General features: G+C 42.4%; 1 protein-coding gene and 1 pseudogene across 2 annotated transcripts; one reads left to right on the top strand and one right to left on the bottom strand.

Moving 5' to 3' along the window:
• Positions 1-162027: 162027 nt before the first annotated feature.
• Positions 162028-492174, bottom strand: FLT3LG (fms related receptor tyrosine kinase 3 ligand). 2 transcript variants are annotated; one of them, XM_089689005.1, is made up of 11 exons: positions 491973-492174; positions 341291-341576; positions 334733-334802; positions 239834-239944; positions 229282-229335; positions 226348-226491; positions 211536-211659; positions 190335-190457; positions 185758-185906; positions 166467-166529; positions 162028-162309 (listed from the first exon to the last, which is right to left on the bottom strand). In XM_089689005.1, exons 3-10 carry the CDS (start codon positions 334745-334747, stop codon positions 166500-166502), a joined length of 750 nt encoding a protein of 249 aa, XP_089545131.1. In that variant the 5' UTR covers positions 334748-334802; positions 341291-341576; positions 491973-492174; the 3' UTR covers positions 162028-162309; positions 166467-166499. The 2 variants fall into 2 exon arrangements, with proteins under 2 accessions (XP_089545131.1, XP_089545132.1); XM_089689006.1 differs by lacking the exon at positions 341291-341576.
• LOC149452777 (uncharacterized) lies at positions 252466-259701 on the top strand (annotated as a pseudogene).
• Positions 492175-576716: the final 84542 nt, after the last annotated feature.

Here is a 576716-nt window from a genome sequence, read left to right as displayed (position 1 = left end):
GGGTCCTCTGAAGACTTGCCAAGAACTTGCATCTACCAGACTTCTCCCTTATAGACCCTGGGGGTGTAAAGGTACTCATACTGTCCTTGTCCTGCAAATGTGAATAGAACTGCTTTCAGGCCTTCCCCTGATCTGTTTCTTTTCTAGGCTAAGAAGGCTGTCCTTTCCCAGTGGACTGCAGTGCAGTGGAGCTCCCTCTTTCTGCTTTCCTCCTTCCTCCGACCTCCAGCCTGCAGGCAGAACCCCCCCCCCCTTCTCCATGGCCCATTCCAGGCTACACAGCAGCACCTCAGCTATCCATCTGCTGGCCAGGCTCTGTAATATTTATGGGCCAGGCTGCCACACTGCCAGACCTCCTGCCTGGGATTGGTCAGACTCTCAAATATGCAGATCAGCTCCTCCTTGCCTCCACCTACTGGCTTCTAGAAGCATGGAGAAGCTTCTAGAGCACGGGGAGGCACCAGAGAACTGGCCTGTATAACCCTCCATCCTGACCTGAAGCAATCCTCTGACTCACACCCAGGCTTCTAGTAAGTCTCTAACTACACTTAACTATACACACTAGAGGGTGCTACATAGGCTTAAAATGCCAGGAAAATGTGAGTTAATGTAGAAGGGCAAACTGTTATAAAGGGTTTACTAATGGATTTGGCAGCGAATCCTACATAAATACACCCCTAATAATGCCATATACGTAATGACTCATACACTCATTATATAAAACATACCATTTGAATTAGTCACTTTGGCATACTTTGCTGGTGTTTATAACTCACAAATTACCACTTCTTTTGACAGGCAAAACATTAAGCACAAATATATTTCAGTTCTGCTTTAAAATAATTTATTGTGTTAAAAAATTTAATTTGGAACTTAGAAGCATCAGCCTATTTGCCCCTGTTCCCAAGAAATAATTAACACAGTTGTAACTCCCATAAATGCTATATTATGATATAATATTCACAGTTGTATTATTAGCCTTCATGGCAAATATCCATGTGATGATTCTGAGTACGTAAAACAATTACAAAATACATGTTTTGTCTCTATGAACAAAAACATTCCAGACTGAAAAACTTTTCTGAATGTATTCTTTACACTTTACAACCACAATGTTTCATTGCCCTTTAAATTTCCCAATAAAATGATACCTGCAGGGGTTGCTGCATACTCTATTGTGCCATTCTGAAAATCTCAGCATCCAAAAAAAAATGTTTATGTAGCTGGAATGTTTGTAGACACTTGCCTGACAAAATATAGTATTATAACCAGGGCTTTTTTTCTTGGAGGATAGGTGCAGGAACTCTCACTTTCCGAGTCACCCCTTGTCTCCCTCCCGCACTGTCTATTGGTTCCACCCATTACCTACCTCCCAGTACCATCCTTTTAGAGAATACAGAACCAAGTATCAATCTGTATGGAATTTGTTAATGATAACAAGAAAAGCAGTAAACTAGATCCCCATCAAAGACCCCCTCTCCCCTGCAAAAATAGATTCCCTCCAGCAACAAAAGATCCCCAAGCAGCCATCATTAATGAACCCTGCAGTACACCCCACCACCCCTTGCCATGGCATACATTTAGTGCTGGAGGTGCTGGAGGTGCTGAAGGTGCTGGAACTGCTTTCCTCCATGTTACGGCTGAGAAAAAGCCCTGCTTATAACCAATTTAAAATTGCACATGGCTTTATTCAACACAAAAAATACTGATGTCCTGATGATAAACTTTATTTTCCCATTGGTGAATCTAAATTAATGGGCTTTGAACATTCATGAGTGAACATTCATATGACTGGGAAATTCCTGAAATTATGACAGACAAGTGCTTGAAATGCATTGGATTTCTCCATGAATTATTTTTTTTGGAAGTAAGAGAATTGTAACATGTGGAGAATGTGAGGTATATTGTATTTCAAAAAAAAAAAAACCTTTTTGGAAGTTGGAATGCAATAATGTAAAATTAGACATGACATTTTTGAAAATTATTGTAAAATTAGCCATTCACATATTTTAAATTGAATAAAGCTATTTGTGATTATAAATTGGTTATAATACTGAATTTGTCTAGCAAGTGCCTACAAAAGCTACATGTAAAAAAAATGTTTAATGTCGAAATTCCCCATTGAGTCTGCTTCACCTTTCAGCAGTTTCCAGAGCTCTGATTCCCTATGAACTCACCAACAAAAAGGCAATAATATATTTACAACAAGTCAGATGTTATATTAGTTGCACATTATCCATAAATTCTCCATATTTCACAGCCAGAGTTCTTGAAAAGTGCATAACTGCCCTTTATCTAATACATCTCCCAAACATGTATTTCTATCTTTAAATCATTTTCCCGAAAGAGAAAGGGGATTTAAGTGACTTTGAACTTGGCATGGTTGTTGGTGCCAGATGGGCTGGTCTGAAAATTTCAAAAACTGCTAATCTACTGAGATTTTCACGCACAGGCATCGTTAGGGGTTTACAGAGAATGGTCCGAAATAGATATCTAGTGAGTGGCAGTTGTATGGACAAAAATGCCTTGTTGGTGTCAGAGCTCAGAGGAGAATGGACAGACTGGTTCAAGATGAAAGAAATGCAACAGTAACTCAAATAACCACTCATTACAAGCAAGGTATGCAGAATACCATCTCTGAACACACAACATGTAGAACCTTGAAGCAGTTGGGCTACAGCATCAGAAGACCTCCCCGGGTACCACTCCTTTCAGCTAAGACCAGGAAACAGAGGCTACAATTCACACAGGCTAACCAAAATCAGACAATAGAAGACTGGAAAAATGTTGCCTGGTCTGATGAGTCTCGATTTCATCTGCAACATTCAGGTGGTAGGGACAGAATTTGGTGTACAAAACATGAAAGCGTGTATTCATCCTCTCTTGTATCAACAGTTCAGACTGGTAGTGGTGGTGTAATGGTGTGGGGGATATTTTCTTGGCATACTTTGGGTCCCTTAGTACCAACTGAACATCATTTAAATGCCACAGCCTACCTGAGTATTGTTGCTGATCATGTCCATCCCTTTATGACTACAGTGTACTCATCTTCTGCTACTTCCAGCAGGATAATATCACAAAGCTCAAATCATCTCAAACTGGTTTCTTGAACATGAAAATCAGTTCACTGTACTCCAATGGCTTTCTCAGTCACCAGAACTCAATTCAATAGAGCACCTTTGGGATGTGGTTAAATGGGAGATTTGCATCATGGATGTGAAGCCGACAAATCTGCAGCAACTGCATGCTGCTATCATGTCAACATGGATCAAAATCTCTGAGGAATGTTCCCAACACCTTGTTGAATCTATGCTATGAAGAATTAAGGCAGTTCTGAAGGCAAAAGTGGGTCTAACCTAGTACTAGCAAGGTGTACCTAATAAAGTGGCCATTGAATGTAGCGCCTAATAATTGGAATTCGGAGTTTATTATAATCAGTGTTAAATTTGTATTGACACATAATTACATTATTAGATGATGCCTTTTTTGTCCAGTACTGTGGGGTATCGATGAGAGCAAGATTTTCCCCATCAATGGTGAATCTGTATATTGGTTGATGGGAGGAACAATTTCTGTTCACCTCCAACAATTATTTTGCTAGTCACATCGTTTGGTATGGTTGCTATATCAATGACCTTCTGGTGTGGGATGGGAACATTTCTGGTTTGCATAACTTTTTGGAGTATATTAATGACAACCAGTTAAATCTATACTTTTCCATCGAGCACAATAATGTGAGTACTCATTTTTTGGGCATTACTTTGCAGGGGGATCTATACTACTCTTTTTGCAGCCAGTTGTCACCCATCCCACATCATCAATGCTATCCCTTACAGGAAGTTTGTTCGTGCTAGACAGAACTGCTCTACAGATATTGATTTTGACATAGAGTGGCAGGTTATTTCTAAACGTTTTCAGGAGTGAGACTATGACAGCACTGTGATATAATGGAGTTGGATGAGAACCAGAATGAAGAACAGGGAGGAGTTATTGACTGATGTCCCTAAAAATAGAGGGTATACTAAAAACTTTAAATATATAAATAAGCGAGCGCCTCATGAAAAAACACAGCAGCTGTACACCAAAGGCACCATATAAGACCTCCCAATAGACAGTATAAAAAAGGTGCAGCGCTAATATACAAATGAATAAAAAATGATTTTACATAAAAGTTCAAGGTGACATAGTGCATATAGATAATAAACACTAATGATGTGTCTGGTAGGCGTGAGGAAAGGATAATATCCAAACAGGAGTTCAATGTGAGGATGTGACTAAACTTTCAAACGTTCTGATACTTTCCAGGCAACACCGACTGTGTGCACGGTGAAAAATGGGGGTACAAATTGCGCACTCACCAAATGCGCAACCTTTGTGCGCTTTTCTCTCATATATAAGATCTCCAATCCCTCCTCCAGGGTCTGGTCAGATCTGGTCAGGTCCCCTTCTTAGTCCAAAACCTTGTAACCAGCCTCCTCCTTTGATTATCACCACTCTCCAAGATACCTGGCTCCCTCAGGAGCTCAGAAGAAAGCAAAGGAGGCCAATAGTGCAGTATGTCTCAAAGGTACATTTATTCCCACATATAGCAGATACAGGTATGGAAGAAGCAAAAAAGAATACTGACCCTGTGTGTAGTAACCGCCGGGCCCCTCGTGGTGCCGGCGGTGCATGCGTCAATCAGCTGAAGCCTGGGTCAGGCTTCAGCTGATTGACGCATGCACCGCCGGCACCACGAGGGGCCCGGCGGTTACTACACACAGGGTCAGTATTCTTTTTTGCTTCTTCCATACCTGTATCTGCTATATGTGGGAATAAATGTACCTTTGAGACATACTGCACTATTGGCCTCCTTTGCTTTCTTCTGAGCTCCTGAGGGAGCCAGGTATCTTGGAGAGTGGTGATAATCAAAGGAGGAGGCTGATTACAAGGTTTTGGACTAAGAAGGGGACCTGACCAGATCTGACCAGACCCTGGAGGAGGGATTGGAGATCTTATATATGAGAGAAAAGCGCACAAAGGTTGCGCATTTGGTGAGTGCGCAATTTGTACCCCCATTTTTCACCGTGCACACAGTCGGTGTTGCCTGGAAAGTATCAGAACGTTTGAAAGTTTAGTCACATCCTCACATTGAACTCCTGTTTGGATATTATCCTTTCCTCACGCCTACCAGACACATCATTAGTGTTTATTATCTATATGCACTATGTCACCTTGAACTTTTATGTAAAATCATTTTTTATTCATTTGTATATTAGCGCTGCACCTTTTTTATACATACTAAAAACTTTGTCAACTCCTATCACTTTTGTCACTACTTCTAAGGTGTACCATTAGGTTATTAAAATAATAAAAAGGAATTTTCCAATATTGTATACAGATGGATATTTACATGGTACATTACAAGTAGGTTGCAGTTTCGATAGTCACCGAGCACCAATGTTAGTTAGTCTTTTATCACCAAGTCTTTTTTCCTCATCTAGAAAATGCTGGCTATTAATGGCCAATCATATACAATAAAGGGACAAAAGCCAATTGATTCAATATGCAAGCAACAGTCAGTTGTAATACAAAGACATCACAATTTACAGGCAACAAACAATCAATTGTGACAATACATGGAAAAAAATACAGCCCATTGTTACAATATATAGACAACAAATGGAAAGTCAGTACAAAATAGGAGCAGCAAATGTGCAATCATTCTAATACACACACAGCAAGCAGGCATGTTTGACAATATGTGGGCAATTAACCAAAGTAAAAGCTGCTGACCACCAATGAAATGGGCTGTAGACTCGCAGATACTGCTCGCCCTGCCACTTATCAGAGCCAACAGAAACATTCTCTCACTGTGCACTTCTTTTACAGCTCTGACAGATCGCATGATCTAATGCAGGGACCAAAAAAGAAATGAGTAGTCTGAGACTTTTTTGTAGATCCGGACTTACTGAGCAGTTGCGGTATATGCGAGTCCCAGTCTGACAAAGGTGTGTCTGCCTTGCACATACTCCAATCCATATTGGAAGAGCAACCCCCAGCTGCCTATGCCCAGGATGGACCACCCTCAAAGAAGTGTGTGTACAAATAATAATAATTAAAAAAATTAAAGATAAAAAGCAAGATCAGGGTTTGTTCTTGTTCAGGGTCATGGTCAAGGTTAGGGTCAAAGGTCATGCTCAGAATCAAAAGACGGGTTCAAAGATCTGTGTCAATGTATTTTTAAAATTTGTATCAGTATTAGAGTCAGTGTGTTTTAGGTAGGATACAAAAGTGAAATGTGCACTATTGCTTTGGACCCTGCTACCGGTACAGACGATAAATAACCTACACATATGTTGTATTGCAGCAATCATCAGGAACAGGATAATTTATTTTGGGTTGTTTTTTGACAGTAGGTAATGGTAATAGCAAGAAATATGCAGCTAAAGTCTTTTTTTTACTATTTAGTGCCAGTTTTCCTTTGATAATAAAAAAAGTCAGGAGATATTTATTGCCATTTACCACCAAATGAAAGTCCAATTTGTTCTGAAAAAAACAAGGTATAATTCACCTGGATACACTAAAGCATTAAGATTTGTTTCTATTCCTTTGTTATTCCTTTTGGTTAAAAAAAACATCAACAACATGCAATAATAAAATTAAATATCACTCAGAATAAACATATAAGCTATTAACCATTTGCCGCCCACCCTATGGCCGAATGGCGGCTGGCAAATGTCATCAGCATTCCGGGTGGATGCCATATGGCGTCCTCCTGCACATGCGCAGATTGCGCTCCTGCAGAGCCACGCAGCGGCGCGATCTGTCACAGGCCGTGTACCTCGGACACGGCCGATGACAGATCTGAGTATCGGCCCCCGTTGCCAGTCACCAATCACAGCAGTTCACATGACAGTTGTATACAATGGATGGCTTCATTTATGCCATCCATTGTATACTAGTGTCTAGCTGTGAATGGTCACAGCTAATCACATGCACATGTCATGTGATTAGCTGTGGCCAAATCACAGCTAAGCACAAAAAAAAAAAAAACCCTGAATGAATCGATGTCATTCAGGTAAATGCTTGCTTATAGCAACGTAATTCTTTGCTATAAGCAAATTGTGTAAAAAAAAAAAAATACTGATCACTTCCCCAAAGTAGTACAATGTTACTATGGTAACACTGTACTACTTTGGTCATAGTGAAATATAAAAAAAAAATCTTAAAAAAAAAGAAAAAGATTTTAATAAAAAATAATAATAAAAAAATATATATATATATATATTTTTTTCATACTGTCACCAGTCAGTGTCCCTGATCACCACCATGCCAGTTATATGATGATGCTGTAGTGCACTGGTGACAATATGTAAAAAAAAAAATAGTGAAACTAATTTTTTTAATTTTTCCAAAAAATTATGACAAAAAAAATACAACTTCAAAAAACTCGCCATGCCTCTTATGACGTACGTCAGACTGTCTACTTTGCAAAAAGGGGTCATTTGGGGGATATCTGTACTGTTCTGACATTCTCGGACCTCAACAAATTAGATTTGCTGTCAGTACTTCAGGACTGATCAATATTCAGATCTATACCATAGTTTGTGAACTCTATAACCTTCCTACAAACTAAAAAATACATCCTAATTTGGGTTATTTTCACCAAAGACATGTAGCAGAATACATCTTGGCCTAAATTTATAAGAACAATTATTTATTTGCAAACTTTTATAACAGGAACAAAGAAAAACGTGTGTTTTTTCCAAATTTTCGGTCTTTTTTTGTTAATTTAGCAAAAAATAAAAACCCCAGCGGTGATTAAATACCACCAAAAGAAAGCCCTAGTTGTGTGAAGAAAATGATACAATTTTAGTTTGGGTGCAATGTTGTATGACCGCGCAATTGTCATTCAAAGTGTGAGAGCGCTGAAACCTGGCCTGGGCAGGAAGGTGTAAAATTGCCCGGTATTGAATTGGTTAAACATTCATTAAGAGCTCCATACATAAATTCTTTACATACCGTATATCCACTGAAGTGACTACGCAGAAATTAATCAAAAAATCCCCATGCAAGTTGTACTTGTTTGTCTGCAGCTCTCTCTTCTCTACGGCCATTCAAAGTTCACATATCATAGGCTATTTCTGAGCTTCCAGGAGGCAGGGGGTGAGTAGCTGATGTCAAACACTGCACAGCACACAGCACAGAGCTGAGTGTAATCTGAGTGGAGGGAATGAACACATCCCTCTCCACACAGTCTCATAAGGAAACATAAGGGAATATGAAAAACTGAGGCTGTCAGTCACCTGTTGTGTGCTTGGGGGTGGGGGGCAAGGTCATTCCCTAGAATGTCCTAGTGTGAAGGAAAACTGTCAGGGGTAATTCATGTAGACAGCATAGAAAGGAGAGAGCAGACAAGATTCACACTAGTGAACTGTGTTTAAGGAAAGTAGACACTATAGAAGGAAACGATTTGTAAATTTTCATTTCAGAGGTTTACAACCACAAAAACATTAAATAGCCACCATTAATCATTTACATCCTCCTTAACTCCAATGCATTTTGCTGATGGGCATCAAGCAATTAGGATCATGGCTAGTTAGTATTGAATTGTATAGGCTATTCAGGGCATTGTGTCAAAACTCGGCATTCATACTGGAGTCAACAGCCTCTAGCATGCCATCTGCTAGCTTTCAGTGGCAAATAGGAAATAATACTACTGAATATTTCTTATTTACCTAACTAAACATATTTTAGTCCCGAACATCATAAAAATCAAATAAATACCAAAACACCTTTGTGTATGCTGCTGCTCCAGGTGGGTTCGCCACACAACCCCTTTCAATCCCTGTGTATTCAGCTACAACCATCGCTCATCCTGCCACGTGGAACAAATGCAATTGGATCCAAAGGGTTGCACACTTGAAAACTGCATCCACTTTGGTAATCTTTAAAAAGTCATATACAGCAACAGTAGACACCGTGGGAGCAAGGAAACAGTCAACGCGTTTCACGCTGCTAGAGCTTATTCATTACAGAACACAGGAGAGACTGCTCTTTAAAAAGTTGAATCCTTGGCACATTTATTAGCAGCAGCTGTGACTGATCCCACTTGATTCCACCTCTCTTTTACATAATTTGTGCACAAGCTACATATATACAAATAAAACTTTAGCCCCCCCCAAAAAAAAAAGATAAAGTGGTTCTAAGGACTTAATGTTTATATATCTTGCGAGCCAAAACAGATAACCACCCTAGCGCACAAAACTGGACGAAATATGTCCTTAATATAATTGGATCGCAAACACCCAACACATAACTACCACTGTGTATAACTTATATCACCATAATGTGTTGCGCTCCTTGATAATTACTTATGATCACTTATGCATGCCCAATACAAATGATCATATATAAACAAGTGAAAAATACCTAAACATACATTAAATCCTTTGACCAAAATTCATGTATAATAATCACTTAATTTAAAAAACGAAATAATTCATAATATTACTACATATCCGTGATTATAAAATTGCTAAATCAATAATACATCATTTTTAGTGAAAAAAAAAATATAAATCTCAAAAAAATTATTTGAAATAAATATTCATATATACTTAATTAATATTGTGTAGAAACAGTGTCCCATAAAACATAAAAATAGTGACTTAGTGATTTAATTAATCTCAGGGGTGTCCAAACTATGGCCCTCCAGCTGTTGAAGTACTACAAGTCCCATCATGCCTCTGCCTCTGGGTGTCTTGCCTGTGGATGTCAGAGTCTTGAAAGGCCTCATGGGGCTTACAGTTCCTCAACACCTGGAGGGCCATAGTTTGGACACCCCTGAATTAATCTTCAATCCGTGATTGCATATAAATCCGTGACTGTTTGTGAATCCTCCCATTAGTGCAGATGTAAGCTCACCTCCTTATCTGCCTATAATTAGGCTATATGCGCTTTTGGTTCACCTCCTATGGAACCTGCTTGATTAAGACTCTTTCCTTTTTAGATAGTGGATATCCTTTATCACTGATTTTCCCCTCTGGGATTGATCCCTCCTCACGAGGACACAAGCCCTCTATACTCTCCTCTCCATACGTCTCTCCACATATAGGGAAAAAATTCCGAACATAGTGTTTTATCCTTTTAAAATATAGCTTTATTATCTCCAAGTAATACACTCACATGTGCTGTGATCAATATAAGGCATTTCAAATGTAAACCGAATCCTCCGCTGACCGTTGAAGCATGCACCCGCCGTCTGGCAAACAATCTGACTCCCTCCGAGTGACGTTGCAGTCCCACCCCTACGCGTTACGCCACTGATCAAAACCCCCTAATGAAGCCACGTGACCACGTGATTAATTAAAGCACTAAGTCACTATTTTTATGTTTTATGGGACACTGTTTCTACACAATATTAATTAAGTATATATGAATATTTATTTAAAATAATTTTTTTGAGATTTATATTTTTTTTTTCACTAAAAATGATGTATTATTGATTTAGCAATTTTATAATCACGGATATGTAGTAATATTATGAATTATTTAGCTTTTTAAGTAAATTAAGTGATTATTATACATGAATTTTGGTCAAAGGATTTAATGTATGTTTAGGTATTTTTTCACTTGTTTATATATGGTCATTTGTCTAAGGACTTAATGGTTTTCTTTACCTTAATGCATTCTCAAGTGCCCCCATAGCAAGTGGCTTGCAATTGGGGGCACTCAGTAGGGGGGAGGAGCAAATGTTTCCCATACAGAAAAAGTGTGATGTGCTGTTCTTTATGATATTGTACCTTACAATTGTATTATACGGTTATTGTTGCACTGTGGATTTGCCAATATGATCAAATCCACTGCCATCTTCTACATATTTATTCCAAGAGTCATCTCCCACTTAGATTGGTTGCCTCATCCTCTAGACCAGTGGTGGGCAACCTTTTTTTTCAACTGAGCCAAATCTCGGCAAAACCACGATTGAAATTTATTTTGAGAGCCACATTTTTAAAACTGAAAATACATCCCCCATATAGTAATTCATCCCCCATAGTAATTCATCCCCCATAGTAATTCATCCCCCATATAGTAATTCATCCCCCATAGTAATTCATCCCCTATATAGTAATTCATCCCCCATAGTAATTCATCCCCCATATAGTAATTCATCCCCCATAGTAATTCATCCCCCATATAGTAATTCATCCCCCATAGTAATTCATCCCCCATATAGTAATTCATCCCCCATAGTAATTCATCCCCCATATAGTAATTCATCCCCCATAGTAATTCATCCCCCATAATAATTCATCCCCCATATAGTAATTCATCCCCCATAGTAATTCATCCCCCATATAGTAATTCATCCCCCATAGTAATTCATCCCCCATATAGTAATTCATCCCCCATAGTAATTCATCCCCCATATAGTAATTCATCCCCCATAGTAATTCATCCCCCATATAGTAATTCATCCCTCATAGTAATTAATCCCCCATATAGTAATTCATCCCCCATAGTAATTAATCCCCCATATAGTAATTCATCCCCCATATAGTTAAATATCCCCCATAGTAATTCATCCCCTATATAGTAATTCATCCCCCCTATAGTAATTCATCCCCCCATAGTAATTAATTCCCCATATTGTGTCAATTCACTTACCTTTGCTCCGCGCGTTCCTCTCGCCGTGTTCCTGCGCCGTTCCGGTCTTCAGGGCGGACTGTGAGAGGAGAGGAGTTCGTCACGCTGCCCCGCCTACATCCTGACAGCCAATGTTTGCCACTCTCCACAGGCCGGATTAAAAGGTCCGCCGGGCCGTAGTTTGCCCATTGCTGGGCTAGCTGCAGAGTCCTGACTTTTAGGGCGGCCGCCCGAGAGGAGGGAGGGGAGCGGGCGCCCGGCACACAGAAGAGCCGCATTAAAGTGTGGAAAGAGCCGCATGTGGCTCACGAGCCGCGGCTTGCCGACCACTGCTCTAGACCATTGTTTCTCAACCTTTTTTCAGTCAAGGCACCCTTTAAAATTATGGACAGTCCCGAGCCACCCTTTAAAATTATGGACAGTCTTGAGGCACCCCTTTTTAAAATGGGGTGCCTCAAGACTGTCCATCATTTTAAAAGGGCACCCCATTCTAAAATGTGAAAAACTATTCTAATAGTTTTAAATAACGCAGCAACATCCACACATGGACACACAACGCTAGAGGTGATTTATTCTTCCAAAGGAAATACACTTTCGCACACTGGTACTGAGTAATGTTCCAGCGTTTCTCTTCTCCCTCAGTTTTTATCCATCACTGAGCTAATGTGACCCCAGAACTGATGGAGAGGGGCAGGGGAGGGTCACATTAGGATGCTGTGCAGGCAACTGACATCCTCCTTATCAACTGATGATGTCATTGGTTGCCAGGATACCAGCAGCTAGAAGGTTGTAATGGTGCACAATGAAAACCTGTGGCTTTGTGCAACTAAAAGATATACAGCTAAAAGGCAGGCTTGTTCCACCCACTGGCTTGTATACATGTTTTGGGCAATTTTTTAGACATTTTGCCAAGGCACCCATGAATACATTTCAAGGTACCCCAGGGTGCCTGGGCACCCTGGTTGAGAAAGTAAAAAATGGGAATGTCCTCCTGCGCTCAATATGAATCAATCCCTATCCTAACAGCTGCTATCACTCTGCCTTAACCAATAAGTTATAAAATACCACACACTAAAATAGTGAAGCGCTAAAATAAATCCCTATATATACATGATAAGTACCATCAAAACTGTAATAATTAAAAAATACCATCAAAATGAAAATATTTATCCGTGAGATATCTTAAATGAATAAATATATCATGAATAAACGTGACATAAATAACTCATAATAATATAAACCCGTGATTGAAAATAAATAGCAAAATTAATATTCCCTTAATTATTCTTCAAATTAATCAGTGATATGAAATCAAAATCCGTGATTATGATATTCAATAATGCAAAAATAAATATATATATCCGTGATAAATTGTGACACACCTATAAGATTGGAATTAATAAAACTGTGATTCTTAATCAAAATAAGTGATTATTAATTAATGTGACGAACCATATATCAAAATATTCAATAGAAAATAAATTATATATTAAATCCACTGTTTTCTTGTGATAAATAAATACATACAAAAACACTGTGTCTAAAATCAGCAAAAAAAGTCCATGCAATGTTGTGAAAACACACAGTGATCTTCACTTCTAATGCTCAAAAAGGAATCCTCCAATGGCAGAAATGCCTGCTCACCTCCCCACCTTGACCCACACAGGGCCACAAGGCTATAGCTCTCCTCAAAGGCAATCCTTTAATCCAGGCAGCTCAGCAAGGGATTACAGGACTTCCACTCCACCTCCTCTTAAGCGTCATATAGGACACAAACAGAACTTCCCATAGTGTAATACTGTTTAATAAGACACTCGATACAACATATTGTTCCCATTCACATGTATTTCTTTTTACAAAGCGCTTTCCACCTCTTTCCTTGGGTGTATTCACATACAGGGAGGGAAACCAATATGGCCGCTGCGTCCAGACATGCGCCCCCCAGTGACCGGAAGTGACGTATCTCTGAACTGGGAATGGCGTTCCGACGCGTTGCGTCACGTGCGTCGTGACTTCATCAGGGTTCATCATGTTTGTGTCCTATATGACATTTAAGAGGAGGTGGAGTGGAAGTCCTGTGATCCCTTGCTGAGCTGCCTGGATTAAAGGATTGCCTTTGAGGAGAGCTATAGCCTTGTGGCCCTGTGTGGGTCAAGGTGGGGAGGTGAGCAGGCATTTCTGCCATTAGAGGATTCCTTTTTGAGCACTAGAAGTGAAGATCACTGTGTGTTTTCACAACATTGCATGGACTTTTTTTGCTGATTTTAGACACAGTGTTTTTGTATGTATTTATTTATCACAAGAAAACAGTGGATTTAATATATAATTTATTTTCTATTGAATATTTTGATATATGGTTCGTCACATTAATTAATAATCACTTATTTTGATTAAGAATCACAGTTTTATTAATTCCAATCTTATAGGTGTGTCACAATTTATCACGGATATATATATTTATTTTTGCATTATTGAATATCATAATCACGGATTTTGATTTCATATCACTGATTAATTTGAAGAATAATTAAGGGAATATTAATTTTGCTATTTATTTTCAATCACGGGTTTATATTATTATGAGTTATTTATTTCGCGTTTATTCATGATATATTTATTCATTTAAGATATCTCACGGATAAATATTTTCATTTTGATGGTATTTTTTAATTATTACAGTTTTGATGGTACTTATCATGTATATATAGGGATTTATTTTAGCGCTTCACTATTTTAGTGTCTGGTTGAGAAAGGCTGCTCTAGACTAAGGCTACTTTCACACTGATCCGCCACAAAAACACAGCAAAAATGCATAGGTGTTTTTACCGTGCTTTTGCTGCACTTTCTGAGCATTTTTAAAGGACACGTGACTTAAAAACTGCAGCAAAAACGCTTCTCAGAGACATTTTTGAGGTGCTTTTAAGGCGTTTTCCATTGATTTCCATGAGAAGAGACATTTTTGGGGCTTTTTTTAACTCCCCAAACATGCACCAAAGATGCTGCCAGCAGGAGTTTTTACACCGCACCGCAAGCGCAACACCTCAGTGTGAAAGCACACATATATATACATTCACATATACAGGGAAGCTATGAGCTTTTCAGGTGATTTTATTTACACAAAAACGCCTCAAAAACTCCTCAGTGAAAGTAGAATAACTGCTATACCCCTTTGAGATTGCTGTCTAACTGAGATCTTGATAATGCTCAAACCTGCTCTCCTTGTACTGACTGTCATGCCTATTGTGTGTGGTTGCTAATGTAGCGCTACCCCTGCAGGGGCCACTAATAATGCTTGTCCCCAGTGGTTGCCCTGACCTTGCAAGCCAACCGACACCACGCGCTGGGTTCAGACTTATTTCAGCAGTATAGAATAATAATGCAAGAGGCACAATTCTTTAGTAACATCTCTATATTAAACTTGTTCAAAGAGTAGGTCACAAAAATAATGGGTTTAGGATATGTAGCACCCTCTAGCGCTCTAGTTAGCGATGTTGTTTGGCCCCAATGACCTATGGCGTAACGTGTAGGGGTGGGGCTACGGCTTCACTCAGCACCAGAGAGCATATGGCGCGTATACACACTGTGCGGGGCACACACAGGCAAAGGATTTTTAATACCAAAGCGCTTTTTAATTTTATTCAATGTGAGTGCATATATTGAGCATTTAAATAAAGGCAAGTCTTATAAGGATAAAGCACTAAGTTCACATTTCTTTTTTGCTTCATGACACTGAGGAACATCTAAGAGGAGTGAGCAGGGAATCCTGAGCAGCTGAAGGAAGGAGAGATCCCTGCCGGGATAACGAGTGTATACGGAGAGAAGCATTGTGGAGTACATAGGAGGTATCCAACATCCATTCCATGCTGCAGCAAATTCTAGCAGGTTCCATGTATGTGAACAAAAAGTGTATTAAGCCTATCTGTTAGGCTTGTACGGAGGTGAGCGCACATCTTTAATGATTTAATGATTCACGAAAAGTCACAATTGGTGTGTTTGGATCACGTCATCACAAATCCCTTTTTTTGGACTATCATTTGAGTAATGGGACTGTTTTTTTATTTTATTTGATTCACATCACATTTAACTTGATATTCATTTATTTATGTATGGTATATTGTTTGTTTTTCATGGATATATAATTTGAAGTCACTAATTTATAAGTTTGTTAGAGATTGGGAGTGCAACATTTTTTAGTTCTAGTTTTTTACACAGTTTGAGTATGTGATCAATGTTAGCGATCCAGAGGAGTATTTTAGTGGCTCGCAAGTTACACACACATATTTTTTTAGCACCCTCTAGTGTGCTACTATAATAGTGTAACGTATTATAGATAAAATTATTGTGTATGACTAACTGTGAGTCTGTGATTGAGGTCGGGATATTGCAGGTCAGCTGGATGAATTAACAGGTTGTGACTCTGTCGCCTCTTCCTGACTGGACCATGGAAACTTCCAGGGGTCAGTAAACAGGAAGGGGTATTGACCTAATCTGCATGTTTATGGGAGAGTCAGGCTGACAGGGGAGTGCTGAGCAGACTGTCAATACCTGGGAGGGGTCCCCTAGGTCTGGGGGGTGGGTTCTCTAGGCTGGGAGGATACATTCTTCAGTGAGGAGTGAATGGGATTGAGAGCTGGAGCAGAAGGGAGTAAAGAGTACAAAGTGAGTACAGAGTATTCTCTGGGATCTACAAGGGTAAAGACTGTCACACATAGCAAGCTTTCTAAGAACACTGCTGAGCTCAATCTTTATCCTTGTCCCGGGAGATCTTCCGAGCAGCCAGGAGGGCTGGTAGTGTTCACAGTCTGTGGCATCCTATAATCCCTATTTCCCTACACAAGTTATTTCCCCTAATAAAATGACAAAACCAAGCCCATGGACTGGTCACTGTCTCTTGGATGCAAATCTTTGTGAGAAATACCTGTTGCCTGGATGTGCGGAGAGAGTTTATGGGTACCCACAACACAGCAGCCCTCACGAGGGTAGCGCTACAATTGGGGACTCATCTGGTAGGCCGGCATCGCTGTCTTGCATGTCGTTAGCTATTATAGCTATTATGGCAGGTTGCCGCATGCAAATCCTGCTGCCCAGCAGCTGGCAGGAAAAAGGGACTGTGCTATTGTCTTGCATGCCATTGCCTGTAGTAACCAAAATGGGCCATTGCTTATATGTGGATTACAAATACCCCCAACTGCTCAACAGCGACAGGGGTCAAGTGCTGCTTTCTGACTGTGTGCATCATTGCCCATAGCAACCAAAACAGGTCAGCGCTAGGTCAGTGTGGATTACAAATGCCCATCGCCTATCATGCCGAGTATCATGTTAAGACAAGTTCTGTAAAAATCAGTGGACTGTTCTTGTGTTCCTGCCAGGAAACCATGCTTTTTGAGCCTGCAACCCAGTCACACCTGATCGGCTGAGAAAAGTTCTGCAAAACAGTGCTGCTGGCGCCAGCAAGTCTGAGTGAGGGGCGTGGCTGTGCCCTAAAGTCTGCTCAGTACACCCAGTGTGGTGAGAGGGTCAGAGAGAGGAGCAACATGGCGGTTTTCCTTCAACTTTGCAACCAAGTAACCAGCTTTGCTACTGTACTGGGATCGGTACTGGACCATTGAATGGTGCGATTGGAACACTGGGGAGATTCTCCCTTGGCATAGTTGATGGAGCAGAGAGACTATGCTTGCTGTGTCCTGAATGCCGGACACCCACGGCAGCTATCGGAGCCTGGCTGAGGTGTGGGCATTGTGATGAGCCGCTGCTGAGACTAGTGCCCAGAAACCTGCCAGTGATGAAGACCTGGAGAAGCAGGGAGCAAAGAGGAGAGAATGAGTACAGCAGCACTCTCTGGGATCTATAAGGGGAAAGACTGACACACGTAGCATGGTTTCTAAGGCCGGCACTGGACTCAATCCTTTATCTTTATACCGGGAGATTTCCTGAGCAGTCTGGAGGACTGGTAGTGTTTGCAGGCTGTGGATCTGGGAGAAGTTCTACAGGGGGAGAGATATCTCTGCATGTAGTTACGAGAAGCTAAGCTGATTTTTTTAGGGGCTGCTAGTTAATCACCCATAAAGGGCCATTGCTACTGATCTGCAAACTCCTGACCCCTGCACTATGTACAGTACACACAGGTCACAGATATTCAGTGTTCAAGTAGAATACCAGATCCCACTACCATTCATTGGGTAGAAGGTGACATTGACTCGAGATTCAGGCTGACCATAGTGATGAATGCCTATAGACAAGGCCCGAAGCTGATAATGATTTCAAGTTTGAACCCCATTCGGCTGTGGTCCCAATTGTGGGCTGGAGACACAGAAGGCTTGGGCCTGCCAAGGCATCTGTGAAGGAGTCCATGAGCCTGCAACTTTGGAGTCGGAGCCAAGCCTACCCAGCTGCTGATTCCCCTTATCAGCTGAATTCAACTAAGGGCTCATTCACAAGTGCAGCAGGCACTGCTGCTCCTCTGAAAAGCAATTCCAGTGTATTTCACAGGTGGTGAGGAGGCGACATGTTGCCTCCTCACCACCTGATTTAAACCCATGATTGCTGTGCAATGCAGGCTATGCGACACGGTAGTACAGCAATTAAAAGTTTAACTCAGGTGTGAAGAGGCAACCTTGGGATAACACTGTGATGTTTGACTTCTCCCATGTTGTTAAAGTAAATCTCCACCTCTTTAAGATTGCCTACCGCTGCTGTGTACTATATACACATCCTGTAAGACCTCTATAAACACTGAATACATGGTGCTGAGGAGGAGCAGATTGATGGAGTGTGTGTTGTTTAAGGTTGCCATTCTCATGCCTGTATAGAAAAAATGTGGCTGCCCAAAAACTACAGTTAGGGCAACCACAAGCAACTGGAAAATAACAGCAGCAGCATTGAGAAGCAGAGCACAAAGCAAGAGATTCAAGGCATGTGCCCCAATGTCGCGACACTCTGTAGGGGTTTGGACCCCCCGTTTCCTTTCTCATCGACACCCTTGATTCTAAAGGAAGTACACTGTTATTTGGAGTGGTGACCAGTTGGAGGAAAGCCTCTTCATCAGGACTAGGAGGGCAGGGAATGTTGACAAAAGTAAATAGCAGGGGCAGAGGGACCTGAGCATGGCTCCGTGAGCAGCGTGAGCTCCGGGTGCCTGCCGTGACCAAGTGAAGCCCGCTCCCTAACTGCCTCGACTGCCTGTACTCACTTGAGGAGCCCCAACAGGCTAGGAGCAGGAGGTGACTTCTTTAGACTGGGGGTCGGACGGTCCCAGTAGCAGCCAGCAGGAGTGGAGGACTCCTGGAGCCAGGTTCCTGGAGCAACTGGAAGGTCTGTGGGTGGCGGCCGTAAGGAGCCCTGAGACCTCAGGGGTCCTGGAGCAGGAGAAGGACATGTGGTAACCCTGGTGATAGAGTACCTCCCTGTCAGTAGGGTAGTCTTAAAGGTCCAGGAGAGCAGGGAGCTCTATGGACAAAGAGTATACTGAGCTCTGAAAAGACACCCCCCTGGGATGAGACACCAAATATACGAGTTCTAGAGACCCCTCAGACCACCAGCAATGCACAAAGCCCCCCACAGGTGCACTCGGAAGTTTGATGTGGAGGTCTTGTCGGGAGTTAAGAAGCAAACGGAGACCGATCGGTCGGTGCGTAGGGTGATGGTGAGTTGCCATGGTCAATGGCAGGACTTTCAGTTTGTTGTTATATCTGATGATTACAGTGGGGATCGAAAGTTTGGGCACCCCAGCTAAAAATTTGTATTAATGTGCATAAAGAATCCAAGGAAAGATGGAAAAATCTCCAAAAGGCATCAAATTACAGATTAGACATTCTTATAATATTTCAACAAAAGTTAGATTTTATTTCCATCATTTACAATTTCAAAATAACAGAAAACAAAAAAATGGCGTCTGCAAAAGTTTGGGCACCCTGCAGAGTTAATATCTTGTACTGTCCCCTTTGGCAAGTATCACAGCTTGTAAACAAAAAAAAATTTTATTGAATCCATTTTTCCTTCTACTCGTGAGATGTTCCCTGTGCCACTGGCTGCAACACAACCCCAAAGAATGATTGATCCAACCCCATGCTTAACAGTTGGACAGAGGTTCTTTTCATTAAATTCTGTGCCCCTTCTTCTCCAAACGTACCTTTGCTCATTCCGGCCAAAAAGTTCAATTTTAACCTCATCGGTCCACAGAATTTCCAAAATGCATTAGGCTTGTCTATATGTTCATTTGCAAAGTTCAAATGATGATTTTTGTGGTGAGGACGTAGAAGAGGTTTTCTTCTGATGACTCTTCCATGAAGACCATATTTGTACAAGTATCTCTTTATAGTGGAATAGTGTACCACAACTCCATTGTCTGCCAGATCTTTCTGGAGGGATCGTGCAGTCAAACGTGGGTTTTGAATTGTTTTTCTCACAATCCTGCGAGCTGTTCTGTCTGATATTTTTCTTGGTCTTCCAGATCTTGCTTTAACTTCCACTGTTCCTGATGACTGCCATTTCTTAATTACATTCCGAACAGAGGATATTGACATGTGAAAACGCTTTGCTATCTTCTTATAGCCCTCTCCAGCTTTGTGAGCGTCAACTATTTTCAGTTTCAGTTTTCTAGACAACTGCTTAGAAGAACCATGGTGCTGATTGTTGGGGCAAGGTCAGATGAGTCTGGGCATTTAAAACCTTTGAGATTGACATCACCTGGTCTTCCCAGACGATGATTGAGAACAATCCATGACACTGGCAGGTCTCAGCTTGGCAAAGGGGGCAGTGCATGCTATAAATTCTGCAGGGTGCCCAAACTTTTGCAGACGCCATTTTTTTGTTTTCTGTTATTTTGAAAGTGTAAATGATGGAAATAAAATCTAACTTTTGTTGAAATATTATAAGAATGTCTAATCTGTAATTTGATGCCTTTTGGAGATTTTTCCATCTTTCCTTGGCTTCTTTATGCACATTAATACAAATTTTTAGCTGGGGTGCCCAAACTTTCGATCCCCACTGTATGTGACAAATTAAATTTAAATGTTTTTGAGTGTGTGGGGGTGACAAAGGACTATTGTCAGAGTGACAGAGGATTATTTCGAGGGTGCTCTCATAGAGGGACGGTGGAACTGTTTAACTCATTCTGGCACCCAGATTAACAGAATAGGGGTGGCAAAAATCATTAGAAGTGAAATAAAAAGGGGCTTTGCCCGGGAAGGGGGTGGGACTCTATTGCACTACAACAGAGAAGCCAGTGGGGTGACGCCCAGGTGATTACTTAGCTGACAGTTACAGGAAGCCCGAGACAATAAGCAGAGTAAAAGGAGAGCTGAATTAGGAATGAAGGGCAAATCAACTAAAGGAAGGGCTTAAAAACTCCCCAACTGAACGTGAAGGCTACTAAAAACTACATGCCCCTTCAGGAGAAAAGCCCAGAGAATAAAAGTCAGGAAAAACAACAAGGAGTTAGAAATTTCGACGGAGACCATTCCAGACTGTCAGCGGGGTCCCGGGATGGGAATCTGACTAATGCATTGATAAGTGTGGAAAGTGCTATGGAACAGAGTGTAACAGAAACAAGGAGCCATGTCACAAATACCTACAAAAATTGACAAGGCGGAAATGTTCGCAAAAATGGAAATGTGCCTGAAAAATGAGTTGAGGGTACTACACAATGACCTGGGCCGGATAGTAAAGTGAGTGGAAGAGGTAGAAGAGAGAATGGAAGCACATACTCAATTAATTAATAAATTGGAAATGCAGGTGGAGGAGATGCGTAGAGAACAGAGAAAGCTCTCATATAGTTAGAGGACTAGGAGAATCGCGACAGACGAAAGAACCTAAGGATCCAGGGCCTACCAGAAGAAGAACAGGTAGAGGATTTAGAGGAGAAAATAAATAGCGTAACCCAATAATGGGTAGACCAGTGTCACCTGCAAATTGAGAGAGCACACAAGATCAGACAGCCACTAGGAATACCGGGGGATAGCCCCAGAGATGTAATAGTTCGATTTCATCATTACGTAGATAGAGAAAGATTTTGGAAAATAAAAATAAAATACGAGGAAACAAATCTGCATATCTTTGCTGACATTTCCCCAGAGATACTGGCAAGAAGAAGATCTTTGAAACCGTTACGGGAGCATATGAAAAAGAAAAAAGTTTGATATAACTGGGGCTTTCCAGCATGCCTGATTGGCTGGAAAGATGGAAAATCAGCAAGACTGAGGTTCCCTGAAGACTTCAGTGATTTCTGCAATAAGTTAGACTTACAAAAAATAGAACTTGGAGGGTGGTCAGATGGACTTAGTGTGAGTGGTGGGCAGGGGGCAGGAAAGTGGCAGCGAGTAACCAGGGAGAAGTAGGGAGGCATGGTGTAGCGGGGGGTTGGTCGAGGGGCGAAGTTGGAGAGTGAGGAGGTTTGGGGATAGGTGGGGAGGAGAGTCCCTAGGTATAGTTTGGAGTCTCCCCATTTTTCCTCTTTTTTTGCTTTTTCTCTCCGAAGCCTACAGGGCCTCTCCTGGTTGTGTCATGATTTCCCTGCCTTCGGTCCCTCCCTGCCTAGGTATGATGATGGTGGGGAGGGATGGAAGGGTAAAGAAAATTTTTGTTTGGGCGGACTGCTGCCCGGAGGTCGGACATGCTGTCAAATTCCAATCTAACTAATGTCACGAACTAGGGATTGGAGTGGACGTGTGTGCTCTGAGTCTCAACTCAAATTAGGAATCACTAGTGGAAATTACCCATGACAGATTCCAGGGCAGTATGTAGGCCACGAGTGTACAAGGGGTAGGGGGAATGGGGGGGGAGAAGGGCGGGGGATGGCAGGATTGTTGGGGGGTGGGAGAGAGGGGAAGTGGCTGGGGGAGGTTGAGGGGGGAGGTCCATATCTTAACTTGTCTATAATTGTGTCCCTGTGTTGAGCAAGTAGATAAGAGAGAAAGAACATCAGAAATAAGCTCAATCAAGTACATGACTTCGAATGTGAAAGGATTAAACTCCCCGACAAACATAACTTATAATACAAACATTAAGTTATATTCAAAGTATTATCCAACATAGTATTATGCTTATTCCCCAGTTAAAAGGGCTAAAGGCGAAGCAATTGGGTTCTCAAAAAATGTCAGCTTAACCTTATCTAATAACATTCTTGGAGGGTAAGTTGAGAAAATTTTCTGAATATAAAAGGGTAATCTGGTTGTGGCAGGAGATTTTAATTTGTGTTTGGATCCGCATTTGGATACGTCATCTAGTACGCTGAGAGAGGGTGGTAGGAAATTAAACCTACTGAAGAAGATAGTCAATTGACTGACTCTTGGAGAGTAAAACATCCAAGAGAAAGAGACTACACCCTCTTCTCTTAAGTACATGGAACGCACTCAAGACTGAATTATATATTGATCGAGCATAGACAATTGGAATTGCTGGTTAGCTCCAATATAGCGGTCATGTCTAACTCAGATCATGCTCCTGTCACAACGAGACTTCGGGTTTAAGTGGAGCAGGACAAAATAACTATTTGGAGACTAAATGAGATGCTTATACAAGATCCTGAAATAGAGAAAAAGATAATGCAGGAAATTGAGCAATTTTTTTAGTTTAAAGAGACTAGGGAGGTTTCTTTAGCCACAGTGTGGGAGGCGCATAAGGCCTATATTAGGGGAATACTGACAGAGGTAGGGGCAAAAAAAATATAAAGAATGGGGAGAAAAAATAAAGAGGGTGACGGAGTAGCTAAGTTAGAACAGTTACATTAAAAAAAAGAGAGGCGTGGATATATAGCAGAAGATAATCCTTAAAAGAGAAGAATTAAAAAATCTTATGAAGCTGCAGCTGATAAAGATATTTAATAAGGTATCAAAATAAGTATATCAGTGGGGGAATAGACCTGGAAAACATCTAATGAGGAGGTTAAAGGAAAAGAAATCCAAAAACTTTATCGACAAAATTCAAACCGGTAAAGGAGACTTGGTGTACCCCACCACTGATATCGCTAATAGGTTTCAAGAATATTATAGTAAGCTCTATGATGTGAGCCCTAGAAATAAAAAAGGACTAGGACGGCAGATGATAGAGTAAAGCACAGGCCACTGAGGGAATGGAATCATGCAAAAAAAAAAAATCTAATGAAATACTGTTGTCATTACTCTATGTAAACTATTGAAGGTATGAACATCTTCTGTAAAAAAAACCACTGCATTTAATCATGTACCTCCTATAGTTAGGATCAAGAGGAGATTTCTTCTAAACCAGCTGCAATACTTTGTCCAACATGGTTTGGGAAACTCTTCTAGGCTCAGATGATGTCCATCAGAAATTGGAACTTCAATGTGATTAGTCATCCTAAATATGTTGGCGAGCCAGTGGCCAAAGCCAGGGTAAATCCTGAAAAAGAAGGACAATTATTTTAGATTAGTGTAAATTTAGTGTTACATGAAAAAAAATCAAATTATTTTATTATAGCATTTGTCCCTAAGCCCAGACTGTGGATTTTTACTGTCTATTCACACTGATGCATTGAAGTAACGTGATTTACAGCAACATACTTCAGTGCATGCATCGTTACATACATAATTTTCAATAGCTCCCTAACCCAGGGAATGCAGATACGCTGATATTTGTGTTATATATGCTTTGCAAAAAATTATGCATGTCCAGTTTTATAGACATTTTGGAGCACTGGCAGTCCATACATTATAATGGCCTTCCTGAACAAAATACACATACAAATGAGTGTTAATAAACATAGGAATATAATTTACAAAATCTCTACAGTTGTTGGGGATGCAACAGCATGTACTATATACAGTATTGTGTGTTAATATCACTTGCCCAGTAGATGGCACTGTACACTAAGGTTACCAGTTGTGCATATCTGTAAAACTTGTTGGTTCTCTCTCTTCTCTCGCTCTCTTCATAACCAAGATGTCTGCTGTTACAGTTTGCTGAAATGTTTTGTATGTTTGCAACTTAAGCCACACAAGTAAACCAAGTTCTGCCTCATCACAAGCTACTAGTGTCTTCTCTAACACATAACCAACAACAGTTACTAATACAGTATAAATTATGAGCACACAAAGTAAAAAATCAGCACTTACAGGACTTGCACATAATCTAAGTGTGCCTCAATTCAGCTCTGAAATATGCATCAAAATTCCCAAAGAATCACACATTAGGCACATCTATGCAATGAAAAAAAAACCCCGCTGGGAACAGAAAATTGATCTAAAGCTACCCTGCTACTTTCTAAATCTCTTGCTGGCCTTCCCTATTTTTCTGCTACATCTATACTCAGAGCAATCTCTTGTGAATCATTGTGCAGTATATTTAACAAAAACATTTGAAGACGGACAGTTTGAGGCCTAAATTTGTTGAAGATGAAAATTACAGAAATTCTGCATGTGGGGAAATTCATAACTTGTGCTCATTTTTATGCTGATCATCATGTCACTTCCAGGCTCCTAGAGTCATAGAGATAGCCGGGTACCATCTGTTCCCCAGCCAGCTCTATGGCAATCTGGTGCCACAATCACATGGGAGAGCATGGAGAAGCAGCGGTAGGCAGCGGGAGAGGAGACGTCCCCTTTCTCTGCCTGTAAAAGCAATCCAATGGCTAATGAGCCACCAGGATGGCTTTTACATTATACATTTTACATTGTAGCTACGAGCATCATCTGGATATCTCCACTCAAATTTCACGACATCATATGACATCATGTGAGCAGGAAGTGGATTTACAGGTCTATATTTTGCAGAAAGCAGAGGGATTCTATTTGTTGGTGCTAGAAAATGACTAAAGCTGAAACATTAAGCCAGTGGATTTATTAGTGGCAAAAGGGCAATATTTATCCCACAGGGGAGCAATATCACCAAAAATAGAAGAAAGAAAACCTAAAAAAGGAAACTAATGTAGCCATCACATCTAAAAAGTGAAAAGCTATACTATAATAAATATTTGCACACCATTCTGCACAGAAAAAATGTATGCATATGTAACACACTGCATTGTTACTTATTGCAGACTGACAGATGGCCACAAGATGGCACTGCTGTGCAGTGCAGCTGGCACAGGAAATGGTACAGTAATGCTAAGAATTCTGGGACTTATATTCTGCAAGCAGGATTTCTTTCAGTTTAGTTGACATAGAACTACAGTTCCCAAACGAGGGATCAAGAGGGTAGGAGCAGATAAAAAGGAAAGTCCAGGAGCCCAAAAGAGGACAGAGGGGGACTGTGAGAGAGTGTGGACATGTGTGAGAAAGTACTGTGGGACTCAGAGAACCCAGGCCATATTGGGTCACACCGGAGAGCCGGAAAGAGAGACTACAAATAGCTGGTATTGTTGAAAAGCAGGAGAGTCGACCCTGCAGACTAGCAGCACAGTTAAGCCTTTGATCGCCCCACATGTTAACACCTTCCTGCCCAGTGCCATTAGTACAGTGTCAGTGCTTTTTATTAGCACCGATCACTGTATTGGTGTCACTGGGGATCTCAGTGACACCAAAATCAGTTCCCCCCAGTGTCAGAATGCCCATCTCAGTCCTGCAATCACACTATAAGTCACTAATTGCCACAATTACTAGTAAAAAAAAAAAATTACTATCTATACCTCCATTTGTAAATGCTATAACTTTCACAAAAACCAATTAATTTACATATATTGGGATTTATTTTTAGAAAATACACATAGCAGAATACATTTTGGCCTAGATTTATGACAAAATGTGATTTTTAAAATTTTTTACTGGACATGTTTAATAGCAAAAAGTCAAAAATATTGTTTTTTTCTCAAAATTGTCAGTTTTTCTTTTGTTTTTAGTGCAAAAAATAAAAAATGCAGAGGCGATCAAATACCACCAAACTAAAGCTCTATTTGTGGGGAAAAAAAGGACATAAATTTACTTTGGGTGCAGCATTGCAGTTAAAATAATGCAGTGCTGTATCGCAAAAAATGGCAGGCTAGGAAGGTGGGTAAATCCTTTGGAGGGCAAGTGGTTAATTTTCTTTATGTGCCACAAAGGTGCTCCACCATGTGTAAATATATTCCGCACTCACCAGACAAATGCAGCAGACAAAGCAGCCTGCAAGCATTCAAACCACTAGATCCAGACCTTGGAGAGACAATATTGTACTTTAAATCCACTAATGGTACTCATCCACAAGAGATGTTTAATTCAAAAACCAAAAGGAAGTAAATAGTAATATATTTTACTGAGGGCACCCACATAAACAGCTCACTTGGCACAATTTAGCACCACTGCTCATTGCACAGAGCCGGCGAGCATTCCACATACCCAAAAGTGATGTAGGGACTCAATCTGGAAGTGACTTCTGCAGCTCAAGCCTCAATGCATTTCACGCTGGCACGTCATTAGTGTGTTTTTTACTGAAATTTTGCATTTCTAGACCTTTGTGGTAATATCATGGGACATAAAAAATTGGAACTACCAATATTGTAATCTCTAGCGTGTCTGCTTTCAGAAAATGTATAATGTTTGGGGGTTTTGTGCTTACTTCATGCCTAAAATAATTTTTTAAACATATGTGCAAAAAACTGCAAAAACGGCTCTGGCAGTGAAAGGGCTAAAAGGGCAACTGCCTTGTTCATGAACATATGGTTTGGCACCCTCTTATATAAATAGTATTATAGTTTTTGTGTGATTACTTTGTGTTTCATAGTCAGAGGGCTCTCCTGGCCAAGGTTATACAGTGGTGTCAGCAGGGGCTATGCTCCAAATCAGGCTCAGAAGAACAAGAGACCCAAAATACTCAGAGGCTGCTTAGGGGGTAGTGCTACACATTTGTATGTGCCTTTCCATGCATTTACTGTATATGTATTAATGTGTGAATGAGGCACAGAAAACTATATCTGTATCTGAGCACCACAAACCGAAAACACTATTTCATTCATTTTTAATATTCAAAGCAAATTCTTCCATCTATCCAGGTACTTCATTTTGTTCAGAAATCACTTTGTCTGACACATTTCTAGCCAAGGCCATCATGAATAAGGGCAGATGATCTATGTAGCATTTACTTCCTGGAATCCATCTGCCATTAGCTCAGGCATGCAGGCAGAAGGGTGCACTTAGCTGAGAAAGCCCCTCCTCCAGATGAAAGAAAAAAAATGCTCATGAAGACTCCTGGGATGTATGAAATCATAAAGAAAAAAACAAGAAAAAAGAAAATAGGCTACATACCTAAAAGGCTAACCTCAAAAATGTATTTATTCATAAAACAAAGTAAATTAAGCATTGCATCAGGAACCTGGCAATCACTCCCAATAGTAAGAACACCCCACCCCTGATATAGGGAAAGCCTCCAACACTAGACAGTCACCGATGATACTAAAGAGTGTTCCCTGTATATAAAGAGCACTCACACCACCCCAAAAGGGGACCACCACCTCCCCCAACACTACATCCACCCCTCAACAATCCCCCAACCAACCAACCCAAAACAAAACAAAAACCCCCGGGAACACCTCCCAAGGTCCCCCAGTACTCCTCCCACAATGGCCATGGGTCTGAAGAAGTCCCGGAAGGAGGCGGGGAATAAACGCATCAGCGTGGTCTCACACCCCCTCCCTCCATTCCCCGCATTCTACCTCCACACCACATAGTGTCTTCACAGGATCCTACCAACATAGATATGGCATCCTGTCCATGATGTACAGCCAGCAGTTACTATTGGACTATTAGCGGAGCCTCCACAGGACATGGCCACAACTTTGGGACTATCATTCGTGGTTTGATGTACAGGACCTTGGGGGTCACACCATATAGTGAGTACTGGCGACCTGATGCAGCTATCTAGGTCATAGTCCTAGGCAGGCTTGCACAGGCTGGACTGGTTACACTCATCAAGGTTGCTGTGGCAGATACTCGGATTACATCTTTGATTTAATTCCGCTGGCTCTATCACCACACATGTCCTCATGTGTACGTGCTGATTGCATTTATTTCTGGAGGCTTATTTCTGTTGAGTGCTGCAGCCCATTCATGCCTGGTCATAAGCCTGTTTCTGCTACCGCAGGCTGGCTGTGGAACATCTGACACAGTGCACATTTATTTTTTTTATACTGTCTATGCATTGAGGTTTATTTTTACTGCAGTTCATTATTATCCACAGGAATATCATATGGCCTTGCATTTGGTGTTTTGGTGGATGGGATATTTGATTTAGCGGGGTCTGGGGGGTAGGGGGTCATTAGTGGGCTAGTGTCAGGGATCTCCTCGATCCCCGCTGCGATGGTCCCGGCGCAGGCGCAGTGCACCGCCCTGTGCAGGGACACGGGCACTAGGTCCGGGCCAGCCGCGGCGTTCGAGTTCGCGCATGCGCAGTAGAAGCCGCGGCAGCCCGCTGGGCACCAATGGCAGCGCAGGGCGGGATATTTAAATGGCCCTGAGCTGTCATTCAGTGCCTTCTGGTCTTCCCTGCATCCTGTATCCTGTGAACCTGCACCCTGTAAGTTTTGACCCGGATTGTACCTGACCTTGCTGCTTTCTCCTATTCTGACCCTTGCTTTGCCTGACCTCTCTCCTGAATGCCCCTTATTGGATTTGACCTGCTGTTGCTGACCTGGCGTGTGACCCGACCATTCTATGCCCGCTGCCTTGTACCTTGCCGTCCTCTCTGTTACCGACCCGGCCCGTTTGACCTTGCTCATCCATCCATCCATCCCTTGCAGTGGGGTCTTCTGACCTCCTCACATCAGACTCTTCCCCGTGGGAGCCCTTGGCGCATACCACTACCACTGACGGACGCACCCAGTAGCCACGACCTGGTCTCGGGGGGCTCCAAGTCCATCCCCACCATCAGGGGCCCTGGTGAACAAGCACCCTGGGACTTAGATTCCGTGCGCTGGGGACGCCTATTCAGTGGAGTGCTAGTGGTACCGCCAGGCAGTCCCTTACAGTACCAGAAGGCCATGACTGAGTCTAGAGGAGGGCCCTCGCCGCTTGAGGAGATCTGCAGGCACCTGTCTAATTTGACACAGGCCGTATCGGCCCTGCAGGATAGATGTCAGCAGATTGAAACCCAATTCCAGACCTGCACTATATCCGTTCCTGCCCCACAGGCCGCGGTCCCCGCACCCCCAGCCGTAGCAGCCCCTGTGCCGGTTTCTGGGGCGTCCGCACCACTCCCGGCGGCCGAACCCCGAGTACCCTTACCGGAACGTTTTCACGGGGACCGCACATGCTTCAGGTCATTCCGTGAGTCCTGTCTTCTCTATTTTGAGTTACAACCCCGGACCTTCGTGACTGAATCCGTGAAGGTGGGGTTCGTCATCTCCCTCCTGCAGGGTGAACCCCAAGACTGGGCCCACCGATTACGGGGAAAAAATGACCCTCACCTTAGTTCGGTTGACAATTTTTTTGACGCAATGGCCATCCTATATGATGACCCACAGCGGGCAGCTTCTGCTGAAGCTACTTTGTACACGCTCCGGCAAGGCTGCCAAGCGGCGGAGGAGTACGCGTCTGAGTTTAGGCGCTGGATGGGACACACACGCTGGAACGAGTTCGCACTCCTGCATCAGTTCCGTATAGGCCTATCAGAAGGCCAGAAAGATGAGCTCGCCCGGGTGGAGGTGCCTGAGACTTTAGAGGACTTAATAGCACTGACCATTAAAATTGACCGTAGACTGCGGGAACGCAGGTTTGAGAGGTCCGGCCAGGGTCATGGAAATCCCTGGGGGTCATTTCAAGGTCCCAGTCAAGCACCTAGGCCAAACATCCAGAACCGGCCACCTGGAGATATCCCTGAACCCATGCAACTCGACCTGGCATGGCCTAAACTATCTCCAGAGGAACATCAGCGCAGACGATCCCAGAACCTGTGCCTCTACTGTGGTGAAGCTGGTCATATGGTACGATCCTGCCCGCAGAAACTGAGTAAGTGCACCTCTTCTTCCTTATCCATTGGCAATGTTGGTCCATCCCAATACTTAGTGGTGCCCCTTTCCTTTCAGCTTCCAGAAAGGACCGTGGAAGTATCGGCCATAGTTGATTCGGGGGCATGCAGTTGCTTCTTGGACATTAATTTTGCTCACCAGCAGGGTATTCCTCTCCAATTTAAACAGAAGGGGTTCAATATTTATTTGACCGACGGTTCCCGAATAAAATCGGGGGTAGTGAACCAGGAAACCCCCTCCATCGCCACTGTCATTGCCGGCCAGCACCAGGAACTCCTCCGCCTGGATGCTATAGCTTCACCCCTCTTCCCAGTCATTCTGGGGCTCCCATGGTTACGGGCCCATAACCCCCAGATTGACTGGGAGACCGGAGTAATCTCGTTCCCTTCCCCATACTGTCGGGTATACTGCCGCACTTCGGGCCCGGGGGTCCCCCAAATCCTCCTGTGCTCTGAGGGGGAAGCTGAATTAAAACAAGTAATCCCTGCAGCCTACCATGAGTTTCTAGATGTGTTCAGCAAACGGGGAGCCGATACTCTACCCCCCCACCGCCCTTATGACTGTCCCGTTGACCTGTTACCCGGTTCAGAAATTCCTTTTGGGCGAATCTTCCCCCTTTCAGAGCTCGAATTGGGGGCCCTAAAGGAATATATCGAGGACAGCCTCCAGAAGGGGTTCATCCGCCCCTCCACTTTACCGGCGGGGGCGGGAATTTTCTTTGTCGAAAAGAAAGACAAAACCTTAAGGCCGTGTATCGATTACAGGGAATTGAACAGGGTCACGATAAAGAACCGTTACCCACTGCCGTTAGTACCGGAGTTGTTCCAAAGTTTAAAAACAGCAGTGGTTTTTACAAAGCTGGATTTGAGGGGGGCGTACAACTTGATTCGCATAAGGGAGGGGGACGAGTGGAAGACAGCCTTCCGCACCCGCTTCGGCCATTTTGAATATTTGGTCATGCCGTTCGGGTTGTGTAATGCTCCGGCCACGTTTCAACACTTTGTGAATGATATTTTTAGGGACTTTCTGGATGTCTTTGTTATCGTTTATTTAGACGACATTCTGATTTTCTCCCCTTCTTTGGGGGAACACAGAATACATGTAGCAAGGGTATTGGGGCGATTGCGGCAGCATGGGTTGTACGCCAAGGCAGAGAAATGTTGTTTTGAACAATCCAGCATCGCCTTCTTGGGCCTGATTATCTCCACCGCGGGGGTCGCGATGGATCCCCAGAAAGTCGCTGCAATATTGGATTGGCCTGAACCCACGGACAGGAAAGGCGTCCAACGATTTATCGGTTTTGCAAATTTTTACCGGAAGTTCATCAAGAACTTCTCGGGTCTGGTCTCCCCCATTACTCAGCTAACCAAGCTGGGAACCCGGTTCAGATGGACACCAGAGGCGCAGGAAGCTTTTGAAGCCTTGAAGAAGCTGTTCACCTCGGCACCTATTTTGGGTCACCCAGACGCCGCCCTGCCCTATATCTTGGAAGTGGATGCCTCGGAGAATGCGGTAGGTTCCATCCTCTCCCAGCGGAAAGGCACCAAGGAACTGCTCCATCCTGTAGCATTCTTCTCACGGAAGCTTACCCCAGCAGAGAAGAATTATGATATCGTGATCGAGAGCTACTGGCGATCAAAACGGCGTTAGAGGAATGGAGGTACCTGCTGGAAGGTGCGGTGCACCCCATCTTAATATTTACTGACCACAAAAACTTGGAATATCTGAGAACCGCCAAGCGTCTACGCCTGCGACAGGCAAGATGGGCACTATTCTTTTCAAGATTCAACTTCCACATTACGTACCGGCCTGGATCGAAGAACACTAAGCCAGATGCGTTATCACATATGTACGAGGACGCCAAGGAGATCCCAGTACCCGACACCATCCTGTCCTCGGGTAACTTCTTGGCCCTTCAGTCGGACCTTCGTTCCAAGCTAATGGAGGCATCCACAACCATCTCTACCCCAGGCGGAGGGCCGCTCCAGAACAAGGGGGGACTCCTATGGAGGGAAGATCGAATTGTGGTGCCGGGGGAAGCCTGAACCCTGGTCTTGGGGCATTGCCATGACCACCCAATGGCGGGGCACTTTGGCCCAGAAAAGACCCTGGAACTTCTCCGACGCTCCTTCTGGTGGCCGGACATGGCTAAAGATTGTAAGGGCTATGTAAGGTCCTGTATCACCTGCCAGAAGAACAAGCCAGCAAGAAACAAAGTTTGGGGTCTGCTGCGACCCTTACCGATTCCTGAACGGCCTTGGCAAAAGATCTCGTTAGACTTTATAGTCGAGCTTCCGCCATCACTAGACCACACGGCAATCCTGGTGGTCGTGGACCGCTTGTCCAAGATGGCCCACTTCATCCCGTTGAAGAAAACCCCCTCGGCGGCCGAGACTGCGCGAGTCTTCATTCGTGAGGTAGTAAGGCTGCATGGGGTCCCCGAAGACATTGTCTCGGACCGGGGGGTCCAGTTCACGTCAAGATTTTGGAGAGCACTGTGCAAAGCCCTGGACATCAAATTGTCTCTCTCCTCTGCGTTCCACCCTCAAACTAACGGTCAAACCGAAAGGACCAATCAGACCCTAGAGCAATACTTAAGATGCTACACTTCGTTTACTCAAGATGACTGGATGCCACTTCTACCCCTAGCGGAATTTGCGTACAACGCCCGCCACTCAGCGACGGGACAGTCCCCGTTCTTTGCCAACTATGGTTTTCACCCAGTCTTCCTCCCGGATTTGGTCTCGGAATGCCCAGTACCAGCAACGCAAGATGTGGTAACGTTTTTCTCCGCGAACAATAAGAAGCTTCAAGAGGCCATCAGTCGGGCCCAGGAAGACTACAGGAAGGCATTCAACAGGAAACGGAGGGGAGATCTGGTGTTGCGGCCTGGGGAGAAGGTTTGGCTAGCGACGTCCAATTTAAAGATGCTTTGCCCGTCAAAGAAATTGGGACCCAAATTTATAGGCCCCTTCTGCATTAAACGGATGGTTAACGAAGTGGCCTACGAACTCGTCCTTCCTGACACGCTCAAGATCCACCCAGTCTTCCATGTGTCCCTGCTGAAGCCAGTAGTCCCAGATGCCTTCCCTGACTGGGAATCTAGACCCCCGGAAGCCATTACGGTCGAGAAGAAGAATTTGAGGTAGAAACAATCCTGAAGTGTCGAAGGAGGGGAGGCCAGACCCAATTCCTTATCAAATGGAAGGGCTATGGCCCTGAGGACAATTCTTGGGAGCCAGCCCATAATGTCCATGCACCCAGACTTGTCCGGAGGTTTTTTGCGATCACCCGTGGTGGAGAGATCGGGTGGGCATCCGGAGGTTGCCCGTAGGGGGGGGGGGGCAATGTCAGGGATCTCCTCGATCCCCGCCGCGATGGTCATTCAGTGCCTTCTGGTCTTCCCTGCATCCTGTATCCTGTGAACCTGTACCCTGTAAGTTTTGACCCGGATTGTACCTGACCTTGCTGCTTTCTCCTATTCTGACCCTTGCTTTGCCTGACCTCTCTCCTGAATGCCCCTTATTGGATTTGACCTGCTGTTGCTGACCTGGCGTGTGACCCGACCATTCTATGCCCGCTGCCTTGTACCTTGTCGTCCTCTCTGTTACCGACCCGGCCCGTTTGACCTTGCTCATCCATCCATCCCTTGCAGTGGGGTCTTCTGACCTCCTCACATCAGACTCTTCCCCGTGGGAGCCCTTGGCGCATACCACTACCACTGACGGACGCACCCAGTAGCCACGACCTGGTCTCGGGGGGCTCCAAGTCCATCCCCACCATCAGGGGCCCTGGTGAACAAGCACCCTGGGACTTAGATTCCTTGCGCTGGGGACGCCTATTCAGTGGAGTGCTAGTGGTACCGCCAGGCGGTCCCTTACAGCTAGTTTAACACCTCAGCTCCCTTCTTCCCCTTTTTTAGGGGGAGAGGTGTGGTTGGGCGGCTGGGTCTGGGAGGGTCATTGTGGGAGGAGTACTGGGGGACCTTAGGAGGTGTTCCTGGGGATTTTTGTTTTGGGTTGGTTGGTTGGTTGAGGGGATTGTTGATTGTGTTTGTGTTGTGTTGTTGGGGGAGGCAGTGTGGATCCCCTTTTGGGGAGGTGTGGGTGCTCTGTATATACAGGGAACACTCTCTGGTATCATCGGTGAGTGTCTAGTGCGGGAGGGTTTCCCTATACCAGGGGTGGGGGGGGGGGGGTTCCTTACTATTCGGAGTGATTGCCAGGTTCCTGATGCAATGTCTAATTTACTTTGTATGTTTTATGAATAAATATGTTTTTGAGGTTAGCCTTTTAGGTGTGTAGCCTATTTTCTTTTTTCTTGTTTTTTCCTTTATATGTGTAAGAGGTGTAGAAAATAGGCAGCCCCATAAAATTAAAATCCAAAGCCTAATACCTAATATAACAGTAATCTATCTTTGTCAATAGAAGATATTAGAGATTGCATTTTTATTGTATCATCACAAGAGGGCAGAACTACATCCTGTTTTTAATAGAAGGACACAGAAGGTGGAACTAAAAGTCCAACACTTTGTTTCTGGCAGGACAATGATTACAGTGAACTTCCAGTCACATGTAATTAAGTGTTTTTGTGTTTCTTACAGCCATTCCTAATAAAGCACTTCTGGTTTCACCCAACCCATCTTTCGCACAGTGGAATTATTTACCATATGTGCAACATATGCCTTAGGTAGCACCCTTCCAGACTCCTCTGGAGGCACCTCATTTTTTCTTTGACTTCCAGTGGACTCCCCCTTTTTTATAATGTATGACATCATGTTGGCCTAGACCAGAAACCAGGAGGCAGCTGAAGAAATGTAAAAAAAAGTTTAAAACATTTAAAACAAGTAAATATGAGGTGTGGCTTCAGCATGAGCGTGTGAGGATGTGTGAATCTTGAACTCCGGGCAACCCACTTCTACAACAGCATCTACAGCGACCCGTTGGGGGCATTTTCCCTCCCATCAATGCCTACTAAGCAACAACAGTCCCCCCAACCTCATTGGACCCCTCGGCATCACTCCAGTTCAATAGATGCCTACTTCTTGGACGGCTTTTGGGGACTCGCTGAGTCTTCCAAGATGGCCCCGGTACGCCACCTGACACGTGATTTCTCCGATACCTTCTCTGAGGCTAGTGCCAGCATTGATCCTTCCCCCTGCCTCTTTATGCTCCTCGGACTGCCATGACAAGGGCTCTGATGTGGGTGATGTGTTGGGGGATCGTGACCTCGGCACTCACATTTGGTCTCTCCCCACAAAAGAAGACTTGGAGTGGTTCACCACACCGGTTGAGAAGGCCTTGCAACAGGATATTGAGATTCTACAGGCTGAGATTATGCACCTTGGGGGTAGAGTTGAGAGATTAGAAATCCTGATGGAGGAAATACTTTCTGCTCTACAGGCCCTGAAGGAGAAATGCTCCACACAAAATAAACAGATTGACTCCTTAGTTGACCAGCTGGGCCACTACGAAAATAAGAGCTGCAGTGCCAATATTCGCATCAGAGGCCTGCTGGAGGCTAAATCACCTAGGGACAAGGCCTTTTCAAGCAAATCCTAGGTAATGACGCTCCATCGCATAGTGAGGTCAATCGTGCCCACAGGGCGCTCAGATAACCATCAGATGACTCCAACAAGCCCATGGACATAATCTGCAAATTACATAAATATTCTGTAAAGGAATGTATTATGTTCCACATGCAAGGGATTCCCTATGTGGACTTTGATGGAGCTAAACTGTCACTGTACCTGGACATTTCTGCACTCTCGTGCCAAGGAGGGCATTGAAACCACTGCTTGAATCGCTCTGACAGGCTAAACTTCCTTATCTCTGGGGATTTCCCTTCAGCTTCCCCAGTCACAAGGATGGTAAACATATCACTCTGCATGATAAAGATGACCTGCCTCACTTTTTGGCTAAACTCAATTTGCCTCCAGTGGATAGCCCAGACTGGCACTCCTCAGCAGACATTCCTATCCCTGCTCATCTGCATCCATGGCAACCAGCTTGTTGGAGGGGATGGAACCGACTCAGATCTGGATCTTCCTGCCAGGTTACCAGCACTCTCCATCCTCTAGGGCTGCTTGAACAGTATTTTTCTAGCAATCTTATACACAGGAAGAACTACCTACGTTACCAGTTTTATTGCCTCCCTCCTCTGGATTACCACTTGGTTGGGAGAAAAACAAGATGACAAAGGAAGGTCATATTACATTGATCACAACACAAGAATAACTATATGGGAGAGGCCTGCAGTACAGACACCAGTGGAAATGGCACAGGCACCCTCAGAATAGAGTATCTCCACCAGTTGTCAGGTTCAGATATCAGCAAATGAATCTTCAAACTGTCAGTGGACCAGGATCAGTGCTTCTTCCCCAAAGACTGGGAAATGCGGCATGCACCAAATGGAAGGCCTTTCTTCATTAATCATGTCACTAAATCTACCACATGAGACATCCAAGGTTGAGAATTCCAGTTCAGCTAAGGCCCAAGCCACCCATTGATCTCTTAAACCTGGGACCACTACCACCTGGCTGGGAAGAGCAAACACATACAAATGGTAGAGTCTTTTATATTTACCACAACACAAAGAAAACACAGTGGGAAGATCCAGTATTACAGACTGCAGCAATAGCTGGGACAGCTGGGCCTTATTCAGGGGATTACAAAAGAAAATATGAGAATTTCTGGAAAATGTTGAGGAAGCAGCTTGATATTCCTAATAGGTTTGAAATGAAGTTGTGTCATACAGCCACATTTGAAGACTCCTAAAGGAGGATAAGAGCAGTGAAAAGGCTTGAATTCCTTAAAGCTCGACTCTGGATTGAATTTAACAATGAGACAGGCTTGGATTATGGAGGAGTTGCTAGACAATGGTTCTTCCTAATTTCCAAAGAAATGTTCAATCCTTATTATGGCTTTGAATATTCAGCAACTGTTTCATTGCAGATAAATCCAAATTCTGACCTGTGCAATGAACACCATCTTTCCTATTTTAATTTCTCATCTGACTGGTACCGTCCTTCCACTGACTGATGGCCATTGGATGGCAAAATTGGTCCCACTGACTGTCCCATTATTTGCCTCTCCATTGCTATTAGTTAGGTCTTAGTGCCTTGAGTTCCAACTTCCCCCTGTCTTTCTTTCCTTTTCCCCCCTTTTTTTTCTACTTGCCTACCCCCCTCCCCATCTTACGCCCTTCCTCTTCCCTCTCTTCACCTCCCTCCTACTCCTTACCCTCCCCCCTTTCCTCCCATCTTCCCTTTTCCTCTCCCTCCCCCGCCTTTTATCACCCCTTCAACCCCCCTCCCCCACCACAGAGGGTATGCTGCACGGCTTGTGCTTTGCGCCTTTCCACTTCCCCCCAATAGGCAGACTCTTCGGAGTTGATGATCCCGACTGCGTTTCCTGGCCCCTGGCAGCTCCCATTCTCTTGGCCTATGGCCCAGAGGCGGCTCTCCGAGGTCTTGCACTGGTTGTACATATTGGCCCACTGGGCACCACTGTTTTTCCATGTCTTGTTTGTTATCTGGGTTTACTGATCTAATGCTGTGCTGTTTTTTTTATTTTCTCAGCGCTTTGAAGGATATGGTTCAATCTACTGCAGGTCTCTCTCTCACACCATACTGGATTGCCTCCGATATTTGTATCCTCTTCTGCCATGGTTTCACTAACGGTGGTATTGTACAACATTCATGGCCAGAGATTCCTTGTAAGCATGGTAAGTTGTGGCTCGAGTCAAAGAGACTGGGGACACACATTCTCCTGTTACAGGAAACTCACTCCCTCATCACTATAGTCAGTGGTTCCTCAGCAACACCCTACAAGCTAAATCGGGGGGTTGCTATAGCAATCCATAAGAACTGTTCTTTTGTCCCAATGGATCATTGTGTGGATCCCAATGATAGGTTTGTGTTTCTTAAAGGCATCATCTATGATTTCAAGTTTACTTTTACAACTTGTGTACGCCACAAATGCCCAACAACTGACCTTTTTGGATTCAGCGCTAGACTCCCTTTCCTCCTTCCGGGAAGGCTAACTGATTGTGGAGGGGGATTTCAGTGTGTGCCCTGATCCTCACTTAGATACCTCTTCAGGCTGTTCCTCTCACTCTTTTGCCTTTCTAAGACACTTCCAGAAAACCTTGCATGTTCATCATCTGATAGATTGCTGGTGAGTTCTCTACCCGACCACCAAAGATTTCAGCTACTACTCGGCTACTCACAATGTGTACACCTGCATTGATTTGCTGTTAATGACCCAAATCTTTTAAGAATTTCTCTCCGGGGCATCTGTTGGCTCCCTCACACTATCTGACCATGCCCCCATCTCTCTGTCCCTGACCCCCCTGTCCCCAGAGGCTAAACAGTGGACCTGGCACCTGAATGACACAGGTCTCTTGCCTGCCAGCAGGTACATGCTGCTATGTATTTCTCTGCACAGCAGAGCAGTTGGATAGTTGGCGCTATAGACAGCTCCATCATTTTGTTCATAACCAATCTCCAAAATTCACCCTCCTTCTACAATTTTAGAAACTTTGCATGGGGATTGCCCCAGTCTTTCACTCTCTTACGGTGTTATACAAATTTCACCAGTTGGAGGATCTGGCTGGGAAACCTTTGTTCACATGGGAATGGGAGAGAGACCTGCAGCATCACTTTTCAGACACTCAACTTGACCACCTCTACTGCATAACCCATAGCAGCTCGGTTGATACAAAAATGCAGTAAAATAGCTTCACACTGATCACCCGCTGGTATCGACTCACTTGTAAACTAGCTAAGATTTACCTTATGTCCGGCCTATGTTGGTGAGATTGTGGCCATCATGATACTTTCCTCCACATTTGGTGGTAGTGCCCCAAGCTACCTCCCTTTAGGCAAGACATTAGAGCTCAAATTAAAATGATCCTTGACTTTGATCTTACTAATTCTCCTCTGCAGTTCATGCTTCATGCACCCTCCATTCCTCTCAGTCACTATGGGAGAAGTGTTCCACATCTTTTGAATGCAGCACGTTGCTTGATGAAAAAACAAAAACAAAAAACAAAGAAATTGGTTAACTAGGAGGACTGGCCTATGTGGCATGTTCCCATGTGGCCACTGCCAAATCTGTCCATTTGTACATAAGTCTAACCAGTTTTTTAACAATGATAAATCTAAGGCATTCCAGATACGAAGTTTCATTAACTGCTCTAGCAGCAGAATAATATATATGATAGAATGTCCATGCAAGAAGATGTACATAGCAAAAACGAAAAGGAACCTCAGGACGAGGATTGGCGAACACCTAAGAGATATCAGAAATGAAAATAAGAATGTAAGAAAGGTAGAAAAAGAGAACCCACTGGCACAACACTTTAAAGAAGTACACGGGGGTAAAACAGAAGGTCTGAAAGTGAAAGGGATTTTCTTGCTGAATATTTCAGCTCGTCGGGGGGACTTTGATAAAGTCCTCCTACAAAAAGAAAAATTTTGGATCTATACCTTGGGTGCACTTGTCCCATACGGACTAAACACTGAACTCAACTTTGGAGTTTTCTTAAATTGAAATATTTTGAACCTTTAACATATCTTGAAGTATAATCTGTACTGGGGTACTGCATATGGGTGTGAAATATAGATATATCCGGACAAAGTATGAATCTAACTATGTGATTCTTCCTTCTCCCATTATACACTAAATTCTTATAATAACTAGACTAGTATTAAAATTAGGAAACTGGGCTTAGTCTTGATGTCTCCCTCTTTGAATTATAATAATAATTCTTCTCCATTATCCTCTTTAAAGATGATCTGATTTATAGTAATATGGTCCCTCCTTTTTATTGCCAGCAGTCAATTTAAATTCAATACATGTGTTTTAATTCACTTTGGATTTTTTTAATGTAGTGATACTCTTTCAACACAAGATGGCGAGGTGGAGACTCCTTGGTATGCAATTAGTGCACCATATAAGGCAAAGGACTGAAGTCCCCTCCCAGTTCTGACGAAGTCTGCGGTGATTGGCGGACGAAACGCGTCAACGTAATGACGTCACTACGCTCGGCGTCTTCATAGGGTGCGGCGCCCACGAGGTGGGAAGGAACGGCGGTGTCACAGCTCCTTGCTAGGAAGGCACGAGGCCCTCTGAATACTTCCATAAGGCTACTATTACAGCGGTCCGCAAACGGCAATCCCATAGGAGAATATACCTTCCACCGGTGGCAAGTTATTTTAGCTTACAGCTGTTTAGATTCATAGAGCTTATATGGAGTTAAGAGGGCAAGTCATACGGGCCTAATCTACCCTGTATACTCGGGGAATTTTTTGGAAATCCTCTTTAGAGGATAATATATATATATATACATATATGCTATTTAGGCATTGTATGCTGTGACAAAGCCATATCCTATTTAAACCGCTTCAATTCTCTCAGATTGAGTAATTTTTGGAAACCCTTCATTGGGTATATAGATTTAGATACTCACGGCCTGCTACATACATAACATATTTGTTTGGAATTTACGTACTGTGACTACCTGGCTTCCCACCCCCATATGCACCTTTGAACAGGCATCAAGGACCTGATCTTACTTCAAGTTGACGGGAGTCCTCTTGATCTTCACTGATGGTAATATACCCATATTTTGTTTTTGTTTTCAGGGTTTACTTGATGCCTGTGATCTATATTATAATTTCTCTATATACATCCCCAGAATCATTTGGTACTGTGGACTCTGTTTCACTTGGGGTGGTTACCCAGGAAGTCCCTACATTTGAGAAGCGGGTATGACAGTCTCACCATTGAGAAGGTAACTAAAGTGTCCACTAATTACTGTAGAGGGAGGCTCGGTGAGGCCTGGATGCGATTCGGCTCCTATATTTTCATATATATACTGTGTATTTTTGTGTTCCAGCTTCCATATACCAGGAGGCAATTCTACACATCCTGACTTATATTGGGAACATATCTGCTGAATATATGGTTCACTCTAATACAAGCTGGAAATTCATGGAAACCTAGGATAAAGACCTCACCACTACCCTATATTGCCTTATATGGTACTCTACTTGCTAAAATGACCCTGAAATGAAGACGCCAAGTGCTTTTAAAATGTTTTTATCTGTTTGATATGTCCACCGTGCTTATGTTTACCTCCTTATGAACTATGTGATCAAATAAAATATTGTTTGTAATCTTTGAATCCATATTACTCCGCGTGGATCACTTAGTAACCTCCTTTTTTCAGGTAGGGGTGCTCTTGTCACACTACCATATTGTTTAGTATGCATTCTTTGGGTTCATGGATCCACACTTACATACTAAGTGAGTCGGAGATATGACTATGACACTAGTTACTTGTGTCATTTTAGGTGGCCTGTTTCTGCTTTATTTTTGTGACATATTCTCTTAAAGGTTCGTATAACCTGTTCTGCCACCTTGGAGGTTTTGATCTTGCTTAAACATATGCACGGTGTACATTGACTGCTGGACAAATAATATTCTTTGACCAAATCCATTAGATAGGTTGTATTCCCTTCCCTCTTTAGGGAAGGGAGAATATTAGGGGGGGAAATGGCTTATCAGATCAATGAGGAGATGGATGCTGAGATTAGATCTGCATTCACAAAGAACTTAGACCCCCTGGTAGAGGGAAACGAGGGAGACATCAAGACTAAGTTCAAATTACATAAGAAGCTAACTACCAAATATCTGAATAGAAAGTGGGATATTATATCCCTTGAATCATATATAGAGAGAGGGATTGTTCCCAGGGGATTAAGGGAAAGAGTTATTCCAGCTGAACATCTTCACACCCCCAGATTCCTGGAAAGGTGGAAAGAGGCCTGTATAAAGCATGGCATAGAGATCATGCGACTAATTGTGGAAGAAGAGAAGGTTCAATTGAATGAACTCTCTAATGAAATTGATGAGAGTGCAAAATCACTTGATCCCCTGAAGAACGATCCTGAGTTTGATAAACATAATGACTTCCTTAGAAAAGAGATAGAAAAAATACAAAAAAATCTGAAATTTACAAAACAACAAAAATTCAGAAGAGATCTAGAGGACTGGGAGAAAGGTGAGATATTTGATCTAACAAATAGTAGAGGAAGGAGTCGATCAAAACATAAAAAACATTTTTCTAGGAATAATAGACAATATTCGTCAATGAGTGAGGATGATGATGAAATTAATAAGAGATCTGTCAGTTTTTTAGAAGAAAAAACGGCTGGCGAGAATCAGGGGATATTAAAACAGACAAACAAATGGGACAAAGGAAGAAAGAGGTATCACAGTTGCCCTAAAACCACCCAATCAAAATCGAACCAGAAGCCACAAGAGGTAAAGATTAACCTAGAGGAGGGAACCAATGATCTTAAGGTAATTAATCTCTCCAAATTTGCGTTGAAAAAAAGACATTATGACTTATTACGGAAAGGCTTGACCTTTTCCCCTACGGATAAAATGGACCTTTTTGAGGTCTATAACGATCTAAATCTATTCTTGAGAAAGATCCTTTTAAGAATTCCATATCTATCTAGAGAGGAACTAAATCCCTGTGACCTTAACTCAGAGAGGGAACAACAGGCACTAAGTGACCTTATTAGTCTTCTTGAGGAGACTCCCATGAGTGGTGAGACTGGGGAGGTAGATATTTCAAACAAGTGGAAGAGACACACTAGACTAAAAACTCCATCTAGAAGAATGCCTAATATCAGGGAAAATAAATGGTTAAGTACTTTTCTAGATTTAGTACATGATGACCTTGGAAAAATAGACTGGACAATGAGGAATACTGATAATTTAACCAAAGGTGAAAGAACAGCTCTTAGGGAACTCAAGAATGCTAAAAATATAGTGATTAAAAAAAGTGACAAAGGGGGAAATGTAGTATTACTAGAGAGTGTGGAATATGAAAAGGAGGTACTTAGACAGTTGAAGAGCCCGGATACATATCGTAAACTACATAACAATCCTTTCCCCAAACTCGTTGTTGCCCTAAATAAAAAAGTAGAACTGGCACGTGAAGCAAACCTACTAACCAAACAGGAGTGTGATATGCTGACAGTTGACGTCTATAACATCCCCACATTTTATGTGATCCCAAAAATACATAAAAATCCTACTCAACCACCGGGACGCCCTATAGTATCTGCTATTGGTGGTCCGTTAGAATTAATAGGTAGATTTGTAGATGATCTAATTAAGGATATGGTCTTGGAACTTAGATCTTACGTAAGGGATACGGGAGACGTACTGAAAAAGATCTTAAATGTAAAAGTACCTAAGGGTGCACTTCTGGTGGGTATTGATGTGGAATCATTATATACCTCTATTCCACATTTCTGGGGATGGAGAGCTGTGGCCTACTTTTTGGAGACATATTTCCCTGAAATGGAGGCTCAAAATGAACTTATATTGGACTTGTTGGAATTTATGTTGACCCATAACTGTTTTCAGTTCCTGGGCTCCTTCTACCAGCAAACATGTGGTACCTCCATGGGAGCACCCTGGGCCCCGGCATTTGCATGTTTACATCTAGGCCTATGGGAAGAGGAGTTGGTATATCCCTCCACTCCCTATAAGCAACATGCAATAAAATGGTTGCGATACATTGATGATGTCCTGATGGTTTGGGATGGAGGTATAGATGAGTTAAAAAAATTTATGGAATCCTTAAATGAGAATGATAGGAATATCAAACTTACTTATACAGTAGATAGAGAGGTAATAACATTTCTGGATCTATCAATTTCAATTGACGGAAATAAACTAGTCACTAAAACGTTTAGAAAGGAAACAGCGGCCAATACACTCTTACATGCTAATAGCTATCACCCAAGGAGTTTAAAACAGGGAATACCCATTGGCCAGTTCCAGAGAATAAAAAGGAACTGTACAGAAGAAGCTGAATATAGAAATGAATCTATTCAGCTCTACAAGAGGTTTAGAGAAAGAGGTTACTCACAGAGAACCCTAAGACGAGCAAAAAGAAGAGCTCTTGGTAGAACAAGAGAGGAGCTTATAAATAAACCAAAATCAAAGTTAGGGGCGAATTCGGTAAATCAACCGATAAGATTCATAACTAAATTTGGACAACAATGGGGTGAAATCAAGAAGGCCCTGGACTCTCACTGGTACTTATTAACTCAAAATCCGCAGATAGCAAGAGTGGTAGGGGAGGGCCCCCAAATGGTAGCAAAAAGAGCTCGGAATCTAAATGACATACTAGTACAATCAGAGTTTCAGAGGGCACCACAAAGAAATTGGTTAACTAGGAGGACTGGCCTATGTGGCATGTTCCCATGTGGCCACTGCCAAATCTGTCCATTTGTACATAAGTCTAACCAGTTTTTTAACAATGATAAATCTAAGGCATTCCAGATACGAAGTTTCATTAACTGCTCTAGCAGCAGAATAATATATATGATAGAATGTCCATGCAAGAAGATGTACATAGCAAAAACGAAAAGGAACCTCAGGACAAGGATTGGCGAACACCTAAGAGATATCAGAAATGAAAATAAGAATGTAAGAAAGGTAGAAAAAGAGAACCCACTGGCACAACACTTTAAAGAAGTACACGGGGTAAAACAGAAGGTCTGAAAGTGAAAGGGATTTTCTTGCTGAATATTTCAGCTCGTCGGGGGGACTTTGATAAAGTCCTCCTACAAAAAGAAAAATTTTGGATCTATACCTTGGGTGCACTTGTCCCATACGGACTAAACACTGAACTCAACTTTGGAGTTTTCTTAAATTGAAATATTTTGAACCTTTAACATATCTTGAAGTATAATCTGTACTGGGGTACTGCATATGGGTGTGAAATATAGATATATCCGGACAAAGTATGAATCTAACTATGTGATTCTTCCTTCTCCCATTATACACTAAATTCTTATAATAACTAGACTAGCATTAAAATTAGGAAACTGGGCTTAGTCTTGATGTCTCCCTCTTTGAATTATAATAATAATTCTTCTCCATTATCCTCTTTAAAGATGATCTGATTTATAGTAATATGGTCCCTCCTTTTTATTGCCAGCAGTCAATTTAAATTCAATACATGTGTTTTAATTCACTTTGGATTTTTTTAATGTAGTGATACTCTTTCAACACAAGATGGCGAGGTGGAGACTCCTTGGTATGCAATTAGTGCACCATATAAGGCAAAGGACTGAAGTCCCCTCCCAGTTCTGACGAAGTCTGCGGTGATTGGCGGACGAAACGCGTCAACGTAATGACGTCACTACGCTCGGCGTCTTCATAGGGTGCGGCGCCCACGAGGTGGGAAGGAACGGCGGTGTCACAGCTCCTTGCTAGGAAGGCACGAGGCCCTCTGAATACTTCCATAAGGCTACTATTACAGCGGTCCGCAAACGGCAATCCCATAGGGGAATATACCTTCCACCGGTGGCAAGTTATTTTAGCTTACAGCTGTTTAGATTCATAGAGCTTATATGGAGTTAAGAGGGCAAGTCATACGGGCCTAATCTACCCTGTATACTCAGGGAATTTTTTGGAAATCCTCTTTAGAGGATAATATATATATATATATACATATATGCTATTTAGGCATTGTATGCTGTGACAAAGCCATATCCTATTTAAACCGCTTCAATTCTCTCAGATTGAGTAATTTTTGGAAACCCTTCATTGGGTATATAGATTTAGATACTCACGGCCTGCTACATACATAACATATTTGTTTGGAATTTACGTACTGTGACTACCTGGCTTCCCACCCCCATATGCACCTTTGAACAGGCATCAAGGACCTGATCTTACTTCAAGTTGACGGGAGTCCTCTTGATCTTCACTGATGGTAATATACCCATATTTTGTTTTTGTTTTCAGGGTTTACTTGATGCCTGTGATCTATATTATAATTTCTCTATATACATCCCCAGAATCATTTGGTACTGTGGACTCTGTTTCACTTGGGGTGGTTACCCAGGAAGTCCCTACATTTGAGAAGCGGGTATGACAGTCTCACCATTGAGAAGGTAACTAAAGTGTCCACTAATTACTGTAGAGGGAGGCTCGGTGAGGCCTGGATGCGATTCGGCTCCTATATTTTCATATATATACTGTGTATTTTTGTGTTCCAGCTTCCATATACCAGGAGGCAATTCTACACATCCTGACTTATATTGGGAACATATCTGCTGAATATATGGTTCACTCTAATACAAGCTGGAAATTCATGGAAACCTAGGATAAAGACCTCACCACTACCCTATATTGCCTTATATGGTACTCTACTTGCTAAAATGACCCTGAAATGAAGACGCCAAGTGCTTTTAAAATGTTTTTATCTGTTTGATATGTCCACCGTGCTTATGTTTACCTCCTTATGATCTATGTGATCAAATAAAATATTGTTTGTAATCTTTGAATCCATATTACTCCGCGTGGATCACTTAGTAACCTCCTTTTTTCAGGTAGGGGTGCTCTTGTCACACTACCATATTGTTTAGTATGCATTCTTTGGGTTCATGGATCCACACTTACATACTAAGTGAGTCGGAGATATGACTATGACACTAGTTACTTGTGTCATTTTAGGTGGCCTGTTTCTGCTTTATTTTTGTGACGTTGCTTGATGTGGCCATGTGGCCATGCGGCATATCCTTACTGGGGATTATTGCATGCAGAGTTCAGTTCCTATATAAGAAAGGCTTATATATTTGTGATTTTGTTCATAAACATTTGTATTTCATTCAATATAGGCAGGAGACACCACTTTCTCTAGTCCAGTTAAAGGAGTAATATCACTAAAAAAAAATTGTATTTTGATAACTGTATGCCAATTAAAAAAAAGCCTTTACTGTGATCCATCAAGTGGCACGTGAACACTACCTTTTGCTGCTCAACACCGGTCAGCTTGGGATGCTAATAAACCACAAGTTTTCAATGCCCCCCCAGCTGCAAATCTAAACAAGCCCTAAAGGACACTTTGCTTCAAATGAAAGTCATGCCCCTTGTGCTGATCTTTAAAAATGTCCCCCCCTTGTGTTGACCTGTTAATATTTTGAACAGGGATAGGCTCAGGTCTGTTCAGACACGAGTCCAAACCCACCTAAGCTATCCGCCAAAGCTGACAGCCAATCATAGGCGGCACAGGCATTCCCTGCCCCTGGCATAGGTGTGGCTACAGGGCAGAAAATGCCACCACCACCTACTACTAGCTGTCAGCTTTCACAGCTTCTCGGAGGGATAGCTCTGCTGGGTTCTGACTCATGTCTGAATATGCCTGAGATCAACCCTAATCCTGAAAACTTTCTTTACAAGAGTTGCCCACAAGCAGTTATCAGAATACTCTCCATCTTTCTAATGCATAGTGAGAGAACAGCAGCTTTATGATCTCTCTTTGAGTAAGCATGTTCACAGTATTTGCCCAACAGCACTGTGTAATACAGCACAGACTGGCTGCTATGCTTCATGGAACCTCATATAAAGTCAGTTTTGAGGCACTTACACTACCTGTTTTTATAAACTTATTTTTAACAACTATGTATCAGAATTAATTGGTATTATATATATTCCATTAGTCAATATCTGTTAAAAGTGAGAGCAATTTCACAGCCTGCATCTCTATATAATTGATTTTGCCAATAGCTGCTCAGACTATATCAAGAGCAAGACGGAGACAGCTGGCAAGTAAAGGAGGACACAGGGAGGGGTGAGGTTTGCAGATAACCTGGAGCTCTTCCAGGAATAATGTATGTATAAAATAAATTTCAGTGCAGGGAAAACAGTCCTGGTTTGTGTTTGATCCAGTAAGACTATTCAAGGGATTACAAATAAGCAATAATCTGTTTGTTTAAGTATCAATTTATGGCCTGGACATGGCATCTGGCTACAGCTGGCTAAACTTTAATCCATAAAAAACTAAAGTTTTTCATTTGTTCTAGACATTAAATAATCTTTACAAGAAAAATGAATCCCCAGCATAGCCACAATACTTTACAAGCATTCAAAAAATTATTTCATAAGACAGACATAAGAACTATATGCTAAGTCCAGTAACTCATAGGGGACAGTCATCATTCATTTTCCATTGTCTGTACTGCTGTGAATGACTAAAATCCAAATGTTTTCTATAGCTGACCACACATCACCACTCAAGATGTCAAGATGACGTGGGTTTAAAATAACCTGTATTGTCGGTGTATGAAAAAGAAAAGTTGGTAAGTCAGTATGGGAATGACATAACAACAATGCTTCCTATTAGCAATTGATCACATAATAAGTGAAAGGTGGAGCATCTGCTCTGTCTTCATAATATAGTTACATAGTTAGTCTGGCTGAAAAAAAAACAAAAATCCATCCAGTTCAACCATTAAAAAAAAAAAAAAGTTATAATCCTATACCCACAGTTGATCCAAAGGAAGGCAAAAAAACCCAGCAAAGCATGATCCAATTTGCTCCTGCAGGGACAAAAATGCCTTCCTGATCCCCGAGAGGAAAGCGTATATTCCCTGGATCAAGTTCACCTATAAATGTTAATATCCAGTTATATTCTGTGTATCTAGGAAAGAATCCTTTTTTAAAGAAATCCACTGAGCTGGACAGAACCAACTCTTGAGGGAGTCTATTCCACATTTTCACAGCTCTCACTGTGAAGAAACCTTTCCATGTTTGGAGATTACATTTCTTTTCCTTCAGATGTAAAGAGTGCCCCCTAGTCCTCTGTGATGACCTCAGGGTGAATAGCTCTACACCGAGTTCACTATATGAACCACTGATGTATTTATACATGTTGATCATATCCCCCCTTAATCTCCTCTTCTCAAGAGAGAATAAATTCAGTTCCTCTAATCTTTCCTCATAGCTGAGCTCCTCCATGCCTCTTATCAGTTTGGTTGCCCTTCTCCGTACTTTCTCCAGTTCCCCGATGTTCTCTTTGTGAATTAGTGACCAGAACTGAACTGCATAGTCCAAATGAGGTATTACTAATGATTTGTACAGGGATAGTACATGTACAGATTGTTTTCCAGTGAATACCTGTGGGTGTACTCTTTTTTTACTGTATGGTGAGCTAGCAAGGGGTCTAACGGATTGCTAGAAAGATACCATGCAAGATAAAAAAAAAACAGTAATTGGTCATTGGTGAAATTCCATCTGCCAACTTCAGTGATATCACACAGCTAAGGGGGAGGGGGGGGGGTGGTAAGTGACAAATGCATACATTTTAAATTGATGACATTTTAATGAAAGTTAAAAACAACCTACAGTTAAAGCTGAACTCTAGCCAGTGAAAAAGACGCACATTAACGCAGCCACTGTATTTAGCAATACATAATTATTTGTATTTCTTTAACCACTTGCCAACCGCAGGTAGCCAAATGATGGATTCACTTTGCCTGGCCAGTTCTGGGAGGGTGTCATATCACGTGAGGTGGTAAAGGCCAATCACAGCGACCTTTTACCACGTGATCAGCCGTCTCCAATGACACAGCAGAACACTGAGTAAATACATTTGCCAGTTATCGGCTGCACTTTCCTCCAGCTGTCACAGAGTTATGAAAGTACTGCCGATAACCGGCAATTGTCAGAGGAGGGATCGGCACTGATCATCAGGGCACTGATGATCAGTGCCCTGATGATCGGTGCCCAGCAATGCCACCCACCAGTGCCACCCACCTGTGCCCAGCAGTGCCACCCATCAGTGCCCAGCAGTGTCACCCATCTGTGCTGCCCAGCAGTGCCGCCAGTCAGTGCCCAGCAGTGCCACCAGTCAGTGCCCAGCAGTCATTACCACCCATCAGTGCTGCCTATCAGTGCAACCCAGCAGTGGCCATCATTGTTGCATATCAGTGCCAGCTCATCAGTGCCACCTATCAGTGCCACCTCATCAGTGCCACCTATCAGTGCCCATCAGTGCCATCTATCAGTGCCCATCAGTGCCGCCCAGTATTGTTGCATATCAGTGCCAGCTCATCAGTGCCACCTATCAGTGCCATCCTCATCAGTGCCGCCTATCAGTGCCATCTATCAGTGCAAATCAGTGCCACCCAATAGTGGCCAGTATTGTTGCATAACAGTGCCAGCTCATCAGTGCTGCCTATCAGTGCAGCCTCATCAGTGCACATCAGTGGAGAAAAATTACCTGTTTGCAAAATTGTATAATAGAAACAAAGAAATTTTTTTTTTCAAAATTATTGCTCTTTTTTTGTTTATAGCACAAAAAATAAAACACCCAGCGGTAAATACATACCACCAAAAGAAAGCTGTATTTTTATATGAAAAAAATGCTAAAAATTGAATAGGGGTACAGTGTAGCATGACAGCGCAATTGTCACTCAAAGTGCGACAGTGCTGAAAGCTGAAAATTGGTCTGGGCAGGAAGGAGGCATAAGTGCCTGGTAGGCAAATGGTTAAAGTGTTACTAAATCCACAACAGTAAGGTCAGTCTGTATATGCACTAAAGCATGCTTGTTATATTCACTGTGGAACCTAAGGGGTTAATTGTACAAAAAGGCTGTTTTATCCTGACTTCTTGGACCCTCCCCTTTTTCCAGTGTTCCCCTTTTATCTATTAATATGACATATTGTCTGGGGTTAATCTGCACATGCTCAGGTTGGTGTGTATTGCTAGAAAGTTGTTGTTTTTTTTGGAAGGGGGGGGTGCATGTGATCAGCACAGGGTCAATCAGCACTGTCCAGACAGAGGTCAGGGTTTTTCATCCTCCTAGACTAGAATGAAAACTCCTCTTTCAAGCAGTTTATATTTACTAAAATAATTGCATTCCACGTTCTGTGTACTGTGGGAGACCAGATATAGTGAATGCAGGGTCCTGGGTTTAGAAACACTTTAAATATAAGTAGTGTAAGTACCTAAATGTGACCTTGAATCAGCCTCTTGTCATCTAATGTACAGCAGAGCTCAACTGGGAGAAGGAGGAACAGCACATGAAGCTAGTCAGTTATGCTACAGTGCTTATGTGCCAACCAGCAGGATGCTAATTGTAGGACATGGAAGAGTAACAAAGAGGTAAGCATATCACTCAGCTGTTTGTCCATTAACGGTCTATTTACAGTGTTACTTAAAGGTTATCTCCAGGTACAACAGAACACATGCTCATGCATCTCCAATCATCCACTAGCACTACTGATTTGTGCCATTTACTTTCTTTTCCTTTCTCTTTTCAAGTCCTGTGACATTATGGGCCGTAATCTTCCTTTCTATTCATAAGCTAGTGGGAAAAGCTGAATGTTCTATGTATTCCAGCCAGACTAGATATCCTATGAACAGGGGCGGACTGACAACTCATGGGGCCCCCGGGACAATAGGGGATCATGGGGCCCCTGTGTCCTCATCCAAACTCAAACCACACTCAAAAAAAGCCTATGAAAGGTACCAGGGGCATCTCATGGGGCCCCCTACTGACCCCAGGCCCTCGGGCAGTGCCCAAGTGCTCGAATGGTCAGTCCGCCCCTGCCTATGAACCCTCTTCTGCCTGGATGACATTGGAGCAGGGGCGGACTGACCATTTGGGCACTTGGGCACTGCCCGATGGGCCCAGGGTCAGTAGGGGGCCCCATGAGATGCCCTCGGTACCTTTCATAGGCTTTTTTTGGGTCTGCATAGAAATATGTGCAGCGCTAATCAATGAATTATGGTGCAAAATGTTCCAAATGACTAAAAGAGTTAATAACAGTTACTAAATAAATCTATATATAAATAGTACTAGGATCATGTAATCAAAAGTCCCGTATTGTATCCAAACTTATTAACAGTCTATGTAGTGTTCCCCTTTAAATCAGCAGTGATGTTCCAAGTAATATAGAGAGATTGTGCACTCACCAGATGCACAATGTAAATGTGCATTAAGAAAAATCCACAGAAGCCTCCTTTAAGGGTCTGGGATGGGGGAAGATATCCTCCCTCTAGGTGGTAGGTCTGGTCAGGGACACACAGAGATAATCCTCCCTCTAAGTAGGTGGTAGTAACAGAAACACACAGGGTAGTATGGAGATCCAGCTAGCCAGAGGTCCCTTTAAGGGATGCGTGGGGTCAGGTGCCTGGATACAGGATCTGCCTTCTCTGGAATCTTTAGGTTGCTGGATCAGACAGGTGCTATAAATAAATAACTCCACCAGGGGGAGTATAGAGAGTACTCATAGTGTAGTAATTAGTATCACATTTATTGAAGAATAACCATGGTTAAAATCACTCAGATTATAATGGTAATGCAGAGTATAGCAGCACTGTGCAGCACAAACGATAATGCAGAGTATAACAGCGTTGTGCATCGGACTGACTGTCCAGAATTAAAGATGGCCGCCGGGCCTCCATGTGGATCCGGCAGCTTAAAGTCACGGCGTCCTGGCCCCTCCTGACGTGTTTCGTGTGCACGCACTTCTTCAGAGGAAGAGGCTAAAATTTGAATAAGTTTGGATACAATACGGGACTTTTGATTACATGATCCTAGTACTATTTATATATATATTTATTTAGTAACTGCTATTAACTCTTTTAGTCATTTGGAACATTTTGCACCATAATTCATTGATTAGCGCTGCACATATTTCTATGCGTTTTCCACAAGGCTTTATTTGGTTTCCTTGAGTGTCCAGCTGCTTACCCACAAGAGCACTCACTTTTATTGCTATCTTTTTTTGGGTCTGGTTTGAGTGTGGGCGGGGACACAGGGGCCCCATGATCCCCTATTACCCGGGGGGCCCCATGAGTTGTCAGTCCGCCCCTGCATTGGACTGGTCAAAGAAGTGACAGGCAGCTGAGCTGGTAGCGATAGCGAAGTAAAGAATTCTCTGGAATTGCTGGAGAATTGTTGTAGCATGTGAGCTGAGCCATGTGATCTGCACCTCTCTTACTTGCATGCACTATGGCAGTGTTGTCACATGAATTAGAAAGGAAGATTGGAGGGATCTCAAGGAATGTGTTTTGGCATAGCTGAATAGAGTTCTTTCCATCGCAGATTTGCACGGCGATTATTCGCCTGTTGTTTATAGCATGAAAACATATTGCACAGAGGTGTATATCCAAGAACTCCCCAACTCACTCCCCGTGGGTTAACGCAGTAAGCAAAGTCGTACAATAAGAACATATGGTATACGGACATAGAGACAAGCCAGCATATTTATAAAAATATGGGACAAAAGGTTGAATACTGCAGAGGTGGTTCCTCTACAATTAGTTGGAGAGGTTACTATGTATGGGATAATAAAACACAGTATATTAGTAATATTTGAATAAAGCGCAAAATATAAATTTAGGTCAAAAGTATTAACAAGGTTATAGGGGAAATGGGTATTGGTCTCATACTGAGATATCAATAGTATAATTAGAAGATTGAGGGAATATTTATACTTAGTGAGTTATTATATATGAATTTGTTTTTAGTTTTAAGTATATACTGTATATTTTGTTTATAATGCACTAGGTGTGTATGGTAATTATTATTAGCTGGAGACAATCAAAACCATAACTATAATTGTTGGAGGTTGTAAAGTGTCTTATGTGTAATTGTGCTGTAACAAAAAATGAAAAATAATGTCTAATAAAGAGTATTAAAAAAAATAGAAAAAAGGACCGTGTGAATGGGAGGACTCCTGAGAGCACAGTGCATCATCTTGTTTTGTTCACTGGAAAAAGGTGTTATGATGTCAGCCCTATGGTGTGAAAAGCTACAAAGGGTTGTAAGGTTGTAAACTAGACAACTGGGCTGCAGATTTACAGTCTGTATAATGCTGAGAGTCAGCCAGCCAGAAGTGTATTCAGGCTGAGAATAGTTCAGAATGCTGATGTGATGAAAATAATAAGAGGAGACAGCATGCCATATACTGTTGAAACTAAGATGAAAAAACTGAGTTCTGCTTTAACTTTAGTAGAGAAAAATGATGTCTCCTGCTCGGTGGGGCAGAGTGTGTTGTGTGGCAGAGCCGTGTAAATCGTGAGACTGGAAAGACAGAAATACAAATCCTTTGGCAAATGAAACAGTACAGTTTGTAGTCTACCTGTGTATTGAGCTGTTCACCTGGAGTTCCGCTTTAATACAAAATCCTGATGGATGGAAATTCTGCCTGTACATGGATAGTATGTTTTTCCTTGTACATTGTGAGTTTAACTGAAAAATCACTTTGATCGCATGCTTAGCTCTTTGTTAAACACTGATTAACCATGTGCTCTCCAGAGGATTTACCCCCCTTCCTGACCAGGCCATTTTTTGCGTTACGGCGCTGCGTTATTTTGACTGGCAATTGCTCGGTAAAGTAACGCTGCACCCAAATGAAATTTCCATCATTTTTTTTATTATTATTATACAGGATTTATATAGCGCCAACGGTTTGCTCAGCGCTTTACATTATAGTGGGAGACAATACAGTAACAATACAGTTCAATACAAGAGGGAATTGAGGGCCCTGCTCCTTGGAGCTTACAATCTAGGAGGGAGGGGTGAATGGTACAATAGGTAATAACTGTGGGGGATGGAGTGGTTGGAAGAGTAAAGGATTCCAGTATTAGCAGAGGGCAGGATAGGCTTCCCTGAAGAGATAGGTTTTCAGTGATCCCCTAAAAGTAAGCAGAATTGGCTTTTTTTCCCATGAATTGAGCTTTCTTTTGGTGGTATTTGATCACCTCTGTGTTTTTTATTTTTTGCACTATAAAAAAAGACCGACAATTTTGAGAAAAAAAACAATATTTTTGACTTTTTGCTATGAAACATCTTCAGTAAAAAAATTTTAAAACTCTAATTTTGTCACAAATTTAGGCCAAAATGTATTCTGTCACATGTCTTTGCTAAAAAAAAATCCCAATATGTGTAAATTAATTGGTTTACGTGACCGTTACAAATGATAATATATATGCTGGGATTTTTTTTTTCTTCATTTTTACTAGTAATGGCAGCAATCAGTGACTTATAGCGGGACTGTGGCAGGCATTCTGACCCTGGGGGGGGAGCTGATTTGGTGTCACTGACATCCCCAGTGACACCAATACAGTGATCAGTGCTAATAAAAAGCACTGACACTGTACTGACACTGGGCAGGAAGGGGTTAACATCTGGGGCGATTCACAGGGTTAACTGTGTGCTGTGTGTGTTTTACTGTGGGGCTGTGCTTCACTGTAATCACATTGCTTTGCATGGCTTTGCTATGCAGAGCCATGCAAAGCAATGTACACTAGTTGATAGCTGAGAGAACTGTATTGATTACAAACAGTTCTCTCCCATCGGAGATACTTGGCTGTCACGTACCTGATCGGAGACTGAAATGACGAGGTCGGCCTCACTTGCTCACTAGCTCTAACCCCGCTGAGGTTGGAACAGAGGGAGTCTAGGGACCAGGGGGACAAGAGCGCCAGTGTTGTTTGGTTGCGGCTCTTGCAGATGATGACTTTGGTAGGCAGAGTATCCTCTGATTTGGTTACCGGAATAGCAGGCAGAGCAGGTTCTGGGCAATACCCGATGTGCAGCAATGTAGGTAGCTAGGACACAGGACAGGAGCAGGGTCATAGAGTAGCCAGGGTCATCAACCGTCAAGCAGCAAGGTACAAAATCAGCAGGAGAAGCCAGAGTCAAGAACAGAGCCGGAGTCAGGAACCAGGAGCAGGAGAGTAGTCAGAGTCGGGTCAGGAGAAAGCCAGGTCAGCAACAAGGAAACGTTCAGAAGAAAGCAGGACACGGGGGGAGCTGAAGACCAGTCAGCACTGAATCAGCACCGAGGTGCTCTTTAACCGTTTCAATACCGTGCAATTTTACACCTTCCTGCCCAGGCCATTTTTCACGTTTCAGCGCTCTCACACTTTGAATGACAATTGCGCGGTCATACAATATTGTACCCAAACTAAAATTTTATCATTTTCTTCACACAACCAGAGCTTTCTTTTGGTGGTATTTAATCACCACTGGGGTTTTTATTTTTTGCTAAATTAACAAAAAAAGACCAAAAATGTTGAAAAAAACCACGTTTTTCTTTGTTTCTGTTATAAAAGTTTACAAATAAATACTTGTTCTTCATAAATTTAGGCCGAGATGTATTCTGCTACATGTCTTTGGTGAAAAAAACCCAAATTAGGATGTATTATTTAGTCTGTAGGAAAGTTATAGCGTTTACAAACTATGGTATAGATCTGAAAATTGATCAATCCTGAAGTACTGACGGCCAATCTAATTTCTTAAGGTCCAAGAATGTCAGAACAGTACAGATATCCCCCAAATGACCCCTTTTGCAGAGTAGACAGTCCGACGTACTTCATAAGAGGAATGGCGAGTTTTTTGAAGTTGTATTTTTTTTGTCATAATTTTTCGGAAAATTAAAAAAATTATTTTCACTATTTTTTTTTTTACATACTGTCACCAGTGCAGTACAGCGTCATCATATAACTGGCATGCTGGTGAACAGGGACACTGACTAGTGACAGTATGAAAAAAAAATATATATATTTTTTTATTTTTAATTTTTTATTACATTTTTTTTAATTTTTTTTAAAGATTTTTTTTCATAATTTACTATGACCAAAGTAGTACAATGTTACCATAGTAACATTGTACTACTTTGGGGAAGTGATCAGTATTTTTTTTTTTTGTTACACAATTTGCTTATAGCAAAGAATTACTTTGCTATAAGCAAGCATTTACCTGAATGAAATCGATTCATTCAGGTTTTTTTTTTTTTGTGCTTAGCTGTGATTTGCTCACAGCTAATCACATGACATGTGCATGTGATTAACTGTGACCATTCACAGCTAGGCACTAGTATACAATGGATGGCATGAATGAAGCCATCCATTGTATACAACTGTCATGTGACCTGCTGTGATTGGTCACAGCAGGGTCACATGGTACCAGCAACGGGGGGCGGTACTCAGATCGGTCATCGGCCGTGTCTGAGGTACACGGCGGGTGACAGATCGCGCCGCTGCGAGGCTCTGCATTACCGCAAACTGGCGTGCACCCGGAATGCCGATGCGCTTTTGAAGCCGCCAAACGGTCCTAGCCTGGGTCCTAGTGCCTGCCCGGTGCCGTCATTGGTGACAGGAGTGCCTGGGTCCTAGTGCCCACCTGCATGCCTTGTCTGGATTCTGCGCATGCGCAGATTCATGCGCTGCGGTGATCTTCTCTTAGCCAAAAATCTCTTACATTGGCAATCACCAGGCGCCGGAGAGTAATCCCCCAGTCGGGACCCGGTGATTGACAGCTGCAGTCGCGAAGGGTGGCACAGGTAGGGCATGTGTGGCTCACGTGAGCCCTCTAAATGGAAATGCAAAACCACGTTTATATACATGTGATTTTGTGCACCCGTGCCACCCTGTAGCAGTATATATGCTATAGGGTGGCGGGAATGTGGTTAAGGTGAAATAAAATTCCAGCAAGGCTAAAATGATAAATGATTCCTGTCCGCGTTCTTCATATGAAAGGAGGTCATTAGGGTCAAGAAGTTCAGTAGACCAGGGCTTAAAATTTTGAGTCTAGACCTACTAGCCAGGCATAAACCTTACTCTCCACCAGTTGCCCCAACCAACCTTGCCCAGGTCCACCGCCAACCCCACCCCCGTCCCGTCCCCCAACCCTGCCCCCAACCACGCCCCCTTAAAGCTTATGAAATTACATTTTTCTTTAGAATAAAAAGAGTTCAAAATATAAAAAACTGCAATTATAACATAGTTTTATTATGTCAATTTAAACATTACAGCAATAGCAATAGGGTGCAATCAAAATATCAAGTTTTAAACCTGTAGTAAAGATTTTGTATTTTTTTGTTTATCTCCTGCATCTATAAAAAGAGACTTTAGTAACTAAAGTCTCTTTTAAGGTGGTGCTGCAGAAGCCGGAAACCAGAAGTTTTAAACCGGAACTCGGCTTCACAATGAGGCTTGGAGTGCAGTCGCTCCATGCTTCATTTGTGCTCGCCGCTTGCAGCCGTTCACTACAGAGGAATTTCTCCTCACATTTGGTGAGCGGGCAAGCAGCTTTTTCAAGCCCTGCAGTAGACATTCTATTATTTAAAGATAAAAATTGAGTTTATAGTGTTCTACGGAGACAGAAAATCTAACTTTAGACCATATAAAGGTAGATTCCATAGAATATTAGATTGGAATGATACACGCAGTATAAGACATCCCCACACAGCCAAGAACAAGAGAAAGATGGGGAAATAACTTTATATATAAAGGGTCATAAGAAAAATTGTTTAGTTTGACCAAATATGATTGCTTAACTGTAAGAATGAGTAAGAATTTTAGAGTGCAGAATATTCAACTTCTGGAAGCACTACAAAGAAAAGATTTTACTGATCAGATGGAAATGGCAGTAGACCCAAATATTTGTGGCAGGCAGCAAGCCACAGCTTCTGAAAATGATGTAAATTGCTGTGCAAGGCTAGATTCTTTCTGTCATGACCATGTTGTGTGGAAGATGAATATTTTTCTAATATTTAGATATCATATCTCACATCTAGTAGCAGTCAGTAAGCTGTTGTGTAAGTTGTAACGTGAGGTTTTAGACTTCCGATTTAAAGCCGAAGCAAGCAAATTTATTGAAAACAGATGCACTAGACTGGGTTCTCCAAACATTCTAAACAAAGGGCCAGTCTACTGTCCTACAGACTTTAGGGGGGTCGGATTGTAATGAATGGGGATAGAGGATGTCCTGTATTCATTGGGAGTAAACAATGCCTCAAGCTTGGTGGTTAGTAGGAGTAAATAAATTGCATAGTGCCTGTGGATAGTAGGAGAAGAAATAGTGCCACATAATTGCTATTAGTGGGAGGAATAGTGCCCCATTCTTCGTATTAATGGATAGAAATAGTCCCCCATCATTTGTATCAGTGGATACTGCCCCATCATTGGTGTCAGTTGGAGGAATAGTGCCCCATTGTTGGTGTTAGTGGGATAAATGGTGCTCCATCATTGGTATCATTGGGAGGAATTTTACCCCGTTGTTGGTGTCAGTGGGAGGAATAGTGACACGTATTAGCAGGAGGAATAATTCCCCAAGGGCCAGATAAAGGTTTGAAGACCATTGCACTAGATCTTCTATTATTAGCATTGAAGGTTGTCAAAGACCATCTTACTGATTAAGAAGAAAAAAGCATCCAAGAAGTTCTGGGACTTTGATATGAGTTCATACACAACAGTGAAAGTACAACAACATCTGGAGGTTTGCCCTTCTGTAGGTTCTCAACAAGTTACCAGAAAAAAAAAACATGGACCAATGTGAGGAGCAGCAGACCAAATGATAAAAGAGTACAAATTAATTCAGCACATTTTGGCAGGGCTGTAAATATTTTTTTCCCGGGGGGGGGGGGGGGGGGGTTCAGCTCTATCAGACTCTAAGTTATCATTTACACTTGTGTGGGGGGTCATTCAACACTGTACCCTTTTTTTCTTTTTTTCACACAAATAGTGTTTTCTTTTGTTGGTATTTAATCACCACTGCGTTTTTTATTTTTTGCTAAATAAACAAAAAAACCTGAACCTTTTGAAACTTTTGCAAATAAATAACATTTCTTCATAAATTTAGGTCAAAATGCATGCTGCTACAGTTCTTTGGTGAAAATAACCCAAATTAGTGTATATTATTTTGTCTGTAGGAAAGATAGAGTCCAAAAAATATGGTATATACAGCCAATCTCATTTCTTAAGACCCTAAAACACCAGGACAGTACAAATACCCCCAAAATGACCCATTTTTGGAAAATAGATAGTCCAAGGTCTTTAGTAAGAGGCATGATGAGTTTTTTTAACTTATAATTTTTTGTTACAATTTTTTGGAAAATGAAGGAATTAAAATAAAAAATCCAATTTTTTTTTTTTTACATATTGTCACCAGTCCAGTACAGCGTTATCATATAACTAGTGTGACGGTGATCAGGGACACTAACCAGTGACGGTATGTTAAAAAAATAAATAATTTTTTTTTTCCGATGTTTTCAATTTTTTTGATTATATTTTTTTCCTATTTTTTTTTTTCAACACACTGTGACCAGAGCAATACAATGTTACCAAAGTAACACTGTACTACTCTGGGCGAGTGATCATTTTTAATTTTTATGATTGCTTAAACCAATTTTTACTGAATGAAACCGATTCTTTCAGTGTCTTTTGTTGTGATTAGCTGTGATTGACCAAAGCTTATCACATGGTACATATCGGCTGTGACTGGCCTTGTCTGAACCATGTAACCTCTGTGACCAGTCACAGCTAACAACACAATTGTATACAATGGATGGCAGAAAGCCATCCATTGTATACAATTGTCATGTGATCTGCTGTGATTGGTCACAATGATCACATGACACTGACAGCGGGCCGATGTAGTGATCAGTCATCAGCTTTGTCCAGTGGACACAGCTGGTGACAGATCACGCCGTTGCGTGGCCCCCCTGAGCGGCGCCTTCTGACAGGACATCATATGATGTCCACTCAGAAGGAGGAGTGTCGCACCCGGCCATCAATCTGCTATAGGCTGGGTGGGAAGGTTCTAAAGAGTGCAGTGCTAGTGAAAATTAGCCCTAAGTCTTTATATACAGTAGCTGACATCCAGCTTTTTAAACATAAACCAGCTATATCCTTCCTGAACCAATTTTTACTTGGATTCATACTGATTTTTTCCATTAATACTACAATAAAAGAATATAACTTATTTAAAAAAATAGTTATAAATGGTACTTGCTGCATATTTTCATGGTGTAACAATATGCATCAGGTTCCTAGCTAATTCTTTTTTTAAATTAAAGAAATTCAGCCACTTCACAAAGACCTGCTCAGGTTGCTCAGTAAGGTTGGCTATTGTCCAGTCTTAGGTCTCATTCGTATGTCCTAAATGGCCATGGAACGGCAAGTATACCATGAATATGTACATCTGGGATCCCAGCTCTTCCAATCTTTGTCAGCTGCTCAGTCTGTACACCTGAGTGGCAGGCTGAAGAGAGTCAAGGCTGTCTGCTGCTGTTAACATGTATCTGCCTATCCAGTGGTCCAACCCTTGATGCAGAGAGATTGTATCCCTATGTACATGCAGATAACCACTGGATGTGCAGATACATGTGTATACATGTCCACAGCAGCGGATAGCCTTGGCTCTTTTCAGCCTGTCACCTAGGTGTAGCAGCTGCCAATAATTGGTACCTGGGATCCCAGATACAGGTACAGTATTTGCAGTATACTTGCCACACCATGGTCATTTAGGATGTATGAATGAGACCATGGATATTAGCTAACATTACTGTGCATTACTGTGTGTTTTTTTAACCTTAAAAAACTGTGTTCTAAGAAATTTTATGAAAAGTTTTAGGAGATTTAAAAAAAATCAGTCAGTGCACTGCCTACAAGATAGTGCTCTTTGTCCCTGGTCAGTAAGCTTGGCTCTTAGTCAGTCTTAAAACGGAGCTCCACCCAAAAGGGGAAGTTCTGCTTTAAGCCTTTGTCCCCCGCTCCCCATTAAGGATTGGCATCTTAAGGGAGCGGGGGGGGGGAGCAGGTACCCAAATTTGACAGGTACCCGTTCCCACTTCTGCTGCAATTGCTTAAGGCAATCAGAAGCGGAAGTTGTCCGCCCCCCTCCCTCCCCGTAGTCTTCTGGGACACGTGACAGGTTCCAGAAGACTACCAGGCCATTCGCAAAGTGCAGCGCTTCTTGTGCATGTGCAGTGGGCACCCGACTTTGAAACCACAAGCTGTCACAGCTGGGTGCCCACACTGACGATTCCAGCGCCAGGGAGAGAAGACGGCCAGTGACACTAGCCATGGTAAGGACCGAGGGACAGGTAAGTGTCTGTATTTTAAAAGTCACCAGCTACAGTTTTTGTAGCTTCTGACTTTTTATTTTTTTCTTTTTCAACTGGAACTACACTTTAATGTGCAAACTGAGCAAAAGCAAATGGCACCATATTACAGTATGGCAGGCAGTGCACTCAATGATTTTTTAAACCTAAAAAATAGTGTGTCATGGGGAATTGTAAGAAGTGAACTGCGCACCACAATATGGTGCAATGTGCATACCTCCCAACTTTTTGAGATGGAAACGAGGGACACTTATTAGCAAACGTATGTAGGCATAGGACACATATCTATCCCATGCCCCCTTAAAGGAGAATTATACAAAAAAAATGATTAGTTAAACCTACAATTGCTTTTTTTACCACTACTATTCCTTTATACTGGCTTTTGAAATTTTAAAATGCAGCAATTTAAAAATTGGATGAAAGGTTGGAAACACTTTTTGAAAGATAAAAAATTTGATATGCATTTTATATACATCTATATAGATCAGGCCAAAATGAATAAATGAGGAGGAAAGAGAAACAGAGCAACTTTGTTCCAAATCAGGGACAGTCCTTCGAAATCAGGCAGTTGGGAGCTATGGTAATATGGTTTAGAACATATGAATGAGACCTAAGACTGGATAATAGCCAACCTTACTATACAACCAGGGCATTGCAAAGGGCTCGAAATTGAGGTAAGCAATGAAATAATAGCTTTTTTTTTCATTTATCATTAATATGAGTGCATTTATTATATTTTTGCAAAATGTGGAATTTGCTTTTAACCATTTCCATACCGGGCACTTTTACCCAGGCCATTCTTCAGGTTTCAGCGCTCTCACACTTTGAATGACAATTGCGCGGTCATACAACATTGTACCCAAACTAAAATTTTATCATTTTCTTCACACAACTAGAAATTTCTTTTGGTGGTATTTAATCACCGCTGGGGTTTTTATTTTTTGCTAATTTAACAAAAAAAGACCAAAAATTTTGAAAAAAAACACGTTTTTCTTTGTTTCTGTTATAAAAGTTTGCAAATAATTGTTCTTCATAAATGTAGGCCAAGATGTATTCTACTACATGTCTTTGGTGAAAATAACGCAAATTAGGATGTATTTTTTAGTTTGTAGGAAAGTTATAGAGTTCACAAACTATGGTATAGATCTGAATATTGATCAATCCTGAAGTACTGACAGCCAATCTAATTTCTTGAGGTCCAAGAATGTCAGAACAGTACAGATATCCCCCAAATTACCCCTTTTTGCAAAGTAGACAGTCCGACGTACTTCATAGGAGGCATGGCGAGTTTTTTGAAGTTGTATTTTTTTTGTCATCATTTTTCAGAAAATGAAAAAATTAAAAAAATTATTTTCACTATTTTTTTTACATATTGTCACCAGTGCAGTACAGCGTCATCATATAACTGACATGGCGGTGATCAGGGACACTGACTAGTGACAGTATGAAAAATATATATATATATATATATATATTTGTTTTTAATTTTTTTATTTTCTTTATTATTTTTAATTTTTTATTACATTTTTTTCTTTTTTTTAAGATTTTTTTTTCATATTTCACTATGTCCAAAGTAGTACAATGTTACCATAGTAGCATTGTACTACTTTGGGGAAGTGATCAGTATTTTTTTTTTTTTTTTTTACACAATTTGCTTATAGCAAAGAATTACTTTTCTATAAGCAAGCATTTACCTGAATGACATCGATTCGTTCAGGGTTTTTTTTTTGTGCTTAGCTGTGATTTGGCCACAGCTAATCACATGACATGTGCATGTGATCGCTGTGACCATTCACAGCTAGACACTAGTATATAATGGATGGCATGAATGAAGCCATCCATTGTATACAACTGTTATGTGACCTGCTGTGATTGGTCACAGCATGTCACATGGTACCGGCAACGGGGTCGGTATTCAGATCTGTCATCGGCCGTGTCCGAGGTACACGGCCGGTGACAGATTGCACCGCTGCGCGGCTCTGCAAGTGCGAAAACTGTGCATGCCCGGGAGGACACCATATGGCGTCCACCCGGAAATCTACAGCATTTTGCTGGCCGCCAAACGGCTATTTGCCGGGTGTCTATTGGTTAAATACAGCTCAGTATACAGGTTACAGAGATCAGTATGCTACATGCAGTCTACCATACAGAGCAAGGAGGTCAGACTTACCTAAAGTGGAACTGCAGTTTAACAGCACTTATTATAATGTGTAAGTATGCTTGCACATTATAGCATGCTTACCTGCCTGTATGCCTTTCTCCAATGATGGCAGGCCTGAGTTGTGCCTTGTTATCTCTTTGATCTGCTTTTTCCTCCAACACCTCCATCTTTTCTGTTACTTTTTCTGGGTTCTACATCATTCCTCTTTGGCTATTGGACAGCACATGCACCTCAGACAGTGTACACTAATTGAAAATTTGCTATGGGAGAGGGGGGAACATAGCATTGTTCAAAAAATAAACAACAGTTCCACTGTCAGGGCCTGTTCACACTATTTTTGTTTGGTTGCACTGGGTAGCCTGGCCCAGTGCAGTCCCAATAGAAAGACAATTTGCTTTGTTAGCTATGTAATCAGTTCATACCATTGCATTGCAGTGGTGTGGGCTTCAAAGACACACTGCATGCGGTACTTTTTTCAACATGGTGAGTTGTGACACAAACTAATACATACCAACACCCAAGTGTTAAACAGAACTGAATAAAATGTCACTTGTATAATTTTAATAAAGTTCTTACAAAAAAAGTAAACAATGTGATGTGTGGTGAACATCATGCTGTCTACTTCCGGTGCACACCAGCTGCCATGGCTGTTGGTGTCAATGAGCCGTAACACACAACACAGAGTTCAGGCAAACAACTTCCCCATTCCACAGTTCCCCCATCGTCCCCCACTGCAAGCAAAGGAAAAACAGAATGCTTGGCCTCACAAAACAGCAATGTGGTGAATAAAATCCTTTATTGGAATCCTTTACATGCAATATGATAAGAACATGACAGCTCCAAGACAGGACAGAGGAGCAGTAGACTTTTCACACGAACACATGCTTAGCCATGACTGTCTGTAAGTAGTCAGTAATGACTAAGCACTTGTTTATGTGAAACACGTCTACTGCTTCTCTGTCCTGTCTTGGAGCTGTCATGTTCTTATTTTGCAAGTGGCACTCGTTCCAGTAGAAGCACCAGACATTCGGGCCCTAAGCGGTCAAGGACACCTGAGAGACTCTGGGTAGAAGAGGCACCCAAGGCGCAGCTCCTTGGCCTTGGCTGCCTCTTCTACCCGCAGTCTCTCAGGTGTCCTCGACCACTTTGGGCCCAAATGTCTGGCACTTCTACTGGAACTGGTGCCACTTGCACGTATTGGCGATAAGGGTCATACATTCACACCATAGTCATGGGCTCCTGATGGGCAGGAGTGAAAACCTCTGTTCTGAAAAAGCATTCCAAATGTTCTTCCTGTTTGCTTTGTGGCAAGTGTAGGTGACAGTCGGATATTACAGAGAGTGTTTGAAGAGCTATTGGTTCACCTGGAGTATTTTTTCTTGGAGAAGAGCTTCATTGTCTACAAAAGCGCATTTGCTGTTCTGTTTATTTAAACAGCAATTGGATCTGGTGAGTGTGCATTTAAACTAAGGTGGAGATTAGAGATGAGCGAATTATTCAAAAATTCGATTCGGCTGATTCGGCGAATTCGTGGAAAAAAATCGATTCGAGTCGAATATATTCGCTGCGAATTTAACTTATAAAAGAGTGTTTCTAGGCTTCAGAGAGCCTTTATATTAGCGCAGAACACTGTACCTTTAATTTAAATGCCCTTGGAGTCTGCTGGGGAAGAGAAATAATACTGTCAGTCAGTATGACATGCAGATGAGTGCCGTCGATCTTAGAATCACCGCACACTTCACTCATTTGGGCAGTCACGGGGCCAAAACCAGAGTGTGGAGCCACAGTGTGGCGGTGGAGGCAGCAGCAATGGGAGGCCATACAGCACCCTATGACAAAATGGAACCCACCAGCAGTGTGAGGAGACCTGAAAGTGGCACATGGCAGAGTGTGGCGATGGAGACAGAAGCAATGGGAGGCCGTACAGGGACCCATGAGACACTGTGGACCTGGCAGCAGCATGAGGAGGCGGTACAGGGGCCCATGACAGATTACGGGCCTGGCAGCAGCAATGGGAGGCCCGTAATCTGCCAGCACCCTATGACAAAATGGAACCCACCAGCAGTGTGAGGAGACCTGAAAGTGGCACATGGCAGAGTGTGGCGATGGAGACAGCAGCAATGGGAGGCCGTACAGGGACCCATGAGACACTCTGGACCTGGCAGCAGCATGAGGAGGCGGTACAGGGGCCCATGGCAGATTACGGGCCTGGCAGCAGCAATGGGAGGCCCGTAATCTGCCAGCACCCTATGACAAAATGGAACCCACCAGCAGTGTGAGGAGACCTGAAAGTGGCACATGGCAGAGTGTGGCGATGGAGACAGCAGCAATGGGAGGCCGTACAGGGACCCATGAGACACTGTGGACCTGGCAGCAGCATGAGGAGGTGGTACAGGGGCCCATGGCAGATTACAGGCCTGGCAGCAGCAATGGGAGGCCCGTAATCTGCCAGCACCCTATGACAAAATGGAACCCACCAGCAGTGTGCGGAGACCTGAAAGTGGCACATGGCAGAGTGTGGCGATGGAGACAGCAGCAATGGGAGGCCGTACAGGGACCCATGAGACACTGTGGACCTGGCAGCAGCATGAGGAGGCGGTACAGGGGCCCATGGCAGATTACGGGCCTGGCAGCAGCAATGGGAGGCACGTAATCTGCCAGCAACCTATGACAAAATGGAACCCACCAGCAGTGTGAGGAGACCTGAAAGTGGCACATGGCAGAGTGTGGCGATAGAGACAGCAGCAATGGGAGGCCGTACAGGGACCCATGACACACTGTGGACCTGGCAGCAGCATGAGGAGGCGGTACAGGGGCCCATGGCAGATTACGGGCCTGGCAGCAGCAATGGGAGGCACGTAATCTGCCAGCACCCTATGACAAAATGGAACCCACCAGCAGTGTGAGGAGACCTGAAAGTGGCACATGGCAGAGTGTGGCGATGGAGACAGCAGCAATGGGAGGCCGTACAGGGACCCATGAGACACTCTGGACCTGGCAGCAGCATGAGGAGGCGGTACAGGGGCCCATGGCAGATTACGGGCCTGGCAGCAGCAATGGGAGGCCCGTAATCTGCCAGCACCCTATGACAAAATGGAACCCACCAGCAGTGTGAGGAGACCTGAAAGTGGCACATGTTTGGGGCATGATTCATGGCGGATTTAGTCAGTTGTGTCAGGAACTGGTGGTTTGAAATCCAGACTAATCCACGCCTGATTCATTTTCACAAACGTGAGTCTCTCCACACTTTGGGTGGACAGTCGTGTCCTCCGCGGAGTTACAATACCTCCTGCCGCAGTAAACACGCGCTCCGATGCCACGCTACTGGCCGGGCATGACAGCCTTTCAAGGGCAAATTCAGCTAGTTGGGGCCAAAGGTCAAGTTTCGTTGCCCAGTAGTCAAGGGGATTGTCTACCTCGGTTGGCAGGGTGCTGTCCAAGTAGGCCCAAGCCTGTTGTTTGAGGTCCTGCTCCAGGTCCACCTGATGCTGCTGCGGCTGGTTAGTAGTTTCCTCACTGCGCTGGTGAAGAAAGCTACTCATCATCGACTGCAGACTGAGGCAGCCGCTGCTGGTGGAGCTGCCACTGCTCCTACCACCCCACCCCTCCCCTGCTGCCATGGCAGCGGAACGCGAGCGCACAGGGCCCACAGTGTCTGAGGATGGACGTTGGCGCAGAAAGGCAGAGACCAACTGACTACATAGGTGGTTTTTATAGTACGTAATTTTGGCCTCCCTCTCAGCAGGTGTGAAAAAGGCCACCATTTTGGAACGGTAGCGAGGGTCCAACAAGGTGGACAGCCAAAAGTCATCCCTCTGTCTGATGGTTATTATTCGGCTGTCGCTACGCAAGCAACCGAGCATGCTATGGGCCATTTGTGCCAAGGAATGCGAGGGACTCCCTGCCTCCATCTCCACAGCATACTGCCACGGTGCGTCTGGGTCCTCTGTCTCCTCCTCCTCCTCTACCAGATGCTCCTGCTCCTCCACTCCTGTCCGCTGAGTGGAAAAACCACCTATTTCACTCAATAATTCCTGAGCACCAATGTCCTCCTCTACCTCCTCTTCTTCTTCCTGTCCTGCCCCCACAGGGGTCATGTGGCGTTGAGATCTGTGCGCCACGTCTACCGCACCCTGACCAGCCATTGTTAACAGCATTTGTTCCAGGACGTGCAACAGAGGAATGACATCGTTCATCCCATAGTCCTGCCGACTCACGAATAGCGTGGCCTCCTCAAAGGGCCTGAGCAAGCGGCAGGTGTCACGCATGAGCTGCCAATGGCTGACATCGAAGTTACACAGGGGAGTACCTTTATCCGCTTGTAACATCAGGAAATCGGTGATGGCCTTTCGCTGCTCGTAAAGGCGGTTTAACATGTGTAGGGTTGAATTCCACCTTGTTGCAACGTCGCAGATCAGGCGATGCTGTGGAATTCCGTTCTGACGCTGCAGCTCAAGGAGGGTGTGCTTTGCGCTGTAGGAATGGCTGAAATGCATGCAAAGTTTATGTGACATTTTAAGGATGTCTTGCAGTGGGATGGTGGATTTTAGGAACCGCTTGACAACCAGATTGAACACGTGAGCCATGCATGGCGCATGGCACAACCTTCCTTGACGCAGAGCAGACACCATGTTCTTTCCGTTGTCGGTCAACATGGTTCCGATTTTCAGTTTGCGCGGAGACAGCCATCTGTCGATTTCTCTGTTCATTACACTCAGAAGTTCCTCCCCTGTGTGACTACGTTCGCCAAGGCATACCCGGTGCAGCACAGCGTGACACCGTTGCGCCCTGCACATGTGATATGCCGGTCGGGTAATGGGACTTGGCACGGGGGTGGCGGCTGAGGACACGGCGGAAGAAGAAGTGGTAGAGGCGGACATCTTTGCTGGACCAAGGACGTGCAAACGTGGAGGCAAAAGCGGCGTTACCTGTCCAAGTTGCTGGTGCGGCTGTGCCGGCACCACGTTCACCCAGTGGGCCGTAAATGACATGTACTGTCCCTGACCGTAGTTACAGCTCCACACGTCGGCGCTGCCGTGCACTTTGGCAGAGACCGACATGCTCAAAGACTGGCCCACCATCTCTTCTACATGTGAATGCAGGGCTGGCACTGCCTTTTTGGTGAAGAAATGCCGGCTTGGCACTCTCCACCGCGGCGCGGCACAAGCCACCATTTCTCGGAAAGGTGCTGAGTCCACCACTTGGAAAGGGAGGGACTGCAGCACCAGCAACTTGGACAGGAGGACGTTCAGCTTCTGCACCGTCGGGTGCGTGCTCGCAAACTGTTGTCTCTTGGAAACGGATTCCAAGAAAGACTGCTGACGGAATCCGTGAAGAGGAGTAGCAGGAGAAGGAGCATCTGAACGAGCGGAAGATGCCAACGAGCGACAACTCCCCTCAGCAGAGGTGTTGGAGCCTTGACTGGCTGATAGAGGGCGATTGACGTCGGGTGATGGAGCAAGTAATGGAGCGGGTGATGGAGCGGGGGCTGGGGCAGGCAGAACCGCCGTATCATTATCACGGTTTTCCCAGGCCACCAAATGGTGACGCTGCATATGCTGATGCAACGCTGTAGTCCCAACATGGGCCCCCTGGCCACGCTTGACTTTCTGGCCACATAGTCGACATACGGCTACGTTTACTTCCTCGGGCGGCTTGACGAAAAATTGCCACACCGCCGAGTAGGAAACTTTGCCCCCGCTACTCCTCACTGGCTGACTGCTACTTCCTCCGTGCACACCGGCACCACTACTGGCCGTGGTGGTAGGCTGCAGTGGAGCTGGTGCTCTACTCCGTGGCCGTTTGCCTCCACTGACACTGCTGCGACCCTGCTGCCTCCTGGGCAACCCACCGACTGTTTTGCTCGCTGGCAAGCTGGCACCCTCTTCTCCTGATGATGCGGAAGAAATAGCCTGATGACGACGAGGCTGCCAAGTGCGATCAGCCTCCTCATCATCAATTAGGGTCTCCGCCTCACTACTAGCCCCCTCGGCTGCGTGTGGGTCAGGAGACAGACCTGTCTCTAGACCGGCTACCGAGCCACTCTCCTCGCCAGTACTTCTTCGCCTGGCTGCTGAAGAGGCGGATGTCTCCCCCCGTTCCTGACCGCCCTCTGTTAGCTCTTCCTCACTGTACAGTGGGGCTGAGCCCACAGCATGCGATACTTCGCTTGGTGAGGGAACACCAAAGGACAGGGGCAGGTAGAGGACACGTGATTTCAGTGGGCTTGCTCCCGGGCCATGCCAACTAACGGTTGTGTCTGACGTACACACCGACCGTTGGCTGTAGGTGTCAGAGGTGACCTGGGAAGAGGAAGACGACCGAGCCAACCAATCGATGACGGCAGGGTTGTCGGTGGAGACACGACCACTGGATGACACCGGGAGCACTGGCCTCTGGCTGCGACTAGTGCTGCCTCGACCCCTTCCTCTGCTGCCACGTCTGCTTGCTCCTAAAACATTGCCTCCTCTGCCACTCCTCTGCGTGTTGTCTGACATACTCATTAATTCAACGATTCTGTGTCCCTGAGTAACAATTCTGTGTCCCTGAGTAACAAATCTGTGTCCCTGAGTAACAATTCTGTGTCTGTCCCTGAGTAACAATTCTGTGTCCCTCAGTAACGATTCTGTGTCCCTCAGTAACAATTCTGTGTCCCTGAGTAACAATTCTGTGTCCCTGAGTAACAATTCTGTGTCTGTCCCTGAGTAACAATTCTGTGTCCCTCAGTAACGATTCTGTGTCCCTCAGTAACAATTCTGTGTCCCTGAGTAACAATTCTGTGTCCCTGAGTAACAATTCTGTGTCCCTGAGTAACAATTCTGTGTCTGTCCCTGAGTAACAATTCTGTGTCCCTGAGTAACAATTCTGTGTCCCTGAGAAACAATTCTGTGTCTGTCCCTGAGTAACAATTCTGTGTCCCTCAGTAACGATTCTGTGTCCCTCAGTAACAATTCTGTGTCCCTGAGTAAGAATTCTGTGTCCCTGAGTAACAATTCTGTGTCTGTCCCTGAGTAACAATTCTGTGTCCTTCAGTAACGATTCTGTGTCCCTCAGTAACAATTCTGTGTCCCTGAGTAACAATTCTGTGTCCCTGAGTAACAATTCTGTGTCCCTGAGTAACAATTCTGTGTCTGTCCCTGAGTAACAATTCTGTGTCCCTCAGTAATGATTCTGTGTCCCTCAGTAACAATTCTGTGTTCCTGAGTAACAATTCTGTGTCCCTGAGTAACAATTCTGTGTCCCTGAGTAACAATTCTGTGTCTGTCCCTGAGTAACAATTCTGTGTCCCTCAGTAACGATTCTGTGTCCCTCAGTAACAATTCTGTGTCCCTGAGTAACAATTCTGTGTCTGTCCCTGAGTAACAATTCTGTGTCTGTCCCTGAGTAACAATTCTGTGTCCCTCAGTAACGATTCTGTGTCCCTCAGTAACAATTCTGTGTCCCTGAGTAACAATTCTGTGTCCCTGAGTAACAATTCTGTGTCTGTCCCTGAGTAACAATTCTGTGTCCCTGAGTAACAATTCTGTGTCCCTGAGTAACAATTCTGTGTCTGTCCCTGAGTAACAATTCTGTGTCCCTGAGTAACAATTCTGTGTCCCTGAGTAACAATTCTGTGTCTGTCCCTGAGTAACGATTCTGTGTCCCTCAGTAACGATTCTGTGTCCCTCAGTAACAATTCTGTGTCCCTGAGTAACAATTCTGTGTCCCTGAGTAACAATTCTGTGTCCCTGAGTAACAATTCTGTGTCTGTCCCTGAGTAACAATTCTGTGTCCCTCAGTAACGATTCTGTGTCCATCAGTAACAATTCTGTGTCCCTGAGTAACAAATCTGTGTCCCTGAGTAACAATTCTGTGTCTGTCCCTGAGTAACAATTCTGTGTCCCTCAGTAACGATTCTGTGTCCCTCAGTAACAATTCTGTGTCCCTGAGTAACAATTCTGTGTCCCTGAGTAACAATTCTGTGTCTGTCCCTGAGTAACGATTCTGTGTCCCTGAGTAACAATTCTGTGTCCCTGAGTAACGATTCTGTGTCCTTGAGTAACGATTCTGTGTCCCTCAGTAACGATTCTGTGTCCCTGAGTAACAATTCTGTGTCCCTGAGTAACAATTCTGTGTCTGTCCCTGAGTAACAATTCTGTGTCCCTCAGTAACGATTCTGTGTCCCTGAGTAACAATTCTGTGTCCCTGAGTAACAATTCTGTGTCCCTGAGTAACAATTCTGTGTCTGTCCCTGAGTAACGATTCTGTGTCCCTGAGTAACAATTCTGTGTTCCTGAGTAACAATTCTGTGTCCCTCAGTAATGATTCTGTGTCCCTGAGTAACAATTCTGTGTCCCTGAGTAACAATTCTGTGTCCCTGAATAGCAATTCTGTGTCCCTGAGTAACGATTCTGTGTCCCTGAGTAACAATTCTGTGTCCCTGAGTAACGATTCTGTGTCCCTGAGTAACAATTCTGTGTCCCTGAGTAACAATTCTTTGTCTGTCCCTGAGTAATGATTCTGTGTCCCTGAGTAACAATTCTGTGTCCCTGAGTAACAATTCTGTGTCCCTGAGTAACGATTCTGTGTCCCTCAGTAACAATTCTGTGTCCCTGAGTAACACTTCTGTGTCCCTGAGTAAAACTTCTGTGTCCCTGAGTAACACTTCTGTGTCCCTGAGTAAAACTTCTGTGTCCCTGAGTAACACTTCTGTGTCCCTGAGTAAAACTTCTGTGTCCCTGAGTAAAACTTCTGTGTCCCTGAGTAACACTTCTGTGTCCCTGAGTAACACTTCTGTGTCCCTGAGTAAAACTTCTGTGTCCCTGAATAAAACTTCTGTGTCCCTGAGTATTACTTCTGTGTCCCTGAGTAAAACTTCTGTGTCCCTGAGTAACACTTCTGTGTCCCTGAGTAAAACTTCTGTGTCCCTTAGTAACACTTCTGTGTCCCTGAGTAAAACTTCTGTGTCCCTGAGTAACGATTCTGTGGCCCTAAAGTCTCTGTGGCCCTAACTCTGTTCCTGCATACACACAGGTCTGTCTCTCTAGAATGACCGGAGGCTAATGGAGAATTCTAAGATGGCCGCGATTTATAGCTCCACCATTACACAGTACTGGCTGGCTGCTGATTGGCTAATGCGATCACATGTCATGAATGAATGCATTATGGGTCAGCGCGCCTTGTCTGCGCGCCTTCCCAGAGATCCCCGCTCCGTCGCCACACATGTTGCCCGCCATTTTAGGAAAAATTTGATTCGTGCATCCGAAGTTTGCTAAATTTCGGATTCGGCGTGAATCAAATTTTTCCTAATCTTTGAAACGAATTCCACTTCGCCATGTTCAATTCGCTCATCTCTAGTGGAGATCAAACATCACTAATGCCAACATATGAAGATAAATCACAGAGAAGATTGTCCTTGAATTATTGTGGTATTGGGAACTGCTCACTCCTTTTGATTCACTTAATTGTCACGGGTGTTATGGTTTATTTTCATTTATATTTTTATTTATATATATTTTTAAGCACTGCAAACTATTATAATTGTATCATTTTGGTGTTTTTGTGTATACACTTTTTGCTAGCAGCTAATTATTATCACTGAGCGCTGACTTTGTTATTTTATTGTTTGCAGACACCTGCTTAAACAAGCATCTCAGATACCTGGGTAAAGACATTGTTTCTAGGGCTACAGGCTAGAGTGTTTCTACACAGTCTATCAGACCTTAATGCTGCTCTTTCAGACTTTTTGAACCAAGAAGTTACTACTATTGCTTCAGTCCCCAAAAGGTGTCAGGGTTGGTACTCCAACATTTCACTGCTCCAGAACCAAAGGGTGCATCTGACCATTATGAACCTGAAGCTTTTAAATGTCTGCATTCCAGTCCAAATGTTTTGCGTTGGATCAACAACATCTGTAATAGCCTTCCTCAAAGAGACTTTACAGCCTATGCAGACATCAAGGATGCTTACTTGCATGTTCCCTTTTTTCCATCATATCAGTGCTATCTATCTTTTGATGTGGATACTCCACACTACCAGTTTGTGGTCCTACTGTTTGATATGTCTTTCACAACCCCCGTAGGAGCCACTGTTCTTCACCTCGACCTTCTCATTAAGCTCAGCCCTCTGACACACTAGGTTGAGTGTACAAACATACAAATTTACAGAAAATCACTGAAAATATTACTTATTACCCAATAATAATGCTATGTCAAAGAAAATATGCACCAGGCAGTAAGGGCAAACGTAATATATTGTTACCTAATTTGGTTGGTAACTAGGGAAGCATAACACAGATTAACAATAGTAATAACACATTTTAGCATACAAAGTGATTAACAGTATGGACTAGGCATACAATGACATTTGTTGTCCAGATCACCATAAACAGTAGCAAGGCCACCTCAAGTGTACCAGTGGCCAGTAGTAAAGTTGAATCCACTTAGTGCTGGAAGTACATCACCAGATAGCATCTATGGTGGCAATGCTAGTCCCAGACTGATTGGGTATGCACTGTCCAAAATATGTCAAAGGATGATTGTAGTGGAGGGGGTAAGGGAACAAAGGAGGTTTGCAGAATAGCTATTATAGGAGGGGAAGTCTTTTGAGATGCTCCCTCGCTGGCCATCGACAGGGCCTCCCAGGAGCTTCAGTGCACTTCACAACATTCACAGTTAACCTTCATACAGTATAGGGTTGATTTACTAAAACTGGAAAATGCAAAATCTGGTGCAGCTGTGCATAGTAGCCAATCAGCTTCTAAATTCAGCTTGTCCAATTAAACTTTGACAAAAAAAACCTGGAAGCTGATTGGTTTCTATGCAGAGCTGCACCAGATTTTGCACTCCTCAGTTTTAGTAAATCGACCCCTTGGTGTCCTGCTCTGAGTGGTTCAGTCCCTGTACCCACACCTAGCAGTATCAGCAATGGGTGAATAGCCCTCTCATCAGCCCCAGGAAGCTGTGGTGACCTTTCGCTGTAGAAGGTGGGGACCTGCTCTGTCTCTCCCCAAAAGCCTCCAGTGATCAGCGGTGGGAATCAGAGGGTGAGTGGATGCTCCAGTCTCCCTGTGGCAGCTGTGCAGGTGCTGTGATGTGGGAAGAGCTATGCTGCTTCTAGGTGTTCTCACTCCCAGTCTCAGCCTTGGATCTTTCTCTCTCTCTAATCCCCTCGATGCCAAGCGGAAGAAATTTTCCAGACAATTTAATAAAAATCCTCTCTCCACTTCTCCTACTTCACAATGTCTACTGGGATCTGTAGTGTACTCTTTATAGTCTAGCCATTATATGGCTGCTGTCTCAGATTACAGCTCAAAAGATTCTCAGGTGAGTATTAGGGGGCTGCTGCTCACTGAAGTTTTTTTATCTTCATACTGGGTCTTGGTGACCGGGGCAAAACATGTCGGGGGGGGGGAACATGGCTGCAGCGGCGCTGGGTGAGGCCACATTCAGCTACATACTAATGCACTGGGTTTGTGAGCGGCACCTATTCTTCTCTTTGATAATGGTTCTGTTGGTACTTTGAATAACACCTTTTGACGCTACTATATCAGAGATGTTCCCTCAAATTTCACTCATAAGGTTGTGTTGATTGTTGCCATCACCTCTGTAAGGCATGTGTCTGAATTGGAAGCCCTATTCTGTAAAGATAATAATAAAAAACTTTTCTTAAAAGTCCAAAGTCTCAAAACACACCCCACTTTTATAAACAAATATTCAATAAACAAATGTTCAATAAAGTCTCTTTTATTCTTCTTTTCCACGAAAAAATCCTTTTTCTCAACACCCGTACATTCTGATGCCCATATACCTCAAAAAGAAAAAACTTAACATAGTGTCATACCTTTTTAGAAATCAAAACACACGTGCCCTTTACAGTGCACCATGCACTACTTGTGAAAACACTCAAGCAGACGAAAGAAAAAAAAAAAAATATATATATATATATATATATATATATATATATATATATATATAACTCTCTATGTGAATATCAGCATATATTATTAATATAGGTATCCGTGTCACCAAATCTATGACCAGTGAAACAAATACAAATCACATCCACTATGTGAGTCTGTGACACTTATGACACTGCAACTTCGTGACACCACACTTGCAATAAGTGATCAAACACACATCCCCAACCAAAACCGTGATCTCCAACTCCTTGTGTAAGATGGATAATTACCCTCTATAACCACAGACAGGGCTAGATATAGATCTCCTTAGCTGTAGAAATCCATCCAATATTAGGTCCAATAAAGTATTATATCTTCCATTCTCCTCATAAGAAAATCCAAGTTACATATGGTAGATTCAAATAAATGACAGACTTTATTCAACAACTTACATTGCAGTAAGAGTAAAACAGCTTCTCCTCATCAAGGTGTACAAGCAGACAAGCTAGGGTTCCCTATCTCCAGGAAACCTAAAAACCCTCTCATGCAGTGGGGCTGCAAGGCTTAACTGATTGTTTATCTCTAGGAACACAACTTTTACTTACTTATTTCACCTGATTACTTACCTGTGTTATGCCATGTTCTGGTGGTTCAGAAGAAGAAGATGAGGATGAGGATGAAGAGGAAGAAGAAGAAGAAGTAGGGTGAAAATAAGAAGAATTCCAAGCCGGCAAAAAGTGTATCTGCAGAGCTCCTCTATTCTGCAGATACACTTAGAGGAGCTCTGCAGATACACTTTTTGCCGGCTTGGAATTCTTCTTATTTTCATCCTACTTCTTCTTCTTCTTCTTCATCCTCATCCTCAGAAGAAGAAGAAGAAGAAGAAGAGGATGAGGAAGAAGAAGAAGAAGAAGTAGGATGAAAATAAGAAGAATTCCAAGCCGGCAAAAAGTGTATCTGCAGAGCTCCTCTATTCTGCAGATACACTTAGAGGAGCTCTGCAGATACACTTTTTGCCGGCTTGGAATTCTTCTTATTTTCATCCTACTTCTTCTTCTTCTTCTTCATCCTCATCTTCAGAAGAAGAAGAAGAGGATGAGGATGAGGATGAAGAGGAGAAAGAAGTAGGATGAAAATAAGAAGAATTCCAAGCCGGCAAAAAGTGTATCTGCAGAGCTCCTCTATTCTGCAGATACACTTAGAGGAGCTCTGCAGATACACTTTTTGCCGGCTTGGAATTCTTCTTATTTTCATCCTACTTCTTCTTCTTCTTCTTCATCCTCATCCTCAGAAGAAGAGGATGAGGATGAGGATGAAGAGGAAGAAGAAGAAGAAGAAGAAGTAGGATGAAAATAAGAAGAATTCCAAGCCGGCAAAAAGTGTATCTGCAGAGCTCCTCTATTCTGCAGATACACTTAGAGGAGCTCTGCAGATACACTTTTTGCCGGCTTGGAATTCTTCTTATTTTCATCCTACTTCTTCTTCTTCATTCTCATCCTCATCCTCTTCTTCTTCTTCTGAGGATGAGGATGAAGAAGAAGTAGGGTGAAAATAAGAAGAATTCCAAACTGGCAAAAAGTGTATCTGCAGAGCTCCGCTAAGTGTATCTGCAGAGCTCCTCTATTTCTGACAGTTCTCTGACTTTCACATGTACAGCGGTTGAAACATTGTATCTGTTTCCGAATAAAAACATCTGTATCCTAAATGGAAACAAATAGATACAATGTTTCAACCGCTGTACATGTGAAGGAACTGTCAGAGAACTGTCAGAAATAGCGGAGCTCTCTGCAGGGACACTTTTGCCGGCTGATCGGGAAAAATCCGATTTGCGCACCCGAAGTAGGCTAATATTCGGATTCGACGCGAATCAAATTTTTCCTGAAATTCGAATCGAATTCCACTTCGCCTGGTTCGATTCGCTCATCTCTAAATGAGACAATAGAAAGAAACAGAAGAAAAGAGGCTACATGTAAAAGAAGAAAAGCACGCTAAGTGGAAAATGTTCCCAGGAATGAGTACAGTGTGTTTCAAATAACATGCAGGAGACCAGACCAAATGGGGTTGCTCACCATCCCTAACAGACCAAAAGTGGTATAAATTCACAATGGTAAATTCAGAATAGACAATAAACAACTGTAACCAAGAAGTTTGAAAAAAGTAGAGCTAAACACAAAAAACATTTCCATTCTTTTTGGTTAGGGAGGGTTTTTTTCTCTAGTTGTCCAGTTAGGGAGTTTCCTTTCACTTCTTGACCCATAGCTAAAACAAGACTTCAGGAAATCCTCCAAAGGGAAAGAATCCCTGTTTGTCAACAGGGTCACTAGAACAAGTGCTCATTGGAAGCATTTTTTGCTCTCACGTGGTTGGAAGAAGAAAGCCAGCAGAGCTTCACCTCATTGACTAAGTTCTGGGGAAAACTTCCTTCCAAAGTGTAACTTCCTTTGCAAAGTGAACAGTTAATGTTTCTTTAGTCAACCCCTTTAAGTATGGATTACATATAACTGCAATCCTTTTCATAGACAAATACATATTGTTCAGTATACACACTGCAAGATAGAAATTAGACAGACAGAAAAATATATTGTAAAATCCTGCTTGTCAGACTTCAAAGTATATAGGTTTAAAAACGTTTCTTTTTCATTTTAGAAAAAATAGGATAGGGTTAAACCTGCTGTTTTTTTGCCATCATTGTCCTAGGGATTTTTATCTTCTCTTCATGTTTGATAGGCTCCACAAGAAGCTAGAAGATATTTCTTCAATGTGAGGGAAATCCTCAAAGAAACAAATGTTCCCATTGGAAGATTTCCCCTCTTTTCCTATTCTGGTGGCAACTCAAAATTTTGGATTTACTTTCACCCTCATTACACAGTTATAATGGTGATCAGAATAGAACACAATGGATAGAGAGTCCCTCATCACTAAATATAAAAAAGTCTTTAGAAATACTTTAAAGCTTACAAGCCCCATTGATTTACAGGAAATAGCCTGCTTCTAGGAAACTAAAATAGAGATTCCTCAGTCTTTAAATAGCAATCACAATTACATTTCTACATTTACGCAAGTATACGGTATGCTGGCAGCTATCCAGTCAGCATACCATTGCATTTCCCTGCGATGGATCAGTGCAGTCTGATGGCATTGTTATAAATAAAAATCTCATGGATCCTATAGGAGGCTGTATACATAATGTTTTCTGGATGTACATATAAAGTAATTTGCTTGCTGAAGATATCCTTATCAGCATTTTTAGTGATTTGAAAACCTTGTATAGCTTGAAATTCAATATACTTACATGGAGGCAAGGTGTAAGATAATGATGTCCTCTACTGATTTATGTGAAAATGAATGGAAGGTTCAGTTAAGAGTTTATAAATTCATGTAAATTCATGTTGAATATATGTTCCTCAGACTACAGCTGTCCAATTTTCACATCCCCTTTTATCATGTTAAACAGAAACCCCATGATATATACCATCCTTCCTCAACTGCGGTGCCGCCAGAGGTCCTCAGGGGTGCCATGGCATCCTGGCAGAGAAAGGCTGTCAGGTGAGTCCAAGCTCCCGATCCCCAGCCGAACTGTACATTGGCACTGGGAGCTGAGCCAGGCTATTGAATACACTGGGCAAAGTGAAAACAAAGGAAGGGGTGTGTATGTGTTGTGCTCTCTACCCCCTACCCCCTCACCCCCCTCCACAGTGCAGTACCAGACTGTGTGAGGAAAGTTTCTGTACTGCAACTTTTTAAAGTGCTGTATACATGTGTTTGTATGTGTGTGTCTGTGTATTTGTGTGTACATGTGTCTGTGTGTGTGTGTCTACATGTGATTGGATTACTGACTCTGTCTCTGACTGAAAATGTGTTTACTATGCTTCATTTTATGACTTTACAGGAATCTATGTACAGAGCTGTTCCGGTCCATCCATTCTGTGCAGCTGCAGAGATGGAGATTAAAGGCTGTGTCCTCAATTTCCTTTCTCTTTCTCAAAGGTGGAACATCAGAGGTCTGTTTAGAGCCCTGATATCTCACCAGTGCCCCCCAATGATGCTCCTAAATAAATTATAAAAAAATAAAATTATAAAAAATAATAATAAAATGGTAAAAAATTATAAAAAAATTAAATAACACAAATAATAAAACTACCGACACCAACGGTAACCATGACTACCAGGGTTGCCAAGGTCGAACTTGTGACCATTGCTCTGGCATTCTATGGGGATGCCCCAAGATGGCAGTAAGGGGGCCCACTGCAGAACATGTGAAATGGTCTCACTATGGGGCCATAATAAAGGGCCCTCGCCAGAGTAAAGGGCCCCAGGCTCTTGGTCAGCTTTCTTGCACAGGGGCCCTAAAGGTTCTAGTTACACCTCAGGGTAAATCCAAAATCTTGAGTTGCCAGCAGAAGAGGAATAGAGGGGAATCTTCCAATGGGGTCACTTGCTTTTCTGAAATCTGTCTATGAGTGAATGGAACCTACCAAGCATGAAGTAGGAGAAATATCCCATGACAGCGGTTTTAACCCAATCCTATTTTTCCCAAAATGAAAACAAGTTTATATACCTATATACTTTAAAGTCTACACTGGTGTGCTGAGACTTGGCCACTGCAGCTTATGCATATATTTGCAAAAATGTGTAAACTACACCCATTGGTTTCAACGTGAATTGTTAGACAGGGTCAATTCAGTTTGTTACAACCTTTCTGATCAGTGAGCTGGGAATTTTTGTTTGTTGTTCTTTGATTTTCGTCACCCTTCCATGTGCTCCTTGCTGCAAAGGCCAGGTATAGGTTGGGGTGGTTGCTATTTGTTTGTATAGCTGGCTGCCAGCATACTATTTGCTTGAGTAAATCTAGAAATACAATCCTTCACTTCCCTAAAATTCCCAAAGTCCCAACATAGGATGTACTTTTTGTATACACAAGACATAAAACAATTAGACATGATTTTTAAAGGATTTCTTTTCAAAGACGCAGTTCCTATTTCAATTTCCTCCAAGCTATTACTTATAAACCTAATATGGCTGTTAGCAGTTAAAGTATAACTAAAGGCAAAACTTTTTTTTTATATTTAGATAGGGTGGCGAGGGACTCTCTATCTATTGTGTTCTATTCTGATCACAATTATCATCAGATAATGAGGGCGAGGGTAATTCCAAAAATTTGAGTTGCCACCAGAACAGGAATAGTGGAGAACACAAGTGGAAATCTTTCAGTGGGGACACTTGCTTCTGTGATATCTGTCTAAGAGGGAATTTCCCTTCTACTGAAAAAATATCCCACAGCTTCCTGTGGAGCCCACCAGACATGAAGTGAAGGGAAATATCCCTGAAACACTGATGGCAAAAGAAAGATGACAGCGGTTCTAACCCTCTCCAATTTTTTCCAAAATGAAAAAAAGCTTTTAAATATAGACCTTAAATCCTTCCCGCTGAGTATACGCAAAAAGGTGGCCTCACTGGACTGTAATCTTTCCGCAGGAGCTGCATATTTGTGTATCTGTCTGTGTGCTGGGAGAGCGCCACATGGCATGCTCCCAGCACAGAGAACAGGGGCTCACCAAGAGACTCCCAATTCCAGGTCACTTGATCGCTGTAATAGCAATCAAGTCACTGTGAAGCCTGCCTCTGTGTTTTCTTTCTCTGAATGTAGGAGAGAGATATATTATACATCTCTCTCTCTCTCCTTGCATACAGAAAAAAAAACAATTGTGTGTAAAAAAAAATAAAAATTAAATTAAATACCAAAAAAAATACCTAGATCAAGGTTTGATCAGGGTGAGTGCTAGGGTTAGTGTGTGGGTCAAAGTCAGGATCTAAGGTCAAAGACAGAGTCAAAGGTCCAGGTCAGTATTTTTTGGCGTGGCAGGATTTTTTTTGCAAACATTTTTAAATTAGTATTAGTTAGTGTTAGTGTGTTTTAGGTAGGATTAAAAAAAAAAGAAGCAAAATGCACACTATTGTTTCTGGGCTGTACTATGGGTACAACCAACAACTAACATACATACAAAAATGGAATATAAAAGTAAGCGCTCTAGGGGTAGCAGCTATTGCACTAAAGGTAACCAATAAAAAACCTCATCAATAAAATATATATATAATAGAGTGCAGCTCTAATAATAATACATAAATGGTCCATATAAATAAAAAATAAATAAAATGATCCAAAAGTGACAGTCTGTGCAGGTCTAAGTGAAGCTAGCATCAATCAAGATCCAGTGTCGGTGGTGCTCCCAAATAGTGTGGTAGGAATATGCACTCACCAGATGCGTAATGTTAATACGCATTGAATAAATCAAAACAACTAACACACATATGTGGCATCGCTGCAATCGTCAGGAGCAGGAGAAATTATGTTTGGTTGTCCTTTGGTGGTAGGTTATGTTAGTAGCAGTAAATATATAGCTACATTTAAAAAATATATTTTTTTTTTACTATTTTGGGCCAATTTTCCTTTGAAAAAACAGGAGATATCCATTACCATTTACCACCAAATGAAAAAAACAAGGTATAATCTATCTGGATGCACAAAGTAGTTGCTATGATATGTACAGTTTTACTAACACATGTCAAAGTTGCAACATTGTGCTTAGCTATTAACATTTGTTTAACCCTTAGACAGGAAGAAAAATATACAGTAAAATCCTGACTTTAACCCCTTAATGCCTATCTATCTTGCAGTGAGTGTGCAATACATATGTAGCACCCTCCTAGGAAAGCTAGGAAGAGCTAGATAGATTTTTTTTTGTCAGAAGCTGAATAGCAGCCTGGTGCAATAGTCAGAGGGTTAGATTTGGGTTAGGGCTGAGAAGTTCTGCAGATCAGCTCTCTGAGACCTCCCCTGATCTAGAGACTTGGAGAAGTCTGTAGAACACAGTGGGTGGGGGTGAGGTGTGGCTGGTCTGTATGTCTAAAGGGTCTGAACCAATCTCCAAGCAGAAGGCTCGGCAAGAGGTTGGGGCAGGCTTCAAGCATAGTTGAGCCTGCTAAGTAGGATAGGTAGAGTTTGGGTGGAAAATGTGAAAGCAGGAGCTGGAGTGTGGAGCCTGGGAGGAGGCCCAGGGAAGGGGCCTGCCTGCAGGATGATGTTGGACAGAAGGAAAGCAGAACCTCACAGGCCCCCTGAGAGAGGACCATCTGTGGAGCTATGGAAGAAGCCAGCCCAGCAGAAGGCTGAAGGCAGCTGCCAACCTACAGCCTACAGAAGAGGGACAGTGAGTACTTCTACACCCCCTGGACAGGAGTTGGGGAAAAGGAATTTAGGTGGGAAACCTAACTAGCCCCCAGCTGGGCTGTACATTTAAAGTGTCAGGCTGTAGATATCCTTGCCCAGGGATTCCTACACCAAGAGAGGTTGGAGATCTCTCCAAAGAAGAGAAACCCTTCTGAGCACTTGTACATAGTTCAAGCAAGTTGTCCTCAGTTAAATAGTTCCTTGGGCATCCCATGTATCCCTCATCCCCATCCAAGTTCAAATCCCCTAATAAAATCCAAAAAAACAAGTTCAAGGACTGTTTACTGTCTCTAGAGTGCAAGGAAGGAAATGTATGTTGCCTGGCTGTGCAAGACTATAGGGGGACCTAAAACCTTTGCAACTCCTAAGGGGGTAGTGCTGCACATATTTGTCTATGAAAAACATTGAAGGGATTGGTAACCCCTTAAAATTATAGGGGTTGACTAAAGGCACATACAGTAGGCTGCTCACTTGCAAGGGAGTTTTGCCCAGAGCTTAGTGGATGAAGTGAAACTCTGTTGACTTCCATCATCTAATCATGTGCAAGCAAAAAATGCAGTCTTTATTTTTCTTGTACATGATGTGGTATTTGCAATGTGAAAGTTCACCTCATTCACTAATATCTGGGAAAAATTTCAATGCAATGTGCAAGTTCCCCATCAACCCCAAAGTGTACCCCCCCATCCACATGACATAATATTACGTTGTGAACTTTGAGTGGTGATATCTGGATGATGCTAGCGGCTACAAGCATCATCCAGATATCTTTTTCAGCCAGTGATTCCCTGCAATGTAAAAGCCATCCTAGTGGCTCATTAGCTTCTATAGCTTCCATCGCTGCCTGCCACACTGCCCACCGGCGCTTCTACGTGCTATTCTGTGTGATCAGGGAGACAAAGAACTGATCCTCCGGCAGCACTGGTTTACCATAGAACTGGCCATGGACTAGATGGTCCCCCTGGGAGGCCGAAAGTGACGTCATGACATCACTTCCGACATTGGCAGATGTAAACACTGTCATTTTTTTTGCTGGAGAGCTTGAGATAAATTTATTATATTTCATGCTTTCCAGAATAGAGGAGAGATGTGGAGTTTTTTTGACCCTAGATCTCTCCATAAAGAGGATCTGTCATGCCTTATTCCTATTACAAGGAATATTTAAATTTCTTGTAATAGGAATGAAAGTAGTAAAAAAAAATTAAAGAAACAATGTAAACATAAAAAACTAAAATAAATAATAATAATAATGAAAAAAAAAATGTAAAGCGCCTCCATCCTCTCGTGTTTGAATACATAGGTTTTGCCTGCATATGTAAACGGTGTTCGAACCACACATGTGAGGTATCTGCAAACATTATAAGGAGAGCAATAATTGTAGTGCTAGATCTACTCTGTATCTCTAAACTGGAACCCTGTAAAAGTTTTGAAAGCAGCACCTTTGGCACCATAGTTTGGAACCATTCCATGAGTGTGCGCAATTTAAAGTGTGACATGTTAGGTATCTATTTACTCGCGGTAACATCATCTTTCATATTTTACCAAAAAATTGGGTTATATATTGTGTTTTGTTTTTTTTAATTCATTAAAGTGTATTTTTTCCAAAATATTGTATTTGAAAAATTTGCAGCGCAAATAGCATGTGACATAAAAATTGCAACAACCACCATTTTTTCACTAGGGTCTCTGCTAAAAATATATATATATATATATATATAAAGTTTGGGTGTTCTGAGTAATTTGATAGATTATGATTTTTACATGTAGGAGAGAAATGCCAGATTTGACCAGGGCGGAAAGTAGTTAAAACCCGAACATTGTGTGTTTATTGTTTTGACATACTATTACAATGTTTGCCATGGATACCCTGAAAGGTTCTTTTGATCTAGAAAGCAATAGCTACCAGGTGACCCTGTCAATATTCTCAGTTTTCTGGATCACTAGAAAAGTGAACACTAAAGAGTGTAGTGCGTAGTTACTTAGCACCTGTGGTATCAAGGAAAGAGGGCAACACCATTGTTCCTTTAACCACTTACCCTCCTGAGGATTTACCCCCCTTCGTGACCAGGCCATTTTTTGTGTTATAGCACTGCGTTACTTTAACTGACAATTGCAACGCTAGTAATGGCGGCGATCAGCGAAATTTAGTGGAACTGCGGTGGATATTCTGACACTGGGTGGAACTGACTTGGTGTCACTGACATCCCCAGTGAAACCAATACAGTGATCAGTGCTAAAATAAAGCACTGACACTGTACTAATGGCACCGGGCAGGAAAGGGTTAACATGAGGGGCGATCAAAGGGTTAACTGTGTGCAGGGAGTGTTTTACTAGGGGCGGGATGTGTGTGCTTCACTGTAATCACACAGCTTGTTCACACAGCTAGAGCTTTCTTTTGATGGTACTTAATCACCACTGGGGTTTTTTATTTTTTGCTAAATAAACGAAAAAACACCAAACATTTTGAAACACCCCCCCACACACATTTTTCTGTTTCTGTTAAAAGAGTTTGAAAATAAATTGTTGTTCTTCATAAATTTAGGCCAAGATATATTCTGCTACTTTTTTTGGTGAAAATAACCCAAATCCGTGTTATTGTTATTTAGTCTGTAGGAAAGTAAGAGATTCCACAAACTATGGTATATATCTGAAAATCGATCATTCCTGATATCCCCCAAATGACCTCGTTTTGGAAAGTAGGCAGATATTTAGCAAGAGGCATGGCGAGTTTTTTGAAGTTGTCAATTTTTGACATAATTTTTTGGGAAAATGAAGAAATTAAAAAAAAAGTCACTTTTTTTAACATACTGTCACCAGTGCAGTGCAGCATCATCATATAACTGGTGACAGTACAACAAAAAAAAATATTTTTTTTTCTTCTGTTTTTATTAATTTTTTATTACTTTTTTTTGTCTTTTTTAATGATTTTTTTATAACACTCTGTGACCAGAGTAGTATAATGTTACCATAGTAACATTGTACTGCTCTGAGGAAGTGATCAGTATTTTTTTTTTTTACACTTTATGATCGCTTATAGCAAATAATTTAATTGCTGTAGCCTGTCTAGTGGTCTGATTATGTCAGTATTTCTGTGCTCAAAGCGGTACATTTTTTTGCATGGAAATATGTGTATTTTTATTGTAGGCCTGTAATTTTTAGGAATAACTCACTGAAATCTGTCCGAACAAGAGTCTAGTAAACATCCCGGGTATGTTAAAATTTGAAACACACGAAATCATAAATTATAATTTAATAAATAATCATTAAACATAATAATATAATAATAATACATTTAATTCAATAATATAATCAAACCAAAAACACTGAAATTTGAAATATAGCACCAAGTTCGCACATCACTGAGCAAAGTCGCAAAATCGTTTTCAGTGTCTGATGACAAATTTCCCCACGAATCATTATCACTCAATTCTGCAAGTGGTTCTAATTTACTATCGCTGTTCTCTAGCTGGTCTAAAACCGCTTTTCACCTAAAGGGACGCTTTTTGGACGCCATGGACATTTCTCAGTTTACAGGCAGAAAGAACAGTAAAAATGCAGGCAGGGCACAGGACAAAGCACTAGGGACAGAATGTATGTGAAATGGTTTGATACAGGAATGTTTTACTATGTGATTTTAGTGTATTTAGTGAAAGTCACTTTTTCTCATATTTAAATTTCCCGCCGTTCCGTCCCCGTATGTCCCGACGACACAGGGGACGGAACCCAGAAGACAGATGCCGGCATCCGCCAGAGGACATTACAGGGGACACTGCAGGAGGGACATCGCGGGAGCGCAGGACAAGGTAAGTGAAGAAGAGATCCCGGAGCAGCACTGCAGGGTATTCCCGAGTGTAGCTCGGGGGTTACCGCTTGTGGTGCTGAAACTTTACCCCGAGCTACACTCGGGAATACTGCCAGGGAAGTTAAGCAAGCATTTAACTGAATGAAATCTATTCATTCAAGGTTTTTTTTGTTGTGATTAGCTGTGATTGGACAAAACTAATCACATGACATGTGATCACTGTGACCAATCACAGCTAGCAACACAATTGTATGCAATGGATGGCATGAAAGGAAGCCATCCATTGTATACAATTGTCATGCGTCCTGTTGTGATTGGTCAAAGCAGTCACATAGTAATGACAACGGGCCGGTACACAGATCTGACATCGGTAATAGATCTCGCTGTGCAGTGTGATCCGGGAAGGGCATCAGATGATGTCCACTTGGATTGATGAAAGGGCTGCCTGGCTGTCATTTTGCTATTGGCCAGGCGGGAACTGGTTAAATGTTGAAACTAATCTAAACAATTTTTTTCATTCTGCTCATGTCTACAGTACTTCAGATGAGAAGGGATTAACAACCATGACAGTTGCTGGTTGTTAAGGACACCAGCAGCCACCCACTCCTCAATAGCACGCTATTTACTACTGTTAATAGGCCGGCTACCGCCAGGCGTTGTGTTTCTGCATGGTTTCACTACTTAAATATCGCATGACTGGTATTTTAATCACTTTTTTTAGTGCACTGGCAATTGCATGGCCACTGTACGCAAATATATTTACATTTTTTTCACACAAATAGAGCCTTCTTTTGGTGGTACTTGATCACCACTGTTTTCTTTTAATTTAACATATTTTCTGTTATAAAGCATATCTAATAAAATCTTCATAAATGTAGGCCAAAATGCTACATGTCTTTGGTAAAAAGAAAGAAGCATGGCAAGTATTTTTTGTCACAATTTTTTGTTAAATGAAGAAATGAAATAATTTGTTTTTTATAATTTTTTTACATACAGACTACAGTACAGTGTCATCATATGCTTGCTGTGGTGGTGACCAGGGATACTGACTAGTGACAATGAGCTCCATTCACAAAGTGATATCTTACCACATCCAAGTATTCAATAAGCTTTCACACAGCATTTTCAAACCGTTTTTTGGCATTCACTAAAAAACACTAATTAAATAGTGCATAAATTATTTTAGGAAGTCATGCGATATTTTAGTAGTGAAGATGGTAGTCGGGATATTTATTAACAGTAGTAAATACTGTGTTGTTAACCACTTTCCGATCACCCTATAGCAGAACTAATGCTACAGGGCTGCGCAAAATCACATGTATATATATATTTTCCAGGTAGGGCAATTGGCAGCTACTTATGTCAATCACTGGGTCCTGGCCGGAGATTCCCGATCGGCACCCAGCGATCACTGAGGAACACTGATGGGGGACAGGTCTGTATGTAAACAATATAGATCTCTCCCCTGTCAGCTCTAGCACACTGCTTTGTATTGCTCTGCATAGCAGAGCAATACAAAGCAGTGTGCTTACACAGTAAAACACAGCACACAGTTAACCCTTGATTGCCCCAGATGTTAACACCTTCCTACCCAGTGTCATTAGTACAGTGTCAGTGCTTTTTATTAGCACTGATCACTGTACTAGTGTAACTGGGGATGACAGTGACTGTTGGTCAGTTCCCCCCAGTCACGAATTCTTCTGCGCTCTAGGACCCAGGCAGGTGGCAAATAGATGGAACCAGAACTAGAAAAACAGCGGCCACCAGTGCTTCAAAGGTTGTGCAGCTCCAAACAAGGCTGGGGAAACCCGACCAACACTGCAAAGCGAAATAAAAACGAGAAGCGCACAAACCTTGCGCATTACCTCAGTAAACAGAAATTTATTAAACAGAAAGGTACTCACAAACAGCGAATTAATTCAGGCATGTAAGTCCTCACAGGGACTTCAGAGATAGAGGGCCAGCGCAAGTCCCATCGTGGGGGTAAGCACTCAGTTCAGCTGACGCGTTTCGAAGGCCAGACCTTCTTCATCAGAGCTGACTGAACTGAGAGTGATCGCTCCCTTTTATATCCCAGGACTGAAATATTGACCCACCCCTCTGGGTTGGGCAGTCACAGGCTGGGAGGGGAGGGGGGAGGGGAAAACCCCAGGTGTCAACAATAAATAAGATCTAGTTGTCAAACTGACGACAAGACATGATAAAAATAAAAATAAATGTGTGTATATAAAAACACATGAGAAATATATATATATATATATATATATGAATATACCCACATATACACATATAAATAAATAAATAGAGTTTAAAACAATAATACGAATATCATTAATGATAGTGATAAACATGCAAGAAAAAGAAACTACTAAATGAATGAAAGAATGGTAATAAAATATAAATAGTATAAATAGTATAAAATCATATCCAAACCCAATAATAAATAAATAAATTCATCAGTCATTGGGTGTGCACACATGTGTATATGATCATCACCATATATATGAATTAGAAACTCATTAATTGATTAATATTAACATTATTTATGAGACCTGAGTATTCCTATGTGGCTTGTGCGGATCGGGAGGAGGAAATCCCATGTGTCGGGCTGGTCGGTCATATTCAATACTTAGCAGCAGAGGGAGATCTACTGTCATAGATGTCGATCCGCACAAGCCACATAGGAATACTCAGGTCTCATAAATAATGTTAATATTAATCAATTATTATATATATATATATTTCTCATGTGTTTTTATATACACACATTTATTTTTATTTTTATCATGTCTTGTCGTCAGTTTGACAACTAGATCTTATTTATTGTTGACACCTGGGGTTTTCCCCTCCCCCCTCCCCTCCCAGCCTGTGACTGCCCAACCCAGAGGGGTGGGTCAATATTTCAGTCCTGGGATATAAAAGGGAGCGATCATTCTCAGTTCAGTCAGCTCTGATGAAGAAGGTCTGGCCTTCGAAATGCATCAGCTGAACTGAGTGCTTACCCCCACGATGGGACTCGCGCTGGCCCTCTATCTCTGAAGTCCCTGTGAGGACTTACATGCCTGATTTTATTCGCTGTTTGTGAGTACCTTTCTTTTTAATAAATTTCTGTTTACTGAGGTAATGCGCAAGGTTTGTGCGCTTCTCGTTTTTATTTCGCTTTGCAGTTCCCCCCAGTGTCAGAATGCTCACTGCAGTCCCGCTATAAGTCGCTGATTGCCGCCATTACGAGTATAAAAAGAAAAATTTCAGTATATACAGTATACCGCCATTTGTAAACGCTATAACTTTCACGTAAACCAATTAATTTACATGTATTGAGATTTTTTTTTTAAGAAAGACATATAGCAGAATATATTTTGGCCTAAATTTTTGATCAAATTTGATTTTTTAAAAATGTTGTACTGGATATGTTTTATAGCAAAAAGTCAAAAATATTTTTTGTTTCTTTCAAAATAGTCGGTCTTTTTTTAATTATAGCGCAAAAAAATAAAAACCGCAGAGGCTATAAAATACCAAAAGAAAGCTCCATTTGTGGAAAACAAAGAACATAAATTTCATTTGGGTGCAGAGTTGCATGACCACACAATTGTCAGTTAAGGTAACGCAGCTCCGTATCGCAAAAAATGGCCTGGTGAGGAAGGCGGGTAATTCCTCTGGAGGACAAGCGGTTAAGGAGTGGGAGGCTGCCAGTGTCCATAACAAAACTAGTAAATGTCATGGTCGGTAAGAAGCGGTAGGCCGCTGCATCCTTAAAAACTGGGAACCCCACAGACAGCTGTTTGTAAAAAAGAATTGCTGATAATGAAAAATTAACAAAAAAAACGGGGGACACCACACCATTTTTTTTCCCTAATTTTTCATTGCTGGCAATTTTTTTTACATTCAGGTGTCAGCGGGGAACCCCGATAACAGCTGATGACTCTTTGGTTTAATGCCTGTTCATGCAGTATTTAACAAGTGTTCTGAGCGTTTTGTGGTAAAAAATGCAGAACGGTATGGTGAATTGACAATTTCAGGATCATATGTGGTATTTAGGGAAAATCTTTCTGGACAATTACATACCGCATGCAATCTGGTTTTGAAAATGGAGCCCATTTTGTTAAAGAAAAAAAAAATTATTAATTTTGTTTTAAATTTTTAACATTTTTTCTTTTTTTATTATGTTTTTCTTGCTTTACTATTTTTGTACATATTTTCATCAGAGTAGTTCAGTGTCATCATAGTGACACTGTACTACTCGGGGAGGGGGGGAATCATTTTGTGATATTTTTACAGTCTGATTGCTTTTACAGGGATGATCACTGTTTTGAACTGTCATGAATAGGTTACATTCATAACAGCTGTGATTACTGTTTTGTGCTGTGAATGGCCCATAGCGATCACATGGCACAGGGCGATGTTTGACCCAAGCACCATGTGATAGCTGTGGGCCAATCATAGCATCACAATACTTAGCACAGCTGTTATGAAGGAAAACCCATTTATAACAGTTGTATTTACATTGTGATCACGCGTTTGTGGGAACCGCTATTTGCTGTGTCTAGTGGACACAGCAGCTGTGGGAGCAGCACACTGCGCACCCCGCATCTGTTGACATACGTGTAAGCAATCCAGCCTTCCCATACAGCTTGTCCGCAGTAAATGTACTGTGGGCAGACAGGAACTGGTTAAAGATGGCACCATACACTTCTATCCAAGCAGCAGCACTGCACCACATGTAAACTGTACACTAGTCCCATACAAGCATGGGCAGCTGGAACACATTTCACATTGTAAAAGATACCTCAAACGTACAGCATATCTAAACCCCAAAACAAAAATATAATATATTGCAACTTACCATTCCTTGAGTGGTGCATTAATTTCCTTTTTTTATTATTGCCTCATCATTTTCACCTGGTAATCCTGTAAATAACTCACTTTCTGTCCCTGTATGACTTTACTCACTCCTCAATGGTATCTATGTATAGTCACTTCCAAAAATATTGGCACCCCTGCTTTTCTGTCAGATGATGCACCACTTGGCCCAGAAAATGTTTGCAATTACAAATGTTTAGGCATTCTCATGTTTATGTCTTTTGCTTGAATTGGTATGACACAAAAAAACCAAAAGCCAAATCTGACACAGAAAATGGACTGGACAAAATGATAGGCACCCTCAATTTAATATTTGGTAGCACACCCCTTGGAAAAAATAACTGAAATCAATTGCTTCCTGTAACCATCAGTTAATTTCTTCCACCTCTCTACTGGAATCTTAGACCTCTCTTCTTTCGTCAACTGCTCCAGGTCTCTCAGATTGGAAAGGTTCCGTTTCCCAACTGCTGTTTTGAGATCTCTCCACAGGTGCTCCATGGGATTGAGATCTGAACTCATTGCTGGCCAGTTCAGTACTCTTCAGTGCTTTATTCTGCATTGCATAATACTTCTATAGTCTTCAGATTTCATAATGCCATGCACATTCACATGGTCAAGACATCCAGTGCCTGAAGCAGCAAAGCAGCTCAAAAACATCAGTGAACCTCCTCCATGTTTGACTGTAGGGATTGTATTCTTTTCTTTAACCACTTGCTGATGTCTGATAGCCATATGACGGCTTCACCGTGGGCGGCCAGTTCTGGGAGGGTGTCATATGACACCTTCTATGATCGCACTTCCGGCGCACCCCTGGTGGCGTGCATTGGGAACTGTAAGTGATGGCTGTGTCCCTCGGACACAGCGCATCACAAAGAGGGGGGTAAAGGGCCAATTGCAGAGGCTGTTTACATTTGTGATTGCTTTGTCCAATAACGAGCGATCTCAAATGTAAACACAGAAGGGTCATGGCTGGGTTTTCTCTCTCCTTTCCTCACACCAATACCGAGTGTGAGGAAAGGAGAGAGAATCGGTTTCTAAACTGTGAGTGTTCTAATCAGTGCCCCATCTGTGCCCATCTGTGCTCATCAGTGCCCACCAGTGAGTGCCCATCTGCGCTTATCAGTGCCCATCAGCGCCCATCAGTGCTCATCATTGCCCACCAGTGAGTGCCCATCTGTGCTCATCAGTGCCCATCAGCAATCATCTGTGCTAATTAGTGCCCACCAGTGAGTGCGCATCTGTGCATATCAGTGCCCATCTGTGCGCATCAGTGCCCATCGGTACCCATCTGTGCAGATCATTGCTCATCGGTGCCCATCTATGCAGATCATTGCTCATTGGTGGCCATCTGTGCATATCAGTGCCCATCTGTGCACATCAGTGCTCATCAGTTCTAATCAGTGCCCATCTGTTCATGTCAATGCTCATTGATGCCCAACTGTGCATATCAGTGCTCATCGGTGCACATCTGTGCATATCAATGGTCATCGGTGCCCATATGTGCATATCGGTGCTCATCAGTGCCCATCAGTGTCCACCAGTGCTGCCTTATCACTGCAGCTTATCAGTGCTGCTTTATCACTGCAGCTTATCAGTGCCCATCAGTGCTTGCCTCATCATTTCAACTTATTGGTGCACATCAGTGCTCATCAGTTACCATCAGTGCTACCTAATTACTGCAGCTTATTAGAGTACATCAGTGCCACTCTTTTGTACACATCAGTGCCAGCCTATCAGTGGATACTCATTAGCACCCATCAGTGCACATCAGTGGCAGTTTATCAGTGCAGCCTAAGTGCAGTGCATTATTGCATATCAGTGCAACCTCAGTCCCCATTTGTGCAGCCTCATCACTGCACATCAGCACCCAGCAGCGCACCCCCATCAGCACCCAGCAGCGCACCCCCGTCAGCACCCAGCAGCGCAGCCTCATCAGCACCCAGCAGCGTAGCCTCATCAGCACCCAGCAGTACAGCCACATCTGTCCCAGTATGTCTAAAAAATTACTTTCCTGTGAGGAGGCCTACCAAATTCTAATTATGACCAAAAAGAGCATTGGGGAGCTCTCCAAGTCTGATTCTGATTTGGAGTATGAGACCATTGTAAGCAGTGGGTCTGCTCCAGAATCGGAGGAGGAGGAAAGTGTGCCTACCAATTGAAAGTGATCTGGTGAGGAGCAAGCTACCACAAGTAGTGCAGTGGCATCCACCTAGTAAAGCAGTGGCTTCCTCCAGAAATGGAGAACCTCAAGAAAGGCCAGGTACTAGTGGGGTGTCACCTCAGCCCCAAAGGGTTAGGACCGATGCCGCTCTATGCCCTTCAAAACCCCCTATGGCTTTCCCCTAACTCTGGAGCAGCTAACATCCCCCGTTTTACTGCCCAGCCAGGAGTCCAGGTGAACACAAAAAATTTTGATTTTTTAAAATGTAATTTTTACCAATGACCAGTGCAACCTCTATGCCCAACAATTCATAGCCACCAACCCAGATTCAAGTTATGCCCATTCCTATGAATGGAAGCAGTTAACAGTGGAGGAAATTAGAACCTTTTTGGGCCTCACATTTAATATGGGACTTACAAAAAAAAAAAATTAATTGCACTCCTACTTGTCTACACACCCAATCCACCATATGCTAATTTACTCATCAGTCATGCCTAGAACACGATATCTAATGATCATGTGGTTCCTCCATTACAATGATAACACCCAGTGCTTTCCCAAAATGACCCAGCATATGATAAATTGTAAAAAATTCATCCACTCCTTAATTTTTTCTCCAAGAAATTCACCCAATTATTTGTCCCAAACAAAAATATCTGCATGGATGAGACGCATGTCCCCTTCAGAGGCAGGCTGAGCTTCAAGCAGTTTATCCCCAGCAAAGAGGCCCGATATGGGGTTAAACTCTATAAATTATGCAACAGGTCCACGGGATACTTGAATGCCTTCTGTACGAAGGAAAGGACACCCAACTGCATCCCCCTGAATGCCCAGATTATATTGGAGCAAGTGGAAAAGTCATTTGGGAGCTTGTATTTCCACTCCTTGAAAAGGGTTATCATCTATATGATGATTATTTTTACACCAGCTTGCCCCTTTTCCGCAATCTTCACCGAAGGAGACCACTAGCATGTGGCACCATGAGAGCTAGTAGGAAGGGCTTCCCGCAAAGGCTGGTGAACACAAGACTACAGCGAGGGGAGTCAGTGACTTTGTGGAACAAAGAGATATTGGCTATGAAGTGGAGGGACAAATGAGACATCTACATGCTCTCATCAATTCATAATGACACCCATATACAAATAACCAGAAGAAATGGCACAATCCAAAAACCAGAATGTGTCCATGATTATAATTTGTTCATGGGGGAGTCGACTTCAATGATCAGATGATCCAGCCCTACCTTGCTGTAAGAAGAACTCACCATTGGTAAAAAAAAAAAAGTCTCTATTTTTTCAATTTGGCCATTTATATTACATACGTGATCTACCAGAAATCCACCGAGACACCCATGTGCTTTCTTCACTATCAGGAGGAAATTGTGACTACCCTTTTGTACCCTGGATGCCCACCAGAAAGTGTTAGCTCGAATGCAGTGTGTAGACTCCACGAAAGACATTTTCCTGAAAAAGTCCCTCCCTTAGAAAGAGGTCAAAGATGTAAAAAAAAAGTGTTGGGTGTGTTCCAGAAGAGGAGTTAGAGGAGACACCAGTTTTTATTGTCCTCAGTGTCCTTCCCAACCAGGCCTCTGCATAGGTGACTGTTTCTGCCGTTACCATACTTCTCTACAATATTAGTGAAGTATGATAAACGTAATTCTGAATTTCCGGCCATTCAATCCTCTTGCCTCTGCCTGCTCCCCTTCTCCTGAAATGACCCAAGTCTGTTATTTGACAACACCACTGCCTGCTGCCTAAACTGACCATACCTCTGTCTGTTCTGGTACTGACCCTGGCCTGTTATTCGACCATGATTCTGCCTGCTGCCTAAACTGACCATATCTCTGCCTGCTCTGGAACTGACCCTGGCCTGTTTATTGACAATGCCTCTGCTTGCCATCTAAACTGTCAACCACATTTCTGCCTGCCATCTGAACTGACCTCGGCTTGTTAATTGACCACGTTTTTTGCCTGCTGCTTGGACTGATCTTCTGCCCTGCTACTGTAGTAGTAGGATTCAAGATAACACAGGGGTCTCACATATGTGAGGGGCTTCAGAATAGTTTTTTGGAGGGGAGAAAACTAATTTATTGGTTTTCTCCGGGTTTTAAAATTCCCGGAAAAGGGTCTGTTAGTCCGGAGGCTTCAAAGAGATGGGTGGGACGAAGCCTCTACCCCTGTGCCCAGGTCTTATCTGACCAAGATCCTAAGCCTGATATTTCTGCCTGTTGCCAACATGCCTCTGCCTGCCGCATGAACTGTCCACACATCTGCCTGCTACCTGGACCATGTTACTGCCTACTACCAGGACTGATATTTTGGCTGTGCTGACCATGTCTCTGCCTTGACAATTCCTTTGTCTGCTGCTGACCACATCTCTGCCTGGACCAATGGTTTGGCTGTGCTGACGATATATCTGCCTGCTTCCTGTACTGACTATGGACAATAATCCTGTCTGTTGCCTGGACAATTGCTTTGGATGTCACTGACCACATCCCTGCCTGCTGCCTGGACCAATGCTCTCCTCTGTGGACAACTGCTCTACTAAAACCACAGGTAATCTTTTGCTTATTTTCTCAGCATAATGTATTTTGGGGTGTAATTCTTGGTATGCACATGCTATGTGTTAAAAAAATGAAGGGACTTCAAAAATGATAGGTTGTCTGGATATTAGATGTGTAATTCAGTGTTTTTCAACCTTTTTTGTGCAAAGGCACACTTTTTTCATGAAAAAAATCACGAGGCACACCACCATTAGAAAATGTTAAAAAAATGTACCTCTTTGCCTATATTGACTATATATAAAGTAATTCTCTTGAATAGGAATCAAACACAAAGAAATTATTTTATAATTACTTTATTATGAAATAATAAAGTATTTTATAATTGGACCCGGGGGCCGAACCAAGAGTAGATGAATGATGTGTATGTGTCATCCATAGTAAGTATAGTAATATTCCCCCATAGTAAGCATAGTAATTAATCCCCCATATAGTAATTCATCCCCCATAGTAATTCATCCCCCATATAGTAATTCATCCCCCATAGTAATTCATCCCCCATAGTAATTCATCCCCCATATAGTAATTCATCCCCCATAGTAATTCATCCCCCATATAGTAATTCATCCCCCATAGTAATTCATCCCCCATAGTAATTCATCCCCCATATAGTAATTAATCCCCCATAGTAATTCATCCCCCATATAGTAATTCATCCCCCATAGTAATTCATCCCCCATAGTAATTCACCCCCCATATAGTAATTCATCCCCCCTATAGTAATTCATCCCCCATATAGTAATTCATCCCCCATATAGTAATTCATCCCCCATATAGTAATTAATCCCCCATATAGTAATTCATCCCCCATAGTAATTCATCCCCCATATAGTAATTCATCCCCCATATAGTAATTCATCCCCCATAGTAATTCATCCCCCATAGTAATTCATCCCCCCTATAGTAATTAATCCCCCATATAGTAATTCATCCCCCATAGTAATTCATCCCCCATATAGTAATTCATCCCCCATAGTAATTAATCCCCCATAGTAATTCATCCCCCATATAGTAATTCATCCCCCATAGTAATTCATCCCCCATATAGTAATTCATCCCCCATAGTAATTCATCCCCCATAGTAATTCATCCCCCATAGTAATTCATCCCCCATATAGTAATTCATCCCCCATATTAAGTCCCCAAGCCCCCCCTGTGTCAATTCACTTACCTTTGCTCCGCGCGTTCCTCTCGCCGTCTTCCCGCGCCGTTCCGGTGTAGCATGAAAATCTGTCTCCTATGAGGATCTGTCCCCCTCGACGTATCTGCGCATGTGCCAGTTTCAGGCATTAGCAGCCGATCGGCGATCTCCGGCACATGCGCAGATACGTCGAGGGGGGCAGATCATCCTGACAGTATCACGCTCCGCGGGCCGGATTAAAAGGTCTATGTTACGGATGAATTTGCAATTTTTCCCACGGCACACCAGACAATATCTCACGGCACACTAGTGTGCCGCGGCACAGTGGTTGAAAAACGCTGGTGTAATTTATGTCCCTAGAACACCTGACGATGCTACTTGGATGTCGGGCCTCTGTATGTGGCCAGGCTGTTAAAAAGTCTCACACATGTGGTATTGCCATACTTAGGACGAGTAGCAGAATGTATTTGTATCACAGAATATATGTTGGAGTGTTTGGGGTCATTTTGTGGGTAAAGTGTAATAGGTAATCAAGATATTAGATGTGTAATTTATGTCCCTAGAACACCTGATGGTGCTCCTTGCATGTTGGGCCTCTCTATGTGGTCAGGCTGTGGAAAAGTCTGACACATGTGGTATCACCATACACAGGAGGAGTAGCAAAAAGGACAACTTTGTGGAAGAATCTCACACATTTGGTATCGTTATTAGAGATGAGCGAAGTATTCAAAAATTCAATTCGACTGATTCGGCGAATTCGTGGAAAAAATTTGATTTGAGTCGAATATATTCGCTGTGAATTTAACTTAAAAAAGGGTGTTTCTAGGCTTCAGAGAGCCTTTATATTAGTGCAGAACACTGTACCTTTAATTTAAATGCCCTTGGAGTCTGCTGGGGAAGAGAAATAATACTGTCAGTCAGTATGACATGCAGATGAGTGCCGTCGATCTTAGAATCACCGCACACTTCACTCATTTGGGCAGTCACGGGGCCAAAACCAGAGTTTGGAGCCACAGTGTGGCGGTGGAGGCAGCAGCAATGGGAGGCCATACAGCACCCTATGACAAAATGGAAACCAGCAGGAGTGTGAGGAGACCTGAAAGTGGCACATGGCAGAGTGTGGCGATGGAGACAGCAGCAATGGGAGGCGGTACAGGGACCCATGACACACTGTGGACCCAGCAGCAGCGTGACGAGCCGGTACGGGGGCCCATGGCAGATTTGGGGCCTGGCAGCACCTATGGGAGGCCTGTAATCTGCCAGCAACCTATGACAAAATGGAAACCAGCAGGAGTGTGAGGAGACCTGAAAGTGGCACATGGCAGAGTGTGGCGATGGAGACAGCAGCAATGGGAGGCCGTACAGGGACCCATGACACACTGTGGACCCAGCAGCAGCGTGACGAGGCGGTACGGGGGCCCATGGCAGATTTGGGGCCTGGCAGCACCTATGGGAGGCCTGTAATCTGCCAGCAACCTATGACAAAATGGAAACCAGCAGGAGTGTGAGGAGACCTGAAAGTGGCACATGGCAGAGTGTGGCGATGGAGACAGCAGCAATGGGAGGCGGTACAGGGACCCATGACACACTGTGGACCTAGCAGCAGCGTGACGAGGCGGTACGGGGGCCCATGGCAGATTTGGGGCCTGGCCGCAGCAATGTGAGGCCCGTAATCTGCCAGCATCCTATGACAAAATGGAACCCAGCAGCAGTGTGAGGAGACCTGAAAGTGTCACATGGCAGAGTGTGGCGTTGGAGACAGCAGCAATGGGAGGCGGTACAGGGACCCATGAGACACTGTGGACCTGGCAGCAGCGTGAGGAGGCGGTACAGGGGCCCATGGCAGATTAGGGGCCTGGCCGCAGCAATGTGAGGCACGTAATCTGCCAGCATCCTATGACAAAATGAAACACACCAGCAGTGTGAGGAGACCTGAAAGTGGCACATGGCATGACACACTGTGGACCTTGCAGCAGCGTGAGGAGGCGGTACAGGGGCCCATGGCAGATTAGGGGCCTGGCCGCAGCAATGTGAGGCCCGTAATCTGCCAGCATCCTATGACAAAATGAAACACACCAGCAGTGTGAGGAGACCTGAAAGTGGCACATGGCATGACACACTGTGGACCTTGCAGCAGCGTGAGGAGGCGGTACAGGGGCCCATGGCAGATTAGGGGTCTGGCCGCAGCAATGTGAGGCCCGTAATCTGCCAGCATCCTATGACAAAATGGAACCCAGCAGCAGTGTGAGGAGACCTGAAAGTGGCACATGGCATGACACACTGTGGACCTGGCAGCAGCATGAGGAGGCGGTACGGGGGCCCATGGCAGATTAGGGGCCTGGCAGCAGCAATGGGAGGTGGTACAGGGACCCATGAGACACTGTGGAACTTGCAGCAGCGTGAGGAGGCGGTACAGGGGCCCATGGCAGATTAGGGGCCTGGCAGCAGCTATGGGAGGCCCGTAATCTGCCAGCACCCTATGACAAAATGAAACACACCAGCAGTGTGAGGAGACCTGAAAGTGGCACATGGGATGACACACTGTGGACCTTGCAGCAGCGTGAGGAGGCGGTACAGGGGCCCATGGCAGATTAGGGGCCTGGCCGCAGCAATGTGAGGCCCGCAATCTGCCAGCATCCTATAACAAAATGGAACCCAGCAGCAGTGTGAGGAGACCTGAAAGTGGCACATGGCATGACACACTGTGGACCTGGCAGCAGCATGAGGAGGCGGTACGGGGGCCCATGGCAGATTAGGGGCCTGGCAGCAGCAATGGGAGGCGGTACAGGAACCCATGAGACACTGTGGACCTTGCAGCAGCGTGAGGAGGCGGTACAGGGGCCCATGGCAGATTAGGGGCCTGGCAGCAGCTATGGGAGGCCCGTAATCTGCCAGCACCCTATGACAAAATGAAACACACCAGCAGTGTGAGGAGACCTGAAAGTGGCACATGGCAGGGGAATGATTCATGGCGGATTTAGTCAGTTGTGTCAGGAACTGGTGGTTTGAAATCCAGACTAATCCACGCCTGATTCATTTTCACAAACGTGAGTCTCTCCACACTTTGGGTGGACAGTCGTGTCCTCCACGGAGTTACAATACCTCCTGCCGCACTAAACACGCGCTCCGATGCCACGCTACTGGCCGGGCATGACAGCCTTTCAAGGGCAAATTCAGCTAGTTGGGGCCAAAGGTCAAGTTTCGTTGCCCAGTAGTCAAGGGGATTGTCTACCTCGGTTGGCAGGGTGCTGTCCAAGTAGGCCCAAGCCTGTTGTTTGAGCTCCTGCTCCAGGTCCACCTGATGTTGCTGCTGCTGCTTCTGCTGCTGCGGCTGGTTAGTAGTTTCCTCACTGCGCTGGTGAAGAAAGCTACTCATCATCGACTGCAGACTGAGGCAGCTGCTGCTGGTGGAGCTGCCACTGCTCCTACCACCCCACCCCTCCCCTGCTGCCATGGCAGCGGAACGCGAGCGCACAGGGCCCACAGTGTCTGAGGATGGACGTTGGCGCAGAAAGGCAGAGACCAACTGACTACATAGGTGGTTTTTATAGTACGTAATTTTGGCCTCCCTCTCAGCAGGTGTGAAAAAGGCCACCATTTTGGAACGGTAGCGAGGGTCCAACAAGGTGGACAGCCAAAAGTCATCCCTCTGTCTGATGGTTATTATTCGGCTGTCGCTACGCAAGCAACCGAGCATGCTATGGGCCATTTGTGCCAAGGAATGCGAGGGACTCCCTGCCTCCATCTCCACAGCATACTGCCACGGTGCGTCTGGGTCCTCTGTCTCCTCCTCCTCCTCCTCTACCAGATGCTCCTGCTCCTCCACTCCTGTCCGCTGAGTGGAAAAACCACCCATTTCACTCAATAATTCCTGAGCACAAATGTCCTCCTCTACCTCCTCCTCTTCTTCCTGTCCTGCCCCCACAGGGGTCATGTGGCGTTGAGATCTGTGCGCCACGTCTACCGCACCCTGACCAGCCATTGTTAACAGCATTTGTTCCAGGACATGCAACAGAGGAATGACGTCGTTCATCCCATAGTCCTGCCGACTCACGAATAGCGTGGCCTCCTCAAAGGGCCTGAGCAAGCGGCAGGTGTCACGCATGAGCTGCCAATGGCTGACATCGAAGTTACACAGGGGAGTACCTTTATCCGCTTGTAACATCAGGAAATCGGTGATGGCCTTTCGCTGCTCGTAAAGGCGGTCTAACATGTGTAGGGTTGAATTCCACCTTGTTGCAACGTCGCAGATCAGGCGATGCTGTGGAATTCCGTTCTGCCGCTGCAGCTCAAGGAGGGTGTGCTTTGCGCTGTAGGAATGGCTGAAATGCATGCAAAGTTTACGTGACATTTTAAGGATGTCTTGCAGTGGGATGGTGGATTTTAGGAACCGCTTGACAACCAGATTGAACACGTGAGCCATGCATGGCGCATGGCACAACCTTCCTTGACGCAGAGCAGACACCATGTTCTTTCCGTTGTCGGTCAACATGGTTCCGATTTTCAGTTTGCGCGGAGACAGCCATCTGTCGATTTCTCTGTTCATTACACTCAGAAGTTCCTCCCCTGTGTGACTACGTTCGCCAAGGCATACCAGGTGCAGCACAGCGTGACACCGTTGCGCCCTGCACATGTGATATGCCGGTCGGGTAATGGGACTTGGCACGGGGGTGGCGGCTGAGGACACGGCGGAAGAAGAGGTGGTAGAGGCGGACATCTTTGCTGGACCAAGGACGTGCAAACGTGGAGGCAAAAGCGTCGTGACCTGTCCAAGTTGCTGGTGCGGCTGTGCCGGCACCACGTTCACCCAGTGTGCCGTAAATGACATGTACTGTCCCTGACCGTAGTTACAGCTCCACACGTCGGCGCTGCCGTGCACTTTGGCAGAGACCGACATGCTCAAAGACTGGCCCACCATCTCTTCTACATGTGAATGCAGGGCTGGCACTGCCTTTTTGGCGAAGAAATGACGGCTTGGCACTCTCCACCGCGGCGCGGCACAAGCCATCATTTCTCGGAAAGGTGCTGAGTCCACCACTTGGAAAGGGAGGGACTGCAGCACCAGCAACTTGGACAGGAGGACGTTCAGCTTTTGCACCGTCGGGTGCGTGCTCGCAAACTGTTGTCTCTTGGAAACGGATTCCAAAAAAGACTGCTGACGGAATCCGTGAAGAGGAGTAGCAGGAGAAGGAGCATCTGAACGAGTGGAAGATGCCAACGAGCGACAACTCCCCTCAGCAGAGGTGTTGGAGCCTTGACTGGCTGATAGAGGGCGATTGACGTCGGGTGACGGAGCAAGTAACGGAGCGGGTGATGGAGCGGGGGCTGGGTCAGGCAGAACCGCCGTATCTTTATCACGGTTTTCCCAGGCCACCAAATGGCGACGCTGCATATGCTGACGCAACGCTGTAGTCCCAACATGGGCCCCCTGGCCACGCTTGACTTTCTGACCACATAGTCGACATACGGCTACGTTTACTTCCTTGGGCGGCTTGACGAAAAATTGCCACACCGCCGAGTAGGAAACTTTGCCCCCGCTACTCCTCACTGGCTGACTGCTACTTCCTCCGTGCACACCGGCACCACTACTGGCCGTGGTGGTAGGCTGCAGTGGAGCTGGTGCTCTACTCCGTGGCCGTTTGGCTCCACTGACACTGCTGCGACCCTGCTGCCTCCTGGGCAACCCACCGACTGTTTCGCTCGCTGCCAAGCTGGCACCCTCTTCTCCTGATGATGCGGAAGAAATTGCCTGATGACGACGAGGCTGCCAAGTGCGATCAACCTCCTCATCATCAAGTAGGGTCTCTGCCTCACTACTAGCCCCCTCGGCTGCGTCTGGGTCAGGAGACAGACCTGTCTCTAGACCGGCTACCGAGCCACTCTCCTCGCCAGTACTTCTTCGCCTGGCTGCTGAAGAGGCGGATGTCTCCCCCCGTTCCTGACCGCCCTCTGTTAGCTCTTCCTCACTGTACAGTGGGGCTGAGCCCACAGCATGCGATACTTCGCTTGGTGAGGGAACAGCAAAGGACAGGGGCAGGTAGAGGACACGTGATTTCAGTGGGCTTGCTCCCGGGCCATGCCAACTAACGGTTGTGTCTGACGTACACACCGACCGTTGGCTGTAGGTGTCAGAGGTGACCTGGGAAGAGGAAGACGACCGAGCCAACCAATCGATGACGGCAGGGTTGTCGGTGGAGACACGACCGCTGGATGACACCGGGAGCACTGGCCTCTGGCTGCGACTAGTGCTGCCTCGACCCCTTCCTCTGCTGCCACGTCTGCTCGCTCCTAAAACATTGCCTCCTCTGCCACTCCTCTGCATGTTGTCTGACATACTCTTTAATTCAACGATTCTGTGTCCCTGAGTAACAATTCTGTGTCCCTGAGTAACAATTCTGTGTCTGTCCCTGAGTAACAATTCTGTGGCCCTGAGTAACAATTCTGTGTCCCTCAGTAACAATTCTGTGTCCCTCAGTAACAATTCTGTGTCCCTCAGTAACAATTTTGTGTCACTCAGTAACAATTTTGTGTCCCTCAGTAACAATTCTGTGTCCCTCAGTAACAATTCTGTATCCCTCAGTAACAATTCTGTGTCCCTTAGTAACAATTCTGTGTCTGTCCCTGAGTAAAAATTCTGTGTCTGTCCCTGAGTAACAATTCTGTGTCCCTCAGTAACAATTCTGTGTCCCTGAGTAACAATTCTGTGTCCCTCAGTAACAATTCTGTGTCTGTCCCTGAGTAACAATTCTGTGTCCCTCAGTAACAATTCTGTGTCCCTGGGTAACAATTCTGTGTCCCTCAGTAACAATTCTGTGTCTGTCCCTGAGTAACAATTCTGTGTCTGTCCCTGAGTAACAATTCTGTGTCTGTCCCTGAGTATCTGTGTCCCTCAGTAACAATTCTGTGTCCCTCAGTAACAATTCTGTGTCTGTCCCTGAGTAACAATTCTGTGGCCCTAAGTAACGTTTCTGTGGCCCTAAGTAACGGTTCTGTGCCCTCAGTAACAATTCTGTGGCCCTGAGTAACAATTCTGTGTCTGTCCCTGAGTAACAATTCTGTGTCCCTAAGTAACGTTTCTGTGGCCCTAAGTAATGGTTCTGTGGCCCTCAGTAACAATTCTGTGTCCGAGTAACGTTTCTGTGGCCCTAAGTAACGGTTCTGTGGCCCTCAGTAACAATTCTGTGTCCCTCAGTAACAATTCTGTGTCTGTCCCTGAGTAACAATTCTGTGTCTGTCCCTGAGTAACAATTCTGTGTCCCTCAGTAACAATTCTGTGTCCCTGAGTAACAATTCTGTGTCTGTCCCTGAGTAACAATTCTGTGTCCCTAAGTAACGTTTCTGTGGCCCTAAGTAACGGTTCTGTGGCCCTCAGTAACAATTCTGTGGCCCTAAGTAAGGTTTCTGTGGCCCTAAGTAACGGTTCTGTGGCCTTCAGTAACAATTCTGTGTCCCTGAGTAACAATTCTGTGTCTGTCCCTGAGTAACAATTCTGTGTCCCTAAGTAACGTTTCTGTGGCCCTAAGTAATGGTTCTGTGGCCCTCAGTAACAATTCTGTGTCCCTGAGTAACGTTTCTGTGGCCCTAAGTAACGGTTCTGTGTACCTCAGTAACAATTCTGTGTCCCTCAGTAACAATTCTGTGTCTGTCCCTGAGTAACAATTCTGTGTCCCTAAGTAACGTTTCTGTGGCCCTAAGTAACGGTTCTGTGGCCCTCAGTAACAATTCTGTGTCCCTGAGTAACGTTTCTGTGGCCCTAAGTAACGGTTCTGTGGCCCTCAGTAACAATTCTGTGTCCCTCAGTAACAATTCTGTGTCTGTCCCTGAGTAACAATTCGGTGTCCCTAAGTAACGTTTCTGTGGCCCTAAGTAACGGTTCTGTGGCCCTCAGTAACAATTCTGTGTCCCTGAGTAAAGTTTCTGTGGCCCTAAGTAACGGTTCTGTGGCCCTCAGTAACAATTCTGTGTCCGCGTAACGTTTCTGTGGCCCTAAGTAACGGTTCTGTGGCCCTCAGTAACAATTCTGTGTCCCTCAGTAACAATTCTGTGTCTGTCCCTGAGTAACAATTCTGTGTCCCTAAGTAACGTTTCTGTGGCCCTAAGTAACGGTTCTGTGGCCCTCAGTAACAATTCTGTGTCCCTGAGTAACGTTTCTGTGGCCCTAAGTAATGGTTCTTTGTCCCTCAGTAACAATTCTGTGTCCCTGAGTAACAATTCTGTGTCTGTCCCTGAGTAACAATTCTGTGGCCCTAAGTAACGGTTCTGTGGCCCTCAGTAACAATTCTGTGTCCCTCAGTAACAATTCTGTGTCTGTCCCTGAGTAACAATTCTGTGTCCCTAAGTAAAGTTTCTGTGGCCCTAAGTAACGGTTCTGTGGCCCTCAGTAACAATTCTGTGTCTGAGTAACGTTTCTGTGGCCCTAAGTAATGGTTCTGTGGCTCTCAGTAACAATTCTGTGTCCCTCAGTAACAATTCTGTGTCTGTCCCTGAGTATCAATTCTGTGTCTGTCCCTGAGTAACAATTCTGTGTCCCTGAGTAACAATTCTGTGTCTGTCCCTGAGTAACAATTCTGTGTCCCTAAGTAACGTTTCTGTGGCCCTAAGTAACGGTTCTGTGGCCCTCAGTAACAATTCTGTGTCCCTGAGTAACGTTTCTGTGGCCCTAAGTAACGGTTCTATGGCCCTCAGTAACAATTCTGTGTCCCTCAGTAACAATTCTGTGTCTGTCCCTGAGTAACAATTCGGTGTCCCTAAGTAACGTTTCTGTGGCCCTAAGTAACGGTTCTGTGGCCCTCAGTAACAATTCTGTGTCCCTGAGTAACGTTTCTGTGGCCCTAAGTAACGGTTCTGTGTCCCTCAGTAACAATTCTGTGTCCCTGAGTAACAATTCTGTGTCTGTCCCTGAGTAACAATTCTGTGGCCCTAAGTAACGGTTCTGTGGCCCTCAGTAACAATTCTGTGTCCCTGAGTAACAATTCTGTGTCTGTCCCTGAGTAACAATTCTGTGTCCCTAAGTAACGTTTCTGTGGCCCTAAGTAACGGTTCTGTGGCCCTCAGTAACAATTCTGTGTCTGTCCCTGAGTAACGTTTCTGTGGCCCTAAGTAACGGTTCTGTGGCCCTCAGTAACAATTCTGTGTCCCTCAGTAACAATTCTGTGTCTGTCCCTGAGTAACAATTCTGTGTCCCTAAGTAACGTTTCTGTGGCCCTAAGTAACGGTTCTGTGGCCCTCAGTAACAATTCTGTGTCCCTGAGTAACGTTTCTGTGGCCCTAAGTAACGGTTCTGTGTACCTCAGTAACAATTCTGTGTCCCTGAGTAACAATTCTGTGTCTGTCCCTGAGTAACAATTCTGTGGCCCTAAATAACGGTTCTGTGGCCCTCAGTAACAATTCTGTGTCCCTGAGTAACAATTCTGTGTCTGTCCCTGAGTAACAATTCTGTGTCCCTAAGTAACGTTTCTGTGGCCCTAAGTAACGGTTCTGTGGCCCTCAGTAACAATTCTGTGTCTGTCCCTGAGTAACGTTTCTGTGGCCCTAAGTAACGGTTCTGTGGCCCTCAGTAACAATTCTGTGTCCCTCAGTAACAATTCTGTGTCTGTCCCTGAGTAACAATTCTGTGTCCCTAAGTAACGTTTCTGTGGCCCTAAGTAACGGTTCTGTGGCCCTCAGTAACAATTCTGTGTCCCTGAGTAACAATTCTGTGGCCCTAAGTAACGGTTCTGTGGCCCTCAGTAACAATTCTGTGTCCCTCAGTAACAATTCTGTGTCTGTCCCTGAGTAACAATTCTGTGTCCCTAAGTAACGTTTCTGTGGCCCTAAGTAACGGTTCTGTGGCCCTAAGTAACGGTTCTGTGGCCCTCAGTAACAATTCTGTGTCCCTGAGTAACGTTTCTGTGGCCCTAAGTAACGGTTCTGTGGCCCTCAGTAACAATTCTGTGTCCCTCAGTAAAAATTCTGTGTCTGTCCCTGAGTAACAATTCTGTGGCCCTAAGTAACGTTTCTGTGGCCCTAAGTAACGGTTCTGTGGCCCTCAGTAACAATTCTGTGTCCCTGAGTAACATTTCTGTGGCCCTAAGTAACGGTTCTGTGTCCCTTAGTAACAATTCTGTGTCCCTGAGTAACAATTCTGTGTCCCTAAGTAACGATTCTGTGGCCCTAAGTAACGTTTCTGTGGCCCTAAGTAACGTTTCTGTGGCCTTAAGTAACGTTTCTGTGGCCCTAAGTAACGATTCTGTGGCCCTAAGTAACGTTTCTGTGGCCCTAAGTAACGATTCTGTGGCCCTAAGTAACGTTTCTGTGGCCCTAAGTAACGATTCTCTGTCCCTAAGTTACGTTTCTGTGGCCCTAAGTAACGTTTCTCTGTCCCTAAGTAACGTTTCTGTGGCCCTAAGTAACGTTTCTCTGTTCCTAAGTAACGTTTCTGTGGCCCTAAGTAACGTTTCTCTGTCCCTAAGTAACGTTTCTCTGTCCCTAAGTAACATTTCTGTGGCCCTAACTCTGTCCCTAATACAGAGAGGTCTGCCTCTCTTGAATAACTGGAGGCAAATGGAGAATTCTAAAATGGCCACCATTTATAGCTCGACCATTACACAGTGCTGGCTGGCTGGCTGCTGATTGGCTAATGCGATCACATGTCATTAATGAATGCATTATGGGTCAGCGCGCCTTGTCTGCGCTCCTTCCCAGACATCCCCGCTCCGTCGCCGCACATGTCGCCGCCATTTTAGGAAAAATTTTGATTTGCGCATCCGAAGTATGCTAATTTTCGGATTCGGTGCGAATCAAAATTTTTCCAATATTCGAAACGAATTCCACTTCGCCTACTTCAATTCGCTCATCTCTAATCGTTATATTCAGAAGGAGTTGCAGAATGTATTTTGGGGTGTATTTTGTGGTATTTACATGCTATGTGTTAGAAATATGTTATAAATGGACAACTTTGTTCACGTTTTTATTTTCTTCCCACATATTCCAAAAAACTTTTGGAAATAAATGACATGTTCAAAAGACTCATTATGCCTCATGGAATATACGTTGGGGTGTTTGCTTCTAAAAATAGGGTCATTTTGTGGGTAATTCTATTGTCCTGGTGCTTCAGGGCCTTCAAAAGTGTAATAGGTAGTCAAGATATTAGATGTGTAATTTATGTCCCTAGAACACCTGATAGTGCTCCTTGCATGTTGGGACTCTATGTGGTCAGACTGTGGAAAAGTCTCACACATTTGATATAATTTTATTCAGGAGGAGTAGCAGAATGTATTTTTGGGTGTAGTTGCAAGTAGGCCTGTGCTGTGTGTGAGAAATAACTTGTTAATATAACAATTGTGGGAGGGGAATAAAATTTAAATTTTCCAAAGAATTGTGGGAAATAATTACAACTTCAAAAAACTCACCGTGCCTCTTACTAAATACTTTGGAATATCTACTTTCCAAAAAGGGGTCATTTGGGGGGTATTTGTACTGTCCTGGATTGTTAGGGCTTCAAGAAATGAGATAGGCCATTCGTACATCAGGTGTGATCAGGTGTCATCAATTTTCAATGATTGGTACCATAGCTTGTAGACTATAGCTTTCACAGACCAAATAATATACACTGATCGGTGTTATTTTTACCAAAGAAATGTAGAAGTATACATTTTGGTCAAAATTTATGAAGAAAAATTACTTATTTATAACAGAAACTAAAACGCATTAAAAAAAAACAAAAAAAAGTTGGTAATTTTTCGTTTATAGTGAAAAAAATAAAAAAAAACAGTGGTGATTAAATACCACCAAAAGAAAGCTCTATTTGTGTGAAAAAAAGGACAAAAATTTTATATGGGTACAGTGTTGCATGAGTAATTGTAATTCAAAGTGTGAGCACTTAAAGCTGATAATTGGCTTGGTCAGGAAGGGGGTATAAGTGCTCGGTAGGCAAGTGGTTAAAGGCCTCATTGCTTTTTCTGAAAACAGTACAATGATGGGCTTTACCAAAAAGATATAATATTGTTTCGTCTGTCCACAGCACATTCTTCCAAAAGGATTTTGGCTTCCTCAGGTAAGGTTTGGCAAAATCCAGTCTGGCTTTTTTATGTTTCTGTGTCAGCAGTGGTGTGCTCCTGGGTCTCCTACCATAGCGTCCCGTTTCATTCAGATGGCGACCTATAGTGCGAGCTGACACAGTTGTACCCTGTGTCTGAAGATCATCTTGAATTTGTCTGGAAGTTGATTGAGGCTCTTTGTCCACCATTCAAACAATCCTCCCTTACAATCTTTGATCAATTTTTCTCTTTCGTCTTCTCTTTTTTTTTTCCAGGGAGATTAGCTAAAGTGCCATGGGCTGTACACTTCTTGACAATGTTGTACACAATGGACACAGAAACATTAAGATCTCTAGAGATGGACTTGAGTTTGTCTATGTTTTTCCACAATTTTTGTTCTCAATTCCTCAATTCTTTGCTTCTCCATGCTCCATGTGGCACACAGAGACACACAACAGAAAGGTTGAGTGCATTTTTCACCATTTGAACTGGTTGCCAGTGTGATTTCTATATTGTAAGCACCTGCTAATTGATACAGGTGAGTTTAATTGAAAATTACAGGTGCGCTGGGGGGGGCGTGGCTGGCTGCTAACGGGGATGGCCATATAGTCCGAGAGCTTTGGGAACTTACAGCATCACAGTGACGAGGGACAGAGGAGATTAACCCTACCATACCTGGCAGCTGCCCTAACATGTGGGGACCCAAAAAGGTACAATGGGGAAACGTAAGATCAAAGAGGGGCCCCACAAATTAACAGAGTTCTTCACTCCGATGGGCGGCCCCTCCTCCCAAGATGGCGCCGGCCCCAGCATTGAAATTAAAAATGGTGGATCTGGAGGATCGCTCGCGCAGGAACAATATTAAATTTAGGGGGTGAGCAAAACTGTCCATGCCGCAGACCATAGATAGTATATTCAACAATTGATAATAGCTTTGCTACCAAATCTGTCAAAGATGTTGTGTTAGCAGACAGAGCGCATAGACTGACAAAACCTTCCTTTCTTCCTGACCATGTCCCCAGGAACGTCATTGCTAGAATCCACTTCTACTATGTGAAGGAGCAATTGATGGCCTTTGCTAGAACACACAGTCCATTACCGGCGCCATATAATGGGATATCTCTGTTCGCTGATCTCTTCCAGTATACCATTCTTGCCCGTAAAAAATGACTTCCCTTTACAAAACTACTCTGTAATAACAAGACAAAATACCAATGGGTTTTCCCCACTAAATTGCAGTAAAGGATAACCATTTACTGACTGTCAACTCGGAAGAAGAAGGATTTCAGCTTGCAAAGAAATGGGGGATTGTACCTGCAGAAGGGGAGCTGATGACTGCTAAATCTTCCCCTAGGAAAGTTTCCTCTGATTGGCACAAAGTGGCGGGTTGATGCATCTTTGTGTATTTTTATGCTTTGATTGTGCCATAAGAGGGTTTCCCGCTAGTCCAGCACCATGATTAGTTGGCGAGCACAGTTGCTCGCGGTTCCCGGAAATTACCCCCAACTCATTGAAGTGATTTGGTTCACTTGCTTTTATTTGTTGTTTGTTTCTATTGTTTCTTCTCAGTTTTCTCTATTCTTTGTTGGTTTTTCAAACAGAGTATCGGCATCTGCTTTATCTCAGGAATTCTCATGGGTCACTGAAATGTCTCTGATACTAGGGCTGCCTGTGCATCTGCTCCAGGGTGAGCTGGTTATTGTGAGTGGCTTTGTAAATGCTGAAAATACTGTGCTGCTAACATTTTTCAGGCCACTAGATGGCGATCATGTATTATCTATCCTGTATACTTTAATATGGTACTGAATATTGTGTCTATGAATGCCCAGGGTCTCAATAGCCCATTCAAACGTGGTATGATGTGCAAGGAGGCACAGAATCTACGTGGGGACATAATTTGTGTAAAGGAAACTCATTTTTTCGGCACTTAAGGCCCCCATACTGCTCCTATAAAATGTTCCCACATGTGTTCATAGCTAATGCCCCTTAGAAAAAGTGTGGTGTGTTGATAGCCATAAAACAGTCTGTAGTGTTCCTTCTTCTTTACCTGGAGAGAGACAGGTCAGGGCAGGTTCTTAATAATGGTGTGTGAATTAAATAACATTCTCTACACGATTGTGAACCTATATGCCCCTAATGTCAATCACATTTTTGTTTTTCAATTCATTACGGAAAAAAGTTACAAAGATTCAGAAAGGTTTTTTACTCTACTGTGGCGACTTTTATCCATAAGTCTTTGGACATTTCAGGGCAGTCACGAGGTGTGCGGTACTCTATGGCGTCGACTCTTCAGTAATCAAATCTCTATAATCCTTGGAGAACACAAATGGAGTTTTTCTTCTAAGGTGCTACTGGAATTACAGGCTAACGGATTAGCTTTTAGGAAAATTCCTGTGCTCCAGCATGAAAAATACCTTGGAAGAGCCAAAACTAATATATTATACCCAGGGAAAAAAGGCCGGAAAGTTACTAGCCTCTTACATCAACACTAAACAGGCGAAAACCAAAATTAATTCTATGATAGATCCCAAAACAATGAAAAAGGTATTCCACCCTAACAAAATTGCAGAGGCATTTCGGGCCTTCTATGCTCAATTGTACAATCTCAAAAATGATCCCAATATGCACCAGCCAACCCCACCTTTATTGAGAGATTTTTTGAGGGTCTCTCTCTACCTAAATTACCAAAATATCCAGTCTAAGCTGGATCAGCCTATATCAGATAATGAGGTGATTGCCGCTATTAAAGCATTACCGAAGGGGAAATCGCCTAAGGCGGACGGGTTTATTGCAGAATATTACAAGTAATTTCAAGACATCTTATTGCCCCATATTAAGAAAGTGTTCTTGGAGGCCACTAATTCTGAAGCTTTTCCCCCCGAGATGTTGAAGGCAATCATAGTTACGCTGCCCAAACCAGGCAAATCCCCAGACTGTCCCCAACATTTTAGCCCAATATCCTTACTTAATACGGATCTTAAAATATATGCTAAAATCCTTGCTAGTAGATTACTAACAGTGACTCCTTCCCTTATCCAATCAGACCAAGTAGGTTTCGTTAAAGGTAGGCAAGCAGCAGATGGCACACGTAGAGTGCTTAATCTGTTAAGGATTGCCGAACTCCGTAATTCGCAGACTGTCTTTTTGGCACTGGATGCCAAAAAGGCTTTCATTAGAGTTCATTGGCAATATCTCGACTCTACTTTGTAACTTTGGTATGCATGGTTACATCAAATCGGCTATTACAGCGCTATATACTGTGCTTTCTGCGCAAGTCATTTACATCCAATGCTCTATCAGAGTCTTTTTTAATCACAAATGGGACTAGGCAGGGATGTCCCCTTTCCCCTATCATTTTTTCACTAGTGATGGAACCCTTGGCAACCTCAGTTAGACTGAATCCTTTGATCTCTGGTATAACGACAGCAAATATATCCCACTAGATTGACCTATTTGCGGATGATGTCATACTTACTATAATGGACCCACTGACGTCTTTGACAGCAATCTCCTCTACTCTTGTGGGCTTCCTATAGGTATTACAAAGGAACTTTTACAATGCCTTAAAGACAAGTTCCTGTATAGCTGGTCCACTAAAAATCTAGAGTACTTGGGCATATGTGTGTCCTTTCCCTCATCCAATATGTTTATGGATAAGTATGAGAAACTGTATCAGGCAATTTTAACGGAGCAATCAGCAATCGGGAAAAATGAGCTCTCCTAGTTGGGCAGACTAGCGACCTTTAAGATGTTGACCCTGCCTAAACTCTTATACTACTTTAGAACGATTCCGCTCCTCATCCCCCATTCTTACTTTAGTAAATTAGACATAGCACTGAAAAAATATATTTGGAAGAGGAAAAGACCTAGAATTCCACTCTCAGCTCTCATTAAAAATAAATCTAAGGGGGGTGTCGGCTTCCCTGTAATATCCACCTATTACTACGCAGCATTATTAGATCAACTCCAAAATTGGTTAATTCCCTCGGATAAGTTATGGGTACAAATGGAGAGGAGCACAGTCCCAGCTCAGGACCTCCAGGCTTTAATACTTGCGAAAGTTATTTCTCCAAAGCTAATTCGCAACTACCTTCCCTCTATTTCTGTAACATTGGGTGCATGGTTAGTGGGTTTATTTAAATCTACCTTTGCTACCCCTAAGATAAGGTTGGACATACCGTTAGCAATCTATGAACACCTTATTCCCAATCTTAATACAAAACCTTTGAGAGATGCAGGTTATTATAATTTTTCTGACATCCATACTCTGCATTTCAGGGGAAGTATATATCCATACATTCAAATCCGAGCTTATCATGGTACCACTTCCAATGCATGGGTGGAAGTGGACTCTAAGATCTGGCATGTTCTGATGAATCCGTCGGGAATAAAAAGGGCATATCATGGTTTTAAAAATTCTTACAATATGACTCCAATCATTCAGTAATAGCATGTGTGGAAAAATGGGAAAGGGATCTGAATAGATACTTTACTCAAGAGGAATGGCAACCGGCTTGGTCTTGTAATATACGTCTCTCAAAGCGTACTAATCACTGGGATAGCTCTCAAAAAATCCTATACCGCAGTTATATTACCCCATATAAACTTTCTTAAATTTACTCTGATGCATTGCCTTCATGTTGGAGAGATTGCGGGGGTGCTGGAGACTTACTACATGTTTTATGGGACTGTGGTTGTATATGGAACTTCTCGAGAGATGCTTTTACTTTGATTTCTCAAGTGTCAGGAGTATATACGAACCCCAACCCCTGTTTGACGTTATTAAATCTTACATTGAATTTATTTCCAGTCCAATCCCGAACAGTTATGGCTCACATTTTAATTGCTGCCCGATTAACTATTACTAAAGCGTGGAAATCCACTACATCTCTTTCCGTTGTTAATAGAGTACACTCTCATTACCTGTATGAGAGGTCCTACACAATTTCGAATCATACTATAAAGGTATTTGATGCCAGATGGTTACGCTGGAATATCTTATTCAGGCTCTCTGACCTATGACAGCAATGGATATTATAACATGGATACTGAAATAGGGTGTACTCTGTTAGATCTTTTATCTCTGTGAAGTTATAGCTCTGTTGCTATTCCATCCTTTCTTTTCTCTTTCCAAGTTTCTTTGGATTGTTTTCTTAATGTATAAAAACTATTTTCTTTTGTGTTTAATTTTTATCACGTTGGGCAACGAACTGCGTTGTCATGCTCTGAGCGTTATGTCTGCATAATACTTTCTAACTTTTTGTTTTATTTCTGGATATGTTACTAATACAATTCTCAGATGGTTATACAGTTGCAAGAAAAAGTATGTGAACCCCTTGGGATTACGTGGAGTTTTGCATGAATTGGGCATAAAATGTGCTCTGAACGTCATCTAAGTCACAACAATAGAAGAACACAGTCTGCTGAACATAATACTACACAAATATTAGATGTTACCATGGTTTAATTGCACATAACATGTAAACATTCACAGTGCAGGGAGGAAAAAGTATGTGAGGCCCTAGCTTAATGACTTCTCCCAGAGCTAATTGGAGCCAGGAGTGAGCCAACCTTGACTCCAATCAGTGTGATGATATTGGATGTGTTGTTGACAGCTGTCCTGCCCTTAAAAAACACACACCTGTTTTGAGTTTACTGGTTTCAAGAAGCACTGTCTGATGTGAACCATGCCTCGCAGAAAAGAGCTCTCAGAAGACCTACGATCAAGAATTGTTGACTTGCATGAAGCTGGAAAGGGTTACAAAAGTATCTCCAAAAGCCTTGATGTTCATGTGTCCATAGTAAGACAGACTGTCTACAAATGGAGAAAGTTTAGCACTGTTGCTACTCTCCCTAGGCGTGGTCGTCCTGTAAAAATGACTGCAAGAGCACAGCGCAGAATGCTGCATGAGGTAAAGAAGAATCCCAGAGTGTCAGCTAAAGACCTACAGAAATCTCTGGCACATGCTAACATTTTTGTTGACACATCTACAATAAGGAAAACATTAAACAAGAATGGAGTACATGGGAGGACACTACGGAGGAAGGCATTGCTGTCCAAAAAGAATATTTCAGCATGCTTGAAGTTTGCAAAAGAGCACCTGGATGTTCCACAGCACTACTGGCAAAATATACTGTGGACAGATGAAACCAAGATTGAGTTGTTTGGGAAGAACACACAACACTATGTGTGGAGAAAAAAAGGCACAGCACACAAACATCAAAACCTCATCCCCACTGTAAAACATGGCGGAGGGAGCATTATGGTTTGGGGCTGCTTTCCTGCCTCAGGGCCTGGACGGATTGTTGTCATTGATGGGAAAATGAATTCCAGAGTTTATCAAGACATTTTGCGGGAAAACGTACGACCATCTGTCCGCCAACTGAAGCTCCGCAGAGGATGGGTGATGCAACAGGACAATGACCCAAAGCATACAAGTAATTCAACAAAACAATGGCTGCAACAGCACAGTATACGCCTTCTGGAGTGGCCCAGTCAAAGTCCTGACCTCAACCCGATTGAAATGCTGTGGCATGACCTTAAGAGAATGATTCACACCAGACATCCCAAGAATATTGCTACTATGAAACAATTTTGTGAAGAGGACTGGTCCAAAATGACTCCAGATTGTTGTGCAGGTCTGATCTGCAACTACAGGAAACGTTAGGTTGAGGTTATTGCTGCCAAAGGAGGGTCAACCAGTTATTAAGTCCAAAGGTTCACATACTTTTTCCTCCCTGCACTGTGAATGTTTACATGGTATGTGCAATTAAACCATGGCAACATCTAATGTTTGTGTAGTATTATGTTCAGTAGACTGTGTTCTTCTATTGTTGTGACTTAGATGACATTCAGAGCACATTTTATGCCCAATTCATGCAAAACTCCACGTAATCCCAAGGGGTTCACATACTTTTTCTTGCAACTGTATGTATATGTTGATTGCTGTATCCAGTCTGCAAAATTTTGACATACATGTGATGGTATTTCTGGTAATGTCACAGTCATTCACTGTCTTGTTATTGTCTTGAAAAAACTTTAATAAAACAAATTGAAAAATAATTACGGGTGTGCCACACTTGAAATGCAATTATTTCTTATGATTTTAAGAAGGTGCTAATAATTTTATCTATTCCATTTTTGGGGTTTTGTGTGGAATGTGTCAGATTTGGCTTTTCAGTTCTCCACTTTTCTGTATCATACCAATACAAACAAAAGAAATAAACATGAGGATGCCTAAACATTTGTAATTGCAACAATTTTCTGGGCAAAGTGGTGCATTACCTGACAGAAATGCAGGGATGCCAATATTTTTGGCCATGACTGTATATACATACAGTTGCCACCGGGACATCAAACATGTCTTCCCTTTGTTCATTTCCACTGCACATGGAATGGGAATATTAGTAGAGCACAGAAAGAGGTTGTGTCTAGTTCAACTCAGAAAAAAATGACAAGGACACTACATTTCTGGATAGAACAATGGGTATTTTCTCAACTTGGTGAAAATGTTCTTAGCCTGAAACAATAAAAATGAATGCAGCCACCACATCTCAGGATAAGATGCATTTTTGGTTTGGGTTTACAACATCTTCTTTCAGGATTGTCACCTTTTCTGCTAAAACTACTAGCCTTTTGATTTTTTCCTACTAATACAATTGGTAAAAGGTATTATCTTTACAAGCTAGACTGGTAACATATTTTCTTTTGCTCCCAGCCTCCTTCAAATATTTGTTTCCTGCTGTGATGCAACTTCCAGTTAGAGGGTGGCTATATTCATTCTCACAGGTCCCACTGTAAGTGGGAACATAGCCACCCCTGCTTCTGAGATTGACTAGGGACTATGGGATGTGTAGTATGCAAAGAGCAGTGCACATGATCGCAACTCATGTTCACTACTCTTTCCAAAAAAATGGAAATGATGTGGTTTTTAGAGAATATGGGTTTTGTTTAGTGTCACTTTAAATTTGGTTTAAATAAGTCAACCTTTCTGAATGTGGTGCTTGTATCTTTAAATGTACCATGTGAGTTGCATGTATAAGATATAAAAATATGCTCATAATATATTCATGTCACTGTTTTCTTTTTGCTGGCTATCTGCAATTTTTCTGAAATAGATATTTATTTCAGTAAGTGTGTTGTATAATTACATACAGTATGTATTGGTATACATGATCTGTCCTACGTCATATGTGAGCATTTGCTTTAGTTGTTGCCCGATGCATAGGGGCCTTACATTTTTCCAGTGGTTTAATTATTGCTCAGGGGCAGAAAACTCAGTAGCACACATTCCCCTCAAATTAGAAGGACATTTTGTTGTGATTGTAAAAAATGGAAACTCTCATAAAGTACCACCTGCTGGAGCAGTGTATGTTCTGTTCATTGCTCTGCAAGAGATTAAGGATTGAGGGGCACAGGACCATTTTACAAAATGGGAAAACTACCATGTAGGAAATGGGACACTTGAAAACTCTACATAAAAGGAGAGGGAACAGTTGCTATCATTTGGCAGAAAGACACTAATAGGGAGGAGAAGGAGACATGCAAGGGGGTGATCTTTGGATAGGTTTCTGGGTGCTGTAAGGCACAAGAATAAGGAGCAGAAAGAGAGAAACAAATCTTGAAAATTATAGATTGTACTCTATGGAGGGCTTAAAGGGGCTACTGTCTATTGATGATTATTGAGTAACTATTCAAGTTATTAAATTCTATTCTGAGAAAGATTTAGAGAAGGATAGAAGCAGAATGCAGTAGATTTTACATCTCTGTCCTCTGGAGTTATGCCCCATATTTTACGTCAGGCAGTAAGAAGGAGAGGTAAGTAAGAGCAGCCCACGCGTATTTCTTCAGTACAGGTTTCCCTCATCATCTAGAACAGTGGTCTCCAAACTGCGTCCCTGGGGCCAGATGTGGCACTTTCCTTGCCTTTATCTGGCCCTTGGGACACTATTTCATTTACTGACACCAACGAAAAGGGTACAATTCCTCCCAATGACACCAACAATGGGGTACAGTTCCTCCCAATGACACCAATGACGAGAAAAATCCTACCTAATGACACTAATGATGGGGCACAGTTCCTCCCAATGATACCAACAATGGGGACTAATGACACTAATGATGGGGCAAAATTTCTACCCAATGACACCAATGATGGGGCACAGTTCCTCCCAATGATACCAACAATGGGGGCTAATGACACCAATGATGGGGCAAAATTTCTACCCAATGACACCAATGATGGGGCACAGTTCCTCCCAATGATACCAACAATGGATACCAAAGACAACAATGATAAGGCACAATTCCTTCCAATGAAACCAGTGATGAGGCACAATGCCTCCCAATAACACCAACGATGGGGCACAATTCCTGCCAATGATAGGGCACAATTCCTACCAATGACAACAACGATGGGGTACAGTTTCTTCTAATGACACCAACAATGGGACCAATGAGACCATTGGTGGGGCATAATTCCTACCAATCTCACTAATGGTGGGGCACAATTCCTCTCACTGACACCAAAGATGGGGCATTGTTCACTGCAACTGATGCTGAAACATTTTCTACTTCCGAAAAGTCCGGCCACAGTCCATCCCCCCTAAAGTCTGGCAGGACAGTAAACTGGCCCATTTTTTGGAAAGTCTGAAGACCCCTGATCTAGAACAGAATTTTTCAACAAGGGTTCCAAGGAACCCTAGGATTTCTCCAAAGGCTGCTAGGAGTTCTTTGAGCAATGAACAATGTCTGTCTCTTAGATAAGAAACCACTGACACCAATGATAGATAAGCAACCACTGACACCAATGATATTTCTAGCTATCATTAAGGGGGGGAGGAGGGTTCTTCCTACTTATTGCAAATGTAAGGAGCATTCTTCACACTGACCATCACACTAATGTACTGTATAGTAATTATTGTTGAGGTTCTCTGAAAGTTATTTCAAGAGCCGCTCTGTGTTAACAAGGTTAAGAAAGGCTGATCTACCAGAATACCAAGAGCAATAATCCATCCAGCTGAGTTTATTCACATTCCAAGTACTCTTTACGCATGATAACTGTTCAGCTTCCACTGTACAAACAGCTGCCACAGTCAGATATATCCAGGGAAGCACTTGGATCATGTCTTTATAATGAAGCTGATTATCTTAAGCCAACTATACATGGATTGAAATTCAGCCAGTTCAGCAGGGATGAGCTGAATTTCAATCCATGAATGGGCAGGGTGGTTGTACAGAAGTCCGTTTACTGATCGACACTGTTTAACTACCCTGTTGGACATTTGCGGCTCCGGAGTGCTGATCATTATATTCTTTCTATTATTTACTATTTATTACTTGCGAAATAACAAATCACAAGGTAATGAAAGAACAAACAAATAGGATCAATTGAGTAGGCAAATCAGAAACGGAAAGATCCCACGGTTCCCAAACTGCATAAAAGGTGGGGACAGAGTTTGCATGCAAGGCAGTGAGGTACTCCATTCTTCTAATCTCTGCTATAATCTTCACCAATTCCCAATACCAATTAATAAAATAGTAGTAGTATCCAGATGTATATACTCCCAAGATTATAACAGATGAACCAAAGGACGATATTCTAAAACATAAAAACACCATATGGCCAATGGAAAACAACAGGTAACTATGTGTGCATATAGAGGTAGAACACCTACCTTTGAACTAGGTATTATCCAGATTATATCCCATATGTCAATTTGTAAACACCATGATGGTATTTGTCAACACCAGGCCCATAACCCCCAGAGGTGAAGGATCCAGCCTAAAGTTAAAGAAATTAAAACCAAAAGCTCTATACTTTCTAACGTATCCAATAAATAGAATTGTAATGTGATACCATACAAGGAACGCTATCATGCAGGGGACAATACCATAATAAGGAATCAACACCTGGATTTGGAAAAGCCTGTCGGTATAACATATATTGAATGTTTCCATATATATATAATGTGAGGGATTAGCCCAGTAGCGGGTTGTGCTTGACCCCCTGGATGAGTCAGAGCATGGTGAAAAAGGCTCAACACAACAGCAGGATCTTGGTGAAGAAAGTTGTGCTTTATTTACAAGACTGCTGAACACACGGTGCATATATTCAAAACAGCAAAAAAAATACAAACAGAAGATAAAGCCTTGCCACTCTGGGCATCTAACTGCAAACACAGGTTCCTATCTACCTGTCTGGATACAGCCTACCGCTGCTCAGACACAGGGGGGTTTATTTACTAAAGCTGGAGAGTGCAAAATCAGACTCACTTCTGCATAGAAACCAATCAGCTTCCAGGTTTCATTGCCATAGCAGAAGGGAGTCTGATTTTGGACTCTCCAGCTTTAGTAAATAAACCCCAGGGTGTTCACAGAGAGTGTCTCCAAGTCCCAAAATCACACAGATTTCAAAGGACACTGTTGCCACTGGATACTCTCGGGTGTCCCCATGAACACAAATGACTGCTAATTTTCTAGGGTGCAAGGTTTTTCCCATTACCAATTCAGTTTTTACTAAGGTAACCAGGCTACCTGAATCCAACAATACAACAACATTTTTACCATCAATACACATTTTGCATAAACGTTTCTTATTTCCCTTTACAGCAGTGCAAGCAACAGTTGCAAATAGGGACTGCCGTCTCTCTGTAAGAAAGTCACAGTGCATTGGTTCATCGGTACTTGGGCAATCTGCTGCTACATGACCCTCTTCCCGGCAGTGGTAACAAATTATCCTTTTGCTCACCTCCTGCGGGTTTGGCCTTCCAGGCCACTCTCGCCAGACATTAGAAACAGTCCCAAAATTACCTTTAGTTCCCCCTTTTCCATTCTCTCCACCCCCATCCCTTGGTGCAATCTTACCCATAGCCGGGGAAGGTCTGGTCTTGGGGTGGAAAGTCCGTGAGTCCTTGAGGGAAGACATAAGATTTTCAGTTGCTAGGTATATCTCCACAAGGCCCACAAGCTTGTCCGCTGTTTCTGGATCTACGAGACTCACCCATTTCTGCAAGGTAGTATGGAGAGACCTCAGAAACTTGTCCATAACCACCCGTTCCACAGTCTTTGGTCCAGACAGTGTATCTGGCTGCAACCATTTCCTGGTCAAATGAATAGGGTCATACATTTGGGATCGGGGTGGTTTTCCCAGTTGATAACTCCAGTCGATGACCCCGAACAGCCAGGGTTACGCCTAGCCGTGTAAAAATTTCCATTTTTAAACGATTATAGTTCTTGGCTTCCTCAGGCTCAAGGTCAAAATAAGCCTTTTGGGACTCACCAGATAGTAGGGGGGCCACTAGTCCAGCCCACTGTTCTTTAGGCCAACTTTCCTTTTCAACTGTCCTTTCAAAAGTGGTCAGAAACATCTCAGGGTCCTCATCTGTAGTCATCTTTGGCAGCAGGTGACTCACACGAAAAGATGGTATGGTACTAGAATCACTTCCAGCCTCAGTCTTCTACCTCTGCTGAAGCTGGCCTGTGCTGAAGCTGTTTCATGATGGTCACAATTTGCTGTTGGTGTATCTGTTCCTGTCGTTTCACCGATTCCCTATGGCAGGTCTCCACCTGTTCCAGGGCTTGCTGCTGGGCTGCAAGGCTCTGTTGCAAACTTGCATTTGTTTGCTGCTGATTTGCATTTGATTGCTGCTGATTTACATTTGCCAAAGCAAGCTGTCTTAGTATCTCTTCCATGCTGGCCTCACTTCACCTGCACCACACACCTCCACCATATGTGAGGGATTAGTCCAGTAGCGGGTTGTGCTTGATCCCCTGGATGAGTCAGAGCACGGTGAAAAAGGCTCAGCACGACAGCAGGATCTTGGTGAAGAAAGTTGTGCTTTATTTACAAGACTGCTGAACACAAGGTGCATATATTCAAAACAGCAAAAAAAATACAAACATAAAATAAAGCCTTGCCACACTGGGCATCTAACTGCAAACACAGGTTCCTATCTACCTGTCTAGATACAGCCTACCGCTGCTCAGACACAGGGTGTTCCCAGAGAGTGTCTCCTAATACTCTGACCACATTACGGTTTGGATGCTCCCTAGTCTGTCCTGCACAGCAAACTGGTTGCAGGTTGGAGCATTCTCCCTAAGCAGCCTGGGAGTTTTATAGAGCCCAGAGCCCTTAACTCACTACAGCTGAGCTAATTAATCATCAGTGAGCCACACAGGCTCACTACACAGCACCAAAGGAGAAACAGTTGGTGTAGAGCATGAACCTAGGACAAACATAACTACCATCCTGGACACATTCCTTATGTCTTCCTGGCTTCCTGTCACAATATATATATATATATATATATGTTTGTACACAGTATATATATATATATATATATATATGCAGTATTTCAGGTTGTACAGTATGCCTTACCAATCCAGTAGAGGGCATTGTTTTTAATCCATTTAGGGTTTAGATCCCTGGTTACCTGTTTTACCAATATGTGTTGTTATATTTTAACAGTTTTGTAATAAATTAGGAAAATTGGATCTATTCATTTTAAACAACACAAAGCTTATTAAAGATGTACAAGTTATTGACAACTTGAGTAATAGTGATCAAGGTGTAATCACATTTGCTATAAGCTACAGAAAAAAAAGAATTCTACATTTCAATAAAGCTAACTTCTATGAGCTGCAATCCTTACTGCATGACACTCAATGAGACAAAATATTTGCAACTAGGGGGCACATAAAGCAAGTGGGAGTGCTTTAAAGAATAAACAAATGCATTAAAAAAACAGTATACAGTAGTATAATGTCTGCATGCTACTCTTCACCTAATCATAATGTTGTGACCAGAGCTTGCCCACACTAAATGAGATTCACACACCAAACCAAATAAATAAAATGATACTAGTGTTCCTAAAACAAATGTAATCTCCAAGAAAAAAAACTAACCTATACATTTAGTTAACATAAGTACATGTGACAGTGAGCCCATAATAGATGAACACAAGGAAGGTGCTTATACATGACAGAGAAAAGGCAGATGTATTAAATTATGTTTACAGTTTAATATTAAATTACTTTTTCAGTTTTTACAGTTGGAAGACCAGTTTTTTAGTTTTAACCATAATATTAATGAACCAGGTACAAAAGAGACTAGAGAAACTTAATGTAAACAAATCTCCAGGTCCACAAACCCTTAGTGAACCTCTATTTCTAATATTTAAAGACACCTTACTGACTGGAATGGTACAAACTTTCTGTTATACAGTAAATATGGTACCAATTTACAAAAAGGCTCTAAATAGAAATTTGTCTAAGATAAAGGTCTCATAAGCAATTACCAGCATGGATTTATAAAAGACCGTCCTTGTCAGACCAGCCTGGTATAGTTCTATGAGGAGGGGGGGTGTGGCCCACTGCGGAAGTGAATGGCCACGATCTAACTGAGCTCTGTGATAAAGGGCTCCTTGTAGCAACACCAAGCAACTCACAGCAGTCCTGAGTACACAGGGAGGGTCTGGAAGAAAAGGGGAAGTGGCAGAAACCAAGTGGAAGAGGAAAAACAGAGAGGGACCCCAAAAATTGGGAGAGTTTCATAGCCCAGCAGGATCGCCAATAAAGCAAAACGGCGCCCGGTCCTCCTCACAATGCAGTGCCACACAGCAGGCTGCACACTCTGAAGAGCGGGAAAAACACAATGATGAGCTGCACACATATAATGGTATGGCTTCACAGACTGAGGTCAACAGCCCTCTTAAACAGAAAAGGAGGATATCAACGGCTAATGACGCCCAAGTAAGTGACACAATACATGAGTTTGATGGTATGATGGAAAGCAATACATATGAGGATCAGCTTAATGCATTTCCAACATCAGGCCAGCCTATAGTGGATTCAAAATTAAAAGAGATGTTGCCGTCACTGAGAGGAACACTGCAAAAGGATATGTTTAAGTTTATGCAGCAATCTAAGATGAAAATAGATGCCTTGGGAGAAAGAGTGGAATATATTGAAAACAAAATGAGTGATTTTACAGAGGCCCATAATGACCTAGTGGACGCCCACTTTGATTTGGAAGATGAAATTAAAAATCTTAAGCTTAAAGTGGCAGACCTTGAGGACAGGTCAAGGTGCAACAATGTGAAATTCAGGGGAATTCCTGAAAATATTAAAGTGGCTGACCTGAAACAATTTCTCAGATGCATGATATCAGAAATACTCCCCATGATACCACAACAGGAATTAGTAATTGATAGGGCACATAGACTGCCTAAACCCATACATATTCCAGAGAAATTGTCCATAGATGTGATTGCAAGAATACATTTCTTCCAACTGATAAAATATGCACACTTTCACTCACAGCTCTTAGATCCTTTTGCGGGCATAATTCTCTACTCTGATCTTTCACAAGCAACCATACTAGTCCAGAAGAATTTAAATTCAGTAATGAAAATCCTTCAAAATCACAATATCATTTACAAATGGGGCTTCCCTACCAAGCTATTAGTTAAGACAACCTCTTGAGAAAAAGTTATCCGGGAAAAATCCCTCAACAATCAAACCATGGATGATCCTTTCTCCCTCTTCAAGAATGACCTTACTTTACAGGAAGGACTGTCCTTATATTTCTTAAATTGTTCTGGCAGTAATTTGCACAAATATAAAAAAACAAAAAAAAAAAACAAATGTGCTTAACCTCAGGATCTGTAATATTTTCAGGGAACCCCGAGTGAGAATATCTGTTAGCTACTTAGTTTCCCCAGTTTACAAGTACATAGTTAAATGTACACAAGAGTTGCTTTGCTACTCTCATCTTTTTTAACTCCTTTTTTCATTATACTAGTGTGATGGTTACACTTCTTTTTGCAAGCCTTACAAGGATCACTATGCTCCACTACTTCATATAACCTATTTGTATATCAATAGTCTCATTAGTTTTTTATGGTTGACAAATACAGTCATGGCCGAAATTGTTGGCACCCTTGATATTTCTCCAGGAAATCATGTATTTCTCACGAAACGTATTGCATTAACACATGTTTTGCTATACACATGTTTATTCCCTTTGTGTGTATTGGGACAAAACAAAAAAAGGGAGGAAAGAAAGCAAATTCGACATAATGTCACACAAACCTCCAAAAATGGGCTGGACAAAAGTATTGGCACCCTTTCACAACTGCGGATAAATAAGAATGTTACAAGCATGTGATGCTCCTGTAAACTCACCTGGGGCAAGTAACAGGTGTGGGCAATATAGAAATCACACCTGAAAGCAGATAAAAAGGAGAGACGTTCACTTAACCTTTGCATTGTGTGTCTGTCTGTGCCACACTAAGCATGGACAACAGAAAGAGGAGACGAGAACTGTCTGAGGACCTGAGAACCAAAATTGTGGCAAAATATCAACAATCTCAAGGTTACAAGTCCATCTCCAGAGAACTAGATTTGCCTTTGTCCACAGTGCGCAACATTATCAAGAAGTTTGCAACCCATGGCACTGTAGCTAATCTCCCTGGTCGTGGACGGATGAGGAAAATTGATGAAAGATTGCAACGCAGAATAGTCCGGATGGTGGATAAGCAGCCCCAAACATGTTCCAAAGACATTCAAGCTGTCCTGCAGGCTCAGGGAGCATCAGTGTCAGCGCGAACTATCCGTCGACATTTAAATGAAACGCTATGGCAGGAGACCCAGGAGGACCCCACTGCTGACACAGAGACATAAAAAAGCAAGACTACAGTTTGCCAAAATGTACTTGAGTAAGCCAAAAGCCTTCTGGGAAAACGTCTTGTGGACAGATGAGACCAAGATAGAGCTTTTCGGTAAAGCACATCATTCTACTGTTTACCGAAAACGGAATGAGGCCTACAAAGAACAAAACACAGTACCTACGGTAAAATATGGTGGAGGTTCAATGATGTTTTGGGGTTGTTTTGCTGCCTCTGGCACTGGGTGCCTTGACTGTGTGCAAGGCATCATGAAATCTGAGGATTACCAAAGGATTTTGGGTCGCACTGTAGGGCCCAGTGTCAGAAAGCTGGGTTTGCGTCCAAGATCCTGGGTCTTCCAGCAGGACAATGACCCCAAACATACGTCAAAAAGCACTCAGAAATGGATGGCAAAGAAGCGCTGGAGAGTTCTGAAGTGGCCAGCAATGAGCCCAGATCTAAATCCCATTGAACACCTGTGGAGAGATCTTAAAATTGCTGTTGGGAAAAGGTGTCCTTCCAATAAGAGAGACCTGGAGCTGTTTGCAAAGGAAGAGTGGTCCAAAATTCCGGGTGAGAGGTGTCAGAAGCTTATTGATGGTTATAGGAAGCGACTGATTTCAGTTATGTTTTCCAAAGGGTGTGCAACCAAATATTAAGTTAAGGGTGCCAATACTTTTGTCCAGCCCATTTTTGGGGTTTTGTGTGACATTATGTCATATTTGCTTTTCTGCCTCTGTTTTATATTTGTTCCAATACATACAAAGGGAATAAACATGTGTATAGCAAAACATGTGTTAATGCAATACCTTTTTTGTGTGAAATACTTGATTTTCAGGAAAAATATCAAGGGTGCCAACAATTTCGGCCATGACTGTATAATTGGAAGGTGACTCCTGAGCATCTGGCTTCTACACTTTTAAGGGACTTAAGTTTATGAATGTTAAAGGACTCAATAGCCCTTACAAAAGGAAGGCTTTATGGTGGGATGTTTTGAAGTTCGGTAGCGATATAGTTTGTATCCAAGAATCCCACTGTGCAGAAAATAAGTTACCAAAATTGGCTCATACCAAATTTCCCTTCATATACTTATCTAACAATATAAAGAAGAAGAGAGGAGTAATCATAACTATAAAAGTCTATTTCCTTTCAGCTTCTAAATCTGCTGACAAATACACAGGGAAGATACATAATGTTTGTGGCAATTATCGATAAGATAACCTATACAATAGTAAACATATATGCTCCTAATAAGAACCCTCACCAATCTGTGCAGAAGGTAATTAAGAAAATGAAGAACTTGCTAAAGAGACACATTGTAATCTGCGGGGACTTCAGTGCCCCTATGGATCCTATCATGGACACCATCAAGAAATCTAGCACTAATAGAGTTGGTTTAAAAAACGTCTTTTCTCAGTAAGATTTACACGACCCATGGAGGTGTATAAATTCTACAGAAAGACTACACATTCTTTTCTAATGTTCATAAAACCTATTCAAGGATTGATTATTTTATCACAGACAAATTTATTTTACAAAAAGTAGCAGTTGGCAAAATGCATAATATATTGTGGTCCAATCATGCACCCATTACAATTGAAATGGAAACAGGACAGAAGTGTACTAATAATACATTGTAGCGGAATAATACATACATATTTTCTAAGGACAAATATTTCTAAGGACAAAGAACAATCTAAAATAATTTTTTATGATTAATGATGATAATGCAGTAAATTGTACCAATTTATGCTGTGCACATAAAGCCTATATTAAGGATTTACTCATTTAAATATCCTCTAGGGAGAAAAAAAAGAAATATCACCTTAAATAACCTAATGAAAGATATATCCAATATGGAAGAAAAACAGAAAAAGGCACCACATGATTTAGTTCTACTGCAGAAACTTAATAATAGTATAAATTACTACTGATAGAAGAATATGATAGATACCTTAAAAAATTAAAATCAAATTATTATTCAGAAAATAACTAGGCAGGTAAATTGCTAGCCTTTCAATTACGCCAATGTAATCATAAAAATAGAATAAAAAAATTAACTCATCATAGATCCAGAAAGACTCTTTTATAATTCCCAGGATATAGCAGATACATTTTTAAAGAATACTATGAATCTTTATACAAAATTAAAGATGATACAAATACCAGTCAACCTTCACTAAATAATATTACTGTATTTGTAAATAAAATTAATCTCCCAAAAATTGACCCAGCCACTCCTGAAAGACTTAATAAGCCAATATCACTAGAAGAAGTAACTAAAGCAATTAAATTCATAGCAAACAATAAAGCTCCTGGGATCGATGGACTCTCAGCAGAGTACTATAAAGCATTTATGGAGATAATAGCAACATATCTAACTAATTTATTCAACTATGTTGCTAATAATTCAGCTGATAAAATCAGCAGTTGATATTAAAATATATGCAAAAGTAATAGCTAACCACCTTTTGGATGTTACACTTTATTTAATAAACCCAGATCAAGTATTCTTTGTTAAAGGAATAAGGCAAGCACCTGACAGAACCAGATGAATGATCAATTCAATTCAAACTATTGAAAAAAAGACAGATGCCTTCTCTGCTTCTTGCCTTAGATGCAGAGAAGGCATTCGACAGAGTGCATTGGAACTACATTTCCGAAACTCTAGGTAAATTTGGATTTGCAGGATTCATTCACTCAGCGATCATGTCTCTTTATAAAAAAAAACATCTGCTAGAGTATATACATCTGGAATATTGTCTAAAAATTTTAACTTATCTAATGGTACCAGACAAGGGTGCCCCCTATCTCCACTAATTTTTTCTCTAGCAATTGAACCAGTAGCTGAAACTATTCACAAGAACCCTATCACAGGCTTAAAAATCGGTCAATATGAAAACAAAATCGGATTATTTGCCGATGATATAATACTGGCATTATCTAATCCAGAATCATTAACAGCAGTCCAACAAATATTGGATAATTTTGGAAAGGTGTCCTAATGAGAAATTAACCAGAACAAATGCCATGTGTTATCTGTGAACCTTCCTAAGAATGTTATTAATAACTTGAAGACTAAATTTAAATTCAGTTGAGATTATGATTGTATACTGTATCCATCCTCAAAATATGAGAGGAACTTTCTGACACTTATAGACCAAATCAACAAGGATTTTCAAAACATACAAAAGATCCAACTCTCATGGGTGGAGAAGATAGCAGCATGCAAAATGTTAACATTACCTAAGAGTCTATATTATTTCTGTTCTATAACTATATTACTACCTTCCAAGTTCTTTAACATAATGAACACTAAACTAAGAAAAACCCAGAGTGGCACTTTCATTATTGTCTACCCCCAAATCTAGAGGAGGCGTGGTTTTGCCTGATATTAGAAATTACTACTACGTCTTGTTATTAGACCAAATGCAGTAAATAATTTGGGTTATGACATACTAACTTTATTAACAGCTAAACATACCCTTCCCAAAATAATCTTACCCAATTTACTAACTATAAGATCTACCCTAATAGCTTGAAAACACATTTTATCCAAGACTAAAGAAGCAATTAAGGCAGGGGTGCCAAACTAGCGGCCTCCCAGCTGTTGCGAAACTACAAGTCCCATCATGCCTCTGCCCTCCCTTGGGAGTCATGCTTGTAACTGTCAATCATACAATGCCTCATGGGACTTGTAGTTTGGCAACAGCTGGAGGACCGCCAGTTTGACACCCGTGAATTAAGGTATCCAAAATCCCTATTCCCTGAAGAACTGTGGAATATTGTAAAATCCACATCTCACTAACTGAATGGATCTCTCAAGATTATCAGTACTATAACTGCCTACCTGAGAAACATAAGAACAAAATATCTCTTCAAATAAACAAAATGACATGCATAAAAGGATTTAACCCTGATAATATTGTAGAAATTCCTAAAGAATTGTGGAACTCTCTCACTTCCTATAATAAGTATAAGAAAAAAGGTATTTCAATTTTTTTTATAAATTACTTTCCTCCTACCCCATAGATCGAAAAAGCCCCAATAAGTGTAAATCTGTCGCAGTCTTTCTCTTGAACCCAATGGCAGAAAGCTATGCCTGCCATGGAGGAACCTTCCTGATGTATAGAACATTGGGATAACGCACAAAAGATTCTGCACAGATAGTATTTAACGCCTTATAAGCTACCTAAATGTATCCTTCTGCCTCTCCTATATGCTAGTGATGCAATGAACAAATTGGCACTATATATCATATGTCATGGAAATGTAAGAATGTGCATTGCTTCTGGAAGTTAGTAGCATCATTTATAGCTAATATACCTGGTAACTTAGTTGAACTTAACCCTGCCATGGCCTTATTTGGAATTAATCTTCACATATATCCTTCCAAATATAGAACAGTTGTAACCAGGGACGGACTGACAACTCATGGGGCCCCCAGGCAATAGGGGATCATGGGGCCCCTGTGTGCTTGTCCAAACTCTAAAAAGCCTATGAAAAAGGTACCAGGGGCATCTCATGGGGCCCCCTACTGACCTCGGGCAGTGCCCGAGTTTCCAAATGGTCAGTCCACCCCTGGTTGTAACTCATATTGTTATTGCCGCAAGGCTCGCTGTGACTACTTTATGGAAAAACACAGAGTCTCCCAATTTAAATACTGTTGTTCTTAGACTAAATACTCAAGCCCATTATGAACTAATGTTAGTGCATAAGAAATGTACTGTATCAAAGTTTAAAAAAAGTGGTATCACTGGATATCTCACCCTAAAGCTGCTAAATATTTAAAAAATTCAATCATAGATTGACTGAAGATAACTTATTACTAATGAAACTGTACTAATAAGACATCTGTTTAAGCATTCCTATATTTTCTCCCCTATAGTCTTGCACTCTCTTCCTTCTGTTTTCAATGTACTAGTATGGAGTAGTGGTCCGTCTTTGTTCTTGGATATTTCCCTGTTAACAGTGTGTATCCGATGAGGGGTAAACTGGGAAAGTATCTTATAGATTACCTTGCCATACCCTGTAAGGTCATGCTAGCTTGAAATTACAATTTATATATACAGTATTTATTAGTTAAACCAACAACACCTGGTTTTGTTTACACATCTTATTTCTCTATTCTATTGTAAAAAAAATTCCTTTTGATAAGTAAAAAAAAAAATATTATTGTTAAAAAAAAATAGTTCTATGCGGAAGTAAGTGAGAAATTAGATGGTGAAAGTCCAGAGGATGTACTTTATCAAGATTATGCTAAAGCATTTATTCTCAGTAGTATTTTGTACACTGATGTGCCACAGGATACCCCCAGGTTGCCATATTTCACGAAAAACAATTTCAGAAAAACAAAATATGTACAGTTCGATATAAAAAAAAATATTTTGTAATAATATTACACGAGAAAATACCTTGCATAGATATTTCTAATATGTATTATTCTTGCTTTGTGACAATTTTCATTAAGGCATGATTATATTGTTGCAAATTGTGGAAACCTCCAAATTTGTGATTTGGTAATGAGCAAAACACACACATATATATATATATATATATATATATATATATACACCAGTTTTGGACCCCTTATTAAAGCTTTCTTCATTAAAAGCTGCGTAGGAGCCGCATAGATCATCAAGCGCTTAACACTGCTCTATGCTTGGAAACCACAAACAATTATCCTATGAGACACACACAAAGTTTTAGTTGCATTTTAATATTAACATAGATTTTATTTGAATGTTTGCATATACAAGCATTATTTTGATAGTGATTTATGACCATATATCTTACCTCTAAAATACAAATGTATTCAATAAAATCTGCAATAAAATCTGCTTACTCTGAATATCCTATTCTGCCCAATAAGATGCATTTTTTATGTAAGCTTAAATGGACAGTTAATACCTCTATGATACAGAATTCTTTAAAGTATGTATGTATATGTACTGTAAATAGAATAGATTTCTGTAACTGAAGGCATTTGGGCAATAGATATGGACTGAAAAATGTAAGTTGTAATTTCCCTGAAATTTCTGTGAAAATAAGCACATTCCAGCAAAATGTTGCCATTTTGGCAAAATGCATTAGGGTCAACGTGGAAGGTGAAATAAGGTAGTTTTTAAAAGTTCCACGGGCTTTAAATGGCCTCTGGTGTTTAGAGAAAATCCATTTAAATATATTGGACCTGTTCTTGTGTTTATAAACTGGATTTTCATTCATCTCATTATTTTACATGCTAAGTGCACTCTTTTTGATTCTCCTGGATATACTGCACATTTGTATGTAGGTCTATCTGATCTCTGGAAAATTATACAGATAACTGTAGTTCATAAATTGCATGACTCTCAACATACTGTATAGGAGAAACATGCACGCCAAAATTCTGGAGAGTCAAAAATTGTCAGCATACCAGTCACCTGCTTCTGAAACTATTCACTCATCACTAATTGTAATACAAGAACACTACAAGGTGTGTTTGTTACAATTGTTTTCTCTATTCATAAAGAAATCTGTATCATTTTCTGATACAACTTGATGGACATAAACATTTAAGATCTTTCTGTGGCATATCAAGCTTATGGATATATAATAAAAAAAACACAACTCCAAAGTTCTATTATCAAAATGAAATATTCATCCTAAACATCTAAACAGGCAGCATGTTTTATAGGTAAAACAGCAAATGTAGATTACATAACCAATAAACCACAGTGCGTTCAGTACTTGTGGGCTTATTTACCAAGATATTACAAACAGCAATGCTATAACTCATAGCAACCAATAACAATAAATTACAGCATAAATAGCAGTTAGACTATTGAAAACAAATTTCAGCTTGTTGGCTATAGACTACGTTGGCTCTATTTGAAGAAAAGTTGCTACAACAATATTGTTGGAATGTTACCTTGCACAGACGGTCCAGTCTTCTTGACAATGACTACTGGCAAGTGGAAAATGTAATGCCCAGAAGGATAAGAAAAAAAAATGAAAAACAACAGATGCAGGATAGTAGTAAAGTCTAGAGAATAATTAAGACCGGAAAAGTCACATCTGGATGAGAATTGGATGCTCCAGTGTCCCTGTCTTCAGTGTTTTGAAGGGCAACAGCAAAGGCAGATAACCGATAGCTAAATCTTTCTGAAAGAAATCCAGTTAGAAGATTAAACTGCATCAAGTAGTAATACTGTACTATATGACAGAAAGCCATTCCCTGACCCCATTATTTTTCTTCATTTTCTAACATACAAAGAAAAAAACATTACCAGTTTAATACTAAAATAGTGGTAGGATCCCGGTCCACAAATAACTGCCCTATTCTTTCACTTGCCCCACTATTCTCTTCAAAAGACCTACATGAAGTCATTGCTAATATTTGTGTGCACAGAGAAGCTTGAGTGATTATGACATTAAGGACTTTTTATTTATTTTAACAGTTAAAAAAGGAAGGTATTGCTACTAACCTCCTTCTGAAAATGTCAGTTGCCTGGCAATTACCAGTTAAGATGCTTTATGAGTCGCTGACCCAGAACAAGCAAGCAGCTCATGAAAGTCAAAGTGACGTCAGAGCGTCTAATCTTCATGATCATTGCATATTGAAGCCGCTGGTTTAGCATGATAGAAAAGGGAACTAGTATTTTTAGCACTAGGAGTCAGCAAACACCGCCTATATATTTATAGCTCTCATCTGCAAACTATCAATGTGTCTGCACTCTTCAAAATATTAGTGGAACCTATTTAGGGGTTAATTTACACAGTGCGCAGTGCCAGACATTTTACTGCATTGTGAAATATCTGTTACTGCAAGGACATACAGAAAACAGTTGTTTCCCATCTGTCCCATTCACACTGCAATGCAGCTTAGGGCTGTGCTTCCGCATGATGTGATATCATGCATTTTATTGCAGTGTACCACACAGAATCACATGGCACTGTATGGCAGTGCAGGGCATCACGCTGCTGTACAGAGCCATGAATGAAGACAGGGCCGGACTGACCATTTGGAAACCCGGGGTCAGTAGGGGGCCCCATGAGATGTCCCTGGTAGCTTTCATAGGCTTTTCTGGGTGTGGTTTAAGTGTGGGCAAGGACACAGGGGCCCCATGATCCCCTATTGCCTGGGGGCCCCATGAGTTGTCAGTCCGCCCCTGACGAAGAGTACACTTTAAATAATGTGTGCACAAAACAAAAAAGGGACCTGTGTGATTTGCTGAAGCACGCACCCCTCTACCGCAGCCAGGAGCGACCAGCTGTCGGATGGGTAAAACGCTCCGGTAGTTGTCTGAAATAGTGTGAACCCACCCATAAGCTTATCTCAACCCATACATCTGATATATTGCAGCTTACCAGTCCTAAAATGTGGTGGCTAAAGTACAGGGATGTTGAATTCATATCGGCCGACACATGTAGTTCCAGGTGCCAGGCAGGTAGTTTTTTCCCACCTTTAGCCCTGCTGTGGGCAAGCAGCGGGCTCACCTGTCAGGTGGAAACATTCGGGTGGCAGCGTTGCTGCCAATTGCTTCCACACAGTGCCAGCCCCCCCATGTGAATCTCCCCCCTCGTGACGTCACCCTGCTCCACTCGCCCATCTACGACACAGGGACCAGTTTACCGTCATCAGCTAGAGGTGAGGGAGGAGAGCGGATATGTCCACTCCCCACTCCTCCCCTTCTTGTCCTGACCCAGAAGTGATGTTATGATGTCACTTCCGGGTCCCCGTTGAGAGATTCCAGGCCATGGAGGCCACAAAAGAATGTAATGTAGTGTGATGTGCATTACATTCAGCAGAGCACAGGGGAGACATTTGGGGTCTTTTAGACCTTGGATGTCTCAATAAAGAGAACCTGTCACCAAAAATCATCACATAGGTTTTTTTATTTAATTATAAAAAATTAAAAGTTACAACCAAACACATAACATCTTCCCCCCCCCAAAAAAATTGAGGCCCCCCCACCCTCAAATATATGCACATACAAATGTAAAAGCACACACTGGGGCGCCTACGCATGAAAACATCGATTGCAATACACGTTACATATCGCTGCATACGCTAGGATGAGAGCAATGATTCTAGCATGAGACCTCCTACATAACACTATACTGATGACCTATAAGGGGCTTTAAAAGTGTCGCCTATAGAAAATATAGGGTACTGAAGTTTGTCGCCATTGCACGAGCACATGCAAATTTAACCTCCTTGGCGGTATGATTCTTTCCGATATTTTGTGCTGAAAGCGGCACCATTTTTTTGCATGGAATTATGTAGTTTTTTATTGTAGGCTGTAATTTTTAGGAATAACTCACTGAAATCTGTCCGAACAAGAGTCTAGTAAACATTCCGGGTATGATAAAACTTGAAACACGAAATCATAAATTATAATTTAATAAATAATCATAAAAAATAATAATATAATAATAATAATATATTTAATTCAATAATATAATCAAACCAAAAACACTGAAATTTTAAATACAGAGGCAAATTCGCACATCGCTGAGCAAAGTCGCAAAATCGTTCTCAGTGTCTGATGATGAATTTCCCCACGAATCATTATCACTCAATTCTGCAAGTGGTTCTGATTTACTATCGCTGTTCTAAAACCGCTTTTGACGTAAAGGGACGCTTTTTGGACACCATGGACTTTTCTAAGTTTCCAGGCAGAAAGAACAGTCAAAATGCAGGCAGGGCACAGGACAAAGCAGTAGGGACAAAATGTATGTGCAATGCATTGAAACACAGCAAAAATGAAATTTTTAAAAAATTTTAAATTTCCTGCTGGTTCCGGCGCCCGTACATCCCGACGTCACAGGGACCGGAACATGGAAGCCGGATGCCGGCATCGGCCGGAGGAAATGGCCGGGGATGCTGCAGGGGACACACCGCGGGAGCGAAGGACAAGGTAAGCTCTGCAGGGACTCCCTGAGCAACGCCGCATGGTAAGCCTGAGTGTAGCTCGGGGTTACCGCTTTTGGTACTCACATTTTACCCCGAGCTACACTCGGGAATACTGCTAGGGAGGTTAAGGTTTGACATGTCGGATATCAATTTACTCGGTGCAACCTCTTCTTTTATATTTTATAAAAAATAGGGCTATTTATTGATTTTTTTGTGCCCTAAAATGAACTTACTTGTATTTTGTGTTAACTGGTGGACAGAGAATCTGGTGCAGCTCTGCATGGTAAGCACTCAGCTACCAGATTGTTTTGTCAAAGCTTCACTGAACAAGCTGTAGTTAGAAGCTGATTGGTTACTGTGCACAGCTGCACCAGATCCTGTACGCACCAGTTTAAGTAAATCTCCCCCAATGTATCTTCCCTGCTTATATCATATCTGCAGTGCCAAAAAAGAGATTCAAAATATTAAAAATAAATAATACAATTAAACCATAAACAAAATCAACATCATAAATATAATACACCACTCTGTATATCAATATATACAAATAAAAAGTCCCAGTATCTGTTCATGCACTTTAAATACAAGTCCAGTCTTTTATTAAGCTGTGTCCTTTTTGTGTCTTCCACCAAACAAAGAAATTGGCCTTCTAAGGTATCACCAATCCTCCACCACTGTACACTCACCAAGAAATAAGCTGCAAACATAAGCAGCAAACAGCATTTGGCCAGAATTTACTTGCTGACTTTACACCGCTGCTTCCGATTTCAGAACAGCAACAATGCCAGTGAGTGCTCCATCTTTAAAAGCATTACTAAACCCACAACAGTAAAATCAGCCTGTATATGCAGTAAAGCAAGCTTATTACACTCACTATGGAAGCTAAGGGGTTAATGCTCTGCATTGTTTAAAAAAGGACATTTGATCCTTTCTTCTCTGTTCCTCCCCTTTTTCAAGAGACCATCTCTTATCTCCTGATAAGATAGACTGAACAGTAGGCATTTTGCACATGCTCAGTTTGGTGTGTATTGCTAGAGAGGTTTTTTTTTTCTTGGGAGAGTGCATATGATCAGCACAGGATCAATCAGCACTGGTCAGACAGAGGTCAGGGGTTTTGCATTCTCCTAGAGCAGAAAGAAAACTCCTCCTACAAGCTGTAGCTAATGCTTGGCTGAACACTAATAGAAGTCACAAGATTGTTCTAACTTCTGATGAGAAAAGGTATTTAGCAGTTTATATTTACTAAATTAATTGCATTTCCATGTTCTGTGTACTGTGGGGGACCAGATATAGTGAATGCAGGGTCCTGGGTTTAGTAACACTTTAATGTTTCCTTTTGCTTTGCTAGATATGTGATATATTTACTTTTTCTGCTTTTCTAACATCTAATAAATACTACACTATATTTGACTTTGTGGCTCCCTGTGGTGAGCATCTTTCCACACAGTCATTTTTTAGTTGGCGACTGCCCCCTGGTGGTGGGGAGTATGATAATCTGAGATTGTCAGAAGGGGACCTAAACTGGAATGGAATTGTGGCTTCTGTTTTCAGCATACTGGATACCGTTTAATGAAAGACTGGACTTTTGCAAGGTGTGTCTAAAACGTTTGGTGAATGGAATCAGGAAAAAAAAACAAAACAGAAGATACAAACAAATTATCTTTGTTGGCCTTCAAAATAATTACCATCTTTCCCAACACACTTTGGCAGTGTTCAAAAAGCTTATGGAAACTGTCAGCAAAGGTCTCTTTAAGAATCAATCGCAGAACCACTGCCACACATTCTTGGATTGCATCCTCATCTGCAAAACGTGTGCCTTTCATGACGCTCTTCAGGCAGGGAAACAGAAAGAAGTCCGCAGGTGCCAGATCTGAGGAGTAAGGTGGACGATTGAGAACAGGTACACCACTCTGAACCAAGAATTGGCGCACATGAATCGCACAGTGAACAGGCGTGTTATCGTGCAGTAACATCTACTGTTCAGTCCTGTTCAATTCTAGCCAAGTGCGGCGGATGCTCCTCTGAAAAGCAATCCAAGTGTGTTTGACAGGTGGTGAGCATATGTTGCCTCCTCAACGCCTTATTTAAACCCATGATTGCCGTGCAATGCACGTGATTTCGACAAAGAAGTTATGCTGGGACAGCTGCTGTAGTTAGAGATTAGTCTAGGGAAAGACTGTTATTGTTGTCATCTGCCATACTTAACTTTTTCAGTAAAGCTTTGAAATGTTGCCTTTGTCTGGTCTGAAGTTACTAAAGAGGTGTATGTGAGTAACTGGCACACATGTGGTTTCCAGTTTGCATCAGTAAGCACATTGGGGTATTAAGACAGCAAGTGATTACCAAGGGTAAAGAAGGTCTAGCAAGCAGCCTGTCGTGCAGACTGTACCTTTGATAGGTGGGACAACCTCTAATATCGAGGGAGTGTTGTTGGCACACATGAAGTCAGCACTAGGTGCACAGCATTCTGTTACTAGGAGTTAGGTGCCGGAGATTTGCTGGACAGGTGGAGAGAGCATTAGCATTCTCCAAATTGTTTGGAAGTTGCTTATGCAGGTACCCTCTCAGGAAAAGGGACTTTACATAGTTACATAGTTAGTCTGGCTTAAAAAAGACAAAAGTCCATCCAGTTCAACCATTAAAAAAAAAGTTACAATCCTATACCCACAGTTGATCCAGAGGAAGGCAAAAAACCCAGCAAAGCATGATCCAATTTGTTCCTGCAGGGAAAAATTCCTTCCCATAAACCTCTCCCCCAGCACAGCAGACCCCTTGCCATTTAGGTTCAAACCATCTCTAGCATATAAATTGCACCCCAATGAAAAGTCAGCCCAGTTCTCTAGAAACCCAAATCCTTCCCTCTTACACCAGGTCTTCAGCCATGCATTGAGTTCTCTAATCTCCCCATTTTTCCTGAGTTGCACATGGTACAGGTAATATTTCAAAGAAACTTTGTCACTGAAGGAAGCTCAGCTCTCAATCATAATGCTGGAACTCACGGAGATTCAGTTATCCCATTGATACTGGATCTCTTGTCTGCAACAACGTTTGACAAGGATCCAGATGGACAATGTCAATAGGGATGCACCAGAAGTCTTATGGCTCAAAGAGAAATGTTTCTGACTGTGGCTTGGGCAGAACTTTTTGTTTCAGCCCTGACCACTGTGCACATCCTAGATATGGAAAATTAGCACTTGGTAGCAGTCTGCTATGCAGAGCCATGCAAAGCAGTGTGCAAAAGCTGACAAGGGAGAGAACTGTATTGTTTACATACAGTTCTCCCTCTCCGTCAGTAATGCTCTTCAATCACCAGGTGCCGACAAGTAATCACTGTCCGAGACCCAGTGATTGACAGTAAAGGCCGTGAACAGTGGTGCCAGTAGGGGCACGCACCCCCTACCCGGAAATGAAAAATCACATATATATGTGATTTTGTGCACCCCTGCCACCCTGTAGCAGTATAGCTGCTATAGGGCGGCGGGAAAGCAGTAAAAGTATATCTATGGTCAAAATGTAAAATCGTATATTAATTTCCACATTTTGTTTCAATTATTTCTAGCCTACTCCTATTATTGTAAATTATCTTGAAGTTTGTAGTTGTGATTACTTTGTGAAGATCCCTGCACATTTACTTCTTTATTTCTGTGAATAGTATTTACTATGCCTTGTGAGTAGGCAGTGCTGTGTCACACACTTCAAAAAGGCTGTGTAGCACTACCCTCATGAGGGCCGCTTGTATGGTGCCCTGGTTTCCCTTTGCTTTGCCCTGCAGCAAGGTGCACACTTTGGCTTGTTGTCTTCAATGACCAGTTTAGGGGATGTTTTTTTTTTTGGAGTTTTATTGTAGAACTAAAATTAGACCTATTCACATTGAGGACATCTGAACTTATGTCACAGTTGAGCAATGTAGAAGTCTAAGCTAAGAGCAGATAGCAGACTTTCTTGTAACATATAGCAGCAAGTAGTTTTAGAAGTGAGCCAAGTCCTTTTAGCTGTAGTAGTAGTAACAGGGTACAGGCCCATTACGGCAGACTGCAACAGTCTAGAAGTAAAGTCCTCTACAGTAGCATCAATTGGACAAGCTCTTCAGAACACCAAACAGCGTCCCCTTTCTCAGACCCACACTGACTATCAAGCACCAGAGATGTAGCAAAGTCCCCAAGATCTCTCAGTGTCTGAACTCACAAGTCCATGGAAAGAATGGTTGCCTCCTTCCAATCTTCTAAGCGACTTTCTCCAGTGATACCAAACAGATCTTTGGCAGATATCTCCCCTCAACCAGCTTACTGTAAAACCAGGGTCACTCTCTCTAACTTCAGGCCTTCAGCTCAACCCACCTGAGGCCACATGGGAGCAAGTGCCAGGCGAGGAAAGCCTGCCTCCAGCCTGACTTGGTGCAATCCACTCCCGGGAAAGACACTGAACCCATGTGCTCGCAGAATATAAATACCACTCCCAGCATGCAATGTTGCTACTCTCCCCTGCAATTGGCCAGGGCTGTATCCATATTTATGATGTTCATTTGCCTAGCCTCTCCCCATGTTCTGGAAGGCTCTCATAGCTTTCTGAAGGTGGACAGAATTCAGACAAACTCAAACAACACCAGAGCTTCATGAGCAGACCTGACTAATCAATCACAGTACTCTGTTAAGCAGAATATTGAACTTCCGGTTCCGACGCCGCATGTGAAGGACGTGAGACTCATGGCTCCGGGTCCGTTCGCATACAAAACCTGCTCCCCGCACCGGAGACCCGCACATCGGGTCCCCCACACCATTGCTTCGATAGCTGGACACATCGCTGCATGGAGCGGTACCTCTTGACGGCGCTACCCGGCTCTGTACACACTCCGAAACCCGACATGTGCAGCTCTCCCTCATCTACAGCCAAGATGGACGACTGCATGGAGAGAGGTACGGCAGCAGCACAACCACACACAGCCACAGGGGCTCATTAAGAACTGGTTCTAACGGACCAATACACCACAATTGCCCAAGCAGTGGCAGCACTCTTGTCCCCCACCATAACCTTGGCTGTGGACCGTCCAGTTTCAATGGGCATTGAACAAGTTCAGAGGGAGCTAGGCGAACAAGCGAAACATCTCTCTGACACGAACACAGAATCTCAGATTTGCCGGATGATCTCCACTCCATTACTGCAGACATGCAGCAATATGCTCACTTGCAAAAATTCATACTAAACAAACTGGATGATCTGGAAAATCGCTCCCGCAGGAGCAATCTTCGCATTGTAGGCCTACCCGAATCGGTCAATTCAACAAGCTTAATGGATCTCTGCTCTAAACGTTTCCCTGTGGCCTTGGGCCTCATAGCGCCATGCACAGTTGAAAGAGCTCATCGCCTGGGATCACTTTCTAATGACAGGCACACTCCAAGATCCATTATAGCCAAGTACCTTAACTACGCCGACAGATTGGCTATTTTGACCTCTTTTCGCAACTCCCGATCACTGCAATTTTATGGGCATAAATTGCTGATTTTTGCAGACTATTCACTTGAGGTATCACGCAAAAGAAAATATTTTCAATTCATATGTGCATCCCTCCACCAGAAGGGCCTGAAATTCACTTTGGCATATCCTGCCACCTTACGTCTAACCGCCCCTTCAGGAGAGACCAAAACCTTCACTCAACCAGATGAATCACTGACCCGCCACACCTCCCCAAAGACATCCATGATAAAAGTCCCAGGGAACAGCGCAGTCCCCGAAAAGATCCCCCCAAGAGGCAAAGAATCAATCACGTCGCAAGTAAATCATTACTTCGCCCTCCTTGAACAAGACAAGATGGCTGTCTACATTTCATCTTGGAGACAGTAATACCTCATTTTCTTTACAGGCTCCAGTTTGTCTGGCACTTTGTCCAGCCTTTGAGCTAAATATTTTTGGGCTCCTTGCCTTCCTAATGCCTTGTTTTTATTATGACTGATTGTTTTTCTATATGCTTACTTTAACTTAAGCAAGGTTTGACATTATACTGTTTGTACCCAAATAATCAGTCAAATATGACCTTTTTTCTTTCATCTCCTTCATTGACTCCGCAGGATTCCCCTCTCCATGGCCTCTTTCTGCTGATCTTGGTGAGTCCTCAAGCGCTTGCACCCCGTGCGGGTCCAAACCTTACAACTACCCAGTCGCACGGGTCATGGTGAGGAGAACAATGCGGAACAAGGAGAAGTCCAGGCTGCCTAGGTGGGTATGTTTTCCTTCCTGTTGGATATGTGACCCCTGTTGGGCCGTATCCACTTCCCCCTTACCCCCTCTAGTTATATTACTTCATACACTAACTATCCTTCCTACACTAATCTTCTATGACGCACTGAAACCCTCTAATCATCACCACGCACATCGTCCTAGCACCTCCAGTCAATAGCTAGTCAGGGTGGATCCAGCCCTCACTTTACTCATAGATAGATTTCACCCATATGACTTCAGCACTCCTTCTTTCTTTCTTTCTTTCCTTCTTTCTTTCCCTCCTTTCTTTATTTCCCTCCTTCCTTCCTTCTTTCCCTCCTTCTTTCTCTCTCTTTCCCTCCTTCTTTCATTCCCTCTGTATTTCCCTCCTTCCTTTTTTTCTCTCTTTCCCTTCTTCCTTCTTTCTCTCCCTCCTTCCTTCTTTCCCTCCTTCCTACCTTCTATCCCTCCTTCCTCCTTTCTTTCTCACTCTTTCTCTCTCTCTTCACCTGTTTCCCTCCTTTCAACTTTCCCTCCTTCCCTCCCTCCTTTCAGTTTTCCCTCTTTCCTTCTTTGCCTCCTTCTTTTTTTCCCTTTGTCCTTCTTTCCCTGCTTCTTCCTTCTCTCTCTCTCTCTCTTGTTTTCCTACTTCCTTCTTTCCCTTCTTCCTTTTCCCTTTTTCTTTCTTTCTTTCTTTCTTTCTTTCTTTCTTTCTTTCATTCCCTCTTCATTTCCCTCCCTCCTTCCTTCTTTCTTTCCTTCTTTTTTCTCACTTTATTTCTCTCTCTCTCACACCTGCTTCCCTCCTTTCATCTTCCCCTCCTTCCATCTTCCCTCCTTTAATTTTTCCCTCTCTTCCTTCTTTCCCTTCTTCTTTCTTTCTCTCTCTCTGTCTCCTGTTTTCCTCCTTCCTTATTTCCCTCCTTCTTTCTCTCTCTTTCCCTCCTTCTTTCATTCCCTCCATCCTTATTTCTTTCTTTTTTCCCTCCTTCCTTCTTTCCCTCCTCTCTTTCCTTCCTTCCTACCTTCTTTCCCTCCTTTCTTCCTTCTTTCCATCCTTCCTCCTTCTTTCCCTCCTTCTATCTTTCCCTCTTTCTTTCCCTTCTTTCTTTATTTCCCTCCTTATTTCTCTCTCTTTCCCTCCTTCTTTCATTCCCTCTTTATTTCCCTCCTTCTTTATTTTTCTCTTTTTTCCCTCCTTCTTTCTCTCCCTCCTTCCTTCCTTCTTTCCCTCCTTCCTACCTTCTATCCCTCCTTCTTTCCTTCTGTCCCTCCTTCGTCCTTTCCCTTCTTTCTTTCTCACTTTCTTTCTCTCTCTCTTTCACCCGTTTCCTTCCTTTCATCATTCCCTCCTTCCTTCCCTCCTTTCAGTTTTCCCTCTTTCCCTCCTTCTTTCTTTCCCTCTTTCCCTGCTTCTTCCTTTCTCTCTCTCTCTCTCTGTCTCTTGTCTTTCTTTCTTTCTTTCTTTCTTTCTTTCTTTCTTTCTTTCTTTCTCCTTTTTCCCTCATTCCTTCTTTCTTTTACTCCTTTCTTTCTCTCCTTCTTACTCTCTCTTTCCCTCCTTCTTTTATTCTCTCTTTATTTCCCTCTTCCTTCTTTCCCTCCTTCCTTCTTTCTTTCCCTCCTTCCTTCTTTCTTTCCTTCTTTTTTTCCCACTTTATTTCTCTCTCTCTGTCACCTGTTTCCCTCCTTTCATCTTCTCCTCCTTCCATCTTTCCCTAGTTTCTTCCCTCCTTTCATTTTTCCCTCTTTTCCTTCATTCCCTTCTTCTTTCTTTCTCTCTCTCTGTCTCCTGTTTTCCTCGTTCCTTCTTTCTCTCTCTTTCCCTCCTTCTTTCATTCCCTCCATCCTTATTTCTTTCTTTTTTCCCTCCTTCCTTCTTTCCCTCCTCTCTTTCCTTCCTTCCTACCTTCTTTCCCTCCTTTCTGCTTTCTTTCCATCCTTCCTCCTTTCCCTCCTTCCTCCTTTCCCTCCTTCTATCTTTCCCTCTTTCTTTCCCTTCTTTCTTTATTTCCCTCCTTCTTTCTCTCTCTTTCCCTCCTTCTTTCATTCCCTCTATATTTCCCTCCTTCTTTATTTTTCTCTTTTTTACCTCCTTCTTTCTTTCCCTTCTTTCTCTCCCGCCTTCCTTCCTTCTTTCCCTCCTTCCTACCTTCTATCCCTCCTTCTTTCCTTCTCTCCCTCCTTCGTCCTTTCCCTCCTTTCTTTCTCACTTTCTTTCTCTCTCTCTTTCACCTGTTTCCCTCCTTTCATCATTCCCTCCTTCCTTCCCTTCTTTCAGTTTTCCCTCTTTCCTTCTTTCCCTCCTTCTTTCTTTCCCTCTTTCCCTGCTTCTTCCTTTCTCTTTCTCTCTCTCTGTCTCTTGTCTTTCTTTCTTTCTTTCTTTCTCCTGTTTCCCTCATTCCTTCTCTCTTTTACTCCTTTCTTTCTCTCCTTCTTTCTCTTTCCCTCCTTCTTTCATTCCCTCTTTATTTCCCTCCTTCCTTCTTTCTCTCCTTCTCTCTTTCCCTCCTTCTTTCTTTCCCACTTTATTTCTCTAAATCTCTGGCACTTGTTTCCCTCCTTTCATCTTTCCCTCCTTCCTTCCCTCTTTTCATTTTTCCCTCTTGCCTTCCTTCCCTCATCTCTCTCTCTCTCTCTCTCTCTTCATTCCCTCTTTGTTTCCCTCCTTCCTTATTTTTCTCTTTTTTCCCTCCTCTCTTTCCCTTCTTTCTCTCCTTCCTACCTTCTATCCCTCCTTCTTTCCTTCCTTCGTCCTTTCCCTCCTTTCTCACTTTTTTTTTCTCTCTTTCACCTATTTCCCTCCTTTCATCTTTCCCTCCTTCCTTCCCTCCTTTCAGTTTTCCCTCTTTCCTTCTTTCCCTCCTTTCTTTCCCTCTTCCCTTCTTTCCCTGCTTCTTCCTCTCTCTCTCTCTCTGTCTCTTGTTTTCTCTTTCTTTCTTTCTTTCTTTCTTTCTCCTTTTTCCCTCATTCCTTCTTTCTTTTACTCCTTTCTTTCTCTCCTTCTTACTCTCTCTTTCCCTCCCTTTATTCTCTCTTTATTTCCCTTCTTTCCCTCCTCTCTTTCCCTCCTTCCTTCTTTCTTTCCCTCCTTCCATCTTTCCTTCCTTCCTACCTTCTTTCCCTCCTTCCCCTCCTTCCTCTCCTTCTTTCCCCCCTCTCTTTATTTCCCTCCTTCCTTCTTTCCCTCCTTTTTTCTCTCTCTTTCCCTCCTTCTTTCATTCCCTCTTTATTTCCCTGCTTCCTTTTTCTTCTCTTTTTTCCCTCCTTCTCTCTTTCCCTTCTTCCTTCTTTCTCTCCCTCCCTCCTTCCTTCTTTCCCTCCTTCCTACCTTCTATCCCTCCTTCTTTCTTTCTCACTTTCTTTCTTTCTCTCTCTCTCTCTCTTTCACCTGTTTCACTCCTTTCATCTTTCCCTCCTTCATTCCCTCCTTTCAGTTTTCCCTCTTTTCTTCTTTCCCTCCTTTTTTTCCCCTCTTCCCTTCTTTCCCTGCTTCTTCCTCTCTCTCTCTATGTCTCTTGTTTTCCTCCTTCATTCTTTCCCCTTTTCCCTCTTTTTTTCTTTCTTTTTCTTCCTTTCTTTCTCTCCCTTCTTCCTTTCCCTCCTTCCTTTCTTCTTTCTCTCCTTCCTACCTTCTATCCCTCCTTCTTTCCTTCTTTCCCTCCTTCGTCCTTTCCCTCCTTTCTTTCTCACTTTCTTTCACTCTCTCTTTCACCTGTTTCCCTCCTTTCATCATTCCCTCCTTACTTCCCTCCTTTCAGTTTTCCCTCCTTTCAGTTTTCCCTCTCTCCTTCTTTCCCTCCTTCTTTCTTTCCCTCTTTCCCTGCTTCTTCCTTTCTCTCTCTCTCTCTCTCTCTGTCCCTTGTTTTCCTCTTTTTCTCTCTCTCTCCCCCTCTCCCTCTCTATTTCTTTCTCCTGTTTCCCTCATTCCTTCTTTCTTTCACTCCTTTCTTTCTTTCCCTCATAACTCTCTCTTTCCCTCCTTCTTTCATTCCCTCTTTATTTCCATCCTTCCTTCTTTCTTTCCCTCCTTCCTTCCTTCTTTCCCTCCTTGTTTCCCTCCTGCTTTCTTTCTCACTTTCTTTCTCTCCCTCTTTAATTCCATCCTTCCTTCTTTCTTTCCCTCCTTCTCTCTTTCCCTCCTTCCTTCTTTCCCTCCTTCTTTCTTTCCCTTCTTTCTTTCTCACTTTCTTTCTCTCTCTCTCTGGTGTCCTCTTATCAAGCAGTGGTAAATGACCGCTGCTCAATTCTCCAGAATTCTCGGAGAACACAGTTCTCCTGTGAATGCCTTTTATGAAGCGGCGTAGATCAGTTCTCCGAATGAAGGGAGAACGATCTACAAATGCTGGAAAACAGTTGCTTTTACTATAATCTCGTGAGATTACAGTAAGAGATCAGTCAAACACTGTTTACTAAGCAGAGGTAAATTATTGCTGCTTAGGTTGCGGTTCCTCTGATTCTCCAGCTCTGGGGTGGAGAATCTGGAGGGAGAACACATCGCCAGTGAAGGGCTGACATCGCTCCTTCATATACTGGCTATCTGTGTGCTGAGATGATCAGTGGAGAACATGTTCTCCACTGATCTGAGTGTCATAAACTGTGAATGACCAGAGAGTAGCTGAGATCCTCTGAATCGCAGCTATTCTCTGTGTCATAAACGGACACCTCTGTCACCTGTTTCCCTCCTTTCATCTTCCCCTCCACCCATCTTTCCCTAGTTCCTTCCCTCCTTTAATTTTTCCCTGTTTTCCTTTTTTCCCTCCTTCTTTCTTTCCCTCTTTCCTTTCTTCTTTCTTTCTCTCTCTCTCTCTGTCTCCTGTTTTCCTCCTTCCTTATTTCCCTCCTTCTTTCTCTCTCTTTCCCTCCTTCTTTCATTCCCTCTTTATTTCCCTCCTTCCTTGTTTCTCTCTTTTTTCCCTCCTTCCTTCTTTCTCTCCTTCCTTCTTCCTTTCCCTCTTTCTTTCCTTCCTTCTTACCTTCTTTCCCTCCTTCCTTCTTTCCCTCCTTTTTTCCTTCTTTCCCTCCTTTCCCTCCATCTTTCCCTCCTTCCTTTCCTCATTTTTTCTTTCCCCCTTTTTTCTTTTCCTCCTTCCTTTTTTCCTCTCTCACGGTCTCCAGTTTCCCTCTTTCCTTCTTTCTTCCCCTCCTTCTTTATTTCCTCCTTTATCTCCTTCCTAATTTCCCTCCTTTCTTTCCCTACTTTTCTGCTTTGACTCATTTCTTCTTTTGGTCCCTCCCTTCTTCTTTCCCTCTTTCTTTCCCTCCTTTATTCTTTCCATCCTTCCTTCTTTCTCTCTCTCTCTCTGTCCCATTTCCCTTCTTTCATCTTTCCCTCCTTCCTTCCCTCTTTCCTTCTTTCCCTCCATCCTTCTTTCTCTCTGTCTCATATTTCCCTCCTTTCTTTCTTTCCCTCCTTCCTTCCTTTTTTCCCTTCTTCCTTCTTTTCCTTCCTTCTTTCCCTCCTTTCTTTCTTTCCCCCTCTCTCTCTGTTTCCCTTCTTTCACCTTTCCCTCCCTCCTTCCCTCTTTTTTTTATCTCTGTCTATTGTTTCCCTCCTTCCTTCCCTCCTTCCTTCTTTCCCTCCATCCTTCTTTATCTCTGTCTCATGTTTCCCTCCTTCTTTCTTTCTTTCTTTCTTTCTTTCTTTCTTTCTCTCCTTCCTTCCCTTTTTCCCTCGTTCCTTCCTATTTTTCCTCCTTCCTCTTTTCCCTTCTTCTTTCTTTCCTTCTCTTTTTCTTTCATCTCTCTCCCTGTCCCATTTCCCTTCTTCCATCTTTCCTTCCTTTTCTCCTTTCTTCTTTCCCTTCTTTTTCTTTCCCTCCTTCCTTTTTTTCTCTCTCACTGTCTCCTGCTTCCCTCCTTCCTTCTTTTCTCTTTTACCCCCTTCCTCCTTTCCCTCCCTTCTTTCTTTTCCTTCTTTTCCTGCTTCCATCTTTCCCTCTTTCTTTCCCCCCTTCCCTTCTTACTTCTTTCTCTACTTCTTTCCCCCTTCTATATTTCCCTTTTTCTTTCCCCCCTTTCTTATTTCCCTCTTTCATTCCCCCCTTCCTTCTTTCCGTCTTTCTTTCCCGCCTTCCTCCTTTCCCTCTTTCTTTTCCCCCTTTCTTTTTTACCTCATTCCTTCTTTCTCTCCTTTCTTCTTTCTTTCCCTCCTTCTTCTCTACATTTCTTTATTTTCTTCTCTCCCTCTCTGTCCCATTTCCATCCTTACTTCTTTCTTTTTCTGTCTCATGTTTCCCTTCTTCCTTCCTTCTTTCCCTCCTTCCTTTTTTCCCTCCTTCCCCTCCTACTTTCCCTCCTTCTTTCTTTCATTCTCTCTGTCTCATGTTTCCTTCCTTCCTTCTTTCTTTCTTTCTCTCCTTCTTTTCCTCCTTCTATCACCCCTTCCTTCTTTCCCCCTTTCCCTCCTCTCTTTTTTCCTTCTTTTCCTCCTTCCTTCTTTCCCTCTCTCCTTCCTTCCTTCTTTCCCTTCTTCCCCCTTTCCCTCATATTTTCCTTTTCCTCTTTTTTTTCTCTCTCTGTCCTGTTTACTGTCTTTCATATTTCCCTCCTTCCATCTTTCCCTCCTTCCTTTTTTTTTCTCTCTGTCTCATGTTTCCCTCCTTCCTTCTTTCTTTCTCTCCTTCTTTTCCTCCTTCTATCACCCCTTCCTTCTTTCCCCCTTTCCCTCCTCTCTTTTTTCCTACTTTTCCTCCTTCCTTCTTTCCCTCTCTCCTTCCTTCCTTCTTTCCCTTCTTCCCCCTTTCCCTCATATTTTCCTTCCTTTGTTCCTTCTTTTTCCTTTTCTCCTTCCTTCTTTCCCTCTTTTTTTCTTTCCCTTCTATTCTTCTTTCCCTCCTTCCTTCTTTCACTCTATCCCTTTTTCATTCTTTCACTCTTTCCCCCCTCCCTTCTTTCTCTATATCCCTTTTTCATTCTTTCCCTCCTTCTTACATTCCCTCCTACGTTCTTTCCCTCCTCCCTTCTTGCCCTCTTTCCTTCCTTCCTTCTCTATATATCCTGTTTCTCTCCTTCTTTCCCTCTTTCTATCTCTCTCTCTGTCTCCTGTTTCCCTCCTTTCTATTTTTCCCCCCTTCTTTTCCCCTCCTTTCTCTCCCTCTTTCCTTTTTTCCCCTCTTTCCTTCTATTTCCTCTTTATTTCCATCCTTTATTTCTTTCCCTCTCTCTCTGTCCCATTTCCCTTCTTTCATCTTTCCCTCCTTCTTTCCCTCCTTCCTTCTTTCTTTCTCTTTTTCTTTCTCTCTGTCCCGTTTTCTTTCTTTAATCTTTCCCTCCTTCTATCTTTCCCTCTTTCCTTTCCTCCTTTCTCTTTTTTTCTTTTCCTCCTTCCTTTTTTGCTCACTCTCTGTCTCTTGTTTCCCTCCTTCCTTCTTTCATCCTTTATCTCCTTCCTCCTTCCTTCCTTCTTTCCCTCCCTTCTTCCATCTTTCCCTTCCCTCCCTTCTTTCCCTCCTTCTTTTGTTCCCTCTTTCCTTATTTGTTTCTTTCTTTCCCTCCTTCCTTCTTTTTTTCCCTCCTTTATCTCCTTCCTCCTTTATCTCTTTCCCTTCCTTCCTTCTTTACCCCCTTCCTTCCTTCCTCCCCTCCCTTCTTTCCCTCCTTCCTTCTTTCTCTTTATCTTTCCCTTCTTTCTTTCTCTCTGTCTCCTGTTTCCCATTTCCTTGCTTCCCCCCCCCTTTCTTCTTTCCCTCCTTCTTTCTTTCTTTCTCTCTGTCTAATGTTTCCATCCTTCCTTTTTTTTCTTTCCCTCCTTCCTTCCTTACTTCTTTCTTTCCTTCTATTTTTCTTTCTCTCTGTCTTGTTTCCCTTCTTTAATCTTTCCCTTCTTCCTTTTTTCCTCTCTCTCTGTCTCCCTCCTTCCATCTTTCTTTCCCTCCTTGCTTCTTTCCTCTTTTATCTCCTTCCTCCTTTCCCTCCTTTCTTTTTTCCCCTTCTTTTATTCTTTCCCTTACTTCTTTCTCCCCTACCTTCTTTCCCTCCCACCTTCCTTCTTTTTTTCCCTCTTTCTTTTCCCCCTTCCTTCTTTCCTTCTTTTTTCCCCCCTTTCCTTCTTTCTCTCTCTTCTTCTTTCCCTTCTACTCTCCTTCATTCCCTCCTTCCTTGCTTTTTTTCTTTCTTTCCCTCCTTCTTTTTCTTTCCATCCTTTTTTTTCTTTCCCTTTTACTTCTTTCCCCACTTCCTTCTTTCCCTCTTTCTTTCCCCCCTTCCTTCTTTTCCTCCATCCTTCCTTCTTTCCCTCTCTTCTTTTCCTCTTTTTCTCTTTCCTTCCCTCCTTTTTTCTTTCCTTCCCTCCTTCTTTCTTTCCTTCCCTTCTTGAAATTGCTATAAGCACCTGTATGTCTGTAATCATCAAGATTGTGTCAATTGACTATTATGCTCTGGTTTTATAAGTACAGTGTAATTTCATTCTTCTGGGTGGCATTTATGTTTACAGCAGCTGAGGGATTTTTCCAGTGGAACTGATTGTTTGGACATCTGAGGAACTGAGGATTAACTATTGTAAGTTACTTAGAGTGGTACTTAGAGGCTCCACAATGAAAATGGGTGGACAGGAGAGATTTTTAATGCAGAAGAGTCATGCTTTGTCTCTTCTGCATTTCAAGCTACTTACCTGTCTGTCCATCCCTGTATAGTAAGCAGTGCCAAATCTGACAGACCTCCCACACATGCGCAGGATTGATGTCATCACCATCTGGCCAGTGACAATGGCCAGCTATTGAGACATGAAAGATGGCTGCCCAAAGATGTCAGCCACCAGCAGTGAGTTCCGGGGATGGCACATTGCTGGATTCTAGGTTATTATAGTTCCGCTTTACATATTGAGACCAATTCAACTTTCAAACAAGCATCATCATACTGTGACCAAGTTTCCATTTCTGTAAGCTAAAGCATGTGAAATAATATGAAATTTAATTGCAGCATGCTGAAATACAGCCATTTGGTGTGTGTTGTATGCCAGAAGTTGCTCTATAGCTATTTCAGAACTATAGCTATACTGGTGCTTGTTATAAATTAGGGGGTAGCTGAACTGAAACAAATATTCTATCTGTGTCTTTGTACAGCTAGTAATGCCAGCCTTTGGGGAAAAATACTGAAAGTAATACACACTGCAGTCTTCTTTCAAGCCACCTCCTAGCACATGGTCAGTGCTGTCCAGATCATGGAAATGCTGTTGCCACAGCTCTTTCTTTCCTACTTTTCATAGTCTGCTGTTAGAGAAAATCGTCTGTTGCTGGTTAGAGCAAGGAGAGTCACTGGCCCCACTTGCTAGAATTGTGGATCTGAAATGCATGGTGCAACATATAGCTTATATAATGGGTAGTCCATTGCTGGGGTATATGTACTTATATGTCCATTACACCTATCCAACCCATGATTGGGAGAGCATGCTCAGGGAGAAAACTATTGGACCTAGATTCAGAAACTTTTTAGGCTGGGAATACCCAAGTTGACATAAAAATGGTTGAGACGAGGGAGTGCTGTGGTACTGATAGGCCAATATGAGCACAAGCAGAGACAGCCAAATATATCCTCTGCTCCTTCCACCCCTATTGTGTGCTAACATATACTGTCAGAAAATCCTAATGGATTATTCAGAAATATCAGGTGAGATTAGAAGTATATTTTGGATTTTAGAATCGTAGTATCCCTGGAGGCATTCTTTTGTACAAAAACAGTGACATATGAATACTTAAGGCACTTTTACTGAGTAATAGCTGGTTCGAGTTTGACATGAGTACTCTTGTGTTTCTTCTCCCCCCAAGTTTTCATGCTGTTTTGCTATAGGCAAGGACAACAATGTAAGATTTGCTTCATTATTAAACAAGGTGAATGGAGGCTGAAACATTTGATAGAAAAAATAGGGTTTTACACAGTACCCGTTATCAACTTAAAAATTCTCAGGTAAGATTGCAGAAAAACTCAAGTAATTTTACATGCTTACTTGTGGTGTTTTTCCAATGTGCTTCTGCATTTGCTAGAAAATGTGACTACTCCAACAAAAATCAGTTCCCTAGCACAGCCCTCTCACCTTGCGTATCATTGCCCTGTCCTCTTCTGGGAGTGTCTCTTTACTCTCTATGCTGACCCAGCATTTTCAACCCTCCCTTAACCTACCTACATAACCTTTAAATCCAGCTACTAAGGTGGAGTGAAAGTGGAATCATGAAAAGTGTCACTCATTTTATTGTTGTTAGTATACAGATTAAAAACCTGTGATCGTGTAGCATATATTAAACATACAGGGGTGTTATTATTATGGGAGATTTATCCTGCAATTGATTGGGCAAATGGAACTGCACAGTTAACAAAAGCTTGCCATTTTTTAAATGTATTGTAGGACAATTTCATGTAACAGATGATGGAACCCCTAAAAAGGAAAAATGCTCTGTTGAATTAATTTCAAACAACATTGAGCTTTTTACAGATGTCCAGGTTAGACAACTTCGGTGATAGTGATTATGGTGTAATCACATTTGCCATAAATTACAGGAAAAAGAAGCATGTTGGGATGGCAAGATCTCTAAATCTCTAATTTTCATTTTTACAGATGAAAAAGATGGTTTCATAGTCCTAACAGTAGTATTAATGATGTTTCACCAAAGCTATCGCTGTGGTTGACTAAAAACCAGGTACAAATTAGACTAGAGAAACGTAATGTGAACAAATCACCAGGTCCTTAAGGCCTATGCCTGAGATTCCTTAAGGAGCTCAGTTTTAGCCAAGCAGCTATTTCTAATATTTAAAGATACTTTATGGACTGAAATGGTACCAACTGATTGGTGTAAAGCAAAGGTAGTACCAATTTACAAAAAAAGGATCTATATGCATATCAGGAAACTACAGACCAGTCAGCCTAGCATCAATAGTATGTAAGGTATCTGAGGTAATGATAAGGAAATCTATACACAAATGTGTCTGTGATAAAAGGTATCATAAGTAAGTGATAACAAGCATAGATTTATGAAAGGCTGTTCTTGTCAGATCAACCTGTTATCGTTCTATGAGAATGTAAGTGAGAAATTGGATGGTGGAAATCCAGTGGACAATGTGCTTCTGCATTTGCTAGATCTAGATTTTGCTAAGGCATTTGAGACCGTACCTCTGATACATTTATTCTATAAAAGTAAGGTCTGTTGGAGTTGATGCAATTGTAAGTGCATGTATAGGAAACTGTTACATGAACCGGCCCAGAAAGCAGCGCTAAATGACTCATTCTCTAAATGGCCTAAACTTGTGAGTGGCGTGCCCCAGGGTACTGTCTTGCGCCCAATACTATTAAATTTGTTTATAAATGAAATAGAGTTTGGAATCAAGAGCCTAATTTCAGTGTTTGTGGATAATACCAAATTATGCCAGGAAATGTTGGCACAGAATGTAGCATCATTACATGAAGACTCTAAAAACTAGGGGGTTGGGTACCTACATGGCATATGATGTTCAGTAATGAGAAATGTAAAGTTATGCCCTCAAATGCCAAAAATACACATTCAAATTACACAGTCAGGAGGGGCTCCTCTGGGTGAATTGGTGATGGAAAAGGATCTGGGGGTGCTTGTAGCATGGAATACCTTGGTATTCCATGCTATTGCTAACAAAGATCATAACTTTCTACGTTACCTTGCTTTTAACACATATTTTGTATATTCGATTTGTAGCAGCGCTGAATCAATTTTATTTATATACTACGGTGTGGTATGTGGAGCACTGATTAGACTCCAGCAGCACGTAACACATTGCATTTTAGCATTCACATTCCTTTGTATATTACATAATTTTACTTTTTAAAAGTTGTGCAAGAGTTACTTTTTTATACTTTACAGGATGAGGACCTCAGCTCTGAAGATTGGTTGCATAGATTATACTTTATTCTGGAGAAGAGCTGCTTAAGAGGGGGGATATGATTACTAAGTACAAATATATCGAAGTTGACTCTAGTAGCTGTAATAAACTGTTTACTGTAAGGTCCCTGAAGAAGACACACAGCCACAATTTGAGGTTAGACGAAAGAACATTTAACCTTAAATTCAGGAAAGGGTTCTTACTGTTAGAGCACTTAAAATGTGGAACTTCTTCCCTGAAGAAGTGGTACTAGTTGAGATTGTCGACCAATGTCAAAAAACTTCAGATATCTTCCTCAGGAAGCAGAATATACCCCTAAAAATTGTGCATTACTCAGTATTGACTCCTGAACTCTGTGTGTGAATTAAGCCTAATCTGACCTCTGTGGGTAATTAAACCTAACCCCTGAACTCTGTGGGTTAATTCATCCTTACCCATTAACACTGTGCTTTATTTAATCTTGACCCCTGGACTTTGTGTTACTCAATCCTGTCCCCCGAACTCTGTGTATTACTTTATCTGACCCCTGCACTCAAATTCTTTACACGTTCCTGACCCATAGCAGCATAGGTTCAGGTTTTATTCAGCCAAGCCCTCTATTTTTCCCAAATTTTGGGTTGTCATCAGAATAGGAACATAGGGGCAATCTTCCAATGGGGTCACAATTTCTGGTGACTTTGGAGCCAAGTAGGAATTCCTCCACTTTGCTGTGATTTCCATTCACAGATGGCAAAAAAAAACTGCCAGGGAACATAACACTTCCTAACTTTATCTAAAATGAAAAAAAAAAACCCAAAGTTTTGCCTTTAGTTCTATTGTAAATAAACTGGTTTTAACAAAGAAAAGGACACACAACTGTAGATAATTGTTTTTTGTCTATGTTAACTGTTTATTGTTTTTGGCAGATGTGTAATAAAGAATTGTGTTTTAAAAAAAAGTCAATAAATAGTATTTTACAAATAAATTTGGAAATAGCTTTTAGGGTTCTGTTAGCTTATTGGTTACATATTACATGATTATAAAAGTTACTTTACTAAAGTTACTCATTCTTCAGCCACAAAATATTAAAACAGCCATGCAGACATTTACATAACTTAACTTTAAAGTGGAACTCTAGGTACAGACACAAATTCTTAAATGTAAAACGTTAACTTTGGCCCAGTGTGATAATTGTGTCGATCACTTCTTTTTATTTTGTACTTCATACACTTTTCAAAGCCAGATACTACACCTATCGCCTCTGGTGTTGAAGCTTTCAAACAGAGAAGCGATCCTGTGTAGTTTTTCCACCCCTACTCTCCTGCTTTGCATTCTGTAAACCATTCAGGTCATGTTCTGTCTGAGCGCATTTCTGTGAAGTGGAAATCAGATAACACTGCAAACTTTGTTGAATCATGCAGGACAATACACTTTACAAAAACATTCTGCATGAAAATTGAATGGATAAGGAAATAAGAAGCCACCCTCTAGCCTTTATCAGCAGTCATATGTAGTTTTTCAGTGACACCATAGTGACACTGTACTACTCTGGAGTGTGATCGGTGATTTTGTTTTGTATACTATTATTGCTGTTATGGTAATAATGCTGTAACAGCAATGGTTTGAACTGTCATGAATGGATTTCCTTTATAACAGCTGTGCTTACTCTAGTGAAGCTGTAACTACCCACAGCTATCACATGGTACAGGGTGCTGTGATTGGACCAAGTACTATGTGATAGCTGTAGGTCAATTACAGTATCACTATAGGAATCACAGCTGTTATGAATGAAGTTCATTCATAACAGCTTGGTTGGCATTGTGATCATGTGATTGCATAGTGATCACATGATCCCCCGCCTGCTCAATGCAGCCAGGTACTGGGAACTATAACCCATTGTGTCCTGTGGACACAGCAGTTACGGAAGTAGTGCGGCAGTGCGCATGTGCTCAGCAATGTATATTTACATTGCTGAGACTGGCCATGAGGCCCATCCACAATAAAAGTACTGTGGGCAGGCGGAAAGTAGTTAAAAGGATAAGCTCACCTTTATCCCCAGTGACAACGAGTGCAGCCCTGCAGCCTCTCTCACATTTAATATCAGGAATCTGTGAATGAATAAACGGCAAGTACCATCTGTGCCAGCTGGCTTGTCATTCGCAATGGACTATGAGTGCACTGATTAGCTCACTCGTAGTCCATTGAATCTTCCTCCAGAATTCTAACTGAAAGCCCTATGGAGGTATGGGAAGAAAGCTGGATGCAGGGTGCCTTACAATGCACCCATAATCCACTGATCGTGGGTGTAATATATTGCAGACTCCTGTGTAAAAAAAATAATAAATGACATTTGAAAAACTGAGTGAATCACTGAAATACTGACACACAGTGGCTAAATGCCTCCTATAAATTAAGACTCATAGAAAACACTTGACAGAGAGGCTGTCAGTTGTCATTTGAACATTGAAATCTGATTATTCCTGTAAACCATTTAGGTCCTCTGTTGCAGATTTTAAAGCTCTGAGGAAGAAGGGATCCCCCTTCTTCGTCAGCTTGACCAAGAGTTTATCTCCCTTCTGGATGGAACTTGCACGTGTCGTTTAACCCTGTGTTGGTTTTGGATGTTATATGCCTTTTTTACTGCTACTCTTGTGAGTATAACTTATTAATAAATACATAACATTTTTTACTGAGGTAATGCGCAAGGTTTCTGCGTTCTTTTCGTTTTTTCTTTACTACAGTCATTATCGAGCTTCCCCAGCTTCATGTTAGAGCTGCATAACCTTTGATCAGTGTTGGATTAACATCATCAAATTGCTTAATTGGCTCTGCTCTGATCTGAGTCCCTGAGTGCAGGAGGTGTTGGATGTGTCTTACCTGTGCAAATACAGAGGCAGCTGGAGAACTAGTATCTTCAAAAGGAGGTTCATCAGCGGCAACCCTCATATTTCTCTAATCACAATTTACAATGAATGAGAATGCAGCTGAATAAAATATTATTTGGAGGAAACAGAGACAGGAACACCAGCACAGTAATCTTGTAGCCACATAACATTGGGTACAGGGCAATGTCCTGACAAGACTTGAGTGATTAAAGGGAAATCTGAAATCAGACAAAGTGTCAGACCTCCATTTCTGACATCTTATTGCAAATGATAGTTGTTCTGCAGTCTCCCAACTTCCATCATTTCTGTGTCACTGACCCAGGAAGCAAGCAGAAAATCAGAACGCCTATTCTGCATATTTGTGTTGGGTCATTGGTTAAGAAAGCAATGAACATAATTTTTCAGCATAGCTGACATAAATCAACATTTTTTTTAAAGAAAGAAAGGTCAGCAGTGGCAGGCAGTGTGCATATTTCCCTCATATAGAGTTTGCTTTGAAGTAGAATGCCAGAAAACAGCTAAACATACAACTGAAATACACACATGAAAACTCCTTTGCATGCCAAATGATTTGCAATTCTGTTCAGCCATTGGTATGATTGACACACAGCATAGCCAGGTAGGCGATATCACATTTCCTATTTCCGCTTTGAAGTTTTGCATGTCACCTTGCTGCTTTTGGGCAGTGAATCTGCAATGTGATCCATTTTACTATATCTTCTCCTGTAAAGGGTACCGGACAGTTCTGCTCAGCAGTGATGTACTTGTGAGTAACACAGCTGTGCAGAGGGGGTCTGTCTTCTATCACATAAGGGGTACAGGTCTCTTTAAATTAGTAAATATGTACTCATTTTTCAAGTGTCAGGGATCACAGTGAAAAGGTGATTTTTAAATTTAAAACAGAGTAAAGTGACACTAATCTATATTTTTATAGAATCAATCTATACACATTCACGAAGGCTAAGCTCACTTTTTTTTTTTCTAAATTCCAGCTCCGCCATATACCAGCTCAGCAATGTACCCCTGCTGCAGAAAAACAAAGCTTTCTCTGAATTTTAGAGCAAGCCTTAAAGAATAAATTCACCTTTCGTAACATGTTACACACATATTCCCACATGGCTGCGCCACTCATTCAGTCATTAGGGGCTGTCAGCTTGTAGTCCTCAATGAACTATCATGGCACTATAAAGCGTTGTGGTGGTTCATTCATTTATTTGCTTGCTTGTACATCCCGTATGAGCAAGCAAGTATACTGACAGATCTGCAGGAGACCTGCATGGCACCAGTGATCGCTGGTGCAATGGTTTACAGGATCCTGCAGACAAAAATAATATATCACATTTTTTGACCTGCAATTATTTTTTACTAAAGGGTGAACTTATCCTTTAACTTAGCTTCTGGTGTGTTCCATAGAAAAGTTCATGACATCCTGGTATGTAGATTTAGGACATCAAAACCAGTAAATCACAGGAAGCCATTGACCAGCTAACCTCATTAGAATACACACCCTGCACCCATCAACAATGTTTGCACAACATCCCCGGCATCCCTCCAGGTGTGCATTTGCCTGGTTTGTTAATATAGGCTGCCTAGCTGCGTCCCTAGCGTCCTTCCAGATGGGCCTGGGCTATGTGCTAAACTATCTGGGGCTGCATTCGGCCCACAGGTCATGGGTTGGACACCTCTGATTTAGTGCAAGGGCATGCCTGATTGGATAGAGAGTGAATGGATAGATAGGTGGGTCTCCTTATTTCATAGTTTTGGTAAATCTAAAGGAATTTGTACAGCAATTGTACAAACAGATTGTATAGTGTATGGCCATCTTTATACATGTACATTGGAGGGAGTGGATGGAGACACTCAGCTTTCAGGCCCCATTGACATCGGAAGAACTCTTTTTTTGAGTGAAGCATGGTGCGTTTCTTTACTTCCCTTTTTGGTGAGTTTTCAGCACATTTGTCGTGGAAGAAAACGTAAGGCAAACATGCACCTGACACCCATGCTTGGGGGGCCAATAACATTTGCTGCAAACATGGGAAAGCATGCATTTTTGTTCAGAAGTGATTCTAAAGGTTGTAATTTTAAAAATAACAAACATGTTATGCTAATCTGCTCTGAGCAATGGCTTTACACAAAGCAGCCCCGATCCTCTTCTTTTTGGGTTCCCAGCTGGCGGTCCTGGCTCTTCCCCCCCCCCACCTTGCCTCTTGCTCTGGGGGAACTTGAGCAGGCTTGCTCCCGAGCTGGGCTCCTGTGAATGGACATTGTCCATTCACACACAAAGAGTGGCTTCTCCCTGCCCCCCTACTCTCTCCTCACTGGCTGTGATTGACAGCAGCAGGAGCCAGTGGCTCCCACTGCTGTGTGAGCCAATGAGGAGAGAGAGACTTAGAAAAGCCAAGGCTCTCATGTATGTCGCAAGATTGAGATAGGGCTCAGGTATGTACAAGGGGTTGCTGAGGGGGGAGCTGCTCCCAGATGGTTTTTACCTTAATGCATAGAACGCATTAAGGTAAAAAAAACCTTCTACCTATAGCACCACTTTAAAAATACATACTGTACCTGAATATTATTTATTTTTTTTCAAACCAGAGTTTAGTGTCAATTTAAGTCACAGCAACAGCTGTTCGATTTACTACTTACTTGGACATAGCTTGTGTGACATAAAACATCTAACTATTACCATTTTATCCTCCAAGGTATCTGCTTTCAGAAAATATATTTTGCATGTTTGGGAGGTTTTACCTAATCTTCGGGCCTAAAATGTGCAACGTGTGCAAAAACAAAAATGCAAAAATGGCTCAGGCAGTGAAAGGGTTAATATCTGTGATAGTATACTTCAAAACATCTTTACAGTCCCAAATACAAACCATTTTCTGCTGACTTTCTACTGTACCTGTTCTAAAATATTTACTGTTCAGTTATTGCTTGTATTGTGTAATTGGCTTGTGCAGAAGTATTATATGTAGACAACATCACTCTAGAGCAGGGGTCCTCAAACTACGGCCCGCTGGCCACATGCGGCCCGCCGAGGCCATTTATCCGGCCCACCGGCAGGGGCGTATTTGCCGAGAGGAAGGGACACTAAACAAAGTACAGGGGCGGGCAGGGGGCTGCTATATCTTACCTGGCTCTGGTCCTAGTCCCACGACGATCCAGTCCAGGAAGTGCAGCTCTTTCATTCATTCCCGCCACTCCCTCACACCTCACCAGTGATTGGGCGCCAGAACTGTAGCTCAGGAAAGGCACACAGGCGGCCAATCACCTGCGAGGAGGCAGAGCCGAGTGGCCCCGCGAACATTGAGTGAGGGAGAGGCTGGAGTGAAGAAGGACAGCTGACAGGTAAGTGTGCCGTGCAGATGGTGCTGCTGCAACCAGGTATGCGGGTTGCAGCAGCACCATGCTGGAACAGGGGTCAGCAAGTTAAGTGTCATTGGTGTCAGTGGGAGGAATAGTGCCCCATCATTGGTGACACTATTCCTTCCCCCACTGACACCAATGATGCGTTACTATTCCTCCCACTGACACAAATGTTGGGACACTATCCCCCCCCCACTGACACCAATGATGGGGCACTACTCCCCCCCCCCCCACTGACACCAATGACGTACTATTCCTCCCACTGACACCAAAGATGGGGCACTATTCTTCCCACTGACACCAATGATGGGACACTATTCCTCCCACTGACACCAATGACGGGGCACTCCCCCCCCCCACACTGACACCAACGATGGGGCACTATTCCTCCCCCCATTGACACCAACAATGGGAAATCCTTATTCAATAGCTAGGGAATACATTGTTTTAAATATTTACTGATTATGAACATCAGATTTATACATCAAATTTTTTGGGGAATGGCATCAACCTCCTTCAGGGCTTGAACAAACAATGTATCGTGGTGGCAGGAAACAGAATTTTAGATTTAGCCCGATTGCACACAGAATACATTTACATTTCTAGCCCTAAAGCTGGATTTTTAGCAAACTCTATCCTGAATCCAAAAGCAATTTGTTTGTTCAAGCCCTGAAGACGGTGGAGGCCTTATTCTCAAAACACACTGGCCATATCTGATGTTCTTAATCAATAAATATTTCAAACGAATTACCATGCCAGATGAACATTTACACTAGGTGCTCCTGACCATACACCCAAAAACTTAACATGTCGGGTTCAGGTCCTCAGTACCAGTGTGCCAAGGAACTTGCTGTTTGCAGATATTAGATACATTTTTCTTGGTTTTCACTGCAGCTTCTGTCCAAGTGCCAGGTTCTCTACATCAGTTTCTGTCCACAGGGTTGGCTCTTTAGGGCAATCTCTATCCATATAGCAGGGATTATTAGTGCAGTCGTTCCACAAAAAAGACACTATGAGTGCAGTCTGTATATTGCAAACAATCTCATGTGGCATTGCAGTCTTTCTACATGGCAGTCTAACAGCGTACAACAATCATGGAGCATGAGTATAGTTACAGCATGTACGCTCAGAAGCTCATATACAGTATTATTTAATCTTGCTCTCTAGAACTACACTCATATTTTGAAGTCTTCCTCCTTTAGGTTTCAGCTGTAGTTGCATTGATTAAATAAACAATGTGCAATAATCGTTCCATTCCCAAGAGAATCTGGTATCTGTCATAGCTTCCCTGTCTTGTTTGAATTCCTATGGTTTCAGTTCTATACCGGCTCAGCAGCAATTTAAAATGATGTTCCAGTGATGTTGGGCTGTTCCAATCTAGTAAAGTCTACCTGCAAACAGTCCTTCACGGGCCACCTAAAAAGTAAAAGAGCATAGTAAATGCTTAATACAATGAACTGTTATGTGCTATACGTTTTGAAGATTATTGTGGGGGAAAGTGGCATATATATGAGCAACACAGTGGCTAAATGGTTAGAATTTCTGCCTGGCAGTACTAGGGTCGCTGGTTCAAATCACAACCATGGCACCACCTGCCTGGAGTTTGCATGTTCTCCCTGTGCTTGCGTGGGTTTCCTCCCACACTCCAAAGACATGCTGGTAGGTTAATTGGCTCCTGTCTAAATTGACCCTAGTATGTGTATGTATGATTGTAAGTTAGGGACCTTAGATTGTACGCCCCTTGAGGGTTAGGGACTGATGTGAATGTACAACATACAGTTGCAAGAAAAAGTATGTGAACCCCTTGGGATTACGTGGAGTTTTGCATGAATTGGGCATAAAATGTGCTCTGAACGTCATCTAAGTCACAACATTAGAAGAACACAGTCTGCTGAACATAATACTACACAATTCATATATATAAAATGCAGCGCTTGAAAAAAAAAGTGATGATAAAACACAGTCCAGTGAAAAAAGTGCTCCGTATTTCCTAGTGCAAGTGGTAAAGATTTACACTAACCAGATAGCGTAAAAATATACGCATGTGCAGGAAGCAGAGAGGAGACGTTGGAGGAAGTGGCAGCAGATGAGGAGCTTCCTCAACTTTTACAGCCCCAAGGGATCTCCTTGTCAACTCCTGAGAAGGGGGAAGGCTTACTCTGATTGGCATCGTTCTGATCTGCTGGACCACTCTTTTACCACAAGAGGGCGTAGGATGTCTACCTTTTCCGGCTATTTATTTGACCAGATCTGAGTGGAGAAGGGGATTCTACAGGATACATATACACATGCGTATATTTTTACGCTATCTGGTTAGTGTAAATCTTTACCACTTGCACTAGGAAATACGGAGCACTTTTTTCACTGGACTGTGTTTTATCATCACTTTTTTTTTTCAAGCGCTGCATTTTATATATATGAATTGTGGGACTTTATATGCGTTTTCCTTTATGTTCAGCTGCTGCCACTATTGATGAGCGCTTACTGTATATTTTACCTTATAATACTACACAAACATTAGATGTTGCCATGGTTTAATTGCACATAACATGTATACATTCACAGTGCAGGGAGGCAAAAGTATGTGAGGACCTAGCTTAATGACTTCTCCCAGAGCTAATTGGAGCCAGGAGTGAGCCAACCTTGACTCCAATCAGTGTGATGGTATTGGATGTGTTGCTGACAGCTGTCCTGCCCTTAAAAAACACACCTGTTTTGGGTTTACTGGTTTCAAGAAGCACTGTCTGATGTGAACCATGCCGCGCAGAAAAGAGCTCTCAGAAGACCTACGATCAAGAAATGTTGACTTGCATGAAGCTGGAAAGGGTTACAAAAGTATCTCCAAAAGCCTTGATGTTCATGTGTCCACAGTAAGACAGACTGTCTACAAATGGAGAAAGTTTAGCACTGTTGCTACTGTCCCTAGGCGTGGTCGTCCTGTAAAAATGACTGCAAGAGCACAGCGCAGAATGCTGCATGAGGTAAAGAAGAATCCCAGAGTGTCAGCTAAAGACCTACAGAAATCTCTGGCACATGCTAACGTTTTTGTTGACACATCTACAATAAGGAAAACATTAAACAAGAATGGAGTACATGGGAGGACACCACGGAGGAAGCCATTGCTGTCCAAAAAGAATATTGCAGCACGTTTGAAGTTTGCAAAAGAGAGCCTGGATGTTCCACAGCACTACTGGCAAAATATACTGTGGACAGATGAAACGAAGATTGAGTTGTTTGGGAAGAACACACAACACTATGTGTGGAGAAAAAAAGGCACAGTACACCAACATGAAAACCTCATACCCACTGTAAAACATGGCGGAGGGAGCATCATGGTTTGGGGCTGCTTTGCTGCCTCAGGGCCTGGACGGATTGTTGTCATTGATGGGAAAATGAATTCCAGAGTTTATCAAGACATTTTGCAGGAAAACGTACGACCATCTGTCCACCAACTGAACCTCCGCAGAGGATGGGTGATGCAACAGGACAATGACCCAAAGCATACAAGTAATTCAACAAAACAATGGCTGCAACAGCACAGAATACGCCTTCTGGAGTGGCCCAGTCAGAGTCCTGACCTCAACCTAATTGAAATGCTGTGGCATGACCTTAAGAGAGCGTTTCACAACAGACATCCCAAGAATATTGGTACACTGAAACAGTTTTGTGAAGAGGAGTGGTCCAAAATTACTCCAGATCGTTGGATCATGGCAACATCTAATGTTTGAGTAGTATTATGTTCAGCAGACTGTGTTCTTCTATTGTTGTGACTTAGATGACGTTCAGAGCACATTTTATGCCCAATTCATGCAAAACTCCATGTAATCCCAAGGGGTTCACATACTTTTTCTTGCAACTGTATACCCCTGAATATTACACTGGCCAATGTCATCCCCTCTTTGCCGCATTGGTTTTAATTATCTTCTGTTATAAACAGAGAATCCATCAGAATCCTCAATACAGCACTTCACCTTAATAATCTAAAGATGTACAGAAAGTGCTGATGTGATTAAATACTGATGTATTACAAGTATTCAAAATTCTCCCTGAACAATACTGCCAATCAAATATCAAGCAAACATTATGCGTAAATAAATAAAAGTCCATTGAAATCAGTCCACCCAGGGTCCAAACAAATAATCAAGTGAATACAGTCCTGAAAACAAGAATTGGTGATCGCAGCAGAGCTTTCTTCCACCACTTGCTGGGCACACGCTCACCAATTTTTATTGCCAATCTCAAGGTTCCTCAAGAAAGGCAAAATCTGTGCTTTCATATGCATGGGGGTGCCATTAATAATGGATGGCAGCTTCGCCAGTCTGCAAAGAAGGTTTGAAGAAGTAATAATCAGCGCAAATACTGAAACCAAGTCGGGAACAGTCTGATAGTAGGTAGAGATGGTTAGGGTGACTTTAATTGGAGGGTTCGTATGGCACTAAGGGCAAGCTCCATATAATACTGTAGCAGACTCTGTGTTAAGGAGAGAAGAAAAAGCTCCTCTAAGTGCAGAACACTTTAATGTTTAATGCAAAGAAGGCTGTAGGTGGTTGCAGGAGCAAGTGCGATTTACACACTGTCCCGCACCCGCAGTCCTGAAATAAGTCATTGAGACCTTTAATACCATATTTGTTTGTTTTTTTGTTTATATTTATATATTGTGGCATTGCCACTTGCAACGTTGCTGGCCTCTTCCGGGTACAAGGCATGTGCATGCACCCCACCCTGCCAACTCCTGCTGTGATTGTACAGGGAGAAGGAGACCATTCATCAGCAGGTCCCGGTCAATGATTCACAGCCAGGACCTGCTGAGTGACTGTGTCCAATCACAGCTCAGAGCCCTTTGTTGACAAACAACACAGGGCTTTGTACAGAAAGGACAATCTTTTTGTTTCTTCTCCCTGTAAAGCAGAGAGAAGAAGCTAAGAGATATTTAGTAAAAACAGCACACATAATACAAATTCACACTTGTTAGGCACACATTCAACACCTTGATTACCTGAGATGTTAACCCCTTCCCAGCCAGTGGTATTAGTACAGTAACAGTGTGTATATATAGCATTATCACTGATCACTGTATTAGTGTCACTGGAGATGTCAGTGGCAGTTAGTTCCCACTCAGTGGCAGTTTGTGCCAGATTGTCAACTGCACTATTACAGTCCCACTAGAAGTCACTGATTACTGCCATTAGTAGTATATAAAAAAAAAATAATTAACATTTCCAGTATATATACACCATAGATTGTAGACGCTATAACTTTCACACAAACCAATCAATATACACTTAAAGCGATTCTAAAGGTTAATTATTTTTTTTTAAATAAACATGTCTATACTTATCTACTGTGTGCAATGGTTTTGCACAGAGCAGCCTGTATCCTCCTATTCTCCCTAAAAACGGGTGGAACACGTAACATGTTCCCAAAGGTGAACGTAACCTTTAAAGTAGCGAAGTGCTAAATGGCAAAAAATGGCCTGGTCAAGAAGGGGGTAAAACCTTCCAGAGCTGAAGTGGTTAAAGTAACAAGGGATCAAACGAAGTAAGGTTAGATATATTGTAACTAGTAACACATACCAATTTCTTGTTCAGGATCCGCAGCACCCATGCTTATCGTTTCTCCATTTCACACTTTTCTGCCTTCAAGAGCCAACAGAAATAAAGTAAAATTTATGCAGTCATTTTAAAAACAATATTGATACTTTTCTCAACTGCATATTGAGATGTGTGTGTGTGTATTATAATATATATATATATATGCTAAAATACAAATTCTTTTTTTACTGACAGGCACTAATCATGTTTAAATATGATTTTATTGCAACTGCTTTATAAAACACAAAGACAAAGATATGACACTCATGGGTAACACCAGGCCCTGTTCCCACTTGATCGTTTTTCAGCTTGAAGCTCAATGCTCAGAAACAATCAAAAAGGAAAATCATATTCATTTCAATGGCTCCTGTTCAGATTTGAACATTGTGCTGCCTGCAGCAAAAACACTTGTAGCTCAAAAGAGTAAACAGCAAAAAAATTTTTTTTTTCAAGCCTTTTTTTCATGCAGTTTATCAGGCCTTTTCAGCTTAGACAGCAGCTCCCCTCCCCTTTTCTAGTATCTCTCCATACCTTTTAAACGCATATCTTGTAATTAAAATGGAGGAGAGTGTGCTTTTGGAAACTGAGACATTCATTGCTCTCATTTGTGGCCACCCCTACATCTATGATCCCAGGGATTCCCATTATAAGAGCCAGGCAAGAACCACCAGAGCCTGGGAGGAAGTGGGATGAATCTTGCTGCCCCTGTGCTGTTCCCCTCATATTTGTTATTTAACTGTGCATTGTATCACCAATTCTTATTTCACCATGTTTGTTTCTATGTATTGATCTGTTGCTGCCATCTGCTGGCCAGAATTTGCATGCTGCATGCCCCTGTTATAGCTAGTAAGTTTTTTCTCTGCTGGGCGTGGTTTTAGGCAAGCCTTGGTTCTGATCACTTCCTGCAGCCATTTTTATGTGCTTTATAGCTGTGTGACAGGACATTCAATACCCTGGGCTTGTGAAGGCATCAGTTTTTGACCAGCAGTTAGCCTCAGGAAAGATATAACAGGACAGCATCAATATCTCTACTACCTTACAGTATTGTATCACTGTTTGTCGCTGTATTTTGGACCAAATAAACCCACGCTGATTTCATTCCCGTGTATACGTTTGGATCCTTCTAACCTGAGCATCTGCCGGTCCGGTCTGCTCCACTGCTTGGATACGAAGGTAGGAAGTTACACAGCCATTATCAGTCATACCTTCATTCGCCTTCATGTTGGGACAGAACAGTCAAAAACTGCCTTAAAGTCCATACCCCGCTACAGATTCCCTCAGAGTCCAGTACCACACTCAGGAATCTCCCTAGCAACAGGCCCACTTGCAGCAAATCTGCCCTACCACAGTGCATGTTCCACAAGCCTATGCGGAAGCACTGCACATACACAGTATCTATACTCTCGCCTGGAAGTCCTTCACAACTCGCCAAGCCATTCATTATGTCCTATATTAACCTTTGCTCGCATAATAGAAGTACTGTTTATGCACGCTGCTTACATTGCTGTGGCCGTGCTGCGATTTTCAGCGTCCAATTCAAAAGTTCATTTTCTTAAAGAGACAGCGCACCTTAAGTCAAAATGGCCGAAAAGGACTTTGCACAGTTCCCCAGTGATGAAATAAAGCAAATGCAACCTGATACTGATCATTATGAAGGGCAGGGAACAGAATCCACACTTCCAGCAGAACAAGTCGTGCGACCAAGACGCTCTCTCAAACCGACAGTAAAGGTCATTGAAAATTATCACACCACAAAAGATGAGCTACGTGATAACCTGGAGGAGCAATGGGAACGAGTTTCCTCCCTCATTTCCGGACTTAAATCCTCCTCAGGTGATGCCACAAGCTTACAAGTTGCCATCGGGCGGCTGGACACAGCTCAAAAAAGATACAAGGGACTGTCCACAAGGTATATAACTTTTCTAAAAGACTCTAATATCGATGAAGCCCTATCAGAACTGAGCAAGGCAGAATCAATAGACAGACAAAGAGACGTCATGGTGCTGGCTGTTAAAGGTAAAGCGGAACTCCGTATCTCGCATTTGCAAGAAACTAGATCACACAGATCAAATTCATCCAAACATTCCTCTCGGTCATACAGATCATCGTGCTCAAGAAGCTCAGCCTTGAGCGACAGATTACTAGAGGCCCGCATAAACGCAGAGCAATCCAAAGCGAGACGCTCCTTCACAGAAAAAGAAGCTCTTGCAGAAGCAGAGGCAGAGACCAAGAGGGCAGAGGCAGAAGCAGAGGCCAAGAGGGCAGAGGCTCGAATAAAGATTTTTGAATCAGAGATGCAGGAGGAAATTGCATTAGCTAAAGTAAGACTACTTGAGCAAGCATTGAGCCAAGGTCTTGATCCAGTCTGCTCACTACCACAGGAGATAGGTGATCCAGTTGATCGCACCAGTGACTATGTACTGAATCAGTTATCTGCGCCACCCACAGTTTGCAGTACCGTCCAAGCCGAGAACACTGAAACCTCCAAGTCAGCTCTACCTGCGGTACCAGTGCCACCCACAGCACCCGAGCAACCCAATAACCGTTACCCGGATGTGCCCTCTCAAGGACGGTTGTTACAGAAAGATCGCTATCAGGCGTTTTCTGGCCTACCTCCACAGCTCAAGCAGCAGTCATCACAATATACAGAGGCTAAACGAAAGCTTAACCCTGCAGCTACATCATTCTACCCGGAAGCATCTCACCCCTTCACGCCAGGCAGCCCATACGCCCAAGGGGCATCACAAGTCGTCATGGCAACAAGCAGTGAGAAATCAGATATGTCTGAGTTTGCCAGGTTTATGGTGAGCAGAGAGCTAATCAACACCAGTCTCTCAAAATTTGATGACCGTGCAGAGAGCTACAGAGCTTGGAAGGCAACCTTCAAGGCCACCATCGCTAACCTCAACCTAACCGCAGAGCAGGAGTTTGACCTCTTGATCAAATGGCTGGGCCCAGACTCCACAAATCGCGTCAAGAGCCTCAGAACTGTCTACATGGGACAAGCAGAAGCAGGTCTCGCTGCCGCCTGGCAGAGACTCGAACGTACCTTCGGCAGTGCAGAAGCAATAGAGAAGGCCCTATTCAAGAGACTGCAGAACGTTCCAAGGATCAATCTCAAGGATTTCCAGAAGCTTCAGGATTTAAGTGATCTGCTCATGGAACTGGAGCTTGCCAAGGGTGACCCTCGTCTGTCCGGGCTGTGCTACCTAGATACAGCTCATGGAGTGAACCCAATTGTCGTGAAGCTACCATACAGTCTGCAAGAAAAGTGGGCGGCATCAGTCTCAAGGTACAAAAGAGAGCATGACATCACCTTTCCCCCATTTATTCACTTCTGTAGGTTTATCGATGAACAGTCCCAGATGAGGAATGACCCCAGCCTCGACTTCCTGGAGTTCAACACTACAGCTTCAGCAACATCATCATCAAGGTATGAAAGCATCACGCATAAACACAGAGACTTCAAGAGCAGCGTGAGTGTTAGAAAGACTAACCTACCATCTCCTGCAGTACCCACGGGTAAACAGTACACCACCTCATCAGGAGATAAGACCTTCAATCGTGAATGTCCCATTCATAAAAAAACCACACTCTCTGAACAAATGTAGAGGGTTTAGATCCAAAACCATACAGGAGCGCAAGAAAATCCTCACCGAGCTTGGGGTATGTTTCAGATGCTGCACTTCATTGGAGCACATGGCTAAGGACTGTAAATCTGTCATCAAGTGTGAGGAGTGTCATAGTGAAAGACATGCCTCAGCTATGCACCCAATCCCACTCTCCAGAGATTCACCCACTGCCATCACCACCAGTCCTGCTCCAAGTCATGGCGGAGAGCCCCAAAATTACGCTAATGCAGTGACAGCTGTTTCCTGCTCATGCTTGGATGTATGTGGGGAGGGCCAGTGCGAGAAATGTTGTGCCCGAATATGCCTAATCAAGGTCTACCCAGAGGGACTACCAGAAAAGGCAGTAAAAATGTATGCCATCATTGACGACCAAAGCAACCGGTCCCTAGCAGGTCCTAAATTCTTTCAAGCCTTTGGAATAAAGGGACCATCCGAACCCTATACCTTAAACACCTGCTCGGGCCGCATAGAGACTAGCGGCAGAAGGGCACAAGGATTCATCGCTTCTCCTGTCAGTGGGGATACGGAAATACCCTTACCGACGCTGATCGAATGTAATCAAATACCCAACCATAGGGATGAGATTCTACCCCAGAAGCTGCATTTCACCAACCTCACCTAAGGCACCTAGCCAACGTTATCCCACCTATGGACATCAACGCCGAGATTCTACTCCTGCTCGGCAGAGACAATCTAAGGGTACACAAGGTGCGTGAACAGTGTAATGGTCCTGACTATGCGCCATATGCCTAGAGACTGGACTTGGGATGGGTAATCATAGGAAATGTATGCTTAGATCAACCAGAAATCGACTCCTTCAAAACGTACGTGCGTGCAGATGGACGCACAACTTGCATTAAGCCGTGTCCTCATCACTATGAGGTGAAAGAGAAGTCTCCAGGCCTCGTACAACTACCTGACATCATTACTCCCCTCTTTGCTGACAACTTGGGGAGATCAGTCTTTCATACAACCAAGGACGACGATAAAGTAGCCTTGTCAGTAGAGGACAGAGAATTTGTCGAGATAATGGACAGTGAGTTCTTTAAAGACGAAACCAATCACTGGGTTTCTCCATTACCCTTCCGAGCTACCAGGGTAAGACTCCCGAACAACCGGGAACAAGCTCTGTCTAGATTTAACTCTCTTCAGCGTACCATGAACAGCAAGCCTGAAATGAGAGAACACATCGTCGCCTTTATGGATAAAATATTCCGTAACAACCATGCAGAACCAGCTCCATCCTTAAGGAAGAACGACGAGTGCTGGTACTTGCCTTCATTCGGAGTATATCATCCACGAAAACCTAATCAAAATAGGGTTGTCTTTGATTCAAGCGCCAAACATCAAGGTGTATCTCTTAACGATATTCTTCTCACAGGTCCTAATCTGACTAATAACCTAGTCGGAGTGCTGATGAGATTCAGGAAAGAGCTTGTCGCCATCACTGCTGACATTGAACATATGTTCCATTGTTTTGTAGTCCGAGAGGACCACCGGAATTTCCGGTGACACCACCGGACAATGACACCAACGCAGAGATGATGGAGTATCGTATGAGGGTACATGTGTTTGGAAACAGCCCTTCACCAGTCGTAGCGACTTACGGGCTTCGGAGAACTGCATTAGAGGGGGAATCTGAGTATGGTACAGATGCCAAAGACTTTGTGGAAAAAGACTTCTACGTGGACGACGGGCTCAAATCGCTACCAACTGAAGAAGCGGCTATCGATCTGCTCAAAAGGACTCAAAGTATGTTGTACCAAGCTAAACTTAGACTACACAAAATTGCTTCAAACAGCCTAACCGTAATGAGAGCCTTCGAGCGAGGTGATCATGCACCTGGATTCAAAGACATTAACCTGGGACTGGACAGTCCACCTGTGCAGAGGAGCTTGGGCCTCAGATGGGATCTCTCGGCTGAGTCCTTCGGTTTTCAAATAAGTTGTGCATACAAGCCATTCACAAAACGTGGTGTCTTATCAGTGGTAAACAGCCTATTTGATCCGCTGGGATTTGTAGCGCCCATCGTCATACAAGGTAAATCCCTACTGAGACAACTTTCTGAAACTATCAAGGATTGGGATACCCCACTTCCCTCTGATAAAGAGCAAAAATGGGAAGCCTGGAAGCAATCTTTGTGTGCTTTGGATGAGATCCACATCCCAAGATGCTATATTAAAACCTCACTTACTTCTAGCATAAAGAAGGAACTCCACGTGTTCTCGGACGCCTCCACAGAGGCCATAGCAGCGGTCGCCTATCTGAAGGTCACAGAACCCAACAAGCAAAATCACGTTAGATTCGTCTTTGGTAAGGGTAAGTTAGCCCCCAAGCCTGATCATACTATTCCCAGACTTGAACTCTGTGGGACTGTGTTAGCAGTGGAGATTGCAGACTTCATACAAGAAGAACTAGGTGTCAACATAGATGAAGTTCAGTATTACACGGACATTAAGGTCATTTTAGGTTACATCCACAATCAGTCGAGACGATTTTATGTATACGTCAGTAACCACATAGAGAGAATCAGGAGGTCCTCCAAACCTGAACAATGGTACTATGTACCATCCGAACTTAATCCAGCAGATCATGCCACTAGACCTATGTCTGTAAGTTCCTTTACTAACTCTACTTGGCTTACAGGTCCGGAGTTTCTGCTAAGACAGGCGGACGAATGTGTACAGGAAGTTTTCAGCATCCAGGATCCGGATAATGATCCAGAAATCCGCGCTGAAGTTAGTGTATTGGTCACTGGAACAAAGCAAACCTCCAGCCTCGGTTGCCAGCGCTTTGAACGTTTCTCTAGTTGGATGAGACTCGTCAGGACTATCGCAAGGTTAGTGCACATTGCAAAATGTTATCACAATACTCACAAAGATAAGGATTGTCACGGTTGGCACGTCTGCCATAAACCCTTCTCTGCGGAGAACATCTCTCATAGTGAGTCCCTCATAATATGTCACGTCCAACAAGGGGAATTCAATGTAGAATGGAAGTGCTTATACAACAAACAGCAGATTCCAATAAAAAGCCCTCTTGCCAACTTAAATCCAGTTATTGACAGTTTTGGCTTGCTCAGAGTTGGTGGTCGTTTGAATCAAGCCCACCTAAGAGTTGCAGAACAAAATCCTCTCATCATTCCCAGCAAACACCATATCACCGTCTTGCTGATCCGACACTACCACAAAAAGACACAAAAACACCAGGGCAGGCAAATCACTGAGGGCAAGTTACGGTCTGCTGGCCTTTGGATTATAGGTATGAAAAGACGTGTGGCCCAAGTATTGCATGATTGTGTTCACTGTCGCAAAGCTAGAGGAAAACAACTACACCAACAAATGGCTGATTTGCCTGCGGACAGAGGACAGACTATGTACAGAGCCGCCTTTCACCTACGTTGGCCTAGATGTCTTCGGGCCATGGATGGTGTCCGCACGCAGGACCCGCGGCGGTCACGCAAACAGTAAGCGTTGGGCTGTACTATTTACTTGCATGAGTGTGCGAGCCGTTCACTTAGAGGTCATAGAATCCATGGATACATCCAGCCTTATTAATGCCTTAAGACGGTTCTTCGCAATCAGAGGACCAGTGAAACAGTTAAGGTCTGACCGTGGAAGCAACTTCCTTGGAGCCTGTAGAGAACTGAACATAGACACCAAATCCATTCAAGATCACTTGGCGGAAAAGGGTTGCACCTGGATTTTCAATCCTCCTCATAGTTCCCACATGGGGGGCTCCTGGGAGAGAATGATCGGGATCTCATGCAACATCTTGAATTCTATGTTGATGGATGTAAACTCTTCAAGACTCACACATGAGACTCTAGTCACCCTTCTTGCTGAAGTTTCAGCCATCATCAATTCTAGACCCCTCGTGCCAGTATCTATGGATCCTGAAACACCAGCCGTACTGACTCCAGCTATCCTACTTACACAAAAAACTGAGATTACGCTAATGCCTAGTGGAGAATTTACTCATGCGAATATCTACCAAAAACACTGGAAATGTGTACAATACCTAGCTGATTACTTCTGGAACAGGTGGCGAAAGGAGTAACTCAATATTCTTCAAGGAAGAAGAAAGTGGCAACACCACAAACCAAACCTAAAAGAAGGTGACCTCATGTTGATGAAGGAGCAACATACCGTACGGATTGACTGGCCTATGGGACTAATTACAAAGGTTCTTCCTAGCAAGGATGGCAAGGTCCGTAAAGTGGAGTTGAAGATCTTCAGAAAGGGTGAGCTTAAAATGTTCGCAAGGTCAATTAACGAACTCATTTTGATACTACCCATCGAGAACATTCCTGCTGGGTGAACTCTCCTGAACTTGAACTTTGTGGTTCTTCTCTATTCCAACTCGGAATCTACTATATTGTTATGTTTATTGCATTCTAACATGTTTTTTGTTACAGGTTGTTTTATATTTTATGGACATTCGTCATAGTGAAATCCCTTATGGAATTTCAGACGGGGAGTGTGCTCTTCCCCTCATATTTATTATTTAACTGTGCATTGTATCACCAATTCTTATTTCACCATGTTTGTTTCTATGTATTGATCTGTTGCTGCCATCTGCTGGCCAGAATTTGCATGCTGCATGCCCCTGTTATAGCTAGTAAGTTTTTTCTCTGCTGGGCGTGGTTTTAGGCAAGCCTTGGTTCTGGTCACTTCCTGCAGCCATTTTTATGTGCTTTATAGCTGTGTGACAGGACATTCAATACCCTGGGCTTGTGAAGGCATCAGTTTTTGACCAGCAGTTAGCCTCAGGAAAGATATAACAGGACAGCATCAATACCTCTACTACCTTACAGTATTGTATCACTGTTTGTCGCTGTATTTTGGACCAAATAAACCCACGCTGATTTCATTCCCGCGTATACGTTTGGATCCGTCTAACCTGAGCATCTGCCGGTCTGGTCTGCTCCACTGCTTGGATACGAAGGTAGGAAGTTACACAGCCATTATCAGTTATACCTTCATTCGCCTTCATGTGGGGACATAACAGCCCCAGTGGAACAGCTACATTCAGAGGCGGCTCTTTAATTAGGCAAATTTGGCGGTCTCCTAAGGCATTGCACTTACAGGGGCCATGGCCACCTAATTTGCCTAACTGAGGGAGGGGAGAGCCCAGCATCAGGAAGAAGGATGGCGCTGCCTGCAGATGTGCGGGATCGTACCAGATGTGTCGGGACACCGCACTGTCTGCTACCACCAGCTGGACTGACTCCCCCTCCCATTTCTATCATGGGCTGCACATAGGGAGAACTGGGGTGAGTCTCTGCCCATCCCGCAGATAGGCGTGCCAGAGCGCTGACAGGTGGGTGTGGCCAGCAGAGGGAAAACCATCTCGCTGGTTGCTCCGGAGACCAATGAGCTGCAGGCTCCCAGGTTGACTGGCATGTGAAGAAACCACCCCCCCTTCCCTGTGTGGTTTGTGATTTTACCCCAGCAGTCAGGGAGCCAGTAGTGGCAGCGGTCTGATGAGTTCAAGGACTAGGAGAGTCTGATGACAAGAAGGATCTTCCCCCTCCTCCTCTCCCACACTCTCACATCTTTTCCTCCTTCCCACTTTCTCTCCTCTCTCTTCCTCCTCTCACCCTCCTCTCCTTCTCCCTCTCTAGGCAGGGTAGAGGGAGAGAGGGAAAGAGGCTGAGTTGCTGCACCATGAGTGCACACTGCTAGGTTCAATCGCTGTGATGCAGTACTGCTTTCATGGATGTCATAGCATTGTAAGGCATGTATCCTGCATTGTTTAACTGTCTGATGACTAAAAATGATACAGTGGATGGCTATGGATGATGCTTTGTGTACATTTAAAGCCTAGGTAAGGGCTATAAATAATACATTCATAAACTATTACACTGACCACACTGCAGGATTCTGAAGCTTGGCAGGAGGATGCTGGCAATGCTGTCATTTTTCTCTATATTGGTGTGCCTTTTACGTACACTGCAGTAGAAAGAAATTCAGCACCAGGTGCTGTTCTGTATTCAGGTTCACTGACCATAGTCAATGTATTGGCTGTGTCCACAGCAGGTATGGGACACAGGTTTCGGAAAATAGATGATGGATCTATGGCCTTTGTTAGGTAATGTGAAATGTAGGTATAATGGAGAGCTGTCTAGTAAGTAACGATCACTATACTGAGGGAGCTTCTGTTGCAGGGCATATCTTGGTTTGATATGATCAATTGACATGCTGGGATCCTTGAGGACTGGCCATCACTGTACACTGCAGTGCAATGTATCATTCATTTTGTGTCAAAGGTTTGCCTAAGACCTAATAAAGTCTAGAGCAGCCTCTGGCTATACTGCTCCCCAGATCAAGGAGAAAGGTACAGAACTTCTGTCTACAGCCGCCATGTCATTGATTCTAGTTTTCCTTTTGTGCCTAGGACACTTCTACACAGGTTTCTATTAGCCACAGCAAAATGCGTAAATGAAAATCGCCTTTAATACTTGCAAATCTGCTCATAGAAACACTCAAAAATACTTGAAAAAATGCCTGAACACGCTCAGCTCAGTGTGAAATTAGCCCAGTACTCCCGCATGTTATGATTTGTGACCAATTTGTGTTTGGGAATGCTTTCAAAAGGGAATTTTTGGTTTACCTGTAAAGTCCCTTTCTTGGAGTATATCACAGGGCACCATTACAATAGGGTTATGATGCTACAATCAAGTAATTTGACATTGATAAAAAAAACAAAACAGCAATCCCTGCCCAGACATAACCTCTCCAACTCAGCACAGCCTCAGTTGTGTAGCAAGCAATGAGCAACATAGGAAAATATTCAATGTGTTAGGGATGCCCCAAAGCACTGAATATGAGATGAGGGCAACATGGCTAAAAGCCAAAAGACCTAAAAAAAAAAAACAGAACTGGTTACAACCAAAGGTCACATTCGTGGGACCTGAACATCTATCTAGTAGACGTTAGTAAAGGTATGAAATCAGGACCAGGCAGCAGCCTTACAAACTTGATTGATGGTGAATAGCACAGAATGCACCAACACCTCCTAGTAAAATTAAATGTCACAGGGAATGGAGGAACCTTTCCTTTTAAGGCCATAAGTTTGAAAAATATGATCTACAGTACCTAGAAATGGTAGATTCTGAAGCTATATGACCCTTTCTTTGTTCTTTAGGAAGTAAAAAAGGGAGTTCAGGATGTCAAATTGAAGATGTTGACTTTAGATAAACCTCTACTTCAATAACCATATCTCAAAAGTAAATTTTGCTGTGCCTACCCTAATACCATCACTTTTACCAGTCCTATTATGTACTTGTACATAAATAATATATAAAAATAAATATACAATATATAGTGCACACAATATGGTATATCTAGTGCTAAAAATTATGCAAATCTTCCACAAATATATACATATGTGAGTAAACAAGTCTCTATTGTTAATCTTCTATACTGTAGCCTCTTGTACATCAGAAAGTCTTAATCAATGTTCCATATGGAATAATGTGAAGTGACTCCCACCACCAATACACTTATGAGGTCACCTCCAACTGTGGACCTGTCATTTATGAGGTCAAACATGTTTCTTCTCTTTGGGATTTCCTCTAGGTATCCACTCCACTGAAACACCTTTCCTAATTCCTCCTCAGATTTGTGGTGGTATACACAGCATCCAATTATCAAGGTGTATGGTTCTCCCTGCACAGCACAGCGGTCCCTCATAGTGTAGTATATTAAAAAGCTTGTTATTAACATAGTAATACACTTACATAATTAAAAAACAGAATATCATAAAAGAAAGCGGGGCTGCGGCTCCCGCATCACTTCCAGTTTCGGCACACTCGTCTCTCAGCTATATGATTTAGAGTACTATACTATATGAGTTTTTCTTCTTGGATATGTGTGTGGGGATATATGAAGAAAACAACTAGAGAAAACACAGAGATAGTTTGGAGAATAAAAGGTCTACTGAACCCATTTATTTGTATATGTGTCAATGAATCTGGTAAGAGCATGGCATATTGAACATATACAGAACTGTTAGAGGAGTGCTTGTTACATAGCACTGGATGATGTGAATTAAAGCTGCATTCACACTATGGCATATTGAATCGAGGGCAGAATCGCCGCTATTCTGCCCACAATTTCAAAGCGCTCTGCTAAAATGACAAACTGAGGAACCTAATGGTCAGATGCCATTCATTTTAATGGCACTTGAAAAAGTGCTGCGATTCTACCACAATTGTCGCGCAAGAAATCGTGCTGCATTGTGGCAAACCGCATAGCATGAAGTGTGCTTTATCTGATGTGGTTTGCCATAATTGCAGTGCAAATTATGGCTTGGCATTGCAGCACAACCATACTGTGTTTTCAGGTACTATTAAAATGCCCATGATTCAAAATGCCATAGTGTGAATGGGACCTAAATTTGGTTAACATATGCCAGGGGATGTTTTCGATTCATCTGGCTGCTCTGAAATTCATTGTGGGGACACCTGTGTGCTTGATAATAATATATGAACAATGTCCTGGATGGGTCCAGACAAAGACTTCTGTAATGTGGAAAGTACCAAGCTGAGGTCCCTCAGAGTAAACAGAGGTCTGACCAGTGCAACAATGCATGTGACACCTTGTATGAATACTCCTACCAATAAGTGAGAAGCAATCGGCCTCTGAAATAGGTTGAACTGAATAGACATATTTCTTTTTCTCAACCCTATAAACTATGTAACTGCCAAGACTGGATTCTAATCCTTGATGGTACTCGAGGCCAAATTCTGATCATCTCCCAATTGGAGAAAGGCTACAATCAGTCCCATGACCCACTGGCCATGGTGAAACTTCCTGAGCCTCACAGCAGGCAAAGTAAGACCTCCAGGTCTGATTGTAAATCTTCTGTAAAGTTGCATTCCGAGCCTCGAGAAGGGTAGTTATAACCAAATCACAGCTGCCCCAGTCTCTCAAGACCCTGGTTTTGAAAGTCATGCTGTTAAATCCAGTGACCATAAAGAGATTGGGCAGAGGCTATAGAGGAGAGCAAATCCCATCTGCAACTGTGGCAGTTTTCAAAGAACTGTGAGGGTGATGGTGGGCACTCTTGTTGTTCATTGACACTTCTTACCGCTTTCAAACAGAAGGCCCATACAGAGGTATGGGCAGAAAGCTGTAGCAGAAGCCTGACTTTACACCCATAATCCACTGACAGTGACATATAATCCATGGGTGCAGGGTGTTCACTGCACACAGGTCCCGAGGGGGGGGGGCATTGTGCTGTGACCCACTCTGCACCCATGGATGAGATGTATCAATGTATCAGGAGCAGGGGAAGACTGGCCATTTAGGTATGCCCGAGGCCAGAAGGGGGGCCTGTCCTTAGTTGGCACCTGCTACAGCAGGCGAAATGGAAGTTGGTGGTGATTGGTGTGGCAGTGGGGGCAGTTACAAGCACTAATATCCCTGTATGGCTTTCAATAAAGCAGCTGAAAGCCAATTCTCCATTAATTCATAAATTCCCTCAACTCCCTTCCTTCTTCCATCCATTCCCTCAATCCCTTCCCTCCTTTATCCATTCCCTCCTTGCCTTCCTTCCTTCATCCATTCCCTACTTTCCTTCCTCCCTTCTTTTCTTATATTCATTCTCTTCCTTCCTTCCTACATTCATTACCTTCCCCTCTCTTCCTACCTTCCTCCATCCATTCCTTTGCTCCCTTCCTTTCCTTCTTTTCCTTACCCTTCCTTCTTTGCTTCTCTTCCCTTCCAACCTCCTGTCCTCCCTTCCTTCCTTCCTCCCTCTATTCCTCCATCCATTCCTTTCTTTCCTCCACCCATTCTCTCCTTCCTTCCTCCATTTCTTTCCTTCCATCCACCAAATCTCTCTCCCTCCTCTCCTCCTCTTTCCTATTTTGTCCTTCAGCAACAGCGTTCATGTGTACAGCTAAAGAAGTTTAGTTTTGTGTCATCAGCCTATGGTAGTAGTTGGTTCCAAGTGGAGACTGTGATAGGGACGCATGATATAAGGGGGTACAGTTTCTGTTTATTTATCCCAATCTAATGGCAGCCCAATATACACTATATTGCCAAAAGTATTGGGACACCTGCCTTTACAAGAACATGCACTTAATGGCATCACAGTCTTAGTCCATAGGGTTCAATATTAAGTTGGCCCACTCTTTGTAGATATAACAGCTTCAACTCTTCTAGGAAGGCTGTCCACAAGGTTTAGGAGTGTGTCTAATGGGAATGTTTAACCATTCTTCCAGAAGCGCATTTATGAGGTCAGGCACTGATGTCAGACGAGAAGGACTGACTTGCAGTCTCTGCTCTAATTCATCCCAAAGGTGTTCTGAGATTGGCCAAAATGTCTTGGTATGCTGATGCCTTAATAGTTCCCTTCACTAGAAATAAGGGGCCAAACCCAACCCCTGAAAAACAACCCCTCACCATAATCCCCCCTTCACCACACTGTACACTTGGCACAATGAAGTCAAGTAGCTTTTTCCTGGCAACTGCTAAACCCAGGCACTTCCATCGGATTGCCAGACACGTTATCCTGCTCTAGAGTCCAGTGATGGCGTGCTTTACACCAGTGCATCCGACGCTTTGCATTGCACTTGTTGATGTAAGGTTTGGATGCAGCTGCTCAGCCATGGAAACCCATTCCATGAAGCTCTCTACGCACTGTTCTTGTGCTAATCTGAAGGCCACATGAAGTTTGGAGGTCTTTAGCTATTGACTATGCAGACAGTTGGAGACTTCTGCGCACTGTGTGCTTCAGTATGCGCTGACCCTACCACTTCATGGCTGAGTTGCTGTTGTTCCACTTTGTTTTGTTATAATACCACTAACAGTTGATCGTGGAATATTTAGTAGCAAGGAATTTTTATGGATGAATTTATTACACAGGTGGCAACCTATCATGGTACCATGCTTGAATTCACTGAGCTCTTGAGAGCGACCCATTCTGTCACAAATGTTTGTAGAAGCAGTCTGCATGCCTAGGTGCTTGATTTTATACACTGTGGCCACGAAAGTGATTGGAACACCTGAATCCATTGATTTGGAGGGGTGTCCCAATACTTTTGGCAATATAGTGTATTAAGGCTGGCCATACACTATAAAATTTTCTGTCCAATTTCTGCCCAATTTCCTTTAGATTTACCTTCAACTGCGTAGTGCAAGGTCCTGCCTAATTGGATACAACTGAAAGTGTTGTTTGGGTTTGACCTCCTATTATATGGTTTTTGGTGAATTTAAAGCAAAAATCTCAAGAAAATTGTATAAGGTATTACCAGCCTAACGCTCCCTGTTCACTCCCTACTGACACTGTCCAATGCCCCCACAAAATCATTGTGAAAAAAATAATACAAAAATAAATTGTAAAAAAAAAATTAAAAAACAAAACATTAAAAATAAAAAAAATCTGACACCCACTCCATTGTTGACACCGCCTACTGACACCATCCACTGGCAACCCAAAAGCATTTTGAAAAAATGTTAAAAATAATACAAATTTAAATTGTAGAAAAATTATTTTAAAAATGAAGAACTACTGACACCATCCACTGCCATACTGACACCATCCTGCACATACTACCCACCTCCATACACTCCAAGCTCCTCTCCTGCACATACCACCTACTGCCATACACTGCGCACTCCTCTTCTGCAAACACCACCCACTGCCATACACTCCGCACTCCTCTCCTGCACATACCACTCACCGCCATACACTGTGCACTCGTCTCCTGCACATACCACTCACTGCCATACACTCTGCACTCCTCTCCTGTACATACTATCCACCACCATAAAATCCGCACTCTGCTCCAGCATATACTATCCACCACCATACACTCCGCACACCTCTCCTGCACATACTACCCACCACCATACATTCCACACTGTACATTCCCTATTTAACATCACCACATTCTGCACTATGCAAGTCATCTCAGACTATATTTAACCACACTCAACCATATCCATGCCCAATATTTAGCACAATTTAACTATGCCCAATTTTCTTTATCAATGCCTAGAGCCCGCTTTTGATATTGCACGTGGGCTCACTGATTTCATGATACGCCCCTGTCCACTGATGGTGGGTGCAATGCTCTGCAGGCTCATGAGAAAAAAAAATATTTTTCCATTATATATAGCTCAGCAATGATTCTCTACGTTGTGAAAACCTTTTCAGGAGAAGCCCAATCATCATGAATTGGCAATTCCATGTTCCTGAATGGGGAGTAACTTTTAAAAAGTGTCAGGTCTCTTAGTATTCTGCGGGTCCATGGAAAGACTGAAGAAAATCAAGTGCAACTATGCAGAGACTTTTGCACACAGCAGAAGTGAGCATATATACACTAGCAAGCATATTGCATGAAGCCATAGCATCATGTGTATGGAATTGTCTTTGGACTCCAACACTGCCTCCAAGTCTTTTTAAAAGTTTTCTATTTCTACCTCTGATAGGGGAGGTAGTTCCATTTCTGACTTAGGTACTGGGAAGTTGCGGAAGAAGCCTGGGCTTTTTTAGCTCTGAACAGGGATGGCTAAATTAAGGCTGTCAGTTGTCCGAGAAATTCTGATATTTCAGAGAAATCTGCCCTGGTCAGATATGACTGCTTGTTGTGTGATAGAGTTAAAAGTGGATGCAGAGACTAATGTGAAAATAGGGTTCTGCTCTGTTGCAAGGGAAGAAAAATCATTCTGAGTGCTTTGCAGCCCATCGGCAGAGCAAATATTTGCCTGAGCTTTTGCCTCAATGTCCTTTCATCTGGTTTCCCACATTGATATCAGTAAGGGTATCCCCTCTGAGGTATCCACAATGTGAAGTGCAGAAATGGGGTAAGCATGTCTGGAGAAATATACAAAGCAACCCAGATGTGAACCATCCTACAAGAGACGACCTGGTGGCAAAAAGGCAGGAAGAAGTGCCTGAATACCTTATGAGGGTTCTGGATGGAAGTGATTACAATAGTGTGAACTGTGAGGTGATGCAACACCTATTTATCCACCTCAGACTAAGCTCTAAATGACGGAAATTTTACCAACAAACGTGAAAATGTATACAATAAATTAATAAGTCAAATAGACCCCGATTTCCTGACAGTTTTCGTTGTAAGAATGAATACCATGCAGTAGATATTAGTAAGTGTACTGCAAGTGGTGTAGATTTTAGGTCTCGTACCTGCTATAGGGCTACAGTAACGGTCCAATACCTTTTCACATCTTGTATTGTTCTAGGCTTCACCCATGAAAGTGGAGATATTCCTTGAGGGGTCTTCAGGGTTTGGGAAACATAGGAATGGCCCTGTACAGCATTCTGCAGCTTGCTATATGCATTACAATAGGTGTCAAGGTGAGCACCCAAACAGTAACCAGTACCCAAAGCAACATTAAATGCTGTCCCCACAGCATGGGGTCTGGGTTTTACTGAGGTTGCAACAATCTGGATGCTCTGCTTCTTTTGCTGTAGTACAAGGCAGGGAAGAAGTTGACTAAAGAGTAGATTAAAGAATTCAAAGTGAATAAGAAATAGTTAAACATATAAACGTCCCTATAATGGAGGAGAGGTCGATCACCTACAGGACACTAGCAAAAAAGGTGAACTCTCATGGAGTGAGGTAGAGTTACAGGGGTATGTCCAAGAGGGAGGAGTGTCCAAAAGCTTTACCAAAGTACAATCATCTGAAGGCAGTAACTTATAACTCATGGTCTATGAAGATCCAGGCTGTTTTCTGTATTGTATGTCTGGAATCAGCAGCTGGGATGGCCAGACCTGCATGGCTACAGTCAGGAAAATAGGACCAAACTGCGTATGCTTTAAGTGTGATTTATTTACAGTGAAACAAAAACACACCAGCACACAGCAAATCTAAAAATAAAAATGAAGGAAAACCCAGAGACAGAATACCTGACTAATAACTAACAAAAAGAAATCCTAACCAACAACTACAGTAACCATATATAATAAATACAAAATGGAAAAGACAGTAAGTAGGGAAAACTAGAGGTGCAAGGAGCAGATGGGAAGAGGGAACCAAAGCTGGGATCAGGAACAAGGGAGAGCAAGTACAAGGCAGCAAGCAGCAGGATACAGAATACAGTATACAGAGCAGGAACAGGAAAACAGCTAGCAGTATCATTCAATAGAGAGAAATCAGGTGGCACACACACCTAGTGCATTATCCAAGGTTTATTGTAGGAATGAGATAATAAAAACATACTCACAGACGAAGCATGTATCTAAAAAGCATAGAAAAATGACAACGGCCACAACGGCAGGCAAGGTGTTCTCACTGTCAGTGCGGTCAAATTGCTGACGCGTTTCGGGGACTAATCCCTTTCCTCAGAGCTGATGACCAACCTCTGATGCTGATGTACGATTTATGGACAGAGAGAGCCTCACTGTTGATGCACTGTTGTGTGTGCGCCACCTGTTTTCTCTCTATCCAGTGGCTGATTTCCCCGTCTGAGGAGGGCTGCACCCCTGGAACATTTCCTTTGGTTGTCGCTGTCCTGGTACCCTTGGCTTCCCTTTTGGCTGTGCATATCCTTAGGCGCTGGAGAGTACATACGATATCCGGAGCAGTATCATTCAGTATGCAAAATACTGGAGCAAAAAGGCACTAAAAGGGAGGACCTAAATACGCTCCCAACAGCCAGAATCAGGTGGAAACTGATTACTGGGATCTACTGGCTACTGGGAGACACCTGCTGATGGACATTGGAATTGATGAATAAATAAATAGTCTTTGCTTATTGGACATTGGAGTTACAACCCTCTGCCCAGGGAATCACAGTGCCACCAGCAGGTTATTCAGGCCTTGATAGTATGATTAAGATATATGGATTTTCAAGTGTTTGGGCCCCATTAGTAAAAACAGATTAAGTATCAACATCTCAAAGTCCAGGTTCACCTTTTTAGGAAGGTGTAGCACACAAGTAGCCCCAGTATGCTGAAAAACATTATACATTTTGTAAAATGTTGTTTAATGTAAATGCAAACCTGAAGGCCATTTTGACCCACCTCCCCCAGAAGCCTGGCCAAAAATCTCCCAGTTAATGTTGACATGTCCAGGCCAAGTTCCAGGAGACTGCAGCCATTAGAGGCTCACTTTCAGCATTGCAGCAAAAACATTTTTCCTCATTCAAATCACCACAGCAAGCTTGAATGGTGAAGCCTATGCATGCACCAGGCCTTCTCCCTGGGGGATATCAGTATCCCTTGCCATATCTTTGCACAAGGATTTGAATGAGGGACACCTCATGCTCCTGCAATGCTGGGAGTAAGACTCTAAATTCTGCAGTGTCCCAGAACTTGGCCAAGACATGTCAGCCCTAAGTGGTAATTTTTTATCCAAGCTTTGGGGATGGAAATGGCCTACAGATTTGCACTTTCATTAAAGCTTATCTCCAGATTTTAGTGAAGTTGAACTAGTTTGTTTGAACCAAGCTGGTCTAAATAAACTATTACCTTCACTAAAAGGTGCAGCGACTGGGATTACTGTACAAACTGTATATAGCCTCAGCTACATACAGTATACAGTGCTGTGTTCTGGCAGAATACAAAGCTCCCTGTAATAAGTCATAACACCAGATTTAAGCATTGGCAGTGACACTGTATACAACTGTGCTAGGACTGCGTGTATTTTTATATCTTACCCTATTGTGGTTTTCTGCATGCAATCCACAACACTTCTTCTTTAAAATACAAAAAAAAACAACGGCTACAGCAACAAGGAATGCAACAATTGGAGAAATCCTGTATCTTTCTGTTTCTTTATCTGATGCGGTGTTGTTTGAAAGGATACCTAAAACAAAATAAGGATCTCATTTGTGCATTTTACTTTAGACAACATTTTGTTTCTTCCATACATGAAAAACAATTTTTTAGTCCTCTAACAGACATTTTAGAAAGGAAGCGCAAATAATAACAACTACAGTATATACAGAGAGTCAACTGTATGAGTTATTTTACCTCACAATACTTTATTTATCAAAATGTTACATTCAAACATTTAGCAAGAGTTTTGTTATAGCTTTATATAAAATAAAATACACATTTAGCAAGTGAACCCCTCTCTTTCCCATGAATTAAATCAGGGGTCTCCAAACCTTCTAAACAAAGGGTCAGTTTACTGTCCTTCAAACTTTGGGGGCCCCGAACTATTGCAAGTGGGAGTGGATATTTTCCTGGCATCAGTGGGAGAAAACATTGCCACATTTGATATTAGAAGGAGGAACAGTGTCCTATCATTGGGAAGAAGCGTGCCCAATTACTGCTCTCAATGAAAGAAATGGTGACCCATTGTTGGTGTCAGTTGGTACAACAGTGTCTTGTATCAGTGAGAGGAACAGAGGGCTCCATGCTCTGCTTTCTCACCTCACCTTTAGTGCCACTCAATAATTAATAATACAGTGTTTGTATTAAACATTATCTGATTTTTACAATACAATTTGAATAAAGCATCCACACCTCTGCATTGTGCTAATGTGCATATTACCATGCAGTACCCCAATGCCTGTACCATGATTCAATGCAGAGTGGCTGTGCACTGAGGTGGGCTACATCTGGAAAAACGTTGCTTGACCTCTTATTGATGCATTGCAGTTTGTGGTAGCCTATGTAAAATGAAGGTTACTCTGCTTTGTTAATGCCCAGCAACAGCAGATGAGGGGTGCCCAGTGAAGTGGACCAAAATATGTTTAGTTTAAACACTTTTGGAATGTTACATTTCTCCACAATTCCATACTCCAATATTTTACTAGGGACCCATTCATACCTCTTTTGTTGAGGTATGTGTGTTAGTCCATTGTGCTGCCATTTATTTTCAAACACCCCAACACACCTTTGAGCCACATGTGATGCACCACATGTACAGTTATACATTAGTAGTGTGCAGTGTCAAGAAAAATGGTGCATGTCAGTTCTTTAGGTGCATTGGCAGCCATTTAATTTAATTGGATGCCTTTATGCAATTAACATTAACCACTTGCCCTCCAGAGGATTTACTCTCCTTCCTGACCAAGCCATTTTTTGTTATACAGTGCTGCGTTACTTTAACTGACAATTGTGCGGTCATGCATCGCTGCACCCAAGTGAACTTTGTGTTCTTTTTTTCCTACAAATAGAACTTTCCTTTGGTGGTATTTAATTGCCTCTCTGTTTTTTATTTTTTGCGCTATAAAAAAAAGACTGACAATTTTGAGGAAAAAAAAACAATATTTTTGACCTTTTGCTATTAAATATGTCCAGTAAAAATTTTTTTAAAAATCAAATTTCATCATAAATTTAGGCCAAAATGTATTCTGCTACATGTCTTTGCTGAAAAAAAAAGTCTCAATACGTGTAAATTAATTGGTTTACGTGAAAGTTATAGCATTTACAAATGGCGGTATATATACTGCCATTTGTATACGCTATAACTGGAATTTTTTTGTTGTTGTTTATACTAGTAATGGTAAGGATCAGCGGCTTGTAGGGGGACTGCTACGGGCATTCTGACACTGGGGGGGGGGGGGGAACTGACTAACTGCCACTGACATCCCAATGACACTAATACAGTGATCACCCTTACTCAAGATGGCCACAGCCAGAAATGCTTAGTGGGTGTTTTTCAACTTTATTTCTTAGCAAAATTAAGCATGGATGCATGGGGGGGATTGCTTTGAATATTACAAATAAATTAAACAATATTTTTGGTTTGTGGTGCTCAGATTGAATGTAGTCCCGCTTTAAGGTCTTCCATACTGTGGTCTGGTTGTGAGAAATGATATCCCACAGGTGTGCAGAAAATCTCTTCCTTATGTTCCTTAATGTGTGTGTCTGTACAAATTCATCCTTGTTTGCAACTCTGTCCTGTTTCGCCAATGTAAAATCCTTTGCTACATTTTTTCATTGGATAAGGTACACAGCATTACTGGAGTTGCAGTTGTGTGATCCTGTGTTATCGAGGTTGCCATTTGGGTGTGTGACACTTTTTAATGGATTGATTGGGTTGCACAGTTTGCAGCATTTTTTGTTGCAGGATTTCATTCCTTTATTTATGACTTTTGAAACAGTTTCCTGCAGATTAGTTTATATCTAAGGTTGGATGGCTGTCTGAAAACCAGTATTGGGGGTTGTTGGAATACTTCTTTCAGAGTTTCATCCTCTGTTCTCATGGGTTGTAATTCTTTGATTGTTTTTCTTATCCTCTCTAGTGCTGGGTTGTATGTGGTTACTATGAGGTACACAATTATTTGTTTTTACGTCCATACACTTTGTATGGACGCAAATCACACCACAAAGTATCGGTACTCATACTTGCTGATCAAAAAAAGGGTATCCGTGCATCCCTAATATTTATATATACTGTGTGTGTGTGTGTGTATGTATGCATGTGTGTGTGTGTGTATATATATATATATATATATATATATATATATATACACACACACACTGTATGTATGTATACACACATGCACATATATCCCATACTTATATACTTACAGGTTACCTTTTACTCAGTATATAATGAGCACAGACATTGCTGAAAAAAGCAGACAGTCAGTATGGGGGAGATTCAAAAGTGTGTATATTCTGTGTCCTGTTCCCTTTAAAAAAATGTTTTAAGCCCAAAAATGTGGCTTGTACTTTGTAAACTTTGATAAAAGAGGTGACAGGTATGGAGGCATTACAAGAAATAATGCAACATCATCATATACTCTAGGTAAGCTAAATGCACTAGCACTTAGTGTCGTACTAGTACAAGGGGTCCAGTAAACAAGATGGTGAACTGGGCTTCAAAGATTATGGCAGGAGCTCCTTCTAAAGCATGGTCTGGAGACGTCTGACATCTACTGTCTATGAGGAAGTCAATTTGATGATGAAACGTGTCAGACGTAAGTGACATCAGACGTAAGTGATGTTAGACGTAACCGGAAGTGCCGCAGCAGCCATTTTGGTACAGGTTGTTTGTATTATTTCATGTAAGCGCAATTTTAACAATAAATAGGTCATTTTACACTACTGCTGCTCTATGGGCTTGTATGTTTGATTTCATATGGTGATCAAGAGTATATGAAGAATCATTGAAGACAGGAGTAGAGTGAATATTATACAAAGTATTGAAATGTATGCAGGGTAGGGTGCATGCCCAAAGGGGAAGGGAAGAGCATGTGAATTTGTTTTGCACACTGGAGGTGGATGGTGCACGGTTGTACTTCAATCAAGAGTAAAAGATATATTGATGGGGAGTTATATGCACATATTCACCCTGTGAGGGTAAGAGTAATTAGTGTGGATAGCAGTGGATACTATTCACAAACTGTTTTGAATTTACACGGTTTTGGCTATGTATAGTTAGTACACGGGTGTATCACGTATTATATTATGTTCGAATTCACTACACTATATTAGCTTGTTTTTGTTTTTTGGAGACTGGGAGCAGTGGAATAGGTGATCAAGAAGAGAAGACAGAGAAGATTTTATGATGTACAAAGCATGCTTATTGGGAACAATCTGGTGACAATATATGAAGATCTGTGAAGGATAATTGTGCGCTGATTGGTGTATATAAAACTGAAAAAGTTATTTTTAGCCAGCTGCTATATTTGGAACACTGGCTACCTGCCACTTCACATTTGTTCGCAACTAACAGGCATCAATACAGAAATGATTGCAGATGAACTTATGATCAAAACCTGCTTATAATTACCCTGATCAAAGATATCAGAGATTACAATATGAGACCAAAATAAGTGGTTGTTTTTGCTACTCTATATTGATTTATAAATGCAATATTCCACTGACCTGTCTGCCACTCTTGGCTATATTCGTTAGCATTATACAAAAATAAGCGCTTAAATTTGGCAGCCAGTTAATTACAGAAGTGTTGAATGTAAAAAAAAAAAACACCTTAAAGACCATGTATTGCATCCCTATCATAGTTACATAGTTAGTCTGGCTGAAAAAAGACAATGTCCATCCAGTTCAACCATAAAAAAAAAAGTTATAATCCCATACCCACAACTGATCCAGAGGAAGGCAAAAAGCCCAGCAAAGCACAATCCAATTTGATCCTGCAGGGGAAAAAAATTCCTTCCTTATCCCCTGAGAGGCAATCGGATATTCCCTGGATCAACTTTACCTATAAATGTTAGTATCCAGTTATATTCTGTGTATCCATCATGACCATAGTTTAAATACTTTAAGTGATTGGTACTCATAATAAAAATACTTTTTTGTTTCCACCTACTTCTATTTTGTTGCAAATAATCATAATTTAACTGAGTCTCTGCATCCCGCCCTTCAGTGGAATAATTTGTAGTTCCATTGCCAAGGTGATAAACTGACTGGTCAGTAAGTGCACTGGTATTTCCTGCAGATCAAAAACAGATAGTTCAGATTATATAAAAAACAGCAACAGAACAATAAAGATCTGCAAAGGGTGGTAATTCTCCAGGGAGCCTCCCAGGTGCATGAATGAAATGGGCACACTATCACAGACCGCAAGCACAGAAAACTAAAAAATCTAATTACATTTGCTTGCACCTGCCTCTTTGACAATAGCGAGTAGTAATATATTTTGCCAAGTACCACCAAAGACTGCATGATATATCTTCACCTATGGCCTGGGGAGTAGATGACTTTGCAGCATGCTTTTTTTTGGAAAACAAAGGACAAAACCATGAACATTCCATCTGAGCACCATGTATTAGAGATGACACTTTATACTGGTCATAAAGGAAGGACACAAGATTATTATGAGTAACCACAAGACTGGACACTCTACTTTCTGCTAGGCCACCCAGTCTAAAAATCTATTTACACTATACCACTATAGACAGGTAATGCAATTTCAGGGTGTAAAGAAAACAGAGGGCGCACCAGCCTAGTGCATTAACTACATAACATTTATTGATAAAAATAATAGGTGATATACTCACAAAAGTCAAATGTGTAAAAGCTCATCATAGAGAACAGCACTGTCCAGTCTGCCTGATACGGCTTTCCAAACAGAAACACTGGACCTTCAACAGGCTAACGAGTTTCGAGGACTTGCCTCTTCCTCAAAATGCAATTTCAGGACCATAATTTTGAATCCTTATCGTCTTTTTTATTTTTGTTTCTAACACCATTGTTATAACTGCTGAATTTTAAAACTACCGCTAACACACTATGTCATGTTGAGTATTAGGAGTGTAATATGTCAAAGCATTTGTCACATCTGAATGCCAAAGTCTATGCATTTTGCATTCTATAGAATATAAAAAACATCATATTAGATTTATCTAGCATATTAGATTCACTGGCAATAATGCTAAAATATTGTACAGTAAAAGGCAAAAGAAGAATTAAACATTACAGATGACTATTTTTGGGTGCCTAGATTTTTGTCTCAAGACCTCTGTGCAAGAATATGTATTTTCAGCATGTTCACATTCATAGTCAATAAGACATTCAATTGGTTGAGTTACGATAGCATTAGATTCGAGAGTTACATGGTTAGGTTTAGGGATTGTTTCCATATAAAATTAATGCCTAAATTTTAAGACTTAAAGTGTTACTAAACTCTCAACAGTAAAATCAGTCTGTATTTGCAGTAAAGCTTGCTTGTTATACTCACTATGTAACCTAAGGGGTTAATCCTCTGCACTGTGTAAAAAGGCTGTTTGATCCTGAAGTCTTTGATCCACCCTTTCTTTCAGTGTCCCCCTCATATCTCCTGATAAGACATATCTTGTGGAGTCACTCAGTTTGGTGTGTATTGCTAGAGAGGTTTTTTTTTTTCTCGGGACAGTGCATGTGATCAGCACAGGGCCTATCAGCACTGTCCAGATAGAGGTCAGGGGTTCTGCATCCTCCTAGGGTAGAATGAAAAATCCTACAGGCTTTAACATGTGCTCTTTTATAATTACAGTGCTTGTGAGCTACTATGGTGTATTGAAATTAATATTAATGATACTATGAATTAATAAATATTATAAATCAATAAATATTTCAATAAATATTATTCTTGTGGTTTGCTTACACTATACACATACCCATATTCATGTGTAGCTCTAATAAATATTATACAAAATTGTGTCGCGCTCCACCAATAATCCCAAATAGAAGTATATAAATAACCTTATGTGACCAAATATATAAATCATATAGTGGTTTTCCAATTACCAAATACTGATATGGAAAAAATACCATGAACCGTAAAAAATACTCTGATATATAAAAAATAAATATAAATATGGTGATCAAATTGAATATAATAAAATTAAATATAATATTACTTTAATCAAAATAAATATAATCAAAAGTCCACTTTGTGATGATTGTTCAAATAGTGCTCCTTCTCCTCTATGCGCTCACCTTATTTTTTGACTAAACCGTTAAGTAAGGTCAAACCAGCTTGTGTCGCTTATATGGACTAGTGGGTAATTTTCAGATGGCATCCTTATCCCAGATGGATGGATGGTTGGATGAGTGTAATAATTTTCTTTCTCCACAGGGGGTCTTGTTGTCCTCCAGAGCCCTGTTTTGCTGGGTGAAGATGAATGGATGGCAACCCCTCCCCCTGACGTCATGACGCTTAAAGCAGTATTACACGGCGAGTATAGGCAGTGTGGAGATCACACAGAGGATGCCAAAATACAACACAAAGTGATTTTTAATGTTCTGAAATGTGAGTGCATCGATGTTTGAAGCCTAAATAAATATTTTAAAGGAGATAAGGCACTATATCTGATTTTTGGTTGCATGTTACCAACACATGGAGAAATAAGGAGAGGAGTTGTAGGAAATGGAGAGACCCCCTGGAGGAGAGAGGGAGAAAATCCATTGCAAAGCTTAGCATTGTCAGCCTGCAACGGTAAGTGCCATTTTGTCAGGATTTCCACATAAAACAATTTGTTGAAGTGAATTGTATAAAGTGAGGAATGTTGCCAAATACACTAATTAAAAAGATTTAGGGTTCACTTTAGATTCAAAGCTAGATAAAGTGTTAGGTATATATAAGGGGCAATGATTTAAAGTTAGATTAGGTGTTATACACACTAGACAACATTTGTGGCAATTTCAATCACTTTCAACTAACTTTCAATTAAAAAATGACTAAAGGGAACAAGGCATCTTACCACCCACAGTTTTCATTTAAGCTATCACACAATCAAAACTGTGGGTTAGGAAAGTCAGGTGAACTGATATGGATACAAATACACAAGTCACACTCTGCTGTGTTTTTTTTTTTTTTTTTAATTGCTGAACTGCAGCAATCTTTATTGGTACCAGATAGATCAGAACAAAATTCTCTCAATCTTCACACATGACTCCACCCTCTAATACATTGACCCAAAAGGCTTAAGTCTAGGAGGTGGGTGAGTCAAGGAAAGTAGGAACCTACAGTATAATACTGCATCCTAGCTTCCACAATGCAACGATTTTTAAAGCTGCAATGCCACAGATTTAAAGCACTGATCTTAAAAGTAGCAACACATCATGTTATATCCATCATAATTAAATCATTCAACCATATTAACGTTCGTTAAATACAGCTATGTAATAATCTTAAGAATGCAGTACATAAACTAGATCTGTCTGTACCAACCGTAGAAGTCTTTTCTCTGAGTTCTTTAAAAACACAGCTTTTGATTGAAGATCAAACAATACCAGATGAGTAAGCTGTCCATTTCCAGAAGTAAAACACTAGGTGAAAAAAAACTGAATAGACAGCTAGGAGAACAGCTCCCTTAGTTGCTATAACCCCCCCCCCCCCACAACTGTTAGAAATTGTCAGGTAGTAAAAAGCAGTACAGGTACAGTATAAACAACCTAGCATATACCTAACATAGTTTGGCAACAGGCCCAAACAATCCAAAATAGAGGTGGAAACTGTGTCTGTCAATAAACTCAGAAAATAATTTTACCGTGTGTGCAAAATATTTTATTTTCTCTTCCTTTCATTGAGAGATACTGTATATCTTTAGACTGTAGATAAATCAGTACCTGTGGGAAGTCGGCAATCAGTACCCAACAAAAGGGACAGGAAATACACCAACAAGAAAAAAAAAAAAAAGAAGGTAAGCTCTTACCTACAAGAGAAATTACACCACTGGCTTCAAAGCTTTGTGGCCAAGCTAGCAGCAGCCAATTCAACCACATCTGCTTTATAAAATTTACTGAAGGTATGAATAAAGGACCAGGTCGTAGCCTAACAAACTTGGGAGAGTAAATACATGGCTCCACCTTCTTCAGACACAAAACTCCTAACCCTCAGCCATGCTTTTAAAGCCAATGACCAAGAGGCATAATGGTAGACTAGGCCTTGAGACAGGAGATCTGGACTTTGTGGAAGGCAGGAAGGTTTGACTGCTAGCAGACAAATCAGGACTTCATACCAAGCTCTATCCTGAGAAGAAGCCTGGGCAGAAGATGTACAGGAAGATATGCATAGATTTGAGTAAAGCTGTCCCATGGTGCCAATAAAGCACCTGTTGTGACAGCCTGGGGGTCCCTCGACCTCGAGTTGATCTGCTCACTGTTTAGTGAGATGAGAAGCTAGGAGATCCACATTCAGAGTTCCCCACCTGGAGCATATTTTTCTGTCTTAATACCCCCAGATCCACATTTTGTTGGCTAATATCATCCACTTGTACCCAGTACTGAGAAAGATTTCTCTGTCCAGGGATAAAAGAGATCTGTTACCTAGGGGATTTCCTGCTGGGGGGTTAGAGTGTGGTACTGAGCAAAAGAGACCACTTTGAAGGAAGAGAGCATCAGGCCCAACACCATCATACAGGAACAAAAAGAATACCACAGATCATGATGAAGACTCCTGACATGATTCTGAAGTTTGTTCAGTAGAAGAAAATTCTTTGCTAGATCAGTGTCCAGAATTAATCACATCTGCTGTTAATGACGAGCGTCAACTTGCAAGAGAAGATCATTGAGATAACCCACAATTGGGATCCCCCTGAGGTGGAGATGAGCAAGAATCGGGCCCAAACCTTTCTGAATACTGAGGTAAAGAAGTAAGATCAAGTAAAACTTAGTAAGACAGACATGAAGAAACATATCTTGAATGTCAATGCCAGGAAGTCTCCCTGGTGGAACGAAGTGACCACTAAACAAATGGACTCCATTCTGAATCTTTTGACTTTTGTGAAGGTGTTTAACATTTTGAGATTCGTGATGGGGTGAATAAAGTCTTTCTTGGGCCCTTAAATCATTCCTGGGGGAAAACTGTGGTAAAAATCTTGAATGGCTAATGATAGAGTATCATACTCTTTCTCTGCAGAAACCTATTTTATAACCAGAGTAAAAAAACTCTCTTACCCAAATGTCAGTAAACTGCCTGAAATGATAGTTGGCAATAGTCTAACCCAACTCCACACTTTACCTAGTATCAGTAGGGATGAACCTCTATGCAGAGGAGGGCTTGTTAGAGACCAGTGAACTGCAAAAGAGGATTCAGACTTATGCTTGTGTTTGCAAGACCATAAAAAGCTGGGGTAAAAAGTTATTCTTGCCCTCAGATTCTTAATTCTATCATCTAGCATTGTGCTGAAACGGTGTAATGTAAGGCTATTTTTAGAAGTTTAATCTGCAAACCAGCACTTGAAGCAAAATGTTCAGTGAAATACTACCACAGATGCAGATACTGTATGTAAGACCCTAAGATACTGGAAGCCAACAAGACTTCACATAAAAATTTTGGAGCCTGGATTATGCGGTCTGTCAAAAGTATCAAAGTAGATGGTGCAGGTTCCAAAGCAAGGTCCTAATGTTAAAGTCTTCATCTTACAGTCTGTTGGATCTATAAACAATGGAGATTCTTCCACTGGGATCATAGCTGTCTTGTTTGAATGCGAAACAAGGTTCCACACAGGACAGGCCCGCTTATTATAAAAATGCTCCAAAGGGATATCAGACAGAAAGGTATTTTGATAATACAAACACCTTACTAAGACATTTTCATTTCTTGTAGTGAAGTCATCAAAATAAAAAAGGTACAGAAAAGTTTGCTTCTACTGTTTATGAAAACAAAAGACAACAGAGGGATCAGGAGAGGAGGAAGCAGAAGAGCCTATATTGAGAGTTTCACAAACTGCTTAAGTCATATATGAAACCAACTGCTTTTCATAAGAATAGGAAACAAAAGAATCATTATTCTCCTCATCTGCAAAAGAAACATTAGAATGGTCATTCATGTCCCCAAGAATGTTAAGACCTAGCACATCTAGAACCTCTCCTTCAGATGAGGAGACAGGTGATTGGGGAGGAACCATCTGTGACACTTTTCTCTCGAAACAGAAATAGCCTGAATAATCTTCGTGACTATTAAATCCAGTACCAAAGTTAGTGAATCCAGGGAAAAGCAAACTCTAGAAAAGTAGCAGATATAGCGTCAGGAATAGATGCAGTTCTGACCACAGTACAGGAAACACACTGTAAAATTTGTTGGTTAGTTTGTTGGGTTTTTTTTTTGTGTCAGCCATGTTACCTGAAAGGTAGACAGAAGAAGGGGTGCTGACCCAGACAGACACCAAAGAGGAAGCAGTACCAGGTAAAATGGGTTGCTGGCTGTCCCAAATAGGACCTAAAAATGGGAAGTTACTGGCCCAATTAGGCTCCACCACTGCAGCTGAAGAGACAGGCAAACCAGTGCAACTCATCATGTGTCCTAGTGCAGAAGAAATTATGTTTTGCCACTATCCAAAGGAAAACAGGCCTTGATCCAAAACAAAAAAACACCAGTGCGTGGTGGCCAGATTCATAAGAAGGTGAGAATCAAGGTCCAGCTTGTTACATAGCTAAATAGGTACATAGCTGGTAAGGTTGAATAAAGACACCAGTCCATCTAGTTCAGTGTGTGTGTGTGTGTGTTTATGTCTCCATTTCTCATATCCCTGTACTGTATATTGCATTCCCTAAGATGCCCATGCAGAAATGTTTGAAATTATCGACACTCCCTGTTGACACCACCAACTGTGGAAGGGAGTTCTGCATCCTTATTGCTCTGACAGTAAAGAACACCTTATGCCAACTTAAATTAAGTGACCGGAGACTGAATAGTTTTTTCCCTATGCTAGAATCACCATTTAGATACACACTATACAGTGAGGAACAGAAGTATTTGAACATCCTGCGATTTTGCAAGTTCTCCCACTTAGAAATCATGGAGGGGTCTGAAATTCACATTGTAGGTGCATTCCCACTCTGAGAGACAGAATTTAAAAAAAATTCAGGAAATTACATTGTATGATTTTTAAAGAATGTATTTGTCTTGCACTGCTGAACATAAGTATTTGAACACCTAAGAAACAGCAAGAATTCTGGCTCTCAAAGACCTGTTACTGTGCCTTTAAAAAGTCCACCTCTACTCCACTCATTAATCTAACTTAGTAGCACCTGTCTGAGCTCTTTAAAGACACCTGTCTACCCCACAGTCAGCCAGACGCCAACTACTACCATGGGCAAGACCAAAGAGCTGTCAAAAGACACCAGAGACAAAATTGTGGACCTCCACAAGGCTGGAAAGGGCTATGGGGCAATTGCCAAGCAGCTTGGTGAAAATAGATCAACTGTTGGAGCAATTGTTAGAAAATGGAAGAGGCTAAAGATGACTGTCAGCCTCCCTCGGACTGGGGCTCCATGCAAGATTTAACCTCATGGGGTATCACTGATAAGAAAGGTGATGAATCAGCCCAGAACTACAAGGGAGGAGCTGGTCAATGACATGAAGAGAGCTGGGACTACAGTTTCAAAGGTCACTGTAGGTAAAACACTACGCCATCATGGTTTCAAATTATGCATTGCATGGAAGGTTCCCCTGCTCAAGTTATCACATGTCCAGGCCCGTCTGAAGACCATCTGGATGATCCAGAGGAGGCATGGAAGAAAGTCGTGTGGTCAGATGAGACCAAAGTAGAACTTTTTGGTCTAAACTTCACTCGTCGTGTTTGGAGGAAAAAGAAGGATGAGTTGCATCCCAAGAACACCATTCCTACTGTGAAGCATGGGGGTGGTAACATCATGCTTTGGGGGTGCTTTTCTGCGAAGGGGACAGAACGACTGCACTGTATTAAGGAGAGGATGAATGGGGCCAGTTATTGTGAGATTTTGAGCAACAACCTCCTTCCCTCAGTCAGAGCATTGAAGGTGGGTTGTGGCTGGGTCTTCCAACATGACAATGACCTGAAGCACACAGCCAGGATAACCAAGGAGTGGCTCCGGAAGAAGCATATCAAGGTTCTGGAGTGGCCTAGTCAGTCTCCAGACCTAAATCCAATAGAACATCTTTGGAAGGAGCTGAAACTCCGTGTTGCTCAGTGACAGCCCCGAAACCTGACAGATCTAGAGGAGATCTGTGTGGAGGAGTGGGCCAAAATCCCTGTTGCAGTGTGTGCAAACCTGATCAAGAACTACAGGAAACGTTTGACCTCTGTAATCCCAAACAAAGGCTTCTGTACCAAATATTAACACTGATTTTCTCAGGTGTTCAAATACTTATGTTAAGCAGTGCAAGACAAATAAATTCTTTAAAAATCATACAATGTGATTTCCTGAATTTGTTTTTTAAATTCTGTCTCTCAGAGTGGGAATGCACCTACAAGGTGAATTTCAGACCCCTCCATGATTTCTAAGTGGGAGAACTTGCAAAATCGCAGTGTGTTCAAATACTTCTGTTCCTCACTTTATTGCCAAAAGTATTCGGACGCCCAGTTGGCCCATCCTTTGCAGCTATAACAGCTTCAACTTTTCTGGGAAAGCTGTCCACAAGCTTGAGGAGTGTGTCTATGAGAATGTTTGACCAGTCTTCTAGAAGTGCATTTGTGAGGTCAGGCACTGATGTCGAATGCGAAGGCCTAGCCCGCAGTCTCCACTCTAATTCATCCCAAAGATGTTCTATCGAGTCAGGCCAGTCAAGTTCCTCCACCTCAAACTCGCTCATCCATGTCTTTATGGACCTTGCTTTGTGCACTGGTGCGTAGTCATGTTGGAACAGGAAGGGGCCATCCCCAAACTGTCCCCACAAAGTTGGGAGCATGAAATTGTCCAAAATGTCTTGGTATGCTAATGCCTTAAGAGTTCCCTTCACTGGAACTAAGGGGCCAAGCCCAACCCCTGAAAAACAACCCCACACCATAACCCGCCCTCCACCAAACTTTACACTTGGCACAATGCAGTCAGGCTAGTACCATTCTCCTGGCAACCTGCCAAACCCAGACACGTCCATCGGATTGCCAGACAGAGAAGTGTGATTCGTCACTCCAGAGCACATCTTTCCTGCTCTAGAATCCAGTAGTGGTGTGCTTTACACCACTACATCCGACGCTTTGCATAGCCCTTGGATGCAGTCTGCATGCCTAGGTGCTTGATTTTATACACCTGTGGTCATAAAGGTCATTGGAACACCGGATTCCAATGATTCGGAGGGGTGTCCCAATACCTTTTGGCAATATAGTGTATGTATATCACCATATCTCCTCTTAAGTGCCCCTTCTCAGGGAGAATAAGTTTAATGCTTGTAGCTGTTCCTTGTAACTGAGGTCCTCCAGTCCCCTTATTAGCTTTGTTGCCCTTCTCTTAACTTTCTCCAGTTTCAGCACATCTTTCCTGAGGACTGGTGACCAGAACTGGACGACATACTCAAGATATGGCTGGACCAGAGCTTTGTAAAGTGGTAGAATTCTAGTTTTTTTTCTCTGGAGTAAATTACCTTTTTAAATGCATGCAAATAGTTTGAAAGCTTTGCTTTTTGCAGCTTGGCACTGCATGCATGATCAACTAGGAACCCCAGATCACTTTCCATCCTGGATTTCCCCAAAGGTTTTTACCCTAGCAAGTAACTTGTATTCATTTTTTTAGCCCCTAAGTACATTACTTAATTTTTTCAACATTAAACCTCATTTGCCATGTAGTTGCTCCCCTTTATTTTATTGAGGTCCTCATGTAAAGTTTCTATATCCTGCTGTGAAGCTTGTATACCAGTTAACTGCTTGATAGGAGAAACAGTTTCAGGAACAAACTCCATGAGTTGAGACAAGCAAGTCCTTCTCCTTGACACTTGGAAGAAGACAGGTGTTCTCTGACAGTTAAGCCATCTAAGAGAACTGTGCTTCTAGCTGCCTGATCAGTTCTTTTCACCCAGTAGCCTACTACTGGAAATGGCCAACTTAAACCACTGGTACATATGGATCTTCAATCAAAAGCTGTGTTTCTCAATGAACATAAGAGAAATATAGCTTATATTGTAACCTCTTATGACAAAATTATCTTACTCATAGGAACGTATTCCTATAAGGTTCTCTTTCAATGAATCAAACCTTTCAGAATGTAATTAAAACCGTATTAAACCCTAAAACAAAAATGTATATATTGCTGCTTACCAATCATTAGATGTGGCCAGTAACACACCTCCTGTATCAGAGTGCCTACACTCTGGATGAAGGAGCCCAGAGACATCATTGGACAGTAGCATTGTCAGTCTGAGGGAAGAGGAGTGTTAGCTGACCTAGCAGATTTAGATACACTAACAAATTAAAGCCAAACTCCATCTAACACTTTTTAATCAGCTGCAGCGACAATTTTGTTCCTTTTGGGATAAAGGTTTTATATAACTAAAAGATGATCATTGTACGAACCTCTGTCAGTGTTAAATAGTTTGTCTCAACCCTCTAACTGCTAAATCTGCAGGACAGCTTGTTCTGTTAAAAAAACCAACAGACTTAGTAGCCCGGATCACTAGGTGAAAATAAAAGAAAGAAAGCAGCAATCACATCTAAGAATTGGTAAACTGCTATGAATTCTTGTTTTTGGGTTTATTACCACTCTATTGTGGAAATCCCAAAAAACTCTCACTCAAAAGAGAGAATGTCTCCATCGTATCAATGCGCTTTATCATTTGTTTTTGTAAGGTATTCAAATAAGAATTGAGGAACTGGACAAAATGATTAGCTGCATTAGATGTCCTTTTTGTTTTGATGAAATATAAGTGGTCTCTAAACTGGTCACATTATCATCAACTTAGAACTTAAAGAACATACTTGGTATTGCAATTTATACGTTATTTTATGAGAAACAACTTTACCTTAGAGGATACAGCTGTTCATGAAACCCCGAAAAACTTGCAACTGCAATATCTTGACATACCACATTTAAACGTCCCTATTGTAATCAAGTGAGCCTAAGGCGTTTGCCTTTCTACTCACAAATTGTATACCTTAATTCAATATATTACCCAGTCTTCATTATGTGTTTGTATTCCTGGAGGGGAGAAAGTGGATCCCAAGGAGCCAGTGCAGTTGTGGGGAGGGGGGGCAGGGAGCACTGTTTATGTTGGTTTGGAGTAGTGTTATTAACACAAATTTGCTTTTGTAACCATTATAAGTAGGTTAATTATCAGGAACACTTGGAGATACATTTATATACATGTATATACTGTATATATAACTTTTAATCCACACTCAAGTCAAAAATCAATATATAAAATCATATAAATCTGCTAGCAGTACAATGAATCAAATTCGAGTAAACAAATAAAAAGAAATGTGCCCCACTCTTTTGCACAAATATAAGTGAAATAAATTATAATTAAAAACATTCCATAATATCAACATGTAACGTGTATCAATATATCATCATTCTAGAACATCTAAAAAAAAACAACACACTAATATGAACATACGTAAAAGTTCAAAATAAATGAACAGTGCAAAAAGTCAATATACAGGTGCTTCTCAATAAATTAGAATATCATTAAAAAGTTAATTTATTTTAGAAATTCAATTTAAAAAGTGAAACTCAAATATTATATAGATTCATTACACTCAGAGTGATATATTTCAAGCATTTCTTGATTTTAATTCTGATGATTATGGCTTGCTAGTAAAAACCCAAAATTCAGTATCTCAGAAAATTAGAATATTGTGGAAAAGTTCAATATTGTAGACTCATGGGGGTTTATTTACTAAAACTGGAGAGTTCAAAATCTAGTGCAGCTCTGCATAGAAACCAGTCAACTTCCAGGTTTTATTGCAAAAGCTTAATTGAACAAGCTGATGTTAGAAGCTGATTGGCTAGCATGCACAGCTGCATCAGATTCTGAGTTCTCCAGTTTTAGTAAATCTCCCCTTTGGTGTTGCACTCTAATCAGTTAATTAACTCCCAGTAAACCCTGTAAGACACCTGTAACGGTTTCTTGAGCCTTTAAATGGTCTGTCAGTCTGGTTCAGCAGGTTACACAATCATGGGGAAGACTGCTGACTTGACAATTGTCCAGAAGACAGTCATTGACACCCTCCACAAGGAGAGTAAGTCACAAAAGGTCATCGCTAAAGAAGCTGGCTGTTCAGAGTGCTGTATCCAAGCAAATTAATGGAAAGTTGAAGGAAAAAGTGTGGTATAAAAAGGTGCACGAGCAACTGGGATAACCGCAGCCTTGAGAGGATTGTGAAGAAAAGAAAAGGCCATTCAAGAATTTGGGGGAGATTCACAAGGAATGGACTACAGCTGGTGTCAGGGTTTAAGAGCAACCACACACAGATGTATCCAGGACATTGGCTACAACTGTTGCATTCTTTGTGTCAAGCCACTCCTGAACCAGAGACAATGTCAGAAGCATCTTACCTGAGAAAATGGACTGGACTGTTGCTCAGTGGTCCAAAGCCCTCTTTTCGGATAAATATAAATGTTGTATTTCATTTGGAAATCAAGCTCTCAGAGTCTGGAGGAAGAGTGGAGAGGCACAGAAATGCTTGGAATATATTACTCTGTGTGTAATGAATCTATATAATATATGAGTTTCACCTTTTGAATTGAATTACTGAAATAAATTAACTTTTTGACGATATTCTAATTTATTGAGATGCACCTGTAAATATTGCTGTTTTCAATGCCATGTGTACTGCACATCAAATTCTTTCCATTAACCTCTTTCATAAAGTGCATACAAATAATTCAGGATTCTATGCAACCAGAATCAACCCAATTAACATCTTGATAGCTGGATCTTAATGTCATAAAAAATTGGAACAGGTGTGTCCCCTATAGTTGGGGTATGTATCTTTCAAGGTAAGGACAATACAGCCCTCTGTATGGTACAGTGGGAAAAATAATTATTTGATCCCCTGTAGATTTTGTAAGTTTGCCCACTTACAAAGAAATGAAGGTCTATAATTTTTATCACAGGTATATTTTAAATGATAGAGACAGAATATCAACCAAAAATCCAGACAAAAACACAATACAAATTTTATAAATGGAGTTGCAGTTCAGTGAATAAAATAAGAATTTTATCCCCTACCAACCAACAATAATTCTGGCTCCTGCAGACTGTGCTCATGTGGTACACAGATTAGTCGTGTCAATTTAAGAAGGTGCTCCTAAGGACAACTCATTAAGTGCTTAAAAGACACCTGTCCACAGAATCTCTTTCTTCCATTCAAACCTCATCACCATGGGCAAGACCAAAGAGCTGTAAAAGGACATCAGTGACAAGATTGTGGACCTGCACAAGGCTGGAATGGGCTACAAGACCATCAACAAGAAGCTTGATGAGAAGGAGACAACTGTTGGAGAGATTATTTGCAAATGGAAGAAATACAAATTAACCATCAATTGCCCTTGGTCTGGAGCTCCATGCAAGATCACCAAACAAACCATTGGTAACACAATACACCACCATGAATTGAAGTCCCACAGCATCTGCAAGGTTCCCCTCCTTAAGAAGGCACATGTACAGGCCTGTCTGAAGTTTTCAAGTGAACATATAAATGATTCAGAGAAGGACTGGGAGAAAGTGCTTTGGTCAGATGAGACCAAAATTGAGCTCTTTGGCATTAACTCAACTCCCTGTGTTTGGAGGAAGAAAAATGCTGCCTATGATCCTAAGAACACCATCCCTACAGTCAAGCATGAAGGTGGAAATATTATGCTTTGGGGAGGTTTCTTTGCCAAAGGTACAGGCCAACTTTGCCATATTGAGGGGCCAATGGATGGGGTCATGTATTGTAAAATCTTGGATGAGAACCTTCTTCCCTCAGCCAGAGTGCTGAAGATGGGTCGTGTATGGGTCTTCCAGAATGACAATGACCCACAACATACTGCCAAGGCAACAAAGGAGTGGCTCAAGAAGATGCACATTAAGGTCATGGAGTGGCCTAGCCAGTCTCTGGACCTTAATCTAATCTGAATTGCCAAGCGAAAGCCAAGGAACTTTAAATGATTTATCGAAGATCTGTAAAGAGTGGACCAAAATCCCTCCTAAAATATGTGCAAACCTTGTAACCAACTACAAGAAACATGTTACCTCCACCAAGTACAAACTCTTACCTCCACCAAGTACTAAGTCATGTTTTGCATGGGGAAAAAAATACTTATTTTACTAAATTAAAAATTTTTAACATTTGTATTGTGTTTTTTCTGGATTTTTTGTTGATATATGTTAAAATACACCTATGATAAAAAATTATAGACCCTTCATTTCTTTGTAAGTGGGCAAACTTACAAAATCTACAGGGGATCAAATAATTATTTTCCCCACTGTACATCCCTTTTCTAGGGTGATGTTACTTTAATAGGTCATATAGGTTAATCTCAAACCATCTTCACAGACAAACTTCATGGTGCTTTCAGTGTATAAAAACAATAAATTTATAAGACCAAAATTAAAAACTCACATTTTGTTGTGCACCCGTATTCTGCAACAGGGCAGCTCATCTGTCATGGTATTAACTTCTGACGGACAGGTAAAAGAGAGTTTTAAACAACAACTACACCTTTCTGAACATGTTGCATGTTAAACCTGTATTAAGTGTGTAACATGTAACATGTTCAGCATCCACCAACCTCACTACCCCCCCCCTTCCCGATTCCCTCCCCGCAACCACTGTCACAATTTGAACACTCCACCCACACAGCCGCCTCCTTCATTCACAGAGTTCTGTGAATGAATGAATTACAACTACAATGGTTATTGTAGTTGTGACTGAAGGCTTGTAGTTCTCAATGAACTACAAGGGAGCTGGTGAGCACTTGGTGAATAATGTTAGATATACGAACTAAACCAAGAAAATGAATAAGTACATCCGTGATAAATAGATGACTAGGTAAATGAGTAAACGGGAATAGTCAGCTGGTTATTTGCACCACTAATGGAAATTTTGGAGCACAACAATTAAGTCTGCTCTTACAGAAGATGTATCTGAAGAAAAACGAGAATAGAAATTGGCAAAGACTACATATAAATATACAGGTGACAATCCCCCTTTTTCTTGTTTTTTTCCCCCTTCCCGATTGCCACTTCTATATTTATATGTAGTCTTTGCCAATATATATTCTCGTTTATCTTCAGATACACCTTCTGTAAGAGTAAAATTATGTTGTGCACCATAATTTCCATTAATGGTGCAAATAAACAGCTAACTATTCCCGTTTACTCATTTATTTAGTCATCTATTTATCACGGATGTACTTATTCAGTTTCCTAATTTAGTTTGTATATCTAATATTATTCACCAAGCTTATTCTAAATGCCCTGTAAGACTCATGTGTTTTATACTTGTATCCATTTTGCTCATTGCTGATTATTTAGCCCACTGGGGAACACTCACCACTGCTCTGCGACAACCTACTTGCGGATCCCCCCCTCCCTCTCTCTTCCCCTCAGGTCGCACACACACCTTGCACCCCCCTTTTTTTCCCTCTCTTATTTTCTCATTTTTTCTTTTTTTTCCAAACATCCCTCCTCCTCAGCACAGTTCTGTGTTGTTTTTTATCTTTTTAATTTTAATTATTTATACATATAAAAATGCAGCGCTGTAAAATGATCAAATCATGCAAATCAACACAATAATAGTCCTGAAAAGGTGCTCATTAATTCCCAGTGCCAATGGAAAGAATGCAAACTAACCAGAAGCGCATTTAAAATACGCATGTGTGTAAGAAATCCTGGAGATTGCCCTCTGGTCAGAAAATGGATATGTGCTGAAATGGATGACGATAACGCCCTCTAGTGGGAAAATGAAATCCTGCAGGTCAGGAAGCTCCCAGGATAGGATATTCCTCTTCAATGGAACCAGGGCTGGGATTGAAATCACTCTGTGGCTGTGAAATTGGGAGAAAGACCCCTCACAGAGAACACAGAGAGATACTCATAGTGTAGTATATTACTTCAATTTATTTAAAAAAAACAAGTAAAACATATAATCAGGTGGCAAGTGAAAGTGACCCACTGACCCTCTTAAAATTATAGGTGGCCGCCGGGCCTCCACATGGCACCGGCGGCGTAGTGTCAATGACGTCCACAGGCTCCTACTGACGCGTTTCGTGCGCACGCACTTCTTCTGAGGTAGAGCAAGCTCCTTGAGGGGTCTTTCTCCCAATTTCACAGCCAGGGAGTGATTTCAGTCCCAGCCCTGGTTCCATTGAAGAGGAATATCCTATCCTGGGAGCTTCCTGACCTGCAGGATTTCGTTTTCCCACTAGAGGGCGTTATCGTCATCCATTTCAGCACATATCCATTTTCTGACCAGAGGGAGAGAGGGGAATCTCCAGGATTTCTTACACACATGCATATTTTAAATGCGCTTCTGGTTAGTTTGCATTCTTTCCATTGGCATTGGGAATTAATCAGCACCTTTTGGGGACTATTATTGTGTTGATTTGCATGATTTGATCATTTTACAGCGCTGCATTTTTATATGTATATGTTTTACTGAGGATTTTTACATGCGTTTATCCTGGATGTCTTGAAGAAGAAGCTCTGCGCATGCTCCGAAACACGTCACCGTTCCACGCCCATTCCACATCCACCTCATTTCCAGTTGCGGTCTCCTGGACAGCGTGCATTCTGGCGTGTGTTTCATTGACCCCAGAAACTTGTGGCGGCCATCTTGGACAACCTATCCTCAGCTCCCCCTGCAGCTGCTGGCTGGCACATCAGGTTCTCGCAAGGTGGATAGAGCCCCCGCATCCTGATGAATTTACTGAGCCTGTTTTTACTTCAAGTTTGTGTTTCTAACTGTCATCATTAAATTTCATCTGGATATACTGCACTTAGAAGCGCCTTCCTGTTTTAGCCTCTCCAAGAAAGATTGCACCTGCATTACAGATTTCCTCTGGCACTGCTTATATCAGTATTACTAGAGGTCTGTGGAGAGGAAAAGAATGCTCTTTTCCTGGGCTCAAGGCAGATATGGTGAGGACAATGTGGAAGATACACTGTGCTGCAGGCTGTTAGCAGAATATTTTGTCACCACATCAGGGACGCAGAGAGAGTAAAAGACATCTCCTGTTACATGAGAACACTGGTGTTGCTGACTGGTGACGCCTGATTGTTGGGGAGAGCACCACGGTTATTGACTGGTGCTGCCAACTGACCTTTTGGGAAAATACCACTGCCGCTAATTTTGCTGAGCAGCTAAAAGAGAACAGAAGGAGAGCAGCTGTCACCCCTGGAGTTAGTGAGAGGCTGCTGGCCAAATTTTACAGCACTCTATTAAGGAGGAACAGTGTTGTTTGCTTGGGACACAGTGCAGACGCCTATACCTCAGTTAGGAGGAACTTTTCTTGAGTGCTCCGGAATGCAGGATCGGCATGTTTAGGAGTCGACCGTGTGGGTGACTGGAGAATCTATGTTGTTTACAAGGTATCACTATGCCTTATGTTCCAATTTGTATGCATGCCTGTCAGGTTCCTGTCCACAGCAGAAGTTCTGGAAGATCTGGAATTTCTGCCAGTACCCAGCATGGCCGCAGAAGCATGCATCAGCCTCAGTGTGGTGCCAGACGGCCTTTATAAGGAGTCTCATCACTTCCTCAAGTTGCTGGATGATCTCTAACTCCCTGTGCCTTGTTCCTGTTTCCTGTGATTGTGACCTGTGATTTCCTGATACCGACTCGGCTTGCTCCTGGACCTGTCTACTCTGCTTTACCCCTGATCTGATCTTGGCTTGGCTTACGGATACTCTCTCTCTCGCTCCTCTGTGTATGACCTTGGCTATCCCATCTGACTACGTCTGCTCTGATTCCCACCTGGTACCTGACCTTGGCCTGAACCGACTACCCAGTAAACATCTAAATCCCGGAAGGGCTTGCATACTATGCACAGGCACCTCCTGTCTGCAGACCTATCTCCGTGCTCCAGCTGTGCTTCTGAGTGGACCACCAACCAGCACTACAGGAGACCTGTGCAACTTTGGGCCTGACTCCCGCTGTCCCATTCTCAGGGGAGTCCAGAACTTAGCCGCAAGGGAAGCCCTCTCTCCACTGGCCTCCATCACCAAGTACGGGATAATACCATTGGGGGATTATATTGAACCCTGTGTATATGGGGCCTATGCTGATATTAATTCATATGTCTTGTTGTTTTTTTAGAGCTATGTATCTCGTGAGTTGTAATTCTACTTTTGAGATCTCCTTTCCCTGTGTAGCATAGTATATCTCCTACCTTATGTCATGGTTTATAATGAAAGCTGAGTAGTCTGCCAGAATTCTTAAATTCGTAATATCCATAATTTATGGTTTTATATGGGATTTTAAATGATTGGCTTTCCTTCCCTCTTCATTTGGGATCCATCTCCACCCAGTTCTCTCCTCACCCTAGGGCTTGTCATCATGCTGCGCCAACTCATCTTCAAATTGACACAATGGGTTGGTTTACTAATACTGGAGAGTGCAAAATCTGGTGTAGCTGTGCATGTTAGCCAATCAGCTTCTAACTTCAACTTGTTCAATTATGCTTTGACAATAAAACCTGGAAGCCGTTTGGTTTCTATGCAGAGCTGCACCAGTTTTTGCACTCTCCAGTTTTAGTAAATCAACCCAATTGTGTTATGCAATTATCTTGTGAGTACTTCATGATGTGATACTATGGAATTGCTTGCTGGTCCTGATATTATGTGTCATAACATATCATGTAAATATGCTCTATTATCAGTACCCTGATCCACATGAAGAAGCTACTCCAGAAATGCATCGGACGCATCTTCTGCTGTACATCTACCGCACTATTGGGAGACTCTCCTAATCCATGATGTTGTGTGTGTGTATATATATATATATATATATATATATATATATATATATACACACACACACACACATTAATGCATGATACGCAAATATAATGTGCATTCTTGTGATATATGTGAGGCTGAATGGAAAGAGTTACGAGTCAGTGCACTTATTCTATTCAATGTAAAATTTGTGTTTTTTTACTCCAAATGTGCTACAAACTTTTTAATCATGTACAATAATGTTCTTTGTTTTTAGACACTACATGTAACTTTTTTGGGGGAAATGTTTGCCCCTCCCTAAACAACCATCTTTTGTTCTATATTTTGTGTTGTCTTGCATTCATAGGGATGTGGTGCAGCCTGTACTTGACAGCACTGAGGGCTCTTAAAATGCACATAAAATATTTTAGCAAACCTCTCTCTAGTACAAATGACTCTGAATGCAAACTGTGCTGATAAGCAACTTCTCAATTTTAAAAATTACTAATAAAGCAATTTAGATCCATATCTACATTGAGACTTTTTGGAACCATGGTGCTTTTGATCTAAACTGCTTTATCAGTAACACTGACAAAGTAGTTCTGATGTAACGTGTTGAGCAGAACAAGGTGACACAGGTGGTGGTTGAGGTTGGGCATGCAGAGTCTTCCTTTCTACACTTTATATCTATGATTCCTGGAAGCTCTCCTTATCTAGTGCATAATTTGGGTGCCCAACAGAGTGTGAGTTTTAATCTTTTTTTCAAATAAAATTATTTTTTATAGCATAAGGAGTTTGTCTATTTTTTTTTCCTTTTTATTGTTGCCATAAAGATGTTTTGAGATCTAAACATATGTCTATTCACAGAAGCATCATTTGAGAAAAAATATATGCCATATAGAGGAGAGGACTGTAATCTTCATACCTTGAAAAATACATACTCCAGCTGTAGGAGAAACAACTGTTAAGACCTTTTTAACACTACAGTCTGTCTTTCAATGTGATTTTGTGTCCACTTTGGGCTGTTTGTGGTTCTACAGAATCTTGCACTGAATTTTTATGCAATTTATTAAAGCTGAAGGTTAGCTAAAAATATTTTTAATCTTTAGTCTCATTACTTATCAGTAATGAAGGATGTCTCACATCATGCAGATAGCTGGATCCTGGATAAACCTTCATTGCAGGGATGCCTGTCCTCTTTCTAACTCTAACTTTCGCTGTGCAGGAGGTTAATAGCTTTCATTTCTAGGCTTAGCAGCTGTAAAAAAAAAAGTCAGTGGCGAGGATCTGCCCCTCCTCCATTGAGTAAAGTTCTTTTACTACTTGTAACATGATTTGTGAATGAGTGAGAGAATCCTGTGACTCAGGAGATTCTCCCCATTTTACAGGCATTGTAAACAATGAAACAACTTTGCTCAATGGAGGAGGTAGGAAGGGGTGGATCCTCAGCTCAGCCAGGAGTCCAGAGGTAATAACCATCTGCAAGCCAGATGTTCAGCCATAGTAAAAGGACAGGCATCCCAGCAGTGAATATTTCTATAGAATCCAGCTGCCTCCATAATATAGAGTAACTATTTTACAGATAGGTAACATGTTGTTCCCTTTCACTATACTTAATGTTACAGTATACTGCAATGTTACAACTTTCTAAGATGGGAAAGAGGGACACCCTTTAGCACAAAGTTTGTAGGCAAAAGGCACACTACTTGCCATGCCCCCAATTACCTGAACCATGAAGAACTAATAATCAAAAAATTATTGTCTAAATCCACAAGTGCTTTTTCATCCCTCTATTTCTTTTATACTGGCTTTTTAAAACAGCAATGTGATAATAATATTTATATCCACAGATATGTCTATAATGAGGGACAAATGAGAAGGAAAGAGAGACAGAATTTGGTTCCACATGAGGGACAGTCCCTCCAAATGAAGAACAGTTGGGATGTATGATATTGGGTGGGTACTGGAATTTGCATTTTCTGCCCTCCAAGTCACCACAAACGATGGCACAGCTGGACATTCATGGTGAGCTACTAATTCATTTTAGTAATTGCTAACAGCATATATGGCATTATGGCATTGTGCATAATTGTCAAAAAGAAGTAAAGCTCATTTTACCAATGGCAACTGAGTTATAGTATTCATTATTTAGTACTACAAAAGGCCAAGAAAGAGAAAATCTAAATGGTTATTGTTGGCATCAGAAATTGTTTTTCCCTCATTGATTTCTACACATGGCAATCACCCTTCAAAAATCTCAGTTTACTGTAAATAGATGTATTTACTCTGTTTAGAGAATAATCAATCATACACTATCTTTTCGTAAAGACACCTAAACATACATTGTCTCTGTTTTTCCATGCTGGTTTGTAACATGCTTCAATGCTATAAATTAGGTTTGTTATATCACTGATTGCTTTTTTTCATTCAAGACAGAAATTTAAGAGGGTCCCCTTGTGCACTTACCTAAATAACATCTTACTTCAGTGCAATTGGAATAGTTTCCTTTAATGTTTTCCAGTTGCTTAGGATCTAATTTCTGGAGTACCTGTACAAGAGGCTGCATATGCTTGGCACAGGTTTTTGATACCTAAAAGAAATGTAGAGTATATTATAAAGAAATGTAATATGGCATTCTTTTCCTTTTTTTTCCGCAATGAGGTAGTCATGTACAGGATAAGTTTGTAACAGATGATTCTGACCAGTATATGTTTGAGAAAATGATGCAGTAGGAAACCTCCGCTGTTTGATACATTATTTGAACCTACATTACATTAAAAATGTAAATTAAGCACATATCAAAAGCATTGTCACATGGAATGTGCAATGTGTCCCTATTTTTCTGAGCCACATGGTGGTTTAAAGAAAAACTGTGACCAGGCTATAGGTATTCAAATATTTACATGTTTAAAAGTATAAAAAAGCTTTTAAACACATCGCTGAATTTTGTAGCTAAAGGTGTTGCAGCATAATTCATCCTCTAATTGAAAGTACTTTAAGTTTAATTTAGGACCAGTTCACACTATAGAAATGCAGTCCAGATGCTTTTCGGATGCGTTTCCGCATGTACGTGTTTTTGATGCGTTTCGACACGTTCCAGGTATTTCTTATGCATTCCAGTTAATTTTCTCCCCTCTTTTTCTTCAATTTAAATAGGGACGTGTGCATTCCAGTGCATTTTTATGCATTTTACCACGTGCCAGTTCTACAGAACGTACAGTTCTGTTCAGAAAAAATTCAGCATGTTCTACTTTTTTTTCTGCAACTGGAACGCACTGGAACCACAAGCACTGATGTGAACTATGACATTGAAAACCATATAACCTACTTTCTGTGCATTTTGGATGCAGAAAAAAAAGCAACTGAAACGCACGTAGTGTGAACTGGCCCTTAAGCTTTTCAGTTACTTTGTTCCCTCCTCCCAACAGTGACTGAGCAGTCTTCCAACCCTCTAATCTCTAATGTAATTACAGAGTAGTTGCACAGGAAGAGAGGGGAAAGCAGAGTGCTGAGACCAGACCTGATTGCTTGCTTTCAAGAATATATAAATATCTGAATGCCAATAGCCTGGTGTCCCCTTTATGACCACGTAACACATATGCGGCATCCAGGAGGTGGGCTTTAAACCTGGGTGCTGCATATATGTGTTGTTTTGTTTGTGCTGGGAGCGTGCGGTCAAGCATGGTCCCAGCACTAAGACCAAGCTGCTGGTGACAGGTCTCTACTGACGATCGGGACCCCGGGGGAACCAGATCCCAATCACATGATGCTGTGAGAGCCTAATTGGCTATCCCAGGGAATATTCAATCTGCGACCCACCCCTGTGTTGTTTTATCTCTATAAAGAGACAACACAATATCCCTCTAGTGAGGAGAAGATACATTGTATCTTTTCATCCTTGCTAGAGGACGTCTGCAAAAAACAAATCTGTATTTTTAACCATAAATAAATAAAGATTAACCAGTTCAGGGCTTGATCTAGTGTAGCGAGTGTTAGTACCAATTCACATATATGCGGATTGGATGCGTGACATGTGAAATACCATTGCTTTCTATGGTGCCTGTTCACATATGTCCGGTGCACATCCGGTGTTCGGATTCAGTGCTAATTCAGTGTGGTTTGAAAAAGAGTCATGTCTGATTTCTGAGCAGTGCCTTCAGGTTCAGCTGCAGATTACAAGCTAATGACTTCTATGGGAACCGTTTCTAAAGCGCATGTGTGTTAACAGGATAAGATCCTGAGCTAATCCTGTTCTGAACTTGATTTAAACCTGACATGAACCACGGAACAACTACTGTATCAGTTGCCTGTGAAACCTGAGCTTCAATCCACACCACACATGTGTGAATCAGCTCTTAGTGTCAGTGTATGTGCCAGTGTTAGTGTAAGTTAGTAACAGTCTAAGTGTCAGTGTGTCAGTTGCTGTTAGTGACAGTTAATGTCAGTGTAAATATTAGTTAATGGCAGTTAGTGGCAGTGTAAATTAAAATGATGGTTTTTCAGTTAGTTTCAGTGTAATTGTCAGTCAGTGTCCATGTCAGTTGATGTCCGTGTCAGTTAGTGTCCATATCAGTTGATGTCAGTGTCAGTTTGTGTCTGTGTCAGTTAGTGTCCTTGTTAGTTAGTGGCAGTGCAAGCGACAGTTAGTGTCAGCTAGTGGCAGTGTGATTTAGATAAGAAAAAAAGGTTTTACTGTATATTTAGTGTATAAACTGTATTACTGTTTCTTGGCCCTACTATGGGCACAAAAAACAAAATCACACACATGTACTGTATGTGGTATCACCACAATTGTCATGAATAGGAGAATTTACTTTGCAGGGGTTTTTTTGGTGGTTGTTCATGGTAATGACATAAAAATATACAGCTACAGAAGAAAAACAAGGTATAATCCACCTGGAAACTCTAAGCAGCTGTGATGAAATGTACAGTTATACTAACACATGTCAAAGTTGCAAAACTGGGCTTGGGCGTTAAGGTTTGTTTTGATCCTGGTCATAAAGGGGTTAAGCTATAAACCAGTAATCCAACAAACAATCCTTTTTCTTACAAAAACTGTGACAGAGGCTGAGACAGGGTGAAAAAGATCTATACAGTAAAAACATACTGATCAAGTATATTCATTTACTTATAAAATTGCTTGAAACAACAGGAAGTACTGAATATTACATTCATAAAAATTTTAATTTTTATAAGTAATTATAATAAAATATCAATTAGATATACAAATGTATCTTTTTCATTGTTTGTATAAATCATTTTACAAATAAATGCTTAATACAGGGTTCATCCACGACTCTTAGGTATCTATTTATAAACAAATGTCTGAGCATTCACACAGCCATCACAAATAATTCCTGTAATGTGTCTAACATGTTTATTTCCTATGATCTTCAACTCTGTCTAGTAGACATTTCATACTGGCGATAATCCTTACTGCCTTCTAAAAAGGCAATGCTTTTTGAAGGGTAGTATAGCAGCAGCCAGCAAAAGTTCAGGAGGTGCTACTGCCACCTCCTGATGCCTTTTTTTTTTTGTTTTTATTTGCCAAAAGGTAACTTTACACTGAGAAACTGTGCCGCAACTGCAAGCCAAGCATTTGATTTCAATGGTGTCACCTGTAAAACTTTGACGCTGCGGCATGTTTAAAGTCCTGTGAGGTTGCAATGTTAGCATTCTAGTGGGTGGCCGGGAGCACTAAAACTGCAGCTCAGCTGCCTGTGTAGAATAGCCCTTAAAGTGGAACTGAATTATACTTACCTCTTCTTCAACGGTCCGAGGGGGCATCTTCTCCCCGGCTTCTTCCAGGTGCCAGTCTTCAGCTGTCTTGATTTGCCGATACGGAATGATGTCACTCCTATGCATGCACAGGAGTGCAGTCATCCCGGCACACAGGCACTATGCGCACTATAAACTGAGTGGCACGTACACAGCTCAATACAAATTCTCAAAAAGACTGCGAGAGGACAGGTAGATTTATTTGATAACTCAAATGGCAATGAAGAGGGAGGTTTTGGTTATGGGTGACTTCAACATGTCTAATAACTGAAATTCTCAAACTGCTAGTACAAGCAGGAGCAGGGATGTAATGCAAGCACTGAATGGGCTTTCTCTAAAACAGTTAGTAAAAAGTCCAACCCAAGTAGATCATATTCTAGACCTAGCACTGACAAATGTCTAATGTTGAGGTGGGAGAAAATGTGGGTTCTAGTGATGACCACTTTCTTTGGTTTGATATTAAAATAGGAACTGAAAATTCATATACAAAAACAAAAGTTTTAGATTTACAATAGACGAATTTTGCTGAAATGGGTGAATTTCTAAATTCTGGTGAATGAGGCACACCTTTATAGGAAAGAAGACTTTGAGGCATGCTGATTTTGTGTTTCAAGTCTAGCGCTAAAAGGAAGGGCTGAATTTTGATTTAGAAGTTGAGGCCTGGTTAGAGCATGCAGGCGCTCTGTGTTTAGAGGTGCTTGAAACCTCTGGGGGGGTTGTTACCTTTCTCTGAGGAAGTAAAACCTTTTCATCTGTGACCTCTTTGATGAATTGGTCTAGTGCCTTGTGGCAATTGTGCGCTTAGACACATGGACGCTGACCACCATCTTGTTAAGGTCTACCATCTTGTATCATGATCTGAAAATATCATTCTCACTCCTCCAGTCCCCCCCCCCCCCCCCCCGTGAATGGAATGGACAAGCACTTAGCTTGGTCCGGTCATAAAGCCATAACTCAGCGGGTCACTTGACATGTAAGCATTACAGCAGAAGGGGCCATAAAACGTACATCCCACATGAGTCACTTTTCATACAAATTCATAAACTTCAACAGGAACTGGGCACATTGATATAAAGCATATATTCAGATAGGTCATTTTAATATGAGTCACATGACACCTTACATCCCTGTGTAGCGTCTACAAGAGGGTAGAAAGCAATATATTTTTATCCAGAGTGGCAGGATATGCCATATTTGATATCTGGACATTCGGAATATGATTCTGCATATTAATCTGCCAATTGCTAGGATGCTACCTGTACCTATTGAAGGTTACTGACCATGGTATAAACTTGTAAGGGATTTGGTCATAATAGCCTGGGTCTCTGCCTAGCACCCATCCCCAAATGAGGCGATTGGCTCTTTGCTTTCAGGAGACACCCCTGTTGGGATACTAAAAAAAAGGCTGACATGCCTAGAGAGAAGAAAAAAGAGATTTCTCCCTTTTAACATCAGGAACCATCTTTGGGAGACAGGCAACCTTTTTGTTTGGACATTTGCTTAAACCAAGGACTTTTTGCAAGTATCCTACCTTCTGAAACGTTTCTTTTATTTCTCTGTTGTTGTTTTATTGCTCTCTTCATATATATATATTTGTTACATCTTTTCCCTTAAATTATTTTAATTGCACCATTTTGACCTTTTTAGTAATAAATCCTATTTTCTGAAAAGTGTTGAAACTGTCTATAAAGCTTTTACTGCAAACTAAAAGAATCCCTGTCTCTGGAGAGTGCTACTGTATGTATTAATCCTCTGGATACATCTGACTGCGGTTGCAGTGTGTATACAGACGCTTATTCTAATATCATAGTGTTACTGCTAAGATTTGTGAGTTTCCTCCTTCTCTGTAAAAAGGTGGTAGTGGCAGTGTGAAGGGATAATTGCGTAATTAACCTGACCCAGTAACAATCTCTCTCAGGCTGATGGCACATAGATTGTGGTCCAGCGAGCTGGAAAATCTTTGTGCAGGGTGCAGCTGAGAGTGGCATTGTTACGCAATTGGCAGCGCAGTCTTAGATCGGCTGGTCCTTCGGTCACAAGTTGGTGAGAAGGGCTGGGGTCTGATGCTGCGCACCATCACATGCCTCACCTAATAGGTGTTTTCCCTGAAAGGGCATACATGTGAGGCACCTTTTACAGGCAGCTTCCACTGTCCAAGCCTTTAGCCATATGATTCTGTACATACACATGTAGATTAAAGCCATTCTACATATTTGTCTCATGACATGTCCCAGGGCATCTACGCAAAAACAAGAGCAGAGGACAATTGGAATTTTTCTGCAATATCACAAACCTGAAATACAGGGTAATGGTAGCTAAGTGTTCTTGCACGGCAGGACCACTTACTGTTATCTCACATATATATTCTTATTATTATAGCCAAATTTACCACCCTAACTCCTCCCACAGTTTTTACACTACATAGACAGTAATATACCGAAACGTGCAGATTGGGTGTGCTATTACTTTGTGGAACGTTTCGCCGAATGGTTCACAAAATATCAGCGTTTTTGCGGTGAAATTCGTCCCATAGGAATGAATGGTGGAATGTTCAAAACTAGAGTGGGAGCTGAAAAATCAGGATATAATTTCTAAACTGCCATCACTCCCTCATTTTCAAGCCCACCTACACACATCTTATATCAAAACATTCAGCTATCCCTGCTGCCACTAAATATGTCCACGGCTAAGCCATAGCCCTGATAGTTTTCACAATATGACCATTTGTTTGCAACTCACGCCGCCCATTGACATTCATTGAAACTCCACTCTAGCCACCTCAAATTTGAAGGGCAATTTCTAAACTGCAACTGTGCCTTCATTTTTAATATTTCAGAGACATACTATGCATTAAAATGTAGGTCTGGGTCTTGTGATTCTCACAATATAAAGCTCTTCGGTGTAGGATTTATAATTTTTACACTATAATCATTTGAAGATGGCAACCGCCAGTGAAGTGAGCAAGTTGGAGCAGTTTGTTTTTAACCACTCTTCTCTGCCCTTGCTGTAGAGTGAGTTGCCATAGGAACCCAGGTGTGTGAGCAGGCAGCAGAGTGAGAAGCCACTCCACCCAGTTACTCCGCCCACTCTCGTTGTAGACTACTGTAGGAAGCAAGAACACTTCACACAATTTCCCCAGAAATTGTAGCTGTTCTAGTTAGTCATTGTCCTTGTCCATTTAGCTGCAGTTTGCCATAAAGAACTATCAGTGGGAACTGAATGCAGGGACAGGCCTACCAGGTTAAAGACAGCTTTTAAGAGCACCTTACATTTTCTATAAGCAGAATCTTCGAAAGAAGGAACATCTTTAACCCTTTCACTGCTAGGTTCCTACGTTGTACGGATCTGACAGCAGGGGGTTTTACACACACTCCCCAGTGGCTGCCTGTTAGATGGAAGCATTCTGGTGGCTGCACCCCCCCCTCCCCCTGATTGCTTCCACACAGCCTCGATAGCAATCGCCCCACCCCATACACCCCTACCATGTATCCCAGGTTCTGCTTGCCCATCTGCGGGCTCAGGACTAGCATAGCGTATGTACTCTCCAGCGCCTCAGGATATGCACAGCCAAAAGGGAAGCCAAGGGTACCAGGACAGCGACAACCAAAAGGAAATGTTCCAGGGGTGCAGCCCTCCTCAGACGGGGAAATCAGCCACTGGATAGAGAGAAAACAGGTGGCGCACACACCTAGTGCATTATCCAAGGTTTATTGTAGGAATTAAATCATAAAAACATACTCACAGACGAAGCATGTATCTAAAAAGCATAGAAAAATGACAATGGCCACAACGGCGGGCAAGGTGTTCTCACTGTCAGTGCGGTCAAATGGCTGACACGTTTCGGGGACGAATCCCTTTCCTCAGAGCTGATGACCAACCTCTGATGCTGATGTATGATGAATGGAAAGTGAAGTAAGAGCCTCGCTGTTGATGCCTGAGGCATCACGAATGTACGATTCGTCCCCGAAACGCGTCAGTTTTTGACCGCACTTACAGTGAGAACACCTTGCCCGCCGTTGTGGCCATTGTCATTTTTCTATGCTTTTTAGATACATGCTTCGTCTGTGAGTATGTTTTTATGATTTAATTCCTACAATAAACCTCAGGACTAGCATAGCAGGTGGGGTGCGTAAAGGGGAGGGAGCAGAGCTGACAGAATCTATTGCATTGCATTAAATTCAGTGAAGCACAAGGGTCTAAAAGACTTTGTATGTCTCCTTACAGGGAACCTGTCACCAAAAAATCATCATATAAGGGATTTTTTGTCACTAGATAAAGAATGAACAGGTGGTGCACACACTGGAGTATTGGTGGAGGAAGCACAATGGAGTGGTGTGAAGCACTGTGGAAGTTTTTGAACTGTTTTGCACTGTTCAGTTTATATGTGGATTTATGTACTAATTACTGCACTTATGAACACAAAATATTTCTGTGTTATTTATTTATTATCAACATAGGATTTATGGATGTTTAGGCACAAAAGCACACACGGTTCTATTTATTAATATTGTTTATTGACACAATATTTATATTTTATATATATATATATATATATATATATATATATATATATACATACATACATTCTATGCATATTATTTCATTTTTAGGTTATGACACAAAGGGGTTTATTTACTAAAGCTGGAGAGTCCAAAATCAGACTCCCTTCTGCATAGAAACCAATCAGCTTCCAGGTTTCATTGCCAAAGCTTCATTGAACAAGCTGAGGTTAGAAGCTGATTGGTTTCTATGCAGAAGGGAGTCTGATTTTGGACTCTCCAGCTTTAGTAAATAAACCCCAAATTGTCTTGACTAGGCTAGCAATGTATAGTTTTCAGATTATTTGAATTAAAATACTAATAGCCACAGCTGCTATTGTAATAGGATGTATTTATATACTTATCCATACTGGTGCAGACCTAATTGTGGTTTTCTCAAACAGAGTTAGAATCAGAATGGTGTTAAACCTGGCCGTGCTCTGGTGCAAGGGATGCATCATCACTCTGAGACTGATTGTTGTACAGGCTTTTGGCAGAACAAATGTTCACCAGTTTTGAACTGGCCCCTTCGCCTGGTCTCCACCATAGTTATAAGTGAGGCTAATCCCCTGTGGAGTAGAGCATAGGAGATAGGGTAAGCAAGTCCAGAAGGAATATGTGAAAACCCAGGTGTATATCGTCCTGTAATGAATCTTCATGGTAAAAGGGCAGGAAGAAGTGCCTAAAGACTTTATAAGGGCTTTAGGCAAAAATGATGTTAAAGTATGTAACCATTGGTGTCATGGTGATCCACCTGAGCCTAGTTGAAAACATTCTGAACATATCCCCGTTTAACCTGTCTTACCTGTCCACGACAAAGTCCAGGTTCACCCATCACAGTGGGCAAACCCCTGAAAGGGTCTTCAGGGACTGCGTTTGCTAGCAATAGACCACAGCCCTGGACCTGTATAGCACCCTGCTGCTAAGTCAACTCATTGGACCAAGTGCCAAGGTGAACACCCCATGCAGAATTCAGTGCCCAAAGCAACAGGAAGTCCACACAGCTAGGTTCTGGGTGCAGCTCCCAAAGTTTTTACGAGGTTGCACCAATCCAGATGCACTGCTTCTGTGTAGGCATTAGACGACAGTGAGGGTTAAAGAAGGGGAAGAATCAGAAAATAAGATATTAACCCCTTCACACCTAAGGGTAAAACAAATCTTAAAGCCTAAGTAAAAGTTTACAACTTTGACATGTGTTAGTAAAACTGTACATATCATCACAACTACTTTGTACATCCAGGTGTATTATACCTTGTTTTTTTTCAGTACAAATTGGGCTTTTATTTGGTGGTAAATGGTAATGGATATCTCATAATTTTTTCTTATTATCAAAGGAAAACTATCCCAAAATAGTAAACAAAATAATTTTTTTAAATTTAGCTGTGTGTTTATTGTTACTACCATAACCTACCACCAAAGAACAACCCAAAATTAATTTTACAGCTCTTGACAATCGCAGTGATACCATATATGTGTATTATATTTGTACATGTACTACAACCCAGAAACAATAGTGCACATTTTGTATTTTTTGTTTTTTTTTTACCTAAAAAAACACACTGACACCAGTTAAAAAAATCCTGACCTTTTGACTTTGACTTTTGACCCTGACTTTGACCCAAACACTAACCCTGGCACTGAACTACCGTATTTTTCGCTCCATAAGACGCACTTTTTTCCCCCCAAAAAAGGGGGGGAAATGTCAGTGCGTCTTATGGAGCGAATATAAAGCGGCCGGTCCGTTATTTCTGCCGCCACCATGTCAGAATACCGGGCTGGCCGCTCAGCTGTTCTCTCCTGCAGGGCCTTACCTGTTCCTCGCTCCAGCGCTGCACAGTCTTCCCGTGCTGGCTTCTGTGACAGCCGGGTGCCCACTGCGCATGTGCTGCGCTTTGTGAATGATACGGTGTCTTCTGGGACACATGACAGGTCCCAGAAGGCGCCGGGCCATTCACAAAGCGCAGCGCTTCTCACGCATGCGCAGTGGGCACCCGGCTGTCACAGAAGTGTCAAATTCAGGTACCCGCTCCCCCTCCCTCCCCAAAGGTCAGCAGTCTCTGGTCATTCCCTGCACTGTCTGCAGTCTCTGGTCATTCCCTGCACTGTCTGCAGTCTCTGGTCATTCCCTGCACTGTCTGCAGTCTCTGGTCATTCCCTGCACTGTAAGCAGTCTCTGGTCATTCCCTGCACTGTCTGCAGTCTCTGGTCATTCCCTGCACTGTCCGCAGTCTCTGGTCATTCCCTGCACTGTGTCCGCAGTCTCTGGTCATCTCCTGCACTGTGTCCGCAGTCTCTGGTCATTCCTTGCACTGTGACCGCAGTCTCTGGTCATTCCCTGCACTGTGTCCGCAGTCTCTGGTCATTCCCTGCACTGTGTCCGCAGTCTCTGGTCATCTCCTGCACTGTGTCCGCAGTCTCTGGTCATTCCCTGCACTGTATCCGCAGTCTCTGGTCATCTTCTGTACTATGTCCGCAGTCTCTGGTCATCTCCTGCACTGTGTCCGCAGTCTCTGGTCATCTCCTGTACTGTGTCCGCAGTCTCTGGTCATCTCCTGTACTGTGTCCGCAGTCTCTGGTCATCTCCTGTACTGTGTCCGCAGTCTCTGGTCATCTCCTGTATTGTGTCCGCAGTCTCTGGTCATCCCCTGTACTGTGTCTGCAGTCCATTGGTTCAGAATATTTTTTTTCTTGTTTTTCGCCTCTAAAACCTAGGTGCGTCTTATGGTCAGGTGCGTCTTATGGAGCGAAAAATACGGTAGATCAAACCTTGATCTAGGTATTTTTTTTTTCTCTTTTCTCTTTTTTTTTATATTCATATATTTATCTTTTCTTTTTTTTTTTACAAATTTTTTTTTCTCTCTGCAAGGAGATGTATCTCTCTCCTCCATTCAGAGAGAAAAAAAAACAAGGGGGCAGGCTTCACAATGACTGATCACTGTGATAGCCAATCAGAGGCTATGCCAGCGATCATGTAACCCTGGAATCAGGAGTCCTGGGTCCCGTTCGTTAGAAAGGGACCCAGGGCTCTCAGTGACACCCCAGTCTTTGTGCTGGGAGTGCGTTGTGCGGCACGCTCCCAGCACAAAGACAGGTACGCAAATAGTAGCCTAGTTTTGTGAGGCCGCATATTTGTGTTACGTCGGCGTGAAGGTGTTAAGGAAAAATATTAAAACTAATGAAGGTGATTTCTCAGTGAAGGAGAAGAGGTCAATCGCATTCAGAGAACTTACAGAGTGGAGAAGGGTTATAAAGGAGGATCCCCAGGGGTCTTGTCCTCAAAAGCTTGCCATGTCTAACTGAGGTATGGACGTATAACCCATGAAACACCTGAAGCCTATAACCCATTGTGTACGAATAAGTTGCCTATGTCTACCAATTGTACTGTACAATTAGGATATACTGTTTAGTTCTAGCAATGTATGACTCAATTTGCAGTCTGTGTAACCAGATCTGTCTGCTCTTTAGGTCCAGTTTACAACACAGCTCTAAAATGAAGCTTGTTACCTGCTGTCTACGAGGTAGCAATTAAACAATTCGGTTTAAAGTAATAAACACTTTTTTTTGTTATTTTTAAGTACTAAATATTGCAAAAAATAGTTATGGAACAAAAAAACCCCCTGCAAATTCCTTTTTAAAGAGATACTTTACCACTAAAGGGAAGCATTCTGAAAAGACACAAATATTAGGGATGCATTCATAGTTACATAGGGGGAGACTTACTAAAACTGGAGCACTCAGAATCTAGTTCAGCTTTGCATGGTAGCCAATCAGCTTCTAACTTCAGCTTGTTCAATTAAGCTTTGACAATAAAATCTGGAAGCTGACTGGTTTCTATGCAGCACTACACAGATTTTGCTCCCTCCAGTTTTAGTAAATCTCCCCCATAGTTATATAGTTAGCAAGGGTGAAAAAAGACACTAGTCTACCTAGTTCAACCAACAAGCAAAAGATATTTAAAACCCCCATATACACAATTCTGTACCCACAGTGGATACAGTGGAAGGCAAAAAAAGTATGATTCAATTCGCTCCAATGAGGGAAAATTATTCCTTCCTGATCCCCCTAGAGGCAATTGGATATTCCCTGGTTCAACTACGCCTGGTGTTATTACCTCTAAATATTAATATACAGTTACATTTGATGCATTTAGGAATGTATTCTAGGCCTTTTCTAAAACAATCTACTGAGATGGCCAGAACCAGCTCTTCAGGGAGTCTATTCCACATTTTCACAGCTCCTATTGTGAAGAAGCTTTTTTGTATGTGGAGGTTAAATCTCTTTTCCTTCATACGTAAAGAGTGCCCCCTTGTCCTCTGTGATAACCTGAAAATGAATAACCATACAGTACACCAAGTTCATTATATGAACCACTGATGTATTTACACATGTTAATCATATCCCCCCTTAATCTCTTCTTTTTGAGAGAATATTTTTAGTTCCTCTAATCTTTCCTCATAGCCGAGCTCCTCCATGCCTCTTATCAGTTTGGTTGCCCTTTTCTGCACTTTCTCCAGTACCCCAGTATACTTTCTGTGAATTGGTGCCCAAAACTGAACAGCATATTCCAAATGAGGTCTTACTATTTATCTGCAGTCTATACCTCTTTTAATACAAGAAAGGATTTTGCTTGCTTTAGAAACTGCAGCTTGACATTGCATGCCAAGTCTGAGATCTAGCAGAACACCCAAATCCTTCTCTGCCATTGACTCCCCCAGCTGTTCTCCTCATAGAATGTACAATGCATGTGTGTTCTTAGCTCCCAAGTGCATAACTTTACATTTATTATTATTAATAAACCTCATTTGTCACTTAGTTGCCCAAATGAATAGTGAATTGAGATCGGCTTGCAGGTTGGAGACATCCTGCAAGGAACTTATTCCACTTCATAGCTTGGTGTCATCTGCAAATACTGAAATGGTACTTTTAATCCCAGACCCTATGTTATTTATAAATATGTTAAAAAGTAAGGGTACCAAAACACTTAACCCTGGGGTACACCACTAATCACCTTAACTATTCAGAGTATGAATCATTAATCACTACTCTCTGAATATGGTCAATAGCCAGTTTTCTAGCCATTTACAAACTGAATTTTCTAAGCCTGTAGATATTAACTTACACTTTTAGCTTTGTGTGGGGAACTGTGTCAAGTGCTTTTGCAAAATCCAAGTAAGCTATATTCACAGCCATGCCTTTACAATCTCATAAAAACAAATCAGACATGTTTGGCAACTTTGGTTTTTCACAAATCCATGCTGACTATTGTTTAAACTATTATTTTCTAGCAAAAACTCTTCTATGTGATCTTTTATTAAATTCCCCAACTATAGAAGTTAAACTAAAGTCTGTAGTTACTTGGTAAAGACTGTGATCCCTTTTTAAGTATAGGCACCACACGTGCCTTACACAAATTCAGTGGTACCATGCCAGTCTTTAAAGAGTCTTTAAAAATGAGAAACAATGGCTTAGATATAACAGAGGGCCCTTGGGTGTAAGCCATTTGGTCCAGGTGCTTCATTCACCTTTTTTGTCTAAATGTTTCTAGACCATGCCGTCTTGAGCCATTGTGGATCATTTGGAGTTGTGTCAATACTATCCCCATTAAGGACTTGAGCTCCCCCATGCTCCTTTGTATACACAGAGCTGAAGAAAATATTTAATACATTTTCCTTCTCGTTGTCCCCAGTCACCCACTCTTGATTATTTTGTAAAGGGCTCAGACCTGACATTTTTACTGTTAATATATTTGAAGACTTTTTTGGGGTTTGTCCTACTAGTCATGGCAACCTGACATTCATTTTCAGTTTTTGCAACCTTGATTTCCTTTTCATATATTCTGTTCTATTCTTTGCAACTATTAAATTATGACAGTATTTCTTAATTTGTATATTTTTTAAATGCTCTCTTCTTATTATTTATAGCTATTTTAACTTTGGACATGAGCCACATAGGTTTTAGCTTTAGCCTTTTAAACGTATTGCCCATGGGAATATACAGTATTTTGCAGTGTGTTTGCATACAGTTGATTTGAATCATTTCCATTTCTGTGTTCTTCAGAGACAACATTCTCTTCCATACTAAGTCTTGGAGAGCAGACCTCAGCATAGAAAAATGTGCTCTTTTAAAATTAAGTGTTTTTATCTTTCCAGTGTGTGCATGTTGTTAACAGCTAACATTAAATGAAATCATATTATGGTCACTGCTGCCCAGATGTTCCTTTATTTGAACATTAGTATCAAGCTCCACATGCTTTGAGATTACCGGATCAAGCAGAGCATCATTTCTAGTTGGGGTCTCTATGAACTGTACCATAAAAATGTCATGTTACAGGTTTATAAATTTCTGCCCTCTTACTGTTCCAGCAATGCCATTACTCCAGTCAATTTCACAGTAGATAAAATCCCCCATCACTGTCCCACCCCTTGTCTCTCTTTCTAACTGTGCAAGGAGTTGAGTATCCACCTCCAACTTAACTTTGGGTGGCCTGAAACAAGCTCCAATGATCAACTTTGAACTACGTACACCCATATGCACCTCCACCCACAATGCTTCAGCCTAATTACACTCTCCATCAACTAGGTCCACTTTCACACTTGCTTTGAGATCACTTCTCACTAAGAAACAGATACCACCACCTTTTCATTTTACCCTGTCTCTCTGAAAGACAGCATAGCCAAGAATATGATTAGCCCAGTCATGTGAACAATGAAGCCAAGATTCAGCAATACCAAATAAATCATAGTTCTCTTCTAAAGAGCTATCTACCCAAGCACAATACCTGAAATAAATGCCAAACTGTTGCACATGCAAAACACTTTTTAAGTTGTACTGGGGCAAACAGTTGAGTTCTTACTATACAATACTGTAGTACAAAATCAGATTTACCAACAAGTTCAAACATGATTATTGCCCCATTTAGATATGGAGACTATTGCTTTAGTAGGTAGAGACCACATACGTACCGAAAATGTACACTCTTCTACAAAGCGAAGTTCTGTTTTAAGTGTTGTTATGCGTTCCTTAAGCTCAGGTTCAGCCTTTCCTGATATATTATCCAGTATGGTATATGTATCATATGTCTCCCAGAATGCTAAACAGTGTTTGTCCTATGGGATAAAAAACAGCAATTAGTCATTTCTGTGCACTTAATGCAAATAATCTGTGTAAACAACTCAATATCCTGTCACAAGAGGGACAGAAATGTATTTACTCTACAACATCTCATTAGGGGCCTAGTCTTGCCGGAAAACATCAAAGATTCTGTGGAAAACATTCCAACTCCAAGTTATTCTTGGATTCCAATGAGTTTATTAGAAGTGTAGAATTGCACAGCTTTGATGCATTTTGCATGCCTGTACTTACTCATTACGAGACTTAGGGCATCTTGTAGTGGAAAAGTCCTACAAGGGACAGTTCTGGATTGGAGGTAAGCATTGCAGCCAAAGCTGTTTTTTTATTTTATATTTCAATGGGTTATTCTATTTTTATTTTTGGCCGGAAATTACTTTAACAGAAATAGAAGGACTGAAAAGAACCTAGAACAGGTAGGTATATAACAATGTTTCTGCAAACAGCACATAGTAAGACTCACATCTAATCATCTACAAGCAGACCATTTGGCCTCTTCTCAAGGCAACTCTGGGAAGAAAAGGTACGATGTCAAGAAAGGAAAGTAGGTGCTAAGAAAAAAAGTAAAGTGCTGAGAAAGGAAGTTAGGGTGCTGAGAAAAGAAGACATGGTTCTGTAGAAGGAAGGTAGGGTGATAAAAAAGGAGGTTTTTGAGTGGTGCTGAGAAAGGAAGGAAGGTAGATACATAGCTTTGTTTAATAACAAAATCACAACTGCTTAAAGGTCACTTGTATGGAGAGAAATATGAAAACTAGGGATGCACCAATACCCTTTTTTTATCAGCAAGTACGTGAACTGATACTTTCGGTCAACTACTCATCAACACCGAGTACTGGTATTTTGCAGCGCGATTTGCATCCATACAAAATGAATGGGTGCAAACCACACTGCAAAGAATAGCATGCGATTTGAATAGGAAGTGCGATTCCTGTCCATGTCATAGCCTGCGTTCACACAAGAATAGTGTGGAAAACCTCCCTGCACTGATCCCATCCGGTCACACAATGAAAAGCTGCTTCACAGGTCTGGGGATTTGTAGTCCCCACAGCTTTCTTTCCTCTCCTTGCACTTAGGACAGTACGGGGTAGATGGCTTCTGATTGCTCAGCACCATCACTGGTTCCAAAGTATCAGTTTCTGGTACCGGGAGCATTTTCATGAGTATGAGTACTCATGAAAATACTTGGTATCCGCACTGATACTGATATCGGTATTGGTGCATCCCTAATCAAAACCCTATCCTTTTGATCCAGTGCCCTTAATCAACGGCCTGGTAGGGAGCAGGAGAGGCAAGGATTTACATTCCTATTTTCAGTGTCTGCAAGATGCAAGGAGAAACAATGACACTGCTCTCCAACCCCTGCTGGATCCTCCCTCTGCAGGTCAGGTGCTTAAGTCACAAAAAGCTCATTTTGATTCCTACACACAATGTCCACAAAAGAAACAGCCACACTCCAGTGAATCTAAAGCTAGCCATAGATGGATCTTTTTTTTTTTTTTTTTATTTCTGCTCAGCCATCTGACTGATCAAAAAAAAAATCTGAACAGATTCCCCCATCCGCACATTTGAGGTGAATAGCGGAATCCTCTACCGCTGCACTGAACTTCTGTTTTCTAACAGCGAGACTGATCCACTGTCAGAATACACTGATCAAACAAAACATTTCTAACATTCCTGTTTATGAGAAGTCGATCTCATGACTTTGCCCTCTGTGATGAGTTACACTTGTGATAGACTTACAGTAATATTAAAGGTTCAGGTTTTTTTTTCTTAAATAACAAGCATGTCATACTTACCTGCTCTGTGAAATGGTTTTGTACAGAGAGGCCCTGATCCTCTTCTTTCTTGGGTCCCCCACCTACACTCCTGGCTGCTACGCCTTGACCAGTGTCCCCCCATAGCAAGCCGCTTGCTATGGAGACACTGTTGCATGCTTGCTCCTGAGGCTTGCTCAATATGACCATAAGACACATATAGCTATGGTTTGGCCCCACCCCCCACTCTCTCCTTATTGGCTCACTGGCTGTGACTGACAGCAGTGGGAGCAAATGGCTTCCACTGCTGTCTCAGCCAATGAGGAGAGAGAGACACGGGACAGCTGAGGCTCCTGTGCACATCGCTGGATAGAGAGGGGGCTCAGGTGAGTATTGGGGGGGCTGTGAGGGGAGCAGCACACAGAAGGTTTTTTTACCTTCATGCAGAGAATGCATGAAGGTGAAAAAACTTTCAGCCTTTACAACCACTTTAATCATAAAGCTTTCTACAATTTAGCCCATCGCAAATGAAAAATATCAAAGAGGGCTTACTGTAGAAATCCCACAAGAAGGTGCACCACTCAAAGCTCTGCTCAACCTCTCCCCAGGTACTCCTTGTGTAACAGGTGTTGTTTCCCTCTGTCTGTCCTGTTCAGCAAAGTTTGCAAAAGTGGAATCAGATTCGCAGTCTATAAAATTATCCCATAGTGTTTATTCCAGGTAGCTGGTTTCCACAGACACAGTCCCTGTATTAGGCCAGGCCCCTCTGAAAGGTTTCTCCTTGATTGGGCTCAATCGCAGAGGACCTCTACAGTTAAGCCTTATTGGGGTGAAATGCATCAGAATGCATGGCCTAAACGTGTGTGTCAGTGGATTCCAGCTACCTGGATTAAATACTGTGGTATGATTTTATAGACTGCGGCTCTGTTTCCACTTTTTTGCAATCAAAGAAGGCTTGTTGGCTGGAGTGGATAGGGTCACCTGATGAGTTTCGATCTCACCGCAAAGATTTACCTGTTCTAGGTTAGACACCACTGGGACTTCATAATCATCAAACATGACATCTTTCTGAAAAATACAGAAATAGAATATTTATACCATTCTGATAGGTCTATTGATCAGTCCATACATACGTGAATCAATTCATGTTTACACATTCCTGTTTTACATTCCCATTCCTGCTGCAAGATACCTAAAGTAGTTCTAAACTCTAAACATGTTTTACTTTTATGCATTCTCTTCCATAATGTAAAAACCTTCCACTGCCCATTCCCCCATCCTAACACTTACTTGAGTCTTGCGTCATTCCAGAGCTGTGCCTTGCTGGAGTTCTTCTCTCCCCTCTCCCTGTTCTCCCAGGCTGCACTGATCTCAGTGGGAACCATTGATTCCTGCTGCTGTCAATCAAATCCTGAGAGGAGGGAGCAGGGGACGTGGCTGAGCCTCACTGTGTGTGTCTATAGACACATAACAGAAAACAAACAAGTGAGCGCTAAGAACAAGCTGCTATTGCATAAAAAAGGCAACCAAATAACCTCCAATAACATAGAGTGATAACAGGTGCAGCGCTCAATATCCAACAGTAAAGTGCATGTTTAAAAGCTCATAATAAAACTCATAATAACATTCAAGATGAAATGTGCAAAAACTAAGGTGCTAATAAAACAAAGTGCTGATAAAGAGGAAATATCCAATCCTAATGTAAACAAGTCACAAACAATGTCCATAAATTGTGGCAATAGGTGCCACACTTTATGGACATTGTTTGTCACTTGTTTACATTAGGATTGGATATTTTCTCTTTATCAGCACTTTGTTTCATTAGCACCTTAGTTTTTGCACATTTCATCTAAATGTTATTATGAGTTTTATTATGAGCTTTTAAACATGCACTTTACTGTTGGATATTGAGTGCTGCACCTGTTATCACTCTATGTCTATAAGTATAGAAACAAAAACGAAGTGAGCGCTTTCAGCATCAGCAGCTATGCACTACAGGTAACCAAATAAAACCTCAGTCAAATCAATAAATAAAGTGCAGCGCTATAAATAAGTATCAATAGGTAATAATGTCCATATAGGTAAACATTCATAAGGTGACAATTCGTGTGTAGAGTGCCCACTATGGCGGTACTTGTGCTTTTAAAGGTGGGGTAAGAATACGCACTCACCAAATGTGTAAAGATATTACGCATATAAATCAATCATCCGAGGTCCCCCTTTAAGGAAGCAGGTTAAGCCAGGTATAGAGATATCCTCCCTCTGGATGGGTGGTACTTCAGGGTGATATATGGATTCAGTAACCAGAGGTGCCCTTTAAGGGATGAGTGGGTGTAGCAACCTGTGTAGCAGGAACTCCCTCCTCTTTGCAATATGATGGATCTGGATGCAGGGGTGGGCTCTGGGGAATCAATGACTCCACAGGGGAGACATAAATAAGATGCCCATAGTGTAGTATTTAAAAGCTTTAATACGTTTTTAATACAATAAACACTTTATTAAAGCTTTTAAATACTACACTATGGGCATCTTCTTTATGTCTCCCTTGTGGAGTCATTGATTCCCCAGAGCCCACCCCTGCATCCAGATCCATCATATTGCACAGAGGAGGGAGTTCCTGCTTACATAGGTAATATCTTTACGCATCTGGTGAGTGTGTATTCTTACCCCACCTTTAAAAGCACAAGCACTGAAATACCGCCATAATGGGCACTCTACACAAGGATTGTCATCTTATGAATGTTTACCTATATGTACATTATTACCTATTGTTACTTATTTATAGCGCTGCACTTTTATTTATTGACTCTATGTATATAGACACACACAGCCCAGCTCAGGAGTGCACCCGCATACATACCCCCAGCAAGAAGCTTGCTATGGGTCACTCGGAGAAGAGGAGGAGCGGAAACGCTGGTGGAGGACACCAGAAGAGAAAGAATGGGGCTGCTCTGTGTAATACCATTGCACAGAGCAGGTAAGTATAGCATCTTTTCTACTTTAGGAAAAAAAAAAGGTTTACAATCACTCCATTTACTTAGTTTATTTCCCTAATGGAAAATGCATTCTCAATATAACTTTAGAAAAGCAATTATTCTACAGGACCTCAGAATAGATGACCCTTTCCCATGCCTGGATATTTCCTGTTATGGCTCTGACCATAATTTTTTTGTACCGTTACGTTAAAGTGGAACTAAACTCTCTCAATCAACATAAAGCAGAACATCAGCCAAAAGGAGAAGTCCTGCTTTAAGGCCTTCTTCCCTGCTCCTCTTTAACTTTTTTTTTGGGAGGGGGAATGGACGGACACCTAGTTTTCTAGTTTTGACATGTACCTGCTCCCACTTCCACTTGGATCATCTAGTCAAAAACGACTAGGTGAGCACAGCCAGGGATCCTGGAACAGGTGAGTGTCTGTGTTTTAAAAGTTTTTGTGGATGCTGATTTTTAATTTTTCGTCCTTATGCAACTAGCCTTAGTAAAAAGATAGGATGGCATATTATAATTACTTGTTTAATTTTCTTTTTTTTCATTTCTTCAGTTGTTTCCCAGTTTCCGGCCTAGGATAAAATGCCTCCTGCCTGCATGACTGAGCTAAAGGTAGATGGATTCCAGGGACTAAATGCTACATAAATCATTTTCCCCTACTCAAGATTGCTGTGGCTAGAAATGCTAGGGAGTGTTTTCAGAGGGATCTCTCAACAAAAATAAAGCATGAAGACATGGATGTTGGGTGCTTGCAGCTAACTCATCATGTTTGTTCTTCAAATGCAACCATAATCCTAAAATTTTGATTTCCTTGTAAACATGAAATTGGATCTGATTTACAAAAGTATGTACAATGTAGCATCAATATTGTGTGAATGAGCAAAAGCTATGCTCAAAATATATATAATTTGTTCATGTGAGCGCCAACATTCACACAAAGGCTATAGTGAACATATGGAATTTATTAACAAGGGTAAGGATTTAATACTGATGCGCTGCCAAATAAATGATAAGCTGCTGCAAGCACCTAAATGTGTTCCCACATCAATAAAACTCCCCAAGAATAGTGCTGCACTGCCCTCTAGTAAACAAAAAACTGGCCGTGCCACTAAATCTAAATGGTATGTGAAATATATATAAAAAATAAACCAAAATCAAGTAGCAATAAACACCTGGCCAACCTATAATAAACACCCAGCTGAGCTGAAGAATAAGGTGTAAAAAACAATAAAAATAATAAAATATGTGAAACGTATATCAGAAATAAAACATGATACCAATAGCAGTAAACACCTGGCCGAGCTGTAATAAACACCTGGTTGACCTGAACCATCAAGTGTGAAAATCAACAAAACCAGTATTAAATGATTGTAAAACAAATGCCCGGCTGAGCAATCAGCCCCCCCAGTGGAATAAATACGTGATGAGTCAGGTAAATGTTCAACTGAGCTAGATATTCACAAGAAGTGCGTAAAGAAAAAAAGATGAGCATTTTTTTGTTTTTATTTACTATTGGCTTTATTTGTTTCACAGATTTATTCCATTACACGTTGGGTTTGATACTCAGGAGGGTTTTTATTTATTAGTGTATTTTGTGGCCCACTAGAGGACAGTGGAGCACTATTCTTGGGGAGGATTAACAAGGGTGCTTTGCTATGGAATGTACATTCCAGCAAGCCTTTGTGTGCCTAAAATAAAAATGTAATTTGTATCTACTACTACTTAGTAGGTCTAGAATGATGATCATACTGTATAGGAGAAAAAAAACACAGTAAAAACTGTACAGGAAGGGTATCATAATGTACATAAGCAAATCTTTGTGCTCAGAGGGTAGAGCACTAGATAGTGTACCAGACTCCATACACTGGTGCTGGGAATACAGATTCTGATGAGCAGTATTTATGCATACAGCCACAAAGCATACAGGGTTTTTATATGCCTTTTAGCTTGGTGCGTGCACTCTCTTTCATTGCTTAATGAGTCCATCATATTTTTTATTTATAGTGTACAACCATCATTTTTTTAAACCAGTTGCTGACTGCCCTACAGCCGTTTTACTGCTACAAGGTGGCCACTCTGTGCAGAATCATGTATACAGTATATGCATATCTCCCAACGGTCTTGGATTGGGCAGGACTTTCCTGCATTCTCACCTTTGTCCCACGGTCCCAGTGTGCAGGGGCTTTGCCTGCATTACTCTATTTTTTATATGCTAAAAGGAAGGAGTCTTCTGCGCTGCCACAAAAAATATAACTATACTAAAGCTGCAAGCACCAAAAGTGTTCCACCTCTCAAAAGACAAATCAAAATAATAAATGAATAGTGCTACACTGTAAATCTCAACCTAAGTACAGCCAATAAGTGAGGGTATAAATTAATAAATACATGACCCACCCACCTATAAATTAGAACATATACCAATTTAAACTATATAAAAAAACTATTTACCAAAGTGAATAATTAATAAAACACCCAAAAGGGCCTGATTCATAGACCTACATTTACAATATCCCACAAAATGAATAAAAGTGAATAATGAATAAACACCCAATGAGCCTGATTCATAGACCTACATTTACAATATCCCACAAAATGAATAAAAGTGAATAATGAATAAACACCCAAAAGAGCCTGATTCACAGACCTACATTTACAATATCACACAAAATGAACCAAAGTAAATAATAAACACCTGGCAGGACCTGATTCACAGACCTACATTTACAATATCACACTAAATGAGTAGGTACAGTGGATATAAAAAGTCTACACACCCCTGTTAAAATGTCAGGTTTCTGTGATGTAACACAATGAGACAAAGGTAAATAATTTCTACCTTTTAATGTAACTTATAAACTGTACAACTTAGTTGAACAACAAACTGAAATCTTTTAGTTGGAGAGAAGTAAAAATAAAAACTAAAATAATATGGTTGCATAAGTGAGCACACCCTTAAACTAATACTTTGTTGAAGCACCTTTTGATGTGATTCCAGCACTCAGTCTTTTTGGGTATGAGTCTATCAGCATGGCACGTCTTGACTTGGCAATATTTGCCCACTCTTCCTTGCAACAACACTCCAAATCTGTCAGATTGTGAGGGCATCTCCTATGCACAGCCCTCTTCAGATCACCCCACAGATTTTCCATCAGATTCAGGTCTGGGCTCTGGCTGGGCCATTCCAAAACTTTAATCTTCTTCTGGTGAAGTAATTCCTTTGTTGATTTGGATGTATGCTTTGGGTTGTTGTCATGTTGAAAGATGAAATTTCTCTTCATGTTCAGCTTTCTAGCAGAAGCCTGAAGGTTTTGTGCCAATATTGACTAATATTTGGAAGTGTTCATGATTCCCTCTACCTTGACTAAGGCCCCAGTTCCAGCTGAAGAAAAACAGCCCCAAAGCATGATGCTGCCACCACCAAAAGCAAGAGGCAACTAGGCTCTGTACAGAAATCCCTCTGAAAGACTGAAAGATGTAACCTTTCCACTGCAGGGATAGATGGCCAAATATCCAGTGCGGCTGGGCTCCATATATAGGGAACCCTCTAAAGCAGATGTCTAAGCTCCAGTGCATGGATAAGCAATCAATCCAGAGACTGTAAATCCTCGATAAAAGAGCTCAGAAACCTCCCATGATCCTGAGCTTTCAGGGCTCATGCAAGCTGCTCCACTGGTCCAAGGATTTGAAATCCCCGCTGCCTTCTCTGGGGATTTTAAATCATAAGGGCTAAACGCTCATACAGCATATCAAGCAGGGGTAAAAAAAGATGGCAGTGATCATCGCGGCACCAGAAATTACGTCAACATGCTTCAATCCGACACGTTATGTCATGTATCACGTGATAGTGATATCAGGACCTGCAGCAGTGTGAAGAGTGTGAAAACCTGGCACAGCCAGGGGTTGGCGGGCAAAGCCAGTGGGGCTTGCAGCAGCAATAAGAGTGAGCATGGAGCTGTCAACTCCAACCTGTGATGTCAAGGATGGGCGGGGCTGATATGTGTTTCAGGGGCCCTGCCCCTTTTGTCAAGCAAGGACTGCATAGATAAACAGCCAGTATTTATATATTGTACACATTATACCCCGCTGCGGGTGCACATGCAGTTGTTCCAATTGGTCCTGCCCCTTGTCACGGTTTTCCCGGTTGGCACTGTATAAATGCTGGCTGTTTCCCTATGAACAGGTTGTTTTTAAAAGGGGGCAGAGCACTTGAAATACATATCGGCCCCACCCATACCCGACATCACAGGTTGGACTTGAAAGTTGCACTCTCATTGCAGTCAAACTCCCACTTGCTTGTTTGCCAATCCCTGGCTGTGCTAGATATTCACACTGCTGTAGGGCCTGCTCAGCTGCAGTCATTTGTTATCCGTCTGATGCCGGCATTCTTGCCTCGGCTCCTGTATGCTGTTAATCAAGATTTTAGAATGCAAGTGTATGTTTAATTGGAGTCTTTGTGGTTTAACTAATTTCTGAACCTTGCACTCTGTCTCGTAAAGCATCCCTGAATCCTGCAGTCTGTATGAAACACACTCCTGAACCTTGCACTCTGTATGAAACGTATTCCTGAACCTTGCACTCTGTATGAAACGCACTCCTGAACCTTGCACTCTGTATGAAACACACTCCTGAACCTTGCACTCTGTATGAAACGCACTCCTGAATGCTGCACTCTGTATGAAACACACTCCTGAATGCTGCACTCTGTATGAAACGCACTCCTGAACCTTGCACTCTGTATGAAACGTACTCTTGAACCTTGCATTCTGTATGAAACGCACTCCTGAACCTTGCACTCTGTATGAAACGTACTCCTGAACCTTGCACTCTGTATGAAACGCACTCCTGAACCTTGCATTCTGTATGAAACGTACTCCTGAACCTTGTACTCTGTATGAAACGCACTCCTGAACCTTGTACTCTGTCTCATAAAGCATCCCTGAATCCTGCACTCTGTATGAAACGCATTCCTGAACCTTGCACTCTGTATGAAACGCACTCCTGAACCTTGCACTCTGTATAAAACGCGCTCCTGAATCCTGCACTCTGTATGAAACGCACTCCTGAACCTTGCACTCTGTATGAAACGCACTCCTGAATCCTGCACTCTGTATGAAACGCACTCCTGAATCCTGCACTCTGTATGAAATGCACTCCTGAACCTTGCACTCTGTATGAAACGCATTCCTGAACCTTGCACTCTGTATGAAACCCATTCCTGAATCCTGCACTCTGTATGAAACGCACTCCTGTACCTTGCACTCTGTATGAAACGCATTCCTGAATCCTACACTCTGTAAAAAACACATTCCTGAATCCTACACTCTGTAAAAAACACATTCCTGAATCCTACACTCTGTAAAAAACACATTCCTGAATCCTACACTCTGTAAAAAACACATTCCTGAATCCTGCACTCTGTAAAAAACACATTCCTGAATCCTGCACTCTGTACGTAACACATTCCTGAATCCTGCACTCTGTACGTAACGCATTCCTGAATCCTGCACTCTGTACGTAACGCATTCCTGAATCCTGCACTCTGTACGTAACGCATTCCTGAATCCTGCACTCTGTACGTAACGCATTCCTGAATCCTGCACTCTGTAAGAAACCCATTCCTGAATCCTGCACTCTGTATGTAACGTATTTCTGAATCCTGCATTCTTTATGAAACGCACTCCTGAATCCTGCACTCTGTGCATCAATCCATCAATCTTCTTGGGTACAACCAGCCTGTCTGATTTTTTTTTTTACATATCAACACTGCCAGTGGCTATAGCTGCTAGCAGCAATCATTGTGTTCTATTGGCCACTAAGGTTCACCCCCCTCATCCTCCGGGAACCCCACCCGCCAGCAGAACACAAAAGTGCTGCAGTAGGCATTCCCCCATCAACACTAACTATGTGGATGGGGAAATCAAGCGATTTTCTTTCCTTTCACCCATGGTGGAAGGAAAGAAAATCGAATCATCTATGGGCTGCTTTAGAGAACCATATTCATCCAGTAATGTTCCAGTATTATATAATATATCATTTCTGTTGGGGAAGGGGGACACAACACAGTTCAAAAAGTACACCAAACAAAAAGATAAAAACGTATTTAAATGACATGTATGTGAAAAAAAGATTACAAACTGGTCAGCCAGTCTTTTGCTTCATATACTACAACCATATCACACTGCACAGCCAGGCAGGTTATAAAGTGTAATGATAGGCATTATAGGCATCAAAGAGCTTTCAGCACTCCACGGGACAAGGTGTGTTTGCGCCTTAGCTGAAATGGCTTCCACTAAGGATCCATTCACATCATTTACATTGAGATGCACCAGGGAGCATTGGCCAGCGCAGATGTAAATTGCCTTGTTTATTATGGTGTCAGTTCACACAACTGCGTAATCAGATACATTTTCATTTACAAAATCTGTATCTATATCTTTAACTACAGCAATGTAATATAATTGTTTTACTTATATCTTCGGGATATACTGAAATAAATAAATATATATAAAATTCCTCAATCAGGAAAAACACAGCATTATTGACATTATATGGTACTGATAATCTTAGGAAATTAATCTATTAGGAAAATTACAAAGAAGATTCGAGGAGCCTGTGTGAATGAAAGACATATTCTCACATCAAAATTTTTATTAATGGACCCCTTAGTGTCAGAGTTAATTGTTCCAAAATGTTGTTTGCTTTTTCAGTGGTGCATCGAATGTTGATTTACTAAAACAGAATGGGATCAACAGAGCTAAAATCATTACAGTATGCTTGCATGAATGTGTGTAAGAACACACTCAGTGATTGCATGACAATTTTTACTTGTATGGTGGAATTTTAATACCGTATTCAAAACCTAGTACAGTAAGCCCCTACTTTCAAAAATGTGAACGTGAATTCGCATGTCAAATCATGGCAGTAGCTCAAGGGTCTGATGGACATTGTCATATGTGTGCACCCTCTGCCGCAGGTGTTTGTGCTGCTGTGCACTTTGCTATGCTATAGTGTACAGTAGTATAGTATTGATTTCAAGCCCAAGATGTCCGGAAGCAAACATAAAAGCAATGGTGATGTTGAGGGGACTGCCATAAAACACCAAGCAATAACCATGGAAACAGAAGTTAAAGTATTTGAGAGAGTGGACCGAGGCAAAAAGATGGTAGACATTGCTCGTTCTTATAACATGAATTATTCAACCATCGGACAAGATCAAGGTATATGTGAAATCTGCTGTACCATTGATGTCGACAATAATATAAAAAGTGATAGGGGTGATGGAGAAACTTCTCAGTGTGTGGATGCAGGACCAATATCAGCGTCAAGTGCCACTCTCAGTGCCCAATCCGCTTAATGCTGATCCAGGAAAAAGCTAAAGTCTGTATCAGGGGAGGACTGACCATTTGGAAACTCGGACACTGCCCGAGGGCCCGGGGTCAGTAGGGGGCTCCATGAGATGCCCCTGGTACCTTTTTCATAGACTTTTTTGAGTTTGGGCAAGGACACAGGGGCCCCATGATCCCCTACTGCCCGGGGCCCCATGAGTTGTCAGTCCGCCCCTGGTTTGTATGAAGACTTAAAGATGTAAAGAAGAAACACAGTAAAGAATGAGAAGGCATCTTTTAATGCCAGCCATGCCTGGTTTCATAGGTTCAAGGCTAGTGCCAACCTTCACAACATAAAAGTAAGTGACAAGGAAGCGAGTGTAGATACCGTAGCTGCCTGGGAATATACTGAAACACTTAAATAAATGATTGACGAAGGCACCTATTTATCAGAACAGGTTTTTAATGTAGATATGACAGGACTGGAATGGGATGTAGACCAAAGTTACATCACTGAGGAGGAAAAGTTGATACTAGGTTATAAAGCAGCAAAGGACAGGCTAACTCTGTTGTTTGGTGGCAATGCTTCCAGCTAACTCTCTTAGTTTATCATTCAGATACCCTAAGAACCCTTAAAAAAAATAGTCAAGAGCTCTCTTCCTGTTATGTGGAAGAGGAACTCCAAAGCTTGGGTTACACAGGGAATTTTCCAGGACTGTTTTTTCCACCACTTTATCCCTGAGATAGAGAAATATTACTTGGAGAAAGATGTCCCATTCAACATTCTTTTGCTGCTTGAAACCACTGGTGATAATACTTTTACTATGTATTATTACTGTTACAGGTACTTGTATAGCACTATCAATTTATGCAGCACTTTATCAGTCCCTAACCCTCATGTGGTGTACAATCTAATGTCCCTAACTTACATTTATATATACACATACTAGGGCCAGCTTAGACCGGATCCAATTAACCTACCAGCATGTCTTTGGAGTGTGGGAGGAAACCCACACAGGCACAGGGAGAACATGAAGACTCCAGGCAGGTGGTGCCGTGGTTGGGATTCAAACCAACGACCCCAGTACTGCCAGGCAGAAATGGTAACCATGTAGCTGCCCTACGTATAAACTATTTACTATGTATTTATTATTTATACTATGTATAAACACAGTCCTTAGAGTTGGATCCAGTCTTTTTTTTTCCAGAAAAGTAAAAAAGAACAGTTACATATCCAGTCATCCAGCACTCACCAATTTCTTCAGGACTATATCAAGGTTTCTTGTAGTACTTCCGTATTTAATTTCACAAGTAGGGGAAGGTTTTGCACAGGTCGCCAGCAACAGCACAAAATATAAAACCACCTAAAAACAACAACAAACAAAAGTTCAGTAAAAGTGATAAAAGGAACTGTCTAAAGCAGTGTTTCTCAACCGGGGTTCCGCTTCAAATCAACATTGTGGTGGGTGGATATCTGCCCAATGTTGTTTCCAGTGTTCTCAATGCACACTGACTACTGCTTACTGTCAGTGTGCATTGATACCAGATGCCTCCTCTGTAGTTCTGGCTCCTGTGAACTGAGAGGGAGGCACCATAAGCAGTGCAGAGAGCGGTAGCTGAAGGAGGAGGTGATATCCTATCTCAGTACTGAATGCAGACTACGGAGGGGGCGAGCACAGAGCTGGACCAGATGGATGGATCATATGGTGAGAGCATGTCTGTGTAGTAGCAGTAATGAGGACTGCAGAGTGGGAGCAGAGAACTGGAGCACATGGCTAGATTGGAAGTGTGATCCTGTCTCTATGGTAGCTGTGATGCACACTGTGGAGGTGTGGTTGCAGAGAAAAGGAGCACATGGCTGGATCGGGAGGTGAGATCCTGTGCATGGAAGGACTAAATGCAGGCTGCAGACGAGGGCAGAAGAGGACAGAAGGTGACATCCTGTATATGCCCATTGCTGGATCAGACTGAAAGTAGCAGGAGGTAAGATCATAATACCTTTATGATATGCCATAACTGTACATGAAGCTACTATGATCTCACCTCCTGCTACATTCATTCAGTCTGATTGAGCCATGTGCCCCTGCTCTCTGTTTCCCATCTCTGCAGTCTGCATTCAGCTGCTGCCATACACAGGATCTTGCCCCCTGCAACATTCAGCAATGAGCTCCTATTGTCAGCACCCCCCTTTGAGTTCATAGGAGCTGTAACTACACAGGAGGTATCAATGCACACTGACAGTACTCTGTCAGTGCGCATTGAAAACATCATTGGTATCATGCATATTTTTTCTGCACAGAAATATGCAACATAACCCAAAACTCACCCAACGCCAACATTGTGGTGTCAACAGGGCACATATTTTCCTTATGTTCTTGCAGAGACCTACATTGAAAAAACTCACGTCTCTCCACATGGTGTGAACAAGCCCCAACTATTTTATGCAAGTCAAATCTGCACCATTTTTTCATCAATTTCTATGCATACAGTATATGTTGTGAATGAGGCCCAGCTGTTCCTGCCTTATTTTTGAATTACAATATTTGGGAGTTTTGTTCAAGTTCAGTAAGGCCTCATTCACACCATACATTCATAAAAACTGATGGGAAAACATGCAGATTTTACTTGCATAGAATATTTTGGGCTTGTTCTTACCATGTGCAGAGACTTGTGTTTTTCTAACACAGGTGTCTGCAAAAAAAAAAAACAACAACTGATTTCTATGTGCCCTGTTCAGACTTCCATCTATGATCCAAGGGCTAAAGGTAAGGCCTTGTTCTCCAGATCAAATAGAGCTTCTATATTTTTGCAACTGAATAATATTAATGGTACATTACCCTGAAAAAGGGGTATGAATACTTGTTCAGGGCACTGTACCAATAATGTTCCTCAGTTGCAAAAATATACAAGCTCTTTTTGATCTGGAGAACAAGGCCTTACCTTAGCCCTTGGATCATAGTCGGAATGACAAAGCGCATCAGTACGTGACATCGGATGTAAACTGGAAGTTTTTTGAGCGGCCATTGTGGAAAAGGTTTTTCATACTGCTTGCCATTTCTATACATTCTGAGACACCTAGTCTTTCTTGTAAGGCAATTTTATTATTAAAGAAGCCATATCCCTATCATTGCCTACTACACTATTTTGGTTGTACTTTGCTACATGTTATGATGCCATTGATAAGTGGATGATATGTAGAGTGAGAGGAGCCCTCTTTTCTATGCGAGTGGACTTTATCGTCTGGTAAGGTGCATAAGATAGGAGGTTGCAGTCAGTGTGTTCACTAGCACTGAGAGTTTATGTTATGAGGGGAGAATGGACAGAGTGAAAGTACTGTTTTGAAGATATGACACTATATGCAATTCCTTCGGAGGTACATTTCCTATACGAAAATGGACGGATCTAGGAGCCCAAGCACGAAGGAAGGTGGATTTTGTGGAAGCTTTTTCACATTTGTGAGAGGGTAAGAGTAAAGATGACGGATGGTTAGAGGTGCACACACGGTGGAATGATTTTTGCACGTATTAGCACTATCTTTGTAAGTGCGTTTTGATGTGTTGGATATCATGCGTTGTAGATAATGCACTATATGTGATTTATATTTTTTTTCGAGGGTAATAATTGGAGAAAGAGGATTTTTATCACTTGTGGAGGATGAATATTCATTAAGAAGATATCAGCACTACTGGGTGTTTAACCGCTTCCATACCGGACATTTTTACCCCCATCCTGCCCAGGCCATTTTTCAGGTTTCAGCGCTCTCACACTTTGAATGACAATTGCACGGTCATACAACATTGTACCCAAACTAACATTTTAGCATTTTCTTCACACAACTACAGCTTTCTTTTGGTGGTATTTAATCACCACTGGGGTTTTTATTTTTTGCTAAATTAACAAACCAAACTGAAAATTTTGAAAAAAAAACACGTTTTTCTTTGTTTCTGTTATAAAAGTTTGCAAATAGATAATTTTTCTTCATAAATTTAGGCCAATATGTATTCTACTACATGTCTTTGGTGAAAATAACCCAAATTAGGATGTATTATTTAGTCTGTAGGAAAGTTATAGAGTTCACAAACTATGGTATATATCTGAATATTGATCAATCCTGAAGTACTGACGGCCAATCTAATTTCTTGAGGTCCAACAGATATCCCCCAAATGACCACTTTTTGCAAAGTAGACAGTCCAACATATTTCATAAGAGGCATGGCGAGTTTTTTGAAGTTGTAATTTTTTTGTCATAATTTTTCGTAAAATGAAAAAAATTAAAAGAAATATTTTCACATACTGTCACCAGTGCAGTACAGCGTCATCACATAACTGGCATGGCAGTGATCAGGGACACTGACTGGTGACAGTATGAAAAAAAAATTATATTTTTTTAAAAAAATGTTAGTTTTAATTTTTTATTAAATTGTTTTCTTTTTTTAAGATTTTTTTTTCATATTTCACTATGACCAAAGTAGTATAATGTTACCATAGTAACATTGTACTACTTTGGGGAAGTGATCAGTATTTTTTTTTTTTACACATAATTTGCTTATAGCAAAGAATTACTTTGCTATAAGCAAGCATTTACCTGAATGACATCGATTCATTCAGGGGGGTTTTTTGTACTTAGCTGTGAGTTGGCCACGGCTAATCACATGACACAGCTGGGCTGTGATTGGCCAACTTGTGCATGTGATCACTGTGACCATTCACAGCTAGACACACTAGTATACAATGGATGCCATGAAAGTAAGCCATCCATTGTATACAACTGTCATGTGACCTGCTGTGATTGGTCACAGCAGGTCACATGGTACTGGAAACGGGGCCGGTACACAGATCTGTCATCAGCCATGTCCGAGGTACAGTGACAGATCGTGCCGCAGAGCGACCCTGCAGGCAGGTGCACTGCGCATGCCTGAAAGGATGCCATATGGCATTCGCCCAGAGGGATGAGGTGTTTTGCCGGCCGCCATTGTGCTATTGGCCAGGCGGGAACTGGTTAAAATACAGAGACGCTGATTAAAAGTTGGACTGTGCATTTTGGGGAGGAGGTATTGTGGAATACTCATGTTCGTAGTCCCTGGAACAAACACTCAGGACCCAGGCATCTAAGATTTACTGGCAACCAAAAGGATGAGAAAGCCAAAAGATGTCCCCCCATTTCGAGAAGTGGGTACGCCCCAACACTGTGAAGAGGCCTTGATGCCAATTTTAGATGGTTTGGGCAGCCAAGTCTTTTGAAGGTATGCTCCTGTCTTACACTCAACATTGGAAGATTTAGAGGAATGAAACTTCAGGAATAGAATATCTACTGGTAGAAAGGGCAACTTTTCCTGAACACAAAAGTTCCAGCTGACGATGGACAGAAATCAAAGCCCAAACAGCAGTAATCTGACAGCCTGCCATAGACACAACTGCAGGTTTGCATGGAAAGGCCCACCAAGGCAAAGTTAGCCTTATGTAGAATTTTTAAACACAGGGTTATCTTCAATGAGGGCCATGAGGGTCACGTAAAAGATGAGATGGCTGGATCCATCACAGGAATTGTCTGTACTGTAGATAGGAGGGGGGGGGGGGGGGGGAGTCTGGCAGGCTTGGATATCATCTTCCTCCACCACAGGGTAATAGCACAGTGTTTAGTCTTACACTGCACACTATAATGCTTTTTTAACCTTTGGGACTGTAATGTGTACCGAGTTTACAGTTTGAGAGTGGATCACTGTAAGCCCTTTCCTTGTCACATATTAATGTATAGCATAAGGCAGCTGACTCTAAAGGTTCCTAGCACTGCCACTGCCTCTTGGAGGGATTATCTCAACACATTTCTCCTGTTTTCTTTAAGCACTACCCAATGCTGTGCATTATTGAAAAGGTTCTAACTCCCCTGTTACAACCAAGGCCGACTAGACAGGAGGGAGACGGGTAGGGAAGTTATCATTTTAGTTGGGTTAGTTGGTCTTTGCTAGTATCACCAAATTTAGCTTAGGCATAACCAATGTATGTCTATGTTTGGCCCTGTGTGGCCTTATTTTTAATTGTAATGCAATTTTCAAAAAAATAATAGTTTTTAAGAATACTTAGTGTTAGGCTTTTCTTCCACTTTCAGGCATCAGCACCCTCAGTGCACCTGTCAGGGTGGTGCACATGCACTCCTTCCCAACAAGTACACCCACAGCTCCCTCTAGTGATGTTGAACCAACCAGCAGGACCTGCAGCTCCTCCAGGTGCAACAGGGAACCATGAGTCTCACGAGCTGCTCAATGGCAGTGAGAAAGCACAAGGAACCCCACACAAAAAGGGTCACTTACAGACATGCAGCAAAGCTAGATGCAGGCTCAGTCTTCACCTTCTTCAGAACAGGCATGCCCAATAGCTTCTTCTGGGACTGGGCTCTGCCACAGCAGTTCATGGCTCTGGACCTGTAAAAGCACCCCACCAGCTAACTCACAGATGCAACAGACAAACATGGGATCCAGTACCAATGCAGTTTACAGACAGTCCCCATTCTTCCACTGGGGTCTGAGAACTGTCCCTCTGGGATATAAATATCCGTTGGGACCAATCCAGAAAACTTCCACTGCTACCAAGCACTGAGCAGAGAAATCCAGTTCAAGTAGAAATCACGCATCAAAGCAGAATGGACTCTCTCAGCAGACAGACAAGCCCATAACCTACAGTCACTAGCAAAAAAATTAAGCAATTGTGGGATTGGGAGGGTTATGCTAGGCAGTGTCAGACTTTTCTTATCCAATCACCTAGAGGAGTATAGCCCCAATAGCCTAAAAATGAACTGTGTTCTGTGATGTACGATTAAAAAAAAAAATGCAGCCTTGCAGCCTCGCACCTCTGGGGGTAGCAATAACTATCAAAAGAAAATTAATAAATACTTCAATACATCAGGAATAAACTCCTTGTAGTCTACAAGCGGTGGATCAAAATATAAATCCAACTCTTGTAGGTATAAACCATAGGAATGTACATATATAAACTCGGTACGTACTGTAGCAAGTGATCCAGAAATCCTTTTCATTTTATCTTAATTTTTCAGATAACTGGGCAGCTGTACAAGAAGTTGACGCTTATGTCGTAATCACCCCACTGTAGGGGATTTAACCCATTTGCACGTTAGGAAAGTAAGGAAAGTGTGCAGTACTAGATATTCAGGTATTAAAGTGTTACTAAACCCACAACAGTAAAATCAGTCTGTATATGCAGTAAAGCATGCTTGTTATACTCACTGTGGAGCCTAAGGGGTTAATCTGAATTTTTTAAAAAGGATGTTTGATCCTCTTTTTTCTGATCCTCCTCTTCTTCTACTGTCCCCAATCCATCTCCTGATAGAACAGAGCCTTGGGGGCAAGCTGCACATGCTCAGTTTGGTGTGTATTGTTAGATAGGTTTTTTTTTTTCTTGGGAGAGTGCATGTGATCAGCACAGGGCCCATCAGCACTGTCCAGACAGAGGTTCAGGGGGTCCTGCAGTGTCATTGGACAATCAGGGGAGAATGAAAATTTCCTCCTACAAGCTTTAACCAGTGTTCTGCTGGACACTGATAGAAGTCACATGACGGCTCTAACTGCTGATGAAAAAAGGTATTTAGCAGTTTATATTTACTAAAATAATTGCATTTCCATGTAGTGTGTAATGTGGGAGACCAGAGAAACCCCAGGACTGAATCCTGACTCCTGAGTGTTACTTAATCCTGACCTCTGGATCCTTTGCATTATGTGATCCTCACCCCTGTACTCTGGCTGTTACTTAATCCTGTACCTCAAGACCTATGCATTACTTAATCCTGACCCCTGAGCTCTGTGTAATACCTTATCCTGACCCCAGAGTTCTGCGCATTACCTAATCCTAACCCCAGAACTCTATGTTTTATACTTTCTTGACCCATAGCAGCATAGGCTCAGGTTTTATTTAACCAGCCCCTCAGGGCCAGAATGGGGGGGTAGAAGGGACAGGAGCTCCAGGTGCGGTAGTTCAATGGGGATGGGAGAGGGGGGTTAAGGGTGGAGTGGCGTGACATCCAAAGCCAATTTTGCCGCTAAGGTCAATCCTAAGGGAAGGTTGATGGGAGCACATATAACAGTGTTGCACAAACTCATATATATGAATGTGACATGTACATAAATGTAATAACCAAGAACTCCTTGTATTGTGACAGTTCAATCAAATATTGTACTTGAAAAGGTGCTTGATATATGAAAATGTGCTCCAAAAGAAAACTTTCAAAAACGACAGTACTCCACCGTGACTCCGTGCACCTCCACCTATGGATAAGGATGGCCGCTCATCTCACAAAGTGGACCTATAAACTAATACATGGGTCGACCAAGCACAGTAATTCCATAAAAGAGGCTCCAGATAGCAGCACAGAGCTGCTAACAGGGACCACCTTAGATGACACAATACACTGGATCTCTTCACAGCTTAAAACTCCACATGGAGGAAGAAAGGAACAACTTTCATAGCGTAATACTGTTTACTTATTATAAACCACGTTAAGAATAACACTCACATTGTGCTGGATAAAACAGATCAGAATCACACATAAAGACTTTCAGTCCGCGAGTGTAACTGGCAGTGACGTCACTAAGCTCCGCCCCACGCGTTACGCTACCAACCACGTGGCTTCGTCAGGGAAAAACGTTTCCATTGCATTGCATAGATAGCGCACCACTGCAAAGGCTTCCATCTTCACCCGGTCTTCCATCTGGATTTGCAGACTGCAGCCACTTGAATGGCCACTCCCATGCATCCACACCGAAGTCATGGTCACAGCACAGAACATACCTGTGCTGTTCCTTCAGAGTGCATGCACCGGTGACAACACTGGCTGCTGCTCACTATAATATCCCCTAAACAGTGTACATTTAAGAGATATGAATTTAACCTATAAGCTTACCTGTAGGTAAAAATAAAAATAGAGAATTCACTGCCACTTTACGTGGCTACCGGTGGAGGGGGCTTTAACCTCCCTGGCGGTATGATTATTTCAGATTTTTAGTGCTGAAAGCGGTACCATTATTTTGCATGGAAATTTGGTGTTTTATATTGTAGACCTGTAATTTTTAGGAATAACTCACTGAAATCTGTCCAAACAAGAGTCTAGTAAACATCCCGGGTATGATAAAACGTGAAACACGAAATCATAAATTATAATTTAATAAATAATCATAAATAATAATATAATAATATATTTAATTCAATAATATAATCAAACCAAAAACACTGAAATTTGAAATAGAGCACCAAGTTCGCACATCGCTGAGCAAAGTCGCAAAATCATTATCACTCAATTCTGCAAGTGGTTCTGATTTACTATTGCTGTTCTCTAGCTGGACTACAACCACTTTTGACCTAAAGGGACACTTTTTGGACACCATGGACTTTTCTCAGTTTCCAGGCAGAAAGAACAGTAAAAATGCAGGCAGGGCACAGGACAAAGCACTAGGGACAAAATGTATGTGAAATTGTTTGATACAGTAATGTTTTACTATGTGATTTTAGTGATTTTAGTGAAGGTCACTTTTTGTCATTTTCAAATTGCCCGCCGTTCCGTCCCCCGTACGTCCCGACGCTCACAGGGGACGGAAACCAGATGACAGATGCCGGCATCCGCCGGATTACATTGCCGGGGACACTGCAGGAGGGACATCACGGGAGCGCAGGACAATATAAGTGATCGAGGGATCCCAGAGCAGCGCCGCATGGTGTAGCTCGAGTGTAGCTCGGGGTTACCGCTTGTGGTACTGAAACTTTACCCCGAGCTACACTCGGGAATACCGCCAGGGAGGTTAAGTAATATTCACACACCAACATTAGAATGCAATCATTTGCATCACAACCCACTGCACTGAAAAAAAAGACTGCATGCAATATATATTTTCTTGTCTTGAAAAGATACTGACTCATTCGTAAAGAACATGAGGGGAAGGCACAGTGTACCATTTTTGCCCTGGCCACTGGTATACCTTGTCCCGGCACTGCAGTGCCATAGAAAGCAGTGTGTTTACAGTGAAGCACACACACAGCCCAAGTAGTAAAACAGCACACAGTTAACCCTTTGACGCCCCACGTTAACCCCTTCCTGCCCAGTGCCATTAGTACAGTCTCAGTGCTTTCTATTAGCACTGATCACTGTATTGGTGTCACTGGACATGTCAGTGACACCAAGTCAGTCCCCCCCCCCCAGTGTCAGAATGCCCGCCGCAGTCCCGCTATAAGTCGCTGATTGCCGCCATTACTAGTATATAAAAAAAAATTCCAGTATATATACCGCCATTTGTAAACGCTATAAGTTTCACATAAACCAATTAATTTACACTTATTGAGATTTTTTTTTAGCAAAGACATGTAGAAGAATACATTTTGGCCTAAATTTGATTTGATTTTTTACATTTTTTACTGGACATGTTTAATAGCAAAAAGTAAAAAATATCGGGGCTTTTTCAAAATTGTCGGTCTTTTTTTTGTTTATAGCGCAAAAAATAAACACAGACAATTAAATACCACCAAAAGAAAGCTCTATTTGTGGGAAAACAAGGACGTAAATTTCATTTGGGTGCAGTGTTGCATGACCGTGCAATTGTCAGTTAAAATAACGGAGCACCGTACCTCCAAAAATGGCCTGGTCAACTCTTTTGTTGATATATGGAATACCTCCCCCTTTTTTTTATTTCTGCAACACAAGAGTGAGGTATTTATTAGTACAAGGAAGGATCTGGTAGGACTTATTAGATAACACAGGCAGGGAGTACATTAAATTATCAGCAGACTGTATGCCATATGCAGGTGTTCACAAGTACTGGCATAAACCATATACAGTCATTCATGTCTATGGGCGGCTGTACAAAGATCCAAGGTTTACTGGGTGCAGATAAAAGTGTTTGAGGCCCTATTTTTATAAGAAGCTGGGGACTGATAGAAAAACAGTTTTCAAAATCAGCCACTCAGAACACAAAGTTGCGGGTGAGGGGCCTAAGCATGGCACCTTGAGCAGCGTAGCTCTGTCTCTCGCTGCCCAGCCACTGACAGAATAAGACAGGAGCAAATGCCCTGTCCCTCGCTGCCCGACCACTGATCAAAGGTGAAAAGGAGCAAATGCTCTGTGTGCTCCGAGCACCCGCCAAATTTGAATCTTGACAGGAGCGAATGCCCTGTCCCTCGCTGCCTGGCACTGAACAGCGGGACGCCAGGAACCGTCCGGTGGAGAGGGTCGGAGACCGTCCTGCGGGGTCTGTAGAGCGTGGAGGATTGACCCAGGAAACAGAGCGGTGGAGGACCGGTGGGGGAGTGGCGGAGTGGAGCCTGGGGACCCAGCCAGCCTGAAAGTGGAAGGAGGAGGAGGGAGCTGAGAGCTGGAGGAGATAGCAGAGAGGATTTCCCACACTGCATATGGGATTTCCCACACTGCAGGGAGCCATAAAAGTCTTGAGAGCTGGGAGGCTCGTCGGATGAAGATTTGCCAGAGTATTTTGTTTTCTTTTTTTTAGCCTGAGTATTTTTGCCTGAGCATGGGCAGGACATACCCTCCTTGGAGGAGAGGATACTTAGGAGGGAAGGAAAAAAGAAAAGCTAAATAAAGTACGGGGAGTCCCCCCGTGGGTGAAGCTGGAGATCGGATGTGGAGAGTAGGACGGAAACCGCGGAGTGAACAGAAAGCTGCCAACTCCCGAAAAGGCCAGCATAGAAGCTTCTGGTGAGTTGCCATGAGTAACGGCAGCAATTTTGTTATTATTGTTGTCTTATCATTTATGAATACAACGGTTCTTTTCCAGAGAGAGATTTAAATCTGTTCAGCGACAGTTTATAAGACAGAGGTATAGACAGGATACTTAGATCATTCATGCAATTATTAGAAACCTTTAGAGAACCCCTTTCTCCCGTGACCACCAATTAAAAAGAAGCTACCTTAATATACACATTTTTCCCATTCAGTACAATGGCAAGCACTCTTGGAAAAATCTGTATGTAAATGGATAGAAAACTGGCTAAAAGATCGTATTCAAAGAATAGTGGTTAGTGCTTCATACTCTGAATAGTCTGGCGTCATCAGTGGTGTACCCCAAGGTTCAGTGTTGGGACCCTTACTTTTTAATATATTTATAAATGATATAGGGTCTAGGATTAAAAATCCCATTTCAGTCTTTGCAGATGACACCAAGCTGTGCAGTGGAATAACGTCTTTACAGGATGTATTCAACTTACAAGCCGACCTCAGTGCACTGTTTAATTGGGCAACTATGTGGCAAATGAGGTTTAATGTTGATAAATGTAAGGTTCTGCACTTGGGGGCTAAGAATATTCATGCATCATACATACTAGGGGGGGTACAACTGGGGGAATCAATGGTGGAGAAGGATCTGGGAGTTCTGGTAGATCACAAGCTTAATAATGGCATGCAATGCCAAGCTGCGGTTTCTAAAGCAAGCAAAATCCTATCTTGTATTAAAAGAGGTATAGACTCCAGAGAGAGAGATATCATATTACCCTTGTACAAATCATTAGTAAGACCTCATCTGGAATATGCAGTTCAGTTTTGGGCACTAATTCACAAAAAGAACATTGGGGAACTGGAGAAAGTACAGAGAAGGACAACTAAACTGATGCGACGCATGTAGGAGCTCAGCTATGAGGAAAGATTAGAGGAACTGAATTTATTCTCTCTTGAGAAGAGGAGATTAAGGAGGGATATGGTCAACATATAAATACATCAGTGGTTCATATAGTGAACTCGGTGTAGATCTATTCACCTGAGGTCATCACAGAGGACAAGGGGGCACTCTTTACACGTCTGAAGGAAAAGAAATTTAATCTCCAAACACAGAAAGGTTTCTTCACAGTGAGAGCTGTGAAAATGTGGAATAGACTCCCTCAAGAGTTGGTTCTGGCAGGCTCAGTGGATTGCTTAAAAAAAGGTCTGGATTGTTTCTTAGATACACAGAATATAACTGGATACTAACATTTAAAGGTAAAGTTGATCCAGGGAATATCTGATTGCCTCGCGGGGGATCAGGAAGGAATTTTTTTCCCAGCAGGAGCAAATTGGATCATGCTTTGCTGGGGGTTTTTTTTGCCTTCCTGTGGATCAACTGTGGGTATAGGATTATAACTTTTTTTTCTGTGGTACAACTGGATGGACTTTTGTGTTTTTTCAGCCAGACTAACTATATGTAACTCTGACTGGCCACTTTTAGTAGCCCCTTTGGTCATTTGGGTGACAGGTAATGCCTTTTGGGCTTGGACAGCTGAAGTAAAGTTGTCTAGATATTTCCTAAACTGCATTCTTTTACTACTAATTAGATAAACAAGTTACCCTTTGAAGAATGGTATTTACCATACTGAATACCTCTTTTAGCAGATGTTGACCAACTCCTTTCAAGTCTGACTGAGCTATCTGTATTTTATCACCCTTGCAAATTACCTACTTTGAAATGCCCAGGTTATCTTGCACAAAATAAACATAACAAAGAGTTTGTGGCTGCTTTTGTTGTGTAAAATACATCTAGCTCAGTCATATTCTGGCTTGGAGAATATGTAGTATATTGTGTGTATAATATTGAATATAATATTTATAATTTATAATAATATAATATTTATTATATAATAACAGATTTGTCTTATGAACTGTTTCTGTGTGGACTTCATTATAATAAGACAACATTGGTGCCGTGACTCAGATTTCCTAAGGCAAAGTGGAAGGGCCCTTATACCATCATAGACAAAATTGGACCCTCTGTTTACTTGTTAGACTTGGGAGAGAATAAGTCAAGATGGAGTCATGCATGTCAGATCAAAGCATTTAAAGGAAAAACAGATTTGATGGATGAGAATAGAGTCTAACTTTTTTCCGGAGATTGTCTTTCAGGTCCCAGGATTAATGCGAAGGCCAGAAGACCACATCAAAATGAAGACATCCCTCTTGAATAGGAACAAGGCTGCTCTGTTGAAATGTGTGATGACATCAGCTCTAATTATTCTCCTAAATTACATCATAAACATCAGGGTTGATAAGTGTCAAGTTAAAGGATTCAAGTGCCTACTAGTGGGAGAATATGATCGAAATAAAAGAAGTATAGAGGATCATACTACAGAACTTACTGTTTTAGAGAACTCAGAAGGCATCCAGATGCACGGGGACACTGTAAAGGGCTTGGCGGGGGGATGGATAGTGGTTAGATGTGAGATCATGATGCCGAAATCTGATTACTTTATGGACTTATCCAGAAGGAAGTGATCGTCACAGGAGTATCAATATGATGTTAGTGAATACAAAGAATGGACCACAAATACAAATGACCTTAGAAAGAAATTTCACTATATCTAAAGAAGGTATTATATCCTGTAGCCCTCATGATATGAGAGATGGAGTCTATACAAAAATCCTACATATAAACGGTCACTAACTCTAAGAACTGTCCTATGATTTTACAGTGGCCAGAACATGGACTTTTTATTAAGCAGACTCAAACTTTTGTATATAATGATGTTTCATATGTGTCATTACCATTGTTGTTGAATTTTACATTATTTAACATTCCAGAGAGTTGCCCAGAATCAATGAGAACATGGTTTAAAACTGTCTTTCAAACACATCTAAACTTATTTTGGGATGCTACACAAGGGCTCAATTTTAACCTCCCTAGCGGTATTACTGAGTCTGGCTCGGGGTAAAATGCAGCTGTCAAAAGTGGTAACCCCGAGCCAGACTCCGGCTGACTGCAATATTATTACCTGGTGCTGATCTGTGTCCCTGGTCCTGTGCTGCCAGCAGCCATCCCCTCTGTCCGTCCCCAGTCTCCTTCCCCGCTTCCCTGCTCCTCTGGTTCCCGTTTTCTATCTCACGCTGATCAGTGATAGCGACTCATGTGCCGATTTATCTTCAGACACCGAAAGTGATGATATTGACGTGAGTGATCTGCACACGTGGTGCACTATTGATTGCGATCTGCCAGCACCGCCAAGATTTCTGTTTACCGGTGCACCTGGTATGAAAATACACGTTGAAGGTGACAACCCCTTGGCGTACTTGGAATTGTTTCTGACCGATGAGGTAATTGAAATTATCGTGACAGAGACAAATAGGTATGCAGCGCAACAACTAGGTACTCCACAGACCCGGTTTTTACGCAGCAGAAAGTAGGAGCCTGTCACCAAAGAGGACATTTGACTGTTTCTCATCCTAATTATTCTGCAAGAAGTGGTGGGGAAATCGCTGCAGAAGTAGTACTGGACCACCAACAAAATGCTTGCCACGCCGTTCTTTGGCACCTTCATATCGGAGTACAATTTTTCCCTCAATATGAAATTTTTGCACTTCGCAAATAATGAGGATTTTGACAAAACAAGTCATCCGGCTCCCAAGCTAAAAAAAATTTGGGAACTCTACCAAATAATTGTATGAAATTTCCAGCAGAGCTATGTGCCAGAGAGAGATATCAGCATAGACGAAAGTCTAATGGCCTACAAAGGAAGGCTCAGCTGGATACAGTACATCTCGTCCAAGAGAGCACGATTTGGAGTGAAATTGAAATCCTATCTGCTGTGCGAATCCTCTACCGGCTACATCTGGAACACAGTCATATACACCGGCAAAGGAACAAAAGTTGATCCTAAGTACAGCAGCTACGGACTGGCAACATCTTCCGTCCTGTCACTAATCGAGCCTCTGCTAAACCAAGGCTACTGCATAATGACGGGCAATTTTTACACCTCACCAGAACTTTATGAGGTTCTTCTTCAATACAGAACGGATGCCTACAGAACCTTTCGGTCTAACTGGCGCAACCTGCCATCCATGTTTGGAAAAAACAAACCTGAAGTTGGGAGAATTAGTTGCCTGACAGAAAGGCAAAATGATTGCACTGAGATGGCGGGACAAGAAGGATGTGTGCCTGATGAGTACCGTTCACAATCCCTCCACAGTGATGGTCCAAACAAAAGGTGGCTTAAACATCCAGAAGCCGCAGGTAGTTATTGACTACAACAGAACCATGGGAGGTGTCGACAGAGCTGACCAAGCTATGACATTTTATCCTGCGATGAGAAAGCAGCACAGAAAATATTATAGAAAGATTTTCTGGCATCTTCTGGAACAGTGTTTGTGGAATGCATACGTTCTGTTCCACAAAAACAGTGAAAAGCCTGTGGTTCATGTGGACTTCATATGGAAATTGGCGGAATCCATCTTCCTGAAACACCAAACGCCATCAGTGTCTGTGGGTAGATCCGGACAACGTGCTGTGGATGTTGTCAACCCAGAATGTCTGGACGTCATTTTATGGACCACATCCCACCAACCCGAAAAAAGGCAGCACCTACCAGGATGTGCATGTTATGTTGCTCTCGGAGAGATGACAGTGGAAAAAAATCTGCAAGGAAACGATGTTCCACTGTCCTGATTGTGATGTTGGACTTTGTGCAGTCCCATGTTTCAAAATTTACCACACCCATGATATTTTCTAAAAAAAAATGCAGTGTCTGTATAATATTGTTTGGACAGAGTTCCATGTGTTTGATTTGATTACATTATTTCATTTATTATTATTTTTTATTATATTATAATTTATGATTTGATTTATTAAAATTTATTGCACCAAAGATTTCTACTAGACTCTTGTTTAAACAGATTTCAGGGAGTTATTCCCAAGAATTACAGGCCTACAATAAAAAAACAACGAATTTCCATTGAAATAAATTTACTGCTTTTAGCACAGAAATACTGACATAATCATACCGCTAGGGAGGTTAAGAAAGTTTCAAAGAGGGATCTGGGTACTGATATAATATCAGGACTCAGTTTGGGTAGTTCAATTTGGAATAGGGCTGACACAGAGAGTTTAAATATAAGAGAACAACATTTTGTGGTAGGATTACAGCAGGTACTGCTTAAAGGGGGAAGAGTGGATTTTAACACTCTAGCTGAAATGAAGATTGACATTCAGAACATTAACACCATTGCTGCAGATTTGCAGAACATTCAAATGTCAGTGAGTGCACTGAATAAAACACTTCAAACCAATAATGTGTCCAAGTCTATGGTATGTGGTATTATAGGAAACTTGCTGAGTGAACACTTGAGTCAAAGACTTCAAGAAATTAAATGAGGAGAATGACCAAGAATAATGAACTTGACTTTGTTATTCAGTCTGATTAAAGACAGTGGTGTGAACTGTAAAAACTTTGCTCTTGCTAAAATAAGGAGCCTGAATAATCTTTACAATAAAGATCACATCGGGAAGCAGGAAATACCTCTGAACGTCGACATCCCTACGTGGTCAACAACACCCTTACCTATGTATAAGATGATCATTCTTGGTGAGGTGGATGTGACAAATGGCACTAACGTACTGAAACAACTACTACCACAAAGCAGACTTGTCGTTAAGGAGAACCAAGTATGGAAAACCATGGACCCTAACTGCTGTACCCAACGTGCCCAAGCCTGGCTTTGTTCCTGTTCTTTCGAGCGGCTGGGGTACGTTGATGGTTGTGCTGCTACACATTCCGGGAACTGCATGGCATGGTTCAACTGCAGAAATATGGATCGGCTTGGAAAAGGATAATTCATGGAGATGACTCAAAGGTCTGTGCATTAGGGGTTCCCTTGTTTACTTGGCAGAGACAAGTTCAGTGCCAGACACCTATCACTGGTTGGTGTGTAAATCTCACAGATGGACTGGTGACAATTGGAGATGAGGACATTAGAGCGAATATTCTGATGCATCAAGTATCTGTGGACATTGAGCAAAGTGATCTTGGCAACTGGGAATCTATGATCTTTCCTTTATTTAAAAAAATACCACCACTTACAGTTGAATTGGATACATTATTTAAGAGGGATAGTAGGAAAATGATAGAGTTACAAGAACTGGTAAAGGAAAATGTCATCAGTTCTAACAAAATTTCAAAAGAATTTCAGGAGCCCTGGTGGAGCACTTTTACACGCCCGCTATTGAGAACTCTTTCCATGATCTTTGTGATTATTCAGTTTATATTAATATGTTTATTGTTTGGTTTATATTGTTGCGGTAAAAGGCAATTAAGAAAACTCCAGGGAAATAAGAAAAACCTAGAGCTGGCATCAAGCTTAAGAACCAGGTGTGAGTAGTTTGATTGGCTGTGAATCTGTTTTTGAGTAAAAAAAAACAGATTCAAGTGGGGGAATAAGTAGTATATTGTGTGTAGACCACGAGACGAGTAATAAGAAAACTGACCAGAAATGAAGGGCAAACAAACTAAATGAGGTGGTGCAAAAACCTCCCAATAGAATGTTAAGGTTACAACAATAAAAAATGATATGCCTCTACAGGAGAAAAGCCTAGAGAATTGATCTATGGAAAAACAACAAATTGGAAAAAGTGGGATAGATGGAGATCGTTCCAGATTGTCAGTAGTGTCACGGAAAGAGAAATAGATAAATGAATCAATACGTGGGGAAAGTTTATTGGATCAGAGTACCTTGTAACAGCATGAAGCCATGTTGCAAATTCAAAAAAAATAGAGCAGTGTCTGAAAAATGAGTTGGGTGTACTACGCAATGATCTGGGGTGAATATTAACAAGATTGGAAGAGGTAGAAGAGGGAGTGGAAGTTCATACTCAACTGATGAATAAATTAGAGACGCAGGTAGAGGAGAAGCGCAGAGAACAGAGAAACTTAGCATATAAAATAGAGGATCAGGAGAACTGGGATAGAAGGAAGAATTTAAGGATCTGAGGTCCCCTGGAAGAAGATCAAGCTGAGGACTTAGAAGAGAAAATAAAGAAAGTGTGTTGTTCAATAATGGGAAGATCAGTGGCAGAAAAACTGCAAACTGAAAGAACACACAGGATCACATGGCTTGTTGGAGTTCCGATGGTTTCATAATTATGCAGGTAGGGAAGGAATATGGAAAAAGTTGTGGGACACTATTGAAGTAAAATATGAGACAGAGACACTGGCAAGAAGAAGATCTTTGAAACCATTATTGGAACACATGAGGGAGAAAAAGGTTCATTACAATTGGGGCTTCCCGGCCTGTCTGATCGGCTGGAAAGATGGGAAATCAGCAAGACTGAGATTCCCTGAAGACTTTAGTGACTTTTGTGAGAAATTGGACTTACAAAAAATAGATCTTGAAGGGTGGTAAGTAGGAAGGGATGAGGATAGGGGGCAGGGAGCAGGAAATTGGCAGCAGGTAACCAGGAGGAAGAAGTAAGGAAAGTAGGAGGTCGGGGGGGGGGGGGGGTGTCGGCAGATAAAAGCGGTGGGAGGCTAGAATATTATTTCATAATTTTTTTTGGTGTATGGTGTAAGAAGGCCTTTTTTTTCTTTTTTGTTGTCTCCCCCGTCAATGTCTCCCGACCCACTCCTGGATGAGAAAGATTGCCTAACCTGTGATACAGCCCCGTATAGGAGTGGTGGTGGTAGGGAGGGAAAGAGGGGCTAAAAGGGAGAAATTTGCTTTGGCGGGCAACCCAGAGGTTGAACATGCTGTCAGACTCCAATCTAACTAATGACACGAACTAGGGATTGGAGTGGACGTGTGTGTTTAGAGTCTCACCTCAAACACGGATTCACCTGTGGAAATTATCCACAACAGATTCCAGGGCATCTTGTAGGCCACAAGGATTTTAGGGGAGCATGGTTGGGGGAAGTAAGAGGAGGGGGGTCAGGGTGAGGAAGTTAAAGAGGGGGAGAAGGTCCAGTCCTCATGCTACCAATATCTGTGTTCCAGGTGTAGGTAAAAGAAGGAGAGAGAAGGAATTCTACAAATGAGCTTGTTCAAGTTTATGACATATAATGTGAAAGGATTAAACTCTCTGACAAAAAGGCATAAGATCCTTAGGGAAATGTACCAACAAGCTATAGATGTAGTGTTGTTGCAAGAGACACATTTAACCTTTGATACAAATGTTAAGTTATACTCAAAGTACTATCCAAAATGGCATTACACTGATTCCCCAGTCAGAAGGGCTAAAGGAGTGGCAATTGGGTTCTCAAAGAATGTGAGCTTCAACTTTGAGGGGAGAGTGGAAGATCCAGAGGGTCAGTTTTTATTTTTGAAGAGGAAACTATCTTAGTTAATATTTATGGCCCAAATAAAAACCCAATAACATTCCTGGAGGGTATGTTAAGCAAAATCTTTGAATATAAAAGGGGGAGTCTGGTTGTGGCAGGAGACTTTAATATGTGCTTAGACCCACATTTGGATGCGATGATACAGTAAGAGATGGTGGTAGGAAATTAAAATCACTGAAGTGGTTACTACATTAAGGCCAACTGGCCAATACTTGGAAAGTAAAACATTCAAGAGAAAGATTATACCTGATTATCTCCTGTGCGCTGAACATATTCAAGGTTGGATTGTACCCTGTATATTGATAGAACATAGACAGTTGGAGCTGCTAGTGAGTTCCAAAATAGAGGTTACAACCAGCTCTGACCATGCTCCTGTCACAGAGAGACTCCGGATTAGTGTAGAGAAGGGTAGGACAAACTTTTGGAGATTAAATGAGATGCTCATACAGAAACAGTGAAAAAGTTGAAACAGGAAATCAAACAATTCTTTGAGCTCAACAAGACCCAGGAGGTTAAGGCAGTCAGTGTGGGAAGCCCATAAAGCATATATAAGGGGAATACTGATAGCAATAGGGGCAAGAAAAAAGAAAGAACGGAGGGCAAAAATAAAGAGGGTGATGGAGGAAATATATAGAAAAACAGTTGCATAAAAAGAATAAAGGTATGGATATATTCCAGAAAATAATCCTTAAAAGAGAAGAACTAAAAGATCTTACAGAACAGGGTGAGGAGGATATTTAATAGGGTATCTAAGGAAAGATATCAGTGGGGAAAGTTTCCTGGGTGTGCCCAAAAGTGGGTCTCAGTCTGATTGAATTTGAATATCTCACTGATTGAAATGTTAAAGATGAACAACCTTCATTTACAGGTTCTGAAGACATTATCTTTAGTATTGTAGGTGTTCATTTTCAGGATGTCCTCTAACAGACTGTACTACCTGGCTTTTCAGCTACTTGCTACCATTAACATGGGAATTCAAAATGGAACTCTGAAAGCTGCTGGATCCTCGATATCAGTGGAAAACATATTTTCAGAAGCCTGGGAGGCAACTTAACCATACAGAGATTCACAAACAGAAACGGTTTGGAGAGAAGATTCCATTTATTGGGCTCACAAAAAGTGTGGGTTTCAATATATAGGACATACAGTTAGGACGTTACAGACAAGGCTGAAAGAGCATATTACTAACATAAAGAAGGGTTTTCCCAACCACAGTGTTTAGAAGCACTTTGCTCTTCACCGTAATAAAAATCCGGAAGGTACGTTATTTATTGGTATTGATAAATTTTCCAAAAATTGGAGGGGTAGCTATGCTAAGCGGGAGATTTCCAAATTAGAGGTATGGTGGATTTATACTCTAAAATCATATATGCCCCTTGGTCTCAACATCGAATGGGATGTCAATGCATTCATCAACAATAGATAGTGTTTCTTATTATTTTTAATATTTTTAGGGCCGATTGAGGTTATGTATTTGTGATACTTATTATTTATTTTTAACCTTTGTATTTAAAAAAAAAATGTTTTTGATTTTTTTATATTGATGTTACATTGACAGTTGCCATATGTTTTGTGAATACAAGATGGCACCAGGTTCAGTACTGCAATGTCCGTGCATATTAGTTTTTTTAGTTTTCCATAGCATATAGAGTTCAAATAGATACTCTGCAGTAGGATTTTTTCCTATTATTGATGTCCAGTGTTTCTATATATCTAACTTTTTGTTAAATCAACACTGGCAAACATATATAGGAGAGCTGGACCTTTTGTGCTAAATGTTCCTCTTCCTGTTCCGATGCATGGCTTGATTAGGATAGGGGAGGAGTTGGCTTCCCTCCTCCCTATATAAAGGTGCTGCGTCCCGACGCTGGCCATGCCCCTGACAATGTCACTGTTAATGAAACGCGTAGGAACGAGCCATAGCGTGTGACGTCAACACGTACCGGAACATGGTGGCCATTTTTTGGTTTGAAACATACCAGTCTTTTCTGTGGTGACATGCTGTTTTACTCTTTCAATTGATGTACGTTTGATACTACGTTTTAAGGCAATACATCTTTCCTAAACAACTACACCATGAGGACTTCTTTGCTTTTTTGAATTGGGATTGTCCTCTATGAGGATAATTCATTCTCTGCAAGTTCATCCTCTGGAGCATAAGTTTGGAGCCATATAATTGTCTGAATTACGGTCTACTTTTGGTATCAATTCAGAGGCTGATCATCCACTCACTATTGGGGGACAGCTCTATCCTTTTTGGCGCCATAAAACATCCAGATCTACAGCTTGGTTTTTGGGATTCATATTGCGCATTTTGACCCATCAAAAATTGGGGGTCGATTTGGTCTGGTAAAAGGCAGAATTTTTGGGTGTTGGTGATGATTAACTTTTTCTCATCTTCCTGATCAAATGTGAAGCATATATGACATTATTGATTTCCCAATGAAGAAGGATTTATTTTCATCTTCATCACATGTGAATTGGACTTTTATTTTATTTTTATTTGATTTAGTGATATTTGAAGCGCCACCTCCTTATTTAATTAATTTATCAATTTATCTATATTAAGCAGACGCATATATACTACAGCGCAGAAGTGTTAAAATATTTCTCAGTGGGGGAAAAGACCTGGAAAATATTTAATGAGGGGGTTAAAGGAAAAGAAAGCAAAACATTTTATAGACAAAATAGAAACTGATAAAGGAAATCTGGTGTATTCCACCACTGATATTGCTAATAGGTTACAAGAATATTACAGTAGGCTTTATAAAGTAAGTTCCAGAATCCAAAAACAAATGGAGGATGAGAAGAAGAGAAAGAGTCAGAAATATTTAAAAGAGCTGGAGATGCTTACAATAGCAGAAGATAAACTATTAGATCTAGAAAGAACTATAACCCCGGAGGAAGTTAACATGGCTTTGAAGAACACGGCCTCAGGAAAGAGCCCTGGACTGGATGGATTCATGGTAGGTTATGTTAAAAAATTTAGAGACCTTCTGGTCCTAAAATGTGCAAGTATATGAATGAAATAGAGGAAGGAATGCAAATGAAAGAAGAATCATTACAAGCACATATAACTATCATACTCAAAGAAGGTAAGGATAGCACACAGTGCGTGAGTTACAGGCCCATATCCTTATTAAACGCCGATACAAAACTATATGCTAAGGTTCTGGCAACAAGAATGAAGGGGCTAATGCAGGAATGAATACATCTGGATCAGGTGGGATTCATCCTTGGAAGAGAGGAAAGGGACAATGGTCTAAGATCATTGCTCTTAATGCAAAAAGTAAAGAGTGAGAAGCAGCCGACGTTACTCCTATCATAGAATCCGAGAAGGCATTCAATAGGGTGGACTGGGGATTTATGTTTGATACGTTAGAAGTTCTGAGAATAGGGCCCAAAATAGTTAATTGGATAAAAGGGCTTTGCAATGGTCCCACGGTGGCGGTGAAGGTTAATGGATCCCTTTCCCAGTCGTTCAAAATGTATAATGGTACGAGACAGGGATGCCAGCTATCCCCTTTGCTGTTTGTGTTATCATCAGAACCTATTTTAGCAAAGGTGAGACAGAGTTCAGATATAGCAGGAATAAAGGTGGGGGAGGTGGAGCACAAGATGGCAGATTTTATCAGATGATATGTTATAATATATGCTAAATCCTAGAAAAACACTACCCAATTTATTGAGACTCTTAAAACAATATGGAGAGCTGTCAAATTTGAAAATAAATCCAGCAAAATCAGAGATCTTAAATATTAACATCCCAAAACAAGAGATGGTGAGCCTTCAAAAAGGAGTTTCCATTCATGTGGAAGAATAAAGAGATAAGTTATCTGGTAATAAAATTAACACCTGCAATAACAAGTTTATTACAGTCAAATTATGTCCCCTTAATAAATGAAATAAAAGAGGAGTTGAGGAGACTTTCAAAGGGGGGCATTTCCTGGTTAGGTCGTATAAACTTAGTAATAGTAATGATAGTTCCAAAAATTCTATATAAGTTCCAAATGCTCCCAATAAGTTTGCCAGGGTCTTTTTTCAAGGTAATAAAGAAGTTGATACTTAGGTTTATATGGGCAAATAAGAAACCAAGAATCAGACATGAGGTACCGTGTAGGGTAAAAAAAGAATGGGGGAATGGGGTTGCCTAATTTTAGAAAATATTATATGTTGGTTTTATTGTCACGAATAGTTGATTGGACATTTAACTCACAAGCGAAAGGGTGGGTAAACATGGAAGGAACACTAAGTAAAGCACCATTAGGGAAGATAGTATGGATACCACATACATTTTGTTTGTTAGATGAAGGTATGAGTTTTGTCACAAAAATAGTACTAAAGGTTTTGGGATAGAATGTACAAGTAGAAAGGATGGGAATATAATTCAGTATTGATACCTTTGGTGGGCACGGAGTATTTCCCCCAGGGAAAGAAATAATTTTTGGTAAATGGATTAAAGATAGAAACGCACGTTTGAAGGATTTTCTGACTAAGAGGAAGTTGTACATTTATCAAGAGTTAAGGGAGAAAAGTTATTTATGTGTCACATTAGATGAGTGGAAATTAAGACATTTTGTTTCATCGCTTCCCCATCCATTGAGGATTGGGGAGGATATGTATCCATTTGAAAAATTGATGAATGTTAATATAGCTCCGAAACATAATACTTATAGGATATATAAGATCCTTATAGATATGGAGGGAGTAGGGTTTTTGGAAAAATGGGAAAGGGAGTTAGGAACAAAATTAGAGGCACAACACTGGAACAAAATATTTAATTTTACACATGAGGTGATAGATATGAACACAGTCGAAATGAATTATAAATGTCTGACGAGATGATATATTACACAGAGTGTGGCGCATAGGCAGCAAGTTGATGCTTCTCCTTTATGTTGGAGAGGATGTGGTAAAAAAAAGGTACAATGGCACACATTTGGTGGGATTGCCGAAAATACAAGAGTTTTGGAAGGAAATAATTCATGGCATTCAGGAAATCAGTGGGAATATTATACAAACAGACCCGTGGATGTGTTTATTTTATTTGGAGCCTGTAGCTACTAATAGTAAAAATAGGATATTATATCATCTAATTAGCACCGCCAAGATCCTGATCCCTAAGTTTTGGCAAGTGTTGGAGCCACCTAGAATCAAGGACTGCTTAAATAGAGTGAAAAATATTTTTAGGATGGAGGAGCTGTGTCATGCAGTAGAAGATAAAAAAGAAGAACTTGGGAAGGTGTGGAGCTGTTGGATAGACTTTAAAACATCTAAGAAATATTTGGAATGGATTGGGAGTTAGGAGGAGAGGAGGGAAGAAAAAAAGATTAGAGAGAATTTGATGAAGAACATGAAAAGTGAAAATGGGTGAGAAAGTAAAAGGGATACAGAGAAGGATAGATAAATACTAGAGGAGTTAAAATTAAATTTAAGTAAATTAAGAGCTGGACCAGGGTATTTTGGGATGGGAGTGCATGGGAGGTGGGGTGGGAGGTAAGAAATTTATAAAAGTGATAAAAAAAAATTGATAAGAAATATAAAAGAATTAATAAACAATGTCATAGAAGCTCATTAGAATTTCCTCACACCTCTGTACTGAAATTGTCACTTTCTGTCACAGATTTATGTACCTGTGGGGAACATACAGTGAAGGAAATAAGTATTTGATCCCCTGCTGATTTTGAATATTTTCCCCCACTCACAAAGCAATGATCAGTTTAAAAATCAAATGGTTGGTGTATTGTAACACTGAGAGAGAGAATAGCAACAAAAAATTCAAAAGAAATGCAAGTCTAACAAATTATGCACTGATTTGCATGTTCATGAGGGAAATAAGTATTTGATCCCCTATCATTCAGCAGGATTTCTGGCTACCAAGTGTCTTTCATAAAGGTACAGTATACATGACTGTCTTATGAGGTATTATCATGAAGGAATCCCGGGAATGCTGTCACATTTGCTTGTGCTCTCAACCAAACTGTCAAACCATCAAGTGGCTGGAGTCATACCTGATCACATGTGCAGCATCGTGGCAGTTGAAGATCAAACAAAGGCTAAGATGGCAGCTTCCTTGGCTGAAAAGTACAGGAGGGTTTAGTTCCACTTTAAAGCATGATGGACAACTCTGAATCTAGGTCCCCATAAGATCCACCCCCACTGTGACTCATCATTGGCCAAATATAGGCAGTGCCATATTTAGACAATGATATTAGCCAGCATCCCTTCCTTTTTGTTTACTTTCAGCTGTCAGCCGTGGTAATTACCTGAGTCAGCAGCTGAATGAGGCTGGGATGAGTCATCAATTGCTTGGAAGCCGGAAATTGCCCAACATCCTAGCAACCATAAGCTCTGTATCGGAAAATGTTGCAGTAATAATAGCTTCCCAGCACATATCAAACACTGGTGTCTGTACGTCAACTCAGATTTGGTCCCAAAGTGGAGCTATCCACCGTTCTATCTTTTACAGCTAAGGAAGCTGCCATCTTAGCCTCTGATTGATCTGCAGTTACCATGGTGATGCACATGTGACCAGTTACCAGTTTGATGACTTGACAGTTTGGTTGACAACACAAGCAAATGTGATAGTTAGCATTTACGGCATGCCTTGAAAGTGAATGGGAAACAATTGAATTAAAGAGTACAGTATAGTTCCATTAAATACCGCAAATTGCTTATCTGCAAGCATGCAGAAATTTTAGAATCTAAAATCAGACATAATGACAAATTTTAAAAGGTGCAGTAACAAGAACTGTTATTACTCTTACCTGGTTCACAACATTCATGAATTAGGTGCAGGCCACATTAACCATTAGCTGCCCGGCCAATGACCGTTTGGCGGCTTGAAAAGCGCTGCAGCTTTCTGGGTGCACGCCATTTGGTGTGCTCCCGCACATGCGCGGTTGCAGAGCGACGCAGCAGTGCGATCTGTCACCGCCCATGCACCTCGGACACGGCCGATGACAGATCCGAGTACTGGCTCCCGTTGCCGGTACCATGTGACCTGCTGTGACCAATCACAGCAGGTCACATGACAGTTGTATACAATGGATGGCTTCATTCATGATGCCATCCATTGTATACTAGTGCCTAGCTGTGAATGGTCACAGCTAATCACATGCACATGTCATGTGATTAGCTGTGACCAAATCACAGCTAAGCACAAAAAAAAAAAAAAAAAAAAAAAAAGCTGAATGAATCGATTTCATTCAGGTAAATGCTTGCTTATAGCAAAAAAAAAAAAAAAATACTGATCACTTCCCCAAAGTAGTACAGTGTCACTATGGTAACATTGTACTATTTTGGTCATAGTAAAATATGAAAAAAAATCTTAATAAAAATAAAAAAAAATGTAATAAAAAATTAAATATAATAAAAAAAAAAAATATATATATATATTTTTTTTTTTTCATACTGTCACCAGTCAGTGTCGCTGTTCACCGCCATGCCAGTTATATGATGACGCTGTACTGCACTGGTGACAGTATGTAAAAAAAAAATAGTGAAAATAATTTTTTTCATTTTTTCATTTTTCGAAACATTATGACAAAAAAATACAGCTTCAAAAAACTCGCCATGCCTCTTATGAAGTACGTCGGACTGTCTACTCTGCAAAAAGGGGTCATTTGGGAGATATCTGTACTGTTCTGACATTCTTGGACCTCAAGATATTAGATTGGCTGTCAGTACTTCAGGATTGATCAATATTCAGATCTATACCATAGTTTGTGAACTCTATAACTTTCCTACAAACTAAAAAATACATCCTAATTTGGGTTATTTTCACCAAGGCATGTAGCAGAATACATCTTTGCCTAAATTTATGAAGAACAATTATTTATTTGTAAACTTTTATAACAGAAACAAAGAAAAATGTGTTTTTTTTTCAAAATTTTTGGTCTTTTTTTGTTAATTTAGCAAAAAATAAAAACCCCAGCGGTGATTAAATACCACCAAAAGAAAGCTCTAGTTGTGTGAAGAAAATGATCAAATTTTAGTTTGGGTACAATGTTGTATGACCGCGCAATTGTCATTCAAAGTGTGAGAGCGCTGAAACCTGAAAACTGGCCTGGGCAGGAAGGTGTAAAATTGCATGGTATTGAAACGGTTAACGGGGCCATAATGCCAAAAAAGTGTCATTATCACTATACTGAATTCTCCCCATAATGTTTTAAAGTGCCAACAAGCTAGTTCAAGATAATTTCACTCACAGATTGTAAATACCTGTTCTTGATAAGAATGCTTCTTACCCTGTGTATATCTAAATCAGCTTTTTTCTTCAGGGGAACCTTGGCAAAATGTCTAAAGATTATCCAAAAATTGTATCCAAGCCAGTGGGTGAATCAAGCCTGCCTTTTAGTTACACAAAGCCATTGGTTTTTGTTGTGTACCATTACAATCTTCAAGCTGCCATTGACCTTACAACCAATGATGTCAATGGTTGATAAGCAGTATGTCGGACACCTGCACAGCATCCTTGTTTGCATCTATCCTGCCCTTTTCCTTCAGCAAGGAGATCACATTAATTGAAGGAGAAGAGAAACATTGGAATTGTAGTCAGTGTGCAAAGGTGTATTTGCTTTGAAAGAATCAATTAGCTATAACGTTTGGTGTCCCATGTATGTGGATTTTGCGGCGTTATGTAAAGCTATTCAATTTTTTTACATGTTAGCATGTTAGAACAGGGTGCCTCAAGATTGTGCAAAACTTTGAAAGGTTGCCTTGACTGAAAAACACTGATCTAAATAAATAATTGGCAGAGTGGTCAAAGATGAAATGCTTGGTTTATGTAATGATGATTATCTTATTCATTAAATATTATATATATATATACATACATACACACACATATATACTGTACACACATACACACACTCACCAGCCATTTTATTAGGTACTCCTTGCTAGTGCCAAGAAAATATCTCCCACACCATTACACCACCAGCCTGCACTATTGATACAGGGCAGGATGGATCCATGCCATCATGTTGTTTACACCAAATTCTAACCCTACCATCTGATTGTTGCAGCAACCAGTCTGCCCATTCTCCCCTGACCACTGACATCAACAAGGCATTTTCATCCACACAACTGCCACTCACTGGATATGTTCTCTTTTTTGGACCATTCTCTGTAAACCCTAGAAATGGTTGTGCATGAAAATACTAGTAGATCAGCAGTTTTTTAAATACTCAGACCAGCCATCTGGCACCAACAACCATTCTACATTAAAAGTCACTTAAATCCCCTTTGTTCCTCATTCTAAATGCTAGGTTTGAACTTCAGCAAGTCGTCATTATCACATCTACATGCCTAAATGAAATGCATTGAGTTGCTGCCATGTGATTGGCTGATTAGCAATTTTTGTTACCAAGAAATTGAACAGGTGTACATAATAAAGTGGCCGGTGAGGGTATATATACAATATATATTTAAACAGACCATTTCATGCAAACACATATTTGATGTCTGATGTGTATCAGAACATTTGTCTCTTTGTATTGCTGGAATATCAATAACAAAAAGCTACCAAAGACACTTATCCTCTCTCTCTCTTTCCTTTGTTCCCCATTCTGATGCTAGGTTTGAACTTCAGCAAGTCTTCTGCACCATGTCTAGATGCCTAAATGCATAAATGCATTGAGTCGCTGCCATGTGATTGGCTGATTAGCAGTTTTTGTTACCAAGAAATTGAACAGATGTACAGTTGTGTTCAAAATAATAGCAGTCAGACATCACTAAGCTGATCAATCACTGTTTTTGGTAGAAATGATATTTCCACATGGCAAATAATTTACTAGCAGGTGTAGTAGAGTAATAGAAATCCAACAGACCCAACAGTCATGACATGCATGCTGCTGATTCTGTGTAATTGAATCACTAATTGAAAGGGGCATGTTCAAAATAATAGCAGTGTGGAGTTCTATTAGTGAGGTCATTCATTCTTTGAAAAATAGGTGGCAATTATTGCCCTTATTTAAGGAAGGAAAGCAGCAAATGTGGTACATGCTGGTTACAGTGCATTTCTCTCTGAAATTCTGAGGAAAATGGGTCGTTCCAAACATTGTTCAGAAGAACAGCGTACCTTAAAAAGTTGATTGTGGAGGGGAAAACATATAAAGAAGTGCAGAAAATGATAGGCTGCTCAGCTATAATGATCGCAAAAGCTTTAAAATGGCAACCAAAACCCGAAAGACGTGGAAGAAAGCGAAAAACTACCATTCAAATGGATAGAAGAATAGCCAAAATGGCAGGGACTCAGCCAACAATCAGCTCCAGGAAGCTCAAAGAAGGTCTAAAGTTACCTGTGAGTACTGTTACAATTAGAAGACGCCTATGTGAAGCCAAGCTATCTGCAAGAAGCCCCCGCAAAGTCCCACTGTTGAAAAAAAGACTTGTGCTGAAGAGGTTACAATTTGCCAAAGAGCACATTGACTGGCCTAAAGAGAAATGGCGCAACATTTTGTGGACTGATGAAAGTAAGATTGTTCTTTTTGGGTCTAGTGGCCGGAGGCGGTTTGTCAGAGGACCCCCAAACACTGAATTTAAGCCACAGTGCACTGTGAAGACAGTGAAGCATGGTTGCACAAGTATCATGATATGGGTATGTTTCTCATACTACGGTGTTGGGCCTATTTATCACATACCAGGGATCATGCATCAGTTTGAATACATCAGAATACTTGAAGATGTCATGCTGCCTTATGCTGAAGAAGAAATGCCCTTGAAATGGGTTTTCCAACAAGATAACGACCCCAAACACACCAGTAAACGTGCAACATCTTGGTTCCAGACCAACAAGATTGACGTTATGGAGTGGCCAGCCCAATCCCCGGATCTTAATCCAATAGAAAACTTGTGGGTGACATAAAAAATGCAGTTTCTGAGGCAAAACCAAGAAATAGAGAAGAACTGCTGAATGTAGTCCAATCATCCTGGGCTGGAATACCTGTTCACAGGTGCCAGAAGTTGGTTGACTCCATGCAACACAGATGTACAGCAGTTCTCAGAAACAGTGATTATACAACCAAATATTCATTAAGTGATTCAAAGGAAAGCAAAATCTTCAAACATTTTTCAGTTTATATAGTGAATGTTTGAGTTTGTAAAGAAGAATACAAACACTGCTATTTTTTTGAACAGTCTAATATTCACTTTTCTTCAACTTTTTTAGAGGAACAACACAAATTTGATATATTTTTCTTCACGTTTTGATTTGGAATAGAATGTGTAGTGTTCCCAATGCATTTGTGTGTATGGAAATAAAAGCTATTAGAAGGATTTTGAGCTTTATTCACTTTTTTCAACACACTGCTATTATTTTGAACACGACTGTATATAATAAAGTGGCCGGTGAGGGTATATATACGATATATATTTAAGCAAACCATTTCATGCAAACACATATTTGATGTCTGATGTGTATCAGAACACTTGTCTCTTTGCATTACTGGAATATCAATAACAAAAGTTGCCAAAGACACTTATCCTCTCTCTCTTTCATTAAGTTAGTTTCTCAAAGAAATATTAGTAAGCCAATCTATTGAGCCCTCTAAAATTGGACCCACTTTAAGGTCAATGGTGTAGATTATCAGCTAGTCAAAGCACAACTGCCTAATCAGTGTACAGTTAAAGTTACGTGGAAGGAACTTTGCACAGAGTCAATCCCCTCAACAAATATCAACCTCAGAAGGATTGTTTAGAAGGTTTCAAAGAAACAAAAAGTTAAAATCTTATACCTACCTTACTAGAGAAGGAGCCAATCCACAGCAGTGTCATGTTGTGAAATTGCAACAAACTGAAACTGATTTTTAAAAGTGAAAGCATGAGTTGTATTGTGGTTAGTAAGACACTTGGAATTAAAATGTATGTAGAGACCAAACCTTGTTCTTCAGTTCTGTTTGGGAAATTTCCTTTCATTTTCTGTACTGCAGATGCAGCAGAAAGTGGAGGAAATATCTTTAGAGAAATTCCCCTCTTAAAGTGGTTGTGAACCATTACATATACCATTTCTGCCTAGCCTCAGATGATACACAGAGATTAAACAAATCCTCCTACATAAGTTGTACCTGTCTCTCTTCAGTTATCTTTTCTCTACATTTGTTCAAAGTCCAGAATTTAGAAAGCTTGCCTGAGCTGTCAGAAAAAAGGGGACGGAGAACTGAAATTGAGGAGAGATAACTGGAGGGAAGGGGCACACCCCCCCCCCTTCACACAGCATATAGAAACAAAGTGAGGCTGTCAATCTGCTGGAGGTCCCTCTCCTGTCACCATTTTCTCTTGGTGTTAGGAAAACTTGTCAGAAGTGATACATGCCTGGTAGCAGATGACTGAAGCAGCAGACAAATGACACGTCACTTGTGCTCTTAATTGAAACAAGTACACACTATAGAGATATATGCTTTGTTCATATTTCATTTCTGAGGTTTTCATCCACTTTAAAGTGGAGCTCTATCCTAAATAGGAAGTTACGCTGTAAGGCCTTGTCATCTGCTCTCTGTTAAGGATTGGCACCTTTGGGGAGTGGTGGGGGGGTAATGGTTACCCGATTTTGACAGATACCCGCTCCCACTTCTGCTGCGAGTGCCTATGCAAGTGGGAGTTGTCCTACCTCCCTCCCCGTAGTCTTCTGGGACACATGACAGGTCCCAGAAGACTACAGGACCATTCACAAAGCACAGCGCTACTCGCACATGAACAGTGGGCACCCGTCTGTGAAGCCACAAGCTGTCACTGCTGGGAACCCACACTTAAGATGCCGGCGCCAACAGAGAGGACAGCTGGTGAAATCGGCTGTGGTGAGCACACATCTGCATCAAGGGACAGGTGAGTGTCTGTTTTTTAAAAGTCATCAGCTACAGTTTTTGTAGCTGCTGACTTATTTCTTTACATTTTGACTGGAAATCCACTTTAAGCCCAGTACACACTTAGTTTAGTTTTTTTATTTGTTTTTTTTTTTGTTCGTCCAAGCCACTGAGGCATTGTATTGTGACAGGAGGACACCCTCAGAATACACTGATCAGCACTTGCAGTCATTGGAGGTGAGCGCTGATTAAATGCTGATTTTCCAACAGAAGCCAGTCATTAGCCCGGCATTTGATTAACAGAAAGCTGTACACGTGGACTGAAAGTTAGCCAGTTTCTGCCAAACCAGTTGATTTTTGATCCGTGTGTACCGGGCTTTTGACAGCTGTCACCTGTCCCCACTGGAAGATTAAAGGCATATACATACTACGGAGGCACTGGAAAGTGCCAGTCACCACTAGGGCACATAGAAAACAATTGTTTTCTTTGTGTCCCATTCACACTGCAAAGCAATCGTGAGATGTAGTGAGTAGAGTTGAAATAAAATTCAGACATGTAGCATTTTACAGCATTGCACAAGAAGGCACTGCATGTCATCGCACAGAAACACAGTGCACCATGCTGCTGTGTGAACATATAGTGAATTTATGTCACTTCAAATAAAAAGAGCTCTTTGGATGTACTATGCATGTCCAAAGAACAAAGGGTTAATTACAAGCTAATGGCAGCTGATAGCTATGGCAGCTATCAGCCTGTGCCTGTTTTGTATAGCAGGTGAAAGTGAAAGTGATCAGCAGCAGTTATAGCTGCTGATCTTTTTCACAAAGCAGTCGGTGGCCGCCAGCTCCGCACCCCTCATGGTTCCTAGGGTTTCTCGCTCTTATTGCCAAGACCACATCAAGCTGCTTCAGGATGGAGAGCGAGCAGAGACCACATCCATTCCTTAATCTACCCTTCAAACAATTATTTTGCCACTTCATCAGTTTTCAGATCTACCATTTCCTAGCTGGTGCAGCAAGGGGACGCATCTAACCAAGCTGATCTGTGCTCACGAACATGCACTGGAGGGCAGGGGAGACATTGGGGGTCTATTATACCCCTAATGTCTCTAAAAAGAGTATCTTTCACTTGCCCAATACTATTACCTGGGGTATATTAACCCCTTGTGATAGCAATAAGGTAAAAATAAATAAAATAAAAGTTAAAAATAAAATTGTAATAAAATATATTTAAGAAAATAATTGTAAGCCCCTGAGCCCTGCACACACCCTGTTGGAAGGCAACATGTTTTTATATCAGACGTTTATGGATTTTCACTGCCTGGTTAACAAAGAGTAATTTGGCCTGTTGGATGTCATCCTGGAATGTCAGTGAAACAAGAATTTACAAAAGGGTGTGTGTAACATAAGATTGCTTATCAAAATCCTGGTCCTAGGAATTCACACATACCTCCTAGTGGGGGGGGGGCATGGAGATCAGAAAGCCTCAGCCCAGATATCCTGGGGATGCGAACATTAAAATGACTGATTGCATGGCTTCTAGCAAGAGGGAAGGAACCTGATGTGGACTGGAATGTTGACCTGGCTCAAAGTATTTTTGATCGCAGGGTGATATTGCCCCCAAGCAACATATTTCCTGGAAGATGGTTTGGGTAATACCATACTTCCTAGTAATTAGGGAGGACAGCCCCTTATAAATTATGGATTGTTGCTCACTGGACGGATGTCAGGGCCGGAGCAGGGAAATGGACAGGCAGGCCTTATGGTAAGGTCACGCACCGACTGGCGACAGCCACCACCCACAGACCGGAATCCCTCAGGGCACGGAGTCTAAGCCCCAGGCTGCCTTTCACCAGGGCCCCTGATGGTGGGGATGGACTTGACGCAGCCTGAGACCAGGTCACGACCCCCGAGTAACCCCAGCTGCGGTAACGGCTGCCGCCAATGGCGTATAGCTGGTGGGAGCCAGATGGGAAGATGTATAGCGTGGTTGGACAGGCCGGGTCGATAACAGCGGAGCAGACAGTACAAGACGGTAGGCGAGAATACTCAGGTCACGGACCAGGTTCAGCAACGGGAGGTCAGGTAATGGGATAAGGCAGAGAAATGTCTTGACAAAGCCGGGTCGGTTTCCAGTAGAGCAACAAGAGCTGAACAAGAGCTTGTGGCAATGAAACATACAGGACACGAATGCAAAGAGCAGCTGCAGACAGCAGGCTTAAATGTGATCGGCAATACCCTCCTGGAGGAGGAGCCACAGAGGCCTGAAAGCATAAAGGCTCCCACCATGCTTTGCAGAAACCTAAGATGGATGCCAGCACATGGAGCAGCACAAGCTCTGAGGAAAGGTAGGACCTTGACAATGGAGGACTACACAGGGTGGGCAGAGGGTGTTGTGTGGGTTGTGTCTGTGAGTGTTTTAACCACTTCAATACCAGGCACTTTTACCCCCTTCCTGCCCAGCCCGATTTTCAGCTTTCAGTGTTGTTGCACTTTGAATGACAATTCATTGTCATGCCACACTGTACCCATAAAAAAAGTATCATTTTTTTCACACAAATATAGCTTTCTTTTGGTGGTATTTAATCACCACTGAGTTTTTTATTTTTTGCTAAATAAACAAAAAAAACCCTGAAACTTTTGAAAAAAAAAATATTTTTCTTCGTTTTTGTTATAAAATTTTGCACATAAATAAAATTTCTTCATAAATTTAGGTCAAAATATATTCTGCTACATTTCCTTGGTGAAAATACCCCAAATTAGTGTATATTATTTAGTCTGTAGGAAAGTTCTAGAGTCCACAAACCATGGTATATATATATCTGACAATCGATCAATCAATGTACTGGCAGCCAATCAAATTTCTTGAGGCGCGAAAATGCCAGTATAGTACAAATACCCCCCAAATTACCCATATAGTCCAAGGTATTTAGTAAGAGGCATGGTGAGTTTTTTTACATTGTCACCAGTCCAGTGCAGCGTGATTATATAACTGGTGTGGCAGTGATCAGGGACACTGACTGGCGACAGTATGCAAAAAAAATAAAAATAATTTTTCTATTTTTGTTTTTATTTTTTATTACATTATTTTTTATTTTTTTACTATTTTTTTTCAACACACTGTGACCAAAGCAATACAATGTTACCATAGTAACATTGAACTACTCTGGGCAGATGATCAGGATTTGTTTTTGGTTTTTTTTTTTGTTTTTTTTACACATTATGATTGCTAACACCAATGTATTTCATTGATATTTGCAATCATTGTTATTGAATGAAACTGATTCAGTCTCTTGCTGTGATTAGCTGTGATTGGGCAAAGCTCAACACATGATACAGATGTATAAATCAATGAAAATGAGTGAGCGCTTTAAAGGACGAGCAGCTGAAACACATAGGACAACCAAAAGAGTTCCTCACATAAATGTAAATAAAAGTGCAGCGCTAGAAAAATAACAAAAAATCAAAAATCAACGCACATAAAGTCAATAAAAATAAGTCCACAAAAAAGGGGGGGAGGGGGGGGAGGGAGGGGAAAGGCCATAGGCCAAAAAAAGTCTCAAAAAAGAAGGACGACTTCAAATGCCCATACACACTGATCAGAGGTGTATGCACTGTGGTAGAGATGGAGTTGAAGATGTAGTCAGGGAACAAGACAGCAAGGAAGCAGTCACAGCTCCACCAAAGAATACCACCACTCCTTCACGCAGGAACCTGCGCACGCCTTGACGCCACGCCGTCGGAGCATTGGGGAGCTCCGGCGGCCACTACATCTGACAGGACGGTTAGTCTTGTTCCGCCTTCACTGCTAGCTTTCATGTTTATTTGCTAGCGGTGTGCATTTTCATATACTTACTCTGGATGCATCCTGTTTTATTTCATTAAATGCTTTTATTATATCTTACCATGGGCTTTTCTTTTCATGAGGAGTATCTCCTCCTAGATGCCGCTGATATGAAGTGAAGGAGTGGTGGTATTCTTTGGTGGAGCTGTGACTGCTTCCTTGCTGTCTTGTGGAACGTGTGCTTCCTTGATCTGGGGATCTTCACTGATCCAGGGGATTACATCTACCTCTGTTCCCTGACTACATCTTCAACTCCATCTCTACCACAGTGCATACACCTCTGATCAGTGTGTATGGGCATTTGAAGTCGTCCTTCTTTTTTGAGACTTTTTTTGGCCTATGGCCTTTCCCCTCCCTCCCCCCCCTCCCCCCCCCCTTTTTTGTGGACTTATTTTTATTGACTTTATGTGCGTTGATTTTTGATTTTTTGTTATTTTTCTAGCGCTGCACTTTTATTTACATGATACAGATGGGCTGCGATTGGCCCTGTCTGTGCCATGTGACTTCTTTGATCAATCACAGCTAACACAATTGTGTACAATGAATGGAATGACAGGAAGTCATCCATTGTATACAATTGACATGTGATCTGCTGTGATTGGTCACAGCGATCACATGACACTGGCAACAGGCCAGTGTAGTGATATGTCATCGGCTGTGTCCCGTGGACACAGCCGGTGACATATCGTGCTGTTGCGTGGCCACATGAGCGGCTGCTTTTGACAGGACATCATATGACGCCCAGTCACAACGAGGAGTGTCCCGCCCAGTCGTCAATCTGCTATAGGCAAGGTGGGAAGGTGTTAAAATGCAAGGCCCAGCCATACTTGAGTTCTCTTTCTTGAGTTCTCTTTCACACGGCTGGGAGCCATTGTCAGAAGTGGAGCCTTTTTTTTTTATTATTTTTTCGGGTTGCTGGCGGACATCGTGATTGACATTGGATCTACTGCGCGGGGACATTCTTTTCAACCAGCCAAAGGTTACAAAACACTGAGAATGGACTTATGTAACGTATTATCTCTGCTGTTTTATTTCCTTATGCTCTATGATATTCGTTTAGGTTTCTCTCTTAGTGTTTTACTTTCTTTGTAAACAAATATGATTTGTTTCTTTGAGTACTGTGTTTATTATTATTATTATAGCGAATAATGTAATATATTACTACCATCAATATTGTCAGAGTTTAGATATATTAGCTAATTATAGGGACCAACAAGTTAGGACATATTTTGAATATACAGTCAGGTCCATAAATATTGGGACATCAACACAATTCTAACATTTTTGGCTCTATACACCACCACAATGGATTTGAAATGAAACAAACAGAATGTGCTTTAAGTGCAGACTGCCAGGTTTAATTTGAGGGTATTTACATCCAAATCAGGTGAACGGTGTAGTAATTACAACAGTTTGCATATGTGCCTTCCACTTGTTAGGGACCAAAAGTAATGGGACAGAATAATAATCATAAATCAGACTTTCACTTTTTAATACTTGGTTGCAAATCCTTTGCAGTCAATTACAGGCAGAAGTCTGGAACGCATAGACATCACCAGACCCTGGGTTTCATCCCTGGTGATGCTCTGCCAGGCCTCTACTGCAACTGTCTTCAGTTCCTGCTTGTTCTTGGGCCATTTTCCCTCCAGTTTTGTCTTCAGCAAGTGAAATGCATGCTCAATCGGATTCAGGTCAGGTGATTGACTTGGCCATTGCATAACAGTCCACTTCTTTCCCTTAAAAAACTCTTTGGTTGCTTTTGCAGTCTGCTTTGGGTCATTGTCCATCTGCACTGTGAAGCGGCGTCCAATGAGTTGTGAAGTATTTGGCTGAATATGAGCAGATAATATTCCCGAAACACTTCAGAATTCATCCTGCTGCTTTTGTTAGCAGTCGCATCATCAATAAATACAAGAGAAGCAGTTCCATTGGCAGCCATACATGCCCACGCCATGACACTACCACCACCATGCTTCACTGAAGGGGTGGTATGCTTAGGATCATGAGCAGTTCCTTTCCTTCTCCATACTCTTCTCTTCCCATCACTCTGCTACAAGTTGATCTTGGTCTCATCTGTCCATAGGATGTTGTTCCAGAACTGTGAAGGCTTTTTTACATGTCGTTTGGCAAACTCTAATCTGGCCTTCCTGTTTTTGAGGCTCACCAATGGTTTCCATCTTGTGGTGAACCCTCTGTATTCACTCTGGTGAAGTCTTCTCTTGATTGTTGACTTTGACACACATACACCTACCTCCTGGAGAGTGTTCTTGATCTGGCCAACTGTTGTGAAGGGTGTTTTCTTCACCAGGGAAAGAATTCTTCGGTCATCCACCACAGTTGTTTTCCGTGGTCTTCCGGGTCTTTTGGTGTTGCTGAGCTCACCGGTGCGTTCCTTCTTTTTAAGAATTATCCAAACAGTTGTTTTGGCCACGCCTAATGTTTTTGCTATCTCTCTGATGGGTTTGTTTTGTTTTTTTCAGCCTAATGATGGCTTGCTTTACTGATATTGACAGCTCTTTGGATCACATCTTGAGAGTTGACAGCAACAGATTCCAAATGCAAATAGCACACTTGAAATGAAATCTGGACCTTTTATCTGCTCATTGTAATTGGGATAATGAGGGAATACCACACACCTGGCCATGGAACAGCTGAGAAGCCAATTGTCCCGATACTTTTGGTTCCTTAACAAGTGGGAGGCACATATGCAAACTGTTGTAATTCCTACACCATTCACCTGATTTGGATGTAAATACCCTCAAATTAAAGCTGACAGTCTGCAGTTAAAGCACATCTTGTTCGTTTCATTTCAAATCCATTGTGGTGGTGTATAGAGCTAAAAATGTTAGAATTGTGTTGATGTCCCAATATTTATGGACCTGACTGTAAGTAGAGGGAAACCCAAAAAGGACCCCCTATTTATTTCACACCCTCAAACACCCACGCGTGTATGTAAACCACGGTCGCACCACACGTGAGATTTTGTCATGAACATCAGAGTGAGATCACTAATTCTAGAACAAAAGCTCCTAGTTAACTGTAAACTGTTGAGCTGTAAATGATTTTAAGTGGTTGGAAAGGCTGAAGGTTTTTTTCTACCTTCATGCATTGCAGGTGTACTAATCCTTGCCTACTCTATCCAAAACTAAAAAAAAAAGGTTGGCTATAAATAAACTTTTAAACCCCATGCACACTGGGCATTTAACCCTGATGCATGAGGTTCAAGAGCTTAGCTGCAGGTGAAGAGCACAGGTGCACCATCCAGCCCTGCTGCTAGCAGTCTGTCAAGCCAGTGGAGCAGGCACACGGCTGGGAGCCATCGTCAGGAGTGGAGCCTTTTTTTTTTTATTATTATTTTTTCGGGTCGCTGGCAGACATCTTGATTGACATTGGATCTACTGCGGGGGGGGCATTCTTTTCATTTTTTCTTTTAATGAAGGACTTGTCAAACACTGTGTCCTGTCTTTTTTCACACTACACTTTTTATTTTTTGTGAATGAGTAGTGGGACCATGTACCCCATACTCATTCACATGGGGGGGGGGTGGAATCTGGGGGTCCTCTTGCTAAAGGGGGGATTCCAGATTCCGATAAGGCCCCCTCCCACAGACCCCCAAAATCACAGCCCAGGGTTGTGGGGAAGAGGCCCTTGACCCCATCAACATGTGGACAAGGTGCTTTGAGGAGGGGAGCCCCCCCTTCCCCAAAGCACCCCCTTATGTTGAGGGCATGTGGCTTGGTATGGTTCAGGAGGGGGGGTGCTCTCTCGCCCCCCCCCCCCCTTTCCTGACCTCATTTTTTTTTCAATTATGGCGTGGGGATTCCCCTCAAAATCCAAACCAGACCCAAAGGGCTTGGTATAGATGGGAAGGGGAACCTACACCATTTTTTTTAAATTGCTGACCTTTGTTTCTCTTTGTTTCACCGCTGATAGCTGATGTCTCATAGTATTTGGGGGACTCCGCGGCCTCCCATTCCTTAACAACCCATGACAGTACTGACAGATACCAGTACATACTGCATGCTTGGACCACTACATAAATATTGCATGCCTTTAAAGATTTATTTCCTTTGTTGAATTGACTTTAGCCCACGGTCACATCGGGTACGACTTGGCATGTGCTTTGCATGCCAGGTGACTTGCAAATCGTAGTCCAAGTCACACCCTATTGTCCGCTATTAGGCTCCGTTCACATCAAATCCGATTTTGAACTCATGCAACTTACAGAGAAGTCGCACAATTTCAAAATCAGGTGAGATGCTGATTTCCTTGCGATTTGCAAAACATCTGACCCAAACATGTACTACTTTTGAAATCAGTGCTACTCCAACCAAGTCTGAACCGCACCGATATGACCACTCTGATAGCGGGCAATAGGGTGCGGCTTGGCATGCGATTTGCAAGTCACAGGGCATGCAAACCGCATGCCAAGTCTGCCTCCCCTTTGTAAAGCCAGACTGGTCCGGATGAACCAAGGTGGGTAAAATATCTACCAAACAAAGCGCCAACATTTTTGCGTACATTTTTATATCATTATTCAGGAGAGATATTGGTCTAATATTAAGGGGACATTCAGGTGGTTTCCCTGGCTTAGGTAGCATCACTATCATAGCTTCCAGCATCTCTGGTGGGAAATATTCCGTCAATGCCGCCTTGTCATAAACTTTTTTAGGATAAGGAGATTCCCCAATCAGTTTGTCCAGGCCGGGGGACTTTTAATTGGGTAGTGTATCTATAGTCTGGAAAACTTCAGGCAAGAAAAATGGAAAGTTCAAGTTTTGGAGCTGTAAATCAGAAAGCTTCAGTAACTGTAAATTACCCAAGAAGTTATCTATGTCAGCTAGGGAAGGCTGATAGATTTGGGTGTCTTGACCCAAATTGTAAAGAGAGCTATAATACTCGCTAAATGCATCCGCAATGTGTTGAGGATCATAGACCTTATTGTGAGATTTAGAGTTGATTAAATATGATATTCTCGTTTTAAAGCGCTGACCTTGTATCATACGAGCTACTGCTTTACCCGCTTTATTACTGGAGGAATAGAACCGTATTTTTACTCTTTTGGCATGTTTTTCATAATTATACAAGAGTACTAACCGCAGATCGCGTCTTAATTGAGATAATTTAAAAGTGATCTGTTGAGATGGTGAAAGTTTGTTTACAATAGTTCTTCTAGGGAGCGTATATCCGAGAGAAGATTATCCAACTGACGCTGTCTCTGTTTCTTTTCCCTCACACCTAATTTAATAAAGATACCTCGGATGTACGCTTTGTGTGCATTCCACAGGGTAAACGGATTATTAGTAGAAGGATTTTGCATAAGATGTGAGTTAGCACGCCACACGATTGATGTTTTTGGATATGCGTCAGCCACTGTAAGAAGTATTGACGCGTGGTCCGACCTTGTAATAGTATTCATTTTGGCTTGAGTAATTTTTTGAAGGAGCCACCTGCCTGTCAAGAATAAATCAATCCTAGAATAGGTACAATGCCTATTAGACAAGAAAGTGTGATCCCTTTCATCCACATTTACACAACGCCAAGTCTCATATAAATCATGAGAACGCATAAAAGGTAACAGAGATGGTGCTTTGGCAGAGGCATCTGATGTGGAGTCTATTCACGGATCCGGCACAATATTAAAGTCACCACAAAAGAAGGATGGATCCTTGCTGTACTTTCCTAACTTTTCGCATCAGATTATTCAGTAAATGAACTTGGTGTGTATTTAGTGCATAAACAGAGTAAATCTAGTGTCATTTATGTCACAAATTATGATTAAATAACTCCCTGCTGGATCTTTCAATTCCTTGTGTAGTTGAAACAAGAGGTCCCTTACCGCAATCATCACACCTCTCTTTTTAGCAGGCATATTCGCGGTGAAGTAGTGTTGAAAATGTTTGTGGGTACATCTAGGCGCCGCTTCCTGATGAAAGTGTGTTTCCTGGACACACAGGATATCACAATGTAATCGGTCTGCCTCCTTCAATAGTGATGCCCTTTTGGTGGGATGATTCAGTCCATGTGCATTAACAGATAATATGTTAATAGGCTGTGACAGTAGGCAGGTAAAATCACCTGGTTGCATCCAGGAAAGAAGATACATTTGTCCGAGAGTTAGGCTCTACGTGGATTTGTTCCACTAGGGGGAAGTTCTGAGCCTTCAGCAGTGAGGTAATGAGCCCAACTGAAGGTAGTGGGCTCATTAGGGCCTCTATAAACTTCCCAGCCTGCTTAGGGAGTGGCTCCAACCCGGAACCAGTTCTGTGCCTGAGTAGACTGGTGAGCTTCCTACCTGTCTGTGTGGTGAGGCAAACACCTGTGTGGCTAGCCTCAAATTAACAGGGAGATAGGGATGGGGTGTAGCACAAGGCTACACCTAGTTGATAGCAAGGGAAGCTTTGTTGTATAGTAAGTGGCCAAGTTGGCAAGGATTTATTTTCATGTTTCTTTTTGTTTTGATGTTTCTCTTATGTAAATAGTGTATATAAACCGCACCTTTGTTTTTTCACCAAAACTGCTGTTTTGCTGTGCCTGTTTGTGTTGTGAACTCACCCAGGGGGTCACACACACTCCTTGCTGAGAAAACCCTGTTACAAGGCATATTGATGATTTTTTTGATGTGCTATTGACATTATGCTTCTGGAGTAAATATAAAGGCCTCTGTCATTTCAAAGCCATTGTTTCTAATTTTTAGGGACTCTTTAATGACTGGCATAGTACCACTGGATTGGCGTAAGGCCAATGTGGTGCCAATATTTAAAAAGGGGTCAAAATCTTTACCAAGCAATTATAGACCTGTTAGTTTAACTTCTATAGTTGGGAAGATACTGGAGAGTTTAATAAAAGACCACGTAGATGGGTTCTTGCTGGAAAAAAATATTTTAAGCAACAGAAAGTATGGATTCATGAAAGACAGAAGTTGTCAAACAAATCTGATTTCTTTTTATGAGGGGGTGAGCAAAACCTTGGACAGAGGGTGGCGGTGGACATGGTATACTTGGATTTTGCAAAAGCGTTTGACACAGTTCCCAACACACAGCTAATGTGTAAGGTAAATTCTATGGGCTTGGAAAAACCTGTATTAAGAGTAGTGGTTAATGATTCATACTCTGAATATTCTAGGATTGTCAGTGGTGTACCCCAAGGTTCAGTGTTGGGACCCTTACTTATCAATACATTTATAAAAGATATAGGGTCTGGGATTAAAAATCCCATTTCAGTCTTTGCAGATGACACCAACCTGTGCAGTGGAATAACGTCCTTACAGGATGTTTTCAACTTACAAGCCGACCTCAATGCACTGTTTAATTGGGCAACTATGTGGCAAATAAGTTTAATGTTGATAAATGTAAGGTTATGCATTTGAGGGCTAAGAATATGCATGCATCATACATACTAGGGGGGGTACAACTGGGGGAATCAATGGTGGAAACGGATCTGGGGGTTCTGGTAGATCACAAGCTTAATAATGGCATACAATGCCAAGCTGCAGTTTCTAAAGCGAGCAAAATCCTCTATTGTATTAAAAGAGGTATAGACTGCAGAGAGAGAGATATCATATTATCCCTGTACAAATCACCAGTAAGACCTCATCTGGAATATGCAGTTCAGTTTTGGGCACCAATTCACAAAAAGAACATTGGGGAACTGGAGAAAGTACAGAGAAGGGAAACCAAACTGATAAGAGGCATGGAGGAGCTCACCTATGAGGAAAGATTAGAGGAACTAAATGTATTCGCTCTTGAGAAGAGGAGATTAAGGGGGGATAAGATCAACATATATAAATACATCAGTGGTTCATAGAGTGAACTCGGTGTAGACCTATTCACCCTGAGGTCATCACAGAGGACAGGACAAGGGGATGCACAATGTGCCTTTGCATCTCTGGTTTCCTGCTTAAGTTGCTCTTTAAGGAGGAGAATCTACAGTTGGCCTGCTGCAAGTTGTTGGTTATCTTTATCTTTGGGAGATGAAAAGGCAGGGGTGCTACCCAGTTATTGGAGTCATCTTGAAAGAACTCATTGTCCATTAGTCTAATAAATTATTTGTCTTCCATTGAAGGAGCCAGTATATCATCACTGATTGTATTAAACACTGTAGAGCCGAGATCGTCGTCATGGGGAGAGAAAGGGTTGTGTTACTTGAGACACTATGTCGCTATTTGCAGCAGGCTATCTTCTCTTTCACCTAGTAGTGATGTGGGCATGGCTCAAAGTAAGTTTTTCAGCCATTTGGCAGAATATTTGTGTTTAATGATGAAATGTTGGTAGGTCTCTTCATTTTGCCTATACAGACATTGCCTATGATGACCCAACCTAGATCTGTGCATTGGGTAAATGGGGCATCTGGTAATCCACTGACTTGTCTGTGTACCTTGTGAACCCTTGGAATGTCTGTTGCTAACAGAAGAAGGATCTGAGCATCTTTTCAAGCAGTGTTATCCCACTTGCTATTACCTTCAGGTGAGGGTGATGGACGGCAACAGCTGTTAGCAGGTATCTGATTGCACTCATCAAGTGTAGATAGGTGTAATTGCAGGTTACCTTTGAAAGGAGATACCATGAGTCCACGAGCCCTTCTTCCAAAAAACTCTGTAGTTCCACTATACAGTTGTGTCCAAAATTATTCAACCCCCACTGAAATTGAGTGTTTTGGCCAGTTTGACATTGCTTTTGATCATTCAGTCATCTTGCTTACATTTACATTAAAGAGGCACTTGTAGGTCAGACAAATATAACATAACAGTTATAATGAAATAACCACAAATGTCTTTTCTGTGCTCACAGCATTATCAGTTTTATTCAACCCCCAAGTGACATTCAATCTTAGTACTTAGTACAGCATCCTTTTACAGTTATAACAGCTTTTAAACGTGAAGCATAGCTTGACACAAGTGTCTTGCAGCGATCTACGGGTATCTTCGCCCATTCTTCATGGGCAAAGGCCTCCAGTTCAGTCACATTCTTAGGCTTGCGCACTGCAACTGCTTTCTTTAAGTCCCACCAGAGGTTCTCAATCGGATTTAAGTCTGGTGACTGAGATGGCCACTCCAAAATGTTCCAGCCTTTCCTCTGCAACCATGCTCTAGTGGACTTGGAGGTATGCTTGGGATCATTGTCCTGTTGAAAGGTCCAACGTCTCCCAAGCCTCAGGTGTGTGACGGACTGCATCACGTTTCCATCCAATATCTCCTGGTACTGAAGAGAATTCATGGTACCTTGCACACGCTGAAGCTTCCCTGTACCTGCAGAAGCAAAACAGCCCCAAAGCATGATTGACCCTCCACCATGCTTCACAGTAGGCAAGGTGTTCTTTTCATCATAGGCCTTGTTCTTCCTCCTCCAAACATAGCGTTGATCCATGGGCCCAAACAGTTCTAATTTTGTTTCATCAGTCCACAGAACACTATCCCACAACTTTTGTGGTTTGTCCACATGGCTTTTGGCATACTGCAGTCGACTCTTCTTATTCTTTGGAGACAGCAAGGGGGTACGCCTGGGAGTTCTGGCACGGAGGCCTTCATTACGCAGTGTGCGTCTTATTGTCTGGGCTGAAACTTCTGTACCCACATCTGACAAATCTTTTCTCAGTTCCTCAGCAGTCACACGGGGACTTCTCTCCACTCTACGCTTCAGGTAGCGCACAGCAGTCGAAGTCAGCATCTTCTTTCTGCCACGACCAGGTAGCGTTTCAACAGTGCCCTTTGCCTTGAATTTGCGAATGATGCTTCCTAAGGTGTCTCTTGGTATGTTTAACATCTTTGCAATCTTCTTATAGCCATTGCCCTTCCTGTGAAGAGAAATCACCTCTTCTCTTGTCTTCCTGGACCATTCTCTTGCCTTCACCATGTTTGTAACCACACCAGTAAATGTCTAGAAGGAGCTGAGTATCACAGTCATTTTAAAGCTGCCTAATTGGTGCTTATTATGCTTGATTGCTGCTCGGTGACATCCACAGGTGTTTTCAATACCTGATGGAAAGCACCTGTATGAACCTCTGTTCTTCAGAGTGGTAGTCTTTAAGGGGTTGAATAATTGTGGCAATGAAGAAACCACATAAGAACCATTTACTACTGTATTACATAAACAATTGATGTCATTTTAGTTGCATTTGGGTAGTTACAACGTCCTTGTAGGATTTGATTCTGAATACAATTCCAAATGTACACTATAGTCCCTAAACCCCTTTACAGCATTGGGGGTTGAATAATTTTGGACACAACTGTAAGTACCCAAGGTGTAAGGATAAGCTTCACCCTTTATTTTAAATAGATCGAACAGTTTGGATCTTGCTAGTGATCTATTGCTCTGATCATCTAAGATTGCATATACCTTTAGAGTCTTTTCTGGTTCATCTTTGTGGTATGTATTCACCAGACATATTTTAGCACATGACTTATCACAGCAGTCTTCCCCACAAACTTCAGTTCAGGATGAAGAAATTATGGTGGAATCAGGCACTTAGTCTGTATTCTCCCAGCCTTGCCTTGACCTGGGAGGAGAGTTAACAGGTTGTGCAGAGCTGGGCTCAAGTGGATGAGTGCTTGCACATGTTTTTCTGAGCCACACTCTATGCACTTGGACATATTACAGTTCTTAGCAAAATGTTTTGTAGAAGCACAGCACTTGAAGCATACCCCGAATGTCTTTAAAAGCTCCTTACGATCTTCAAGAGGTTTTTTCCTAAAGCCGATGCATTTTTTGAGGGGGTGTGGCTTCTTGTGAATGGGACAGTCTCGGTTAGGGTTTTTAATCTTCCTACTGTGTTTTTTTGCAGCCACAACTGTGGTGGGAATGGGAGGGATGTCAGTCTTTTTCATAGATACTGGGCCTCTACGGTTCCTATAGTTGGCCTGAAGACTGGTACTCTTAGGAAAGGATGAAAAGAGACTGTATTCACCGTAGGAAAAACTTGGGTCATTCTTGGTCTCTGCAATATTCCTGATGAATTCGCAGAAGAAAGAGGAAAGAGAGAAGGAAACATTGTTCTGTTTTTTGTATGATGACCCTAGTGCGGACCATTTTTCTTGCAAACCATACAGGAGCTTGCAGATGATTGGGTTTACCCCTCTAGCAGAGTCCAGGCAGTTTTGGGTCTGCCTTGGCTAGCTGAAGGTCCCTCAGTCTCTGGAACTCCTTGTTGTCCTTACCAGATATCTTTGGGAAAGTTTCCAGACGCATAAACAGAGCATTTTCTATAGCTCCTGGACTGCATTACTTTGCTCTAGTTCAGTGTTTCTCAACTCCAGTCCTCATGGACCCCCAACAGGTCATGTTTTCAGAATTTCCCTCAGATGAAACAGCTGTGGTAATTACTAAGGCAGTGAAACTGATCAAATCACCTGTGCAAAATAATGGAAATCCTGAAAACATGACCTGTTGGGGGTCCATGAGGACTGGAGTTGAGAAACACTGCTCTAGTTGATCCCATGCAGCTGTGAGGCCTGCTGTAGGATTGTCCATGAAAACTGATCTTAATTGCTTAACATGTGCTGCAGATAGAGGACCAAGCTATCTGATCAGCAGATTAAATTCTTCAGCAGCTGTAATACCAAGATCATTGATTGCAGTTCTGAAAGCACATTTCCAACTTCTGTAGTTTTCAGTTTGGTCATCAAAACTTGTAAGACCAGCTTTTGTGAGCTCTCTGCGAAGTATGTACCTCACAAACTCTGCTGTCTCAGTTGTCTCTGACTTTATGCATGATGTTGTTGGCTAGACGGTGCTGATTGTGCTATCTTTGACATCACTGTTATAAGACACACGGAAATATGGTGCAGCCGATCCATTCAGGCGAGTTTCTTTGAAGTCAGTTGCTCCATTGGTACGCTTGTTTGAGGCTGTACTGATGACAGGAAATTGACTTGCTTGCAGCTTGATCTGATGCTCTGTGACGTATGAAGGAAGATTAGGTAGATAGGCAGGAAAGGTGTTGGAGTGATTTTGCATGCAGGACGTTTCTGGAACCTCTCTAACGTCATGATGAAAAGAAGTCTCTATGTTGTCAGGGAGCATTGGAGATAGTGTCCACTGCAGTGCTTTATAACATAGTCTGTAGTGCATTTGATGGGATCTTCCATATCCGCTATGTTTAGGTTAATGCTGTCTTTCTCTCTAGCACTTCCATTTGCACTGATAGCTTGTTTTAGGACCCTTAGTTTTGCCATAGTTGTATCATGTTTACACTGTTCGTTTAAGATTTCTATTGCTGCTTTTTGGCTTGCTGACTGAGTTTCCAACTCTGCCTTTTGGCATGCTGACTGAGTTTCCTACTCTGCTTTTTGGCGTGCTGACTGAGTTTCCAACTCTGCTTTTTGGCGTGCTGACTGAGTTTCCAACTCTTCCTTTTGGTCACTGAGTGTAGAGCGTCTTGAACTATGGGATTTAGAGAACTTTTTAGAATGTCTGGTAGAAACGGATCTGTGAGATGCAGTGTCTTGTAGCAGCTTTATCTTTGCTTCTGCCTTCAATTAGGTTTTCTGGATAAAACTGTCTCTTTCTAGATTAAGAACCTGGAAGCATATAATTCCTTTAACGAATCATCCGCGTGCATACTCTGTAAAACATTACTGAACTTGTTGCTGTTAAACTGATAAAGCTCATATGAGGCAGAAAGTTGTTGGATGGCGCCCTCTAGTGGCCGTACCTCATGTTCAACAGACAGTGTGTTATATTGAGTAACAATCTCTTTTCCCATAATAAATTCAGGCTAGTTGTTAGCTCAGTTCTTAAAGTTAAATCATTTTCCATAATTTTCTAAGTTGGTTTAAGTGAGCGTTTGGGTAACACAGCTGGATCAGATTCTTGGTCTGCTGTGTGTGACATCTCTTCACAGATGGAGCCCTTATAACTCATGTTGACAGAAGCAGATAATGACTGAGAGATAACAAGCAGGAAGCCAGACAGCCAGAGACTTACAGGTGCTGTCTTCTTGCTTTGCAATGAAAGCAATAAATCTTGTCAGTATCATTACTGTCACCCAGGAATCTTGTAATTAGGCTGTAACTTTGCTTTTTCTACTATTTTGACTTAACTACCAGGCCATAAACTTTATCTCCAGGAATTGTATACAGCTATACCACGTGGTGTTGAATTTATCCCTTGCATCGGTTCAGACAGTTTAACTCAATGAATAAACTCACATGTTGAGGAAGTCAGATGAGGAAACCCATTTGAATGTTCCATTTAATGGAGAATAATCATAGGTAGAAAAATGTTAATGTTGTAGCCTCATGGAAAGATTCATTCCGTAAGACAGGATACAGTGGAATGATTACAGTGAGAGGCAAGGGGGGAGGAGTATACACAAGTACGGTGAGACAAAGAGCTCAGCTTAGACAGAAGAAGACAGCTTAAAGACACAGAGCGATAATAAACAAGTGATGGTCACAGAGAAATAATAATAAATCAAATAGTGTAATACAACAGATGCTGTGATTGGCCCACAGCTATCACATGGTACAAGGTGTTGTGATTGGCTCAGGTACCATGTGATAGCTGTGGGCCAATCACAACATCACTATGGAATCACAGCTGTTATGAATTATGTTCACTCATAACAGCTTTGTTGACATTGTGATCACAGTGATCACATGATCCCCCAGTTACTCAATCCTGCTGGGTACTGGGAACTGTAACCCGCTGTGCCCTGTGAACACAGTGATTACGGGAGTGGAGCACCAGTGCGCATGTGCCCAGCAACGTATAATTACGTTGCTAAGCCTGGCAGTGCTGCCTGTCCACAGTAAAAGTACTGTGGGTGGGCGAAAAGTGGTTAAATATAATCAATTTGAAGGACAATGTGTGAAAATTATGTTGCTTGATAAATTATTTAAAAGCTGCAGGATTACTAGTAGTACTAGTAGCAGAAAATAATGCATTGACAACTGTCACGGAAGCTATTTTGAACAATAGTATTATACACACAGCTTTAGGCCCAAATCAGTGTTCTACCCTCATCAATCCTGTCAAGGAAGGCTTGTCCATAATACAGGTGAAAGTTTGCGGCACATCAATATGGGCATGCATAGACCAACAACTGGCCAGGCAAATGAGCATGGACTTGGGCATAGAAGTGCGCAACCAGGCGTATGCCTGTCACTAATGCTGGTGCCAAAGGGGTTATTTAAAAAAGCTGCAGTATTATCTCATTGCTGTTTGGTCTACAGCTTCGGTGTGGTGTTTTTGATTCTTGTGCTTGACCTCTGATACTGTACCAGCTTGTTCCTGACCTCTGCTTGTCTGCTACCTGCCCTGAACCCGGGCTTGTCTTTGGATTTTTCCTCTGCCTCCTGTTCCTGTCTGATCTTCTGCTGCTGACTAAGCCTTCTGACCCAACTGTTCTTCTGCCTACATCTATGCCTGATCTGCCAGACTGTTGCTGACCCGGTTCTTCTGACCTTGCATCTTCTCATCCTACCTGCTGCATCTCTTCAGTCTTGCAAGTCCACATCTGGATCCTGTTTCCTACTGCACACCCACAGTCTGCTGCCAGCTAAGCTCTGTGCCAGGTCATCTGCCACCAGCCTGCCCTGCTGCTATATATGCCTGCTGAGTATGGCTGACACACGGACTACTGGACTGATCACAGGCACTCATGCCTCATCGTGCTCCTGTGGCTGCAGTTGCACTACCATTAGCCCTCAAGCCGATGCTGTGCAAGAAGACTTTCTCTTCACCTCAGGCTCACTATACAGGTACCTGACAAACCCAAAGGGCCTTTCATTGACACTTCTACTAATTGACTTATGCTGAAGTGACCAAACTATGTATGTGCCCACCCTTTTTCCATACGGCGTACCACTTATACATGGACAAATTTTATTCAAGCATGCCACTATTTAGATCAGTGGTTCTTAACCTGGGTTCGATCGAACCCCAGGGGTTCGGTTAGTCAGTCTCGGGGGTTCGGCGGAGGAGACCCACACCCGACTCATATGATTTGTGATGACATGCCTGCTTGTCCATCATTGGCTGCAGGTGGTCACGCAACATCGCTTAGCCCAGTGGTCGGCAAGCCGCGGCTCTTGTGTGCCGGGCGCCCGCTCCCCTCCCTCCTCTCGGGCGGCAGGGACTCAAATGCAATGATTGGCCAGTCTCGCTGCCACTCACATCCTGATAGCCAGTGATTGGCTGTCAGGATGTGTGTAGGCGGGGCAGCGTGACGAACGTGAGAGGAGCTAGGCTCCTCTCACAGTCCGCCCTGAAGACCGGAACGGCGCGGGAATACAGCGAGAGGAACGCGCGGAGCAAAGGTAAGTGAATTGACACAGGGGGGACTTGAGGACTTAATATGGGGGATGAATTAATATGGGGAATGAATTACTATAGGGGGGATGAATTACTATATGGGGGATGAATTATTATATGGGGGATGAATTACTATATGGGGGATGTATTACTATATGGGGGATGTATTACTATATGGGGGATGAATTACTATATGGGGGATGAATTACTATATGGGGGATGTATTACTATGGGGGATGAATTACTATATGGGGGATGAATTATTATATGGGGGATGAATTACTATATGGGGGATGTATTACTATATGGGGGATGAATTACTATATGGGGGATGTATTACTATGGGGGATGAATTACTATATGGGGGATGAATTACTATGGGGGATGAATTACTATATGGGGGATGAATTACTATATGGGGAAGGAATTACTATAGGGGGGATGAATTACTATATGGGGGATGAATTACTATATGGGGGGATGAATTACTATGGGGGATGAATTACTATATGGGGGATGAATTACTATATGGGGGATGAATTACTATGAGGGATGAATTACTATATGGGGGATGAATTACTATATGGGGGATGAATTACTATGGGGGATGAATTACTATATGGGGGATGAATTACTATATGGGGGATGAATTACTATGGGGGATGAATTTTCATACCGTTTGTTACAACATATCTTTGCGAGCAATCCTTTTCGAGGATGCTGGACATAAAGACGAAGAAAAGGAACAGACTTTGTTGCGAAAATGACATGAGAGTGGCACTTGCCAAGGTAATGCTGCGCATTTCTGAACTGGCCTCTGAAAGACAACAGCAGAAGTCACACTGATTTGCGGTAAATATTCATTATTTTGTTTTTGTGTGAAAATCATGTTTTAATGGTTTTGTTCTTTGTTCTTAATGGTTTTGTTCATTTTGTGCACCTATGTATAAATATATACCTATGTTTTGAATTTTAAAAATCATATTTTATTTTTCAAATTAAGAAGGGTTCGGTGAATGCGCATATGAAACTGGTGGGGTTCAGTACCTCCAAAAAGGTTAAGAACCACTGATTTAGATATTTGTACAATTGTGAAATTGGCGTATGTGGCACTGTGAGACCTAATCGCCGGGGCTTCCCCCAACGGCTTGTAAATACCCATCTTAGAAAGGAGGAAAAAGCCTGCTTGAGAAAGGAGGAATTGCTCGCAGTGAAGTGGAAGGACAAACGGGATGTTTTCGTCCTGTCTTCCATTCACACAGACACGACCATCCAAATTACCACGGCAGCTGGTGTTGTTGAGAAGTCCCTCTGTGTCCACAATTATAACCTTAACATGGGAGGGGTGGACTTCAACGACCAGATGATGAAGCCGTACATAGTTTCCCGAAAAGCCAGACGCTGGTACAAACAAGTGTCTGTTTATTTATTTCAATTGGCTCTATATAATGCTTTTGTGCTTTACAAAGCAACTGGACATAGTGGATCCTTCCTAAAATTCCAGGAAGAGATCATCACGGCCCTTTTGTATCCAGAAGGTGCTGTGGCCCAAACTCCCAACTCAAATGAAGTTAGCTGGCTGCATGAGAGGCATTTTCCCGATGCCATTCCTGGTACCCCAACTCAGAGGAACCCCCAAAAAAGATGTCATGTCTGTAGCAGACATGGAGTTAGGCATGACGGCCGCTTTTTTTTGTCCCTCCTGTCCTGGCCTCTGCATCATGGACGGCTTCCATCGCTACCATACACTAGTGGAGTATTAGTATAGGGTACAGCACGGCACAGTTCAGGGTACATAAATACACATCTCGAAAGATGTTAAGTAGTCAGGAAACTGGCTATCGCATTTGGAGAGACCCTATAATCTGTTTTAAAAAGTTACAGATTACAAAAAAATTTAAAAACCAAAAATAATTGTAGTTTGTTTTTGTCATTGTTACTGTTCTACTGTTACACTTTTACTGCTTTATTGTTACTGTTTTATTGTTAACCATTGCTGTTTTCTTTGCAGGAATGCTTTCAGCTGCAGCGCCGACCTGTTTATTCTGAAAGCAACAGGAACTTGTGTGAGGAAAATCTCATCCAAATCAGTGTGGGCAGCACTGTTGGATGAGATTTTTCATCCACAGTTAAAAAGCACATATATGCCAAAGCATGGGGGCCTGGGGTGCCCAGTGGGTGGATGGCCCCCTATGCTTCGGCATATATATTTTATAATCTTTGTTGGCACATTTCATGTGTGCCCACCATTAGAAGTGGGTGGATGTAGGGAGGTATATTCTAATGGTGGGCATACCACACACTTTTTTCTGGCAAATATTTCAATAAAAAGTTGTTTTATTGAGTTACTGTTATATTGTTAACCATTGCTATTTTCTTTGCAGAAATGTCATTCAACTGCAGCGCCGACTTGTTTATTCTGACAGCAACAGGGTCTTGCTCTCAGAATATACATAATTAGGCTTGTGCAGTGCTGTTAGATGAGATTTTTTATCCACAGTTAAAAAAAAAGAGCATATATGCTGAAGCATGGGGATCTGGGGTGGCCAGTGGGTGGATGGCCCCTATACTTCGGCATATATATTTTATAATATTTGTTGCCACTTTTCATGTGTGCCTACTATTAGAAGTGGGTGGATGCAGGGAGGTATTATAATGGTGGGCATACCACACACTTTTTCTGGCAGAGATTTCTTCTCTTTTTTTCATTCAGCCCACAGGCTGCATTAAAAAAAAGGAACATAGCATATATACCCAACAAGGACAAGCGACATACTGGTACATCACTGGACTTTGAGTGGTTATACCAGGATGATGCCTGAAGCTGCAGCCGGTGACGGGCTTTCATGTAAAAGCAATCCTAGTGGCTAATTAGCTGCAGGATTGCTTTTACAAGCAGTGGGAGAAGATGCCCCCTCTCCCCCGCTGCCTTCCACGGCCTTCTCGGGCAGTCCCGTGCCATCAGGGAAACCTGAGAATGCAGCCGGTGTTTCTACCAGCTGACCATAGAGCTGATTGGAGACCAGAAAGGTGCCAATCATCTCTATAGTCTAAGAAATCGGAAGCTACAAGCATTTCATCATTTCAGTTTCGCAGGATATAAACAGCGCCATTTGTAAATTGGGAAAGCATCTGATCACACCAATCTTGGTGAGATTAGATAATGTAAGGGCAGAGGAGATATCTAGAGTATGATAGACCCCAGATTTCTCACAAAAGAATACATGACAATGCCCATTGAAGTTATAAGGGATATTTGCATTCCCTGTGATAGCATTAAAAGTGATTAAAAAACAAACTTGAAAGGGACAGTGTAAAAATAATAAAAAAATCAAAATAACTTAAAAAAAATAAATAAATAAAGCACCCTTGCCCTCTCACACGCATGCGCACCTGCATGCACGAACGTTGACCCTGTGCTGGTATGTAAACAGCGATTGCACCATGCATGTCAGGTATCACCACGAACATCAAATCAAGGGCAGTAATTCTAGCACCAGAACTCCTCTGTAAATCTAAAATGATAGCTTGTAAAGGCTTTTAAAGCGTTGCCTATGGATATTAAAAATGTCTGCAGTTTGTCGCCATTGCAAAGGGCATGCGCAATTTTAAAGCATGTCATGTTTAGTATCTATTTACTCATCTTTTATGAGTTACCAAATAATTGGCCAATATATTGTGTTTTTGTGCATTAAAATTAAAAGTGTATTTTTTTAAAAAAATTTGCGTTTTAAAAATCCCTGCGCAAGTACTATGTGACATAAAAAATTTCAGCACCCACCATTTTATTCACTAGGGTGTCTTCTTTAAAAAAATATATAATGTTTGAGGGTTCGTAGTAATTTCCTAGCAAAAATACAGATTTTTTTCATTTGAACACAAAGGCCCTGATTTACTATTGTGCCTAGGCGCATTTCCATGGGCGAACGTCTAATTTTTACTAGCGACCGTCTACTTTTACCCGCTAAGAGATTTACTAAAGAGAAGCGTCCAAGTAGACGCCAAATCAAATTTACTAACGAGACACAGATCAGGAATCAGACTCAAAAAGCAGACTTGCTAAGAGGCACATCTAACAACATGAAAAATCACTGCAGAAACATGTTCACATTGAAATTTGCTTTGCCAAATATCAGGACTTCACTTTCAACAATATCTGTCATTTCCAAAAAAAAATTAAAATGTGTTAAAAAGTTTTTTTTAAGCAAGTCGACACAGTGAAGAACTAAACGCTTGTGCAGTATATTTGTCCGATATACAGTTGTGTTCAAAATAATAGCAGTGTGTTGAAAAAAAGTGAATAAAGCTCAAAATCCTTCTAATAGCTTTTATTTCCATACACACAAATGCATTGGGAACACTACACATTCTATTCCAAATCAAAACATGAAGAAAAATATATCAAATTTGTGTTATTCCTCTAAAAAAATTGAAGAAAAGTGAATATTAGACAGTTCAAAAAAATAGCAGTGTTTGCATTCTTCTTTACAAACTCAAACATTCACTATATAAACTGAAAAATGTTTGAAGATTTTGCTTTCCTTTAAATCACTTTATTAATATTTAGTTGTATAAGCACTGTTTCTGAGAACTGCTGTACATCTGTGTTGTATGGAGTCAACCAACTTCTGGCACCTGTGAACAGGTATTCCAGCCCAGGATGATTGGACTACATTCCACAGTTCTCTATTTCTTGGTTTTGCCTCAGAAACTGCATTTTTTATGTCACCCACAAGTTTTCTATTGGATTAAGATCCAGGGATTGGGCTGGCCACTCCATAACGTCAATCTTGTAGTTTTGGAACGAAGATGTTGCACATTTACTGGTGTGTTTGGGGTTGTTGTCTTGTTGGAACACCCATTTCAAGGGCATTTCCTCTTCAGCATAAGGCAGCATGACCTCTTCAAGTATTCTGATGTATTCAAACTGATCCATGATCCCTGGTATGCGATAAACAGGCCCAACACCGTAGCATGAGAAACATCCCCATATCATGATGCTTGCGCAACCATGCTTCACTGCCTTCACAGTGTACTGTGGCTTGAATTCAGTGTTTGGGGGTCGTCTGACAAACTGTCTCCGGCCACTAGACCCAAAAAGAACAATCTTACTTTCATCAGTCCACAAAATGTTGCGCCATTTCTCTTTAGGCCAGTCAATGTGCTCTTTGGCAAATTGTAACCTCTTCAGCACGTCTTTTTTTTCAACAGTGGGACTTTACGGGGGCTTCTTGCAGATAGCTTGGCTTCACATAGGTGTCTTCTAATTGTAACAGTACTCACAGGTAACTTTAGACCTTCTTTGATCTTCCTGGAGCTGATTGTTGGCTGAGTCCTTGCCATTTTGGCTATTCTTCTATCCATTCGAATGGTAGTTTTTCCCTTTCTTCCACGTCTTTCAGGTTTTGGTTGCCATTTTAAAGCATTTGTGATCATTTTAGCTGAGCAGCCTATCATTTTATGCACTTCTTTATATGTTTTCCCCTTCTCCAATCAACTTTTTACTCAAGGTACGCTGTTCTTCTGAACAATGTCTGGAGCAACTCATTTTCCTCAGAATTTCAGAGAGAAATGCACCGTAACCAGCATGTACCACATTTGCTGCCTTCCTTCCTTAAATAAGGGCAATAATTGCCACCTATTTTTCAAAAAATGAATGACCTCACTAATAGAACTCCACACTGCTATTATTTTGAACATGCCCCTTTCAATTAGTGATTCAATTGCACAGAATCAGCAGCATGCATGTCATGACTATTGGGTCTGTCGGATTTCTATTACTCTACTACACCTGCTAGTAAATTATTTGCCATGTAGAAATATCATTTCTACCAAAAACAGTGATTGATCAGGTTAGCGATGTCTGACTGATATTATTTTGAACACAACTGTAAATGCGCATGTGCAGAACACATTTTAGACGTCCTCTGTGGGTGCTTGCTTTTTAGCCGCTGTTCAGTAGTAAATCTCTGTGTGGAGTCCACTGACAGACAGCACTCGGTCGCGTCTACTGTGTTTAACAAACAGCACTAGGCATATCTTTATGTATTCTAATTTGATTTCCTTAGTTCTATTGATTCTATTTTTGTTTCTTATATTTATAATTATATTTATAATTTATAATATTATATTTATAATTATTTCTGTAATGATTTTACTTATTTCGAAGGTCTAGATAATATTTATTTTGACAGCTGAATGTAAAAATAAAAGTCTGCAATTAAAAAAAAAAAAAAAAAAAAACAGCGTGGGGTCCCCCCTCCGATCCATACCAAGCCCTTCAGGTCTGGTATGGATATTAATGGGTAACTCTACGCCGAAATTTAAAAAAAAACAGTGTGGAGTCCCCCCCAAAATCCATACCATACCCTTATCTGAGCATGCAGCCCAGCAGGTTAGGAAAGGGGGGGGTGAGCGCCCCCCCCCTCCTGAAGCATACCAGGCCACATGCCCTCAACATGGGGGGGTGCTTTGGGGCAGGGGGGGCTCCCCCTCAAAGCACCTTGTCCCCATGTTGATGGGGACAGGGCCTCTTCCCCACAACCCTGGCCGGTGGTTGTGGGGGTCTGCGGGCGGGGGGCTTATCAGAATCTGGAAGCTCCCTTTAACAAGGGGGCCCCCAGATCCCGCCCTCCCCACGTGAATGAGTATGCAGTACATGGTCCCGCTACTGATTCACAAAAAAAGCAAAAGTGTAGTGTAAAAACAACACAGTACAGGGTCTTTGACAAGTCCTTTAATAAAACAATGTCCCCCGAAGTAGATCCAACGTCAATCACGACGACCCGAAAAAAGAATTAAAAAAAAGCTCCGCTCTAGACAGAGGCTACCAGCCTTATTCAGTGAGTCTCTCTCTGACAGTTCTTAAATAGGTAAGAGGCGGGACCAGCCGGGGACATCATCCAAGTGACCCCGCCCCATGTCACATGCTTGATGTCCCCAGCTGGCCCCACCCCTTACCTATTTAAGAACTGTCAGCCTGTCTCCTGCATAAAGCTGGTTAGCCTCAGTGGAGAGACAGGGTGACAGTTCTTAAATAGGTAAGGGGTGGGGCCAGCCGGGGACATCATCCGAGTGACCCCGCCCCATGTGACATCATTGATGTCATATGGGGTGGGATCACATGCTTGATGTCCCTGGCTGGCCCCGCCCCTTACCTATTTAAGAACTGTCAGAGAGAGACTCACTGCATAAGGCAGCTAGCCTCAGTCTAAAGCGGAGCTTTTTTTCTTCTTTTTTCGGGTCGCCGTGATTGACGTTGGATATACTTCGGGGGAAATTGTTTTATTAAAGGACTTGTCAAAGACCCTGTACTGTGTTTTTTTTACACTACACTTTTGCTTTTTTTGTGAATTAGTACCGCAGACTCATTCACGTGGGGGGGGGGGGGCTGGGATCTGGGGCCCCCCTTGTTGAAGGAGGCTTTCAGATTCTGATAAGCCCCCCGTCTGTAGACCCCCACAACCACCGGCCAGGGTTGTGGGGAAGAGGCCCTGTCCCCATCAACATGGGGACAAGGTGCTTTGGGGGGGGAAGCCCCCCTTCTCCAAAGCACCCCCCTATGTTGAGGGCATGTGGCCTGGTATGGTTCAGGAGGGGGCGCTCGCTCATCACCCCCTCCTTTCCTGACCTGCCGGGCTGCATGCTCGAATAAGGGTCTGGTATGGATTTTAAGGGAAACCACACGCAGTTTTTTTTAAATTTCGGCATGGAGTTACCCCTTAATATCCATGCCAGACCTGAAGGGCTTGGTGTGGATGGAACCCCACGCCGTTTTCTTTTTTACATTTTGGTGTGGAGTTACCCCTTAAGATACATACCAGACCCGAAGGGCTTGGTGTGGATGGGAGGGAGGACCCCATGCCGTGTTTATTTATTATGGTGCTGGTTTTTAAATGTAATTCTCCCTTTTTTTTCCTTCACTATAGCTCAGAAAGTCACCTGTCACTTCCCCCAGCTAAAAGAGAAAGTTTTCTTGGAATTTATATCCCTGAAGGAAACAATGTTTACTTTGAGTTTATTAAAAGATACAAAGTTTTCTGTAACTTTGGGGAAAGTGACTTCTAACCTTGTGAACTATAGTGAGGAAAAAAAAAGGCTGGAATTTGCATTTGAAAATCAGCGCTGACATACACTTTGTATTGCGAAAAAAAAATTATTAACAATTGTGTAAACCGAGGCATTATTTTCAATGGATTTTCATTCATAAATCGAAAATTACGTTAACCGAGGCGTTGGTAAACTGAGGTACGCCTGTATTAGTATTGTAATCCTTTGTATTGGGATACATAGAACCAACATACATCTAAATTGGCAACATAGCACAACATTTGTGTCACATTGGAGATATCTGGCTAGTTATACTGACCTTGCCCGGGGACTTTGGGTTGATTCACACCACAGAAATACAGGCAGAATTAGTGCTCAACAGCTCCATGGATTAGTGGTTAGCACTGCTGCCTCACAACGCTAGGGTCGTCGGTTTGAATCCCAGCCACGGCAATGAATTTGCATGATCTCTGTGTGACTTTCCTAACATACAGTTGCAAGAAAAAGTATGTGAACCCCTTGGGATTATGTGGAGTTTTGCATGAATTGGGCATAAAATGTGCTCTGAATGTCATCTAAGTCACAACAATAGCAGAACATAGTCTACTGAACATAATATTACACAAACATTAGATGTTGCCATGGTTTAATTGCACATAACATGTAAACATTCACAGTGCAGGGAGGAAAAAGACTGTGAGGCCCTAGCTTAATGACTTCTCCCAGAGCTAATTGGAGCCAGGAGTGAGCCAACCTTGACTCCAATCAGTGTGATGATATTGGATGTGTTGCTGATAGCTGTCCTGCCCTTAAAAAACACACACCTGTTTTGGGTTTATTGGTTTCAAGAAGCACTGTCTGATGTGAACCATGCCTCGCAGAAAAGAGCTCTCAGAAGACCTACGATCAAGAATTGTTGACTTGCATGAAGCTGGAAAGGGTTACAAAAGTATCTCCAAAAGCCTTGATGTTCATGTGTCAATGGTAAGACAGACTGTCTACAAATGGAGAAAGTTTAGCACTGTTGCTACTCTCCCTAGGCGTGGTCGTCCTGTAAAAATGACTGCAAGAGCACAGCGCAGAATGCTGCATGAGGTAAAGAAGAATCCCAGAGTGTCAGCTAAAGACCTACAGAAATCTCTGGCACATGCTAACATTTTTGTTGACACATCTACAATAAGGAAAACATTAAACAAGAATGGAGTACATGGGAGGACACCACGGAGGAAGGCATTGCTGTCCAAAAAGAATATTGCAGCACGTTTGAAGTTTGCAAAAGAGCACCTGGATGTTCCACAGCACTACTGGCAAAATATATTGTGGACAGATGAAACCAAGATTGAGTTGTTTGGGAAGAACACACAACACTATGTGTGGAGAAAAAAAGGCACAGCACACCAACATCCAAACCTCACCCCCACTGTAAAACATGGCGGAGGGAGCATCATGGTTTGGGGCTGCTTTGCTGCCTCAGGGCCTGGACGGATTGTTGTCATTGATGGGAAAATGAATTCCAGAGTTTATCAAGACATTTTGCAGGAAAACGTACGACCATCTGTCCGCCAACTGAAGCTCCGCAGAGGATGGGTGATGCAACAGGACAATGACCCAAAGCATACAAGTAATTCAACAAAACAATGGCTGCAACAGCACAGAATATGCCTTCTGGAGTGGACCAGTCAGAGTCCTGACCTCAATCCAATTGAAATGCTGTGGCATGACCTTAAGAGAGCGATTCACACCAGACACCCCAAGAATATTGCTACACTGAAACAGTTTTGTGAAGAGGAGTGGTCCAAAATTACTCCAGATCGTTGTGCAGGTCTGATCTTCAACTACAGGAAACGTTTGGTTGAGGTTATTGCTGCAAAAGGAAGGTCAACCAGTTATTAAGTCCAAAAGTTAACATACTTTTTCCTCCCTGCAATGTGAATGTTTACATGTTATGTGCAATTAAACCATGGCAACATCTAATGTTTGTGTAGTATTATGTTCAGCAGACTGTGTTCTTCTATTGTTGTGACTTAGATGACGTTCAGAGCACATTTTATGCCCAATTCATGCAAAACTCCACGTAATCCCAAGGTGTTCACATACTTTTTCTTGCAACTGTACATGTGCTGGTGGCAGCATCTTTGCTTTCTGTCTAAATGATCCCTAGAATGTGAATTAGAATGAGGCCTTGTCTTTTCAAACACCTTTAACGTTGCACCGTATGTGAATATCAAACGATGGGATGAGATAAGGGCCTGGACTAATGATTGATTGGATAATGCTGGTTTGCACTCCACCCCCTTTTGGGAAGGTTTGTCAAACCATGAGAAGAGTGAGCGAGAGAGAGAAAAGGATTAAAAAAAAATTTAATAAAATAACGGCATGGAGTCCCCCCCCCCCAAATCCATAACAGACCCTTATCCGAGCATGCAGATACCGCATGCCTTCAAAGATTTATTTCCCTTGTTGAATTGCCTGCTTGGTTCACACTAGATGTGATTTAAAATTGTGCTTTTTGTTGGCAATTGCACCGTTTTTTTCTGTAGATTTACCAATGAGTTATTGCGTTTTCAATTGTGTTTTGCATTGCGATTTCTATTGTAGTCTATATGTGCAATCGCTACAAAATGCTGAAAAAGTTAGACAAGAACTACTTTTGAAATTGTGCTGCAGCAAATCGCTTATGTTAAGACACTCACATCCACATTCATTAGATCGGATATCAGGTACAATTTCAATTCCCAAATCGCACCTGAAATTGTGCACCCTGGATGCGACTTGGCATGCGATTTGCATGACATGCGTCTTGCAAATTGTATGCCAAGTCGCACCCTATTGTCTGCTATTATAGCAGTCACATGGGTGCGTTTCCGACACTGATTTCTAAAGTAGTACATGTACTACTTTTGTGGCAATTTGCATAGATATCTGTGTCAGATGTCTTGCAAATCACAAGGAAATCAATATCTTCACTGTACGTCGCACAATTTCTAAATCGGCTTTGATGTGACCGGGGTGTATGGCCATTTAATGTTTTTCTGATTTATGGGAAATGCCGCATACTAGCAAAAGTGAATTGACATTTTCAGTATTGCATGAGAGATGTGGTCATGTGACTGCCTTAACTTATGCGATAATCTGTAGTGAATTGTGCCCATAGGGCCAAGAAATATTGCCAATAGGGTTCCCTTTCACATTCCTGTTCAATGTTCTGTTGTATGCTGCACAGGTACACTTCACTGTGGCTTTCTTTCTGACTCTGATTTGTGGGGCCTGTATACCAAGGGTTAACGCAGGTGGGAAGAGAATTAATCAGGTGCAAACATTTTCTCTGACCAAATGAATGACAGTGGTGGGTGTGGCCGACCTTATATAAAGAGGTGCGGTAGTGACTGATTTTTTGCCTTGTACAGGCCACATTATTTTCTGCAAGTCCTTGTCTGTGGTGGTTTGGAGAGGAAGAAATATTGTGGTTGCCCCAGGCCACACTCACGCTGTGTTTTGATGTGGGCTGTAAATGTTTTGCATGTTCTTCCTTCTAAGGTGTGTTTGTGTGTTATTGTACAATGATTGTGTGTTTATTATCTTTGCATTGTAATCCTAACACATGTCAATTGCTCTGCTCTTCCAAGTTTGCTTTATTTAGAATGAAATGCAGTTTTCAGACAAACATGATGAGAAATGTATGTGTGGGGGATTTTGGGAGGTGGGAGGTGTTTTATTTTGGCATGTATGTATTTTTATATTGATGTTTTGATCTGCAGCTTGTTTTGTGGATAAGCCTAAGTGATTCATATTAACTGTTTGTTTCCTGCTGTAACCTGTGAAAGCACAGTTCATTAGAAGTATAATCTTTTAGAATGTAAGCTCTTATGAGCAGGACCGTTCTATTTTAGCAACATCAATCCTGCTTTTTTTTTTCACCAAGATATTGAATGTACCTACTTGTTGTTGCTGTCCAAATAAATGTGGAATGTGTATTTGATCAATAAACATTTGGACTCTGTATTTTTGGGGGGGATTATTTCATGTTCTAGTTGAATGTAGCACAGTGGCTAAATGGTTAGCACTTCCACCTGGCAGTACTAGGGTCGTTGGTTCGAATCCCAACCATGGCACCTCCTGCCTGGAGTTTGCATTTTCTCCCTGTGCCTGTGTTTCCTTCGGGTACTTCGGTTTCCTCCCACACTCTAAAGAAATGCTGGTAGGTTAATTGGATCCTGTCAAAATTGGCCCTAGTATATCTATGAATGTAAGTTAGGGCTCTTAGTACGCTCCTTGAGGGTTAGGGACTGATGTGAATTTACCACATATATGTAAAGCGCTGCGTAAATTGACAGCGCTATATGCAAGTATGTCCAAACTAACAAACCAAAAGACCATGTTATGTACCAGTGAATAGGTTGTGTTCAATGTGCAGCTAGCTATTTTTTTTCTACAATCCTCTTAACAGTAATAAATTGGGCCCCCCCAATTTATGTTGACTTTGGGCCTTTATCGGAAAATATATATTTGCCAATGTCATATACACAGTATAGTGCAAGCATACATTCACCAATGTCATATACACAGTATAGCTGCAAGCATACATTCACCAATGCCAAATCCACAATAGAACTGCAAACATATATTTGCGAATGTCATATACACAATGGAGCCGCATGTAAAATTGCTATGGTGCACAAATAAACACTAAGACGGCTGTTGGAGGAGGCACTAGAGCAGCTGTCATACCGGAAATACGCCATGACGTTTCCGGAAGGACGTTTGCACACACCCGGAAGTGGGAGTGGGAGTGTTAGTAGATGGGAGTGTGGTTAGGAGAGTTTAGTGGTAATTTGCAAGTCTATTTTTGAGCTTTGTGAATTGTTCTTTTGTGGAATTCCAGACCACATCTGGACATGGCGAGATCGCTGTTCACCAAGGAGCTGATCCTCATTTGCCGGGGAAACATTACTAATAATTGTTGTATTTTCAGTTGAAAACATGTCCAATTCCTAGATCCATTGAGGTACATAGCAGAGGTTCAAGGTTCTTCCTAACTATACAGGTGGCACAGACACAAGCATACACCCAGGGCCACTGTTAGATATCATGGGGCCCCATACAGCATACCTGACAGGCCCCCACCGCCAGAGAAAATATTCAAATTATATTTATGGTAAAAATACACTAAAAACATTATTAATGGACATAATCCCAACCATATTCCTGTGAAATCTAAATGATAAAACTGTACTGTTCATAAATAAAGCTGTGTGTGTAATTGAGGTGTAATTGAGGTCTTGGGGCTCATTCACATGGGTGCTGTGGCCTGTAGGGGGGGAATCAGTGGTTTGTTTTTGTGGCTATCGCCGTTTGCAGGCAACCTATGTTACACTATGGAAATGCTGCAGGTCATAATTTGACAAGCATATGGGTGCAGGTGTATAGCCCTGAACACAGACAGTGAGCATTCAGGGCCACTTCCCCACGCCTTCACACCTGTCAGATTAAAACCTGTGTTCATACAGCTGCTGTGTCCCCATAGTGTAACAGGTGGCTCTAGCCACATGAACAACCCACTCATTCATGCTGTACAGGCCAGAGGACCTGTGTGAATGGGGCATTTTTTACTTTTTTTTTTCAGTGTGTTAATTTCAATGGGCTGCCTGATGTGTGGGAACATGCAAAAATACTGCAGGCATATTATTTTAAAAGTGTGTTGCACCTAACCGCACAGTAGTGTGGTGCCATGTGTTTTGGTGGCTGTGAATGGGTCTGTTTTTAATAGACGTGTGTAGGTGCAATTACGTTTTCATCATGGTACCTGCGCACATCTGCAAAGGGCATTGTATTTCTTTGCTGTGCTGGAAAATGTGTGTTCTTGCATGCGTTTCTGCACCACCAATGGTGTGAACAAGGCCAGTTTACACTACAGAAACAGTCTAGATGTGTTCCTGATGCGTTTTTTCAAAGCCCTTTTGGCATGCATGTTTAGTGTGTTACAGTACATTTTGGATGCGTTTTGGACATGTTGCATTGAATTTTTGTATCCCTTCCAGTTAGTTTTTTCTACTTTCTTTTTATTCAATTTATTAGGGACATGTGCATTTTAGTACATTCAAGGGCGTTTCAACGCGTTCCAGTACAGTTCTGTGCATAAACAATGCAACGTGGTCAACTTTGTTTACAGCACCTGCAATGCACTGAAAATGCAAGTGCTGATGTGAATTATGACATTGACAACCATATAACCTTCTTTATGATGCCGAAAAAGCAACTGAAACACATGTAGTGTGAACTGGCCCTAAAGATTATTAGAAGTAAGGGAACGGGACTGACCAGGAATTGTGAATTCAATCAGACTTGTGGTGAGATACAATCAGCAATCGTATAATAATGTGAGATCTGAGCTGTAGATGATAGAAAATGAGACACATTCACTTGATCAGTAAATAAATAGTTAAAAAGAGTGGGGCAGTGATCCATAGATTTGCATATGGGACAGGTGATGATGGGGTGGGGGAGGGGGTCAAGTTGTATAAGGAGACAGGTTTAAAAAAACATAAAAAAAAGTTACAATGAAATATACACAGCATGAAACTTGAACATTTCCAACTTGTCAGAAGAACAGGACGCAGGTAAGAGTCACCTCCTTTCCACTTTCTAGTCATTAGGCAAAATCTTAATTGATTGATCAATATTCCTGTCACTGACACAACCCAGAAAATTGATCTTCATTTTTTTAACATTGATAAATGTCAAGGAGCTTATAATCTAAGGGCAGAAACTCAGCCATGTACTAGGCCCAATTAACCTAACAGCATGTCTTTGGAGTGTTGGCAGAAACACATCCATACAGGGAAAGCATGCAAACTGGGATGAAGCCATGACCAGGATTAGAACCCATGACCCAAGTGCTGTAAATTCTGAGTTCTAACCACTAAGCCACTGTGGGAGACAAAGTTTGAGCTCCAATGTAGAATAGTTACATTGTTTAAAAATGATAAAGCGAGCGCTTTATAATTTATATAGACTACTAAAATGGTATTACACAAGATAAATATAAATATAGGTATAGATATGAAGGTAGCAGCTGGCACTCAGGGTATTGGCAACAGTCCCAGAATAGAAATATGTTAAAGTAATAGTGCAGCGCTATAAATGCATGTTATCAATCATAAACGCATGTAAAATCCAAAAAGTGCAATAATTTATTTCAGGTACTTAGCGCTGTCAATTTACGCAGTGTTTTACACATACAGTATATTGTACATTCACATCAGTCCCTAACCCTCAAGGGGTGTACAATCTAAGGTCCCTAACTCACATTCATACTTACACATACTAGGGCCAATTTGGACAAGAATCAATTCACCTACCAGCATGTCTTTGGAGTGTGAGAGGAAACTGAAGTACTGAGAGGAAACCCAAGCAAGCACAGGGAGAACATGCAAACTCCATGCAGGAGGTGTCATGGTCAGGAATCAAACCCATCACTCATTTACTGCAAGACAGACATGCTAACCATTAAGCCACTGTGCCATCCATTAATAATGATGTAAACTGGTAAATGGTGCTAAAAAAAAGTTCATATAATCATTCCTGAATAATGGAATGTCCTTCGTGTTTACCTTTCACAAGTTCATGCACTACTGTCCGTCACGGATAAACCACACGTGCCATTCATAAGCACTCTCTGAGTTGGTACTCTCACACAAAGGACATTCCATTATTCAGGAATGATTATATGAACTTATTTTAGCACCATTTACCATTTTACATCATTATTGCAATTATTTGCACTTTTTGGATTTTACATGCGTTCGTTATTGATCACATGCATTTATAGCACTGTACTATGACTTTAACATAGAATAGTTACATGATTAAAGATAAGGAAGCTATATCATTATATTGGGAACTTAGAACTAGACATTCCAAATTATTTGAGATATAAGTGTGAAAATGTTTAACATTTGAAAATAGAATGTATGACATTCATTAGTAAATGCATTAGTTGTTTGATCATTTTGGAGAAACAGCAAAAAAAAAAATTATAATATAGGTGTACTTTTTATTTTACATTCTAAGTATTCTCATATGCAAACAGAAAAACGCCAATGAGACAAAGCCCGCGCTTGTGCGCCACCTAGCGAACACATCTTGTATTACACCTAAAAATGTGCCAGACGCGATTCCACATTTACTAACAGGCAAGTAGACGCTTTTTAATGAGATTGCTAGATGCCTCTCAGAAGACTGACAGGTCTTAATTGATTTAATTGAGTCTGCCTGAATGTTCAGAGTCTGCTGGTAGACTCAATTCTTAGTAAATCAGGGCCAAAGTGTCAGAAAAGGCTTGGTCTTCAGGTAGTTACACCGCGTTCCAAATTATTATGCAAATTCTATTTAAGTGTCACAAAGATGAAATATTTTGATTTTCAGTTTAACTCATGGATGGCATTGTGTGTCAGGGCTCTTTTGATCACTGAAAACAATCTCGGACACCTGTGATAATTAGATTGGCCAGTGAGCCCAATTTAAGGAAAAACTACTAAAGGACGGTGTTCCACATTATTAAACAGAGCACCATTTTCAAGCAATATGAGGAAGAAAAAGGATCTCTCTGCTGCCAGAGTGAAATAGTTCAATGCCTTGGACGAGGTATGAAAACATTAGATATTTCACGAAAACTTAAGCGTGATCATCGCACTATTAAGAGATTTGTGGCGGATTCAGAGCACAGACAGGTTTGTGCAGATAAAGGCACATTGAGGAAGATTTCTGCCAGATCCATGCATCGGATCAAGAGAGCAGCTGCTAAAATACCATTACATAGCAGCAAACAGATATTTGAAGCTGCTGGTGCCTCTGGAGTCCCACGGACATCAAGGTGTATAGTCCTCCAGAGTCTTGCAACTGTGCATTAACCTTCTATTCGGCCACCACTAACCAATGCTCACAAGCAAAAACAGCTGCATTGGGCAGAAAAATACACGAAGACTAATTTTCAAACAGTCCTATTCACTGATGAGTGCCGTGCAACCCTGGATGGTCCAGATGGATAGAGTAGTGGATGGTTGGTGGACAGCCACCCTGTTCCAACCACGCTGCGACATCAGCAAGGCGGTGGTGGAGTCATGTTTTGGGCCGGAATCATGGGAACAAAGCGGGTCGGCCCCTTTAGAGCCCCCGAAGGTGTAAAGATGACCTCTGCAAAGTATGTGGAGTTTATGACTGACCACTTCCTTCCCTGGTACAGAAGGAAGAACTATGCTTTCCGTAATAAAATCATCTTCATGCATGACAATGCACCATCTCATGCTGCAAAGAATACCTCTGCATCAATGGCTGTTATAGGGATAAAAGGAGAGAAAGTCATGGTGTGGCTTCTATCCTCCCCTGACCTCAATCCTATTGAGAACCTTTGGAGCATCCTCAAACAAAAGATCTATGAGGGTGGGAGGAAGTTTACATCCAAACAGCAGCTCTGGGAGGCTATTCTGACATCTTGCAAACAAATTCAAGCAGAAACTGTCCAAAAACTCACAAGTTCAATGGATGTAAGACTTGTGAAGCTGCTATCAAATAAGGGGTCCTATGTTACAATGTTACCTGTTAAACTGTTTAAAACGTTAAAATGTTGTTAAAAGTTTGATGAAATAGCTTTTGATTTCAGTAAATATGCTGCAAACACAACAAATGACAATTTTTATTTCTTTACAACCTATAAAGTGTTTTGAAACTTACTGTGCGTAATAATTTGGAAGAGTGCATTGTAAGTTTTTTATGTTTCAAAAAAAATACTGTTATCATTAGGAGGTTTGTTCAATAAAATTTGAATTGTACTCTTAATAGCTGATAACATGAGAATTATGCTGACTGTTATTTACATCAATTATTTAGCTATATGAGAAAAATATCATTTGCATAATAATTTGGAACACGGTGTAGAATAGAGTGATGTGTGGCATAAACTTCTAATGCTGTGCGTGAAATGCCCACACCCCTCAAAATGACCCTTTTTTGGAAAATAGACATCCCAAGCTATTTGCTGAGAGGCAAGTTGAGTCCATAGAATAATTTTTTTTTTTACCAAACGTTTTTTGAAAATTACAAAAAAAAAATATATATTTTTTTTTTTTACACAAAATTGTCCCTTAAATGATTTATTGCTCACACATGCCATGGGTATATGTGGAATCACTCCCCAAAATACATTCTGCTACTTCTCCTGAGTATGGGGGTACCACATGTGAGATACTTTTTGACAGTCTAGCCAAGTACAGGACCCCAAAATCAAATAAGCACTTCCAGGCTTTATTTCCTTATAACACTTCCTGACTACCTATCACAGTTTTGGAGGCCCTTAAATGCCAGGAAAGCACCACCCCCCCCCCCAAATGACCCCTTTTTGGAAAGTAGACACCCCAGGAAATTTGATAAGTATTGAGTATTTAGCAGATCTCATTTGTTGCCACAAGTTTTTGGAAAGTGAAAGAAAACAAACATATTTTCTCTTTTTTTATATATATATATATATATTTCGAAACCTTGTGAGAAAAAATTGGATCTGCAAAATACTCAGCGTGCCTCTTTTTAAATTCCTTGGGGTGTCTACTTTCCAAAAAGGGTTAATGGGGGGGGGGGGGGGTTGGTGCTATCCTGGCATTTCAGGACCCCAAAAACTGTGATAGGTAGTGAGGAAGTGAAATGAGGAAGTTACGCACCTTCAGGCTTTCAAAGTGATCATTGGATTTCAGGCTCCTGTATGCGGCTAGGCTCCCAAAAAGTCTCACACATGTGGTATCCCCATACTCAGTAGAAGTAGCAGAATGTATTTTGGGGTGTAATTTCACATATACCCATGGCTTGTGTGAGCAATATATCATTTAAGTGACAACTTTGTGTATAAAAAAAGAAATTGTCCAAAAACTGGTGGAAAAAAATAAATCTTCCATGGACTCAATGGCCCTGATTCACTATTGGGCGTGGGCGCATATTTATGGGCTTAAGCCCAATTTTCATGGGCGTCTGTCATTTTTTACCCTGCAACCTAATTCACTATTGAGCAGAGCCCATAAGCAGATGCCCAATCTAATTCACAAAAAGACACACGCCCGAAATCAGACTCACAAAACAGACTTGCTAAGAAGCAAGTCTAAAACCATGAAAAATCACTGCAGAGACATGTTCACTTAGAAATTTGCTTTGCCAAATATCAGGACTTCACTTTAAACAATATCTGCTATTTCCAAAAAAATTAAAAATGTGTTAAAAATCGTTTTTTTCAAGGAAATCGACACAGTAAAAATCTAGAAGCCCGTGCAGTGTCTTTGGCAGATACAACTGAGCATGTGCAGAACACATTTTAGACTTCTGCCATGGGCGTTTGCTTTTTAGCCACTGACTAATAGTGAATCTGATTGTGGATTCCTCTGAGAGCCGACACTCGCTCGCGTCTATTGTGTTTAATAAACAGCACTCGGCATATCTTCATGTAATCTAATTAGATTTCCTTAGTTCTAGTGATTCTATTTTTGTTTCTTATCCTTTATAATTATTTCTGTAATGATTTTACTTATTTCAAAGGTCTAGATAATATTTATTTTGACAGCTGAATGTAAAAATAAAGGTCCACAATAAAAAAAAAAAAAAAACAAAACAGCGTGGGTCCCCCCTCTCATCCATACCAAGCCCTTCAGGTCTGGTATGGATATTAAGGGGGAACTCCACGCTGAAATTTAAAAAAAAAAAACAGCGTGGGTCCCCCTCAATATCCATACCAGACCCTTATCCGAGCATGCAGCCCGGCAGGTCAGGAAAGGGGGGGGACGAGCGAGCGCCCCCCCCCTCCCGAACCATACCAGGCCACATGCCCTCAACATGGGGGGGTGCTTTGAGGCAGGGGGGCTCCCCCCCCAAAGCACCTTGTCCCCATGTTGATGAGGACAAGGGCCTCTTCCCCACAACCCTGGCCGGTGGTTGTGGGGGTCTGCGGGCGGGGGGCTTATCAGAATCTGGAAGCCCCCTTTAACAAGGGGGCCCCCAGATCCCGGCCCCCCCCCTACGTGAACGAGTCTGCGGTAGATGCTCCCGCAGACTCCTTCACAAAAAAAAAAGTGTGGTGTAAAAAAAACACAGTACAGGGTCTTTGACAAGTCCTTTATTAAAACAATGTCCCCCGAAGTAGATCCAACGTCAATCACGGCGGCGGCGGCAGGGACCCGAAAAAAGAAAAAAAAAAAAAGGTTCCGCTCCCGTCGGAGGCTTCCAGCCATGTGAAGAAGAGGCTAGCTGACAGTTCTTATATAGGTATGGGGCGGGGCCAGCCGGGCACATCATCCCCGCCCCTTACCTATTTGAGAAATGTCACCCTGTCTCTCCGCTGAGGCTAACTAGCTGAATGCAGGAGACAGTCTGACATTTCTTATATAGCTATGGGGCGGGGCCAGCCGGGGACATCATCCGAGTGACCCGCCCCATGTCACATGCTTGCTGTTCCCGGCTGGCCCCGCCCCATAGCTATATAAGAAATGTCAGACTGTCTCCTGCATTCAGCTAGTTAGCCTCAGCGGAGAGACAGGGTGACATTTCTCAAATAGGTAAGGGGCGGGGATGATGTGCCCGGCTGGCCCCGCCCCATACCTATATAAGAACTGTCAGCTAGCCTCTTCTTCACAAGGCTGGGAGCCTCCGACGGGAGCGGAACCTTTTTTTTTTTCTGTTTTCGGGTCCCTGCCGCCGCCGCCGTGATTGACGTTGGATCTACTTCGGGGGACATTGTTTTAATAAAGGACTTGTCAAAGACCCTGTACTGTGTTTTTTTTACACCACACTTAGTTTTTTTGTGAAGGAGTCTGCGGGACCATGTACCGCAGACTCGTTCACGTAGGGGGGGGCGGGATCTGGGGGCCCCCTTGTTAAAGGGGGCTTCCAGATTCTGATAAGCCCCCCGCCCGCAGACCCCCACAACCACCGGCCAGGGTTGTGGGGAAGAGGCCCTTGTCCTCATCAACATGGGGACAAGGTGCTTTGGGGGGGGGAGCCCCCCCTGCCTTAAAGCACCCCCCCATGTTGAGGGCATGTGGCCTGGTATGGTTCAGGAGGGGGGGGGCGCTCGCTCGTCCCCCCCCTTTCCTGACCTGCCGGGCTGCATGCTCGGATAAGGGTCTGGTATGGATATTGAGGGGGACCCACTCTGTTTTTTTTTTTAAATTTCAGCGTGGAGTTCCCCCTTAATACCCATACCAGACCTGAAGGGCTTGGTAAGGATGAGAGGGGGGGACCCACGCTGTTTTTTTTATTATTTATTTAATTCACGGAAATAATTTAAAATTCAGCTGTCAGTGGGAAACCCCGATGACAGCTGAAACATTCCTTCTGTCCCTGCAGAGAGCTCCGCTATTATATTTGACATTAAAAAGTATAGAGACTGCAACATTGTATCCATTTGTATCCATTCCGGATATAGATGTTTTTATTCGGATACAAATAGATACAATGTTGCAACCTTTATACTTTTTAATGTCAAATATAATAGCGCAGCTCTCTGCAGGGACAGAAGTAATTACTTCGCTATTATATTTGCAGGCCGTAGATGGGGCGAAAATCGAACAATTTTTTTGCCATTGGTGGTAACGTCGGCCCATTGAACAACCGATTTTTTTTTTTTAAAACGGTCAGTTTTCGCCCCATCTAAGGCCTGCATTTTTCTTTTTCTTATTCTTTTTTTTTATTCTTTTTCTTGCAGGTCATGGCTCATGTGCAGATTATTTATCTGTTAAAAGATCAGCCAATTTGCCGATCATTGCAGCTAAAATCGGCCGATCTGCAAAATCGGCCAATTTTTATCCAAATTTACCAATTAAAAAAAGTTGCAAAATCCCCAAAAATGGCTGACCAATTAACCCACTAACGGGCTGAAAATCAGCCGATTTTTTTTGCGGACGATTTTAGACCCATGTAAAGCAGGCCATAGATGGGTCTAAAATCGGCCGATTTTTCTGCCGAATAGAAAATCGAACGATTTTCGGGCCGTTAGTGGGTTAATTGGTCAGCTGTTTTTCGGGATTTTGGCACATTTTTTTTATCAGTAAATTTGGAACAAAAAATTTTCAACTTTACTGGTAAACAAAATATGCTAAAATCCCAAAAAATGGCTGACCAATTATCCCAATAACGGAAGAGGCCCTTGTCCCCATTAACATGGGGACAAGGTGCTTTGGGGGGGAGCCCCCCTTCCCCAAAGCACCCCCCCATGTTGAGGGCAGGTGGCCTGGTATAGTTCAGGAGGGGGGGCGCTCGCTCGTCCCCCCCCCTTTCCTGACCTGCCGGGCTGCATGCTCGGATAAGGGTCTGGTATGGATTTTGGGGGGATCCCCAAGCTGTTTTTTTTTATTTCAGCGTGGAGTTCCCCCTTAATATCCATACCAGATCCGAAGGGCTTGGTATGGATGGGAGGGGGGACCCCACGCTTTTTTTTTTTTTTTTTTACATTCAGCTGTCAGTGGGGAACCCCGCTGACAGTTGAAACATTAACACATGGCTGTCGCTCCTACAATCCCGCATGAGTTATGTTATCAACTCATGCAGCATTTTAGTAGCGAAAACCAATGCAGCGCTCATGTTTCAGCTGTCGGCGGAGTTCCCCACTGACAGTTGATGTAAAAGTATTGCAGGGAATTATAAACAATTTGTAAAAAACCCGGCGTGGGGTCCCCCCTCCCATCCATACTAAGCCCTTCGGGTCTCGTATGGATGTTAAGGGGTAACTCCACGCTGAAATTAAATAAAAAACAGCATGGGGTACCCCCCAAAATCCATAACAGATACTTATCTGAGCATGCAGCCCAGCAGGTCAGGAAATGGGGGGGGGACAAGCGAGCGCCTCCCCCCCTCCTGAACCATACCAGGCCACATGCCCATACCAAATTATTCAAACATTTGTAAACAGACCAATTAACTGAAATGGTTTGGCATTTGTACCCCAAATATGACGTTCCCTGAGGCATTGGTAAACCGAGGTACGCCTGTATTAGTATTGCAATCCTTTGTATTGGGATACATAGAACCATCATACATGTGAATTGGCAACATAGCACAACATTTGTGTCACATTGGAGATATCTGGTAGTTACACTGAACTTGCCCAGGGACCTAAGATTGATTCACAGCACAGAAATACAGGCTGGATTAGCAATGTAGCTCCGTGGATTAGTGGTTAGCACTACTGCCTCACAACTCTAGGGTTGTCGGTTTGAATCCCAACCACGGCAAGGAAGTAGTATGATCTCCATGTGTGGCTGTCTTCAAATAGATGTTCTGGCAACATCTTTGCTTTCTGTCTAAGTGATCCCTAAAATGTGAATTAGAATGAGGCCTTGTCTGTTGAAACACCTTCAAAGCTGCACCTTATGTGAATGTCATACAATGGGGTAAGATAAGAGCCTGGAGCACTAATAGATTTGATAATGATGGTTTACACTCAACCCACTTTTGTGAAGGATTTGGCAAGCAAAGAGCTGACAGAGAGAGAGAAGAGCGAGCCAGTGAGATGAAGAAGAGTGAGCGAGAAAAACATACTGAAGAGTGATAAAGAGAGACATACAGAAGAGTGAGCGAGAGAGAAGAGCGAGCCAGTGAGACAAAGAAGAGTGAGCGAGAGAGAAAAGACTTGGTTGGTGAATCCACACATCAAACTTGTCACAAATACTGGTATGGATTTTTCCACCAAATGCAAAGCAGACCGCACGCCTTCAAAGATTTATTTCCTTTGTTAATTCTCCTGCTTCGTTCACACTATATGCAAATGAAAATTACTGTTTAAGTTGCCAATTTTACTGTGTTTTCTAGAGAATTACTAACTAGTTGTGTTTTCAATTGTGTGTAGCATTGCGATTTCTATTTGAGTCTAGATGTTAAATTGCTAATAAATGGCCAAAATCTTCAAATACCTTTGAACTCTCACTGCAACAAATGGCGTACGTTAATACACTCACATTCACATTCATTATATCCAATATCAGGTACCATGTCAATTCACAAATCGCACCTGAAATTGCACACCCTGGATGCGAGTTGTCATGCGATTGGCATGGCCAGCAACTTGCCCTTTGCATGGCAAATTGCACACAATGTTACTGGGGGCTAACACCACTGTCACATCTAATCCGATGCGGCAATTGCCCAACTTACAGTGAAGTTGCACGAGTTCACAATCCAATTGGATGTGAACAGAGCCTACAGTGGCCAATAGGGTGCGACTTGGTCTACGATTTGCAAGTCGCCTGTAATGCCAATTGCATGGCAATCGCAAACAATGTTACTGGGGGCTACCCGGTCACATTAAAGCAGATTTCTAAGTGGTGTTATTGACACCACAGTCACATCATGTGACTTGCATAGAAGTTGCATGATTTCAAAGTTAGGGTACATGGTGATTTCAAGTGCAATTTGCAAGACAATCGACACCGATCTCTCAGCAAATTGCATGAAAAGTAGTGTATTCATTACTCTATTATTACTTGCGGCTCCAACCAAGTTTGAACCACAACAATATGAACGCTCCAATAGCGTGCACATTGAGTGGGACATGGCATGTGATTTGCACAACATGCAAGTTGTAAATCGTCTGCAAAGTCGCACCCTATTGTCTGCTATTAGAGTGACCACATGGGTGCGTTTCAAACACTGATTTCTATAGTAGTACATGTACTACTTTAGTGGCAATTTGCATAGAGATCTGTGTCAGATGTCTTGAAAATTGCATTAAAATGGTCAACTTTACTGTAAGTCGCAGGATTTGTAAATCAGCTTTGCCCAGAGTGTAATGTTTGGTGATGTTTGATTTCTGGAGTGTTTTGCCAATTGATGGGAAATTCACCATACTAGTCAAATCGATTTGTCATTTTCAGTATTGCATACAAGATGTGGTCATGTGACTGTCTTAACTCATGCGAGAATCTGGAGAGAATTGTGACCATAGTAGCAATAAAGGTTCCAATTGGGGTTCCCTTTCACATCCCTGCTCAATGTTCTGTTGTATGCTGCACACGTACATTTCACTGTATATATCTTTCTGATTTGTGGGGCCTGTATACCAAGGGTTAATGCAGGTAGGAAGCGGATTCATCAGGTGAAAACACTTTCACTGACCAAATTAAGGTCAGTGGTGGGTGTGGCTTCATTGGGTGTGGGGCCTTGTTTGGCGTGCTCCAAATACAACCTAGCTTATATAAAGATGTGCAGTAGGGAGTGATTTGGCCTGTTACTAGGCCGGGTGGTTTGTGACTAAGTCCTTGCTTGTAGTGGTTTGGGGGAAGAAGAGATTTTGTGCTGAATTGCCCCAGACACCACCCAGGCTGTGTTTGGAAGTGGGCTGGAAATGTTTGCATATTTTTGGCCTTGTAAAGTGTTTGTGTGTTATTGCACAATGATTGTGTTTTTTCTCTTTGCATTGAAAGCCTCACACATGTCAATCGTTTTGTTTAAAATCTGCTCTTGTTTTAATTTTGCTTGCTTATTTAGACTCCAATGCATTTTTCTGACAAACCTGCTGACAAATGTATGTGTAGGGGATTTGTAGAGGTGGGAGGGTTTTTTTTCACATGCTTTGTTTTCTTGATATTTTGATCTGAAGACTTTTTTTTTTGAATGGATCTTTATACTACGTGATTGTGTAAGTAAATCCTATGTGCATGAAAATGTTACTTGATTCATCTTCCCCTTTGTTTCCTGCTATAACCTGTGCACACACAGTTCACTAGAAGTATCTTTAGATTGTAAGCTCTTATGAGCAGGAGTGTTTTATTTTTGCCACATCAATCCTATTTTTGTGACTCACCAAGATATTGACTGTACCTACTTGTTCCTGCTGACCAAATAAATGACGATATATTTGATCAATAAATATTTGACCGATGTTTTTGTGTTTATTTTATGTTCAATATATGAACAACCTTAATAGTTACTTTGTATACTTATATAATCTGCTCAAATGTAGCTTGTAAGAGCGTGAATATGCAAGTGTGTGCAAACTGGCTTTTTCAAAACCAAAAAAAAAAAACCCACTTGCACCACAATATTATGTACTAATGAATGTCACATTCACTGTGCAGCCAGCTACAGGTTTTCTACAATTCGATTTACAGTAATAAAATAGTCCACACTTTGTTGATTTTTGGCCTTTGGCAACAAATATTAGCTAAGGTTAAAAAAAACAAATCAATAAGAAACACACATTTGCGAAAGCTATCATAGCCGCACATAAAAATGCGCGATTGCAAACAAATAAGCACCAAACAGGTGTCCGCATGGCGCATGAACGGCTATCCTGGAAGTCCGTCATCACGTGCGTGCGCACCCGGAAGTGGTTGTGGGGAGTGTAAGTGGATGACAAGTGGTTGGAGGTTTTGTGTTGGTTGAAAATTTTGATAACCTTATTGGCATTTGGACATGGCGAGAGCACAGTTATCAACTGAGGAGATGATCCTTATATGTACAGTAAGTGTGGCCATTGCAAACATGTTTATAACATGTGAGGGACAGGTAATTGCAATTTTGTGGGTGGGGCCTAGCAGAATCTCACTTGGTGCACATGCTACTTATCTGTACATTAGCTCCTGGGTATTGATGGGTCAATGATATTAACCACTTGCCTACTGGGTACTCCTACCCCCTTCCTGTCCTGGCCAATTTTCATCTTTCTGCACTGTTACCCTTTGAATGACAATTGTGCGGTCATGCCACATTGTACCCATCTTAAATTTATATCAGTTTTTTCAGACAAATAGAGCTTTCTTTGGGTGGTATTGACTTGCTGCTGTGTGTTTTACTTTTTGCTCGATAAACCACAAAATAGCTCATAATGAATAAAAGTCTGTTTATATTATAACATTTGGTAAACTGGTAATTTAGCAACACTGATGTGCGTTGATGAGGCAGCACTGGTGGGTGGCACTGCTGGCCACAGGTGGGCGTAACTGTTGGGTGGCACTGGTGGGCACTGATCATCGGGGCCGACCCCTGCTTTGATAACTGCTGGTTCTCGGCAGTACTTTCCACACATTCTGATAGCGTGATGAAAGTGCAGCCAAGACCCGGCAAATGCATTTCCCGGTGATCAGCGTGTCATTGGACATGGCTGATCACATGGTAAAAAGCCGCTGTGATTGGCCTTTACCACATCACGTGATCAGCTGTGTCCTTAGGACACAGCAATCACGGAGAGCGCGTTCTGCCAGGATGTCATATGACACCCTCCCAGAGCTGCCTGGATGCAGTGTAGCGTTATTCGGCTATCTGCGGTCGCCCAATAGGTAACCAGCTAGGCCTTCATGGCTAATCTTTGAATATCTGGACATGTATACTGCGTATAATGCATTACATTCTACAATGTGTTGGTGTACATGGTATTACAGTGTGCAATGCGTTGCTGGATTCTGCATGACAGTGGACAGCGTATCACAGTGTGCAATGCGTAGCTCCATCCTGCATGACAGTGTACAGTGCATTACAGTCTACAATGTGTGGGTGTACACGGTATCACAGTGTGCAATGCGTTGCTCCATCCTGCATGATAGTGTACAGTGCATTACAGTCTACAATGTGTGGGTGTACACGGTATTACAGTGTATTACAGTGTGCAATGCGTTGTACACTGCAGTGTGCACTAAAGCATTTTACACTCATGCACTGTACACACTAAAGCATTTTACACTCATGCACTGTACACACTAACGCATTTTACACTCATGCACTGTACACACTAACCTATTTGACATTTTTAGTGTGCAATGCGTTAGTGTGCAATGCCTTGGACAGTACAATACATGTGCATACCCTGAAAAAGGGTCCTGCACATTTTTGGCCCGGATGCGGTGCAATTTGAGGTGTGCAAAATGTTTGTCTCTAATTGCAACGCACACAAATTGCATGTGATTTGCCCAGGAGTGCGGTGTTAGACCACAATGCATGTATGTGAAGCCAGAATAAAAGGATGTGGATTTTGTCTACTTTTACTTGCGCATGTTAACATTATGTAAGTGCATTTTTTTTCTGTTTAACATGCTATAGAAATGCAACATGCATTTGGATGGAGTGTTTTTATATGTGCATTTTGGAAGTATTCTAAACACACATTGACCCTAGGGCCACACCATATCTTATGCAGGCCATAGATGGGTCGAAAATTGGCCGATTTTTTGTCCGAAAATAAAATCGGCCGATTTTCGGATCGTTAGTGGGCTATTTGTTCGGCCGTTTTTCGGTATTTTGGCAGATTTTTTTTTTCGGTAAAGTTGGAAAAAAAAACGGCCGAATTTGCCGATCGGCCGATTTTCGCGGCAATGATGGGCAAATTGGCCGATTTTTTACTGATAAAAAATCTGCACATGAGCAGTGACCTGCAAGAGGAAGACAAAAAGTAGAAAAAGAAGAAGAGGATGAAGAAGAGGATGATGATGAAGAAGAAGAAGAGGATGATGATGATGAAGAAGAAGAAGAGGATGAAGAAGAAGAAGAGGATGATGATGAAGAAGAAGAGGATGATGATGATGATGATGAAGAAGAAGAGGATGATGATGATGAAGAAGAAGAGGATGATGATGATGAAGAAGAAGAAGAAGAGGATGATGATGATGATGAAGAAGATGAAGAAGAGGATGATGATGAAGAGGGTGATGATGATGATGATGATGATGAAGAAGAAGAGGATGATGATGATGATGAAGAAGAAGAGGATGATGATGATGAAGAAGAAGAGGATGATGATGAAGAAGAATAAGAAGAAGAAGAAGAGGATGATGAAGAAGAAGAAGAAGAGGATGATGATGATGATGAAGAGGATGATGATGAAGAAGAAGAGGATGATGATGAAGAAGAAGAAGAAGAAGAAGATGATGATGATGAAGAGGAGGATGATGATGAAGAAGAATAAGAGGATGATGATGAAGAAGAAGAAGAAGAGGATGATGATGATCAAGATGATGAAGAAGAAGAGGATGAAGAAGAAGAGGATGAAGATGATGAAGAAGAAGAGGATGAAGAAGAAGAGGATGATGATGAAAAAGAAGAAGAGGATGATGATGAAAAAGAAGAAGAGGATGATGATGAAGAAGAAGAAGAAGAAGAAGAAGGATGAAAAATGAGAGGAATTCCAGTATGGCAAAAAGTGTCCCTGCAGAGAGCTCCGCTATTTCTTTGACAGTTCCTTGACATTTACAGCGGTTGCAACATTGTATCTATTTGTTTCCGAATAAAAACATCTGTATCCTAAATGGATACAAATAGATACATTGTTGCAACCGCTGTAAATGTCAAGGAACTGTCAAAGAAATAGCGGAGCTCTCTGCAGAGACACTTTTTGCTGGCTGTAGACGGGATGAAAATCGGCCGATTTTTTTTTTACCATTGCTGGCAACGTCGGCCGCTTGAACAACCAATTTTTCATTTTTTAAAAGAAAAATCGGCCGTTTTTCTCCCCGTCTATGGTCTGCATAAGCATTAGTGTGCCTGGGGGAGGGGGGGACCTTTGGCCTTTCCAAACACAGTAGATGCTCCAAGAATGTTTCCTTGAACTCTTGAAATGGTTAAAAAGGAAAGACACTCTAGATAGCCTGCACTGAGAATTGACTGTCATGATGACGTGTCAATGATTATTTGCTCTCATTTTTCAGGAGTGGTACTGCTTGCGGTTGAAGCTGGTAGAAATCCACCTTCACGTCCTCCACTCACCTTCACTCGTGGCCAGTGGATATTTTGTGGCTGCAGGCAAGAACTGGCATCGAGGACCTGCATAATGACCCTGGCATGCCAGAGGTGGTTTGGAAGCAGCACAGCAATTTGACCATCCCTTTCCTCTATGTTGGTTTTAGGGGTGCAGAATTGCTTCTCGTTCGTGAACGGACTGTCGCCGGATATCAGAGTCCCCATATTTTCAAGATATGTTTTAGCCATGTTGGCTTATTTTTATGTTATTTTCCAAGTGTGTCGCACCTAACCGCACAGTAGTGTGGTGCCATGCGTATTTGTGGCTGTGAATGGGGCTGTTTTTAATAGACGTGTGTAGGTGCAACAACGTTTTCATCATGGTACCTGCGCACATCTACATAGGGCATTGCATTTCTTTGCTGTGCTGGAAAATGTGTGTTCTTGCATGCGTTTCTGCACCACCAATGGTGTGAACAAGTCCTAAGGGCTGGTTCACACTATAGAAACAGTCTAGATGTGTTCCTGATGGGTTTTTTTCATGCCCTTTTGGCATGCATGTTTAGTGTGTTCCAGTACATTTTGAATGCGTTTTGGACATGTTTACATTGCATTTTTATATCCCTTCCACTTATTTTTTTCTATTTTCTTTGTATTCAATGTAGTTAGGGACATGTGCGTTTTAGTACATTCAAGGACGTTTCAATGTGTTCCAGTACAGTTCTGTGCAGAAACAATGCAGCGTGGTCAACTTTGTTTACAGCACCTGCAATGCACTGAAAATGCAAGCGCTGATGTGAACTATGACATTGACAACCATATAACCTTCTTTCTGTGCGTTTGTGATGCCAAAAAAGCAACTGAAACACATGTAGTGTGAACTGGCCCTAAAGTTTATTAGAGGTCAGGGAACGGGACTGACCAGGAATTGTGAATTCAATCAGACTAGTGGTGAGATACAATCAGCAATTGTATAATAATGTGAGATCTGAGCTGTAGCTGATAGAAAATGAGACACATTCACTTGATCAGTAAATAGATAGTTAAAGAGTGGGGCGGTGATCCATAGATTTGCATATGGGACAGGTGATGGCGGGGTGGGGGAGGGGGTCAAGTTGTATAAGGAGACAGATTTAAAAGAGAAAAATGTTACAATGAAATATACACGGCATGAAAATGGCACATTTCCTAATTGGCAGAAGAGTACATTCATCCACTTTCTAGTCATTAGGCAAAATCATAATTGTTTGATCAATATTCCTGGCACTGACACAACCCAGAAAATTGATCTCCATTTTTTAGGATGTAGCCATGACCGGGATTAGAACCCATGACCCAAGTGCTGTAAGTTCTGAGCTCTAACCACTAAACCACTGTGGGAGACACAGTTTGAGTTATAATGTAGAATAGTTCCATTGTTTGAAAATGATAGAGCGAGCGCTGGTCAAATTATATAGACTACTAAAATGGTATTACACAAGATATATATAACCACGAACAGTAGTGCATGAACTCGTGAAAGGTCATCCACCCCTGTGACAGTGTACTACACTATTGAGCACCTTTCTGGCTCCTGTGGCTGAGCTAATTCCTCCCCAGGACCATTTGGGCACCCACCCTGATGGATGGATGGATGGAGCTGGATGACTATCCCATAACTGCCAGCATACCGCTGCACCCCCAGATGTGTGGAGTGTATAACCCATACACATTAATACTTTTGTTCTGGTGAGTGTAGACCAGTCCCAAGAGTGGTTTACCTTTCACGAGTTCATGCACTACTGTCCGTCACGGAGAGACCACACGTGCCATTCATAGGCACTCTCTGAGTTGGTACTCTCACACGAAGGACATTCCATTATTCAGGAATGATTCTATGAACTTATTTTAGCACCATTTACAATATTACATCATTGTTGCAATTCTTTGCACTTTTTGGTTTTTACATGCGTTCATTATTGATCACATGCATTTATAGCGCTGCACTTGTCTTTACCATAGAATAGTTACGTGATTAAAGAGAATGAAGATATATAATTATATTGGGAAATTAGAAGTATATAAATTATTTGAGATATAAGTGTGTAAATGTTTAACATTTGAGTACAGAATGTATGACATTCATTAGTAAATGCATTAGTTTCCTGATCATTTTGGAGACACAGCAAGAAAATAAATAGAAGAAAATAGAAAATTCTAATACAGGTGTACATGTGTATTTATAACATTCTAAGAATTATTTTGCCATCATGAAAACGCCAATGTAAATAAAGCCCGCGCTTGTGCGCCATCTAGCGAACATATCCGGTATTGCACCTAAAAATGTGCCAGTGATAGCAAAGTAGTCAATAGACGCTCGTCAATGAGCTTGCTAGACGCTGGTCAGACAACTGATTGATTGACCGGAGTCTGCCTGAATGGTCAGTCTCTGCTATTACACTCACATCTTAGTGAATCAGGGCCAATATGTCTCTCAGCAGATAGCTTAGGGTGTCTACTTTTCAAAAAGGGGTCATTTGGGGGTGTTTGTACTGTCCTGGTGTTTTAGCACCTCAAGAAATGTGATAGGCAGTCAGAACGTAAAAGCTGTGTAAATTCCATTATCTATACCATAGTTTGTAGACGCTATAACTTTCCCACAAAGCAATCAATATACACTTATTGGGATTTTTTTTACCAAAAACATGTAGCAGAATACATTTTGGTCTAAATTTATGACGAAATTTAAGTTTTTTAGATATTTTCATTACAGAAATGAGAAAATATTGTTTTTTTTTCAACATTTTCAGTATTTTTGTTTATAGCGCAAAAAATAAAAAGCTGATCAAATACCACCAAAAGAAAGATCTATTTTTGTGAATAAAAAGGACATACATTTTGTTTGAGTACAGCTTTGCATGACCGCGCAATTGTCAGTTAAACTACTGCAGCGCTGTATAGCAAAAATGGCATAAATTGCAGTATCTATACCATAGATTGTAGATGCTATAACTTTCACACAAAGCAATTAATATACACTTAATGGGATTTTTTTTACCAAAAACATGTAGCAGACTACATTTTGGCCTAAATTTATGACTAACTTTGAGTTTACTACTGTATATATTTTTTATAGCCGAAAGTAAAAAATACCATTTTTTTTCCCAAAATTTTAGGTCTTTTTTGTTTACAGCGCCAAAAATTAAAAGCACACAGGTGATCAAATACCACCAAAAGAAAGATCTATTTTTGTGAATAAAAAGGACATAAATTTCATTTGGGAACAGCATTGCATGACCTCTCAATTAGTTGAAATAGTGCAGCGCTAAATAGCAAAAAAAGGCCTGGTCATTAAGGGGGGTAAATCCTCTGGAGGGCAAGTGCTTAAAGGGAAAACATCTAAAAATGCTGTTCATAAATAATAAAAATCAGAATCACAGCAGGCTGTTCTATGAGATCAGTTCATAGCAATGCAGTGCGGTGGTGTGCACTAAAATAAAGGTCATATACTACTTTTTTAGTGCAGCATGTAGAGACTCAGTACATCACAACCCACTACATGAATTCAGATTAATAAAATGCAACTTGTTGAAAAACAAATGAAAAAAAAGCAAACCGAACAATGCATAATTTATAATGCCATGAGACTGCTTCCTTTACAGCGAACACAGTGGGCGTTGTATTACGCAGCTGTTGGTGTGAAAGAGACAAGCTTTTAGTGTACAGGCTGGCGTCAGTTGTGTAGTGGTGGTAGGGCAGATGTGACTCAACGTAGGAAAATGTAAAGTATTGCACTTGTGAGATAAAAATATGCAAGCAAGTTACATGCATGGGGGGAGAACCTCTGGGCAATACAGGATTTAAAAGGGTCTGGGGTTCCTAGCAGATCGGACTCAGCAATAGCATGCAATGCCAAGCTGCAGCAAGCGAGGTCAGCAGGCTATTAGCATGCATTAAAAGGGTATTTATCCCTTTACAAAACTCTGGTTCAGCTGCATCTTGAGTATGCAGTCCAGTTCTGATCACCAGTCCTCAGAACTGGGGCTGAAGAGAGTCCAAAGAAGGGCAACAAAGCTATTAGGGGAATGGAGGACCTCAGCTGTAAGGAGTGACTACAAACAATAAACTCAGAGAGACGCTTAACCAGATCCGCGCCGCCTATAGCAGAAATACTGCTACAGGCCAGCACTGGTGTGCGAAATCACGTCTATATACATGTGATTTTGTAGTTCTGGGCAGGGGGCGCGCACGTGGCCATTAGCGGCCTTGGCTGGCAGTGCCAAGTATTAGCTCCTGCAAGCTGCATACAAAGCAGTGTGCTTACAGTGAAGCACACACACAGACCAAGTAGTGAAACAGTACACAGTTAACCCTTTCACGCCCCACATGTTAACCCCTTCCTGCCCAGTGCCATTAGTACAGTGTCAGTGCTTTTTATTAGCACTGATCACTGTATTGGTGTCATTGGGGATGTCAGTGACACTAAGTCAGTTCCCCCCCGTGTTAGAATGCCTGCCACAGTCTCGCTGATTGCTGCCAGTACTAGTATAAAAAAAAATTAAAAATTCCAGTGTGTATATGCCGACATTTGTAAACGCTATAACTTATTACTGCAGAACACATTTTGGACTAAATTTATGATGGAATTAGATTTTTAACGTTTTTTTTACTGGACATGTTTAACCATTAGCCACCCGGCCAATGGCCGTTTGGCGGCTTCAGAAGTGCTGCGGCATTCCGGGTGCACGCCATTTGGAGTGCACGCCACCCGCACATGCGCAGTTTGCGGTAATGCAGAGCCTCGCAGCGGCGCGATCTGTCACCCGCCGTGTACCTCGGACACGGCCGATGACAGATCTGAGTACCGGCCCCTGTTGCTGGTACCATGTGACCTGCTGTGACCAATCACAGCAGGTCACATGACAGTTGTATACAATGGATGGCTTCATTCATGCCATCCATTGTATACTACTGCCTAGCTGTGAATGGTCACAGCTAATCACATGCACATGTCATGTGATTAGCTGTGACCAAATCACAGCTAAGCACAAAAAAAAAAAACCTGAATGAATCAATTTCATTCAGGTAAATGCTTGCTTATAGCAAAGTAATTCTTTGCTATAAGCAAATTGTGTAAAAAAAAAAAAAAAAAATACTGATCACTTCCCCAAAGTAGTACAATGTTACTATGGTAACATTGTACTACTTTGGTCATAGTACAATATGAAAAAAAAATCTTTAAAAAAAATAAAAAAGTAATAAAAAATTAAAAATAAAAAAAAATAAAAAAATATATATATTTTTTTTTTCATACTGTCACCAGTCAGTGTCCCTGTTCACCGCCATGCCAGTTATATGATGATGCTGTACTGCACTGGTGACAGTATGTAAAAAAAAAAATAGTGAAAATAATTTTTTTAATTTTTTTATTTTCCGAAAAATTATGACAAAAAAAATACAACTTCAAAAAACTCGCCATTCCTCTTATGAAGTACGTCGGACTGTCTACTCTGCAAAAAGGGGTCATTTGGGGGATATCTGTACTGTTCTGACATTCTTGGACCTCAAGAAATTAGATTGGCTGTCAGTACTTCAGGATTGATCAATTTTCAGATCTATACCATAGTTTGTAAACTCTATAACTTTCCTACAAACTAAATAATACATCCTAATTTGGGTTATTTTCACCAAAGACATGTAGCAGAATACATCTCGGCCTAATTTTATGAAGAACAATTATTTATTTGTAAACTTTTATAACAGAAACAAAGAAAAACGTGTTTTTTTTCAAAATTTTTGGTCTTTTTTTGTTAATTTAGCAAAAAATAAAAACCCCAGCAGTGATTAAATACCACCAAAAGAAAGCTCTAGTTGTGTGAAGACAATGATAAAATTTTAGTTTGGGTACAATGTTGTATGACCGCGCAATTGTCATTCAAAGTGTGAGAGCGCTGAAACGTGAAAAATGGCCTGGGCAGGAAGGTGTAAAATTGCACGGTATTGAAATGGTTAATAGCAAAAAGTCAAAAATATAGTTTTTTTTTCTCAATATTGTCAGTCTTTTTTTGTTTATAGCGGAAACCAAAAAATCAAACACCACCAAAAGGAAGCTCTATTTGTGGGAAAAAAAGGACATAAATTTCATTTGCGTGCAGTGTTGCATGACCATGCAATTGTCAGTTAAAATAACGCAGCGCCGTATCGCAAAAAATGGCCTGGTCAGGAAGAGGGGTAAATCCTCTGGAAGTGCTTAACCTCCCTGGCGGTATTCCCGAGTGTAGCTCGGGGTAAAGTTTCAGTACCACAAGCGGTAACCAAGAGCTACACTAGGGAATACCATGCAGCGTTGCTCAGGGATTCCCTGCAGCACTTACCTTGTCCTGTGCTCCCGCGATGTGTCCCCTGTAGCATCCCCGGCCATCTCCTCCGGCCGATGCCGGCATCCATCTTCCGTGTTGCGGTCCCTGAGAGCATCGAGACAATTTGGGGCCGGAACCGGCAGGAAATTTGAAAATTTTTCACAACTGACATTCACTAATACACTAAAATCACATAGTAAAACATTCCTGTATCAAAGCATTTCACATACATTTTGTCCCTAGTGCTTTGTCCTGTGCCCTGCCTGCATTTTTACTGTTCTTTCTGCCTGGAAACTGAGAAATGTATTACTAAGGACATATTCTCCTGATGCTAGATTTATACAACATTAATTTATGTGACATCTCCCAGCGCTGCATCCTATGTTTGTCTATTGGTTTTCACATTGGAGGTCTTTGAGGTTTTCCTCTGGATGCTGGCTGCTTTCCATCTTTTTATTACCCAGCGCTCATATATCATTATCATTTCTGGAAACTGAGATGTCCATGGCGTCCAAAAAGCTTTACTTTAGGTCAAAAGCGGTTTTAGACCAGCTAGAGAACAGCGATAGTAAATCAGAACCACTTGCAGAATTGAGTGATAATGATTCATGGTGAAATTCGTCATCAGACACTGAAACCGATTCTGCGACTGAGCTCAGCGATGTGTGAACTTGGCCCTATATTTCAGATTTCAGTGTTTTTGGTTTGATTATATTATTGAATTAAATGTATTATTATATTATTTTTTATGATTATTTATTAAATTATAATTTATGATTTTGTGTTTCACGTTTTAGCATACCTGGGATGTTTACTAGACTCTTGTTAGGACAGATTTCAGAGAGTTATTCCTAAAAATTACAGGCTTACAATAAAAAAACGACATATTTCCATGCAAAAAAATGTACCGCTCTCAGCACAAAAATATGGACATAATTATACCGCTAGGGAGGTTAATGAACTTGGATGAAAAATGGTTCAATCTTAAACCCCGTTGGTGGTGGCAGGAAAGAGTTTTGATAAGTTAAAAAAAAAACTTTTAGATGCGTTTCTTAGCAAACACAGGGATATGGAAAACAGTATACACACACATATTCTCAGATTGAACTGGATGGAACATTGGGTACAATTCACTAAAGCTTGTCCATGAGTTAAGTCAGTCACATGACCACATATTGCATGCGATACTGAAAATTTCAATTTACTATTGCTAAAAATACCAAAAATAGCAAAAACACTTGGTAAATACCTCATAAAAAGACCTTAAAGTCAATTCACAAAAGGAAATAAATAATTAAATGCATGCTGTAATTAAGTAGTAGTCCAGGCATGCGGTATGTACTTGTATCTGTCAGTACTGTCATGGGTTGTTAAGGAATGGGTGGCCGCGAAGTCCTTAACAACCTATGAGTCATCAGCTGTCAGCAGGGTTCCCCACTGACAGCTGAATGTAAATAAAAACATTTGCCAGCAATTAAAAAATAACTTAAAAAAGGAGTCTGGTATGGGTTTTGAGAGGAACCCCCACACCAAAATTTTAAAAAATGATGTGGGGACCCCCCCAAAATACATATCAGACCCTTATCTGAGCATGCAGCCCGGTAGATCAGGAAAGGGAGGGGACAAGCAAGGGCCCCCCTCCTGAACCATGCTAGGGCACATGCCCTCAACATGGGGGTGGTGGTTTGGGGCAGGAGGTCCTCTTCCCCAAAACCCTGGCCGGTGGTTGTGGGGGCCTGCAGGCAGGGGAGGGCATATCAGAATCTGGAAGCGCCCTTTAGCCCCCAGATCCCAGCCCCCCCCCAATGTGAACGAGTATGGGGTACATGGTACCACTACCCATTCACAAAAAAAAACTGCAGTGTGAAATAAGACAGCAGACTGTCTTTGACAAGTCCTTTATTAAAAATAAAAGAATGTAGAATCAAAGTAGATCCAACATCAATCACGATGCCCACCAGTACCTGGAAAAAAAAAGGCTCCGCTCTACACACTGGCTCCAACCGTCTGACTGCTCCACTGGCTTGACACTTCTTAAATATCATCAACCAAGGCATTCTGGGTCAATGCTGTCAGACGGGGGCAGGGTCACATGCGTGATATCACTGGATGGCTCCGCCCCTTACATATTTAAGAACTGTCAAGCCAGTAGAGCAGTCAGATGGCTGGAGCCAGCGTCAAGAGCAGAGACTTTTTTTTCGGGTAGCGCCGCAGGTGGGCATCGTGATTAACTTTGGATCTACTTCGGGGGCATTCTTTTATTTTCCTTCTTTTAATAAAGGGCTTTCTTCTGTCTTTTTCACACTCAGTTTTTTTTGTGTGAATGGGTAGCGGTACCATGTACCTCATACTCATTCACATAAAAGGGGTCCGGGATCTGGGGTGGGAGCCACCACCATGTTAAGGGCATGTGGCCTGGTATGGTTTAGAAAGGTGGGGCGCTCGCTTGTCCCCCCTTTCCTGACCTGCCTGGCTGCATGCTCGTATAAGGGTCTGGCATGGATTTTGGGGGGACCACACACCATTTTTTTTACATTTTGGCCTGGGGGTTCCCCTCAAAATCCATACCAGACCTGAAGGGCTTGGTATGGATGGAGGGACCCCATGCTATTTTTTAAATTGCCGGAAAATCTCTCTTTTACATTCAGCTGTTTAGTGGGGAGCCCGCCATATAGTAAAATGACAGACGCAAGGCGGTTCTTTTGTTCTGGGAGGACGTCATATGACGTCCTCCCATTCTAACCGCGCATGTGCGGCTCTGGGAGCGCACAGCATGGCGATCGGCGGTGCGCTGTGTCCCTCGGACCCAGCGGATCACCGATCAATGGAAAGAGCCAAAGATGTCGGCTCGGTCATGTGATCAGCTATGTCCAATCGCAGCTGATCACATGTAAACAGGGAAATGCCAGTTATCGGCATTTCTTTCCTCACGAGCTGTCACGCTGACAGCTCGTGAGGAGGGCTGGTAATCGGCATTCCTCGGAGGGGACATGTACACAGATCATCAGAGCACTGATGATCAGTGTACCCTGATGATCTGTGTAGCCCCAGCAGTGCCACCTGTCAGTGTTCATCAGTGCCAGCTGGCAGTGCTCATCCATGCCACCTACCAGTGCCCATCAGTGCCACATATCAGTGCCTACCAGTGCACATCAATGCCACATATCAGTGCCCATCTGAGCTGCCTTTTAGTGTCACCCATCAGTGCTGCCAATCAGTGCCACCTATCAGTGCCAGACAGTGCCACCTATCAGTGCCAGTCAGTGCCGCCTATCAGTGTGCATCAGTGCCGCCTGTCAGTACCCATCAGTGCTGCATATCAGTGCCGTCTAACAGTGCCAGTCAGTGCCACCTAACAGTGCCAGTCAGTGCCGCCTATCAGTGAAACCAATCGGCGCCATATATGAGTGCTGCCTTTCAGTGCCCATCAGTGATGCCTGTCAATGCCCATCAGTGCCACCTACCAGTTCCCAGCAGTGCCACCTATCAGTGTTTATCAGTGCAGCCTATCAGTGCCCATCACTGCAGCCTCATTAGCGCACATCAGTGAAGGAGAAAAATCACTTATTTACAAATTTTATAACAAAAACTAAGAAAAAACTTTTTTTTTCAAAATTTTCAGTGGTTTTTGGTTGGTTTAAGACAAAATAAAAAACCCAGAGGTGATTAAATACCACCAAAATAAAGCTCTATCACAAAAAATGATAAAAATGTCATATGGGTAGTGTTGCATGACCGCGCAATTGTCATTCAAAGTGTGACAGCACTGAAAGCTGGAAATTGGCCTGGGCAGGAAGGGGGCATAAGTGCCCTGTAGGCTAGTGGTTAATTATTGTTAATGGTGCTAGTCTTAGTAAATAGATAGGAAGATATATTGTGTTTAATAGGGATGCACCGAAATTTTGGTGGCTGAAAAGTTTCGGCCGAAAACAACCCTTTTGGCCGTCATCCGATATGAAAAAAAGCACTGATGCAGGTACCGAAAAAACCCTGCCCCTTGCTTCCACCCCTCGCTGCTGCCCGCCGCTGCTGGTGGGTAGTTCTCAGCCTTACCTGAGAAACCATCAAACGATTCCAGGGCTGGGCATACAGATGAGTGGCCTCCACTCATCTCTATGCCCTTGGAGGACCGGAGTGATGTCACTTCCGGTTCCGGCCATTTATTATTTTTTTTAAAGCATTAGATCAAAGCTTTTTTTGACCTAATGCTTTACATTTCAGAGGAAAGATGTGGGGTCTTACTGACCCCACATCTCTCCATAAAGAGGATTTGTCACTAATTATTTCTATCACAAGGGATACATGCATGCCTTGTGATAAGAATAAAAGTGATTAAAAAATGTACAGTGAAAAAAAAAAACCTGTTAAATAAATAAAACTGGAGGAGAGGTTTTCTCAGCTAAGCACACTCTCCTGCCCACATACCTGAGCTAAGGCCAGATGGATTCCAGGAATTAACTACTACATGGAGCATCTACCTTTTCTCAAGATGGCAGCAACTAGAAATACTAGTAGGGGTGTTTTTTCAAAGTGATTTCTCAATAAAATAAAGCATGGAGACATGAATGGATGGGAGAGTTTGCTGTGAATATTATGTATTAAACAGAGTTTTCAGTTTGTGGTGATCAGATACATGTCTTTTGTACATAGGGAATGCTTAGGACAAGCGTACTGTTGCTGTAGTTAACATGTACATAATTATTAAAGGAATGTGGCTTAAGGGCTAGGTTCACCTTTTACATAATTGGTCAAAGCAGACAAGAGGCCCCTGTAATTTAAAATCCACCATGCCTTTGTAAAAATATTGTTTACTGCAAGTGCCATACCTGTAGGCATTTTCTATCACTCATGAACCCTGGCCTGAAATGCTCCCCATGCATACAGTCTTGCATCTTGGCCTATTTCCAGGACACAGCAGTCGTTCCTGATTCATGTGCGCATGGCTCTGATTGCAGCAAAAATTCTCCAGCTGCATGTCCCCACCAATATTCTCACACTGTTCTGTATGTAAATGGATAGAAAACTGGCTAAAAGACTGTATTGGAAGAGTAGTGGTTAATGATTCATACTCTGAATGGTCTGGGGTCATCAGTGGTGTACCCCAAGGTTCAGTGTTGGGACCCTTACTTTTTAATATATTTATAAATGATATAGGGTCCGGGATCAAAAATTCTATTTCAGTCTTTGCAGATGACACCAAGCTGTGCAGTGGAATAACGTCCTTACAAGATATCTTCAACTTACAAGCCGACCTCAATGCACTGTTTAATTGGGCAACTATGTGGCAAATGAGGTTTAATGTTGATAAATGTAAGGTTCTACACTTGGGGGCTAAGAATATGCATGCATCATACATACTAGGGGGGGTACAACTAGGGGAATCAATGGTGGAGGAGGATCTGGGAGTTCTGGTAGATCACAAGCTTAATAATGGCATGCAATGCCAAGCTGCGGTTTCTAAAGCGAGCAAAATCCTCTCGTATTAAAAGAGGTATAGACTCCAGAGAGAGAGATCTCATACTACCCAGTACAAATCATTAGTAACACCTCATCTGGAATATGCAGTTCAATTTTGGGCACCAATTCACAAAAAGAACATTAGGGAACTGGAGAAAATACAGAGAAGGGCAACCAAACTGATACAAGGCATGGAGGAGCTCAGCTATGAGGAAAGATTAGAGGAACTAAATTATTCTCTCTTGAGAAGAGGAGATTAAGGGGGGATATGATCAACATGTATAAATACATCAGTGGTTCAAATAGTGAACTCAGTGTAGAGCTATTCACCCTGAGGTCATCACAGAGGACAAGGGGGCACTCTTTATGCCTGGAGGAAAAGAAAAAGAAATGTAATCTCCAAACACGGAAAGGTTTCTTCACAGTGAGAGCTTTGAAAATGTGGAATAGACTCCCTCAAGAGTTGGTTCTGGGCAACTCAGTGGACTTTTTATTTATAGCGTATGTACTCTCCAGCGCCTCAGGATATGCACAGCCAAAAGGGAAGCCAAGGGTACCAGGATAGCGACAACCAAAAGGAAATGTTCCAGGGGTGCAGCCCTCCTCAGACGGGGAAATCAGCCACTGGATAGAGAGAAAACAGGTGGCGCACACACCTAGTGCATTATCCAAGGTTTATTGTAGGAATTAAATCATAAAAACATACTCACAGACGAAGCATGTATCTAAAAAGCATGGAAAATGACAATGGCCACAACGGCGGGCAAGGTGTTCTCACTGGCAGTGCGGTCAAATGGCTGACGCGTTTCGGGACAAATCCCTTTCCTCAGAGCTGATGACCAACCTCTGATGCTGATGCATGATGAATGGAAAGTAAAGTAAGAGCCCTGCTGTTGATGCCTCAACAGCAGGGCTCTTACTTTACTTTCCATTCATCGTGCATCAGCATCAGAGGTTGGTCATCAGCTCTGAGGAAAGGGATTCGTCCCCGAAACGCGTCAGCAATTTGACCGCACTGTCAGTGAGAACACCTTGCCCGCCGTTGTGGCCATTGTCATTTTCCATGCTTTTTAGATACATGCTTCGTCTGTGAGTATGTTTTTATGATTTAATTCCTACAATAAACCTTGGATAATGCACTAGGTGTGCGCGCCACCTGTTTTCTCTCTGACTTTTTTTTTATGATTGAACTGGATGGACTTTTGTCTTTTTTTCAGCCAGACGAACTACTGTATGTAACTGTTGCAGCCTACTTCCATCTCATACTCTGAGCTGAAACAAAATGGCCACCAAGCCTCCTTCTTTGAGAACAACTAAAGAAATTACCACTTTAGCTGCCCTCAACATAGGAGGCTCAGCAGCTGTTTTGTAGTAACCCATGTCCTGTAAGTAAGCTGGCCATAGGAATGTAAACATTAGGAGTATTTTGACCAGGCTTCATGGATGACAGAGAAGGCCTACAGTTTTGGTATTTGCATTAAAGAATATTTTTACAAAGAGCATAGTGTACTTTAAGCTACTGGAGCCACTTACCTGCATGGGACAATTTATGTAATAAATGAACGTAGCCTTTACTATTATTGTACATGTTCAAAAGAGACAGCATTATATGAGAAGAGAAGAGCTACTGAGCAATATCCTTACATAACGAATACATACAAAAGGAAAATGGAAGAATTTAATCCCACATACAGGATAAGAGAGGAGGTTCAGTACAGTATCCATATATGCAGAATACACACTCATACCTAAAATTATACAGTGCATATCAGATACTGAGAACCCATGCAGCCTCAAATTTTTACTGCCGTGTATGGGAGTAAAACTTTATAAACCTTTTTAGAACAGGAATCTTGAATTGTAGTAAATAAACTTTGTAGCTAAAATAAAATCCAGAAGAATCAGCACAAGGGACAATTTACAGTCAGTAGGACGTGTCCCTTGTGCTGAAGCCTCTTCTGTTAGTAGAAATCCTCCTCTGTCCATCACCCCTACCACCATATTTTTCCAGTGCGACAGGGTTTAATACAGCTAAAGGTGTGTACAAGTGAACATGGCTATGCCCACCCTTTCTGGGCAGCTCCACCACTCGCAGAAGCCATAATACAGCTTCTATGAATGAGGATGAGCAGATGATTGATAGGTCAGCACCTGCATTAAGGTGAATAAAAAATGTTACGTGCTGTACTGCCCCACTTCCTTAATACTTACCTAAGTCCTTAATCGATACTCACAGGGACTGAGCCAGCAGTGGGAATCATTGACTCCTGCTGCTGTCAATCAAATGCTGTGAGGAGGGAGTGGGGCGACACTGTGTGTGTCTACAGATGTACACAGCCTGGCTCTGGATTGAGCCTGCACGTCTGCCCCCACAGCAAGCAGTTTGCCATTGCACAGAGCAGATAAGTATAACATGTTTATTATTTTTATTAAAAAAATGTTGACTTTAACCTGTTTATGGATTCAAAAGTGTCTTGTGGCTGATAAACACACCATAATATAACATTTTCATTGGTGAAATCATGTGGTAGTATGGAAACAATTCCTTAATTAGAGTCAGAACTGGACCTCCAAGGGCCACAGGCCCAATAGTGTTAGCTATTTCTGCAGTCTTGCTGCTACATCAGAGATGTTTGTAGGACTCAGATTTACTCACATTTCCGTTTTTCATCTCCTCATAGCTGGAGAGGGAGCATGAAGAGAAAGGAGCAGGAGAGCCCAACGTCCTAGTTGAAAGAAAAAAGGAATTATTAGATATTGAAATGATCAGAATTAATAAAGCCTTTTTTTTTGTATAATTAGATGCTGATAGCAGGACTTACATCCTCTTGCTGTGTTTTTTTCTCCTCTGGTCTTGCTACTCATACTGTCCCCTGGCCACAATACATGACCAGGGGTGGACTGACAACTCATGGGGCCCCCGGGCAATAGGGGATCATGGGGCCCCTGTGTCCTTGTCCAAACTCGAAAAAGCCTATGAAAAAGGTACCAGGGGGATCTCATGGGGCCCCCTACTGACCCCGGGCCCTCGGGCAGTGCCCGAAAATCCAAATGGTCAGTCCGCCCCTGTACATGACTTCACGTATGTGGGTGCCCCCATGCCTTTTGGGAACTATGGAGTTTGTACTTTGTCTGTGCTCCCAGTGCCGCACATACAGGCAGCGTGGGAGACACACAGAGATATACCTCTCCTCTTCCACAAAAGTGATTGATAGGGGCTTCCAAGCTTTGGGTCTTTTGTGTTGCATTGGTAGTGGCTGCACATACTGTAAGTCTGTACTTCAAATCAGGAGCACGCACAAGGTGGAACGCCTTAGGTCCAGGCATGCACAGGGGTCATTCACATACCTGAATAGGGCAGTGAAGTTCAGGGTAGTATAAAACAAGCGAAGAGGAGAAAAGGTGAAAAAAAACAACACAAGCATGTCCTGCTGTCAGCATATCATGAAACAAAAATGGCATTAATATCACTTTAGCTTAAAGCTATGTTGACAGTCTTGATTGGACGGATAACCTAAGTGTATTTCTACATTTAGAGCCAAACACCTACTTTATATTCCTAACATGTCCCTGTTCACATAGCATAACTTGTAACAAATATTTGCATGCTCCATGTGTTAACAGCAGCCCAGCCTGAGCACTGGTGTCTCCTATTACACAGCCTGGAGGTTGAGTACAGCCTCTCTTTGCTGGAAGCCATGCTGTGTGAATGAGAACAAATTAAAAGAATATAGTGGGGTTTGAATCTGATTGCAAAAGTAGAAATATGCTGTCACGGCTAAAAAAAAAATGCTGTTCCTGCTCCCTCAGTGCTGGTCACAAAACCAAAAGCCTAGGTATAGGAATAGGTCAACCAACCTATGATTCTCCCCTTCAGTGCAAATCACATGAACAAATGCCTAGGCTTTTGGTTACGTGATCAGCACTGTATGGAAAAGGAGTAGCATTTTCTCCAAAAAAGGAAGTATTTGAGTCCCTCTATTTCATTTTTATTTATCTCAGAAAGGCTATATGGTAAAAGACTTACAGTGCACAACATATACATATGGATTAAAAAGGGTATACTACAATTGCTGGAGTTCATGATCTTGTTTTTCTTTGATCTCTTGGAGATGTTGAGTTACCAAATAAAAAAATATATATTTTGCTTTGTGCTTTGAAGCAATGTTGGAATCCCCTGCATGGAAAACCCTGAGGATCTTTTAAAAACATGTGGGCAAAGAAATCCCTAACTGCAAATTTGGTGAGTAGATAGTGTCCTTAAAGCAGAACTTCACCCCTAAAGGGAAGTTCTACTTTTCTGCCTTTTTTCCTCCTTCAACTTTTGGACACCTGGTTTGACAGGTACCCGCTTCCACTTCTGCCCACATCACCTAGGGGTCTGCAACCTTTAAGACATAAAGAGCCACTTGGACCCGTTTCCGAAGGGAAAAAAAGACTGGGAGCCGCAAAACCATTGCAACATTTAAAACAAATCCGACACTGCATATATTGTTTCTTACCTTAATGCAGTGGTGGGCAACCTTTTTTTTCAACTGAGCCAAATCTCGCCAAAACCACGATTGAAATTTATTTTGAGAGCCACATTTTTAAAACTGAAAATACATCCCCCATATAGTAATTCATCCCCCATATAGTAATTCATCCCCCATAGTAATTCATCCCCCATATAGTAATTCATCCCCCATAGTAATTCATCCCCCATATAGTAATTCATCCCCCATAGTAATTCATCCCCCATATAGTAATTCATCCCCCATATAGTAATTCATCCCCCATAGTAATTCATCCCCCATATAGTAATTCATCCCCCCTATAGTAATTCATTCCCCATATTGTGTCAATTCACTTACCTTTGCTCCGCGCGTTCCTCTCGCCGTGTTCCCGCGCCGTTCCGGTCTTCAGGGCGGACTGTGAGAGGAGAGGAGTTCGTCACGCTGCCCCGCCTACATCCTGGCTGCCCCGCCTACATCCTGACAGCCAATGTTTGCCACGCTCCGCGGGCCGGATTAAAAGGTCCGCTGGGCCGTAGTTTGCCCATTGCTGGGCTAGCTGCAGAGTCCTGACTTTTGGGGCGGCCGCCCGAGAGGAGGGAGGGGAGCGGGCGCCTGGCACACAGAAGAGCGTGTAAGGAGGCCGCATGTGGCTCGCGAGCCGCGGCTGCCTGTCACCTGGTGGGCAGTGTGCTCCGGAGCCGCAGCAAAGGGGAAAAAGAGCCGCATGCGGCTCTGGAGCCGCAGGTTGCCGACACCCGACCTAGGCGATCCGAGTGGAAGTTTACTTATTACCATTTGATATTAGAGCATGTGTCCCTGCCAAAGTTACCTGAAAAAAAAGCCTTTTTTCAAACTGAAATAGATCAGTTAGGGATGCTACTGCTGTATACAAGCCTAAATAATTGTTACAGAAAAAAGTAAATCAACAGACATATATGTGCTGCCTATGCACAAGTTGTTGCTGAGACTGTCCATGGCAATTGTAGTTTTACCAACCTGTACAGATGTAAAACACCTCTTAAGAATGTCCTTCAAAGAATCTATGTATTTTTTATATTTTCCTTGAAGCTACATGAAAAGACCCCTACTTCCTGTTGTATGGTACGTTTTAAAATTTAAAATTTTGTAATTGTGAGAATTTACTTTTTTTTTTCCATTGGCCTTTCACAACAGCATCCAGTTCCCCTTGACTTTTTTTACAGTAGTTATTTGCCTATTAGCCAAAAACAAAAAAGGATTTCTCCCTCCCCCCCGATTGACTTCTATGGGAACCAAACCCAGGCATATAAGCTCATTCATATTAACCACTCATCCAATTAGTTTTTATGTGAGTTATGAAGCCCGTGCCCCCCCCCCTTAACCTCTTCATCATGACCAATAACGCCACCATCAGTCCCACCCCGCAAGCCAAAGTTCTAGGTGTCACTCTAGACTCCAACCTATCCTTCCAGCCCCATGTCCAATCACTGGCAAATTCATGCAGGCTCCACCTCCGCAACATCTCCAAAATCCGTTCGTTCCTAACCCCAGACACTACTAAACAACTCATTCACTCCCTTATTATCTCACGATTCGACTACTGCAACTCCCTCCTCACTGGCTTACCTCATCACAGACTACTCTGCTTCAGTCTATCCTGAAGTCAGCGGCCAGACTCATCCACCTTACCTACCACTCCGAATCCTCCACCCCCCTCTGTCATTCCCTCCATTGGCTTCCAATTGCCCAACGCATAAAATTCAAACTACTAACATTGATGTACAAAGCTATTACTACTACTGCATAATACTGCCCCAAACTACCTCACTGACCTGATATCCAAATACCACCCAACACGTACTCTTCGCTCCTCACAAGAACTGCTACTCTCCAGTTCCCTGGTCTCCTCCTTCCATGCCCGACTCCAGGACTACTCCAGGTCTTCCCCCATCCTCTGGAACTCACTACCCCAATCCATCAGACTGTCATCTACCCTCCTCACCTTTAGGAGCACCCTGAAAACCCATCTCTTCAGGGAAGCCTACCCCGCCCTCACCTAACAGCCAATCTCCTCCACTCCTCCTACCACTCCATCCCCACAGCCACTTCCTCCTGTGCCACTATCCCCTCCCTCCTAGATTGTAAGCTCCAAGGAGCAGGGCCCTCGAACCCCTCGTGTATTGTATTGTTACTGTATTGTATCATGTACTGTCTCCCACTATAATGTTCAGGACTGAACAAACCTTTTGGCGCCCTATAAATACTTTATAATAATAATGAAGCATTACGAAACAAGTCTAATGACCTGGATATTTCAATGGATAGCATAATCCCGGGCCCTGTTCGCTCTAATGATGTAAGAACTGGGTTGGGTGGATATATGGAGCATCTACATTGATTGTACTGGAATTCAGTTGTTATACAGTGCATCCAGAAAGTATTCACAGCGCTTAACTTTTGCCACATTTTGTTATGTTACAGCCTTATTCCAAAATGGATTAATTTTTTTCGTTTTTTATTTTTAATAAATTGCAAATATTTCAAAAGAAACTTCTTTCACATTGTCATTATGGGGTATTGTTTGTAGAATGTTGAGGAAAAAAATAAATGTAATTCATTTTGGAATAAGGCTGTAACATAACAAAATATGGCAAAAGTTAAGCGCTGTGAATACTTTCTGGATGCACTGTAACTAGACACTTGCGGAATGTATGCACCCCTATGCATTCATTATAGGCTCCTTATCTTCTGTTATCCTGTATTAATCATTTTTTAAATTGATGATGGTTATTTGTTGTATTATGATAAAACTTCAATAAAAATTTATTGAAAGTAGAAGCAATTGAAAGTAAATGTGCAACTGCCCTGAGGGCAGTGATGCCCTTGGGGACTGTTGCAGCATACCCTATACAGTGTACTAAAACAATAGAATTTTCAGCCAGCATGATAATTCTGTGCAATGAGACAATACATTTTATTGTTAATTCATTTAACAAACACTTGCTTCTCTTTTCTAAACTCTTTCTAAATGATAAAATGTGAGCAGATGACAAGAGGCATATTATAGTATCCAGCTGCCAATACAATTCAGCTTACAATTACAACATGATATTAGTATTACAAAACCATTGCAAATTGTGGAACGTTTGGGGAATTCCACTTCAAGTAAAAGTTCCCAAATAGTCTTCCAAATCGTGACAATACTTGAACTTTAGAGATATAATCTTCAGATGACATAAGAATCACTTTCTACTATTTTAATTGCTAGTTCTACATAAGTGTGGTAAGATGCTCATGCTGATACAGTATATGTAATTTTACATCAAGTATCTTACATCAAGGTTTCTCTGCCAAATTTCTGCGTAGCCAATTATCACACAGTGAACACCTAATCTTTACTGAAACCTTAAAGGCATAAATCACATTTACCAAAAAAATCTGCCTATGTAGGTAAGGGGTGCCTGTAGATGAAAAAAAACACACACAGTGCAGCTTTGACCAAAGTTGAATAATGCCCTTACCATAAGTGTAGGCCAGGGGCGGACTGACAACTCATGGGGCTCCTGGGCAATAGGGGATCATGGAGCTCCTGTGTCCTTGCCCACACTCAAAAAAGCCTTTATAAAAGGTACCAGGGGCATTTCATGGGGCCCCCTACTGACCCCAGGCCCTTGGGCAGTGCCCGAGTGCTCGAATGGTCAGAACGCCCCTGGTGTAGGCCATTTATATACCTCATGAAGTCTGACTGACAAAACTTCCAGAGACTGTATCTTCCCAACCTGCCTTGTTGGTAAGACATGCCCAACTGTTATTGTTTACCTCCTCCATCACAGAAGCAAGCTCTTTCTCTGATTCAAACACCTTCACGTGTACTTTCCCTCCCCAGATGCAGTAGCTCTGAACTCAGATTTTGAGAGCGTGCTCCTGTGCTGGTGGGGGTCACCAATAATAGCTTGGCATGTGTTAGCAAACTCAAAGCAACAAGGCAGGATGAGGGGGCAATTTATGGGAGTTTTTCAATCAGGTTTTGTGAGGTATGTAAATGGATTACATCCATAGCAAGGGCATTATTCAACTTTGGTCAAAACTGCACCGTTTGCTTTCATTTACAGGTGCCCTATACCTTTATAGGCAGTGTTCTGGTTAAGGTGACCTATGCCTTTAAGCAAGCCATATACAGTCATGGACAAAAATATTGGCATCCCTGCATTTCTGGCAGATAATGCACCACTTTGCCCAGAACATTGTTGCAATTACAAATGTTTCAGTATTCTCATGTTTATTTCTTTTGTTTGTATTGGTATAACACAAAAAAGTGGAGAAACAAAAAGCCAAATCTAACACATTCCACCCAAAACTCCAAAAATGGACTGGACAAAATAATTGGCACCTTCTCAAAATTGTAAGAAATAATTGCATTCCAAGTTGGTGATGCTCCTGTAATTTGTAATTAAACTTCCCTGATAAAGTCACTTGACGTACAGCGAGGCGCAACTTCTAATCATGTTACTTCCAGTTCCCACCCTTCTGGTAACTGAAATGCAGGGCGGCTCCAGGTTGTGAGCAGAGCAGCGGTGTTCCACCTTGAGTTTTTATTGTGCAAGATCTTTGGTGCCATAGCGGCATTTTTAAATGTAAGCATAATGCATATCTGTGTCTGTTGGTTAATTCGTAATAAACGTACTACACCGTATTAGCCCTTTCTCTTTGGTTTCCATGTTGGAGAGGAGGTTACTCACCTGATGCAGATCTTCTTATTGGGTACAAGCAGTGGGTTATTCCTTAAACATGCAAGTGCTTAATGACCTTCTTTTTAGTTAAGGAGGTTGATATGATCTCAGGAGGTTACTCATCTGATGCAGATCTTCCTACGGGGTGCCAAGTGGTGAATTATCCCTTAAACAAGCAAGTGCTCAATTACCTTCTTTTTAGTTAAAAAGGTCAATATGGTCTGATGAGTGATTTACTCTTACGGGCACAAGTGGTGGATTGTTTATCAGGTGGAGGTGGAATCACAAGAAGAATCTGTGAAGAAATGCAAAGGACTTTATTATATTTTATATTTATATATGTAATTGTGATTTGTGTGTAAAGATATATTATTAAACAGGATATAATTTGTAAGCATAATTTGTAATTTGGTATAACGCCCCCTTGGTGATTTGTAGAATACATTCGGTAATTACGTTTTTACCCCACATAATTTGGTATCATCAGCAAACACTAAAATTGAGTTCTTCATTCCACCTATATATCATTATTAAACAGATTGAACAGCATTGTCCCCAAGACAGAAGAGCCATTTATAACTACTCTCTGGACCAGGGGATCTCAAACTATGGCCCCCAGGCCAGATACTGCCCGCCAAAGCCATTTATCTGCCCGCTGGGCCAGCCGAAGACAAAAATGAAATTCGTAAGAAAAAAAAAACGGCGCTGGCCGGCAAATAGCAAGGCTGCTCACTGGGTCCTCGGCCACGAGGACCCAGTGAGCGGCAGCCTGGAAGCCCTGGATTTCACCTGCTGCAGCCAGAGGAGCAACAGGAGAGGAGGAGAGCACACCAGGCACCAGGTAAAGTGCATTGCGGTGTCCAGTGTGTTACAGTGTACAGTGCATTTTGGTATCCAGTGTGTTACAGTGTACAGTGCATTTTGGTATCCAGTGTGTTACAGTGTACAGTGCAGTGCGGTGTCCCATGCGTTACAGTGTACAGTGCATTGTGGTGTTCAGTGTACAGTGCATTGCGGTGTACAGTGCATTGTGGTGTCCAGTACGTTACAGTGTACAGTGCATTGTGGTGTCCAGTGCATTACAGTGTACAGTGCATTGCAGTGTCCAGTGCATTACAGAGTAAAGTGCATTGTGGTGTCCAGTACATTACAGTGTACAGTGCATTGTGGTGTCCAGTGCATTACAGTGTACAGTGCATTGCAGTGTCCAGTGCATTACAGAGTAAAGTGCATTGTGGTGTCCAGTACATTACAGTGTACAGTGCATTACGGTGTCCAGTGCGTTACAGTGTACAGTTCATTGCGGTTTCCTGTGAGTTACAATGTACAGTGCATTGCGGTTTCCTGTGAGTTACAGTGTACAGTGCATTGCGGTTTCCTGTGAGTTACAGTGTACAGTGCATTGTGGTGTCCTGTGCGTTACAGTGTACAGTGCATTGCGGTGTCCAGTGTGTTACAGTGTACAGTTCATTGCGGTTTCCTGTGAGTTACAGTGTACAGTGCATTGTGGTGTCCTGTGCGTTACAGTGTACAGTGCATTGCGGTGTCCAGTGCGTTACAGTGTACAGTGCATTGTGGTGTCCAGTACGTTACAGTGTACAGTTCATTGCGGTGTCCAGTGCGTTACAGTGTACAGTTCATTGCGGTGTCCAGTGTGTTACAGTGTACAGCGCATTGTGGTGTCCTGTGCGTTACAGAGTACAGTGCATTTTAAATATTGTATTGTTTTTTCCTGTTTTTTTTCAAACTATATTCCGGCCCCCCAACATTGTGAAGGTTCATGAACTGGCCCCCTGTTTAACTGCCTCCCACCCACCACATAAGGAAATGATGGGTGCAAGGCAGTTCTCTCATTCTGGGAGGACGTCATATGATGTCCTCCCACTCTAAACACGCGTGCGTGCCCCCGGTGGTGTGCAGCGCGGCGATCCGTGGTGCATTGTGTCCCTGGGACACAGCGGATCACCAATCAACAGAAAGAGTCGAAGACATCGGCTCTGTCATGTGATCATCTGTGTCCAATCACAGCTGATCACATGAAAATAAGGAAATGCCGGTTATCTGCATTTCTCTCCTCACGAGCTGTCATGCTGACAGCTCGTGAGAAAAGCTGGTAATCAGTATTACTCAGAGGGGACAGAGGTGCCCTGATGATCAGTGTAGCCCCATCAATGCCACCTGTCAGTGTCCATCAATGCCACCTGTCAGGGCCCATCTGTCACGGAGTGCCTGCTCCTCTTCTGCAAACCCCCCCCCCCCCGGTGCCTGTGTCTTCCCTGTGTCCCCTCACCCTCTTCTCATCCTGTCGCAGCCTTTGAAGTTAGGCTGCACAGGATGAGAAGTGTCACCTCTCCCCCCCCCCCCTCTTGTCACCTCACCTCCTCACATCTTGACGCAGCCTTTGAAGACAGGCTGCGCAGGATGGGAGGAAAGTGACCTCCCGCCGGGAGTTCCAGCAAAGTGCCACGGAGCTGTCGCCGCGCTGCACCCACCGGGGGGGCATGAGGCTTCCCGCGCCCTGCACCCGCCGGAGACAACGGCCGCACTCTCAAGAGCGCGGCCCGTGTCAAGGGGGCGTGCCTCGTTGCTTGGCAACTCCGTTACTCTGGGTAGGGAGTACCCGCTGCCACTCTGCATAATACTCTGGGTCAGGACTATTACCTGCTGGTACTCTGCCTAATACTCCGGGGCCAGGATTACCCGTTGCTGCTGTGTGCCAGAACTATCAGCTGTGTGTTTTACCTGACGTGTACTGAGGGTTGTCGTTGCCTGCTGCCGGCCGCTGGGAGCCAGAAGGGACCCCTGCCAGAACTGTGAGTGTCTATACCCCTGCTGCCCCTGCCTGGACTGTCCGTGACTAACCCCCCCTTACTTTCCCCTGCCTGGACTGTCCGTGAGCCCCTCCATTATCCTGCCTGGATTACAATTTACCAGAGACTCCAATTTTGCCCTATTGTGGGCCAGATTGCAATTACTTCGGGGTCCGCCCTCTATTTCCCTTGTTTGGGTACCCGGACGCTACCTTCCTGCCCCGATTAAGTGTCTCCCATATGTCAATAAAGCTTTGTGTGTTTATCATCCTCCGTGTGTGTTCTGTTCTGCCTACACTCCCTCACACCATCAATGCCACATATCAGTGCCTACCAGTGCATATCAATGCCACATATCAGTGCCTATCTGAGCTGCCTTTCAGTGCCACCTATCAGTGCCAGTCAGTGCCACCTATCAGTCCAGTCAGTGCCACCAATCAGTGCCAGTCAGTGGCACCTATCAGTGCGCATCAGTGCTCCCTATCAGTGACGCCTAACAGTGCCAGTCAGTGCCACCTATCAGTGCCAGTCAGTGCCACCTATCAGTGAAACCTATCAGTGCCATATATGAGTGCTGCCTTTCAGTGCCCATCAGTGATGCCTGTTAATGCCCATCAGTACCACCTACCAGTGCCTCCTCATCAGTGCCTATCAGTGCAGCCTATCAGTGCCCATCACTGCAACCTCATTAGCACACATCAGTGAAGGAGAAAAATCACTTATTTACAACATTTTATAACAGAAACTAAGAAAAAACTATTTGTTTCCCAAAATTTTCAGTTGTTTTTGGTTTGTTTAGCAAAAAATAAAAAAAAAGAGGTAATTAAATACCACCAAAAGAAAGCTCTATCTGTCTCCAAAAAATTATAAAAATTTTATATGGGTACAGTGTTGCATGACCATGCGATTGTCATTCAAAGTGCGACAGCACTGAAAGCTGAAAATTGGCCTGGGCAGGAAGGGGGTATATGTGCCCTGTAGGCAAGTGGTTAAAAAGTTTGAGGACCCCTGCAGATGTAACCAGTTTCCTATCTATGTACGTACAATTTAATCAACTTCAACAGACCTCCTTTTATAGATTAAACATTTATGAGGTGCATTATCAAATGCCTTGTGCATTATCAAATGACTTAGCAAAACCTAGAGAAACTACATCCACTGGACTTCCACCATCCAATTTCTCACCTACTTCCTCATGAAACAACAACAGATTGGTCTGACAAGAATGGTCTATCATAAATCTATGCTGGTTGTCACTTATGACATCTTTCTCACAGGCAAATAGCCCCTTACTATTCCCTCAAATATCATACTATTGATGACAGGCTTTATTATTTTTACTTTTGTCCCTTTCATTTTTTTACTTTATCACTTTTAATGCTATCACAGGGAATGCAATATCCCCTGTAACTTCAATGGATTCTATCGGACTCTAGATATCTCCTCTGCCCTTACATTATATAATCAAATCAAGATCAGTGTGATCAGATGCTTTCCCAATTTACAAATGGCCCTGTTTATATCCTGCAAAATTGAAGTGATGAAATACTCATAGCTTGCAATTTTTTAGACTATAGAGATGATTGGCACCATTCTGGTCTCCAATCAGCTCTATGGTCAGCTGGCAGAAACACCGGCTGCATTCTCAGGTTCCCCCGGTGGCACGGGACTGCCCAAAAAGCTGTGGAAGGCAGCGGGGGCATCATCTCCCGCTGCTTGTAAAAGCAATTCTGCAACTAATTAGCCACTAGGGTTGCTTTTACATAAAAGCCAATCGCCGGCTGAAAAAAATCGATACCAGGATGATGCCTGCAGCTGTAGGCATCACCCTGGTATAACCATTCAAAGTCCAGGGATGTACCAGTACGACGCTGGTCCTTGTTGGGTGTATATGCTATGTTCTTTTTTTTTTTGTATGCAGTGTGTGGGCTGAATGAAAAAAAGAGAAGAAATCTCTGCCAGAAAAAGTATGTGGTATGCCCACCATTAGAATATACCGCCCTGCATCCACCCACTTCTAATGGTGGGCACACATTAGGTCGCAGGGTGCCACATGTGCCAGTTCCAAGATTATATAAATGTCTAAATAGTGGCACGCTTGAATAAAAATTGTCCATGTATAAGTGGTACCCATATGGAAAAAGGATGGCACCAAGTCCCAAACTATCTTGCCACTGCTCTCCATGTAGTCTGCGCATCCGGGGGGCTCCACATGACTATCTTTTCCCTCGTAAATCCGAAACTTATAAGTATAGCCTGTTGCCCTCTCACAGGTCTTCTACATCTTGACCCCATATCTGGCACGCTTGCTGGGGAGAAATTGTTTGAATGCAAGGCGGCCAGAAAAATTAATGAGGGACTCATCAACGCAGATGTTTTGCTGGGGAGTATAGACATCTGCAAATTTTAGGTTAAGGTAATTTGCGAGGGGCTGAATTTTGTGGAGTCAGTCAAATTCAGGGTTACCCCAAGGATCACAGAGTGTATTGTCGTTGAAATGCATACAACACATGATACTCTCATATCTATGCCTAGCCATGGCAGCAGAGAACACAGGCATATGATGAATCGGGTCTGTGGACCAATACAACCACAATTCATTTTTTTTTAGTAATGCCCATGTTGAGGGTTAGGCTCAAAAAAAATTTTAATTCAGAAACTGTAATGGGTTTCCATGTGAATGGTCTGGCAAGGTTTGAATTCGGATTGGCAGAAATAAATTGGTGTGCATATAAATTGATTTGATCCAAATCAATGCATACAGATATTCTGTGAAAAACAGCTCCAAAAAATCAAGGGGAGTAGTTAAATTTGCTGTTTCTGCCTGAATTCCGGGTTGGGCAGTCAATGGGGTAAGTACGGGTGCTGCAGAATTTGTGGGCTGCCAATCAGGATTTGTAAGCACATCCGGAAGGACACGAGGGGCTCTACAGGCATGTGCACGCATTCTTGGTGGTTGCGGGACAATACTTGTGCTCGCCACCTCACCAGCTTGTACTGCACTTATGGGACTCACCATGTCACCAAGTCATACTGCAGTGCTGGTATGTGAAAGACCAGGATGTACTAGGCCGCTGGTGCTCGCCAGTTCACCAAAAGATAGCACGGCACTAATACTGGCACTCTGCTGCATATGAGAGTCATCAAAATTTACCAGCAAGTGCTAGTAGAGATCAGGCCTGATTCTGCGAACACTGCGTTTTGTGTGCAATGTGTCAAGTGACAGTGACCTACTGACACTGCACTTGCTGGGGTGAAGGGGGGGGGGGAGCATAGGAGCTATACGCAGGTGCTGGCAGGTGCCGGGGCTGATCCCGCTAATGCTGCATTTTTGGGGATGCTATACTAATACGAACGCTGGTATAGTGTTGATCTGATCAAAGATATTGATCCGTTCGGACACTATACTAGCAATGGAGGTTTTTATTGTGTATGAGCGTGCTCCTGGCAATCAAAGGATTAAATGTGATAACAGATGAGCAATCTGATGCTATCTGGGAGGGGAGTGAAAACCATGGGAGTATATGTATGTGATTTTGCGCACCTGTGCCATCTTGTAGCAGTATTTCTGCTATCAGGCGGTCAAGAAGTGGTCAGGAAGCGGTTTGTGATACGGTGCTGCGTTACTTTAACTGACAATTGCGCGGTCATGTAACGCTGCACTCAAATTAAATTTTCGTCTTTTTTCCCACGAATTGAGCTTTCTTTCGTTGGTATTTGATTGCCTGTGCATTTTTTATTTTGTGTGCTATAAAAAAAAGGACCAACAATTTTGAGAAAAAAAACAATATTTTGTACTTTTTGCTATAAAACATGTGCACTAAAAAAATTTAACAAGCAAATTTCATCATAAATTTAGGCCAAAATGTATTCTGCAACATGTCTTTGCTAAAAAAAAAATCCCAATACCTGTAAATTAATTGGTTTATGTGAAAGTTATAGCATTTACAAATGGCGGTATAGATACTGGAATTTTTTTTTTAGTACTAATAATGACGGTGATCAGCGACTTATGGTGGCGATCAGCGACTTATGGCAGGACTGCGGGACTACGGCAGACATTCTGACACTGGGAGAGAACTGACTTGGGGTCACTGACATCCCCAGTGACACCAATACAGTGATCAGTGCAAAAAAAAACAAAACACTGACACTGTACTAATGGCACTGGGGAGGAAGGGGTTAACATTAAAAGGCAAACAAAGTGTTAACTGTGTGAGGGGAGTGTTTCACTAGGGGGCAGGGGGTGTGTACTTCACAGTAACACACTGATCGGGACAGCTCTGCTCAGCGTTCCGGATCAGTGTGCTGAAAACTGACAGGGAGGAGAGCTGCAGTGTAAAGACTGCAGCCGTGCTCCCTGTCAGTGTTTGCCGGCAATCGCCGGGCAATCATCGGCCGGGACCCGGTGATTGACACCCGCAGCCGCGATCGGCACAGGTAGGGCGCTGTAAGGCGGTCGCGCACCTCGCGTGCGCCCCCTACCCAAAATGCAAAACCACAGATATATATATACGTGATTTTGTGCATCGGTGCCGACCTGCCGAAGTAAATGTACTGTGGATGGTTGGCAAGTTGTTAAAGGCCAAAGCCCATTTTTTCCAGAACAGAGTTACAACAACACTTTAGGTGTAAACGTTGCAATAAAACAAAAAGAAGAAATGTGAACATAACTAGACAGCATGGTGAACTGTACAGTACAGAAGCAGAAAATGACATAAGCCTGCATATTGTTGGGTTATTTGTCAGAGGTTCGATACAGGAAGAGATGTCTGAGCTATATAAGGGGGGGGGGGGGGAGAGGATGAGAGGAAGGAAGTCTACCAAAGGGAGAATGATCACATAATTCCCCAAATAAATCGAAAGTGACCTGAGTAATCACCCACTGGAGCTGTAAGATATTTCATTTCCCTGTTTTCAGAGATCGCCCTTAAGAGATGATTTAGTGTGGGGACATCAAGTGATTTCCAGAATCGTGGTGTCAACTGACCAGCGGCCGTCAGAATATGTATTCCCAACCTCTTAGATTGCTTAGAGATACCCCTAAAGGGTAGCCCCAAAAGATAGTGTAGCGGGTCTAGGGGTAGGGCAACATTGAGTACTTGCTCCAAGACTATTTTAACCTTCACCCAATAACCCGCAATCTGTGGACAAAACCAAAAGATGTGTGCCAAGCTGCCTACTCCTCCCATGCACCTCCAGCACCTGTCAGATTCAGGTTGATTGCATGGAGCACTACAGGGGTCTTGTACCAATGCATCAATATTTTATATAAGCTTTCTTTATACACAACACAACGAGTGGTCTTAGTAGCAGAATCCCAAATCCTTTGCCAACATTTCAAAGACATTGGGCACTGGAGTTCGTCCTCCCATCTCTTCATATAAGGGCTATCAATATGTACCGGGGCCATTGCTGTTTCCCTTTTAAAGAACTGTTTCCCTTTTAAGACTGCATGTTGTCAGAAAGGGTTTGATTGGCTCAGCTCTCAGCAGTACTGGAGTGTTTGTGGGAGTTGTAGTTTCATTACAGAGACATTGTAACTTTATACTGCACAGAACTACTAGACCAGGATGCTTTGCAAGGAGGAGGAAGGGGGAGCCATGGGTGCCTTTTCAGAGGACATGTGGGAGCTAGTCTGCAGCCCCTACTGTTGAAGTACACTGACACTGTATCCAGAACAGCAGAGGTTGCTAAGGACAACGGTTATCTACAGCAGCTGAAGTCAGCAGCAACTGTGATCATTGGTACCAGTCACCAGTGATGGCAATTACTGACAGCAACGACATCTCCCACCGCAGAGAGAGGTCAGAGTGTTGGAAATCGCAGAGGAGGCGTGTGACCATCCAAGGTGAGGCACCTCAGAGACTGTGCAGCACCGACAATTGACAACAGAAAAAAAACTAGCAGAGAGATAGAGCCCCATTCATCATCCCTTCAAGGAGTTAACCCCTGGAGGCTGTTCTTCTTGGATGTGGTGAGCAAATGCTAACCAGTGACATGTCAGTCCTTAAGAGCTCCGCCGATTCACTAACACAGGCCTGTGCAACACATAGACTCACACAGTGTTACAATCCCACAGTATACAAGTGAATCTGGGACTGAGCCTACAGAGATGTCAGTCTAGCTGGGGACATATTACTGCTATAGTGGCAGGGGGTTCATTCTGATCTATCGCTATACTGGTATATACGTATATACATGAATATTGTGTTTATTGATGTTATTGTGCCAATTCTAGGTTTGTGTATTCAGTGCATTTAACTGCTATTTTCCAAGTTAATTTGCAGTCTATTTGCAGAGTTTTACCTTTTGTTATTAAACCTGTTATAAAACTTCCCACAAGGTGTGCTGTGGATCCAATATATATGGTTCATCACTGAAGTAAGGACAGAAGTGCCCGTTAATTCCAGCGGCTCCTTCAGGGGGGAGCGCTACAAGTAAGAGAACCTTTATTGAGAAATAGTTTATATAAAGAGGTGATAAGATGTTGTTGGGAGGAGCCTTTGATAGCTATCCTCTAGAAATCTATGGGGCGATCTAGTGTTAGAGAGGAATTCAAGGAATGGAAAAAATGATGGAACTGTAAATAGGTATATCTGGCTGATAGAAGTATTGTGGAATTGCACGCCCTAATCTCCTCAAATGACTGAATCCTGTGCGAGACAAGATTGATCAGATGACGGAGTTGAAATATCCCATTAATTGCCCAAGAGCTCATCGGTGCGTAAAACAGACTATCTGGGAGCTCCGGATGAAGGACTTCTATTTTATTTCACATTTTTTTGTTTTCTACTCTGCACAAATGTGTATTTATGTAATCTGATGTATTATTAGGAATTTAGCAAGCATCTGTCTTTATTTAGCATATTGAATTACTAGTGTTTCACACTTAAAGGGGGCAGCTGCATAATTTGGAATTTGCATTTGTTTTGTTTTCACTTGTATATCTGTTTTTTTTGCATTGATACCACTGTGTTGGTAAACCAACTTTTATGATTAAGGCCATACGGTTGAGGCAGAAACACGTGAATTCTTTTATATGAGGGATACTTTTATGTCTTGATTAACACTTAATAAAGCTTGAAACGTTTTATCATCAGTCAGGCCAATACCGGATTTTCTCTCTGATGTAACTACAGATGTTTATCTCTGAACAGATACCTGTTATGAAAAAGGGAAAGCTGTACTCCAGGCAAACAGCTAAATACACAGATGCAATACATATATGAGAGCTCTTTTAGCTGCCAATGAAATTGCATTTCTGTCCATGCATTTCTGAGATTTACACAGCTCTAGCACACAGTACAGCCGTGCCTGCGAGTGGACATGATCTTTTGTGCTGCAGCTTCGCTTTCACCTACTGGGTTCCGCCAAACCCCTTGACTTGACTGTGAAAGAAACAGCAAGACACAGATGACTTCATCTTAATTCCTCTCTGCTCTCTGCATTGCTGGGGAGAGGGGGGAGCACTGACAACGTAAAGGCCATTGAAGCCTACAAATGATGTTGCTTCAGGCTTTACTAGCCATTGCTGGTTCCTCCTGCAGTGCCACTGGGAGATACAGGGAACATCATATGACTGCACCAGAGTTGGCTGAAAATAGGGTAGTTAGGGTTAAGCCTGGAATTCCACAACTGCAACATTTTTTGTATCTTTTATATCTGCCTGGAATTTAGCTTTAAGATAAATAAAATACCTAAACTGGTGTTACTTTTCATCAAAACCACATGTAAAAACTATTAATAGAGTGATGCAGTTGCTGAAGTTAAATAAAAAGTTTACCTTTTCCTGTAAAACACAAATTTGTCCCCTCTAAGCTCCAAAGTTTTATTGTGGGTCATTGGGGCCAGCAACACCTTCAAAGGAATAGCAGCAAGGCTTGATGGGCAGGATGAAGGTGAACATTAAAAAGTCAAGACTGGCATGTACCTTCAACTGCCTATATCCCTGGATCTACTGGATCAGGGCAGCACAGAGGCTAAATGGTTGGCACTTCTGTCTGGCAGTACTAGGGTCGTTGGTTTGAATTCCAACCACGGCACCACCTGCCTGGAGTTTGCATGTTCTCCCTGTGCTGGTAGGTTAATTGGCTTTGTCTAAATTGGCCCTAGTATGTGTATGTATGATTGTGAGTTAGGGACTTTAGATTGTACGCCCCTTGAGGGTTAGGGACTGATGTGAATGTACAATATATATCTAAGGCGCTGCATAAATTGACAGCACTATATAAGTACCTGAAATAAATAAGTAGCACTGATCATTTTGGCAGAATGTTTTCAGAGAAGGTAACATATGCTCATGCATTTGTTATCATATGCTCAGTTTGAGTTGCCTGGACTTGTGAAGAGATTACTTTAACCCCTTTGCGCCGATGTCACACAATATGCGGCTTCACAGAACTGGGCTTTTTTCCGTGGGGCCGCATATTTGCGTACCTGTCTTTGTGCTGGGAACGCGCCGCACAGCACCCTCCCAGCACAAAGACCGGGGTGTCACTGAGAGCCTCAGGTCCCGTTCTAACAATCGGGACACGGGACTCCCGATTCCGGGTCACATGATCGCTGTGATAGCCTCTGATTGGCTATCACAGTGATCAGTCACTGTAGAGCCCGGCCCCCTTGGTTTTTTTTTTCTCTCTATGAATGGAGGAGAGAGATACATTGTATCTCTCTAACTCCTGGCATAGAGGGGAAAAAAATTTTGTTAAAATAAATATTACAAAATAAAAGAAAAAAGAAAGAAAAATACCTAGATCAAGGTTTGATCGAGTTCAGTGACAGAGTAAGTGTTTGGGTCAAGGTCAGGGTCAACGGTCAAGGTCAAAAGGTCAGGGTCAAAGGTCTTTTTTTTTAATTTTTTTATTGGTATCAGTGTCAGTTAGTGTTAGTGTCAGTGTGCTTTAGGTAAAAACAAAAACAAAATGTGTACAATTGTTTCTGGGCTGTACTACGGGTACAAAAAACAAATAACACACATATATGGTATCGCTGCGATCATCAAGAGCTGGAAAATTCATTTTGGGTTGTTCTTTGGTGGTCGGCTATGGTAGTAACAAGAAACACAAAGCTAAATTTAAAAAAATGATTTTATTTTACAATTTTGGGCCAGTTTTCCTTTGATAATAAAAAAAAATCAGGAGATGTCTATTACCATTTATCACCAAATGAAAGCCCAATATGTCCTGAAGAAAACAAGATATAATTCACCTAGATGTACAAAGTAATTGTGATGATATGTATGGTTTTAATAACACATGTCAATGTTGCAAAATTGTGCTTAGGCGTTAGGGGTTAAAGCAGAACTAAAGTCCCTGACACTGACCTCCACTCCAGCGATGCAAAGGCTGTGAGATTCCTCATCAGCAGTGACATCTTAATCTGGTATTTTGGGTTTTGGCGTCTTAGTCCTTCTTGACTGGTCGGCCCAGAATGAAGAAACTGCAGCTAATGGACATATTCATTATTTTAATCCAGCACTCAAGGCGTGAAGGTTGTAGAATGATCTGTACATGCAGGGCTCAGAGTACAATCTTTGGAATCTTGCTGGTAGGCAGGTAAGAAGCGTTTATTGCATTAGATATATGCAGAGCCTCTTTTGCTATGAAAACTTCCCTGCCAGCATTTTTTTTTCTATGATAAAGTTTCACTTCAACCTGTGCCAAGCATGTTTAACACTTTGATGCCAGCCTCACACAAATATGTGGCCTCACTGCACTAGGATTTATGCCATGAGGCCGCATATCAAAGCGCTCCCAGCACAGAGTCCGGGGTTTCACCATGAGCCCCAGGTCCCGTACTATCAATCGGGACTCGGAACTTCCAACTCCGTGTCACCTGATTGCTGTGATAGCCTCTGATTGACTATCACAGTGATCAATCACTGTGAATCCCGTCCCTGTGTTTTCTCTCTCTGAATGGAGGAGAGAGATACATTTTATCTCCTTTCAGAGAGGAAAAAAACAAGTGTGTAAAATAAATAAATAATACAAAATAAAAGAAAAAATACCTAGATCAAAGTTTGATCTAGTTCAGTGCCAGGCTTTTTTTTGGTCAAGTAAAGGTCAAGGTAAGGGTCAAAGGTCAGGGCCAGTATATTTTGGGCAGGATTTGTTTTTTTAATTAGTAACAGTGTCAGTTAGTGTCAGTGTTTTGGGTAGGGCAAAAAAAAAGCAAATTGTACACTATTGTTTCTGGGTTTTACTATGGATACAAACAACAAATTACATATACATATGTGGTATCACTGCAATCGTCAGGAGCAGGAGAATATTTTTTTTTTTGGGGGGGTGTTGTTCTATGGTGGTAGGTGATGGTAGTAACAAAGAAATGTAGAGCTAAATTTAAAAAAAAAAATTTGTTTGTACTACTTTGGCCCAGATTTTAGCAGGGATGTTGACAAGCTTGTCACTGGTGTAAATGTTTTAAGTGTACTGGTCGCACTTCAAAGGGTATGCATACTCAAAAAAACAAGTAGGACGTGCTTTGATTCCCAGCTACATCAATTTCCTGGCATCATTATGTCACCAGTATAGTGAAACAAAAGGCACCCATGCTGATCACACCATCATCATTATTAGCAGCATATCATAGCATATTATATTTTATTTATTTTGTTGATATACTTGTAAAACATTTTGAGATTTAAAGAATATGCTACCATATGCTAACATTTCATATTCCCGATAAGTGCCTGCTGTATCATGTACTTGTATGAAAAAGTATACTGTTCACTCTGCATTGCTTCCTTTGTGTGAAATACCTGGTGATCACGCCAGTCCCTCTGCGTTCCTATTAAAAACTGACCACACTAGGCATAAGAGCACAGCGTGGTCAGTTTTCTGGCTGTGCTGGGAACTTAGTCTGCTCTCTTCCAATAATCAGACTTGCACAGATATGCCCCTTTAATAGCCATTCACTTGGAAGACCAGTGTGCAGCTTTTTCTCCTCCCCATCTCTCTGACCTGCTTATGAAGCTGAGAACCAAGGGTATGGGATCACCTTTAAAAAAGGGGAAAAATGCTGTTTTATATGTATACAAAAAGGTAATGCCTTTCATTTCCATTTCAAACTGAATGGGTTGTTTTACAAGGTGAGGGTTCAGATATACTTTATTGTAATACAATAAGCAATCCATTTTGTTAGCTTTCTTCTTTGCTAACATAAATTATCCTAACTTTTAAAATACTGTATATTTTTTTTTTTTAATTTAAATATTTATTAAATTTTTCATATTAATACAAAAACTCAAACAGGGAAGTAATTCTCATACAAGTATACATTTATAACATTTCTGTCTTTCCCTTACTTAAAACTCTTTTTTCTTTCCCATCCCACTACCCCTCCCTCCCACCCCTCTTCCCCCCTCTGCAGACTCTATCCCATTCTATTCTCTTGAGGCTTTTTAATGTTATGTTAACATCCTAGTTTATGTTTTCTTATATTTCTCTTTCAATCCTGCTCTTTCCCACTTTTCCCATCTCCTTAGATACACTCCCATTCTGTCTTCCTGCATATGATATGATCTTTCCATTCTACCTATCTGGTTTACTCTATTAATCCAGTCCACCTCCTTCGGTACCTCGACTTTCCGCCAAAACTTGGGTATCAACCCTTTCGCTGCATTCAAGAAGTACCAAATACCTGAATCTTTATATTTATTTACAGATGTCTCCACAACGTGTAGAAGACACGTCGTTGGATCTAATCCTATGTCAATTTCCGTTATTTCTTTAATCAACTTGACTATTGTCTTCCAAAAAGCCTGGATTTTCGGACATTCCCACCATATGTGAAACACCGTGCCTATATCTCCACATCCTCTCCAACACATATTTGAACTTTCCCCATTCATCTTGTGTTCAACACTTGGTGTGATGTGCCATCGTGTCACAAACTTATAATTAACCTCCACCTCTCTCATACTAACATTATCGTGTATCAATCTAAACATCTTTCTCTGTCTATCCTCATCAAACTCAACTCCCATATCTCTTTCCCATTTTGTCATAAAATTTAACTTTGTGTTTGTGTCTAATTCTGTGAGAATTCTATACACTTTTGATACACCGTGCTTCCCATCCCTTCGTGTCTCCAGCAACCTTTCAAACATATTCCACTCCTGTTTTATTCTCAAAGGTTTCGGTAGTTTTCCAATAAAACTTTTCAATTGATGGTATTTCCACTCATCCATTCTAAAAAAAATGTCTCCCTTCTTCTCTATTAACTCTTTAAGTGATCTCAGTTCCCCCTCCACCAATACATCTCTCAATTGGGTGTCTTCCTTTCTGAACCATCTCCCCGAAATCTTGTTCTTTCCCGGAGGAAAGTACTCAGAATTCGTGAGTGGCATTAATGTTGAATTAAATTCCCATTTCATATTTTTATGTAAATTGTCCCATACCCTAAAGACATTTAAAGTGTAAATACTTGTGCTTTCTTTGATTCCCCTAAACTGTGGTGGGACCCATATCATCTGACTCAATCCAATTCCACTAAGCTCATTCTCTATTGTTACCCAACTTTTCCCCTTATGGTTAAATGTCCAGTCATATATTCTTGCCAAAACCACTGCTTTATAATATCTCTTGACATCTGGTAAACCCAATCCCCCTTTCTCTTTAGTCCTACTCAATGTTTCATATGCTATTCTAGGTTTTTTATTCTTCCATATGTATCTTGTTAACATTTTTTTCATTATCTTAAAGAAGGCTTCTGGAATTTTAATTGGTACCATTTGAAATCTATACAGTATTTTAGGCATAATTACCATTTTGACTAAGTTTATACGTCCTATCCAGGATGGATTTCCTCCTTCTAGTCTTTTTAAATCTTCCCTGATCTCATTAATCAAAGAGATATAATTTACTCTATACAAATGTTTGGGTGAGGCAGTGATTTTTATTCCTAGGTATTTTATCTCTTTTTCTCTCCAAATAAAGGGGAATTCTTTTTGTAATTTTTCTTTTTCATTCTTTGATATATTAATATTCAGGATCTCTGTTTTCGTTGGGTTAATTTTTAAATTTGATAGTTCACCGTACTCCTTCAGAATCTTCATTATATTTGGGAGAGTTATTCTGGGATTCCCCACATAGAACAATAAATCGTCCGCAAAGGCCGCTACTCTATGTTCTTTGGATTCTATCTGAATTCCCTTTACCGATCCACTATTTCTTATTATTGACAGCAGAGGTTCGAGTGACAATACATATAGCAGGGGAGACAGAGGACAGCCCTGTCTTGTACCATTTGACATTCCAATGGGTTCTGATCTCTCCCCATTTACCGTGATGATTGCAGTAGTCTCCCTATATAGTTTACTTATCCACTCTCGCATTCTATCTCCTAACCCCAGCACTTTTAAGTTGTCCATCATAAAGCCCCAGTCCACTCTATCAAATGCCTTCTCCGCATCAATTGACAAGAGCACCACCGGGGCTTTCCCTCTTCTACTCTTCTGAATAAGCATCAGGGTTCTCAAGCTATTATCTCTACCTTCTCTCCCCGGTACAAAGCCCACCTGATCTCCGTGGATCCATTCAGGCATCAGATCTCTCAACCTGTTTGCTAACACCTTTGCATACAGTTTAGTGTCTGTGTTCAATAATGAGATAGGTCTATAGCTGGAGCACTGCGATGGGTCCTTTCCCTCCTTATGAATAAGTACTACATGTGCCTGTAGGGATTCTCTCCTCATTTCCATCCCATCTCCCAGTGCATTCATATATTTCTCCAGTTTGGGTAACAATACTTCACTAAATTTCTTATAGTACCTAACTGTATAGCCATCCGGACCTGGACTTTTTCCCCCTCCTGTACTTCTTAATGCTATTTTAATTTCTTCCTGGGAGATTTCTACGTCTAGGGAGTTCAACTGTGCTTCACTTAGTTTTGGTAATCCCGCTTTTTTTAAGTATGTCATCTTTTTTTCCTTAATTCCCTCTTGGATTTCCTTTAGAGGGTCTTGGGGGCTAATATTATATAACTTTTTATAATACTCCGTAAACACTTTAATAATCTCTTTATTTGAGTGGGCCAGCTCCCCCTTTGAACTTTTTATCTTTTCTATATAATTCCTATTTTTCTTTTTATTCAAAGCTCTCATTAAATATCTTCCTGGTCTGTCTCCCCATCTATACCTCTCATTCAAAACCCTGTTGTATACTCTTCTCTTCTCCTCATCCATCAACCTCTCTAACTCCTCTTTTTTATCCAGTAAGTTCTGTCTCGTATCTTTTGTTATTTTCTTCTTATGGATCTGCTCCAAGTCTAATATTTCTTTTAAGAGCCCACTGACCTTCTCTCTTCTTTCCTTTTTCTTCCTTGCTCCAGCCGCAATCAAGATTCCTCTTATGAATACCTTATGACTTTCCCAGACTGTAGCTATCGATACTTCCTCTGTTTCATTCTCCTTAAAGTATTCTTTAATCTCTTTCTCGATTTTCTGAACTACATCCTCATCCAGAAGAAGGGCCTCATTTAACCTCCACCCTAATCCTCCCGTCCACCTTCTTCCCCATCTCAACTTCATCACGACCGGAGCATGGTCCGAGAACGTCCTTGTCTCTATGTCAATTTTTACCAGGTGATCTATTAGTTGATGGTCTATTAAGATGTAATCTAATCTCGAGTATATCTCATGTGCATTCGAGAAGAAGGTATAGTCTCTGTCTTTCATATGTCTTATTCTCCAAGTATCCACTAGTTGATATTCATGCATCACTTTTTTCATAGCTCTCAGAGCCCTACTCCCCTCTCTTTGCACAGGAGAGGTATTATCTTTTTGTGGGTCCATACAAAAGTTTAGGTCTCCAGCTACTATCAAACGCCCTTTTTTAAAGTCCATTAATTTTTTCAACAAGCCCTTCATATACTTCTCCGAGTTTTTATTGGGACAATATATATTGGCTAAAGTACAGTCAATCCCCTGGAGTCTACCTTTTAAGAATAAGAACCTCCCCTCCGGGTCGGTTCTTCTATCCTCCAACTCAAATCTCATGTTCTTTGCCACACCTATTGCGACCCCTTTTGCTCTTTTAATTGGGGAATCTGCGTAGTACCATGTTGGATAGTATTTGGATTTCAATTTCACGTTTGCCTCTATCTCGAAATGCGTCTCTTGTAAAAATACCACTGACGTAGCCCTATGATGTAACTCTTTAAACAACCTAAATCTCTTCCCTGGGCAACTCAGCCCGTTCACATTATAGGTTATAAACTGTAATTCTTCCATCTTTCCCAATTAAGTCCATCTCTCTTCCAGTTTGCCTCTTCCTCTTCATCTCTTCTGTCCTGCAGAGTATTGACCCAATACCTCCTCTCCTCCCTTCCACCCACCCAACTCTCTTCCCCTCCCCCCTCCCTCCCTCCCCACCTCCCCCTACCCCTCCCATCCCCCCTTCTTTTTTCCCTACCCGTTTTTAGGCCTATAATCTGCCTACAAATCATTTGTGGATCTATTTCCACCATTGATTTAAAGTTTAGGGCATCAGCTCCGCCTATGTACGGTTCACCTCTCCTCCAACCGCCCCGATTCCCTCTCTCTGTCAAAAAGTCTTTACTCTTTACCTCCCTGCCTTAATCGGAGCCTCCAAGCGGGTCTCGGCATCCGGAGGGGGAAGACTAGGGGCGAGAGGGAGAAGTAAGAGAGAGAGAAGAGAAAAAAAAAAAAAAAAAGAAAAATTCGTTTTCTACTTAATTCTCCCTCTCCTCCTCCTCCACCCCCGATGCCTCCCTCAGCCCGACCTGTTGCCAGTCCTCTTTTCTTTTAACATTTATGTTTCCTTTATCTTCTTCCTCTTCTTCCCAGCCAGCTATCTTCATTCTTTGCAAGTCCAGTCTATCACAAAAATCTCTTAAATCATCCGGAAATCTCAAATACGCTGTGACCCCATTTTTCCAGCCAATCAGAAATGCTGAGGTACCCCATCTATACTGCACATTCTGTTTTCTCATTTGCTCCAACAGGGGTTTCAGGGATCGCCTTCTCCTTAGGGTCTCTACTGTTAAGTCCGCATAGATTTGGATAGTCAAGTCTCCATACTTAACTAATGGTCTTCCCTTGGTCTTCTTCCAGATCTCATCTTTGGCCCCAAAATTTTGGAACTGGACAATTATGTCCCTCGATCTTTCCTTCTCAGTAGCCCGTTTGAACTTTCCTACCCTAAACACTCCATCCAGGTCGATCCCATCAGATTCCGGTTTATCTCTTATGGAGTTTAGGATTTTTTTAACTAGTTCATATAGTATTTCCCCTTTAGCAGTCTCTGGGATTCCTCGTATTCTAAGATTACTCCTTCTTTCTTTATTTTCTTGAACTTCCATCCTATAGGTCATTTTTTTCTGGTTATTTTCTAATTGGCTTATTTTTTCCTTTAAATTATCTATTTTCTGGGCCTGGGTTTTAACTTTCTTCTCCGTTTCTTCCATTCTCAATAGAAGGTGACCTAAATCATTTTGAATAGCTGTCATTTCGTGTTTTATCGTTTTTTCCAGATTTTGAAACATTTCTGCCATCTCCTTCTTATTTGGTAGTTGTAGTTCACCTTCTAGTTCTTTTTTTCCCAAGCCCTCTACTATTTGTTGACTACCGCTGCTATTTATGCCCAATGATAACCTAGGGCTATTTCCTGAACTAATGTCCATTTCCCCCTTTGCACCTTGGGCCCTTTCTGGTGTAGTATTTCCATAAGATGTAAATTTCTTTATAGTTCCTGTTTGGGCTCCTTTGGGCCCTGCTCCCTTGGAACCTTTGTTCTTCATATCCTCTATATATCTTGATAGCCTTGCAGTTTTTCCTATTTCCTTTACTCTCCTGGGACACCTGGACCTCCTTTCTTCTTCTTTTCTAACCCCTGGGAATCCTCCCCTCTTTAACCCCCTTGGACACCTGTATCACTCAGGGGTTCACCATGCAATAGGCCCCCAACAGTTTTCACTCACCCTTCCCCTCTCCGGACGGTGGTTCCAGGCTTATGTGGAGGGCCTTCACTGCTGCTCAGTCCTGGGGGGGATTCCTCGGGGTATCCGATATTCAGTTTCTTTCTTTCCACCTCCTTTCTCTCTCCTTGAGGATGGTCTTGGGGAAGAAGAATAGCTGTCCTAATATTTATGGGTCTCCTTGACCCAGGATTAAACATCCGGCCAGGGGGATAAAGGAAACTATAAGGTGGCAACACTTTATTTCATTAGAGCACCGAGCACCGACCAGCCTCTTCTCTCCCACCGAGGTCTTCCTCAGCTGGTCCCTTTCTCCTGCTTCACTCCTCCACTGGCTGCACAGCTTTCCAGTCCTGTAACACAGGGGGAGCCGACTTGTCACTGCCGCTCTGACAGGGAGCCGGCCGGCGTCTCTGTCTCCCAGTGATGCCTTGCGGCGAGCAGCGTGCTCACACCGCCCTGCTTCGTCTCCCCGGCAACCCGACAGCCGCCCTGGAGTCTCCGCATCGAGATCACCTTCTGGAGGTCCGTGTCTGCTCCCCTCTCTCCTCCACGCACCAGTCTCTCTCCGCTTGGAGCCCTCCTCAAGCAGGCAGGGCTTCACTCCATGAGGGTCTCGGAAGGTTAGTTTGGAGGTTATCGGAGAGCACTCACATCGTGCTCTCCGACGCCGCCATGTTTAGGCTCCGCCCCCCCAGAGTATTGGTTCTTTAAAATACTGTATATTGATTTCTTTTCTTTCCTAAAATTATTTTCTCATACCAAATTTTTTTTTACCTAGAGTGTATATTTATAGCGACTCTGTTGTGAAAATAAAAATGAAAAAACTATCCCTGTAAAAGAAAAGGTGTTATACTTACCTGTCCCAGCACATGCAGGTCGGATCTTCAGCATTGGACACACTAGGAATGTTGGATTTTTTGTTCAACACTGTGCTCTGTGGTCCATTCCCTTCCCTCTCTACCTGTTTTTATCCGTAATGTGATAATCTGTGAATGGGAGAGTCTAATCAGTCACTAGATTCTCTCCACCATTCAGAGCTTGTGATAAATGCAGTTTAATCAGTGAAAGAAATGTTCTCATTGGAGTAGGAGAAAGGAGGGGGGGGGTGTCCCCGCCGTACAATCTATACTGCTGTTCTGTCTGAAAACCCAACGCTTTAAGAGCTAGTTCATATGCAGTTCAGTGCGCTTTGTTTCTGCATCAAAAATGCATGCACAGTGTTTTCCATGTATTCTAATGGCCCTACTTCACTCCAGTGCAGTCTGTTCCAGTCAGTTTCGGGTGCAGAAAAAAAAGTAGAACGTGTTTTATTTTTTCTGCACAGAACTATAATAGAACATAGCAAACTGCATCAAAACTGCACCATAACTGCATGTGGTGTGAACTGTAAGCAAAAATGTAACCGAAATTTATCGGGAGTGCGTTTTTGTAGTGTGAACTGGCCCTAAAAGATTTTATCAATTATACATACCTAGGTGGATGCTGCATCTGTCTCCCGCCGGCTCTAAGTGTGAGAACTCAGCAATCACATGACCACTGATCACTGAGTTCTCACAGCTGCTATGAGCAGAGAGCGGTGACTATCAGTCACCGTTGTCTGCAAAATCCAATGAAGTGTGTGGTAGTGTTCTTCCACTGGTGCCAGTATACTATCACTGGATCTGGTGCCAGTATACTATCACACACGGAAGGATTGTGGCACCATATTGAACTGATCATCAAAGAAGACAGAAGGCACAACACACTGCACATGCATGGGCACAGTATATGACATTACTGCGCATGCGTAAATGAACACTTATTGATGATGCAATCGCAGACACAGCTGCATTTTGATCCTCCATAATGACAGAAACCATTTCATACAGTTTCCAACAGCTATTTCCATGTGTCTCAAATTCATAATATTAAAATATATTTCAATCGTTCCATATTGTTTCTACATGTAAATGCTTTACCAATATTTGTATGTGTCCAGCTAACCCATTCAACTTACTACGATAGGACTATGAAGATACAATATGTATAACAGTCTAAAACAAAAGTGGAAACTAAAACTCAATCTTACTTCTTGTGTTCATCTTGTATGATAATTACGGATAAAGAATCCTATCAAACTGATACAGAAGGGTTGCAGGGGTGAAAATCTAGCCGTGGATGCTCCTCTCACATGAGGTCACCCTTGTAACAGGACAAACTCAGTTTATGCTGGGTATTCTCTTAAGGGATTCCTATCTTTTCACATGACTGAAATGCCACAATTAAATAGATGGGTGTATCTACTATACAAACATAGATAAATTGTACAAAACACTCTAGTAACCCTAAAGTGTCAATTGTAAAGTAACTGATCAAACAACACTTTAAAACAAAGAAATCATTCATTTTTCCCAACGCAGGAGGAATTTCTCTTTCAATCAAAAATATGGAGCAGTTTCACAACTGTTGTTGTCCAGAACAGTTGTGCAATTTATTTCCTTAACTGCTTGCTCACCGCCCTATAGTAGAAATACTGCTACAGGGCGACAGGCTGCGCAAAATCACATTATATATATATATATATATATATATATATATATACACATGATTTGCATTTCCAGGTACAGAGCGTGCACGCACGTGCTGCCCAACCCCCGCCTCCATTGGCAGCTACGGATGTCAATCACCGAGTCCCGGCTGGAGATTCCCTGCCAGCACCAAGTAAAACTGACAGGGGAGAGACCTGTGTGTAAACAACATAGCTCTCTAGCCTGCCAGCAAAGACATGCTGCTGTGTCTTTCTCTGCACAGTAGAGAAAGACACAGCACATATTTCCCAAGAAAAAAAACACACACAGCACATGATATAAAACAGCAAACAGTTAACCCTTTGATCACCCCAGATGTTAACCCCTTCCTGCCCAGCGTCATTAGTACAGTGTCTGTGCTTTTTCTTAGCACTGATCACTGTATTAGTGTCAATGGGATGTCAGTGGCAGTTAGTCATTTCCCACTCAGTGTCAGAATGCCCGCCGCAGTCCTGCTATAAGTCGCTGATCGCCGCCATTACTAGTACAAAAAAATAAAAATCCCAGTATATATACAGCCATTTGTAGAAGCTATAACTTTCACTTAAACCAATTAATTTACATGTATTGAGATATATTTTAGCAAAGACATGTAGCAGAATACATTTTGGCCTTAATTTATGAAGAAATTTGATTTTAATTATTTTTACTAGATATGTTTTATAGCAAAAAGTCAAAAATATATATTTTTTCAAAATTGTCAGTGTTTTTTTGTTTATAGCACAAAACATAAAAACACACAGGTGATCAAATACCACCAAAAGAAAACTGTATTTGTGGAAAAAAGGACATAAATTTAATTTACGTCCAACATTGCATGACCATGCAATTGTCAGTTAAAGTAATGTAGCACCGTATCGCAAAAAATGGCCTGGTCAGGAAAAGGGGTAAATCTTCTGGAGGGCAAGTGGTTAAAGCAGACCTCCAGCCAAAACTTTTTTTGGATTTTATATAAAGTAATGAGTGATAAAGTAATTTTAACATACACTCACTGACCACTTTATTGGGTATACCTGTTCAATTGCTTGGTAACACAAATTGCTAATCAGCCAATCTAGACGTGGTGAAGACGACTTGCTGAAGTTCTGAAACTGAGCATCAGAATGGGGAAGAAAGGGGATTTAAGTGACTCTGAATATATCATGGTTGTTGCTACCAGACGGTATTTAAAAAACTGCTGATCTAGTGGGATTTTCACGCACAGCTATCTCTAGAGAAATCGAGACTTATCAGACCAGGCAACATTTTTCCAATCTTCTATTCTCCAATTTTGGTGAGCCTGTACGAATTGCAGCCTCCGTTTCCTGTTCTTAGTTGACAGGAGTGGCACCCGGTGTGGTATTCTGCTGTTGTGCACATCTGCTTCAAGGTTTGATGTGTTGTGCATTCAGAGATGATATTCTGCATACCATGGTTGTAACAAGTGGCTATTTGAGTTACTGTTGCCTTTATATCATTTCCAACCAGTCTTCCCATTCTCCTCTGACATCAACAAGGCACTTTTGTCTACACAATTGCCGCTCACTGGAAATTTTCTCTTTTTCGGACCATTCTCTGTAAACCCTAGAGATGGTTGTGCGTGACAATCCCAGTAGATCAGCAGTTTCTGAAATACACAAACCAGCCCATCGGGCACCAGCAACCATGTCACGTTCAAAGTCACTTAAATCCTCTTTCTTCCCCATTCCGATGCTTGGTTTGAACTTCAGCAAGTCCTCTTCACCACGTCTAGATGCCTAAATGCATCGAGTTGCTGCCATGTGATTGGCTGATTAGAAATTTGTGTTACCAAGCTATTCAACAGGTGTACCTAATAAAGAGGTTGTTGAGTGTAAGAGAGGGCTAAGTACTTGAACTTCCAGAAGCGATTTATAGATTCTGTAGACTGTCCAGACAGAGGGTTACATAAGCATATGTGCTGTTGTAGGGTCAAAAGGGTCATCTTTAGGGAGTCTTTTTGTGGTTTGGGTGACAAAACATTTTGTAACTACCAAAAAATCTCTGAAGGGTGAGTATTGTGGTAGTTTTAGAAGGTTAGAAAGTTGTACATTTTGTGAAGTCCTTGTGAGGTCCACAGTGGAACTGGGTCTGTTCCATGAAGCTTGGAGGAAACAGAGGGTTGATGATTAGAGTTGTGAGGGGAGCATAAGTAGACAGTAGTTTCTCACTAATTCACATTATCCCATACCTGCATAGAATGGTGGCTTATGAGATTAAAAATCTGTTTTCTTAGGTTGTGGGGTATCCAAGGTAGTCCATTGTTATAGGGTCTATCTTTAGGGATTCAAGAGAGACTCACAGTGAAGGAATAACATGGTATAGGAGCAATTTGTGCTGCTGCATAATAGCTAGCAATATACGCTGAACAGACAGCTGAGACATTTTTTGTTCAACTTTTGTATAAGTGATCACATACCCTCTGTTCTCAGATGCATTAAGGGCTGGGGGAGAGAAACAGTAGAACACTTAGCTTCCCGGTGAAAGGCTGTGCGGGAAGGGGGGGGGGGGGCGTGTCAGCAGATGTCTGATCATTGGAGGAGAGCACACTGACCACGGTGTGCTCTCCTGCCTAGTGTGGTCAGTTTTTAAAAAAGCAGAGGAACTGGCAGGAACACCATGAATTTCACACAAAGCAAGCAATACAAAGAGAACAGGACACTTTTTCATACAAGTACATGGTAGAGCAGGCATATATCAGGAATATAAAATGTTGGGTTTAGATTATCATTAACGGTCAGGTCATAATATGTTTCAGCGTAAGATTATTCTTGTAAGACCTCAGTGTTGGAAATGCAAATGACTCAGTTACTAAGGTGCCAAACAGAAAATGCACTTTCAGAAGGGCATGAAAGATGTTGTCAAAATGTAAACTCATTCAAACACAGTCTTTACACTATCTGCGTTTTTGGCAGATATACAGATGCCTATAGTATGATAAGAAGTTGAATGTCTGAAATAGTCTAGGCATTTGGTCACATAAGCATTTAATCTCTTCTGTTGCTCATTTGACCCATATTTGTTTATATATATATTCCAAGAAGGTTAGCACAATTTATTAAAGGTTCTTACCCTTTTTTAGTCTCAGAAAATTGATATTTGCCCTACTATCTTATTTCTAAAAACCACTGCTAAATGGCAGAATCTGCCATCACTATCTACTATTGTTATTATTGCTATAACAAATAGGGATATGGTTTAGGTTTGCCACTACAATGGGTTCATAATGAATCCTGCAGGTTCAAGGTTTGTGGACCGGATGAATTTTTGCAGATTCTTCTGGGATAACCTTTAAAGCACTGAATGACATTAGAACCATAGCCAACAGTCCTAGAAGGTGCAAAAATGGTTTTGTTTTGTTTTTATCACTCGGGCCCTCATTAAAAAAAGGTACAAAACAGCCATAGTGTCAGTGCATTGGAAGCTGCTGTAGGTAAAGGATAGAGAAAGGTGACAGACTGCACAGGCAGAAATAAGGGTCAGTAGGAAACTTTAATTCTGATTGCTAGATCTTTGTGCAATCAACCTCTTTGCTGCTTTTTTAATTTTATTACTGGGGGATTTTCTGATTTTTTTTTTTTTTGTGAGGTGGTCTTGAGGTCATCAGTTACTCTTAGCTGCTGTTCTGTCCATATAATTTTTCTTTTTCGTTGCTGCATGGCTTACCTTTAAAAAACAGGTTGTTTCAGAGGGTGTTTTTTGGGGTTTATATTTGTTTGGGGGTGTATTGTTTATTATTTTCTGTTGATAAAGCATTTTTTAAGTTTTTTTGCAGCAAGGCTTCTCTTATTAAAATGGGCTTTAGTTTTAGGATATATTAATTTAGGGGTTTCATTTATTTTATTTTATGTTGATAGGGCTTTTTTTAAATATTGGGTACATAAAGTAAAGAATTCACTTATTACTGAACATCTGTGCTTTAAGCTTTCTTTTGTATGCAGCATGCCACCACATTATTTGAAAGGGAAAAAAAGAAAAACTTAGTGCACACCTAAACCTCCCCACATTATATCACTCACATTCAACACCCCCTCTCCCCTCTATATTAGATAATATGATAGTTAGGCATACACCAGTTAGGTCTATTATCCCCAATTAAAACTGCCCTGCTGCTAGCCAATTTTATGCTGCTGTAGCCTTCTCAGTATCCTATTTCTTGTAGTTAAGCACATGCCCATGCTCTTGGTCTCTACTAAATTTAGACTAAGCCTTCCTATTTAAAACTATCCTGCTCCTGGCCAATTTTTTTACATTTGGGACAATTCTCCCTCACTAACCACTTGCTGTCCCATCACAGTAGCTTTACTGTGACAGGGCAACAGCTGCAGGTTCAGCACCGTACATAAACGTAGCAAGCATACTTCCGGGTCGGGGGCACCAGATTGCCTGCCACACTATCACATTCACACTATAAGTCGCTGATCACCGCTATTACCCATATAGCATCATAGCTGTATAAATTCCAGAATATATACTATAGTTTGTGCATGCTATAATTTTTGCACAAACCAATTAATATACACTTATTGAGATTTTTTTTTAATTAAAAGATATGTAGCTGAATAAATTTTGACCTCAGTTTATGAAGAAATTTGATTTTTTTATAAAGTTTTTGTCTCCAAATTTGTTTATATAATAACAAAATAAAAAAACCCAGTGGTGAACAAATACCACCAAAAGAACGCACTATTTGTGTGAAAAAATAGATAAAAAATTAATTTAGGTAGAGTGTTGCATGACTGAGCAATTGCCAGTTAAAGTAGCACAGTGCTGAATAGCAAACAATGGTCTGGACACGAAGAGGGTAATATCTTCTTGACCAGTTTTACACTGCTGTATCATCTGTACTCTCCTAATTCCTAATGAGAGCTTAGCAGACATCAGTCAGGGGCAGGACTGTTTAGCATTATTGAGGACAAAGACATCCACAACAATCTACTGGCTAATATTTTTGATAAAAAAGCATGTGTCGCTGCTTTTTATTCTTTCTTTCTTCTCACCAAAGTTGGCAATTGTTCAGGCACCGATACTATACCTCTTTCGATATTGTATGTATACAATATACAGTATGACTCTTGCTATTCTCTATGTGTCTGCTCAATGTATTTTTGTTCTCTATGTGATGCTGTAATCCTCATTCAATAAATAAAGAATATTAAAAAACTCCTTTTTTTAAACTGGAATGCTTCAGACTAGGGAGCTGCTACTGTGTATAAGCCAAGCTAATTTTAAAAGAAGAAGTATATTCTCCAGCCAGGGCTGTAGATCATATTTTTTTATCTGGGGGGGTCAGCTGCATTCTTAGGCTACGTTCACACTAGCCTTGTGTGCAAGCGGCAGAGAGGCGTTTGAGAAGCGTTTTTACCGCTTCCCAAACGCCTCTGCCAATTCTGCACATTACAGCACATGGTGCTGTTCTAACGGGAGCGTTTGCGTTGCGTCGCGTCGTGGCAAAACGGACGCCTCTGGACGAGTCAGGAGGCGTTGAAGCCTCCTATTCTCGTCTATGGTGCCGCTCCGCGGTTGCGACGCGGTTGCGGGGCGTTTGCGGAGCGGTAACACCACTCAAACTGCATTATAGGCGTTTGTGGGGCGTTATTAACGCTTGGCAAACGCCTAGCAACCGCCACTAAACCACGCATGCCGCGTTTGCCGAGCGTTAAAAACGCTACGCAAACGCCGGACCAACGCTTGCCAAACGCTATAGGGGCGTTTGGCAAGCGTTGGCAAAACAGCCAAGTGTGAACGAGCCCTTAATGCTCCCCCCCAAAAAAATATTCTCCCCCTTGAAGAAAGGGAGGGGTGGAAGGAAGGAAGGAAGGAAGTGTAGGAGGAAGGGAAGGGAAGAAGGAAGGAAGGAAGGAAGGAAGGAAGGGGTGGATGGGAGGAGGGAAGGGAGGGGTGGGTGGAAGGAAGGGGTGGAAGAAAGGAAGGGAGGAGCGGGTGGAAGGAAAAAAGGGGTGGATAGAAGGGAGGGGTGGGTGGAAGGAAGGGTGGATGGAAGTAAGGAAAGAAGGGATGGATGAGTGGAAGGAAGGAAAGGAGGGGTGGGTGGAAGGAAGGAAAGGAGGGGTTGGTGGAAGTAAGGAAAGAAGGAAGGGGTGGATGGAACGAATGAATGGAGGGGTGCGTGGAAGGAAGGGGTGGATGGAAGGAAGGAAGGGAGTGGTGGGTGGGAGGAATGAAGGGATGGATGGAAGGAAGCAGTGGATGGAGGGAAGGAAAGAAGACGTGGGTACAAGGAAGGGAGGGAGGGGTGGAAGGAAGGAAGGAAGGGATGGGTGGAAGAAAGGAGTGGATGGAAGAAAGGAAAGTAGGGGTGAAAGGAAGAAAGGGTGGGTGAAAGGAAGAAAGGGGTGGTTGGAAGTAAGAGAGGGGTGGGTGGAAGGGCTGGGTGGAAATAAGAAAGGGGTGAATGAAAGGCAGGAAGGAAGGGGTGGATGGAAGGAAGGAGTGGGTGGAAGGGAGGGGGGGTGGAAGGAACAGGTCAGGCTCACCATGACTCAATCAGAAGCAGAGCAGATCCAGCCTCTCTCCCCTCCAGTTTTATTGGTGCGGAGGATGGTGGGAGAGGCTGGAATGTGAAAAGAACATGACACCGATGCTTTCTCAGAGAACATTGATTTTTACTAGCAGGCAGGCTAAATGTTTAAAGAAAACAATGTTGATGTGTCATGTATGTCTCTTCTATTATATTTCTCCCTGCTTGTCGGCACTTTTTTCTGTAATTGTACACTGAATGTACCTACCTGCTAGGTGGGCTGCCATTTAAGGTTTCATTTGGAAAATACTAGAAGCCTGACTGTGTAGGGCTTTAAAACGTCTGAGTTACAGACCCAGGAGACATATGTACAGTATGTAGAGCAAGTGGAAGTTGAAAATCCGGAATTCCTTATCTCTCTAATTGCTTAGGTCAGTGCCCTGGGAAGTACTGACGGCAAAGCACTAGCATAAGGGCTCATTCACACTTGGCTGTTTTACCAACGCTTGCCAAACGCCCCTATAGCGTTTGGCAAGCGTTGGTCCGGCGTTTGCGGAGCGTTTTTTAACGCTTCGCAAACGCTCCGCAAACGCCACATGCACGGTTTAGTGGCGGTTGCTAGGCGTTTGCCGAGCGTTAATAACGCCCCACAAACGCCTATAATACAGTTTGAGTGGTGTTACCGCTCCGCAAACGCCCGCAATCGCGTCGCAACCGCACCGCAAACGCTATAGGGGCGTTTGCGGAGCAGCACCATAGATGAGAATAGGAGGCTTCAAAGCCTCCTGACTCGACCAGAGACGTCCGTTTTGCCGCGACGCAACGCGACGGCTACGTTCACACTAGCCTTGTGTGCAGGCGGCAGAGAGGCATTTGGGAAGCATTTTTACCGCTTCCCAAACGCCTCTGCCAATTCTGCACATTACAGCACATGGTGCTGTTCTATCAAGAGCGTTTGCGTTGCGTCGCGTTGCGTCACAGCAAAACGGATGCCTCTGGTCGAGTCAGGAGGCTTTGAAGCCTCCTATTCTCGTCTATGGTGCCGCTCCGCAAACGCCCGGCCGGCGTTTGCGGTGCGGTTGCGACGCGGTTGCGGGGCGTTTGCGGAGCGGTAACACCACTCAAACTGTTTGTGGGGCGTTATTAACGCTTGGCAATTGCCTAGCAACCGCCACTAAACCGCGCATGCGGCGTTTGCGGAGCATTTGCCGAGCGTTAAAAAACGCTCCGCAAACGCCGGACCAATGCTTGCCAAACGCTATAGGGGTGTTTGGCAAGCGTTGGTAAAACAGCCAAGTGTGAACGAGCCCTAAGGGCCAGATGTCATTCTGAGACGAAATGACAGACCACATAGATCTCATATGAGTTTAAAATAGAGTTGCCATGTTTTCTTTGAGCCAAACCTGAACACTTTTAGCAGCGTTCTGCAATTTTTGTTGTAGTATACACTATTCAGATATTTTGTGATTTCAATATTTCTGATCATACAGAGTTATTCACAAGAGTTTCCCCTTTGCATCTAAAGCTGTAGAGTTCCTCTTTACATCTAAATCCGCAGAGTTCCCCTTTACATCTGAATCCGCATAGTTCCCCCTTTACACCTGAATCCACAGAGTTCCCCCTTTACACCTGAATCCACAGAGTTCCCCTTTACATCTGAATCTGCAGTTCCCGTTTACATCTGAATTTACAGAGTTCCCAGCATTCCCATTTAATCAGGGTTTCCTTACATCAGAGTCTGCAGAGTTCCTCCGTACATCTGAGTTGGCAGAATTTCCACTTATACTGTAAGGAGGAGCTCTGTGGACTCAAATGTAAAGGGGAACTCTGATGTAAGGGGTGCTCTCGGAAACTTGATTTAAGAAAGGGATCTAATGTAAGGGGAAATGCTGTGGACTCTGGTGTAAAGGGGAACTCTAATGTAAGAGGGTCTCACATCAGAGTCCCCTTACATCAGACCCCTTTACATCAGACCGCAGAGCACCCTACACATCTGAGTCCCCCTTACATTAGAGTACTGATATAGAGGCAGGCAAGAGAAGGGGGGCAGAATTTTGTCACAGACGGGATGGATGGTGAGCTCACTCTCCCAGGATGGAGGCTCAGCCATTGGCAGCATTCATCCACTATATAGTTGCCCACTGCTGTGCTTCAAACTTCCAGCCCACTCATCCCCTTTCTGAGGCACAACACTCCCAGAATTGGAGTGTGGGCAGGCAGAACAGGAAGAGAGGGGGCAGGAGGAGAAGGAGGAGCAGACCCATTCTCTTCCTCCATTTGTGCAGGGGAGGGTGGAGCAACTGTACTGGGTCTGGGCAGTGAGAGAGAGAGAGTGTAACAGACACTCTCAGCTTACAACTGCAGCCAGCAACCCAGCTGAAGAGCCACAGTCAGGGCTGAATGATGTGTCCGCATTTCAGGTGGTTTGAAACCCGAGCACATGATTCAAAACCCGGACTATTCAGGTGAGTCCCAAACTGATGGCAACCCTAGTTTAACCTCCCTGGCGGTATTCCTGAGTGTAGCTTGGGGTAAAGTTTCAGTACCACAAGCGGTAACCCCGAGCTACACTTGGGCTTACCATGCAGCGCTGCTCCGAGATCCCTCGATTACTTACCTTGTCCTGCGCTCCAGCGATGTCCCTCCTTCAGTGTCCCCGGCAATGTAATCTGAAGGATACCGGCATCTGTCATCTGGGTTCCGTCCCCTGCGAGCTTCGGGATGTACAGGGGACGGAACGGCGGGAAATTTGAAAATGACAAAAAGTGACATTCACTAAAATCACATAGTAAAAAATTACCGTATCAAACCATTTCACATACATTTTGTCCCGAGTGCTTTGTCCTGTGCCCTGCCTACATTTGTACTGTTCTTTCTGCCTGGAAACTGAAAGTCCATGGCGTCCAAAAAGTGTCCCTTTAGGTCAAAAGCGGTTTTAGACCAGCTAGAGAACAGCGATAGTAAATCAGAACTACTTGCAGAATTGAGTGATAATGATTCGTGGGGAAATTCATCATCAGACACTGAACACGATTTTGCGACTTTGCTCAGTGATGTGCGAACTTGGAGCTATATTTAACATTTCAGTGTTTTTGGTTTGATTATATTATTGAATTAAATTTATTATTATTTTATTATTATTTGTTATGATTATTTATTAAATTATAATTTATGATTTTGTGTTTCAAGTTTTATCATACCCGGGATGTTTACTAGACTCTTGTTCGGACAGATTTCAGTGAGTTATTCCTAAAAATTACCGGCCTACAACAAAAAAAATACATATTTCCATGCAAAAAAAATTACCGCTTTGAGCACAGAAATATGGACATAATCAGACCGCTAGGGAGGTTAAAACTCTTAGGCAGGCTGGTATTCTGGCCCATATCTCTTGCCAAAGCTATGCAGTAGCAAGGAGAGAAGGGCGATGCCAGTCCTAGGTGTTTTTGGGAGAGTTTCTAGCCAACTTGGCAACTAGTTCTAGGTCCCCCATAGGAAATCAACTAATATAAGACAAATTATGATGGCTACTCACTATAGTGCTGGCCTATTATTTTTAATGATCTTGAAGCTTGTAAACTTATTTTGTGAGGATCCCCACACATTTACTTCCCTGAATTCTGATACATGTTTTCATTATGCCCTGTGAGTGGGCACTGTGGTGTCACACATTTCACAGAGCCTGCCTTCTGAACTACAGAGGTGCAGAGAAGAGGAGTTTAAGGTGTCAAAGTCAGCACAGGAATCACTGCTTGCTGGCAGCAAGGTACTATGGGATATGTAGTTCTTAGAAACTGAAAGCAAATGGCAGAGGAAAAGCTGAAAAGCCTGCAGGGATTCCAGGAAGTTGTACAAAGACACAGCTAGCAGACAGGCAGAACTCACAACATGAAGGGAGATTTTGTAATCTTATATTGGATTGTCAAATATAACTATTTTTGGTATTGCTGTTACAAAGCTGATGTTCTAAAATGAAAATGTATGCTGTTACCATAGAACTCCTATAACTTCAAGGTTCACAACAGAGGCACAGAAATTGTAGCTCCTTTCCTACTACTATATATTGCAAAAGAATCTTGGCAGCCAATATAAACACATAGGATATGATACTAAGCTGTTTAAAATCTGTTTATAGTCAGTTTCTAGATTCTGTGTTGTGATCTTTGAGAATTAAATACTTCACATTAAAAGCAGCTAGAAAGGGCAGGGATGCTTGTTTGAAAGCTATTATTTAAATAAAACCTAACATCATATGGTATGGCATGTTGGGAATTTACCAAGATGCTTGAAACACCTCACAAATGTTTTAAGCATATGTAATCCAAACCGCATATACATGTTAAGATGTTAAAGTGGCTCTAAAGCCTGGACATTTTTTACCTTAATGCATTATCTGAATTGAATGCCCTATCTTGATCCTTGATCTTGTACCCATCTGAATTGGCTCCCTCCTCTTTCTCTACTCACATAGGTATTGGCCCCTACTGATGTCAATCAGATCCTGTGAGCAGAGAACAGGGGGCGGGGCTGCACTGTGAGTGTCAATGGATGGACACAGCCCAGTTTAGGATCGAGCCTGCAGGTATACCCCTATAGCAAGCAACTTGCTATGGGGGCACATAAAGAGGGAGCACATAAAGAAGAGGAGGAGCCAAGAGTACCAGTGGAGGACACAAGAAGAGGAGGTTTGGAGCTGCTTTGTGCAAAACCATTGCACAGAGCAGGTAAATATGCATGCCATTAAAAAAAAAACCTGTACCTTTACAAACACTTTAATGTCACTTCAAAAGCCAATTTCAATGTTTTCAAATATGCAGCTTTCAGTATAATTATAGCATACTTCCCACCTTCTTGAGATGGTAATGAGGGACACCTATTAGCAAATGTATGTAGGTATAGGAGACACCCCCTGTCATGCCATCTTAAAGGAGAATTATAAAAAAAAAAAAGATTAGTTAAATCCACAAGTGTTTTTTACCATTACTGTTCCTTTATACTGGCTTTTGAAGTTTACAAATGCAACAAACTGGATGAATGGTTTAGCACTATAAAACACTTTCTGAAAGTAAAATAACGCATTTTATATACAACTGTATAGATCAGACAAAAATTAGAGACAAATGAGGAGGAAGGAGGGACAGAGGGACTTTGTTCCAAATCGGGGACAGTTGGGAGGTATGTAATAGCTGGTTCTTGCCCTGAATTTCCTATTATAGGGTGACAATGCTCTGTTCCTTTCCCCCCACATGTGCTTTTGTCTAATTAACTCTTGTGGGAGATTAAAAGTAGGCATTATGGCACATATTATATTGGTATCATTAATCATTGAAACCAATGGAAATCCTGTCCTCAGGCCCCTTTCACAGGGGCAGATCTGTTTTGCTCACCAGGGGATCTGTCCGCTGATGCCCTGCTGAGCTGACAGGAGCTGCTGGATAACAGGGCTTATGCAGAGTGAACATGGACACTGCTCTCTTCTATTGGCAGGCAGATGTAAATGGACCGGCTGTCCATTTACACCCAACTGCCCTCTGATCTGATCAGGCCAGACAGAGGGGAAAGGATCCCTCTTCCATCTGTTTTTGCTGGATCATATTGGAGGTAGCCGGGTGTAAGAGGACACGACTCCATTTACATTCAGTTACCCATAGAGCAGCATTGAGGGTCCGCTTGGGTCTGTCTGAAAAACCAAACTGCCCATATGAAAGGGGCCTTAGAAATGCCATGCAGCCATCTTTGGAGGACATGTATACATGAAATGGCTGCAAAGTGAATGCAGGAAATCAAAAACACTGAGAAGTAACAAAAGAAAAAAAAAATTATAAAAAAATGTTTTTTCCTAAAAAAAGGACACTGGTTATGATATTCAGCGCTATAGCAAAAATGTTTCATTCTGCTAGAGATTACATCTACCGTATTTTCCGGCGTATAAGACGACCCCCTACTTTTCCTGTTAAAATATAGGGTTTAAGCTATACTCGCCGTATAAGACTACCCCTCTTCCAACACACACCAAATAAAAATGAAAAAACATCAGATTTGATTTCAATATGGTATGGTATTTCAGTATGGTATTCCAATGATGGGGTGCTATTCCTCCCACTGATACCAATGATGGGACACTATTCCTTCCACTGACACCAATGATGGGGCACTATTTCATCCACTGATACCAATGATGGGGCACTATTCCTCCCACTGATACCAATGATGGGACACTATTCCTTCCACTGACACCAATGATGGGGCACTATTCCTCCTACTAATACCAATGATGGGGCACTATTCCTCCCACTGACACCAATGATGGGACACTATTCCTCCCACTGACACCAATGATGGGACACTTCCTCCCACTGACACCAATGATGGGGCACTGTTCCTCCCACTGACACCAATGATGGTGCCCCATCATTAGTGTCAGTGTGTGAGGAATAGTGCCCCATCATTAGTGTCAGTGTGTGAGGAATAGTGCCCCATCATTAGTCAGTGGGAGGAATAGTGCCCCATCATTAGTCAGTGGGAGGAATAGTGCCCCATCATTGGTGTCAGTGGGAGGAATAGTGTCCCATCATTGGTGTCAGTGGGAGGAATAGTACTCCATCATTGGTGTCAGTGGGAGGAATAGCGGCCCATCATTGGTATCAGTGGGAGGAATAGCACCCCATCATTGGTATCAGTGGGAGGAATAGTGCCCCATCATTGGTATCAGTGGGAGGAATAGCGCCCCATCTTTGGTGTCAGTGTGAGGAATAGCGCCCCATCATTGGTATCAATGGGAGGAATAGCGCCCCATCATTGGTGTCAGTGGGAGGAATAGCGCCCCATCATTGGTATCAGTGGCAGGAATTGCGCCCCATCATTGGTGTCAGTGGGAGGAATAGCGCCCCATCATTGGTATCAGTGGCAGGAATTGCGCCCCATCATTGGTGTCAGTGGGAGGAATTGCGCCCCATCGTTGGTGTCAGTGGGAGGAATTGCACCCCATCATTGGTGTCAGTGGGAGGAATTGCGCCCCATCATTGGTGTCAGTGGGGAGAATAGTGCCCCATCGTTGGTGTCAGTGGGGAGAATAGTGCCCATCGTTGGTGTCAGTGGGGGAAGAATAGTGCCCCATCATTGGTATCAGTGGGGAGAATAGTGCCCCATCGTTGGTGTCAGTGGGGGAGGAATAGTGCCCCATCATTGGTATCAGTGGGGAGAATAGTGCCCCATCATTGGTGTCAGTGGGGAGAATAGTGCCCCATCATTGGTGTCAGTGGGGAGAACAGTGCAACATCGTTAGTGTCAGTGGGGGAGGAACAGTGTCTCATCGTTGGTGTCAGTGTGGAGGAGGAATATTGCCCCATCGTTGTTGTCAGTGTGGAGGAGGAATATTGCCCCATCGTTGGTGTCAGTGTGGAGGAGGAATAGTGCCCCATCGTTAGTGTCAGTGGGGGAAAGGAGCGGCTGCTCCTTCTTCCAGTGTGGCCGCTCGATTTTCGCGGGGCCGCTCGGCTCCGCCTCCCCACCGGTGATTGGTCGCCTGTGTGCCTTTCCAGTGCTGGCGCCCAATCACCGGTGAGGAGGCGGAGCCGAGCGGCCGCGTGACCATCGAGCGGCCGAACTGAAAGAAGGAGCAGCCGCGCTTCCTGGACCGGATCGTCGTGGGACCGGAGCCAGGTAAGGTACAGCAGCCCCTCTGTCCACCCCTGTACTTAGTGTCCGTCGGAGGAGGAGGGGGGGCGGCACCGCGTCGCCCCTCGAAAAAGTGCCGACCTGACACCGGCTCGCACCGGCGTATAAGACGACCCCCGACTTTTCAGAAGATTTTCAGGGGTTGAAAAGTCGTCTTATACGCCGGAAAATACGTACTTTAATGTGTGAATAAAAAGATTTGGGCACTTTTGAAAAAGTAACAAACTTGGAAATAAATGGTTTACATCTCCAAACCCAAGTGTAAAACTTGGAGTTGATTTGTTTAATATCTGGTGTTGAAAACAATAAAACAGAAATGAAGCCTAGCTGCCAGCTCTCATGTGCATTCCCTTAGTTTCCTCTTGTTTTTCTTAAATGGAATTCTAGGGATTAGGATTCCAACTAATGTGCATTTGTTACCATGCAAACCTAATACCAACGATACATATCTCTTACAAGCTGCCGAATCTGTTTTCAAGAGGCTTGGCCCCTTCTTTCTGCTAGATACCAGAATGAAGATGAAGAAACCAGGGGGAGGAATGCAGAGACTGGGTTAGTTTCAAAGAAAAAAGTTCAGCCTCCTATGTTCATCTCATAGTCTAGTCCTGGGAATTGCACAGACATTATGCAAACAAATGCAAACAGTTCCTGCATAGACCAGGCCTTCCAAACATTGTTTCAGCAGCACTGAAAGGTGATGCATTATTAAAGCACATTGATTTGAAAAGAACTATCCATTACCGCTTTTGTCCATTTTTTAGTGCATTTTTTAACCACTTGACCTCCAGAGGATTTCCTCCCCTTCCTGACCAGGCCATTTGTTGCGTTATGGTGCTGCGCTACTTTCACTGACAATTGCACGATCATGCAACGCTGCACGCAAATAAAATGCACGTATTTTTTTCCCCACAAATAGAGCTTTCTTTCAGTGGTACTTGATCGCCTGTGCATTTTTTTATTTTTTGAAAACAAAAAAAGACCATCAATTTTGGAGGAAAAAAACTATTTTTGACTTTTTGCTATTAAACACGTCCAATTAAAAAAATCACATTTCATCATAAATTTAGGCCAAAATGTATTCTGCTCCATGTCTTTGCTAAAATAAAATCCAAATACGTGTAAATTTATTGGTTTACGTGAAAGTTATACTGTTTACAAATGGCGGTATAGATACTGGAATTTTTTTTTTTTTTTACTAGTAATGGTGGTGATCAGCAACTTATAACGGAACTGCGGGACTGCGGTGGGCATTCTGACACTGGGGGAAACTGACTTGGTGTCACTGACATCCCCAGTGACACCAATACAGTGATCAGTGCTAATAAAAAGCATTGTACTAATGGCACTGGGCAGGAAGGGGTTAACATCTGGGGTGATCAAAGGGTTAACTGTGTGCTGTGTGTGTTTTACTATGGGGAGTTTGTGTGTGCTTTCCACTGTAAGAACACTGCTTTGTATGGCTCTGCTATGCAGAGCCATACAAAGCAGTGTGCTGGAACTGACAGGGGAGAAATCTGTATTGTTTACATACAGTTCTCTCCCCCCGTCAGTATTACTCAGTGATCACCAGGTGCTGGTGAGTAATCACCGGCTGGGACCCGATGATTGATAGCTGAAACCGCGATTGGTGGCGCAGGTAGGTCGCGTGAACGGCTCCCGCACGCCCCTTACCTGGAAATACAAAATCATGTATATATACATGATTTTGTGCACCCCTGCCGCCCTGTAGTAGCATTTCTGCTATAGGGAGGTGATAAAGCGTGCATTGTAGCATGTTTACACAAATTTTCAATATTCTACTGGGATTTACAGCGCATGAAAATGCACAGAAAAAAGGACATGACTCATTTTGCAAACAGCAGCACAACACACTGCAAAGATCTGAACAGACTCATGGCATACCCTTGTTTCGTATGGCACATTTTTGTTTTGATTTTCAACATATGCATTGTAACTTAACCCCTTGACACCGGCGCCTCCCGGCCCTTTAAGGGTTTCAGAAGCCGGGAGGTGGGGCAGGGTTTAGGGTCATGTGACCACTGTGACACGCCATCATGGTGGTCACATGATCGGGAATGTCCCGATCGAAAGAGGAGATTGAGACCTTTCCGTGAGTACCGGACATGTGTGCTGGGAGCGCGCAGCGCGCAAGCTCTCGGCACATTTTTTTTTTTAATAGAACGCAAATGTGTGGCTGCTCGGAGTCTAGGCCCAGACGCCGGGAGGCCACACATTTGCATTCGGGCAGCGTGAAGAGGTTAAAGATGTCAATAGGACCTAAGTCTGCTGACTTTTAAAATACAAAGTGGAAAGATGGAAAAAGGTTTTGGGGGTGCTTGTAGGTCACATAGACTTTGCAATAGTATGTAATGCCAACCAGGTTTGTAGAGAGGAGGTTTCAGCTTAGATTGCAGAAAGGATTCTCTAATGTTAGAGCAGTTAAAATGTGAAACTACCTCCCCCCAGGAAGTGGTACTAGCAGAGTGTCAACAACTTCAAAACACTTGTGAAACAGGGTCATATAATACTTATAACCATATCCAACCAAAGCAAACATAATGTCCCATAATACCATGAGAGTGAGGCATTGCCTTTGATGCAGCCGAGTCGGTCCGGCGAAACAGGTTGGCTGTGCAAGTCATGACGAGACCTATTATGATTTCTTCCAAGACTGATAAGTATCACTCTCATGGCATTATGGGACATTATGTTCGCTTTGGTTGGATATGGTTACAAGTATTAGAAAGCCACGTTTGCTATTTTATATGCCCCTGTTTCACAGTTGGGCTAAACAGTATATATATATATATTCCGCATGCTGAGGAATCAAGCTGTTATGATCCGCCAGGTGGTGCCTCTGGCAGCCCACTGGACAGACCTACCCAGAGCGTGGAATCTAAGTCCCAGTCTGTGCTTTCACCAGGGCCCTTGATGGTGGGGATGGACTTGTAACAGACCAGGGCCAGGTCACGACCTCCGAGCAGGCCTACCAGTGGCAGAGGCAACCTCCGGGGATGTAAAGGTACCGGGAGAGCCAGATGTGAGGAGGACGGCGGGACCTAGCAGGATGGGTCACGAGCAGCGGTCCCGTGGGGTAAGCGAGGTACAGAATCGTCAAGCAAAAGAGTAGTCAGGTCACATGCAGGGTCAGCAGGATAAGTCAGTCCGCAGATAGGTCAAACAAGCCGAGGATCAGGGGAGGAGAAGGCAGAGTAGTCAGGACAATCCGAGTCAAATACAGGAGAAGGCAGCGTAGTCAGGACAATCCGGGTCAAAGCACAGGAGAAGGCAGCGTAGTCAGGGTCAATCAGGGTCACAATGCAGGTACAGGAACTCAGGATCACAGACAGACCTTGCGGCAATTAGTGACAGTGCAGGGCATCTTTAAATATTGCGCCCTGCACTGTCATTGGCCATCCAGGACGCGCCCCCTTGCTGTCATTGGCCACCCGAGGCGTGCCCGCGGCTCCTACTGCGCATGCGCGGCGTCCTGTCAGTTGCGGCCCACCGGGACCTGGTGCTTGTGTCCCGGCGTGAGCCGTCGCCAGTGCGCGTGCGCCGGACGAGGAGCCGCCGTGATCCCTGACACAAGCTAAAGAGTCAATATGGATACCTTTTGAATGATACGAATTACTAGTGTGAGGGAAGACAACAATCATATGGAGGAAACCTTGAGCAACACACGCCCCTATGAATCTGTTCCTACCATCATTGTCACCTCCTCTGGACCACATTGTGTTGTTTTTGGATCTACTTGCTGGATTATAGCCACTGAAAGGATCTAGATAACTTCCATTTTGTATTATGTACGCATTTTAAGTATTAAGTATTAAGTTAGCTTTTTGTAGAGATATTAGAAGTTTAATGAAACTGTTTTTGGTTGTTCAAGGATGTATCAACAGAAGCTAACATGACCCTGACAATGTCTTTGTCTGGCTGTTTTTCCAGAAAGTTAGCCAAAACAATTTGTACCAAGAAATGTATATGTCATGTTTCATGTAGTTAGCTCATGATGGAAAGTTACAAGTTACAGTTTTGAAACTCGCTCCCCCCTCCCTTATTATTATCTGTAGTCTATATAATCTTATTAATGTCTAATAAACTTTGAACATCTCTGAACATAAGCTGTCGTGATTTCCGTGTTCAAGGGGTGTTCCCAGAATTCTGCTGATAAACCAGGAATCTCTCCACAGACCGGGGGTCTCTGAGGGGGAAAGAAAATCATTCCTGTCAGCTGGGGGCTCGTCCGGGATGACCACCCACCTCACTTGGTAAGTAAACCTTTTGTTTTTTTATGACTAAAAGCTCTTTCTTGCCCTGTGTTGAGGGAAGGTCTTGAATCATTCTGTATTGTCTATATAGACCCGTGATAACCTGTAGCTGCTTTTGGTAAAGCAGACTTAACTCTTTGGTAGAGTTACAAAATAGTGCACTATAAAAATATAAAAAAGGTGTTTTGGTAAACACAGTTCTCTGGTAGAACATACTGTTTTTGGTAAAACAGTGAAGAGATAACTTTTGGGAAGTTATCAAGAGGTTAATAAGTCTGTGGAGCAGATTCTGGTTTATCTGTCTTTTGCTTTTTCTTTCTGTTGCGTAGAAGTATAAGATAATTTGTTGTGTGGAACAAAATAAGATTTTAAGCTAAAATTGTTTTATACACTGTCTAAATATGGGTCAAGGAGGTAGTTATCCACCAGGTCCCCCAGAAAAGGGAGAAAATTGTAAGGATTATGTTGCTAGAGTTTGTGGAACGGACTATTATTTAATAAATCCCTGGGTGGATTGTATGGCAGGCTTGACAGAAGCTATGGGGAGTACAGACCCACAATGGGACCAAGTTTATATGAAGAAAGGGGGAGAAAACTGGTTAAAATGGTCACCGTATTGGGTTGATAATAGCAAGGGAAAGTTCAATTTGATTTTCTCTTTAAAACAAAAGAGGAAGTTGAAATTGGATACATTAAAAATATGCCAGGAAAAGCATCAATCTGAAAAAACATGCAGACCCAAGATTGGACTGAAAACAGTTCAGACACCAATCCCACCCTCTCCGTATAATATATATCCTTCATTAAGTGGTTTTAAAAATGCTGCTGATGATGATTTTTTGATTAGTTTGGGGATGATTACTCCCCAGCCTAATGCACCTCCAGTCCCTGTCCATGTCCCTGCGCCACTTCCCGTCCCGGATCTACAACCAATACAGCCAGGCCCCTCCACTAGACCCAAACAGATTATTAGTATAAAATCACCAGAGGAGGGTAGCCAAGTTCAAGGCATCCTTACGGAGAATAATGACAACGAAGGAGAGTTGGAATACGAAGAACAGGGACAGGTAAATATAATAAAATTACAGAAAAAGGATGGTCAATGGAGAAGAAGTGACACCAGTCATAGAAACGGCAGAGAGAGATGTGGAGGAATTTAGAATGCAGCTTAGATCCATGGATAAGAAACAAGAGGGAAAAAGAGAAGATGAGGGGGCCGTAGGAGGAAAGGAGTTGGCTATATTGACACTACCTTTTCTCACAGCAGGAGAACTAATTCTAAAAAAACCCATAGAATTAGAAGATATTAATAAGATTGTTAAACATTGTCCCAAGCCTACAGTATCTCCTGGAGGTACACTTGCTTATTTAAAAAAGGCATGTTTAGGAAGAAATTACACACAGGAAGATATGAGATTGATCATTGATGGTATTCTGGGAAATAATCCAGTTTGGGATTGGATAAATGTAAAAAGCATTAGTCACATAGAACCAAGTAATACACAGGCTACTGCCTATAAACTGAATACCACAGAAGGGAGAGAAACTATGTGGGAGGAGCTTGACACAGAATTAAAAAGGGTTTTCAAGAATAAGGCTTCCCTCCCTATTGCTGCAGCATGTAAACAGAAGGTAGAAGAAACTGTTTCTCCTTACAACACACCTATCAATCCTGTTAAGAAGCCGGATGGCTCTTACAGGTTTGTACAAGATTTGAGGGCCATAAATAATTTGGTGGTTCCATTAGCCCCAATAGTGCCTGACGGCCATCACTCCTCACCTCCATTCCGTCCGATACAGAATATTTTACAGTGATTGATTTAACAAATGCATTTTTTCGGTTCCTGTGGACCACCAGACAAGGGCGCTATTTGTATTTATATTCTGAAAATTGCCAGGTGAGCTGGTGTAGAATGCCTATGGTTTTGTAGATTCGTTTGCAGTCTACTCACTTGCCCTCCAGACCACAATGAGGTCCTGGACCCCTCCCAATGGTTCGGTCCTCATTATATATGTGGATGACCTATTGATTTGTAGTTCAAGTCAGGAGGCCAGTCAGGAGGATAGTTGGTCTCTGTTAGAATGGTTGTCAGGGAATGGTCACAAAGCATCTAAAAAGAAATTGCAATGGTGCCAAAAACAGGTTGAATACCTTGGTTTTATTCTAAGTCATGGTGAGAGGAATGTCAGTCACAAAAGAGCTGCGGCTCTCGTGGGTCTGCCCCGCCCACAAACAAAAAAGGACATGCTAACTTTTCTTGGTATGATTGGTTACTGCCGCCAATGGATACCTGATTGTTCATTCTATGATCACACTCTGAGGTCTGCCACACTTTCAGAATCATCTGACATTCTCACATGGTCAAATGAAATGGTTGATGCCTTTGTGTACCTGAAGAATGCTATGGTAACGGCCCCTGGTCTTGGACTACCTGATTATAAGAAAATGTTTCATCTGTATGCTAGGGAAAATTGTACAACCATGGGGGGGGTCCTGGCTCAAGAACATGGAGGCAAGCTCCGCCCTGTAGCTTTTTTTTCCAAAGTAGTGCCAACTCAGGTTCAGGGCATGCCTGCTTGTCTGAGAGTTTTTGCATTCTGCGTAATGGTGGTAGAAATGGTTATTTCTTTCACATTGGGACATGAAACTACCCTCCACACCACACATCAAGTGTCCTTACTACTGAAAAACATACACACTCAACACATGTCAGCACAAAGGTTGAGCGGATATGAAGTGATTCTTCTATCTGATCCCAACTTGATTATTAAATATTCTTCAGCAAATTCAGGTCCTACTCCAATTTTGAATGCCCTACTGGGGCTAAAGGGGGAACAGGATGAAGTGGCACCAGAACACAATTGTATAACCCACATACAGCAAGACACTTCCCCTAGGTCCGACATGTCAGCTGTGGCTCTTGATGGGGCCCCAGATGTGTTTGTAGATGGCTCATGTTCTAGGCCAAATGATAGTATTTACCATGCAGGAGATGCCATTGTGCAACTGCCTGACAAAATACTCGAGGCAAAGCCAATTCCATATCAGTCAGCCCAAGCAGCTGAACTGATTGCCCTTACAAGAGCATGTCAATTATTTGCAGGACAGGATGTCAACATTTACACAGACTCCAAGTACGCCCATGGTGCTGTACATGATTTTGGGGTCATTTGGGAGAGAAGAGGATTCATTGCTGCTGATGGCAAAACCATATCTCACTCTTCTTTGATATCTGATCTACTCAAAGCCATACAGTTACCAAAAACATTAGCCATTCTTCATTGCAGGGCACATACAAATCGCAGAGATCATATTGCCAAAGGAAATGCATTAGCAGATAAGGTAGCAAAGGAAGCCGCATTACAACAGGTGGCCAGTGAGCAGATGCCTTTGCTCACTTCAGGCATCACAACTACCCCACATGACCAGATGTATGCAGATTTACAAAAATTTGCTACAAAAATCGATTTAGCAGACTGGGATGGTTCTGGAGCACAACTAGATCCAGCTTCTGGTCTAGTGTGCTTAGAGGGGAAACCATGCATTCCCATGTCAAGTGCCCCATTGTTCATTGCACAGTACCACGGTCTAGGACATAGAGGATGGAAAATGGCATGTGAAACATTATTGCAGGATTTTTACATTACAGGTTTATCTAGGTTGGTGAAAGAATATGTTTCTAGGTGCATTACATGTATAAGGAACAATCCACAGAACCCAAAGAAATCACAACACCAGCATCTAGTGTACCCAACTACACCTTTCACCCATTTACAAATAGATTTTACCCACATGCCAAAAACAGGACAGAGGCAAGAGTTTTTGTTGGTAATGGTGGATATGTTCAGCAGATGGGTGGAAGCATTTGTCACTAATAAAGAAGACGCACAAACTGTAGTCAGAATTCTCACACAGGAGATAATACCCAGATGGGGATGTCCGCTGCAGATAAATTCTGATAACGGACCAGCTTTTGTGGCCAAGGTATGTCAAGATTTGGTAAAAGTACTTAAGATAGATTGGAAGTTTCATATTCCCTATCATCCTCAAAGTTCAGGTATAGTAGAAAGGATGAACAGGACAATCAAGGATAAGTTGAGGAAGGCCACTGGAGGAACCTATACCCACTGGAAGAAGATGTTACCTGCAATTCTAGCAGAGGTAAGAATGACACCTAATAAGACTACAGGGTTATCTCCTTTTGAAATATTAATGGGAAGACCGTTCCCCACTCCTTGGGCTAGACAGCCACTTATGTTAGAAAGAGGGGACCTTGACCTGGTACAACAAGAATATGTTAGAAAATTGATTCAAATTTTAGATCAGATTGAAAGAAATGTTTCTCGCACCTCTCCTTTATTTTTTCAGGAACCAACACACCTTTTCCAAGTGGCAGATGTCGTAGTGGTCCGCCAACTCGCTAAAGACAAGAAGCAAGGCTACCCCTTTGGACCACCTACTACGGTGATAGCGGTTACCAGAACGGCTGTTCTGGTGGAGAATTCCCAGTCCTGGATCCATGCTAGTCGAGTGAAGAAGGTGAACCAAACACCTGAGAAACATGAGATGGAAAAAGGAGGTGAAGTATGAGAGAAAAATCCTCGAAGAGTGGGTGAAGTAAGTGGAAAAGGCCCTGAAGATGAAATTTTTTACTGCCCCTCATGGTGCTTTGAAACTCTGGGTCCTATTGGTCACACTGACTGTGCTCTTTTTCCTGCCAGTATGGATCCTAACTAACTGTATTTATCACCCTGAGGACTTGGGCCTAATAAAAGGTATCTGTGGTCAAGGACTAGTTTTAAATGAGACCCAGATAACCAAAAGTGAAAGAAAGTCAAAAAGAAAGTTTTGAAGACAACAATCCTTTTTCAGGAAAAATGTTGATGATGCAGTTTAAATATGCTTATGCTCAAAAGTCAGGTTCTGATAAATGTTTGATATGTAGTAAGTTACATCCTAGCACATATGAAATTCCTCTTCTGGCCGCTCCAGTCAAAATATTTTTGTTAATAAAAGGGAATGTAAGTATTGGTTTGACCAATATTACTTCTAATGCCACCATATCTTTTCCAACTCTGGGAGTCACTCAACTCCCCGATTGGTGTTTTAGACTTGGGAATACTTCCCACAAGGGAAGGGGAATGTGCTCTCAGTCCATATTAAACATATCTGATCCTGGAAGGAGGGATGGAACTTCTTCTGTGAAACTCTGGCAAGTAAATGGTACAACCCTGAATGAAAGTTTAGAAGGGATACAAGATAATGTGGGGAAAACTATGTTTGGAAAACTTCTTTTTTATTTTTCACTTGTTGTCACCCCTGAATTTCATTCTGCAATACAAAAATTGCCGATCTCCTTGGGAAACAATACCTATATCTGTTGTGGTAAGATCTGTTACCCTTGGATACCGAGTAATGTCCAGGGCTGGTGCTATGTAGCCCAATTAGTGCCAATTATGGCAGCTATAGACCAAAGGAACACCAGGTAAAAGCCAGTACATACCCAAAATACCAACTAACTCTGAGACAGAGAAGGGAAACCAAACAAGAAAAGGTAGATCTATTCTCTACAGGGGATAAGGTTTGGTCATGGTTTCCTACTTACACTGGATGGGGAATAACACTTATGAACAAAATAAATAATTACACAAACATTATTGATGACATACTGGAGAGCAACTCTAAGGACATAGGGTTGCTAAATACTGAGACCAGAGCTATTAGAAAACAGCTGGAGATGCAAGAATTAGCTATTGAAAGTATGAGTGCTGCTCTGACAGGTTTGTGTGAGAGGACAGAGGATTATGAATGTTGTACTTGGATATATAATACCACAATGACTGTTCCAGATTATTATGAAATAATAAAGCAACACAGGGAACAGGTAGATGGTTTGATGGAAGAAGCTAGAGCTATAGGAAAAGATGGATGGACTCCTTTTGATTGGTTAGGATCAGGATTTGGTTCCATCTTTTCATGGATGAAAGGTATCGCTGTAAGCATAGTCATGATATTGTTTTTTGTTTTATCTTTATATCTATGTTTTAAATGCTCATTATATTGCATTGCTAGAGCTACCAAGCCGCAAAATACAAATGAAGGTTATCTAGCTATGTACAAAAAGATGAATGAAGTAAAGAATTGAGATCATGTTCATGATCTTAGAGGGGATTGAAAGGATCTAGATAACTTCCATTTTGTATTATGTACGCCATTTTAAGTATTAAGTATTAAGTTAGCTTTTTGTAGAGATATTAGAAGTTTAATGAAACTGTTTTTGGTTGTTCAAGGATGTATCAACAGAAGCTAACATGACCCTGACAATGTCTTTGTCTGGCTGTTTTTCCAGAAAGTTAGCCAAAACAATTTGTACCAAGAAATGTATATGTCATGTTTCATGTAGTTAGCTCATGATGGAAAGTTACAAGTTACAGTTTTGAAACTCGCTCCCCCCTCCCTTATTATTATCTGTAGTCTATATAATCTTATTAATGTCTAATAAACTTTGAACATCTCTGAACATAAGCTGTCGTGATTTCCGTGTTCAAGGGGTGTTCCCAGAATTCTGCTGATAAACCAGGAATCTCTCCACAGACCGGGGGTCTCTGAGGGGGAAAGAAAATCATTCCTTTCAGCCACCTTATTCAATTTTGTCTATGTATGGAATCTAGGATGTAAATACAATTGAACAGCTCCTAAACAAGACAGATTTAGGTAGACCTGTTATTCAACTGGAGTGTACCTGTTGAGGAAAATCTGTGCACAAAAGTTTATGTAAATATCTTTGATAACCAGATGCTGTTTATAGTGGACTTTAAAAACTATCCAGTATGCTGGAAAATATCTATTCTTTGTAACCACCTTTCTAACTTCTATCTATCACTGTCCCTGTTTTCCTGAGAGCTCTCAATAGGAAGTTACAATAAACTTTTTTTTGTATTTTGTATGTTAATGATATCTGTCAATGTTTTTCTTATTTCTGTACAGTGGTTGTGTGATTTGGTAGAGGTATTGAGCTAAATCGATTTTTCCGTTTTTGTTTTTTGAAATTATTTCATATGTGGTATGCTCCCTGTCATGAACGTGTGCACCAGAGGCAGGATGCAGCCTGCATTTTGTTAAGAATTTTCTCCCCTCATTCTTTCCCCCCTCCCTCTCTGAGAGGCACAGTGACATATGGCAGGGTGTGTGTTAAAAGTGCCACAGGCAGAGCACAGCAGGGAACCCCAGAGCTATAAAACATTTCTGAGCAAAATGCTGGGTTGTCTACCAGAGCTGTACAATTTAACACCTCGTATAAGATAAGGCAAGCTTTCCCAGGAGTTCAAGGCATTCCAACGAAGCACAAATCAGATAAACATTGTTCAAAATCCATTTTTTCTCTATGTCTCATATCTTGGAATATGAGAGACTTACATAAAAACCAGACATATTGTCAGCTTGGCTAAGAGGAGACGAACAATTTGATGGGTCACTCTCCTTGTCTCGAATACATAGGAAAGCAGAAAAGTAGATCTCAGGAACCATTCAGTGTATAATTTCATAATTCATATCTAATCAGTTCTCAGACGTGTCTGCATAATAATCTACGCGCGGGTGGATTGTCACTTATGCATATGGAAAGTTATGAGGCAAAATATGAGTATGAGAGATTTTAGCTCTAGTGGAGGTATCCGCCCAGACCACCCCTCCCTAAATGAGACATTGGTCCTTGGCTTTAGAGACACCCCCTGCTGGGGGACAACAAAATGGGCAGTCAGGTCTAAGAGAGCTAAGTTGAAGAATTCTTCCTTTTAACATCAATACCACCTGGGGAGACCCGTACCCTTTTGCTCTGAAACTTGATCTGCTAACCCAGGACTTTGGCAAGTACCTTAACCCTTTAACCTCTCTCTGTTACATCGATTGTGATCCATTAGCTGTAAAATCGTTGTGCAAGGTGCAGCTGGGTGTAGCATTGTTACGCACGTACATCGCGGTCTCAGATTGGCCAGTCCTTCGGTCACGAGTTTGGAGAGAAGGTCAGGGGTCTGACGGCGCGTCCGTCACATATTGGTGACAGCGATTGTGGGACCATCACATATTGGTGGCAAATAAAACAAAAATAGTGCAGCGCTCTAATGACCCCACCCCCCCAATCAAATAAATGCCAAGTATGATGAAAAACGTGCCAAAAAAAATATAAAAAATGTATCACGTGCCTAAATCTTAGTGCTCAATAATATTAGTGCATATAACAATGACTGAAAAAACATGTGTCAAAATGACTGATTAAATCAAGATGAACCCCTAAAATGAGAGGGGTATACAGTGATTAAGTGAACAAACGTGATCAAACACAGCATCCATCAAAAACAATGTCCAAAAACTTGTGTTTCAAACTCCATGCAGCATTGTGTGGTGAAAGAAACTGTGAATGTGTCTACACACTCAAATCCTCAAATGGCAAGATTGTCTCCTCACCTCCTTTCTGCGACCCAATGGGCCACTTCACTTTCTCGGCCTTTTGGCTAAGATCAAGTGTAGTATCGACCTTGCCTTTAGGGGTGTCCCTGCTTCCAGCTAGGACGTTGAGAAACACTTGTATCTATCCCAGCCATTTGGTCTGTGTGGGGTACCCTCTACTCGGCCTGGTAGGATCATCGATTAAATTCGGCTTCACCTGCCTGCTGCTATTGGGTTTGAGGCTTAGCCCCCACACAGAACGAGTTTGTGATCTTCCCCCCTCCCCACTCTGCGTTACTACCTCCGAGCAGTAGACGCCAAATAGCCTTTTCAAAGGCTAAGCAAGAGTGAAGACGCCGAGGAAGAAGGAGAAGGAATCCGCTCAAGATCTTTGGAAGCCTTCCTGAGCAAAACTCCTCGGCGACAAGATGGGGAAGAAACAGACTACCAAGAAGCCGCTGACCGCCGCTCCTGCCAAGACCCCGGGAGAAGCTCCCTCCACCTCCACCTCAGAAGGCACCGGCCCTGCAGAAGGACTCCCCTCCCTGGAGCCCTGGATGAAGCAGACAGTCGTGCTGTGGCTGAAGGAAGTGGAAGGCAGAGTCCCGGACATGACCTCGGAAGTCTTCGGCAAGAAGATGATCCTCGAACAAGGATTCAGCAAGGCAGAGACCCTGTCGGTGCAGTCCTTTGTGAGAGGTATTTTCTACATAACCTTTATATCTCTACAGGTCTTTAGAAGATATTGGGAACAGGTGAAGACCTCTGGGCCAAATTCCCCTTTCCGCAGCTTTGTTGCGAACTCTTCCATTCAAAGGGATGAAAGGCGGATTACGGTTTCCATGAGGAACCCTCACGTCCCTGGAAAGGATATCGCCACCTACCTACAGAGGTTCTGCGTCGTGTTGAAGGACCCAGTCCGGATACTGGATGCTAACGGCTTCTGGACAGGTAAGTGGTCTGTGTTTTGCAGGTTGATGAGAGATCGACCCTCCAGAGACCTCCAACACCTGCAACAGTCCTTCTCCCTGAGAGCCTCCGCAGGAATCCTGCACTACCCGGATCAACCCCAGTCCTGCCGCAGGTGCAGACAGCAGGGGCACGAGGGTAAGGATTGCCACGTGCTTTCTTGCAGGTTCTGCCGGGTTGCGGGCCATGAGACCAAGGATTGTCCGAGGTCCAAAACCTGCAACCTTTGTGGACGGTCGGAGCACGTCTACAAGGATTGCCCGCAGAGAAACAGAACGTATGCGGGAGCTCTGAGCAAGGGCACCGCTGGATCACCACCACCGAAACCCCAGAAGGACCAAGGTAAGAGGAACCCCCCACCCCCTCCCTCCACCCCAGCCCTCCCTACCCCTCCGGTGTCGGAGGCCGCCCCCCCGGACCCTGGCCCTCCTGCCCCTCCCCTCCCCCCTGGCCCTGCCCAACCCCTCTCTGGCCCGGTTCCACCCCCCGACCTGTCCTCACAGGAAGATTTCCCGGCCTTTGTCCCTCCCGCCCCCGCCCCCGCCAGCAGCTCTGCGGAAGCAGAAGCAACTCTCTGGAAGCGGAAGAAGGAGCAGGCCAGCCTGGCGGCGGAGGATCCCTCCTCCTCCACCAAACGGCCTGCTGTCCTCCAGGATGCCGCAGGTCCTGACGCCGTGGGAGAGGACCTCAACACACTGGAGGAGGAGGAGGTGGAAGAAGAGATGGCTCTGACCCGGTCGGAGCCAGACCTCTCCACCGACTTCAATGAGGTCCTCAATGAGGTCCTCATTTAGATAGGACTGAGCCAGGGCACCGGTCAGGCTGCAGAGGACCCCCCCCTCTCCAGGGGAGGTAAGTACAGCCCCTGCCAACTAACCCCTTCATCTCCTTCCCATGATGGCTGAGATATCTATCTTTTCCATTAATGTGAGGAGCATCAAGGATGCGTCTAGGACGCAGACGGTGCTGACCTTTCTTTCCTTGCAGCAGAGTGATGTCTACATGCTTCAGGAGTGCGCCCTGCCCCCTCTGAGAAGGTACACTCATTTGTCCTCCCAGTGGACCCACAGTCCCTCCTACTGGTCTGGGGGTGGCGATTGCAAGTCTGCAGGGGTAGCGGTTCTTGTCAGGGGGGGTCGTTTCACTGTTGACTCCATCCATGAGCTTGTCTGTGGCCGCCTCTTGGTCATAGACGGCTCATGGGTGGGAGAGCCAGTTAGGCTCATCAATGTGTACGCCTCCCCGGAGAAGAACGCGCGGCTGGAGCTTTTCCAGACACTGCGGGCGCAATTCGTCACAACGAGAACAGTAGTGATCGGCGGTGATTTTAACTGTCCGATAGAGGAGGACGGGCGCAGCTCCAGCATGTATACTAAACTCGATGCCACCTCGAAGCTGCTCCAGGAGGTGATTGCGGAGGCCTCCCTGCAGGATCTGTGGGACGCGGCTCTGTGAACTACTCATGGAGCCGTCCCGATGGATCTGTGCGTTCCAGGATCGACTTTGTGCTCACCTCTAGGGCAGTCAGGCACCGTGGGTTCTCCATGGTCCCCTGCTTTTTCTTTGACCACAGGGTCATTTTCTTTTGGGGTGACCTGAGAGAGGGCTTTGCCCCCGGCCCGGACTCCTGGAAACTGAATTGCACCCTGCTGGAAAATGAGGAACTGCTGGAGGAGCTCAGGGAAACCTACGGTGCCTGGCAGGAGGAGAAGTTTCTTTTTCCCAAGGTAAGCGACTGGTGGGAGTTTGTGAAAGTCAAGCTGCGCAGCTTCTTTCAGGCCAGGGGACGCCAGCAAGTGTGTGCCAGGAGGGGGGAACTCAGGAGACTGCAGGACTTTCATCACTGTGGCTGAGACGTTAGGCAGGACCTGGAGGACACCAGGAAGAGCTTGAAAAAGCACTTTGAGGAAGAATCCAGGCACATTGTCTTCCATGCCAAGGTGGAGCATCTAGAGAAAGTTGAGAAGTGTAACTCTTTCTTTTTCAGGAAACTCCACTCAGGACACACACCCCTGTCGGAGCTGTGTGACAAGACCGGAACACTCCAGAAGGGGAAAGAAGCCGTGATGGAAGTGGTAAGCGACTACTACACCGACCTCTATTCCCCCAAAGAAACTAACGCGACAACAGCCAACAGATTCTTGTCAGGTATCACTAACACCATTGATCCTGCAGGTTTGGCGGCCACCAACATCCCCTTGACGTTGGAGGAGCTGCACTCTGCCGCTAAATCCTTTAGGCGGGGCAGGACCCCGGGCTGCGATGGTCTCCCTGCAGAGCTCTATGTAGCGCTGTGGGACCTCGTGGTCCCAGACCTGCTCGAGCTGTACGAGGAGATGGTGGTGGAGGGCAGAATGCCCTCTTCGTTGAGGGAGGGGATGATCACGATCTTGTACAAGCGTAAGTGGGAGAGATGTGATTTGAAAAACTGGCGTCCCATCTCTCTCCTGAACGTGGACTACAAGATCCTCGCCAAAGTTCTGGCTAACAGGCTGAAGGCCGTCATCGGACAGATCATCCACCCGGATCAGACTTGCGGCATTCCTGGCTGCAGGATTGCAGACAGCCTAGCGCTCTTCCGGGACACGGTCCAATACATCAAGGACCGCCGTGTGCACGCGGCCCTGGTCAGCCTTGATCAGGAAAAGGCCTTTGACCGTGTCTCCCATGGGTTTATGTGCAGAGCCCTGCGCAGGTTTGGTCTCGGGGAAATGTTTTGTTCGTATGTTGACCTCATGTATAATGACATTTGTAGTATGGTGCAGGTAAATGGCTGGAAAACTGACCACTTTCCAGTCCTCTCCGGGGTCAGACAAGGCTGCCCTCTCTCACCTCTGCTTTTTGTCTGCTGTATAGAGCTCTTTGCGGAATGCATCAGACAGAATCCAGAGATCTGGGGAATCACTGCGCCGGGGCCAGACAGAAGGGAAGTGAAGTGCTAGCTCTACATGGACGACGTGACGGTGTTCTGTGCCAACCAGCGCTCAATTGACCTGCTCGTCCAGACCTGCGAGGACTTCGGCCAAGCTTTGGGGGCAAAAGTCAACTGCGGGAAGTCGGAGGTCATGCTCTTCGGAAAGTGGTTCCTGCCTTCTTCTGCATCCATGCCCTTCGGCATTAAGACAGACTTCATGAAAATCCTGGGAGTTTGGTTTGGTGCTGAGGGCGCAGCCCTGAATTCTTGGGAGGAGAGACTGTCGAAGATGAGGCAAAAGTTTGGACTTTGGAGCCTCAGAGACCTTACCATCGAAGGGAAGACACTGGTACTCTGCAGCGAGATTCTCCCTGTGTTGCAGTACCTCACCCAGGCCTGGCCCCCACGGGTCAACACCTGTAAGGCCATCACCAGGGCGGTGTTTCACTTCATCTGGGGCTCCAAGACGGACAGAGTGAAGTGGGCAGTCATGTTCAAGGGCAGTAAGGGCGTGCCCAACATCGACACCCAACTGAGGGTGTTCTTTGCCTGCAACTGCATCCGCAGAACTTTGCCAAAAAGGATTATGGACTCTGGCGGGAACGCAATGTCACGCTTCTTCCTGTTGCCTCTCTGGAGGTCCCTCGGATGGGACAATTGGGACAGTTCCATCCCCTACAACTGGGACACTCCTTGGTACTACCTGGATACCTTCAAGTTTATCAAGGAGCAGGGGCTACAGGGAGTCAAGCCTGACTTGTGGAAACCGAAGATAATCTACAAGCTCATCAGAGCAAGTGACATTTTGGAGTCGGTTCCAGGCTTGCCTTCAGACCCCTTCAAGGTGGTCTGGAGGAATGTTTCTTCAAAGATCCTCACCAACAGGCACAAAGACCTGGCATGAATGGCAATCCAAGGGGGGTTGCCTCTCAGGACATTTATGCATGCCAGGAACCTGAGCAGATACAGGCACTGCCCCTTATGCATCATCCATGAGGAAACAGCTCAGCACATTTTCTGGGAGTGCTCTTTTGCTCAGGACCTGTTGAGGGCCCTGGAACCCGAACTCAAGGACTTTGTGCCACAGACAGCCATCACACACTTTGGGGTGTTGAACGGACTTTTCTGTGGAACTTTTACTCTGGAGGACATTGACAGTGCCTGGCGGGTGCTGTGTTGCTTTAAGGACGCTTTATGGTGCACCAGGAAGCGCCTCATCCACCAGCGGGAGAGGATGTCCATTGAGGACTGCCGCAGACTGATCCTCAGTCTGCTCAGGGACTATACCTTGATGGACTTTAAAGAGGAAGAGGACATCTGAAGATCTCCCCTTCCCCCTACTCCCCCTTGCGTGTCTTTGTCCCTTCAATAAAGCTTCAGGCCTGTGACCCCTTTTTTTTCCCTCCCCCCTCCCCCCCACATGCCTGATGCTTATTGTAAATTGTACCAACCGTATCTTGCATGATTTTGTAATGGTAGGAAATGTGGTCTAAGCATGCTATGGTCTCGGGGTAAGCGGCGTTATGCATGACGTGTTGGTCTGGAGATTCGTTCGCCACGCACATCACGTCAGGCACATACCTCTGAGTGAATGTATTTATTGAATGTATTTATTGTATGCCTGGAACTATATTGCAATGTGGTGCGCTGCGTCGCAGTATAGGGTGAGATGTACCCCGATTACGAATATCGTGTTTTTTTATACTTCTGTAATAAAGTATATTTTTCAATCAAAAATGTGTTTACATACACAGACTGTTAAAATTGGGTGGATCACAGAGGGATAGAAAACTGAGAGTCAATATACAGTAGATAACAAACATAAGTAAATCCAATATTCTGAAGCACAAGAGGAGGCCCAGTACCATAAGGATCACAGTAAATGGTGCATTACCCAGGAGAGTTACCACTGCTGCTGTTACCATCAGATAGATGAATCCAGAAGCTCCATAGAAAAAACAGTGCTGTGGTGGTAGTAATATAAAATCCCCACTAGGAGGAGTATCTTTATTGGAGTAACCAGTGGAACATAAAACACTTGAGCCTGTGGCTTGAAAGATGTGTCTGGGTCATGTGGACGGCCCGTCCGCACGGGGATGATGTGCAGTGGTGATGAATGGAGTTGAGCCTGTCAGGACCACATCATTGCGCCGTCCCGGGATGATGTCACCGCAATAGCCAGGAAACGGAGGGGAAGCCGATTACCTCTCCTTTTCCAAGACTTGAGAAAGCGTATGTGCACAAAACATGTCATCCTGGTAACCGGCCATACCTCCCCTGCTTGCCACAGTACGCTGGGCTTCCCCTCCGTCTCCTGGCTATCGCAGTGACATCCTGGGATGCCGCGATCACGTGGTCCTTGCATCAGACAGGCTCAACTCCGTTCCTCACCACTGTACATCATCCCCGAGCAGACGGGCCATCCACCTGACCCAGGCACTTCCTTCAAGCCACAGGATCAAGTGTTTTATGTTCCATTGCTTATTCCAATAAAGGTACTCCCCCTAGTGGAGCTTTTATATTACTACCAACACAGCGCTGTTTTTTCTATGGAGCTTCTGGATAACAAACATAAGCCTGCTAAAAAAGATGCAATGTTAAAGCTTAAACTGGTATATTGGCATTCCATTACTTGACAAATGTCACTAGTAAGTATTTTAACATTTCGCTTTCTTGAAAACAAATCCTGATTTGACCCTATTAATGTTTATAAAATTGAACAAATGTGCTTAAAAAGAACATTTTTGAACAAAATTCTACTAGTGTATGGGCTGCTTAAGAGTAGACCATGCACATCATGTACAGTGCCTTGAAAAAGTTTTCATACCCTTTGAAATTTTCAACATTTTGTCAAGTTACAACCAAAAACGTAAATGTATTTTATTGGGATTTTATGTGATAGATCAACACAAAGTGGCACATAATTGTGAAGTGGAAGGAAAATGATAAATGGTTTTTAAATTTTTTTACAAATAAATATCTGAAAAGTGTGGAGCGCATTTGTATTCAGCCCCCTTTATTCTGATATCCATAACTAAAATCTAGTGGAACCAATTGCCTTCAGAAGTCATCTAATTAGTAAATAGAGTCCACCTGTGTGTAATTTAATCTCAGTATAAATACAGCTGTTTTGTGAACCCTCGGGGGTTTGTTAGAGAACATTAGTGAACAAACAGCATCATGAAGGCCAAGGAACATACCAGACAAATCAGGGATAAAGTTTAAAGCAGGGTTATGTTATAAAAAATACCCCAAGCTTTGAACATCTCACAGAGCACTGTTCAATCCATCATCCGAAAATGGAAAGAGAATGGCACAACCGCAAACCTACCAAGACATGGCCGTCCACCTAAACTGACAGGCCGGGCAAGGAGAGCATTAATCAGAAAAGCAGCCAAGAGGCCCATGGTAACTCTGCAGGAGCTGCAGAGGTCCACAGCTCAGATGGGAGAACTTGTAGCTGTGTACTCCTCAAGTCTGGCCTTTATGGAAGACTGGAAAATCATGACCGGAAGTGACTCTGCATGGCTCTGGCCGCAGCTTCACTTCTGGGATCAGTACCACTGCGCTCCATCCTGGAGCCCATCTAGCAATGGTATAAAAACCAGTATTGACCGATGACAGAGATATCCAACTAAAATACAAAACGCCCAAACAAAGGGAAACATTGCACAATTATAACAAACAAATGCAGATGAAAAAGAGTGGAGGGACATGGACCCGACATGACAAAATACCGCCGCAAAGAAAACAATACTGCACAACCGCTATTTATACTCCAAAAACACTAATCATAAAAGAAGAAATAAAAAATAAAAAAAAGACCAACACAAAGTAGTACATAATTGTGAAGTGGAAGGAAAATGATAAATGGTTTTCAAAATGTTTTACAAATAAATACTGTATCTGAAAAGTGTGGTGTGCATTTGTATTCAGACCCCTTTACTCTGATACCCCTAACTAAAATCTAGTGGAAGCATTTGCCTTCAGAAATCATCTAATTAGTAAACAGAGTCCACCTGTGTGTAATTTAATCTCAGTATAAATACAACTGTTCTGTAAAGCCCTCAGAGGTTTGTTAGAGAACATTAGTAAACAAACAGCATCATAAAGGCCAAGGAACACACCAGAATGGTCATGGATAAAGTTGTGGAGGAGTTTAAAGCAGGGTTAGGTTATAAAAAATATCCCAAGGTTTGAACATCTCATGGAGCACTGTTCAATCCAACATCTGAAAATGGATAGAGTATGACACAACTGCAAACCTACCAAGACATGGCCGTCCACCTAAACTGACAGGCAGGGCAAGGTGAGCATTAATCAGAGAAGCAGCCAAGGGGGCCATGGTGACTCTGGAGAAGCTGAAGAGATCCACAGCTCAGGTGGGAGAATCTGTCCACAGGACAACTATTAGTCATGCACTCCACAAATCTGGCCTTTATGAAAGAGTGGCAAGAAGAAAGCCATTGTTGAAAGAAAGCCATAAGAAGTCCAGTTTGCAGTTTGCGAGAAGCCATGTGGGGGACACAGCAAACATGTGGAAGAAGGTGCTCTGGTCAGCTGAGACAAAAATGGGCTTTTTGGCCTAAAAGCAAAACGCTACGTGTGATGGAAAACTAACACTGCACATCACCCTGAACACACCATCCCCACAATGAAGCATGGTGGTGGCAGCATCGTGTTGTGGGGATGCTTTTCTTCAGCAGGGACAGGGAAACTGGTTGGAGTTGCTGGGAAGATGGATGGAGCTAAATACAGGGCAATCTTAGAAGAAAACCTGTTAAGAGTCTGCAAAAGACTTGAGACTGGGGCAAAGGTTCACCTTCCAGCAGGACGACGACCCTAAACATATATCCAGAGCTACAATGGAATGGTTTAGATCAAAGCATATTTATGTGGTTAGAATGGCCCAGTCAAAGTCCAGACCTAAATCCAACTGAGAATCTGTGGCAAGACTTGAAAACTGCTGTTCACAGACGCTCTCCATCCAATCTGGCAGAGCTTGCGCTATTTTGCAAAGAAGAACAGGCAAAAATGTCCCTCTCTAGATGTACAAAGCTGGTAGAGACATCCCCAAACAGACTTGCACCTGGAATTGCAGCAAAAGGTGGTCCTACAAAGTATTGACTCAGGGGAGCTGAATACAAATGCACACCACATCTTTCACATATTTCAGATACTTCAAAATTATGTGCCACTTTGTGTTGGTCCATCACATAAAATCTCAGTAAAATACAATTACAGTTTTGGTTGTAACATGACAAAATGTGGAAAATTTTAAGGGGGGTGAATACTTTTTCAAGGCACTGTATACACTAGTTGAATGTCAAATGAACATTCTTAGGAAAATTTGTTCAAAAATGCTTAGTATATTTGATTGTCTTTTGAAAGTAGTTCATGATTTCATTTACTTTTAACATTCAATTCTGGAATGAATGGACTTTACAGAACGAACATTCGAGAAAAAATTCCCTTCCTGCTCCTTTGAATTTTTTCTTTACTGTGGCCTGAAAGAAATATTCCAAAAACCTGCAATGCTGGCTTTCAGGAACCACCCAACCTCAGACAGAAACTAATCAGCAGGACACTTTGTTTTTATTATGAAGTCACAAATAAAGGAACCAAGCCTTGCAACAAAAACATTGCAAACTGTGTAGCCAAATGAAACCATTAAAAAGTGCCACACACACAAAAGGGACCTTCAGTATGTCAGGATCATATAACTGCATCTCCAGTAATGTTGTTTATCTCATCCAATGCAAAAAATATAGCCAAGTATCTTATGTTGGTGGAACAGGACAAAAATTACAAGCATGAACGTATTGACACAATTATAACATTAACACCGCGGTCACACTGAATGCGAATTAGAATGTGATTTGCGTGCCATGTGACTTGCCCATCGTATGACAAGTCGCATCCTATTGTCTGCAATTAGAGCGGTCATATAGGTAGGGTTCTGACTTGGTCAGAGCCGCACCGATTTCTTTTTTTATTATTTTTTAATTGCCGGCAATTCTGTGGTACTGGTACATGCACTACTTTGGTGTGATTTGCATAGATATCTGTGTCAGATGTGTCAGATGTCTTGCAAATCGCACCTGAAATCGGCATGTCACCCGACTTTCAAATCATGCGACTTCACTGTAAGTCGAACGATTTCAAAATCAGGTTTGATGTGACCGGGGTGTAAAGAGCATAAGGAAGACAATTTCTGCACACCTGTGGGACATCATTTCTCACAAGCAGACCACACTATGAGAGACCTTAATGTTTTGATGCTTAAATCGAACTTTCAGGGCTTGTTCACACTTGACTTCTTCCCAAATGCCTCTATAGCGTTTGACAGGCATTAGGAGGTTGGGGAGCATTTTTAATGCTCCCCAAACGCCCTATACGCGTTTTTGAGGCGTTTGATAGGTGTTTGACAAGCGTTAAAACTGCACCACAAATGCCTATAATGAAGTTAACCACTTGCCGCCCAGCCACTGTACATATGCGGCGGCAGGGCGGCACTCACAGGCAAAACCACGTTTTAAAACGTGTGTTTTGTAAACAAATAGGGGGCGCGTGCGGGGCACGCCGCCGCCCTATCTGTCCCGCCGATCACCGCCGCAGATGTGAGTCGCCGGGTCACAGCCGCTCCTTAGCGGCTGTTTCCCGCCGATCGGCGGCAAACAGTGACAGACAGCACAGCTGCAGTAGCTGTGCTGTCTGTCACTTCCCTGTCAGCTCGAGGATGAGCTGATCGAGAAAGAACAGTTTCTCTCTCTCGATCAGCCTTGTCCCGTCCAGTACACACCCCCGCCCCCTAGTAAAATACTCCCCTCACTCCTATAACACTTCCCTGCAAAATAAAGTTAACCCCTTCCTCCCCATTGCCATTAGTACAGTGTCAGTGTTTTTTTTTTTTTTGCACTGATCACTGTATTAGTGTTTTTGGGGATGTCAGTGACCCCAAGTCAGTACCCCCCAATGTCAGAATGTCCGCCGCTGTCCCGCCATAAGTCACTGGTCGCTGCCATAAGTCCCTGATCGTCGCCATAATTCGCTGATTGCCGCCATTATTAGTATAAAAAAAAAACTAAAAATCCCAGTATCTTTCCCGCCATTTGTAAACGCTATAACTTTCACATAAACCAATTAATTTTCATGTATTGGGGGTTTTTTTTTAGCAAAGACATGTCGCAGAATGCATTTTGGCAGAAATTTATGACTAAATTAGATTTTTGCATTTTTTTTTACTAGACATGTTTTATAGCAAAAAGTCCAAAATATTTTTTGTTTTTCCTCAAAATTGTCAGCCTTTTTTTTATAGCGCAAAAAATTAAATACCGCACAGGCGATCAAATACCACCAAAAGAAAGTTCAATTTGTGGGGAAAGAAAGGATGTAAATTTCATTTATGTACCGTATTGCATGACCGCGCAATTGTCCGTTAAACTAGCGCAGCGCTGTATAGCAGAAAAATGGCGTAAATTGCAGTATTTATACCATAGTTTGTAGACGCTATAACTGTCACACAAAGCAATCAATATACACTTATTGGAATTTTTTTTACCAAAAACATGGAGCAGAATACATTTTGGCCTAAATTTATAACTAACTTTGGGTTTACTATATATTTTTTATAGCTGAAAGTAAAAAATATTGTTTTTCTTTAAAATTTTTGGCCTTTTTTTGTTTATAGCGTGAAAAATAAAAAGCGCACAGGTGATCAAATTACACCGAAAGAAAGCTCTATTTGTGTGAAAAAAAGGACGTAAATTTCGTTTGACCACGCATGACCACGCAATTTTCAGTTGAATTAGTGCAGCGCTGAGTAGCAAAAAGAGGCCTGGTCATTAAGGGGGGTAAATCCTCTGGAGCTCAAGTGGTTAATGGTATTAACGCCCCGCAAACACCTCGCAAACGCCTGCCAGGAGTTTGAGGAGCATCATCATAGACTTGAATGGGAGGCGTTGAAAGGCTTCAACTCCTCCTGGCTCAACATGAGGTGTCAATTTTGACAAGACGCAAGGCTAACGCTAAAGTGTGAACAGCACTGTGTGCTGCCATGTGTATAATTTTCATAGACGTTTGAGGATTGTTAAAAACGCCCCCCAAACGTCTGCAAAATTCCTGCTGACAAAGCAAGTGTAAACTGAGCCTAATAATACTCAGGAGAAGAAAACTTTTGAACTACCTATTTAGACAGGGTGGATCCATCAGTGTGATCCACCTGTTCAGCGGGGGATCTCTCCACTGATCATGCTGAGCAGGCAGATGGCAGGTCTCTGTTCGCTCTGCTACTGCAGAGTGGACACAGACACTGCCCTCTGATTTCAATTGGACAGTCGGATGGAAACGGACCACCTAACTGTTTCCACCTGATTTTCATCCAATCCACTGGAAGGATGGGGAACTGATCCCCATCCATCTGTTTTTGGCGTACAGGATCAGATCGGATACCGGTGTGAGTCAGTGGACTATTGTCTGCTGACACCCGCTGGTCCATAGAAGTCTATGGATGGACCTATCGGATCCGACTGAAGAACGGACAGGGAAAGGGACCTAAGAATAATTCTATTTGACACAACTGATAATGGACCACATGGACCTTCGTTTCCTAAATCACTATTCAACATTTTTATGTGATATTATTTTTTCTCAGAGATTGTCTTATGAACAGACTGCTAAAACTTTGTGTATTAATGGGCCTTGAAGAAGGGTGAATAATAAGGGATCCTCCTGCGCTCATGGGAATAATTGACAAAATACAGCTGCTGTCACTTAGCTGATACCAATAAGTGCAAAATAAAATTAAAAATTAGTGAAGCGCTTGTATCACATGAATACAATCATGTATCTCCATATAGTGTAATTATAAATCAAAGTGACCACTATATATAATAAATGTGTGTTGACTCCCTCTAGTGAAAAGAAAAAATAGTGTCAACCAAAATAGCTAAATAACACACATTAGGAAACTAAATATATAGTGCATAAATCAAATATAATGAACAGAATATATATATACGTGAAAACAGAATATTGGCCACATACAATGGTGTCTAAATTATACATAAATGATATATGCCATAGGTGAACAAGACAATATCAAAGGTGAAAAAAATATTCCATGCATGTGACTGTGCTTTAAGCTGGAACACACACGTGATCTCCACTTCTAAGTGCAAGTACTCTCCTTCAAATGGCAGCAATGCCTGCTCACCTCCCTTCCTCGACCCACACAGGGCCTCAAAGCAGTTACCACCTCAGTGGTGTATTCCTCTGGCAGACTCCTTATTCCTCCTCCTCTCTTATGCAACTCATAAAAAGACAAGAAAGCCTTCCATAGTGTAGTAAATTTAATAGGCAAAGTTAAAAATTACAAAGTTTTCCACTCACATGCTCCTTTCCATAAAAAAGCGTTTTTCCCAGCCTGTGGGTAGATATGCATGCACCTGGGGGAATCCAATATGGCCACTGTGTCCGGACATACGTCACCAGGAAGTAGACAAACCGACGCGTAGCGTCACGTGCGTCGTGACTTCATCAGGGTTTTGATGAAACCCTGATGAAGTCACGACGCACGTGACGCTACGCGTCGGTTTGTCTACTTCCTGGTGACGTATGTCCGGACACAGTGGCCATATTGGATTCCCCCAGGTGCATGCATATCTACCCACAGGCTGGGAAAAACGCTTTTTTATGGAAAGGAGCATGTGAGTGGAAAACTTTGTAATTTTTAACTTTGCCTATTAAATTTACTACACTATGGAAGGCTTTCTTGTCTTTTTATGAGTTGCATAAGAGAGGAGGAGGAATAAGGAGTCTGCCAGAGGAATACACCACTGAGGTGGTAACTGCTTTGAGGCCCTGTGTGGGTCGAGGAAGGGAGGTGAGCAGGCATTGCTGCCATTTGAAGGAGAGTACTTGCACTTAGAAGTGGAGATCACGTGTGTGTTCCAGCTTAAAGCACAGTCACATGCATGGAATATTTTTTTCACCTTTGATATTGTCTTGTTCACCTATGGCATATATCATTTATGTATAATTTAGACACCATTGTATGTGGCCAATATTCTGTTTTCACGTATATATATATTCTGTTCATTATATTTGATTTATGCACTATATATTTAGTTTCCTAATGTGTGTTATTTAGCTATTTTGGTTGACACTATTTTTTCTTTTCACTAGAGGGAGTCAACACACATTTATTATATATAGTGGTCACTTTGATTTATAATTACACTATATGGAGATACATGATTGTATTCATGTGATACAAGTTTTTCTTGAAGAAGGGTGCACACCCCAAACACTTGCCTTGAAAATTTGGATATTAGTGCAAATAAAAAAATCACAGACACTATTCAGTTGTTTCTGTCACTGTGGTTGTTGCTTTGGCCCTACTAATGAGTGGGGAAAAAAAGAACATTCTTACAGCATTCTTAGGCTAAGTTCACACTAGGTTTGTTAGCAGGCGTTAGGCTACGTTCACACTGTCATTTCTAACTCCTGCCAAACACTCCTATAGCATTTGCCAAGCGTTAGGCATTTGGGAAGCGTTTTTAATGCTCCCCAAATACCCTATGCACATTTTTTAGGCATTTGATAGGTGCTTGCAAAGCGTTAAAACCGCACCTCAAACGCCTATAATGAAGTTTAGTGGTATTAACGCCCTGCAAACGCCTGTCAGGCATTTGAGGAGCATCACCATAGACTTGAATGGGAGGCTTCAACTCCTCCTGACTCAACATGAGGCGTCAGTTTTGCCATGACGCAACGCTAACACTGTGTGAACAGCACTGTGTGCTGCCATGTGCAGAATTTTAATAGGCATTTGAGAAGCATTAAAAACACTTCCCAAACGCCTGTCTGATGCCTGCTGACAAAGCTAGTGTGAACGTAGCCTTAGACAGGTGTTTAGGAAAGCGTTTTTAACGCTCCTCAAGCGCTTATGAAAATTGTACACATGGCAGCACACAGTGCTGTTCACACTGAAGCGTTAGGGTCGTGGCAAAATTGACGCCTCGTGTACAGTCAGGAGGAGTTGAAGCCTCCGATTCAAGTCTATGGTGATGCTCCTCAAACATCTGGCAGGCGTTTGCGGAGCGTTAATACCATTAAACTTCATTATAGGCATTTGTGGTGAGGTTTTAATGCTTGGAAAATGTCTCAAAAACGCACATAGGGTGTTTGGGGAGTGTTAAAAATGCTTCCCAAAAGCCTGTCTAATGCCTGTCAAACGCTATAGGGGCGTTTGGCAAGAGTTAGAAATTAGTCAAGTGTGAACTAGCCCTTACAATGAAAAATGTCGAACAAAATTCCACTAGTGTATACCCAGCTTCAGAGGGCCTTACGGCCTGGGCTGCAGAACCTACGACTCAAGCAACAGCCTGCAGGCAAGTACTTGCAAGAGACTTGCTCAGAATCTTTGTTAAAGCAGGATCCAATCCACTAAATTCACGAAAAGCTCACCAACGATTGGCCAACTGATACAGAGATGGACCTGCATGTCAAATAAAGGCATACCAAGTAGGCCTGAGCTAAGCGATGGTATGTGTTTGTGTAATGATCTCTCCGTGGCTTCTTGTGCTGATTTACTGAGTAATATGTAACTGTTTTATGGCCATTTCCATCTCAGATTATTCTTCACAGGTCAAAGGTCATTCTGCACCTGACCGAATTACTATGCATAGTATGCTTTGTAGAAACTTGATTTGCCTGTTTTCTATGTCTGTTCACCAGTTAGGGTTCATGTACACCTACTGCATTTACGTGGGTTTAGCCACGTTTATGCACGTTTGCATTTAGAAGCATTTTTAGAAGATAACCTCAGGAGACCCTCCCAAATGCCCAGAATGCACTGAAAAATAGTAAATTCACTAAAAAGGCTACTAAAATACTGCAGGAGTTATTTTATCAAGTCATGCGGTATTTTAGTAGTGAAAAGCATGCATCATGTTTCAGCTGTCCCCACTGACAGCTGAATGTAAAAGACAGAATTGCTGGCAATTAAAAAAAAAAAAAAAAAACGGTGTGGGGTCCCCCCCTCCATCCTTTAGCAAGGGGGGCCCCAGATCATGGTCCCCCCCATGTGGACCAGCCAAAAAATGTGTCTAAATGCAAACGCGCATAAACGTGGTTAACCACATTTACAAGCGTTTGAAACGCTGGTAAAATCTACTCCTTATCACGATTTTATTGCGTTCAAGAAAACGACTGTAAACGACTATGTGTACATGGACACAAAGGAAAACATTGGGAGAGTTCAGGGGCTGCTGAAAAAAAACGCTCAACAGCTTCTGAACGTCAGTTTAGTACATGAGTCCTAAGGTATGTGCTGTCTATACTGTAGAGATACACTTGTCACAGAACATCTACTGGGCATTCTCCTGATTTATTAATCAGCGTTCTGTTTCACCACAAGGGCAGAGTTCGTCCTCATGCACACAACGTTTTTACAGCTGCTGTTTGACCCCCCAGCATGTTATCCTATGTGTCCATGCACACACAGACTGTAATCAACGTTTTGTGGCTGGGACGTTTATTGACTGGAAAAAAACCAGGACTAGTGCGTTTTTAGAGTTTTTTAGCTGTAAAAATGCTCTAATGCTGAAAAATGTGGTACAACGCTGCAAACCGGCATTTTTGGACTTTTTTTGACCCAAAAAAAATATGGGGGGTAAAAAACCGCAAACGCTGAAAAATGCAGGAAAACGCCACTAAATGCGGCAAAACGCCATTAAACGCTAATGCAAAAACGCTGAAAAAAGCTTAAAATCTCACGTTTATAATGTGACTTTACACAGCTAACGTTACCAGCGTTATCAAAACGCCCCGTGTGCATGAGGACTAAGCCGTGCATCTATATCTACCTTTCCTCTGCAGCAAGATCCAAATGCGATTAACAGGCGGTGAGATGATGTGATGTCTCCTCACCTCCTGTTTTAACCCCATTTTTGCTGCATTGCATGTAGTTACGACATGTTTGCGGTGTTTCCCCATTTGCCTGAATGTGCCATGTTAGGTGGGCTTACCATCATTACATGTTGGGTAGATTTTGCCAAGGGTACAAAACAAAGCATCACAACCTCGCCATGTAAACACCCCCATCCACTGCCTACTGCAGCTTAAGGGGGCAGTTGGGGGCTGCAAAAACGCAGCTCAACCACGCATTTTTATGCTCCCCAAATGCACGTCTAAAGGAGGCCTAGTATATGTGGTTTTGTCTGAATTCCACAATACCAACAAACATGCAAGCCTGCTCAGGCTCCTCTATGAATGACTACATCTGTTTTAGCTGAAGTAATTTTAGACAAGAATATCATCTCACCCTATTGTAAATATTGACGTGCGTGAGAGTTAGTGAACCTCCATCTCTTACTATCCCACAGGAAGGAAACAAGTCAATACAGGTAGTGTGCGGCCCAGGCCTGCTCACATGATGGGGGTGTACATAAACCCTCTGTGGCCTCTTCAATATTTTGCTTTAATCTTTTCATAGCTTTCTTAAATATATGGCTCTTTCTAAATGTATTGTAATCCTCATGAAAGTGCCATTTATCACCTTTTCTCTGGAACTTTGATATTTAGCAAAGAAAACACTTAAAGTGGCCCTGTCAGCACTGAGCCATCAAGGTTTTCAACTCAAAATGTTTTTACTAACAAAGGTGTCCGTTTATGAAAGAGAGAAAAGCCGTAGTCCTGATGATCACAGCTGATCTTTCCAATGTGCCAGTTCATGAAGCTGAGGTGAGGAGCCGAGAACATTTTCATCACTTCTCATTCCAGGACACACCCTTCTGTCATTCACTTTTACAGATATGGCCAGTTTATGAAGGTGAAATCTGAAGATCTCCCTGGCCATCTCTTTAACCTCCTTGGCTGTATGATTATTTCCAATTTTTTGTGCTGAAAGCAGTACCATTTTTTTGCATGGAAATATGTAGTTTTTTATTGTAGGCTGTAATTTTTAGGAATAACTCACTGAAATCTGTATGAACAAGAGTCTAGTAAACATTCCGGATATGATAACACTTGAAACACGAAATCATAAAATTATAATTTAATAAATAATCATAAAAAATAATAATATAATAATAATAAATTTAATTCAATAATATTCAAACCAAAAACACTGAAATTTGAAATACAGAGGCAAATTCGCACATCGCTGAGCAAAGTCGCAAAATCGTTTTCAGTGTCTGATGACGATTTTCCCCACGAATCATTATCACTCAATTCTGCAAGTGGTTCTGATTTACTATCGCTGTTCTCTAGCTGTCTAAAACCGCTTTTGACATAAAGTGATGCTTTTTGGACGCCATGGACTTTTCTAAGTTTCAAGGCAGAAAGAACATTCAAAATGCAGGCAGGGCACAGGACAAAGCAGTAGGAAAAAATATATGTGAAATGCATTGAAACAGCAATGTTTTACTATATAATAATCATTTTTAAAAAAAATGACATTTTTAAAAAATTTCAAATTTGCCGCCGGTTCCGGCGCCCGTACGTCCCGACGTCACAGGGACCGGAACACGGAAGCCGGATGCCGGCATCGGCCGGAGGAGATGGCTGGGGACGCTGCAGGGGACACATTGTGGGAGCGAAGGACAAGGTAAGTGCTGCAGGGACTCCCTGAGCAACGCCGCATGGTAAGTCCGAGTGTAGCTCGGGGTTACTGCTCTTGGTACTGAAATTTTACCCTGAGCTACACTCGGGAATACCACTAGGGAGGTTAAGCACTTCCAGTCCAGACACTTTCACCCCCTTCCTGTCCAGGCCAATTTTCAGCTTTCAGTGCTATCACACTTTGAATGACAATTGCGCGGTCATGCGACACTGTACCCATATGAATTTTTTAGCATTTGTTTGAGACAGATAAAGCTTTATTTTGGTGGTATTTATTCACCACTGGGATTTTTATTTTTTTGCTATGTAAACGAAAAAGTCCAAAAATTTTGAAAAAATGTGTTTCTTATAAAATTCTGCTTGAGGTGATTGTAGCCGTATTAGTGCACTTGCGACAGAAAAGTATCACGGACAGTACTGAATTATAAAATTCTGCAAATAAATAATATTTCATCATAAATCTTGGCCAAAATGTATTCCTTTATCTTTTTAGTAAAAAAAAAATAACCCAAATTAGTTTATAACCAAAAATTTTAATTTTTAAACATTTTTTTACATTTTTTAAAAAAAAATGTATTTTATTATATATGTTATTTTTTTTTACATACTGTCACCCTAGCAGGACAGTGTCACCATGGTGACATTGTACTACTTGTGGGGGTGATGAAGATTTTTTTTTTTTACACTGATTGCTTTTACAGCCATAAAGGCTGTAAAAGCAATCATTTCTCCTTCTCTCTGGCTGCATTCTTGCAGCCATTGAGAACTACTGTGTGAGCTGTGATTGGTCACAGCTTGTCACATGGTACAAGGATGTTGTGAATAGCGTTGTACCATGTGACCGCTATGATCACTCACAGATTTGACACGTAGTAAGCAATGATGTCAGAAGTGACATCTTGCGTACTACTCTGCATGTAATCAGTGATTGGCCAATCAGTGATCACATGATCAGGACCTCACACAGAGGTCCCGTCCGACAATCGGTGTTCCACTGTGTCCGGAGGACACAGCGGGCACCGGATCACAGTACTGTGTGCTCCCAGGGAGCGCACACAAGCAGGGTGCAGGGAGGCCGTTTATAAACGGCCACCCGACCCTGCACTGGCACCATCTGGCCGTTTATATAAATGGGCCGGACGGGAGGTGGTTAAAATACCTCCTTCCCAGATTCTCCAGCCCAGAGCTGGAGAATCTTGGTGAGACGTTGCTGTGATGTGAGGAGAAGAAGGCTTCTTTCTTCCTAATATCAGCACCAGCGGGGTTAAACATTGATATAAATTATAACTATCCATGTATATATGTATATTTGTGTTTTATATATAGTGTGCAGTATATATATATATATACAGTATAGTTATAGAATATTGTCGTTTAGAATGCATTCACATCTGAGCAATGCAGAATTGTTGGCAGAGTTGCACAATTCTTGCTGTAATTCCAAATTGTGCTAAAATTGTGTTAAAAGGCACAGTGCACTTTTGGGTGCCATTCATTGTTAATGGCACCCCAAATGCTGTTAGCAGACATTCATTTTTGCCGCATATTTTGTCATTTGACAAATATGCTATCAACGCACCAAAATGCTTCTTGAAAAAACACACAACATGACCTCCATCGCCTCCTCTATTAATTCGCTGTCATCCTGGCGGCAGCGGACAGAGTGCGATCACCAGGGGTCACGCAGCCTCTTCTTGCTACCGAAGGAGGGGAACTGAGTGGCTCCGACCCCTCTCTGGAGCATCACGGTCTCACGGCCTACTGTGGCCTGGTGCGGCCTCAGTCTTTCCTACCGCTGGAGCCGCCTGTGGCACCGCCACTCCGCCCCCAAACCCTGCCTAGCGTTCTGACAGTCGGGGGAGGTTCTCGTGGGCCTGGTACCCCAGTTGACCTCCGGGGGCCGCAGCCGGCTGGGGCCTACTCATACAAAGCCCAGGTGCTCCAACTAGGGTGATACAGCCCCCACGAGGTCCAGGGTCTACTTCAGGCTGCGGCCACCAGAGCCCATTATATCTGAAATATACCTGGGGGGTGAGAGTCTGGGTGACCCACAACCCCCCCTATAGGGCTCTGGCACTGAGGCCTGGGTGGTGACGGCACTTGCATCCCTTCTGGCTTTGCGGCAGAGGCAGCTTCTCTTCTGGGGCCCATAACTGAGCTGACTAGGCCTTCAACTCTTATAAGGATATCAATTATAATGTGGTCTACATCTACCTCTCCCCTCATCATTGTGATAACTTCTTCTACAATATAAATATCATGTCGGGGCATATGTGCTGTCCTGCGGAGATCATTACTATGTAAAAGGAGCCTCGTCTCTGCATCGGGCTGCTCTGGTCCCCTGGGGCTATTCTTTCCCTTGGCAATATATTTTTCACCTGATCACCCCTAGGAGACTTTTTTGCGTGCCGTCCGCCAGGAAAAAAAGTAAGGGAATTGCTCAGAAATCCCCTACAACATAATTTTTGTATGAAGGCGCGGGAAACTTGCAGCATGTCCCAAGATAATACTGACCGAGCATCCCCATCCCCCCTCACACAGGATACCGCAGCGCATCCATCTACACAGGACAGTGAGTATGCACAGCAGCTTACAAAGGGGGACTTGGAATCCTGTTTAGAGACTATGTACACCAAACTGATCACTAAATTCCAGTCGGAGCTTCATAAAAGTACAAATGTCCTTTCTCAGGAAATAGCTGCGCTGGGTTCTAGAACAGATTGCTTAGAAACAAAACATGACGAGCTCAGATTGGCCTATGGTGAGCTCTCCAGAGATCATGACCATCTACAAACAGCCTTTACACAGCTGCAGGTTGAGGATCTTGATAATCATAATTGTAGGAACAATCTGCGTGTTCGGGGTACCCCGGAGATGGCGACAGATCTTTCACAGGCTACAATGAGATTGTTGAAATCCCTCCTTCTGGACCGTGATACTAGATCCTTTGCGTGCGATTGGATACATTGAGCTCTGCGTCCAAAGCCTCCTAATGATAAATTACCTCGTGGCATTATTCTGTGTATGAAAGGTTTCCTGATTAAAGAAGATATACTCAGAGCTGCTCGCAACACCCCTGTGATCTCCTTTGAAGGCTCAACTCTGCAAATTTTTCCAGATGTCTCTCCGGTCACATTGGAGAGACGTTGAAAGATGCGGGAAATCACATCTGCTCTTTTCTCGGCCCGAATTCATAATAAATGGGGTCTTCTCTTTAAGCTGATAGTTCCACACAATGGCAGCACATATACAGCTACAACTCTTCTGAAGGGGCGAGGAATCCTGGCAAAGTTGGGTCTGGCGGACGCTCCCTCACCTCAACGCCCACCTTCTACGCCTCGTGTATCCCCTATCTGGAACACTCCATCTCCACAACGGGAAAGAAGGAGAGTCAAACAAGAGCCGGGATGAAAGGATTTTACTCTTGATTATTATTCACTATTTTTATAAGATGTTGGGACATGATGATGATTCATCATATTTATATATGTCTGTTAATTTTGTCTAATCCCTTAGCTATTAGGACGTGCAAAAATTTTGAAATGACCCTTGGACCCTTAAGTCACAGCCCGCATGCTGATCCTATGGGACTCCTAGATGCGTGACCCCACCCTGTTGCTGAGCATGGTCAGAGATGTCACTGTCCAGATGAGGAGTGGCTCTGCACTCCATGTTTTTTTACAGCAACGGGGTTTGGGCCTTGTTGGCCCTTTAATGTTTTGTTTTTCTGTCTTTTCAGGTGAGGCAACTAGCCTACCTGATCCATTGTCTGTTATGATTTCTTTAGCTATAGGGGCTTTTAGAACCCTACTTCTACTATTTTATGTTTCTGGTTTTTTTTATAATTTTGATACATGACGGTAGTCAAATACAACTTTGTGGATCTCCTTGCCACAAATTTGTGGCTGGGCTACTCCATAAAATGATGCTGACCGACTTTACCTTACAAGTTGCAGATCCAAGTGCTCCACAGATAAGACCAACTTTTTCTGTTACAGCTCAGATAGATACCATAATGTTGCCTGATGCTATTTTTTTTATGCTTAGCAATGGTAATTCATTGTATATCACATAATGTCCAGGGTTTCAATTATCCAAATAAGCACAAAACTGCCTTCCTTCCATATAGACACCTATGGGCGAAGATTATTCTATTACAAGAAACCCCTTTTGCAGCAGCCAACCATCCCACATTTTTTCACAGATCCTATAAACAAGGGTTTTACACTTTACATTCTACTAAAAGCAGAGGTGCAGCGATTTTTCTCCACAACTTGTTTCCTTTTGATGTTCAACATGTTTATCGTGACCTGGAGAGAAGATTTATCATTATTAAAGGCATCCTTTAATAATAGCCAATGTTTATGCACCAAATTCAGCTCAAGCATCCTTTTTTTCACATTTGTTTAATGTGCTTGATAAGTTCCTGTCCCCCAATCTATTGGTAGGAGGTGACTTCAACTTGGTAGCTAACCCCCTCCTAGACAGAAGTTCGTCCTCACTCTCCACCCCAGTCTTTCCAAAATCCCTCACCAAAAAATTAGAAACATTTCAGCTGGAAGACTCCTGGAGAGCACACAATGTGGGAGCAAGGGGCTAATTATTTTAAGCCCACCCACATGACTCTTATGCTAGGCTGGACTATTGCTCCCCAATTTAGCTGGCCAACTCCAAGAAGGCAGACATACATTTGTGTCCTTGGTCAGATCATAATATTGTGGCACCGTCTATCACCTTCATAGTTCTAGCACCTACTCCCTACTCTTGGAGGTTGAATGACTATGCTTACAGATGTTAACTCCCATCAAGATGTAGCTACTTCCATCCGAGAATACTTTCAATTGAACACAACTCCTAATGCTTCCCCAGCTACTTTATGGGTGGCTCACAAGGCGGTTCTGCGAGGACACCTTATCTCTATGGTGTCAACTAGGAATAGGAAGCATTGGAAACAAATTCAGAAACTTACTAGGGAATTGGAAACACATTATAGAACTCACGTAGGTAATCCCTCTTTCCTGAATAGAACAATGGTATCGCAAAAGCACTTAGAATTGATACCTTACTATCCCAGAAAACTGAAAAGGCTTTGAGCTGGTCTAAAGCTACATTTTTTTTACATAGCAACTCAGCATCAACTATGTTCACACAGAAACTTAATCATTCTGTATGTCAGTCAAGGCTGTCTGTTTTCACACTTACTATTTGCGCTAGTTTTGGAACCCTTGGCATATGCTTTAAGAACACACCCAGATATTTCAGGATACCTGCTTCTGGTCTTCCAATTTAAATTATGTATGTATGCAGATGATGTTATGCTCTTCCTTCCTGAACCTAATTTATGCACATTATTGAATGATTTTGCATCCATATCGGGTCTTACTGTAAATTTTACTAAATCAGTTGTCATGCCTATTAATGTCACTGAATCCCTGAGTGCATCCCTCCGTACCTCTTTCCCATTTTGCTGGGTCACAGACTGGATCTCATACCTGGGTATCTACCTTATACCTAGATATTCAGGAATATTTGCAGCTAATTACCCACCATGTATGTCAAGCCTTTCTACTTTGTTAAAGATCTGGCATGGATATCCTCATTTTTGGGCAGAGTCACGGCGGTGAAAATGAATGTTTTGCCGAAATTACTTTATTCCGAGCACTCCCAATCTCGGTCTCGAAAACATTGTTTTCAACGGATGATTAACAATTTTATTTGGCATAATAAACGTCCTCATTTTACTTCATCTGTCCTTTATCAGTCGCAACGGACGAGTGGCCTCGGACTCCCCAATTTTTGGCTATATTACCTGTCGGCCTGCTTTACACAACCATTGCAATTGGCGATTATTAACTCCCAGATCCTTTGGGTCAGATTTGAATTTCAATCTATACGCCAGTTCTATCTACCGGGTCTATTATGGACAAAACTCACCCCTCGCTCGTTGTTGACCCATAATTCAGTTGTTGCCCACGCACTGATACTTTGGTCCCACTATAAACTTAAATAAAATCTTGTCTCCCGTTTCACCGGGTTCATAATTTTTTGGTGACCCGAATTTTGTTGCGGGATGTTCGTCTCCACAGGCATTGGTGGTTCGATCGATCCCTTATCAGATTATCTGACTTTCAAAGAGGTGGGTCTTATATCACTTTTGAGACGTTATGAACACTTTTTGATATCCCACTTCGCAAATACTATCGTTATCGGCAAACAAGACATTTTTTCCACTCACATTTTGGTTTGATACCTTCGTCCCCCGATTACGCTTTCGAACGTATAAACCGTGACTCTCCTAGGGGTAGGGGTCTTATCACAGATTTGTACAGCCTTTTTTTGCAACTATTTTTCCCTCACCCACTTTATATAGACAGAAATGGGAAGCTTATAGTGGTGTCACCATCTCTGTAGAGGACTGGGAGTCCATGGTGGATAACATACTCTAGATCTCTTTCTGTCTGTGAGACGGCCCCTAAAGTATTATACCCCCTCTAGACTACATATCATGTTCCCAGAGACATCCTACCTTTGCTTCCAGGGTTGTGGCCTAACTGGCACCCTTGTACATACATTTTGGGCCTGTCCAGGCCTTTCATTGATATGGCGTAAGATCTTTGCAGTGACCTCTGCTGTGGCTGATGCCCCAGTGCATTTGTCTATGCAGACTTGCCTACTGGGAGCCCATATCCTGGGAATACGGACTGAGGCTTTGAGGCTGATTCACACCATCTGTATCTCAGCCCTATGAGCCATTGCCCTTCATTGGAAATTGCCTACGTTACCATTGTCCTCAATTTTACATAGTCGATGTGGTGATGCTCATGGAACGTATTCACTTTACATTACTGGATAGGATGCACTTATTTGACAAAAAATGGGATGTTTGGAAAACTTACAGACATTTACTGTCTGACCAATGATTATTCATGCTTTAATTGATGGTGTCTTTCTGTTGGTGGCTTTATTGCTCTGCCTACCTTGCTCATGTACTTAACTTTTATGTTCTACATAACTGTACCTTATTGGAATGAATATTACAGATGTGCCTTTCTTTCTGTTGTATATTATACCTTATGCTGTTAAGCTGTTTTTTCAGCCTACTTCTTAATAAATAAAAATGTTTGTAAACAAGAAAAAACACACAACACTCCATGCCCAAAAAAGGTCCAGTTTGGCTTTTTTGGGCCTTTTTAATGCACATTTTGATGCAGTTTTGAACAAAATTTTCCTGTTTTTTTCAACACAATTTAAAAAAAAAATTGTTGACATTTTTATGTGCATTTTGGTGCTTTTTAAACATTTGGCTCATTTTATTACCTGTGTTTTTCTGTGTGTTCTGGAAACGCATGCAAATAGCATGTCATGTTTGCAGTGCCATTATTTGTTAATGGCACCCAAAAGTAACTAGCAGATGTGCAGTTTGTCAAAATATGCATAACAACTAAATCAAAATGTACTTTAAAAAAGTGCCATAATACGTGCTAAGAAAAGTGCCAAAATGTGAATTACAAACCACACCAAAATGCATGTTAAAATAATCTGTGCCAAAATGTACTTTAAAACACCTAAATGTGTGTTTAGACAAGCGACAAAATGCATGTTAAAAAAAATCCACGCCTAAATGCGTGTTAAAAAAATATAGCATGTTAAAGATGCACGTAAATACCGTATTTTCCGGTGTATAAGACGACTTTTTACCCCTTGAAAATCTTCTCAAAAGTCGGGGGTCGTCTTATACGCCGGTATATGGCATACTGACACTTTTTAGGGGGGCGGCGCAGTGCCGCCGCCGCCCCCCCCCTTCCAATGGAAGGGACACTAAGTACAGGGGTGGGCAGTGGCTGCTGTTTCTTACCTGGCTCCGGTCCCACGACGAACCGGTCCAGGAAGCACGGCTGCTCCTTCAGTTCGGCCACTGGATGTTCACGTGGTTGCTCGGCTCCGCCTCCTCACCGGTGACTGGCCGCCAGAACTGTAGCTCAGGAAAGGCACACAGGCGGCCAATCACCGACGAGAGGGCGGAGCCAAACGGCCCCGCAGAAATCGAGTGAAGGAGCGGCTGGTAAGTGTGCCATGTAGAGGTGCTGCTGCAACCACATATGCTGGCTGCAGCAGCACCATACTAGAACAGAGGTCAGCAAGTGTAATTGGTGTCAGTGGGAGGAATAGTGCCCCATCATTGGTGTCACTGATACCAACGATGGGGCATTATTCCTCCCACTGACACCAACGATGGGGTACTATTCCTCCCCCCCACTGACACCAACGATGGGGCACTATTCCTCCCCCCCACTGACACCAATGATGGGGCACTATTCCACCCTCCACTGACACCAATGATGGGACACTATTCCTCCCACTGACACCAATGTTGGGACACTATTCCTCCCACTGACACCAATGATGGGGCGCTATTCCTCCCACTGACACCAATGATGGGGCACTATTCCCCCCACTGATACTAATGATGAGGCACTATTCCTCCCACTGACACCAATGATGGGGCACTATTCCCCCCACTGACACCAACGATGGGTCACTATTCCTGCCACTGATACCAATGATGGGGCACAATTCCTCTCACTGACACCAATAATGGGGTGCTGTTCCTCCCACTGACACCAATGATGGGGCACGATTCGTCGCTCTGACACCAATGATGGGGCACTATTCCTCCCACTAATACCAATGATGGGGCACTATTCCTCCCACTGACACTAATGATGGGGCACTATTCATCCCACTAATACCAATGATGGGGCACTATTCCTCCCCCCCACTGACACCAATGATGGGGCACTATTCCACCCCCCACTGACACCAATGATGGGGCACTATTCCAGCCCCCACTGACACCAATGATGGGGCACTATTCCTCCCACTGACACCAATGTTGGGACACTATTCCTCCCACTGACACCAATGACAGGGCACTATTCCCCCCACTGATACTAATGATGGGGCACTATTCCTCCCACTGACACCAATGATGGGGCACGATTCCTCCCACTTACACCAATGATGGGGCACTATTCCTGCCACTGATACCAATGATGGGGCACGATTCCTCTCACTGACACCAATGATGGGGTGCTATTCCTCCCACTGACACCAATCATGGGGCACGATTCGTCGCTCTGACACCAATGATGAGGCATTATTCCTTCCACCAATACCAATGATGTGGCACTATTCCTCCCACTGACACCAATGATGAGGCACTATTCCTCCCACTAATTCCAATGATGGGACACTATCCCTCCCACTGACACCAATGATGGGGCACTATTCCTCCCACTGACACCAATGATGGGGCACTATTCCTCCCACTGATACCAATGATGGGGCACTATTCCTCCCACTGGTGTGCATTGCTAGAGGGGTAGTCTTATACGGCGAGTATAGCACAAACACTACATTTTAGCAGGAAAATATGGGATTTTAGCAGCGGAAAATACGGTAATGCTAAAATGCGCAGCAAAAAGGAGCCAAAATACACATGTAAAAAATGTGCCAAAATGTGCGTTAAAAAGTACCAGTGGTCAGTGCTTATCATATTCATGTAATTGCATGGTCTTTTTAAGGGCTTGTTCACACTTGACTTCTTCCCAAATGCCCCTATAGCATTTGACAGGCATTAGATGATTAGGGATGTTTAGGGAGTGCTTTTAACGCTCCCCAAGCGCCCTATGCGCGGTTCTGAGGCATTTCATAGGCTTTTTCCAATCGCGTTTTAAAACCGCACCACAAACTCCTATAATGAAGTTAATAGTATTAACGCCCCGCAAATGCTCCGTAAATGCCTGCCAGGCATTGGAGGACCATAACTATAGACTTGAATGGGAGGTGTTGAAAGGCTTCAACTCCTCCTGACTTGACATGACATGAGGCGTCAATTTTGCACCGATGCTAACGCTTCCCTGTGAACAGCACTGTGTGCTGCCATGTGTATAATTTTCATAGGCGTTTGAGGAGAGTTAAAAACGCCTGCAAAACGCTTGCTTACATAGCTAGTGTGAACTGAGCCTAAGGCTGGCCATACATTATACAATTTTCTTGAGATTTTTGCTTTAGATTTACCAAAAACCATGTAATAGGAGGTCAAACCTAAACAACGCTTTCAATTTTATCCAATTAGGTAGGCCCTTGCTTTACACAGTTTAAGGTAAATCTAAGAAAATTGGGCAGAAATTGGACAGAAAATTGTATAGTGTATGGCCAGTCTATAATCACATAATTATCTCAGGAGATCACATGCAGTCCTCCCCCTTCTACACAGATCTCAGCTGTTCTCAGAGGAAAAACTCCTCTCTTCTCCTTCTGAGTACAAAGGTTCTCCGCTTCATAAACAGGGGGACAGATGGAGAAGATTTTTCCCTGAGAACTGCAGAGAACTGAAATGAGATAAATTATCTCTGCTTAATAAACATACACCTAAATCAACTCCAATCAATTTCTCATTGTGTCTTCTCTGTTCCTTCACAGGTAAATGCTGCTGCTTTTGAATATCCATGTTAACCATCTCCATGCTGTGTATGAATGTAAAAAATGGCATTTTGCTAACCATTGCAACATGGTAAATGCTCTCAAAGAGCTTTGTAACTTGTATAAAATATTTTGGACATAGATTCATCTCCTGTTGCCTTTTGTGGTCAAAGAAACAATTATCTTTTATGACTTTGGCCTTTGCCTATGGCTGGTCCGGTTTTGACAATTTCCCCTTTCATTCAAATGTCTCTCGTCAGTTCCTAATTGATGATATGATAAATACTTCTCTGTCCCATCTCCCTATAAATTTAAACAAGCCTAATGAGAAAACTGCATTCAGTCACCACTTTTTGCACAATTATCAACCAGTTTAACACAGCAATTCAATTAAGAAGAAAGAAGTTACATGGGATACCTATGCTCCACTTAAAGCGGAGCTCTGCCCAAAAGGGGAAGATCCGCTTTAAGGCTTCGTCTTCCCCCATAAGACTGCTGGATCATTCACAATGCACAGTGGGCTCCCGGTTGTGAAGGCGCAAGCCCAGCCCACACTTAAGATGCCGGCGCTGGGGACAGAGGACAGCTGGTAAACCCGACTGTTGTAAGCACACCGCTGGACCCTGGGACAGGTGAGTGGCTGTTTTTTAAATGTCAGAAGCTACAGGGTTTTTTTTCACCGGAGACTAGAGCCCCACTTTAAAGCAGACTGCAAGCAAATCAAAATTTTGTGCAGCATTTCTTACTTTTTTAAGTCTGATTCCTACTCTCTCTACCCTATTATATTCTCACTCTACCCTTCTCATATTAGTATCCTCTTTCCTCAAATTCTCATTACTTTACCCTCCTCCTATCCACCCCACAGCTTTTATATCACCCTCACTCCTACCCTCTCCCTATTACGTCACTCATCACCTGAACCCACTTTCTGACCTAAACACCATGTCAGTAAGGCATGTGCATTCATATACATCCCACTCCTACCTTCACTCTTCTTCTTTTCCTAATTTCTGGGGATATCTTCCCTTATCCTGGCACTCTGCTATCTAATGATCACCCCCCACTTCTGGCACCCTCAATCCTCTGGCAATAACTGCAATCCAATCCCCCCTCCTTTCTAAAAACTAGCCACCCCTTCCACCTTCCCATGTGTCCTCTGGAATACCTGCTCTGTCAGTAACAAGCTCACTTTTGTCAATTACCTTTTTTATCTCCTATTTCTTTAACCTACTTGATGTTACTAAAGCTTCAAGAATCTGCCTCCACTTTTCCTGCTGCCCTCGCTCATGGTGGCCTCTACTGGACTCACTCACCCAGACCCAGTGGATGGAAAGGAGGTGGAGTTGGATTCCTTCTTTCCCCAATGAGCACCTTCCAAGGCCTTCCTACAACTTCATCTCAATCCCTCTCCTCATTTGAGACTCACTGTATTCATCTTCTCCAATTTCTCTGAGGATTGTTGTAACTTAGCAGCCTCCTGGATCACTGTCATGCTTTCTTGATTACTTTTCTGCCTGGCTACCCTACATTCTCTCCTTTAAAATACCCACTGCGATTCTTCCTGTCAATGTTAACCGCCCAGCTACACCTCAACTTCTAAACTTAACCTTTAATCTTTTAACATAGCACAATGAACACACACTTCCACTCACTATGATGGTAACACCTTGACCATGTATTCTTCATCTCTGTACTCCTTGCAACCTCTCCAACACCCCATTTCTTCTCTCTGATCACAACCTCAACAGTTTTGCAATGTCCCTGTCCTCAGCTGCCAATCCCATCAAGCAGCAAAAGATTACCTGCAGAAATGTTCCCACTTGTTCTGCTACTGACAACCTCTTTGGCAAATTATCAGCCTGGTCCTGCCCTTGCTACGCCTGTCTACTAAAACTTTTTATCATTTTCACTGGACATACTTGCTGCTCTAAATTCTGTCCACAGAAACTGCCCTACTAAACATCACTTCTGTCTACAGAAACTGCCCTACTATAAATCACTAACGATTTGCTAACTGCTAAAACCACTATGGCATATTCTTACTACTAGACCTCTTTGTGGCCCTTTATACTGTTGACCACCTGCTCCTTCTCAATAAACTCCACTCCCTTGGCCTCCAAGATTCTGCTTTCCTGGTTCTCCTTCTATCTGTCAAAGCACTCTTTCAGTGTTGCCTAAACCTCTGTCTTCTCCTCTCCACTTCCTCTTTCTGCAGGGGTACTCTGTTCTTGCACCCTTTTCTCTATATACATCTCCTCTCTTGGTCATGTGATAATGTCCCATGGATTCCAATTCCACCTCTACGCTGATGATACCCAAATCTCTCTCTCTACTCCTCACCTCACTCCTTCAGTCTCCTCTCGCATTACCAGCTTAATAACTGACATATCAACACGAATATCACATCACTTCTTCAAACTAAATCTCTCTAAAACTGAGCTCTTCTCTTCAAGGAAGCCTACCACCCCTTTAACTAACACTAACTTTTACCTCTTCAATCAGCTCATATCCCACAGTTATAACCTTTTGTGCCACTTGCTCCAACCTATTCAATTGGAAGCTCCTATAAGCAGGGCCCTCCTAACCCTCCTATTTTATTGTATTGTAACTGTACTGTCTTCCATTAGATTGTAAAGCTCTGTGCAAACTAATGGTGCTCTATTAATTCTGTATAATAATAATAACTACGCACACAATCAGGCCCTAACCGTTACAACCTTGTCAAACTGATGACACCAGCAATCTCAAGAGACATAGCCATTCTCTTCAGCAACTGTGATGTTAAACCAAAACCCTGCAAGACTTCACCCTATACAAATCTGCCTTTCTAAAATACAATTTTTGGCTCCATGCTGCCAAATTAACCAATTTTGTCACCCTCATTAACACCCTCTCATCCAGACCTGGTCAGCTCGTCTCTACCTTTATCATCGTACTCTGTCCTCCACCACCTCCACTTACTCACTAATCACAAAATGATTGTTAATCATTTTAAAACCAATGCTGATGCAATCTGTGCAATTTCTACCTTGTACAGAAATAAATCTTCCACACTTAACATACCCTCCTGTCTAAAACCACATTCAATACTTTCCCCTCGGACCCCAATAATACAGAAGAAGTTACCTCTTCTCCAACATCCACCTAATCACCTGTTCCCTGGTCTCTGTTCCATTGCAACTCACCCTCTTACTCTCTCACTCACATCTTAAATCTCTGCCCCTCCCCTCCCCCCTTCCCTCTAAAATATGCAGTTCATTCTCATAACACTGTTCAACACAATTTTTGTCACAGACCTGCTCTGACCTGTTCCATATGTCATTTTTCTCTTGTTTACAAATATGGTATTAGAATTTTTCTATCACCCATACTTCCAGGGTTATGCTCTAGTAAAGTTTGTACGTTACTGTAAATTAGCCATTACAGTTTTGTTTGGGTAGAACAGAGATTTATTACAAACAATTCCATTCTTGTATGTTGTCAGCCACACGCAAAAATGCTGAGTCATATATTTATAATTACCTGGCCCCTTGCTCTAATGGTCTGGCTGATACAAGCACAAATGCTGAGTCATGTATTTCTGTGTGAGTGGGAGAGTAGAGACAGGAGAAATCATTACATCCGGAAACAGTGGCCAAAAAGAACATCACTAGTCCCAGGACAGAAAAATGTTGCACATGACCCACTTGTGGAGCCGAAAAAAGTACCTCCACTCCAAATAAAGTTGGGTCTTATAAAGAACTTTGTAAAAGCGATGGATAGAAGTGGACTTGGATTTGCATATCTAAGAAAGACATTTTGGTGAAGCGAAGATCAAAGAAGGGATCTTTGTAGGACCTGACATTAGGAAACTGATGAAAGATGAAAGCTTTGATGGTCAGTTGAATAAAAATGAAAGAGCTGCATGGGAGTCCTTTAAGACTGTTTTCCGAGACTTCTTGGGATATAACAAGTCAGACAACTGCGCAGAATTAGTGGATACTCTACTGAAATCTTACCAGAGACTGGGATGTAACACGTCTTTGAAAATGCACTCCTTGGATTCACACCTGGATTTTTTCCCCTGCAAATCTAGGAGCAGTCAGCGATGAACATGGGGAACGGTTTCATTAGGATATTTCAGTAATGGAAAATAGGTACCAGGGCAAGTGTAGCTCCAGTATGCTTGCAGACTATTGTTGGACCCTTAAGAGGGATGTTCCTGAGGCACAACACAGCAGAAAATCATATACAAATACCTTTAGAAGACTACGTTACAATATACACCTATATATGCATATTGTAAATACAAGCAACATAGTGTAAATTTCAGCTGGATGTCACTCCGAAATGTTACATGATGGAGAATTTCTAGACAGATATCTGAGTTTGCAACCAAAAACAGAACTAGAATAACCCCTGTTCATTTCTGTGACAGAAATTTTTTTTTTTATTTTGTTTACCAGTGTATAATTAACCACTTGCCCTCCTGAAGATTTACCCCCCTTCCTGACCAGGCCTTTTTGCTGTTCGGCGCTGCACTATTTCAACTGATAATTGCGCGGTCATGCAATGCTGTACCCAAACAAAATTTACATCCTTTTTTCACACAAATAGAGCTTCCTTTCAGTGGTATTTAATCACCTGTGCGCTTTTTATTTTTTGTGCTATAAACAAAAAAAGACTGAAAAGTTTGAAAAAACTGTATTTTCTACTTTCGGCTATAATATATATATAGTAAACTCAAAGTTAGTCATAAACTTAAGCCAGCCTGCTACATGTTTTTTGTAAAACAAATCCCAATAAGTGTATATTGATTGCTTTGTGTGAAAGTTATAGCGTCTACAAACTATGGTATAGATACTGCAATTTATGACATTTTCTGCTATACAGTGCTGCACTATGACAACTGCGCAGTCATGAAATTTATGTCCATTTTTTCACACAAATAGAGCTTTCTTTTGGTGGTATTTGATCACCTGTGCGCTTTTTATTTTGTGAGCTATAAATAAAAAAAGACCAAAAATTTTGAAAGAAAAACAATATTTTTTATTTTTGTCTATCAAAAATATATAGTAAACTCAAAGTTAGTCATAAATTTAGGCCAAAATGTATTCTGCTACATGTTTTTGGTAAAACAAAATCCCAATAAGTGTATATTGATTGCTTTGTGTGAAAGTTATAGCGTCTACAAACTATGGTATAGATAATGGAATTTATGCCATTTTTTGCTATACAGCGCTGCACTAGTTTAACTGACAATTGCGCGGTCATGCAAAGCTGTACCCAAACAAAATTTAAGTCCCTTCTTTCACACAAATAGAGCTTTCTTTTGGTGGTATTTTATCACGTGTGTTTTTTATTTCTTGCGCTATAAACAAAAAAAAAACCCAAAATTTTGAAAGAAAACCTTTATTTTCTCATTTCTGTCATAAAAAATATCCAAAAAAACAAAAATGTTGTCATAAATTTAGGCCAAAATGTATTCTGCTACATATTTTTGGTAAAAAATCCCAATAAGTGTATATTGATTGCTTTGTGTGAAAGTTATAGCGTCTACAAACTATGGTATAGACAATTTGAAATTTACACAGCTTTTACTTTCTGACTGCCCATCACATTTCTTGAGGTGCTAAAAAACCAGGATAGTACAAACACCCCCAAATGACCTCTTTTCAGAAAGTAGACACCCTAAGCTATCTGCTGAGAGGCATATTGAGTCCATGGAAGATTATTTTTTTGGAAAATGACAAAAACTGTTTTTTGGGGGGTTTTTTACACAACGTTGTCATTTGAATTATTTATTTCTCGCACAAACCATGGGTATATGTGGAATTACACCCCAAAATACAATCTGCTACTTCTACCGAGTATGGGGATACCACACATGTGAGACTTTTTGGGAGTCTAGCCACATACAGGAGCCTGAAATCCAATGATCAATATGAAAGCCTGAAGGTGCGTAACTTCCTCATTTCACTTCCTTTGGAGGACCTGAAATGCCAGGATAGCACCTAACCCCCCAAATGACCCCTTTTTGGAAAGTAGACACCCCAAGGAGTTTAAAAAGAAGCATGGCGAGTATTTTACAGATCTCATTTTTTCTCACAAGGTTTTCAAATATAAAAAAAGAAAAAATATGGTTTTGTTTTCTTACTTCGTTTTCCAAAAACTTGTGGCAACAAACGAGATCTGCAAAATACTCACAATGCAAATTCCTTGGGGTGTCTACTTTCCGAAAAGGGGTCATTTGGGGGGGGTTTGGTGCTATCCTGGCATTTCAGGGCCTCCAAAACCGTGATAGATAGTCAGGAAGTGTAATGAGAAAATAAAGCCCTTTAAAAGCCTGAAGGTGCTTATTGGATTTTGGGTTCCTTTACTTGGCTAGACTGCCAAAATGTCTCTCACATGTTGTACGACCATACTCGGGAGAAGTAGCAGAATGTATTTTGGTTTGTCATTTTCCAAAAACTTGTGGTAAAAAATAAATTCTTCTATTGACTCAACATGCCTCTCAGCAATAAGTTTGGGGTGTCTACTTTCCAAAAAGGGGTCATTTTGGGGGGTGGGGACGTTTTATGCCCAGCATTAGAAGTTTATGCCACACATCATTCACTCTTCTAACCACCTGAAGACCAAGCCTTTTCTGACACTTTTTGTTCACATGAAAAAAATCTGTATTTTTGCTAGGAAATAATTTGAACCCCCAAACAATAAATACTTTTTTAAAGCAGACACCCTAGTGAATAAAATGGTGGGTGCTGCAATTTGTTATGTCACATAGTACCTGCGCAGCCATTTTTCAAACGCAATTTTTATACTTTTTTACTTTTAATGCACAAAAACCTCATATGGAAAAAGGATGACGCCAAGGATGACGCCAAGTCCCAAACTATCTTGCCATTGCTCCCCATGTAGTCTGGGCATCCGGGGGGCTCCACATGACCATCTTTTCCCTCGTAAATCTTTATGTATAGCCTGTTGCCCTCTCACAGGTCTTATACATCTTGACCCCATATCTGGCGTGCTTGCTGGGGAGAAATTGTTTGAATGCAAGGCGGCCAGAAAAATTAATGAGGGACTCATCAATGCAGATGTTTTGCTGGGGAGTATACACATCTGCATATTTTTGGTTAAAGTGATTTACGACGGGCCAAATTTTGTGGAGCCAGTCAAATTCATGGTCACCCCGAGAACGACTGAGTGTGCTGACGTTGAAGTACATAAAACGCAATATCTCTTATCTATGCCTGGCCATGGCAGCAGGGAACATGGGCATATGATGAATCGGGTCTGTGGACCAATACAACCGCAATTACATTTTTTTAGTAATGCCCATGTTGAGGGTTAGGTCCACAAAATGTTTAAATTTGCAAACCGTAATGGGTTTCCATACGAATGGTCTGGCAAGGTTTAAATTTGGGTTGGCGGCGATAAATTGTCATTCATATAAATTGCTTTGATCCACAATCAATGCATACAGATCATCTGTGAAAAACAGCTCCAAAAAATCAAGGGGAGTAGTTAAATTTGCTGTTTCCACCTGAATTCTGGGTTGGGCAGTGAATAGGGGAAGTACGGGTGCTGCAGAATTTGTGGGCTGCCAATCAGGATTTGCAAGCACATCTGGAAGGATACTAGGGACTCTACGGGCCTGTGTGCAAATTCTTGGTGGGTTGTGGGAAACTACTTGTGCTCGCCACCGCACCAGCTTGTACTACACTTATGGGACTCGCCACATCACCAAGTGATACTGCAGTGCTGGTATGTATAAGAACAGGATGTACTAGGCCGCTTGTGCTCGCCAGTTCACCAAAAGGTAGCGCAGCACTAGTACTGGCTCTCTGCTGCATATGAGAGTCATCATGTGTTTGTACCACCTCAGCAACCTGGAAATGGGGTCGGGTATGCCTGATCTTAGCAGGGACCTCTTCTCCGTCGTCTGAGCTAACTGTCAGGGTGCTGCTGCTGTCTACAGGTTCGTATTCTGAGCCTGATTCTGTCAGTGAGTCTTCCCCTTTGCTCTCACCTGACATGCTCAGAATCCTGTAGGCCTCTTCACTAGTGTACCTTTGGTTGGATATTTTGGCCACTACATTTATAGGTACCTAGTGCGACTCACGGGAAAAAGAGCACCTGGCTGTCAGAGACTGCTTGAACAGCTACATAAAATTTACTGACAAGTGCTAACAGAGATCAGGCCTGATTCTGTGAACACTGCGGTTTTGTGTGTAATGTATCAAGCGACAGTTATCTACTGACACTGCACTTGTTGGGGGAGAAGGGGGGGACGTAGGGGCTAAACACAGGTGCTGGCAGGTGTCGGGGCTGATCTCGCTAACGCTGCATTTTTGGGGACGCTATACTAATGTGAACACTTGTATAGCGCAGATCTGATCAAAGATATTGATCTGTTCAGACACTATACTAGCAATGGAGGTTTAGTGTGTAAGTGAGCATGTTCCTGGCAATCAAGGGGTTAAATGTGATTACTGGTGTACTAGTGGTCAATCTAATGCTATCTGGGAGGGGTGCTGACGCTAATGCTATCAGAAGTCGCCAGCGACACTAATACAGTGCTCAGTAAAAAGTCTGTACACTGTAAATATTGACACTGGTGACAGGGCAATGAAGGGGTTAACTGGGGGGGTTGATCAATGGGTTAAATGTGACCTAGGTGTGTTCTAACTGTAAAGTGTGGTGCTTTGTACTCACTTTTACTGTGTCTTCTTCTCTCTCTGGGACAGAATGTGCCCAGGCACAGAAGGTTAGCATCATATCCTGTCTTGTGTAACTGTCAACACAGGACAGGATAGGACAGGTACCGATCATCCAACTTCAGTCCGACATCACTGGCCAAAGTCGAATGATTGATCCCTCGGGGATTGAATCGTGACACTCGCGGGTCAGCGGGGGCGCGCGCGCGCCCCCCTCCCCCCGGCACGTGAAAAGCGCAGGAGCGTGAATCACATATATATACACGTGATTTTGCACAGCAGTGCCGCCCCTGCCGCAATAAAAGTATTCTGGCTGGTTGGCAAACGGTTAAGCAGTGTGCAGGAGCTGACGGGAGAGAACTGTTTTGTTTACAATCAGTTCTTTCCCTTTTGTAGTGAATTGTATTATAACTGCACTGTCTCCCTTTATATTTTAAAGCTGATTGCAAACTGTTGATGCTATATAAATCCTGTATAATAATAATAATACTACTGTAATGTGGAAAATGTACTGACTGAACACATTTTGACAACCTGAAATTTTTCAGAACACCTGTTAGAAACTAAAACAATCTATATTCAAATGATGTAACTGTCAACAATAGGCACAATAAGTAAACTGCCTTACTTTACAGTTAATCCAAAATTTAACTTAAAAAAAAAATCATTGTACTTTTTACAGTGCTGTACTGTGAATCCAGGGTAATGTGGGTTGGCAGCCCTGGGGGGACTGATACTGACCAATAATTAAGCCCTTTCTGTCCCTTTAACTGCTTCCCTGACGCCCTATAGCAGAAATACTGCTGCAGGGTGACAGGGCTGCACAAAATCACGTGTATATATATGATTTGCATGTAGGGGGCGTGTGCACCGTCCTGCCCACGCCACCCTGCCCGCACCACCCTGCCCGTGCCGCCATTAGCAGCTACAGATGTCGATCAACGGGTCCCAGCTAGAGATTCCTCGCCGGCACCTGGCGATTGCCGAGTAACACTGACAAGGGAGAGACCTGCGTGTAAACAGCACAGGTCTCTTTCCTGCCAGCAGTAACATGCTGCTGTGTATTTCTCTCCACAGTAAAACACACAGCACAATATGTTAAACAGCACACAGTTAACCCTTTGAGTGCCCCAGATGTTAACCCCTTCCTGCCCAGTGTCATTAGTACAGTGTCAGAGCTTTTTTTTACCACTGATCACTGTATTAGTTGGCTTTTTGGCTTAAATCTATGAGGAAAGATGATTTTTAAAATATTTTTACTGGACATGTTTTATAGCAAAAAGTAAAAAATATTGTTTTGTTTTTTTCAAAATTGCTGTATTTATTTTTAGCGCAAAAAATAAAAACCGCAGAGGTGATCAAATACCACCGAACAAAAGCTCTATTTGTGGGGAAAAAAGGACATATATTTCATTTATGTATAGCGTTGCATGACCGCGCAGTTGTCAGTTAAAGTAACAAAGTGCCGTACTGCAAAAATGACCTGGTCAGGAAGAGAGGTAAATCCTCTGGAGGGTAAGTGGCTAATAAGGTCTGTATGCCAGGAAAGGGGGGCCAGGAAGGATTGGTGATCATGTAACCATTCTGATTGGCTGTCACATCTGTCGTATGATCAGAAGCCGATCCTGCTGGCCAGCGATCGTTAATGGGGACTGATAGCTATTTTTGACAGCTCAGTCTCTGTACTGGGAGGGTGCAGTGAGTGTCCTCTCAGCATAGAAACATTGGCCACCCAGTAACGCATATATACGCAGCAACCACTAGCCCTCCTGAATATTTACCCCCTTTCTTGACCAGGCCATTTTTTGGGTGCAATGCTGCACCCAAATTAAATATACGTCCTTTTCCCACGAATAGTGATTTCTGTTGATAGTATTTGATCGCCTGTGCATTTTTAATGTTTTGCTCTATAAAAAAAAAGGCCCGACAATTTTTAAAAAAATTTTTTGAAAAAGCCCCAATATTTTTGACTTTTTGCTATTAAACATGTCAAGTAAAAAAATTTAAGAATCAAATTTCGTCATAAATTTAGGCCACAAAAGGAATTCTGCTACATGTCTTTGCTGAAAAAAAATCACAATACGTGTAAATTAATTGGTTTACGTGAAAAGTAGAGCGTTTACAAATGGCGGAATATACAGGTATACTGGGATTTTTTTATTTTTTTTTACTTTTACTAGTAATGATAGCAATCAGCGACTTATAGCGGGACTGCAGTGGACATTATGACACTGGGGGGAACTGACTTGGTGTCACTGACATCCCCAGTGACACCAATACAGTGATCAGTGCTAATAAAAAGCACTGGCACTGTATTAATGGCACTGGGCAGGAAGGGGTTAACATCTGGGGCGATCAAAGGGTTAACTGCGTGCTGTGTGTTTTTTCTATGGGGCTGTGTGTTTGTGCCTCACTGTAAGCACACCTATGCACATCCATGCAAAGCAGTGTGCAGCAGCTGACAGGGGAGAGAACTGTTTTGTTTACAATCAGTTCTGGTCCCCCCTAGAAAGAAGGTATTGCAGCAATTTTGTTTTATACCGTGAGCTCAATCTCATTTTAATTCATTCAATAAAACTGGAGTTCGAAAGGCCAAAAATGAGGGATGAGAAAGGAATTAGCAAGAAAAAAAAGAGAGAGAGAAAAATAAAACAGAAAGCAAGCAAAAACTGAAAGCACACATTGTGGCAGAATGCCATGTGAACCCTGCATGAAACAATGGACTGTGACAGTTCAAATAGAGCAATCCAAAAGTGACAATTTAGAAGCAAAAGCCACAAAGGGCTACACAGAATCTGTTTAGGAAGCAATGTATAGAACACTGATGTAGCTGTGTCCTATGTATGCAAAACATCCCAAAGCCATTTTATTAGTTACTAACAAAGCCACATTCTCGGACAATGTTCCTCGAAAGCCCTCAGGCTGCTGCTCTCGGTTTATCTGTCACTCTGTCTGACCCCACAGCCCAAACAGCCTCCCTCCAGCATCAACTCTTATATTGGCCATACACTAGTAGGATTAGTTAGAAAATTTTGTTCTATGAGTGTTTGTTCAATCATTATTGATGTAAATTCAACAGCCATTTACATCTGTAGTGATGAGAAAATTCTAAGGATAGAAATATTTTCTCAAATGAACATATTTCTAACAGTGTATTTGGGTTTTGTTCGGGAAATTACATTGATTCCAAAACTGAACCTTAAGGCTACATTCACACTAGCGTTGTGTCATGGAAATTTTGTATTATTGGTCGAACTTTAAATGTGTCATATATTCGTGTTATTCATATGTCTCTCGTGTGGCTTAATTAAAGCTCTGAAGGCTGCAATTGGGCCATGCGCATGTACAATGTATGTATTACAGTACTCAGCTTGGTAATGGATGAGATGGCAGATCTGCGCTTATAGACCGGCGTGTATACCACCACGGCATTCCATGCGAATGCTGCTGTCAGTAGACCGTGGGCCTGTATCCACATATCAGCAGCATGGTACCACGTGGGCTTCATAACGCAATGCGCAAGCGGTGTGAACTCCACGTGTAGGCTTATGCATATCTTACAACCCATTGCTAATCTGAACTGTATCTCGGATGGATGTGTTTTAATAAAGATCGTATCGGGCCCATCCAGGTACAGACTGATATTTTTAGGGAGTGCTTGTGCAGAGAATTTTGCATACCAATAGAAGCTAGTAGGACAGGAAATATGACCTCAGATGGCTCATAGGGGGGAAGGGGAGGAAGTCTGCTGACCTCAGAAGACTCATGGGGGAGGACCAGTGATAGATAATAGCAAAGGCTATGCTCCAATTGGAATGTACATCCTCTGTATAGGCAATCCCCATTGCATTGTTCGGTGGGAGGGATTGACTTTATTCATGTGGGGGGCATGTGTGTATTTTTAAAAAAACAGAGAGCTGGGTCTAAAATCAGCCCTTATGCGGATTGCAACCAGCCTTAGAGTGTCGTGTGATCATTCTAGGGTAACGGAGCTCCAATCACCCACAAATTCAACAGAACCAAAGTATTTGGATGGGCAGGAATCGTGTAGTTTAGCTGCAGTCGTGGTAAGCGAGATTCGCACAGCTTTATGGGGGATTTCTGCGCATCCAACTGCGAGTACTCACGGTAAGGAGAAATTCGTTAAAGCGAATTTCCAAGACAGTTTGGCGAGCCTGGTGGATACTAACGCGTATTATTGCATAGCTAACAAAGAACGGGGGGGAAATGAACTATCATGAACTAGCAAAAAGTATGCCGGCACATTTCAGGTCTCTCTGCCATTAAGAGGATCGCTTTTTGCGTGTTCGTGTGGCTGATTTCGCTCTCTGTTAGCTAACAAGAAATACCGCTTAACAAGGACCTCATTTTTTGTCCTAAACTCTTGATTTGTGGGTGAAAGACGAGGGTTTGTCTCTGCGGAGAGCAGCAGAGGGGTGGGTTTGGTTGGCTGGATTTGGTCAAGTTTAAAAATCTTCCAACCAAAAATTAAACGGGTATATGTTTTAGTGGGTAAAAGTTGTTGCATAGTGTTAGGTAAGTATTTGTGGGTTGTAGGTACTGTGGTGATTGCTTTACCCTCTCCACGTGAGGTAATTATTACAGTGCTGAAAGGCTTAGGTTAATTGTTAACTGTTGTAAGATCTGTGTTATGTGGTCTGTACAATGTTTTGTGGTACTACTGCTCCCAGCAAGCATGCAGCAGGGGGACCTTTCTGTTACATGTGCATGTTAGTGTGATATGTTGGTGTTTTATGTCCGTTCTGTGATTGTGCCCAAATTGTGTTGTATGTGTACTTCATATTGTTGTGTAATTGTCCAGTGTATGTTCTGTCTAAAAGTCTGTTTTATGTAAGAGGCAATTTTGAGGCTAGAGTCTGCCGTGTGTTTCCCTGTGGGGGGTCATTCTAGTGTTACCATGTGCTTCCCTGTGGGGGGTCATTCTAGTGTTACCATGTGCTTCCCTGTGGGGGGTCATTTTCTTGACTAAACCACATGGACTCCTTTTGTTTGGTGGCCATTTTGTTGGCTACCAAATGTGCAGTAATCTCTATGCAATGTGCATGAAGTTTCCTATATGCATTTGACCCATATTGTGTTTTTAATCCAAATTTTTTACAGTTTCATTTGTTTGCTTTTAGCTTTAAATTTGCGTATTGCCAGCCAATTTAAAGTGTATTAAGCGAGTTTTCCCTTCACGTGTTCCACATTTAATGAGCGCGGTGTAGTCTGGGTTTTTGCACATAGATTTCTTGTATAGTGATTATGTTTTTCTTGTGTTTTTCCTGTTAAAAGTAGTTCCTTATTGTAAAGCGGGTTTGTTTTAAGCTGCTGTGTCGCGTGTTTCACGTCCAGCAGACTTTTTGTGTAAACGGTTCTAGGTGGTTGCAGTAAAGATTGCGTGTATAACGTGGATCATTTAGCGGTGCTGATAGGAGTGATTTTTGCGTCAGCAACAAGGTTACTTTTGGCGCAGTTTTTCGGTTTACCTCTGTGTAATTGTTTTACTGTGAAACGTCCCGTGTTTTTCATAAGGATCCACTTTGTCCTTTTTAACAGTTTTTCAGGTTGAAAAAGGGTTTTTCTGTGTGTATTAGGAAAGTTTTTTTTCTTTACACAAATTTCCTAAAGGTCAGTTAGCAGGTTTCTGCCCAACCAGTGACCCCTAAGTAACATCCAAGAACCCCTCTTTTTGTTTTGACTTGTGTTAGCTACTGTGTGCAGGGAGAGAAAAGCCACTTTCATCATTGTGCGGTGTGGCCTGCCAAACACAGTGGGTGATGAGAACCACATAAATTACGCTGTGCGAGTGGGCGGTCCAGGGAAGTAACACTTAGCCTGGTTACCACAAACACTTCGGGTGGTCAGGATCACACAAATTGCGCTGTGGGAGTGGGAGGTGTGCTCTCAGTCTGACCGCCACTTGATGCGCTTCGGGTGATCGATAAGTATCACATAAATTACGCTGTGCTGGGAAAGTGGTGGAATCAGGCCTCTCGGTAGGATCCCACCGAGTGCTCCAGGGGGTAAACAGGTACCCGGACGCGGGATATATACCAGTGACTAGTCACGATGGGCAGTAGTCAGTCCATGAAGAGAGAGGGGGAACCAGCCCTCTTCAGGGTAAGGACAGCTGCACAACTGATGAAGGTGAGTTTGGGGGGGAAGTCTACAGAACCCCTCAAAAGGTGGAATAAATGGTCGAAGGGTACCAGATGGGAAATTCCCCGGGAAGGTACATTTGACGCATGGAGGTGGGAAAAATTCATCTCTGAATTTGAACCACGGATGCAGGCGTCAGAACTAGAGATCGCACAGCTATGGCTTCACAGGTCAATCCGATTAGGGAAGCAGGGCATACATAAACTGGTGTCTGTCCGGAAGAACCAGGTGATGTATACCTGGCCTCCAGAGGGAATAAAACAGGAGGATCCAGTGTCAGAGGTGGAAGAAGCTCTTTCAGGGCTGACTCTACTAAGGCAGGCAGGATCAGGGTCTGCTGGGGTTCCCCAACAACCAACAGTGGCTGAGATAAGTATAACTGCACCTGTCTCTTCTGCTAGTGACGTCACTCTTGATGTACCTTCTGTGTCTTCTGTCTCTATGCCTCAGCCTCTACCTCTACCTCTCCTTTCTTCCTGCTTCACCCCAGCTCCTCCTGTTTCCAACTATGAAGCCTTCTCAACAACCGATTTGCAGACTATCTGTGAATCAAGGGGAATAGACACCCGGTTAAAAAACAGGGCGGATTGCATCAAAGCACTACGAACCACTGATCAGACCCCTGCCCCCCAGCTATACCCTGATCTGAGGGACCTCAAACCTGAAGGTGCAGTAAGCGAGGTGGTTAATCTAAGCCCACCGATGAAGCTGGGTCAGCCCTTGCACTCTTCCCGGACCGAGGCCTATCCAGTCAGGGTGCAGCAATTTGAAGGTCCTCCCAATGCACGGGGGGAACGGACTTTAGGGGAACGGGTAGTTTGGCATGTCCCCTTCACCCCGGCAGAGATCCGCACTATTCTGGCTGAGCTCCCGGACTATCGAGTCAATCCGAGAGGATTTGCTCGAATGTTTGGACAAAACCAGTTCAGCTATGGTATGAGCGGGTCAGATTGTGCACAGATCCTACGGGCAAAGGTGGGCATGGAAGTGGCCAGTACAGTGATTGCAGGGTGCTCTATAACCACGCATGAGGAGATGACTTCAGGGGGCAAAGAGTTCTGTACACAGCTAAAGGCAAAGCTTCCAGAAATGTATGGTGCTACCTCTACTACGGACATGATGAAGCTCACCCAGGGTCCTAATGAGGAAAGCGCCTGCTTCTGGCGCCGTCTCAAGCAGACGGCACTGGATGCGGATCTGGAAGTTGGACCTGATGCTCCAACTGAAGGGGTAAAGGTGACCGCGACGCACATTCTGTTGCGGGCCAAATTTTTGGAAGGCATCGATACTAAAATTCGGGAAAGGCTGGTTCTGGCCCGACCCGAATATAATGAGATGTCTATCCCTGCTATCCTTTCCACTCTTGTGGCAATAGAGAGGGAAATGGATAGAAGAAAACAAGACAAGGCCAAAGTTCTTATGTCCCAGACCCCACACGAAAAACCAAGGGATCTGGGTCACAGGAAGGATAGGCCCCCACCCAGGTGCTTCCAGTGCCACCAAACGGGGCACATGAGGAGGAGCTGTCCCCAATTACCTAAAGGTCGGTGGCAGTTCATTCCTGATGAGTCCTCCGCCCCTATGACCACCATGGTAAGTAACTCCTATGAATTCTCATAGGAAGTTGACAAATCGGTGTCGGCCCAGATCCATCTTTTTCTAGAGGAATTAAAATATCCCCTCCCTTGCCTCACTGACACCGGTGCAGCAAGAACGGTCCTGCGAAAACAGGACATCCAAGGCAAGGTACCCCTCTCAGGGGAAAGCCCTCCTAACCCCTACTAACCTCACTATCAAACGATGCACTATTCTTAACCCAGCTTCTCTTCTTCCTGTGTCGGAAGATGAGAAGGGGGGGGGAGGACAGCAATGACAGTGCTGAATTTTGCAACACGACTAACAATACTAACACCTCTTCTGCTAACATGTCTTCTTTGTCCACTACTAATCTCTCTTCCAAAGGACACGACTGCATTTCTTTGGTGGAACTGGAGTCAGCGGCGACACACCCCATATCACCCCGAGAGTAGCGGTGATTGGGTCGTCCTAAAGAAACATCAAAGAACCGGACTCGAGCCACGGTTCACCGGACCATACCAAGTCCAGCTGACGACACCTACCTCACTCAAACTCGAGGGACGAGACAACTGGGTGCACGCAAGCCACTACAAGAAGCTTTTCAGCTACACCAGAGAATGAGGGGTGTCATTTTCCTTTTTCTTTTTGTTTGTATGTCATACATGTGTGTGAACGGAGGAAAAGACGGCAGATACCCCAACCTTTTATTTAAAATGCACCTGCGTTTAGCCAGAACCGCCAACAAAACCAACTGTTGGGTATGCTCTAAGCCCCCACCCAGTCATCACATGTCCGCAATGGCCGCTGTTCATGCCCTATATGACATCCGCGTCGGCATGAAAAAGCAAGGGACCCCTGGTCAGCCCCCACGTAGACATTTGTCGGTAGAACTTAATGACACATTTTTAGCAGGTAACATCAGTTTCAGCACCAATATTAGCTCTAGCTCCTGTAGGGCCCTCACCAGTCCATTATGGGTAACTGGGCAGCTAGGCAGCCCTCAGGTGTGCTTTAACATCAGCTTTGGCACAGGTAACAAGTTTGTTGGGACTACCACCTGTGAGGGAGGTATAACTGTCAATCTGACTAACCAGACTTCCCTTCTGAGTAACCACACTGACCGACCAGACCACGTGTGTTGGAAGGACGGATGTGATGTGCAGACTGAGGGAGCAATCCCCCAGTCTGTGCAACTGTTGCTCAGTGCCAGAGGCCGAACGAGGAACTCCTCCTGTTCTGCTCTGACAGGTCCATACTATTTTCTGTGTGGTTCGGCAGCCTATAGAACATTCCCCCAGAACGCGAAAGGTTCGTGTGCCCTCATAAAGCTAGTCCCCGCATCCTATGTAGTGATGGACCATGAAGAGTTGATGGTCCACAAGAAGGTAAGGATGGCAGGGAGAGTTCGCAGGGAACTGTTCTCTGAGGGCGACCAGGCATGGGCTTGGTTCCCCTCATGGACAGGATGGGGAATAGAACTTATGAAGCGCCTGAACAATTTTTCTGTCATCGTGGATAGTATGTTTAACGAGACCGTAGAGGCTGTCAGAGAAATTGCCCAAGAACAACGGCAGATGGGAATTTTAGTGCTTCAGGAGAAGATGGCCCTTGATTATCTTTTAGCCGCCAAAGGGGGGTTCTGTGAGTTCATCGGAGAGGATTGTTGTACTTGGATAGAAGACACCGATGACAAGGTCCAGGCCCATATGGACAAAGTTAGTGAACTACAGGGAAAAGCTAGAGCTATAACTAGTGAGGGTTGGAATCCGTTCAAGGGTTTGGGAGGATTGGGAGATTTCCTGTTCTCCATCGGATCTTGGTTGAAGGAAGTGGGAGTGTATGTCCTGATGCTTCTCTTTTTCATCTGCCTTTTATATGCCGCGGTGAGATGTTCCTGTTGCCTCATCGACCGTGTAAGCCAAGCTCGGGCAGACGACCACATCTCCATGCCCGCTCTGGGGATCCCACTCCAACCACTGATCGGGGGAAGACCTCACCAACCAACCACCTTCTCTACAGATTACGTCCTGGCTTCCCTCTAATTTATCTCTCTGAAGACCACATTCTCCAAGACCTTCAAGCAAGCTTCAAGCCTCATCATTGTTTGTGTCTGCGATTTGGAAAACTGTCTGGGTCAAGACCAGCCTTGTGTGGCCCCGTCTGCAGGGGCAATTTGAGAATCTGTTGCTGGATCTCCCCAGACCACCGTGGGATCACAAGCTTTATTCATACCACAAGTCTGTTTGTGGTTTTTGCAAGAGCCTTCCTGTAGTGAAGGTTCCAACGCTCTTGAGGATCATCGCTTCAATCAAGCCTGTTTGCGTCGAGTCTGCGTCGGGTCTTGTTGTTTCAGGTACCCCGTGGAGCTTTATTCTCAGGGACAACTACAGGAACTCTTTGAAGTTTGAGACTACACCCATCAAGCTGAAGAAGATCAAGAAGGGACACGAGGAGAATATGATAAAACAGGAGGGAATGTCATGGAAATTTTGTATTATTGGTCGAACTTTAAATGTGTCATATATTCGTGTTATTCATATGTCTCTCGTGTGGCTTAATTAAAGCTCTGAAGGCTGCAATTGGGCCATGCGCATGTACAATGTATGTATTACAGTACTCAGCTTGGTAATGGATGAGATGGCAGATCTGCGCTTATAGACCGGCGTGTATACCACCACGGCATTCCATGCGAATGCTGCTGTCAGTAGACCGTGGGCCTGTATCCACATATCAGCAGCATGGTACCACGTGGGCTTCATAACGCAATGCGCAAGCGGTGTGAACTCCACGTGTAGGCTTATGCATATCTTACAACCCATTGCTAATCTGAACTGTATCTCGGATGGATGTGTTTTAATAAAGATCGTATCGGGCCCATCCAGGTACAGACTGATATTTTTAGGGAGTGCTTGTGCAGAGAATTTTGCATACCAATAGAAGCTAGTAGGACAGGAAATATGACCTCAGATGGCTCATAGGGGGGAAGGGGAGGAAGTCTGCTGACCTCAGAAGACTCATGGGGGAGGACCAGTGATAGATAATAGCAAAGGCTATGCTCCAATTGGAATGTACATCCTCTGTATAGGCAATCCCCATTGCATTGTTCGGTGGGAGGGATTGACTTTATTCATGTGGGGGGCATGTGTGTATTTTTAAAAAAACAGAGAGCTGGGTCTAAAATCAGCCCTTATGCGGATTGCAACCAGCCTTAAAGTGTCGTGTGATCATTCTAGGGTAACGGAGCTCCAATCACCCACAAATTCAACAGAACCAAAGTATTTGGATGGGCAGGAATCGTGTAGTTTAGCTGCAGTCGTGGTAAGCGAGATTCGCACAGCTTTATGGGGGATTTCTGCGCATCCAACTGCGAGTACTCACGGTAAGGAGAAATTCGTTAAAGCGAATTTCCAAGACAGTTGTGTGCAGGCGACAGAGAGGCGTTTGGGAAGCGTTTTTACCGCTTCCCAAACGCCTCGGACAATTCTGCACATTGCAGCACATGGTGCTGTTCTAACGGGAGCGTTAGCGTCGCGGCAAAACGGACGCCTCTGGTCGAGTCAGGAGGCGTTGAAGCCTCCTATTCTAGTCTATGGTGCAGCTCCGCAAACGCCTGGCCGGTGTTTGCGGAGCGTGTGCGGAGCAGTAACCATTTAAACTTCATTATAGGCATTTGTGAGGCGTTTTTAATGCTCGGCCAACGCCTAGCAACCACCGCTAAACCGCGCATTTGCGGAGTGTTTGTGGAGCGTTAAAAAACGCTCCGCAAACGCCGGACCAACGCTTGCCAAACGCTATAGGGGCGTTTGGCAAGCATTGGTAAAACAGTCAAGTGTGAACGAGCCCTAAAGGTTCTTTTTTTTATAACAAACATGTCATACTTACCTACTCTGTGTAATAGTTTTGCACTGCGCTCCTCCCCCCATACCGAGTGCCCCCATAGCAAGCTGTCTGCTCCATAAGACTTACAGAGTGTGTCTCGTCCCAACCCCCCCCCCCCTCCCCTCCGCTCCCTCCTCTTTGGCTCTGATTGACAGCAGTGGAAGCCAATGGCTCTCACTGCTATCTCTGAGCCAAAGAGATATGAGAGAGCAGAGAGGGCCTCAGATCTTGTGCACATTGCTGGATCGAGATTGGGCTCAGGTATAATGGGGGGGGGGGGGTTTGGGGGCTGCTGCACTTCTATGCAACCATAGAATGCATGAAGGTAAAAACACCATCTTCCTTTACAACCACTTTAAAAGCAAATGTGATAATGAAATACCCTCAAACAAATTCATCAAATGTACTGAAAATTTTCATATAAATATTTGAATGAAAGTTTGTTCGAAAATCTATTAGTGTATGGCATTGTACTGCAGAGGTGTTCATTTAGGATCACATTTAGATGGCTTGACAGTTCGGTTGAGAGCACAAGCAACTGTGACAGTAATCATTCACTGCATATCTGGAATGTGACTGTTTTGAGGAGCAATTAAATTGGTGGGTTTTGCTTGTTCTGGTTTAGAACCGCACATGCGCAGTGTGCACTAACCCACAACTGATGGTGATTTTTACTGGGGTTGCTCCCTTCTATGGACATTCACATTGTTTACACTGTGAGTAGAAATGTGCCTGTGTTCATGACCCCTAACAGTACAAAGTATGATAAAGTTATTTACAAATCAAACCAGTATTAAAACAAAAATAAAAAACATAATATATTGCAGCTCACCAATCATTAGATGTGGTGGCTGCATTAGGTTTCTTTTTTAGTTTTTTTTCCCTCTGTTTTCACTAAGTGATCTGACCAGTAACAGACCCCCTACATTGGAAATAAAGGGAAAAAAAGCCTAAAAAAGAAAAGTAAAAACACAATAAGTAATTTTAAATATCAGCAAAAACAACTTGTTATCCAAAAACGTAGTTATACCTAGTTAACCACTTGACCTCCTTTAGGTTTTACCCCCTTCATGACTAGGACATTTCAGCACTGTGCTACTTTTACTGGAAATTGCTTGGTCTCTCAACACTGTGCCCAATTGAAATTTATGTAATGTTTTTCACACAAACAGAGCTTTCTTTTGGTGGTATTTGATCACCACTGGGTTTTTTATTTTTTATTATATAAATGAAAAAAAAGGGTGAACATTTTGAAAAAAAACCCTTATTTTCTACTCTGTTTTAAAACATATCCAAAATTCTACTTCTTTATAAACTTAGGCAAAAATGTATTCTGCTACATGTTTTTGGAAGAAAAAATCCCAATAATTGTATATTAATTGGTTTGTCTGAAAGTTATAGAGTCTACAAACTATGGTGTATATATACTGCAATTTACTTTCTGACTGCCTATAGCATTTCTCGAGGGGCTAAAATGCGAGTACAGTACAAATACCTCCCAAATGATCCCTTTTTGGAAAGTAGACACACAAACATGTTTGCTGAGATGCATGTTGAGCCCATGAAAGATTTTATTTTTTGTCACAAGTTTTTGGAAAATGACAAAAAAAAAAGGTTTTTCTTTTATACACAAAGTTGCCACTTTACTGAGATATTTCTCACACATGCAATGGGTATATGTGGAATTACACCCCAAAACACATACTTTTACTTCTCCGGAGCATGGGGATACATTTTATCTACACACAGGAGCCCAAAATCCAATAGCCACCTTCAGTCTTTCAAGGGGCATTAATTATGCAATGGATTTCCTGACTACCTTTCACATTTTCAAAGGCCCTAACATGCCAGGACAGTATAAACACCCTGCAAATTACCCCTTTTTGGAAAGTAGACACCCCAAGGTATTTGCTGAGAGACATATTGAGTCTTTGGAAATCTTATGTTTTACCACAAGTTTTTGAAAATTGGATTTTTTTTTTTTTTTACACACAGTTGTCACTTTACTGAGATATTTCTACAGTTTGTGACCTTAGAAACACATTCAGCTCTTGTATCAATCAAACTAGTGAGTTGGTAAGAAGCAGCTTCTTTGAAAGTTTATTCTACTTTTTCTTTTTCAATCTGTTTATTGATTTTCATAATTAAATACAAATATACATTTTGGACATTAACCACTTGCCCTCTGGAAGATTTACTACCCTTCATGACCAAGCCATTTTTTGCTATATGGTACGGCGCTACTTTAACTGACAACTGCACGGTCGTGCAACATTGTACATAAATGAAATTTATAAAATTTTTCACACAAATAGAGCTTTCTTTTGGTGGTATTTGATCACCACTGGGTTTGAATTTTTTTGGGCTAATAACAAAAAAGACGATAATTTAAAAAAATATATATTTTTTACATTTGCTATAAAACTTATACCATAAACAACTAAAATAAATGTATTCTGCTACATGTCTTCAGTAAAAAAACATCCCAATACCTGTATATTAATTGGTTTGCATGAAAATATAACGCCTACAAATCACAGTATATATACTGGAATATTTTTTTATACTAGAATTGACGGGCATTCTGAAACTGGCTAACTGACACTGGCATGACCAGTGACACTAATACAGTGATCAGTGCTAATAACTAATGACTAATGACACTGGGCAGGAAGGGGTTAACATATGGGGCAATCAAAGGCTTAACTGCGTGCCTAACTATATGTAATGTGTTGACTGCTGTTTTACCAAGGGATGTGACAGTTTTTGCCTTCCTGCTTTGCAGGGAGACAAAAACCGGCACATCCCTGCTGACAGTTGTGCAGAAAACCATCATTGACACCCTCCATAAGGAGGGAAAGCCTCAAAAGGTAATTGCAAAAGAAGTTGGATGTTCCCAAAGTGCTGTATCAAAGCACATTAACAGAAAGTTATGTGGAAGGGAAAAGTATGGAAGAAAAAGGTACACAAGCAGCAGGGATGACCGCAGCCTGGAGAGGATTGTCAAGAAAAGGCCATTCAAAAGTGTTGGGGACTTTCACAAGGAGTGGACTGAGGCTGGAGTCAGTGCATCAAGAGCCACCACACACAGACGGATCCTGGACATGGGCTTCAAATGTCGTATTCCTCTTGTCAAGCCACTCCTGAACAACAAAGAACGTCAGAAGCATATTACCTGGGCTAAAGAAAAACAGACCTGGTCTGTTGTTTAGTAGTCCAAAGTCCTCTTTTCTGATGAGAGCAACTTTAGCATCTTATTTGGAAACCAAGGACCCAGAGTATGGAGGAAGAATGAAGAGGCACACACTGCAAGATGCTTGAAGTCCAGTGTGAAGTTTCCACAGTCTGTGTTGGTTGATTTGGGGAGTCATGTCATCTGCTGGTGTTGGTCCACTTCATTAAATCCAGGGTCAACGCAGCCGTCTACCAGGAGATTTTGGAGCACTTCATGCTTCCTTCCGCAGATGAGCTTTATGGGGATGCTGACTTCATTTTCCAGCAGGACTTGGCACCTGCCCACACTGCCAAAAGCACCAAAACCTGGTTCAATGACCGTAGGATTACTGTGCTTGATTGGCCAGCAAACTCGCCTGACCTGAACCCCATAGAAAATCTATGGAGCATTGCCAAGAGAAAGATGAGAGACATGAGACCGAACAATGCAGAAGAGCTGAAGGCCGCTATTGAAGCATCCTGGTTTTCCATAACACCTCAGCAGTGCCACAGGCTGATAGCTTCCATGCCACGCCGCATTGAGGCAGTAATTGCTGCAAGAGGGGCCCAAACCAAGTACTGAGTACATATGCATGCTTATACTTTTCAGAGGTCCGATATTGTTCTATGTACAATCCTTGTTGTATTGATTGCATGTAATATTCTAATTTTCTGAGATTGTGGATTTGGGGTTTTCATGAGCTGTAAGCCATAATCATCACAATTATGACAAATCACGGCTTGAACTATCTTGCTTTGTATGTAATGAGCCTATCTCAAATATTAGTTTCAGCTTTTAAGTTCCATTACTGAAATAAATGAACTTTTGCACGATATTCTAATTTTCCGAGTTTCACCTGTATGCATTAATGTGCATGGGCTAAAGTAAAGCTAAACAATTTCCTTATTCTCCAACAATACTCCCTATGCATCCACTACTTAACGGTCCTGTAATCTCTTTTTCATTAAATTGTTTCTTACTGTGTTTTTCTGCCTCCTTCTAATGTCCTCTGTGGGCTGCTGAACCTCTCATTTTCCTGCTCACTTCTGTTTGGAACAAGCAGTGCACATTAGTTGTGATCATGTGCACTGCTCTATGCATACTACATGTCCTAAATTCTATAGTCCATAGTCCATCTCACAAGCAAACAAGAGAGGGTGGCTACATTCCTACCAACAGTGGGACCATGGAGAGTGAGCATAGCCACCTTCTAACAGGACATTTTCTTGGTTTTTCTTGTTCTGTAAAAAATATTAAAATGATTTATTATGTCTTAGAGTTACTTATTATGCCCTTGCTAATTGGGGATTAGAGGTTACCACTTCTTCCTCTGTATTTTGCCACTTATAAACTTGATTTTATTAAAATCCATCAAATGTCTTTGAAATGGTTTTTTTTTGTGTGTCCAATTTCTTCATCAAGTTTACTTAATCATATTTATGTTTGGCAGATAATTCACTATATCCTTCCACCTCCTTAACCACCTCCCGTCCGGCCGTTGTAAATAAACGGCCGGTCGGTGGCAGTGCAGGGTCGGGTGGCTGTTTATAAACGGCCTCCCCGCACCCTGCTTGTGCGCGCTCCTCCGGACACAGTGGAACACCGATCGTTGGACAGGACCTCTGTACGAGGTCCCGATCACATGATCACTGATTGGCCAATCAGTGATCACATACAGAGTAGTAAGCAAGATGTCACTTGTGACATCATTGCTTACTACGTGTAAAATCTCTGAATGATCACAGAGGTCACATGGTACAAGGCTATTCACAACAGCCTTGTACCATGTGACAAGCGGTGACCAATCACAGCTCACTCAGTAGTTCTCAATGGCTGCAAGAATGCAGCTAGAGAGGAGAAATGATTGCTTTTACATCCTTTATGGGTGTAAAAGCAATCAGTGTAAAAAAAAAAAAAATCTTCATCACCCCCCACAAGTAGTACAGTGTCACCATGGTGACACTGTACTGCTAGGGTGACAGTATGTAAAAAAAAAAAAATAATAAATAGAAAATAATATTAAAAACAAAAATGTAAAAAAAAAAGTTTAAAAATTATAATTTTTGGTTATAAACTAATTTGGGTTATTTTTTTTATAAAAATGTAACGGAATAAATTTTGGCCAAGATTTATGATGAAATACTATTTATTTGCAAAATTTTATAAGAAAAACACTTTTTTTCAAAATTTTTGGACATTTTAATTTACATAGCACAAAAAATAAAAATCCCAGTGGTGAATAAATACCACCAAAATAAAGCTTTATCTGTCTCAAAAAAATGCTAAAAAAATCATATGGGTACAGTGTTGCATGACCACGCAATTGTCATTCAAAGTGTGATAGCACTGAAAGCTGAAAATTGGCCTGGACAGGAAGGGGGTAAAAGTGTCCACACCGGAAGTGGTTAAAAGGTTCAGTTTATATTCTATAGTGGCATTTAGCTTTTCAGATTTCCTCTTTTTCCTTTTTAATTACACACTCTGTGGTTTTCTCCCACAAAACTTAAACATTTCAAACTATGCAAGTCTGCATAGTTCAGACTATCATTTGGGCTGACATCACAATTTAAACATCTCAACACCATACCTTCCATTAAATATTTATCTAAACTGGGAAGGTCCCACCATAATTTTAACAGTTTTTCCATATTATGGTGTAAATGTTTAAAAATCCATCTAAATCTTCCCCTTTAACCTCAGGCCCCTTTCATGCGATGGGTCCAATCAGGTCTGTCTATCCGTTTTTCTGGCAGACCTAATCAGACCCTCCATTCACCCCTATGAACTGGCAGGTGCAAATGGACTTGTGTCCATTTACACCTGCCTAGCGCCAATCCGCTATAAAAAAGTAGTAGCTAAAAAAAAAACGGAAAGGGATCCATCGCCTCCATCTCGGTGGATCGGAGGATAACTGGGTGTGAAGGAACAGGCTCTCTCTGTGTCTGCTCTGCATAAACTGAGCGGACACGAATGGCTCATCTGCCCGCTCTGCCCTGATTAGCAGAGGATCAGAGGACAGATTTTCTGCTGATCAAATCAGAGTCCTCACTCTTTGTGAAAGAAAATACCTCATTCAAATCCACCAGTCTATTTTCAACAAAATGAAAAAATATCCATTATATTTAAGGTGACAGCTGCAGAAAAATATATACAGTAAATAATAATTTCCTTAGACTGGCTTCTGATGGGCAGTGTGCTGTACAAAAAACCCGAATGTCGGCTGGCTTCTGTTGAACCAGCCAATATTCAGCCCAAGTGTACGTCAAAAGGCTGGGTATTGATGGATTGAAGTTCAGATGGTTCAGCAGGGATCGGCCACATTTTGATCTGTGTGTGGACTTACAGAGGTTGATCGTTAGACTGATTTTTGTTGAACGATCATGCTGGAAAACTTTCTTCAATCAGCCGCTGATCAGTGTATTCTGACATGGGAGAATCCCACTAAAATTGTATTTTATATTCTCATTTTTATTTTTTCAACTACATATTAAAAAATTTTATTTACATTTTAATATTTAATGGTATGTATGTAGGTGTGTATATACTGTATATACCATATATATATATATACTGCTCAAAAAAATGAAAGGAACACTTTGAAAACGCATCAGATCTCAATCGGGAAAAATATCATGCTGGATATCTATACTAATATGGACTGGGTAATGTGTTAGGAACGTAAGGATGCCCCATCATTGGATGAAAATGATCAACCTACAGAGGACTAAATTCAAAGACACCCCGAAAATCAAAGTGAAAAAATGATGCAGCAGGCTAGTCCATTTTGCTGAAATTTCATTGCAGCAACTCATTATGTTACTCAGTAGTGTGTATGGTCCCCACTTGCTTGTATGCATGCCTGACAACCTTGTCGTATGTGCCTAATGAGACAACGAATGGTGTCCTGGTGTATTTCCTCCCAGATCTGGACCAGGGCATCACTGAGCTCCTGGACAGTCTTAGGTGCACCCTGGTGGCGTCGGATAGACCGAAACATGATATCCCAGATGTGTTCTATTGAATTTAGGTCAGGCCAGCGTGGGGGCCATTCAATGTTATCAATTCCTTCATCCTCCAGGAACTGCCTGCATACTCTCAACACATGAGGCTAGGCATTTTCGTGCACCAGGAGGAACCCAGGACCCACTGCACCAGTGTAGAGTCTGACAATGGGTCCAAGGGTTTCATCATGATACCTAATGGCAGTCAGGGTGCCATTATATAGCCTGTAGAGGTCTGTGCATCCCTCCATGGATATACCTCCTCAGACCATAACTAACCCACCACAGAAACTGTCATGCTGAATGATGTTACAGGCAGCATAACATTCTCCAAGGCTTCTCCAGACCCTTTCATGTCAGTCACATGTGCTCAGGGTGAACCTGCTCTCATCTGTGAAAAGCACAGGGCGCCAGTGGCGGACCTGCCAATTCTGGTGTTCAATGGCAAATGCCAATCGAGCTCTGTGGTGCCGGGCAGTGAGCTCAGGGCCCACTAAAGGACCTCGGGCCTCAGGCCACCCTCATAAAGTCTGTTTCTGATTGTTTGGTCAGAGACATTCACACCAGTGGCCTGTTTGGAGGTCATTTTGTAGGGCTCTGGTGGTGCTCATCCTGTTCCTCCTTGCACAAAGGAGCAGATAATGGTCCTGCTGATGGGTTAAGGACCATCTACATCCCTGTCCAGCTCTCCTAGAGTAACTACCTGTCTCCTGGAATCTCCTCCATGCTCTTGAGACTGTGCTGGGAGACACAGCAAACCTTCTGGCAATGGCACATATTGATGTGCCATCCTAAAGGAGTTGGACTGCCTGTGCAACCACTGTAGATTCCAAGTAACGCCTAATGCTACTAGTAGTGACACTGACCCTAGCCAAATGCAAACCTACTGAAAATCAGTCAAATAAGATAAGTAGAAACAAATGAGGGAAACAAATGTCAGTGGCCTCCACCTGTAAAACCATTCCTGTTTTGGGGGTCGTCTCATTGTTGCCCATCTCATGCACCTGTTAATTTAATTAACACCAAAGCAGCTGAAACTGATTAACAACCTCCTCTGCTACTTAACTGACCAGATCAATATCCCAGGAGTTTAATTGACTTGATGCTATACTCTGATTAAAAAGTGTTCCTTTAGTTTTTTTGATCAGTGTATATACAAAGCTGCATGCACAGGAAGCAATGACCGTCAGAAGTCAGTGTGCCAGAAGACATCGTCCTGTGTGCCTTGCAAGCTGTGCAACTGGTGCTATTCTGACCACATGTGTTACCGCATCTATTTCATCATGGACAGCAAGTTAGAACAAAGAGCAAACATGAAATTCTGTGTGAAACTGGGCAAATCACTGGATCTACACAATGTTATCAAAACAGCGACCTTTGAGCTGGATCTTCATCTTCGGAAAGACGGAATTTTCGGGGGTTGAGCTCATTGAAGTTCTTCCTGATTGCTTGTTGTCTTCCAGTGATTTTCTTCCACTCTTGAAGAATGCGTGTCACTCAAAACACCTTAAACAACTCATTGCAGCATCGCTGTTAACTTGAGAAATCACGCCAAATGTCTCTGTGGCAGATTTGTCCAGTTTCACATGGAATTTCACTTTTGCTCTTTGTTTTAAATTGCTGTCCATGATGAAATAGCAGATGTGGTAACTCGCATGATCACAGTAGCACCAGCTGCACAGCTCCCGATGTACACAGGACAGCGTCTTTTGCCACACTGACATATGAAGGTTGGTGCTCCTTGTGACTGTGCGTGCAGCATATATATATATATATATATATATATATATATATATATATATATATATACAGTCAGGTCCATAAATATTGGGACATTGACACAATTCTAACATTTTTGGCTCTATACACCACCACAATGGATTTGAAATGAAACAAAGGTGAACGGTGTAGGAATTACAACAGTTTGCATATGTGCCTCCCACTTGTTAAGGGACCAAAAGTAATGGGACAATTGGCTTCGCAACTGTTCCATGGCCAGGTGTGTGTTATTCCCTCATTGTCCTAATTACAATGAGCAGATAAAAGGTCCAGAGTTCATTTCAAGTGTGCTATTTGGAATCTGTTGCTGTCAACTCTCAAGATGAGATCCAAAGAGCTGTCACTATCAGTGAAGCAAGCCATCATTAGGCTGAAAAAACAAACCCATCAGAGAGATAGCAAAAACATTAGGCATGGCCAAAACAACTGTTTGGAACATTCTTAAAAAGAAGGAACGCACCGGTGAGCTCAGCAACACCAAAAGACCCGGAAGACCACGGAAAACAACTGTGGTGGATGACTGAAGAATTCTTTCCCTGGTGAAGAAAACACCCTTCACAACAGTTGGCCAGATCAAGAACACTCTCCAGGAGGTAGGTGCATGTGTGTCAAAGTCAACAATCAAGAGAAGACTTCACCAGAGTGAATACAGAGGGTTCACCACAAGATGTAAACCATTGGTGAGCCTCAAAAACAGGAAGGCCAGATTAGAGTTTGCCAACCGACATCTAAAAAAGCCTTCACAGTTCTGGAACAACATCCTATGGACAGATGAGACCAAGATCAACCTGTACCAGAGTGATGGGAAGAGAAGAGTATGGAGAAGGAAAGGAACTGCTCATGATCCTAAGCATACCACCTCATCAGTGAAGCATGGTGGTGGTAGTGTCATGGGGTGGGCATGTATGGCTGCCAATGGAACTGGTTCTCTTGTATTTATTGATGATGTCACTGCTGACAAAAGCAGCAGGATGAATTCTGAAGTGTTTCGGGCAATATTATCTGCTCAAATTCAGCCAAATGCTTCAGAACTCATTGGACGCCGCTTCACAGTGCAGATGGACAATGACCCAAAGCATACTGCAAAAGCAACCAAAGAGTTTTTTAAGGGAAAGAAGTGGAATGTTATGCAATGGCTAAGTCAATCACCTGACCTGAATCCGATTGAGCATGCATTTCACTTGCTGAAGACAAAACTGAAGGGAAAATGCCCCAAGAACAAGCAGGAACTGAAGACAGTTGCAGTAGAGGCCTGGCAGAGTGTCACCAGCGATGAAACCCAGCATCTGGTGATGTCTATGCATTCCAGACTTCAGGCTGTAATTGACTGCAAAGGATTTGCAACCAAGTATTAAAAAGTGAAAGTTTGATTTATGATTATTATTCTGTCCCATTACTTTTGGTCCCTTAACAAGTGGGAAGCACATATGAAAACTGTTGTAATTCCTACACCATTCACCTGATTTGGATGTAAATACCCTCAAATTAAAGCTGACAGTCTGCAGTTAAAGCACATCTTGTTTGTTTCATTTCAAATCCATTGTGGTGGTGTATAGAGTCAAAAATGTTAGATTTGTGTTGATGTCCCAATATTTATGGAACTGACTGTATATACAGTATATATATATATATATATATATATATATATATATATACACACACACACATACAGTATATGTACTGTATATATACACAGTATGTGTGTATGTGTGTGTTTTATATACATAATTGTTTGTTATACATTGATGTTTCAGTGGTACTGAAAGTGAGTAGGATTCTGTTAGTATACTTTCAGGCAATGTTAGAAAGGGTTAACATGTTAGAATCTCTGTAGATAAGATATATAAGTGGGAGCTTTGTGTCTTTTAGTCCTATCCCTTGGCAAACTCCTATGGGCAAAAGTCACAGCGGGTGAGAGATGCTGCAGCAGCGAATGGAGTTCTGTGTCTCCCACTGGCAATGCTACCATAGGAATGGATCTGCCAGATGGGAGGTCACATTCAGAGGTATTAGTACAGATCACGAATTTGGCACTTTCTAACGTGAGTAGATTTAATACATAATTTGAATAAATGGTTTTTAAACGGTAATACACAATTGCAAGTTCTTGCTTTGCCAGAATTTCAGAGTATGGAGAATGGTGATATAAGATTTATGAAAATGTTTGCCAGGGGTTTGACATTGTTATTGATATCAGCGTTCTTAAACCTTGTCAAGTGCTTAAGGCAGACATCAGTGAAGAAATTATGGAGTGTTTCCCAGTGTATTCAAAGAGGTGGTTATTTTACTGGTAAAGAGGACAAAAGAAATCAGAAATCAAGAACTAAAGGCATTGTGTTTTTTAGAGTTATTAAAGAGATTGGTTTTCGGGAACATCTAATGTATTATTGCATTGTGCTTATGTTTACACAGTTTTTCCATAGCTTTAGGGCTCATGTACACTGCAGCTGATAAATTCACGTTTAGGAGCTGTTCAGCGTTTTTTTTTCAGCAGCCCCTGAACTCAACCTAATGTTTTCCTATGTGTCCATGTACACTGTGTCGTTTAGTTGTTTACAGGCAGTTGAGTTCACAGTCATTTTTTTGAACAAAGAAAACTTGCGTTCATCAGTAGATTTTATCAGCGTTTCAAAAGCAAAACGCTTGTAAATACATGTAAACGAGGCTAAATGCGGCTATCCGTGTTTATCAGCGTTTCAAAAGCAAAACGCTTGTAAATACATGTAAACGAGGCTAAACGCGGCTATCCGTGTTTATAGGCATTTGCGTTTTTTTTGTAACTCTTCCATTTCCAGATGATGTCTAGAGCCTTTTTTCATCATGAAAAATGCAGGCAAAGCATTTTCCTGGTACTCAAATGGACCTGGCACACCATACTTGGAGGTTTTGCATGAAAAAAATATGTTAGACACTGCTGCAATAATTTCTGCACAGAAATGAGCTGGAACACATCCCCAAAAAAAAAAGACAGCTAATCTCAACAAATACTGCTCTATCTGCTTCTGCTCTATTTCTCTCAAAATGTCTGAAATAGTTCATTTTCTTTCTTGGCATTTTGGAAGGTCTCCTGAGGTTATTTTAAAACTAACGCTTCTAAATGCAAACGCTCATAAACGGGCATAAACGCGGCATGCAAAAGCGGCAAAAACAGACGTTTTTTAATCTACGTTTTCCAACAGTCAGTTTCCATCGTTCAGAAGTGTCCCGTGTACATGGAGCCTTAAAAGGGAATGCGTTGCTATTTTTTCCGCACAAATCTAATGTAAATGTTTTCAGTGTTTTGTGATCACACTCTTTTTGCTTTTTTCGAATTATTATATACAGAGTTACATGGATAAAATGTTGAAAAAAGACACAGGCCCATCCAGTTCAACCTATGTTTGTGTGTATGAGTTTTCTTCTCTAACAATTCCCATAGCCCTGTATATTCTGTTTCCTGAGGAAAGCATCTAATAGTTTTTTGTTGTTGACACTCTCAGTCAGTACAACTTCGTGAGGGGTAAGTTCTACATTTTAACTGCTCTAACAGTAAAGAATCCTGTCCACAATCTAAGGTTAAACCCCCTTTCTTCTAACCTCAAAACATGGCTGTATGTCCTCTTCAGGGACCTTAGAGTAAGCAGCTTGTTGCAGTTAACTAAGTCACCCATGATATATTTGTACATTGTAATCATATCCTAATTGAGGTTGTCCATCCCCCTTTTTTTTGTTGCCTTTCGCTGAACTCTTTCAAAATCAATGTCTTTCTTGAGGATTAGAAACAAAGAGGGGGATGGTGCTGCGCTACCACACCTGGAGGGTTCTAAACTAAAAATAATGGAGAGGGTAAGAACCCACAGAGACCATAACGCATGTATAAAGCTACATCAACAACATAAATGTCACTTGGTGTATCAACAAATGTGAACTAAACACAATAATGCATGTAATTGGCTATAAACATATGCCAAGAAACTAGCGGGGAGAAAAACAGGTGATATATGAGTAAATAAATGAATAGATACACTGGTGTAACAAAGAAAACCTAAAGTGGTATATATCAGTGCAAAATGAAAAGTGAATGACAAAAATGTCAAAGAAAACTAATAAGTGAACATAGACACAAAAAGTGGTATATATCAATGCAAAATGAAAAGTGAATGACAAAAATGTCAAAGAAAACTAACAAGTGAACATAGATACAAAAAGATAAATCAACATATATGGAATGAATAATGGCATAAAATGGTGCCATAAATGCACTGCCATATGTGAAACAAAACGGTCCTCAATTCTACAGGTGCACTATATAAGTGTAACAAGTAAAAAATAGTGAAATATATAATAAAGAAAAGGTGTACCAATAATGAACAAATGATAAACGCAGGGTGAACAAATCCCAGTGTGGGACTACATGTGAATACCACAAATCACACAATAGTGGAAGAAAAAAATGAATACAGAAACCACATATTATAATGGCATATAAAACACCACAAATAGTGAATAAATCCAAGCGATGGTGTAATAGTCCATAGAGTATTAATATACGTAAAATCCAAAAATTAAGACTCCGCAGCAGACTTGATCAGTGATCCGTATGGTAAACAATCCGTCATTGGCTAAATTGCCTCCTCACCTCCATGTTGCAACCCCTAGGGGCCAAAGCAGTTTCAGGGCGCTCAACGCCAAACAGATCAACATAGGGGCCTTATGCACTAATCCTGGAGCATTAACTGCCAGCAACAGTGGTGGTATCCCCCTCACGGAAAAAGTGCACCGCACAGCCAACTCAAAGGATCCCAGAAGAAGACAGAAGAAACACTTCCATAGTATAGTATTTTTAAAATTTATTCAGCAGCATATTGCCAAATGCGCACTTACATCAAATACAATGCATATCAAGCTCAGAACAGCATATAGTGATTTGGGTGTACTTGCATGGGTGCAGCAAGATGGCGACTGCCGTCCACGCCGGAGCTGATGTCACACTTCCGTCCTGCGCGTTGCGTCATGGATTCCTCAGGGTAGCAGCGGTGGTAACACAGGACTCTATTTAAAGGGAGTCAATCAATCAACATAGGGGCGGACCCCAGGCAGCTATGATACTGAAGACCAGAGCAGTAAACCATCACTGCGGCGCGGGACAATACGAAACCCTAATAAAAACTAAAACTTTAATGGAAAACTTCTAAAATGCTAACTGGGTGCCAATACACTGGAAAGGGGGCAACATCTAGTCGGGGACAAAGTGCAACAACATCTAAAAAGCCCAGACCGGATAAAAAGTAAATAAATAAACAAAAATAAATATATATGAAAGGGACAGAACTAGGAAATATGTATAAACCGCCCCCCAACCCTGGCAACCATAAAAGGGGGATCTCAAACCTACCACCATTATGGGAGAGTGTGTCATATACCAAAATAAACCCACATCGGGGTATAAAAAGAGGACAAATGGACCTAAAGAAAACTAATATAAAAATCCACCAGGAATAAAAACCATAATAACAAAAATAGCGTATATACTGTAAATATACACTGACAGCTGGGCCAAAGCGACACCCATATAATTACGTACACAAACGAACAATAAAATAAACCAGAAATACAATACACCGATAATAAAAAGCACTAATGGCCAGTTAATTAATTTTCTGGATCTGGAGATTTAACTAAGGGAAGGAAAGATTGTCACAAAAACTTTTTATAAGACAGTAGATAGGAATGGGTACATTCCAATTGATAGTTGTCACTATCCCCCAAGGTTGTTTAACATCCCAAAGGGACAGCTCATACGTCTGAGGAGTAATCGTACCCATAAAGAAGATTTTATAGACCAGGCAAAATCCATAGGAGAGTGCTTTACTAGTAAAGGCTATACATAGAATTTGACTGAAGAAGTTATACAGGAAGTAGGCAATATGGACCGTATAGTGCTCACTGAAGACAAGATAAAAGATGATGGATTGTGGGATCAACTTCCAATTATTTTAGATTTTAATACACATCACCGGAAGATTGAAAAAATCTTTAGAAAGCATTGGCCATTACTTAGCACTGATAGGTCTTTACTGGGGCTGTTACCGGTTACCCCTGAATTTGTCTATAGGCGTGCTCCCACGCTTAGGGTGAAATTGGCAAAAAACGTCCTGGATCTTCCTATGGTTAAGAAACAGATCACCTTCTTGGACAGTAAAGGTTTTTTTCCCTGTAAAAGATGCTATGCCTGTGTGGCCACTAGAGGTCATAACTCCAAACAGAGTTGCTTTGTGTCTCATACGAAAGGTTCAGAGTTTCAGATCAAAAATTGTATTACTTGCAGGTCAGAAGGAGTGATGTATGCCCTCCAATGTCCATGCGGGTTACAGTACATACAGAGGACAAAAAGGCCTCTGTGGAAGAGGTTAAGAGAACACGTTCAGAACATCAAAAAAGGCTACTCTAAACAGTGTCTCTAGACATTTTTCTACACACCATGATAAGGATCCCTCATCATTGCTCTTTTGGGGGATTGAGAAATACCAACTCCACTGGAGAGGGAGCAATAAGATTTGCTCCCTCAGTCAGTCTGAAACGAGGTGGATTTTTATTATGCAGACCCAGGCCCCTAGATGACTCAATATTAAGTTTGATATTAATTGCTTTATCAATGATTTCTGACCCTTCATTTGTAGAGAGGGACCCTCATCTGAGGAGTGATACAGCTCTTGGATTGTTTTAGGAATCTCCCCCTTGTTTTTCTTCTCCTTTTTTGGGCATCTATTTACCCCATAGAGAAGTGAGGTATGTCTTATCCAGTGCCAGGGGGGTTGCTAGGTTTCTTCTATGTGTATATTTCTTTTATATCTTTTGTTTATTTTGCTATTGGTCTCTCCAGTCTTTTTTGTGAGTCTTTCTTCCTCTGATGATATTTTTATACATATATATATATATATAATTATTATTATACAGTATTTATATAGCGCCAACAGTTCACACAGCGCTGTACATTACAGTGGGAGACAATACATGAGACAGTACAATAACAGTACAATGCGATACACGAGGGGTTCGAGGGCCCTGCTCCTTGGAGCTTACAATCCAGGTGATATATATATATATATATATATATATATTAAATGGTCGTCACACCCATGTCATGTATATTTATTTTATTTGCTGGCAGTTAGTGCTTTTTATTATTGGTGTATTGTATTTCTCGTTTATTTTATTATTTTATTGTTCGTTTGTGTATGTATTTATATGGGTGTCGCTTTCGCCCAGCTGTCAGTGTATATTTATATACACTATTTTTGTTATTATGGTTTTTATCCCTGGTGGATTTTTATATTAGTTTTCTTTAGGTCCATTTGTCCTCTTTTTATACCCCATGTGGGCTTATTTTATTATATGACACACTCTCCCATAATGGTAGTAGGTTTGAGATCCCCCTTTTATGACTGCCAGGGTAGGGGGGTTTTATACATATTTTCTAGTCCTGTCCCTTTCATTTATATTTATTTTTGTTTATTTTTTATCCGGTCTGGGCTTTTTAGATGTTGTTGCACTTTGTCCCTCACTAGAAGGTGCCCCCTTTTTAGTGTATTGGCACCCGGTTAGCATTTTAGAAGTTTTCCATTAAAGTTTTTTAGTTTTTATTAGGGTATCGTCTTGTCCCACGCCGCAGTGATGGTTTACTGCTCTGATCTTCAGTATCATGGCTGCCGGGGGTCCGCCCCTATGTCGATTGATTGATTCCCTTTAAATGGAGTCCTGTGTCACCACCGCCATTACCCTGAGGAAGTCACGTGATCCATGACGCAACGCGTAGGGCGGAAGTGTGGTGACGTCAGTTCCGGCGTGGATGGCAGCCGCCTTCTTGCTACACCCATGCAAGTACACCCAAACTGCTATATGCTGTTCTGAGCTTGATATGCATTGTATTTGATGTAAATGGGCATTTGGCAATATGCTACTCAATAAATTTTAAAAATACTACACTATGGAAGTGTTTCTTCTCTCTTCTTCTGGGATCCTTTGAGTTGGCTGCACGGTGCACTTTTTCCATGAGAGGGATACCACCACTGTTGCTGACGGTCGATGCTCCAGGATTAGTGCATAAGGCCCCTATGCTGATCTGTTTGGCGTTGAGCGCCCTGAAACTGCGTTGACCCCTAGGGATCGAAACGTGGAGGTGAGGAGGCAATTTAGCCAATGACGAATTGTTTGCCATATGGATCACTCTCACTATCACTGATCAAGTCTGCTGGGGAGTCTTAATTTTTGGACTTTACACATATTAATACTCTATGGACTATTACACCATTGTTTGGATTTATTCACTATTTGTGGCGTTTTATATTCCATTATAATATGCGGTTTCTGTGTTCAATTATACTCATTTTTTTCTCCCACTATTGTGTTATTCGTGGTATTCACATGTAGTCCTACACTGGGATTTGTTCACCCTGCGTTTATCATATATTCATTATTGGTACACCTTTTCTTTATTATATATTTCACTATTTTTTACTTGTTACACTTATATAGTGCACCTGTAGAATCGTGGACCGTTTCGTTTCACATATGGCAGTGCACTTGTGATACCCACGGTATTCATTATTTGTGCCACCATTTTATGCCAATATTCATTCCATATATGTTTATTTATCTCTTTGTGTCTATGTTCATTCATTAATTTTCTTTGACATTTTTGTCATTCACTTTCTATTTTGCACTGATATATACCTTTTTTGGTTTTCTTTGTTACACCAGTGTATCTATTCATTTATTTACTCATATATCACCTGTTTTTCTCCCTGCTAGTTTCTTGCCATATGTTTATAGCCAATTACGTGCATTATTGTGTTTAGTTCACATTTGTTGATACATCAAGTGGCATTTATGTTGTTGATGTAGCTTTATACATGCGTTATTGTCTCTGTGGATTCTTACCCTCCCCATTATTTTTAGTTTAGAACCCTCCAGGTGTGGTAGCGCAGCACCATCCTACTCTTTTTTCTGTTTATCTCTATATGGTTATATAGCTAACTGCTTGCTACTTCCCTAGATTTTATTAACAGTGTTTAGTGGCAGCGCGGGAGGTTTTTTCCTATTATTTTCTTGAGGATTGGTGAACAAAACTGAACTGCATATTCAAGATGAGCTCAATCCAGTGTTTTGTAAAGGGATAGAATTATTGATATATTTCTTGAATGTATGTCCTTTTAAATGCATTAAATTATTATTCTAGCTTTATTGGCTGCGGCTTGGCATTGCATGCTATTGCTAAGTTTGTGATCTACAATCATCCCATCATTCTTTTCCATTATCGATTCACCTAGGGGATCCCTGCTATTGTGCAATTTGTATGTGTATTTTTGGCACCCAAGTGCATAACTTTACATTTCTCAGTACTGAACCCCATCTGCTATGTAGCTGCCCAACCCCTTATTTTATTAAAGTCTTCCTGTAATACTGCTACTTCCTGTATAGAATGTATTTCCCTGCATATTTTGGTTTCATCGGCAAACACTGAAATTGAGTTCTTGATTCCAACCTCTATGTTATTATTAAACAAACTGAACAGCACTGGCACCAAGGCAGAACCTTGGGGCACACCACACACAGCTATAGACCATTCAGAGAAGTCATTTATTACTATTTTCAGGACCAGTTCATGTAAACAGATTCCTATCCATGTATATACAATTTCATCATCTCCAACAGATTTTATAAAATGCAATTGTACAGTATAAAATGCCTTAGCAAAATCTACATAAACTATATCCACTTGACTTCCACCATCCAAGCTCTCACTTACATCCTCAGTACGATAATTGGTTGATCTGACAAGAATGGCCTTTCATAGATCCATGCTGCTTGCCACCCGACAAGGAAGAAAAGTATATTTGAAATATATTTTACAAACATTCTTTCTAAATATATTGACATATATTTGACATACTACAATTTTGGCCATATTCAATATATTTCAATAAATATATATATATATACTGCATGTTGAAATGCATTTTTTATATATTACAAAATATATGACAAATATTTTAAAAACATATATTTTTGAAATATATTCTTAAAATTTATTTTAACATATAAAAAAGTCATTTTAACATATTTTTACATATGTTTTTAAATGTATCCAAAAAATGCAGATTTGTATTCTTAAAGACATACAGTATACTTGAAATGTATTTTTAAAAATATTTTTCATATATTTGTTAATAAAAACGCATTTCAACATACAGTATACTGTATATATATATATATATATTTCTTTTAATTGTAATATATTTTGAAATATATTGAATATGGACAAAATTGTAGTATTTCAAATATATATATATCAATATATTTGGGAAGAATATTTTTAAAATATATTTCAAATATATTTTTCTTCCATATGATACCTTTATAGAGGACACATTTCTGTATAGAGTCCTTTACCACTCCCTCAAATAGTTACATACTATTGATGTTAAGATTATAGAAATAAAATACCCAACACAGGGTGTGTCACAAGTTAGCGGGCAGTTTCTTGTTTGTGTTCTTACCTCCTTGCTGCAGTCCTCTTCCTATCCTTTCTCATGTGTTTGTGCTCATCTATGGGCATCGTCTGCTGTACTCTGGGTTTTATTTCCTTCCCTTCCATCACTTCCTGTCCCGCCTCCTTGTTTGCCTGTCTATATAAGACGTGCTTAGACTAGGCCACTTTGCCTGAGCAACTTCCTAGATGTCGGAGCTCCCGTGTGTTACGACTGTCTGAATCCTACATTGACTACTTGTGTACCGACCCCGGCTTCGTTCTCTGACCTTGCTTGTTTTCTGCCTGTCCTGACCTCAGCTAGCCTATCGGATTCCGTTTGTCTCCTCCCATTATGTTCTGCTCAACCTCAGCTGGGTGTACCTGGGGGCCGCGGCCTGGTCCCAGCTTGCTGCAAGTCCATCCCCACCATCAGGGGCACTGGCAAAGAAGCAGGCTGGGGCTTAGTCTCCGCACCCTGGGAGCTCACTACCACAGGTGCTGACAGGGTGGTTGCTCTGGGGATTTATGTAACACTCCCAAGTGCCACGTCCTATTCAAACTGTTTGGAGAAAAGAAAGGACTTTTGGTGGACTTTATAGGCACTACAACAGTGGTAAATGAAAGTATTGCTTTATTGAACATACATAGACGTACAACAATACATATCATTGATAAAATCTGCTGCAGAGGATATACTCCTGCAGCATATGGAAATGTATATTCAGTACAGATACATGTAGTATTAGTATATTCCACAATGAAAATGTACCGTATCCGATCATTCAGTAATAGCATGCGTGGAAAAATGGGAAAGGGATCTGAATAGATCCTTTACCCAAGAGGAATGGCAAGCAGCTTGGTGTTGTAATACAGGTCTTTCGAAGTGTACTAATCACTGGGATAGTTCTCTAAAATTTTTATACCGCAGTTATATTACCCCATATAAACTTTCTAAAATATACTCTGATGCATCGCCTTTATGCTGGAGAGACTGCGGTGGTGTAGGAAACTTACTACATGTTCTATGGGACTGTGGGTGTATAAGGAACGTCTGGAGAGAGGTTTTTGCTTTGATTTCTCGGGTGTCAGGAGTAAACATGAACCCAAATCCTCACTTGGCGTTGTTAAACCTTACATTGAGTTTATTTCCTGTCCTATTCCGAACAGTTATTGCTCACATTTTAATTGCTGCCCCATTAACTGTTATTAAAGCGTGGAAATCCACTACATCTCTTTCCATTTCGGAAGTTATTAATAGAGTACACTCTTGTCATGTTTCACATGACTGTCATATGCCTTTAAGTGTTCTTTGTATGTTGTCTCTCCTCCTCCCCTTCCTTTGGTTTAGTTCATGCTGTATAGATAGCCCCACCCCTTTGTTCATGTTCCCAGTAATGCACCTCAGCTTCAAGCCTCATGTCTTATGGAGTAGATCACATTATGATCTTTTGACCTATCTGATGTTCATTGTTGTAAGATTCCCTCAGTTTATGGAATAAACTTCACAAGATCTACAAGGTGTTATCTGGATCGAGTCACTGCCTGTCTTATTCAAATAAGATTGGAGTTATCACTATCTCATCACAACTGTAAGTTACAGAGATCACACTTTCAATGCTTAGATTGGAGAGACAGAACAACTCTCTGTTTGAGAGGTCCTATGCAATCTCTAATCATACTACAAAAGGTATTTGATGCCAGATGGCTATGCTGGAATATTACATTCAGGCTCTCTGACCTATGACAGTAATGTATATTATAATATGGATACTGAAATATGGCGTATTCTGTTAGATCTTTTTCTTTCTTTTTGTGGAGGTGTAGCTCTGTTACTAATCCATCCTTTTTCTTTTCTTTCCAAGTTTCTTTTGAATTGTTTTCTTACTGTATAAAATTATTTTCTTTTCTGTATACTGTGTGTCAATTTGGGAAGCGTAATGTGCATTGTCCTGTTTCGAGTGTTATATCTGCATAACGCTTTCTCACTGTTTTATTTCTGGATATGTTATTGATACAATCTCAGATGGATATATATATATATATATATATATATATATATATATATATATATGTGTTGATTGCTGAATCCAGTTTGCACAATTATGACAAACGTGATGGTATTTCCGCTTATGTCACAGTCATTTTCTGTCTTGTCATTGTCTTGAAAAAATGTTAACAAAAATGAATTGAAAGAAAATGTACCGTATACCGGTAAGGGTTTGAAAACAAATACTCTGGTACTAATAGTTGTAGTAACTCGACATGTTTCACAAAAATATTGCTTCTTCAGACTTTGTGAAAGGATTTCTACATAAAAAACATAGGATTTGTGAGTCAGTGAGGGGATCCCAACAAAACAAGGGGGCAAATGGCACACTCCTCAAGGCTTCCTGATGTATAAAAATATATATGCAACTGTTACGAGACATGATGGGGGCCTCCTGGGTGGTGAATGAAAATGTATAGTTGTAGGTGTTGGACTAATCTCCCCACTGATAGGGATGCAATAACGTCACCAATTCTGGTCCAAATGGAGCACATGTGAAAAGAAACTAGCAGTAGACTAGTATGGTGTGGGGATGCAATTACGCCACCAATTCTTGTCCAAATAAAGCACATGCGAGAGAGACTAGCGATAGGTTAGTATGATATATGAAAGGGTCCCTGAAAAAGGACACAAAAAAAGGGGAGAATACTTAAATGTTATTCAATCTATAAGAGGAATTTACCCCATCCATCCTTTACTACTAGAATATTGCAAACCAACAATTAGTCAAAATCCAATATAGAGGGAGGAGAAAGATATGTATCCAATCCTACCTACGTATAATAAAGCCAAACCACAGGAGAAGTTCCCAGATGTGGTGGCACAGTATTTTCCATTAAGATAATCAAGTGGGGTCAGTCATAAATCCATCTGTAAGAAAACAGATAGCTAAGTATCATCCCATAGATACAGCCCAACGAAGGGCATAGAATTCCCATATGTATCACAACCATTAAACACTTCACTATACCTGTCCATATAGACAAGGCACACCGACCACGGAGGACCCAAAAGCCACCAGCTATCAAAACCACCAACACCACGTCACCCAACAGGTCCTATCCGGAAGGAACCCGCGTAGCCAACCATCACAGCCTTGTGGACCGCCACACACTGTCCCAATTTGAAGGATCTTGGCGCAGGACGCCAGTGCTGCCGCATGATGTTTAGTTGAAAAAAAAAACAGGAAGTCCCAGCTGCCTTCCTTCCCTCTCACCTCAATTGAGTCTTTTGAAGTGGCATTCCCCACAGTTATTTGTCACTTTATTATAGCAGTTCTCAAAATGTCTAATTCCTGGAATTTCTTTAGAACTGCAACTTAGACACCTATCAAATGTTCACAATAATGTTCATGAAGGTGAAAATTATTCTAGGCCCAAAATAGCCATTACACTTGTCACCCAGCAGGGAAGAGATTCTAGTAGTAAGGGATTGATGGGGTAAATTCCTCTTATAGATTGAATAACATTTAAGTATTCTCTTTTTTGTGTCCTTTTTCAGGGACCCTTTCATATATCATACTAGCCTATTGCTAGTCTCTCTGGCATGTGCTTTATTTGGACCAGAATTGGTGACATAATTACGTCCCCACACCATACTAGTCTACTGCTAGTTTCTTTTCACATGTGGACCAGAATTGGAGATGTTATTGCATCCCTATCAATGGGGAGGTTAGTTCAACACCTACAACTATACATTTTCATTCACCACTCAGGAGGCCCCCATCATGTCTCGTAACAGTTGCATACAGTGCATCCAGAAAGTATTCACAACGCTTAACTTTTGCCACATTTTTCCTATGCAAGGCCAGTCAGTGAGGGGATCCGAACAATAAAAGGGGGCAAGCGGCACACTCCCTAAGGCTTCCTAAAGTATAAAAATATATACAGTGCATCCAGAAAGTATTCTCAGCGCTTAACTTCTGTCACATTTTATGTTACAGCCTTATTCCAAAATGGATTACATTCATTTTTTTCCTCAACATTCTACAAACAATGCCCATGATGAAAACATGACAGAAGTTGGTTTTGAAATCTTTGCAATTTATTAAAAATAAAAACAATTTAAAAAAACATATGTACATAAGTATTCACAGCCTTTGCCATGACACTCAAAATTGAGCTCTGGTGCATCCTGTTCCCACTGATCATCCTTGAGATGTTTCCACAACTTGATTGGAGTCCACCTGTGGGAAACTCAGTTGATTGGACATGATTAGGAAAGGCATAAATCTGTCTATATAAAGGTCCCACAGTTAACAGTGCATGTCAGAGCACAAACCAAGCCATGAAGTCCAAGGAATTGTCCGTAGACCTCTGAGACAGGACTGTATCAAGGTACAAATCTGGGGAAGGGTACAGAAAAATTTCTGCATCATTGAAGGTCCCAGTGAGCACAGTGTCCTCCATCATCCGTAAATGGAAGAAGTTTGGAACCACCAGGAAGATTCCAAAATGAGCGATTGAGGGAGAAGGGCCTTAGCAAGGGAGGTAACCAAGCACCTGATGGTCACTCTGAAAGAGCTCCAACGTTTCTCTGTGGAGAGAGGAGAACCTTCCAGAAGAACAACCATCTCTGCAGCACTCCACCAATCAGGCCTGTATAGTAGAGTGGCCAGACAGAAGCCACTCCTCAGTAAAAGGCAAATGGCAGCCTGCCGGGAGTTTGACAAAAGGCACCTGAGGGACTCTCAGACCATGACAAACAAAACTCTCTGGTCTGATCAAAGATTGAACTCTTTGGCCTGAATGCCAAGCGTCATGTCTGGATTTCTCCACCGCTCACCACCTGGCCAATACTATCCCTACAGTGAAGCATGGTGGTGACAGCATCATGCTGTTGTAATGCTTTTCAGTGGCATGAACTGGGAGACTAGTCAGGATCGAAGGAAAGATGAATGCAGCAATGTACAGAGACATCCTTGATGAAAACCTGTTGCAGAGCGCTCTGGAGCTTAGACTGGGACAACGACCCTAAGAACATAGCCCACATAACAAAGAAGTGGCTACAGGCCAACTCTGTGAATGTCCTGGAGTGTCCCAATCACAGCCCAGACTTGAACCCGATTGAACATCTCTGGAGAGATCTGAAAATGGCTGTGCACTGACGCTCCCCATCCAACCTGATGGAGCTCGAAAGGTACTGCAAAGAAGAATGGGAGAAATTGCCCAAAAATAGGTGTGCCAAGCTTGTAGCATCATACTCAAAACAACTTGAGGCTGTGAATACTTATGTACATGTGGGTTTTTTTGTTTTTTATTTTTAATAAATTGCAAAGATTTCAAAACAAATGTCTTTCACATTGTCATTATGGGGTATTGTTTGTAGACTGTTGAGGAAAAAAATTAATTTAATCCATTTTGGAATAAGGCTGTAACATAACAAAATGTGGCAGAAGTTAAGCACTATGAATACTTTCTGGATGCACTGTATATATTTTTATACGTCAGGAAGCCTTGGGGATTGTGCCGCTTGCTCCCTTGGTTTGTTGGGATCCCCTCACTGACTGGCCTAGCATGGGAAGACTGGAGGCCCTCTTTCACAGCCCTCGCACAGATGCCCGTAGATTAAGGTATGACATTCTATTCAACCGATCTTCATTATGGATATTGGTTAATACAGAATGTTGTTTACAAAACTATGTTTTTTTTATGTAGAAATCCTTTCACAACTCCTGAAGAAGTGATATTATCGTGAAATATGCTGAGTTACTACAACTATTAGTACCAGAGTATTTGTTTTCAAACCCTACGGTACATTTTCATTGTGGAATATGCTAATACTACATGTATCTGCACTGAATATACATTTCCATATGTTGCAGGAGTATATCCTCTGCAGCAGATTTTATTAATTATATGTATTGTTGTACATCTATGTATGTTCAATAAAGCAATGCTAGCGCTGAAAGCTGAAAATTGCCCTGGACAGGAAGGGGGTAAAAGTGTCCGGACAGGGAGTGGTTAATGACCAGGCCTCTTTTTGCTACTCGGCGCTACACTAATTTAACTGATTATTGCACTGTCATGCAGTGATGTACCCAAATGACATTTACGTCCTTTTTTTCACACAAATAGAGCTTTCTTTCAGTAGTATTTGATCATCTGTGCGCTTTTTATGTTTTCACACTATCAACAAAAGAAGACCGAAAATTTTGAAAAAAAAACTATATTTTTTACTTTAGGCTATAAAAATATATATAGTAAACTCAAAGTTAGGTATAAATTTAGGCCAAAATATTGAGAAAAAAAAATGATATTTTCTCATTTCTTCCAGAAAAAAATATATAAAAAAAAACTAAAATTTCATTATAAATTTAGGCCAAAATGTATTTTGCTACATGTTTTTGGTTAAAAAAAATCCCAATAAGTATATATTGATTGCTTTGTGTGAAAGTTATAGCGTCTGCAAACTATGGTATAGAAAATGGAATATACACAGCTTTTGCTTTCTGACTGCCCATCACATTTCTTGAGGTGCTAAAATACCAGGACAGTACAAATACCCCCAAATGACCCCTTTTCGGAAAGTAGACACCCTAAGTCATCTGCTGAGAGGCATATTGAGTTCATGGAAGATTTATTTTTTTTCCACAAGTTTCTGGAAAATGACAAAAACATTTTTTTTACACAAAGTTGTCATTTAAATGATATATTTCTCGCACAAGCCATGGGTATATGTGGAATTACACCCCAAAATACATTCTGCTACTTCTACCGAGTATGGGGATACCACATGTGAGAGACATTTTGGGAGCCTAGCCACATACAGGATCCTGAAATCCAATGACGACTTTGAAAGCCTGAAGGTGCGTAACTTCCTCATTTCACTTCCTCAATACCTATCACAGTTTCAAAGGCCCTGAAATGCCCTGAAATGCCAAGATAGCACCAAACCCCTTCAAATGAGCCCTTTTTGGAAAGTAGACACCTCAAGGAATTTAAAAAGAGGCATGTTGAGTATTTTGCAGATCTCATTTTTTCTCACAAGGTTTTGAAATATAAAAAAAGAAAAGAAAAGTGTTTTTGTTTTTCTCTTCATTTTCCAAAAACTTGTGGCAACAAACGAGATCTGCAAAATACTAACAATGCACATTCCTTGGGGTGTCTACTTTCCAAAAAGGGGTCATTTGGAGGGGTTTGGTGCTATCCTGGCATTTCAGGGCCTCCAAAACTGTGATAGGTAGTCAGAAAGTGTAATGAGGACGTAAAGCCTGTTAAAGGCCTGAAGGTGCTTATTGGATTTTGGGGTCCTGTACTTGGCTAGACTGCCAAAATGTCTCTCACATGTGGTACCCCCATACTCAGGAGAAGTAGCAGAATGTATTTTGGGGAGTAATTCTACATATACCCATGGCATGTGTGAGCAATAAATCATTTAAGTGACAATTTTGTGTAAAAAAAAAAATAATTTTTTTTTTGTCATTTTCCAAAGACTTTTGGTAAAAAAATAAATTCTTCTATTGATTCAACATGCTTCTCAGCAAATAGTTTGGGGTGTCTACTTTCCAAAAAGGGGTCATTTTGGGGGGTGGGCATTTTATGCCAGGCATTAGAAGTTTATGCCACACATCATTCACTCTTCTAACCACCTGAAGATGAAGCCTTTTCTGACACTTTTTGTTCACATGAAAAAAATCTGTATTTTTTGCAAGGAAGTTAATGTAAGTCCCCAAACATTATATCTTTTTTTAAAGCAAACACCCTGGTGAATAAAATGGTGGGTGCTGCAATTTTTTTATGTCACATAGTACTCACACAGCAATTTTTCAAACGCAATTTGTTTTTTAAAAATACACATTTTTTTACTTTTAATGCACAAAAACACAATATATTGGCCAATTATTTGGTAGAATATAAAAGATGATGGTATGCCGAGTAAATAGATACTAAACATGACACGCTTTGAAACTGCACATGCCCCGTGCAATGGCGACAAACTGCATCCTGGTATAACCATTCAAAGTCCAGTGATGTACCAGTACGTTGCTGGTCCTTGTTGGGTATATATGCTATGTTCTTTTTTTTTGTATGCAGCCTGTAGGCTGAATGAAAAAAAGAGAAGAAATCTCTGACAGAAAAAGTGTGTTCCCACCATTAGAATATACCACCCTGCATCCACCCACTTCTAATGGTGGGCACACATTAGGACGCACGGTGCCACATGCTCCAGTTCCAAGATTGTACAAGTGTCTAAATAGTGGCATGCTTGAATAAAAATTGTCCACGTATAAGTGGTACCCCATATGGAAAAAGGATGACACCAAGTCCCAAACTATCTTGCCACTGCTCCCCATGTAGTCTGAGCATCTGGGGGGCTCCATGTGACTTTCTCCTTGTAAATCCGAAACTTATAAGTATAGCCTGTTGCCCTCTCACAGGTCTTCTACATCTTGACCCCATATCTGGCACGCTTGCTGGGGAGAAATTGTTTGAATGCAAGGCGGCCAAAAGAATTAATGAGGGCCTCATCAACGCAGATATTTTGCTAGGGAGTATAGACATCTACAAATTTTTGGTTAGTGTGATTTATGAGGGGCTGAATTTTGTGGAGCCGGTCAAATTCTGGGTCACCTCGAGGACGACAGAGTGTATTGTCGCTGAAATGTATAAAACACATTATACTCTCATATCTATGCCTGGCCATGGCAGCAGAGAACACGGTATATGATGAATCGGGTCTGTGGACCAATACAACCGCAATTCATTTTTTTTAGTAATGCCCATGTTGAGGGTAAGGTCCAAAAAAAATTATTATGGGACTCGCCACATCACCAAGTAATACTGCATTGCTGGTATGTGAAAGACCAGGATGTACTAGGTCGCTGGTGCTTGCCAGTTCACCAAAAGGTAGCGTGGCACTAGTAATGGCACTCTGCTGCATATGAGAGTCATCAAAATTTACCGGCAAGTGCTAACAGAGATCAGGCCTGATTCTGCAAACACTGCAGTTTTGTGTGCAATGTATCAAGTGACAGTGACCTACTGACACTGCACTTGCTGGGGGAGAAGAAGGGGTAAGCGTAGGGGCTAAATGCAGGTGCCAGGGCTGATCCCGCTAACGCTGTGTTTTTGGGGACACTATACTAATACGAACGCTGGTATAGTGCTGATCTGATCAAAGATATTGATCTGTTCAGACACTATACTAGAAATGGAGGTTTATTGTGTATGAGCATGTTCCTGGCAATCAAGGGGTTAAAGGTGATTACTGGTGTACTGGCAGGCAATCTGACGCTATCTGGGAGGGGCGTGAAAACCATGGGAGAGCTTATCACGTATATATATGTGATTTTGAGCAACCATGCAGCCCTGTAACAGTATTTCTGCTATAGGGCGGTTAGAAGCAGTTACATAAGCGGTTTGTGTTATGGCGCTGCCTTATTTTAACTGAAAATTGCGCGATCATGCAATGCTACACTAAAATGAAATTTACGTCCTTTTTTCTCCACGAATTGAGCTTTCTTTCGGTGGTATTTGATCACCTGTGCGTTTTTTATTTTTTGCTCTATAAAAAAAAACACGACAATTTTGAGAAAAAAAACAATATTTTGGACTTTTTGCTATAAAAATGTCCAGTAAAAAAAATTAAAAATAAAATTTCGGCCAAAATGTATTCTGCAACATCTTTGCTAAAAATATTCCCAATAGGTTTAAATTAATTGGTTTACGTGAAAGTTATAGCGTTTACAAATGGTGGTATAGATACTGGATTTTTTTTTATACTAATAATAACGGCGATCAGTGACTTATGGCGGCAATCAGTGACTTATGGCGGTGATCAGTGACTTATAGCGGGACTGCGGGACTGCGGGACTGCGACGGACATTCTGACACTGGAGGGGAACTGACTTGGGGTCACTGACATCCCCAATGACATAAATACAGTGATCAGTGCAAAAAAAAGCACTGACACTGTACTAATGGCACTGGGGAGAAAGGGGTTAACATTAGAAGGCAATCAAAGGGTTAACTGTATGAGGGGGGTGTTTTACTAGGGGGCGGGGGGGGTGTGCTTCACTGTAAGCACACTGATCCAGAAGGCTGAGATCAGCAATCCGGATCAGTGTCCTCTAACTGACAGGGAGGAGAGCTCCATTGAAAACAATGCAGCCGTCCTCTCTGTCACTGTTTGCCGGCAATCGCCGTGCTCTGGCGAGTAATCACTGGCTGGGACCCGATGATTGACACCCACGGCCACGATCGATGGCGCGGATAGGGCGGTCGCGTGCCTCACATGCGCCCCCTACCCCGAATGCAGGATCCTGCGCACAGGGGCCGCCTTGCCGCAGTATATGTACTGTGGGAGGTCCCCTAGTGGTTAAAAATTAGAAATCGCTATGAAAAGGCTATAACTGCACTCCCTAAATTCTCTAAGGACTTGCAGTTGTAATCCATCTGGACCTGGTGATTTGTTTACATTAAGTTTTTCTAGTCTATATTGTACCTGGCTTTCTGACAACCACAGAGGTACTTTTGGTGAAACATCATTAATATTACCGTTAAGGCTGAGAAAAGAACACTATAAGAAAGACTTAAAAAAAGACAATAAACAACTCACAATGGTAGCAAAATACAATGCCTGTCATAAGCACATCCAGCAACAAATATCATGTGGAAGGATGACAGATTGCTCCATTCCAGGAAACAGCCTCACCACCACTGTCCAGGTGGGAGAAACCAGGATGCAGGCTCAGAACCAGGGACCAGGAAGCCAGAGATCTCGGTGGAGCACAGGGATGGACTGTAAGTGATGTCAGAGGTTGGATAATAGAACTCTTAGAGAATCATAATGACTCAGCACTATCACAGTTTACAATAGTGACAATAGTGATCTGTCAAACTCACTTTCAGATTTCTCTCACATACATACATACTCTACCTCTTCTGCCAATTCTCTCTGAAATAGATCATAATGATCATTATCGGGAACCACCTGGTAATTTTAGAAAGAACAATGGGAATAGAGGATACAACTCAGGTTATTACCCTAAGCTTTGTAAGCTTGTTTTTATCAATGGAAATGAGTGAGCAATTTGCTGGTTTATGACATTTAAAATAAACTTACAGTATTACACTATGGGAGGATTTCTTTTCTTCTTTCCAATATATATATGTGAGTTGGCTAATTTTATCATCCTGCCTGAAAGAAGTTTGGATATGAGGATTGGTCATACCTATTGTTCCATAAGGGGGATACCACCACTACTACTAAAAAGAATTTGTTTATGCTGATTGGCAGTATTTCTGCACCTTATAGTGTGGAGGCTTATTGGCCAGGTGACGGATCCCAATTTTTCTCACCTATATCACCTGTATCACCGTGGAATGTTTTTCACTTTGAAGAGTTCACACAGGGACATTTGTTGCTCATTATTATTATATTATTTAGTGGCACAATATTTGTGGCATTACGTGGCTAGTAGGGTTTTTTTTTATGTATTTTGTAGCACATTGTGATATATTGTTGTGACACTTTATGTATTTGTGTTCACATAAATAAGTCCCAATTAGGGATTTTGAGTCATATATTGGTTTTTTTGGTCACTTATCACATTTTGTAGCACATTTATGTGGAAGGACTTTGTGTGGTCCAAAAATTTTGTTTTGAGTCAGGTTTTTATCCTGACAGTCTCACTGTATATTATTCACGCCTGTTGTGAGTCTTCTGGTCACGGGACTGCTTTAGGCATATTTTATGCCATTTTCACTGCTGTGTTTATTTGTGATTTATGTCACTTTTTTCCCTGTTTAAGGGATGCATGTACATTGTCTCACCATTGTTTCTCCAGTGTGTGATGTATATTTCTTGTTTACACATTTATATATTTTTTTGTCATTGGAGAGCCCTTTGGATAGAACTGGTGCTGATAATTCTTCATCGGCTTCCCTCACTGGATCATGTGGTGTGATGGGTGTGGCTGGGTTCACTTGCCCTATCATCATTTGGGCCCGCAGCTTCACTGGAAAATTATTAACATTGAGAACACTGACAGGAACCTTTCCATGGGCTCTCCGTAAGGCCTTCATCGAAATGACTTCTGGAATCAGTTCCAAACCCATATCTGTTGTCTGTGGGTCTCCTTCAAGGACAACGTAAGGGCCAGGTTGGTCCCAATTCAATTTAACTGAAGCCTCCATACATGCTACTTCACCTGGTTGCAAAACATTTTCTGTCCTGTCCAACTTCCATAGTTTTCCCACTTATTCAGCTGGAGCCTTCTGTTCCTGAATCAACTTCTGGTACACCGAGAGCAATGCGGGATGTACACTTTCAGCTGCAGTCTCACTCTTTGAGACATGAGGAGTGAGTAACCATCAAACTAAGTCAGTGTTCGTCCCCACAATCATGGAACTCCAAGTTGCCCCTGGAGGGTGGGGACATACAATGGCCAATGTGACAGAAGTCACCGTCTGTCCTACGACAGATGGACCAAATTCAAGCTGGACTTGGAGATATCCGTCGTAGGGGAGCTTCTTAGTTCCTATGTCCCAGATCTCTAGACTTTCTCATTTCCACAAGGGCAGGTGTCTCAGGTGTTTATCATAGAAATTAAGTTAAAGTAAAGTCACTTGGGCACCAGAGTCTAAGAGAGCTTTTGTGTATATACCCTCTACCTGAATGGGCACTATGGGAGAAGGGCCCACCAGCTGCTCAGAGAGCCTGCCTGGCTGCTTTGGTGTGGTTTGCTTAGCTGTTTGGGCTTGAACCCCTCTTTTGTTTTGTGTGCATTTCTGTTGCTGTCTAGTCCGACGGTTTTGAGTTTGGTGTGCACTGATTCCCTTTGATTTGGGACCATCGGAGAATAGCTTGGGCAGCCTAAATAAGGCTTTAGATGAGACTTGATACAAAGATTTGGGCCCCACCTACCCTTCGTTTACAGTTTGGGAACTGGAGCAAACTGACTTAATTGAGCACCCGGTTGGCTCCCTCACCAGGGCCCTCTGGAGTTTCCCGCCGTCTTGTGATTTCCTTGTGGCTTGGGTGGGCTGGAACAATCATGCTGATAGTGACCAACGCCTCCACAATTATAACAGACCACTGAACGAGAGTGTTCCCTAGTAGGAACATTTTGTGTTCTCTCTGCCTGGGTGGGTTTCAATACCTTTTCACCTTCAGATGTGGCAATCCTGGCAGACAGTAATGTCATCAACTCCATCATGTGACATCTGAGTCTTCAAAAGGTCTATTTCTGAACTGTCATTGGACACGTTGACCGTTTGGACCTCTGTAGTCAGTGTAGATCCTGATCCTTTCTTTTTCTCCTCCAAGATGGCCTCTTCCTCCCATATCTTCTTGATAAGCTCAGGGTATCACAGTGAAGTACCTCATTGAAAAGTCTTCAACTGAATCCAGATAGGGTCTGAACTCTACATCTGTAGGCTCTATTCCTTTCTTCAGTACAATCTGCTACAGCATTTTATTTAGTCGTCGAATATACTCAGACAACTGTTCATCTTCCCGCAGAGCAGAACAATAACATACGTAAAGAGCTACATCCTGCTAACTTGTATTAGCCAAATAACGGAATGTCCAATGACATCAAGGAGGGACAGCAAAAAGCCAAACCAAATAGTAGCAGTAGCAATCCATCATATTACCAGAAAAAAAAACTGTTAGAAGGAAAAAGAAAATATAAAAACATAGAAAAACAAAGAAAGATTCAGAAAGAATGGAAGAAAAGAAGACTAGAAGAATCACAGATCCAGGGCTAGCATAGGCAACGACTATAAAAGGCCATAACTAGTAGGAGGCAGGGATGGCAGGGAATAACATATCCAAGGTTCTCAAACCTTAAGGAATCTCAGATGAGAATCTTGAACACTAGACATCTGTTCATTGATCAGCATAGCATTCATCCGGGTCTTCACTCCCTGGAAGACAAACAAAGGGGTTCTCCAAGCTTGAGCTATAGCACGTTTGGCCAAAATAAATAGGTAGGATGCCAATTTCTGCTGAAACCTAGACAGACCCAAAACTGGGCAATGCAGGAGGCCCGCCCTTGCATCCCTATGGACCGTAATATGAAATAACGTTTGCAGAAAACCAAAAACCCTAGACCAGAAGCCTATCAATCGTGGGCACAACCACTAAATGTGCAATATGTCGCCACGTAGACAATAGTTCTGTAAAGTCGGATTAAAGTGAGCAGTCTGAACCGGGACCCAGTACCAACACAGGAGAACTTTGTAGGCTGCCTCAAGAGTGACGTTATTGAAGGAACATTTCGCCACCATCCCCTAGGTCCTACGCCAATCCTCTGCCGCAATCGAGAAACCCAGATCTTGCTCCCATTGAGAAACATAAGACAGGGGTGGTGAGGAGGACCTACTGTTAAGAGAGGCATAAATTACAGAAATGAGATCAGGGGACCCTGGGGAATGTTGACAGACGATTTCAAAGGGCGTTTTGCTGTAAGGATATGTAGAGGTATGATGGAGGGACAGGACCCAGTGGCGCAATTGCAAATACCGATAATATTCCCGTGGCGGGAGCCCCCCCGTGATTCTCGAAGAGACTCCCATGATGGAAACGTACGAGCACTCAGAAAATCATGTACAATAAGAAAGCCATGGGAGGTCCACCAAGAGAAAGAAGGAGGATGTCCTAAGCCTGGTGGAAATAAAGGATTATGCGTAATCTGCAAAAGAGGTAGAAACGATGATATCAAATTACCCGAATATTTAACAGAATCCCAGGTTCGTAAACTGTGAAGCATGATAGGGCTCAAATCCAGAGGGCGCAACTTAGGCGGGAGCCAAAGCAATGTAGTTAAGGAAAGCGGAGCACAGTTGGGTAAATCCAAGAGTACCCATAACGGGATACCTGTCGTGGCATGAAGCATAGACAACTAGGAGATATGAGCTGCCAAATAGTATCTAGAAACATGCGGAACTCCCAAACCTCCCTGTATGCTATAAGTATACAGAGTGGCTCTAGGCACTCTGGGACGTTTATGAGCCCAAATAAAAACTGAGAATCTGGATTTGCAGTAGATGAAGAAAAAACGCAGGGACCTGAATAGGGAGAGTGTGAAAAAAGTACAGGATCTTCAGCAAGATAGTCATCTTGACAGCATGTATCCAGCCAATCCATGATAAAGAAGGAAACTGCCAAGAATGAAGCAGGGAAGTAATGGAGTGCAGTAAGGGGTAATAATTAGTCGAAAATAAGGCAGAGTAGGAGGTAGTAAGTGTAACGCCAAGATAAGCCAGGGAATGGGATGCCCAACAGTAGGGAAATTGTGTCTGCAACTGTTCAACCAGGTCGGCAGGGAGTGTAATATTCAATGCCGTGGTTTTAGACAAATTGATGCGAAGGCCAGATATAGTCGAAAAATGGTCCAATATGACCTGGAGACTGGGGAGAGTGATGAGAGGATTGGTTAAAACCAAAAGAGCATCAGCCGCATAGAAGTTGGCCTTGTATTGAGTGCCGCCATAGGGGACACCAGAAATATCCGGGCAATTTTGAATGGCTGCAGCTAGAGTTTCGAGAGCGAGAACAAAAAGAGCAGGTGATAGTGGGCATCCCTGTCTCATGCCCCTGAAAATAGGGAAAGATGAGGGTAAAAAACCTGCATATTTGACAGAGGCCAAGGGAGACGAATATAAAGCCGAGATCCAAGCCAGAAATGCGTCACCAAACCCCCATCTAGACAGCATATATGTCAAATACTCCCAAGAAAGCGAATTGAATGCTTTATAAATGTCCAGGCATAAAGGAAACCCCGGTATCCTGCAGCGATGTAAGATATGAATGAGATGGATGACATTTCATGTTATCAGCAGCTTGTCACCCCGGAACGAAGCCAACCTGATCTCGATGGATATGTGAGAGTAGATACTTATTAATTTGGGTGCCACATTTCGCAGCGAGATCGGTCTGAAAGCTTGCGGTTCAAAGGCATCTTCAGACTTCTTAGGGATCATAGTAATATGCACCTGAAGAGACTCCAAAGAAAGCCAGGAACCCTGTTTCAAAGAAATGAAAAAGGCCGCCAAGTGAGGAATCAGAACAGTGGCAATTTTTTTATAGCAGAGCCCAGAAAACAAACCTGGGCCTGGAGCCTTGGAGACCTTCAAAGATTTGATGGCTTTGTAGAGTTCAGATTTGGAGATATCCACATTCAGGGCATCCCAGGCTGCAACGGATAAGGAAGGTAAGCGCAGCTCAGCGAAAAAAACACAACAAAGGTGTTCGGTTTCTGGTAAAGGGAGGACAAAAAAATCCGCAAATCTATGTGTAATCTTCACAGGGTCCGAGGTAAGACCACCACCCCTCACTCAGAGTTGAACATGTTTATGCGAGCGACCTAGCGAATTAAGTTTCTTAGCCAACATTGGCCCCGGTTTATTGGCGCATGTATAAAACCTATGCCCAGCCCAACGCAAGGCCTTCTCAGCCCGTGTAGTGGAAAGAAGATCAAGTTCAGCAGCCACCACATCTCGAGTTTTCCTATTGGCCGTAGTCGAGCAGGCTTTCCAGGTAGCGTCTACCACGGTCAATCGCGAGGTCAATTCCAACATCCTCTTCTCTCTGGCCCATTTCCTGGACGAGGCAATCTGAATCAGGTGACCCCTAATGGTGGCTTTGTGAGCCTCCCACAGAGAGATGACCGAGCTTACAGAACCCACATTGTCCGTAAAATAGGATTGAATGTGCGAAAGAACCTGGGAGCAAGAAGCCTGAGTGGTGAGCAGGGATTCATTGAGTCTCCACAGGAAAGAGGGCCGAGCCATATCAGAAAGACACAGAGAAAAAACCAATGGGTCATGATCAGACCAGGGTGAGGTTGAGATGACAATCTTTTAAATTAAAGATAAATGTTGGAAGGAAATGAAGACGTGATCTATTCTACAAAAGATCAGGTGTGGAGCCGAATAAAAAGTGTATTCCCGCAAAGTAGGATTCATTTCCCGCCAGACATCTACAGTTGCAAGAAAAAGTATGTGAACCCCTTGGGATTACGTGGAAATTTGCATGATTTGGGCATAAAATGTGCTCTGAACGTCATCTAAGTCACAACAATAGAAGAACACAGTCTGCTGAACATAATACTACACAAACATTAGATGTTGCCATGGTTTAATTGCACATAACATGTAAATATTCACAGTGCAGGGAGGAAAAAGTATGTGAGGCCCTAGCTTAATGACTTCTCCCAGAGCTAATTGGAGCCAGGAGTGAGCCAACCTTGACTCCAATCAGTGTGATGATATTGGATGTGTCGTTGACAGCTGTCCTGCCCTTAAAAAACACACACCTGTTTTGGGTTTACTGGTTTCAAGATGCACTGTCTGATGTGAACCATGCCTCGCAGAAAAGAGCTCTCAGAAGACCTACGATCAAGAATTGTTGACTTGCATGAAGCTGGAAAGGGTTACAAAAGTATCTCCAAAAGCCTTGATGTTCATGTGTCCACGGTAAGACAGACTGTCTACAAATGGAGAAAGTTTAGCACTGTTGCTACTCTCCCTAGGTGAGGTCGTCCTGTAAAAATGACTGCAAGAGCACAGCGCAGAATGCTGCATGAGGTAAAGGAGAATCCCAGAGTGTCAGCTAAAGACCTACAGAAATCTCTGGCACATGCTAACATTTTTGTTGACACATCTACAATAAGGAAAACATTAAACAAGAATGGAGTACATGGGAGGACACCACGGAGGAAGCCATTGCTGTCCAAAAAGAATATTGCAGCACGTTTGAAGTTTGCAAAAGAGCACCTGGATGTTCCACAGCACTACTGGCAAAATATACTGTGGACAGATGAAACCAAGATTGAGTTGTTTGGGAAGAACACACAACACTATGTGTGGAGAAAAAAAGGCACAGCACACCAACATCAAAACCTCATCCCAACTGTAAAACATGGCGGAGGGAGCATCATGGTTTGGGGCTGCTTTGCTGCCTCAGGGCCTGGACGGATTGTTGTCAATGATGGGAAGATGAATTCCAGAGTTTATCAAGACATTTTGCAGGAAAACGTACGACCATCTGTCCACCAACTGAAGCTCCACAGAGGATGGGTGATGCAACAGGACAATGACCCAAAGCATACAAGTAATTCAACAAAACAATGGCTGCAACAGCACAGAATACGCCTTCTGGAGTGGCCCAGTCAGAGTCCTGACCTCAACCTGATTTAAATGCTGTGGCATGACCTTAAGAGAGCAATTCACACCAGACATCCCAAGAATATTGCTACACTGAAACAGTTTTGTGAAGAGGAGTGGTCCAAAATGACTCCAGATCGTTGTGCAGGTCTGATCTGCAACTACAGGAAACGTTTGGTTGAGGTTATTGCTGCCAAAGGAGGATCAACCAGTTATTAAGTCCAAAGGTTCACATACTTTTTCCTCCCTGCACTGTGAATGTTTACATGTTATGTGCAATTAAACCATGGCAACATCTAATGTTTGTGTAGTATTATGTTCAGCAGACTGTGTTCTTCTATTGTTGTGACTTAGATGACGTTCAGAGCACATTTTATGCCCAATTCATGCAAAACTCCACGTAATCCCAAGGGGTTCACATACTTTTTCTTGCAACTGTACCAAACCATAAGCTTGCAGCGTATCACGCAATTTAGATTCCTGAGAAAGGTCGAGGCTAGGGGTCCCTCCCGTCAGGTAACGGCGATCAACAGAGGAATTAAGAGCAACATTTGAATCGACCAGCAATAAGAGAATACCACGTTGATGGTGCAAAATCACCTTCAACAAGTGAGAAAAAAATTTGTGTTGAAATCTATTTGGCGCATATTTGGGTCACCTCCTGGTGCCAAAGGGTACCCCACATCACCGGACCGGCCATCCAGCGCTGGAAGCACGGGAGGCCACCGATTTCTTCCCCATAGGTGGCGGGGGGGTCAGCGGAGGATGAGGGCAAGGGTGGGGGACAGAACAGGCTCCCCAGGAGGCAGGGAATGAGCTGGTGTGCCCGGCGGTAGAGGAGTGTGGCTAACAAGCGGCCATCCTCGTGCGCTGCTCACGAGCACCCCCCTCTCTTCCATTCTAACAGAGCATAAGTTCTGGAGGCTGCCTGATCAACCTTAATTCCACTACAAATGTTTTCTGATCAGGTACTAAAGTTGACACTACTTTCTGGACTTGTTCTTCTGTCCAGGTGGCACCAGAGAGACACATAATTACACAGAGCCCCAGCCTGCCATTTTGCTTTTCACACCACTTGGCTGCAGTAGCAGAATCCATCATGGTGGCTTGGCCAGTAGAGGTGGTTATCATTCTGTGACAAGGACCAGAAGGTATGGCAGACGAGCCCCCATGTGTAGCTCTCACCCCCTAAGGAGGTCCTTACTTCAGTGATGAACCATATATATTGGATCAACAGCACACCAGTACACCTTGTGGGAAGTTTTATAACAGGTTTAATAAGAAAGGTAAAACTCTGCAAATAGACTGCAAATTACCTTGGAAAATAGCAGTTAAATGCACTAAATACACAAACCTTCTAGAATTGGCACAATAACATCAATAAACACAATATTCATGTATATAAGTATATACCAGTATAGCTATAGATCAGAATGAACCCCCTGCCACTATAGCAGTAATATGTCCCCAGCTAAACTGACATCTCTTAAGGCTCAGTCCCAAACTCACTTGTATACTGTAGGATTGTAACACTGTGCGAGTCTATGTGTTGCACAGGCCTGTGTTAGTGAATCGGTGGAGCGCTCTTAAGGACTGACATGTCACTGGTTAGCAGTTGCTCACCACATCCAAGAAGAACAGTCTCCAGGGGTTAACTCCTTGAAGGAATGATGAATGGGGCTCTGTCTCTCTGGTTAGTTTTTTTCTGTTGTCATTTGTCAGTGCTTTCACAGTCTCTGAGGTGCCTCACCTTGGATGGTCACACGCCTGCTCTGTGATTTCCAACACTCTGACCTCTCTCTGCTGTGGGAGATGTTGTTGCTGTCGGTAATTGCCATCGCTGGTGACTGGTACCAATGATCACAGTTGCTAATGACTTCAGCTGCTGTAGATAACCGTTGTCCTTAGCAACCTCTGCTGTTCTGGAAACAGTGTCAGTGTACTTCAAACAGCAGGGGCTGCAGACTATCTCCCACATGTCCTCTGAAAAGACACCCGTGGCTCCCCCACCCTCCTCCTTGCAAAGCATCCTGGTACTGTAGTCCTGTGCAGTATAAAGTTACATTGTCTGCCTCTGTAATGAAGCTATAACGTCCACAAACACTCCAGTACTGCTGAGAACTGAGCCAATCAAACCCTTTCTGACAAAATGCAGTCTTCAAAGGGAAACAGTTCTTTAAAAGGGAAACAGTAATAATTATTTTTGACAATCTGCCTGACTGCTGGCTATCTCTTTCTGCAACGTCTTGGATTCCCTACATGCTTTGCAGATTTCCCTCTGCTGTTTACTTTCAATTTCTAAGGACTACATATCCCAAGGTACTTTGCTGCCTGCAAGCAGTGATTCCATGCTGACTCTGCCTCTTCAAACTCCTTCTTTTAGCACATCTGGTTCAGAAGGCAGACAATCAATGGCACCTCAAGTGCAACTCATGTTTTTCTTGAGTGTTTCACACGTTCCCTGAACACACAGGTGTGAATGCAGTCTTAGTGACCAAAGAGGATCTTTTCAATTATTGTATTCTCTATAACGTAAACAAAACTTCACCCAAAAAGGAAAGGTCTGCTATTCATCCTCCTCCCTGCCAAATTTGTATTTTTTTTTTGGGGGGGATTGGGTACTTAACTTTGTCAGTTCTCCTCCCCCCCAAGTCACAGGTCCCAGAAGGCTGCAGGACCATTCACAAATCGCAGCACAGCTTGCAGATGTACAGCACGCAGCCAACTGTGAAGCTGCAAGCAGTCACAGTCAGATGCCCACAGTTAAGATGCTGGCGCCAGGAACCCGAAGACCGTTGAATAATTGGTCTGGGTGAGTATGGAGCTGGATCCCTTGACAGGTAACTATTTATTAAAAGTCAGGAGCTATGGTTTTTATAGCTGTTGACTTTTAATTTTGGCACATTTGACTGAAGCTTCTCTTTAAAATAAAATTGAAATCCAGGCAGATATAAAAGACAAAGATTAAATAGGAACTTCATGCTCAGGCCTCCATCTTAAGTCTCCATCCCAATGGACAACCCAGGAGGCAGCAGGGAAAACCTACATCATTCTCACTTAGGCAAGAAACCTTTCTATAAAAGACGGAAGTGTTTTCCAGTTATGAGATCGGGGGGGGGAGACACCAGGAGTAAAAAAATAATAATAGCTGACAGTCTGCTTGATTTAATGCAGCTCTGTAATCATTAAAGTGGTTGTAAAACCTTAAGGTTTCTATGCATTAAGGTAAAAAAAAAACAGCTCCCCTTGTACTTACCTGAACCCCGTCGTGATCCAGTGCTTTGCTGTGCATGAGAGCAGCAGCTCTTCCAAAACTGTCCCTTCTCACTGGGCAGATGATAGAAAGCCAAAGGCTCCTGCTGCTATCACTTAAACTCTGTGATGAGGGATCTGGGGGGTTGGGCCGTGCCCCGCTGTCTGTTTCCATGGACACAGGCACAGGGGCTCAGGAGTGAGCCAACACAAGTGCTCCCATAGGAAGTGGCTTCTTATGGGGGCACTGAATGAAGAGGAGGAGCCAGGAGCCCCGGCGGGGGGACCTGAGAAGAGGAGAATGGGGGCTGCTCTGTGCAAAACCATGGCACAGAGCAGGTAAGTATAACATGTTTGTTACTATAATTTTTAAAACAATTAAGCTTTACAACCACTTAAAGTGCTTATATTTACTGGCATTTAAAATGCTTATAAAAGAAGAAGCATTGCAAATATGTATTAAATCCCCCACAAAACCAAGTGCATGTAGCACTTGGTCCAAGTTTGTTAAGTAAATTGCTGATCAATGTGGTCGGACAGCTCAATCTCCCCCGTACACACCCACACACTGCTAGTAAGAAGTCACAAAGATGAATACTAATGAGGGCTGATTGAAAGGGTTTGTTTCTGTCAGAAGGCGCACACAAGAGATGAGCACCGCCATTCAGCACACAAAGAGTAGGGTCAACACAACACAAGCAAAAAAATACATCAGCACTCTGAAGCTGTGTGATAGATCTGAGCCTAATAGCAAACATACACTGTGCTAGAAAAAATATGACACAGCCCCGCAGCATTGTATGAAGGTCTAGCACTGCTGGGCTGTTTACAATAGAAATCTTAGAGAGGGGGTGGTGACTACAGTGCTATAGCTCCCCCATAGGAAGGCCCACAAATTGGGCTTCAGCCTTGGCTGGAGCTACGGCACAGCACAAACAGAAAAAATGTGCTTTTAATCCACCAGAGTGCTAAGAATCTGAAGGGGACCAATTACCACATGCACTCGGTGCCCTTGGGGATTTAATCAATATTTAAAAAATGAAAAGATACTTTTTATTTAAAGCTTGTCAGTGCCTTTATAGCTTTAAGAAGCATTTTTTGAGTATAGGTAATGGAAAATCATTTTCACTATTGGATAAAGTGGTGAGGGATTAAAACATCTGCATGAGACAAGGACACTCAGGAACAGTCCAAGCAAGTTTCTCCTAAACTGTGAATATAGAAACACTTCCGGAGCTGCCACTGTACCCCAACAAAAGTGCTAAACTAAACACCCCACAACCCAGGATAGCTGCTAGCACCCAACTATATAACCAAATAGTGAAGAACAGCAGGAAAAATGGTGCTGCGCTAATCTTATCTATAAAGAAAACAGTCTACATAACAATGATCAGCAAAGAAAAGTGAGAAAAGAATGTACCCACTGTGACGATCGCGGCGTCAGACCCCAGCCTTTCTCACCAAACTCGTGATCGAAGGACTAGCCAATCTAAAACCGCGCTGTCACATGCGTAACAATGCCACGCCCAGCTGCACCCTGCACAAAGATTTTCCAGCTAATGGACCACAACCTGTGTACCTGCAGTCTGAGAGCGATTTTTACTGGGTCAGGTTAATTACACAAGTAACCCTTCACACTGCCACCACCTCTTTTTGTACAGAGAAAGAGGAAACTCCGCAATATCAGCAAATGATGTTTGCATAAGCGTCGGTATACCACTGTCACCGCAGGCAGCGATATACCAAAGTTTAAAACTCACACACAGTTGCGCTCTTCAGAGGCAGGGGTGCTTAGTTTGCATTAAAGAGCTTTAGAAACAGTTCAACACTTTCAGAAGTAAGATTTATTACTAAAAGGTCAAAAGGGTGCAATAAAAATATTTACAGAAAAAGATGTAGCCAATATATATATATATATAAATATACAGAAACCAATAGCACAGCAAAGAAATAACAGAAAGAAGTTTAGAGGGATAAAGTACATGCCGTCAGCCTTGGGTTAAGCCAGTGGTTCTCAACCTGTGGGTCGCGACCCCTTTGGGGGTCGAACGACCTTTTCACAGGGGTTGCCAAAGACCATCGGAAAACACATATTTCCGATGTGTAAAGAGCAGCTAATGTGTAGAAAGCAGCTGCTGTGTTGAAAGCAGCTACTCTGTTAAAAGCAGCTACTATGTTGAAAGAAGCAGTATTGGAGATAAAAACGACACTTCATGAATTATAATTACTGGGTAAATAATTTTATGGTTGGGGGTCACCACAACATAAAGAACTGTGTTAAAGGGTCGCGGCATTAGGAAGGTTGAGAACCACTGGGTTAAGCAGATCAGGTTTCAGAGCCAAAAGGGTCTTATCTCCCAAAGTTAGTTCCGATATTAAAAAGGGAGATTCTTCAACTTTTCTTAACTCAGCTTAGCTTTACTTCAAGCACCACAGCCTTTATCTAGGAACTCAGCAGGGTGTCTCCCTGAAGCCGAGAACCGATCGCCTCATTTGGGGAGGGGGTTGTGTAGGCGGGGAGCTCAGGCTATGACCAAAGCCTTCACAAATTATACTATGGCCAATAACTTTTCCTAAGTACATATAACATTCTATCCATGAGTAGATTAATACCCAGAATCATCTGCTTAACGGTTAGATATGAAATATGAAGTACCTGCTTGAATGGTTAAGGAGATATAATTTTCTGCTTTCCTGTATATGCCAGCTAGGGGGTGTAATATACCAGATGACTTGTCTTAAAGTGAGCCATCCGAAAATGTGCTCCATGTTCGTGTAATTATTTCCTTTTTGGAGATATAAAATTATATGGAAAACTGGGTTTTAAAATGTAAGTCTGTTTTACGACTCCCTGGAAAGTCTTTTGAAGCTCAGTGAGGGCTCGGTTTATGGCCTTACGACCCCTTCTCCAGCAAGAGTCTCACAGACAGAGGGGCACCAGCTAGTTGTGGGATTTATAACCATGACGCCTTCCCAATGAGTTTGCTGCCTGTGATCTGCATCAAACAGACCAAATGTCACTCAACAGAGAGGGAGGGGGGATGAGGAAAGCTGATTTGGGAGTAGAAATGATACAAAATGGATGATTCTTAAGAAGATGGATGACTGCGTCCATCTCGGTGTGCATGATTGCTACACCCACAAATCCACAATAATAAATGGACTATCGTCACAAATACAAATACACACCCAACGAAAAATGGTGAACACACAAAAGAAAGTATGGTACTACTCCTGTTCAGAGAGTATAACACATGAGAAGAATGGATAAAACGTACAAGATATTAAACCATATGACTGTATAACAGTGCAACCATAACCAAATAAATTGTGATTAACATATATAGCCAACTGACAGCACATGAAACAACAAAAAAAAACAAATGTGATGAGTAATAGTGACTATATCAAGAAATGAATAGTATCAAATGCATGTGAAAAATATCAGATACAAACGCATGGACATACGTGACTAGAAGTGCCACAAAAAATGTGAACTAACACAACATGGTGTAAAGTCCCAAAAAACTTTGTGCAAAGTCCAATAATATATTTCTGTGTAAACTTGATTGGTGACAGTAAAAGTGATCAACTTGATAAGCATATCCACCACCGGCTAGAATGCCTAGAAAGAGCTCTGAAAAACATAATTATTGTTCTTTTTTCTCTCCTCTTTATTGGAATCGGTTGAGAGGCTGTCCGGTGCATTATCACTAGGAAGGGGGATACCACCACTGTTGCTGATGGTTCCTGGATTATTGCTTAAGGCCCTTAGGAGTTCTCCACCTTTGCTGCTGAGCGCCTTTGATGTGTGTTGGCCCCAGGGGTCGCAGCGTGGAGGTGAGCAAGCATTCTATCTGCTGATCCGAGGCACTTACTATATGCATGTCAGTTCCTGACTAACAGGAATATAATATAATATATAATAATATAATATTATTATATTTTCATTTTTTTTTTTTTTTCCAAAAAACAAAGTTTATTGAAAACAAGATACAAATTATCACACGAAAATGTACAGATGAAATGCACATAGGACAAACAGCAAAGCATAAATCATACAAAGGCAAATGAGGTCCAACGCAAGACCAAACAGTGTGGATGAACTAGGCCACGACAGGGTTGTGCCTGCAATATTTAGGTATGCTTGTCAAGTGCTAAAAATAAAGAGACGTCTGGCCTTCCACCATAACGTCTTGCGATAAAAATCTGTAGGGGGGAGAAGAGCAAGTACGATGCCTATGTGAGAGTCAATACTACAGAATACGATGGTGGAATTGTGCGAATGTAGGAGTAATTGTCGTGGGAACCGCAAACGAATTGCGGGAAGTGATGCTGACAGCATACTCAGTGTGCTATCGGAAAAATTGTCCAAAACGTGTAAAAGCATATGAAAAGAAAAGAAAAGAGAAGGCGAGAAAAAAGGGAAAGGAAGAGGGGGAGAGAAGAAAAAAAAAAAGGGGGAGGGGGGAGGGGGGGAGGAAGGGAAGCAAGTGGGGAGGGCAAAATAAGAGAAGGGACAACCGTCAAAAAGAGCTTATCCTCAAGCCAAACAGTAGCGGGAGTGGGTGGAACCTAAGCTATCATCGCCGTCAAAAGAAAGCGTGTGTAACACAGGGGGGAGTATGATGGCACCCTCAGGTCAAATACCACTAAATAACACTATCAGGAAGTCCAAATTAGGTTTTAGACAGATTGGTCCATGAGGGATCGATACTCCGGGGTAGTCAGAAAATGGGTCCAGCAGGCCCATACATGAGAGAATTTCGTAGGAGTATCGAGGGCAGTCGCAACCAGTTCTTCCATGTCCGCCGTTTTACCCACTCGAGTGAGCCATTCACGGATAGAGGGAGAGCGTGTGGAGCCCCATAGAACCGGAATACAGAGTCTGGCTGCGTTGATCATGTGCATGGCTAATGATTTAAAATACTGAGCCCTGGGAGGGGAAGAGTGATGGAGGAGGAATTGGGCAGGAGAGAGAGCTAAGGGTAAGGTAGTTATAGACACTACTAACCTATGGACCTCCTGCCAAAATGGTTGAAGAATCGGGCAAGACCACCAAATGTGAAGAAAGGACCCATCCGGGGTCCCGCATCTCCAGCAGCTGTTGGGGAAGGCGGGGTTAAAATGATGAATTCTTGAGGGAGTTCGGTACCATCTAGAGGCTATTTTGTAGCTGTTTTGTTGTGTCGAGACATTGAGGGAACATTTATGAGAGTATTGGAAAACCAGGTCCCAGTCTGAGTCCGACAGCTCAGCATTAAGATCTCTCTTCCAAGCCCGACATGCGGGGAGGGAGTCATAAGACCGGCTCTCCACTAGAAGTGGGTAGATCTCCGAGATCAGATGTTTCCGCGGTTCAGCCTTCGCGCATGCAGATTCAAATGGGGTAAGAGAGCGATGCCAGTTATGAGGGGATTTATGAGAGAGCAGATAATGTCTGATCTGGAAATATACCCAGAAAGGGAATTCGCGAATACCCAGGCTTTCCTGCAGTTCACTGAGCGTTTTCACCTTGCCTTTGTGGAGAAAATGTTTCACTAAGATCTGTTTGTGTGGCCAGTGTTTCATTAAAAAGTCTTTATGCATCCCAGGGGGGAAGTCAGGGTTGAGGCGTATAGGGGTCAGGGGGTTGGGTGTGTCAGAAATGGCTGCAGATCTACAAGCCGATCGGAAAATTTTTAACGTAGGTCCCACCAAGGGATGGGTGAGAAGAGCTTGTGGCGTGTGTTTCGGCGAGAGCCAAGGAAACGATGCCAGGGGGAAGGGCGAGCAAGCATTCTCTATAGATATCCAGTCTTTAGAGGCAGTATGAACGTGCCAATCAACTATCCGGGAAAGATGACAAGCCCAATAGTAGCGGTAAAGATCAGGAAATCCTATACCCCCTTTAAGTTTAGAGAGGGTTAATTGGGAGTAGGCAATACGCGGACGTTTGTGGCTCCAAAGGAACAGTGAACACAGTCTTTTGCAAGATGCAAAGAAAGCAAGAGGTAAGTGAATTGGTAATGTTTAGAAGAGATACAGGAGACGGGGAAGTTCATTTTAATGATCGCTGCCCTTCCAAACCACGAGAAACAGGGACGGTGCCATTTATTGAGGTCTTCTTGCATAGAGCGAAGAGCGGTAAGATAGTTTTTCACATAAAGGTCATCAAGGTTACTGGTGAGCTGGATACCGAGATAAGTTAGGGAATCCCTTTCCCAGTGAAATGGGAATTGGGCCTCACAAGCAGAGACTAGCTCAGCAGACAAAGTAATGTTAAGGGCGGCAGATTTGGAAAAATTAATTTTAAAATTCGACAAATATCTGAAAAGGGCAAAGTCTTTTAGTAGGTTCGGGAGGGTGATGTGAGGGTCCGCCAGGAACAAGAGAATATCATCCGCATAAGCTGCAAGCTTATATTCCTTGTCTGCCACCGTGATTCCTTTAACATCAGGGTTTAAATGAATTTTCCGCAACAGGGGCTCAAGGGATAGGACAAACAAAAGCGGGGAGAGGGGGCATCCCTGACGTGTACCGTTCCGTAGATGAAAGGAGTTTGACAGATGACCGTTCACCCGGACCCGGGCGGTAGGTGCAGAATAGAGGGCCATTATAAAGTTAAGCATCTTCTCACCCAGACCCAGTGCCACTAAAGATGCGTTCAAGTAATCCCAGGCAATCCTGTCAAAGGCCTTTTCTGCATCCAAGGACAGGAAAAAACCCGGAGTGTTAGACCTGCGAAGCCAGTGGTGGAGATTAAGGGCCTTGATAGTGTTGTCCCTGGCTTCTCTACCAGGGATAAATCCTACTTGGTCCAAATCGACCATGGAGGGAAGCAAGGGAAGAAGACGATTAGCAATGATCTTAGCGAATAGTTTGACGTCCACGTTCAGCAAGGAAATGGGTCTATAATTGGAGACCTGGGTGGTGTCCTTCCCGTCTTTGGGGATAACTGTAATGTGAGCCTCCAACAGGTGGTTAGGCGACCCTGAAGGTTGAGCGAGAGTGTTAAAAGCAGCGAGAAATGGAATACCCAGTATATCTAAAAAAGATTTATAATAGGCTGCTGAAAAACCATCAGGGCCCGGGCTCTTCCCCGGTTTCATCTGTTTTACTGCGGATTGCAGTTCAAGTAAGGTGAGATCATTTTCCAAAGCGTGCACCAGATCCTCTGAGAGGGCGGGTGAACCGTAGAGATGGAGAAATTCAGAGATCAAGGCAGTTCTAGATTTGTCCGAATGGATAGGGGGACGTTCCTGAGGGAGGTTGTACAAAGATTTATAGTAGCGTTCAAAATGGGCGGCAATATCGGGGTTGGATGTAGCCTCAATGCCATCAGAGCCTCTGATTTTATGCACCGTCATACTAGCCCGTTTTTCACAAAGAGCTCTGACTAGAAATTTCCTGCTCTTGTTTGCGAACTCGTAATACAGCTTATGTGAAAGAATGTATCTTTTTCTAACCACCTTACCCAGTTCCGTGAGAAGCTGTGTGCGTGTACTTGTGAGTTCCAAAAGGGTCGACGCAGCCAGAGTCTGTTTGTGTACTCTTTCCAAAGAGCGGATCCTATCTGAGAGGAGCTTCAGACGCTCCTGTTTGGCTTTCTTACGTCTCGTCGCAATGGCTATGAGGCTGCCCCGAATGACACACTTGTGGGCCTCCCATCGTGTGATGGGTGAGGTGTCTGACGAGCTATTCAAGGAAAAATATTCAGCCATATTAGAGCGGAGCTCTTGAACAATAGCGGCATCTGCAAGAAGGGAAGCATCCAAACGCCAGTATTTGGAGCGCGGGTGCGAGATGGGAAACCGAAGCGTCATGGTGATAGGATGATGATCGGAAAGGACCATCGGTTCTATGGTAGCAGCATGGAGGAGAGGGAGATCTGGTTGCGACAAAAAAAAATAGTCTATCCTAGAATACTTATTGTGTGGTGGGGAAAAAAAAGTATAATCTTTAACAGTGGGGTAAAGTGTACGCCAGGTGTCATGTAATTGTAGAAGCTGTAATTGTATATGTATTTGCCTGAGGGCCTTGTAGGGTAAAAAAGAACTACCCGAGGAGGAGTCTAGCAGAGGGCTCAAAGGGACATTCAGATCGCCTCCAAGTACCAGTAACCCTTCCTGGAAAGCGGCTAGGTCAGAGACGATTGAGCGCAGGAAGGAGACCTGTTGAACATTGGGGGCATAGACATTGGCGAATGTGATAGGTCTGTTAGCGAATACTCCCTTTATAAACAGGTATCTACCCTCAGGATCCACCATGGAATCTGTTATATGAAACTGGAGGTGTCTGGCGAACAGTATCGCAACCCCCTTAGACTTAGCCAGGGGGTTGGTGGCGTGGAGGACTGTGGGGAAGCAAAAATTGTAAAGCTTTGGAATGGAGTCTTGGCGAAAATGCGTTTCTTGTAAAAAGACCACATCCGCTTTCTGTTTGTGTAAGTAAGAGAGGAGCATGGAGCACTTTTCGGGTATGTTCAGACCTTTGATATTAAGTGAAAGGAGTTTCAGAGACAATTGTCCCGGCCGTGAGGTGGAAGAAAGCATGACTGCTGGAAGGCGAAGCCTGAGTCCGAAGCTTCGGTATGCCGAGGATTCGGGGGATGGGAAAAGGAAGGGGGGAGGGGAAAGAAAAGGAAAAAAAAAAAAAGGGGGGGGGGTGGAAAAGAAGATTATAGATAGGATACGGCTTGAGGAACAGACCCGCTGTTCCACGTGAGAGAAAGAGAAACAGGAAAAGGGGAAAAGGACGGGAAAAAGGAAGAGAAGCACAAAGATAAAAGAGAAGCTCAGAAAAAAGATAAAGATAGAAGCCAAAAGAAAAGGATCAGTGGAAGCTCGCCGAGCTCACTGTGTGGGGAACGAGGTCGGCGTAAAACCAGGAAGTGCGCATCCGCCGGCCGGTAGCCCCCTATGGGAAATTATAAAAAAAAAAGGCAAGAATAAGGGGGCGGGGTTCGAGAGAGATAAGTGGTGTCAGGAGTCCGCAGGGGTGGAGCACAGAGAAGGTTTGGGTACCGGTCTTCCGTGGGGGATGAAGTGTTATGTAACATGCAGAAGAAGAAGACCTGGGCAGATTTATTAGAAGTATCGCAAGTGAAATGTTGCCGAGCGAGAGGTCTAGCTACACTTAGTATTAAAGAAGTGTAAAGGCACATACAGAGTGAACGCATTGGGAAGGACAGCCTAAGCCAAGGTGAGCGCAAGACAGTAAAGGGGCACCTCGCTAAACGGAGAACAGCGAAAGACCCCTGCACATATTACAGGCAAACCGCATCACAAGGCAAAAACATAACAAGTCAACATTATCAAAACATGAATGAGCATGACAAGAACAGATAAAACGTCAATAAGCCCCTGTTCAGCAGTTACCAATGAAGCCCCCTAAGATCAAGGCCCGTCATCAAACCCACAAAAATATAAGTATCAAGGGGACTAAATAAGACACAGGAAACCCCCCTCCCCCTTCCCCCACACACAATTATAGTAGCTGGCGCCCTCAGGGAAGCAAAGGGGGCGAGCATCACCTCTCTCGGAATGGCGTAGGAGTGGGGAGGAGGAGGCGGAGGGAAGTGAGCATGGGGGTGAGCAAAGGCACACAGGCCCTCAGGTATGCCATTTCGGCCTATATTTTCATTTTATCTTTTTCAAGCACAATAGAAAACTGTTCAGAAGGAAAATGTTATGAAAATAATTGTGAATTTGATCAAATTTTGAGCGTAACTTCAAAACAAAGCAGCAAAAGTGTGTTGCATGTAAAAAAAAAAGAATACTGACAATATGTTATCCTAAAACTAAAAACAAAACTTATGCATGTGTCACTAGCGTTAGGCTGGCCATACATCTTGCAATCTGAATGTATAATTGTTCTTCAATCTTCTTTAGATGTACTAAAAAACTGTAGAAGAATTATGTAGACGTCCTCCCTAAACCTTTATCTATGTCATAAGTTGTTTAATTGAATTGCAAAACTCCTTAAAGGGACCAGAGGCTGCTATTGCTGATCTTTCTGTCCCATTGGGTCAATACAGTTATGCTGGGCATTCAATCATTTAATATGACAATCGCTTAGATCAGTGGTCTCCAAACTGCAGCTCTGGGGCCAGATGTGGTCCTTTCCTTGCCCTTATCTGGCCCTTGTGGCATTATTCCTGCCACTGACACCAACAATGGGGCAATATTCCTACCACTGAGACCAACTATTTTTCCCCCTAAAACCAAAAATTGAGCACTGTTTACTCCCACTGGGTTCAGTCTGGCTCCCCTAAAGTCTGAAGGACAGTAAACTGGCTTTCTTTAGAAAGTTCGAAGACCCCTGGCTTAGATGAAAGCAACTCTATTTTTCAGAAAACATCTGCCCTAAATCACTGTTTTATCTACAATCATTTTCACCAACAAAACAGACAAATGTGGATCATGTTGAGCTTTTTTTTGCTGTGTTGGTCGTTTATAAGCAATAGATCTTGTTCATGGTCAGATCTCTGTAATGGATCATTTGCAAATATAGGACTTGCTATACACATAGATTTTTTTTCATTCAGACTGAAAGCTGAATATATATATATATATATATATATATATATATATATATAAACAAATCTCTCTATCTACAGTATACAGCACAAATGGATGAATCTATTGTATTATAACATGCAGCTCCGACGGTTGTCAGAATTACTGAACAGTGGCAGCATCTGGATTTTCCATTTGACTGTCCAATTGAAAGATGTCATCCTAGAGGGGGCAAATTTTGTCTGGTTCCTGATGATTCACATAATAAATGGCCAGCTCATGTCAGTAAGGCCTCTTTCACATGAGCATCCAGGGGTCAGTAAAAACAGGCAGTTGATCTGTGTTTCTACTGCCCCCAGCGCACACTTAAACTGTGCAATGGCGATTGGGGGGGGGGGGAGGTAGTCCATATTGCTTCTGCTGTGATGCAACCGTATGTAATGCACAAATTCCTCTGAAAAAAAACTAAAAAACTATCCACCACAGATCATTTTTCAGAGGTTTGGTAAACAAAAAGGCACATTTAAAAAAGTCTAACTCACAGTGTTGTGAAGCCAGATGATCAGCAGAACAGCCAAGCCCTGTGCATTTACTCTGCAATGACAGCTCAGTTGGTTTGTCAGATAGGTTAGTTTAAAGGGATCAGCAGAGAATGCAGAGCAATCTATTGTATAACCCGGGCTCTGCTCAGGGACAAAGGTTAAGAGTCCGCAAATCTTTCCCAATACACACATATTTGTAAAATAGATCTGTAATAAGCTTTTGTCACTTACCTGATGATTGTGATCAGGATGAAAGCAGTGTTACAGATATGCTGCTACTGGGTGGGTACAGAGCATGGTCTCTGATAATCTCTGCCTTATTTAAAGCTCCAGGTTTCTTTGGAAATCCCCGTCAAGAGCTGTGTTACCCACGTGTGTGTCATCCATACACGACATCCACACAGGCTCAGACAGAGGGGGTGATTACATTTCTCTGACGGGCTCCCTGTCCGCAGGAGGAAAGTGAAAGTGAAAGTATGAAAAGTAGCCTCTAGAGACGTGTGTGTGTGACAGTACGTCACTACACCCATTGATGTTTTGTTACATAAAAGATTATAAGAGCAAACTTCCTTTGTGTGCGTATTATATATTCTATTTCCAGTTCTTTGATTACCTATCTGCACATTTCTGGAATTTTAGTAGAGCTTCTGTTTGATCTATGTATTGAGCTGAAAAGATCAGTCTACATAACTTCCCAGTGCAACATTTCCATAGTGTTATTATAAATATAGAGGTTTTGAGTGGCTTTCAGAACTTTCAACCACCTATTGTTCTCTTAACTCTTAAGTCTCCAGTGATATATCTCAGTGCTCACAAATACAGCTCCATTCACTTGCATCAGCCAGTAGGAGGCATTTATTAGCACCACAGGAACACAATTTTTTGCACAGTTTAAACAATCCAACACAGTTATACAACAATGGGTTGTGTACGTAAACAAATAGTCAAAGCCAAACATAGGCTAATGCACAGGCATACAATATTAGGCACATACTGCCGTAGAATGGCATGGATGGTAGCCCCACCACTACACAGTAATTGACCTTTTACAAGCGTACAAAAACTGCATCTCCCATATTTTAACAATGATAACTCTTCTGGAATGTAATGTGTCATGTACACTATGTATATGCTGGATGGGAAGGAATTGTTAGAGGATCTCATTGTTCAAGTGTTGAGAGACCCCAGTGTATGGTAAATTAACTTTCTCTTCAAAGTTTCCATATATTTTACATTACAGAAACCTTTGCAAGACTAGTAAAAGCATGCTTAGATGATTGTGAACACCTGAGATTTTTCTCGCTGCTACTGTAGATGTGGTGCATCATAGCAGAGGTCAAGCTTTGACTGATCAAAATGTGCTGCACCATCTTACAGCTTGGAAGAACTTTCATTCAACATGGAAATGAATAGAGGTCCACAGGCAGATGCCAAAGTCTGCCACAGTAAAAGAAAGAGTGCAGATGTGAAATCTAAATCTCTAGGGCAGGGGTGTCCAAACTTTTTTCAAAGAGGGCCAGATTGGATGACTTGAACAGGATGAAGTGAACATGGTGGAGGGCCGAACATTTTTCCAAACATTCTTTGAACCATTACAATTAAATGCAAATAAATTAATTTATGCCAAGTTACCGTATTTTTCGCCGTATAAGACGCACCTGACCATAAGACGCACCTAGGTTTTAGAGGCAGAAAACAGGAAAAAAAAAATTCTGAACTAATGGACTGCAGACACAGTACAGGAGATGACCAGAGACTGCGGACAGCAGAGGGATGACCAGAGACTGCGGACAGCACAGGGATGACCAAAGACTGCGGACAGCACAGGGATGACCAGAGACTGCGGACAGCACAGGGATGACCAGAGACTGCGGACAGCACAGGGATGACCAGAGACTGCGGACAGTACAGATGACTGCTGACCTTTGGGGAGGTGGGGAGCGGGTACCTGAATTTGACAGGTACCGGCTCTTACTTCCGCAGTTGTTCTTTGATCTTACCTGTTCCTCGATCCAGCCGCACGCTGTCTTCCCGGCTTCTGTAATGGCGCTCGGCATGACAGCCGGGTGCCCAGTGCGCATGAGCGAGAAGCACTTGCGCTTTGTGATTGGTCCGGCGGCTTCTGGGATCTGTCATGTGTCCCAGGTACCGCCTTACCATTCACAAAAAGCACCGCTTCTTGCACATGCGCACTTGGCACCCGGCTGTCATGCCCAGTGCCCACACTACAGAAGCCGGGAAGACAGCACGCCGCTGGATAGAGGAACAGGTAAGGTCCCGCTGCAGAGCTGAGCGGCCGGCCCGGTATTCTGACACAGCCGCGGTGGAAATACCGGACCGGCCGCTCCATATTCGCTCCATAAGACACACTGACACACTGACATGGAGGCCGTAAATGGCCCGCGGGCCGGACTTTGGACATGCCTGCTCTAGGGCCATGCTCCTTTTGCTTGCAAAGGTTGTTTACTTCTTCTCTTCTTGACTTTGTAATAAAGTACATTTTTTCAGGCTCACCATTGAAATAGAAAGTTATTATAAATTAGGCATCTCAAAAATAAAACTGTATGTCCTTTTGAACTAATAATAAAAAGTAAATGTGTCTTTCTCAAAAAATGTACCAGCGAGTTGACCAATAATACAAGAACATAAATTCTCCAATCCAGACATGGGAGAACACCCATGAACACCCAATATTTACAGACTTGTGGGAGATCCACCCTCCAGTCCTGACATTTATATTAAAAAAAACCTCTGCTGAGAGGGGTGGAGCCTAAACATGGCGGCGTCGGAGAGCACGATGTGAGTGCTCTCCGATAATCTCATACCCGACCACCCCGAGACCCTCACGGAGTGAAGCCCTACCTGATTGTGGAGGGCCCTGGGGAGAGAGAGGCAGACGCGGAGAGCGGAGCTTGCACGGACCTCCGGGAGGTGAACTTGCTGGGGAGATCCCAGCGCAGCTGCCGGGTTGCCGGGGAAACGAAGCTGGGAGGCGTGAGCCGCAAAGGACGACTGGGAAGTAGAGACGCCGGCCGGTTCCCTCGTAGAGAGGTAGTGACAGGTCGGCTCCCCTGGCACCACATGCATGAAAGCCCGCGCGGCTAGAGGAGGAGAGATGCTGCAGGAGTAAGGGGCCAGCTACGGAAGACCCCTGGAGGGAAAGTGGATGCTGGCTGGCGCCCTGATGTGACAGGGTGTTGCCGGCGTATAGCTGCCTGTACCCCCTGGATGGCTGTTTGATCCTGGGTCAGGGAGACCCATAAATATCAGATGAACCACCCTCCTTCCCTGAGTCGACTTCTAAGGACCGAGAAAGGAGGAGGAAAGAAAGGAAAACAGTATCGGAAACCCTGAGGAATCCCCCCCCAGGACTGAGCAGCAGTGAAGACCTCCACCACAAGTATGGAGTCACCGTCCTGAGAAGGGAAGGGTGAGTGAAAAATGCTGGGAGCTTATTGTGTGGTGAACCCCTGAGTGATATAGGCTACTAAGGGGTGAAGGAGGGGGAGGATTCCCAGGGGTTAGAAGATAAGAAGAGAGGAGGCCCAGGCGTCCTAGGAGAGTAAAGGATATAGGAAAAACTGCAAGTCTACCAAGTTATTTAGAGGACATGAAGAATAAAGGTCCCAAGGGAGCAGGGCCCAAAGGGTCCCAAACAGGAACAATAAAGAAATATACATTATATGGAAATACTACGCCAGAAAGGACCCAAGGTGCAAAGGGGGAATTGGACACTAGTTCAGGAAGTAGTCCTAGATTATCATTGGGCTTGAATAGCAGCAGTAGCCAACAAATAGTGGATGGCCTGGGAAGGAAAGGATCTGAAGGTGAACTACAGGTACCAAATAAGAAAGAGATGACTGAAACGTTTCAAAATTTGGAAAAAACGATAAAACATGAAATGACAACTATTCGAAACGATTTAGGACATCTGCTATCAAGAATGGAAGAAACGGAGGAGAAAGTTAAAACCCAGGCCCAGAACATAGATAATCTAAGGAAAAAAATAAGCCAATTAGAAAATAACCAGAAAAAAATGATCTATAGGATGGAAGTTCAAGAAAATAAAGAAAGAAGGTGTAATCTTAGAATACGAGGAATCCCAGAGACTGCTAAAGGGGAAATATTATATGAACTAGTTAAAAAAATCCTAAACTCCATAAGAGATAGACCTGAAATAGACGGGATCAAGTTAGACGGAGTGTTTAGAATAGGAAAGTTCAATCAGGCTACTGAGAAGGAAAGACCGAGGGACATAATTGTCCAGTTCCAAAACTTTGGGGTCAAAGATGAGATTTGGAAGAAGACCAAGGGAAGATCATTAATTAAGTTTGGAGACTTGACTATCCAAATCTATGCGGACTTAACAGTAGAGACCCTAAGGAGAAGGAGATCCCTGAAACCCCTGTTGGAGCAAATGAGAAAACAGAATGTGCAGTATAGATGGGGTACCTCAGTATTTCTAATTGGCTGGAAAAACGGGGTCACAGCGTATTTGCGATTTCCGGAGGATTTCAGAGATTTTTGTGATAGACTGGACTTGCTTAGAATGGAGATAGCTGGGTGGGAAGAAGAAAAAGAAGACAAAGGAAATATAACTAATTCAAGAAAAGAGGACTGGCAGCACGTCGGGGGGAGGGGAGAGGGAGGCCTGGGGGTTGGGGAGGGAAGAGAGGGAGAATTAAGTAGAGAATGAGTTTTTTTTTTTTTTTCTCTCTCTCTCTCTTACTTCACTCTCTCGCCACTGGTCTTCCTCCTCCGGAGGTTGAGACCCGCTTGGAGGTTACGGTTAAGGGTGGGAGGTAAAGAGTAAGACTTTCGCTGAGTCTAGACTATAGAGAGGGAATCGGGGGGGTCGGAGAAGAGGTGAGCCGTACATAGGTGGAGCTTATGCCCTAAATTTTAATCAATGGTGGAAATGGATCCACAAATGATTTGTAGGCAGTTTATACGCCTAAAAATGAGTAGGGGAAAAAAAAGAGAGGGTGTGAAGGGTGGTAGGTGGGGGGAAGGGGGGGGGGAGGGGCTAATATTCTGCAAGATATCCGGGCTTAATAGGTGGAGACGAAATAGAAGAGAGAGAGACAGAATTAAGAAGGACGGAAAGGGGCTAATATTCTGCAAATCATTCGGGCCTAATAGGAGGATACGAATTAGAAGAGAGATAAACAACATCAAGAAGGATGGAAGAAATACAGTTTATAACATATAATGTGAATGGGTTGAATTGCCCTGGGAAAAGATTTAAGCTGTTTAAAGAGTTACATCATAGGGCAACGTCAGTGGTATTTTTGCAGGAGACACATTTTGAGATAGAATCAAATGTGAAACTAAAATCCAAATATTATCCTACATGGTATTACGCTGACTCTCCAATTAAAAGAGCAAAGGGGGGTGGCAATAGGATTGGCAAAAAATATGAGATTTGAGTTGGAAGATAGAAGGACTGACCCAGAAGGGAGATTCCTGTTTTTGAAAGGTAAACTACAGGGAATTGAATGCACACTAGCCAATATATATTGCCCCAACAAGAAACCTGAGATCTTTCTGAAGGGTTTGCTAAAAAAATTGATAGATTTTAAAAAAGGGCGTTTGATAATAGCAGGAGATTTGAATCTCTGTATGGACCCACAAATGGATGCAACCTCCCTTGTGCAGAGAGAAGGGGGTAGGTCCCTGAGAGCTTTGAGGAAGGTGATCCACGAGTACCAGCTGGTGGACACCTGGAGAATAATGCATATGAAGGACAGAGACTATACCTTCTTCTCTAATGCACATGAGATATACTCGAGACTGGATTACATTTTAATAGATAACCAACTCATTGAAATGCTGGTTAAAATAGAAATAGAGACAAGAACTTTTTCGGACCATGCCCCAGTTGTAATGAAAATGGGATGGGGAAAAAGCTGGTCGGGTGGTTTAGGATGGAGGTTAAATGAGGCTCTTCTCTTGGATGAGGATATTGTGCAGAAGATCAGTGAAGAGATTAAGGTATATTTCCAGGAGAATGAAACAGAGGAAGTATCGACAGCTACAGTATGGGAAAGTATGGGAAAGTCATAAGGTATATATAAGAGGAATCCTGATAGTGATGGGAGCAAGGAAGAAAAAAGAAAGAAGAGAGAGGGTTAGTGGACTCTTAAAGGAAATCCTGGATCTGGAGCAGATACATAAGAAAAAAATAACAATAGAAACAAGACAGAAGTTAAGGGATAAAAAAGACGAATTAGAGAGTTTGATGGAAGAGGAGAAGAGAAGAGTATATAATAAAGTATTAAGTGAAAGATATGGATGGGGTGATAGACCAGGAAAATATTTAATGAGAGCCCTGAATAAGAAGAAGAACAGGAATTATATAGAAAAGATAAAAAGCCCTAAGGGGGAGATGGTCCACTCAACTAAAGAAATCATTAAAGTATTCACGGAGTATTATAGAAAGCTGTATAACATCAGTCACCAAGGAATACCAAAAGAAATTAGAGAAGGTACTAACGAAAAAAGGAGGATTTATTTAAAAAATGCGGGATTGCCAAAGCTTAGTGAAACACAACTAAACTTCTTGGATGCAGAAATTTCTCAGGAAGAAATAGAAGCAGCATTAAGAAGTACAGGGGGAGGGAAAAGCCCAGGCCCAGATGGTTATACTGTTAAGTACTATAAAAAATTTAGTGAAGTACTGTTGCCAAAGTTAAAGAAATACATGAATGACTTGGGAGGCGGGATGGAGGGGAGGAGGGAATCCCTTCAGGCCCATGTAGTTCTCATCCATAAGGAGGGAAAAGATCCCTCTCAGTGCTCTAGCTACAGACCAATTTCATTATTAAACACTGATACTAAGTTGTACGCAAAGGTCCTAGCAAATAGGCTGAAAGATCTAATGCCCAAATGGATCCATGGAGACCAGGTGGGTTTTGTCCAGGGGAGAGAGGGTAGAGATAATGGCTTGTGAACTCTGATGCTTACCCAGAAAAGTAGAAAAGGGAAAGCCCCGGTGGTGCTCTTGTCAATTGACGCTGAAAAGGCGTTTGATAGAGTGGACTGGGGCTTTATGATGGACAACTTGGAAGTGTTGGGGATTGGAGAGAGAATGCGTGAATGGATAGGTAAACTATATAAGGAACCCACCGCAATCATCACGGTAAATGGGGAGAGGTCGGAATCCATTGGGATGTCCAATGGAACAAGGCAAGGATGCCCATTGTCCCCCTTGCTGTATGTATTGACATTGGAACCCCTGCTATCAATAATAAGGAATAGTGGAGCGGTAAAGGGAATCCAGATAGAAAATATAGAACATAAAGTAGCGGCCTTTGCGGACGACCTACTGTTTTATGTAGGCAACCCCCGAATAACACTACCAAATATAATGAAGATCCTGAAGGAATATGGTGAACTATCTAATCTAAAAATTAACCCAACAAAAACTGAGATTTTGAACATTAATATACCAAAGAGCGAAAAAGAAAGGCTACAAAAAGAATTCCCCTTTATTTGGAGAGAAAAAGATATAAAATACCTAGGAATAAAACTCGCTATCTCATATAAACAACTGTATAGATTAAACTATATCTCTCTGATAAATGAGATTAAGGAAGAACTAAAAAGATTAGAAGGAGGAAACCCATCATGGTTAGGACGTATGAACCTAATTAAAATGGTAATTATACCTAAAATACTCTATAGATTTCAAATGATCCCGATCAAACTCCCAGAGGTGTTTTTTAAGATAATGAGAAAAATGCTAACAAGATATATATGGAGGAATAAAAAACCAAGAGTATCATATGAAACACTAAGTAGGACTAAAGAGAAAGGGGGGATGGGACTACCTGATGTCAAGAGATATTACAAAGCAGTAATGTTAGCAAGAATTTATGACTGGACTTTTAATCATAAGGGGAAAAGTTGGGTAAAAATAGAGAATGATCTGAGTGGAATCAATTTGAGTAAGATGATATGGGTTCCAGAACATTATAGAAGAATTAAAGAGAGCACAAGCACTTACACTTTAATTGTTTTAAGGATATGGGATAATTTACACAAACACATGAAATGGGATTTTCCCTCCAGGAAAAGATGAGATATCAGGGAGATGGTTTAAAAAGGAAGATATCCAATTGAGAGACGTATTGGTAGAGGGGGAATTGAGAACATTTAAAGAATTAAAAGAGATGGGAGGAGATATGTTTACTAAAATAGACGAGTGGAAATATCATCAATTAAAATTTTTTATAGGAACTCTCCCAAAACCCTTGAGATTAAAAAAGGAGTGGAATATGTTTGAAAGGCTATTAGAAACACGTAGAGATGGGAAACATGGAGTTACAAAAATGTATAGAATACTCACAGAATTAGACACAGACACAAAGTTAATTTTTGTAACAAATTGGGAAAGAGATATGGAGGTGGTGATAGATGAGGATCAACAGAATAAGATATTCAGATTGGTTCACGAGAGTGTTAGTATGAGAGACGTTGAGATTAACTATAAATGTTTGACACGATGGCATATTACACCGAGCACTGAGCACAGGATGAGGGGGGAGAACTCAAAAATGTGTTGGAGAGGATGTGGGGAAGAGGGCACGGTGTTTCACATATGGTGGCAATGTCCAAAAATTCAGGTTTACTGGAAGACAATAGTCAAATTAATAGAAATAATAACTGGAAATGATATAGGATTAGACCCAACCATGTGTCTCTTACATAGTGTTAAGACAACAGTAAATAAATATAAAGAATCAGGTGTATGGTACTACTTAAGTGCTGCAAAAGGGTTGATCCCCAAGTATTGGCGGAAGACAGAGGTACCAACGGAGGAGGATTGGATCAATAGGGTAAACCAGATTAGCAGAATGGAAAAATCTTATCATATTCAGGAAGACAGGATGAAAATATACTATTCACGATGGGAAAAATGGGAAAAATCGGGATTGAAAGAGAAATATAGAAAACTCTAAACTTGGAAGTTATTCGAAGTTACTGGGCCTAGAGAGATTGGACATCTTGCAGAGGGGAGGGAGGGGGGGAAGGGGGAAATGGTGGGTTGGGAGGGAAGGGAAAGAAAAGAGGTAAATAGAAGGGACAGAGTAGAAATGTATTGATATTTATATGTATTGTGTCTCTTATAATGGAATTTTTGTAATAATGTGAAAAATTAATAAATATTTAAATTAAAAAAAAAAAAACCTCTGCTCTCCAGCAGATAACAGACTAGTACGTGGGTTTATCTTACACTCATCTTGCTTTCTCTAGCAATTAAAAATAGGCTAAACCAGTCACTTCCACCTCAAAGGTTAATTCCAAAACAGAAAATCATATGCTAAGTCTTTCTCTTCAAATTAAGTCTGAACTCCAGCCTTACCTGTAGTCTTACACAGCTGTAGGGGCTCCAGTCCTATACTGACACTGCATACTCTGACGTCACTGCACACTGTAGGCTTCTCACAATCAGGTTGATTTACTAAAACTGGACAGTGTAAAATCTTGTGCAGCTCTGCATAGAAATCAATCAGTTTCCAGTTTTGTTTTTTTGCAAAGCTTAATTGAACAAGCTGAAGCTTGTTGGCTACCATGTACAGCTGCACCAGATTTTGCACTCTCTAGTGTTAGTAAATCAACCCCATATGTATTAGAAGCTGCACCGTGCCAGATACAGCCTGCTTCGTTTCCTGGCTGGAGGATGTCCAGGACCTTCTAGGCTTTTCCTACCCAGCCTTACTTTCCTTAGCCCAGGGGTGGGCAACTGTGGCCCTCCAGCTGTTGGTGAACTACAAGTCCCATCATGCCTCTGCCTTTGGGAGTCATGCTTGTAACTGTCAGTTTTGCATTGCCTCATGGGACTTGTAGTTCTACAACAGCTGGAGGGCCACAGTTGCCCACCCCTGGGCTAAGGAAAGTAAGGCTGGGTAGGAAAAGCCTAGAAAGCCCAGTGGAAAACCAGTATCCGATCAGTACTGGCCAGCATGCTCTGGTGGGGGACAGTGTCCCTGTTAGAATACAATAGCTCAGCAGGGAGACTGCTGTATTTTCATCTGATAGTACAGCAAGCGCCTTCCGAGCTCTTCAGGTTTTTTTTAGTTCAGCCTGCTAGGTTGAAGAATAAAAAACTGATCATGTGCACCATGCATTACACAGAGCTTTTTCTGGTGATTAAAGTATATCTAAACTCAAGAACAAAATTGTTTTATATATTGCCACATACCAATCCTTAGAAGTGATGCGTGCATTAGCTTTCTTTTTTTTTCAAGTACATATTCTGCAAATATAGAAAAAATCCAGTTAGTCCTGCTAGAAATCCAAGCCATGTTATTTCCTTTTCAATCTATTCTCTGTAAATTAGAATCCCAATTCAAAAAAACTTGGGAAACTGTTAAATCTATATAAAACCAGAATGCAATGATTTGCAGATCTCATAAACCCATATTTTATTCACAGTAGAAAATAGAGTACATATCAATTGTTTAATCTGAGAAAATGTACCATTTTTAGGATGAAAATAAGGTCATTTAGAAATTGATGGCAGCAACACGTCTCACAAAAGTTGGGACAGGGCCATGTTTACTATGGTTTAGCATGTCCGCTTCTTTTAACATTACTCTGTAAACATCTGGGAACTGAGCAGACCAGTTGCTGGACTTTTGGGAGAGGAATGTTGTCCAATTCCTACCTGATATAGGATTCTAGCTGCTAAATAGTCCTGGGTCTTTTTTGCCATTTTTTTTCTTTCAAGATGCGCCAAATATTTGCAGTTGCTGAAAAGTCTGGACTGCAAGCAGGCCAGTTAAGCAGCCGGACTCTTCTAGTACAAAGCCATAGTGTTTTTATAGATGCAGTATGTAGTTTACTATTGTCCTGCAGAAATATGCAAAGCCTTCCTTTAAAAAAAAACATTGTCTAGATGGGAGCATATACTGCTTTAAAACCTGGATATATCTTTCAGCATTGGTGGTGCCTTTCCAGATTTGCAAGCCACCCATTCCATATGCATTAATGCACCCCCATACCATCAGAGATGCAGGCTTTTGAATTAAGTGCTGACAGCAAGTCAGAAGGTCCCTTTCCTGGGACCTGGCACCCATGGTTGCAAAAAAGAATGTCAAATTTTGGTTCGTCTGACCACAGAACAGTTTTCCACTTTGCAACAGATCAATTTAAATGAGCTCTGGCTCAGAGAAGATACCTGCACTTCTGGATCATGTTCAGGTATGGCTTCTTCTTTACATTATAGAGCTTTAACTTGGATTTTTGGATGGTACGGCAAACTGTTCACAGACAGCGATTTTTGGTAGTATTTCTGAGCTCATGCAGTGATGTCCATTAAAGAATCATGTCTGTTTTTAATGCAGAGCCGTCTGAGGGCCCGAAGATCATGGGCATCCAATATTGCATTTCAGTCTTATCTCTTGCAGTTATTTCTCCAGATTCTCTTAATCTTTTGATTATATTTTGTACTGTAAAAGATGATATATTTAAAGTCTTTGAAATTTTACATCGAGGAACATTATTTCGAAATTGTTCGACAATTTTTAGATGCAGCTTTTCACAGATAGGTGAACCTCTGCCCATCTTCGCTTCTGAGACACGCATGCGCTCTATAATTCCATTTTAATAGCCAATCATACCCAATGACCTGTTGCCATTTAACCTAATTAGTTTCAAAATGCTCTTCCAGCTCTTCCTTGTTATTGCTACTTAGTTTTACAGCTTTTTTGGCCTTGTCCCAACTTTTTTGAGACTTGTTGCTTCCCTCAATTTCAAAATTACCTTATTGTTTTTCTTAAACTGGTATATTTTCTCAATGTAAACATTTGATATGCTTTCTTGTTTTTATTGCAAATAAATTATGGATTTATGAGATTTGCAAATAATTGCATTTTTTTTTGTACATTTTAAACAACATCCCAACTTTTTTTGGAATTGGGGTTGTACAAAACACTTCCCTTCTGTGTAATGGAGATCTTTTTTTTTTTATTTGCAATGTTAGCATGAAAATGTCTTAGAAACACAAAACATTATATACTTTTTTAAAGCAGAGGCCTTAGAGAATAAATTGGTGGCTTCAAGGCTCCTACCAGCTCTACATATCTCTTTGAGTCTTTAAATTCTTTCCATCTTTCCCATGTTTTTTTAAATATCTCCATTTTATCCTCTACAATACGGTATAGTTCCTCCATCCTGTATAAATAATCCACCCTATTTATCCAGTCTTTTGGTTTTGGACCTACCAAAATGTATGTATCAAACCTTTTGCTGCATTTATTAGGTGGAATATCATCATGTTCTTATATTGTTTCACTGAGAACTCAGTATGGTGGAATAAACAAGCCCACGGGTCCCTCAGATTACTCATCCCAGTGATTTAATGTATTTGGTATATTATTTCCTCACAATACTCCCGTATCTTGGGGCAGTACCACCATATATGTGACATTGTTCCCTTTATCCTCCACCCCCCCCAACATAAAGGTGAATTCTCTGTTCTGTGAACTGTTGCTTATGTGCCACATTAGGTGTAATGTACCATCTTGCCAAACATTTATAATTAATTTCTACCACCTTCATATTAACAGCCCCATGTGCTAATCTAAATATTTTCTTTTTTTTGCTGCTCATTCAATGATGTTCCGAACTCCATTTCCCACTTCTCCAAGAATGGTAGAGAAACAGATCCCAATAATACAGTAAGGATCTTATAAATACGAGATGTACCATGTTTTTGTATTGTACCTGTACTAAACATTGTTCAAATGCATTTAAATCCTCAACCGTTCTTAGTGGCTGTGGAAGAGTTGCAGCAAAGTGTCTCAATTGAAGATATTGCCATTCATCAATCATAGAAAAGAATTCCTTTTTATCTTTAATTCCTGAAAAGAGCATATTCCCCCTTTTTTCATTCTATCTTTTAACTGTGCATTTCCATCTTTCATCCACTTACCAGAAACAATCTCTTTTCTAGGCGGGAAATAATTTGTTCCCACCAGTGGTATTAACGGTGAATTATACTTCCATCCCATTTGCTTATAAATTATATGCCATACTCTACATTCCATGTGAAAGTGCTTGTGTTTTTAGCAAAAATACGGTATTGTTGTGGAATCCATATAATCCTATCTAACTGTGTCTCTTACTTTATTTTCTGTTTTAACCCAACTTTTCCCCTGTACATTATATATCCAATCAAAAAATTTGTGATATTAATACAGAATAACAATATCTCTTAAAATCCGGCACATTTAAGCCCCCTTTTTCTTTACTTCTACACAGGACTTCATATTTTATTCTTGTTTTTTTGTTTACCCATATGTACCAAAGTATCAATCTTTTTATGATTTAAAAATATATTCTCGGTAAATGTATTGGTAACATATGAAATTTATATAGGATTTTTGAAGCTATCAACATCTTTTCCATATTTATTTGTCCTTTCCAGGACAATGATCCTATAAAGATTTTCCTCAGTTCACCTTTTATCTCATTTATTAATGGAATGTAGTTTGCCTGATATAAATTCTTAAGGGACGAGGTTAATTTTATTCCTAAATACTTAAATTCTTTTTCCCTCCATGTAAAGGACAATTCTTTCTGTAATGCCTTTTTTCTATTATTGGGGTATTGATATTTAAAATCTCTGATTTTGAGAGATTAACTTTTTAATTTGATAAATCTCCGTAATACTTTAATATTCTCATTAACCACTTGCCCTCCGGAGAATTTACCCCTTCCGGACCAGGCCATTTTTTGCATTATGGCTCTGCTTTAAATTTAACTGATAATTGCGCAGTCATGCAACACTGTACCCAAATGAAATTGTATATGATGTCAGAAGTGACATCTTGCTTACTACTATTCATGTGATCACTGATTGGCCAATCAGTGATCACATGATCGGGACCTCACACAGAGGTCCCATACAACAATCAGTGTTCTCCGGACACAGTGGGCACTGGATCGTGGTGCTGCGTGCTCCCAGGGCGCACCCACAAGCAGGGAAGCGGGGAGGACTTTATAAACGGCCACCCACCACTGCATTGCTCCCGCCCGGCCGTTTATATACATGGGCCTGAACGGGAAGTGGTTAAACACGTCCAGTAAAAAAAATTTAAAAATCAAATTTCGCCATAAATTTAGGCCAAAATGTATTCTACTGCATGTCTTTGCTAAAAAAAAAATCCCAGTAAGTGTAAATTAATTGTTTTACACAAAAGTTATAGAGTTTACAAATGGCAGTATATATACTGGTATAGGGGTGGTCCTCTTGTGCTACTTACCTAACTGCAATGACCCCCAAAGTGGCCAAACACGGACCAGCGCGGGACATAGACCTGACAGAAAGAGGGTATAGCAGACCTATTAGTATATACATTAGGAGAGCAAATACAGATAAAACATTTTCTTGGTGGTGTGTTCTATTATTCTCATTTATATGTGATTCTTCCCTTTTATATGTGATTTTTCTTTTAGTCCATTATTATCAGCTTTTTCTACCACCATAGCAATATTTTGATCTTTATGCTCATTATTGTCCAGTTTTATAATGTTTTTATTATAATATTAGCTTATATATTTACCCATTGTTTTATCTGTATTTGCTCTCCTAATGTATATGCTAATAGGTCTGCTATGCCCTCTTTCTGTCAGGTCTATGTTCCGTGGTGGTCCATGTTCGGATCAGCTGCTATGTTTTGTTTTTATGTCCTTTAAGAATAATTATTGCTGTGTTTCTTTGGAGTCTATGTGGACTCCGAGAAAATGTCTGCTGCACTCTGAATGCTTTCAGGTGTGGACACTCTATATATAGAGTCTTCTTGTCACCGCCCTTCGAGCCCTGAGGAAGTCACGTGATCCGTGACGTAACGCGTAGGACGGAAGCGTAGTGACGTCATATCCGGTACGGACGGCAGCTGCCATCTTGGTACTCCCGATCCCATACACCTTCCCTGAAGCTTTTGCTGAAATAATTTTACCTTTTTTGGTCTGCAGACCTATTTTAAATGTGAGTAGCCATTTTGGATATTGTTTATAATAAACTTTATGACATATTACACTATGGGACTCTTTTTGCTTGAATCTTCCATGTGAGGTACTGGAGATGATAGAGGTCTGAGGCCATATCTGGAGCATGCCTGTGAGTGTTTGTCAGTGCCATTGGAGAGGACGTTTGGCTCTTTGATTGCTATCGAGGACCACTCTTTTGGAATCATCATTTCAGGTTTCTTTATGCTTTATGACTCCTTGGGGGTCACATTTTGAAGGTGAGTGCACACGCTAGCTGGTGGAGGATATTTATATATATTTTTGTTTTTTGGGACTGTTATTATTAATTTTTGGGACTGATTCACTTCATCACATCAAACACATTATTATTATTACTATTATTTATGTTCACTTCAGTCACCAGCATAGTATAGTATACTGTGCTGCCTTTATTGATATATGTCATTGTCTGCACCCATTCACATGTTTTTGCATATGTTGTGTTTACACTTGGATGAGGGTCATATGTGCATTCATTTGTCGCTTTTTATAATTTTTATGGTTCATTGTTCATGCTCTGAGTAGCGCAGCACCAATTCACTTTTTATTTTCTTTCTGTATATACAACGTGTTCCAAATTATTATGCAAATGATATTTTTCTCATTTACCTAAATAATTGATGTAAATAACAGTCAGCATAATTCTCATGTTATCAGCTATTAAGAGTACAATTCACATTTTATTGAACAAATAATAACAGTATTTTTTTTAAACATAAAACACTTACAATGCACTGTTCCAAATTATTACGCACAGTAAGTTTCAAAACACTTTATAGGTTGTAAAGAACTGAAAATTGTCATTTGTTGTGTTTGCAGCATATTTACTGAAAACAAAAGCTATTTCAATCAAACTTTTAACAACATTTTTACTTTTTAAACATTTTAACAGGTCAGGTTACATTGTAACATAGGACCCCTTATTTGATAGCAGCTTCACAAGTCTTGCATCCATTGAACATGTGAGTTTTTGGACAGTTTCTGCTTGAATTTGTTTGCAAGATGTCAGAATAGCCTCCCAGAGCTGCTGTTTGGATGTAAACTGCCTCCCACCCTCATAGATCTTTTGCTTGAGGATGCTTCAAAGATTCTCAACAGGATTGAGGTCATGGGAGGATGGAGGCCACAACATGACTTTCTCTCCTTTTATCCCCATAGCAGCCATTGATGCAGAGGTATTCTTTGCAGCATGAGACGGTGCATTGTCATGCATGAAGATGATTTTATTATGGAAAGCATAGTTCTTCCTTCTGTACCAGGGAAGAAAGTGGTCAGTCATAAACTCCACATACTTTGCAGAGGTCATCTCTACACCTTCGGGGGCTCTAAAGGGGCCGACCCGCTCTGTTCCCATGATTCCGGCCCAAAACATGACTCCACCACCGCCTTGCTGATGTCGCAGCCTTGTTGGAACAGGGTGGCCGTCCACCAACCATCCACTACTCTATCCATCTGGACCATCCAGGGTTGCACGGCACTCATCAGTGAACAGGACTGTTTGAAAATTAGTCTTCGTGTATTTTTCTGCCCAATGCAGCCGTTTCTGCTTGTGAGCATTGGTTATTGGTGGGTTTATGCACAGTTGCAAGACTCTGGAGGACTCTACACTTTGATGTCCGTGGGACTCCAGAGGCACCAGCGGCTTCAAATATCTGTTTGCTGCTATGTAATGGTATTTTAGCAGCTGCTCTCTTGATCCGATGCATGGATCTGGCAGAAATCTTCCTCAATGTGCCTTTATCTGCACGAAACCGTCTGTGCTCTGAATCCGCCACAAATCTCTTAATAGTGTGATGATCACGCTTAAGTTTTCGTGAAATATCTAATGTTTTCATACCTCGTCCAAGGCACTGAACTATTTCACTCTTTTCGGCAGCAGAGAGATCCTTTTTCTTCCCCATTTTGCTTGAAAATGGTGCTCTGCTTAATAATGTGGAACACCCTCCTTTAGTAGTTTTTCCTTAAATTGGGCTCACCGGCCAATCTAATTATCACAGGTGTCTGAGATTGTTTTCAGTGATCAAAAGAGACCTGACACACAATTCCATCCATGAGTTACACTGAAAAACAAAATATTTAATCTTTGTGACACTTAAACAGAATTTGCATAATAATTTGGAACACGGTGTATACTGGGCTTTTTTTTTACTAGTAATGGCGGCGATCAGTGACTTATAGTGAGGCTGCAAGACTGTGGTGGGCATTCTGACACTGGGGGGAACTGACTTGGTGTCACTGACATCCCCAGTGACACCAATGCAGTGATCAGGGCTAACAAAAAGCACTGACACTCTACTAATGGTACTGTGCATGAAGGGGTTAACATCTGGGGTGAGCAAGGGGTTAACTGTGTGCTGTGTGCTGTTTTACATGATGTTCTGTGTTTGTGCTTTACTGTAAGCACACTGTTTTGCATGGCCATGCAAAGCAGTGTCCAGGAGATGACAGGGGGAGAACTGTTTTGTTTACTAACAGTTCTCCTCCCCGTCGAAGATACTCGGCAATCACTGGGCGCCGGCGAGTAATCACCAGCTGGGACCCGGTGATTGACAGCTGCGGCCACACGTGCCCCCTACCCGGAAGCACAAAATTCCGTATATATACAGTGAAGGAAATAAGTATTTGATCCCCTGCTGATTTTGAATGTTTGCCCTCTCACAAAGAAATGATCAGTCTAAAAATTGAATGGTAGGTGTATTGTAACACTGAGACAGAATAGCAACAAAAAATTTAAAAGAAATGCATGTCTAACAAATTATGCACTGATTTGAATGTTCATGAGGGAAATAAGTATTTGATCCCCTTCACAAACATGACTTAGTACTTGGTGGCAAATCCATTGTTGGCAATCACAGAGGTCAGACGTTTCCTGTAGTTGGCCACCAGGTTTTCCCACATCTCAGGAGGGATTTTGGCCTACTCCTCTTGGCAGATCCTCTCCAAGTCATTAAAGTTTGGTGGCGACATTTGGCAACTCGAACTTTCAGCTCCCTCCACAGATTTTCAATTGGATTAAGGTCTGGAGACTGGCTAGGCCACTCCAGGACCTTAATGTGCTTCTTCTTGAGCCACTCCTTTGTTGCCTTGGCCATGTGTTTTGGGTTATTGTCATGCTGAAACATTCATCCACGTCCCATTTTCAATGCCCTGGCTGAGGGAAGAAGGTTCTCACCAAAGATTTGATGGTACATTGCCCCGTCCATCATCCCTTTGATGCGATGGGATGGTGTTCTTTGGGTCATAGACAGCATTCCTCCTCCTCGGCGCGTTGAGTTGATGCCAAAGAGCTTGATTTTGGTCTCATCTGACCACAACACTTTCAAACAGTCCTTCTCTGCATCATTCAGATGTTCAGTGGCAAACTTCAGATGGGCCTGGACATGTGCTTTCTTGAGCAGAGGGACCTTGTGGGCACTGCAGGATTTCAATCCTTGTTGGCGTAGTGTGTTAACAATTGTTTTCTTGGTGACTGTGGTCCCAGCTGCCTGGAGATCATTGACAAGATCCTCACGTGTAGTTCTGGGATGATTCCTCACTGTTCTCATGATCATTGACACTCCACGAGGTGAGATCTTGCATGGTACACCAGACCTAGGGAGACTGACAGTTGTTTTGTGTTTCTTCCATTTGCGAATGATTGCACCAACTGTTGTCACCTTCTCAGCAATCTGCTTTGCGATAGTTTGGTAGCCCAGTCCAGCCTTATGTAGGTCTACAATCTTGTCCTTGACATCCTTGGACAGCTCTTTGTCGTCTTTACCATGGTGGAGAGTTTGGAAGCTGATTGTTTGATTGTTCCTGTGGACAGGTGTCTTTTATACAGGTAACAAAATTAGATTAGCAGCATTCAGTTTACGAGACTGCTTCTATTCTCAGCTTGTTACCTGTATGAAAGATATCTGGTAGTCAGAAATCCTGCCAAATGATAGGGGATCAAATACTTATTTCCCTCATGAGCATTTTATGTTTCTATTTTGTCTCTTAGTGTTACAGTACACCTACCATTAGATTTTTAGACTGATTATTTATTTGTGAGTGGGCAAACATTAAAAATCAGCAGGGGATCAAATACTTATTTCCTTCACTGTATGTGATTTTGTGCACCACTGCCGCCCTGTAGCAGTATTTCTGCTATGGGGCGGCGCTAAAGTCGTTAAATTGGGCAATGTTAACCTAGGGTTTACAACATAAAAACAATATCATCTGCATATGCTGCCACTTTATGTTCTATATCTCCTATCTGTATCTCTTTTACATCAACACTATTTTGTACTGCCACAAGAAGCAGCTCTAAAGATAAGACAAATAACAGGGGTGAAAGCGGACACCCCTGTCTTGTTCCATTATGCATTTTAAAAAACTGTGATAATGAGCCATTCATCCTCACAGCTGCTGAAGGCTGGCTATAAGTTTTCCTATCCACATTCTCATTTTGGGTCCTATTCCCAGTACCTCCAGTGTATTCATCATAAATCCCCAGTCCACCCTGTCGAAGGCTTTCTCAGCATCTATCGACAGAACTAACAAGGGAGACTTCTCTCTTTTACTTTTTTGCAGGAGGAGTAATGATCTTAACCCATTATCTCGTTCTTCTCACCCTGGAATGAACCCCACTTGATTTAAGTGTATCCATTCCGGCATTAAATCTTTCATCCTCATTGCTAATACCTTTGTGTATAATTTCGTATCAATATTAAATAGTAATATGGGTCTATGACTAGCACATTGGGACCGATCTTTCCCCTCTTTAGGTATAATTATAACGTATGCCTGTATTGACTCCTCCCTTATTTCCATCCCTTCTCTTAATGCATTCATATATACGCACATTTTATGTATTAATTGTTCTATAAATTTCTTATAATATCTTACTGTATAACCATCTAGTCCAGGACTCCTCTCTGCCTCTGTACTCTTCAATGCCACTAGGATTTCTTCCTTTGTTATCAGTTTTTATAACGCTTCTAAGCTTTCTTCTCCCACTCTCGGTAATCTTGCTTCCTGTAAGTATATCTGCCTGTTTCTAGTTCTTTCTTCCTCCTCCTCTTTTAGGTTTTTTGGTTTTACATTATATAACCTACTGTAGTATTTACAGAATGCATTAGCGATATCAGTGGTTGAATATCCCATTTCACCAGTGTCATCTTTAATTTTCTCTATAAAGTTCCTCAATTTCTTAGCGTTCTCATTAAATATTTTCCCGGTCTATTCCCCCAATGATATCTTTCCTTTGCCATCATATTAACATTCCATTAACTCATTTAGCTCATCTCTTTTTTGGATTATTTTTTGTTGAATATCTTTTACTATTTTCTTTTTATGCAATTGTTCCAATTCATATAATTCCCCAATTATATATCTCATTTTCTTCCACTGTTCTTTATTTTTCTCCACTCCTATAGCAATCAATATTCTCATTAAATACTGTATACCTTGTGCTGCTCCCATACCGTAATGACAGATATTCCTTCAGTCTCATTTAACCTGAAATATTTTTCTATTTCTTTTTTTATTCTAATTTTCCGTCTCTTGATCCTGTAGGAGTGTCTCATTTAGTTGCAATATGTTTGTTTTATTTTGTTCTCTTCCCACCCGCAACTTCATTGTGACAGGAGTATGGTGTGATATTGATATAACTTCTATATCCACCTTAGCCAGGGACTCCAAGAGTCTGAGTTTAATCGTTATATAAGCCAATCTGGAATACATTCCATGTGCAGGGGAATAGAATGTATATTCTCTTTCTCTTGGATGTTTAATTCTCCAGAAGTCCATAAACTGACATTCATATAACATTTTTTGAATGGATTTTAGATGTTTACCTCCTTCCCTCTGCACATTTGATGATGTATCCATCCAAAGATCCATGCAAAAATTAAAATCACCTGCCACAATTAGTTTACCCTTCTTAAAATCCAAATGTTTTCTTAACATATTTTCCAGATAAGCCATTGGATTTTTGTTAGGACAATAAATATTTGCTAATGTACATTCCAATTCCTGTAATTTCCCTCTCAAGTACAGACATCGACCTTCAGGATTAGCCTTGCCCGGCTTCACCGCTCCACCAACTGGAGCTATTCGGGATGTTTAGCTGCTGCCCAGGCCCTCTGTCCTCATCCCTGGGGTGGTCCAGGGTGGTGCTGATTGAGGGGGTCACCCTCCGTGGGATCCAAGAGTTCCTGTCAGGTTCGGTTATCCCTGTGTTGGGTTTCCTCCTCTCCTGCCTGGCCAACATCTCCCAGAGCTCCTCCATGGCGACCATGTGATCTCTCCTAGCACTCTCCACCAGGACCCGCCTCCCCTCCACTCTCTCCTCTGCCCGATGACCATCTCCCTATCTTCACCAGTGCCCGCACCACGACACCACACCAGGCTGGGGGTATGACTTTTCAGGCTCCTGCCAGTACAATTCTGTGCAGGAAAAATGCAGCCTGTTCTACTTTTTTTCTGCATCCGGAACTCACTGGAACTGCAAGCACTGATGTGAACTAGGACATTGACAACCATATAACCTACTTTCTGTGCATTTTGGATGCAGAAAAATGAAACACGTAGTGTGAACTGGCTCTAAATCAAAATTACACAAACAATAAATCACAGATAAATGATCCAACAAAAAATTAGCCAACAAAAAGTTATCTAAAATGGCTGAAGATCCTATTAAGGGTACTGACCCTCACAAAATGTACAGTCAAAAATATATAAGAGCGCTGCCCTGTGTGCTCCCCTCATAATAAGAAACAAACATAAATATATCTCAATACAGGCCCTTGTGACTTGCTTGCTGGTGAAATTTATATCTTCCAAGTAATATTAAAGTGCTCTTCTTACAATCATGCAGTTCATGCTCTGTGCTCCCAACCAGTGGTCTCATTCACCGACCGACTTCTGTGGACTCTTATAATCAAACAAGAGTCAGACTCGCTTTGGTGGAGGAGAATTTCTGGTTCTGCTGTGATGGAAAAGATGTCAGGTCATCACTTCTGGTTTACAGTAAAGGAGAGCCGATTAAAGCCAGTTCCAGTTTTGTTTGACTGTACGGCCAGACGGCAGAAGCACCAGCTCGTTGCTTCAGACTCCCAGTGGGACATCCCTTCCCACTGCTTGTACAAGCAATCAAGTCGACCGCTGGCTCTAAAAATACAGTACCACTGTGATGCCTGCAGCAGCAGGCATCACTCTGGTACAACCACTGAAAGTCCAGCGAATTAATTAAACCCTCCAAACATTATATATTTATACATGGTATTTGCAATTTGTTATGTCACACTATATTACTGTAATGGTTTATTTAAACCATATTTTCAGTAAATAATGCTTTAAAGTTAATTTTAGTGCACACAATGCAATATGTAGCACCCTCCTAGATAGGTTGCTATAACGCTTAAGTAAATGTAATTCCTCTTGGCTCCCCTGTAATCAGTGAAGCAGTGTGTGATTGCTTTGGGCTGTTCTAGGCTTCACTGGAGTAGGTCTGACTGCTTCCCCCTGCCTTCTGGAGGATTCTAGATTGTAGCAGGTTGGAAGAGGCAAATCAACTGAATATTTATGTTGTCTCAGCCAATCCCTGGGGAGAGTGCACAAATAACCTGGGGCCTGGGGCAGCCCAGTTCTTGTCCAGGAGAAAAAGTTCCCTTCTGGGTAGTCCAGCTGTAGTTCTACGTGTGCTCAAGGTCCCAGCTATGCAAGAGTTGGGGGGCTTGTTTTGCAGAAACTTGCAGGAACTGATTAAGGGATCTCACTGAGGATCTGGTCTGGAGAGTTCACGGGGAAAACATCTGGTTCAAATTGGAAGTATCCAGGAACATTGTTAGTACAGATTTACAGTATGTGTAGGATCCTAGTGACTGTGTGCTGCTACTTTACTCCCTTAATATAAATAGTATAAGTCAGCACCCATAGAAAACAAAACGGCAGTTTGTGGCAAGACCAATATGGAAAAAAACTTCCATTATAAAAAAATTTAAAGTGCAACGCCTAATATCCCTTGTGCATCAGTGCCAGAGCTTGCATATATGGGGACATTTTCTATGATGTCTCAGTGCTGCTCAATCCCATAGATTCTACTAGTTTTGACACAGTGCAGTGACCTTGTGTTACTACATTGTGTTACTTGAGTATCCCACAGCTTCCCTGCACCCTATCCAAGTTTAACTTACAATAAAGCATCACAAAAGTTACCCCTGGACCAGGGGTGTCAAACTCAATTTCATTGCAGGCCGCATCAGCATTATGGTTGCCCTCCAAGGGACAGTTGTATTTGTAAGACTGTATAAATATATCTACTCTTTACCATGTTAAATAATTGCCTCTGCAATCAATTATTACTGGTTTTAGTAATTACTTAAGACTTAAGCAGTGAAGGGCAGGTGCAGACCAGCACAGAGCCCACACACACTCCTGTAGCATATGATGCAGGTCTGAAAAGGAGGGTCTCACACCACTGGTATCATCCACAAAAACCTTTATTGGAGATTGCTCAGACAGAACATGGTTCTGCCATGGTGTTCTGTCTGAGCAGTCCCAGTAAAATTTCTTGTGGATGATATCAGAGTATGCAACCCTCCATTTCAACTTACATCAAATTTCATTATTCTCATAATAATTATAAGCAGATGTCCAGAGCATCCCACCACCCCCTTACATCAGATGTCAAGAGCCACCCCATCACCTGAAGGTAAGAGTCTTCCACCCTCCTTTACATCACAGTGCATATTCCTTACCTTGTGCTGCTGCCAAGAAGAGGCGGGGGGGGGGGGGGGTGCTGGGAAACAGAAAGTGCAGAGTCTAGAGAGGAGGGCTGGTGTCAACTCTTGGAGCCTGTTGAATCTTGAGACCAGGGAAGGTAGAGGTGAGGGGTTGAGAGAGGCACAGGATCTATAGGAGGAGTTCTGTCCTCTCTGCTGCTGACTGCTGAGACAGAGACTAGCCTCTCTGTGGCTGTTGAGACAATGAGACAAGGGGGGGGGTGCCACAGCTGTACGAGAGGTTCAAGGGCCACATGAAATGGCCTGGCAGGCTGTATTCACCCCACAAGCCTTGTGTTCGACACATGTGCCTTAAACTGTTCATTGAGCTATAAAAGTGTCTGTTACTGTGTGCCTGGGTGGCAATGTACCAACTTGGAAAATAACCTAGGGACAACTCAGTGGTCTTTTTCAGGGTTGAGCGCTACAAATATATTATCCAATTTTTTGGTAAAATATAAAATATGAGGTTGTGTCAAGTAAATAGATACCAAACATGTCAAGCCTTAAAATTGTCCGTGTGATGGCAGCAAACTTCAGTATCCAAAATTGTCCATAGGCAACACTAAGAGCCTTTGCAGGTCATCTTCTTAAAGTTAAAGTAGTATTAAACCCAAAAACAAAACTTTAATATAGTGTAACTTGCCAATTTCTAGATGTGTTGGCTGCATTAGCTTCTTTTTTAGTCTTTTTCCCTTTATTTTCATCTGTTGATCCTGCCAAAGTCTGTTATTTTTCAACTTCCTTTAGCAGACCAAGCTGTCCAGCAGAAGTCCCAGTTAGATGTCTGAGACAAACCATTTCAGCACTGACAGGGGTGCTCAAAATGGTCAGCTTTTATTAATTTATATAAACCTTTATCCCCAAAGGAAAAAAACTGTTGCTGCAGTTGATTATAAAGTGTTAGTTAGAGTTTAGCTTTAATTTGTTAGCCAAGTCTATCTAAATCTGCTAGTGCATTTAACACAAACCTCTTTACAGATTGACAGTGCTGCAGTCCAAGGGTGTCTCTGTAGCTCCCTCATTGGAGTGGAGACAACCTAAGGCAGGAAGTGTGTTACTGGCAGGATCACCAGATGAAAATAAAGAAAGAAAGCCTAAAAAAAAAACTAACTACAGGCATGACAATAACATTAATAAACATTTTACAAGGCTGCACAGTTTTCCCTCTTGTGGCCCCCTGCACATAAACAAGCATTTAACCATTGCATTGCAGGACAGCCTCACTGAAAGAGGGCATTTTTGCTTTCCCTGTAGTTCAGCTTTAAGAAATTGATTTTTGTGCATCTAACCATCACTTCAAAATCAGCTCCTTACCTTTTACCAGATACCAGTTTGTAGCACTACCTACTACATGTTTAACCACCCACAGGCTTGATCATTTTAAGATTGAATCCCAGTCATTTGTATTGGAGTGGAGACAGAAGCGCCTAGACTAGGTTTCGGGACTGTAGGAGGCATAAATACATAATAATAATAATAATAATAATAATAATAAACACTTCACAAATAAAGACTCAACACACTCAAATTATGTGGCAAATGTTTGGCTGCAGCACTTTGTTAGTTTACTCAAATAATTAATTAATATCACCCAAAGTTATATAACCAATATTTTCCTTAGTCACTACGACTTTATTATTATTATACAGGATTTATATAGCGCCGACAGTTTTCTCAGCGCTTTACATTATGGAGGGAGACAGTACAGTAACAATACAATTCAATACAAGAGGGATTCGAGGGCCCTGCTCCTTGGAGCCTACAATCTAGGAGGGAGGGGATAGTGGTACAAAAGGTAAGAACTGTGGGGGATGCAGTGGTTGGAAGAGTAGAGGATTCCAGTGTTCGCTGAGGGCAGGGTAGGCTTCCCTGAAGAGAGGTTTTCAGAGTGCGCCTAAAAGTGAGCAGAGTAGGCGATAGTCTGATAGATTGGGGTAGGAAGCTCCAGAGTATGGGGGAAATCCCTGGAGAAGTCCTGGAGATGAGCATGGGAGGAGGAGACAAGGGAGCTAGAGAGTTGGAGGTCTTGTGAAGAGCGGAGAGTACAGGTTGGGTGATATTTAGTGTTTTGAATTTTATCCGTTGGGCAGTTGGAAACCAGTGGAGGGATTGGCAGAGAGGGATGGCAGATACAGAATGGTTAGTAAGGTGGATGAGTCTGGCAGCAGCATTCATGATGGACTGGAGTGTGGATAACCTGCTATGAGGTAAGCCAATGAGGAGGAAGTTACAGTAGTTGAGGCGTGTTATAATAAGAGAGTGAATGAGTTGCTTAGTGGTTTCCGAGGTTAGGAACGGTCGTATCTTGGAGATGTTGCAGAGGTGAAGTCTACATGAGTTTGTCAGCGATTGGACCTGGGGCTGAAAAGACAGATTGGAGTCTAGGACGACACCTAGCACCCTGGCTTGAGGGGTGGGACTGATGATAGTGTTGATCTTGATGGAGAAGTTGGGGGGGGGGGCGGGCTGGGGGGAATACTATGAGCTCAGTTTTGGAAAGATTGAGTTTGAGGAAGTGGAGTGACATCCAATCCGATATGTCACTTAGTAGGCTTGTGATCAGGGGCGGACTGACAACTCATGGGGCCCCTGGGCAATAGGGGATCATGGGGCCCCTGTGTCCTTGCCCAAACTCAAAAAAGCCTATGAAAAAGGTACCAGGGGCATCTCATGGGGCCCCCTACTGACCCCGGGCCCTCAGGCAGTGCCCGAGTTTCCAAATGGTCAGTCCGCCCCTGCTTGTGATATGAGTGGGGACTGAAGGGGTGAGGTGGGGAGTAGAGAGATAGATTTGTGTGTCGTCAGCATAGAGATGGTAATTGAAGCCATGGGAATTTATCAATTGGCCAAGGGAGGAGGTGTACATGGAGAAGAGAAGGGGTCCGAGGACAGAACCTTGAGGGACCCCAACAGAGAGGGAGTGAAGAGGAGGTGGCAGCATTATAGGTAACACTGAAGGAGCGCTGTGATAGATAGGAGGAGAGCCAGGAGAGAGCGGAGTCTCTGAGGTCAAGAAAGTGTAGTTTATTGAGGAGGAGGGGGTGGTCAACCGTGTCAAAAGCCGCAGAGAGGTCGAGGAGTAGGAGTACTGTATAGTGGCCATTAAGAAGATAATAAAATATATAGTAAGCGCTCCTCAACAATTTAAAGCGGCTGAACATTAAAGAAAAACACATAAAAGTCCCAAAATTCATATATATATATAATTCACTGAAGCATGCACACATCACCCCCATACTTAAAAAGCCCTCCCTGGACCCCAATGACCCGAACAACCTCAGACCCATCTCCCTGCTCCCACTTACATCTAAACTCCTCGAGCGTCTCGTCTACACCCGCCTATGCTCTCACCTCAACGACAACAACCTCCTCGATCCCCTACAGTCTGGCTTCCGCCCCCTACACTCCACCGAAACCGTCTTACTCAAACTCTCCAACGACCTTCTAACCGCCAAAGCTAATGGCCACTATTCAGTGCTCCTACTCCTTGACCTCTCTGCGGCCTTCGACAGAGTTGACCACCCACTCCTCCTCAAAATACTACACTCCCTCGGCCTCAGAGATTCTGCTCTCTCCTGGCTCTCATCCTACCTGTCACAACGCTCTTTCAGCGTTACCTATAATGCTACCACCTCCCCCTCACTCCCCCTCTCTGTTGGGGTCCCTCAAGGCTCTGTCCTTGGGCCCCTTCTCTTCTCCATCTACACCTCCTCCCTTGGCCAACTCATACACTCTCACGGCTTCAACTACCACCTCTATGTCGACGACACACAAATCTATCTCTCAACCCCCCACCTCACCCCCTCGGTCTCTGCCCAAATCACACACCTACTGAGCGACATATCAGATTGGATGTCGCTCCACTTCCTTAAACTGAATCTCTCCAAAACCGAGCTCCTTGTCTTCCCCCCAGCCCGAACCCCACCCCCCATTGACTTCTACATCACATCCAACAACGCCAATATCAAACCCGCTCTGCAGGCCAGAGTACTTGGTGTCATTCTGGACTCCAACCTATCCTTCCAGCCCCAAGTCCAATCTTTAACAAACTCGTGCAGACTCCACCTCCGCAACATCGCCAAAATCCGCACGTTCCTAACCCCAGAAACCACTAAACAGCTCATCCACTCCCTCATCATATCACGACTCGACTACTGCAACTCCCTCCTCACTGGCCTGCCTCGCCGCTGGCTATCCCCGCTTCAGTCGATCCTGAATACGGCTGCCAGACTCATTCACCTTTCCAACCGCTCCATTTCCGCCACCCCCCTCTGCCAATCCCTCCACTGGCTTCCGATTGCGCAACGGATCAAATTTAAAATCCTAACACTGACGTACAAAGCCGTCCACCATACTGCCCCGAACTACATCACTGACCTAATATCCAAGTACCGCCCAGCACGCACACTCCGCTCCTCACAAGACCTCCTTCTCTCTAGTTCCCTGGACTCCTCCTCCCATGCCCGCCTCCAGGACTTCTCCAGGGTGTCACCCATCCTCTGGAACTCCCTGCCCCAACCCATCAGATTATCACCTACTCTCCTCTCCTTTAGGCGCACCCTGAAAACCCATCTCTTCAGGGAAGCCTACCTCACCCCCTGCTAACTTGCTGACCTCCTCCACTCTTCCTACCACTCCATCCCCCACAGCTATCTCCTCCTGTACCACTGCCCCATCCCTTCTAGATTGTAAGCTCGAAAGAGCAGGGCCCTCGATCCCCTCATGTTTTGCATTGTATTGGTATTGTTCTGTCACATGTTCTGTCCCCCTTTGTAATGTACAGCGCTGAGTGAACTATTGGCGCTTTATAAATACTGTATAATAATAATAATAATATATAGACAGAATGTAGCGCTCTTAAAGAAAATTATCGATAAACACAGTCCGGTGAAAACAGTGCTCCGTGATTCCCAGTGCAAATGGTAGAAATTCAAACTAACCAGAAAGCGTATAGGTAATACGCATGTGTGTATATACAGTTGCAAGAAAAAGTATGTGAACCCCTTGGGATTACGTGGAGTTTTGCATGAATTGGGCATAAAATGTGCTCTGAATGTCATCTAAGTCACAACAATAGAAGAACACAGTCTGCTAAACATAATACTACACAAACATTAGACGTTGCCATGGTTTAATTGCACATAACATGTAAACATTCAGAGTGCAGGGAGGAAAAAGTATGTGAACCTTTGGACTTAATAACTGGTTGACCCTCCTTTGGCAGCAATAACCTCAACCAAATGTTTCCTGTAGTTGCAGATCAGACCTGCACAACGATCTGGAGTAATTTTGGACCACTCCTCTTCACAAAACTGTTTCAGTGTAGCAATATTCTTGGGATGTCTGGTGTGAATCGCTCTCTTAAGGTCATGCCACAGCATTTCAATCGGGTTGAGGTTAGGACTCTGACTGGGCCACTCTAGAAGGCGTATTCTGTGCTGTTGCAGCCATTGTTTTGTTGAATTACTTGTATGCTTTGGGTCATTGTCCTGTTGCATCACCCATCCTCTGCGGAGCTTCAGTTGGCGGACAGATGGTCGTATGTTTTCCTGCAAAATGTCTTGATAAACTCTGGAATTAATTTTCCCATCAATGACAACAATCCGTCCAGGCCCTGAGGCAGCAAAGCAGCCCCAAACCATGATGCTCCCTCTGCCATGTTTTACAGTGGGGATGAGGTTTTGATGTTGGTGTGCTGTGCCTTTATTCTCCACACATGGTGTTGTGTGTTCTTCCCAAACAACTCAATCTTGGTTTCATCTGTCCACAGTATATTTTGCCAGTAGTGCTGTGGAATATCCAGGTGCTCTTTTGCAAACTTCAAACGTGCTGCAATATTCTTTTTGGACAGCAATGGCTTCCTCCCTGGTGTCCTCCCATGTACTCCATTCTTGTTTAATGTTTTCCTTATTGTAGATGTGTCAACAAAAATGTTAGCATGTGCCAGAGATTTCTATAGGTCTTTAGCTGACACTCTGGGATTCTTCTTTACCTCATGCAGCATTCTGCGCTGTGCTCTTGCAGTCATTTTTACAGGACGACCACGCCTAGGGAGAGTAGCAACAGTGCTAACCTTTCTCCATTTGTAGACAGTCTGTCTTACCGTGGACACATGAACATCAAGGCTTTTAGAGATACTTTTGTAACCCTTTCCAGCTTCATGCAAGTCAACAATTCCTGATCGTAGGTTTTCTGAGAGCTCTTTTCTGCGAGGCATGGTTCACATCAGACAGTGCTTCTTGAAACCAGTAAACCCAAAACAGGTGTGTGTTTTTTTATGGGCAGGACAACTGTCAGCAACACATCCATTATCATCACACTGATTGGAGTCAAGGTTGGCTCACTCCTGGCTCCAATTAGCTCTGGGAGAAGTCATTAAGCTAGGGTCTCACATACTTTTTCCTCCGTGCACTGTGAATATTTACATGTTATGTGCAATTAAACCATGGCAACATCTAATGTTTGTGTAGTATTATGTTCAGCAGACTGTGTTCTTATATTGTTGTGACTTAGATGACGTTCAGAGCACATTTTATGCCCAATTCATGCAAAACTCCACGTAATCCCAAGGGGTTTACATACTTTTTCTTGCAACTGTATATATATATATCCTGAAGACTCCCCTCTCCTCTCAGGTCTGGTCAGAAAAATGGCTGGGAAAGATGGTAATCCTACGCCCTCATGTGGTGAAAAGGTGGTCCAGCAGGTCAGAGAAGTATCAATCTGGATAAGCCTCCACAGGAACTGACACGGGGATCACTAGGGCTGCAAGGATTGAAGGGGCTCCTCACAGGAGACATAGGGAAGCACTCATAGTGTAGTAGGTAATGATTTTATTCCAAAAAAAACACAGGTGCATAATGAAATATCACATAGCCGAGTATGAATGAACACACTGACCCTTTAAGAAATAAAGATGGCCGCCGGGCCTCCTCGTGGCACCGGCGGCTTAGTGTCAACGGCATCCTGGGCTCCATCTGACGCGTTTCGTGCGCACGCACTTCAGAGGTGGAACACAGGACTGCCGTACCATCTCCTCGTACATAAATACCGTATTTGGCGCATGCGCACTGGTACGGCGCCATCTTGCTGAAGTCCGGGCGTCCGTATAAACCGAGTGCGCATGCGCGGGTGCCATTTTACCATGGGCAAAGAGTAAACACAGGCAAGTGAAGTATGGCTCCATGTGACAGGAGCCCGGGTGTCCGTGTTGCGCTAGAGCGCATGCGCGGGCGCCATTTTGCTGTGTGCATGTAATGCGATTTGCCCAGCACTAGCAGGGACAAAATCACTGGTGCTAAAACTTCGTTAGCACTATGAGGGGATTGTTCATACATAGTGCTGTGAATGAAAACCCCATCAGAGGCAATTGTTCATACATAGTAACATAAATGAAAGCCCCATCAGAGGTTATCCAATGTGGAATAGTACACAAGAGAGGGGAATATAAAAATAGTGCACAAAGTGCAAAATTGGCCAGATCGGGGGTTAATAACGAAGCTGGTAAGTATACTGGTGTCATGGATAAAGGGTCAATAATTCAATAAGCCCCAATCCATAAAGCGGAAGTAATAGTTAAAATTGGTATACTGATTGAATAAAAAAACATAAGCCGTGTATCCAGGAATTATTCCTATATACAGGGCTAGAGGCAACATGTAAAATGGCGTTTTAATAAAGTCTTTAAAATGTCTCACAGGGGTTGAACAGAGAAAATCAAAACCCATGTGTGACAATTAAAACCGAAAATATAAAATACAAACTTAATAAACATATATACCATAACCATATATCATAAAAGTTCATAAAGATCATGGTAAAGGAGACATTTTAATAAAATCTTTAGAGTGTATGTCATATGGGGATTAATCAGGGAAAATCAAAACCCATGCGTAGCACTAAAACAGTAAATATAAAGTACAAATTAATAAACGCATATAGCGTAAGCATATATCATAAAAGGTCATAGCATGGGGAAAATCATGATCCAAGTGGCACTGACCCAATGGATATGGAGAGGCCTACTGAAAAACAAGGCCAGTGGCATATAAACGCATGTATCAAATGTCAGAAGATACCAATTGCACTGTCCCAATAAAAACAAAGAAACTGGGAATGTGATCTAATCCAGTCCTCTATGGCATTCTAAGTATGTGTATAAGAATAGCAAATAGAGTGAAGCATATATATATAAAGAGAATGGAATAGCAATGGAATTAATACCCCGCCAAAATGTGGAGATAATTCATATGTTAAGATTGGATTGGGGCTTATTGAATTATTGACCCTTTATCCATGACACCAGTATACTTACCAGCTTCGTTATTAACCCCCGATCTGGCCAATTTTGCACTTTTTGTGCACAATTTTTATATTTCCCTCTCTTGTGTACTATTCCACATTGGATAACCTCTGATGGGGCTTTCATGTATGTTACTATGTATGAACAATTGCCTCTGATGGGGTTTTCATTCACAGCACTATGTATGAACAATCCCCTCATAGTGCTAACAAAGTTTTAGCACCAGTGATTTTGTCCCTGCTAGTGCTGGGCAAATCGCATTACATGCACACAGCAAAATGGCGCCCACGCATGCGCTCTAGCGCAACACGGACACCCGGGCTCCTGTCACATGGAGCCATACTTCACTTGCCTGTGTTTACTCTTTGCCCATGGTAAAATGGCACCGCGCATGCGCACTCGGTTTATACGGACGCCCGGACTTCAGCAAGAAGGCGCCGTACCAGTGCTCATGCGCCAAATACGGTATTTATGTACGAGGAGATGGTCACGGCAGTCCTATGTTCCACCTCTGAAGTGCGTGCGCACGAAACGCGTCAGGTGGAGCCCAGGACGCCGTTGACACTAAGCCGCCGGTGCCACGAGGAGGCCCGGCGGCCATCTTTATTTCTTAAAGGGTCAGTGTGTTCATTCATACTCGGCTATGTGATATTTCATTATGCACCTGTGTTTTTTTTGGAATAAATTCATTACCTACTACACTATGAGTGCTTCCCTATGTCTCCTGTGAGGAGCCCCTTCAATCCTTGCAGCCCTAGTGATCCCTGTGTCAGTTCCTGTGGAGGCTTATCCAGATTGATACTTCTCTGACCTGCTGGACCACCTTTTCACCACATGAGGGCGTAGGATTACCATCTTTCCCAGCCATTTTTCTGACCAGACCTGAGGAGAGGGGAGTCTTCAGGATATATATATATATACACATGCGTATTACCTATACGCTTTCTGGTTAGTTAGAATTTCTACCATTTGCACTGGGAATCACGGAGCACTGTTTTCACCGGACTGTGTTTATCGATAATTTTCTTTAAGAGCGCTGCATTCTGTCTATATATGTATAGTGGCCATTGGTTTTGGCGGTTAGTAGGTTGTTGGTGAGTTTGAGTAGGGCAGTTTCAGTGGAGTGTAGGGGGCGGAAACCAGACTGTAGAGGATCGAGAAGGTTGTTGTCGGTGAGGTGGGAGCTCAGGCGATTATAGTAATACTAGCACAAAAATTAAATACCAGTCCCCACCACCCGGTCTTGAAACAAGACCTGCATCACCCCAGAACTGCAGCCTTTTCTATGCAGACCTAAAGTCCTACATCTGACTAGTCAGGACCTGGACTGAGCGAAGCTAAGGGGAGGGCCAACATGACTGGGGCTTGCACATGAGGTGGAGGTTGGATTTGGGTGGGAGTATATTCAGGAGGTAGGGGTGGTTACTCACCTTATTGGAGTATTCAAGCTTGCCAGGATGAGGAGAGGGGTTGGGACTTGTCAGGTGTCAGTGGGAGCTTGTGCCAGCACGTGTGGTTTTTCGCGCCCTCCCTCCCTGGACCTGTTTCCTTGTTTTGTTTTGCTGTTTTGTTTTGTTTTTGTTTTTGGTTATTGATTTTGTCCTTTGTGTTTGTCCTGTTTGTTTTGTGTGGGTTTGTTGATTTTCTTTTCTTTTCTTGATCAGCATTTTGTGTCCTGAGGTGTTTTTGATTTGTCATGGCAGCGGACAGGGGTCGCTGGGTCTTTGAATGCGGTGCTGGAGTAACAATTTGGTGGATTATGGGTTGGGCCCATCGTAGGTATGGGTGTTCTTTCCCAATTATAAGGTTACATTGGTAAGGTGGGAGTTCATTGGCTGTATCTGAGACTATGTAACTGTAGTAATGTCCCCGAGGCGGTGTAGTAGCGGCTGGAGGCCTTTTCATTGGGTGTCAGATACAGCCGAGGTATTGATGTGAGTAACGGTGCCTCCAAAGACCTTGGACCCAGTGGGATCATTACTGTCAGTTATTATTTGATTGCACTGTATGAAGTGTTATGTAAGAGTTACACCAAAAGGAGAGTTGCGTGGTTATTCAGGTGAGGGGAGGTTTAGGGGGTGGTTGTTTTATTGGTTAGGTGGTAAGTATTGGCCTCGATATTCTGCATGTCCCTCAGTCAAGTGAATTCCATTGTGCTAAAAAATAATCCTTCTATAACACCTTCTATATCCAAATGCCTGTAAGAATACCCTCCTAGAAAAAGCATGAACTTCTCCAAAGCATAACTTAGCTGCTTTCCTATTTTTTCAAAATACTTATAGCTTGGAGAAGATTGCTATATTATCCACAGAACTATTTCAGAAAAAAACTATTTTTTGTGTCTACTGAAATACTCTTTCAATGAATTCAATGAAGATCCTGTCTAATATTGAACAAATTTATAGTTTTTATCTTACCAATATAAATTTCCTCCTAAATGTATTATTAAACTACGAGGAACAGGCCAAGTTTTATATAAACTGGATAATAAATATTATAGCTTATCCCAAGGTAAACTTCTAATACCTTTTCAAAAAACCTGAAACTGTGAAACATCCATTATTAAGTTTTCAATGTAAATGTATCGACTACCTGTCTGTCCACCCAGAATATATAAGAATGTTTGATTATTATTATTCAGGATTTATATAGCGCCAACAGTTTGCTCAGCGCTTTACATTATAACAGGAGACAATACAGCAACAATACAGTTCAATACAAGAGGGTTCGGAGGGCCCTGCTCCTTGGAGCTTACAATGTAAGAGGGAGGTGCTAGTGGTACAAAAGGTAGTAACTGTGGGGGATGGACTGGTAGGAAGAGTAGAAGATTCCATTATTAGCTGAGGGCAGGATAGGCTTCCCTGAAGAGAAGTTTTCAGAGATCACCTAAAAGTGAGCAGAGTAGGCGATAGTCTGTTAAATTGGGGTAGAGAGTTCCAGAGGATGGGTGAAGCTCTGGAGAAGTCCTGGAAATGAGCATGGGAGGAGGAGACAAGAGAGCTAGAGAGCAAGAGGTCGTGCGAGGAGCAGAGTACGGTTTGGGTGATATTTGGAGACAAGATTGGTGATGTAATTTGGGGCATTATAAATGGCTTTATATGTTATTGTTAGGACGGTCTGGATAAAAGCGCACAGATGTGTCCCAAAGGAAATAAGTGAATGGTATATGTCAACTTTGATTAGTGGGGGAAAAAACTCACTGCTGCCATGGTAAAAACACATCGGTTTATAGAAAGTATGAACAGGAGCCAGGCTCTGTGTAGTTTTGTGATAAAAGTAATACACTTTATATGGAGGTGTGCCTTTAATAGTCATATGGTAAAAAATAGATCACCAGCCTGTGGCTTTAAGAAGCCAGGTTCCAAGATGGACGGCCCGTCCGCTCAGAGGGAAGCAGTGGAGAGTAGAATGCCTGTCAGTGCAGGGACCACGTGTATCCGACATCCCGGATGACGTCACCACGATGTGGAGAGACGGAGAGGGGGAACTCTCGCTGGAGCCGCACCTTAGAAGGAAGAGGTTGGTTGCCGGGACAACATGTTTCGCACACATGCGCTTTATCAAGTCTGTGAAAAGTCCGACAATCGGCCATTTTATAGGAGACCTTCACGGCAGAAGGGGCCAGCTTAACAACCAGGGGGATAATCAGGGGGATAATCAGGAGCGGACGGTTCATCTCACAACAGGATCAGATTGCAATTGAAATATAAAAAAAATTATAAGGACAGGAACAAAGTGTGATTAAAACCTAAATACGACCATAATAAAAACCTTTTGGGCTTAATTGTGTCAAAGTGGCATGTGCAAGATTATAAAACATTTTATCATTTGACATATAAAAATCAAGGGGAAAAAAAAGGGCGGGGGGAAGGAAAGGATGCTTAATGAAGCTTCATTAGCCAGCTGGATGAGTTCACGTCTCAAACATTGCTGACGGCAATAAAACATTGGAAGGGTGGGAAAGATTGTCAATAATCCTATTCATATCTGTAATGGTGAATAGGAGAATTATCATTATATTAGTGCTAATAATATTGATAAATATAATAAAACTACATACATATTTTATAAAATACATGCATAGGTACATATAATAAAACAATATAATAAAATATATATATATATATATAGAAGAGGAAAATAAATACAAATAAAATTCAGTAATTACTGTTATGGACCAAATAAACAGAGTGGTAATAAATATATGAAATATTAAAAATAATCATGTATTGATAGTGATGGGGGTTTTTATAATAGAATATATTTAGAACCCTAAGATGTACTTCAAGGTCCACATTAAGGCCATTCGGTACCATAGACCCAGATTTATAGATCCAAAAGGTTTCCCTTTTACATAGGAGGGCTAACCTCTCATTATCAGTAAGGGTTCATTTGGGAATGTGTTCTATGGCCATCACTTCTAGGACACTAAAATTCTTGTTGTGATGGCAAAGAAAATGCCTTGGGACACTGTGTTTGTCACATCCATCTTTAACACTTAGTACAGTTTCAGTTTGATAGCATCCCCCTTTAGAGTATAATAATTTCCCAGCTACATACTATCTTCTTCCTCTATGACTGGTATTATTGATTCCTGTTTAGTACCACAGTTACCTGTTCCTCTTACCCGTTCCCCATCCTTTATGCCCTACTTATTACCCCCCCTTTTTACCCATACCTCCCCAAGGTTCCTTCTGTACTAGTTCATATAAGTTCAATATCTGATCTAGCTCTTCTTATGTACTAATCTTATAACAATGCACTTCTACCAGACTTGGCCTCAAAACTACACAAATGTACATCTGTGAACCTATTGTTTACCCTGTTCTCTTCTACCATGATATCTGTAAAATTTCAATAAAAACAGGTTGAATATAAAGTGGTTGTAAAGGCAGAAGATTTTTAACCTTCATTCATTCTATGCATGAAGGTAAAAAATCTTCTGCATGCTGCTCTCCCCCAGCACCCCCTTATACATACCTGAGCCTGATCTCGATCCAGCGATGTGCATAATAGAAGAGGCTCCCTCTACTCTCTTCCTCCTTATTGGCTCAGACATAGCAGCCATTAGCTCCTACTGCTGTCAATCACAGCCAGTGAGGAGGGAGTCGGGAATGGGGCCAAGCTGTGCTCTGTGTCTCATAGACACACAGAGCCAGCTCAGGAGTGAGCATGCGGGTGTGCTATTATAAGAAGCAGCTTACTATGGTGCAACACAAGGAAGGGGAGACACCAGGAGCGCCAACGGGGCACCCAAGAAGAGGAGGATCAAGACTGTTCTGTGCAAAATCATTGCACAAAGCATGTAAGTATAACAGGTTTATTGTTAAAAACTAAAATTAGAACTTTTTAAACTCAAATAAGGCTTGCAATCACTTTAACCAAAGAAGCATTTTTTCCAGTCTTACAGATGTGCAGGCTTTTTGGCAAAATATCTTTCTGACTAGGGGCTGAATTATTTCCTTTTTTGAAACACTTACTAACAGATGTGCTCCTGCACGAAAAGAGCATTCATGTTTGTACTTGCAAGCTGAAGCCCATCTGCATTGACTTTCGTTAAATGCAATACATATCCATTTTCAAGAAGGGCCTGAAACAGCTTGTGGTATTTGAAGGGTACAGGTCTTTGCAGTAAGATAAGATTCAGCCAAAGGTCTACATCCTTCATTCCCTCCTTTAAAAAAAGGATAAACTGCCATCTTTTGACAAAACTTTAACATAAAAATACCAGCCCAAGCCTCCAAAGTTTTTATATGCTTCAAGAACAATTTCTAAGTGCTGGAAAAGTCCACTGCATTGATCTGCGTGTTTGTCGACCAAAATGTTTGTAAATATACACAATGATTGAACCCAATTATTGAACAAACGAGGAACTGTCCTACAATGTTACACTAAATGGTGATGGAACACTAGATGGCACTGAGGCTACTGTTGAATCAAGTTGCTTTGTGACAGAAGCCAAACCTGAAGAAGCCTCCTCTGCTCCAGAGCACACTGCAGGCACTACTCTATTTTTATGGGCAAGAGCTCTTCCTCTGTGTCTGCCTTGTGAGGTCTGGACAGATTAAAGATAGAACGCCCTCCTTTTTTTCCTTCGGCTCTTGGTAAGTTCTTCTGCGGTGATGTCATATGGCTCCTCTTCAGCTCATTATTATACTTCTTTCTGTGGATGTCCTTCCTCTTGCCCCTGTAGACATCTCCTCAGCCATTCTTCTCCCTCGTCAAACTCTGCTCTCTCCAAGTTTGCCTAATGCGGGTCTTCATACTTCAGGTGGGCTTGCTGAGGAACGGATCCAAATGGCAGCTCTTGCCTGCCTCCTCTCTCCTTATATAGGGGAGCCTGGAGACTATTCCAGAAGAATTTGTAATCCTTGGGATTTTCCCACCTGAGTCCAGTGCCATCTGAGGAGATTTTTTAAAGTTGCCACTACCTAAATTATGAGGAACATATAAAGCAAAAAGGGGGGGAGAGAAAGGAAAGCAATCACTTCCACAGTCTCATGTAGGTGGTCCCAATAATTTGGGTGACACCCTTTTTATTCTTAAACTACCTTGAACAATTGGCTGGTGGGAAATCTAAATGTTCTCAACCATGTTTGCCCTAATGTATGTCTTTGATTGTTACACATTTCAAGTTCCAAGTATGGATAGTAGGATTACCCTTACATTTTTTGGGCTGATCACAAAGCATCCAAAGTTTATAGTGTCATCCTTGGTATGCTACCTGACAGTTTTCACACTTGTTGGTAAGAGAAATATGGCTTTGGTTTATGGTTCTCATAGTAATATTTGTTATTTATTAACAAAACCAATAATAAAAGTGCTACGGCCAGTCTATAATCCATAATGTTGTGTATTTTGTTATTTATATTTGGGATTTGCCTACAATTCCGTATACAAAAGTACTATACCTTTTAATTTCAATTATGTTTATTCATTTTATAAAAGAAAGTTACAAGCCGGTCCAGAAAATTATACATCCATTTATCCATAAAATGCCACCCATCTGGGCTAATACAAGCAATGCACAAAATACAATTCTCCAGGACAATTGTCAGTCGATGATAGCCAAAAGGGTCCCATTGAGACTTATAGGTGTAAGGTCCATAACAATAAGGTAAAGGAGAAAATGAAAACTAAAGTGAAACCCCCCCCCCCCCAGGGAAAGAAACATAAAGGGGAAGAAGGGAAAAGTGAAAGGAGAAATAGAAGAAGAATAGAGAGAGAGGAGGAAGAAGAGAGAACGCGTGGAGGAGGAGGAACCAGCGGGCAACCAAGCAGGGGGTACGAGACGTAAACGGTTTATAGATTCCTGCCCGAAGATCAGCAGCCCTTGGGGGGGGGGGGGTGTGTGTGTGTCTCGTCACCCACTTATTGAACTCTCTCGCTTTCTCATTGGGGAGGGGGAGCGCAAAATATTTGTGTTGACTAGGGCAGCACAAAATCTAAATACACTACTGGATATATGACCAGTGTGTTTATCTAGAGTTCTACAGATGTTTCATTTGAGTTAATGAGGACAAGTCACTGGTGCGTCTAAGGGTATGAAGAAAATGGGTATTTGTGAGAGGCAATAGAGTTCCTTAGTGGGGAGGTGATGTTGCTCCTGAAATACTATCCTAGGTATGGGGTCTTTATGATCGCAAAAATCCATCAAAGAAAACCGTTATTTGTCCACCATTCAAAAGCAGATGCGCTGAGTCGTGGAGGAAATGCTGGATTGCTCAATAAAGGAGCTAGAGGAGTGTGGGGGGCCTTTAAAGCCATGCTTATTCGCCAATCTATCCCATAAGGAAAGGGAAAACTATAACGTGGGACACAAAATTGTGGGTCTATCCTTGGCTTTCAGCCACATCATATGGATTCCCGAAACAAATACGGCATGAATCATCTGCCCTTACTCATGATGGCCACAGCCAGAAATGCTAGGGGTTGTTTTTCAAAGTGATTTCTCAGCAAAGTAAAGCATGGAGACATGGATGGATGTGCAGGATAGGCTTCCCTGAAGAGAGGTTTTGAGAGATCACCTAAATGTGAGCAGAGTAGGCGATAGTCTGATAAATTGGGGTAGAGAGTTCCAGAGGATAGGAGAAGCTTTTGAGAAATCCTGGAGACAAGCATGGGAGGGGACTAGAGAGCAGGAAGTCGTGCAAGGAGCGGGGAGTACGGTTTGGGTGATATTTGGAGACAAGATTGGTGATGTAATTTGGGGAAGTTATAAATGGCTTTATATGTTATTGTTAATGTTTTGAATTTTATCCGTTGGGCAATGGAAAGCCAGTGGAGGGACTGGCAGAGGGGTGGCTGATACAGAATGGTTAGTAAGGTGGATGAGTCTGGCGGCAGCATTCATGACTGAAGAGGGGATAGCCTGCGATGAGGTAGGCCAATGAGGAGGGAGTTACAATAGTCAAGGCGCGATATAACAAGGGAGTGAATAAGTTGCTTAGTGCTTTCCGAGGTTAAGAACGGGCGTATGGAGATGTTGCGGAGGTGAAGTCTACAAGATTTGGACAGTGATTAGATTTGGGGCTGAAAGGAAAGATGAGAGTCTAGGATTACACCTAATACCCTGGCATGAGGGGAGGGACTGATGATTGTGTTATTGCTCTTGATGGAGAAGTCATGGGAGGGGGCACAGGCTGGGGGGAAATACTAAGAGCTCAGTTTTGGAAAGATTGAGTTTGAGGAAGTGGAGTGACATCCAAGCTGATATGTCGCTTAGTAGGTTAGTAATGCGAGAGGAGACTGAAGGGGTGAGGTGTAGAAATATAGATTTGTGTGTAAGAATTAATTAAATAGTTTGTGGTGCTCAGATGCAGTTCAGTTCCTCTTTAACCACATGCCGCCAAGCCACTGTACATATACGGCGGCAGGGCGGCACTCACAGGCAAAACCACGTTTTAAAACGTGCGTTTTGTAAACAAATAGGGGGAGCGCGCGAGGCGCGCTGCCGCCCTATTAATCCTGTGGATCACCGCCTCAGATGTCAGTTGCCGGGTCACAGCCGCTCATTAGCGGCTATGTCCCGGCGATCGGCCGTAAACTGTGACAGAGCACAGCTGCAGTAGCTGTGCTGTCTGTCACCTCTCTGTCAGCTCGAGGATGAGCTGATCAAGAGAATAGTTTCACTTTCTCGATCAGCCTTGTCCCGCCCAGTACACACCCCCGCCCCCTAGTAAAACACTCCCCTCACTCCTATAACCCTTCCCTGCTAAATAAAGTTAACCCCTTCCTCCCCATTGCCATTAGTACAGTGTCAGTTTTTTTTTTTTTTTTTGCACTGATCACTGTATTAGTGTTTTTGGGGATGTCAGTGACCCCAAGTCAGTACCCCCCAATGTCAGAATGTCCGCCGCAGTTCCGCCATAAGTCGCTGGTTGCTGCCATAAGTCCCTGATCGCCGCCATAATTCGCTGATTGCCGCCATTATTAGTATAAAAAAAACCCTAAAAATCCCAGTATCTTTCCCGCCATTTGTAAACGCTATAACTTTCACGTAAACCAATTAATTTACACGTATTGGGTTTTTTTTAGCAAAGACATGTCGCAGAATGCATTTTGGCAGAAATTTATGACTAAATTTGATTTTTGCTTTTTTTTTTTTACTGGACATGTTTTATAGCAAAGTCCAAAATCTAGTTTTTTTTCCTCAAAATTGTCAGCCTTTTTTTTTTATAGCGCAAAAATTAAAAACCGCACAGGCGATCAAATACCACCGAAAGAAAGCTCAATTTGTGGGGAAAAAAAGGATGTAAATTTCATTTATGTACCATATTGCATGACCGCGCAATTGTCCGTTAAACTAGCGCAGGGCTGTATAGCAGAAAAATGGCGTAAATTGCAGTATCTATACCATAGTTTGTAGACGCTATAACTTCCACACAAAGCAATCAATATACACTTATTGGGATTTTTTTTTTACCAAAAACATGGAGCAGAATACATTTTGGCCTAAATTTTTATAATCAACTTTGAGTTTACTATATATTTTTATAGCTGAAAATAAAAAATATTGTTGTTCTTCAAAATTTTTGGCGTTTTTTGTTTATAGCGTGAAATAAAAAGCGCACAGCTGATCAAATTACACCGAAAGAAAGCTCTATTTGTGTGAAAAAAAGGACGTAAATTTTGTTTGGGTGCAGCATTGCATGACCGCGCAATTATCAGTTGAATTAGTGCAGCGCCAAGTTGCAAAAAGAGGCCTGGTCATTAAGGGGGGTAAATCCTCAGGAGCTCAAGTGGTTAATGCAAGTTAATGCACAGACACCAGCTATACGCCACCACAACAAAATATTAGTCTATGATTATATCATGATATGTAACTCTGTACAACCTGGGCAGAGCTGCATCATAGTATTATGTCTTAGGGGCTGTTTACACCACATACAGTCCAGTACGTTTTTTTCTGCATCAAAAACACATTGATAGTAGGTTATATATTTTCCAGTGGCATAGTTCACATCAGTGTGGACAGTTCCAGTGTGTTCCAGTTCCAGAAAAAGAACATGCATTTTTTTCTGCACTGAGGCCTGGTTCACACCTATGCATTTTTCAGTGCTTTTTGCATTTTGCAGTTGCATTTCAGTTTTCCTTTTTGCATTTCACTACAGTCCATTTAACATGTTTTCCTGTGGGACACGTTCACACTTTTATGCATTTTCAGCCACTGGTTTTTTGGATAGGGTCGGACTTTTTTTCTCGCAGCAGATTGCAACATGCATAGGTGTGAACCAGGCCTGAACTGTGGTGGAACACAGTAAAACGCAAAAAAAAAACAGGAACACACATCTTTATTTAAGGTGAAGAAAAAAGAGGGGTAAACATGCACCAGAACGCACCAGAATATGCATGCAGAAATGCATCTGGATTGCGTTTCTATGGTGTGATGCTTTTGGCTTAGTGCTTGTATCCAGAATTTCTCCTTATACACTAATACTCCCAGGTGTGAGGCTGGGTTGACAACTTAGGTCATCTGTGTTGCTTTTGGCAAACAGTACTATTTTATGCACTGTGGTCATCAGCAATAATAAATATTTTGTTGCCTGTTAATCAGTAAAAAAAAAAAACTATGTATGGCCACTGACATTAAAAGTGACGGCACAGCCTGCAGTCCCACTACCAGTTATGATCTGCCTTCATACATAGAGAAAAACAAAGACCAAGCAATAACATCACTGAGTCTATGTACAGTTTTGTAAAAAACAAATATGGGTTTTTATTTAAAAATATCACTAGCGTGCTGATGAGGGTGGAAAGGAACTAGGACAGACAAAATATAATTTTATATTTAATATTACAAAAAGGTGAATAATGCATAGATACAAACAATTTTACCAGGTTACAAAAACATACATACAGAAAAACTGTAAAAAACAAGAATGGAAGGAACTAGAGTCCAGATTTTGAAGAGTATTTGACTAAACCTGACCAATATATTCCATAGATGTAGCTTCTGAATCCCGTTAGATAGACTTATGAACTGTTTTGAGCTGTTTTATCGAATAAACTTACCTTGGGGGTGCTACTTTATTCTTGTTTCTGCTCCAATCCAAAATGTTCTTATAGAACCTTCACAGAAATATCACTTTTAAAGGATTACATTATACTGTTCCATACATTCACAGGCCACTTTAATGTGTGTTTTAACTTCATTTATCAGATGAAACTACCCAGCAATAAATGCAGGTGTGGGGTTGAGTAAAAAAACATTTACCACTGAGAGGGAAGCTTACAATAGCCAGCTTTTATTCATTTAATTAAAATCTTTATCCTAAAAAGAAAAAAAAACCTGTTACCGTAATTGCTTAAAATAGTTAGATGTCGAGTCCATATAAATCCACTAGTCCATCCAATACTACCTTCTCCACAGACTGACAATGCTGCTATCCAAAGGTGGCTGTGTTGCTCCTTTATAGATGAAGTGAGGCAGTGGGTTCAGCCACCCAAAGAAAGGAAGTGGGTTACAGCCGATGACTGATGCACTCCATTAGCTTCAATGGAAGGCAAGTGAGACATCAGGGGTTCTAAAATACCCCTGATGTCTCATTTAAGAAGACCTTTCTTAAAAATACTATATCACACTGGGACTTTTTGTAGAAACAGTAACTATCATAAAGCTCAAACTCTTCTGGGACCTTCCCTGGGCACCTCTAACTAACTTAGACCCCTTTCACACAGATGTTCCGATCGTGTTTGTCTGCCTGTTTTTAAGCTGGACCCAATCCGAACTTTTATTCTCCTCTATGGAGTGATGGGTGTAAATGGACAGATGTCTGTTTACACCCACCAACATCTGATCTGATCCACGAAAAAGAGGAGGATGGGGATCCGTTCCCCTTCCGTTCATCAGATCAGATTGGAATTCCATCTGACCGCCCATACAGGACAACAGGCTGTGTCCGTGACTGCTCTGCATAAACAGAGGACACAGACCTTTCATCAGCTTGGTCAGTGGACTTCAGCAAACAGATGCCCTGCTAAGCAATTTGAAAGGGGCCTAATACTCCCCTTCCTCCCCCCACAGTGTAACTGGGAGTTGAAGTCCAAGAACACACTATAGTACAGGTTAAGGCTCCTTTCATACAGAACAGGCTCCATTTTGAACAGTGGGGGATCATCGAGATCCCCTGCTGATCAGAGCAGAGCGGGAGGGTGTTGTGGCTTCAATGATGTATAAATAGTAGTAATGACAGCCATATTTGTTATTTCTACCAGTCTATTAAAAACCCTCTATGAGCCTGTTCATTTCTTGCCTTTGTACCTTTTTCTAGCTCCATAAGAATGCCAGTTGCCTTGGTAGTTACACACAAATGTTAAGCATGACATGTAATGGCAAGGTATATAGTACTTATGGTAACCCAATACCAAACAATACTTTTGTAGTGACATGTACCCAAAGTGAATTAATGCATTGGTTATTTTTAAATATGAGTAACTCTTAAAAATAAATTTGCACTTTATATTGCAATTTATTTCAGTGCCTGAACACGAAGGAACTGCCCCCCTCCCCCAATATTAGGAATTACATAAATAGCAACTAGAACTTCTCTGCGGATTTTTGTGCTCCGACATCCAAACCATAAGTTTCAAAAGGTCAAAGCATACTTTCCTCCCATGCAGACTACACTTTTACCAGTTCTTAGTAATAGTTTCCTGTACATTTCTAATTCTTTGTAAAAAAAAAAAAACTACCACACAGGAAACAATTTTCAGATGCCGCACTGATTATCTGACAAGCAAATTAAAGTCATTAGGTGCTACCATTTGTATTTCAATTCAAAGTAAAAATTAAAAGTGTTCTGGGTGCCAAGAGTCTGCTGCAAAATGTTTGCATTTCTGAGACCTGCATCTCCCTTATGCCTCATTTAGCCACTTCACTGCCGTCATTCAGTATGTTTTGAAATGATGGAGTGATGGCCATGTTGTTCTGGAGCACAGGTTTAAAATGGTAGCATATTCACATTATGTGCCTACACCAGGCAAAATACACAAAATCAATCAGTATAGATTTATGCCTTGTGATAGCTGCAATAATCATTTGGTGATCACAAATATAGACAGTACTACTATTTACATTTCAGAGTCTTCCCCTTCCTCAATAATGGGAAAGGATGATATTTTGAATGAAGATTAAATCAATAAAGAGTATGCGGCAGAATATGTCAGTAATATGACTTTACCTTCCTCATCCTGCACTTTATCCCCTGTTCTCCATCCTTCCACTGTATATGACCTGTACATTACCGCTTCACCTCCTCCTTCCTTTGTGTCTGACCTATACACCAATGATGTGTTGTATCTAGTGCACCATTACCAAGCGCCTTGTTTTACTCACCCCAACACCAGCATGTTTCTTCTTTTAAAACAAAATTAGATCACCATGGGTTATCTTCTATCTGTAGGAGCCTCCTGGGTAGGTGCTAGTGTTAGATAGAATCAGTTGTTTGATAGGTAAATTTAGTAGTCACTCTGTAGCCAGAGTGATTATAAATATTTAATAGGAAAAAGCATAGATGAGAACATCATCATCATCCACATGCATTAAGGAACATATGTGACATGGGACTGCAGCCATGTCAGGGACCATGCATAGGTGGGTCACCAGAAAGAAGAGCTCACTTACTGGGTCACCATGGCTGCCATACTGTCAGGGAATGGGAAGATCGCCTCGGCGATCGAATCTGCACATGCGTAGAATCCTGACAAGACATACAGGCAGGCAGGCACTAGGACCCAGGCGTGCCTGTCACCAATGACGGCGCCGGGCAGGCACTAGGACCCAGGAGCGCCTGTCAGGAGTTGGGCGGCCTATTTAAACCCAGCTCTTGCAATACTCAAGTGCCGTATGGTCTTACCTGTTTCCTTGAAGTTCCTGTGAGTAGATTGTTTGTTGCCGACCCTGCCTGACCCTGATTTGCTGTCTGTCTCCTGTTCTGATCCCTGGCTTGTCTGACCATTCTCCTGCTTAACCCTGCACGTTCTGATCTCCTGTTAACGAACCCGGCTTGTGACCTGTTTATTCCTCTGCCTGCTGATTTTGTACCACGCTGCCACCACTGATACCGACCGGGCCTGCCTGACGCTGCTCTTGTGACCTCCTCACATCAGACTCTCACCTGCTATACACCTCCAACGGTGCTCCTACCACAGCTGGGTGAACTCAGGGGCCGCGACCTGGTCTCGGCCTGCTCCAAGTCCATCCCCACCATCAGGGGCTCTGGTGAACAAGCAGGTAGGGACTTAGATTCCGCACCTTGGGGGAATCCGGTCTGTGGAGTGCTAGAGGCTACCGCTGTAGGATCCCTGACACATACCCTATCAAATTTCTGTGGACAATTCCTTTTGATGTAGGTCAATTTATACATAGGAAGGACTTTGTTAACAGCTTTCTCCCAGGAAGCCACTGAGAGGGGGGAAGATGTATTCCATTTAAGCATAATTTCTTTCTTGGTATAGTATAATAAGTATGAAACTAGAAATGTGGTGTACCTTGGCCTCTGCTCATCATCCTGAATGCTGAGCAGTGCCAGTTCAGAGGAGACTGGAAGGGTCAACTGCAGACGGAGATTCATAGGCACAAACACCACCGCCCAATACCTGGATGCCGCCAGGCAATCCTAGAATATATGTGTAAATTTTTGTTTATTTAAAATCTTATAAACATACAGCTTGTTAATAAAAAAAAATATTTACATATATACAAAAAAAAAAAAAAAAGGCTTGGCTCGCAGTCTCTGATCTAATTCATCACGAAGATGTTCTGTCGGGTTGAGGTGTGGACTCTGTGCAGGCCAGTAAAGTTCTTCCACCCCAAACTCACTCATCCATGTCTTTATGGACCTTGCTTTGTGCACTGGTGCGCAGTCATGTTGGAACAGGATGGGGCCATCCCCAAACTCTTCCCACAAAGTTGGGAGCATGAAATTGTCCACAAATGTCTTGGTATGCTGACGCCTTAAGAGTTCCTTCACTGGAACCAAGGGGCCAAGCCCAACCCCTGAAAAACAACCCTACACTATAATCCCCCCTCCATCAAACCTTACACTTGGCACAATGCAGTCAGGCAAGTATCGTTCTCCTGGCAACCACCAAACCCAGACATGGCCATCAGATTGCCAGAAAGAGAAGCATGATTCATCACTCCAGAGAATACGTCTCCACTGGTCTAGAGTCCAGTGGCAGCATGCTTTACACCACTGCATTCGACGCTCTACATTAGACTTGGTGATGTAAGGCTTGGATGCAGCTGCTCGACCATGGAAACCCATTCCATGAAGCACTGTTGTTGTGCTAATCTGAAGGCCAAATGAAGTTTGGAGGTCTTTAGCTATTGACTCTGCAGACAGTTGACAACTTCTACGCACTGTGTGCTTCAGCATGCACTGACCCCGCTCATTTTACGTGGCCTAACACTTCGTGGCTGAGTTGCTGCTGTTCTCATTTGCTTCCACTGTGTTATAATACTACAACAGTTGACCGTGGAACATTTAGTAGCAACGAAACTGCACGTATTACACAGGTGGCAGCCAATCACAGTATCAAGCTTGAATCCACTGAGTTCCTGAGAGCGACCCATTCTTTCAAAAATGCTTGTAAAAGCAGTCTGCATGCCTAGGTGCTTGATTTTATACACCTGTGGCCATGGAGGTGATTGGAACACCTGAATCCAATGATTTGGAGGAGTGTCCCAATACTTTTGGCAATATAGTGTTTGTATATATATATATATATCCTTTCATGTGACAACACTGAAGAAATGACACTTTGCTACAGTGTGACGTAGTGAGTGTACAGCTTGTATAACAGTGTGAATTGGCTGTCCCCTCAACATAACTCAAAACACAGCCATTAATGTCTGAACCACTGGCAACCAGTGAATACACCCCTAAGTGAAAAGGTCCAAATTGGGCCCAATTAGCTATTTTCCCTCCCTGGTGTCATGTGACTTGTTAGTTTTACAAGGTCTCAGGTGTGAATGGGGAGCAGGTGTGTTAAATTTTGTGTTATCGCTCTGGGAGAATCTGGGATTCTCTCCAGATTCATCAAACATAGACCCTCCCTTATAGCAGGACCTGGGAAATCCCTCAAGGCCAGTGGCTCCCTAAAGGCAGATTCAACAACCCTCCTCTCCAGTGCCTTCCTAGGAAGAGACTTAATTTCCTCCGCTGTCACTCGCCACTGCTAAAGCATTTTCAGGCACAGGGCAACATAAGCCGGGAGCTTACCATGTTGGGCCCTCAGACTTTTCACTGACCCACCATTTTCCCAGCTTCACAGAAAGCCTAAATCAGGACTGAAAAATGCCAACCCACCTAGGCGGTTCCTCTTCCAGCATACTACCACAATTATGTTTCAAAAACATCAGAGCAAAGAACATTCCCATAACAACTGGAAGAAACAGCTGTAGATCTTCGCATAGAGAAACACTGGCAAAACACAGACAAAGCTAACATGCAGAAATACCAGGATCAGATAAGTTTTAATCAGGTCAATCCTTTCCCTGTAACAGTTTCCAATCCTTTCAGCTGGCAACCTTGGCACTGGCATCTTGTAGCCTGCTTATCCATTTTGCAAGGCCGTATTCACCGGGTCCAAATTTGATACTTAAAACTTTAATTTCCTGTTGGGGCTTTGGGAAGGCGTATGGTACCTCAAAGTTGGTCAGCATAACATGACCTGGCAGTTTCCAGGATCCTGGACTTGAACTTTATCAAGGAATCCGTACTATCAACCAGGCCTACAACTGACTTAACTGCTCTACCTTGTTTGCAATTCTGGTAAGGGTCGGACGAGTGATATTTCCCATAATCCCTTTCCAGAACCAAAGAGGCATGCCTATCATTTTGACACTTCCTGTACAAAAGTTTAACCTCAGAGATCATCCCCAGACCTCCATTATTCAAGACAAGCCTATCAAGCTTCCTCCACAGATGCTGGTAGGTGACATACTTGTCAAACTGTTTATTTTGTCCTATGGCCTTGAAAAACCCAGTGATCCTTTATTTTGTAAGCTCCCACCTGTGCCTGAAATAAATCCTCAAAGGAATGACTCACCTTCTCATGGTCCAGGAGCGTCTAATTCAGCTTCCAGGTACCGCTCCCTCTAGGTGGTGTATCGGGGTCACTCAGAGTCACAGACAGAATACAGTGATCAGAAAACTTCACTGCCTGGTGGTGCTGAGAAGGCAGAGTTCCCCTTTAAAAAAATATCTATGCTGCCTCTGACTAGCATCTCGTGGAAAACTGAATCCCGAGTTGTCTGGGCAGCAATGAATGTGCACATCAACCAGACCTGCCTGTCTAGCTATTTCACTTAAAAAAAAGCCATCACAGTCGAGCTTGGCTCTGGTACTATTCCTGTTCTTAGTCCTAGTGATGGTGTTAAAATCACCACTGAAGACAACTTGCTAGGTTGTAAAAACAAAAGGCTTGATCTTCATGAAGAGGCATATCCTGTCCCACTCTGTCTGGGGCCCATAGATGTTAATCAGGTGCAGGTCCTGTCCCCCCATGCAGATGTCTGAGACCATGCATCTCCCCATTTCTACCTCAATAATCCGCCGGCAGGTTTCCATGCCGGAAAAAAGTACCGCAACTCCAGTGTAAGGCTCGGCCACAAGATACCAGAAGGACAAGCAGCGTCTCCACTCCTTCTTTGCCAGATGAATATCAGCCAAACTAGACAGCCTGGTCTCTTGAAAAAAGAAAATATCAGCATCAAACCTGCTGAGCAACAATAAGGCCATGTTACGAGCACTTACTGATTTTATGCTGGTGACATTAATGGTTGCCACTTTCAAAGGAGTTGGAGCCGCATCAGGATGACACGTTTCTGCTTACTCCCCTCCTTACTTGGAGACCCTACACGCTTCAATATTCCCTGTAATTTCTCCTCCATGGAAATCATCAATTCATCACCTGAAGAACCCTCGCCCTCCACCTCAGAAAACCTCAAAAAGCATTTGACATCTCAAACAAATGTGAACCATAAACGTCTGTAACACACACTGTCACCACAGACAAGTATATTTAGAGAATTATTATATACAGTAGCACTCTTCAAGAGACAGGGATTCTTTAGATTGCATTAAAAGCTTTAGAGACAGTTTCAACACTTTTCAAAATAGGGTTTATTACTGAAAAGGTCAAAATGGTGCAATTAAAGTATTTACAGAAAGGGATGTTACAAAGACATAGAGAGAACAATAAAGCAACAGAGAAATAAAAGAAAGGAGTTAAGAAGGCAGAATACTTGCAAACTCTTGGTTTTAGCAGAGTCCAATTGTCTGAGCAAAAATGTTGCCTTGGCTCTCAAGTCCTTTAAGATGTTCCTTGATTGATGTTAAACGAGATCTCCCCCTTCACAAGTCCTGTCAGTCCTTTTCTATAATATCAAGGAGGTGTGGACAGAGACCAACTGACCAATAATCCAGTTTAAGGGATTAAACTGGTCACCAAATTTATGACCAAGTCCCAACTACAGTTTTACAGTAATATTAATAACCTCCAAAACATGCAGGTGGTACTCTAGTAACTGGCAGGTTAATATTCAGAATTGTATTTTGAACCCAGGGGTACCAAACACAGCGTACTTTTGTCTCCCAGGAGAAAGGAGACTGCTTTCTCCCCTTTCCTATGTGCTAACATAGTCATGTATGACCTTGATTTGTTCGGTATGATATTCCCTATTCAAATATATACCTAATATTAATGTGCCCTGTTCCTGTTGAATTATATGAATTGTATGTGGAATTGTTACATGTGGAATAGACGTTTTATGGCATGCTCTGCATTCCTAGAGCTCTAATGGCCTTACAGGTCATGTGTGACTGCTTGGCTGAGTTATTGTTTTACGATAGGGCAGAGGAAAGTGTTTTCCATGATTCATGGTTAAATAGACATCCTGCCAAGACTAATTTGTTGATTACAGCCCAGGACGCTGGTGTCTATTTGTGTTTTAAGTAAGATAAGAGGCTCTTTTGAAGTTCTGTACAACTTACAGCAACAAATTCCAGTTTTCAGGAGGAGGGAAGAGGGAGGAGGGGGAGAAGATTATTGCTCATGAAAAACAAAAATGGCTGAGACCTTAACAAGATGGCTGTTGCATACAGTTTCTATGTCTCTACTGTGCCCAATTGTTACACTGACTAGCACCCATCTGGGACTGCTGATCTTGAGAGGGTCCCTCTTGCCCAGGGATTCCTTCAGGCAGCTGGGTGAAAAGGAGATTTCATATGGAGTCTGAGGTGGTACACCAGGAGAGGCTGGATAGCTCCCCAAGAAGTGAAAACCCTTCTGAGCACTTATACATAGTTCCAGGAAGTTATTCTCAGATCAGCATTTCCTTAAGCATCTCATCTTCATCCCCGTCCAAGTTTCAATCCCCTAATAAAAAAAAAAAAAAAAAAGTTCAAGGACTGTTTACTGTCTGTGGAGTGCAAGACTGGAAGGAAATGTGTGTTGCCTGGCTGTGCAGGTCTATAGGAGGACCCAAATCTTTATCAACTGCTAAGGGGGTAGTGATACATATGGTAATAGGTGTCAACTGCCGTCTGGCAATGGGGACAGTCTGACAACTATTGAGGGTAAATCCTGTGCAATCTCTGATGGGTATTTAACCCTGGAGGAGATCACTAGCCTTAATCTGTCTCCAAAACAGTCCTCCCAGTCTTTCCTATCTAGTGTAGGAATGTCAGTCCTCCAGGCCTCCCAGAGTGTCTCCATGTTGAGGGACTCCACACAGAGTAGCGGTAAATAGAGAAAGGAAAGAGGCTTGGATAGGGATTCTTGAGCTAGGGGATACTCTATGGGGTCAGTGGTCAACTGGAGAGGTACAGGAAACTGGGTCCTAGCTGCATGCCGCAACTGGAAGTATTAAAAGTACATTCACCTAGGGAGCCTAAATTTACTCAATAGGTCTCTAAAGAGGAGCAAGGATCCCATGGTGAAGGCATCTTTCAGAGTTTTATTATCAAATTGGGCCCAAAGTTGGGGGTAAGGCATCAGCCAGAAATGAGGCAGGTTAGGGTTCCCCCAAGCTGTGATAATTTAGTTTGTTCTGTTTGCTAAGGTGCTGTTAGTCTGCCTATCTTCCTCTGTATCCAGGAAACTGTAGAAGTTTCTAGATGATTGGTGTGGGGTTATGCAGATGGCAGCATGAATATTGATATAGCCTCAGCCTATCCCATAGAGATTGATCTCTAAAGCATGCAGGGTAACTGTATATACAGTGAGGAACAGAAGTATTTGAACACCCTGCGATTTTGCAAGTTCTCCCACTTAGAAATCATGGAGGGGTCTGAAATTCACATTGTAGGTGCATTCCCACTCTGAGAGACAGAATTAAAAAAAAAAATTCAGGAAATCACATTGTATGGTTTTTAAAGAATTTATTTGTCTTGCACTGCTGAACATAAGTATTTGAACACCTGAGAAACAGCAAGAATTCTGGCTCTCAAAAACCTTTTACTGTCCACCTCTACTCCACTCATTAATCTAACTTAGTAGCACCTGTCTGAGCTCTTTAAAGACACCTGTCCACCCCACAGTCAGTCAGACGCCAACTACTACCATGGGCAAGACTAAAGAGCTGTCAAAAGACACCAGAGACAAAATTGTATTCAGTGAGCACATGGGGCTCTGGGTCTTTCTTGTGTAGCACTACCCCCTTAGGGATTGCTGTTGATTTGGGTCCCCCTATAGTCCTGTACAGCCAGTCATTCAGCATTTTCCATACAAGCTTGCATTTGGAGTCAGAAACCAGTCCTTGAGCTTTGGTTTTGTTAAGGGGATTAGAACTTGGATAGGGTAAGGAGGGTCTAGGATGCACAAGGGAACAGATAACTGAGGACAAACTTCCTGAAACTATTCACAAACTCCTCTTCTGTGCCACAGTCTCTGTTGGAGTGCTAGCCAGCACATCCTAGTTGTGCCACCCCAGACCCTAGATGAGCTGCTCTTCAACCAGCAATCTGGAGACTTTTCCTGAGCAGGGGATCTGGCTCCTGTCTCTTTAAATGGGATGAACAGTCACTAATATGGGGCTAGCTTGGTTTCCCACCAGAGTACTCCTTCTTCTCCTATCCACTCAGGGGGTGCAAGTGTACTCACTCAGATGTTTCATTCTCCAAGTATCAGTCAATTTACATTGATATAATGGCCTCTTCAGAAGTTTTAATTTCCTACCACCCTCTCTCTGCATACCAGATGACATATCCAACTGTGGATCCAGACACAAATTAAAATCTCCTGCCACAAGCAGACTATCCTTTTTAAATTCAGTTTTCATATAACACTCTCCAAGAATGTTACTGGGTTTTTATTCGGGCAATAGATATTAGCTAGTGTATATTCAAATCCTTGTAATTTTCCCTTCAGAAATAAAAACCAACCCTCTGGACCCTTCAGTCTCCCCACTAGGGTAAAATTAACATTTTTTGAAAACCTGATTGCTACTCCTTTAGCAATTTTAACTGGGGAATCAGCATAATACCACATTGGATAGTATTTCATATACAGTATAACTTAACATTTGCATCATGGGTTGTGTGTGTCTCTTGCAGAAACACTATGTCTGTGGAGTGTTGGTATATTTCCCTAAGTGTCTTATGTCTTTTTGTTAGAGAATTTAATCCTTTCACATTATAAGTCATGTACTTAATCAAGCTCATTTCTGATGTTATTACATTAACCTCTCCACTTTCCCATCTTCTGAACACAAATATAGACTAATTAAGATATGAACATCCCCCCCCTCCCTCCTACAGCACCCCCCATCCCCCCTGTACACCCCCTGCACCCCCCACTCTTCCTACCCCTAAACCCCTCATGGCCTATATATTGCCCTGGAATCTGTCTTGAATAATTTCCACTAGTGATTCCTAATTTTGGGTGAGTCTCAGAACACACACGCCTACTCCAGTCCTTAGCCCGTATCATAGTCAGACTGGAGTTTGACAGCATGCTGATGCTCCAGGCAACCCGCCTATTCACCATTCACTCTGCCCCTCCATCCCTCCCACCCATTTTCACAACCAGGAGGAAGGGATCGAAGGCAGAGGGATCATGTTGCAGCCAGGAGAAGGACCAGGGGGTGGCGGAAAGCAAAAAAAAAAACCTACCCAACTCCTGAAATCACCTAGGGATTCTCCTCCTCACCCATCCCCAGGCACCCATGCTCTTCGACCCTCCCACCACCACCATACGCCCCTGCTTCTTTTTCTTAGGTACCTTCTGCCAATTTCCTGCTTCCTGCCCTCTTTACTGAGATCTTAAGGGAACCTCAACCTTGTTGATTTTCCATCCGATCAGGCATGCTGGAAAGCCCCAGTTATATATTTTTCTCATATGCTCCAACCATGGTTTCAAAGATCTTCTTCTAGCCAGTGTCTCTGGGGAAATGTCAGCAAAAATATGCCATTTTGTTTCCTCATATTTTATTTCAGTAGTATTATGCAAGCTTTTCCATATTTTTTCTCTACCTACGTAATGATGAAATCGAACCATCATGTCTTTGGGGCTGTCCGCTGACACTCCTTGTGGTTGTCTTATCCTATGTGCTCTCTCAATTTTCAGATTTTCTGTCGCTGATCTTCCCATTATTGGGTTACTTTATTTTCTCCCCCATATCTTCTCCTTTTTCTTCTTCAGGTAGACCATGGATCCTTAGATTCATTCTTCTGTCTCAGTTTTCCCTGTCTTCCAATTTAAAAGAGCTGTTCTCTATGCATCTCCTCCACCAACATTTCTAATTTATTGATTATTTGGGTGTGTGCCTCCATTCTCTCCTCTACTTCTTCCACTCGCATTAATATATGACCCAAGTCAATGCATAGCATCGCCATCTAATTTTTCATTTACACCTCCAGTTTCGTGAACATTTCCACCATTTCAGATTTTTTGGATATTTGTGACATGGCTGCTTGTTGTTCTGAGACGCTTTGATCCATGACACTATCCTGGCTTATTGATTCGTTAGTCTGGTTCCCTTCCCGAAACCCAGATGACAATCTACTGTAGATTGTTCTGTGTAAGATTTTGTAATTCCTTCTTGTTGTTTATCCTGTGTTCGATTCTCCGAAATTTTCTCCTGTAGCGGCATATTTTTTTACTGTACTGGCCTTCATATTCAGTTGTGGGGTTTTTGAACCCCCTCCTTTAGCTGGTTTGCTCTTCATTCCTATTCAACTCTCCTTTTACATTTATGTTATCCCAGACTTCCGATAACTGTCACCTAGGAAATCACATGAAAGTCCCGACACTGGGTTTACAGTTACAGTACAATAATATCGTCCCTTTTCCCTTTACTCCTAATGGTTTTACCACCCCTGTTCTATTACTATGGGGGCCAAGATGAGTAAGCCGTTCTGTCAACCTAAGAACACCCCGCAATATAGTCTTCTGTTACCCCGAGTACTCAGGTATGTTTTGCTTTGTCACATAAGCATCAGGTACAACAGAAAATTAAAAGTCCTGCCGTTGCCCACGGCAACCCACCATCACCGACGGACCCGGGCCATTCAGTCCCTGTTCGCTCTTCGGCACCCGGCTTGGCTTCCATGTCAATCTTTCAAACACACCTGTGGGGGGGCTCTGTATGTTGACAAGTCAAAAAATGTGAAAGTGAGCGCTAGATAAGAAAAGAGCTGCTATGCGCCAATAAGTACCAAAAGACTCTGTAAAGAACATATAAGAAAGGGCGCAGCGCTAAAATGCAGTATAACTAAAGAACATACACATAAAATAAGTGATAACAATGTGCCAAGAACTGTGCATGAAAAGCAATAAAGTCCTTAAGTGATAAATGGTGACTCAAAAAACGTGCGTCTTCCGGTGATCAGAATAATTGAATCATGCACTCACCAGATGCATAATTCAAATATGCATATAGATGATATCCCGATATCCAAGCGAAGTTATCTCATAAACGGATAGGATCATCATCTGGGTACATCAGTCCGTCCAGGTTTCTCCTTATGGATCGTGTGTTTCCACACTAGAACACCCCTCAGCTGTCCCCTAGGTGGCTCTGCAAGTAATGGACTCAGCAGGGTCCCAAGAAAGAAAGCCAGGATGGTGTGATATCGTTTTAAATAAAAATTTAATGTCCAAAACAAAAACAAGGACTGTATATACAAAACTGACCATAAAGGTGTACAAAGATGGCCGCCGCTCCATGCGGTGGCGTAATGTCTGGGATATGCTGCTCTTACCCTGACGCGTTTCATGCCATGTGCACGTATTCATAGGGAGTGTGTCAGCTAACCAGACATCTGCTCCAAGCCCTGTATAAGTAGTGTATGGCAATCGTATAAGCGCGTCCGCCATTTTCCCGGCGCCCTCGCGCATGCGCAGAACAAACAGCACTACGATGTCTGCATCACAGTCCAGCGCCATTTTGTTGTGGTCTTAACTATAACCACCGGCGGCTACGATACCAGCCGCAAACACAGCTGTGTGATGAACGCAATGTCATTACACCATAGTCACTAGCAGCTGTTAGCCATAATAATACCCACAGGGCAGGATTAAAACACGAAAAATGCAGTGAAGGCACCCAATAGATCCATATCAAAATGGTTAATATGAAAAAACTATAAACAATAAACATATGTATACAGATGAATCAACATCGATATACATTAAATGCACGAATGTTGGTAAATATATGTACCTTAGAATGTGCCAAACATTACATGCTTATAAATAAAAATTAAGAAAACTATATCATAATCATAAGGTGTCTCCAGTGCAAATATACAATAAAATACAGTGTCAAATAATACAAAATATATATTAAGATATCTAGACATATAATATCTCAAGTTTAAAAAAACCAATATACATGGAATACATAAAATCCATACAGAAAAAGGTGCATTATTAAACACAGGCTCGCAATGACCAAGAACCACATCAAGGTAAACTACATGATTAAATATAATATGTAATATATAAATAAAAAATCTATAAATACAAGGTTGCATTGTATCTACAGATAATGATAAATAAAAATTAATACGTTAATTAAAAATATATGTGAAAGATATATAGGTATCAAGCGTTAAATGATATGTGAATTCCAACAATATTGATATTTAATAATAAGCTCATCAAATGGATAATGATAAAAATCCAGTATAAATTAATGCAGAATGAAATAGCAAAGAATGAGTGACTTAATTTAGATAGATAAAAAATAAAAATGACAACATATGTAAATATATAGCCAAAATTAGCTGTTATCAATGAAGCTATTAATGTCAAATTCTACATTATGCCCTTTAGGATAAAAAGTGTCCAATTCATAAATCCACTTTGATTCCTTCTGCGAAACTGATCTCTTTTTATTAGTGCCCCTCCAATGAGTTTTAACTATATCAATTCCAGCAAACGTCAGTGAAGTGGGGTCCTTATTATGGAATAAACGATAATGTTTCAACAAGGAATGCTCCTTGTACCCCTTTTTAATATTACTGACATGTTCTCTTAAACGATCTTTTAGTTTCCTCGTAGTTCTTCCAATATACTGTTTTCTACACGGGCACTGCAACAAGTAGACCACAAACCTACTATTGCACGTGATGAAGCCATCAATATTATAGCTTCTTCCTGTAACTGTTGAATTAAACTTATCAATACTCTTTTTTTCTAATTCCATTACATCTGCAAATGATACATTTGTTACAGGGAAAAAATCCTTTAAGCCCTGAGAAAAACGAAAGACTACTAGGGGGATTGACAACATTGGGGGCTATCTTGTCTCGCAATGTTGATGCCTTCCTGAATGCTATTTCAGGCTTATCAGGCAAAAAATCTGTTAAAACAGGGTCGGCTTTTAATATTTTCCAGTTTGCCTTAATAATTTTGGAAACCGCTTTATGTTGAATTGAAAAGCCCGTTACAAATGGGCATATTTTCTGTTGTCTCTGCATGTTGACTCCATATAAAATTGAGTCCCTCTCCAGATTGGTTACCTCTTTAATAGTATTATCCAATTTATTTTCGTCATAACCCTTTTCTAAGAAGCGATCTTTGAGGATGGAAGCTTGAAGAAGAAACGTATTCTTATCAGTACAGTTTCTCCTGATCCTCAAAAACTGGCTCTTAGGTATATTACTTAACCACATTGGGTGGTGGCAACTATCAAGGGGGATGAAACTATTCCTGTCAGTAACCTTAAAAAAGGTTTCAGTAACAATCCTCCCTTCATGGTTATACAAAGTTAAATCCAGAAAATGAATACTAGCTGTACTATACTCAAATGTGAGCTTAATATTAAGTGTGTTGTAATTCTAAGTATTAAAAAAGTTCAATAACGCTTGTTCCTCGCCATTCCAGATTAAAATTATATCATCGATATATCGTCTATAAAATAAGAGCTCTGGCCAATCTCTTCCATATATAATGTCTTCCTCCCACCTAGACATGAAGAGATTGGCCAGGCTGGGAGCAAACTTCGCTCCCATTGCAACCCCCTTAGTCTGTAAATAAAATTGGTTATTAAACCAAAAATAGTTCTTGGTCATCGTGAATTCCAACAACTCAAGAATAAAATCTTTCTGTAGACTCGGCATCCCATTAAAATCATCAAGATAAAACCTTACTGCTTCCATACCATCTAGATGGTTAATATTAGTATACAACGATGTGACATCAGCAGTCACTAAAAAAGTGCCATGTTTAATGCTGATGTTATTAATGTCCTGTAAAACCTGTTTCGTATCACGTAAATAAGAGGGGGTATTCGTGACTAGAGGCTGCAAAAAATGATCGATGTATTCATCTGCTCTAGATCCAAGTGAACCAATGCCACTGATGATAGGCCTTCCCGGAGGATTAGTCATACTCTTATGTATTTTTGGTAAAATGTAGAGTATGGGTAATCTCGGTGCAGAGGGGCATAAAAAGTCTTTCTCTTTCTTATTTATGATCTTATTATCATAACCTTTATTTAAAATATTTTTCAATAATTTTTTGTATGAATAAAGCGGATTTTTCGATAAAAGAGAATAAGTATCATTGTCACTCAAAATATTATTAACTTCATTAATGTAGTCAGTTTTTGATAAAACCACCACACCGCCCCCTTTGTCTGCTGGTCTTATCACCAGATCTTTATTTTCCAACAGAGTGTCCATAGCTTTTTTACAAATTACATTGGTTCTTGCTTTCTTTACTTCCAATGTGTTAAGGTCCTTTAAAACTGTATCACGAAAGGCATTAATATAAGTCAATGATTGTGCGGGAGGATTAAATAGCGAAGCATTTCTCAAATGAGAATTAATGCTAGTATTTGAAGGATCATTACGTATAATAGGGTTAGTCAAAAAATACTTTTTGAGGGTTAATTTTCTGACATATTTCCTAATATCAATGTAAGTTTGAAATTTACTCAAAGTTGCTGTGGGTGCATATTTTAAGCCTTTGCCAAGAAGATTAAGTTCATCTGGTGATAATTCTGTTTTACTAAGGTTGAAAATGCCTATTTCATTTACATCTTTCTTTTTTTCGGATTTATTGACCCTCTGGCCTCCTCTTTTTCCTCTCCGTGGGCACTCCTTTTCTGTGCCCGTCCTGGGTCTAAAAAAGGCTGCTGTATTTGTTTACCCTCATTTTTCTGATTACCAGAATGGGAGGGGCCAGTTTGTGGGGTTCTAGATTGCTCATAATAAGGTCTGAAACCAGGTTTTTTAAAATTGCGGCCATTTTTTCTTTTATTTCCTGGAACGTAAGGTTTATAATGGTGTTGGTAATAATTGCCATTATCACCACCATTGTAATAGTAAGGCCTTGGATAATAATTATCTCTCTGTTGTTGCCAATTGGGGTGCCAATTGTTACTTCGTGAGCCTATGTTATGATCAGCCATAGGATCCAAAGCATCATACCTGTTAGATGTAGGCACATTGAATTCTGTACGACGTTTCACAGGTGTTTCATAGTAATTATTATTACTTTTGTTATGTCTAGGTGGATGACCTCTATTATTACGAGGAAATTTAGAGGGTTTATTTGAAGATGTAATGAGAGGTGTAGATGGAACAGGTGTACTAACCTTATCCTTTTGCCATCTAAAAACATAATCATCCTGATAATCCTTTACATCTCTAGCATACTTTTTACGTTTTTTGATCCTTTGTTCATTCTCTAAATGTTCCATATATGTTTTTAATCGATCAGACTCTGACTTATATTCGTCTTTATCCTTATGCAATAAAAGCTGTTCTTTAAGCTTGTTGATCTCTATGTCTAGGTAAGAAAGTTTCTTTTTCTTTCTAGATATGAGAAATTTCAATAATTCAATACCAGAATTGTTGAAGAACTGAAACCATTCAGCTGAACTGTTAATGTCCTCATATTCCGGAGGTACATCCCAACGTAGGGATCTCGGGACCATCTTTTCTTTAACATATCTGTCTAAAAATGATATGTCCCATAACGTTCTAATTTCAGCAGAAGTGAGATTTTTTAAATGAACAAATAAACCCTTCAAATTAAATTGCTCAATAGGTGTAGAAAATACATCATCTGGTATGATGGACCTCATTGATCTAATGTCGAAGATATCTGCCATTATTATAATTAATTAATAGAGGCAAAAATTGAAATCCAGCTGCTACAACTTAATTGGTAATATAGACAAGTCAAAAAATGTGAAAGTGAGCGCTAGATAAGAAAAGAGCTGCTATGCGCCAATAAGTACCAAAAGACTCTGTAAAGAACATATAAGAAAGGGCGCAGCGCTAAAATGCAGTATAACTAAAGAACATACACATAAAATAAGTGATAACAATGTGCCAAGAACTGTGCATGAAAAGCAATAAAGTCCTTAAGTGATAAATGGTGACTCAAAAAACGTGCGTCTTCCGGTGATCAGAATAATTGAATCATGCACTCACCAGATGCATAATTCAAATATGCATATAGATGATATCCCGATATCCAAGCGAAGTTATCTCATAAACGGATAGGGTCATCATCTGGGTACATCAGTCCGTCCAGGTTTCTCCTTATGGATCGTGTGTTTCCACACTAGAACACCCCTCAGCTGTCCCCTAGGTGGCTCTGCAAGTAATGGACTCAGCAGGGTCCCAAGAAAGAAAGCCAGAATGGTGTGATATCGTTTTAAATAAAAATGTAATGATCCAAAACAAAAACAAGGACTGTATATACAAAACTGACCATAAAGGTGTACAAAGATGGCCGCCGCTCCATGCGGTGGCGTAATGTCTGGGATATGCTGCTCTTACCCTGACGCGTTTCGTGCCATGTGCACGTATTCATAGGGAGTGTGTCAGCTAACCAGACATCTGCTCCAAGCCCTGTATAAGTAGTGTATGGCAATCGTATAAGCGCGTCCGCCATTTTCCCGGCGCCCTCGCGCATGCGCAGAACAAACAGCACTACGATGTCTGCATCACAGTCCAGCGCCATTTTGTTGTGGTCTTAACTATAACCACCGGCGGCTACGATACCAGCCGCAAACACAGCTGTGTGATGAACGCAATGTCATTACACCATAGTCACTAGCAGCTGTTAGCCATAATAATACCCACAGGGCAGGATTAAAACACGAAAAATGCAGTGAAGGCACCCAATAGATCCATATCAAAATGGTTAATATGAAAAAACTATAAACAATAAACATATGTATACAGATGAATCAACATCGATATACATTAAATGCACGAATGTTGGTAAATATATGTACCTTAGTTTTCTTAATTAGTTTTCTTAATTTTTATTTATAAGCATGTAATGTTTGGCACATTCTAAGGTACATATATTTACCAACATTCGTGCATTTAATGTATATCGATGTTGATTCATCTGTATACATATGTTTATTGTTTATAGTTTTTTCATATTAACCATTTTGATATGGATCTATTGGGTGCCTTCACTGCATTTTTCGTGTTTTAATCCTGCCCTGTGGGTATTATTATGGCTAACAGCTGCTAGTGACTATGGTGTAATGACATTGCGTTCATCACACAGCTGTGTTTGCGGCTGGTATCGTAGCCGCCGGTGGTTATAGTTAAGACCACAACAAAATGGCGCTGGACTGTGATGCAGACATCGTAGTGCTGTTTGTTCTGCGCATGTGCGAGGGTGCCGGGAAAATGGCGGACGCGCTTATACGATTGCCATACACTACTTATACAGGGCTTGGAGCAGATGTCTGGTTAGCTGACACACTCCCTATGAATACGTGCACATGGCACGAAACGCGTCAGGGTAAGAGCAGCATATCCCAGACATTACGCCACCGCATGGAGCGGCGGCCATCTTTGTACACCTTTATGGTCAGTTTTGTATATACAGTCCTTGTTTTTGTTTTGGATCATTACATTTTTATTTAAAACGATATCACACCATCCTGGCTTTCTTTCTTGGGACCCTGCTGAGTCCATTACTTGCAGAGCCACCTAGGGGACAGCTGAGGGGTGTTCTAGTGTGGAAACACACGATCCATAAGGAGAAACCTGGACGGACTGATGTACCCAGATGATGACCCTATCCGTTTATGAGATAACTTCGCTTGGATATCGGGATATCATCTATATGCATATTTGAATTATGCATCTGGTGAGTGCATGATTCAATTATTCTGATCACCGGAAGACGCACGTTTTTTGAGTCACCATTTATCACTTAAGGACTTTATTGCTTTTCATGCACAGTTCTTGGCACATTGTTATCACTTATTTTATGTGTATGTTCTTTAGTTATACTGCATTTTAGCGCTGCGCCCTTTCTTATATGGGCTCTGTATGTTAGTGGTGGTCTGGGGTGTCTCCAGGTCTCCTGGGGTTAATGTCCCTGCACTTTGTGGAATCTCTCCAAAGCTCTATCCCTTTTTCATCTGCAGAGCCTCCCTGCTCTCCCAGACCTTTTGGACTTCCCTGTGGGCTGGGCAATCCTCTGTCACCTGGGCCTGTGAACTCTCAGCCGCCTCCTCCTGCTGCAGGCTCACCGGGGTCCCAGGGCAGCAGCACACCTCACGTCCACCACCTGTCACCGAGGAGGAGCCCCCGTCTTCACCAGCCACCACCTGGACAGTCCGACTGCCGGCACACTGCGGCTCCTCACCAGTCGAGATCTCACTAGGGTCAGTACGGGGCATGCAGGCACCGGGCTTCACTCTTGGATGGCGGGCATCTAAAGCTCACACTGCTCACAGCACCATGATCAGGCCCCTCCCCTCGGAAGACGTGCTACACTGTGTTGTATTCGAGGTGCATGTGAGCCTCAGTCATCCTGTGCCTATCCTGCTTCTAATTAATACACTGTGTTTTTACTTTCTTCATTTGCTCGTTCCCTCAGTTATTACCTTTTGTACCACTTGACTCTCCCTCTTAGATTGTAAGCTCTATCGAGCAGGGCCCTCTGATGCCTCTTGTACTACATTTTATTGTAACTGTAATGTTTGCCCTCATTTTGTAAAGCACTGTGCAAACTGTTGGCACTATATAAATCCTGTATTATAGTAATAATAATATAGGTGGATATAGATAACATACCAATGGTCTATCCAGTGAATTTTCTTATTCCTCCCTGTCTGCCCTATATATGCTCCAGCCGGGGACTAACACACCAAGATGGCGCTGGGTGATGTCACCTGGCCCATATGCATACTGTGCACACGTCAAACAGCATCCCTGGTCAATAACCTAAATATCCTTCAAGCCTGATACTCCAATAACCTCTACTGATGATCTGTTCCCCACTCCGCCCGAGAGCCGGACCCATTCACTTGATTCCACAAGATCTAAAAGAGGAAACATCACCTCCATGATATTCTTTCAAATGACTCAGAGTCAGTAACAGTTGCTCTCAGGCCTGTTGGGCCAGTAGTGATACTGGCTGCAGAAACCTTCCAGTGCACCACTGAGATGAAAGATGCATTAGAGAGGTTATAGCCAGCCATGTTCTTTTCCTCATGTTAAACAGCAATTTTGCAGCACATGTAGCATACAAAGCAAGATGGCTGTTCACACAGACTGTGACTCCTTCTTTTCGAACGGCAGAACAACAATTTCCCCCCCTATTGATTGGACTGGCTGCTGTCTAGGAACTTTAGCAGCTGCCTCCTAGCAGCAGTGGACCAAACATCTTCTAGAGTCTTCTTTTAACCCCTTAAGTACCTGCCTAAAGTGACAACCAGGCGACTCTCTCTCAAACAAAAAACAATCAGGTTCTTCCCCACATGGCATAAGACAATGCTTATACAGTCTCTGAGGCTTAAGAATGATATTCTGCCACTTTCCAACAGAGCCAAACTAAATCTTTGAGTATTTTCAGACCATTACTAGGGGCAAGCACAACAAAAATAACATTGAGCTCCATGTTAGGCGCCAAAAATGTAACACCTCCCTGACCTTCAGGAGGCATGGTGGCACCCCCAGAGACAAGGTGGTCTGGCATATTACTTCAGGGTGTAAATCTCCAAGACATTAGTAAGAAATGTGAACAGATAGGCGCCAGTAACTTTAAGGTAAACAGAAAGGAGTTTATTAACCCATACTCTCCAGGGAGAGAGGGGTAGAGAGTTCCAAACACCTGTTACTGGCCTGTAGACTAAAAAGCATAACAATACACCAGCACAGGAAAAGGGCCTATAGGATGAAATCTATCACCTATACTTTTTTTGTAGCGATCCCATCTAGATGTTTCCCAAGATCTCCACCAGTTCCTCCCCCCAGACCTCAAACAGCAGAGTGACCTCAGGTTCATCATCTGACATCTTTGCTTTCTCTCCTGTTATAATTATACATATCCTTCTTTGCAAATAAACCAAGCTTTTATTTTAAAGGATAACTTAACCCAAGAACAAATAAGTAGTATTTGCCGCTTACCAGTCCTAGACATGGTGACTGCATTAATATTCTTTTTTTCAGGCTAAGAACATTTTCAACAAATAAAGAAAATCCCTTTTGATCTTGATATGAAATGTGGTATCCTTGTCCTGTTAATTGCATTAATTGCTCTGGCCCCCACGTAATCAAGAGAGAAGAGATATGGACATGCTTGTAATACACATTAGGGGAGTAGCCTAGGATGACAACCATGGCTCTTTACATAAATAAATGGAAGAGGGACATAGCCAATGTCAGGTACCTTTCTGTAAAGCCCAAGATAACAGGGGTGGCTTCTTGCACAATTCCTATCCAAGCAACCTTGGTAGTGGAAACAGGGACTGCTAGGACAGTGGAAGGGAACAGGTGCCAAGAAGTTGGAGCAGTGAATTTGAGCTTGGAAGCAAAGGGATCCACCAAGTGGAAATATAGAGTCAAATCACAAACTGAGTTCAGTAGCAGCCAGGATCATGAACAGGTTCCAGGTCGTGGACAGGCATGAGTTGGCAAGGTGCTGGAAGTGAGGTACAAGTAAGGAGGCAGAGTCATGGTCAAATGGTCTTGTTAAATTATGTGCATGTCCCTGCGAATGCACACAAATATGCACGGCCAGCACGAGGTTCCTGACAGGCCAACCAGGCACAGGAAGTGTTACTTGCAGGATTAATAAGTGAAAATAAAGCAAAAGAAGGTTGAAAGAAAAATGAATGAATGTAGCCATCACACTAAGCACTAGTAAGCTGCAATATATTACATTTTTGTTTTCTTGTTTTGGGTTTAGATACTCTTTAAGATCCAGTTGACCTTCATTAAAAATAAGGTACCCCAAACTGAGCACATTCTCCTCTTCTCCCCTGCACAGTACAACAAGTAAGCGTTTGCTAACCCTAGGTTCACACCTAAGCGTTTTCTGCAGCGTTTTGCAGAAACGCAGTACAGTCCATTTAACATGATTTCCTATGGGACACGTTCGCATCTCCGTGCTTTCACCCGGTGTTTTTTGGAAAGGGCTAGGGACTTTTTTGACCGCAAAAAGTTGCATTTTTGGTTCTATAGACTTCAATGGAAATGCTGCAGAAAAGCACGTATTGTGTTTTTGCTACATATTTGATGCGTTTCGAGTTTTAAATCTGCCTCGCAACAAGAAAAATAAAAAATGAAGAAAAAGCAAAAACACGGCAAAAATGCAGGTGCGTAAACGCAAAACACAATGCAGAAACTGGTCAAACGCAACCTGCATAGGTGTGAACTTGCCTAAAATGGGACTAAACACTCCTATCTTTTACTGCTAAGGAAGCTGCCATCTTAGCTTCTGTTTGATCTGCAATTGCCATGGTGCTGCCCATGTGATCAGTTATGACATCACCTGTTTGATGGCTGGACAGTTTGGTTGAGAGCACAAGCATCTGTAACATTTATCATTTCATGGTATGCTTTGAATGTAACTGTTTTAGGAAACAGTTAAATTGGTGGGTTTAGTTCTGCTTTAAGGAATGTTTATGGCTTTATTAGTACTCAGCTTCAGTTTACTTTATCTCTTGCAACTGCATGTTTGACTGTGGAGACCATATGGTCTAAACCAGTGTTTCTCAACTCCAGTCCTCATGGACCCCCAACAGGTCATGTTTTCAGGATTTCCATTATTTTGCACAGGTGATTTGATCAGTTTCACTGCCTTAGTAATTACCACAGCTGTTTCATCTGAGGGAAATCCTGAAAACATGACCTGTTGGGGGTCCATGAGGACTGGAGTTGAGAAACACTGGTCTAAACAAACATTTTCCTAAAATTCTTTTAGTTTTTACTCTTAACTTAGCCAAGCAAAAGTAATTTTCCATGGTAATTTCTTCCAAAGCACTTCATCCAGTTCTACATCCTTTCTTCAATGAATCCCTGCTTTACTTGACCCTGTCATACCATCTATCACGTTAATTGTTCAAGACTTGGTAAACGTTAAAGGATACAAAAAACCCCCAAAAAAAACACATATGTAGCACCCTCCTAGTGTAGATAGAGTAGGTCGCTAGACAAATTTAGTTAGCTTCACTGTAATTGGAGGAGCAGATGTTCATTATTTAGGGCTGCTCAGTGTTTCACAGGCTGCTTCTGTAATACTTCCCCCTGTCTTATTGAGGATTCTAAAAGTATAGTGGGAGGAAGGATAGGGATTACAACCTGAATATTTATGGGTCTTCAGGCAATCCCTGGGAAGGTGTGCCCAAGGTGTTGAGGAAGCCCATAAAGAGTCCTGAGCAGCAGAGTGTAGTATTTCTAGGTCCAATCCTGCAGGAGGAGACCCCTTCACTCCCTAGGTAGAAGTCTAGGAGGAAACTGTCAGGGCTTAGCTGGGGGGCCTATTTGCAAGCTCATGTCTAGGGATCAAGTTGGGTCTGGAGAAGCTCACTGGAGAGCCAGGAGGAAGTTATGGGAGAGAGCCCAGCTATTATATGGTGATGAGCCTACATCCCTCACTAGGAAGCGTCTGTGGCTATTGGCGGGAGGCACCCAATGATCCTGTGGCTATTTGAGTAAATGACCCCAGTGCTAAAGAGTAATGATAGTGTGTAGCTATGGAAGAGTACAGGTCATGATTAGCATAGAGAATATGTGGGACATTATGTACAGAGCAGCTGTAAGTTGAGAAGTCTTCAGGTTGTTCAGTTTCACAGTTTTGAGGTAGCCCATGCTCCCCATCCCTATAAAAGTTTGTCATTCCCAATAAAAACCCCAAAAAGAAAACCTTAGTCTGTTCTTTGGAGCCAGTAGAAGAGTGCCAAAAATGCTGTGTGCTCTAATTGGGGAAATAGAACTAAATTCACCAGTAGTTCTTTAGGGCTATAGCCCGCTGCTAGCCAATTTTCAGTCACAGGAGTGCACTCCTGTGACCCACAAGAGAAGTCCTGAAGAAGGTTCAGGATCTAACCCACTACCCATTCAAAGCCCCTCTAAAGTGTATGTAAAGGGATGGTTTGTTTTTAACCCCTTCTTTACAAGGGTAAAACTAATCCTAATGCCTGAACAGTTTTGCAACCTTGACATGTGTTAGGTGACTTATACCTTGTTTATTTCAGGAAAAATTAGGCTTTCATTTGGTGGTAAAAGGTGATGGATATCTCCTGATTTTTGTAGTAGAAAACTGTCCCAAAATAGTAAAAAAAAATTAATAATTTGTATCTATTAACCTTAACCTAAGACAGTACAGTGGCTAAGTGGTTAGCACTTTTGCCTAGCAGCACCAAATCCCAACCATGACACTATCCATCTGCAGTCTGCATGTTTTCATGTATCTGCCTGGGTTTCCTCCAGGTACTCCAGTTTCTTCCCACGCTCAAAAAGTCATGTTGGCAGGTTAATTGGATCCTCTCTAAATTGGCCATAGTATTTACACATGTGCGTTAGGGACCTTAGATTGTAAGCTCCTTGAGGGCATGGACTGATGTGAATGTGCAGTACATATGTGAAGCGCTGTGTAAATTGATAATGCTATACAAGTACCTTAATTAGAGATGAGCGAATCGAAGTAGGCGAAGTGGAATTCGTTTCGAATATTAGGAAAATTTAGATTTCGCGTCGAATCCGAAAATAAGCAGACTTCGGATGCGCGAATCGAAATTTTTCCTAAAATGGCGGCGACATGTGCGGCGACGGAGCGGGGATGTCTGGGAAGGCGCGCAGACAAGGCGCGCTGACCCATAATGCATTCATTCAGGACATGTGATCGCATTAGCCAATCAGCAGCCAGCCAGCACAGTGTAATGGTCGAGCTATAAATGGCGGCCATTTTAGAATTCTCCATTTGCCTCCAGTCATTCAACAGAGGCAGACCTGGCTGTATGCAGGGAGAGAGTTAGGGACAGAGAAACGTTACTTAGGGACAGAGAAACGTTAGTTAGGGCCACAGAATCGTTACTTAGGGCCATAGAAACGTTAAATAGGGCCACAGAAACGTTTACTTAGGGCCACAGAATCGTTAGTTAGGGCCACAGAAACGTTACTTAGGGACACAGAATTGTTACTCAGGGACAGACAGAATTGTTACTGAGGGATACAGAATTGTTACTGAGGGCCACAGAATCGTTACTTAGGGCCACAGAAACGTTACTTAGGGCCACAGAATTGTAACTTAGGGACAGACACAGAATTGTTACTAAGGGCCACAGAATCGTTACTTAGGGCCACAGAATCGTTACTTAGGGATACAGAATCGTTACTTAGGGCCACAGAATCGTTACTTAGGGCCACAGAAACGTTACTTAGGGCCACAGAAACGTTACTTAGGGCCACAGAATTGTGACTTAGGGACAGACACAGAATTGTTATTGAGGGACACAGAATTGTTAGTGAGGGCCACAGAACCGTTACTTAGGGACACAGAAACGTTACTTAGGGCCACAGAATTGTTACTTAGGGACAGACACAGAATTGTTACTGAGGGACACAGATTTGTTACTGAGGGACACCGATTTGTTACTGAGGGCCACAGAAACGTTAGTTAGGGCCACAGAATCGTTAGTTAGGGCCACAGAAACGTTACTTAGGGACACAGAATTGTTACTCAGGGACAGACACAGAATTGTTACTGAGAGATACAGAATTGTTACTGAGGGCCACAGAATTGTTACTGAGGGCCACAGAATTGTTACTGAGGGCCACAGAATCGTTACTTAGGGCCACAGAAACGTTACTTAGGGCCACAGAAACGTTACTTAGGGCCACAGAATTGTTACTTAGGGACAGACACAGAATTGTTATTGAGGGACACAGAACCGTTACTTAGGGCCACAGAACCGTTACTTAGGGCCACAGAAACGTTACTTAGGGCCACAGAATTGTTACTTAGGGACAGACACAGAATTGTTACTGAGGGACACAGATTTGTTACTGAGGGCCACAGAAACATTACTTAGGGCCACAGAAACGTTACTTAGGGCCACAGAATCCTTACTTAGGGCCACAGAATCCTTACTTAGGGCCACAGAAACGTTACTTAGGGCCACAGAATTGTTACTTAGGGACAGACACAGAATTGTTACTGAGGGACACAGATTTGTTACTGAGGGCAACAGAAACGTTACTTAGGGCCACAGAAACGCTACTTAGGGCCACAGAATCGTTACTTAGGGCCACAGAAACGTTACTTAGGGCCACAGAATTGTTACTTAGGGACAGACACAGAATTGTTATTGAGGGACACAGAATTGTTACTGAGGGCCACAGAACTGTTACTTAGGGCCACAGAACCGTTACTTAGGGCCACAGAACCGTTACTTAGGGCCACAGAAACGTTACTGAGGGACACAGATTTGTTACTGAGGGCCACAGAAACGTTACTGAGGGCCACAGAAACGTTACTTAGGGCCACAGAATCGTTACTTAGGGCCACAGAATCGTTACTTAGGGCCACAGAAATGTTACTTAGGGCCACAGAAATGTTACTTAGGGCCACAGAAATGTTACTTAGGGCCACAGAATTGTTACTTAGGGCCACAGAATTGTTACTTAGGGCCACAGAAACGTTACTTAGGGCCACAGAAACGTTACTTAGGGCCACAGAAACGTTACTTAGGGCCACAGAATCGTTACTTAGGGCCACAGAATCGTTACTTAGGGCCACAGAAACTTTACTTAGGGCCACACACAGAATTGTTACTGAGGGATACAGAATTGTTACTGAGGGACACAGAACCGTTACTTAGGGCCACAGAACCGTTACTTAGGGCCACAGAATCGTTACTTAGGGCCACAGAATCGTTACTTAGGGCCACAGAAACGTTACTTAGGGCCACAGAAATGTTACTTAGGGCCACAGAATTGTTACTCAGGGACAGACACAGAATTGTTACTGAGGGACAGACACAGAATTGTTACTGAGGGACACAGAATTGTTACTGAGGGACACAGAATTGTTACTGAGGGACACAGAATTGTTACTGAGGGACACAGAATTGTTACTCAGGGACACAGAATTGTTACTGAGGGACACAGAATTGTTACTCAGGGACAGACACAGAATTGTTACTGAGGGACAGACACAGAATTGTTACTGAGGGACACAGAATTGTTACTGAGGGACACAGAATTGTTACTGAGGGACACAGAATTGTTACTGAGGGCCACAGAACTGTTACTTAGGGCCACAGAACCGTTACTTAGGGCCACAGAACCGTTACTTAGGGCCACAGAAACGTTACTGAGGGACACAGATTTGTTACTGAGGGCCACAGAAACGTTACTGAGGGCCACAGAAACGTTACTGAGGGCCACAGAAACGTTACTTAGGGCCACAGAATCGTTACTTAGGGCCACAGAAACGTTACTTAGGGCCACAGAAATGTTACTTAGGGCCACAGAAATGTTACTTAGGGCCACAGAAACGTTACTTAGGGCCACAGAAACGTTACTTAGGGCCACAGAAACGTTACTTAGGGCCACAGATTCGTTACTTAGGGCCACAGAATCGTTACTTAGGGCCACAGAATCGTTACTTAGGGCCACAGAAACTTTACTTAGGGCCACAGAAACTTTACTTAGGGCCACACACAGAATTGTTACTGAGGGATACAGAATTGTTACTGAGGGACACAGAACCGTTACTTAGGGCCACAGAACCGTTACTTAGGGCCACAGAACCGTTACTTAGGGCCACAGAAACGTTACTTAGGGCCACAGAATCGTTACTTAAAGCCACAGAAACGTTACTTAGGGCCACAGAAATGTTACTTAGGGCCACAGAATTGTTACTCAGGGACAGACACAGAATTGTTACTGAGGGACAGACACAGAATTGTTACTGAGGGACACAGAATTGTTACTGAGGGACACAGAATTGTTACTGAGGGACACAGAATTGTTACTGAGGGACACAGAATTGTTACTGAGGGACACAGAATTGTTACTCAGGGACAGACACAGAATTGTTACTGAGGGACAGACACAGAATTGTTACTGAGGGACACAGAATTGTTACTGAGGGACACAGAATTGTTACTGAGGGACACAGAATTGTTACTGAGGGCCACAGAACTGTTACTTAGGGCCACAGAAACGTTACTCAGGGACACAGAATTGTTAATCAGGGACAGACACAGAATTGTTACTCAGGGACAGACACAGAATTGTTACTGAGGGACACAGAATTGTTACTGAGGGACACAGAATTGTTACTGAGGGCCACAGAATCGTTACTGAGGGCCACAGAATCGTTACTGAGGGCCACAGAATCGTTACTTAGGGCCACAGAAACGTTACTTAGGGCCACAGAAACGTTACTTAGGGCCACAGAAATGTTACTTAGGGCCACAGAATTGTTACTCAGGGACAGACACAGAATTGTTACTGAGGGACAGACACAGAATTGTTACTGAGGGACACAGAATTGTTACTGAGGGACACAGAATTGTTACTGAGGGACACAGAATTGTTACTCAGGGACAGACACAGAATTGTTACTCAGGGACAGACACAGAATTGTTACTGAGGGACACAGAATTGTTACTGAGGGCCACAGAACTGTTACTTAGGGCCACAGAAACATTACTCAGGGACACAGAATTGTTACTCAGGGACAGACACCGAATTGTTACTGAGGGACAGACACAGAATTGTTACTGAGGGACACAGAATTGTTACTGAGGGACACAGAATTGTTACTGAGGGACACAGAATTGTTACTGAGGGCCACAGAACTGTTACTTAGGGCCACAGAAACGTTACTCAGGGACACAGAATTGTTAATCAGGGACAGACACAGAATTGTTACTCAGGGACAGACACAGAATTGTTACTCAGGGACACAGAATTGTTACTGAGGGCCACAGAATCGTTACTGAGGGCCACAGAATCGTTACTTAGGGCCACAGAAACGTTACTTAGGGCAACAGAAACGTTACTTAGGGACACAGAATTGTTACTCAGGGACAGACACAGAATTGTTACTCAGGGACAGACACAGAATTGTTACTGAGGGACACAGAATTGTTACTGAGAGACACAGAATTGTTACTGAGGGACACAGAATTGTTACTGAGGGACACAGAATTGTTACTGAGGGCCACAGAACTGTTACTTAGGGCCACAGAACTGTTACTTAGGGCCACAGAAACGTTACTCAGGGCCACAGAAACGTTACTCAGGGACAGACACAGAATTGTTACTGAAGAACAGACACAGAATTGTTACTGAGGGACAGACACAGAATTGTTACTGAGGGACACAGAATTGTTACTGAGGGACACAGAATTGTTACTGAGGGCCACAGAACTGTTACTGAGGGCCACAGAACTGTTACTTAGGGCCACAGAAACGTTACTCAGGGACACAGAATTGTTACTCAGGGACAGACACAGAATTGTTACTCAGGGACACAGAATCGTTGAATTAAAGAGTATGTCAGACAACATGCAGAGGAGTGGCAGAGGAGGCAATGTTTTAGGAGCGAGCAGACGTGGCAGCAGAGGAAGGGGTCGAGGCAGCACTATTCGCAGCCAGAGGCCAGTGCTCCCGGTGTCATCCAGTACAGTGAGGAAGAGCTAACAGAGGGCGGTCAGGAACGGGGGGAGACATCCGCCTCTTCAGCAGCCAGGTGAAGAAGTAGTGGCGAGGAGAGTGGCTCGGTAGCCGGTCTAGAGACAGGTCTGTCTCCTGACCCACACGCAGCCGAGGGGGCGATGGAGACAGCAGCAATTGATGATGATGAGGCTGATCGCACTTGGCAGCCTCGTCGTCATCAGGCTATTGCTTCCGCATCATCAGGAGAAGAGGGTGGCAGCTTGGCAGCGAGCAAAACAGTCGGTGGGTTGTCTCCATCGCCACACTCTGCCATGTGCCACTTTCAGGTCTCCTCACACACTGCTGGTGTGTTCCATTTTTTGTCATAGGGTGCTGGCAGATTACGGGCCTCCCATAGCTGCTGCCAGGCCCCTAATCTGCCATGGGCCCCTGTACCGCCTCCTCATGCTGCTGCCAGGTCCACAGTGTCTCATGCCATGTGCCACTTTCAGGTCTCCTCACACTGCTGGTGTGTTCCATTTTTTGTCATAGGGTGCTGGCAGATTACGGGCCTCCCATAGCTGCTGCCAGGCCCCTAATCTGCCATGGGCCCCTATACCGCCTCCTCATGCTGCTGCGAAGTCCAGAGTCTCTCATGGGTCCCTGTACGGCCTCCCATTGCTGCTGTCTCCATCGCCACACTCTGCCATGTGCCACTTTCAGGTCTCCTCACACACTGCTGGTGTGTTCCATTTTTTGTCATAGGGTGCTGGCAGATTACGAGCCTCCCATAGCTGCTGCCAGGCCCCTAATCTGCCATGGGCCCCTGTATCGCCTCCTCATGCTGCTGCCAGGTCCACAGTGTCTCATGCCATGTGCCAAATTCAGGTCTCCTCACACTGCTGGTGTGTTCAATTTTTTGTCATAGGGTGCTGGCAGATTACGGGCCTCCCATAGCTGCTGCCAGGCCCCTAATCTGCCATGGGCCCCTATACCGCCTCCTCATGCTGCTGCGAAGTCCAGAGTCTCTCATGGGTCCCTGTACGGCCTCCCATTGCTGCTGTCTCCATCGCCACACTCTGCCATGTGCCACTTTCAGGTCTCCTCACACACTGCTGGTGTGTTCCATTTTTTGTCATAGGGTGCTGGCAGATTACGGGCCTCCCATTGCTGCTGCCAGGCCCCTAATCTGCCATGGGCCCCTGTACCGCCTCCTCATGCTGCTGCCAGGTCCACAGTGTCTCATGGGTCCCTGTACGGCCTCCCATTGCTGCTGTCTCCATCGCCACACTCTGCCATGTGCCACTTTCAGGTCTCCTCACACTGCTGGTGTGTTCCATTTTTTGTCATAGGGTGCTGGCAGATTACGGGCCTCCCATAGCTGCTGCCAGGCCCCTAATCTGCCATGGGCCCCTATACCGCCACCTCATGCTGCTGCCAGGTCCAGAGTGTCTCATGGGTCCCTGTACGGCCTCCCATTGCTGCTGTCTCCATCGCCACACTCTGCCATGTGCCACTTTCAGGTCTCCTCACACTGCTGGTGTGTTCCATTTTTTGTCATAGGGTGCTGGCAGATTACGGGCCTCCCATAGCTGCTGCCAGGCCCCTAATCTGCCATGGGCCCCTGTACCGCCTCCTCATGCTGCTGCCAGGTCCACAGTGTCTCATGCCATGTGCCACTTTCAGGTCTCCTCACACTGCTGGTGTGTTCCATTTTTTGTCATAGGGTGCTGGCAGATTACGGGCCTCCCATAGCTGCTGCCAGGCCCCTAATCTGCCATGGGCCCCTATACCGCCTCCTCATGCTGCTGCCAGGTCCAGAGTCTCTCATGGGTCCCTGTACGGCCTCCCATTGCTGCTGTCTCCATCGCCACACTCTGCCATGTGCCACTTTCAGGTCTCCTCACACTGCTGGTGTGTTCCATTTTTTGTCATAGGGTGCTGGCAGATTACGGGCCTCCCATAGCTGCTGCCAGGCCCCTAATCTGCCATGGGCCCCTGTACCACCTCCTCATGCTGCTGCCAGGTCCACAGTGTCTCATGCCATGTGCCACTTTCAGGTCTCCTCACACTGCTGGTGTGTTCCATTTTTTGTCATAGGGTGCTGGCAGATTACGGGCCTCCCATAGCTGCTGCCAGGCCCCTAATCTGCCATGGGCCCCTGTACCGCCTCCTCATGCTGCTGCCAGGTCCAGGCGAACGTAGTCACACAGGGGAGGAACTTCTCAGTGTAATGAACAGAGAAATCGACAGATGGCTGTCTCCGCGCAAACTGAAAATCGGAACCATGTTGACCGACAACGGAAAGAACATGGTGTCTGCTCTGCGTCAAGGAAGGTTGTGCCATGCGCCATGCATGGCTCACGTGTTCAATCTGGTTGTCAAGCGGTTCCTAAAATCCACCATCCCACTGCAAGACATCCTTAAAATGTCACGTAAACCTTGCATGCATTTCAGCCATTCCTACACCGCAAAGCACACCCTCCTTGAGCTGCAGCGGCAGAACGGAATTCCACAGCATCGCCTGATCTGCGACGTTGCAACAAGGTGGAATTCAACCCTACACATGGTAGACCGCCTTTACGAACAGCGAAAGGCCATCACCGATTTCATGATGTTACAAGCGGATAAAGGTACTCCCCTGTGTAACTTCCATGTCAGCCATTGGCAGCTCATGCGTGACACCTGCCGCTTGCTCAGGCCCTTTGAGGAGGCCACGCTATTCGTGAGTCGGCAGGACTATGGGATGAACGACGTCATTCCTCTGTTGCACGTCCTGGAACAAATGCTGTTAACAATGGCTGGTCAGGGTGCGGTAGACGTGGCGCACAGATCTCAACGCCACATGACCCCTGTGGGGGCAGGACAGGAAGAAGAGGAGGAGGTAGAGGAGGACATTTGTGCTCAGGAATTATTGAGTGAAATGGGTGGTTTTTCCACTCAGCGGACAGGAGTGGAGGAGCAGGAGCATCTGGTAGAGGAGGAGGAGACAGAGGACCCAGACGCACCGTGGCAGTATGCTGTGGAAATGGAGTCAGGGAGTCCCTCGCATTCCTTGGCACAAATGGCCCATAGCATGCTCGGTTGCTTGCGTAGCGACAGTTGAATAATAACCATCAGACAGAGGGATGACTTTTGGCTGTCCACCTTGTTGGACCCTCGCTACCGTTCAAAAATGGTGGCCTTTTTCACACCTGCTGAGAGGGAGGCCAAAATAACGTACTATAAAAACCACCTATGTAGTCAGTTTGTCTCTGCCTTTGTGCGCCAACGTCCATCCTCAGACACTGTGGGCCCTGTGCGCTCGCGTTCCACTGCCATGGCAGCAAAGGAGGGGTGGGGTGGTAGGAGCAGTTGCAGCTCCACCAGCAGCGGCTGCCTCAGTCTGCAGTCGATGATGAGTAGCTTTCTTCACCAGCGCAGTGAGGAAACTACTAACCAGCCGCAGCAGCAGCAGCATCAGGTGGACCTGGAGCAGGACCTCAAACAACAGGCTTGGGCCTACTTGGACAGCACCCTGCCAACCGAGGTAGACAATCCCCTTGACTACTGGGCAACGAAACTTGACCTTTGGCCCCAACTAGCTGAATTTGCCCTTGAAAGGCTGTCATGCCCGGCCAGTAGCGTGGCATCGGAGCGCGTGTTTAGTGCGGCAGGAGGTATTGTAACTCCGCGGAGGACACGACTGTCCACCCAAAGTGTGGAGAGACTCACGTTTGTGAAAATGAATCAGGCGTGGATTAGTCTGGATTTCAAACCACCAGTTCCTGACACAACTGACTAAATCCGCCATGAATCATGCCCCTGCCATGTGCCACTTTCAGGTCTCCTCACACTGCTGGTGTGTTCAATTTTTTGTCATAGGGTGCTGGCAGATTACGGGCCTCCCATAGCTGCTGCCAGGCCCCTAATCTGCCATGGGCCCCTGTACCGCCTCCTCATGCTGCTGCCAGGTCCAGAGTCTCTCATGGGTCCCTGTACGGCCTCCAATTGCTGCTGTCTCCATCGCCACACTCTGCCATGTGCCACTTTCAGGTCTCCTCACACTGCTGGTGTGTTCCATTTTTTGTCATAGGGTGCTGGCAGATTACGGGCCTCCCATAGCTGCTGCCAGGCCCCTGATCTGCCATGGGCCCCTATACCGCCTCCTCATGCTGCTGCCAGGTCCACAGTGTCTCATGCCATGTGCCACTTTCAGGTCTCCTCACACTGCTGGTGTGTTACATTTTTTGTCATAGGGTGCTGGCAGATTACGGGCCTCCCATAGCTGCTGCCAGGCCCCTAATCTGCCATGGGCCCCTATACCGCCTCCTCATGCTGCTGCCAGGTCCAGAGTCTCTCATGGGTCCCTGTACGGCCTCCCATTGCTGCTGTCTCCATCGCCACACTCTGCCATGTGCCACTTTCAGGTCTCCTCACACTGCTGGTGTGTTACATTTTTTGTCATAGGGTGCTGGCAGATTACGGGTCTCCCATTGCTGCTGCCAGGCCCGTAATCTGCCATGGGCCCCTGTACCGCCTCCTCATGCTGCTGCCAGGTCCAGAGTCTGTCATGGGTCCCTGTACGGCCTCCCATTGCTGCTGTCTCCATCGCGACACTCTGCCATGTGCCACTTTCAGGTCTCCTCACACACTGCTGGTGTGTTCCATTTTTTGTCATAGGGTGCTGGCAGATTACGGGCCTCCCATAGCTGCTGCCAGGCCCCTAATCTGCCATGGGCCCCTGTACCGCCTCCTCATGCTGCTGCCAGGTCCAGAGTCTCTCATGGGTCCCTGTACAGCCTCCCATTGCTGCTGTCTCCATCGCCACACTCTGCCATGTGCCACTTTCATGTCTCCTCACACTGCTGGTGTGTTCCATTTTTTGTCATAGGGTGCTGGCAGATTACGGGCCTCCCATTGCTGCTGCCAGGCCCGTAATCTGCCATGGGCCCCTGTACCGCCTCTTCATGCTGCTGCCAGGTCCAGAGTGTGTCATGGGTCCCTGTACGGCCTCCCATTGCTGCTGCCAGGAGGCAGCAGGGTCGCAGCAGTGTCAGTGGAGGCAAACGGCCATGGAGTAGAGCACCAGCTCCACTGCAGCCTACCACCACGGCCAGTAGTGGTGCCGGTGTGCACGGAGGAAGTAGCAGTCAGCCAGTGAGGAGTAGCGGGGGCAAAGTTTCCTACTCGGCGGTGTGGCAATTTTTCGTCAAGCCGCCCGAGGAAGTAAACGTAGCCGTATGTCGACTATGTGGCCAGAAAGTCAAGCGTGGCCAGGGGGCCCATGTTGGGACTACAGCGTTGTGTCAGCATATGCAGCGTCGCCATTCGGACCTCCCATTGCTGCTGCCAGGCCTTAATCTGCCATGGGCCCCTGTACCGCCTCCTCATGCTGCTGCCAGGTCCACAGTGTCTCATGGGTCCCTGAACCGCCTCCCATTGCTGCTGTCTCCATCGCCACACTCTGCCATGTGCCACTTTCAGGTCTCCTCACACACTGCTGGTGTGTTCCATTTTTTGTCATAGGGTGCTGGCAGATTACGGGCCTCCCATTGCTGCTGCCAGGCCCGTAATCTGCCATGGGCCCCAGTACCGCCTCCTCATGCTGCTGCCAGGTCCAGAGTCTCTCATGGGTCCCTGTACGGCCTCCCATTGCTGCTGTCTCCATCGCCACACTCTGCCATTTGCCACTTTCAGGTCTCCTCACACACTGCTGGTGTGTTCCATTTTTTGTCATAGGGTGCTGGCAGATTACGGGCCTTCCATTGCTGTTGCCAGGCCCGTAATCTGCCATGGGCCCCCGTACCGACTCCTCATGCTGCTGCCAGGCCCGTAATCTATCATGGGCCCCTGTTGTCGCTTGTTGGCATATTCCGCTCGTTCAGATGCTCCTTCTCCTGCTACTCCTCTTCACGGATTCCGTCAGCAGTCTTTCTTGGAATCCGTTTCCAAGAGACAACAGTTTGCGAGCACGCACCCGACGGTGCAGAAGCTGAACGTCCTCCTGTCCAAGTTGCTGCTGCCAGGCTCGTAATCTGTCATGCGCCCCTGTACCGCCTCCTCATGCTGCTGCCAGGTCCAGAGTGTGTCATGGGTCCCTGTACGGCCTCCCATTGCTGCTGCCAGGCCCGTAATCTGCCATGGGCCCCCGTACCAACTCCTCATGCTGCTGCCAGGCCCGTAATCTGTCATGGGCCCCTGTACCGCCTCCTCATGCTGCTGCCAGGTCCAGAGTGTGTCATGGGTCCCTGTACGGCCTCCCATTGCTGCTGTCTCCATCGCCACACTCTGCCATGTGCCACTTTCAGGTCTCCTCACACTGCTGGTGGTTTCCATTTTTGTCATAGGGTGCTGTATGGCCTCCCATTGCTGCTGCCTCCACCGCCACACTGTGGCTCCACACTCTGGTTTTGGCCCTGTGACTGCCCAAATGAGTGAAGTGTGCGGTGATTCTAAGATCGACGGCACTCATCTGCATGTCATACTGACTGTCAGTATTATTTCTCTTCCCCAGCAGACTCCAAGGGCATTTAAATTAAAGGTACAGTGTTCTGCACTAATATAAAGGCTCTCTGAAGCCTAGAAACACCCTTTTATAAGTTAAATTCGCAGCGAATATATTCGACTCGAATCAAAATTTTTCCACGAATTCGCCGAATCAGTCGAATCGAATTTTTGAATACTTCGCTCATCTCTAACCTTAATAAATAAGAAAACAACCCAAAATAGATTCTCCTGCTCCTAATGATAGCAGTGATGCCACGTGTGTGTATTATTTTTTGTTTGTACCCATAATAGGCCCTATTTTGCTTTTTTATCTTACCTAAAACATACTGATACTGACACTAACTGACACAGATACTAATTTAAAGGATAAGTTTGTCTTTGGGGACATATTACACATTCCACCTGTTTTCAGGCTGGAACATGTAACATGAAAAAAAAAAAATTAAATTAAGCATTTGGAGTGGCCTAATCAAAGTCCGGACTTAAAGCCAATTGAGATGGTGTGGCATGAGCTTAAACAGGCCATTCATGCTCAAAAACCCCCCAATGTGGCTGAATTAAAACAATTCTGCAAAGAAGGGTGGGCCAAACTTCCTCCACAGTGATGTAAAAAACGTATTGTCAGCGAAAAATGCTTGATTGCAGTTGTTGCCACCAAGGGTGGCACAACCAGTTATTAGGTTTAAGGGGCAATTACTTTTTCACATGGGGCCAGGCAGGTTTGGACAGCATTTTTTCCTTAATAAATGAAATCATCATTTAAAAACTGCACTTTGTATTAGCTTGGATTATCTGTGTGTAATATTAAAATTTACATTTGTGAGAAATGTACAAAAAAAAATCTGGAAGGGGGCAAATACTTTTTTTTTACAGCACTGTACATTTTATGAGGTTGAGTCATACACCAATTAGACGTCACCAGACTTCCATTTACTATAATAGTGTTCAGTGTTAAATCTGAACTCCAGGAATGCAGCCACTTTGTAAATTGTGCAGGCATACTATGAATTAGGTCCAAGGATGTGCATACCATGCCATCTCTTGGACTTATCTCTTTAATTTACATCTGACAGTTTGGAGCTCTGGAAGGATAGCTGCTGTTATATTTATGGAACTCCAATGCTGTACCCTCTGGTCTCAGTTGTTTCAACTGCATAATCACATGCAGCTGCTGTACCTGCCCCTCCCCTTCTACTGCCCAACCACACAGCATGTTGTGTTATGCAGACTCACAAAATACAAAGGCTTCTATGAATGGTCTCTCTCAGAGTCCCAAAGTCTGGTGGGGGCTCCCTAAAATTTGCATATGTCAATAAAAGAGAGAAGCCCAGGAGGTGATGTGCACCTCATTAAACTTAACTCATAGTAAGCCTGCACATTTTACAAAGTAGATGAATTACTGGAGTTTGGCTTTAAAGCTCAAATACAGCCAAATCTGTGTTGGACTGAGTGTAGAAAGATTAGAATCCATATAAGTCTTATCTACTTTCCTATTTTTGGAGATTTCTACTCAACTTCATGTCTATATGACTAATATCAGAGAGCATAAGAAGTGAAATTCCCCCTAGCTTTTTGTTGGGTGTCATAATGGAAAGAAATGCCCCCATGGGGACACAGTAGGCAGGTGAAAAACACATATCCTAGGTAGGAAGTGTTTGAACCTCATTTGTGAATTTACTGTTTTCTGTGTTCTTATAACAGAGATTATACTCAGTACTAGCAGGCTGGGCTCCTGCCACTGTCATGCCAGAGCTTCAGTTTGGATTGTGTAGGTAGCCGCAGGTGTATGACCTTTCCCTGGGCTGTCTGTAAATTGTAGAGCAGAGGATTTAACTGTTCGTATCACTCGCCCCAATCTCTGTCTCCTCTCCCATAGAGACACAGGCTGTATTCAAATGCTGCTTATTTTTGACAAACAAGAGTACATTAGACTTTATAGGAATTAGGCCTAGATAGTGCACTAGATCCAGCCACAAAATACAAATATAATTTGCAAATGTGTTGGTACTAAACACCCTTCCACCTTTTGTGTGCAGGATATCTGGGTATCCCTCCCTGTGCTTAGGTGGGGCAGTAATTATGGCACATTCAGACATAACTGGTGGGACTGCCTGAAAAACCAATGATTTAGCTCCTGCTCCTACTAGATAATCTATTCAGATTTAAATAGACCCCTACAGAAAACCCCAGTTTAAGTCCTTTAGAATAAGAAACTGGGTGAATGAACTAAATCAGAATTCTGTTTACTTATATATTTACAGCCACAAACTAGATCATCGTGGAGAAAACCAAAGATCCCCTTTGAGGAGCCCAAATGTCGTATCAACTTATGCATGATGTTTGAGAAAATGGGGGCCACTTAGGATGACATAATAATTTGCACAAAATTTGGGAGACCTGGATTACACCTTTCTTACTGCTTAAAAATTCACTGATGCGGTTCCCGACATCAAGAACCCATTCCAACAAGCATTGCCTTCTCTAACCCCCCCTTATTTTTCTGCCTCTTCCTCCTCTCACCTTGTCTTCCCTTCATTACCTCCACTGGTCTTTACACTATTTAGTGTCCCTTCCCTGCCCCCTGGATGCTTGCCTTATAGACTATATCCCTCTCAAGTAACCCTGTCCCTAGCGCACAATTCTGCGCTATCTCTGCTATTTCTATTGCACATTCTGAATACTGATACAGACTAATAACTTTTGGTATAATGTTGAACAAAAGCCTTTTTAGGCCTTCTATACACAATGTTATTTTAAGCATAACGTAAAGATTTTTGTAAATTCACACCAGACACTTATACAAGCCTGCAGTCAGGCAGGAAAGGATAGAGGGGAATGGGAGTGTGCCGCCCACTCCTGAACCATATTAGACCACATACCCGAACTATGGGGGGGGGGGGGGGGACCCTCCCAGCAAAGTATCTTATTCCCATGTTGATTAGGAAAAGGGCCTCTTCCCCATAACCCTGGCCTGGTGGTTGTGGGACTCTTCAGGCAGTGGGTTTGACATCAAACTTCTGCTGTTTGCCATACTCAGCTCAAATCAAACATAGGTACATATGGCTCTTATTGGGGAAAAAATAGACAGATACAATATCATGATTTACACAGTTACATAGTTAGTCAGGATGAAAAAAAAGACAAAAGTCCATCCAGTTCAACCATTAAAAAAGAAAAAAGTTATAATCCTATACCCACAGTTGATCCAGAGGAAGGCAAAAAAAAAAAAAAATCCAGCATGTATTTATACATGTTGATCATATCCCCCTTAATCTCCTCTTCTGAGAGATTAAATTCAGTTCCTCTAATCTTTCCTCATAGCTGAGCTCCTCCATGCCTCGTATCAGTTTAGTTGCCCTTCTCTGCACTTTCTCCAGTCTCCCAATGTTCTTTTTGTAAATTGATGCCCAAAACTGAACTGTATATTCCAGATGAGGTCTTACTAATGATTTGTACAGGGGTAATATGATATCTCTCTCTCTGGAGTCTATACCTCTTTTAATACAAGAGGATTTTTTTTGCTTTAGAAACTGCAGCTTGGCATTGCATGCCATTATTAAGCTTGTGATCTACCAGAACTCCCAGATCCTTCTCCACCATTGATTCCCCCAGTTGTACCCCCCCTAGTATGTATGATGCATGCATATTCTTAGCCCCCAAGTGCATAACCTTACATTTATTAACAATAAACCTCATTTGCCACATACAGGTGAAACTCGAAAAATTAGAATATCGTGCAAAAGTTCATTTATTTCAGTAATGCAACTTAAAAGGTGAAACTAATATATGAGATAGACTCATTACATGCAAAGCAAGATAGTTCAAGCCGTGATTTGTCATAATTGTGATGATTTTGGCTTACAGCTCATGAAAACCCCAAATCCACAATCTCAGAAAATTAGAATATTACATGCAATCAATAAAACAAGGATTGTACATAGAACAATATCTGACCTCTGAAAAGTATAAGCATGCATATGTACTCAGTACTTGGTTTGGGCCCCTTTTGCAGCAATTACTGCCTCAATGTGGCGTGGCATGGAAGCCATCAGCCTGTGGCACTGCTGATGTGTTATGGAAGACCAGGATGCTTCAATAGCGGCCTTCAGCTCTTCTGCATTGTTTGGTCTCATGTCTCTCATCTTTCTCTTGGCAATGCCCCATAGATTCTCTATGGGGTTCAGGTCAGTCGAGTTTGCTGGCCAATCAAGCACAGTAATCCAACAGTCATTGAACCAGGTTTTGGTGCTTTTAGCAGTGTGGGCAGGTGCCAAGACCTGCTGGAAAATGAAGTCAGCATCCCCATAAAGCTCGTCTGCGGAAGGAAGCATGAAGTGCTCCAAAATCTCCTGGTAGATGGCTACGTTGACCCTGGATTTAATGAAGCACAGTGGACCAACACCAGCAGATGACATGGCTCCCCAAATCAACGCAGACTGTGGAAACTTCACACTGGACTTCAAGCATCTTGCAGTGTGTGCCTCTCCATTCTTCCTCCATACTCTGGGTCCTTTGTTTCCAAATGAGATGCAAAAGTTGCTCT

This window comes from Staurois parvus, unplaced genomic scaffold, assembly GCF_062004578.1.
Source record: "Staurois parvus isolate SC_StPar_1 unplaced genomic scaffold, SC_StPar_1.0 ptg000465l, whole genome shotgun sequence".
Classification (NCBI taxonomy): Eukaryota; Metazoa; Chordata; class Amphibia; order Anura; family Ranidae; genus Staurois; species Staurois parvus.
The sequence above is the reverse complement of the archived record's forward strand: the minus strand, read 5'-3'. Positions and strand labels throughout refer to the sequence as shown.

What these genes read in the sequence shown, in the direction of transcription:
- FLT3LG (XM_089689005.1), bottom strand. An exon ending in TAGAAGAGTGTACATTTTCG is followed by an intron (nt 211,660 to 226,347) that starts GTACGTATGTGG and finishes CATTTCTTTTAG; the next exon opens with GTATCAAAAACCTGTGCCAA. An exon ending in ATGCAGAAAACCACAATAGG is followed by an intron (nt 166,530 to 185,757) that starts GTAAGATATAAA and finishes TGGCTCTTGAAG; the next exon opens with GCAGAAAAGTGTGAAATGGA.